The following is a 519,453-nucleotide window of genomic DNA, read 5'->3' as shown; positions in this document are numbered from 1 at the left end:
GACTGATTCCTCAGTTTGGACTAAACCAAAGAATTTCAAAGAAATAACTGGTGTTGAAATTTTAGGTAGTATTATTTAGTGGTGAAAAAGCAGTTTATAAAATCGGATATACAGTATAAGCGTATTTATGTAATACTCTATACATATGCATAACTAGATGTACATCTGGAGCATAGAAAGATGAGTAGGAGGATGTTCACCAAAATGTTGACAATGGTTATCCCTGGTGTTAAGTGCTGTTTTAATTTGAAGAGGACATTAATGAGACTATATTCTTAGAAATATTGGATAAAATTGAGGGACAGGTTAGATCCAAAACGTCGGCTATAGTTTCGGCACCTAGTTTTAGGGAGTCTGATTTCATGCGGAGGGCTGAGTCAGACCTGTATTTCTACATGTGCAGCTCTACGGTAACAGCGTAGTAATAGCTACTACTCATACAGAACTTGCTATGTACCAGGGCTTTGATGCGTGTTTACATTATCATCTTACTTCATCTTCTCAACAAACCCAGTTATACTGGTGATCCTGCTTTCCGACAGTGAAAGTAAGGTTAAGCAACTTGCTCCAAGTCATTTTAACAGAAGGCATTTGAGCCAGGATTTGAACCAAGTCTGTCCAAATCTTGTGCTTTTAACCAGGACACTCTAATTCTTAACATTACAGATAGGACTGGAAACGGTTTTGTCCTAGGAGAACTTCACTTGAGCTGGAGTGTCCCCAGCCATCATGCTGTGCCTGGACTTCGACACTGCCTTCTACTAGTTCCCTGCAAATCATTTATGTCACCCTAGGGATTGGGAACCCTTTGGAGTTAGCAACTTGATGACAACATATTCATCTAACAGGTCACCTGTTTCTCATAGCCTGAGTCTAAGCTCAGCTTGTGGGGAGTCAAAGAACTTCAGTCTACTGGTGGCTGTGACCCTGCACTACATGAGAACTATAAGCAGATCTGAAATGAAAAGGCTTGAGCGTTGTTACTTAAGTTGGTGCCACAGACTATGAGGGACAGTTTTTGTTAATTGATGCAAATTTACACAATATTCACCAGCCTAGCGTTGTGTATGACAAATGTGGCCGAGCAGCCCCAGACTACACTGCTGTGCCCTGGCCCCATGAAGCCTGGGGAGGGGTGGTTGGGCTCCTGAGCCATGCACAGACTGGTGGTGGCAGCTTGTGGAGGACTGTCAGCTCCCATGGGAGCAGCCCTTTCTTTCTCTCCAGGGGACTCCTTCCCTCTCCCATCAGTGTTTCCCAACCAGGTGCCACAGAGAAACTGGTATGTGTTGGGCAATCTCCATGGCATCTGGTGACAGCTTTTGTTCCAGACTGTCTTTCCAAGGATGCTTGTCTAGCAAACAGCCTTGGAAGATACAGGGTCTCCCTCTGGGACAGAAGACAGATTTGTTTCCCGACTAGGATAATAAAGACCACTGTCTCCCTGCAGGGCAAAGGCTGGACTGGCTGCCTAGCAGAGCAGCCCCCTGACTTTAGCGGGGTCTCCTAAGCTTAGCTTTCTCAGCTGTGATTCAGAGGCATTGTGTGTGCACTACCTGCTTGGGCCGTTCTGCGTTACCACCGTGGGACTCGGGGTGCAGGGGGAATCAGTGTAAACCTGAAGTTTGTGCTGCCTGGTGTGCCAGGAGTAATAAAGCCCTTTGCCTGTGACCCAGGCATCGGCTAGTATCCACACACCTGTGGCAGGCTAACTCATTAGCTTGCAGGGTATAATCTCAGGCCCTCCCCGGTTGTTGACAGTGTGCTGCACCTGGCTTACAGGTGTGCCTGGAGGTGCTGATCCCTCAGCCCGTGGGGCAGCTGCCTCTCACAGCACCAGCCTCCTCTGGGGCTCCATGCAGGGCAGGCTTGAGCAAAGTGACCTTGACTGCATTGTTCCCTGGACTCACCAGGCTCAGGATGGAGGTGGGTGTGCAAAGCCCAGGGCAAGTTGGCAAAGATCACTGGCGCTGCAGACCAGAACGGGGCCTGGGCCAATTAGGTTTTGCCTATAAAATCTAAAATGCATGTAAAGATATACAGCCATTCAGCCCTCACTGGGGCGCCCTCCCACTTTTTTCCCCCAGGACCCAAACCTGTGTTATTGGCACTGGTCCACGCTGACAGCAAAAACATTTGGAACTTGTTGCTCCCCTAGCTAGGTTGGAGCAAGACCAATCTGGTGCCGTAGCACCTGGCCTGGTGCTGATGTCACCGGTGCCCAGACCAACAAGAGGCCTGCAGTGCAGCTGGAGTAGTTTATGTTCCAGGTACCACGGAGCCCAGCACACAGCCTCACTGCAGAGGTGGGTGGGAGGCCAAGAGGCAGGGAGTGTCCCTGGTGGTTCAGCTCCAGGCAGCAGCCAGAACCTGCACTTCACATACATCTGATTCCTCTGTCCATTTGCAGGTGACAGGTCAGTGTGGAGGCATCCAGCCAAGTTAGCTGCCCATGACTGCGTTAACAATGCCTGTGCTTTCTGCAAAGTAGGGCATCATCATTTTGAAAGACTTGATAAGAAAATTTTGATTGGATTCAAAATCCATTTCTCAAGATATTTTAGTATTAATCAGTGAGAGAAAAACAGCAATTCACCTTTAAATGTAATTTCAACTGCTTTAAATTCTTGAATGGTTGTAAAATGTTGCTTTAAATTTATCACCCAGTTATACATACAGTGCATCCTCAATAATTTTCAAAAATTTGATAGATCTTGATCAAGAATTGTGTGTAGCAATCTCAAATATAAAATGTTTGGAGTAGTTTGTAGTTTTAAATACTCTAATATCTTCCCTGATTTTTTGTTCATAATTTACAAATTTTATAATTATTTAATAGAAGAAAATGTCATGACTTTTTCACGAAGTCTGCATGTTCCCTCCAGCTTACCTCAGCACGTCTTTTTTTTTCTTTCTTTCTGCTCTTTTCTCCCCAAATCCCCCCAGTACATAGTTGTATATTCTAGTTTTGTTTTTTTTTAACCTCAGCATGTCTTAAACGCCGCCATTTTCTACGTGTGCCATGGCATGAATCAGGTTTGGACAGCACTGTCACAGGGCCCTGGGTAGAATGTGAACCGGGAGACGAGGTTCTAGTTCTGAGTCCTTCACCACCTCGCTGGGTGGCCGGAGACAAGTCACTTAGCCTCCTGGCACCTTCATATCTGCTCTTGTAAAATGAGAGTTTAACCCTAATCTTCCCTAAGGTCTCTAGTTTTATGAATCTAGATTTAAACTGTAGCTCAGGGTACCAGGTAATTCAGTAGCAGCCAACACCCGGGTGCAGCTGGACGTGTCAGATCCGCTGTTTTGCCTTTGGCTTAACAGTGATATAGAAGTGTTTCTTAATTTCAAAATGCAAGGGGCTTTATCGGTTTTGTTATTAAGTTTTACTTTATCTGCAGAGAGCTAGGGAAGGTGATCTGTACGGTACCAATCCTTTGAAATTGGTTGAGATTTTTCTGGTCCAATGAAAATGTTTCCTGCTACAGCAGTTGGATTTAGTAATCTATATGTCTTTGTCCATTTCATAAATTTGTTAATTGTACTGCTCAAATATTCTGTATCTTTAGTGATTTTTAGATAAAGCTTTCACCCTGAATGTGACTGTCTTCTTGTTGTACTGTCAATTTTTGCTTTATGTTCTTTTTTAGGTTTTATTTTAGGTACATATAATTGTTACATCATCATAGTGAAGTGAATATCTATTCATTATGATTTATTTAAATATATGTTTATATTATTAACTGTCCAGCTTTTGGAAGTAGGATGGGAGTTAGTATTCCCTGGTGTGCCTTTCACATCCTTTTAGTATTAACATTACAGAATCCTTAAAATTTAGATGTCTCTTAAAAGTGCACATAGCAGTATTTTTAAAATATCAAGTCAAACAACCTATGCCTTTTTACTAGAGCACTTATTTACATTTACAGGATTACTGATATGTCAGCACCTATTTCTACTATCTTAGATCTGTTTCTACTGCCTTCTAATTATCCTGCCATTTTGTGAATTCTCATTTTCTTTTAAACATATATTTTAAATTCTGTTTGTTTCCCTCCATAAGTTTGGAAAACACACTGTCTATTTTTATATTTACAGTGGTTATCCTATAAATTGCAAGATGGCTATTTACCTTATCAAAGCACAAAGTTAATTAATATCTCTATTATTTCATAAGACAAAGGCCTTAGAATACTTCAACTCAATTTACTTACCTCCCAACTTATTGTCATATTGTATGCTATTTGTATTTTGTTTTCTCTTAACTGCAAAAGACATTACTAATATTGTTTCACATAGTGAATGTTCATTTAGACTTATATTTACTACATTATTAGCTCATTATTCCTTTTCACAACTCAATCTTGCACCTGGGATCATTTTCCTTCTGCCAAATGAAAATTTTTGGACAGTCCATTGATGAAAACAATTTTCAGACTCTTTTTGACCATGGCTTTTCTCTGAAGGAAACTTTTGCTGGGCACGTGTTTCTGGACTAAACCTATTATCTTTGAATGTCACCTTGAGAAGTAAGCTGTTGGTCCCATTATGATTCATTGAAGGTAGTGTCTTTTCATTCTGGCTGCTTTTAGGATCTTTGGCTTTTCTTTGTAGTTCTAAAGTTTCCATATGTTTCTGGATTTTTTTTCTATTTTTCTTATTTAGAATTTGTTGGCTGTGTAGAGCTTTGAATGGTTAATTTTCATTATTCTGGGAATTCTCAGCCATTCCCTTCAAATATTGCCTCTACCCAATCTCTTTTCCTTTCCTTCTGGAACTCTAATTAGATGCCTGTTAAACCACCTTCTTCTAAGTCATAACCTATCTTTCATACTTTACGTATCTGTGTCTTTCATTCTGTCTAATTTCTTTAGCTCTACCTCCCAGTTCAGTAACTTTAATTCTGCTGTGGCAAATCTGCTGTTAAAGCCTTTCAGTTTCTAATTTCAATTATTACAGTTTTAATATATTGAGTATTTGACTCTTTTACAAATCTTGGTACTTTGTTTATAGACTTTTGGTTTTAGTCACATTTTAAATCTTTTTTTCTTTTACCTTATTAAGCATATTTATATTCTGGGTTTGATCAGTGAGGTGTCTGGAACCTTTGCAAGTCTGATTCTGCTGTGTTACTGCTAGTTCATGTTTGTGATGCCTTGTTTCATGTTTCTTTCTCATTTGTGACAGTGAGCATATATGTCATGGGACCTTATCTGCGGAAATCCTTTGAGGACTGGGTTGAAGGTGGGTTCTTTCAGAGAGGGTTTGATTTACTTCTGCCAGGGCCTGAGGGGACTGCCACTCTAAATTAAATTCTTGTCTTGAGGGTTTTGTAGATCCAAGATACCATGTTTTCAGAGCCAGGCTGTGGTTATGAATTCTTAGAGAAGATCCTCATAGCAACAAAGGATCAAGAGAGGCAGGTTTTCTTGTGAGTAGACTGGAGTTGGGTGAACAATGGGGAAAATGAGAAATGAGAGAAAGGTAGGGAACTGTACCCTGGAGGGCCTTGTAAAGACTTTTTTGCTTTTACCTGGAGTAAAATAGAAAAGCTAATGACGTCACCTGAACAGAATCACTCTGGCTGTTGTGATACGATGAGAAAGCCAAGGAAGGAAGAGGTTAGGGCCATTAGGAGGCTACCATAATAATCCAGGAAAGAGATAAGGGCAGCTTGAATAAAGATGGCAGAAGAGGTAGTGAGAATTGGTTAGATTCTAGTTATATTTTAAAGGTAGAGCTGACTGGTTGGATGAAAGAGGTAAGCTACAGATAATTACAAGGTTTTTGTCTTGAGAAAGTAAGATGGAAGTAGCATTTATTAAATTTTTAGAAGACTGTAGAAAAATCAGATTTGGGACAATCCAAATCTCAGTTTTGGACACATTAAGTTCGAGAAACCTACTAGACATGCAAAAGGAGAAGCTGGAGTTTGAGGGGTATGGGAGGTTGTCTTGACATATAAACTTGGAATTAGGCAGACTACAGATGACAGTTCAAGTTATGAGGTTAGATGAGATCACCAAGGTGACAGAAGTACTTCATTGAGAGATCTAAAGATTAAGTCCTGGGGAATGCCAACGTTTAACTATTATCAGAATCTCAACATACCTCCATATGAATTTCTTAAATCTTACCATATAGAAATCCTAGAATGTCAAGGTTAGAAGACTAATTTAAAACATTATTTAGCTGTTTACATTTAAAATTGGGAAGGGGCTATATAATGTTTGACTTTGGTTCTACAAAGCCTAGAAGGTGTAGGAAGAAAAATTGTTACTCTATAGTAGCACCCTTCTCCTGAGCTGTGGAGCATGGTTTCGGAAACATGCCACAGGAAGACAGACCTCTGTTGAGTAACAATAAGAAAGTCCGTATTTTTTTCAGGTTGTGCCACTATGCCAAGGGATGAGCCAGAGCCTCCCAAATTATGAAATGATTGACAAAAGTTGGGGTCACATGGATCCTTGTAATTTAATTCCAATTTTGTTATGAAATTAAGAGATACTATAGGTTCTCAACACTTTCTTGTTCAGTGTGACTTTAATAAAAATGGATAATTATTTGTACAATTGCTTATCCATTGACTTTCATTTTTAATTCTTTTCATAAATCTTCCTTTGAACGATGTGAACAGTTACCATTTGATAAAACATCAATACTAAAAGCATCCTTTGATCCAAGACAATTCTTTCATTTTGCAGATAGGAAAATGAGGAACAGAAGGGGTTAAATACATCAGTATGTTTCTGTGCATCATATTTCCAAATGTCATAGTAATAATATCCATTGTTTTATAATAATACTGTCCAAATATTATCTGTGAAACAATTTTAAGCTAAAGAACAAAAGGGCTCTAATGTGTTAAAATGACTGCTAATATTGATAGAAGAAAAGCTGAACGATACAATGTTATATAAACTGAGCTTTTGAATCTTGATAATCCCTTGGAGGGTACAGAAATTTTCTACATGAAAATCTAAAACTAACCACTGAGACTACCAGAGAATAAGTTTCAGAACCCCCATTAAGTAAGAAATGGAAAATGTATATATTTCTTGGGTTAGAAAATATTTACATCTTGAAATATGCCTTATTTTTCTAGCTATTCCAGAAATTACACTCAAATACAATAGAATTTAATAATTAACAGAAAAAAAGGGTTAGTAGAAATTAATCTATTGAATATTTGTATAATCTAAATCTGACAATTGTTGGAATATTAAAAAAGATAGGGAAATGAAAAAGGGGCAATCATATGTGATATAATCAAAGATAAAACAGAAGAATTATAATCCAAAAAGCTATCTGAATACTCATTTTGTAGCTTAAAATCCATTACTCTACCCATGTCTTAAAAATTTTGGGTGGGGTGTGGGGATAGTAAGAATGAGGGAATGGAAAGAAGAGAGAGGAATGAAATAGAAGGAAGATATCTAGAATGGTCAGAGTGACACTGGGAAAACTCCACCTCTAACCTCCATTATAGTGAAGCCTCTTTAGACTTGGCATCCTTACCTAAAGGGGGAAAATTAGAGAAAGAGTATATACCCAGGACACATTAGAAAAGAACGTTAGGCAAAGAAACCATGGAAGTGATTGTGGGTTCTGGTAGACAGTCAGTGTTTAAAAGAAACAGATTTAGAGATATGTTGGCTGGAGCATTGAAAAGTAAGCAAAAACCTCCCTACTGAGTCATGGAAGTTTGAGAACCTTACCTTAGTCCTTCTTTACTCCAACATGGATACATACATGATACCTTACACTTGGATAGCACTTGTCATCAAAGCATTTCCGTGAACGCTGCTTCATCTGACAGAGTACCCAAATGCCTATTGTTCTTCTGGGAAGATACTGAGTATCAGCTGTTAGGCAACAGGTGAAGGAGTGAGGGGGATCAAAGAGAAACCTAAATGTAAGTGTCCACAGTCTCACTAAAACCAAGGTTTAACACACATGTTGAATATTACTACTGAGAATTGGTATAGCACTTTATATTTTTCAAAGCCTTTTCGTGACATCATTTGGAATGGTCTTAAGCAAGCAACTAAACTCTGGGAGATATAGTTCATTAGAGGTGAGGATTTCTAGTAAAATAACCTAACATTTACAACTATATTATTTGTCTTAAATTAATCACGTGATTTGCTAGACCTACGTACTGGGGACAACTACAGGTAGGAAAAGTCTTAATGCAAGAAATATATCCAAGAGAGAACAGAACTCTGTTGCACTCAAACTTTATGCTGTGATTAGTTTTCAAAATAACCAAATCAATAACTTTCTGTAAATTGCTAGCCCAAAGGTGGTTCTGTTGTGGATATTTCTGAGTTTGGGCAGATGAAATAGACCAATAAGATAATTAAAACTCTTTTTATATATGAATCAAAGCCTTCATAGGCATAGGATTTCCTTCTCTTCCTTAATGGAAAATGAGCCAGCCAGAAACACCAGTGGATCTGAGAAAGAAATCCAGCATGTAAAGACAGTGAACACTGGGGCCAACCCCACGGCCGAGTGGTTAAGTTCGCACGCTGCACTTCGGCGGCCCAGGGCTTCGCTGGTTCGGATCCTGGGCACAGACATGGCACCATTCATCAAGCCGTGCTGAGGTGGCATCCCACATAGCACAACCAGAGGCACTCACAACTAGAATATACAACTATATACTGGGGGGCTTTGGGGAGAAGAAGAAGAAGAAAAAACAACAACAAAAAAATTGGCAATAGATGTTAGCTCAGGTGCCAATCTTTAAAAAAAAAAAAAAAGACAGTGAACATTAAGGTAACAACTAGAGCTGTGTGGCAAGAACACAATATGCTGACTCATCCAGGCAAGGCCACTGGGCAACCGTATTTGTACAGTGAAATAAGTAAAATCCAGAGCGAATTATTTCTTTGACAGATGCAGACTGAGCTGTTTATGTTAAAGAAAGTTGGGCAATAAACAACAAACATGCCAGTCTAATGTTGAGTGAATGTGAGAATGTTCTCCACATAGTATGTAAAATAGATATAACTAAGAAAAAGTATAGCTGCACTGCAAAAAAAAAAAAAAAGGTCTCAAGTTTAATAAATCTTCTCTCTGGCTAGCCAACATGTCATTATTTTTTATGTCTTGATTTTTTCTTTTTACATTTAAAATGGTCAAATAGGCCATAATTCTGGAATAAATTCTAAAGCTTTAATGAGCATGTCAACTTAAATGAAAATGCAATTCAGGGTTGAATATAGGATATACATTTATTAACAGTGAAAAAGCATTTACCCAAAGTGAATGTTACAAAACACAGAGTACCTGCACAGTCTGGCGAGCTCACTATTTTAGGCATTATTTCAACCTATGTAGGGTTCTCTCTCACTCATTTTGACCTTTCCTCCCTCTTTTATTTCTAACCAGATTTTTAACTTAAAAATTAAGACAAACAGGAATATTTAATTCCCTTTAGCAACAGTTAAGGAAAAATATATTAAAGTTATCTGCTCTCAAGCTTTAGGTATTTTAAAACTAAATTATCTACTCAAATAGAAAACAACAGACTAGATTACAGCAGCTATAACACAAGTCAAATAAGCAAGTTGATAAGGTTCATAGACTACAGTGATAACTAAGACGTAAGTACAATTCTTCCACTGTATAGATCTTTAATAAGCATGCGGAGGGGGGAGAGAGAGAGAGACAGTTGTAATATGTAAGGCTTGGCTTGAATACCAAAATGAAGTTTTCCCCTCTTCCTGTTCAGAGTCTAGAAAACAAATACAGAGCTTGAGTATACATATAATGTAACTTATTATTTCAGTTTCTCTGAAGTCAGGCCAACTGGATAAGAATTCCTGATTCTGGAATGACAGTTTTCTGAATAGGTTTTATTGAAGTTGGAGATATATGTTTCACATAATTTAAATTAAGTAGCAATACAGTAAATGTCCTCATAGGGAAATCTTCATTTAATAATTATTAATGTTCTGATTGGCCATTATAGTTTTACACTGAAGTATCAGGCAAGAAAGGATTTTAAAGGAATACCAACCAAATTCTTTTCTTAAGGGGTATTTCAGCCAATTGTTAACAAACTTGAAAAACTACTTGAAACTAATTCTTCATATTTTATTCAAGGAAAAAATCTGTAAGGTTGTCTTAATTGTTAACTAGCTCTGTGAAGCCTTACTGGGTATATGAGAAGTTTGGGGTCTAAAGGTAAATCACCTTTAAGAGCTGATTTACTTAGTGATGAAGAAATTGCATACATTTTCTTTAATACCCTCTCTCACTACACACAGAAGCAACTGCTATGTTTTGGTCTTAAACTATCAGCTCAAAAGGCAAGTTTATCCAGAGACATACAGAACCTTAACGTTCTGGTACATAAAATTTAGTTCTATTAATCCCTACTTGAAAGAGTTTGGTTTTTCATTTAAAATTAGTCACAATGTTACTTGTCTGTGCAGGGATACTCCCTAATTATATAAAACTTACTATTTTATTTTTGGACTGCAGCAACATAGACAGGAATTGACTTCTGGAAAATATTTATCTAATAGATAATTATGTAAGTTCTAGGTACTAAGGACATGTGTTCTAAACTTATCCAATTTGAATAGAATATTAATATATATTCTATAATAACTTCACAGATATCCTGGATACCTTTATAACCTGCCCTATTCTTGCACAGGAGTAAGATATGCAGGTATCTAAAAGACTTTAGACCCAATAGCAGCAACACTGGCATTATTTGGAAGCCTGGCCTAATGGCTGGACGTTATAATAAATAGCATATTTCTCTCTTGACCATTCAAGACTTGACTCTTCTCAATAGCCTAATTATACAGAACAGTGACTTGCTGTATAGAATTCAACATAATTTCCAAAAGAGATACTTTACAGATAAGTCCAAACTTTATTTAAAACTACATTTTAAATTTAACGTTACCAAACATCACAATGGGGGAAAAAATTAAGACCAAAAAACAAAAGAAAGAAAAGAAAAAACCTCACAGTGTATCAAGGCTTGAATCTGTCCAGAATTCAGTTTCTGATGTTTTTAAACTGCCATGGGCAGAAATTAGCACACCTATCAAAAATGCAGTGTCAAACTAATTTACATTTTATACAGATCAAAACAGATGTTTATTTAGTGCCATTTTCATATATGCATTGACTACGTAAAGAGAGAGTCAGATGAGCCTCTGAAAGACATCTCATACACTTTGGGCTCCCACTGTTTCTGAAAAACAGAATAATAATTAATGCCTTATAAAGTACTTAATTATTGAATTAAGACATTACTTACTAGAATTTACTTTAATATTGTTCTCTTCCATTAAAAGTTTTACTTTTAATATAAAGTTAATACAATGGAAATACTAATTCAGTTTGCTACAGTAATTCCCTGATAACACACAGTAAGAGTTTACAAAGAATAGGTGAGGGTTTCAATTTAAGACGGCAGACTAAACAGATATTTCTTGTCTCTCACAAAACCCCACTAGAACTAAATGATAAGAACTACAAAAATGAATAAATCCAGAACAACAAAAGAAAAGTGGTTGTAAGAGAACAGAGCATAAGAGAGATCAACAAATTCCCAGACTGCTCAAAGCAGATGGAGGCATACTGAAAGAGTGGAGGAAGATGCAGCCTACACACACTACGAAAGGCAGCAGTGGAGATGGGTATCAGCTGAGTTTCTAACAAGCAGAACTGGGATGAAGACTGGGAAATTAATTGAAGGTTTGATACTTGGTCTGCCCTTCTCTTCACCCCATTTCTAGGAAAAAATAAATAAACAAAAAATTTTAAATGATTTTAATCAATTGATGAATTGATAGAGAACAAAAAGAAAATCCTATGACCTTGACACAAGAAATGTTTTCCTCTGAGTGGCCCAGGGGTGCTATTAGACCCATAAAGAAAGAAATCTGGGACTATCACTTGGCTCTGCGATGAATCATATTTATACAGGATCATCTTCAGAAAAAGTATAGAAGATTAATTATTATAGTTACAAAAACAAAATGTGTGTTTACTTTAAAAACCTTAATGTAAGAATATGAGTAAAACTGCACAGAGGCAGATGGAAAAGGGGAGTGTGGTAGTTAGCTGGGTAATGACCAAAGTTGATGGAACTAGAAAATATATATATTTAAAATAAGGTAATAAACAGAAAAAACAAAAATAATATGAATGCTAAAAGGAGAGGTAGGTCTAAATGCTCACTTTTCATAGGGGAGATAAGAGATATTATCTGAATTTTTAAAATTAAGGAAAATTATAAGAACATTATTTAGAGATAGAGAAGGTCTCCTCCAAAAGAACTAAAAACCAATGATTAAAAGAAACGGGCTCTTGCTAATTATCATTAACTCTTTTGTACCTTTCTCACCTTTTGTAAACTTTCTTAAACCATGTACATATAGTACTTCGCTAAAACTGAAGATTTTAAAAATGGAAAAAAAAAATCTGATAATACCATTTTATAAATTAGGCGACTAAAATTTGTACAGAATTGCTTCCTTCCCAATGTCTGGCTTAAATCTTCCAAGTACTAGTAGTGCATTTAAAAAACAAAATGGTAGTATCAAGATTCAGCAATTTTTCAGTATGATATGATTAAAATTGATAACTCTTACCAGGTTCTTTTAGTGTCTGAGAATTCCCAGCTAACTCTTCAGTCTGCATTTCACATATTTCACCAGATAAATGGTTTCTCTGTTCTTCTTCCACCATTTTCTTCCTTAGATCTGCCTTTGGAATGAAAATAAACAATACAAAATCAGTCTTCATCTTAATATTTGTTATATAAAGACAAGCTTAATTAAGGAGAACCAAATACCTCCGAATATATTGTCAGTTTAAGTGGTAAATCTTCAACTTTCACAAAGTCTTCTTCATCAGATTTCTGACTTATGTTACCAGATTCTGCTTCCTGTAAGATAAACAAATTATATTTAATGAAAGCAATCCACTCTATCTTTAGATTGCCTAAACCAAACCAATTGCCCAAATCAAACCCCTGGACTAATTTAAACCAAAGGCATCCACACTAAGAGAGAAAGTGGTTTCTTACATATAAGTATACAACAGTAGTTCTACCAAATTTGGTTTTCTTCTATATTCAGCTCTATGAATAAAACAGAAATCTAGAGTTCACAGGAAGGGCTACATACTTGCAGCTGTGGGCATACTGTTGAGCTTTTCTGCTCCCATTTTATAAAACAAAGAGCCAGTTTATACAGATTAAAGGAAGAAATAGTAATTATACTGAGGGCTAAAATAATTAGAACTCATTTCTTGATATGTTTACAGAATGCATCAAGCTGTATCCAGCACAATATAAGTAAACATTTACAGACTTTCAACATCAACTTTGTGGATGTTCTCGCAACATTTCCCACTCATCTCTCTCTCATTCAGCTCAAATTGTGTATTTATGTGATAATGGAGCTTCCTAACATAGCTTCCTTGAGAACATATCTTATATAGTCATCAGATTCATCTTCAAAAACCATGACTTTGACCATTCCACTTTCTTGGGCAAAAACCTTCAGTATCGTCCCCTGCCTAAAATTAAAATTCAAGACCCTCTATAACCTAACTTCAAGTTAATTTCAATTGAATGCCTCCATAACAACTCTAAGCACTCACCAAATGATAATAAGAATAAATCTAACAAGTAACTTTCAGAGTTTTAAATGCATAATTTTATAGATAGTGAAGTAAACAAAACAATTAAAAAAGTTACTCTTTATACTGTTTTTGAAACATTATAAGCCCCCTTTCTGAGAAATTATGAAATCACAATTGTAAATATATCTTTAGGAAGAAAATTGATGTTAATTAAAAAAATATGTGAAACATATTCCTTAGGCCTAAGTACATTGTTACAAGTAAAGTATATAAAACATACACAACCCAAGGATCCAAAAAATAACCTACTCGCTATAAAATTAAATTGAAAAAAAGGTCCAGAGTAAAACTAAACTTACCTTCTTACATAAGCTCAGATATGCTAGCATATGTTTCGATCATTCACTGTATAGATAAGGACACTACTGCTGTCAAATTATTTTATTTCCCATCCCAAGTATAAACCTTCAGGTTTATTAAAGATTTACGCAATGCTCTAAGTAGCTGAGTGTGGAGCATGGGTAGTGTGAGAGATTAATGATGATTCACGTATCATTATCCCTTCAGATCTGAAACTGAAATCAACTCTCTCAAGGTTGCCACCTAAAACTCATCACCTTGGTTGTCAAAATTATAAAAAGTAGAACAGCTTTTAGGCTTTGAGAGGGTAGTCTTAATTCACTATCATCTTTCTGTTCAAGTTTGAATAAGAAATAAAAATGTTCCAACAGTTTCTAAAGATAAACACAAAGCAGAGTTGTGTTTATGTGCTGAAAATGTTAATCTGAAAATGAAGAAATATGCACAGAGATGAAATGCAAAAATATTTAGTAATGTAAATGATACATACATAGTCATTGACTAACACTGGAGATTCAGTATCAGGACTTCCAGCCAGAGAGCTTTCAGGAGTTTCCTGAGCAGATTTAACTTCTTTGACTCTAGGCACCAGGGTTTCAATTTCAGTTAAAGGTAATGGCAAAGGATTGGGCTGTTTAGATGAGTCAGTGGTATTAAGCAAGTCCTTTTGGACAGTGCTATTTGGAGGTTGCTCATTTTCCAAGATATTGAGGTAACAGGGTTTCACAGGAGTGCTGTCTTGGTCATCTGTCATCAAAAAAGAAAGTTTCAACAGTAGTGTAATGCAACAGTTGTTAAATTTTACTATTACGCCAAATGAAGACAACGTGTATAAATAAGTAATCAAGACATTTAAGACTCAAAGGAAAAGGCAACTACAATGGTTCCCAAATTTGGTTGATCAGATTCATCTGGGGATGTTTTAAAAATGACATTTCTAAAATCCACCATTTTCAGGATAAGGCCCAGGAATGGAAATTTTTTTTTAAAAAAAGCCACATTTATAAAGATGTCTTCCTTGTGGAATTTTTCTGTTTAAATATTTGTCAACTTTTCTTTAATGTCTGTTTGCAGAAACAACGCCCTCTTGTTTTCTACAGTTTTCAGGGGGAGAATAAAGAGATACACTAGGTCCAAAATACCTTCAAACTTACATTAGTTAAGAATTCAGACTTTTTAAGTTTTTAAGCACATACAAAGCACTTTAGATAATCTTCAAGTTGAACACTTATTATATTTCTTACCTTTACTAGTAGAGGGTTCTTGTTCTGATGGGACATTTTTGCTTTCTGCTGATTTTTCAAAGTCATGTTGTAGAACCTAGAAGAAAAAAGAGATGTCTTAACAGCAGGGCCTAAAATATATGGTCACCATATAGGAGATGGTTGCTAGGTGTGTGGCTGTTGTCCAACCTGAGATCTTCATACAAGCGAATTTAAAAATATCTTGTAAAAGTATTTCAAGAAGGACACTGTGTGTGCAATTTCAAGATGGCTAAGTAAAAAGGTTTCCTTTTTTTCTTTTCTTTCTTTTCTTGTTTTTTTTTGCTGAGGAAGATTCACTCTGAGCTAACATCCACTCCCAATCTTCCTCTTTTTGTATGGAGCCACCATCACAGCATGGCCACTGACAGACAAGTTGTGCAGATCTGTGTCCAGGAACAGGACCTGGGCTGCCAAAGCAGAGTGCATGGAACTTAACCACTAAGCTGTGGCGGCTGGCCCTTCCTTTTCTTCTTAAATAACCTCAAAATAATATGGAGAATTGGAATATTATGCATTCCACTCTTTTTTATTATTTCTTTCAGATCAGACTCTATCGTAAATGAAACTTACATCTGTTTATATGTAGACACTAAGCGAATGGAAGAGGAACTGACCAGGAAGGGAGAAAGATAAACAAAGCTAAGTGCCTTCAGCAGAAGAAAAGAACAAAAACTGAGATTCACTCAGAATTATGAAGTGCTAGATTCTAGGATGGAAGGAGTACGGTGGTGGGGTGGGAGCTGGTGATGAAAAAGAGGGTGGTGGTGGTGGTGGTGGTGGCTGAAGCTGTTTAAATATAATGTGGACACCTACATTCCCTCCCCCAACGTCAACAAAAAATGGGAGATTATATTTTGGAGAAAGTGAATTAGTAAGTCTCAGGTTTAGGGGCCACTAGGGGTAGGGGTGTGGTGTGGAAAGCACAAAAGAGAACAGGGTAAGGTGTCATAGTGAAAACAGAAGGATTTAGTGCAAGACTGTAATAATGATGGGACCCTCAGCCCCATCCCTACATTTAATTCCAGAATACTAGCAACCAATGAAGCATACTCTCAGGCAGGAGGAGACTCAAGGACCCTTCTTTGGAGAAACTAAAACACTCCAGAGAAAAGACTTAATAGGTACTGATTTTTGGGGATTTCTATCAAAAAGCTAACTGTCTACCCAATTGCCCTACAGTGAAGCCCAAAAGAACCCTGACCCGTTTTTTGGTATATGGTTCAATATAAACATTGAAGGTAGAGCAAACATTTGAAGAAAGCCTTCAGATGGATAAAAGAAAATGATAATGCTTCCATGAAGTATAGGGTACTGTAAAAAAGTAATGATCAGGAAAACAAAGTCTTTAGAAATTAAAAATATGACAGCTGAAATAAAAATAATTTCATGTAAGTGTTAAGGTCAAAGAAATCTCCCAGAAAGTAAAACAAAAAGAGCAATGGGACAATAAGAGAAACAGAGGAGAAAATTAGAAGATCAACCCAGGAAGGTTAATAATGTCTGATAATATTAATTCTAGAAGGAAAGGAAAGAGAAAATGGTGGGAAAGAAATAAAGAAAATAAAAGAAAATTTACCAAACAGAAGGACATGATATAGATTGAAAAGACCTCAAGTACCCTGGACAGTCAGGAGTCGCTTCACGATGAAGTTAGTTCTGAGAAATGGATCGTTAGGCAATTTCGTCATTGTGTAAACATCACAGAGTGTACTTACATAAACCTAGATGGTATAGCCTACTACATACCTAGGCTATATGGTACTAATCTTATGAGACCACTGTCATATCTGCTGGTCTGCCATTGACCAAAACATAGTTATATGGTGCATGACTGTACGTGTGAATGAAAAAAGACTCGCAACAATGTGTATCATTGTAAAATCTCAGAACTCCAAGGGGAAAGGTTCTGGAGTGGGAAAGAAAAAAGATATATACAAAGGATCAGAACTAAGAAAGGCATTGAGCTTCTCAACAGCAACGTTGAAAACTACAAGACAAAGAAACAGTGCTTTCAAAGATCTGAGGGAAAATGATTTTCAACGTGGAAGAATTAAGATTTTCTTAGACATATAAAGTCTCAAAATCTTAAAGTTACTGGAAGATGTACTCCACAAAAATGAGGTAATAAGCCAAGAAGACAAAGATTGGATTCCAGACACAGAGATCTAATTAAGAATGACAAAGAGGATTCCCAGGCTCGGTCCAAAGAGCCAAACCTAGAATGGAGCAGGAGAGGGGAGTGCTTCAGGAAGGACAACAATGAAAAAAACCAGTTGATGTACAAAATTTTACTGGGAGGTTTCTACAGCTCTTGGAGGGCACAGCAAAGACCTGGGTATATGTTCAAAGAAAATTAAGTAAATAAAAAATTGAGATGACTATTAAATTCAGATGAAAAAATGTATAAGACTAAGCAATCAACAATATTTGCTTAGCTCAGCAGTCAGTAATATTTATTAAATATAGATTTAACCAAAACATATAATTAAATGAGAAGGAGTTCTAAGTGACCTAAAAATCTTCAGCCTACTGTAATAGGAAGTCCACAGATAACGTCTAATACATAAGTGAGTAAATAAGTACACACTTACATATTATTTAGAAATATGGCAGTAAATAGCATAAGAAATCATACAAAGTGTTGCCTCTGGGATAGGATGAGATGGAGGTAGGAAAGGGAATTATTTTATTTTGTTACATACTATTTCCATACATGACTAGGAAAAATATAAAGATAAATTAAATTTAAAGATCTTCTGAAGTAATCGCATAATTTTTAGGACTTGGTAGGAAAAAAAAAAGATTACAGTGCTTTAAATTTAAGCACTGATCAACACAAAAATAAACTATTGTTTCACATTTCAATAAGGATATTAAAAAGGTTTGTATTCATGAAAATGAGAATGGGGAAGCTGTAAATTTGGACATCTTTAAAAAGGATCCACTTTTAGTAGTTAAAATAAGACTGGTGGAAGATGTGTTAGTCCACACCGGAATACCTGATCATCATGTTCATTTTCTTCTGTAGTTTCAGTGTTAGCCTGAAGCGAAGTCTGGACATCTACAGGTCCCTCTTCAAATTCTTCTATTTCTTCATCTTCATTCTCATCTTCTCCACTTCCATAATTAGTCAAAGCCTGAGTTTCAGTTTTGGACAAATCTAAGTTGATTAATATACAATTTTTAGTAAATTTTCAGCACTTAATAGTTGTCATTTGTTGCATTCCTGCATTGTGCAAGTGCTTTACATACAATATCTGAAATCTTCAAAACAGTAAGTACTAGAAAACCGTGGTGCAGAAAAGACAGGTAATTTAGTCAGGGTCATACTGGAATGTAAATTCAGAGTTGTGTGACACCTAATTCTATATGCATTACACTCCACCAACCTGTTTCAATAAGTGATATATAAAGATCTAATGTATAAACCTAGCAGAGAGCCTTTAAACTTACTAATAGACACTGGACATTCTTCACTTTCTTCATCTTCCTCTTGATCAGAAACATCAGATCTCACATTTTTGGGACCATCACCATCATATACCTCAGAAGTCTGAGTCTGCTTAACTGTCTCAGTCTCATCCTTGTCCTAGCCACAAATAAATTTGAGTAATTAATTCCTTGGAGTACATTTTTAAAAGGTATATAGTAAGTCTATCATAGAAATTAATAATAGTCATCACCTAATAAAAAATACAAAGAAGCATTTTTGACAGTTTAGTTTTTTGGGGATTTTTTTGGCGAGGAGGATTGGCCCTGAACTAGTATCTGTTGCCCATCTTCCTCTTTTTGCTTGAGGAAGATTGTCACTGAGCTAACATCTGTACCCATCTTCCTCCATTTTCTATGTGAGATGCCGCCACACAGGGCCAGCCCCATAGTTTTGCTTTTAAAAGAAAATAAAGGTTTGTCAGAAGGACATTTGATGATATAGTTTGCTCTCAAAGATTAAAGCTGTTAAAATTATTTAACCTTTTGTTTCAAAAGCATTATTTGTAGGCACAAATTAATTAGCACATACTTTGTCTTCATCATCAATTTCTCCAGCAGGTGAGCCATGATCTCCTTCAAGAATCCTTTTGGCCTATAAGCAAATCAATTAACCAGAATTTAGGGGTAACCTCTCAGCATTACATTTAGGCATTCAGTTAACTTTGACAAATGCTACATTTTTTGACCATTATCCAAAGAGTTAAATGCTTTCTTAGAAATGTAAATTCAACTCTTTTATTTAAATCTTTTAAATTAACAAAACAAAAAGCCACACTGCCTACCTGTTATCTTCTTGGATATATATGAGGGATCTCAAACTTACTAAATTCAAAACAAAATTCTTGATTCCCTTCCTTCCAAAACCCGTCTTCCTTCAGTCTTCTCAATCTCAGTAAACAGTCCTTTGTATTCACCCAAATGCACAAGTCAGAAAACTAGGAACCAACCTGTGCTTTGCTTTTATTATCCACATCTAAACCATTAGAATGCCTTACTGACTCAGTCATCAAAATGTACCTGTGGTTGCACACTCAAAGCTAAGACACATCATTTCCTACCTGGACTCTTGCAATAGCCTTACAACTGGGCTCTCTGTTTTCTCTCTCTACTCTCCTACAACTCCTGTTCAGTAGACAAATCTTTTAAAGTGTGCGTGAGAGCATGTCGCTCCTCTATTTCAAACTTTCCCATGGGTTTCCATCACGCTTAGAACAAAAGAAAATATAAGGTCCTTATCACAGTTTCTAAGGCCCCACAATTTGGCCTTATCTACCTCTGTGACCATATCTCCTACACTCTCACTTAGTTCATGTAATGGGTTCCTGCCTCCCTGGCCCTCTCTATTCTCCAAACTGCTCAGTCCGGCCTTAGAGTCTTTACATTAACCATTCTGCCTGGAATGCTGTTCCCTTTCATCTTCACTGTAAACAACTTCTTGTCTTTCAGTCTTTAGCTTGTATTTCACCCCCTCAAACAGCCTCGTGAGACTGCTCTAAAGTAGCCCTTCCGATCATTTATTATGGTATTCTATTTTCTTTAAGCTCTTAGCAATGGCTGGAATGATATGAAACTTATTTATGTCTAGAATAAAAACATTGTGAAAAGTGTGAAATAGATGCCTTGACATTATCTACTTTAGATTTCAGGAAGAAGGGTTATCTTTTTCTGTTTTGGATCTTGACCTGCCTTCCTTCTCATGATTAGAGAATGTCTAGGAAAAAGCCTCCTGGTGTGCCCCAATTTGGGGGGCAAACACCCTACCCAATTTCATATGCGATCAAGACTAATTTAACAGGATATAAGAAGCTACATGGATGTGCAATCAAAGTCCTAACTAATATATAAGCATGTGTGTTGGCTGGGGTGATAAATATTCCTGGAGAATCTACTGAGGTTGGCAATAGCCACGGCAGGCAGCTCAAGGATTGGATTCCAGTCCTCCTCTGTTAAAGGAGACCTGAGTAAGTGACAATAATGTGAATTGGATATCTGACAATTCCTGTCTGCGTTCCTGATTTTTAGCCACTGCTATTACTCCTGAGATTCAGTATGTGGCTAATACACACACTGATTTATAAACTGATTAACTGATATTACTAAAAAGAAATACTTTGGCTGAGGTCAAGTATGATTTTAGTTATTAATAATGATCAAGGAACTATATTTATATGCTAATTATTACTCCTAAAATCAAAATGAATGTTATTTACCTCTTTGGCATAAGACTGTATCACTCCAGCTGCTTCTATTTTCCTTTTGCATCTCTGTTTAACAGTTATACTATTATTATCCAAATCTTGCATGAGCTTAAAGAAGGCCAATTCATTAAACAACACTTCAGATATTTCTACAAGAAGATCTTCTCCACAGTCTTTCAGTTTTCTGCCAGCAAATTTTGCCAGTGAATCCTATTCAAAGATAAACCAAATAACTTCAAGATTATATTAAACTTCAGTTGTGAGTAGAAGAATACAGACGATTAACAGGTTTAAATTATAATATTCACCTAAGGAAAAACCTTTTTTTTTTACTTTTTAGTAGTGAAAAACTTAAAACTACTGGCTAAGATTCTTAATAATGTTAATATTACTCAAGAATACTACTAACTAGGAATCTTGCTAGTCCTGCTTAAAGAGTAAACAGAAGGAGAAGAAAAGAACATGCGGCCGTCCATAGATTTAGTCCCTACTTAACATAACTTCTGGGCACAAATGAATAAAACAGGGGAGTCCTAATCCCAAAAGAGTTCCCACACAGTACTGGGGATACATATATACTAGAAGTCGAAGTGCCCTGAGAGAGGAAAATACAATCTTCCATGTCTAAGTGATACCATTAGAGCATTTGTCAAGTTTCCCCCACTATATAAGCCGGCCAGTCCTTCTAATTTAAACTTTTTCTTCAGAATCAGTCTAAAACTAAACTCTAGTTCTATTCAAGTTGACATACAGCATCATCAAGTGAACAAGTCTGCTATATTCTACACATTTTTTATAAAAACTGCTTTTATTTTTCTTTCTTCCTAAAAACATGGACTATGCTATTTAGAAAACAGGCCAACAACCATGACGTTTGATGTTCCTCTCTCCCAAAAAACTACCTTATCTAGCACGACCATGGAAAGAAGTATGAATGCTGGTGTCTTGTGAAAAAATTTCATTTCATAAAGTTTCATAAGAAAAAAAGTAGAAGACAGTAATTTAAGCTCTACCTCATGAAAATCTTCAATACTGTGAGCAAGATTTAATGTAAACTAAGTTTTATTTTTCCTGTAGGTGCCCCCTTGGGAAAAAAGCAGTCAGATTTTCTTAGACTTAGGGAAAAAAATATTATTTCCAAGTTAATATTTTGGAATCTGCCCACAATTATATAACAGGCAAAACTGAGGAAGACCTGGACTGCATGATCTTGATAAACAAAACGATTTAAATTATAAACAATTTCTCTTTCAGCCTGATTCTAAAATGCAGTTCTTTCTTTCTGTAGGAATAAGCTAGCCAATTAAATGTATAAAAACACATTTATCTAAAAGTTAACATTTTTAAATAATGCATAACAACACACGTCTTATATTCCTTACAACTTATGTGTTAAGAATTAGATTAAATACAGCCAGGACAATTTAGAACCCATTACTGAATTTATACTTTAGCCTAGGGTTTTAAAAACATGAAGAGACAAAGTGATAGTTCTGTCTCTAAAACCAATTTAAACACAGGAATAGGAAGAAAGGAAAAGTTCTATAGGAAAATTTTCTAATTAAGATGAAAAGAAAAATATATTCTCTAGTTTGGAATGTCTCCTGGGAGGCAAAATCATCCCTTAACATAATTTAAAGTTACTGTTACAGCCTAAAAAGTCTCTAAAATCAAAAGCTGCTTTCTGGCTTGTAAAATTTCCCAGATTGGTAAAAAATTATTTTAGAAAATATCATAGAATACTTTCTAAATATTTCAAACTTAAAATGTTCTTACTGGGTAGGAGAAAAATAAAAACAAAATTTTACCAGAGTTGGGACAGACTCTGGAGATGATCAAGTTAAATGAAGACACAGGCCCTAATACAATGTTCTTTTTAACTAAGTAAAGAAATAACCTAAAAAGTATTAAAATTTCATCTCAAATGGATGTTAGAATGAATATCTACTTGAATAAGTTGTGTGATACCAGAAAATTGAAAAAAAAAGATCCTAACCAGCTGGTACACATTGATAAGTCAACCAAGTACACTCTTACCTGTAAAATACTTCCAAGCTGTTTATGAAAGAACTTTACAAACTCTTTGCTCTCATCATTTTGCTGGGTAAGGGTCAAAACCATGCGTCTTACTGAAGTTAGAAGTTGAGAAGAGCATACTTCATCCATGTGCTCCTGAGAAAAACCCTAGTTGGTTAGGATATAAACTTATCTATTGCTTAAAAAATATTACTCCACATAATATGAGATTTGATTTTTCTTCCTTCTCAACTTTCAGATGTATGTTTGGAAATATTCGTTCAAAAGAATAACTGCTAAACTCCCACTCAACACACGTTAAGAGGTTTGCAAATTTCGACTCACCATAGCAGCTAATAGCCAGTGGAGGAAACTGGCTGATTAAATACTTTTCATCACTTCCTTTCTGTACCTTCAGGAGATCTACTCATGCCATAGTCTCTGTATTGCCTAACTTCTGATTTGCAGTTCAGTTCATTTTAACTACTCTTAAACCATATTCACCTTCTACAATTTCCTCTCTATAATCTTCTGACTCAGGCTTTCTCTCTCAGCACTCTTGACACCCTGTGCATTGCAGGTTGGTTAGCAGCACTCTGGCCTCTACTCACCAGATGCCAGTAGCACCCTCCCCACTCCCAAGTCCTGACAACTAAAAACATATCTAGACATTAAAAAATGTTTTTAGGGTGAAAATCACCCCAGTGAGAACCGGTGTCCTAATGTTCTTAACAAGCAAGGATGTAGAAACTACACAATAATCCAATTCATGGTCAACTTTCTGAGATGAGCCCATAAAACATCCCTATCAAGTAACCTCAAGGTTCTAATCCCTTCTCCTGCCACTAAATTCATTTGGGCAGATCCTCTAACCTTTACTCAGGGTAAGTTTGCATTTTGCATTTTTTTTCCTCTATACAAATGTGTAAAATGAGATGGCCAAACTAGATGATGTCTAAGTTCCCTTAAATCCAAGGATTTAAGCTCATTTTTTATAAAGTCAGGTGTCAAGGCAGGCACTTAAAAAAAAAAAAAAGACACTAGTCCCCTGTCTTCAAGGGATCTCAATCCAGTAGAGGAGTCAGATACAGAAATAGTCAGTCACTACAAGCTATGCACCAGCCAGCAGATGATGCTTTTTAACTACAGGGACTGCTTCTTATTCATCACCTAGCACAGTGGCTAGCTCACAGGAGACGTTCATTACTTCCTGAATAAATAAATATCATTAAAGCAGCACACACTTGGTGCTACATAAGAAGCTGTGGTAGCATATTAGAGGCAACACCACGTATCTCTGAAGAAAGGATATTCAGCCAGGCAGAAAAGAGTGAAGGTATTTTATATTTTCGATACTGACAACTTGTACAAAGGGCTGATATGTGAAAAAGTAATGGCAGGTACGGGAAATGCTGAGTATCTGAAGTGAGTGTACCTGGATGGAGAGTGGTGAGAAATGAAGTTGGAAAGTACACCAGATCCAGTGGTGGAGTCTCTTGAAGGCTAAGGAGTTGGCTTAATAAACATTCACTTCCTGCCTATTGTGACAGGAAGTCTAGGCAAAAGATAAGGACACGAAGTAAGGTTATGCTATTGGAGAGAAGGGAGCAAAACTGACTGCTCTTAGAGGAAAAATTCATTTTGACTCACTGGTGACAGAGAGTAAGACAGGGTCAAGAAGTCTGGCTTAGATGACTGTGTATAATGCCAACATGAACAAAGAAGTTCTATAATCCTACCAAAAGTCAAGATTTAAGTGAAATGAGACATAATAAAATAGTTAAAATCAGATCATTAATTCTCATTTTGTTGGCTCCAGAAACTTTTTGAAATGCTAAATTTAGTAAGGGAATCCTTATGAAAGAATATCACTTAAATCAGACACAAAATGGTAAATGCAACAAAATTTCCGAATTGCTTTCCCTAAGCAGAAAGCTAAATCATTTAGATTTTTCAAACCTTAAAAAATAACTTACATATCAAATAGATATTACTACCAATATACCTAATTTAACCAAAAAAGACATGTTTAAAAGTAATTACTGCATTACTCATGATAAAAAAAACGCAAAGGAAAAAAGCTAAATTTTGTAATTATCTATGCCTAAGATGGAAGCAAGCAATAACTTATATAGCTTAAATCAACTCCCTTGAGGGAATGGTTTCAAACTCTTAAATAAATATCTACCTATCTATAAGAATACATACATAGGGGCCAGCCCCATGGCCAAGTGGTTGGGTTTGCATGCTCTGCTTTGGCGGCCCAGGGTTTCGCCGGTTCAAATCCTGGGCGTGAACATGGCACTGCTCATCAGGCCATGGTGACGCAGCATCCACATGCCACAACTGGTAGGACCCACAACTAAAAATACACAACTATGGTACCAGGGGGCTTTGGGCAGAAAAAGGAAAAATAAAATCTTAAAAAAAAAAGAATATATACATATTCTTATAATTTATAGGAATATAAGTATTCTTTTTTGGGAGGCAAATAGATATTTCACAAATAACAGGAGATAAATTCATTGAATAACTGGTGAAACTGAAGTATTTGTCTTATCTCCTCAAATTCCCTTTATCTGAAGTCCTGCTTGGGTGAAACTACTAAGAGATTTAAAAACATATTATTCTAAGTAAGGAGGCACATGCCAATAATGATGACACTTTTTCATAAGTGTTATAATAAAGGCATGTACCAAGTATCCCAGGAGCAGTGGAGAGAAGGAGGAATTCTGCCTGTTGAGACATGCAAAAATATTTGGGATGGGTCCTGAAGGATAAGACTGACACAGAAAGGGTGGAAGGGCATTCTAGGCAAAGGAAATAACATGGGCAATCTATCTTTTTGATCAACTTTAAGAAAGAAAAAAGGTATGTGGGAAAGAATAGTCAAGAGGCTGGGACCAGGCTGTAAAACGTTTTATGAGCGATGTTGAATGTGATCTGGATCCTATGGGCCAGTTGTTTTCAAACTATACTTCTTAGAGGCCAAAAAATTTAATTAGTTTGAAAAACCACAGCTGAGGTTTGAAGGATCCATACATTTATTAATTCAATCAATACATGTCTACTGAGGGCCTACTATATGTAGGTACTATAAGACAGTGACCACACAGATTCACATCTCTGACTTCATGGAGCTTACATTTTAACTGGGAGACAGATAAAACAAATAGGCAAATATTAACTGAATTAGAAGGTGACAAGCACTATAGAGATAAAGAAAAGCAGGTAAGGAGTAGGAGATCTGCTCACAAAAAAGGTAACATTTGAATAAAGACCTGAAACGTTCAAGGGAACCTTATTAAACACGCAGGTATGTGAGGGAAGAGCATTCCAGGCAGAAGTATCTGCAAGTGCCAAGGCCTTAAAAGTACTAGCAAGGCTAGCAAGAGAGTTGAAAGATTAGAAAAGGAAGCAAACAGAGACAGAAAGACCAGTTAGGAGCTGTTCAAGTTGCACAGGAAAAGGCTAAGTTTTTCAGTTTTTACATGGAATAATTTGGGCATAGACAGGTGAACCTCTCTCTCCTCTTGGATATGAAGCCTCTTCATAGAAAGCGTTTCTATAGTTACATTCTCAAAGATCTCTCTTCTCTCAAAATATTCCAAAGACAGCAATTACTTCCACTGAGGGAAGAAATACAAGTGTATGGAAACAACTTTGTGTTGTCAATGTCTTTCACATTGACAAGTTCAAGTAGATTTTAAGAAATGAGCCCAATGATAACATATTCTGTAGTTCCCCATATCTGAATGAAAACAGTCATTTCTAATTTTTAGAATTTCCACTTTAAATTAGAATGTGAAACAGTGCCATCTCAGAAAAAGGTTCTGTCTTTATATTCTATTTGCGTGCATACTTCTTTCTCTGCCCTGTTCAAGTACTGCTTATTAGTCTCATACTCTTACTATTGGTAGGAATATAAATGATTAACTTTCCTGAGGGACAATTTAGCATGTCTCAAAAGCCTTAAAAATACTCATATCCTTAGAGCTAGAAATTCTATGTCTAAGAATTATTTCTAAGGAAATAAAAACGGGATACATATTTAAATTTAGCTAAATCATATAAGTATGTCTATAATAGTGAAAAAGAAATCAGAATAAATACAAATGTTTAACAATAGGAACTGACAAAATAACTAATAGAAAATTCTATTCTATGGATACTCAACCTTCACAGTAACAATCAACATAGCTGACTACTAGCAGTCTACTTGGTCAACTCTGGCTCTTCCTCTTTCACACAGCCTCTAAATGTTGGATCACCTGGTCCTGGGAACGAGTCCTAGGCCCCTTTCTTTTACCTAGTGCCATGCTCGAGGTGACCCTATCTACCGTTAATAGAACCTCTTGATTTCCAAAATATATTCCAGTTGTCTACTTTTCCACACCTTTGTCTAAACCACTGTCATTTCTCATCTGATCTCATTGCACTACTGACCCATTGCACTACTGAATAAATTCTCCACAAACAAGACTTTGCATAAAACCTTCTAGGAGTTTCCCTTTGAACTTCAAACAGTCCTAACTCCTAATCATGGCCTATAATGTTCTACATAACTAGCCCCTGCTTCCCTCTCCAACTTCATCTCACACAAATTTCCTACAAGCACACAGGTCCTTCCTCCAGTTCCGTCAACATGCCAAGCTAGTTCCCACATGAAGACCTTTCACTCTGTCTGGAATGATCTTGGTTTAAGCTGGTCCCTTATTCACATCTGTGTTTAAATGTTCCCTCTTCAGAAGCCTTCCCTGACCATCTAGTCTAAAACAGATACCATCATATTAGCATATCTTAACTCTCCACATGGCACACATCACTACCTGATAACACATTTACTTATATGTTTTATATTTATTTTGGGGCTCATATTCTCATTCCAGCATGTAAGCTCCACGAGAGCAAAGGCCCTGATGTGTTCACTGCTATGTCCACAAAACTTGGCATAAAGTGGGCATTCTACAAATATTTCTGAATGAATAATGAATGAATATTGTGTAAACATTTAAACATATGCAGTAGAAAAATAGTGATGGCGAAAGATGTTTATGACATAATATATGAAAAAAGCAGAATGCGCATATACATGTATAGAATATTACAGAAAGTCTCACAAAATGTTGACGGGGCTATTTCTAGGTAACAAAATTATGGTGCTTTTTTCTTTGGTTTACCTGTATTTTCTGAATTTAATAAAATTGAGTCTTTTGTACAAATTAAAAAAACAAAACACATAAAGCTTATTTATTTTTAAACATTTCTGCCTACCTTCAAAAAAGGAATGACTTCTTTCATAATTGCTTTAATTTGCCGGTCAAGCTGCTGAGTGTCAATTCTAGGACATGGGACAGTAGAAGCTTCACTGAGAGGTTGTTGTGAACTATGATTTTCAATAACAGGAGTTTCTGTTTTAAAAAGAAAATGATACATTGGCAAAATGAAGTCTATGACATTATGCAAATGCATTTATGCAAAATTCTAAAGAATATTAAATTCTGATGATTTTATGCTAAAATAATATAAAGAAATTGTCTGTAGTTTTAGCACCCCTAATAATGAAAAGAAAGTGAGTAAAAAACCACTCTTATACCTTAGGTGGGGCTTTTTTTATATACGGAAATATGATTTTTACTTTTAATCAATTCAAGAACACACCTTCTAAATTATTAGTCGTAGTTGTGGCAGCAGCACCATCTTCATCTTCAATAATCCAGGTGCATCTTACATTCGTGTTACTCTCAGCCTCAGTCTTCATACGCTCATATTCCCTCATTCTGGCTAATGCTTGATCTAGGTGAATCACAGTGTTACCTGCATATGGAACAGAAATATTTCTAGAAGTTACAAAAGCAAATTGTTTCATGTATTCCTCCAAAGTTATCAACAAAAAAATACTATCTGAATGTAGGGAAGAAAAACTAGCTTTAACAAGTTCCAGATACCGTACTAGCTGGGTACTTGGCATACATTATCACAGTGATTTATTTAATCCTTAAAATAACCCCATACAGTAGATGAAAGTACCCTCATTTTCAGGAAACTTAAGTAACCTGCCCAAGGTTTCACAGCCAGTTAAATGTAGGAGCAGGGATTTGAACTCAGGTCTCTTAGACTCTGAAGTCCGTATTTATTTCACTACATCATGTTGCTTCACTTAAACAGGACAACAAAAATAAATTCCAAATCTGCAAATGCTGATGCAAATAATCCAACCTAACAGAAGCACTTAAGGTAAGGAAAAGGCCTAAGAATGAGCTTTCCCAATTATCCTTTGTCCACTTCAGACAAAGCTAGTGGTGAAGGATTGTGAGAAAAAAATCAGTAAATTAAACAAAACAGGTAGGACTCAAAGTCACTTGGTAACTCAGAAAGGGAGAGAACTGAGGGGAAAATGGGGGCCACAGAGTGATTTTTCTATATAATGGGATGAGCTCAGTACAGACTTGGTAGGTATTTACCCAGAAGGGAGCTAGGGCTTAGAGGCCTTGATAATCAGGATAAGGCAAAAGGAAAACTTATTGCTTTGGTAAAAGGTGATACCTAAGGACAGGACAAACCTTGGCCCTTTTCTTTGTACTGGAAAAAATGTCTTTGAAATCATCTAAATCTTGTTCTCATCCTATGAACACGAGAATACGGAGACATTAGATTACTCTATCAACCAAGTGCCCCGGAGGTCTGAATGACTGAATACTCGGGTGTATTTTGATAGGTTACAGCCTGGAAAATGAAATCAGCTACCTACACTTTTTTCTTTTCCCTAATCTCCTTTCCAAATTTAGGACTCGGGTTTTTTTTTCTTTTTGAGTTATGCAACCCTGTAAAGCTTCTTTTGTTTTACTACTGATGAAAAAAATGCAGTGTGCTATGCCTGAGAGAGTTACCTGGGTTTCTCACTAAAGATTATTTATGCTAAGAAATTTTAGCTCTTCCCTCAAATTATGAAGTTAACATTGCTAATTGAAAATACGATTGGATGAGGCATGGTTACCTCTGAATTCTTCCCATTGAGTTACTGAAAGACATTAAAGGATGACTCTTCCCTTAAGGGAAAGGAAATTACCATTTTTTGAACTTCTATTATACATGCTAGAAGTTCCGTATATTTTTCACACGAACATAGCAAAGTAACTAAGATCCCCATTTCCATAGTATATGCAGAGTCAGAAAGGTCAGATAATTTGCCCAAGGTCAAAGAGTGAAACAGCATATTCTTGAATTTAGACTGATGGATAGACTTTTAAGCCCATGTTTTTTCAACCACGTTGATTTTCTAGACTTTTGTTTCCTCATCAATGCAATTCAAAGACTGTATTAAAGTCATGTTCTAAGATTATAAAAAATTCTGCTTACCTAGATCATCTGTTGCAAAAGGCTCAAAATTTGAAGATACAGACATGACGCTAGCATTATCAGCATCATTTTGCTCACTTATTTTATGTGCCTCTCTCTCAAAGTTCTTCTCAAAAGTTTCCTAAGTTACAGTTTTAAAAAAACAAATAAAAATCACTAATATTTCTTTTAAAAATTTCATGATTAATATTAAAAATATAACATAGAAACTCAGTATCTGCATAAAACTATACACTTAAAATTGCAATATACCTTAAGTTATAAAAGGTTGAATACAGAGTCACAGAAAACATTAAAATATTAAGTAACTTTGCAGAACACTTATTATATAGATGAAAATACACAAAGCCAGCTATGGATTAAATTCTAACTAGGTAAAGTTAACATTTTAAATTATTTCTACACCCTCAGGGAAACTCTCCTATCTCCAAACCCTAACAGCATCTAGTACCTTACTAAGATATCTGGTTGTTTCAAATCAGAAGAAAAACATGACAGCATCATCCATATTTTTTTAAATCTATTTTATTGAAATACAATTTACATACAACAATTCACCCATTAAGTGTACAGTTTGATGAGTTTCCAAAACTATCTCCACCCACATAACCACCTTCCCTAAAGACAAAGACTATTTCCATCAGCACAGAAAGGTCCTCCGTACCCCTGTGCAGCCAATCTTCACTACAGCCCACTCATATGATTTTTATCACTGCAGACTGATTTTGCTGGCTCCAGAACTTCATATAAATGGAACCATTCAGTATATATTCTTTGGTGTCTGGCTTCTTTCACTCAGTATCTTTGTGAAATTAATCCATGTTGTATTTCAGAAGTTCATTATTTTTTAATGGCTGAATAGTATTCCATTGTACGGAAATAGCACAGTTTGTTTATCCATTTATCTGTTGATGTTCCAGTTTGAGGCTATCATGACAAAAGATGCTATGAACATTAGTGTACAAGTATTTTTGTGGACATATGTTTTCATCTCTCTTGGATGAATACCTAAAAGAAAAATTGCTGGGTCACGTGCCAAGTTTGTTTATAAGAAACTGCCAAACTGCTTTCCAAAGTGGTTGTACAATTTTACAATCCCACAAGCAGTGTGAGAGTTCCAATTGCTCCATGTTCACACGAACGCTTCCTACTGTCAATCTTTTTAATTTCAGCCTTTCTAGTGGGTGTGAGGTAGTATCTTATGTGGTTTTAATTTACACACTGGCCATTATATAGTTATCTTCTTTCATGAAGCACATGGTTCAAATCTCCTGCCCATTTTTTACTGAGTTGTTAGTCTTACCATGGAGTTGTAAAAGGTCTTAAAATAGTCTAGATTTGTCTTTTATATAGTCATTTGTCAGATATACGTACCGAGATTATTTTCTCCTAATGTATCTTTTGAAAAGCAAGATGATTTTATTTTTATGAAGTCTTATCAATTTTTTCTTTTATAGTTAGTGCTTTCCATGTCCTAAGAAATCTTTGCTTATGTCAAAATCATGAAGATTTTCTTGTTTTCTTTTAGAAGTTTTGTAGTTTTAGCTTTTTCAGGACCTCACGGTAGTTTCAAATTAATTTTTGTGTTGTATAGTGTGACGGGGGAGGAGTCTCACTTATATTTTGACTGAAACTCATTTTCACAATAGTGTTCTTTCTCCTAGCTATTGATCTTTTAAAGTTTTCTCTTAGATTATGAAATGAAAGGTTTGTCCCTGATTAAAGGAGATTCAGGCATTAAGGAACACGTTTTAGGAAATGAAACCATTTTGTTGCTCCTTCAAGTAAGACTTGAAGATAGATGTGCTTTTGCCATTTTATAACACCTGGAGAAGACGACAAAAAGTGTTTCTTCCTCTCCCTAAACCTCAATTCCTCATCGTCCTTGACATATAATTTCCAGAGGCCTACTTTTACGACTCTCTTTCCTGGGCATAAGGACTCTTTTACACTCTGAAATGTGTGTGTAAAATATCCATAAAAGGAGCTCAAAGGTCCTTGACCTAGAAGCATGGAGAATGAGACTCTATCTGCCCAATATAGTAACCAGCAGCCATGTGGCTATTTAAACTAAATAAAATTTAAAATTTAGTTCCTCAATCCCACTAGCCACATTTCAAGTGCTCCACAGCCACACGTGGCTAATGGCTACTGTAATAGACAATGCAGACATAAAACACTTCCATCACTGTAGAAAGTTCTACTGGACAGCATTGCTCTAGATCCATGGGTATGAACACTGGACATTGTGCTCTTCTTGCTGATTAAATGGCACTAATAAAGGGAAGATGGTGACATTAATGCTGAATTTATGTTTTGGATGAAAAATTAAAGATCTGATTTAGTTATTTAAAAGTAATACTAAGTACAGTTATTGATGTCAAGTCCCTATAGTTATGGACTGAATGTTTGTGTTCCCCCCCAATTCCTATCTTGAAGCCTTAATTCCTAATGTGATAATAGGAGGTTGGGGCCTTTGGGAAGTTTAGATGAGGTCATGAGAGTGGAGCCCCCATGATAGCATTAGTGTCTTTTTAGAAGAGGAAGAGATACCAGAGCCTCCTCTGACTGCAATGTGAGGATACAGGAAGAAAGCTGCTGTCTGCAAGCCAGGAAGAGGGCCCTCACCAAGAACTGAATCTGCTGGCACCATGATCTTGGACTTCCCAGCCTTCAGAACTGTGAGAAATAAACGGCTGTTGTTTAAGCCATCCATCTACAGTATTTTGTTCTATCAGCTTGAGCTGACTAAGACACTTACTTATTAAGTAGTATATTTTAAATTTTATTTAACTTGAAAACCTTGTCAGGTTAACTTTATCATAAATTGTAGCTAAATTTTCAAAATTTGCTATTGATGGTGCAAACCAATGTGCTCAAATCTTTTAAAATAATTGGAAGTAATGCTGCCTTATATGAAATTTGGATAAAAAGGGAATCACTGGGATTAAGGATACAAAATTAGGTAAAAAAGATTTCTAAGAACAGACATGCTTCATGCTCTCTCAGTAAGTTATTTCAATGCCTAATAAACTTTAATATAACCTAATACCTCCTATTTTTCACGTATACAGCTGGACTACTTTTCATTTCGCACAGAAAGGAGTACACAATTTTCAATTAGTTCTAACAATCTCAAGCAGCAATTACTCAATTGATATTTGACATTGTAAAGTCAGTTAAGACCATGTAGTTTTTAGACACAGGTTTCTATTCACAGTACTATAAGAGTTGAAGCCTGGTGGAGAAAGGTTTTAAGGGTAAAAGACGACTTGCAGAAGTACTGTTTTAAACATGAGTGTAAGTTAAAAAGCAAAAATTCAGAAAAAGTCCTAAATAGTTTTAAGGAAATTACTAGTCATGTATCACTTAACATCGGGGATATGTTCTAAGAAACGTGTCATTAGTCAATTCCGTCAGTGAGTGAACATCATAGAGCATACTTAACACAAACCTAGAATGTATAGCCTACTACACACTAGGCTATATGGTATTAATCTTATGGGACCACCATTGTATACGCGGTCCATTGCTGACCCAAACATTGTTATGTGGTGCACGACTATATATGTGAAGCAGAGACAAAATAATCTTTGAGAAAATACTATCTTTTCAGAAAAATTATAATGTTCAACATATCAACAATGGGCAAAAACAGTAATATGCTTCCAACTCTCTACCTACAGCAGATATTTGCTAATCCATTATGGCACTCTTATCCATGAACATCCAGGTGCTCGAGTTGGCATAAAGAAGAATGCATTAGCTATCCCAGGACCACATATAATTTTCTACAACAGAATCAGGGTCTGGACCTTTAAATAGGTGATTTCCAAACACCTAGCACTCCTCAGTATCCCAGGAATTTGCCGTTCAGTCACTCAATCACCTATGTGCTAGGGAGGTGCTATCTGGAGGACACAGTTTACTGAAAACATAACATTTTCTTCACCACTCTTTGCTATTTCCAAGTCTTTTTTACTTTATTCAAAATTTTCTTCATCCATTTGAATACATTAAATTATATTTTTTTCCTGGATGACTTTCTTTTGTCTAGGCTTCTCTTCTAACCCAAAGACCTGATTCTGTCTTGTACTTATTTATTTAAGGGTTCTTACTGTGATCTGATTGCTGTCTGGTTTACCGAATGTCTTGAATGAACACAACAAATTTTACTGAATGTCTGTTATTAGTCAACTCCTATGCTGGGCAATGGAGATATAAATACAGCTATTTTAGATCTTATAATCTACCATTTATACATAATTTTTGGTGTTTGCTGCCATATTTTGAGTGAGTTTTATACCTCATCTGAAAATAAAGCAATGCATTACACCCAGCTTTTTAAAAAAGCTAAAACCCAAACATATTAGGTATACTCACAATTTATAACAACCTATTTAACTTTTGTTTACTGCATACTGAAATTATGTCTACATTTCACTAAAAATTATCAGCTTACATCATCAGTAGTAGCAAGGCTTTCACTGGGAGTAAGTTCTGAGTTTGATGCGATCCAAGTACCAGAGTTCACTGACTTTACATTTTCCCCTTCTTTTTCATGGTTCTCAGAAATATGTCTGGATACTATGTCCTAAACAAGGAAATAAGATAATTATTTATGTAAAACATATACATTTAATCACAAATTTAAAAGCAGAAGCAGACAGAAGAACAAATACAATATTCCTCATCTCAGGTTAAATGCGAGGAAAAAATAACAAAGATAAAACACTGAAATTTTCTCAGAAAAAGACTATCTAAAAGCTACTTAAGCTATACAAGAAGTTTTAAATAAAATGGCAAGAAAGCACATAGAAAACAGATCAAAATACATACGTAACAAGAACATACTTCAGTCTGAGAAAGCAACCAGATATAATTGCGAACAGCTAGGGCAGGAAAAAGAATGTTAGGTACCAGATACCTGCAACGCATATAAAGCTCTCTGTCTCAAGTAGTCTGTGTTAAGTAGCTGAAGCTCATGGAAGAGTTCAATAAGAAAATGTGGACGAGATTCGTTTTGAGAAATTAATGTAGCTACTTCAGAATAAATTGTATCCCGCAAAGCTTCGAACATGGAAAAATCACTCCCAGTTTCTGGAAGATATAAAAGATCAGGAAGTTAATGCTGATGAACTATGTTCCTGATAATTTCTGATTAACCTGTATTATTATACTCTCACCTTTAAATTACTTAAAAATCAGAACATACTTAATTCTATTTTAGGGCTTTTAAGGTAGAAAAAGAATTTTAAAATTACCAAGATAAAAATAATCTTGAAAATATCAAGATACATATTGTACATTAGAGAAATATTTAAATGCATGAACAGCATTACTTAGCATTACTTACAGCATACTTATTTCTCAACAAAAAACTGTATACGTTTCACGAGAATAATCAGTGGAATTTTTTCAGCACTTGAATGAAATAAGCTAAGTGTAAATAATTTTTTTTTGCTAATATGAACTTTGTTACAGAAAACAAAATTTATTTTCTTAACGTTGAGAATAAAATGAATGCAGCCAATGAAAGCTACTAGTTTTAGGTCTATCCAGTTAGGACTACTAATTCTCAAATATCAGCTATCATGCTTTATTGATGAAAAACTGAATTTGTAACTATGATACAATAGGACAATTTTACTATAGTTTCTTACTGATGAACTCAAGGTAAGTTGGTGCAGGCAGTGACTCAGCTGAAGTTTTGCGTTTTATAGAATCTAGACACCACTACTATTTACCAACAACTCTGCTATATGTATTTATTGATAACACGGAATTATCAACCTTAATGGTATATAGTCATATTCTTATTTTTAAGAGTAGGAATTAGGAAGTATTCCCATTTTGAGTTCTCTAGGAAACAAAATCTCCAAGTGGCTCTTCTAACTATCAAATTCTGTAAACTTTCTGCAGCAATAGTAGAACCACAAGAAGTTGAATATTCCAGTTCCGTGAAAATTGGTGATAACTTTCTAAGAAAGGGAATTCAAAATGTTGAGTGTTTTAATATATTGTGCTTTCAAATAAATATGCCAAGATCATAAAGATTTAATTCACTTTTTGCAAGAGAGGGATAAGAAAATGCAAAACCAATGGGGTCTAGTGAAAAACTTTCCACGAATTTGCTAATAAGTAAGTTAACATCTTCAGGTCTCAATTTCCACAAACATAAAATAATAAGAATAATAACTATGCGACTTTCCTATCTTGCCTCAGACATGTATGAGTATAAAATAAAGTGATAGACTAAAGTTCTCTTAGTAGTTTTAAAACATTCAAATGTGATATATATTACCACAAAAATGATATTTATTATAAGCAGGAGCCAAAATTATCTCTGTAGGAAATCTCTAACTATAGGAAAAATCCCGATACGATATGATTTGATACGCAAACTTTCAATTTATACACTATATAGTAGTTTGAACATCGCTGTTTAATTTAGAAAATGTTTATTACTTCAAAGATATAAGAACAAAGTAAATTCAATGACATCTTTCATACTTCTGTATGTGACAGAATTCTCTCTCTAAATTATATCCCATTAAAGATTAAATTATTCCCAAATAATGAATTATGCCAAACACATGTTTCAACCCTCCTGCCTGCAATAAAGGTGGAAAGTTTTTGCCAGTTTCTCCTCCTGGACTAAAACGCATTAGTTTAGGGTAGAAAAATCCTGCTCTCATTTGGTTTCTCTGATTCTATCTTGTTTTCATCCTGTCATTTTCAGAGTTCTTTTCTTTAGGAAGTACCACTGATATATTCAACTTTGTGCTAGGTCCTTGTTTTTCTTCTTTAGATTCTCCTACTGGTTCAAAACAGGCTTTTATTTTTCACTTCTGTATAGTGCAGGAGGCATTAAAGAATATTTACAATTCTAAATCACACAGAACCATATTTAATGAAAATGCATAGTTTAAAGACAAAAATAGCATCTTGGAATCTTTGTAATTCTCCTTGATCTTTATTTATCAAGGTCTTTGCATGTCATAGTTGTTTTTGTTTAATGGTGTGTTTGGTTTTTTTAAAATAGATGTTGACCAGTAATGAAAAATAAGCAACTACAATAGAAGCCATGTACAACACTTAACACTATAAATCAGAGCTAGGAATAAAAATAACTATATTTTTGTTTCCAAAAAAATATTAGCGCTCTTAAGCATTTAAGAAATACAAAATAAATAACTTCAAACAAAACACTAAACTATAAAAAGGTTTTCTATTACCCATATGAATGTGTTGGTTATGTTATATACACTAACAGAAAATGAAAACCGGAAAAGCAGCCAATTTTACCAATCAAGTAAAGAATTATCTTATGAGTATGAATTTTATCAGTATGAATTCTTTCACTTATACAAGCCAAATAACATATATACACTAAGCTAAATCTAAAAAAATAATAAGAGCAATAAAACTAAGGATTTTTAGGACCAATGGGAAAAATTAACAAAAAGTGGACACCAAAACTAAGCAGATTGTTACCTGGCGCTTCATTGCATGCATTTCTGTTAGACTGCTGTAGTATTCTCCTAGCATGTGCTGTAGGAAAGGGCAGACATAAGGATGAACATAAAATGTGTATGAATAGTAAAGACAGGGTCCATAATATGAATCAGTGAATGAAAAAAAGAAATAAGCAAATTTCCTTAAAATTGTTTGCCTCAACTAAAATGTCACCACAAGGTATGGCTTATGCTCTATTTAAAAATATTCTCATTAGGGAAAATATCAAGATTTGCTATAAACTTATATTAATGGGATGACAACTACCATAATAAACTTCTGCCATTCACTCCTAGAAGCATACATATCAAGGTGAACCTCCCACAATTCCTGAGGGAGAAGACTGTATAATCCACTAGCAGTCAGATACGCCACACTCCATCATATGACAAAAACTACTATTACATGCTATGAAGAATTTCAGAGTAATGGTTCAAACTAAAAATAAGTCTTTTGAAAAAGTGACTATGTAAATACACACAAAGGTATATTTATACTATTCAAACATTCTTTAATTCACTGAAATTCAATCATTGTATTTTTCTAAGTGATGGTAGTAAGGTCTGAAGTACTATGACCAACTATCACTTATTTATTAAGTCTTTCAATTTAGTGCCCTTCCCCAAGCTCCATCCAAGTGTGGACTCTTTGAAGATATCACTATTTGATAAAGTTAGTGAAAGAAGATGAAAATTATAAAATTTTGGTAAAACGCTGGGGTCGAAACAATAGAATTGATATTTTTGCCAAAAGGATCCTTGACTTAACAGGAGACCAGGATTAAAACTTCAGCTGTACCATTTCCTTGAAATATGACCTTGAGAAAGTCAAGGTCAAAATACAAATAAATGTGATGTTTCTTTTCTGATCACAAAAGTAATAAATACTCATGAAAGTTTAGAAAATATAGAAGAGTTTAGAGATGATAAAACCACTATTAATATTTTGATGCATTTTGTTTCAGTTTTTTCATTCAGATTTTTGTTTAAACATAGTTGGAGACATACTGTTTAGACAACACTAAACCCAATATTTTTTTTTCACACTAAACCCAATATTTTTTTTTCACTTGAGTTTCCTTAGGATAGATGCCTACAAGTACAATCACTGGGTTAAGGGTGTGACTTTTTAAGCTTTCCAGAAAAATTGTACCAGTTATATTTCTGGCCCTTTAAAAGTGTTGGGAAAAAACAGGTACCCCCTGCGACCATGTTTGCTCATCTGCAAAACAGAAATAAAACCAATTCACAGGATTATGAGGGTCAAATGAGATGAGTAATTTAATTTGTTTATTTTGTAAACAATAAAGTATAATACAAATAGTAGCTGCTAGTATCACTTTCACCAAGGGACTTAGTGATAACTGAAAATTGAGAGCACATATGTACTGTCTCCTTCTCCATATTTCTTCGAGATGTACTTATAAATTAGGAAAGTACTAGTACTTAGTTAAACTAAAATGGTGGCAAATACATAGGACTCCATTCATTCAATAAACTCTTACTGAGTACCTACCATGTGTCAGGTATCATGCTAACATTTAAGATACTAATATGCAAAGGTATTATCTGCTGCCAAGGGACTCAAAAAGGCGATACAGACACTTAAACAGGTAAATACTATATAATGTGATATGGCAACAAAAGAGGTTTACACAGGCTACAACAGAAGCAAAAAGGAGAAAGGGAAACCTATCTCAGCTTGGATCTGGATGCAATTTCAGAGTTGCAGAATTACGATTTTATTTAAGAGTCCAACAGAGAAATGGGCTTACAAAGAGCAAAAAGGACTTGAGGCAGAAAAGACAACTGCTGAGGAAAGAAACGGTGTGACAGCTATGGGAAAACTTCAGTTCAGTGCCACTGAAAGAGTAAAGTTCAAGGCAGAGGATGGTGAGAAATGAGTCTGGAGAGGCTGGAAGGAACCAAATCTCTCCTGGCCAGATACAGGCATTTGGACTTTGTCCCGTCGGCAGGGTGAAGGCCAAAGTTTTAAGCAGGGGAACGATAGGATTTTACATTGAATTCTTATTCAGATAAAACTTTCAGAATTTCAAATTAGGAGTTCCACATTAAAGTCAGCTATACTTTTTTGTTTGTTTAGAATTTTATCAAAATGTGTCACAATAAAAAATATTTCATTTACATTTCTTGATATCAAGCAGTGTGTACTGTAATCTCTACCATAAAACCTTGGACACAACAGAAAAGTGTGATAGACCAATTTTAATACTTCTTTTAACACAGCTTTTCAAATCTAAAATGAAGAAGTCCTTAAATTAAAGCAAACCAAAAAAGAACATACCTGAAGATATTTCTGTAGACCTACTATATTTTATTATTTTATCCAGCTGCTCATGATTCTTTCTGCTGAATACTTTTGCTTGAACAGGCTCTTCAGTCTGGGCTGAATGTCTGTTCCTACTTTTGCAAGGTTCACATGTGCTAGACATACTGGCACTTTCATACCCTTGAGTAAAAAAAGTGACAACTGTTATCAGTTGCAACTAACTTAAACTGAAAGGGAAATTGATTTCCATAGTGAAATAGTACAGGTAACTCAATTTAGAATGCTGTGCAGGCTAGGTATAAATAGAATACAAATCAGGATGTAATATGTCTTGGAGATATCTTTGCAATAACTTCTGGAAGCATGAGGTAACAGTAACAAATTCGAACACTTAATTGTCCTTTTGATATTCATCTTAATGAGTACATCCCAACTCAAACTATATGGCAGACCTTATATGACCCAAATTCACCACTAGACTCTAAGTTAACAATTTTTCAATATTAGGAAATACTAGAACGAATTACATCCTATCTATATAAAATGTCCATAATAGAGAGAAGAGTAATGGGTATTCAATAATCAAATACATCTGCCTTCTTGTTATACCTATTGTGTAATATAATGTGGTTTAAAAGGTCTTACCTACCCACAGGTTATACACATAGTCTACTAAATTTTCCTTCTAAGTTCCGTTATTTATTTATTTTTTACATTTATGTTGGTATACGGCACAAGGTAGGAATTCAACTTTATTTTGTTCCACAAGAGTTGGCTATACCTACTTTTTTCCCATTGAATTAAAAATGCAACTTTGGTCAATATATTAAATCTCCATATTTTAGAGGTTTTATTTCTGGGCATTCTATTTGTTTATCTTATCTATTCCAATGCCATTTTCATTCTTTTAGCCACAGAAGTTTTACAATATGTTTAAACATTTGGTAAGGCAAGTCCTACCTAGCTTCTTTTCTTGGCTGCTCTTGGACATCTGTCCTTCCAAATATGCTTGGAGAATTTTTTCCCCAATTTTGAAAATAATCCATGAGGATTCAAAATGGAATCACATTAAAAGTATTTATTAATTTGAGGAGAACTGATATTTAATAATTTTGTGCATTCTCATCTAAGACCAACACGGTTATGTTTTCATATTTATTCAATCTTGTTTCATGTTCTTCAAAAATATTCTGCAGTTTTTTACAGATCTAGTACTTTCCTTGTTAAATTTATTCCTAAAGACTTTTTTTCCCCAATAGCTTTGGATACCTTTATCAGAAGAGATTTCCCCCCACTTCCATTTCTACTGGGTATTATTGCTATGATAAAGAAAAATATGTGCACACTTATTTCATAACCAGCTACTTTACCAGTTTACTTTGTTCACTTTAGTACCTATTCTTCAGTGTCTCTGTGGGTTCTCTTAGAAAAAAATATAAAATTTGTTTCCCTCCTTTTCTAATATTTATTCAAATTAATTAATTTCTTGTCATAATTCTTTCCAAACAATGATGATGGTACAGAGGGGAATCCCTGTTTAATTCCTAATTTTGATGGAGATATCTTTGGAGTATTTTTATCTACACTGGTGTTTGAGATTGGCATTAGGTAACAACCTTCACTTTAAATCACTGCCTTCTTAGGTGTATTTTACTTAATTTTCATTAGGAATGACTTCAAACTTTATCTACTGCTGTTGATTATATGACTTCAGTCCTTTCAGGACAGATTATACGTCCTTCTGTCCTTGTTGATATAATAAGTTATGTTGACAGACTTCCTGATAATGAATCATGATTATATTTCTGTAACAAACCCTACTGACGACTGTCTAATAACTATTTTTTTGGTGAGGAAGATTAGCCCTGAGCTAACCTCAGTGCCAGTCTTCCTCTGTTTTGTACGTGGGACGCCTCCACAGTGTGGCTGATGAGTAGAGCAGGTCTGTGCCCGGGATCCCAATCTGGGCCCCAGGAGCAGAGCGCAGAGAACTTTAACCACTCAGCCACGGGGCCAGCCCCCTAATAACTTTTATATCGGTGGATTAAATTTGCTTACTTTTGAATTTCTATTAATATCTGAGAATGATCTACTGTTTTCACTGAACTATCACCTCTCCTTTCACAGTCCCCCATAAAGGTCTCTATTCTGATTCTTGTTGTTTCTGTAGTTCTCCTCAGACAGGATACACCAATATCTTGTTTTCCCCCTGACAGGTGAAGGGTCTCTTGCGTGAGTGTAGGATTCTTGAGTTGCAGTCCTTTTTTGTCCATGTATAGGATGTTATTTCACTTTCATCTACTTCTTGTGTTGTAAGTAGGATTGTCTAACGTTAGTCTGGCTCTTTCTCATTGTACATAACTTGTTCCTTCAGGCTGGAAGCTTAGATTTTTACTTTTTCCTTTGAATTCAGCAATGTTATCAGAATATACATAGGGGTGGGTGTGTGTGCACTTTCCCCTCCTGACTAGACAAGAGTTAGCTGTTTTGATCTACAGTCTCAAGTCTTTCTTCATTAAAGATTCTCCTTTATTATGTATTTAATTACTGCCTCTCCACCATGTTTTTGTTTCTCCTTTAGAACTCCTTTATATCAGATGTCCAAGATTTGTCCTTAAGCCTCTAATCATTTTCCTGTTGATTTTATATCTTAGTACTTTTTGCTGTGTTAATGACATAATTCTTCCCCTCAATTTTCTAGGCCAATAATTCGAGACTTAACAGCATTCATCCTCTTTTTCAAATAATCTAACTATTAAATGTGAAAGTCATTTTTTCTAGTTTTAAAGAATTTATAATTCATTTTGCTGAAGTGCTCTCATTATTTTGTTGTAGCGTGTATTTTTGTCAATACATCCGTTTTTACTAGATTTCACATGTTCTAATGCTCTGCTTCTATGTCCTCTCTCTGGCTGCTGGATCCCTTTTACATGCACTGTTCAATTCATTGGCCTAGTCACAATTCTCACTCACCCTTACAGCTGGACCCAACTGCTAGGTAGCTTTAATGGCAGCATGCTGACAGTATTTGGAAGTCTCACTCCAAGAGGGAAGCACTGTTCTGGCTAGAAGGTTGTCAGTCTCACATTGATACTATAAGAAGAAACCTCTCTATTCCTCAGTTTCCTCAGCTGCAAAGGCAAACGCTCTCCCAGGTTCAGGGTAGGGAGGATGCCACCTATCTGTTCAATGACACCCCTGCCTATCAATATCTTGAAGGGGCAAAAGTCTGCTATTCTTGGAAGGGAGGGAGGTACCAATAATAGGAGGGGTTGCATGGAGCCCCTCCAACCAAGTTTTCTCCAAGAACTGCAGAGCTCTGATCTTTACCCCAGGCAATCTCTGAAAGAGCCAGAACCTAAAACCTTGTTGCTCATATCCTTCACATCACAGCAGCTGCTCTGCTAATAACAAATCAGTTCCCAATATCCTGTCAATTTATTCTCTGTGATATTCTATCTGGATTCAACCTTCCCTTCCTATTTCTAAGGCCACCATTCAAGCTAGGACTTCATCCTCTCATATGTAGGTTCCAGGTTTCTTCATTGATCTCTCAGACTAAAGTCTGGCCACTCGCATCCACTCTGCACAAAACTTACTGGAAAAAGATCCCTCTTGGTTACTTCTGATCTTCACATAAAACAGGTTCAGCAATATAGGATATGATTGCCAAAAGTAATATGTAAAATGATATGACTGCTAGTACTGTTGCTCATTTAATTAACAGCAAACAAACCCTTAATGAAAATAATTTAAGTATGTTATTTTAACAAAAACACATATAAATGAAATTAAGATTTTGACTACTGTTACTGAATCATGTGAAAAGTGCTGAATGAATGCTAATCAAAATTAAAATATACATTATGTGGCATACACAAAACTCTCTTTGGGGAGCCCCAGTAGGCACTTCAAAAAGACATAGTCACCCTCCAAAACAGCTGAAACTGTGAAGAGAACCTATAACTATTAAGATGCTATAAAAAGAGAAAAAACTATAGTTTTATATGAATCCAAATTTAAAACATCAAGGGCTAGATTTCCAAAGTTAAGGTATAATTGTGTGATTGAACTGTCTCTCTCCTGGGCACTTTAATATTAATTCTCCAGGGAGAGTAGGAGAATTAACGAAGGTAATAACACTTTGGAATAACAATGCTAGGCCAGCTAGTATAACAAGAATAACAATACATAATGTTCATTATTTTGAGGGGTTTATCGCCTACATCCCACTTCACCACTCCTTCCCTTACCCCCATTCTGTTTTTCTCAGCATGGGTGACTGACGTATCTAGAAGAAACAGTACTTCTAGTTGTCTCTACATTGTAGAGAAACAGGTTAGCCATGGCACCCTGGAGACCTTGGACATATCCACATAGGCCACATAGGTACAGACTGAACCACAGCTGAATCTAAGTCTTGGCAAAGGGCCTTGTGATCCTCCTGGAACCCAGAACATGAGAACACGGGAGGCTTGTGAGAAGCTGCTATGTGGCCACTCTTCACTCGCCTCCCTCTCTGCCCTAGAAGGCTGTCACGTCTCTTCCGGGTTCTGATGAAACATGAGACCTTTCTGCCTCACTCTCTGAGGGCACACCTCCATTCTATAAAGTAGCTTAGCTGCAGCATAGCACTGGTGCCTCAGCAACAGGTGTCCCACCACTCATGTTACAATTGTCATCTGTCCTTTTTTGTTTCAGGCTCACCCTTGTGGAATATGGAACAAGGGACATGGGGAGCTGGCACCTTCGGAAATTTTTCTTTTCTCTGCCTATGTAAATAACAAACTCTCTGATGCTCTCTGAATCTTTACTGGCCACATATGTCAGGTCTTCTTGCCTTGCTTAATGCTTGACATCCACTTAATCTCAATCTTCATTAGTGAGCCAACAGGAAGTAGGGAGGGAAGAAATGAAAAGATTCGGGGAGGGATAGAACCCCAGAAGTCAGTACATTAACAGTTCTACACAATTTTCCAAGTAAAGAATGAGGAAGACCTAGACTATATTCTCCTACTCCCCTCTAATAACATCAAGAGAGAGAATAGGCCCAGTAGAGTGTAGCCAAATTCCATAATTTGGATAACTGAAACATGCAGCAAGGCAAGAAATCATGCTCAACTCATCAAATCTCAATTTGAACTAAAGTTTAAAAGATTATCACTTAATTTGTAAAATCTTACCTCACATGCAATAATATGTGTCTTTACATAAAAAGACTTTCTGAAGATTAAATACATTACCATCATGGGAAACAAAGTTAAATGAAGATTTAGCATAGCACTTCTGAAAGACTATCAACATGTACGAAAAACAGATATAAACAGTTCAGTCTAGTAACTTGGGGACGGTATAACTGGCTGTACTGTATCCCTCAAGACAGCAACCACCATGCTGTAGATTTGAAAACCACTAGGATTTGTCATATCCTATTTCCTTCCCTAGTTCCTCTCGTTTTTTCTACCTGCTTCATCCTGATTCTGTATTTTTTCTTACTGTAACTATAATTTGGAATGCCTTCCAATCTCTCCATTCACCTTCATTACCACTTCCTTTAAGACAGAGCAAACATGCTTTTTTTGGCCTCTTTCCCCTCCCCAAAGCCCCAGTGCACGGTTGTATATCCTAGTGATATGGTGTCCTAGTTCTATGGGAGCTGCCGCCACAGCATGGCAGCTGACAGACGGGCAGCGTGGTTCCACAACCAAGAAGTGCACCCACACTGCCAAAGTGGTGAGCACCAAACTTTACCCACTAGGCCATCAGGGCTGGCTCAGCATTCTTTTTTCAAAGTAATCTTGGCTACCCCTATCCCATAAAGAGAATAAAAGCAACATAAATTAGTGGTCTAACTCAGTGCTTCTCAGATTTTAATGTGCATATATTCATATTAAAACATCTGAAATCTTGCTAAAATGCATACTGAAGAACAATGCATACTCATTCAGTTGATATAAGGTGGGGCCCAAAAGTGTACATTTCTAAAAAGCACCCAGATGATGCCAATGCTGATTGTCCATGGTTCACATTTTGAACTGCAAAGATTTAGCAGACTAATCTGACTTTGCAGTACACTAGTTTGACTCTGCATATATTCGATTCTGCTATCAAGTCTTTTATTTTTGTGTGTGTGCCTTAAAGTGGGGCTCTCACTGATAGATGGTCTTGAATGCCTATTGATCAAATGTGAAAGCACGTTTTTGGCAGGTAGCTTTATATTTAAATATGAGAGAAGAGAGCACATAAAACAGAATGTCAATGTTTGCCCTGAAGTAAAAAAGCTGAATTGCCTATATGGAAGCATAACTCCTCAGAATAAAGGGGGTTTCAAAAATATGAATACACTGATATTTTTAGGCTTAGGTAGACACAGCCATAAGTTGGCTAAGGGTCCTCTAAAAGCCTGCTACTCAGAGAGTAGTCCACAGACCAATAATGGTAATACACAGGAGGCTGTCAGAAACACAGACTCTCAGGTCCCTCTCCAGACCGACTGAATCACAATCTGCCCTTGAACAAAATTCTAAAGATTTGTATGAAATATTCAAGTTTAAGAAGTATTGCCCTAGTACACTCAAACTAACTAGCTGAATGAGAATGCTGGTATAATAAATGTTAGTTTTTCTACAGTTGTTCGTTTGACAAAAAGCATTTTTGTGTGGGCAAGATACCAGGGAATAAAAAGTTCAATGAGTTACTCAAAGGGCTTCTCTCAAAATGCCATTGAACGTTTTCTAGTGGCACCAAAAGTAATCTTGCAGAAAGCATAGCAGCTGTATTTTCATTCATTTGAATGGTTTCAGATCACTAACTAATTTATTACATAAATCAGCTCCTCCCAAACTATATAACTGGAAAACTATTTCAAGGATAATAGATATGCTGAGAAAAATGTTATCCCTGTTCAAATTTGCTTATTTACCCATCAACTCAGATTCTTCACATAGGGATACGGATAGGAGCCAAGGACTTGAAGCATACATGAAGTAATGAAATGAAAAAAAAGGTGCATGTATTCTTTTTTAAATCCATAGTTTTCAGTAGATTTTTCAAGAATTCCATTACCCAAAAACGGTTAAGATTTTTGCTGCCAAAGTTTACAAGTAGATTTTTTTACTAGGATTTTTCCAGAACCTTTACTATACTTATATGTATTGTGAGCTTCCAAGAGAGGGAGTTAGCAGTGTGTAGTGATTTTTCAAACTTTTCTGATTATAAGCCTAGAATACTTTGTTCTTAAGCACCAAATACTATCTCCATAAGCCCAGAAACACCCAAAGCCGTAGCCAAAAAGTATCCCTTGCAAACCTGAAGGAGTGTCTTTTAGCTAACATTCCAAATTATAGCTAGTAAAACTATTTTTAACCTAGTGCCAGCCATCAGTAACTTCTTCAAAATTCATAGAAAATCTATTTTTTAAAAAAGTGGCTTGTCCTTAACACTATAAAGAGATCTTTGATATGATACTCAATGGCAGATTCAATAAAATATGGGTTAATGTTTTACTTCATTAAGATTCAGTTCCTGAAAGGCTAAGAGCAAACTTGTTTTAAAAGTAGTTTCATCTATATGATAATCAAAAATTGAAATGTAAAGGCCCACATTGCTTTAAATGAATCAATCAAGGATCTAACTTTGACTGAAGTGTTAGATATAGGACACTTTAGTCACGACTAAAGTGCTGGATGTGGTACAAGATGTAATATTAAAAGAGAGTGAATAATAAAACTGGGCATTTTGGCAATTTTAAAGTAACCTATAAGATTTGGAAAACTTCTGAGCTCATAGTAAGCACATATATAGGAAATATAAGAAGCTTTAAGAATGACAAAAAAAGAATAAATGCCATGTTTTAAAATATCTACATTAAACAATGTATTTGTTTAATGTATTTGACAAGTTTTGCAAAAAAATTACAAAGGTAGCTAAAAGTGACTTTGTTCAAGTAGGTCTAGAACAATGCCTACCCATCTAGCCATACTGAAATTAAATATGCAACATGCCACAGTAAGGTTACCAACATTCACAATGACTGATATTCAACAAATTTCTGTACTTACCAATATTTTTAACTCTGCTTTTCAGCTGAGTAGAATGTCTTTTCTTACTCTTTGACTTGGGAGTTTTATCTTTAGATGCCAGGCTGGCCTGTGCAGATGCTTTTCTTGTCTTGAATGTTTTAGTTACTGTTGCCGGATCTACTGGATCAGGCATACTGCTAAAGCTTTCTAATGACTCTTCATCAAACTGGCGTCTTCTCCTGCTGGTATCTAATTGATTTTTGCGATTACTATTTGTAGTTTTCTCTACAGACACTGCAAATCCAGTCTTGATAAACGGTTTTTCTACTTCACCTTCTTGGTCATGCAACCATGGTGTCCTACTGTTTTCCACTTCTTCTTCGGGCTGTTTTTGATTCCTTACCAATGAAAATAAGTTTTCATAGATTACATTGATAGATTTCTATGTTTACTGAAAACTCCAGATAAACTTAATTTATACTAGTAGATTTAAGAAAATAAAATTGTCAACAGGCTATAAAAATATTTTCACAAAAATATGCATTAAATATGAAAATATTACATAGGCAAATGTACTAAATTACTTTAAACTTTGATCTTGGAGCCTTTCACTAAACCATTTTCACTGGCAAAAGTTCCAAAGATCTAGCATTCATGATGGAAAAGAGAGGGAAAGAAAAATAAAAGGAGGATGAGACAGATATAAAAAAAAACCCCCCAAAACTTGGAAGAACAGTTGAGAAAGAACTGTAGTAGAGGGTTTGGGAATATTCACGGATCTGTGTCACCTAAAGCAGTTCAAAGAGAACCCGAATTTGCTGAAAACAACTGGCCATAGTTGTTTCTTTCTCCACACATTAAGTCTAGTTTAATTCCGTTGGTCTAATGTCATTTTCCAAATGTTATCTGCTAAACACTGGCATCCCTTAATATGTTAATAGGTATTCACTGGTCATCTAAGTTTGGGAAAAAATAGGCAAAACAAAGTTAAACAGATCTCTGGGATTTCTCAGAACTTTTAATATGCCAGCGTGCTTTACAAATGTCTTAGAAGGGAACACAGTGAGGAAGACGTCCAAAGCTTTTTATCACAGAACCTGACAGGGACAACAGTGTTCCTAAGAATGTAATTTGGGAGACACTGATCAACAGGATTTACCCTAAGACAAAGGATAGCAAACCTACAGTTGGCAGGCCAAATTCAGCCTGCTGACTGTTTCTGTATGGCCTGAGAGCTAAAATTATTTTTATATTCTTACATGGTTGGGAAAAAAAAAAATCAAAGGAAGAAAAATAGTTTGTGACATAAATTATATAAAATTCAAATTTCAGTGCCCATAAATAAAGTGTTATTGGAATGCACTCATTTGTTTATATACTGTTTATGGCTGCTTTCATGCAAGAATGGCAGAGATAAATGGTTATGACAGATACTGTATGGCTTGCAATACTTAACTATCTAGCCCTTTATAGGAAAGACCCTGACTCAAGACCACAATGTTTCATCTGACCTCTTATTATCTCCAGCCATTTAATTAAGGACATCTATAATAGCTGAGACTTTTGGGAGGAGATGACGTCTAATCTGAAGCAGGTCAAATATCTCAAATAACATTAGGTATCCAGATCCATGTTTTTGCTATCAGTTATATAAAATATAGATAAAAATGAAGTAGGGACGTTCCTGTAGGAAGGTTATTCATTAACACTTTGAATAAATGTTTACTGCTTGTGATGGAGATTCATTCAACCATCATTTCTGGATGGCAGCTGTGCACTAACACTGTTAGGCTCTGACCACAGAATACTTTTATAGAGCAACATGAGATTTAACAGGAAAATATGGTTCGTCCAGCTAAGAAAAACAAAGTCAGGAAGGTCAATCACCGCCTTCCTAGAGGCAAATACAAAGTTGAATTCTAAGAGTTTTTGGTTAATCATGTAAAAAAAAAAAATCATGATTTAACAATTAAACAGTGTCAAAATGCTAATTTAAGAGCCCAAGACATGCCCAATCACATAACTGAAGGGAAAAGCAACGTGAATTATATATTTGTAAGTGGCTAGGAAAGACAAAAATCATAGAGATACTTTTGACAGAACAAATATTAGGCTCAACTGACTTCTAATTTTTAATCCTTCTAAAAAGTTTTTTCTGAAGTAAACAACAATAACAATAAAAAGGCTCTAATATTTTCACCAGCTGGCCATCAAATCATTTTCTGGATTAACACAATCATTACAAACATTATTTATCTACCTATAAAAATGCTTACACAATGATTAACCTGACTGAATCCAACTAGTCCTCCAAACAATTTGAGTCAAAAAGTTTATTTGGGAAGATTATCATATTAAAAAATAATAAATGTTGAGAAACAGAAAAAAATCCTGACTATGACTGGCGCTGTTTCGCTAAAACTTCTTGGCTAAACTTGTTTTCATAATCTAGCAGTATTCAAAATTACATTTGGAGAGGCCTTAGGGACTTATTCTAATGAGGAGCTATGAATCAAATAAAGGAGCCATCACTTTACAACAACTATCCTCTAGTAGTTAATATTAGTTTCTAGTCCTAAATTAGTGATCTTAAAGACAGATATCAAATCAAGGGCAAAAGACATTCTATGGGTTGGGTCTTATCCCTCCAAAAGGAATCTCACAGGACACCCTGATCAAACCCTTAACGGCTCCCGTACCAGGGTTAGCAGCAGGTGTATGCCTGAGACGGCTGCTAAGACGTGAGAGTTTCATATTCTCAGCACCATCGAGCCAAACAATCACAAATGTGCTCCCTAACAGCATTTTCAAATTACATATAATTAGATGTAATCACAAAAGTGATATTTAAGCAAATGATGGGTTATGTTCATAACCAAATACCTTTGTTTTTCTGCTCCAATAGAAGAACTGCTTTCAAAAGGTTTTGGAAAAGCCATATATTCTGTTTTCCCTGAAGAATTCTGGGCTAATGGTTGCTGCTGTTCAGTGGGTGCAGAAATATTCTGAGAAAAATCTCCAAAATTAGAAGGAAATAAAGGGCTGAAATTCATACCTAATAAATAAAAGATATGGGTAAGACAACAATAAAGAAGTGCCTTTAACTGTAATATAAATTACAAGACAGTTTTAATAAAATCAGCAATTCAAATCCACCAAAACACAAAATTATTAAAATAAACTAACACTCATTTAATTAATCACGGTTTATAGCTCAGCCCACTGTTTCCAGCATTGGTAATACAAAGACAAACAATGATCCCTATCTCCTTATGGGCATAAAGTTAGGAACAATAATAGTACCTGACATTTATCAAATTATTACTGGCTGCTAGACTCTACTGTAGGCACTTTACATGTTATCTCATTTAATGCTCAAAACAGGGCTATGACATAGGCATTGTATTCATTTTACCAGTGAGAAAATAGGCTCAGAGATCAAACGTCTAGTAAATGGAAGAGCAGGTTAGATCTTGGGTCTGCATGACTCCAAAGCTTATTTATGTTCTTTCCACTCCAATCAGGAAGCAGAATACAATTAAATACTTACCATATAGTGCTGTAACAGAGGAATCTGCAAGGGGCTACCAACAACTTGGGAAAGAAAGGTATCAGAGAAGGCTCCACAAAATTTACCTCATTTGTGAAAAATGAAGAGTTTGAACAGGGTTGGCACTGATATGAAGCATATCACAGTGACAAGGAACTGCACGTACAATTTCTTATATTATTTGTTACTTAAAACCCTACTCGATGGGCTGCCCAATGGTGTAGTAGTTAAGTTCGTGTGTTCCACTTCTGTGGCCCAGGGTTCTCCAGTTGGAATCCTGGGCACAGACCTACACACCACTCATCAAGCCATGCTGTGGCAGCATCTCACATAGAAAACAGAGGAAAATTGGCAAAAGATGTTAGCTCAGGGCCAATCTTCCTCAGCAAAAACAAAAAGCCTGCTCAAAAAACGTTTGCTGCCAATATTAATTGACAACCAAGAACTAACAAGCTTGTTAAATTTTTTAATTCCATCGTTTTTATAATCCTGTTAAGGAAATACAGTGTGATATTTTAATTTATTTATATTTATATTCACAAAGCCCTCCCAACCCTTTTTCTCCTCCTATATTCCCTGGCAAACATCTTCAACTCCTCCTCCTTCATGATTCATCTCACCTAACTGGTCACTTAACTTCTACCTCCAGAATGTCTTTTGAATTCCACCTTCTTCTTCACCCCTGCCTCCGATGCCTTAGGTCAAGCTATCATTCTGTCCCTGAGAGTATGCAACAGCCTTCTATTTTCTACTCAGCAGCTATACTCTTAGCTCCTTCTCTCCAATCTCTCCTCAACACTATCACCAGTATATCCTCTCTAAAATATAAATCTCATGCTATCCCCTGCTCAAAATTCTTCAACGGCCCCTCTAGTCTGCAATGGAAATTCTAAGCTTCTGTGCACAGCACAAAGAGCCTCCACTGCTCTCCAGCCACATCAGTTACTCTTCCCCAGCCATGGCCCTACATCCTAGCCACACTTAATGACCTCCCAATTCCCTAAGTGATACACTGTTTCATTGCTTTGTAAATCTAGATAGTTCCATTGATTAGAAAGCCCTTTCCCTCCTAACCCCCCTGGAAATAAATTCTATTTGTTCTTTAGCTTAAATAACACTTTTTCTGGAAAAAACATATTTGCGGACAATCTTTTGCCCCAAGGAAGAGTCAGTCACTCACCTCATTTGCATCACTGCTATGGCACTCATGGTGCTGCACTAAGGATTTACTGACATTCTTGGCTTCCTCACTAGACTCTGAATTCCTTAAAGCATTAGTCTTACTCATCTGACTCCCAGTCATTTAAATAGTGTCTGGCATGTAATGCGTGCAGAAAAAAAGGCTAAATAAAAGGCTAAGCTAAGTAAAATTAAAGATAAGCCTAAACTAAGCACTCACCTTTAGTGTAGTAGTATATCTCCCTACCAAGACATGAAGCTACTCTATTATCTTGTCTTACTCATCCTCACTCTCCTAATGTTTCGCACAGTGCCTGGCATACAGCAGTCACTGGATAGGTTAATTCCTTTTCTCCTTACTAAATAGTTGTTGCATAATTCAAAGGTATAAGACTAAGTAATCATTCATAAATACACAGTTCACTTAATTTCATTAGCAACCATATTATGATTAAACATTTCCTATCATTCCAAAAGAGAATGATAAAAATCCATGCAGCAGACTAATGATATTCTCAAACACTCTGCATTTACTTGTCTTCCCTTTACATTTTTAATCACTTACCTGGTGCAAATGATGAAAAATTCGTAAACCCAGGTAGGTTAAACAAATTTACAGGCTGTGTTGGAAAGCTGAAAGGACAAAATAAACTGGGAGGAGGAGGGTGTGATGCACTGCTGCCTCTCTCCTTGCTTCCAGGTTTTTCCGGATGCTGATTTTGTTGGCGCATAAGTTCATTTAGCATTTGTTTCAACCTATAAAATTTTACTAAGTCAGTAATTTAAAAATCAATTCTATTAGCATCTATTTAAAGTACATTGAGAAAGAATATATATACGAAATGATTCAACAGTATGCAGAACACACTGACTGCTCTGATATTTACTACAACAGATATCTGCTTGTCCTGTACACTCAGCCTTTGGAACAAGAACTAACTGCCCTTAGCACTTCTATCAGACAGTAAGCATAACCACAAGAAGCTCATTTTTGTTGTTGTTTACAGCTTTACTGAGGTGTAATATACACACCATATAATTTACCAAAGGTAAGTGTAAAGCTGAATACTATAAAATTTTAAGAACAAAAGTCAAGTCCACAGTATTAAAAGTGAACACTGGGCAAACCACTGTTTATAAAATTCTTGAGTGACACAGAATATCTGAATAGGCAATTTGGCTCCTGCCCTTTTCTCCCAGAGGTAACTGTGAAACCCCTGCTCAGTGTGAGCTCTGACTACACAGTCACACTGCTTCTAAGACACAGATTACCTCTGCACGTTATTCTGTTGCCACGTTAGCTGAGTATAGCACTGGTTCAACTGGTGCATGATAAGGTGGACTTGAGGAGACGCAACATTGCTGGGCATAACACTGTAAGGACCCGTGAGAAGAGTTTGTAGCAGACAAGACAGAGTCTATGGAAAGAAAAATTTTGTTATAGTTACTGATGACTTGAGAAAAATGTGTATTGCTTCAAAAACAAGATAAAAAAATTTTACTGTCATAGTAAACTCTACCTGCTGGTCTTGCATCAAAGTCTGACAAATATTGACACTGAAATCAAGCTGTTTCTTTAGCTGATTGATTTGTTCTTGCCATTGTTCTTTCTCTTCTACATAAGAGAGTTCTGACACCCAACGAAGGTTTTCCTGCCGTTGCATGCTGATATTCTGTTGTCTTGTTTTGGCTAAAGGACGATAATTTCCATCTGCTGAAAAAGGGCGATTGTTCTTCCACCTAACACAAGATTTAAAGCATTAGGTCATCATATGTAATTATTTGATTTTTAAAATCCAGCAATAAACCCTGATACCCTGGCCCACAGGCCAGTATTCTTTTTTTTTAATGCTTTTTGGTGAGGAAGATTGGCCCTGAGCTAACATCTGCTGCCGATCTTCCTTTTTTTGGCCTCTCTAAAGTCCCCATACATAGTTGTATATCCTAGTTGTAAGTCATTCTAGTTCTTCTATGTGGGATGCCATCACAGCATGGCTTGATGAACGGTGTGCAGGTCCATGCCCAGAATTTGAACCAGCGAACCCTGGGCCGCCAAAGCAGAGTGCACAAACTTAACCACTTGGCCATGGGGTCAGTCCCTCTCTTTTTAAGTTCAAAGGACTTTAAAAGCATGGAAAATGGGGCCAGCCCCATGGCTGAGTGGTTAAAGTTCCATGCGTTCTGCTTCAGCAGCCTGGGTTTGTGGGTTCAGATCCTGGGTGTGGACCTACTCCACTCATCAGCCATGCTGAAGAGGTATCCCAAACACAAAATAGAGGAAGACTGGCATGGACCTTAGCTCAGGGCTAATCTGCCTCAAAACAAAAAGAGGCAGATTGGCAATGGATGTTAGTTCGGGGCACATCTTCCTCACTAAAAAAAAAAAGTATGGAAATAGAGATGGGAAATGTTCCAGATTTCTAGCCTTGTATCATTTTTTATTCTCTTCCAGTGTTTTTTCCTTTATGTTTTACACAGAAGTGTCCACATAATTTTGTATCCTATGATTTTTAATTTCTGCTTAATTCCCCAAAACAGGGGAGAAGATCAAAGCTTACGAATCTTGATCCAGTCTAGGTGGAATGTATCTTGGCAACACTCTTGTGGTATAATAAAAAATATATTTGGTCTTTGTTCTAGGTTCCTGGCACAGAGCTCCTAAAACTCTATCTCCTAAGTACAGGAGTGTCTTTGTTATTTATAATGAGCCCCTTTCAACCATACCTGAGTTTATGCTAACAACTCTTGGCAAGATCTAGATAGTTTCATGATGGGGGCTGGTTGCCAGAAAAACCAAGCAGGTGTTTAGAGGGTGGGAACTTTTAGCCCCATGTCCTAACCTCCAGGGAGGGGAGGGGCCAGAGATTGAGTTTAATCACCAGTGGCCAGTAAATTTAATCAATTGTGCCTATGAAATGAAACCTCCATAAAAACCCCTAAACAAGGCAGTTAGGAGAACTTCTGGGTTGGTGACCAACTGAAGTTCTGGGAAGGTGGTCAGCCGCCAGAGAGCGCATGGAAGAAGCTCTGTGCCACTCCTCAACTCATACCTTGGCCTATGCACCTCCTCAATTTGGCTGTTGCTGAGTTGTATCCTTTATAAGAAACCAGTAAACACAAGTGTTTTCCTAAGTTCTGTGAATTGTTTTAGCAAATTATGGAACCTGAAGAGGGGTTGTGGAATCCCAAAATTTGTAGCCAAGTCAGACATAAGTGTGTGTACCCTGGGGACTTGGGACTTGCAACTGGCATCTGAAGTGGGGGCAGGCTTATGTGACTGAGTCCCTTAACTTGTGGGGTCTGCCCTAGCTCCAAGTAGTTAGTGTCAGAACTGAATTAAATTGTAAGATATTCAGTTGGTCCAGAGAATCAGAGAATTGCTTGGTGTCAGAAAGACCCAAGACTCTTCAAATCAAGCAAAAAATTGAAACAGTGAAACTAACCTATTTTTAGTTTCCTTTACATTATAAGAGTTATGATTCACACTGTTAGGAGGATACATGGAAGAGTTATCATTGGAACTAGCATCTTGCTCTTCTTCTTCCTCCTCTTCATCTGTCCGAACAATTCCTTCAGAAAGGTAACCATCTTCATCTCCTTCTTCATCTAGTGCACACTGGGTAGAACCTCCCCAAGTTGCCATTGTTCTAGAGATTAAGAGACAAAAACCAAGAGATCATTCTGGAGATGAGCTAAATACTTTACCACCTACTATGTACCAGACATTGTACCAAATATATACATGTACGCATGTATGTATATGCACATATGTGTATATATAAAATTTCATTTAATCACAGTAACTACAAGATGGGTGGTACTCTCCCCACTGCTGTTATATAAAATATATTTACTCTGCCTTTCAGAAAACAATTCTTCAAATAACTTAAAATAGTAATCACATCCCCTGGAACCCTTTTCCTAAACTAAATCCCCCTCAACTTTCAACTTTTCCTTGAGTGACAGTTTTCTAGATCAGAGCTGTCCAATAGATAACTTTCTGCAATGGTAGTAACAATCTATATCTGTGCTGTCCATACAGTGACCACTAGGTACACATGACTAATAAGCACTTAAAATATGCCTGGTGTGACAGAGAAAATGAATTTTTAATTCTATTTAATTTTAATTTAAATAGCCACCTATATCTAGTGGCTGCCATACTGGAAAGCAGAATTCTAGATCTATGGTTCTAAAACCTAGATGCTTATCAAAACTTTTTAAAAACTTTTTAAAAGTACAGATAGATATGTGGTACTCAAAATAGAATAAAATATTATAGATATAGTGTGATCAATAAAAAGCATACTGAGACTCCCAGAACAGAAAAAGTTCTTCTAAGAGGAAGAAAGAGAAGGGGCTTGGTGCAATGTTCCAGAAATGCCATCTGAGGATATTAAAAGGTGAGGTCACAACAAATTTGGGTTTCAAAATTTTAGATGTGAATACTACTATATAGATAAGTAATTAACTGATCTTACAGATAACCAACTCTTTTAGAAATATTCTTTTTTTTTTTAAGATATGCTTTTTTTTTGGTGAGGAAAATTGGCCCTGAACTAACATCTGTTGCCAATCTTCCTCTTTTTTTTTTCCCTCCTCAAAGCCCCAGTACATAGTTATATATCCTACTTATAAGTCATTCTAGTTGTTCTATATGGGATGCTGCCACAGCATGGCTTGATGAGTGGTGTGTAGGTCCATGTCCAGGATCCAAACCAGCAAACCCCAGGCCACTAAAGCAGAGTGCACAAACTTAACCACTCAGCCACAGGGCCAGCCCCCAGAAATACTCTAAATGCAGAAATCTCAAACTTAAATCCTAAAAACGAAATGTTTTACATAATGTTTTAAGATCCTTAGGAAACTTAACAAACAGCAGATGCTCAATTTAAATTAAAAAGTGCTTATTTCTGCCTGATAGAAAAGCACTACAAAGTATCAAGCATTTTCTTTTTATAAGGTGAAAACTAAGAAAATAAGGTTTATATACTCAGGAAAATCTGTATCACCATTTAATCAAGTGTGTTAGTAATTAAAAAAAAGACAGAAGGTTGATGCTATGAGAAGTTAGAATAGAAAGCACCTGGATTTAGTTAAACTGACTCATAAAGGTCATGCTTAAACTAGCCTCACTGAAACAGATTTGTGCTGTGAAGTAGAGGGGAAATGACGCTACCTATCCCACAGGCCTTAGGTAGGTGATGTTAAAAAAAAAAAAGACTCAAACAATTCTCTTACTTTTCTGTTCTACTTTGCTGAGGAGTACACAGGTTCTCAGATGCATCACTTCTCAGAGAAACAGCCACTGGAGATGCAGTTGCAGCTAGACCTTGCCTCCTCTGATGTTCAGCCATCAGAGCTTCAAGTTGCTTTCTTCTCTGTCGCAGCTCTTCCCTTAACATTTCATGTCTTCGCATTTCTGACCATAGCTATTATTTTAAAAATCAAAGTCAAGTTACTGTAAATATCTGGATTTGTTTCAGCCTTAAAGAATAACAGGTTAATCCTACTGTCAATACCAACAAACATTTCTATTCTCACTCTATCCTTTTTACATGAAGGTTAAAATATCCATAAATAAGAAAAAAATCAGGCAATCATTAATTCTCAATGAAAACAAAAATATTTCATCAACTATCTAGAAAAAGAAGAATAATGTTTTCTACAGATCACATGTAAACAAAATGCTAAAAGATAATTCTTTCTAATTGAGATGATTACTATTTGCTGCAGCTATCCTTTACCTATAATTCTGCCAAATATTTGCTAATAAAGAGCAAGACTATTCTGAAAAGATCCCAATTTAATTACTTTTTGGAAAAAGTTATTTCTTCTCCCAACTAAAAGACATAAAACAGGCTACATTTAAAAACACATTTTGCAGACAATCAATACTCCTTGTTAAGATATGACTTGACTCAGGAACAACAGGGTACAATGTACAATACCTCATTATCTACTACTGAAGAATCTTCAGGCTCAAAAACAGATTTGCTTGTACTGGTTTCATTTTCATTAACAGTTGGGGTTGAAGTAACAGCTGGAATATATTTTTTTGTGGGACAATTACCGGCACTAGTGGCTGACAGCTAAAAAAGGGTTGGTAAAAACTATTATGAATTAAAGCAGTTATGTTAATTTCATAAAAGCAGTTATTTTACTACTTCTCTAGGGCTCTAGTACCATACCTAATTTGTCATTACCAGACCTTAACTGCCATCATGATCCAAAGAAAACCTGACACATGAAAACACAGGCTAAAGTCAACGAGTAGTAACCAACCCTCAGCAACAACAGAGACAAAAGGGATAAAATGTTATTGCGGAAAATTTCATATACTCAACCCACTCTGGCATATATTCCTCTGGATGTCATTTAAATTGGAGACAAGGGAAAAGGATTAAACTGAAAAAGGTTAAGAGTCTAGAAAATAAACTTATATTAGAAACATCATTTGATGTGTTTCCCTTTCTTTGAAAACAAAACCTAACTGAAGAATAAAGCTAACCAATAAATTTTAAGAAAAATCTCAAAAAGAAGTGATATTCCCTTCCCATGTTAACCCTACTCCTGGTTACCTGACATGGTCAAGGATTGCTCATTCTCTGTTCAATCTCAAAGACCCATACACAGGGGGCTATTTAATAAGCAAAGGTATATACATTTAATATTCAAACTACAAATAAAATATCTTAATTCCCTTAGGTAACTCACAATGGCTTAAGAGCTTTATTATGTAATTTTGGGCCAGTAAAAGATGGAAATGATAGTCCATTAATTGCAAAGTTCAAACGAGAATATTTTAATATAATAAATAGCTATAAATATTCATATTCTGAACCTATAACTAGCTAGCCCAATGAGTGAAAAAATGGAAACAGAGTCAATTCCTAAGTGCTATCTTTCATAGTATAAATGTACAACCCTAACCCATTTTATTAGTTCATCCATTTCATTAATCATAAAATTAATAAATATAAATGTCACATCAGTACTAGAAAAAGACAAAGAGTACTGTCAATTGACATTAGGTTTTAAACATCTTTTTTCAGACAAAATGGAAAGAAAAACATTTCCTAATTACCTGTAGGTCAGGACATGCCTTTTGCAATGCTTGAATTTTCTCTTGAATCTCAATCAGTTTCTTTCTTTCCTCCTGCAATTGTTTGAGCTCTCTCTGTTGCTGCTGTAGTTTAGCCTCATAAAATTTCTCTCTATAATTAAATTGACATATTTGTGGACCCCAGTAAATCTGATGATAGCATTAAGCACGAATAATACAGCACACCTACCTGAGTACCTTCTCTGTAACAGGCGCTAAATTTTCATTAAACGAAAGCCATAAGCTTAACATACCTTGCCTTTTCATTTACTCCAGCATCTTTCTGTGTTTTATTGGCATTTCCTCTAGTGTTATTTGCATTTTGTTTGGTGTCGTCTTCTGCTGGGTAGAAATCATCCAAATTTGAAGTATGGGCAGACATAACTCCTTGGTCTGCTGCATCATCATCCTAAAACACCATCATTATATTAAAATTATCTTCATATCTAAAGGATTATCCAATTCATATAATTAGTAAATACCACCAGTCTATAAAATTCACATAACATAAAAATTAAAGCAGTAGATTTTTAGAGAACAATGAAGTTCATCCTTTATCAATGGCAGGAAATGAAGTGCTAAAACTGAAAACAGTATATTTAAAATTTAAGCTGCCAATTACCCAGTCATGAGAAATATTAAGTTGCTTTTTCTTATCTTGACCAGAGACCAAGCTACCAAACAATAACTATCTAGTGGATATGAAGAAGATAAAAAATATACCATTGGAGCTGGGACTCTTGATATTAGTTAATTTTTCTTAAGGTATAATTTTAAATTAACAACTTCAAATGATTAATATCCAGTGTCACTTGCTCTGATTAAAATTTTCCATTTCCTTACTTTGGCCTTTAGTTTGCCAAACAAGTACCAATGTTCACAATACAAAAAATAGTGAGAACATAGTATCTCAAATCTGTCATGACTACTGGAAAAACAACTAAAGTTCATATCTTCCTAACAGCAGATCTATATCTTCTGTTGAAATCAATGTATTTATTAAAATGGGGGGTTGTGGGTGAACTACTGCCTTTTCTTAAAAACATTTAACTCTACATATTTTATATTTACCCTTGGTTCTCTGAAGATCTCAACTGAAACTTCAGACATATCACTCTAATAAAACTGTAATTATAAAATTGTCTAATCAATTTTAAGTTTGTAGAAATGGTAGTATTTGGTCTTTGCATCAATGTGAAAAATAATCTAATTCATCACTAGTATGAATAGGAAGATCAGAAAGAAACTGACTCAAGTTGGAAATGAAGAATATAAAAGCTAAATCATGGGCATTTTCACATAATAAAAAGTAGAAAAATTAACGTATGAGAAAAAAATGCAAAACAAAACTGCCTCAAGTTTCAGATGGTAGTATGGAAGAGACTGAACAACTGATATGATACAAACTCCAACACTAAAAGAAAGTTAAGAAAGTAACTGACTAAACAATTATTGTTTTAACACACACTGCATCAGAGACTAAGGAACTAAGAGAGAGACATCTGGAGACTTATAAGATACAGAGGTTTCATAAGGGCCATAAAAGTCGTCCAGAGGGGCCAGCCCTGTGGCCAAGTGGTTAAGTTTGCACGCTCTACTTCCCGAGGCCTAGGGTTTCACTGGTTCGGATCCTGGGCACGGACACGGCACCACTCACCAGGCCATGTTGAGGCGGTGTCCCACGTGCCACAAACTAAAAATACACAACTATGTGCTGGGGGGATTTGGGGAGGAAAAAAAAAGATTGGCAACAGTTGTTAGCTCAGGTGCCAATCTTTAAAAAAAAAAAAAAGTCGTCCAGAATAATCTAATTAGGAAGAGTAGTAATAGTTTTATATAATCATGGTAACTGTCTAACTGTTTAGACCTTCTCCCAGGTCTCTTGCGAAATAGGATACAAGTAAAAGTTAAAATAAGAAAAAAGACAACTACCCTTAGTAAAATAAATAAAACTCATCGACCTTAAACTGATATAAAAAACTTGGGGATTTGGGTCCTTCTTTTAACAGTTCTCTTTCAGTAGGAGGCCCCTTAATCCCTCTGCATTACAGTTTTATCATTTCTCATATAAATATTTCAGATCTCAGAACAGTCCTTGAAGCAAAAGAGCTTCACTATAGGCCTGAACATAAGCTGAGTCATGTGTAAGCCACCAAGTCAGTCATCATTTCTGATCTATTATTCCCACTTTTGGCAATACATCTGAAGAAAGGAATCAAAGAAAAAGTGGGAAAGTAATAAACAAGTACAATGATGTTTGAGATGGCACAACCTACTACTATTTGCTTTGGAAGCTGTTTTAATTTTTTCAAATGGTAGTATAGTCACATGATCAAAGTTCAAAAAGTAAAAAAGACATGTAAAAAGTCTCCTTTTCATCCCTGTCCCCCAACTGATTCCTCTCTCCACAGGTAACAAATGTTACCAGTTTATGTAGCCTTCTACAGATATACTTTGAATATATAAGCAAAAATGTACGTGTGTATAAAGAAGTGTTAAGTTACATAATATCATGTTCATATGTGCAAATGGCTTTTTAAAATTTATGACTAATAGTTCGAACTTTACTTACCTGGCCTTGCTGAATAAAACATCATACGGTTTTCCTTTCACATCAAGTGATTTAAGATCTCAGGCTCTGGTATAAGAGAGTCTCAATTCTGGCTCTGACAACAGTATAACCTGGGTCAACTAACATCTCTTTAACATGCTTAATTCTGCCTCACTGAGATATCACGAGTTCTACATGATATAAGACTGGGGTGTCCAGCAAAACAGCAAACAAATGTGTTTTTGTAACAAAGTTATATTAGAACGTAGCAATGCTCACATATTTATGTATCGTCTATTTGGCTGCTTTTGCATTGAGTAGTTGTGACAGAGAATATACGGCCCACAGAGCCTAAAATATTTACTAACTCACCCTTAATAGAGAAAGTCTGCTGATCTCTGATACATGGCATGTAAAGTGCTAAGATTTAAACCTGGCACTCAGTAAGAACTCAATAAATGTGTATTAGTATGGTTATACCAACAGAATTATCAAACACATACATAAATCTTACCTTCTAAAATAAGACTGGACTATTTGACAAAATGTTTTTTAAAAATCTAGCAGTATTTACCTGTACCATAGCAACAAGATCTTGTAACTGTCTAAGTTTCTGTTTCGCAGCCATAAGTCTACTGATCTTCTGTTCAAATTCGGCATCTTCTGGAGCCTCATCAACCAGACTGCTCCTCTGACTAGATAATGAAGCTCCACTGACTTCCTCATCTTCCGCTTCTTCCTCCTCTTCCTCATCATCTTCACCTTGTGCAACATGAATCCCCTGTTCTCCTTCTCTATTATATCGACAATCTGCTGAAAACATATATTATTGAAATCAATAATTTATTAAACTTAAGTTTAATTAAATTATTAATTTAATAAACTTAAGAAAAGTACTAATGAAAATCTACTTCCCAAGTAAAATACAGCAAAATTATCTGTGAATAGTCAATCATACCTAAAGAAGGAGGCATGTTTAGAGCCCTTATGTTGGCAGCAGATCTGTTGTTAATTTCACAATTAGAATTAACTGATCTCCCATCTCTATTATTAGAAACACACTGTGCATTAGAATTACTATTTACTTCGTTCCAGGTGGCAGCTACTTGTGGATTTCTAAAAGAAAGAAAAGAGCCTGAAGTTATTTAAGGTAAAAAAAAAATAAATTTACATCAAAAGTCTTAGGATTGCTGATAAAATAATTCCAAACTATGAACATCACTGGCTATTTCCCCACTTAGAGCCCAACTCGGAATAACTGGCTCTTGCTTTTCGTTAACCTCTGCTATTTGGAAATTTAAGAATAAAAACATATGAAAAGTCAAAATTACACCTAAAAGAGGTAGGAAAATGTTAAGTTAGATACTTCTTATGATTTACTTGCATTTGATCTAACAAACAGCCAATTTACTAAACTACTGTATTCAATACCTCTCTATATGCATTTCTTTAGAGGGCGAGTAAGATTATACCAACAAAAATATTGTACTTACAGAAGCAAAGTTAAATAAAAGGCAAACAGCACTCTAATGAGGTTCTTTTTTGTTCCATATTAAAACTATTAAGTTAAGACGAATACGTTAGAAAAACAAACTTAGAAATAAGTTTTTACCGAATGTTAGTAACAGGTTCAGAATTTTCATGCTCAGAATCATATTCTGACTCTTCAGTCTCTTCATCTTTTGTGTTTTCATTTACAGCATCTGTCATCATATCTGATGTCTGTTCATAATAATGAACTAACTCTCTTAGTTCATTCAATCTCTTTCGAACTTCATTTAACTTCCTGATAAACAACAAAAAGTACATATATATAACATTCATACTAATTTTGGCAAAACAAAGCACGTATTATTTTCATATAATAGCAGCCAGCAGTAACAAAATTTAGATCTAATCAAATATCCAGGGGATATGACTGTAAAGTAATGAATTTAATTGCAAGTACAGCTTACTCAAAATCTCATTCCTTTATTTTCTTATGTTATGCTAGGAACAAAAGCTTAAGCAAACCAGTTTCAAGTATTAAAATTAAGGTATAAATGTTAATAGCTTAAAACTCAATGTTGAAAATATTCCTAGGTTTCTCAAAAATGTGCAGTACTAAATATTCAATTTAAACACTACCTCTCAGACAAATCAGGTATGCAGGCTTTACTGAGCATTTACAGAAGGTTCCCAATTTGTCTACAACATATAGAGATCTATAAAGTATATAATATATTTACGAAAAATAATAATTGTTCAGTTTTTACTAAATGTCAAGAACTATGCCAATGTTTTTTACTTCTATAAAACATGTTAGTGAACAGGTATATTATCATCCCTATTTTGCAAATGAAGAAAATGAGGTCAGTAAGGGTAAGGTGTTTGACCATGGTCACACAGCCTCGTGAGATACAACTGCAGGGCTGTCTGACTCTAGAGTCTGGGCTCTAAACCATTTGAATATAGATATCTTTTAACTGTAGCCCCAGCTACTGCTAATCCTTTATCTGGAAAACAGGAAAACATCAGCTCACAGAAATTACCTGTATTATGTCACATTTCTCCCAGACAACTCAAAGAATGCACATATTACACAGACACACTTCTTCTACCACTGTTATCACTTAAGAATATGAAATAAATTCAACTTTTCCAGAAATTCAAGAATCAAAGTAAAAAACCCAGGATTTATGCCCATTACTCGATTCTAATCTATGTAAACAACGTTTGTAAAAATGTTTTACTGGAGTTTTTCAGTTGGATTTAGATGGCCTTCATTTTCACTCTCATTCTGAGAAACCAGAGAAGCAGCCGGATAAGGAACAGATGATGTGAGACTATTGGATTCTCCGTTGACAACTGGTGCTAAGCCTACAGGAGCAGACGGAGCTGAAGATGTAATTCTCTGATCCACACTCCTTTGTGGAGAGACTGAAGAAGGCACAACTACAAAACAAAAAAAAAGACCAGTTACCATAAACAAATAAATATGGCATCAAACAACACTTATCCAAAGTTTGCCTGGATATAGAAAAATAAAAAGTAAAAACCATTAACATCTTAAATTCTGCAGATTTAAATTTTAGAAACTTAAGGATATAACATCCAGGCCACTTGTTTATTAACATGTCCTTCAACCAAACAGAGTTAAAACAGACAGGAAAGAATAAGGAAAGACAAGACGGAAATTGACAAGAACTCTATCTTGAAAAAGTAACTAGAGCACTCCTCTGATAAACTTGGTTCTAGGTTAGGTTCAGCAGGGCCACTATGTATGATGTTCAGTATACCATCTACAAACCTTCACAGGGCAGCCATAGCAGGTTAAGCTCCCTAAGAGTGTTCCAAATCCACAGCTCAAAGGAATGATATCTGGTCTCCAAGATGGAACTTTTCTTGTTCCAAAGGTTAAAGCAAAATTGCTAAAGTGACTGTGGTACATCCATCCAAGAAATACTACTCAGCAATAAAATTTTCTAATTAGATGACGGCTAATTCTATACAGTCCTTGAATTATATTTTAATCACTTTTCTGTCCACACAGATCAGACAAAGATATGCTATGCCTTCAAGGGCAATGAATGAAGATTAAGAAACTTTCTTTGCACTTCTCTTTCTCCCACCACTTTAAAACTATTGTCTTTTATCTCTTTCTCACGACCACCATTATTCGTTGCTCACATTATCAGTTGCTATAGCTGATTGCCAGTAGTCCTTCTATCCTATTCCTTGACTGTTCTACCTTCTGCTGCTGCTTTCACACTGTTTCCTAACTGGAAAAAAAATCATTTTTTAGAGTCATCAGTAGGCAGAGTGCTACTGTCTTTATGTGTATAAAATTGACCACAAAGCCTTGAGTGCAAATTTTAAGTTTTTCTTAGTTGAGTTTACCTGTTCAGGAAGGATAAGAATTGGGGTTAGTTTATGCTCTAGAGGAGGAAGAGACCAGCAGGGATCAGGGAAAAGAAAGGACTATCTTTCAGGGGAGAAACAGTAAGGTTCTTTTGGGTTGACAGAGAAATAGGAGATGGGTGAAGAACAAAGAACAGGGACTCCAGAGATGATGTTTGTATCCTTTGGCGTTTCTTTAATAAGAGAGGAGCTGGAATGCTGAAGAAGAATGACCAGTTGCAGTTGACCCCACGGACTCCAGTTTCCAATGCCAGAGCTCCTATTACTGTTTGTGTAAGAGGCAGGGACCAGGCTTGAGAAGGTATGAGGATAGCAAATGAGGACTAGTAAGTAAATCTGAATTAGACAGAAACAAGCAAAACATCTGTAGAAAAGACAGTTCCTATAGTATAACTAGGATGATTATTGCCTTTCCTATATAACTAGTATAAGTAGGATGACTATGCCTTTCTTATTCCCACCTTAGATAACTATTTACATATTTTCAAAAAGGATGTAGGTTATGGACATTTCATACTAAACCATAGGTACTATGTTTTTCATACCTTGCGTTTTTTATACAATTACTTTCTAAATCTGTTTCATAGTTTGTAAATCAAAGTACTAATGTGGATTAGTTTTTTTTTTAAAAGGCATATTTTGAATATGGTAAAAAATGCAGTATTATGTCCAAGTACCAAAGTTACCTTCTCTTCCACTTTTCCCTTAATTATAATCCTACCAGTTTTTCAAGGCCCAAGTTTATTCTTTCCAATTTCTGAATTACAGAACAGATCTATCATCTACTTGGCTTTTATCACACATTGCCTTGTGACTTAAAAACTTTTCCCATGCAAATCCTACCTCCCCACAAAACGTATAATTTTCATTGGGAACTATGTGTTCATTCATTCACCAAATATTTATTAAGTAACTAATATGCACCATCATATATACCTACGTGTCCTGTACCTAATACTACTGAGCCAGATTTACTTACATGATGAATTGTTCAGATGCTGATCTCGAAGTGTATGAAGTTCTCCAAGCAGTTTGTCCATTTTTTGTTTCTTTTCCTGTAATACTCGCATTTTGCTAAAAAGTTGGACTTTCTCATCAGGCAAATGTTCTGAAACTGATGGATTCCTGCTCTGGGAAACCTCCCTACTTAATGAAAGACTTTCTGCCTGTCTTCTATTATCTGGAACAGCTGGAGGCTTATAAAAAAAAGACGAAGAAAAACAAAGACTGAGGCAATTAAAGGTTGTATTCTCGTATTAAGAATGCATAACTATTCTTTATAAAAAGAGATAAATATTGGCCTAGGTTGTGCTGGTGGGTAAGCACGTGCCTTTCCTATTCCCAAATTGCATACTGTTTCCTGATGTGCCATTGTAACATATATATATATAGTTTTACAGATACATATAACTACAGTGGTCTTGGATTCACTGAACATTATGACCTAGATCTAAATTAAGTGCTAGAAATGCTACATTTTATATAGAATAAATCTTTAAAAATCTCATTTTCTCTCTTGCCATCTTTTGAGCACCATCACCATAAATTTTAACTTTTTTTTTTTTTTTTGGTGAGGAAGATTGGCCCTGAGCTAACATCTATTGCCAATCTTCCTCTTTTTGCTTGAGGAAGATTGTCACTGAGCTAACATCTGTGCCAACCTTCCTCTGTTTTGTATGTGGGACACCGCCACAGAATGGTTTGATGAGCCATGTACAGGTCCACACCTGGGATCCAAACCTGCAAATCCAAGGCTTACGGAGCAGAACATGCAAACTTAACCACTATGCCACTGGGCTGGCCCCAAATTTTAACTTCTTAATCTATCAGTTTTTACTACCACTTCTTTCCTATGTTCCTCTGATTAAAAAGAAAAAGAACTATGAAACATTTCAAAAACCTTAAGGCTTAGGGAATCATAATGAATAACCATCACTGAGCTTAGTCAAATTTCAACATTTTGCCACATTTTCATGAATTATTTTCTTTTTTAAGGGAAACACAACATTACAGATACAGCTAAAGCTCTATACATATCCATCCCCAATCCCATTACCCTCTCCAGAGATAACCACAGTCTAGAATTAGATATCCACCATTCTTATATACGTTTTTATTTTGTAATAGTTATGTACATGTCAATTAAAAATACGCATTCTTTACACATTTTTAAACATAAGCTAAGTGGCATCCTTCTTAAACTCTCATTTTCCATTCATTAGTTCTGGTTCATTTACTGTAACTGATCACAGAATTTCACTCTATGTATATATCATAATTTATTAATCTGTTTTCCTATTCATGGACATTTAGGTTGTTTCTCATTTTTTGCTATTAACACAATGCTGCCATGAATGTTCTCGTACATATCTCCTTGTGAACATGTGAGCATTTCTCTAAGGTGGGATACTGCAGAGTCGTCAGAAAAAATGTACAAGATATTGCTAAATAACTCTCCAAAGTGGTTGGACCATATTCTTTTATTTTCACTTCGTCAGTAGGCAGGAGACACTGCATCTTCAATCATACTCATTTCCAGAGGAGAGGTATTAATTCTTACTTAATTTTTAATATTTTTACTTAATTTTAATCTTTCTTACTTAAGGCCTAGGAATTGAAATTTTGCATTTATATCATTACTTACAAAGGTCATCAAATTATAACAATTAACTCTAAATTCAACTTAAGAACTTTCTTAAAATTATTAGTAAAATATTGCAAGGACACAGACTCAAACATAAGTTTAAAGGTTGTGATCATTAACAATGTTTTAGAGAAAAAAATAATGTCATCTAGTAGCATACAAAGGGAAAATTTCACCAATCACTTCATTCAAAGTAGATTGTCGTCTAATAGTTTCCCAAATTATAGTCCCCAAACTTCCAGAACTGGACTCACACTGGGGAGAAGCCCACCCCAAATGTGTGATTTATAATTTTGGAGGTGGAGGAATCCCACTGACCAGGAATCCACACTTTTTAAACAACCATGCCAGGTGACATTTGTGCTCAAGAAAGTTTGAGAACACTATTTTTACTGATGTGATTCTAAACTCAACTATACTAAAAAAATTAAGTTACCTGAGAATCACGAAGCTGATTATGAAAACGCTGAATTAAATCATTCAATTCTTCATTTAGTTCAGACGTGATACTGACGCCAGACAGGCTACCTGTAGTTTCTGCTACAACTGGAAAGAAAATTAACAACTATTCATTAAAGCAAATAAATAAGTACAATACCTTTTCAATTTCTGAGAAACTAAAAATCAATTTTGGGGGGAAAAAAAATCTCAACATCATTTGAAACTAGTTAACCTCTTAGATTTATCTGTCAACCAATCATTTTATTAGAAGTTTCCATCTGAACTGAAAATAAAGGGACACTCACAAAACTCTAGTATAGTGGTTCATCTTTTTCTGTCCCAGCCTCAAAGGAGAGATATGTTACATCCCAATTACGACTAGTGACTTGATGGAGTGAGGGTGCGGCAGGTCTATCAGGTTGGGATGGGGGGGGCAGGGAAAGTGGTTAGCCCCAAAAAGCACTGATGATTCTGACAGGTCTCAATTCCCATCACCCCCAACAGAATCAATGCTCTAGTATAGGGGCTGGCAAACTTTTCTTAGATTCAAGTAGTAAATATGCTAGGCTTTGTGGAAACACAGCTTTTGTCTTAACTACCTAACTCTGCCATTGTAGGGTGAAAGCAATACATAAACAAACGGGCATGGCTGTGTTCCATAAAACTTTATTTCAGGCAGTGGGCCAAATCCAGCTGGCCAGTTTGCTGACCCCTGCAATAAAACAGATAATTTATTGAAGGAGTTGCTTGTGATACAAGTCATACCAAAAGACCGCAGCTTTTCTCTTTCTAAGGTAGTATTCTGATGATAATTTTGATAACAGTTACTACTACCCAACCACTCCATGTTTATCCTTTCCAACTCTAAAAGAGACACTGAATATAAATCGCTCTGTTTTAAAGGAAAATACTAGCTTTTTCCACTGAGAAATTAGAACTTCAGGGCTGGTTGGAATCTGAAATATCTAGTCCAATCTGTTTTGAAAAGAAAGAAATTACAGTCTAGAAAACTAACACACAACTTGCTAGTTATATGAGGTAAGGAGCATTCTTTCCTATGACAATTATGTAGTCTCTCTCATATACCAGAATATTAAATATGTGAATTCTGGTTTTCCATCAGTATGCCTCTGCAAAATCTCATAAATAAAAGAGGCAATCTGTTTTAAAATTACTAACCTAAAATTGTTTTTGAAATAGTATATAAAATAAATTCAAATTTAAACTCATGTTCACTCTACTCTTGGTCCCTGCCTCACTGACAGTACACTTTAAAAAAAAAAAAAAGAGATCATCTACTTACTTAAAAATAGAAGTTCATATTCAGAAATAGGAGATCCCTGACCTGGAACCCAAGAGATCTGATTCTACTAAAACTCCATAAGCCTAGGCAACTCACAAACTCTGTGTTTATTTTCTATAAAATGAGAATAAGAAAAAAAGTTCTGATGACTAACCTACAATTTTGTGATGTTCAAATAAGCTGATGTAAATCTAACTGTTTAAAATAACACAACTATCACAAGAAAGTCTCTGATACTCCAATCTTGAAAAATATTTAAAAGGTCAGTCATTAATCAAACTAGTATTGGTCACTGTTAAAATATTTTGTTTGTACCTAAATTATCTATTTTTTAAATATAAATGTAAAAGCTATGATGCTTTGGATTTTACAAGGGAAAAATGGGGATGAAATCTATAATTATTACTATATACTATACATATTATAAAATTATTATAAAATTATTACAAAAGAGTAAGTTACTTGCAAATTATAAGGTTCCTTATGAAAACGCAAAATTAAATTACATATAACAGTGATAAAAGGGCTGAGCCAGTGGGCCAGGTGTAGACAGCAGGATAAACTGAGTAACTTCAATTATCCTCAGTGAGGACCTAAAATGGAGAGCCCACAGGAGATAAACTATTATTAGATTGGGACGACAGACTACTAGAAAATATACCTTAGTTTTACTGAGTTTTAGTAAGTAACAATTTGTTTTCAACTTAATGAGAAATTAAACACTTAGGTTTGAATGAGGCAAACTATAAAATCAGACTCAATACTAAAGAATTCTATACAATTTCCACCTAAATGATACATGGCTATGAGGGAAGGAGGAAGAAAGAAAAGAACATTTCTGAGTCTCGGGAAGACTGTACAGGATATAAATATAGTTCAAAGGAACGAGTATCTACAACTGGATACCTAACTGAAATAACAGAGCTGCCACTAACTTCAGAAGCTAAAGAAGCTCTATAAATTTGTTCACGAACTCAGTTCTAAACCTCCCTTGGTAGGCAAGCAAAGTCTGACAATCCTAGGTGAATAAAGTACAAAAGGTGGAAATGAAAGCATCAAGAGCCCTATCGGCTGGGGGTACAAAAACAAACTACAGCCTGTCCTTTTACCTCTTAAGGGTTCTCTCTGATGAAAAGGAGAGTGAGCTGGCTGTCTGCACGGTACAGTAGGATGGCCAGGAGCTGCCCCTGCAACCTTGTCTGCATAACCAGAGAAAAGCACAGGACAGGGTGAGCTTCACATGCAGGTTTCTCAACTAGTTGACAATCAAGATCTGATTATATAGTAATCAGCATCCACCCTGCAACACCATTACTTACTGAGCCCTGCTTACAAAAACAACATTCTAAGACTTTGGCATACCAGAATCATCCATCACAGCAATAGCTTGCTCTGCTTTATGTTGCAGAGCAAGAAGAGCAGCCTGTCGTCCCTGTAGAGCTCGCAGTTGCTCCTGCTGCTGTAACATCCTTTTCAATAAATCATGCTGTTTCTTCAAATTTTCGATCTCTTCCATAGGCTCCTGCTGAGGATCTCTGGCCTGGAAAATAAAATGAACAACACTTATATCTGACTATTAAAATCCATGTTCCTGTTTCAACTATCAATGGCAAAATACATACTAAATAATAAATTAGTATTAAATATACAACCCGAGATACAGTTTTAGTAGACTTAAAGAAAAAAAAGAATAACATGATGACACAGAGATAAGCCTGCTGTGTTAAGAGTTAGGTAGTTAGGTAATTTCACAGTAAAAGACCATAAGCAATCGTTAGCATGAAGAGAAATTAACAAGTGGAAAGTAAAGAAAAAGGCATACAAAAAGGAAGATACGAAGGCCAAAAGAGCAAAAGGACATACATGTACACACACACACACACACACACAAAAATGAGGGATCCAGGCCAAAGGACCTACACATACATACATACACAAACACGCATACACTTGCACATACACACACACACCACACACAAACACAAATGAGGGATCTAGGCCTTACAGAAAAAGAGGACATTATACCAGGTTAACGCCCTAAAAGTATCCTTGAACAAGACCAGACTGAAAAAACGTTCTGCCCCACTCCTAGAAATGACGTTAAAAAAACAACCAAACCAAACAAAAACAAACCGACTATTTCCTAACCAGGGACAGAAATTTTAGAAATACATTTTTTATTTAATAATCTGACATGAAAGGCTTTAATTTACTTGCATCATATTATATAAGCATACAACAAAGCACAAAATTTTGCATCAAAGATATCATTACTATTTTTTCTTCTAAAATATACTCATTTAGCTGAGTCTAAGGACATAAAATAGAATACTCTGAAATTCCCCCCAAAAGCTAGTATTTTGTCTAAAAGTAGGGGAACAGATTAAATAGATGCCACTTACAAGAAATTATAAAATTTTAAATGTTAATCTTAAGACTATTCAAAAGTAATCCAGTAAGAAAAAATACAAGCCAATTAAGCAAAGAGACAAATTTAAATACTATTCAAAAACAAATTATAAGCCAAATTATGCATAAAATATACACCATAATGGTATTCTTCATCCATTTACCTTTTCAGAAATCTTATACTTCAAAAGTTTAATAGTTGTATAAAATATGTCTATTAACTTAGAAATATTTAGTCAATTTTAAATTTGCTTTGCTATCAAATTTTTGTTGGGGTTATGCAGATTTTAAATGAATGATCTCCTCCCCAACCCACCAAAGTTACTAAGGAGAATAAAGAAGTTCAAGGATTTCTTTTGAAAGTAAAAATGAACTGATTTACTTTCCCTATGTACATTAGACTCCTAGAGAAATTATACAGATGGAGAATTTCCCTCCTGGGTGACACCCTTTACCAATACAATGCAAAAACCTCTTCTCTTTACCCACCCCTGCGTAGAACTCACCAGTACCGTGAATGAGAATGAATAACTGTGATGGCATTTTACACTCTGATTTGGCAGTCAATAAGATTAACAAGTAAACATTAACTACATGGCTCAAAATTAAGTACTCGAAGAAATTAAGATCAAATAGGAAGTAGAAGACTACGGTTAGAACCTGTGATGTGGATATCAGAGAAGCCCAGTCAGTGCTCTGTCTCTCCTGGACCACCTGACTAGACTTCATGAACATGGAAGAGAAATAATCTATCTTGGTCAAGCCACTATTTATTGGAGATTCTCTGTTGTCTTGAACTTTCAATAAACTAAAGCCCATTTTAAATTAATATTGTTAACTCAGTTCTCTCCCATCTTATACAAGTGGCATTACCTTGTAAACATTTACATTCATTCCTGTCAAAGTTCTTCTTAGTCCTGGCTTATTTCAAGACTGTTTACATCTTAGAAAAACAATTTGAAGGGGAAGGGATAACTATCAATAGCTAGCCGTCTCAGAATGACTCAAAATAATTTCATCAAAGTCATTGGCAAAATGTAAAACCAGACCCAAACAGGTAACAGATCTCACTGGAATGACTCAAAGAAATCTCTCCAGGTTGATATCAACCAAATACTCCAGCAAAGTATCAATAGTAAGTAATTAGGAGAAGAAACATTATGCAAATGAGGCAAAAAGTCATCCAGAAAAAAAAGAAAACCTTTGAGAATGCTTATCTCCACCTAATTTATAATCCTCCCATCTCTCAAAAATAGTTTAGACCTCAAGGTAACCTTAAAGCTATCTAATTTTAAAGAGTTTACTAAACATTTTAATATTATGGATTTTTACCCTTTAAAAAGCAAACCTTTTAAAATCTTTTAGTCACGTTTGCAAAACTCTGATACTCTAATTATAAAGAATTCTGAACTAAACACAATTCCTTTCAGATTTTTCACTAATCCAAACAATTATTCCCAAGAATTTTCAAAATTAGTGGAGTTTTATCACTGATTAATACCTTCTGCATCCCTATAACTAACATTTCAGACTAATACTGAGAAACGCTAAGCTGAGGGAGGCGAGTGGGGACTACCATCAAAAATGAAGAAAGGGAAGATGAGAAAATGAAAATAAAAATATCTAGGGATAAAAACATGCCCAGAGGATGGTGCAGGGAATAGAAATCCAAAAAAGGAAGCCAGGACTATATCCACCCTTCAAACACATATATTTATTTAAGCTTTTTGAGTCACCTTCAACAAGTACATTTATAATCTACAGATTAAAAAAATAACTTAGGCACGAAATCCTGAGTTGCATACAGGTAACAGTCCAATTTCAGAAAACCCTAAGTCTTCCTTTCTTCTACTCAACTGAGGTTCCGCCAATACTTATTCACGGATCCAAATGTATTTTTATAGCTAAAAAATACTTCAGATAATATATACTCCAATTTTTTCACATGAAAGGTGAGGAACTATAACCCCAGAGAAGATAAAGCTGTGATTTACCCAATATCACAGTCAGATTCCTGGGTTCTAGTTTACCATTTTTCATGCCATACTGTCTGCCCCCAAATTATGTGCTTAGATAGTTCTAAAAGAAGTCTAAGACACAATCTCTGAAGACGCATAGTCTGGTTTGGGAGACAAAGCTGGTCCACATGAAGTAATCAGAAATGATGCAAATAACAGCAATAAAAAGGTAGATGGTATAAAAACACTTATAAATTCTCTAAGAGCTGAGATTAAGTGTGGGGGGAAAGATGAGTAGTGGAAAACAATGAAAGCACGGGTATTTGTGGAAGGCTTCTTTTAAAAATTATGTAAAATGGACTCCCGTCTATAAAATATTCCATAAAATGGACTCTGCCCTTATAGGCAGCTTGAGAATATCAATCATTTCATAACAATCTGCAACTCACAAGGTTGCTTTAAGCTCTGAATTTCAGTTAAGACCTCAACTTTTTTTTCTCTTCTAACAGAATGCTACATTCTGAAAGGATGTTAAGAAGGGAATGAAGGTGGGGTGGGGAGAACAACAGATTCTGCATAGCGGAGAAAGAATAAAGCCAGGTGGTGGGAGTTCGGAATTTCTTCTAAGAAATTAAAATCATTTTATGAACAAAGTACTGATAGAACTACCCAAAGATGGCACTAAAAATCAAGACATTAAAGAGAATCAAATTGGAATAATGTCCAAAAAGCAAGTTCAAGAAAGAATAATATTCATTCATAAGGGCATTATCCAAAGAAATTTAAAAACAGAAAAGTGGTTTTTAAAAGTAAATATAATGCTTTAGGAAAAAAGTAAAAAAGGCAGACACTATGTGGTAGTAACTGTCAACTCAAGTTCTGTTTGTCACTCTTCAGAAGACTTAAAGAGAGCAGTAAGTCTGAAGGCTATCTACTGTGCTTTCTCTTCTCCAATGCTACCAGTTTTAAAAATAATCAGCTACTTTATTTACTCTTCTGTTGAATGGGGGCATCTTTTGCTTAACACTTTATAGTGAGATCACCACAGCTGATTTCAAACTGTATCCTCAAACTCTTGTGGGAGCCAGAAAAAAAAACTGCCAAAATACCTAGAGGTTAAATTCTGTCATTTTTAAACAGCCACAAAAACAAAACAAAAAACTCTACATAACAGAAAAGAAAGACTAATCCTAGGTAATAAGCTACTAATAACACATACAGAATTAGTCTTAACTATACTCAATTACTGAAACAGTACTTTACTCTTGCCAAATGGACATGAGACCTTTTATAAATGCTGTTTTAAGTGGAACTACACAAATAGTTGTCTTTAAACCTTTCCTGAATGCCTTTATGCAAATCATGAAAAATTACAACAAAGATTTAGAGCAAACATCGGGGAAAAAATACCAAAAACATTAGCAAACAAGTCAACTGGATAACTAAGTACTTTTCTAAAAGAAAAAAAAAAGAATGGAAGAGATTTCCAACAGGAACAAAAATACAAACCAAAAAATACTGAAAATATTTCATTCTAAAAAGGCAAGACAGCTAACAACTTGCTCTGTTTTCTTTTTCTTTAATAAATAACTATAGGAAGTAAGACAAAACTTAAAAGTACCATCTTAATCCGTGAACACAGATATCAGAAACAAAAGGCAACTAATGGTCAAGGTTTAAGAATGTATTATATTTTGAGTTTTCATTAGCAAAAAAATGAAAATGGATTAAGTTTCAAATCCTTTGTTAATGCAAATTAAAAACAGCTGCCACATATAGTCCATGGAGAAGAGTATAAGAAAGTAGAAAAGAATAAAAAACTAAAGGACAGCATTTTACAAAAGCAAATTACAGTATAACAACCATGTTAATAACATATATTTAAAAGTAATAGCAACAACAGAAAAGCAAATAAGGAAGAGGAAATATGAACAAAAGAGGTGCTCATTTAGAGACTTCCCAAGTTAATATTGTGAAGTATACCTTTGAAGGAAATCCACGTTTTCGGCTATATTTCCTATTAGGCCTCAGTTCCCTGTCATTCTGAGGAGGTCTGTCACCTTTCCCTTTGGGACTTGTAGTAACGGCAATGTCTGAAACCTGTTCTTGTGAAGCTGAATTCCCTAGTTTGTCCTCAATGCACGGCCGAATTCTCAGACTAAAAGATGCCTCCTTTATTAAATAGTGTAGCATATTAATTTCTTAACACAAACTCCTGTTTAACATATAAGCCAGCCTTGTAAATAAATACAAAAAATTTACCCATCCATCTTTTTAAGTCAATCCACCCTCCCCCAAGTGGCAATAAACTTAAGACTTTAAATTTCTGTAGACTAGACTATTGTTTATTGTAACTGAGTATCATATCCTAGGTAATTCCCAAGCTATAAAACTGCTGAAGCATATTTTAACATTTATTCTGCTATGTTATTAATCAACTTTCATAATGTCATGATTTTAAAGTTATGAATAAAATGCCCATCATGGTGAACTCTATATATGCTAGCATATAAATTATAATAATCGACTATACTATCTTCCACCCCTCCTCAACAGAATTCCTTTACCCATATGCCCCAACCCTTCCAGTTCTGCTGGAATGAAATATGAGGAAGAAATTATTCCCAGCACCACTGTAAACAGAAAAACAATTTCCCCACAGTAGAATCCATTCTTCATAACTGTTTGGATCAAGCACTCTGAGTATCTCCTGGTGAAAATAATGTAGAGAAAAAAATTCAAATTTCCTCTTCAAATTAGGAAGGGCAGGGAAGAAAAGGAGGCAGACAAGAAACTATGCAGGGCAATATTAAAAGGAAACAAACCCTCAAATTCCTTATGCTGACTGGTATTTTGAAACATATCTCAGATACAAAAGATAGACATACATGGTTATCCTTTCACATGAAAAGCTTTACTGGTAACAGGTTTTCAAGTTTACTAATGCATGGTTATAGGTGCATCTGTTAAAATAAAAATGCTTTAAAAGCATACTGGTTTTGAAGCACAGTAACTTCTATGAACTAAGTTTATTTTATAAATCTTTTCTCAAAGTTTTGTAACTTCTTGATTATTTTTCCAAAAGATGGTATTTTGGTAAATTTCACTTTGCCCAGTCAGAAGTTATAGAATTTTTCTGACTGTGGCTAAATCACAATGTAAATGCTACCCTGTGTCATTTTCTAGTCTTCATCTCAATTTTTCAGTGATCTGGTTTTGCTATAGTTCTAGGCCAGCCTGAGAAATGAAAAATCCTAATAGCCTTAAAATAAGTCCTCAGTGGCAAATGAAGTTGAGTCTTTTCCAACAGACAATATGCTAAACAATCACTAATGATATCCTGTACCTATAGCCTCTATAACCACAATGAATTTTACCTTTCCCAATGATTCTTAAAATTACTAAAGCTGTGCTTAACAAAAAAAACTAGAAAAACCATGTTTCTGCAGCTGAAGATCAGAAATTACTAGATCTTCAAATCAACCATTAAAACTATTTTCAATGTCAATAAATAAAACTTTTAAACTTTCGTGTTTAAGAAGAATATATACAGCATTAACAATTTGAGGGTTTCTTCCCTGAAACACATTTTTCATTAAGGAATGCCTATAAAAATATCATCTTGAAAAACGGAGGGAAATTTAAATCTTCATTTTCAGCACTTTAATTACCAAAAAGCCGCTTACCGTGGTATCTGAAGCCTCAGACTGCACATCTATGTTTAGCGATGTGCTCTCAGCTACAGAACCAGATCCCACAGCTGAATCTATAGTCCGAACATCCTCCTCCTCATTTTCTCTAGCCTGAAATATTTTAGTGGTATAAATCATACAACTATTAAAAATGGCAATAAAATGTTATAATGGATGGCACGATTTTTTGAAAATATATTAACTCCTCTGGGGTAGGATCAGAATGTCATCAGTATATGTACACCAACACACTACAAAAATAACTCAATACATTATTTAAAAGGTTCAAAACTTACCAGGATTTTTTGAAGAAATTTCATGTATGACTTTTCTTGTTCTTTAAGGTGATCTATTAGATGAGTAAGGCGCTCAACATTAGCAGATCTTTCATTTTTCTCTACAAGATCTTCCCGCATGGAACTAGCTTTAGTAATATAGTCACGAATCTGAACAAGTCTGCTTACAATCTACAGGAAAAATATTTTTTTAAAAAAGGAAAGCAAAGTAAATAGTATGTAAAACTGAGCATAATTCACTCAACAGCAACAATTTTACAGACTTTTTATTTCAAATACAATAACCAAAGATACTTCTAGGTTTACTGTGTGAATTCATACATGTAAAAGATCTGAATCAAATTTAGAACTTAATCAAAACATAATTGACAATATTCACAACTCTAATTACTGTTAACTTAAAAATTTCAAAACTAGTTTTAATTTACATTACCTGAAAAATTTTATTTATAGAACTGCTTATCAAACTATTATTTACATAAATTTTTTGTTTATATTTCTTTATAAATTACAAGTATTATGAATTTTTTTTCTTTTTAAAGATTGGCTCTGACCTAACATCTGTTGCCAATCTTCCTCTTTCTTTTCTTCTTCTCCCCAAATCCCCCCCCAGTACATAGTTGTATATTCTAGTTGTAGGTCCTCCTACTTCCGCTAGGTGGGACGCCACCTCAGCATGGCTTCATGAGCGGTACTAGGTCCGTTCCCAGGATTTGAACCAATGAAACCCTGGGCTGCCGAATTGGAGCACACAAACTTAACCACTCAGCCATGGGGCCGGCCCCTACTTTTGAAAGTACTTTTCAAAAGGATTATGTCACCATTTAAAAAAATTCTTACGACAATCTATTAGTCATATTGTTCCCAAAACGTCTTTACTGAAAATTGGCAATACGGCATTTGGCAGATAAGCAGAAGCCTTAATTTACCTGAATATGCCATTTCTACAATCATTTTGGGTAGAAAGAAACTTACACTATTTTGAATAAATCTGACAGATTAATGAGGAGAGTCACAGAAGTACTTTACTGCTACCTAACAAAAATTCCTATGTGCATAATGCAATATAATTTTTTTTTAATCTTAACGTTTCTACTTAGAAGCTTATGAAAGCAAAGAGCAAAAGAAACAAATTTTATCACCTGGCTGCTCTCCATAGCAGGCTCTCCTCTCCCATTTTCTTCAGAGACTTGACAGTTTTGCAAAAGGTCATTACTTAAAGCAGAAGCGAATAATTCTTTACATTGTGCTGATCCAATCATTTCTCTCTTTTGAGGACTTAGAGTAGCATCTTTGCTCCTGTTAGTATTAATCTGCATAGGCAAAAAGTTGAAGGGCTTTCGATTTTCACTAAGCTGACGTTTGTTGTTGGCAGCTGTTGCTCTACCTTGAGAATCACTTCCAATGCTTCTCTATATATGAAAAAGAAACCAAATCCCACAAACATTAATCTTTCCATTTAAAAAAAATTCCAATGTCAGTTTCACCATCAGATATTGATTCAGGAGGTATGTATAAACAGCTTTCTAAGTAAGATTCAAAACAGCTTCGGATCTATCTAATTGTTTTACTAAAATATCAAAATTTGATTAACACATCCTATTCCTCACTTTGTCAGACAATTCAACCAATGAATATGAGCAAAATTAGTCTAACTGAAGTACTAGGACTATAGACCATATTTATAACTCATATAACTAGTCATACTTATTAAGAGAATTTTGTATAGGCTTTGGACCCAATGAATCAATGTTAATTAATATGAACATTGTGTCCATATGAAGCACTACCTGAAAAAGTACTCAGCTCAGTGCCTGGCATACAGTGAGTGTTCAATAATTAGTAAAGAGATGACTAAATGATATATGATCATCACCATCATCACACCAGACTTGAATCTACCTTATGCATATCTGGAAACTTGTTTATCTCTGTAAAGTACAGATGTGAAAGTAAAATATCTGTTAGGCATTCATTATTTTTTCTACTTGCTTTTAGTTCTAAACTTTATTTCAATGATTACAAATACAAACCATGGTTTTATTCTAAACCTGAGGTAATCCAGCACATCCCACACTTAGCCAGTGATAAATATTCTAAACTGCATCTTTTGTTTTGCTTAATAACAACCTTTTTCAGTCACTAACACGCAAAACAGCTGCATAATGAAATCATTTAAGTTAGCCATAGAGTATAGTAATAAAGTCCCAAAACACTTGTCCTTAGCAAGTGTAGAAATAGACTTTGCTGCCCTCCAAAGAATACAGACCATCACCACTGATTAAAATTCTTTCCATATGCACAGAAACTAAGAAAAAAGAAATAAACAGCTCAATTTTTAAGACAAATTATTTAATCTATTTCAAATATTTCCCATAGTCATAACGCGATTTTCAAAATAATTCACAAACCTGATCTAAATCACTGAAGTTTATCCTCTGTTTAAGTTTCTCTAATTCTGCCTGCTCTGGAACAGACATCTGAGTCATATATCTACTGTGTGGAAACGTATGTGGAGTCTTTGTTCTTCGCCTTCCAACTCCTGGTGATGACTCCGGAGAAATATCATTAGTTACCCTTTTATCACTTTCTACACCAAACTTTTTCTTATTCTTTTCTGATGATCTATTTGCCTTCTTCTGTTGGCCACCCCAATCCTTTAAAAAAGTAAAGGCAAAAGTTAATCTGGCCTCAATCAAACCAGGAAAATAATTTGGTATGCTTAAAAAATTTTGGTCAGTCTTAAAATTAAAAATGACAAAACATTTTCACATACACATATAGTTGTAGAGACAATTATTTACTTCTGCTCATCCATTTTCCCCCCATTACATCTAGTCTAAATTTCAAAGACTGTCCTTCAGAAAACAGATTACTTCCCTATCATAGATCATTAATAAATATAAGACCCCAAATTCCAACCCTATAGTCAAATCTGAGTATTTTCAAAGGCACTTTTAAACATGGTTCTCTATTATTTATAAGTTGAATAGTAAAATAAATTAAAGATACCTTTACTGGCCTCCTTTAAAGTCAGTATGTATGATAAGAAGAAGACAGATCTGGAATCAACCTGGGTTCTAAAGTAATTATTGTATTCTGAAGAAACGCTCCAGTGTGTGACCCTAGGGAATTTATTTAACTTCCCATAGTCTCAGTTTCCTAGTCTCTAAAATAGTGCCACCTTTAAAACACGATTAAAAATAACACACATAAAACATCTAGCATATAATAAGCATGTGTCTAGCATATAACAGTGCCTACTACATAATAAGCAATGAATACAACTATTATTTTTTATGGGCAACATGGTAAGATCTGATAGGACGTGATAAAAAATGCTTAATGTTTTACCTAGAAAAAATTTTTATTTACTTAGGTATACACACATAACCTAACTCATTCAACAAAAAGTTCTATAACTTCCCACCTTATCCATATTGGAAGAATCTTTTAGTTTCATTACAGTAAACTCTTTTGGGATATTTTCCTCACTTATAATGAAACTCTCTTCTCTACAAACTGTCCCTCCACCCCAATCCATGTGTGGGTGTTCCTGCCAACCTCTTGTACTACTTACCCCACCCCATCCTGGCCACAAGTGACTGGAAAAGAGATGTTTATCCAATTCAAATTGAGATAATCATACTTTAAAATTTCAAACTGCAACTAAGAGATAACTCATCAGTATATAATACCAGCCATACTGAAAACTCTAGAATAAAGGGGCAGCCATAGTACACCACATGGACCAGAGAAGAGAGAAAGCTGGTCTGTGAAGAGAAAGTTGTGTTATGCAGAGGCACTCAGAAGGAAAGAGTCAGGGTAGTGAAAAACCCATGGTAGAAGCAACATTCTAGTTCCTTTTTCTAGTCCCTTCCTAAAACTCGGCTATATTCCTTTAGCTTATTTTCCATAAAACATCTTTATATCCGTATAATAAATCTCCTTTTTGGCTTAAGCTAACTCAAGTTGATAAGTTACCCGCAAACAAAAATGTCTTCAACTAATGTAACAGCCCAGGGTCCTTTAATACCTTGGCCAGCAAGAAAAACTGTGTTTACAAAGTTTCAGTGAGTTCAATTTGGCTAAGTCAGGGGAAAGCTGCATTTTAATAGTAGTAGTCAACAACACACCATCAATAATAAAGTACCATACCATATTGTTGAGTCGGTCATCAACGCCTTCATTGCTCCAGTTTGGTAAATCCTGATCGTTCATGCCTTCTTCAAAAGGACCTCCTCCTGTGGCCATACCGGCTTTAACAATTAATTTTCTAGAAAGCAAGTGAAAACTAACTTTTTTAACACATAAAAACAAACTTTAATTTTTAAATCATTCCATGAAGCTTAGCAATATAAAGGAATCTTGGAAAAGTTGATTTCATGAAATAAAATGAGGCACTGTCAACCACACACAGACAAATTGATTTAGCTGCAGGAGGCATATTATGATTCAGATGAGTTCAGTAGCTAGAGTGATGGGGAGAGGAAGGAAAACCTCAGAACATCCACAATGTGTACTGGCCTGCATGCTTTAGAGTTATTTTACTTAATTTATTCAAGAGTCCTAAAAGGCAGAAATAAGACAGGAAAAAGTTATTAATAGCTAGAACCAAAATGGCTCTCAGAGAAGAAAATAATACTCCCTGAGACCTGGGCATTTATTTTGTGCCAAAGAGTCAAAGAGAGTAGAACTGCTGTGCATGAAACATACAGAAAGTACGGTTTTAATAGGAAGGAAGGTTAATGGTAAGCAACATGAGGAGAAAGCAGGGAAAGAGAAGCAAGACTAGGTAGGTTAATGGCCAGTAAAAGCCAAGAATACAGTGGCTAACAACATTTTCAAAATATTGGTGCCTATGCCCTATTTTAAATTGTATTGCTGCTACCTCATGGTTTTTCCTAAATCTTGACACAGTCTACCAAAGTCACAAATTCTCCCCACTAAAAAAAAAGTGGGGGTTTTTTGAAAATCAAGGAAAGTAGTGAATTTCATACCTGGGTCAAAGAGATGAGAAACAGAAGGAGCAATGGTAGAAGCAAAGGTTCAGAAGCAGAGATGATGATGAGAAAATAAGAGTTCTCCCTCATCTTTGGAGGACTGTGGATGTCCACTGGGCATGGAACCGCGCAGGCTGGAGGGGGACTGAGTGAAGAGGTGATGGTGAGATAACACTATCTATAATTCAAGGGGCAGGGAAAGCCATTAGACATCAGGGTTATAATAGGTCTCTTATTTTACAAACAGTAACACTAACATTCAAAGGAGTTGAATTTTGCCAAGGTCATTCAGCTAAAAATGTCAAAAAAGAATATGAACTCAAATTGCTTTGATTCTAGGATCCTAACTTATCTCATTCACTAGAGCATAATATTAAAAGGATTACTGCCACAATTAGAAGGACCCACAACTAAAATACATACAACTTTGTACTGGGGGGATTTGGGGAGAAAAAGAAGGAAAAAAAAATAAAAGGATTATCATCCATGACAACGTAGGATTAATCCCACAGATGTTTTAATGCTAGGATATCTACTAGAATAATATATTATATTAACAGATTACATAGTAGGTTAAATTTTGTCATCTCAGAATAAAAAGTAACGTTATAAAATTCAACACAATTTCAAAATATCTTTAAAAGTAGAAATACACTGATACTTCTTCACAGTTATATGTATTTTTATACTGTTTCTGTTTTTTTCAATGAGTATATTTTACTTTAACAATTTTCTAAAGAGTTGAAAGATATATATTTTAAACCAATAGCCAACAATCTTAAAATAAGACATAAAAGACCTCCCTATTAAAATAAAAACCAAAACAAGAATGTCACATCAGTTATTTAGCACTGTTTTAAAAGTTTTACAAAACAGAAAAATATGAAACACGTATTAATATCGAAAAGAGAAAAGGTGGTATTCTTAAAAAATATGCATTAGAAAACCTAGAGAACTTCAAAATATCACCAAAAACCATTTAGGAAATATACTGGGGGGAAATGATGCCACTTATGAAAGTGACAAAAACAAATAAAATATCTAGGAATAATATAATTTTGCCCTATGTGAAAAAGCACTATTAAACTCAATAAATAAGAGAAAATTTTAATAAGCAGGAAACAAACTATCTTCCCCAATGGGAAGACAAATACTATAAATATGCTATTTTTCCTAAATGTATAGGCTTAATAAAATTCCAATAAAAATCCCACTGGGATTCTTCTTGGAATAGAACAAAACAAGTCAGAATAAACAAGTGAAAAAAAAAATCGAATATCTGAAAAATAAAAGCAAGAGTAGCAATAAAGTAGAAAATTAGTCCCAAGATACTCAAGCACATTGAGTGCCTATACAGTTAAATAAGTACTAGCCTCCAAAAAGAAAATCCACGAATACATCAAATTAGAAAAATATAATGAGAAAAATTAATTATAGTTAACATGTGTATCTTGGCACTTGTTTACTATATGTCAAGCACCATGCTAAATATTTTATGTGCCCTGTATCGTTTAATCTTCACAACAATTCTATAACGTAGGATTAGTCAACTGATGGGACAATTTGCTAGCAACTTTGAAAAAGATTTATTTAGAGTTTTAACAGGCTTTTTAAACTAGATTCTTCACCTCAAACACAGAAGACAGAAAATGATTTGAGTGACTATTTTCTCAGTTCTCCCAAGGCTGGTACATACCCAGAAGAGAAATTAATTTACAGTAAACAATGGATGTCTTACAGTAAGAGAGCTTAATTCTCTCCCAATTGAAAAAGACTGTCTTATACCATAACACCAAGAGACTAAGTAGATTAAAACAGATAGATAAGATTAAAAAATCAAACAACAGGGGCCAGCCACATGGTGTAGTGGTTAAGTTCACTAGTTCCACTTTGGCGGCCCAGGGTTCACAGGTTCGGACCCCAGGTGCAAATCTACACACTGCTCATCAAGCCATGCTGTGGTGGCATCCCACATACAAAAAACAGAGAAAGATTGGCACAGATGTTAGCTCAGGGACAATGTTCCTCAAGCAAAAAGAGGAAGATCTTAGCTTAGGGTTGATCTTCCTCACCAAAAAAAAAAAACAACAAAAAAAACAAGTAAGAGATAAACAAGAAAATAGAACAGACCTTAAAAATAGAAATCTTACTAATTTGGAATGCAGAAATAAAAAGGAAAAAGTTCAACAGATTGTATTCACATAAAAGTGAATCCTAAGTATGCTGAGAATAAAAAGTAAACAACAAAATGGGAAAAAAATCTGAAAGAAATATGACATATAGTTAACGTCTTTACTATATAAAGAATTTGTAAAAAAAAAAATAAAACACTAAAAAAATAAAAGTATGAACACGCAATTTACAAAGAAATCGGTAAACATAACATGATAAAAATATTAATAATAAAGTCCAGGTGCAAACTAAAATAAAAGACTATTAAACTTCCTAAATTATATATATGACCCAATCCTAACGACAGCAAAGAGAAACTGGAACTCTCAGTCACTATGGTGAGAACATTAATTGGTATAACCTTTCTGGAGACCATTTTGACAACACTGTATCAAGAACTAAAACTGAATTTTGACCCAGTAATCCTACCCCTCTATAGGTAACCTAAGAAAATAACCTCAAATATGGGGGGCAGAGACTATAATGAAGGAAGTTGTTTATTATGCTATAATTGTGAAAAAACTGAAAACAAACTAAACGTCAAACAATAGGCTGAATGCTATTAGGCAAGGGTATCCTTCAAAACATATAATTATGAAGACTGAACAATACTGCTTGTGTTTATAACATTACCATATAGTACAAAACAAGCAAAAGGCAATATGCAAAATTGGATATAGATTTTTAAAAAACTAAGAAAATATACTAAATTGCTTGAATGAAAACAACTGTTGGCTACAGGAGTGGGAATGTGATAATTATTCCTCTTCTCTCTGTCTTATATATTTTCAGAAATACTTTATTTTTCATACTACAAATACATTTAAGAATTTTACAAAATAATTGACACACATAAAGAGTATGTCCAGTGAACTGAAATGACTCACTTAAACAAAACATTTTGCAACTACTATTTTCTAGATGTACAAACATAATTTGTAATATTAAAGAATAGGAGCTCAGAAAAATACATATGCAGTAGACTCGATACCATATTTAAAAGCACTATAAGCAAAATGTCTTAATATGTAAATTAGAATGAAAAATTGTTGAAGTATTTAAGTAAAAACCCTGACATAATTTTTTTTCTTAAAATAGAGTATGTAACACTTTCTATCAGTAGAACAGTAAAGTAAGTTTACTTTAAGATAAACTTATTAGACTATATTTGGAGAGATAATGTTTTATATTCTATTTTTATATTATGATAAATTCCCCCTAAATGAGAAGTTTCCTGTAAGGATCTATTTGTAGGCTAATTACTCTGAGCACTATCAAAATAAGTTTCTAAAACAATTTAAAAACTATGTATTAAAATTAGTTCGGGAAAACTAGATTAAATATTCTTCTAAATCTTTTTTAAAAGACCATTTACTACATAAAGTCTATTAAGTTTATAAAATAAACAACTTCATCTACTGTTATATTGTAATCGATATGTGATGAGATGGAATATTTAATAACTTAATAATTAGGATACTAAATGTATTAAAAGGCACATCCCTAGAGAAGTAAAAATATTAGTATAAAACTAAAAAATAACTGCATGTCAATTCTCAGTATGTTAAAATCCAGCTGATTTCTCTAAGATAATAAATATGCCAACCTCTCCTACCACCTCAAAGTTACCATTAAGAATACAGGATCTCTGCCTTCTAAATTTTATTCTGTAGACACATTACTATAAACTGTTATTTATACTGTTTTATTATTATAAACTATTATTTACATAGAAAAATTTACCATAATCAAAACACTAGGCATGTAAAGAAGAGGACCAAGACTTCTACAGCAAATCAACAGGGCTTGGGGACTATAATGATGGGGAGACAAGGCAGTGAGGGAGGGGTTAGAGCATGAACTGCAGGTTTCCAGCTGGAACAACTGGGTATATGATGTATTCAAAGTGATTTGAGTTTTTGTTGTTGAGAGACACTGACGAGTTCAGTTTTGGAAATGTTGGGTTTGAGATGCCTATTGTACACCCAATTAAATTTGTCTAGTGGACAAATACTGATCTCTCGGAAGTGAAATCTAGGCTAAAGAGAGAAGTGCAAGTCTGCCACTCATAAAAGTACCTGAAGTGGAAGGGAAGGTTCAGGAAGAAGATAAAGAGTAAGAGAAGAAGACTGGACATGGAACATTGATATTTAGGAGAAAGACAGAGGAAAAGAACACTGAGAAGGTACAGAAAGGCAGGAGGGAAATCAAGAATGTGCTAGAAAGAGGAATAAAGTGTGTAAAGGAGGAAGATATGATCAGAATGTGAGATGTTACTTAGTCATATAAAAGAGTACTAGGAAGTGTCCACTTGGATTTAGCAACAAGGAGGTTACCAATGACCTTGGTAAGAGCAATTTCAGCAGGGTGATGAGGGTCAATTCCACAATTAGAATGCATTTATTAACAGGAAGGGAAAAAAATAAAGGAAGTCATTAAGCAATTTTTTCAAGGAACCAGTCTGTGAAGTGAAGCAGGCAGAGAAGGTCATGAAGAAAGTTTTGTTAAAATGGAAGTATCTTGAGTACGTCTAAAATTTGTGGAGAAAGAGCTAGTAGAGGGAGATACCGAAGACACAGAAGAGAAAGGAGGTAAGCAAATAGCATGGGTTCTCTGGAAAAGTGGGAGCGACTGGGTTCCAGGACATAAGGAAAATGATTAGCTTTAGACAGGCAGAGGGAAACCTCTTTCACTGAAACAAAAGGAAACAAGTAAAGGATGAAACTGGATAGAGGCTGGTTAGCAGAGTTCGTGGTAGGAAGTTGAGGGAGTTCGTAAGTGATATGAAGTAGAAAGGACTGTTCGTTAAATTTGTCATGAGAGTGAGGTGAGTGAGAGATTTGAGAAGAGTAAGGGAGAATCACTGTGGGCAAAACTCACGACTCAGGTGAGAGCAGAGATCATTCACGGATATAACTAATCTGCAGCGTGAATTTTTTTTCCCCAGCAGTGCTCATCAGTCTTGGTATAAACACTCCACTGAAGCCATCCAAAGCTGGCACTTTGCCAGGGAGGTTTAACAGAAGGACAATAAGATAGGAAAGTTAAGCCAGAGGAAAACAATTGGTGTAAGTGATGGAGGATAGTATAGGAAGCTAAATGGGGATAAAAGTAAAATTCTTCTACTTTAAACGAGCACTTCTATCCACCCTATAACCTACAAACTAAGTTGAAAATATTATATATTTATAAGTTTAATTTAGCTATTTTTGACAGCTTTATTTGGCTGCCTTATCTTGCAAAGACACGAAATGCAAAAATACTATGGTAATTTATAAGCTACTTTCAGTGACTGATCTTTTTGAAGAAAATCCTGTTGCAGGATTCCCTCTATAGAGCAGTATTATATATATATCTTAGCAGGATATCACAGTATTTACCATGGAAATACTAAGGTTTACCTTTGAAATAAGAATACAAAGTAAAGAAGAAATTAAGTAATCAAGTAAACAAAAAAGATTATTTTCCTAAAATCTTTAAAATTCAGATATTATTTCTCAAATGGCATTAAATTACTCAAAACCATTTCTGCAAATATCTTACTTCTTAACTGACAGCTATAGATCAAAGTTTTAGAACTACTCATCCAAATAAAACAACGTAGAAAGTACATTTTTTCCCCCTAAATATCTACTTAGAGTCACAAAATAACCAAAGCTGGTATTTTACATATCCGTGCAAGTTTTCTAAAGGTTGCATTATTTGGGGTATTTCTTTTACTAATTATAAAAAGGAAATACTCAGTACACTGTTTTGAAAGTCTTAATACAGTATATAACCGTACTAAGCATTTTTAAAGGTAACTGAGAAGAAAATTTGTATTTGGTAATGTGTGTTGTTTAGTCCGCTTCATTTGAGGAAGTTCTCAATTTCTTCTCTGTACTTAAGATGGTCAAGTACCAAAAAAACCACATAGGATCCTTTCCACAGCTCTTTCAGGCTCGCTCTTTGAGACTTTCTAAAAATTTCAGTAATTTTCTAGAACTTGAGGTATTTCTACAATTACCTTCTTCAAATTAAACAACTGAAAACTCTTAAGATATCGGGAGGAGGGAGATAAACAGACTGCAACAAAATTTAACATTCAATTTGAATCAACAAAAATTTGATTAGACCTAACTACATACCAAGTATTGCATAAGGTCTATCTTACCATTTTCACACCAACAAAATTTAACATATCCTTGCTTTCTACAAAAGCAGGAAGAACCCTGAGGTCAATTAAATTCTGCTTGCCAAGACCTCTCCCTCCCTGCAATTTATATTCAAATCTATCACTTCCTTGTCATTGATTACATATACCTTCTTAGACAAATCTGCAGGTCCTGCTACCACCATCCACCTGGAACCCCTATCATTAGCGCCACTTCATCCCATACTCAGCAACAACAGCTCTTCCTATCATCCCCTTCCACTGCACCATTCCAAACTCTCTATACATTCTCCACCTGTTCCCAAACATTCTTCCTCTATCTTTAGCTCCAATAAAATCCCAAATCCCTCTAAAAGCATTATTTCCTTGGAAATTCCTTCTAAATAAAGACGCTACTCTTCCTAGTCTCCCAGATTCATGGGGAAAGGATACTATTTGCAGACCATTCTTATTTAACTAATGCTTAACCTTCCTCTTTTGAACAAATTCGCCATCAAAAATGTCACTCTCCCTATTTTGGGCACCATTTGCTACTGTCCTTCCCAAAACAGTCTTGTACTTTTCTTGATAACAACTGGCTTGTGGTTTCATTCTCCACCTTCTTTCCTGCTTTCATGACTTGAACATTTGCCATGATTTTTCTAAGACTCTGGCCTCAATTCCAACATCCTCCTCATCTTCTCTATTCCAATACTGTTTTCACTCTGAACTGGTAATTTGTTCAAGATTCTGAACTTCTGAAATTCCTCTTTCTGATCATTAAGTCCTTGCATTCTACTCTCACTTGCTCTTTCCTGCTCTTGGCCCTGCTGAATACTTCCAATCCCTTGATCATTTCTGTCTCCAGGAATCCATTAATCCCTTGCTTCCTTACTTAACCTCAAACACAAACCCACAGCAGCCATTCCAAAAATGCCTTGACTTCCTCACCTATTTGCCTGTTCTATCAAATCAATTATGGATAAATCCCACTACTTGCTTTCTCTGTTTCTACTCTCAAACTGTCAAAGTGTGGGGAAATAGTTATAAAATGGCATTGACTGCATCCACTACTGAGGTATACTACACTATACGGTACACACACACACACAAACTTCTAAAGGGGAGGTTTACTCCATGAGGTAAGGCACTTTATCTGTTTTGCTCACTGCCATATCTCCAGTACTTTACAGTCATTAAGTAGCACATTATAGACACTCAATAAAATTTGTAAGATGAACGTATTGCTATGTACCTCCTGTTGACTTCTTACTGAATTCCCTGGTGTGATTATTCCAAACCTTTCTACTTTTCCTACATCTCAAATACACTTGCCTCCTTCACAAATGGCCAAATCTCTTATTGAGAAAACCAAGATCTTCTAATGGGAGTTAATTCAATTGCCCTACATTTTTATTCCATCTTATCCAACTTCCCTAATGTATTAAAAGGAAAATTATTTATTTTATAACTGATTTTATAATTCTTTGTATTTTACTAAGTGCCTCCTATACACTCTAACGTTAAGAACTCAAATGCACATATTCACATTTGACCTTTCCCTTGAGTTTCATTTTTCTTGTCCTATTCTGCTATAGTCTTCCAATTAAAAAAGAAAACACTACTGAGAATTATAATTAACATATAAATCAATGCCAATCTGTATTTTCTCATGAGTCAGCTTATTTCACAAAGGAGTGGAAGATGAGTCTGCTTTACTATAAAGCAAGGATATACTAAACAAATTTTGAAAATGAACTGTCTTAAAATTTCAACAATATAAATTCAGACTCATTGAGATTTTCTTAAAAGAGCAATTATTTCTAAAACACATGTAACAAAAATGTCTTCTAATCCTCATCTTTTAGTCATTTAATTTCTAAATTGTCCTTGGCAAACAATTACTTATCTTTCCCTTAATGAACTCACACTGACTTTTTTCTGCTGGTCAGAAACTATCTTTAAATCACCAGCATTTGATAATGCACTGTGCATAGAAACTAAAGTTTAAAGTAATTTCAGATAGCTGAAAGAAAAAAATGAAATAGTAATAGTATTGCATAACAGCCAATCAAAACAGCCAATGAACAGAGAAGTTGTAGAAGAAGATGACTTCAGATTAAATGGATTTGGAAAGAGAGGGTATCCAAATAGTTGTTCCAGAACAAATTCAGATTCAAACAGGCTGAAGAAACTCTGTGAAGACAAAGGCATTTCAAAGGGTAATGCATAAACTATTCCAGTATTTAATAATTAGGGATGACATAGCTCTTTTCTAACAAAAGCATGAAGGCAGACCAAAGTGATATGCCAAAGAGCAGGGCAGACAGGGCAGCAATACAAGACTATTTATTTACTACACAGAGAGGGCCCTCAACCGTGCTCTGGGATTGTGACAGCAGTCTCCATCAGAAAGTCGCCTTCAACTATAATAAGAAGGACAATAACATATATAATGATGTCAAATTACCTGTTTAGAAACTAGTTTTTGCAGCTTAGAAAAGGCTCCTTTCCTGCTTCACACTTCAAAGCGGTTGCCTGCTTGTGATTAAAAAAAAAAAATCACGTCAGTAAATTCCTTACGCTATCAAGCACAAATAACAAAATTCTATTTATAACCAAAAATGTTTAGAAAGTCAACAGGAGAGCAAAAATCCAATTTATCAATATTTTAAACTCAAGTTACTTTAATTCTTTTGAAAAAACAGTGTGATACAGATAAATGTTTCACATCCTCCAAACTTGTAGGATCCTACGGAACAGCAAAGTGATACCTTAACATCTACTCTGAAATATAATGAAAACGGTTAACCCTAATTATCAGGTAAAGATCCACGCCAAAGTTTACTCTTCAGGTTGATCAAGGCATTAACTTTCTGTCACCCAAACTACTCAAGAACATGGTATATCCGACGATGAAAAAAGGTTTCTTTATTTAAAAGGTAGCGCCTTCACAAGAAAATAACCTCGTCACCGCATAAACACAAGGTTTATTTACCCTCAGTTCGAAAACTCAGTATTAGGATGGTTCCCAGGGGCTCCCCCCAGGAAGGTGATAGGGAAAGAAAGGAGCAGGTGCACCAGGCTCCACCACCCACTCCAGTAACCAGAGAACAGCAGAAGGCGGAGTCTGGAAGGGAGTTATGGGGCGGGGGCGGTAGGGGCGCCCAGAAAGCCCGCTCCTTCCAGCGCCAAAACACGAGCCGTCACCCGTGGCGCACCCCGCACAGACCTCAAACCAGTCACACACACACACACAAAACTCAGGCCAGGCGAGCTGCCGAGGAGTGGGCCGCGGGATGAAAAGTTTGGCCGACCCGCCTCCCTCGCGAGGCCTACTGCCTAATCCCCAGACACCCGTTTCTGCAAAGCAAGCAACGTTTCCCGAATCCCACTTGGCATTTCGTTTTCCCCATCCCAGGCCCACTGGAACTGGACCTGCTGCGAGGGATGGAGGAGGGGAGCGACGGGATGGGATTCGGGGAGCACTGTGAAATTAACATCCCCCCCCGCAAGTCTAATCCACCTCTGAGCCCGAGTCAGGAACGCCTCCCGGCCCTTACGGCTCCCGGACGCCCAAGACGCAGACAGCGCGCCGCTCACAGCCCAAGCCCAGGGTCGCGTCGCTCCTCGCCGGCCCTTCTCAACGCAAAATTCCGGACCTCGAGAGCCTCGCAGAACGGAATTTAGGGGATGGGAGGGACGGAGGGGGCGCAGTGACGGAGACCATGGCCACAAGGCCCCTTGCTACGGAGAACCAGACCCTGTGACCCTGGCAACCAAACCACAGCGCCCGCTCCGCTCCCTCCAGGGGACATCCCTGGAGCACCCGGGACCAGAAAAAGAGGGGCGGGGAGGCAGGAAGGGGGTCTCCCGTCGCTGACGCGTCCGTCCCTAGATGCTCACCCGGAGGTCGCGTCGCTCGGCCCGGGGGAGGGAGCGGACCGACTGCCTGGGGGACGTGAAGCAGCAGCCAGAGGACCAGGGGCCACGGGGAGGCGCGGGCCGGAGGCCAGGCCCTACAGGTCCAGCGTCCCAGAGCCGTTGCTCTCCCGCCCTGCCCGCGCTGCCCTGTTGCCAAGGGCTGGGGACGCGCACAGACATTACCTGTAAACGAAGCAGCCGCTCCTGCCAAGGGCGGAGTAGCGGTCGGCCCCCACGACCCTCCACCCGCGGCGGGGAAAGTCCACAAGTCCCCTGGCTGCCTAGGGCGCAATGGCCGCCTTTTCTACCTCAGCTCCTCGGCGCCAACCGCCGCAGCCACCGCCATCTTAGGATCTCATTGTGGTGGGAGAAGCGGGGCGGGGGGACTGCAGAGGGGGCACCGCGCGGGGAGACATGCGCCGTCTCCTCGGCAACGGCCGCGCGGGGGCGAGAACTCGCTGGGGCGGGAGCCGCAGTGCGATCAACGCGCTAGACTGGAGTCATGTGACCCGCCGGAGTCTGTGGTGTCACTTCTGCCTCTTTAGCCGGGCGCCGATTACACAAACGAACTACCACAGACTACATATCCCAGAATGCCAAACTCGACCCCCGGTTATAAGTGCCTGTGTGTTCACCAAGGGGGGAATGACTACAAATCCCAGCAGGCTGTGCGCTTGCGGCGCTGCTTGTCGAAGGACCGGCTCGAGGCCTGCGCGGAAGTGGGTTGACCCCCACCTCAGCAGCCGGGGAAAGAGCGGAGGTGCTTTCTGGTGTTCCGTGGGGGTGTCAGCTCCGGACGCTGCCGGAAGGAGGAGGGAAGACCAAAGACCCGGATCACCCTTCTGGTCCCTGTCCACCCACATCCCGGTCACGCAGAGGTGGAAAGACAAGGGCCTTTACAATGTAGTCCTAGTTTTACACGTGAGGGGATAAATCCACGGGAGTTAATTGTCTAATCGTCGTATATCTGGTCAGTGGGAGAATCATAAATGTTAATAATTAACGCCACCTTGTATTAATGCCCTACTTTTGCCTTAAAAAAACCAGATTATTTTCATCAGAATGTAATACCAAGAAGGTTTCTCTAAAAGCGTAGTTTCTGAATTCCCTTTTGATTACACTCTTCTCAGTAGCAGCTCTTTTTAAGGTTAGTAAATTGATAGGTTGTCTCGTAAAACAAAACAAAAAAAATGCTGCAAAGTGACAATTAAGGCCTTCAGGGTACCTACTTTGAAAAGTTAAAACACAGGTCAATTTTACTTGAGTCCAAGGGCATTCTATTTTTAGACAGTTTATTTTGGGATAAGTTAGTTTGTTTTAAGCAAAATAAAGATGTGAGGAATGACGAATGGGCATCTGGGTTCCAACAACAAGTTACTCTCAACGACCAACAGAAATTGTTCACAAAACCAATTAATGGAACTGCATCTCAATACATAATTCGGATAAATAAAGCTCTTGCTGCTCCTGTAATTTGCAACTGTATCCAGGTTCAGTCTCAGGGCAACGATCTTTGACACTATTTATTCGTCATACATTTTTTAGGACTTTCTGTGTGTCTAGCATTGCTAATTACGAAAGTAGCAAAAACATGGTCCCTGCCGTCGGAGAGCTCATATTTTAGCCAATGATGGACAAATAGGGTATGATGTAAATAAGGTCTGTTTTGTAAGAAAACAAAGGGCTGTGGGAACTCAGAGCAAAGAGCGACTCACCGATTAGGTGTCTATTGTGGTGCAGAGCGCCCGAGGCCCCATTCTGATTCTGTTGCTCACTGTCTCTAAGATCTTGGCCAACTTGCTTAACCTTTTTGAGCCTCAATTGCCCCATCTATAAACTTAGGGAGCGGGAATAATATTGCCTACCTTGGAGAGTTTTTTTTTAAAGTAATGTTTGTTTTGTAGAAGGCACAGGGTTAAGCATTTCATCCATTGTGATTTTCCTAATTCTCACAACTATCCAGAAGAGAGTGATCCTGCATCCATTCTATCTTACAAATGAGAGGTTAAATAAATCACTAAGGTTCTGAGAGCTCCAAGTGTTAGAGCCCAAGTTTAAACTGAAGTCTGCTGATTTCTTGGAGGGATTTTTTGATTGAATTAGAAAATGCATGGGAAAAAGTGCTAGTATATGGTAAGGCCCCAAAATATTAGCATCATCATCATCATTTTGTTTTATACATATATGTTATTATTTTTAAATTTGTAGGACTATTGTCATTAAAACAATTCAAATGAATTCAAAGGCATTACTGAAATCAGTATGGTCATTATGGTTTTTGAATTTATAGACCCCCCAAAATGTCAGTTCTATTATGTCTGTTTGGTGGTGGGAGGAGTCTGAGAAATTTTTGCCTTAGAAGGAGGTCTTCAGTGGCTTAGTGGTTAAGTTCACGCCCTTGGCTTCAGCAGCCTGGGGTTTGAGGGTTTGGATCACCAGCACAGACCTACACACTACTCACCAAGCCATGCTGTGGCAGCATCCCACATACAAAATGGAGGAAGATTGGAACAGATGTTAGCTCAGGGATAATCTTCCTCAGCAAAAAAAAAAAAAAAAAAAAAGAGGGGTGTCCTCAAACTCAAATATATGCATTACTGATCTTAGCAGAGGACAGCACAGAAAAAATATAAAATTATCCCAGACTTCCAAAAACTTAACATCTAGTTAGGAAAACAAACCTTATGCAAATGAATCAGTTTAGTACTAGTAGTGTATGAATATGGCAAATAAATGGTACAGACAGTGCTTTAGGAATTTGGTGAAAAAGTATCGATGTATTGCCTCAGAGATAATAACTCCAGGATTTCTTTGTAGGATGAACTTAGGGACCATAGTCTGGTGAGAATGTAGTTGGGGCACAGGAATGGCTTCTAAGAGATACACATTGAAACTACATCTCAGTTTTCCACATTAAAGAACAGCTTAGTGCATGTATTAAAGATGAGAGAGGAAGCCTAAATAAACGGAAGAATGATGTTCAGGGAAAAGGACCACACATCCAGAATAAGCAATGGACAAAACAGAAACCAGACTGGGTGAAGTATAGGATTCACATGGGGTTGAGGATGGAGAGGCAGGAGAAGAAAGCAATGGTGAAGAAAGTTGAGGCCAAACTACAAAATCTTAAATGTTGATCTGAAGAGTTTGGGCTTTGTTCTGTAGATGGTGTGAAACCGATTGAGGTTTGGGAAGAGGCAATGAAATAATGAGGTTGTTCTCTTAAGACTTTAGTGGCAATGTTTAGAACAGACTAGGGAGAGTAGAGGAGAGGGAAAGAGAAGGAGAACAGGTGGTGACCGGCGGGAAGTAATTGAGGCCTGGCCTAAGGCAGGAGCAGAAAGAATCAAGTCAAGGAGTTGGATTCTGATGGTAAAGTAAATCAGTTGTCATGCTGTGTAAAATATTTATTTCTGTTATTTGATATTTAGTGTGACTGATTGGGGGCACTTAGAATATAACGTTTTGCACTATATTGTTTATCTCTTTAATGTGTTCTGTGTGTTCCTTATCCACAGATGGACTTTAAGCCTGGCTAGAGCAGAAACTCTGCTTTTTGTGCTTCTTTATATACTGAATGCCTTGTAGAGTTCTTTCATTTGGACGTTCATTAAATCGGTCTTTGAAAAAAAACAGTTTTTTGCAGTACCTACTTTTAACCTGCAGGTGGTGATAGACCCTAAAGGAAAAATCTTCAGTGTCCACTGTACTACTATTATAACTGAATTTTATCATTGTTTTTATGTGATTTTTGATACAACCAAGAGAATATATGTCATTTATGTAAATTATAAGTACAATAATAAAGGAAACATTCAAGAACCCACTACCTAACGTAAAACATAAAGTATAATCAATATATTTAAGGACCCCCCCCATGCTTTTCTTTAAACTCATTCCACTTCTTTGCAGACATAAACTCTATCCTGAATGATATCGATGTTATCATTTCTTCATTTCCATTATATAACTATAGATATTCATAAATAATGTATTGTTTAGTTTTGGTTGTTTACACACTTTATATAAATAGTATCATACTGAATATATTCTTGCTTGACTTGCTTTTTCACTCAACATTGTTTCTGAAATCCATCCATGCTGATGGGTAGAAACACGAAGTCTATTAAGAGCAGAATGTAAAATTAATTTTGGGATAGTTCCCACAATCGAACGTAACTGATTTTATGTTCATTCTTCATGTTAGCTTTGTGGGTCAGCTGATGAAAGAAGAGATTGCTCATGTCAAACGAGAGACTCGCTGGGGCCTCTGACCTCGTCCTTACACCTTTTGGTTGACTTTACGCCCTTCACTTTTCTGCCTTCACCCAGCCCAGAGTTTCTCAGTCTTGGCACGGTTGACATTTGGGGCTGGATGATTCTTTGTTGTGAGGGGCTGTCCTGTGGGTTGCGGGATGTTTAGCAGCATCCCTGGCCTCTTCCCATTAGATGCTTGTGGCATCCTGCGTCCCCAGGTGTGACAACCAAAACTGTCTCCCGACATTGCCAAAAATCCCCTGAGTGGGGGTAAGGGGAGGCTGTGAGGGCAAAATCACTCCCAGTTAAGAGACTCTGATCTGGTCTTTGCATTGAGAAAACCATATTAATTATGACTTTTCTTATGTACCTCTTTTAAATAAATAATTTATTATTATAAACAATAATAAATCAATTATAAATAGTGAAATCAATTAATTGCTATATAATTGTATCAACTAATTATATCAAATCCACATGCATAAGTAATGTTTCAAGGCTCTTCTTACCTTCTCCATTTTCCCCATATCTAATTACCATAACATCTCTCATTACTGCCTGGTTCAGACTTTTTATTACTAGATTCCAAAATACATAAGTGCTGCTCTCAGCATGCAACATTAATGTTTATACCAGTCTGAACTACCCTTTCCTTCATATCCAATTTATGTCCTTTTCTTTCAAAAATCACTCATTCAATAAATGTAACCCTGTTGTGATTCTGACAATTCCATCCATATTTGCATTTCGTCAGTCTTTACATGGCTTTACTTCTATAGAGTTGTAATTACTGTACACTTTTTCCTATATTTCCCTTAGATATATACTTAGGGGTTCTGTATGTTTTTACTCCACCTTCTCTATTCATTGTAAACCTGATCAGAGCTGCAATAGCAGAGTCCTGTGTGGAATGATTGCTTCCCAGGACATAGCAAATTGGAGGGCTTTAAACAAAGGAATGTGAATAACAATAAAAAAAACTACAAAGAAAATAATCTATACCTTTTTTTCTAGCCTCCCACCACCCCAGAGCAGAAAAGTATTAAATATAACTAGATGTAGGTTGTTGATTACATAGAGAAATCAGGTAATTAGGTGGGAGAGTTGCAAAAATAAAGAAATATGGGCTGATAGTTATTTTGTTTCCTAATTCATATGAAAAATATTAGAAAAGTATGAAAATTAATCCTCAGCATTTACTTTAAAAACTTTGTTATTGGGGCCGGCCCAGTGGCACAGTGGTTAAGTGTGCAAGTTCTGCTTCGGCGTCCCGGGGTTCACTAGTTTGGATCCCGGGTGAAGACATGGCACCACTTGGCAAGCCATGCTGTGGTAGGTGTCCCACATATAAAGTAGAGGAAGATGGGCACGTATGTTAGCTCAGGGCCAGTCTTCCTCAGCAAAAAAAAGAGGAGGATTGGCAGCAGTTAGCTCAGGACTAATCTTCCTCAAAAAAAACCCAACTCTGTTATTGAAAATAAAATTATATGAAATAAGGACTTAACGATTGCCGTGGTTATAAGGGAGTAATCTGGAGTGACTTTACAAAAGATGAACTCTGAGTCACAGAAGTGTCTTTTCTCACATAAATAAGGAGATCTGCAGGTGACGATTAGATTTGGTATGTGCATGCAAATAAGCCTGGGCTAGTGAAGGAGTATCCACGTGACTGGGGCTACACTGATCCATATTAAACTCACTGCATTCTATAGGGAAGCTACTACAGCTGTATATGCTGTAATTTTTGCTCTTTCACCATAAAAAGGCTCCCTACACTGCATTTCTCCTTCCATAGGAAAGATTCTATGGTCGGGGTGAACTGGCAAAATATGTGTGAATTCAGATTAACCAGGTAACAAGGGTTAGAATGCTCTTTCTTTACCAGAAGAGTACTAAATAATTTCCACAGTTAAAACCTGGAGGACATGGGATGGCAGGATGGAAAATCCAAATCTAGATAAGGAAAAAAGTAAAACCTTGACAATAGGTGCAACAGAATGTTGTAAGGCAGGAGCTGACAAACTTCTTCTGTCAAAGGCCGGATATTAACTATCTTAGGTGTTGTGGCATATGGTCTCTGTCCCAACGACTTGGCTATGTGATTGTAGAGGGAAAGCAGCCAGACAATATGTGATGAATGATCATGGCTGTGTTCCAATAATACATTATTTTTGGATGCTGAAATTTAAAGTTTATATAATTTTCACGTCACAAAACATTAATCATCTGACCTTTTTCAACCATTTAAAAATGTTAAAACAGGCAGTGGGCCCAGTTTAACCCATGGGCCGTAGTTTGCTGACCTCTGATGAAGAGCACTGAAGATTTTACGTGTTTAGATAATTAATGATAGACCAAAGGAGAAATCAGCAATAAACAGAGTACTGAAGATTTGCAGTACTGGAGATTGTAGAGTACTGAAGATTTTACGTGTTTAGATAATTAATGATAGATCAAAGGAGAAATCAGCAATGAAAGACAATGCAGTTTCATTACTTTGCAGGATGGTTATTTTATAAAGTTTATTTTGAACTAATAAGAAACGGAGAACATAAAGCAAATGTAACAGAACAATATTTTTAAGTATTCATTTGTACCATTTTCTTATATATTTTGTTTTCCCCCATTCAGACTAGCTGTAGGCATGCATTGCCTCCATACAGGATTGTCACAGCTAGTAATACAAAAACAAAAGTTAAAAATTTCAGACATAAGAAAAAGATTAAAATCAGAGCAGTTTCCACCCCCTCACAACTGTCTGTGCGGAAAGAGGAAGAATTGATGGGAAATCAAAAGAATTTGATGCTTTCCCTTGCATCTCTGAAAAGGACGAGGAGGGAGGGTCAGCAGCAATCCATGTGAACTGATGACAGAATTTAGAGGGCTCAGGGACTGTAGGAGAAATAGATGGTTATAGCAGCACTTTCCAAACCTTGCCTACCGCATGCCCTGGAAGTCATATGCAATCCCAGGATGGAGAGAGACACTAAATTGTATGATGTGATACTGAATCGAGTGAGAGAAGGTTTACCAAGCCCATAGAATATAGCCTTGAAATCCAATTAGAGAAACAAGGGTTGCATTTATCTTTCACATATAAGTTTGTGACAAAAGAAACATACCCACTTTACTTACATGGTTCAAATATCAGCTACCTGAGTGTTCCCAGCCCTCAAAGCTGTTGGGGTAACCATATCTCCATCACATGTCCAGCAGGAAACCTAGTCTCACTTGCCGACATCTTCTGGAATCCTTGCAGCTAATGTTTTCCTATTATTTCCACTTCTGCTGAATTCTTGATTTCTTTCAAGTCTAGCCTCTTTGGCTGTTCTTTTTCTCCATCCCACCTCATTCCCAAGGCAGAACACAACCTCTTTCCCTTATTTTCTCAAAATACCATGGACACAAGGCACCTCTGTATAGTAGCTTTTCACTGATAATTCGGCATTAACAGTGGAAGATAGGGGAAAAGAAAAAGGAATTTATGCTGCAGCAAATATCTTAAAACTGAATATTCAACACTCTGTTCTTTAAGATCTTTGGCCATAGCCTGGAACTTGTCACTGGCTGCCTCTTGCCCAACTCCCTGTCATCTTGGTGGATGCTTTCTTCACATTCTCCTCCTCATTCGTTCTCATTCACTCCTCCCTTTCCAGCCTCTTCCTCTTGGGTTACCCATGGAATCTCCAAATTCTTCATTAATTCTTCACTAACAGAACAATTTTGTTCCCTGGGTCTCACTTCTAGCCTATCCCAGCCAGACCCACTATAAAAATAAACAATGTTCTTTCTCTGCTACACTAATTAGTATGACTCATTTCCTCAGCGTGGAGCTCTAAGAAAGTTCCATCTTGTTTGAGTGCTAAAATCAATTGCATAAGACTCTTAACTATCCTGTTTAGCAGATATTGTAAGAAGAAACATCTCTGTTTCCCTGACATCCCCTCCCAGGCTATTCAAGAATGGAGTAGGGGATAGCGAGCTTAGTTCCTAGGGGCCAGTCTTTAGTCCAAACCCACGGTGGAGAGAGGAATGGAGACTATGTCTAGTTTTCTATATAGGTCCCATTTTTTTTGTTGTGCTTTGTTACGCTGTCCTCATTTTGTCACTTTTGAAAACATTCCAACGTGATCTGGGGCCATCATTATCCTCTGAAGCAATGATTCCACTTCTGGGCTCTCAGGAGCGTCTCATGGAGTGGGTGTGTGTGTGTGTGTTTCATGGGGTTGGGGAGTTACAGGGCACTGGGAAGATGTGGAGACAAGGATTCTCCTCATAATGTTATGCTCCAGGTTTTGGCTGCCCTCAGCCACCACTGGCTCAGGCTTGCACTCTTTGCCTCTGATTAGCATAAACCCCTACACAGGCTGTAATCACATTCTAAGGTTGGGCAACCCCACTGTGTCCACGTACAGCCAGTGAAACTCTGCAGCAGGGGGATAAGAGCGTGTTTCTGGAATCAGACTACTTCAAGTCAAATCCCAGCATATGTGATCTTGAGCAAGTTGCTTGCCCTCTTTATGTTTCAGTTCCTTCATTGGCAAAATAGGGATAAAAATAATAATGCAGATCTCAAAGGGCTGTTATAAGGATTAAATGAATTAATGCATGGAAAGTGTTCAGATAGTACCTGGCTCACAGTAAGTGATATATAAATGTTCCCACTTATTAAGCTTACAAAGAAGGCTCTGTGCCAATACTGACTTGGACCTCCAAGTTTTCGGGATCCATTCCCACACTCATATTTTAGCATAGATTTCAAAGCCTTCGCACCATGCCAGATTCCCTGGGTCGTGATGGCTGTAGGAACTACATGACTACCTCTGGATACTGACACTGAAGCTAGATCACCATGTGAAAGAAATTGAATTTTATCTTATTGATTATGGAGGGCCACCAAGCCTTTTTAAGTAGAGAAGTGATGTGGTCATCTTTGTTTTTATAAAGATAACTATTTTTTTTTTTTTACCAGGTAGGAGATGGTCTGCAGGGGAAAGACACTGGGAGTAGAGTGATCCACTAGGAGGTACCAATAGATTATGCTAAGGTAGTGAAGACATAAATTAAGGTGACAGTGGCAATGAGGTTGTGGCAATGGGGCTGATAAAGAGAGTTAGGCATTTAGAAGGTAGAATCAATATGACTTATTGACTAAGGAAATGAAAGATGAGAGAGAGAAATGATCTCTGACATGCTAAGATTTTGAACTGGACAAGTGAATAAATAGTGGTTTTGGTAACTCATTATGTTCTCTCCAAGGCAAGCTTTTTCCTCCAGGAGGAGGGAAGAGGAAGAGAAGAGGCTATAATGAGTTTAGTTTGAGGCTAGTAGGCTGTTGAACAAATATTTCTGGAGCTACAGAGAAAAGTGAAAGCTAGAGTTAAATATTTGCAAGTTGGTCCACACTAACATTCAATGAACCGGCAGAGGACGAATCCTCCATAAAGGAAAGATGGAAAACTCGGAGGACACCTGGAGAGCTAAGAGGAAGGGGTTTTTTTCATTTTTTTTTTAAAAAAGATTTTATTTTTTCCTTTTTCTCCCCAAAGCCCCCCTGTACATAGTTGTATATTCTTTGTTGTGGGTCCTTCTACTTGTGGCATGTGGGACGCTGCCTCAGTGTGGCTTGATGAGCAGTGCCATGTCCGCGCCCAGGATTCGAACCAACGAAACACGGGGCTGCCTGCAGCAGAGCGCGCGAATTTAACCACTCAGCCACGGGGCCAGCCCCTAAGAGGAAGGGGTTTTATGAAAGCCTGTGGAAGAGTAAGTTTTGAGGAAGAAGGAGCAGTCTGAGAAATCACTAAGAAACTGCTATGGGGAGACTTGCAACCTCATTGTGAGCAGTTGCAGTGAAGTGAAGTGGTCAGAAGTTCCTGGCTTTGGTTGAGGGGTTCATAGGAAGTGAGCCCATGGAGTCAGTGAGAGTAGATTGCCCTTTATACAAAGCTTGGTTGAAAGGGAAAGAGAGAAATCGGAGGATAGCTAGAGGCAGGAATAAAGGAGGTTTTCATTTTCTCAGGTTTAAAAGAATTGAATTTGTTTATAGGATGAAAGGGAGACAAGATTATGGAAGGAGAGGGTGACATTAAAAGTGAGAAAGGGCTCTGTCCTGGTGGTATAGTGGTTAAGTTTGTGCCCTCCACTTTGGTGGCCAGGGGTTCATAGGTTCAGATCCTATGTGCAGACCTACACACTGCCCATCAAGCCATGCTGTGCGGGTGTCCCACATACAAAATAGAAGAAGACTGGCACAGATGTTAGCTCAGGGCTAATCTTCCTCAAGCAAAAAGAGGAAGATTGGCAACCGATGTTAGCTCTGGGCCAATCTTCTCCCTCCTCCAAAAAAAGGTGAGAAAGAGGACAGTAATTAAAGAAACATGACTCTAGAGAAGAAAGGAGGGGATGGGATTCAGAGCACTGGTGGAAGGAATAGGCTAAAACAAGAGGAGTCAATCCTCGCAGAAGCAACCTTAAGCAATGGGGAGCTGGAGCTGGTAAGTAGACACCCCAGGTCTCTTACCACATGAGGAGAAGATTCTGGTGTGAGTCTCTCAGAGGGTCTGGCAGGTTTGAGCTCCCATTGCCTGGGGCTGTAACCCACTCACTGGGCTCCTTTACTGGCTTTCCTCCCTGTTCTCTCTCTTACTTGCTCGCTTAGGCTTCCTGGCATCACATCCCGAACAGACTACTGGCATCCAAATCTCTGTCTCAGGCTCTGCTCTTGGGGAACCCAACTTAAATAGATTTTGAGTAACGACATTATCCCAGGCTTTCTGATTCCTGTTCTTGGGCTTTTTCAGCCAAATCACACTTTACCACTTTTATCAGCCTTTTGCCAAACTGGGTACATGCCATTGTCAAAACACTCGTCATGCTTTTTGCTTCTGTGTGTTTGTCCATCTCCGTGGTACTATATCCTCAGGTGAGCAGTCTAGGATAAGGGTCTTCTGAAGAGAGATGTGCAAAAGCAGCAGAAGCTAACTGCTAACTTGTACTGTTGTCCTTCACTTCCATTGTTTCTGAATGTGATCCTTCATTTTCTAAGATTCGATAAATAGTTAGATTATGTCTATGTCTACATTTTCATCTACATATAGGTCTATATCAAAATCTCTCTCTCTCTCCTCTCTCTCTCTCTATATATATGTGTATATCTACATTTAAAAAATAGATATAGTCCAGGGTGGGATAGGACTTTGAGAGATGAATAGGAGCAAGAAGGTAGTAACGTGTCAGAGTTCTTGGTTGGTTTCTGACTGGCTAACTTAGGTAAAAGTGAATTTATTGGAATTTACTGGAGAATGTGGGACTAAGAGAATCAAAAGTCATCTGGGACATCAGGCTTCAGAATGGACAGGAATTAAGGGAGCTATGGAGACCAGCGCATCTGTGGCATAGCCTGCACCATCTGTCCAGTACGCTGCTGCCTCTGCTCTTTCTAGGGTGAATGACCTTCCTTGCATCTCCCCTTACAGGTGCAAATTCTCCGGAGAAAGCACCAACTTCCTCAGCCCATTGTCCACTGGGGTCCCTGGTGGAGTGAGGAAACATCTAGCCCCCTTGGCTCCAGTGGAGGTGCAGAATTATTTTCCCCAAAAGTTTTGGAGAAGCCCCCGCCTTCTCCAAATAGAGATGCCATAAAAGGAGATGCCATAAGAGGAGGAGTAGACGCTGGGAGGCCAAAGAATAACAAATGTCAACTGCAAATCTCATCAGGTAGCCAGACAGTGGTGTTGGCTGGGGCTGCCTATTGACTGCAGATGACACAGGACTGGTCATCGATAAGTGAATAACCATAAGGGCCTTACAATCTAGAATGTGCAAGAATCCTTGGCTGTAATATGGATAATGTAATATTTAAAGAAAAAAGTGAGAAATATGGGAGTAAATCGAAATAGACTTTAGCAGTGGAGTAAAAAGATGCTAAATGAAATCGCCTCAGATTAGGAAAATAATTATTGGCATTTTGCTCTGTTCTGACCTGCAGGTCAGAGTTGGCTATCACAGATGCTCTGAGAAAAGCTTTCTGCAGGCTGAATGAACAACATGGGCAAAGGCAGAGAAGCAGAAAGCACAACCTGTGTTTGGGAAATGGCATATATCCAGTTTGGCTGGGGTGGAGAGAACATGAGATTGTTTAGATTTTTTTGTGGGCTTTTATTCTTTTGAAAGCCGAACAATTCGTTTTAAGACATTAACCTGATTTGCAAACCGGTTTTTAATTCTCACTTAGTTTACATGTTCTCACTCAGTCTGACTCTGAATCTCACCAGTTGAAGTTCATAGCTCACATTTTGGTCTCTTGTTCTCTTTTATCCTTTACTAGTCACTGAAAACAATTTAAAGGCAACTGACGTATTTGTACGCCAATGTTCATAGCAGTGTTACTCACAATAGCTAAAAGTTGGAAACAACCCAAATGTCCATCAGTGGATGAATAGATAAACAAAATGTAGTATATACATACAATAGAATATTATTCATCCTTCAAAAGGAAGGAAATTCTTGTACATGGTACAACATGGATGAACCTTGAAGACATTGTTCTAAGTAAAATAAGCCAGACGCAAAAGGACAAATACTGAATGATGCCTCTTATGTGAGTTACCTAGAGTAGTCAAGTTCATAAAGACTGAGAGTAGAATGTGGCTGCCAACGTCTAGGGGAGGGGAGAATGGGAGTTATTGTTTAATGGGGACAGAGTTTCAGTTTGGGAAGATGAAGAAATCCCAGAGGTCGATGGTGGTGATGGCTGCACAATGATGTCATTGTGCTTAATGCCACTGAACTATACACCTAAAAATGGTTAAAGTGGTACATTTTGTACTGTGTATATTTTATCACAATTATTTTAAAAGGAAACGAATAGTTTTTCTCAACTGTGTCACCAAAAAGTTATGGCAATAGACACTATTTGGGTGTCTGGTCTCTGCTCTCCTCCACGAAATGAATGAATAATTCCTGTGATTGTATCCACAGATGTAGTCGAAATGGTGGGGCACCATCTCCAGATCTCCCGCTCAAGTGAGAGTTTGCTGCCCCATTGCTTGGTGGGCTATGTTTAGTCGGCCCTTTTAGGGATCCCCTCAGCTGTGGAGAGCTGCCTCCCACCAAGTTCTTTCTCTTTCTTGGGCAACCCACATATCATGACCAATCAAGCTGGGAGTAAGGCCCTGCCATTTTGGCCCAAAGCAGGATACCTCTGATGGGCCATTTTAGCTCAGAACTCCACATAAGGGTTTCCCTTTTCCCAATCCTGCTTCCTTCCAACTCCACAGGGGTTGATCACACGCTGCCCCCTCATAACTTCCTTGCACAAAACCCTGTCTCACAGTCAGCTTCCTGGAGAACATAACTTGAAGGGACAGACTTAGTTCCTTTAAAAAGAGCAAGTGAGAAAAAAAAAATATGTGTTACCTACTGAGGAACAAGGATAAGGATGACAGCAGATTTCTTGTTGGAAACAACGCAAGCAAGAAGACAGTGGAGGGCTGGCCCCGTGGCTGAGTGGTTAAGTTCATACACTCCGCTTCAGTGGCCCAGGGTTTCACTGGTTCGGATCTTGGGCGCCGACATGGCACCGCTCGTCAGGCCATGTTGAGGCAGCAGCCCACGTGCCACAATAGAAGGACCCACAACTAAAATGTGCAACTATATACTGGGGAGCTTTGGGGAGAAGAAACAAAAGGAAAAGACAGTGAAGTAACCAGAATGCTATATGGCAGCAAAACTCCTTTCAGAAACTAAGGCAAAAATATTTTCAGATACACAAAAACTGAAAAAATCAATCACCAGCATGTTCACACTACAGAAAAAAGTCAGTTTGAAAAAATTGATTGAACTATATGCTAATGATTTGTGCACTTTTCTATGTGTATTTTTTTGCTTTCATGAACAGTTTATGCTAAAAAAAAAAAAAAGGCAGGAGGAGTGGTTTGCGTTGACCATATTATGAGTGTGGGTAGCTTTCTTCTCTTCACAATCTGACCCCTTGGCCCCTGGCTGCCTTAGTAACTCCCTAATGCTTTCACACAGGTGGTCTTTTTTATTTTGTCTAACTTTTCAAGTTTTTCTTGGTAGCAATTTTGTTCTGCTACAAAATCTTCCCTTATAGATTAAAGCAGAAGTTTCTGTTACTTTTTGTTATTGGAATGTAAAATTCTTGTTCTGCTAAAAGTGGGAATGAATTTGGAAACTTTAGAAAATGATTTTAGGAGCAGAGTATTGTCTCCACCCATATTCACTGCTTCCCTATCTCATAAATAATTCCAGATTATTAAAAATCGCTTTCTGGGACCAGCCTTGTGGCACAGCCATTAAGTTCGCACATTCCACTTTCATGGCCCAGGGTTTGCAGGTTTGGATACCGGGTGAAGACCTATGCACTGCTTATCAAGCCATGCTGTGGCAGGTGTCCCACATATAAAGTAGAGGAAGTTGGGCACCGATGTTAGCTCAGGGCTAATCTTCCTAAAAAAACAAAAAAAAAATTCGCGTGTAAAAAAAATAAAAATCACTTTCTTCCTTCCCCATCTAAATTAATAATATCTTTATAGAACTGTTCATTACTTGTGTATACATATCGTTGCCTCACTTTCTACAGATTAAACAGTCCTCACCTTGTTTCAAGATGGAAGGAAACTAAAATTTATTACATGTCTTCTGTGTATTAGGACCTATAGGAAGCACTTCATGTAAGTTACCCATCAAGTTATCAAGTTTGATCTTTGTATTATATGCGATTACAGATAGGGAATTTTGTTGTTCCATGAATAATAAATATTCCTAAGCTCCTATTGTATGGTCTGTATGTGCTGGGTACTATGGACGTAGAAATAAGAAAACAAGTCCCTGATCTCCCTGTAGTGAGGAGACACACTCCAGTATACACTACAACGATGTGTGACGTAAGAGAAGGGACGTGTAGGAGAACATCAAGTCTAGATGGATGGGTTAGCGGAGGGGCTGGTGGCCGGGGAAGTCTTATTTCACTCAAGGGGGTACATAGAAATTGTTGAAACAGGCGAATAAAGGAGAAGATGACTGGAATATACATATGCATAGATATGTATATACTCACAATAATAACACAAGGGCACATATAATGTGGTTGATTCATCGGTGAAAGTAGTCGTGGGAGATGAGATACTAGGCTTGCCAGGCTTATTTATTGAACCAGACAATTTTCTATTAAACTGGATGGATCCCCCTTTCTTTATTCTTTGAATTCCCTGATTGGGTAGTAGGAGAATGGTACATACTGGGAGTCTTCCTTGCTTACAAAATGTCTCCCAGTAGTCACGTTTGGCAAAAATATCTATCCCGGAATCCATCATCTGTGGGAAAGAGTAGCCCAGATGTGTGGGTGCCATATGTCCAGGTGTGCATTGAAACATAGGTGACTGGGCTAATTAGATTCTCTACTAGGGATGTGGAATTTGTACGGAAAGACACAGGGTCTAAATTTCCACTGAAACTAAAACATTCTAAGGGCTGCACATGACAGAATAAATCCAGGAACGCCTGCTGAGGTTTTTGGAGCTGACCTTATTCTGCTTTCCCTTGGCTTGTTTGTGGCAATCTGTTATTGATTTTGTCACTTACCTCAGTATCCCTCCAATAAATCCAATTATCTTTTTTTTTTGCTCAAGATGGCAGGATGAAGTTTATTTCTTTAGCTTGCAAGCCAAAACAAAACAAAAACCAGAGTAAGTGGATTATTCTGAGATTGGGCCTTAATGTTTCATAACTTTTGATTGCTGGAGGTAGGGACAAAAGGTCTATTTTAAAAGTTCTAGATTTTTCCCTCAATATTTCTAAGAGGGAAGCAGGAAAAAACATGTCAATCTTAGAGAACTCACTTTGGTCATGTACTCATGACCTCATTTATTCTTGGTCAAGTATATGTGAGTCAGGCACCTACACTTTATTTTTGAAATAGTCCTAGTTATTGGTAAAGTCATCCAAATGTAAATATAAAAATTTTAAATGTACATTTTAAAAGGTTAATATGCTATCTTCTGGTCTCAAACACACATGCAGAAAAGTAAGTTCACTGTATTGAACCATATGTGGGCTAACCGAAAAATGAATCAGAATGTACTTATAGTTGTGCACAATGAACTTTTCTTTTTTCTCAGCATATGTAGTTATTTTGAAGCGAAAGCAAGTAACTACATCTCAGGGCATTATAGTTAGGCTGTCTTATTTTTTCTAAGAAATAAAAAATAATAGAAGCTGGATGAAAAATAAGGACAAATTATAAATTCAAATGTGCAAATACATTTTTGTCAATTGTATACTTTCAAATTTTCTGCTAGGGTCCAGAAATTTTGTCAGAAAAGCTAACAACTCTGGGGAATCTACATTTAGATGTGGTCATAAAAGTATGATCAATCATGTGTTTTTCAATTAGTTGGATGATGTTTTAAGAGGCGATAATATTTTAAGAATCTAAAAACTGGAGAAACAAGCACACATAGAAATTGGATTTAGGTATCTGAATGAAAACGATTTGTAGCAAATTTATCAAAGAAAGCAGAGAAGTCATAATGAGGAGTAGAATGAAAGCAGACATCTCACGTTACTGTCCATCTTCCTTATGTCTAAAGGCATATTTTAAAGTGTGGTTTTACTTAACATGAGCTCTTGTTTTCTTTTTTCCCCACATATTTGTACACAATATAGCTGAATTTCTTTTTCAAGTTTTAAGTGTAAAAATCTGTTTTCTATTAGAATTTAACATTTATTTGGTTGCAATTGTTTTTTTTGATAACGTGATCCTATGGGGAGATTCTTCTTTAATAAGAAAGATGTCATTGTTCAGAAGCATAAAATACATGCAGTTCTGAAGTCCTTGCATGAACATGGAAAGAAAAACAAACATTCCTTGGCCAGACCTCTTTTTATTCTTTGCAGGGGAGAAAAATCGAATAAGAAAACATCTTTTGCTCTTTGCCCTGTTAGGCAACTAATTTAGACTTGATTAGACACCAGAGGAAAAAAATTCCAGATAGGCAAGAAATCTCTGAAAACAGCAGTAGTACGCATTTCATTTTATCTTAACTGGTATGCAGGAGAGGATACAGGTTTTGTGGGACCTGAAGCCATACACTTTGGAGGACCCATCAAATATCCATCAAGATTACTTTTTATATGCTTCACATAGCAGGCCAAGAGGGCAAGCCGTCCAGATTTGAGCAAAAGAACAGAAGCCTCTGGTAGGGAGGCCTCCAGTAAACAACAGAGCATTTGGAAAATTCCTTCCCTGGCATTGGTTTTCCTGTTTGGGATCCTGTATGTAACAGTCAGGGTTCAAACAGAGAACCAGGGCCTCTTGGATATGTAGGGGATGACCTTATGCAATTGTGGGAGCTGGTTTAGAAGTCTTTGAAAGGCTATTTTCTTCTCATACGATGCTGGAGCTCAAAGTATGCAGGGCAGGTAAGTGAGAAGGGTAATTGGCTGGATGGGAAGCAGGAGCTGGAGTCCACGAGGACAGACTGTAGCCTGTGTCAGTTCTGACCTTGGTGGTGTGGGTGTCCTATGGGAGGGCAACCCTTTGGCATGTGCTGGAGAAAGATCCAGGAGAAGGCGGGGTAGTTGCAGGCCTGGCCAAAACGTTATGCCAACGAGATGAGCCAACAGATAGGCAATAGCATGCGAGAACTACAAAGGCGGCTGCTGCTTCATTTCTGCCCTTCCAGTCTCCCACAAGAGTTTCAATTGTGGCCGACCCTAAGGGGAATCAAAGGAAAGGGCATTCTGGGAAAAGTAGTTTAGCCTAGCAAGTTGACACATCACAAATCCCCCCGCTTCTTCTTGGTTCCTTTTCCTTGTCTTCCTCTTTATCGATCTTCACCCTTATTTTTCAAGATCATATTGTCAGACTCTGTCTCAGAAAGGCTACATGGAGGTAGTTTTTTTTAGTTCTTGCATGTCTGAAATGTCTTTATTCGATCTTCACTTTGATCGCTAACTTAGCTGTGCAGCGTCCTGACTTGGCAAATATAAATTCCCTCAGAATTTTTAAGGCATCCTTTCTGTGGAGAAGCGTGCTGCCATTCTGTCTCGGTACTTTTCATGTGATTTCATTTTTTCTGAAAGCTTTTTGCAACTTTTCTCTATTACTGTTGTTCAACATTTCATCATGATATGCCCAAGGGGTGGGTGTTTTTGTCTTATTTTTTTAATTCATTGTGCTGGGCACTAAATAGGGTCTTTCAGCTTCGTCTCCTTTTTTTTAAATAACAGCCTTTTATTATTTCTTACTTCTCTGATAATACTAAATATAGTTTAGGGGGAGTTTTCTTCTGCAAACACCTCCCATCTTTAAAAAAAAAAAAAACCTTTTCTTTACCCTACTTCCTCTTATAGTAATTGTACCTCTGTTGCTTAGCCCCCTTTTTAAACTCTCTAATTTCTCCCCTCCCACATTCTCTTAAACTCACTCTGACTGGGCTTTCACCCCACCGTACCACTGAAACTGACCGTGTCACAGTTTCCAGTGACCTCCATGTTGCTTAACTCAAGGATCAGTTCTCAGTCCTTACGTTACTTTATCTGCTAGACACGTAAATTACTTCTTTCTCCTTGAAACATCTCCTCACCTGGTTTCTAGCACATCACTCACACTTGGTTTTCCTCCTACCTCATTGATCACTCTTTTCTACTTTTCTTCGCTCTTCGTTCCTCATCTCCCCAACCTCCTAATATTGGATTACCCCAGGGCTCAATTTTTCTACCTCTTCCCTTCTGACTCTATACTCATTTCCGTGGTGTCCTCCTCCATCTTATGACTTTAACTATCGTTCTTTTGGTATTGACATTAAAATATATATTTCCTGTGAACTGAAAACTCCTAAATCCAACTACCTTCTTGACATTTTTCTTTCCATGTTTAACAGTCATCTCAAACTCACCATTTTCAAAATAGAGTTCTTGATTCCTCCTCACTGCTCCAAATTTTTATCCCTTCATCCTTCCCCACCTCACCTTAATGGCATGTCCATCCTTCTAGTTGCTAAGACCAAAAATTTTGAAGTCATCTTTGACTCCTTTTTTTTTCTTTCACAACTCACATTCAATCTGTCAGGAGAGCATTCTCCTACTTTCAAATTGTATCCAGAATCGGACCGTGCCTCTTCACCTCTATTGTTACCAGCCTGTCTGAGCTGCCATCATTTCTTGCCGTATTTCTCTGGTCTCTTACTGGGCTCTTTACTTCCAACCTTATGCTGCCCAAAATATAAGTCTTTTCTTTTAAATTTAGGTCACGTCATACTACTCCTTGCTTCAAAAACACTTCAGTGGCTTGTCCTATCACTCAAAGTAAAAGTCAAATTCCTTTCAACAGACTGGTAGGCTCTCTATAATCTGGATGCCCATCATCTCTCTAAACACATGGATTGCTTGCTTCTAGCTATTCCTCAGACATTCAGGCACACTTCTGCCTCACAGCCTTTGTACTAGCTAGTGTCTCTGCCTGGACTGCTTTCTTCCTCCCCCTGTCCCCAGATATCCCCATGATTTACTTTCTTTTCTCTTTCAAATCTTTGCTCGTGTCATCTCAATAGAGCCTTCCATGACCCACTCTTTAAATTTGCATCTCCATTCCCCACCCACTCCCTAGTCCTCTCCCTTGACTTATTTTTTCTTCACGATTTGTGACAGACATCACTTTCTAACATATTATATAATCTGTTTATTTATTTTCGTTAATGTTTACTTCCCCATCTCTGCTAGAATGTCAACTTTATGAGGGCAGAGAATTTTGTCTGTTTTGTTTATTGTGATTTCTGCAGCATTTAGAATAGTGCTTGGCACGTAGTAGACACTCAATATTCTCTGTTCCCCAGATTTCTTTCATTTTTCCTTTGTTTTTCTCTCTGTTCTTTATATTGGAGAAGTTCTTCAAATGTCTGGTGATCTTTGGTTGTCTCTATGCGAGGCACCAAAAAAGCTAACTGAAAGCTAGCCTTAGGTTCATAGATGGAGTTTGTGGACTGGTAAGCTTCAATACATGATTAAGTGGTAAGCTGGCATATCTGTAGAGGGACCACTATATTTTAGTATCATTAAATTTTTTTCTATGAGACCATTCCATTCCTCCCAAGAAGAATCCTTATCTCCTGCCAGGAAATATAAGCCTGCCTGACAGCAATCTGGTTTGAAAGAGCTGGCTGGCCCCATTCTTTCTATGCATATTTTCACTTAATTTCTCTGTTTATGGCTCCTACCTTCCAATATTCCTGATGTCCCCAAATGAAAATACTTTCCAGATCAAATTCTCTTAGGAATAAAAGATAGGCAAGGGGCAGGTGGTGTATGAGTAAAGAGGGTAGAAGTTACACAGGATGGGGAAGGAGCTATATGGCCCAACTACACTTTATGTATTGTTTCACCAATCCCCCTATTTTTAGCCTTGACAATCACCCATGAATTTGGTGGTTCCTCTGAAACCTCTTCCGATACATTATTGTAATCGCTTATCTCCTCATGCATCATTCCTATTGCTTTGACATTGTAGGTTAATGCCTTTTTATTTCTTTGTTGCCATTTTAAAGGGATTTGGGGAGGGAGCACAAATAAAAATATGTGGTCAATCTACCCATATTCAACCAGATTTTGGTTAAAATTTTCTCTTTAGCTAGGGGCAGAACCATAGTTATCTCCGGGAGAAAACTTTTCTTTTTCTTGGTGTGTGACACTTTAATGAGCTTTTATTATATAAAAGCACAGCCCAGATTATATTCTGAAATGGAAACTTTGTGGAAATAAAAAGCAAATTTTCTCTGCATTGTCCTGTAAATGAGTATCTTTATTGTGGGCGTGGCTACATCACTAGTACTTATTACTTTATTGGCTGAGGAGATAGAATTTTTTTATTCCTTCTCAAGAAGCAAGAGAGGTGTTAAGGATAGGACAAAGGACACTTCTGCGCATGGGAAGTTATGTAGCCCCTTCAACATGGCAATAGTCTGGGTCCATGGATAAGGGGAGAGAAGGCCCAAGGGGGACCACTATGGAGAAGAGAATAGTCACAGTTAATATCCCTGTTTACGTTTTCCTTTTTTCTGCATTATAATTTGCTTCTATTATCCCCAAGATTTCAGAACAGTTTTGGAAAGATCACAGCCTATTAAAAGCTTGCATTGGGGTTTCAGGAAGGGCCTTGTGTCCAAGTCTAGGCTAGGTTAGGGAAGGAGAAAGTGGCCTTTTCCCACAACCATCACAGTTATTTTGAAATCTACCTGATGGCAACAGCAGGATTTCAAGAGACCAGCATGGTCCCAGAACTCCAGGAGTTGGCCTGGAACAGAGCAAAGCAACTAGATTTTTTAGATAGTAATACGAGTTTTCCACCTTGATAACTATAGCAGCTTTGTCGTTGTCTGCTAGAGCACGAGAGGAGATCTGAAGGGCATTCCTAATTCCATAGGACTCTGTATCCAAGTCCAGCTTCAACCTAGTTGACTCTCCTGTTACATATACTTATCTATGTTGCCTAGTTACCCATAAACTTTCCTAACTTTGTTATAAAACTTTAATCCTCTTTCATATTATGTTCTAGAGAAGTTTCTTGTAGATAATAGCAAATAAACAAGAAAGAAGAACTCAAAGGTGGGAGTGGCTCTTAGGGACCATTTGATCCAATAGCCTTTTTTATAGATGAGAAAATTGAGTTTCAGAGAGGTGAAATGACTTGCTCAAAAGCGTATAACAAGACACGGCAGAGCTTGGAAATCAATGCAGTTTCCCAATCTTAAAATGTCTCCACTCACTTGACTATACCATTCATATTGACCTGACATGGATTAATTAATTCAGGAGCTATTCATTTAGCATCTATTAATTTAAAGTTCCACTACTTACATGGACAATAGGAATAGTTAGGGTGATTCACTAGTAAAATTGCTTTAGTTTTACTCATTTTAAAATGCTTTTCTAGGGCTAGCCCTGGCGCCCTAGTGGTTAAGTTTGGCGTGTTTCACTTCAGTGGCTCAAGTTTGGTTCCTAGGTGCAGACTTACACCACTCATCTGTCAGTAGCCATGCTGTGGTAGCAGTTCACATACAAAAAGAGGAAGATAGGCAGTGGGTGGTAGCTCAGGGTGAATCTTCCTCAGCAAAAAAAAAAAAAAAAAAAAAAAAATTTGATTTTCTATAGTAATTTCTCAGACTTACGCCTCATAAGAGTGAATTTATATCCAAACCAATATTTTGGGGAGGAGTTTTATTACCTCCACCTGAGGAGGCTCTGTCAGTTGCCTGGAATGAGGACTATTCTCAATGACCACTTTTCCTGCTACTTATAAGATCGTTCTATTCTAAATATTTTGATAAAAGTCACAATTTAAGTTTAAAATGTGAGCATTGTATTCAGAGCACAGGATTTTATAAGTCCTGTAAAGGGTGTATCCCCCTGAACTGAGTCAAGGTTGGAGAATGTAACCGTCAGAAGTATACGCTGGTAGAATACCCTAAAGGACGTAAATCAGTTGTCTGAGTCTCGTTCATGATGGCGCTGAGAACAGACGTGTTCACTGCTGCAGGCTTGAGCCGACTGGAGAGAAGAAGGCCTGGAATTAAACCTTCCCCCCGGGACTGGGTCAGGTATCAGGTGATGGGCAGGTATCCAATCCAGCAGACACAATACAGAGTCAGAGGGTTTGGATGACAGTTGTGCTATAACTGATCTATTAATTGAGAGTTCTCTGAATAAGGTCTTGCAAAGGAGAAGGAAAGAATTTGTCAGTGCTTAGCTAATGCTGTCCAGGAGCCAGAGCGAACTGATCTTGATGCAACTGTACTGTTGTCTGTGGAAATATTCTTGGACCAGAAAAGAAAAGTCTATCTAATTACTTTACTTTAAAAAAAAAAAAAGAAAGCATCTAAGACAATCCAGTGTCCTTTATTCGTGTTCCTTGTTCACCAAAATTCCTTTGGCTTGGGGGCGAGCCTGGTGGTGCAGCAGTCAAGTTCCCACGTTCTGCTTCAGCAGCCTAGGGGTTTGCTGGTTCCGATCCCGGATGTGGACATGGCACTGCTTATCAAGCCATCCTGTGGTAGGCATCCCACATGTAAAGTAGAGGAAGATGGGCATGGATGTTACTCAGGGCCAGTCTTCCTCAGCAAAAAGAGGAGGATTGGCAGCAGATGTTAGCTCAGGGCTAATCTTCCTCAAAAAAAAAAACGATTCCTTTGGCTTGATTTGCTCTGGGGTGATTTTCTCCACCCTGAGGAAATCCTCTATGCAAATACCTACATGGGTTATCTTACCAGGCGATTCTCTTTTTCTAAATTAATATATTCACCTTTCTGTTTTATGTATCCCTTGAGAAATTGAGTGTGAGTCAGTTCTCCAGAAACTAATCGCTCAGGGTAAGCGCATAAAATCCAACTTCTAGGCAAGCTAATGTATGACATAAGCCCTAATGAGCCCACTATTCTTTCAGTGAAGCTCCTTTAGGAAGCTGTATCTTAAAGCATGCCTCCCAACCCTTCTCTTTCTGGTCCATCTCCTCAAACCCTGGATCCAACCTGCTCCTCATATCATTCTTTTCTCTCACTTCTTTCAGCCGGTGATCTCAGGTCTCATTCTCATTGCACAGCTTTGGGACAATTGTACAAGTTCAAAAATTGACCTTTCCTGATGACAGTTCTTCCACTGTGTTCTGACAATGCATCCATGGACGAAAGGCATAATATTCTTCCTAACATGTTCAGTTTCTGGCATGCCTTCACAGAACGCTGACCCCAGATTCTGTCCTTATTGTCTGGTTAGCTTTTCCCAGGTTTCTCCTGAGGCAATGATCCCCCCAAGTCCTTGACAGACAGCATTGTTTATCTTTAATGGTGAGGAGCACAGAGTCTGAGCTGGATTACCTGGGAATCCTGGCTCCACCTCTTGCTAGCTGTGTGACCTTGGGCAACTTACTTAAACCTCTGTGCCTCAGTTTCCTCATTTGTGAAACGGAAATAGTAACAATACCTGCTCAGAGGGCTGTTGTGGCTGAGTGAGTTAATATATTTAACGTGTCTGGCACGTAATAAATGTGTCACATGTGTTAGCTACTGTTACTGTGATTATTGTCCCTCCTCTGAGGAGGTGAGCGCAGGGCTTATTAAATGCTTGAATGGGGAGGAGGCAAAAGGGATACAAGGAGGAAAAAATAGGATGGTATTTCAAAATATTTTATTTTACCGCAAAGGTAATTATGAAATCAGCCGAGTAATCCCATACATACTTTTGCTTTTGAAATTTAATGTCAGCAGCTTGAATTCACTGCAATTATGAATGTATAATTTTCACTTCTCCTCTGTGTGTAAATCATTTCGACCTGTTTTTCTCTGCACTAAGTCATCAAGATTACCTTTACCTCAATAAACTTAAAAATTTCTGACTGAATGACAGGAAAATGTTTCACAGGAAGGCCAAACACGCAATACTTGAGTCCAGAAGACAACAAAGAACAGAAAGAAAACACAACTTCAGTAGTTTACCGGAATCTGAGTTAATAAACAGGGATCACAGAACAAATAGCAAACAGGCTGAGTTATATCAGAATGAAAAAAGAAAGATGAACCTGGATTTCCAGTCTGAAACTATTATGCAATACGATTAATGGAGCTAACAAGTCACTTCTTACACATCAGAAAATCCTCCAAAGTTTAAAACAAAAAGAACAACTTGTTCAGAGGATAATTGATGCTTACAGAGATATTTCACAATCCTGTACCTCAGGGAATACTTTCGCTTTTCTTAAACATCAAACAAACTCACCATTTCATCTTGGCAATTATTAACCTGCCATGTTTTTTATAACTAAGAAAAATTTGGCTTCTCTCCATATTGTAGCTGAAATAACATTTTAATTCATATTATGGGTAAAATTTTATTACCACTAGTACCTATAAAGCAAAGATTCCACTGAACTTTGGTTTTATTTGGTCGTCTACTGAGCATTGCCAAAGTTAATCAAAGTACAAAAATTCTCTGGACGAGCAAAAGAAGAGGTTAGAAAAAAATCAGAGATATATTTTTATAAAGATGTATTATTGGATCTTTCACAAAAAATTCATACAAATAGGAGAAAAAAGGAAAAATATCAGAGTATTGAGATTTGTCCTTGAATCTCCTCTCCTAGTTTTCCTTCCAGTTAAACTGATTTCCTCATATATTTGTTTCTGGATTAAAGCCAGAATCAACATTGTCCCTATTTCTAATCAAATAACGGGGAAACAATTACAAATTCTGAATGCAGTGAGAGGATCCTGGGAGACAGAGTGGCTGGAGCTAGAGTGAGCCGTGTCTCTGACTCATTTCTGACTATAGGCAAGGTATTTAATGTCTCTGCATTCTTGACATAATTGTAATAATGCTAATTTATTTCCTAGGTATGATATTAAGCATAAATCAAGAAAAAAGCTTCTGCTATCGAGACAGATCAGGTTGAGTAGAGGGAAGTGTGCTTCTGCAGCTTGGAAAAGAGATTTAGAATTACGTCTCCTTTCCATTCCTGGTGCCTTTTTAATGAATTGGATGGGAATTTGATGTAAATAATAGAATTTGCAGTTTCAATGTACAAAATGAAAAATAAAATGGACCATGTTACATTTTCCACCGCAGAAGTAAAAACTTCAGAAATGTATTTCTTTATTTCTATCTCTTGGAGATCAAACTTAATTAGCTTTTTAAGGCTTTCATTGAGTATAAATTCTTGAGATAAATAAGAAAGATACTGTTATGTTCCATTTTCAGGAAAAGGAAAAAAAAATTGGAAAGGAATTAGCCTAAAAGGAGTCTCTAAGTCTGTGTTTATGTGTAAATTTTTAACTAACTGTCTTACATTAAAGCGTGTAGTCCACTTGTGAATGCTAACTTATTAAAAATGCTTTCTTCAATAACTTTTTCTTCCTTTTAAATTTTTTACTCTTATATCCTCTCATAATATCTCACTTAAAACATACCATTTTTGAAATTTTACATGCTACTAGTGTACTTTTGTTTTGTAATTTTGTTTTTAAAAGTTATATATCAGCTGTAAAACTTTTCAGTTTCATACTTAATATTTTTGCCTTTAAATTTAATCTACTATAATCCACTAAATTAAAAAAATTTTAGTGGGAAAGAAATTGGACTTTGTAGCCTTAGAATAATTTATATCAAATACTACAGCACATCAAAGAATAGCCATTTGAAAACTGCTTTAATTTTACAGTAATTAAAAGTTTTGAAATAGCCCAAAGCAAAAACATCGTAAAAGAAATACAGCTAATTGTATAGTGAGGAACTAAATAATGTGATATAACTGTACCACAAGCCAGGTTTGCAGAATAATAATGGTTTACTGTGAGGAAGGATGCAGACCAGATTTTCAAAGCAAGTTTTTTTTTTTTTAAAGATTTTATTTTTCCTTTTTCTCCCCAAAGCCCCCTGGTACATAGTTGTCTATTTTAGTTGTGGGTCCTTCTAGTTGTGGCGTGTGGGACACCACCTCAGTGTGGCCTGACGAGCAGTGCCATGTCCGTGCCCAGGATTCAAACGGGTGAAACCCTGGGCCGCTAAAGCAGAGTGTGTGAACTTAACCACTCGGCCATGGGGCCGGCCCCCAAAGCAAGTTTCTTAACACCTAAACATTTCTTCAGTATTGTAGAAGATGGTTAGATGCAGAAGATGAGGGCGCTGGGGAGCTTTAGAGGGCTTCACATATTCTCAGGAATTATTCTCAGATTATCAAATTAACGTAATGACTTTAAAAATAGTATAATGACATTTTGAAATGCCTTTATGTTTAAGGATCTGCCAGAATAGGGGGTGCCTCCTTTTCTCTGGGAAACATCAGATTTGATTATTTTAAGGCAATGTTAAGAAATCTTCATTATGTGGAGAGGTATTTTTTGACTTTTTACTATTTGAACTTTATGATAAATTTTAAAATTAAACAAGTAATGATCATGAAGTTACAAATGAGATTTTCTAAAAAATAGAAGCATAGCTGTTGTAATTTTGCTCAGGAAATATATTTATCACCAACTGAAAATATGAGTCAAACTAATAATTTATTATGAGATAGCTATGATAATGGCTTTAGCCCTTTAAGATAGCCAAATTTTAAATACTTTAGGTATTAAGTTTTCAGTTATTTATTTTCTTCTGGAATTCTTAAAATCCAAAGATCTCTTTTTGAAACCAATATGAGCTATCACGTATCATGCATGTCATATTTGCAAATCAATAAAAACTTTACAAAAGACATAGTTTATCAAGTGTTCTTAGTCGCTGCTGGGAGAGGGGAGAGGATGGAGGGAATCCGATAGGGACATCTAATAAATTCAGCAGACACAAAAGGATTTGGTCCCTAGTAATCAAGTGTAAAACTGCAATAGCAGATGCTAGGAAGTTCTAAAATTCTAATTTAGGTTCATAAGTTTTCTTACCAAATCTTTTGTTGAGTACCTGTACTGGGTTGAATTGTGCCCTCCAAAATGATATCTTTAATATTAATTTCCTTTACCTGTGAATGTAATCTTATTTGGAAGAAGAGTCTTTGTAGACGTAATCAAGTTAAGATTCTCTTTATATAGCAGTCCCCTCTGATCCATGGTTTTGCTTTCTGCCATTTGTTACTAACACTAAATGGAAAATTCCAGAAATAAACCATTCATAAGTTTTAAATTGCACGCTCTTCTGAGTAGCGTGATGAAATCTTGTACTGTCCCTCTTTGTCCTGCCTGGGACATGGATCATCCCTTTGTCCAACAATCTATGCTGTGTACGCTACCCGTCCCGTCACTTAGTAGCCGTCTCGGTCATCAGATGGATTGTCATGGTATCGCAGTACTTGTGTTCAAGTCACTCTTATTTTATTTAATAATGGCCCCAAAATGCAAGAGTAGTGATGCTGGCCATTCAGATATGCCAAAGAGAAGCCATAAAGTGCTTCCTTTAAGTGAAAATGTGAAAGTTCTCAACTTAACAAGGAAAGAAAAAAAAATCATATGCTGAAGTTGCTAAGATCTATGGTAACTTTTATTATGGCATATTGTTACAATTGTTCTATCTTATTACTAGTTATTGCTGTTAATCTCTTACTGTGCCTAATTTATAAATTAAACTTTATCATAGATATGTATGTATAGGAAAAAACATAGTATATATAGGGTTTGATACTATCCATGGTTTCAAGCCTCCGCTGGGTGTCTTGGAACACATCGCCCGTGGATAAGGGAGGACTATGTATGAAGAAGGAAACTGGGATGCAGAGACACACAGAGGGAAGACAGCCATGTGAAAAGGGAGGCAGAAGTAGAGTTAAGCTGCCACAAGCCAAGGGATGCAAGGATTGCTGGCAACCACCAGAAGCTGAAAGAAGCAAGGAAAGATTCTTCTGGAGAGCCTTTCAGAGGGAGCATGACCCTGCTGACACCTTGATTTCAGACTTCTGTCCTCCAGAAATGTGAGACAATAAACTTCTGTTGTTCTAAGCCATCCAGTTTGCGGTAATTTGTTACAGCAGCCCTGTGAAACCAATATGGTACCCAACTATCTACCAAGCACGGGGTTACAGCAGTAAATAAAACAGATCAGGTCCCTTACTTCATGGTGCTTACATAGATGGTGGTGAGGGCGGGCAGACAATAGACACATACATTTCATTATATTTGAATGTATATTTTTATGAATATATAATATATTCATAACTAAACCATTATAATAGGGATATGGGATGTATGAGGGCAGAGGACATGGTTCTGTTTTATATATGGTATCCAGGGAAGGTATCTCTGAAAAGGTGACATGTGAATGGACCCGAAAGATATGAGGGAGCAAACGATGGACATTTTCAGGAGAAGAGCATTCCGGACAGGGGGAACAGCAAGTGCAATTTCCCTGAGAAATAAATGTATTTTGGTGTGTTCAAGGAATACCAAAGCAGCTAATGTGGCCATAGGAAAGGGGACAAGGAGGGGAATAGGGGAGAGGAGGTGTGAGGGAGTGAGGTTTTGCAGATTATGTAAAACCTTGTAGATGGACGACTGTAAAATTCCTGGGTTTGCCCAGGAAAGGCTCAGTTTAGACTGTTATCCCAGTGTCATTCTCAAAAATGTTCTGATTTGGAACACTGGAATCTTCCAATGGTGGCTTGGACCAGATGGCAGCAACAGAGGTGCTAGAGGTGGTTAGATGTATACATTTTGACTGTAGAGCCTTTCTTTGAGAAAGCTACTTTGCCTCTCTACTCTAACTTCCTTTAGTTAACAGCAAATACTGTAATTTCTCTTCTAAAGGCATCCTGAAGATTAGCTTATGGCAGAGCCATGAGATTGCATGTGTTGACTGTGTCAGCAATTTTTAAAAAATGTTTAATTGGCATATATTAACGTATTAACATAGAGGTAGCATTCATATAAAAACAGATTGTGGCTAAATTGTTTTCTCTCGTTAAATAAGCTACAAATTATTTTTAATCTATTTCTCTTGGCATTTGTTTCAGTATAAAAGGCTACAATGATTTCAAGTGAATCCTTTCTATCTAATCATGTGTATTAATTTGAAACATATGAAACTACCATTTTTGTAGGTTAAAAGTGTTCAAACATATGTTTTTTCTTATAGTTCAACCTAATATGTTAAGAAAGAAACAACCAAATACTAAGGAAAGAGGCTCAGGAGACTTAAGGGGGCCCTGGAGGCTGCATGTCACCTGACACACCTGTGTTTATTTTCTTATTTTTCATGGTGAAGGGTAGGAAATAAAATCCAGGAACCGATTATATTATGGTAGAGTGTTTCATGATCCTCAGACACAAATACAATAGTCTGGTTACGAATAACTGTTTTCCTCATTTTTCCAACCCACATGCTGGACTTGTGGAGGTGAGCCCTTCTCCCCTGCTGGGTCTCTGAATGCGAGTGATCTGCAGTCTTGCAGAGGTACATTCTATCGGGCTGGCGACTCTGCTCTTCTGTGTAATGCCCCAGGCCATGCCTGCTGTTTGGCATCTTTGTGGGAGTAGAGCAATTGTACCAAAGGCCCACTCAGCAATTTTTTTCTGTCATTATTAAAATAATATTCTCACAATTGTGTAGGAAGATACTAAAACATGCCGTAGGTCTGTAATTTTCTGGTGATAGAGATTAGAAGAATAGAATCCATTAGATTTTCAGAATTTTAAGAATTTCTAAGAATGGTTAGAAAATGTGTGCTGGAACTTTCTCACCCTAGTTCATTTGTTTCAATTAAGAACACTTCTTTACAAATACACTTTTCCTGCTGTAATTCAGTTTAAGTGGATGGCTATTATTTCTTAATAAAATGCCTGACTGTTGATTTATAACTGATCTAACCCTTTGCACTATTCAATGTTTAAAAAAATTCAGGCACAATAAATAAGGGATAAATTTTGTTCTGATGTTTAGCAGTTGAAAGATGCTAGATAATTTTTAACTGATATGAAAAGGTAACTCACAGATATACCTATATCTGGTTTTAATTTGTGGTAAAATATATATAACATAAAATTGACTATTTGGACCATTTTTAAATGTACAGTTCAGTGGCATTAAGTTCACTCACAATGTTGTGCAACCATCACCGCCATCCATCTCCAGAACTTTTTCATCTTCCCAAAATGAAATTCTGTATCCATTAAACAATAGCTTTTCATTCCCCCCTCCTCCCAGCTCCTGGTGACCACCATTCTATTTTCTGTCTCTATCCACTTGACTGCTCTAGGTACCTCATATAAGTGGAATCTTACAGTATTTGTTCTTTGGTGTCTGGTTCATTTCACTTGGCATAATGTCTTCAAGGTTAGTATTTCATTGTGTGTATATATCACATTCTGTTCATCCATTCATCCATTGGTGGACATTTGGGTTGTTTTCACCTTTTGGTTATTGTGAATAATGCTGCCATAAATATTGGTGTACAAATATCTATTTGAGTCCCTGCTTTCAATGATATCTGTTTTTTACAGTATGGAGGTTTATTTTTTTTTCTTAAAATTAGAATTTTTAAATCACAATTTTACCACAATTTTAGATAGTACTGAACAATACATTAACTGAGAGAATTAGCAATAGTATTAAAATCCAGTGATAATTGCCCTTCTATCTTGAAAAAGGATAAGTAATTCCGAAGCAGGTCAGTGTAGCAGAAAATGCTAACCTTGAAGATATTTATGATTCAAGTAGGAAAATACTACATATATTTTATAAACAAATAAGATAAGCTCTGGTCTTCCACAGAGAACTCTTTCTTCTTGATGATCTTTAGAGAGCATTATTCACCATCTCAGCTTTTCGTAGGAAAAATCAGTCTTAAGTTTCCAATGAAATACTATTTAAAATTATTGATATTTAGTACAGACAACAGCAGATATATTGACAACCTATATTGTTTTTTCAAATATGATTTATGGAGTGTGGTTACTGAAGGTAATTGGATTTTTTTTTCTTTTTTCCTCCCACTTTTTTCCTATCTTTCATTTTGATGGAGAAAAGGAGGCACATGTTTTAAAGACTTGTTGTATTTTGTCAGGACTTAATTGCATATAATTATGTTTAAATGAACACGATTAGACCACTGGTATAGCTAAATCTATAAGAAAATAAATCCTACTGTAGCAGTGTTTGAGTACCATACCTAAATTGAAAGGTGGAAATGTCTTCATTCCTTATATATGTAAGGTAAATTATTGTAATTGTAGTAAGAATTTATTCCTCTGAAGGCTCTTTATTCACAAATGGAGTCTTGACAGGCATCCAATGGTAATGACAGGTCCTTCCATGAACTCCCAGACAAAGGAAACGTGGAACTACCCCCAGGATCAGAATGAAAACGGATTTGTTTATAACATCACACATCTTTGGTTGAGGGTATTCATTTCAACCTGAAGTGTTGCTAACTTTGTAGATCTGACCTCCACATCTGCAAATGCAAAGTTCAGGACACGACAGCCTTGTAACTGACGGCTCTTTAGTGCAGTTGGTGGTGGCATCTTAAAGACAATGATTTTACCTTTCGTGACAACAATAAAAGCTACCTAGGAAAGTTTTTCTAAATATAATTCCAAGATTATTTTATCAATAAAAATATTAATTGATAGCAAACCTAGTCACCTTTTCTTCTCCACTTGCTCTTGTTTCTATTCGTTTGCCATTTTCTTCTCACCTTAGTTCTATCTCATTTAAAAGCTCGTGGGGTGGGGGTGTCTCTTTTTTACATTGGAGAACATTTAAAATGCCATAATTAAACTTAATTTTTTCTACATTTTAATATAAGCTAATGTTTTAAATACAATTAAATATATTTAATATAAGCTATATATAAAAGAATCTAATATACATAACACCTGGCATTAAGTAGGTACCCAATACATGTTTAAATTTTAAAGAAAAATAGTTACTGAAATAATAGAAAGAGCGAAATACCAGTTTTCCTAAATTGTTGCTACAAATTGTATCATATGAATGTATTAAAGAATGACTTACTGAAAAAAAAATGGGTCTATGAATGCTTATTAGAGTTTTTCTGTAATGAGTAATTGTATGTGTTCTTATGTTTTATCTAATTTCTTTGCCCATTTAGCCATGTAATTTACTCAGTACATCTGTACATTTTGATTATTTTGTTTACAATGTTGGATAAGAGGGTTAAGTCATAACAAATAAATTACATATTTTCATAGTAAATTAATTAGTATTATATGGATTTCTGCCCAGTGTTATAATACAGAACATTTGGTCTTTAGTGTTTTCTTTAGACTGTTAAGCAAATATGGACACAGAATGAAATTTAAAACATGCCTTCCTTCAGTGGTAAGAACTCTTTTAAAAGAAATAAGCAAAATATTATGCCTATACCTTTCCCATGTGCCAACCTGTGGGCTTCTTCAGAGAACAATCGGGCAAGGATAAGGCTCTTTTGTTGGGCAATCTCCCTTGTGAGTCTCTGAAGATCTTTTCTGTGAGGCTATTCATTCCTCCAGAGAGGACTCCTATGGTCTCTTGCCTGGAAAGTGGCGTGAGGAGTATGGAGCTGACTGCCTGGCTGCTGGGATAGGAGTAGCCAGGTCAGGGGGTCTCTCCCCTGCCCTCCATTGTGCCCGTGGTCATGCTCAACCTGGAGTCTCTCTGGTTCAACCCCAAAGGAAAGTAAGCCTTTTGTTTGCTGATGGGCTGGGAGGAGCAGTATTCACGTGGCTGCTCAAAGTTTAGGCGAGGATCTGGGTGTCAGCCCATCACTTCCACCCTGCCTTCAAGCCTGCTGTGCCTCCAACCCCACACCCATCTGGGGAATTGCAATGCACCTGAGTTGCTTCTCGTGGTATTCTTCTGGATGCCACTTGTTATTCAGTTGTAGCAGCTTTGCCAACTGCCTCATATGCTTTTTATCACCTCCAAACTCATTGACATTGCATGCCAGGTGTTTTCTCTCTCCCTTTCTCTTCGACCTTGTCAACTCATGTCTTTTCCATTTTTCTTTACTCTTTTGCTAGTGGGATTTTGTGAGAAAGAAAAAATAAATTCACATGCTCAATCCAACAGAAAGTCCCTGACTCCTTCTTGACTCTTATTTTCAAAGATATGCTTAGCCCGTGGTTTTCCCCTTGACCAGGATAAGCACGGAGGGGGCAGTACGTCGTCACTGCAAACAGACTGTAGTGTTATGGCAAGGAAATCACATTCTCTGCTCTGGGAAAGGTTTGCCCTCCTGGGGAAAATTTTCTGCATAGGCAACAACTAAAAATTTTTCAGGGTCACCACAATAAGTCAGATGCTGGGGATAGGACCATTAGCAAGGTGTGGCCTTTGCCTTCCAATATCTCATTGTAAGCAAAATCACACGGACCTAGGGAAGCAGTTGGAGAGGGACATGTAACAACTGACCAAAAGATAATTCCTTCACCTGGCTCAGTGTCTAGAACATAGTAGTTGGGCAAACAATGTTTATTGAGTGAATAAATGCTACACTGGTCTGTAAATACAGTATGGGACCACAATGGAGGAAGTAATTAATTTTGTTTTGAGGGGTGGTTTGGGAAACTTTAGTTTTATAGTTAATTACATATGGTTTCATGTAACTTAGTTTATATTGTCTTTAATTCCCATTTTAATATTTTTATTTCTTCCTCAAAACATTGCCTTGTTGAGGCAACTATGTATTTTTTTAAATTTTTAATTTTAAAGATTTTATTTTATTTTTTTCCTTTTTCTCCCCAAAGCCCCCCAATACATAGTTGTATATTCTTCCTTGTGGGTCCTTCTACTTGTGGCATGTGGGACGCTGCCTCAGCGTGGCTTGATGAGCAGTGCCATGTCCGCGCCCAGGATTCGAACCAACGAAACAGTGGGCCACCTGCAGCGGAGTGCATGAACTTAACCACTCGGCCACGGGGCCAGCCCCATAGGCAACTATATTTTATTCTTCCACAGCATGTAGCGTAGTGTTGAGCAGATAGCTGAGGAGAAGTAAACGCTTACCGACGCTACCATGCCCTAGGACCGCTTCAGTTTTAGTGCAGCTGTCTTCTCTCCCACCAGGTTAACCTAACGTTCCTTAGGAGAAGTACATGACTCAGGAATAAACAAGTCACAGCCGTGTTCAGGAGTGAGCGTGATGTTCACTGGAGAAGGCCAAGTAGGAGGGCCTCTATACCTCTCTGCGGCCTGTTTCCCTGTTTATAGCAGGGTTTATATGTATATAGAGAGGAAGGCCATGTAGAGTACAGGTTAGGGCCATGGGCCTTCAAGGGGGAAAGCCCTCAGCTCAATTGCTGGGTCTTCCATATACCTGTTGTGTGATCTTAGGGAAGTGACAACCTCTCTGATCTATCCATTTGTGTGATGAAGATAATAGTGCTTGCCTTATAGGATTATTTGAGGATTAGGTAAGGTGCTCCTAATATGCATAGCACAGCTCTAGGTATGTAGTAAAAAAAAAGTCAGCCATAAGTAAAAATGTGTGAAGTAAAATTATACAGTTATATCTAGCAGATTCTTTACTACTCTCAGCAATACACAAATTTCACATATTCTAAAAATTCGCATTGAATTTTACAACACTTCCCAAGGTGGCCATGCATGCTCTTGGTCAGTGAATATAAGTGCCCCTCCCATTCTATAACTGTTTTTGTCGACCACAGAAGGACTGAGAACTAACAACCTACTTTATCAACAGGAACTAAAAAAAATTTGTCTACTAAGTCTTTAAAATAGGGGCCAGCCCAGTGGCGTAGCAGTTAAGTTCACGTGCTCTGCTTTGGTGGCCTGGGGTTTCCTGGTTGGGATCCTGGGCGAGGACCTAGCACCGCTTATCGGGCCATGCTGTGGTAGGTGTCCCACATATAAAGTAGAGGAAGATGGGCACGGATATTGGCTCAGGGCCAGTCTTCCTCAAAAAAAAAAAAAAAAAGAAAAAGAGAAAGTCCTTAAAACATTGCTTCTCAAACTTTGCTGAACACTGGAATCAGCTGGAAGTCTTTAAAAAATTCCAGGGCCTGCTGCATATGACTTTTAGACATTTGATTCAATTCCTGGGGATGGATATTTTTTTTTTAAAGCCCCCCAAATGATCCTAATGGGCAGCAAACTTTAGAAACCACTCCTTTAATTACATAAAAATTGTGAAAGAGATTCATGAAAAGGGGTCACAGGTTGTATAAGAATAAAATTAGGCTAACAAATAAATAATTCAGTTGGTCCCAGTTCTTTTTTTTAGCAGAAACCTTAGGTGTAAAATTTGTTTGAAGATTATGCAGATATTTCTGTCCTCCTAGGCTCCTTAGCTTCTAAAATTGATGAAAATTCACCACTGGCAGCACACAGAAGTTATTCTGAGGATGAGCAAAATTTTTCATTGAGACTCATGACTTCAAGATTGATTTTAAAAATAATCTCAAGAAGAGAGAAAGTTAATTTTCCTCTACAACTTTAAACAGAGCTTAAAGTTTTATATTTTCTTGATATCTTGCCTATACATTGACATTAAGAAAAACAATGCATATCACCTCCTGTTGCTTATAACTTTTTCTTTCTTCTTCTTTTAAAAATAAAAGCATATACAAAATGAGTACTGTTCATTTAGCACTAGTTGTATGTGAGGGTGTCTAAAAATATTGCACCCAAATCGACACAGTCCTGTAAGGTAGGGATTATGATTTCCATTTTACAGATCAGGAGCATTTTTAGTATGTTGCCTAAGGTCACACAACTAGGAAGAGGCTCAGACAAAACATGGACCTAGGTCTTTGTGCTTACAGAATCTTCGCCTTTTCCACACCTTCTTACAAGCGGCACTTAGGACCACACAAAGAGTCAGAGTCCCTCCTCCATTTTTGCAAGTGAACAGGTGCAGTTCTATTTAGGTAGCAGTGAGCATCATTCTGTGAGGGGGGAAGCCTGGGAAAGCTCAGGAGAATTTCCTTAGCCACTCTCACATTAGAGATGGCCTGGATGGCCTTGGGTCTGAACCCAACTCTGGTCTTATGAAAAATTCACAGTAAATAAGTTGATGAAATTCTTCTTGTTCTTGCAGTTCTTTCAATGGGGACTATGGCGATGATGTCCAGTTTCATCCTTGTCACCATTACTCTGGTAATAGGCAGGGAAGCCTGGGTAAGTTCGTTAAACTATTCTTGCATTTCTAATGCTGGCTTTGACCTGAATTTTCCTTTATTCTGCAGAAAACCTATAGTAACTTGTCACTGAAAGAACTTAAAGGGGGAAAATTGAAAAAGGTTTGTGGAAGCACCTGCCACATACTAGGCACTTTACCAAGTGCTTTAAAAAAATTTAGGCAAAAATCAGTATGCACAACAAATAAAAATCTTTTTGAATTTACTGGAGTTATTCGGGTGGTTACATAATATTAGGAATTTAAAACTGTCCGTTAAAATTGACCTGGGGCTTTCCAATATTAGACACTGTTAGTGTAAACTAAACAGATTATTCGAAAGTAATTACAACGATTCTATCATCCTCTATTCATGAGTAAAAAGGAGAAAATACTCATTTACTCAAAGCTCTGGGAAACTCCTAAGTTTTAAACAAGCTTACTAAAACCTTCTGTGCAGTCTCATAAAGATTGGATATGCTCACCCTGTAATCCCTTCGGTTACTTTTAAATTGCATAGTCCGCTATATTTAACAATATCACAACCAATTTCCTACTATTGGAAGGCAACAGAGGATTCCAGATACCATAAAGGGTCTTTCCTGTTTATTTTTTAGACAGGTGTGACTCAGGAGGCTACCCAAATAATTCTTTCAGAGAGGATCAATTGAAGAGTGATGAGGAGAGAGTACCAAGAGTGAAGAAGAAACAGTCTAGAGAAATAGCTGGGAGAGACTCAGCAGCTTGGGCCTAAAGATGAGAGGCAGGAGGCCGCTACCATCACTTCTCCATTCTCTTGCTATACACCTTTCAGTCTGGAGGCTGAATTTCTATATTTACATTATAGTCCTTCATAGGAAGGCGGTGTGTACTTCTTTCGTTTGTCCCGAGTAGGATATCTACTTGTGCTGTTCTGACTGCCTGGCAGAGTGCATGGAACACAGAAGGTGCTCATATTTATGGAATGAATACAAGGTGGCACATAAGGATAGGAACAGGAAGTAATGCAAATATAAATTGGGAAATAGATCTAATTATAATCAAATGCCTGTTTTAGGAAATAATGTATATATAGATGGTGTAAGGCAATTACACATTAAAATTCGTAATTTCTCAGAAGCGAACATTTACACTTATCACAGGAGATCATGACAGGAGCCGCAGATAGAGATGTCAAGGTAAAAATAGAAAAATGGAAAAAATGTGTCTTTTGTCCTTTTTTTCACTGCCCTGAGTAACTCCTCCAGCATTGGGTACTCAAGAGCCTTCATTGCGGCTTCTTGGCCTCAGTACCTTGTCCCAGGAGACCCACCTCTGTAACTCTCCTTCTAATTCACCCACCGTATTTGCTTTATCTCTGGAGAATTCCGCTTAGTCAGATGCCACTTTAGAAAGGAGCTGATAAATTCTTTCATGTGCAATGTTCTTGGGTTGTTTGTCTTTTTAGAGAAGAAAAATGATTTAACTGGAAGACTCAGGCTCCTCCCTTCCCTTTTTGAAGTTAACTCAGGGAAAAACAACAAATAAGCAAAAAGTTCAAGTAACTCCAGTGGAATTTCCAGCAATAGGTACATGGGTGAGATGCTTAGGGGTATGAGTCTAAACTAGTGTCCCTTATAAAGGTGACCAGATATCATCAGATTATAGCATTCAATTATATTTTACAACATATTAATATCAAAAGATTATTCAAAAACCTCGTTTATTTCAGGGATGGACATACTAATGATGTGTAATGATGCTAGAAAGCACTTTACTGTTAAGAAAGCACTTAGGCGGCATCATGTAGAGAGACTGAGAGCAGGGACCTAGACCCGGGTTTGAATCCTGACTCCTCTTCCCCACTGGGGACTCTTGAGCAGGTTTGCTCATTGTAGTTGAGCCTTTCCTACCTCATGGAATCATTGTGAAGTTCAAGTGAGGCAATGACTCTAAAGCTCTTAGTGTAGTCATTTACATTATTTTATATAATTTTTTAGTCCAAGCACTTTTGCATAAGCCGTCATTTCTTATTCTTCAAACAATAAATAGTATTAGAACTTTCAAACTACTTTCCGGTTAGAACAATATTCTAAAATGTGAGTTAGGGCCAAAATTGAATCATTAATTTATCTGACATTCAGAGCATTTACTTTCCATGAGAACGAGATGTGTGTTGCTTCGCAGGCTCTCGAGAACTGTCTCCAGGAGCAGGCGCGGCTCCGAGCCCAGGTGCACCAGCTTGAGACCCGGGTCAAACAGCAACAAGTCAAGATTGCGCAGCTTTTGCACGAGAAGGAAGTCCAGCTCCTCGATAAAGGAGAGGAGAATAGCGTCATTGACCTTGGAAGCAAGAGGCAATATGCAGGTCAGAATCTGTTTTTCTTGAGTGTTGCAGTAACTTATATCATTCACCCATGTGCAATGTTGGTACTAATTATTGATCACTTTCAGGCTTTGCTAAAGAGCTTTTCCTAATCCAGTAACAAGCAACATACAGAATTATACTGCACTGAAATATCTTCTACCATATCTTATCCTTTTTTCTCTATTATTGCTGCAGAGGACATTTAATATCAATGCTAAATATCTGAGAATTTCTATAGTTTAATACAAGATCAAGACAACAGATTGTTTCAATCTCCGTGTGCCTACGGCAGATTCTATTTGTGAAATTTTACAGCTGAACTTTGTTTTTATTTGTTTATCATTCTTGTTACATTTACACAGCTTTCCCTTCTGTAACCCTAATGTGCCTTAGAATAGTAATAGAACAAAAGGACGGGGAAGGAAAAAGAACCAGCATTATTTAGGAGAATAAAAGAGGTGGTTTTATGTGAATATTTTATGGTTTGGTATTTTTGTTTTGAAATCAGCATTTCCCCCTAGAAACTAAATGATCTTCAACTATCAACACTTTGCACGTATCACTGCATATAATAATAATATCATTTTCCCTATGGGAAACTACTCACCTGAATTCCTCCAGGCATCTTTTAAAGTAAACAAACTGATGGTTGTCAGAAACAATGAGAATGCCGCCTAGAGTACGTGGTTCATATGTCTACTCTAGCTACTGCCACGATGCATTGTAACTTCTCTATTTTGGAGTCTCTATTGGTCAATTAACTGGGCACGTTGCAAGGTCTAGGATGATGTTTAAAGCACTCTTCCCTCCTTCTTGCCTATCGGAGTGCCTAGAACGTAGTAGAGACTCATATTTATGAATGAAAGCAAGGTGGTACATAGAGATAGGAATAGCAAGATAAGCAACTATAAATTGGGAAATATATCTGACCATAATTGAAAAACTGTGGAGGCTAAAGAAATGCCAAGTTGATGAGAGTAAAAATACCTTTTTTCATATTTCTAAATATCCTCACCAGTGTGGGATATAAGAGTTGTGAGAATCTTCGAACCTATGCTTCAGTAAAATGCCCCCTATTGCTCTCTTAACCAAGGTTCTATTCTCATTCTGCTCAGACTCTTTGCCCTGGGATCCCGACCCTCTGTTGTCCAGCAACTTGATCCTTTACCCTTGATCCTTGGAGTCCAAATGTCCTGCTCCTCTTTAGGGGTCAAAAGGAGGCCAGAGCCATTTGCCTGTGGTGATGGGAATGGATAGGATGAGGTTGACCTGTGGCTCTGGAGCATGGAACAAAGAGGAACCAAACACAGCTTGGGTAAAAACAGGCTTGGGAATCAAAAGGACTGTCTGAAGCAGTCACAGGGGCAAAGAACCAGGAACTGGAATCTAAGAAGAGAACTACAGTGGAGATTAGGCAAGACAGTGAAAGAAGGCTCAGGAAAGCAATCAAACAGGAAGCAGAGTCAGTAGAGACTCCTTCAAGACTGGGATTCTCAGCCAGGACTACCCATTAGAATCATCTCGTGACCTTTTAAAATGCAGATACCATAAACAACTGGGAAGGGTCTGGGATTTTACTCTATTTGCAAGCTAACAAGTTAGCCTGCCACGGTTTTATGGACGTTGGCAGAAGACAAGAGACTCCTGGGTCAGAGACGTGAGCTTCATGTTTGCACCAATATCCTTTGCCTGAAAATGCTAAGGGAGAAGTGTGGACTAGTCCAGATGGGAAAAGTGCAGGCAGTGGGCTATGTCACAGCTGAAGAACCCTGAGTTTAGAATCCTCAATCTTTTATAATGGGTTGCAAGCAAATCTGCCCAGCCTTTGCCCCAGAGGGAGATGTTATCTTTATCATGGTGGACAGCAAACTAACCTGTCATCTGCTCAAGGGGGAGACACTATCTCTAGCTTCCAAGGCCGTTCACTATACAAACATCCCTGAAAAAATAGTCCAGAACATATGCTTTGCTTGCAAACTGCACGGAAACACAAGTGATCCATGGGAACTGTCTGCAAGCAGTGGCTAGGTTCCACTCCAGACCAATTAAATGAGAATCCCTACAGGTCTGAAAGGGATTTTCTGCTTTTGCTGATGGGTGTGGTTGAGATTGTTCAAGACCTGAACCAGGTCAAGCTTCTCACTAAATTTCTTCCCACAGACTGAGAAGGGCCGACGTTTCCTGGGGTCACCTAGTAGAAGGCTTTACTTCTTTTCAAGAAGGAGGTGGGGTCCTGTGGCAGTTCGGTGCCCTTTTCATTGGATGAGGTTTGGGGCCTGGTAACGTAGTCAGGTATCCACCCAGCAGGCGTCAGATACCTATCCTGAGACTATTAAAAATGTCAAAAAGACACAGATTTTAGGGGAGGATCTCACTGGGTTAATTGGGCCAATCATTGTGAATGACAGTGTTGGGTCACAGAGAAGGGGGCAACCAGAATGGTCAAAGGGCCATTTGATGGATGACTCTCTGTTTTATGGGTTGAATTGTGTTGAAAAAATGCTGAAGCCCCTAACCCTCAGTTCCTATAAATGTGACTGTATTTGTAGATAGGGCCTTAAAAGAGGTGCTTAAGTTAAAATGAGGCCATTAGGATGGGCCCTCATTCAATCTGACTGATGTCCTTATAAGAAGAGAAAATTTGGACACACAGAGAGACGCTAGGGATGTAGGTGCACAAAGGAAAAACCGTGTGAGGATGCAGTGAGAAGGCAGCCATCTATAAGCCGATGACAGAGGGTTCAGAAGAAACCAACCCTGCTGGTACTTTCATCTTGGTCTTCCAAGCTCCAGAACCATGAAGAAACAAATTTCTGTTGTTTAGGCTATCCAATCTATGGTCTTTCATTATGGCAGCCCTAGAAAATATAATATACCTTACATTGCCTTACACAGCAGCATCTAACCCAAGAAAGTAGTACCTTGATAAAGAAAAGTAGCTACAAGTGTCCTTTAGTCAGGGCTCAGGGCCAAACAGTGAATATTCTGTCATTGATTCACTAGAGGATTTCTTAGAAACCCTACTGAGAAATCTATGGTTTGTTCAGAACCTGACTGGTCAGTAGAATGTCAATGAAGTCAGGGATTAGCAAAAGTAGTAGGGCTGAGGGCCGTGATGGCTCTGAAACGGAGTATTCTTGGTGGAGAAGTAAAGCAAGTTTGGAGTAAATTCATCAGTGGTGAGATAGGTAGACCAGTTGGCAGGCGATATTGTGAGGTAGCTTCTAGGCTCTACAGTCCATTTGATCACTCTTCTGGATAAGCAGGGAGTGGACAGGTGGACTTTACATTTTGAACATTGCTTCCAAAATCCAGGAGACACATTTAATGTGTCAATCAGGATCACATGACTTTAAATGTGTGGTGGAGGATGATCTTGTCAATGAACAGATTGTCAGTGACTGGTACAAACGGGGAAGCCCTTTCAAGGAATAAAATGTGCCGTCTTCAAAAGAGTGTCTACCATCATCAGGATAATGAACTTTCCAGGAGATATCAGTCAGTGAAAGATGTAAAACAGCAAATTCCTCCCTCAGGAGTATCTGAGGGTGAACAGAGGATACTGAAGAACACCCCATCCCACAGGACAGTGGCACATGCCTTCCTAAACAAGACCTGGGCTATGGCATGGCTTTGGCTTCTAGTCCAAGAGTAGTAGTCAACTGGTCCCATCCACTGCCCAAGTCTGTGGTCAGTGGTGGCCATACTATGACAAATGGGGCCAACAAAGATTGGTTTAGGGGCCAGCCCCATGGCCAAATGGTTGAGTTTGTGTGCTCCGCTTCAGTGGCCCAGGGTTTCGCTGGTTCGAATCCTGGGCGAGGACATGGCACCGCTCATCAAGCCACACTGAGGCAGCATCCCACATGCCACAATTAGAAAGACCCACAACTAAAAATACACAACTATGTACCAGGGGCCTTTGGGAAGAAAAAGGAAAAATAAAATCTTTAAAAAAAAAAAAAGAAGATTGGTTTAACTTTTCTAGAAAGCCCAGCTAAATTTGGAGCCACGGACTGTCTAGCCAAAGGAGAAGTAGCAATAACATCTCTACTTCCTCTGCTAAGCGTGAAACCAGACAGGCAACCTACAAAGCTGGCAAATTCTAACATAACTGACTCTAAAGAAGAAAGTCTAGAAGGATCTCTGTTGCCAGTGAATTTTCCTAGAGGGACAGCAGAGGCTAATAGTGATAGAGAGTAGAGTACACACCGGCTCTGGGCTCCATTGCAGTGGCCTGGATCTGCCTGCTGTGGATGTCCCTGCCCTTAGTCACCCAAACACAAATGAGCGGTCTATTTTTAAACCACGGTCAAGTCTTGGGTATTGTTTGCAGAATGGATTGCAGCATTACTAGCAGCGCTTCCTTAGGCAAGTTATTTAACATCTCTATGCCTCAATTTTCTCAGCTGTAAATGAAGATGATAATGGTATCTAGTTTATAGGATTATTATGAGGATTAAATGAATGAAGACACGTCAAGCATTTAGAACTGGGCCTGGCACCCAATAAGTGCTCATAAATATAGCTATCATTATTTTTTTTAATGTTTCAAAGATAAATTTTGTTACACAGTAAACTAAACACAAGACTAGAGGAGATCCTGACAAAAATGAACAGATATGTCTATCGTTGTCTATTTCTCTCCCATCCCAATTTCCTCTGGGAAGATGAATATAAAGTCTTTGACATTTCAATTTGACACAACCCCCCAGATGACCTTGAATTTGCTGCTGTCACCCTCTCCCCCTGTTGTTCTGTCTCCTGTAGTACCCCACATCAGAAAAGCGGTCAGGGCTGGGGGAGGGGAGATCAGAGGAAGCAGCAATCAAAACCTCCAAGTGCATGATCAAAGCTAGAGAAAAGAAGAAGGTGGGGGTGGTGCAAGAAAAGGAGAGAGAAGAGAATACAGGAAAAATATGGAGGAGAGTCTTTGATTCCAGGGACGACGCCTCTTCTAGACACAGGCGCTTAACATGGAATGATAAAGAGTTAAAAGTGTGTTTGGTGATGGAGGGGTAGCCCTGGCTGAGAGATGCTGGTATTATGAGTGTACCAGCTTTGTGGAGGAAGCGTAGCTATTCGGTCAGAAGTATCTGACAGAACTAGAATTTGGACATTGTCTGTTGTCACATGTCTCTTTTGCATGCTACAGTCCCAGTACACTAAACTTATTTCAATATCTCAACAGCACCCTGCTCCCTTGAGCCTTTGGAACTCTGCATTAGCCCTTTTCTCTATCTAGAATGTCTTCTCTACTCAACCCCTGCCCCATAAGCTGACTCCCACTATTCATCCTTCAGACCCCAGCCCTTCAGGAAACTTCCTGTCTCTGAAGTCTGGATTAGGTACCACTTCTATTCATTCCAAATCACCTTTACTATTCTTTCTTAGCACTGATCATGGAGTATTGTCACTGCATACTTTGTCATCTTTCTCCCCTGCTAAACTGTTAGGTTCTTTGTATCTTTAGCACCTAACATGGTGACTGACATATACCAAATGTTAAAGCATATTTTCAAAATTTAACTGGTGGAACAGATCAGGTGACAAAAGTGAGGGAAAACACTTCAAACAGACCCATGGGGTAAAACAAGACAGCTATTGAATAAGGTTTGAGAAGAAGGCAACAGGTTGGTTATTCAAGGGATGAACATACAGATGGTGATTCCAAAGGTAGGTACAAAACTGACCTCAAGGGAAGGAACTGATGGCCGCAGGAGAAGTAACATAGTCCACATTCCAAATCAAGATCAAGACCCAGGGTGTCTGTTCAAACAGTATGAGCAGGCTGTCAACACAGATTCAAGTGTCAGATAACGGCAGGAGCGAGCAACTCGATGTTGTTACTGGGACTGGGCCGCGAGTCATGAGAAGACTGAGGCTGAAGAGCTGAAAATCTGATCCCTGTGTTGAGAGTGCTGGGAGCAGACCTTAGGAAACGAGAGGTCACCAAGGAGAAGGCAGGAAATCAGTTCCCAAGAAAGTAAAACATCACAGTCAGAGCAGGATGAGGGGAGAAGCAGAAATCGGGTGGAAGAGTCAGATGTACAAGATCTAGACAAGCCCTTATATTGTGTGTGTGTGTCTTATAATATTATAACACATATAATAAGATAGATGATAGGCATTCCAGATGACTTTTTCTGGATATAACAGCTAAAAAAAATTCAGAATTTGGTAGATCTATGTTTAGTATTCTTTATATATGGTACAAGCATGAAGGAGGAGAAGGAGGAACAAACTGAAATATAAATACAGCTTAACTGTATTTTATTGTGCAGCATATAGGCAAATAGTACTAGAGAGCCGACCAAGGGCAAACACTCAATTAAAAATACATAATAACATAAATTCTAATAAAATACATAATATATTATAACATATAACATATATATTACATATTACTACATATAATATACAAAATATATGAGAACTTGCTTGCACCAGAGTTTATATTTCTGGTGTCCTTAAATTAAAAAAAATTAAATACTCATGTACATGATCTATAAAAATATAAAGTTTTTTGGTCTTATTTACAAGTTACTCTATTATTACTAAATTAATTGTTTTCTGCATTCCGATTCATCTCATGGTAGAAAACACCTAATTACACACAACCTAGCAATTTGTGAAAACAATGCACAAATCACATGATTTTTATACAACATATAATTAAAAGCATCTTTTTTTTAAGCTTTCGGGTGCTATTGAATTACGTACCTAAGTTAAAAGATTATAGTACCAAATTCACATTAATTGGTAACAATCGCAACAGCCTGTGGCATCACAACATTCTGTTGAGCCAACAAGACCACTGGCTCAACCATGTCCCCTTGTGCAGAAGCCCCAATCTTTATGAGCCAGTCTCTTGAGGCAGTAAGGGTAGACTCTGATGCCTGGTTTCAAAGTCCAGCTGCCCATCTTGCTAGTTGTGGCCTTTGGGAAAGTTACTTAACCTCTATGTGCCTCATATTTCTCATCTGTAAAATGGGAATGATAAGAACACCTGTTCCTTTGTTGTAAAGATTAAATGAGTTAATGTACATGTGCATGATGACAAAAGCATTTAGCATTTAGCTCAATGAATGTCAGCTCTCTGTCTATGTTATTATATCCTCTCTCCTTTGTGTTCAGAGGAGAGAGCTCACCCACTCCACCCTACAAGAATACTGCCCTCTCCAAGGAGCCAACTTCCTTTCTTCTCTTATGTTTCCTTCTTATGTCACCTGAGGGTGAGAATGGCAGTGTCAGGGCCTGTTCTGGCATTTCCCAGCATGCGCTGTGGAGCGGCAGCTGGCCTCTTGCTGGCCTTTCTTTGAGTTTCGAATGTGGGGTGCTTGGAGCCTTTCGTTCTCGGCTTTGGGCTCAGCCATCATTCTGGGACAAGAGGAAGAAGCCCATTTGGCAGGCTGTCTTGCCACTGTGTGAAGCTTAAACATTCAGCTTTCCAAAGTGGCTTGCTTTCTGCGTGATGAGAGAAAGTATTCACCTCACCCAGTTTAACACAGTGTTTGTCAGAGGGCAGGAAGCCTTGGCTCACTCTAGTATTATGTAAGGATCCAAAAATCTTTTTTTTTTTTTAAACTCCTATGAACACAGCGCTCTCTAATCCAGCCCCTCTCCTGCCTATTCTCCAGGGGATTGAGTGGGTCATAATATTTTTAAAAATCATAGTTTTAAATATCTAGTAGATATTTTAAACCTCACATTGCCAGAACTTTCTGCTATCACAGTGTCAGTCTCATTTCCCCAAGGCAGGCTCCTTAACTAATTTGCCATAAGTTGAGCTACTGGTGCTTGTTTGAGGTTTGTTTACTTGTTGGGGTTCTGGTTTTTTCAGCTGAAAGCTTTCCTCTGGATCTGAAGTTGTGTTTGGCATTTTCCTCTGGGAGGAAGGAACATTTTTAAAAACACAAACAAACTTGCAGTTGGCATAAAATAAAAACAAATAGAAAATGTTGGCTGAAAACTCCATATTAACAAAGTTTTCCAGAGGCAAATGTTATAGCTAATCATTTCCATGTTTGCCTGGAAAACAGTCTGAACCTTCTGAGTCTTTACTATTCAGCTCTGTGGAAGGAGATTAAATGTAAGCAAAGAGCTCCCTTCCTGACAACGAGGTTAAAATCTGCTTACTTTAATGAGAAGTGTTGTACGACATACTTGACCGCAAGGTGTAAGCTTTTGAACAACATTGAACTAATTTCAAGTAATCATTTTCCCATTGTTTTTCTTCTTGGTTAATTGCCAAACAGGATCTTTTCTATAATCCAGCACATACAAAAAAACACTTGGGCTTCTGAATCTCAAAAATAAATATGTGAATAAAGCTTAAATCATGACAAAGATGAGCATCTCGCCGGAGCAGTAGTGTAGGATTGGTCTCAACCTGCTGAGGGCTTTAGAAAGTGACAGACGTTCTTTCTTTTCTTTCCTCTTCTGACTCCTATTGGCTATTCGATCTATTTTAATGTGCAGTGTATTTTATTTGTAACAAAACAGAATTGTAAATAATTTGGCATCAAAATAATGAAAAGAAAGAACTTAAAAAGATGCTAAAAGAATGGAATTATCCAATCAGGAACAGAAAATGTTGTCTTGGAAAGAAATTAATGAAACGATAAGGGTAAAATGTGAAAGCTAGCGATGTTAAATTATAGCATTTTCGCTCAAAACTCTGTGACTGGGTCTTCTTGAGACTATCTCTTTATAGTGGCCCCTACTTCAACCATCCTAAAACATAGCTTCCTGGGCATGTAAACAATAGTGAAGTCCATACTTGCCATATTCTCTAAGTCTGTACAGATCGGCCCAGTTGAGACCCAACGGATATTAATTTATCTCACCCTCAAGTGGCTTAAGAAATAGCTACTACTTTTTGGTGACAAACCGATAGCTATGTTGGCACAGTGGTTGAAGAAATATGACAGCAAAGAGGAGTGCAGGGATAAAAGGCATGTAGGAGCTTGCAGCTTTTAGCAAAAACATCTAAGAATGCCTGGACTGTTAGAAATTTCAGTGGGTTAGTAAACAATCTGTTGAGACTGGGAGGTTATAAGAATCTAACAAGATTACTATTTTGAGTTCATTTTCAGATGTTCAGAACAATTTATAATGCTCTAAGTCAAGATAACGCACATTGAATTATTTGTTTGGTGTTACATATTTCTGCTTTTGTTTTAGCTTCATAGGAGAGGTAAGTTCTGCTATTCTGTCTGATAAAGCTGTAAGTTCCACTTATACTACTGTAATTGACTGAACACATATCATTTTTGGTTGCCCCAAAAATCAGATATGAGAAACCAGATCCCTATTTCACTCCCTTGTTTTTTCCATGATCAGATCAAGGAGTCACATGATGATTAGATAATAGGAAAGGAAATTAGACTTTCCTAATATCTCCTGGAAGATGTACAAGATGCAATTTTAAAAAGCTGATTCTCTACACCATGTGTTTATCTGTCTCCATTAGTATTGAGTAATCTTATTCAGGGGCCCCGATAAAAAAAAAAAAAGACATAACAAATGTTGCATTACCTTGTTTTGCAAACAGATTGTTCAGAGATTTTCAATGATGGGTATAAGCGCAGTGGATTTTACAAAATCAAACCTCTCGAGAGCCCAGCAGAATTCTCCGTTTATTGTGACATGTCTGATGGAGGAGGATGGACTGTAATTCAGAGACGATCTGATGGCAGTGAGAACTTCAACAGGTGTGCTGATTATGACCTAAGGATTTGGAGTAGTAAATGTGAGATTTATAATAAATAAGCCTTTTTTTTTTTTGAGGAAGATTAGCCCTGAGCTAACATCTGCTGCCAATCCTCCTCTTTTAGCTGAGGAAGACTGGCCCTGAGCTAACATCTGTGCCCATCCTCCTCTACTTTATATGTGGGACGCCTACCACAGCATGGCTTACCAAAGCGGTACCATGTCTGCACCCGGGATCTGAACCGGCAAACGCGGGCCGCCGAAGCAGAACGTGCGAATTTAAACGCTGCGCCACCGGGCCAGCCCCCCTAAATAAACCTTTTCATTGTATCCTGAAGTCTATTAATTAGACAGAATTTTATTCTGTCTAAATAAGAATACTGGACATGTATTAACTAATCAAGAAAATATCGGGGGTGGGAGTGGCAGTAGGGGGTGGGCACTTTGGGTACTGCAAAGGTCCATTTGGATTTTGCTAAAATCAACTTTCATTTTAAATTTTTTAGAGGCTGGAATGACTACAAAAATGGCTTTGGGAATTTTGTCCAAAAAAATGGTGAATATTGGCTGGGTAATAAAAATCTTCACTTATTAACCACACAAGGTAAGCTTTGCCTGATATTAAATTCATTTGAAATACACTAAAAAGAGACTAAAATGTTTTCCACTAAATCAAAGGCAATGGAACTAATTCAGTAACTACTATGGTTTGCAGATGGCGATGATCCCTTACAGCCAGTAATTCCCTCAGTAAAATGTGGCTGCTTAAAACTTTGAATAGAGGAAAAGAAACTAGATCTGGATTGGGTGTGGAGGATTTCTCATATATATATTTCCCATTTCTGGGAGGGATATATAATGCCATAACCATTCTTTTTTTAATGCTTCGAGAGCCTCAAACTCCATATACTGTATCAGTTATCTATTGCCACCATAATACTATGTAACAATCCACTTCAAAATTTAGTGGCTTAAAACCACAACCCTTTGTTTCTTACAAATCTACAAGTTGGCTGGGTAGTTTTGCTGGCTGATCAGGGCTGCACTATGCTGATCTTTGCTGGGCTCGCTCATGGGTCTGTGATCAGCTTCCTGGTCAGCTGGAGGCTGGCTCTGCTGGGTTGGCCTCAGACGGACCAGTTCAGCTCTGCTCCACATGGTCTCTCATCTTCAAGCGAGCTAGCCGGCACTCGTTCTTGTAGCACAGGCAGAGTTCCAAGAAAGAGAGGGGAAGCACGTAAGTCCCTTGAGATAGACTCACAACTGCCACATAGTCATTTTCACTGCCTTCTATTGGTGAAAGCAAGTGACAGGAACAGCTCAGATATAAGTGGAAAGAAAATAAAAGGGGAGGCATTATAAAGTCACATTGCAAAGGGAGAGGAGCAGAATTGGGGGATTGGGGCTATTTTTGCAATCAAATACCATGATATACTAAATGTCCTTGTTTCCATACCCACCTCCCAGATTTTATTTTGAAAAATTTTAAAGATGGAGCAAAACTGAAAGAAGTTCCAACCTCTCACCTAGATTCTACATTAACATTTCACTACGCTTGTTTTTATCCCATATCTATCCATCCACCCACTCATCAATCCATTTTATTATTTCTTTGACACACTTCATAATAAATTGCAGACATCTGTATAATTCCCCTTATATACTTTTGCATGGATATCTTTAACTAGATTTCAGTATTTGTCTAAAATATCGTTAGTTTGATAACAAATTGTTCAAGCCTCTTTTTCCCATGCTCCTTTGCTCCGAACCATTGCCTTCCTTACCTCAGTTGCAGTCTGAGATCATAGTCAGTCCCACTCAAATCTGATTCTGAATGTTTCATAAAAGGCAATTGTATTGCTCAAGAAAGCATGCTAAATCACACTGGCAACGCATTAAATGTGAGAGCAAGGTTTATTTGTTCCATTCAAGTTAAGGAAAGTGATTGATGTTTTGATATTCATAATAGTCAGTAGGATTATAATTATGGAGATCTTTGAGACATCAGAATAACAGCTTAGAGAGGATGGATAATCCTAGAAACCTAATACTTTGTCCTTCTTGTGATCAATGCTCTCTAAATTTTAACATTTGCATTATCCAACTTTTAAGCGTTTTACGATAGATATATAACATTTATCATACCAGCTTCTGTTTCTTTCATACATTAATATGTATATGGTTTCTTATTGAAACTATGACAGCCCTTGGCTCCTTCTAAATATACAAAATTCAATCTTATTGTTTTTCAAATTATTATGTGTTTATTCAGCCAGATGCACTTTGCCAACCCATCTACTTGCCCCTCATATTTTGGTCGGTGTTCAGGCTAGATACTCTCTCAGTAGCAAAAATGTATTTGTCACTTCCAGGCTTCATAACCACATACCATATCATTCCAAGGTAAAACAGTGCCTTTGTCCCTGTACTCTTTAATTATGAGAGGACTTAAGACTAAGGAATTGCCTCTGAAAATAGCTTTATCTCTGTTACATAAATTTTGGCTGGAAGTGTTTGCAATAAAGTTAATTTAGAAATTGTCTATAATTACATTTTTATTTACTTATTGACCAAAGACATGTTTAGATTGTTACCTTAAAAACTGAGACTAATTTTGTATCTCTTCTGCAATACAAAGTACTTTGGGGGAGAGTTAACTTAACCTGCCTTGCTCCTCTGGTCCACTTCATAGTCTTGGCTCACATGACCTTTACTGCCTTTTGATCAGGTTAGGACTCCTTCCTTGGAACCCCACTGCAGAGAGCTCCAGGGGATAAGAAATCTGTAGGCCAAAGTGCCAAGGCCAGCAGGAGCCCAGACCCCTCCTAGACTCACTCCAGTAGTGGGGAATCCAGTATTCCTAGCCCAAATAGCCTTGAGCTTGTCTCTAGAACCCGTTCATGCCTCTTCTTCGTCTGTCCCCCTGTGGAAAGATTGTGTTGCTGGTATGTATACCCCTAAGCCTGAGAGGAGGTGAAGGAACAGCTTTTATGGTGGGTGTTAATGAGCTTGGATATGCAGCTTGGAATGTCCACTAGTGTGGACAAGGCTCCATGCTGTGTGTGATGGAGACAGGGATGCGAAGAGAAGAGAGGCCGACCATAGACCAGGCCTGTTGGTGCGGCCCAGGGGCTCACTCCCTGGGCCTCCATGTTCTAGCTTGGACCCTGAGAAGTTTAAGGCTCAATTCAAATCTCGTCTTATAGGTCACTGTGAAATTTTATTTATCGAAGTAGGAGGATAGAACATATATCATCTAACAGTTAGTTTGATTTATAACTTTCTATGTTCCTGACAATAGTTCTGTTTCTGAAAAAGAAATAGTCTTTGTTATTTGTACATGATGGTACAATGAGGAAAAGATGATGGTATAATGAGGAAAAGATGATGACTTGAAAATACCAATTATTTTAGTCATTATTTGTATTTAAGATAAACTTTCTTACTGAAATTAAGAAAAAGAGGATAAAAGTTTCAATTTCTTAAACTTATTCTTTCACTGTTAGATTTCTTAATCTGTTAACTAAATATGACTTATTTTCTGTTGTTCTTTTCCAGTGAATTACACTCGCTTTTGCCTATGATAGATCTAGTAGAAATTTTCTACCTTTAGTATTGTGTCCCCAATTTTTTTCAAATAAAATACCCAATAAAATGTTCGTGTTGTAAACACAATGGAGTCACTGTTTATTCTTTGAAAATGGACTCATGGCAGGAGGAAACGGTCTAAGTAAAATAGAGCCATGAGTTATTTTTAAACCTCAGTAAGTCAATGTCATCTCACAAATTTAAAAAACTACAATTTCTTTTTTTTTTCAGGAGACTATACTTTAAAAATCGACCTTGCAGATTTTGAAAAGAATAGCCGTTATGCACAATATAAAAATTTCAAAGTTGGAGATGAAAAGGTACTAAAATTTTCAAATAAGTAACATCATAAGTTAATGTGTAAAACATACAATATAAACCCTGAAGTCGGTTGAAACAAAAATATAGAATAGAACCTATTCTCTTGTTTATTAAATTAATATATTTTTTTAAATGGTGACAACTGATAGTAGAAGTTGCCTCTTTTCCTTTAGAATTCCTATGAGTTGAATATCGGGGAATATTCTGGAACAGCTGGAGACTCCCTTACAGGGAAATTTCATCCTGAGGTGCAATGGTGGGGTAGTCACCAAAGAATGAAATTCAGCACGTGGGACAAAGATAATGACAACTACGAAGGGAACTGTGCAGAAGAAGATCAGTCTGGCTGGTGGTTTAACAGGTTGGACACTTTATAAACATAGTTGTAATGGCATTGATGATATCTCACTGGTGGGCATTAATTAGAATATATGAGGTAATGTTGGTCTTCTTTGTAACACTGGTATTATTAAGCAATCATCCTTATTGGAATTCTTCAGTGATGAAGTATTTTTGAGGATTTGTTTGTTGTGTACATTAGTAAAGCTTGAAAGAGATGTCACAGAAATAAATCAAACTACTACTTCTACAAAGGTTATTTGCAAACTGAATTATGGGTGAGTCATCATAAATAGTATGCCACAAATTGACATGAAGAAATAGAAGCATTTACACATGGGAAAAATATTTTTGGCATTCTAATAGCCAAGTCGCTCTTCATCTTCTCCTATCATACAAAATGACCATATTATTGTAAATTTGTCAATGTAATACTACTTTTCAATTACTATGACTTTCATTAAATCATTGAATCCAAGCTTCTCCCAATACAGAAATTTCTTCTACAATATCCTGAAGCTTAATTGCACCCTCGAATTGAACCCTTCAATGTTACTTTATCAGTAAGCTTATTCCATTTTTGATGGTACTGAGTTTTTCCTTTTATTAACCTGAAATCTACCATCTTATACTTCGCTAGGTATTTTCCTCAGTAGCTACACAGTAATTGTAATTCCTTTTCAACATAATTCTTCGGGCACTGGATGAGAAGATATTCATTGTATTCCTCAGTATTTTCTCTAGGCCAGATATTTCTCCACCAAGATGGTTTCCAGACAGCTCCCTTTGCTGTAATCGCAAATTTAAGGCAGGAATGGAAACTTCAACCAGGCTTCCTTAAAAATATCCTGATGAGCTCGCTATGTCTGCAAAGCAGATGTGCTCAAACAGGCGGTGCATGAGCTTTGAACGTCTTCTTTTCTCTTTGAAAGAGAGGGGGCACCTAAAATATCTAGACATTCAAGGTTTCCATTATAGAATCTTTGAGTAAGTATTTCTGGAGTGTCAGGTTTTCGTGTAATTGAGGACTATCCATTTAAGTTCCACAATCCAAATTTTAATGTTTTTATTTGTTATGTAACTACTTTTAAAGCATTTCAGCGTCCTCTATCTTATTAAGTGGAGGAATACCAGACACGTGTATTAGTTTTCCTTAAAATCATGGCCGTCCTCATTATGAACATCCGTTATTGGGATGTGCTGATTTTAGAGCTGTAGATTCTATCGAGACACAGCTGGTTAGTGTGGTGTGTGGTGTGTCAAGTTGAATCTAAGTAGTTGTGAAAACAGTATTTTCTCTGGATTTTGCTTTTTTAAAAGTTTGAGTCCATTTACTTTTTGGTCATTTGTTCAGGCAGTAGAGCACACACAGCAGTGAGGGGCTTAGAGAAACAAAGGCATCTTTCCTATTTAGCCAATCAAAGGTGATACTAGTCTTTTCCCTAGTGATTTTCTTGTTCTTTTAAAAACCATCTTCATCATTTTCTCTTCCTCCTCCTTTTTCGTTCCCTGTCCTTCTAAGCGTTTGTAAAAATTATCAGCATTATGTAAAACTTAACTATAACTCATGAAGTTGCAAGCATCCCTTAATGTCTGATTTTTGAACAGAATTCCACATACAGAAGTAACAATCACATCAGTTAATATTACCATGAGCTCAAAACCATGTACCTACCCAGGTGATTGGCTTGACAACTGGCACATATATTAATGTAGGCAAATAAATGATTTACTTGACTTTAAAGATAGGTGTTCAGAGAGGACAAAGAAAGGCAATTCAGCAGCTGGAACCACCCAAGGAGCCTGCATTATCCTTGGAGTTAAAGGAGATGATAAGGCTGTGCAGGTGGAAAGTCAGAAAAGCTGGAGAAGAAGCCAATTGTTCCAGAAGCTTGGCGCTACTTCTACCATGCCCACTACAACTGTAGTTTAACTCTGTCCTTCTCTTCCTCCCTACTCTTTTTCTTTTATGTCCTGTAGTTCTTCTAATTTACGTGAAATGTTGGCACTTTATAATTATTACCTACTTACAAGGCATTTTTTTTTAAAGATTTTATTTTTTCCTTTTTCTCCCCAAAGCCCCCTGGTACATAGTTGTATATTCTTTGTTGTGGGTCCTTCTAGTTGTGGCATGTGGGACGCTGCCTCAGTGTGGCTTGATGAGCAGTGTCGTGTCCGCGCCCAGGATTCGAACCAACGAAACACTGGGCCGCCTGCAGCAGAGCGGGCGAACCCAACTGCTCGGCCACGGGGCCAGCCCCACAAGGCATTTTTTTAATCTAATCACTGAGTGCTGATATCTTTTTTACTTTGCTGGTGTAGCATCTCATGTGAGCGCTCACAGTTACTTCTTCACCAAAGGAGCCCCAACCATCTCACAATCTAGTTTCAAATCCAGGCTGTTCTAGAAACTGAAAGATGCTAGAAACTTGGTTTTAGAATAGCTAAGTTTTCGTACGTTGACCATAGAATCAGTTTCCTAATGGGATTCAAATCACAGATCAAATTTAAAAAGCATATGAAGCAGATGTCTCTAGGAGGACAGAGATACGCCAAAATATATCTTCTGGTGGCTCAATTTAGAGTACGTTCTGTTTGACATTGCTTTCCATGCAGTTTTAAAAACACAGGAAGCTCTTGACACTTGCAGATTTAGCATCCGTGGTTTTGATTAGTTACATCCTATTAAATCTGGAGGACTGTCAAGATGGTCAGCAGGCGTGAATCACTCAGCTGGTGAGTGATCAAGACAATCACTCAGCATTTATGGGTAAATGATAAGCTTTTCTAATTCAATAATTTGGGTACTTTCCATAGATTTTCAGAACTATCCCTTGTGAATGTTCTTTTTATATCCTAATGTCTGACATCTTTTCATTGGTTCTATCAATAAAGAAATATGTAGTAACTCATTTCATAACTATACACAGAAAATTATCAATACTCTTAGTTGATCCCTATCAGGGACAGCGTTTACTGATTCCAAAGAAGGAAGTGGGACATTTAAAAATTTATGATAACCTAGCCAACTTATCTAGATAGGAGCAATATACGTAAAAAATTAACTCAGCAACTCAGACAAGTGATTATTGGTTGGTGGCTGGGAAAATTTTAAATGGTGGTTTAGGATTTCTTTTCTTACCCTTGAGGTTGAAATAATTGATATGCTAGCAATTTTAAAAAGGGGAGGAAAGGAGTTTGAATTTCGAAAGCTAAGTCTTGGCAGCAGATGGATGAACATGTAAGTGCAAATTATCTGGGCAGCTGGCATCAGAGCACCCTGCCACACCTTGCTTTGTTAACCCATGTCACTCCTGTGAAGGCTGAAGGTCACAAGGTCATGCTTTTGTTGGCTTGCTGAATGATGCTTTCACTGTATGGCGATGCACAGAAAACTATTACAAAAATCCAACTTATTACTAAAATTTTTCTTTTTTTGTTTAAAGGCTATTGAGAACAGAAATGCTTCTTTTTCAATGCACTACAAGTGGCCTGGGTTATATCCTGAAATTTGTTATGGCACTAAAACCCACCAGTTTAAAAACCCATCTATTGTAGAAATCTCTTGGCTTTTGGAAATTGATAAAAATTCCCTTGTCTGAAAAATGGCAGAATTCATCATTAAAATGTTTTGATAATTTGCTGGCAAAATAAAAGTGTTTGGGAAGGATATTTTTCTAGTTTGATTATTCTGTGTTTCTTTTTCCTCCCACTAGGTGTCACTCTGCCAACCTGAATGGTTTATACTACACTGGCTCTTACACGGCTGAAACAGACAATGGCGTTGTCTGGCACACCTGGCATGGATGGTGGTATTCTTTGAAATCTGTGGTTATGAAAATTAGGCCAAATGATTTTATTCCAAATATTGTTTAAGTGTCCCTGTTGGGCTTTCATTTCTACAATTCATCTTGATTGAAAGTGATTTGAAAAATAGGAATTCTGAACAGATACATGTGTGATGATGGCAATTGTGGTGTCCTACTTTTCGCTCTTACTTGCCTTTTATTACTTAATGTACTTTCAGTACAGCAAATATGTGATATTCACCAAATAAAGGCAGATTATCTTAATATTTATTGAATTCCTACATGCAGAGGGCTATAAGAGCTTATGTTGAACAAAAAATAAAAAGCATAGAATATATACCATGACTTGGGAGATAACACAATTATAAATGTGCAATAAATTATGAATGCAGTTGAAAAAACACGTGAAAAAATCCAGCAAATAATGGATTGCCAAATCAACTGCATAGACAGTGAATATTATGAGTTGGGATTTGAACTCAGGTCTCTGACTGCAGAGCTGGAGCTCATAAACACAACCCAGAATCTTCATCACTATAAAACACTATCTCATATTTTTAGGATGTTTACGTAGGTTATACACTTCTTTTGGGAGTCTCATTTTAATTCTTATACCAATGCTGTGAGGTATTATTATCCTCATTAACAGAGTTGAGAATTTGTGGATATGAGATTTTGTGACTGCTTAAAGTTACAAAGCTAATTAATAGAGGTGGAAGGTGAGGTGGAAGGAGAAAACTTCCAAATCAGAGTATGAGTATAGCAAGATATTCGCCCAAATATTTGAGTGCCAAGCAAGAGTCAGGCACAGAGGATACAGTTCAAGCCCATGTGAAGCTCAGTATTTTTGTTAAAGATATACACTAACCATATAATCACCAAAATATAAATAATTTTAAAAGCTGATAAGTATGAAGGGAAAATACGTGCCTGGGGGCCTGTCTTGGTTTGGGAGTAGGGGATGAGAAAAGCTTCCTGGAGGAAGAAACTTTTTAAGATGGGATCTTTTAACTAGTTAATGTAGGAGATCATTTCAGGCAGAGGGAAAACCTTGTGTAAAGTACACAAGGCAGGAAAATTTGTAGAAACAAAAGAAAAGTTAGAGAGGCAATATAGTTAAGTGATCCCTAACTTCTTAAACCAAGGATTCTGCCACTTAATAGCTGAGTGACCTTGAGTGGTTTATGTCTCTGAGTATCAGCTATTTCCTCTATAAGATGAAGATTATAATAGTACCTGCCTCACAGGGTTGGGTTGAAGATCACATAAGTAAAATACTTACAATGATGCCTTGCACAAAGTAGGCAGTCAATAAGAACTAGCTGTGATTATTAATGAAGTAGACATTAAGGGGCAGTAGTAAGAGATGTCTTGAAATAATGGTCATGTAAAGATGTTAAGGTTAGTTGCACTTTTCCTCTAACCAGTGTTTCCCAAAGCAGAGCTTCTCAACCTTGAAAGTCATACAAATCAGCTGGGGATCTTGTTAAATTATAGATTCTGATTCTGGAATGGGGCCTAAGATGATGGTTTCTTAACAAATTTCCGGATGACAGACATCAACACTCAGTGATTAGAGAAAGAATGCCTTGTAGGTAGGTAATAATTACGAAGATGTTGTTGGTCTAGGGATCACATTGAAAAGCAAGGATGCAGGGAACAGTAGCTCTGTGGGATAGTAATATTTATTTACTACAGGAAGAAAAGGGCTCCGTGATCAAATGAGCTTACGAGATGAGCTATTAAACAAAATTCAACAGATTTCTTCTCTTGAGTATTTCTCAGTTCCTTTAATATTCTAACGTGCATTCTGAAGTTCCAAGAGGGACATACAGGAGGTGGTTTTTTGGGTTTTTTTTCTGAGGAAGATTTGCCCTGAGCTAACATCTATGAGAAACTTCCTCTATTTTGTATGTGGGTTACTGCCACAGCATGACCACCAACAAGTGGTGTAGGTCTGCACCCGGGAACTAAACCCAGGCCAATGAAGCAGAGAGAGCCAAACTTAACTACTAGGCCATGAGGCCGGCCCAGGATGTTGTATTTTTATATCTTGCTATGAGTATGCTCAGCTGCGAGGTATAAATCACCAGATTATGGAAGTGCAAACACATAGGGATTTGTTCGTCTTATGGAACCAGAACTCAGGGGGTAGGAAGTTGCTGGGTAGGTTCAGCACTTTGCATTGTGGAAGCTGTTACCTCTGCAATTCTTTTTGCCCTTCCATCAAAATCACAAGTTGTCTACTGCAGTTCCTACCTCGAGTCCACATTAAAGCAGAAAGAACACTGAAGAGTCAACAGACTTCAACTGATGCCTCATTGACCCAAGTTGTTCATATGTGCCCTCTGTCTGGGAGTAAGACCGTGAAAGAGAATATTTAATTTTACAGTCTCCAGAATGTGCAGGCAAGAGAAGTGTTTGCGATGGTTCCTGAACGTTTGCTTTTTAATGCGGCCTTTGGGAATAGTCTTCCGTAGATCACACTTTGGGAAGGTATAAAAAATGGGGCACCAGTGATAATTTTAAATACAGGTATTATTTGCTCAAGTAGTAGCCTGAAGAACTCATACAATTAGGAGATCAAAAGAAGAAAAGCTTGTAAAGGAGAAAAAAAAGATTCCAAAGACAAGTGGGAAGGGAGCAAAAAAAGTATAGTGTTACATAAATCTCAGTATAATTGTTTTTAAATGTAGAAGGAATAATAAAAAAAAATTTTAGTGCCATAAAAAGATAGACAAGAAGGAGTTCTAATGAAAGACTGTTCGTTTTAGTGAGAACGTTATTTGTGTGTTTAAGTCCCTTTCAATGGACTGGTGGGGAGAATAGCCAGAGGCCAGGAAATAAAAGCAGTTAGGGACAATAGGTAGGTTTGAGGAGTTTAGATATAAAGGAGAGAAACTGGATGGTTTACCTGAAGCCGAAATATCAGGAAGACCCCAGTGTAAAATAAATTCCTCTGAAATTTCACCAGTAGAGCGTTAGTTACTAGGCTTTATCAGTTTTTAAAATGCAAATTTGCTTTTCATTTATATCAGCTGATTACACATCAGGGCCAACAAACTCATGAGTGCTTTTTTTTTTTTAAGTAGACCAAAATATAGAGAAAATGCAAGAATGCTGAGTGCCTGACATGGGCAGAAGAGGTTTCCACTAGGAGACAGAAAGGTTTTTTTTTTTTTTGAGGAAGATTATCCCTGAGCTAACATCTGCTGCCAATCCTCCACTTTTTGCTGAGGAAGACTGGCCCTGAGGCAACATCTGTGCCCATCTTCCTCTACTTTCTCTGTGGGACGCCTGCCACAGCATGGCTTGACAAGTGGTGCCATGTCCACACCCAGGATCTGAACCAGAGAACCCCGGGCCTCTGAATCAGAATGTGCACACTTAACCACTGTGCCACCTGGCTGGCCCCATCAGAAAGTATTTTTAAGAAAAGGGGGAAGGGGGACAGTCCTGTGGCCTAGCAGTTGTTTGGTGTGCTCCGCTCTGTCAGCCCAGGGTTTGGTTCCCAGGCCTGGACCTATACCACTCATCAGCAGCCATGCTGTGGCAGCGACCCACATACAAAATAGAGGAAGATTGGCACAGATGTTAGCTCAGGGACAATCTTCCTCTGCAACAAAAAAGGGTCAGGGTGTTCCTGAAAACACCAATTTCACAAATTTCCCCAAGACCTATAGTTTCAGAAAGGCTATGAATTATAAAATCAAGATCCATCCATACAGCCCATAATCTATCATTCAGCCAGCACCAAATTAGTTGGGGAGAAAGACAAATCAACATATAGGCAGTTCCTCTACTCTGAGTGATAAACAAGATGGTTCAATGTTCGGCTTTTGCCCAAGAAGATTATAGTCAGGCTACTTGGGGTTTCCATTTTATCTTTGCCATTTTTTTGGTGGCAAATTACTTTTCATCTCGTTGCTGACTGTTCTCATCTCTATAATGTGAGTAATGATGCAGCTATCCCACAGCAGTGTGGTGAGGATTCAGTGGGATACTGTGGTGCTTGGCACATACTCAAGGCTCCATAAATATTTACAGTGATGATAATATTGATGATGCTAATGGAGAAGAAGATAAAAAAGGAATGTGGTAATGGAGTACTGGAGTGCTGTGTGACCTTCGCCAAGAATTGAAGGTATGAGAAGAGAGGAGATGTTCAGAGAAGATTTTCCAGACAAGATAGCATATAAAATGAATGACTCCGGATAAACTATATTTTTTTAAGAGCTGAGCAGTCCAGGTTCTTAATATTACTGGGATTTAAAATACTCAAAAATTAGAAGTTGAAACCTGGTTTAGAGATGAGCTGGTCCAATGGTTTCTAAACTGGGCTCAGGGGACCCTTCGATTCTGACAATGGGGCCTCCGGGTCTCCCCAGGGAACAGGAAGATCCCCTTTGTCCTTTCATTCAGCACTGCCCAGTTTTTATCTCTTTTGTGTATTTGGATTCCACATAATACTTTGTGACTTTGGGGAAAAGAAAGTTCTTCTCTAAAAGAAGGTTTAGACCTCTCCTTTTATTTTCCAGATCAAGAAATTTTCTGCATTTTTCAGACAACAGATATTTTTGGGGAAGGTCTTTGTTACTCCTTTGACTCAGATGAATTAACAAGCAGTGTAAACCCGAGACTGTATCCTGTGTTCTAAGGAATGTCAGCACTTCATTTAGAATACCGCCTTAAAGGGCACACACACCCAGCAAAAACTATGCTCTATGGTGGGCAAGTCCGAGACAAGCTTCAACCTTTCAAAGAGGATAAAAGGGGGAATTAGGCTTCAGTCATAACAAGCCAACTTCGTCTCTTGGAGAAAATGACACAGGGTATTGTCTCATTAACTAAACTCCTAGGGTGTTGGCACCATTTGCAGTTTCTAGGCCTTTCTAATTATAGACGTGCTGTGTAACACTGCCTCCACCTGCACCTATAACAATAACAATATTCAGCACTTACCATTATCAGAGACCTTTCCAGCTTGAACTAATTAATTCATACAATTCCAGCCGTCTGGGACAGAGAGTATTATTATCCAGGTTTTATAGACACAGAAAACTTCAAAAGAGGTTTCTGCAAGGTCACGTAGCAGTTGGAATGGGGCCAGGGAGTTATCTTAGAAGTACGAGGTTTTTAAGTTCTTTAGAAGATGAAGATCTTAGTTTAGATTTGGGGGTAATTTGGTTTTTTTCTTCAGGTGCTAAACAGATAGCCCTTTTCTGGGTCCTAGCTCACTTTTTGGTTACTGCTGTGGCTTCTCCCTCGGAAGGAATGATTATACTCTTAGGAATTATCATGCACGTCATAATTCCTTGGAATACTGGGGAGTTCTGGAGCTCTTAAATGTGGCTACCACAGGCCAGCTGTTTCATCTCTTTTACTCTCCTCCTTATTACACCTACAGGATCTCTTTTCAGTTGAGTGATGTTAGAACACACAGCTCTTGAAACGTAAAATGAAACCTCAGAAAAGTCAGCTCGCTATAAAGGCTCCTCTGTCACTTTCTGGTGACCAACTAACGAATGCAGAGTCTTAGGAATCACACACTCCTCAAAGAAGGTCCCTTAGAGACAAAACCAGCTTTTCAATCACTAGTTTTTAAAAATCATCAAAAACAGCCCGTGTTTCCCTGGTGATGAGAAAGTTAAATATGAAACAACACTAAGTAGCCCACTGGTGGAAAATCACCATTTCCTTTCAATTTTTGCCCCATCCTAATAGTTGTGGTTTGAAAGAGGATTATATGCTCGTGTATTCACTCATGTTGAAGAGGCAGGAAATCATATATTTAAAAAAAATAATATCTTTTAAAAAGTCAAAAACTGATAGACTTTTATATAGGCAACGATTATGCAAAATAAAACAATGTCAAATTAAAAGGAAATCTTAACAAGTGTTCTGTGTTGACTTAGAGACCAGTAGGACCAGAAAAAGAATAGTTCTGAAAACTTTTAGAATATGTAAGGAATTTTGTGAATATGATTAAGAACTTTTTATAAATAGGGATCTTTTATAACCTGGGTTCAAAGAACATCTGCATATTGTTCGTATGTGAGTTGGTATATAGTAGGATGTGTTAACTCAGAGGAACTAGGATTTTGGAAGGACAATGTGGTTTACTCTCAAGGCTGGTGGGTTTTTTTCCCTTTGGTGAGGAAGATTGGCCCTGAGCTAACACCTTTGCTAATCTCCCTCTATTTTGTATGTGGGATGCCTCCACAGCATGGTTTGATGAGTGATATGTAGGTCCATGCCCGGGATCGGAATCCATGAACCCCAGGCTGCGGAAGTGGAGCGCACAATCTTAACCACTATGCTGCTGGGCTGGCCCCTCCATGCTGTTTTTAATATCAAGTGGTAGGCCTAGTCCACTTAATTTTTTATTTATTTATTTATTTTGGTGAGGAAGATTAGCCATGAGCTTAACATCTGCTGCCAATCCTCCTCTTTTTGCTGAGGAAGATTGGCCCTGAGCTAAGCTCTGTGCTCATCTTCCTCTCTTTTATATGTGGGATGCCTGCCACAGTATGGCTTGATGAGTGATGCTAGGTCTGCGCCCAGGATCTGAACTGGTGAACCCTAGGCCGCTGAAGTGGAGCACACTACCTTAACGACTATGCCACCAGGCTGGCCCCTAGGCCACTTAATTTTTAACAAGTACCATAAATAAAGCTGATTCACACTAAAGTTTAAAGATCCTTGGTGTCATTCCTCAACACTCTTCTGACTCAGAGAAGCTGAGCAATTTGACATATTAAGGACAATCTTCCAGGATGGACCTGAACATGAGAAAAGTTTATGTGGAAAGTTCAGATCTATATTCTCCTACAGTTTTCTGAAACAGAGCACAAAAAGAGCAATTCCAGAATGATTACAGCCTGCAGATGGCTATCGGGTGTGCTCCCCAGATTCTTCAGCAACCCCTTGAGGATCAGATGCCCAAGACGGGACGCTTAGACAGCTGGTGAGCTGTCCACACTCATTCCTTCAGTCAGCAAGCCTGGATCGGAGTACCTGCCAAGGGCGCATGAACACCAGCTGTCCTTCTCCTTGACTCATAATTTAATAAAAGTCTAACCCTGGAGCTCATCGATACTTCAGTTTTTGCATAGGAACATATTCATCAAAGCCAAAGTTAGGGTGACACCCCACTTCTCTTTACACCGCCTTCACCATGGCCCAAAACTTTCTAAAAGAGTCTATTTAGAGACTAAAACTTTTCCATTGCTGGACACAGGCCCAGGTGAAAAAAAAATTGTTTTTTTTAACGTAAAGTGTGGGGCAGTCATTCTGGCCATTTTGAGTCACTCTTTTTTTCCTGTATCCATAAATAAAACCTGCTAAAACACAGTCTTCCACTCCAAGATGTGACAAGTCTTCAGTGAAGAATACTTTCTGGGCCAGAGAGCACATAAAATATAAATATTTTAATAGTTTAAAATAAATATTTGTATATTTTACCTGAAAAATATTTTGTTCAAATTTCCTAAAGTAACAGAAAGAAAACATAAGAAGCCTTCTTTTGTGTTAGGAGGGGATTTTTTGAAGTGGTTGATCCAAAAAGGATCCAGCAGTGGTGGGATGTGAAGATACTTTTGTTAGCTATTTTTTGTTTTTTTTGGAAGATTAGCCCTGTGCTAACATCTGCTGCCAATTCTCCCCTTTTTGCTGAGGAAGACTGGCCCTGAGCTAACATCTGTGCCCATCTTCCTCTACTTTATATGTGGGATGCCTGCCACAGCATGGTTTGACAAGCAGTGTGTAGGGGCACACCCAGGATCTGCGCTGGTGAACCCCAGGCCACCGAAGCAGAACATGAGAACTTAACCGCTGCACCACTGGGCCAGCCCCAGCTTTTTTTTTTTTCCTCCCCAAAGCCCCAGTGCATGGTTGTATATTCTAGTTGTAAGTCTTTCTAGTTCTTCTATGTGAGCTGCCACCACAGCATGGCTACTGGCAGACAAGTGGTGTGGTTCCAAGACAAGCAACTGAACCCCAGGCCACCAAAGGAGAACGTGCTAAACTTTAACCACTAGGCCAGCAGGGCTGGCTCTCTTGCTAGCTTTTTCTAGCACTGGCGTTTATGAGTTTGACAGGAATGGGCGTACTAGACCTGAGGCCGTACCAGAACTGAGGCCCTTTACGGTGTGGCTGTGACTTGGGTTCTGTCATCTTGGTAAGACACTCTGGCTGCTGTTTGCAGAAATGGCTACAATTTGGGCCTCTTCTCCCTGCCTCCACAAAGTGGGTTCTAACAGAGTAAGTGCCTCGTTCTAATTGCTCCCAGGCAGCTTTATGCGTCTGCTCCTGCTGCTTCCCAGGCAGGATTGTACTGTGAATTCATATGGCTTTGCATACCCTGAGTAGTTGTAGCGGCAAAGGACGCCACTCACAGACAACTTTCTTCACAGATCAAATCCTAGTGAATCCAGCCTTTTCCTCTCCTGCCTTTAGTCCTTCCTCCCTAAGGGGCTGGCCCAGTGGACTCCCCAGATGTTGGCCCCGAGGCCTTCATGCCTCACCACTGCTTGGCATTCTCTGCCTCAGGCTGCTCAGCATCTTCAGAGGGCTCCATGTATGGGCCTGGGGACGAGTTCAGTCACTGGGAAGTGACTGTTAGGGACTTAGTCCCTCAGGCCCATTCTCTCTCAAACCTTCTCAGGTGTTGATTCCCCAAAGCCTCCTTAGGTGCTAAGAAGGAAGTGCTGGAATGTCTTCCCTTCCTTCTCACGTAATGGAAACGCCCTTCAATAATCAAGCAACCACAGGGTTTATCCTGGCTCTAACTTTACTGATGGGAATTTCTGGACAGAAAGGAAGAGAGCTGTGACTAGACGCACCTATAAATCACATCAGAGACACTGACACCTCCTTTTTTCAGGGTTCCACATCACCTCAGGCACACGGCACCTCACTGTCAGGAGAACTCATTTCAACGTTTTCTTTTAGATTTTTTGTTTTTTCCTTTTTCTCCCCAAAGCGCCCCCAGTACACAGTTGTGTATTTTTAGTGGTGGGTCCTTCTAGTGTGGCATGTGGGATGCTGCCTCAGCAGGGCTTGATGAGTGGTGCTGTGTCCATGCCCAGGGTTTGAACCGGTGAAACCCTAGACCGCTGAAGTAGAGTGCGCAAACTTAACCACTTGGCCATGGGGCCGGCCCCTCAAGATTTTCTATTAATTATCATTTGGAAGTGTTGCTACCAAAGCTAAGCTGGAAACTGAATATCAAGTTTGTAAAATCCAGTAAAATTTATGGTCTTGAAGGTAGCTGTCCCTCTGTGGTTAGCACAGCAGCTGTTACCAAAGAATGAATATGTGTTAACCAAAGACCAATTAAGAAAGGATATGAGGTACATATAAAAACACACACAACATAAATAGAACCAAAATCTTCCAGGCCATTAGTGTTTGGTTTAAGGTCAGAGTCACTGCAACCTCCTGAAAGGCACGCTTGTTCTCTAAATAGGTTTTCTTGGTCCAGACTGTTGGATGACATGTAACTGCCAAGGCAGCAGAATTCACTGGAAGTTTCCAGCATCAGGTTTCCTTGGAACAGGTTCATACATGGCTTCAGTCTTCTAAAGCTGATTACTTTGCTGTGGTGGGTGCTGACTCTGCATGGTAACCCATCCATCCTCTTGCATAATGTTCCCAATGGTTGTACAGTTGGAGGCGTACATGGAGCACACACTTGACCAAGCTGTTGTGTTTAATAATCCTTTTTCCTGATGTTCATTAGACTCAACTTATACTACAACCCTTTAGCTGGATAGTTTGGAATAAGCAGGCCTCTGGGAAAGAAGATGGGCTTATTAACCTCTGTGGGCTTCTACCGAAATTTTCATGTGACGTCATGGTACAGTGATCTTTGTCATCTACAGTTACCTTTAAAAAGCACTATAAAGGGACTAATTAATCATATGTACTTGACAAACATTTTGAATAACAGATAAGTTATTAGTCACGACAACAAAATAATAAAAAATTCACCTATGCAGAGTTCATAGTCAAATGCAGGAAAGCAATAAAATAATTAGAATAAATTAGAATCAAAAGACAATAAAATAATTAGAAAACCTTTGTGCTTTGTCTTACAATAGCAGTCTGTAAAGCTGCTATGGAAGTTCCAAAGAATGAGCTTCTAGTTAGATCTGTACTGGGACAATCAGTTGGACAGAATTAATATAATACTATTCACAAAGATGACATAGCTACCAAAAATAAGCTAATATGATTTTAGGGTCTATTAATAGAAGTATGACATCTAGAATCTAAAATAGTAGATATAGGTAGTGACTACTTTGGACTTCTGTAATTGCATATGGAATATTGGGTTCATCTTGGGACCAAAATTAAAAGAATATTAATAAACCATAAGCTCAGTCAGAAGAGACCATCCACAGTGGACAAGGTGAGTCATATTTAGCTCAAGTGGGAGATCCAGAGAGAACTCCAGGAGTCACATGCTAGCAGTCAGCAAATATCTGAAGAGTTTTTTTGGAAAGATGTATTGTATTTACTCTATAAGACCTCAAGAATACAATTAATTAATTAATTAAAACACACGATGGATGGGAACTGCAAGTATGCTAATTTTGACTAAAGCTGGAAAGAACCTCTCAAGAATCAGAGCGACCTGAAAGATAAAATAAGCTGCCTCTTGAGTTGATAAGATTATCTTCACAGGGTTTACTTAATTGAGGCTGGATCTTTTGTGGAGAATATTGTAAATGCACAAAAGCATCATCTGGGTAGTTAAACTAAGTGATATTTTTGGTGTCTCCCAAAACTTAGATTTTACGATTTGGAGTTGCAGTTTTAATATTACACATTATTTCCAAAACAACAATTAAAGTAGATGAGTGTTCTTTTAATCTGTGCCTTTCGATTGTCTCATGACTAATGCATGACAGTAGTGGATAATAAATGAATCACATAGCAAGTGACAATCTTAACATACTATACCAAAGTCTTGGAAGTTAATAGTAAAGGTCATTCTCTACCACCCAGAGAATCTTATGATTCAAAAGTGTTGGAGAAGGGCTGGCCTGGTGGGGTAGTGGTTAAGTTTGCATACTCTGCTTCGGTGGCCTGGGGTTCACAGGTTTGGATCCTGGGTGGAGACCTACACACCCCTCATCAAGCCACACTGTGGCAGCCTCCCACATACAAAATGGAGGAAGATTGGCACAGATGTTAGCTTAGGGCAAATCTTCCTCAAGCAAAAAGAAGAAAGATTGGCACAGATGTTAGCACAGGGCCAATCTTCCTCATCAAAAATAATAATAATAATAATTTAAGTCCTACATCGAAAGACTGAACAGGAAGGCACTGAAAAAGATGACACTATCATCATTCCACAGATTAAATTATAAAAAAAAAACTTTTGGGGAAAATGTAAACCAAGACACAAACAAACAAATGAAGTCAGCATATTGCTGTAGAGTGAAGGCTAGAGTTAAGGCTGAGAGAGAACCAGCAACAGGAAGAGGTAAATCATGGACAAAAGGTACAAGAGAATCCCTCAGCAAGAACAGGAACACAGCTGACACTTACCATGGCGTTTACCAAGGGCCAGACGCTGTTCTTCATGCTTCATCTCTGCCTACTCATCAGTCCTCTCAACAACCCCATGAGCTAGGTTTTATAATAATCATCTCCTTCTGATGAATGAAGAAACACAGGCACAGAGAAGTTAAGTAATAATGCCTAAGATCACACAACTAGTAGGCAGTGGGCTGGGGTTTGAACCCAAGCTTCCCGGCTCTAGAATTCACAAACTTAGTATCTATGTAAAGTGTCTCACTGAGGAGAAAGAAATGAGCATGGAGGAAAGTAGTTAGGGCAGTGTAAAGAAAATGACTATGACAAAATGAACTAGCAATTTCAATTCTCTAAAGAGTGGCTAAGTTAGCGCGCTCTGCTTCTGCGGCCCAGGGTTTCACTGGTTTGGATCCGGGGCGAGGACATGGCACCTCTTACCAGGCCACGCTGAGGCAGCATCCCACATAGCACAACCAGAGGGACCCACAACTAGAATGTACAATTATCTACTGGGGGGCTTTGGGGAGAAGACTAAAAAACAAAAAGAAGAAGATTGGCAACAGATGTTAGCTCAGGTGCCAATCTTAAAAAAAAAAAAGGTAGTTAACCAATATACATGAATGTTTTATTTAAAATTGGAAAAAATGGAAATATCTTTTTAATACAATTCTAATTCTCCTCTGTTGGAATCATGTTAACAAATTCCCTTTCAAATGTCTTTTAGTCACTTGGCATTGCGGCCTCTCGGACCTGACCTAATGCCCCAGTGATAAAAGCCTGACAGGGATTTCCTTTGCAACCATCTGCAGGGACTGAGGAAAGAAACCACCTCTTTTTATCACTGTCCCTGAACTGAAGGCCAAATTCAGTAAGGTGGATGAAAATTCAGGCAACCTCAGACGCACGGCAATTAGAAAAAATTATGTCCTTCACATGGCTGGTGGCGGGGAGCAGAGAAAGAATATTTACAATCTCAAAATGATGTTCCCCCCTGTAAGCATTCATCTGCACCTGGTGCTGTAGGCCAAAGTAATATAATGCTCAGTCATTTCTCTGGGTCCTAGTTATTTCTCTCGCTCTAATTTGGTATAGTCAGTGTTGAATGGGAGAAGAGCTCACAAATATTCTTTACTGTTTCTAATGCGCTGGCCTTGCAGAAACATTAGCCACGCTGATAGGCAGAAATTTCAGATTCTCCCTTCTGCCGACCTAGCAGGATGTACCTTTGAACCTGAGGATGGGAGCTGACCGAATTCCGCCTTTGCCAGCGGCGTTTGTTAAGTTCCAGGTGAGTTTTACAGAATGCAGCACATGCTACACCAGCATATTGTTAACATTCATCGAGACATCACAAAACATTTTACTGTGGGAGATTGTGACCTTTCAAACAATTTCTAAAATTTTGTTAATTGAAATCCTGAGGGCTGTTCCCTAATCAGACCCCACCTAGAGCCACTGCAACATTAGGCAAATGAGAGTCCAAAGTAAAAATCCAATTGTTGCCTGCTAATTCAAGTCCAAATGACCAATCTGTGTTAGATTATGAATGCAGGGCACTGAGGGGTGGGAAGGTAGAGAACCAGCCCCTGGGCAGGTCTAGGAAACGTCTAAAGGCATCTGTGGGCCGTAAGCATGTGTCATTTGTTTATACGACATGTATTTTCGAATGTGGAAAACCATAAAATCTGACAGAAAATCCCAAAGAAGAGTCAAAGCCAAGAATCTGTGGTCAGTGGGGGCGCCATGTGGGAGAAGAAGGGAATGGTTCCACTCCCTCCTCCTCCAGATTCTGACACAAATTTAAAGCAACCAGAGAGAAGCCTTACTCAACAGGAAGCATCTTCGCTGTGTGTTAGTTATTCAATATTCTCCCCCAAATGTCCCGCTCATGCTTTGCACATAATGCCATGGGTAAAGTGTAATATTACCCTGTCAATTCCATATTTAGCAAAGTCAGGTGTGGATTCTTCTGACTAAATGAATATTCAATACTGTTTCAGTCTTTTCATCTTTCCAGAGCTGGAAATTATTTAGCATGGAAATATCTATTTCGTAATATTCATCAGAGAGATTAGCTTTGTTTTGTTTTTATTGAGCTGCAACATATTCAGTAAAGTGCATAAATCTTAACTGTACAGCTTGATGAACTTTCATATGTATTTGCCTGTATAACTGCCACTCAAATCAAGATACAGAACATTCCAGCACCCCAAAGGCTCTGTCATGCCTCTTCCAGTCAATTACTGCTCCCCCGGCTCCAACATTCAAGCACAATCACTATTCTAACTTCTATCATCATAGTTTTGCCTGTTCTTGAACTTTATATATAGATATTAAAATGTCTGTATGTATACATATAATCTACATATATAAATAGAGAGAGAGAGAGAAGACAGTAGAGTAGGGACTCGTCATGTGTCTGGCTTCTTTTACTAAACATTTTGTTAGTGAGATGCTCCCATTTTGTAGCACGCAATGGTAATTCATTCCTTTTTATAGCTTATACTATGTTCCATTGCATGAACATGTGTACCCCAACTTACTTGTCTATTCTCCTGTTGATGAGCATTGGAGTAATTTTCAGTTTGGGTTTATCATGAAAACAGCTGCTATAAACATTCTTGGGACATTGTTGAATATGCCTTTTGGTGGACAAAAAACACTAATTTCCCTTGGGGATGTACCTGGTTCATAGCGTGGGGATATGTTTAGCTTAGAAAATCTTACCAGTCTTTCCAAGTGGTGTTCCAATTTAAATCCACAGTTGCCCCACATCCTCACCAACAGTTGGCATCGTCAGACGTTTTATTTAGTTTGTCTTTAACTTTAGCCGTTCTCATGGGTACATAGTGCTATCTCAATGTGGCTGATGCCTAAGCGGCTGAGCACCTTTTCATATACTGATATCTTTATGGCCATTTGGACACCCTCTTTTGGGAAGTACCTATTCAAGTCTTTTGCCCATTTTAAAATTCAGATGTTTATCTTTTTCCCAGGGGTTTTCTTTATATATTCTAGATATAAGACCTTTGTTGGATATAAATTCTGCAAATATTTTCTCCCCTTCTGTGTCTTGCTGTCTCACTGTCTTAGTGGTATTTTTTGATGAATAGTTCTTAATTTTAATGAGAACAAATTATCAATCTCATTTGTGTTTAGTGTTAGTGTTTTTCATGACCAGTTTAAGAAATCCTTGCTGATTGTCAGGAGAGGATGAATTTCTGATTACGTACAAGATACATGAAGGATCATCCTATCATTTTGAAGGTACAGTGCTTAATAGATTGTTTAGTGGTTGTATTTCAAGATAGTAAATTCTATGGAGACACGAATGAGCTAATGAAGTACATCCTTTGGTTTTCGTTGGCTAAATGTTTAGAAATTGTCTGACATGCTTGATGATTAGTTCCATGTCTACATTGGGCAAGCATTCCTACTTGGATAAAAATGCCTCTCCCTCCTCATAGATTATGTGTATAACAAAATATAAAAATTTACCAGTAACTAGAAAGGAGTATAATGCTCAGTAAACATTCGCTAGATGTTGTCTGGATTTAACAGCCTCTGTACAATGGTCTTCTGATATAGTACAACACTGTGCACACACACACAAAAGCACATATTACACGGTCACACACATATATCTGAGAAATATGTTAAAAAATAAAATGCACAGCAGGCCATTTATATGTCCTACTAAGGGTAGGGAAGAAAGGTTTACTTCATCTCCAACTTTTAAGACGCATAACATGGCGATTACGGAAGAACACAGCTATTCAAATCCTGGCTCTATCACTTACGGGCTGAGTAACCTTGAACAAGTTTCTTAACCTCTCTGGGCTTCAGTTTACTCATCCAGAAATGGGGATAATATTTAAATAATCAAATATATAGAATTATGGTCATCACCAGGTACTATTTTCCCTACATCATGCCCCAAAAGCTCAGCTTTCCACAAATGTCAAGGTTTCATCGCGTATAACTGACTTAGTTTCCAGAATAAGATTTAAACCATGCATTATGCATTCAATAATGCTGAAATTTATTCCAAATTATGCTGGAGGCCGCTCGCATTTAGCCTCCCATCAAAAGTAATATTGAAACTCCTTTTTGAATTTATTTCTATTCTGTTTTCCCAAACCTGGCATAATGCCAATTCATTTTTGACTGAAAAATGCAACCATCTTGTCCTTCTTTACTCTTTGGGGAATATTATGATCCTGACACTTGATCTCTGCAAGCAATTATCTGGTTTCTTCAAATTCTCCTTTTACTATTCTTTAAAAGAGTTGAAACATTTAAAATAGCCCTTTGGTCTGTGCCAAAACACCCCCAGCTGGCTCAAAATATGAACCAAATGATACTGAGGGGCTTATCTTTCTAAAATAAAATCCACAAGAGTCATACTAAATTCCCTAACTTAGAATTCAAGGTCTGCAATATTCTGCTTTCTCGGAGATATCTCCCTTAATTGAGCTTTCAGCTCAATAAAGATTATGTTTTTTTAGTTTCCTGTATCTTTGTGGTGTATTTCTCCTTCCGTGACTTCATGGAGGCCATTGCCCATGCTAACGTGTCAGCTTGTTTGCCACCCACATTTCAAGGCTCCACCATGTGACTGAGATGCCCCTGCTCTCTTCATAATACTATTTTTTATTCGGAAGTGGGCATATTTTATCTTGTTAAGCTTTCTAACCACCCTCAGAGTTAAAAGCTGGGAGTATCATTACTCCGTGTTACAAATGAGGACATTAAGACTTCAAAGGCTTGACTCTTCTTCTGAACACGTCTGCATTGATAAGCTTACACTCCTTCTATATTAACTCATAATATTATCTTTTTATGTGTGTATGACTTGTCTCACATCTCAATCTTCTTAAAAGCAGACGGTTTATCCGATTGGTCCTTATATTCTCCCCTTGTGACTTGAACAGGAAAGGAACTCAGTAAATATTAGCTATTTGACTTGTTAGAATCAAAGAATCATAACACTTTGAGCAAAAAGGGAGCCTTATTGATCACTTAATGAATACTCGTGTTTCTCAAAAGGTTTGAGATTTTTATAGCCTGGGGTTAATAGGTACAATGCTATTCATTTTTATTAGAAGTTTTGAGATAAAAATACCCTAGATTCAAATAAATGCCAATATATAATGGTAAAGAATGTAAAATTTAAACAAGTTTTAAGATGAAACTTAACAAAACTCCAGGAAATATCAGAACTATAATTGGCTGCTTGAGGCTATCTCAGACTTCTAGGGGGGTAAATGCTTTTTTCTCCTCTGCAGTTGGTGCTATTACTATTGAAAAAAATTGAGAAGCATAAAGTGCAGTGCTAACTGAGGCCTGGAGAGGTTAAGCCAATAGCTCCAAATCACGCATTAATTCAACCAATATTGACTCAGCATCTGCTACTAATTGTGTAAGCACCAGGGCTAAAATAACCAGCAAAACAGACAAGGATGTTGACCCTATAAAGTCTGTATGCAAGTCGGGGTGAGGGGAGGAGAGAGTCATTAAGTTAATATTCAAGGTGTGTAACCCATATAAACCAGCCACTTCCTTGGTTAGTCCAGCAGAACATATTAAATAAAAGCAATTCAAATCTTTATTGTAGCCTCTTCAGGAAATACCCAAGTGGAAGTCCATTCTTTTTTTTTTTTTTTGGTGAGGAAGATCAGCCCTGAGCTAGCATCTGTTGCCAATCTTCCTCCTTTTGCTTGAGGAAGATTGTCCCTGAGCTAACAGCTGTGCCAATCTTCCTCTATTTTTTGTATGTGGGATGCCGCCACAGCATGGCTTGATGAGCAGTATGTAGATCTGCACCAGGATCCAAACTCGTGAACCTGGGGCCGCCAAAGCAGAGCACACAAACTTAACCACTACACCACCACGCCAGCCCCAGAAGTCCATTCTTACTGAACAACAAAAGATCTTCAATATCTTTTCCTGTATCTTACATTCTCAATATGGCTCTTAGCAGCTAGTCATCGACAAAAATGGATTTTCCTGAAGTTCTTCCTGCCCCTCAGCCTGAAGAGCTCTTGGCTCTTTGGCCTCCCACCTTCTCCTTTTCCCACCTATCTATTCTATCCTCAATATAAATGAAGCTAGACTCTGCAAGAAATTTCTTTAGTGGTTGTGGTGGTGGGAAAAAACCGTGAAATCTCGTGAGTTGATTTTTGTACCTGTCATATTTTTTTATTCCCACAGTATGGTAAATGTCAAAGTGCAGAGTACTTGACCTAGGCTGGGGGATTGGGGCAGACTTCTCTGAGAAAGGGAGCCATTAGGCTGAGCTTGGACTGTTAAATAAGTATTAACCAAGAAAAGGAGGTAAGAACCTTCCAGGCTTAGGGACCATAGTCAATGAGATCTCAGGTGAGAAGAAGCATGGAAATGGCAAAAGGCCATGTGGCTGGAATACAAGGTAAGAGGCAAGGAAAAGAAGCTGGAGAAAGAGGCAGGGGTCCAGTTACGCAGGGCCTCGTGCACCACGTTTAGGATTTGGTTTCCTTCTCTGACAGCATTGAGAAGTTATCAAAAGGAAGCACGACAGTGGCGTGATCAGCTTTGCATTCTCATGCAAAGACTTGGTGGGGTCTAGAAATTTGGGAGATCTGGGGAGAATTTCTAAGTAGACTTCTGTTGAATTAGGGTAGAGCCAGAAGAGATGGAAAAGAGTAAACCTTCAGAAGCTCTCTGGGAAGAAATGCTCAGGACTTAGTACTTGATTGGCTGTGGATGCTGAAGGAGATTGAGGTCAAGGATAATGCCCAAGCTTCTGCCTTGAGCAACTGGATGGATGATGATCATAGACACTGAAACAGGAAATTCTAGAAGACCAGATGTTTTGGAGGAATTTTGAAGGTCAAAATGGCTTAAAAATGAGACAGGAAAAAAAAGCGCAGTGATTTTGCTCCAGCAGATCATGAAACTTCAGAATTTTTTATTTATTCTTGCTTGAATTATTTCCTTTTATCCTTTTATCTCATCACTAAGCGCCTAAGAAGCACAGAGAAAGCACTTTGAGTTTACTTGGCTATTTGGTTCTTTGATTTCAAAGAATGACATATACGTAGTATTGTTTAGTTTAGTAAAATTGGTAAGAAGTAGGTTTCATTCTAAATTTCATCTTTGGTGATGATCATTTTGATCATCTGGTTAGGATGATGTATAGGAGGTTTCTCCACTGTCAAGTTGCTATTTTTTCCCTTTTAAATGAATAAGAAAGTTGTGGAGAGAAATTTAGAGATTCTGTAAATATCCTTTCCTCTCCAAACTTTGACTCATTGCATGCTGATTTTCTAATTCCACCATTCCCTCAGCATTTATTAGTTGGCATAGTAGAAAGCATTTCCTTTTTCTCTTTTCTTTCTTTCATTTATATGAGTACGGACTCATAAATTCTAACTTTATTCAATAGGTTATCATCCATTACTATCGTTATATTAATGCTCCATTTGTCCCAGTTGTGGTCAGTGGGAGCCACTGCAAGCCAAATCCTATGTCCTTCTGATTTGTGCTCATCGTATTTTGAGCACGTTCTTACAGGTCCAATAAGATGTTTCTGATTCATCGTGCACTTTTCTTGCCGCAGTTGTGGCATCAGCATTTCTCCAAGAAATTCAGGTCCCATTTAATGGAGAAATCTATTTAGAAACAATGATCTGAATAGGTGTGCTTCTTACCAGAGGCTCTTCTGGGGCCTACAAATGGATGGATCTAGGAAATTATGCACATTTCAACATACACACACTTACATACATACATGTATACACATATCTAGATTTATTTCCATATCTATGACTATCTATATGTATATCTTAGTCAGTTTGGACTGCTATAAAACATTACCATAGACTGATTGGCTCAAACAATAACCATTTATTTCTCAGAGTCGTATAGGCTGGAAATCCAAGATCAGAGTGGCAGCATGGCCAGGTTCTCTGTGAGAGCCTTCTTTCTGGTTTACAGAAAGAGCAGCCATCTTCTTGTAAGTGCCCTCACATGGTGGAAAGAGGGCTAGCCAGCTGTCTGGCTTCTTATAAAAGCACCAATCTCACTCGTGAGGGCTCCATCCTCATGACCTAATTACCTCCCCAAAGCTCCACCCCTAAACATCCTCACATTGGAATTAGAGTTTCAACATAAGAACTTGGGGGGAACATAAACACTCAGTTCATTACAATCTATAAATCTACATCTAGATATTAAAAACCATGAGTTAATATTTGTACCTCCAATTCCAATCCAGTACCACAGGATACAGTTTATTTTTCCCCCTTTCAATATTTCTAACTCTCTTCACCGACAATGAAAAATCAGGCTTTCGTTATTCTCAATATATTTACACATTTGCTCAAGTCTAGAATAGACAGAGATTAGTTTGGGAATTTCTAGCCCACTGAGAAAAGCAAACCTAATAGAGTTAATATGTGTTTTGGGTTCTTTGTCTTTAAGGTAAAATTTAAATACTGTGAAATGCACAAATCTGAAGTATACTGTCCTAGTTAGGGCTACTATTAATAAAGTGCCATAGACGGGTGGCTTATAAACAACAGAAATTTCTTTCTCACAGTTCTGAAGGCTGGAAGTCCAGGATCAGAGTGCCCACATGGTGAGGTTCTGGCGAGGGCCCTCTTTCATCTTGTAGATGGCTGAATTCTCATTGCATCCTCACAGGGTGGAAAGAAGGCGAGAGAGCTCTCTGGGGTTCTATTTTATAAGGGCCTAATCCCATTTATGAGGGCTCTACTCTCATGACCTAGTTACCTCCCAAAGGCCCCACCTCCTAATACCGTCCCATTGGGGGTTAGAATTTCAACATATGATTTTGGGGGAACACAAACATTCAGTCCATGACATATACAATTTGATGAGTTTTGACAAATGCATACTCCCATATAACCACATCTCTATCTAAATTTAGAACCTTTACTTCACCCTACAAATTTCCCTTATGCCTCTTCCTAATTATCACCCCACCAGAGACAAATGCTCTTCCAGGTTTTTTTCATCCTAGATTTGTTTTTTCCCCATAGATTTTTCAGTAAAGGTTTTTTAACCTATTCAAGAAATTCATAGTAGTAGAATCGTACAGTGTGTATTCCTTGTGTCTACCTTATTTCTTTCACTCAGCATAATTTCTGAGATTCGTCCACGGTTTTGGGTGTATCAGTATTTCTTTCCTTCTGGATAATTCTCCGTTGTTGGAATATACCACAATTTGCTTAGCCATTCATCTGCTAATGAGCATTGGCTTGTTTTCAGTTTTTGATGGGTATGAATGTTCTTGTCAGTGCCTTTTTGTGGATGTATGTTTTCATTCCTCTTTGGTGAATATTTAGGAGTAGAATTTCTGAGTCATAGGGTAGGTGTAGATTTAACGTTATATGAAACCTTTTCTGAAAGTCCTTGAACCATTTTGCACCCCATCAGCAATGCATGACAGTTCCACTTCCTCTACACCTTGGCCACTATTTGGCATTTTTAGTATTTTTCATTTTGGTCTTTCCAGTTAGGTATGGAGTAGTATCTCATTGTAGCTTTAATTTGCATTTCCGTGATTACTAATAATATTGAGCACTCTATTGTGTGCTTATTGGACATTCATAAAGCTTCCTTTGTCATGTGTCTCAAAGTTTCTTATTCACTTTTTTTTGAATTAGTGTCTTTTGTTATTGAGTTGTAGTAGTTATTTTTTTATTCTGGATACAAGTCCTTTGTTGGATGTATGTTTTACATGAATCTCCCAGTGTGTGGCTTCCTATTCATTTTCTTACATTCTTTTGATGAGAAGTTCTTAATTTTGAGGAAGTTTATCATTTTTTTCTTCTATGATTGCTCTTGCTCTGTCCTATATAAGAAACCTTTGACAATATACTTAGTTTTGCCTTTAGAATCTCTATAGTTTTATCCTTTACATTTAGGTCTATGATTTCTCTTGAATTAATGAGGTAGAGGTTACGGTTCTTTTGTTTCCACCTGGATATCCAGTTTTCCAACATAATTTATTGAAGACTTTCCTTTCCTCACTGAATTGCATTGGCATCTCTGTTACTATGGCTTTGTAGTATAGTTTGAAATCCAGAAGGATGGTACCTTCAGCTTTCTTCTTTTTTCTCAGGATTGTTTAACTATTTGGGATCTTTTGTGGTTCCACACAAATTTTAGGATTTTTTCTTGTATTTCTGCGAATTGACACATTTGTTCAAAATGAAATAACCACAGAGGCGTTGGTCTATTTCTGCTCTTTATTCTGTTCCATTGACCTATGTGTCTATTCTGTTGCCAGTGTTACACATCTTGATTACTATAACGTTATATTAAGTTTTGAAGTCAAGTAGTATAAATCCTCCAGCTTTGTTCTTTGATTTCATCGTGCTTTAGCTGTTCTAGCTCCTTTGCATTTCCACGTAACTTTCAGAATCAGAGCGGCACTTTTTACAAAAATATATACTGGGATTATGGTTAGGATTACAATAAATTTATAGGTTCATTTGGGAAGAATCTTAACAATACTGAGTCTTCCAAATCATGAACATGGGTATCCCTATATTTATAGGCGTTATTTAATTACTCTTATTAGTATTTACAATTTTTAGCATTGAAGTTTTGCATATATTTCGTTAAACTTATCCTTAAGTATTTTACGTTTTTTTTTTTTTTTTTAAAGATTTTATTTTTTTCCCCAAAGCCCCCCGGTACATAGTTGTGTATTCTTCGTGCTGGGTTCTTCTAGTTGTGGCATGTGGGACGCTGCCTCAGCGTGGTTTGATGAGCAGTGCCATGTCCGTGCCCAGGATTCGAACCAACGAAACACTGGGCCGCCTGCAGCGGAGCGCGCGAACTTAACCACTCAGCCACGGGGCCAGCCCTAGTATTTTACGTTTTTAATGCTATTGTCAATGGAATTATTTTTTGATTTGATTTTCAGAATCTTTTACTGCTATTACGTAGAAATACAACTGATTCTTTATATTGACCTTATATCCTGAAATCTGGCTAAAACTCACATATAAATTCTAGTAACTTTTTTGCAGATTCTTTAAGATATCCCATATAAACAATTATATTACCCGCAAATAGGACCATTTTCTATCTTGCTTCTGATTGATATGTATTTTATTTCCATTTCTTGCCTTACCAAACTGTTTCAGACTGCCAATAGAATAGAAATAAAGGGAGAGTGGACAGTTTTGCCTTGTCTCCAACCTTCGGAGAAGAGCAGTCTTTCACCATTGACGAGGTCTAAAATACGCCACCCCAAAATGTGCCACTTTGGCATAAAGATTGTTTTGAGCTGAAGGCAACTGGGAATCAACAGATGCAGGAAAGTCCTCTGCCCTCCTCTCATCTACCTAGAGGCAGGGCGTACATTCCGCTTTTTGAAGGTGGCATTGGCCTAAATTTCCTTCCTCCCGTCTCCCCCCATCTGCTGTCCTGTAAAGGACAGCAACCTTTATCACCAGCGATGAGGCTGCATAAACAGCCCTTACCAAAATAACCCTTATCTCAAATTAGTTTCTCCCACATATTCCCTAGTCACTTTCCCACATTTTATCAGCCCTAAAAGCCCAAACCCCTTTCCTTTGCCCAGTCACTTCTCCACAAGTTATTGCCGTTTGTTAAAATAATATATAAGCTCCCTTGTTTAACTCCTTCTTTGGATTTTTCACTTCTTTTCCGTGATGGCCCTATGCACATAAAAACATTAACATCAATAAAATTCATATGCCTTTTCTCCTGTTAATCTTTTGTCAGGTTAATTTGCAGGCCCCAGTCACTAGCCACTGAACCTAAGGGGGTGGAGGAAAAGGTTGTTTTTCCTCCCCAACACCATCAAGTAGAGTATTAGCTGAAGGGTTTTCATATATGCCCTTTACCGGGTTGAGAAAGTTCCTTTATATTCCTAGTTTGTTAAGAGTCTTATCATGAGTGCATCTACTTTATCATCTGCGCCATGCTCTGTCCTTCTACTCTTCAAGCCGTTAATACTGTAGTCTTCTGCTTGTGTTCTAGCTACTCCACATCACAGAGACTGGGCAGTATCTTAAATTCATTTAAAAAGTCATAATAGAGCCTGCCCTGTGGCATAGTGGTTAAGTTCATGCACTCTGCTTCAGCGGCCTGGGGTTCGCTGGTCTGGATCCTAGGCGTGGACCTAAACACCGCTCATCAAGCCATGCTATGGTGCCATCCCACATACAAAATAGAGGAAGACTGGCACAGATGTTAGCTTAGGGCCAATCTTCCTCACCAAAAAAAAAAAGTCATATATAGTTCCCTTCTTTCAAGGGTTGACTCCCCTCCAGTTTCTGTCCACTTTTGGTCACTCTTCAGTGCCTTCAAATAGGCATTGTTTATATTTTTTTATAGAGTATAATTGTTTTCTGCAGAAGGTTTAGGCTGATAAAAGCTACTCTGCCATTAACAAAAGTAAAACTCCAGATGACCACTTTAAAAAATATGTTTTTATGTTCAGTGCAGTTGATGAAACCCTGAAAAGCCTGGCTTGTTTTGTTGCACACAACCAGATTCCCAGTCACTGGCACGTGTGTGAACAGAGAACGAGAGGAGGGTTTACCTAGAACCTCGGGGACTGCACTTGAAATGACTTAGATTTCAAGTGTGTTGTTGAATTCTATTATGGTCACAGTTCCTGAATGATTCATTTAATAAAATGGACATTAAGGACAATGCTCTTCATGAAAATGACTTGTCGAAGTTCTCAAGGAAGTTGTCGTGATGGAGGAAAATTAAGGATATTTCACAGGTTACTTGAAATTTCAGATCACAACCAGGGTGAAAAAATGAGTGTAAGGAGTCTAAATAACAAAATAACCAATTAAGAGAATAATGAAATGAGAGAAGATGTTTTATATGAATTTCAAATAATTGAAATTATTAGCCATTAGCTCTTTAAGGAATACATTGTATACTTTGTTTCATACTTTATACAGTGAATTTTTTAGAGTATTGGCACATAATAAAACACATAAAGGACATAGTATCCATTTAGGAAATACTTTTGGGTTAGCTATAATAAAAAGAAAATGACACACCTCAAACTTATACAATGTTATACATCAGTTACATCTCAATAAGGCTGGGGAAAGAAGAAAATGACTATTAGATGTATCCATGTTTTTTTTCTGTAATAATAATTAGCCTTTCAAATATTTACCACATCAAATATGTAATTAACATATTTGAGGGTGCAGAGGGCACTATTTTATTTAAACCCACTTTATGGAAGATAAAATATATCATATACTCAAAGCTATGGAGACTCTCATAAGAACCTGGATTGGGGCCGGCCAGGTGGTGCAGTGGTTAAGTGCACACATTCTGCTTCTCGGCGGACCGGGGTTCGCCGGTTCAGATCCCAGGTGTGGACAGGCACCGCTTGGCAATAAGCCATGCTATGGTAGGTGTCCCACGTATAAAGTAGAGGAAGATGGGCATGGATGTTAGCTCAGCACCAGTCTTTCTCAGCAAAAAGAGGAGGATTGGCAGTGTTAGCTTAGGGCTAATCTTCCTTAAAAAAAGAAAAAAAGAAAAAAAATCCACCCATTTAAAAAAAAGAACCTGGATTAATCTGTATTAACTGTCCTGCAAAAAGGCACTGAGGCTGCTTGGAAGGAGTCTAGAAATCACAAGCTCAGGTTTGAGCCAGTTGTAAGTAAATCTTGATAAACGATCTTCTCAGTTAAATAAAACTATTTAGCTCTTCCCCAAAGAAGGCAAAAATATAGCCGAAGCCCTGAGCTTCAGGCTTCCCCAAGGCTCCATTCTTCACTGGTTGCATAACTTCCTTTTAAAACAATTAAAATCATGTCTGGTAAAAGCATGCAAAGTTGTAGTGTTTCCTATTTTAATATTCCTGTAAATAGAGTTCAGTTACAGTTCAGTATCATGTGCGATCTTCATTAATAAGGAGAGTATAGACTTGATGAAAAAGTAAATATGCCATTTTTGAAGTAAGAAGAAATAAGCATACTTGCCAATCATGAAGTAAACCTAAGTCTTTCAAGACTATTGAACCTACGGAAAGCTTTTACTAAGGACAGCCCAGCATCAATATAAAGCAGTAAAGTGACTGCCTGGTTTGCCTTCCAAAAAGCACTGTAGAAAATGAATATTTAATGACAGACAAACCAATGTGCTGAATGTAAGGAATAATGGCTTGGGAAAGTAGATAGAAGGATTTTGTTACCTTGGAGGATCAAGTGAATTACAATTAGTCTAATGACGAAACCTTTTAGGTCGTTGCTTTATGGCTATTGTCTTGAAATACCAGTCATGGGTTTATCATAAACCCTGTCTTCATGTTGCACAGAGCTTCAGCACGTGCATGCAGATAACACGTCCTCGTAATCGTCCATAACGGGTCCATGAACCCGAGACTCAATTTAACCTTGTTTCTTTTCCTTGGCTTATCATTTTTACCAGAGGGTACAAAACAGAAGACATATCAACAGCCTACAAGGTTTTTTAAAGTGTTTCAAACATCTCCCAATTTCCAATTCACTGAATGAAAGATAAGGAATAATTCGATCAACCAGCAACAAAGAAGTCTGACAGTTTGGGCTTACCTGGAAACACTCAACCTACAGCAGGTTTGAAATCACTTTAAATAGGAAAATTTCTCCCTTTAAGAGCAATGGGATTTGTTAGTTCATTTCCCGGGAAATGAAATGGCCAGTTTTTTTATTCCATGAGGTTTTTCTTCTGGAGGTTCTAACCTTTCTCTTAGAGAAAGCCACTTGATTTTCTCAAAGCCTTATGATTATCCGGGCCCAGTGGGGTGTCTCTGCAAGTTGTTGAGTCAGGGAATGAAGAGGAAGATGACTCTGTGTTTGCGTGTGTGTGTGTGTGTGTGTGTGTGTGTGTGTGTGTGTAGTGGGGGAGATAGTGATGAAAAAGGCTCTCTTTCGAATCATAGAATATGTTTACTATAGCATTATCATTTTTATCCCCCTACATAAACTTTTTTGGGGTTTGGTTCTATTTTCTCCCTTCAAATTCTATATTCAATAATTCATTGTTTTGACTCTTGGAATGCTCTTGAGATTTTCAGTTTCTACTTTTCTTTTTTCACACTAGAGAAATGAATAGGGATATTGACAAGAGACGTAAGGCCCCAATTTGGGGGCATGTTAAAGCAACCACCTAACAGAAATCACCCAAGCTATTCTCAAGATTCTGTCACTTTGGAAGAGTTAAGCTAAGCTGTGTGAGCTTGAGTAATTTATTTAACTACTTTTTGTGTCTTAATTTCCTCATCTATAAAATAGAGTTTAAAAATAGTACCCAGCACATAGGGATGTTGCAAAGATCAAATGAAATTAACAAATGTAAAAACACTTATAACATATAAACCTAGCATATAGCAAATATTTTGTAAATGTTACACATCATTATTTTAATTGTTTGCATTTTCTTTAAAAAACGAAAGAAATCTAGGGAACAGAGTTATGCCATCTTTATCAATCAAAGTCCTTTTCTGATCTAGATTAACTAAATCCATATATTTCTATATCACTTTGTAATATGATCATGAGTTCAAGTTGTTTTATTTTACTTTATTCCATATAAATATATCCATGTATTACATCCTCCACTTACTTGTCATTTTAACTTTTATATGGTAAGTATAACTAAAGAACTATGCCATGTGTTTTTTTAGAGAGACTAACTAATCAATATTTTTTATTTTAACATATAGATTTATTGCAGTACAACTAAAATTCCTATGAGAACTAACAGTGAAAAAAAATGGATGGCAATATCAAAACATTTTCTTAGGTAATAAGTGTAGATTCAGCCTAGCAGGTTTGGAAAACTGAACACACTGCAACCATGATCAAAATCACATGCTACTGAGTTATCATGGTTGAAATATGAAGCTGATCTATAATACAGACGAAACAAACGTAGAGTGAGGGATAACCGCTGAATACATTGTCTCCTAAATAGTTGGCTAAAGAGTTGGAAGGAATCAACTGAGATACATAAACACATGAGACTCAAAGACGACAGTAAATTCCAGCTGTATCAAAGAGTGAAAGCATTTTTCAAAAACGGAAGAGTAGCTTATTTATCCCAGATGTGGAGAGAACACCCACTTCTAGTCACTGTAGAAATGAAGCCAGGAGTACATAGATTAAACGAATATACTTTTAAAATTTTTCATTTTTATGAAACAAAATGTAAAATAGAAATACTATAAAGGAAAATTTCTAATATAGAATAGATATGTTATAAATATAACCTGATAATAGATTTCTCCCCAAAATATACGAGGAAATAAATGATTATATGTCAATAACCACTTTCTACTTGCTGAATGGTCAGAAAGTAAGCAGTCAAAAAAATATAGACTAAATCATCATGTTTTTAAAAAATCACAGTTGTATTAAAAATGAAAAAGAAAGGCAAACCTAACCAGCTTGAAGACTCCCTTACAGGTTTATTAAACTGGAAGACATTGAAAAATTGTAAAAACCCAATTGTGACAAGTCTTTGGAGGCAGGCAGAAGGTACACTTTGTACGTTAGTGGTAGAAATATCCAATGGTGACATCTTTCTGGAGGGTTATCTCTAAGATGCTCTTTGACCCATTAGCTGTTCCCTCACTCAGAGGGAGGAAAACTAACATATACAGCAACTTTCAATGCAGCATGGCCTATAGTGGGGAAAATTAGCATCAGTTCAAATGCCCCAAAATATTTAAATGTTAAGTATATTACCATATAAAAATTAAAATGACCATATTACCATATAAAAATTAAACGTTTTTTATTACCATATAAAAATTAAGATTACCATATAAAAACTTAGAGAGGTTCTCAAAGGCCAACGATGAAACAACTTGATAACTGTAATGGATTGAAATATGAGTTCCTAATTAAAACAAAAACAGAGACCTATTTGGTTACCTTTATAGGATTCCAGGGAAACGACTCATTGTTTGACTTAGATTGGTAAAAATATGAAAAGAATTGAGTATTTTTCCTATCTTTCCTATATGAACTATTCCATTGAGTAATTAAATAGTAGAGAGGAACACTTCTTTTTAATAGAAATATTCCAGCAAATAAGTGAAGAAGAAATGATTGAATTATAATACCATACCTTTGCAACCTCTAATGAAAAAATCAACGTGGGCATTAAGCATCAATGGCTGCTAACATCACAAGAAGTGAATCAATCAGACACATTCTACCTCGTAGTGAAAGAACCCTATACCATCAGTGAGGTAACCTTTCACCAAAATCAAACTGGAATCTGATCAAGCCTGTGGGCCCACTCACCAACTAATTAGAGACAGAAAGATCAAAAGAACTCGAAGATGCAATCAGGAAAATTCAGACAGTGGGAAACTCCATAGGTCCAATGATTCTATTTCTTCAAGAAATATATTGCAAAGAGAATTGGGGGTGGAGGGAGGGAAGGAGACAGAGAAAGGGGAAAAGAACATGTAGATTAAAATAAATATTAAAAAAAGAGCCAGGGGCCGGGCCTGTGGCTGAGTGGTTAAGTTCACATGCTCCGCTTTGGCAGCCCAAGGTTCACTGGTTCAGATCCTGGGCGTGGACCTACACACTGCTCATCAAGCCATGCTGAGGTGGTGTCCCACATAGAGCAACTAGAATGACTTGCCACTAGGATATGCAACTATGTACTGGGGCTTTGGGGAGAAAAAAAAAAAGGAAGATTGGCAACAGATGTTAGCTCAGGGCCAATCTTCCCCACCAAAAAAAACCACAAACAAACAAAAAACCAGGCAAAAACTAAACTACAGCATGTAGGAATGGATACAGAGACGATAAAACTACAAAGAAAAGCAAGAAAGTGATTACCATACAAATCAGAATGTGTTTACTGTTAGGGCTGAAACAGGGGTTACAATTAGCATGGGGTGCTTGGCAACATTCTATTTATTTTTTGACCAAAGTAGTGGTTTAAAGGATGTGTACTTTATGATATTTATTAGGTTATGAATTTGTTTCATGCAGTTTTGTGTATCTGTATTATATTTTACATTTAAAGGTGTAGTATAATAAGAAATACATTTAGGAGCCAGCCCTGATGGTCTAGTGGTTAAAGTTGGGCACTCTCACCACTTTGGTGGCTTAGGTTCAGTTCCAGGTCATGGAACCACATCACCCGTCTGTCAGTAGCCATGCTGTGGCAGCAGCTCACATAGAAGAACTAGAAGGACTTACACTAGGATATACGACCATGCACTGGGGCTTTGGGGAGGAAAAAAAAAGAGAGAGAGAGAAAGATTGGCAACACATGTTAGCTCAGGGAGAATCTTTCACTGGAACAAAAAAAAAAAGAAATATATCTGGTCTTTGACCCCAGCTCCTGGCACACAGCCCCTAAAACCCTTGGAATTTCTCTGCTGATAGCAGTATCTTTTGTGGTTCATAAGAACTTGTTTTGAGCACACCTGAGTTACACTAATGAGGTCACTTAGGGATGGGGCTCCTTGTTACCCTCAGGATGGGGCCATTCACTAGAAAGACCAAGTGATTAGAGTGTTGCCATTTTCAACCCCACCCAGTGATCTCTGGGATGGGGCAGTGGGGGCCTCTGCAGATTAAGCCATATAAAAACCCTTGAACAACAGCTTTGATTAGTTTCCAGGTTGGTGAATGCATCCACATGCTGGGAGGGTGCCCACCCTATTTCCAAGGGGGCAGAAGTTCCTGTGCTCTGGATCTTTCCATACCTCACTTGATGTACCTCTTCATCCGGCTGTTCTTCTGTGTCCTTTATAATATCCTTTATAACAAACTGATAAATGTAAGTAAACATTTCTCTGAATTCTGTGAGCGTCTCTAACAAACAGATGGAGCCTGAGATGGGGTGGTGAGAACCTCTGGTTTATAGCCAGTTGGTCAGAAGCACAGATAACAACCTGGACTTGTGTTTGGCATCTGAAGTGGGTGATTTTTGGCATCTTAACTTCTGGGATCTGATACTATCTAAGAACTGAGTTAAATTTGTTGGACACCATTCAGTGTCTGCTGAGAACTGAATTGCTTGTGTTGGAAAAAACACATCAGAGAAGGCTAAAAAAATTTACCCATTATCTTTCTGGACGCAAGGTTTGAACTAGTTAAATTAATGTTTCAAGGGTTGCTTGCAGGTACATGCATTTTAATGGAAACCTGTTGAAGGTTAGCTAGAATGCCAAATCGTTAAAATAGGTAACTCTAGGTATTTACGCTAAAAATGGTCTTTATTTTTGTTGTTGTCTTGGGTTTTTCTGTGTGAGGAAGAGTGACCCTGAGCTAACATCTGTGCCAATCTTCCTTTATTTTATGTGGGATGCTGCTACAGCGTGGCTTGATGAGCAGTGCCAGGGCCTTGCCGGGGATCTGAACTGGTGAACCTGGGGCTGCCAAAGCAGAGCATGCAAACTTACCCACTACACAACCACGCTGGCCCCAAAAATGGTGTTTATTTTTGCCTTGTAACTTTTCAGCAACAGAAAATTCTTCTAGGGCTGGCCTGGTGGTGTAGTGGATAAGTTCGGGCACTCCGCTTCAGTAGCCCAGGGTTTGCCGGTTCAGATCCTGGGCGTGGACCTACACACCACTCATCAAGCCATACTGAGGTGATGTCCCACAAAGAAGAACTAGAAGGATGTACAACTAGGATATACAACTGTGTACTGGGGCTTTGGGGAGAAAGGAAAAAAAAAGAGGAAGATTGGCAACAGATATTAGCTCAGGGCCAATTTTCTTCACCAAAAAAGCATAAAAAACCAAGAGGCAGATGATACAATTCTATAAAAGAAAAGAAAAGGAAAGAAAATAAAAGAGAATTCTTCTACACTAAAGACCATTAAGAGAGAAATGAGATCGTTTCTTGGCACCAGAGGATATCTGGTGGGGTATGGGAAGACAATATGAGAACTTCTATCCAGCTATCTGTCTGTCTATCTATTTTAAATCTTATCCTTTTCTATTTTTGTGTATAGTTTATTGTGTACATAATATATCAGTACTCTAGTGCTATATATAATTTATAAAGAAATAAATATCAGGCATGCATACTCAATTTTTTCTTATAGATGGGAAAGTATAAGCAGAATGGTTTAGAGGCCACTGGGCTACTCACTTGCATGGTTCAGGCGTGAACTAAAAGGCTGAAATGAAGAGCCACGGCAGGCCTTGACAGACTGGATGGAATGATGTTTTGGGAAGGCAAGTCCTTCCATGGCCTCAAGGTCATAAGCCCATAGGAAGAGAAATGAGTGATATCAGTAATGCCAAACACGAGCTCATATACAAATCATACATACGTGATAGTAATGTCTTATATTTTATCCTTACAACAACCCCACAAGATCTAAAGAACTAATTTTATAAAAGAGAAATGAGATCCAGACAGGTCAAATCAGTTAAAACATATCTAGGTGTCAAATCAATTCTTCTAGGGGCCAGCCCAGTGGTGCAGCTGTTAAGTGTGCACGTTCTGCTTCGGTGGCCCGGGGTTCGCTGGTTCGGCTCCCTGGTACGGACACGGCACCACTTGGCACGCCATGCTGTGGTAGGCATCCCACATATAAAGTAGAGGAAGATGGGCATGGATGTTAGCTCAGGGCCAGTCTTCCTCAGCAGAAAGAGGAGGATTGGCGGCAGTTAGCTCAGGGCTAATCTTCCTCAAAAAAACGAAACAAAACAAAACTAATTCTTCTAATTTGTGTCCTCGATTTTGGAGTGATAATGGTATTTTTTATTGCTTGTAATAGATTTATTCTCCTATTCAAGATTTGCAGACAATATAAAACATTTCCTGGGTTAAACAACAGATAACAATTAGCTTTGGGTTTCTAGAACGGATAATCAGATTGTAAATTAGTGGGAATTAACCATAATTTTGTAGGTACTCAAAAAGAGATTAAAAGTATACTTATCCAAAATAGATAAATCTTTGGTGGTGTTAAATTACTGCCCGGGATTAGTAACCTGACTTCTCAGTGTTCTAGATACCCAAGGGTAAGATTGTCTTACTTTCTGGTGACTAACCAGGTGCTGACTTACAATGTTGGCACACTGCAATTAGATTTAGGTAAACATAGTGTTAGTTCTACTCAATGGATGGAGAAAATAATGATGATAATATTTTCAGTGGCTCTTTCCTGAATTGCCAGCCTATGTTGAGAAGAGTGATTATATATATATATTTTTTAAAGATTTTATTTTTTCCTTTTTCTCCCCAAAGCCCCCCAGTACATAGTTGTGTATTCTTCGTTGTGGGTTCTTCTAGTTGTGGCATGTGGGACGCTGCCTCAGCGTGGTCTGACGAGCAGTGCCATGTCCGCGCCCAGGATTCGAACTGATGAAACACTGGGCCGCCTGCAGCGGAGCGCGCGAACTTAACCGCTCGGCCACGGGGCCAGCCCCAAGAGTGATCATATTTTGAGGAATGCTTGTGTAACAGCACGAGGGCTAACTGCTTTGTTTAGTTAGTTTACGGCTCTTCCTACATCATGATTTGCAAACATTTGTTAGAACTTAGAACACTAGGCCCACTTGACTCCATACCACTTGTGAATGGAGAGGATCTCAGAATCGAGTATGGATCAGCACCTATGAATCAAGATCAAAAGTTGCAAAAGGGTGCTGGCCCCGTGGCCGAGTGGTCAAGTTCGCGTGTTCCACTTCGGCAGCTCAAGGTTTCACTGGTCCAGATCCTGGGTGTGGACATGGCACCGCTCATCAGGCCATGCTGAGGCAGCGTCCCACATCCCACAACTAGAAGGACCTAAAACTAGAATGTACAACAATGTACTAGAGGATTTTGGAGAGAAGAAGAAGAAGAATTAAAAAAAAAAAAAAAGATTGGCAACAGGTTTTAGCTAAACTGCCAATCTTAAAAAAACCACAAAAATTTGCAAAAGGAATGAACCAAAAATCAATCAGTAGACCAGGCCTGGACACTGGGTACCAGTCACAATGCAATAAAGCTGAACCCATTGGGCTCCATGGGTTTACACTCTTTGCACTTTTTTCAGTCAATCACTGATCAATTAGCAGGGCCCAAGGGGCATGGGGGCAGGTTGGAAGGCTGCCCCCAGCTCTTGAAGGGCTTACATTTGGCTAAGAGAACAAGGCCAGAGACATAAATTACAAGCAAATTCAACGAGTCTAAGTAGACTGTGATAGTCTCAAAGGTATGAGGCTTCACAGCCACAGACTTCTCATTTTATTGGTCATGAAGCACCAAATACTTTGAAATTGAAAATACATCCCCTTTTTAAGGGAAGGCTCCATCTGATTGGAGCAAAGACTAACCAATTCCAAGTGTGACACAGTTATGATTCATTGTCAAGAGTGGATTACGCAGACCAGTAGTTTCTTTAGTCATGACATTTTAAGTACTCCAAGTAAACATTTTTAAAGTGGTTGCATAACAAACTGGTGGTGCTATATTTTTTTAAAAATTTTTTCCTAATATGAAGAGGTCAAAAGCAGAATTACAGAACAACTTGTTTGTGGGTGAGCTAAAATAATTTTGGCATCATGCTGTAAGAATGACTCCTACAGAGTCTGTAAATGGAATAGAAGGACTGATGAAGATGCCTTCCATGGTACGGAAGAATGAAAGATTTTTTCAGATGCTTTCTGGTCATTTTGATAAGAGGAAGCTATATTTCCTTATTATTGCTACTACTTGAACTTGCAACAAGAAACTCTTTTCTTTCTTGAGATACTTTATTTATAAATCTGCAGACTTCTACACCAGAACATCCCTATTCTGATAGTTACCCTTCTGGAACAATGAAAGGAGAGTCTCTAAGGAAGAAGAATGGATAATTAGGAACCCAAGAGTATTTTGTAAAGAAATCCAGACCATTCACTGTTCTCATGCTCTTTTCCTGCTGTGCAATCATTGCTATAGCTGGTCAGTTTGTGTATTTGCCCACTCCTGTCTCACCATCTTGGGATACAAGAGTTAAGAGTCATGTGATTATTTGTAATAGACATTTTCTCTCAACAGAAATAGGAAAAAAGTCATCAACAGTATCACAAAATTCCAGCATTCTGGGTCTTTGCCACTGTGACAATTCTTCAACACCTATCAAGTGACTGGCTGACTAGGAATTTTCTGGAATGTTGTATAAAGCAACTGTGTCTGTCTTTGAGGCCAGGGATTTGTGGACATGTTAGAATTTTACCATAAGCATATTTGACTTTCAGAAGCATATATGAAGGAAATGCTATCCATACACCCCCCCGCATCTATAGTCAACCTTTGATCCCATTATGCTCTCATAAGGCTTCCTGGACTTTGGCCTGATCCCTGGCTGGGTGAATACCTTCGTCAAGTTCAGTTTTACTGTAATACTTTTGGTTTTTATTCAAAGCCATTATGAAAAATAACCATATAAAGTTTCTTACAGAATTATTAATAATCAATTGTTTTCCATTCTGAGGTTTGATCTGAAACACCAGTGGAAAAAAATGCTCTCTGAATTCAGTGCTGGGAAAAGTTTTGCTTCCCTTGGCGAACTCTTAGCCCCTTTTGAAAATCGCAATTACCTAACTGGTTGGGGCACTTGGCTACCAGGAAGCTCGGAGGTTTAATTTGGTACTCAATGGTATGTTTACTTTTTACCTGTGTTTTTCCTTGGATCCTATTTTATACTTCTATGTATTTATTTTTTAAGTTTACTGGGCCTGCTTTTTAGAATTGTTCAAGTTCCTTGTTCAATAAAGTGGTGGGGTAAGTAAATATAAATGTCACAAATTAAAAAAAGGGATCAAGTTGGGGAATAAAATGACTCCATGACATTCCCATGGAATTACTCCCTCACTGCTCAAATCAATGTGCTGGAGTTTCCCCCTTGGGAATCAAGCCTGGAGCTCTTTTTTCATTTCTGATTGAATGTGATTTGGGGAAAATTAGCTGGAAGCTCTACCCCAGGGAGAGGTCACTGCTAATAAAATTCTGAAGAATTTGCAAACTCATCATTTTCACCATAATCGCAGCGTGTTAGTTAGAGTTTTATGTACTAAAGTCTTCCTGTTTAGATAAACAAGAGAAGAAATAGTTTGAAAGCATAGAGCATTTTGCTCCCCTCCATTATGCATGAGAAATTTGTTTATTTCATCTATAAGTGAAATTAGCAGGGAGAGAATCTTAGCCATTCCTGATGGTGAAACTTCCAAGGGGTGAAAAATTTTTAGATATTGGAATGGGTACTATTATTTATATGGCTCAAAATTTAAAAAGTACAAAATTATATCTAGTGAAAAGTTTCTCTTCAAACCTTGTCTGCCAGCTGTCCAGCTCCTTTCCCCAGAAGGAACCAATCTTATCAATTTCTGAGATCTCTTTTCAGAGATATTTTATGCGTATACAAACAAATATATGTATATATGTATACATACAAGTTTATATAATTTCCCCCTTTTTAATAGAAAGGGTAGCATACTATCAGATAATTGTTTTGTATTTAAAAAAAATTGTGCACACAATCTATCTTGGAGATCATAAAAGTATAAAGACCTTTCTCATTCTTTTCTTTCTTTCTTTCTTTCTTTTGAGGAAGATTAGCCCTGAGCTAACATCTGCTGCCAATTGTCCTCTTTTTGCTGAGGAAGACTGGCCCCGAGCTAACATCCATGCCCATCTTCCTCTGCTTTATACGTGGGACGCCTACCACAGCATGGCTTGACAAGCAGTGCCATGTCCACACCCGGGATCCGAACTGGCGAACCCCGGGCTGCCGAAGCAGAACGTGCAAACTTAACCACTGCGCCCCTGGGTCGGCCCCTCATTCCTTTTTTTAAGACTCCATGGGATGTCATTTTATGACTTTTTCATAATTTACTAGTCCTTTGTTAATGAACATTTATACTTTTTTCAATCTTTTGTTATTATACACTATGCTGAAATGGACAAACTTATATACACCTCTCTTTTCTCATGTATGTTGTAAGATAAATTCTTCTCTGTAGACTTACTGGCTCATTTATGCTTTTGTTTGGTATTGTGAATTGACCTCGATGGAAGCCATCCTGTTTTTTTTTCTTCTTTTAAGGAAGATTAGCCCTGAGCTAACAGCTGCTGCCAATCCTCCTCTTTTTGCTGAGGAAGACTGGCCCTGAGCTAACATCCATGCTCATCTTCCTCTACTTTATATGTGGGGTGCCTACCACAGCATGGCCTGATAAGCAGTGCCATGTCCGAACCTGGGATCCAAACCAGCAAATCCCAGGCCACTGAAGCGGAAAGTGGGAACTTAACCACTGCGCCACCGGATTGGCCTGATGGAGGTGATTCTAACTTGCATTGCCACCGCCTGTTTCTTCACACTTTTGCCAACACACAGTGGCTTTCAAACTTGCTAATCTTTGCCAATCTGAGTGAAAAGATGGTTTCTTAATGCAGTTTTAACTTGCTTTTTTCTAATGGAGAAGAAAAATATGCTAGCTTATTTTTAGGACGAAGGGCCACAAAGTTATGTGGAGTTGTTACTGACCCTTAAATTGTTCCTGGAGTCTGCAGCAGGTTGACATTAGAGTTCAGAGATCAAGAACATGGCAACGTGCCCAGAACTGAGACGGAAAGAAAAGTCAGCAGGTCCCATTTCAAACATATTTGCCTTGACAGAGTCCCTGTTGATGTCCCTAGAAGGTAGGTTCTGTTTTCATGTGGATGCAATCGGAAGCTAAGTTTCAAATTCCCCAATGGCCACAAAAGTAGCTTCTAATTACTTAGGAGAAGGTGTGCATCTTTTCCCTTCCAATCCATCCCATAGAAAAATGAAGTAAAACAGGTTCTGTATTTATAGATATAACTAAGCCACACAATAGAATTTGGGTTGGACCGAATCATCTGGGTCACATGAGGGTTGTAAAGATCAAATGATACGTTTGAGGCTAAAAGTGTTCGGCTTAGGGAGAAGGCCTGTCGCTAATTAGCATAACTGCCTCATGCCTTGCAGGAACGACCTGAAGGGTTTGTTTCTGTTTTTTGTTTTTGGTGCTTTCCCAGAAGGGAGAATCACTCAATCCTATTTAATGCTGTATCTCTTTAAAAAAAAAATCATAGGCCTTTTCCTAAACTCATTGATGTCTTTACAACAGGGACTTCAAAAGCCAGTGAGACTTGTTATCACGTGATGGAATAAAAAGAGAGGATTAGAAATTAGGCCTGCTGGATTTGCATTTGCCCCTCACTAGCTGTGTGACTTTAAGAAAGTCACTGGACCTTTCTGAGCTTCATTTCCTCATCTGAAAAATGGAGATAATCATCTGACCTATATACCCCTGGGTCTTGAGGCAATAATCGAACGTTGTACAGGTGAAAGGGTTTTAACTGTAAATGGCGATACATCTGTTAGTTGAGCTAATATGATGATATAGAAAACTTTGTCAGATACAGTATCCTCAGATTAATTCTCAGAAAAAGCTTACTTCTCTTAAAAAGCTCGTAGCAAATCCAAACCAGGTAATTAAATTTTTAAAAACAATTTTGGACTCAGGTTGTCTGACACTTAATGGTTCAGTAACGTTACACCTCTCATAGGTGGAATAACATCTTTGGAAAAGCTTTGTATTAAAAATATGCTTATAGAAGAAAATATTTTATGGGCCTAATAGCTATGGATGCAATTTGCTTAGTTTAGCAAAGAGAATGGACTTAATTTGTGTTAGAGAAAAGGGGGCAGACCTCGTTTTCTCTCTCTTCCTACTTTTTCTTCGAAGATGGAACAGCTGGAGCTCATTTCTTTAACCTTTAATAGGTGTTTGGTAGTAAACGTCCCAGAAGGAGGAAGATAATGCAGACCGGCAGTCGGACACTCTGAAGTGACAATCACTGCTGCTTCTTTGTAAACCTCCGCCCTGATCCTTCTGCCACCTTCCCACTCCCGGCCCGCCCTCGCCGCAGTGCCCCACTGCTAGCGGGAAGTCAGAGAGAGCCCACGGGCCACACAGGTGGCAAGAGGGGAGGAGGCGGCAGATCCTCTCGGCAGCCCGGCCCGGCTTGGGGCCCCAGCCCTGGGCGCCGCAGAGCTCGGGTCACCTGCATTCTGGGCCGCGTGCTCAGCCAGGTGCGCAGGCAGCAGCCCGGGGCGCCACGTTGCACGTGGCAACAGGTGCCGCGCGATGCTGGGCAGCCGCGGGCGTGGGGCGCGCCGGCACTTAGCCCGGGAGCGCGCGTGACCTCGGGATCGGGCCCCGGGAGCGCGAGAGGAGGGAGCGAGCGGGCAGCCCAGCCCAGCCCGCCCACCTGCCGAGCGGAGCCGGGCGGAGCGCGCGGGAGCCTCGGGGGCCGGCGTCCCGAGGTACGGCCCGGCGCGTCGGTCAAGTTTCTCGGGGTGCAGCGCCCTGCGACGCCGCCTGGCCTTTGTCTCCCACGGTGACGGGGGGACAGAGGCGGCCGCGCTCTGCTATTTACAAGTTTCCCGAACTCCCCGCCCTGGCTCCACCCCCGGCGGCCCGGGAGGCGGGGAGGCTGGGCTCCCGGACTCGGGGTTCCCGCCTGGCACAGCAGCCGCCGCCGGCGTGTGGGCGGGGGTGGGACGAGTGCCCAGGTGCAGGCGCTCCCCCGCGGGCACGGGTTGCACCGCGGCCTCCCGGGTGGGCCTGGCGCGCCGCCGCCGGGGGTCCCCAGGGCGCGCCGCCCTGCGTCTCGGCGCCCCGGAGGGCTGGGCTGGCCCGGTGGCGCTGCGGGTAAGTGCGGAGTGGAGTCGATTCCCGCTGCTCAGCTCGTCCGCGGAGGGGGGAGAAAGAACACGGTGAACGCGACCGTCCTGGGGGGACGGGACTGGCTTTAGGGAGGGGCGGGTATTCTAGGGGCTCGGGTGCCCAGGTTGGGGGAGAAGTGGGGAGGCAGTCCCAGAGGAGCGGAGCCTGCGGGGAGCAGGTCTCACGTGGGGTCGGCGCAGCTCGTGCGACAGGGACGGATGCGGATCGCGTAGCTGTCACCTTGAAAGTGACCGAGAGGGTTGCAGTGGACTCAGTTACGCGGACTGGCAAGCATGTCCACTCATCCGGAAGCCGCCCACCAGACACTTGACCCGCCAGGGCCCTGAAGTCCCAGCCTTCTCGCCGGGGCGTTCTCTTGGGCCCATTCTCGGCAGAAGGACTCAGGGCTGAAAATGTGGCATTAATGGGGTTGCTGCAATTCCCAAGGCCCTCTCGTCCCGTGCCTTATTACTTCCTGCGGTTCGCTGGTGCTTTGCTAGCTCTCGAGAAAAATCCACCCCTAACTAAGGTCACCTGATTGACTGTTCTATCGTAATTAGTGGACTTAAGTGTTTACTTACCTTAAATCTTTTGTCCTCCTGTTTTCAAGACGTGCTCTTTTCTAGTTATTTGTTCATTTTGACTTGGAGTAATTTATTTTGGAGTGAGAATGGAGAGATTAATTCTTCATTTAGCTTGCGTAAAGTTCCACATACTCTATTACCTACTATTTATTTTAAGTAGTTGGTGGCTAAAAAAAGGAAATCCAGTGTGTTTTGCTTTGTTTGTTTGAATAAAATCAAAGTGTTAGGCAAAACAGGGTGGATGAAAGCCTTCATGTTTAGCCAAGTGACAGGAATTCAGTGATCGTCACACTAAACGCTTAGCCGTGGGCGTGGAGGGTGGGTGTGGAGGTCTTAGGAGTGGAGGCAGGGAGAAAGGGGAATAAAAAGAAGAAATGAGAGTCCGTGCTTCCTAGGAACCTATGACCTGCTTATGGAGTTTAGATACACCCAGATAACAGTGTTTGGTTAACCCTAAGAGGAATGGCATAGTTGGAATTGCAATTCTGTAGACATACTGCTTTTTCAGGGATAATTAGGGCAAGAAATGATGGGCTATTTAAATTGAAGCAATGATACCCTGTTTTATAGTGCTTTACAATGTATAAAGTGCTTTTATCGATTTTTTTCCTTAAGTACAATATTCCATAAGGAAAGTTATACAGAGAAATGATTTAGAAATGATTTATTTATCCTTAAAAAAACACAAAAACTTAGGAGTAGAATTTAGTTTAGAATAATATTTGACTCCCACCAACTTTTCCACCTATTTTTAAAATCAGCATGATGTGGAACAAACAGTGCTTGTAGATCAGCACCTTTTAATTGTATATCAGTAATTCAAGGTTATGGTTTTGGAGTATTTCATAGGATTATAAAGTTCTAGCTAGATTTCTTTTGGTATTTCTTGGAAACGAAACTTTAGTTGTTAGACTTAAGCATTTAAAAAGCATGTCACTTGATAGCCCTGTTCTGTTGGCCTTGTTTGTTACCACTTCAAAAGTAATGCATGCTTGCTATATAAAAATTGTTAGACTCAGAAAAAGTATGAGTTAATCTCACCATCCAAAGATAATCATGAGTATTTTCTTTATACTTGTTAATATATGACATTAATAGACTTTTTAGTTATGTAGTTTATACAAATATACTGTTGCATGCTGATTTTTTTTCTGCTTAACATATGAGAAAGTTCCCATGTCATTATAGTTCTTCAAGAATCTTACTTTAGTGGCTACATAATATTACATTATATAGCTGTAACAATTTTAACTATTTTCTTATAGTTGAACTTTTATTTTGAATGGCTATTATTACTATATACTTATGCAACAAATATCCTTTATAAAACCTTATCTACAGGGCATATTTCCTTAGGTTAGAGTCCTTGCAATAAAATTGATGGTTCTAAGATCTCTCCTGTTTTTTTTTCCCTCCCGAAAGCCTCAGTGCATGGTTATATATTCTAGTTGTAAGTCCTTCTAGTTCTTCTATGTGAGCTGCTGCCACAGCATGGCTACTGAAACACGGGTGGGGTGGTTCCACTACTGGAAAATGAACCCCAGGCCACTGAACCGTGGTAGCCATGAACTTTAATCCCTAGGCCATCAAGGCTGGGTCTAAGATCTTTTGATACAGATGGACCATTTGCTTTCCAAAAAATGTTTTACCAAAGTATGCTGCCATCAGCACTCAGAGTACCTGTGTTAACTATGTTCTTGTTAATATGGGGAATCATCCTTAAAAGCAAAAATGATTCTTGCCAGCCTTATAGGTGAACAGTGCTATCTCATTATATAAATTTCCACTTCTTTGATTACAGATGATGTTGAACACCAAAAAAATCTAGTTATTTTCCATTTTGATGCCCTTTTAATTGAATATTGTGCCCAGTTTTTCTCTCAGGATGTTTTTTTCTATTAATTCATAAGAGTCTTTTATGGATTGATAGTAAACCTTTGCCCTTCGTATTGGAGATATTTTTTCACATTTTGTCTTTGCCTTGTAGAGACAAACACTTAGCATATTTATAGTGGTTTTGACATAAAGTTCTCTAATGTAGTCAAATCTGTTGACTTTCTCAAACAAAATTTTTAACACTTATAAATCATAGCTTAAGAAGTACATGTGACAATGGCAGAAGATGACTTTTAAAAGAATTTCTCCCCAAATTCTGAATCAAATTATTTTCAAATCCATTCTAAGAACCTTGTGCAGTAGAGACTGTTGCCGCACAGATTGTAGTGTTGGTGAGACATAGTTGTGGGTGGTGTAGACCATTAAGAACAACATTCTTTGAAATCAGAGCGGAAAGTTGTAAATCTTGGGGAGTGAACGTCTTTTAGGTCTGTTCTGTGACTATGTAAATTTTCATTCACTGATTTTCAGTCGTTCATTTGTAGTATTATTTTGGCAGAATTCTTTTTATATTCATTATGGTAGTTTCATACTGAATTCTTGATATGAGTCTTACCTTGATGTCTAGTCAGATGTATATGTAGTTTCAAATTTTTCCCAAATTAGTTTCCAGCGCTACTCATAGATTAAACTATTTATTTGAAGAGGGGGAAAAAGCCTTCCTGATTTCTCAAACTTGAGTTATCTTTCCATACTATGGAAGCTTTAATATGCCCTAAGGATTTTTTCTTTTCTTTTGTTTTTTTGCTGAGGAAGATTAGCCCTGAGCTAACATCTGCTGCCAGTCCTCCTCTTTTTGCTCTTTTTTTTTTTTTTTTTTTTTTGTATGTGAGCCACCACCACAGCATGGCCACTGAGAGATGAGTGGAGTAAGTCTGTCTCTGGGCACTGAACCCTGGCTGCTGAAGCGGAGCATACCGAACTTAACCCCTAGGCCACCAGGGCTGGCCAAGCCCCTGAGAACTTTTAAAGGCCTCACTGAGAGTGCTCTCCATCAGAGCCTGAGTCGATTTTTTTTTTTTTTAAACTCTCTGTGTTTTAGACCTAAGAATACGTCACAGGACCATATATGAGCCATGAGGATGAGGTTGGTGTGTGGTATGTATGTTTGGGGGTACTCAGAAACAGGTCCAGACTTTCTTTTGAGTCTGGTGGGCCTATGAGGAGGTGACCACTCCTGCTTAACTGGTGGGTCCTTGGGCACTGGTGGTTGGTGGCCTCCATCGGAGGTAAAACAGAGTGACTGAGGATGAGTGAGGCCCCTCCCTTTGTTTTTTTTTTTTAAAAAAGGGATTGGATGTATGATACCTTAGCCAGGCTGAAATTCAGTTCAGAAAAGCCTGCTTTGACAGGGTTCTCCACACTTGGCTTAAGACAGTCGAGGATAGCCAGGAACTGAGTTTGACTGACAACTACTTCTAAAGTGTATTTCTAAGCCAAGTTTTATAACAGAATTCCCTAATAATAGTTATTTTTTTTTAAAAAAAATTACCTCAATATTCTTCAATATCAGGAGTTATTACTCTTGCATATGGGCATCCATGATATTAATGCATAACTTTTGTTCATTTGGCTCAAGATGAAAAAGACCTTTCCATTTTGAAGATGACAGGTTTGGGGGCTCATCTTTACTATGTAGATCTACCTATACAATAAAACTTCGTTTTCGTACACTGTAAGCTAATTTGCAATTTGCGATTGCCCCGATGTCTAATTTTTACACAATCAAGAAAGGGTTTGTTCCACAAGTTTTAGCCTGTAAACAAGGTTGAACCTAGCGGTGTCTGTCTTAAGTAAATAGCTTTTAAGCACTTCAGAAGTAGATATTTTCATATAAATCTTTGCTTCCAAAATAGCCTTATTTGTTCATTAAAGCTAGTTGGTTTTCCTTAGCATTCAGTTTAAGCCCCATATTGAAGAGAGATAAAAGAGTATTTATTTGAAGATAAACTGTATTTAAGTTTTGCTAATAGGCCCATATCTAAATTAATGAATGTTCTTGTGTATACATTACTTACATGAGTAAAAGTAAAATCACACATCCTACCTTTTTCTAACCCAGAAGTTTTCATTTTGCAGTTGTAAAACTAAGATAGTTTTGAAGTCACTTAAAGTTTCTCTTGAGGAAACCTGTTTACTTTTTTAGTAGAGTTGAATAGATCATTTTTCAGCATTGGAGGAAGATTAATTGCAGGTCGTAAGTTTCTTAACCTAGCTGGAGAGGGCAAGGCGGTCGCAAGGAAGTTACTTCCAGGTCATGTAATTTTGCCTGAAATTGTCCTGATTCCATGTTTCTGGAAGAGTTGTGTTGAGCAGACGGGCAGGCCTGGCCAGCCTCCCACTGTGTGCACACAGCAAAAGGAAGAGCAGAGACTGGGAGGTAAACAGACTGAGAACACGTCAGTCTTCTAGGTAAGCTGCCAGGGGAAGAGGATTTTAAAGTCATTAAATTAGCTTATCGTCGTTCTTTTAAATACTTTAAATATTTGTACTTTGTCAGTGTATACTGAAGCTCAGTTCAAAGAAGAGAAAATTAGCGTTCGAGGGCCGATCAGCCATAATTGCCCTGATCTTCTACAGTTAACTAAAACTTTTCAGGACATTTTGTGTCCAGAATTGGCATTGAGAAATGAATCCATCTGGGAGAGGGTCACACTTCTCACAAGAGTAGGAAGGACAGGTGTGAAAATATATTCTTGTGTAAATAAACATATAGCTCAAATAACGTCTGGGGCAGTGTTCAGTAAGTCTTGATGTTGGCTTGTTAGCTTATCTTCTATATTTTTTCTACAATGGAAATTTGGTAATATTTAACTTAGGCATTGTTTATGTATATACCAATTCTGAAGGAAAAGTCAATATTTCTTCACCTTATTTCAGATAAGCAGTTCGTAGGATGTGATTAGCAGCGTTCAGTGACAAATGAGAAACTCTCTTTTGTGTTTATCTCGTGCATTGTTTTGATGATTGTTAATTAATGATATCGAGTTGAAATTGCATGTCCTTTTAAAACATGGCGCACTTGGCTAGCTTCATGGAGCAAAATTAGAAGCCAGTTTAGATATAAGCAGTCTAAGAGATGACATTCAAACATGGACTCACCCCCTTCCCCTAACCTCTCTCAGTTGTTTTTACCAGAATAATTATGAATTAAATCAGCTTGTGCTATAGAAAGTCTTTTTTTTCTTTTTTGATGAGGAAGATTGGCCCATAGCTAACATCTGTGCCAATCTTCCTCTATTTTGTATATGGGATGCCACCACAGTGAGCCTTGAGGATGGTGTGTAGGTCCGCACTTGGGATCCGAACCTGTGAACCCCGGGCTGCCAAAGTGGAGCTCGTGAACTTAACCACTACACCACTGGGCCAGCCCCTCAAAAGTCTATTTTTTTATTATGCAGTTACATGCTGCACCATAGTCATCTCATTCTTAGGCAAATTACAGAACTGAACCGTATTTGCACGTTCCTGCTGACCTAACCCAATAGACTGCAGTTGACGTGAGGATTTAAGTTCTGCTTGCTGGTGAGAGAGTCAGAGAGATGGGAGAAACGAGAAGTCGGTTACAAAGGGTAAATGTTTCCATTTACCAAGAAAAATGCACTTGTTTTATTAGACCCTAAATCCACACCCTCTATATAGAACCAAGTCATGTATACATAGTGTATTGTTAGGACTATGTTTTCATGTTAAATGGTGAATAAAAGGCATGAGTAGAAATCCTTGCTGTCAGAATCTTAAGTTTGATTTTCATCAGCCTTGAACCATGTCTTGAGCACTTTCTGTGGCCAACACTGCCAGGTGGAAGGTGCCATCGGGAAAAGATTTGGCCCCTGTTCTCAGAGGAGTCGGTCAGGGAAGCCTCGCCTGTTGGGAGAAGCTCAGTTTTGGACCTGTTAGTAGGTGTTCTGGTTGCTGGAAATTTTCTCCCAGTTTGTTAGGGTTGTGCCGTACGTTGGGACTTCTGCCTGCTACGTTGACCACATTTTGATAAACCTAAGGCTGTTTTGACATTTTTCGGTGATGTAAAGACTCTTGCTCCTTAATCACAATTACTCTTTTTCCTTGTCCCCCAAAAAAGTTGAGAAGCAAGATACGTAGCACGACAGTCTGTGGTCTCCTTTTCTTTCTCTGGACCATCTTTTTAGTGAGCTTTTCCAGTGTCTTTTTGTCACATGTCGTAAGCTCCTTGAGGATCGCGTCTAAACCTTGTGATGCTGGGTACCTTTGCACTTTTATAATTCTTTGTACCGGACGTGACCTGGAAGAAATCCTCTAAAGCTCTGATGGCTTAGGGGTTTGAAATTCTTTCTTCAGTTAGTCACAGCTGCTAGAAGGTCTTTTAAGCCGGAGATGTTAGCTTCCTTACTGCTTTTCTGGACTTTCCTCCTGTCTCCTCGTGCTCTCCCACCTCATCCACGGTGATACACCCAGCAAGCAGGGGGACTGGGGCGGCCCAGTCTGTGGCCTTGGGTCCCCGACGGGTGGTGCCCTTAGGAGTTAGGGTGACTTAGGGCTGGAAGGCATCAGGTTCCTATTCCTTCTGGGTTATAATTCTGTTTTATTAAGAAGTGCCATTCTGAGGACATCTGGCCTACGTATGTGCAAGTACTTGTACCGAATTCATTCCACTTGTGGTGATTTATTATATTCTCCGTTTGTGCAGACAGTCACAAGTTGACAATTTCTCCTGAATTGAGACTTGGGCTGTTTTTTGCTTAGAGAAATATGTATTTACATTTTCAGGAGGAATTCGGATGACTTCAGTCTGCGATTGTTCTTTCTCGTATTACATTTAATAAGATTTGTGTTTCAGAGTAGCTTTGCGTTTCTCTAAAAGTTTTTCAGGGTTCACTAGAATTCCTGGTGATTGAATTTGATTTAATCCTCGAGTATTGAATTTTTTGTTTAATGCTTAAGAATTTGATGTTGCTTTATGGAGATATTGACAACTGTGCAGAAGGATTTACTAATTCGTTTCAATTCCAATTTAAGAAGAGTGGGCCTAGTCAATGAAAAGGGAATAGAGATAGGAAAAATCCTGCATTTCTCTTTTTATGGAAAACTTTAAATGATTTCATATTGCAGATATGACTGTTATGTTAGAAAATGTTGGTTAAATGTTATGCTGAACACTTAAAATTTATAACTTTATAGATACGTAATCAAATGAAAATTATTTTCTATTTGTATAAGTAGAAGCCCCCAGGGCAGGGTATGGCTTTTTTTCCTCTCCTTCCTCCTATTTTTATTAAAATTGAAATAATAGGGGCTGGCCCCATGGCTGAGTGGTTAAGTTTGCGTGCTGCACTTCAGCAGCCCAGGGTTTGCCGGTTCAGATCCTGGGCCTACACACCGCTCATCAAGCCATGCTGTGGCAGCATCCCACATAGAAGAAGAACTAGAAGGACTTACAACTGGAATATATGACTAGGTACTGGGGCTTTGGGGAGGAAAAAAAAAAAAGCAGGTGGAAGATCGGCCAATCTTCCTCACCAAAAACAAACAAAAAAAGGTATACCTTAAAAAAAAATTAGAATAATAATTAGAAATAGTTCAACAATTAGTTAGATTTTGCTCATTCTCACCCTGATGTCCACTGTGAAACCTTGGAGACATACTTTGTTAAAGAATTGGAAAAAGATGTTACTGGTGTCCAGAACATTTGGTACAGGAATGTGATGGCATGTGCACAGACTCTGACATTAGACAAGTTGGTTCGCTGTGTGAGATCTATGTTAGCCACGTGGCTTCGGGTAAGTTACTTCACTGCCTTTGCACCGCAGTCCCCTCATCAGGACAGTGGGGATAGTTCCTGTGTTCTGGGGTTATTCTTGCACAGTGTCAGGAATGTAGAAGATGGTGAGTAAATGCTAATAACCGTAATTGTTTCTTATTTTAAACTTCTTCTGATTCATGCATAGGAAGTGTCATTTAATTCCCTCAACTCACCTTTGGTGGGGGTGTTGCTTGGATGCGCTGGTGCTCTGGTTGTGAATTAAATTCGCGGCACAGGAGCTTGGTTCCCTTTTCCTCGAAAAGAATTGGTTTGTACCAGTAGCAGTTGACACTGACTATTCTCCGACTCCAGTGTTGTCACTTCTTGGTTTGCTTTAGAGTTTGAGCTTAGTGAGTTGCTGATATTTTGTTATAATTGAGCTGTGTTTTTAAAAATCAAAGTCGATACTTTCATCTTGGCTGAAGTCTGTAAATTATGTTGCCAGTGTGCTATCAGCACATTCTAACAGTACTTAGAGGTGAGTCATCACTTTGAACCAATAAAGCTCTTGAAGATTTTAAAGGACTGCTATTCTCTATTTTAATTTTTAACCTGTAACTTAGCCCAAGGACATTCATATTTAAGAGTTTCGGTTGTAAAATGTTACCATTCCTATATTTAAATACTAGGCAGTTCTGAATTTTCATCTTTCAAACTAAGTGAAATAATAGTAACTCCGTATGTTTTGGGGAAGTGCTTTAAAATACGACATTAAGGACATTTTCACTCAGTTATCACATCCACCCTGTGAGGTGGCCGTGGTGCGTTGTGGGAACTCTGTTTTTATACAGAGGAAATTGAGGATGGCAACTATTTGGATAAATGTTTTGTGTTCTGTTGAGTAAATTATGGAACCAGGACTAGGACCCAGGTCTTCCCTCTGGTCCATTCCCCACTCCCAGTGTGATCCTGTTACTTGACTACTTTTAACGCCCTTATAAGAAGTAATCAATTTTTCTTGCCAGGATTTTCTTCACATTGGTGCTGAAATGGGATCAAAGGCATGCAGTAGTTTGAATATGTAAAATTTCACATGATATAGCTTAGAATTATGATTTGTTTTGCCATTTTCTAACAGCAGAACATAAAACAGAATGTTAAATCTTGTAAGCCATTAAGATTAATAGCACAAATGGAAAATTGACAGTTGCAGATCATTACAATGTTATGTTACATTTCTATAAGATTGTATAATTTTCACATGGATTTTTCAAAAAGAACCAAATGAAATTCAGATCATCTGAATTATTTCATAGCACAAGAATACATCGTAAAACATACCCATTTTACAGATAGCAATCCACGGTGATATATGTTGAATAGGAACTAAAATTTGTTTTTCTGAAACATTTTTTTCTATAGGAATTTTGAATCTTATTTCTTTATTTTAAGCTACATGGCGCCAGATAATTCTTGGGCAGATGGAGCCAATCCCAGGTAGAAATTTAACTAGGTGGTAAGGCCTGCTGTCAATCAGAACTGGGAAGAGAATGTCCCATAAAACCACAGTTACACCCTGGGTATCAGCCATGATTTTTAGCCATAAAAGTCAACAGTTTCTTCCCAAAGTGACTTCTAAGGAATGTAGTGTTGGAACTTGAAAAGTAGGCTCCTTTAGGGAGATTGGCCCTTCCTTTGGGCCGCTCCTTTGAGTTAGATGTGTACATACGTTGACCGATCTTCTATTAAGGAACTCTTATTTGCTAGTGGAAAGCCTGACATAGGTAATCATTTTCAAGGAAGGAGTACAGGAAGTTGATGTTTAATGAAGGTTGGGAGCTGCAATATGGCGTGCCAACTTGCGTAAGTACACACACACAAAATGACATTTTTCAATTGGTCTTGGCATGATTCAAGTGGAAAATTATTTCCTTTTAGCCAAGTGGACTTTGAAGAGATATGGAACTGTCTGAAAGAGTCTAAACACAGAGCTGTTCATGGTCATTTAACACTTTTGGGAAAAGATTCTATTTTTGCTTTAATCTCTACCTTATGCACCCACTGTACTCCCATTTGCCTCAAACAACCTGTATTACCTTTTGGGTAATTTCTTTAACTAGCTGTATATAATTTAGAAATGAGAAGAATGCAGAATCTTTATATAAAATAATTTCTTTAGCCCAACTGTGCACTCCTTGACAATGGCCGTTGGTAGGCTGTGTGTAAATGGTTTGGTTTTAGTTCTTTACTTTCTCCCCTGTAGGGACTGTCCTTTCTGTATTGGCTCAGTACTATCCTGGAACTTAGAGTCTTATTGCTTTGACTCGCATACTTTTTACTGATTTTCCATGAAAAAGCTTACTTTTTAATGGTATTTTGAAAATTATCTATAATATGATGAAATATCTACAAGAGCAAGAATTTTGTTCACCTATCAGGAATATTTAGAATAGTGCTTTATATTTAGTTGCTCCAAAAAATGTTGAAGGAATGCTGACTTAGACTGAGAGAGAATGTCTCAGATGCTCTGAGGTCTTTTGGTGGGGACTGTAGGCTCCTGGTATGTGGCCTTGACCTGCTTTACAAGGTAGTTGTTTAGGTCTGTGGCTATAGTGCCCTAGAGCATCATGGCCAGTGATCTACTTCTCTAGGAGGCTCTAGGTGAATATATTCAGGAGCTAACAATAAAACTTAAAATTCTGCATGAGTATGGCATGTTGGATGTCCATGAGATCAGACAAAAATGGTAGCTGGTAGGTGTAGTCAACATTGAAGATTTTCAGTTGGGTAGGAAGGATTAGTTGGAAAGTAGATTACAGAACAAGGACCAGGGAAAACATTTTTAGGGTCCAACATGAAGTAATCAGTGTGTTCTAGAATACATTCTACTGCTTACTGGCCACGTGATCTATGGGGCAAAAGTTTTTTTAATTGAGATACAATTAAATACCATGAAATGCACCTAGCCTAAGTGTACGATTATGAGTTTTGACACATATACATCTGTGTCATCAACATACCAATCAAGATAGGGAACATGTCCATCACCCCAGGAAGATCCCAGGACTGTATGAACAAGTTGCTAAACTTTGGTCATCAGTAAAGTGAGGATAACAATAAAGCTTGTTTCACAAGGTTGTTGAGATTCCAACAGTAGCAACTAACAATGGTGTGAGTTAGAAAGTTTCCAAAAATTTAATGTAACTCTTAAAAACAATCCTATGAAATGTATTGTTGTTACATCAGTTTTCACAGATGAGGGAAATGAGGCCAAGATTATTTTTGGCTTGCCCAAGGCAGGTAACTCAGTTACTGAGTAAATGTGGGAGCTCTCCATGAGTAACACATGCCCTTCATGTCTAGTAGCTATGAGGCTGTAGCTGTATAGGGTTACCAGACGTTGATTTTATTACTGTGGGAAGGAGGGTGGAAAGAGATCAAGATTACACATTTGAACTGGGTTTAATGTCCACTGCAATTTATTAACTCTGTTTCTTGGGCAAAGTACTGCACTTCTGGAAACATTAGGTTTAACATCTCTAAAAGGGGAGGACGGATAGGTGGAAGGTGACTGTCATGGGATCTGTCTGTCCCATGGGGCCAGCAACTGGGAGGACGACTGTGAGAACTTTGTGGGTTTTGAAGTGCTGTGTGCTGACGTCATTATCTTTGTCCTTGGAAGGGGTAGCTGCCTGCTCCCCCATCCTGGCCTCATACACTTTGCTGAGTGTGGGTGGACAAGTAGGAATTGACAATGTGTGGGAGAGAGGCGGTCCCCACTTGTCAGTTCCTTGATGCACTGAACACTGTGTTTACACAGCTTTTTCTCTCACAAGTGTTTTTGACGTGCAAAAGCCTCAGATGGTTTTCTAGCTAGCAGGTCAGCCTCACTCCACAATACTTGTCAACCTTATTAGGAAAGAGTCTTTTAAAAAAAAAGTTCTATTTTGATTTTCTTTCTGAAAAGTATACCCTTGATAGGAAACAGTCTGAGCTGTTTTGAGGTGGGCGAGTTCCTAAGTAATCCCAAACCTGTGGTGACGTGTTTTGACCTAAATTGAATTATCTTGGGCATGCTTCCTGCATTCCTGAAGATGCGCCATTCCTGCCATGGGTTTAAGTGCCAGTTTTTAAAGGTACTGCCTAACTTTAGGGTTTAAATTTGATCAATTCAAATGTCCTATGCAGTGTTCTTCTCTCCTCTCAAGGATTGTTTTCCTCCCTCCCCAGTACGCCCACTTCTGGGATGGCCCCTGGCTTGGAAGAGCTCTGCGGCATCATAACATCATGGCAGTGGGTGAGGGTTGTCTGGTCCAGGTGTTGCCTTCCAGACTTCTTGGCCTCCGCCAAGGCAGCTCTTAATGGTTGGTCGTTAGATGCCTCTGTCCATGTGTGTGCTGGTCTTGGTGGTCTCTGTTGTGGCTTCCAGCAGAGGGGTCGGTATACACCTTCCCTTCCTGGATCTGTCCCAGGCCTTTCCGAACCCATTGGCCCTCTCGACACTTCCTTTTGCATGTGTCTTTCTCTCTGGTCCACCTCTTGATCTTCCTGGAGAGTGAGAAGCTGCCCTCTGTGTCTTGTCTGTTATCCTCCCTACTCTTCCTTGCTGCCTTTTTCACCCAGCTCAGAGCTTCCAGATGGGGATCTCTGACTCAGGAGTTCTTGGTGACAGACTGTTGACCATGATACAGCAAAATGGACAAAAAAAATACAATGTGCCAAGATTTTCATCAGGCTAAATTTATATAATCTAAACTAAAAGAATGTTTTTTACTCTGCAACTACACACTCTCTTCATTTTTGTGTTAAAATGTCCTCTTATGATATGTTGGTAGACTAAGGTTATTTTGTCTGATGTTTCCTTAGTGGCAAAATGAAGAGCGGGCTTCCTCATGTTGTCTCTCCAGACTTTTGGAGGGGAAATTTCACTGGTCCATAAAGTCTGAAAGGCTGAGAAGTCCTCACCTACCTGTTCCCTATCCTCAGCTCAAGCTTCATCTTCTTCAGGGAGCTACATGCAACCATTCCCTCGGTCTGTCTATAGCCATGGAGCCCATCCTCTGAGTTCTCTTATGCTCTGGTCACTTCGGCTTTGCAGTTTTTCTAATTATTGACTGGTACTTTCTTGTCTTCTCAACTGAACTATAGGCTCTTTGAAGGCTCCTTGAAGACAGGGACTGTCTTGTTCACCATTGTGTCCCTAGCGGAGCAGCTGGCACATGGTAGGCGATTAATGAATGTTTGTTGAATGAATGCAAGCTCTTGTAGTAAAAGGTCACTTTATAGTAGGGGTAAGGAAACTGGCCGGGTGATGCATGAAGTAACTGACCGTCACTTAGCTTCTGTGGGACCAGTGCTGTTGTATGGGTCCCTCTTTTTGTAGCTAATTGGAGGCTCTGAATATAAGAAAAATTACATAAGGATTATTTCCTTCTTGAAAGTCTCTAATATTAAGAGATTAATAATAAGGAAATTGATAAGATTTGGGTTGCTAACTAAAATGTCTTGTTTATGTAATAGCGGGGAATAGAATTTTTCTCAACTGTAAATGTGGATTAAGTTAAACCACATTGCCATCTTGCTTAGAATAGCTACACTAGGAAGTTAGTATCTAGGAAGAGAGATGTTATTTTATTTAACTTCTGATTAAAATACTTTGTACAGAGGTTGAAATCATTTGGAGAAAGGTGTGAGTGGATACTGGAATTATTCATTTAAAAAAATTGGACTATTGAATTCCTCAATAATTAATTGGGTAAGCATGAGCAGAACATTTCTCTCCCATTTTTAAGTAAAAATCTTCATTGCATCCATCTCTGCTTTTAAACTTGGAGCCAGCCTGTCATGCCATCAGGGCCCGTGGATCCGTGAGAATGGGAGCAGTGGTCCTGGCCTCGGGCAGTTTGAAATTTGTTGGCCATAACTGAACTGCAGATTACCATTAAGGATGGAGTCAGCATGCTATTGAATTGTTTCTGTTGAGAATTTATGGCTGAGGGTAATTATTTAGAGATTTCCGTCTTGGTTGACTTGCATGTACCAATGATTTTATTTTATTTTACTTTTTTTTGAGGAAGATTAACCCTGAGCTAACTACTGGCAATCCTTCTCTTTTTGCTGAGGAAGACTGGCCCTGGGCTAACATCCGCGCCCATCTTCCTCTATTTTATACGTGGGATGCCTACCACAGCATGGCTTTTGCCAAGCAGTGCCATGTCCGCACCCGGGATCCGAACTGGTGAACCCCGGTCTGCCGCCGAGAAGCGGAACGTGCAAACTTAACTGCTGCGCCACCGGGCTGGCCCCCGTACCAATGATTTTAAAAACTGTCACAGTCAGGCCTTGGGAGCCAGACTCAGGGATCATTTTAATGGAGCCAAAGACTTTGTATTAAATACTTAGCCTTAGAAATACAAAGCTAAACAAAGCCCATTTTGTGAATTTCCAAATTGTCTAGCACAACAGCATGCATATTGAATGTCTTGAATGTCTTTTTTAAAAAAAATTATACCATCGATTCCTCCAAGTCTATTGAGGACAGATTCTAAGATCCCATTGGCTCCCTCTTCCTACACTCCCATCTAAGAAATATAAAAAGTAGCCAATTTCAGAGCAATGAGATTTTCTTCTGTTTATGAAGGTAATGGAGAGGATTTGGCTGGATTTCTTGCTTCCTGAGGTCCGTGTTGTATTCCTTTGTTCTCCTGGCATACTCCCAGGTTTAGCCATCCTGGAACCTCCAGAGCGATGACGGGGACGGGACCTGACAGGTGGAGGTGTACTCACCTTCAGGGCCAGAGACTCCCATTAAGCAGATGCTAACTGCCGAAGCCAGTACCAGTGAGTGAATCTTCTTTATTCCTTGGAACTGTAGCTCTGAGTCAAGCCAGCTTGTCTTCTCAAATACTAGAGCCGAAGTGTGATCCTTGTTTTCATGATATCTTCATTTAATGTTCTCAGTAGAAATCTGGAGAGCAAGTATTTTTGACACTGGAAACTTGTGGGTTCAGCAAAGATGTACAGTTCCTTACAAATTCCGAGGTGGGAATGAATGAGAGTGATTAATTTTCAGGTGTCATGATGTCTTTAAAGGAAAGGTACAAGATGAAATACATAAATGTATTTTTCCCTGTACTTTTTGCATGTGCGCTCATGAAATTTCAGTTGTTAAAACATTCACACCTAGGTTGAAGTTCTTATGCTTCATTTTAATAGTGAGATGGAAAAACCAACTCAACATTTAACTTGAAATTTGTGTTACTATAGTTATCTTTTATAGAAGTGTAGCGGTAGATGGTGTGTAGTTTTAACATGAGATATATTTAGTGTTTCTGGTAGGCCTGTTCCAATTAGAGGTGTTATAGTATATGGTTATATTTATAAATCGCACAAGGGGATGTTTAACTTACTACACTGTCTTGGTATGCTGTTCTTTTTTTAAAAGGTGGCTAAAATTTTCTTTGAGTATTTTTATCAATATCTACCTCTTTCTAAGACTCTTATACAAATCTGAAATCTCAGTGTTGCTACTGGACGTGACATTTCAGGGAAAAAAAAAATCTCATCACTGAGTTGTTTCAGATTTTCTGGCTCATGAGTTAAAATTCTTGTAAGAGTAGGACATCTCTTCCAGCTTGGATTTTTATTTGTTTATTTGTTTTTTGACCTGACGGGATCACAAGCCCTAGGGGTTGCCCATTTGGGATGGGAGCCAGCCTTGGTGTGGCCACCTGAGGGCAGTGAGGGGGTTGACTATAAAGGTCACACCCGGCTGTCCTTGGAGGGCATTCTCTTTTGCAACCCTTAAGAGATTCTTGCTGTGTTAGCAGCAGAGGAGTGTTGCTAACCCTGCTGGGATTTGCCTGGCTTCTGAAGGGTTTCTCTCTAAAGTCTGTCTCATGATTGTCTCGGGCCAAGAGAGGAATCAGAGAGGGGCCACTGACCTAAAAATAGTCACAGCTTGGGAGGAAGGCCTAAATGGCACCGAGCCACTGCTGCCTTCCTGCTGCCAGAAGATGGTCACATGAGGAGGAAAGGAGGCAGGCAAGTTGTGGGGGGGGGGGGGCAGCCTGTCTGAAGACAGGTGTGAGAAGTGGAGCAGAGAGTGTGTAAGGGGAGGTCAAAGTTTTAGTGAAAGTAAAATAAAAGTAAATATTGGAGGTTATTCTTTTTATAAGGCTGGGTTTCGTGGGATATGTTTCTAATTTGCAAGAAAATATTTTGTATTTAATGTTAGTCACAGTAGGTGTGAGGAATGGAAACAGTAACATACCTTGTTTCCTATAATGCCTGGGAACGCACAGCAAAGCCTTGTTTGAAAACTTGGAGACAACAGGTCATTTAAACAAAGACCTGTACATTTTATTGTATTTTATTATTTATTTATTTATTTATTTATTTTTGTGAGGAAGATTGGCCTTGAGCTAACTGCTGCCAATCCTCCTCCTTTCACTGAGGAAGACTGGCCCTGAGCTAACATCCATGACCATCCTCCTCTACTTTATATGTGGGACGCCTACCACAGCATGGCTTGCCAAGCGGTGCCATGTCCGCACCTGGTATCCGAACCGGAGAATCCCAGGCTGCTGAGAAGCTGGACCGTGCAAACTTAACTGCTGCGCCACCAGGCCGGCCCTGATATGTACATTTTAAATTGAAGTTTCTGGGAAGATTATTTAACATACTTGCTAATAATTCTTTGGATACATGTGATGCACATTTTATGTTGAAGTCATGTGGGCTAGGAGAAACCTCAGTATAAAATTGAGACACAGAGGCTGGTCCTGTGGCCGACTGGTCATGTCCCCATGCTCCACTTCGGCGGCCCAGGGTTTCGCTGGTTCAGATCCTGGGTGCAGACATGGCACCACTCGTCAGGCCATGCTGAGGCGGCGTCCCACATAGCACAACCAGAGGCACTCACAACTAGAATCTACAACTATGTACTGGGGGGCTTTGGGGAGAAGAAGAAGAAAAGAAAAAAAAATGGGCAACAGATGTTAGCTCAGGTGCCAATCTTTAAAAAAAAAATAAATTGAGACAGTCTGAAATGGTAGCTGTTTTCTGATTGGGCAGAACCTGTTCACAACTTAATATTTATTTTAGAAACATCCTTTTTTATATTTGAGGTGAAACCAGATCACTTTAGAAATTTAAATAATCAGTGGCCAAAAGCCTAAGAGCACCTTTTTCCTCCCGGCCTTCAGAGTGATTGTGGAGGTCTAATTTGATGAGGTGGAGCGTGTTTTGTTTGAATATGTACTGATTTAGGATGGGCGGGCATTTTCAGGGACTCTTCCATTGCCTCTCAGAGTTGACTCTTAAGCTTAAGCAGTCATCATCTGATTTGGGGGTGGCAGCCAGGACTCCCTTGCCGTTGAAGATAGTTCTTGTCTCCTTTAGCACAAAGGCTATTCTGTTGCTAATTATTGTTCTAGGTCACTAGGTTTATTTTCTATGTTAAGTGAGATGGGAGACCACAGAGGGCTTTAGAGGGGATTTGCATGAGCTGTTACCATTCAGAAGGATCATTCTGGTTACTCTGTAGAGTATAGTGTAAGGAGGCAGGAGGCTGATGATTTGCCCAGTTAGTCCTCCAGGAGAGAGACAGTGGTGGCGTGGGGCTGGGCCATAGCAAAGGTTAGAATGGTTGCCTTTGGGAAGTTTTTGAAGGTAGTGCCTGTTAGAGTTGCTATTGGGGTCAGAGGGGGAGAGAGGAATCTAGGCTGACTTCTAGGTTTTTGTCGTGGTCAACTTGGGTGCACAGTGGTGTCTTTCACTGAGAATAAGGACCATTGGGACAAGAAAGAAGTCATTGGGGTTCTAGAATCCTGGAGTTCTCTTTTAGATGCACGAAGTTTGAGAAGCCCATTAGATATACAAATGCAGATGTTGACAGGTGGGTGTTCAGATCTGGAGATCTGAGGAATGATCAGGGCTAGAGATATGCTTGTGGGAAGTGTTATCAAATGGAATGTATTTAAAACAAAATAATGAGTGTAGGAAGAGAAGCGGTTAAGGAACTGACCCCTGCCTTACTCCCAACATTTGGAGGTTGGTCGGGGAAGAATCCAGCAGAGGCATTTGCCTGGGGGGCAGCCTGTGTGTTTAGGAGGATAAAGATAGAGTAGTGCCTCTGAAGCCGAGCAGAGGAGGGGTCTTGGAGCTCGAACCTTATAGTGTGAAGAGTTTTGTTTTCCCAACAGGAACACTTTTGTTCACTTTTTGGTAAGTGTGTGTGTGTGTGAGTGATCATCATTTAGAATCTGTGATAAGCTTGAGGATACCATGGTCAATCCAGCCAAAAGTAAAAACAAGTACAACAAATCTTCTTAAAACACCAGGACTGAGATTTAGTTAGCTTTAGGCAACCTCATTTCAGGGAAATGTATACATTCTGTTAATCGTTTTGAAACATTGACCACGGATGGAGGGACCATAATACTCTTTGAGTCCCTAAAATCCAAAAGACTTTACATCTGACCACTGCCCATAGCTCCGTTTCAAGACCTTCATTTGCCTGGGTGCTTACTTAGATACCCCATTCCACGTCATATCAAAATATTAAAATATAATCACACTTTATATAAACAGTTGAGTTGTTGACTTTTGATATAATACAACATTTAAAACCTTCCCATTTTTTGCCTCCTTGCCTGCTACTGATTCCTCAGCGAAACATGTGACTTGTCAGAGACCCGTCCCCCCCATCATAGCAGCCAGAATGCCTGTGCTTTTCTTCATTGACTACAATTTATGTTGGCATAGTGGTGTTATTTTTTTGGTCTATTTTGTTCACTCTTTAGTGACACCTAGCAGAGTGTTTGGCATAGGATGGGCACCTGCTAATTTTGGTGAATAAGCGTCATCCAGTACTAGAAAACAGATGCCATAAAGGTGCCTCGGTAGCTTTGGTTTGGTTTCCAAGCTCACTGTCATCTTTATTTTTAAGCCAGATTTATTGAAGTCTGATTTACATACAGCAAAGTTTGCCTTGTTTAAGTGGACATTTCATTTAATTTTCACATACATATAGTTGAGTAACCGTCAATCACAATCAGACAACAGAAATGTCCACCATGGCAGAAAGTTCCCTTGTGCCCCTTTCATTCCTGTCCGTCTACTTCTAGGCAGACGCTGATCTCGGTCCTGTCCTCCTGGCTTTGCCTTTTCAGCTATTCTTTAAGTGCAATTATGTGCCTTTGGTGTCTGGCATCTTCCAGGTGGCGTATGGGTTTGAGATGCATCTCTGTTGTTGGTGTCAATGGTCTGCCGTTCGGTTGCTGAGTGGCATTTCATTATGTGGGTGTGCTGCGATCTTTTCATTCATCCACCAGTGATGGACATTTGTGTTATTTCTGATTTTGGGTAATTCTTAGATTTTTCTTCCTGGTTTTAATTAATAACAGACAGGAAATTGGAACAGCCTCAGTAACCCACAGCCCCATACCCCCGTTCATGTCTACTGTTTTCATTTGCTCTTGTCTTTTTCTATGTATTTTACAGGGTGGGTAATCACAAAACACACAAATATTTTTCCTAGTTGTTTTGTAAACCGCATAGTCCTTAAATGGTTGTATTTCATTGAGTTACTCTACTGTAATTTTCTAATTAGTCCCTTGTTCACAGTTAGATTGCTTCTAAGTCAGTTGTAGAAAATATGCTAAAAATCCTCTATTTAGCATCTTTCCTATGATAAATTCTTGGCAACCGTTCACTGAAGATTCTTAATTGAAAGTAATAGGAATCAACTCGAGCTAACTGGGGCAAAAATGGATAGGCGTTGTAAGGGTTTGGAATATTTCTCAGAACTCGGCGTCAAGGAAGTTGTCAGGAACCAAGTCAGGTCAGTCAGTCCCCCTCGCTGTTTTTCATTTCTGCTTCTCTTGGGACATTGGTAGCATTCTTCTCTCTGTGGACACTTGCTTCCTCTGCCTGTGGCGCACAGAGAAAGGAGGCTAACTCTTCAGGGCTTGGATTTATATATTTTTCAGTTCCAGGGAGTTCCATGGACACACTGTGCCTGACCAGCTGTTTCAAATCCAGATGTTGGGGGAGCGGAAATCAGACCCCATTTGAGGCAGGTGTCTACACCAGGGCTAGTCCGTATAGTGGAGCCCACCTCAGTGAGTAAGAGAGGCTGGTCTCAGAGAAAGGGAGTTGTGAACTGAGCCCACACTCAAAGGTTTCCATTTGAAACAAGATTACATAAAATCGACTTTTATCACTGTTGAAGTTGCTTCCAAAAGGGCGGTTACAATTAGGTGTTAAAGAGGAGTGGGTTGGTGGAATATGACACGGATCTATTTTTTTATATTTGTATTTAGATATTAAAATAGTTGTTTACCACTTATTTTGACCCCTTACCTATGAGTGATCTTTAGTGGATAGCTAAGAAAATCTGATTTGCAGCCAGCATTTATGGAATGCTTCCTTTATGTAAGCATTGTGCCCGGGACTTCTGTAAATACAAGGAAGTGTATTAGACAGCTCTTATTCTTGGAACCATGCAATCAAGTTGAGATTTATTTAACCCTGGACGAGGAGTTTCTTATTAAGTGAGCCTTGAGTGGGACTGTTCCGTGTAGAGGCAGTGGCATCAGCCTTTGTCTGGAAATAATACCGACACTGGTGCTGAATGGTTTGGGGGCCTGGCAGGAACATACGCACCTCGATTTCACTCTGAAATGCCTGCCTAGGAGCCTGTCCTAAGTTGGGTGATACAGTGTTGGGTTGTGTGTCTTGTGCTCACTTCGAGTTTTAGGCTCTAGCTGGAGTCACCTTGGTTGGCCAGGCTGCTTCACCTGGAGTCTACACCTGAGCTCTCCAGGGATCTGCCCAGTGTCCATCGGCCGTGGGTCCAGATGTTCGTCCTAGTGCCTTCCTCTTACAGAACCTCATCTCAAAATCTTTGTCCGCCAACGTGCCCTGGTTACTATCACAATTTTAGTCTTCTCTGAAATCACTTATCTGTTTTATGACTCTTACGTTGGCAAAGGGAGAATTTCAATGAAGATTTTTAACACAAAACTTGTGAACTTAAAGTATCTGTTCTTATGTACAAATGGGTTCTTTCTCTGTGACTGTCGAGCTCAGAAGAGCTTCTACCTGGCAGCTGTGTAGTGCCCCAGTGGTCAGTGTGGGATGAGCATTGTAGTGTAGACCCTTTCCGTTTGTGGATTTAACATTCGAGATCTCAGATATTCCTGAGGCAGCCCGAAGGTCTAAGAGACATGGTGTAGTAATTTTCTCCTGTTCTGTAGATTGGGAAAGTTGAGGTAGCAGTGAAGGTAAACCCTTAGCTCTGGCTCTTCTAGTTTGTGGTAGTACGTTTTTTTTTTTTCCCTGTGGTAAAATATGTATAACATAAAGCTTACCATTTTAGTGATTTTTTTAAGTCTATAATTCAGTGGCATTAAGTACATTGACAGTGTTGTGTAACCGTCACCACTGTCTGGTTCCACAATTGTTCATCATCCCAGAGACTTTGAACTCATTAAAGAATAATTTTCCAGTTAGCTTTCCCACCCGCTCCTGATAACCTGTATTCTTCTTTCTGTCTCTGTGAATTTGCCTGTTCATGTAAGAGGAATCATACCGTATTAGTCCTTTGGTGTCTCGTTTATTTCATTTAGCGTGTTTTCAAGGTTCATCTATTCGTAGCATGTATCAGAATGTCATTCCTTTTTATGGCTGAGTAAGATTCCATTGCGTCTGTGTACTACATTTCGTTTATTCCTTCTCTGTCAGTGGACACTTGAGTTGTTTCCACTTTTTGGTTACTATGAATACTGCTGCTGTCAACACGGGTGTACAAATATCTGTTCAAGTTCCTGCTTTGATCCTTTTGAGTATATACCTAGGACTGGAATGTGAGATCATGTGGTAATTACATGTTTAACTTTTTGAGGAACCTCCAAATTGTTTTCCACAGCTGCTGTACTATTTTGCATTCCTGCCAACACTGCAAGAGGGTTCCAATTTCTTTACATCCTCGCCAGCATTTTGATAATAGGTGTGCTGATGGGTGTGGCATGGTATCTCATAATGTTGATGTGCATTTTCCAAAAGGCTAATGAAGAGCATCTCTTCATGCGCTTATTGGCCATTTGCGTATCTGCTTTGGGGAAATGTCGCTTCAAGTCCTTTGCTCACATGGCCTTACCTTTGGAATTACATGTTCTGTTCCTTGGCTTCATTTCATAGTCCTATATATTAGCTCTTTTGTAAGTATGTATGTATGTATGTCTTTATTCTTAAGAAGATTGGGTTGAAAGTGGGGAGGAAAGTTTTCTCTGTTTTGGTGGAAGATATTGAAAAATTACAGGTTTCACCTTTTGAAGTCGAGATTTGCTCTTGGGGTTTTCAAGTTGACTGTGGGCTCCCATACACATGGACCAGGCAGGCATCTCCACCTGTCTGATTGGAGTCAGGGAGGCCTGAGGCCTTATGTCCTATTAGGGATCGTAAAGGGAGAAGGAGGAGCAGACAGGATAGACAATGAGATTCCCTCCCTTATCATTTCTTTCTCTGTTACAGAGAGGGAGAAAACTTCCTCCGTTTTTTTTTCCCAGCCTGTATCCTCTTCTGACTCTTGAGACAGGAGATGGTGGTGGCCAAGCAGAAAAAGTAACTTCTTTGATCCTCTTTTCCAACTTGGAATGCATTTTTTTTTTTCCCATTGAAATAATGCCCTAACTTGTGTTCAGCTTCTTGGTCTTAATACATGTTAAGGGCTAGGTAGGTCTTTCTGAACCAATAGTAATTATATTGTGGATTAAATGGGCTTCAGTTTGGAGGCCAACCTGGGAACCTGATAATCATTAATAGCATTGCTCTAGGAAAATTAGTTTTGAGTTAAAACAAATTTCCATGTAAACTTTGGAAGATAACCTGCTTGTAAGTTGTGGGCTGCCTGGTCCAGCAGTATAACCAAAGGCTGTGTAGTGAGGTGAATGGAGCTGATGGAGGAAGTGTGTGCGCATGGACTGCAGGATGGCTGAGAGCCTGGGCTTCGGAAGGGGCAGGTTTGTATCTGAGTCCCGCTTACCTGCTAGGTGGGTCCCACCTTGGAAACGCTGGCTGTTGATACAGGTGTCGCAGGTGTGATGTCTGCATGCTGGTTGACAGAAACAGAAGTGATGAGGGGGATGTGAGAGAGCTCTTCCCGGGAAGTCCCTGCTGGGTTTTGGTGCTACAGCAAAGTGCGTGCAGCATCTTACCGTGGGGTTGGTAAGGTGATGCTGACACTGGGCTTTCTGACTTGCTTCCAGCCATCCCAGAGCATCTCCAGGCTGTCCCTGATGACTGTGTGGCTAGCAGGATTCTTGTAGACTCTTCCCCCGCTGCTGCACTTTGGTTTGGCTATCTGAGACATCACAAAATATTTTAAAAATTGGGTTCAGAGACATTAATTTCAAGTGATGTTTAATTCATTACTTTTTTCCTTAGGATCTGGTTCCTAGTCTTTGTGTTCCTAGCCTTTATTTCTCTTGGATCCTCACTGGTGTTTCCGGGAATAAAGAGAAATAGTTTCTCAGCCTAAGTTAACTTTTCAAATCAAGTAGGTAGAAGGAGGTAAAAGGGGTGTGTGTGTTTGTTGCACATGCTTAGGAAACTGGAAAGAGGATTTAGTTCCTAGTAGGTAGTTTCTCTTCCTTATGAACGTGTCTTTGGAGGTTTAATCTCTCTGTGATTCTCTTATGTGGAGAATCGTATAATCTTGTCATATAATCTTCACAAAGTTCCTGTGCCTTGACTTTTTCACAGACCTGTGTCCATTTTGTGTCTCCTACCTCTTATCTCTTTGTTTCTTTGGGATGAATCATGGGTGGTTGGGCAGTTTCAGAAATTGGAAGAACTACTCTGGTTCTTTACTGAAAAATGATCTGAAAGGTTTTGACGGAGTGCCTAGATCTTCTTTATCATTGAGTGATACTGGGTTACAAAAAAGGTTGAACACGTGGTGTTTAGTTTTTGGCCTAGTTTCTCTTTGTAGAAAAATTTAATCTGTTTTGAGACGCAGTAGAGTACATACTGAATGTACCGGTTTCTTATCTTAATTGACATCAGCAACTGTAGCCAAAAGTGCTTCCTTGTTAGGATATCAATACAGATCAAGCTGGCTGCTTCTACTGGGAAGCAGAACCAGATAATTTTGCTTTAACAGATGAACATGACAGTCGGAATTATGAATCCCTTTATTTATCTCCTTTGTGGTTTGGTCAGTGGGAGATTGAAAACAATAAGGGTTCAGGTTTAGATAATACAAGCGAGGGATTTTCTCTCATTTTTGCATGTAGCTTTGGGACACAGACTGTTCATTTAATATGTTACATTGGTGTAAGACATCTTTAGTATCTTTTAAAGGTGCTTTGTTCTCTAGGCTTGTCTCTAGCTCCTGCAGGCTTTCTTTTTAGTATACTTGATGTTCTTAACGCAGGATTAGTCTGTGGTACTCATGCCATTTCACCTAAAGTGATTAAATGCATGGTGTTAAAGAGGATAAAAATTGGGATTTTATCCTCAATGCAACACTAAATTTTGCTTTCTCCGCCCCCCCCCCCCACCCATGCTTTTATGAGGCAGGATGGTGGTGAGCCAAAGGGGCTGTAGATAAGAGTTTCTAATCCTGGTTTGGTCTCTAAGTAGTTGTATGAAGCTGGAAGGCATCAGGGCAGCTACCTTGCACAATTCTAGGGGCACCGTTACTGTCATCTTTAATGCAAATAGTACCCCTGGGGTTTCTTTTCCGTAAAATGTGGCGTGAATGGGGCCTCCTAGAGTTACCGGATAGAGGCACTACTAGAAATCGTAACTTATTCTCTCTAGACTACAGTTTTCTCACATGTGGAATAAGTAGTTTGGGTCAAATAAACTCAAATACTCGACTGGAAAGTGATACTCTATGCATCAGTGTTAGCTAATCCCTCTTCCATGAATGTTTACAAGAGAATAGTGAAATTATTGTTGTTAGTAAGAGTAGCATTTTGTTAATGAGAGTAGTGTTTTATTTCAAGAGACGTTCATCTGTTGTGGTGTTTGACTTCATGTGCAGACTGCCTGCCTGCAAGACTTCTTGGCACGCATTTCAGGTGTCTGCATTGGGCAATCTGTCATTGGAATTTGGAAGACGTTCATTTAGGGACTAGGTTGACTATTTTGTAAAGTAACAGCTTTGCTGACAGTAGTTATTCATGCTGCAAAGAGCAGATATGCTGGTCCAAGATTCTGAATAAATGTTTTCCACATCTTTTATTTCTGTGAAGGAAATGTTGATCAAAAATGTACAATCCATAACGAATGTTTTATTCCATTGGAGTATAAATATATCTGTAATATTTTGGTATTTAAATAGGATTCTGAAAGTAATTATAAGTATTTAAGTAATGCTAGAAATGTATGAAGCAAATTTATAATGTGACGATCCCAGCTACTCCCCCCTCAACTTGAGAGGGTGGTGGTGAACCATTGTAATGGTATGGTACTTATCTTTCTAGAACTTTCCTTTACACATAATATATATTATTAGTTGGAGAATTTCTGAGTACTCAGAACTTCCTAAGTTTAAGAAATACAGGAGCCGGCCTTGTGGCACAGTGGTTAAGTTCGAGTGTTCCACTTTGGTGGCCTGGGGTTTGCCGGTTTGAATCCCGGGTTCGGACCTAGCACCACTTGGCAAGCCATGCTGTGGCAGGTGTCCCACATAAAATGGAGGAAGATGGGCACGGATGTTAGCTCAGGACCAGTCTTCCTCAGCAAAAAGAGGAGGATTGGCAGCAGATGTTAGCTCAGGGCTAATCTTCCTCAAGAACGGGGCGGGGGGAGGGGGGACCACGAAACGCTTAAGAATTTATTAGTATAGGAAATGAGAAGTAAAATTGTAGATAGATTAATAAAGTTTGTATCTTAAATCTGAGTTCCTATTAAGATGTAGATGCATACTTAACATCTTTCCTTCAAAACCTTTTTTTTTTCTTTTTTATTATCCAAGTCACTGGAATATTCTGGTTTCTTTAATCTAGAAGCAGTCACCCAGCAACAGTGAACGCTGATTTAATCTGACAAGCAAAAGTCCCTTCTGTTTTCTGAGATGGTCTAGATAGACCAGTAAGTTGCTTACTTTACAGAACTTTTCATTTTTTTGAGTTTTAGTGTAAGTGATGTACAGTATAACCAACAACCATCTGCATATAGGTTTTTTCCCTGTAAGACTCAGAAAAGTCTGTGATGTTTTGTTGGCAGAGAGTCCAAGGAAAATTCTTTAGTTTGGGAGGAAAAAAAAAAAAGTCATTACACTCAGCCAAATTAGTGCTGCAAGGCCAAGCTGGTCTTTGAATAACCGTGGTCTCCTGAGAGGCTTCATTGTGCGGTCTGTTGCACTGCTTTTTGTCTGGTTGTAGTTTCTGCATTGCTGTGTGAAAAAGACAATCTCTAAGGTGCAACCAAGAGTTTTTTTTTTTTTTTTTGACAAATAACTGTAAGACATTGCTTGCTTACTTTCACAGCTGTCAATTTTGATTTCTGAGGAATGTAAGTTGCCTTGTTATAGTTGATTTGGGGCATTTAAATTAAGCAGAAACACTGGAGTTAAGTTTTAGAAGTGACTCTTTTTAAAAGCTGCTTTTTAAATCTTAGAAATTTTTCATCTGTTTACATCCTGTGATATTTATCACTGAAATATCCCTACTTCAGGATAAATTCTAGAATGTGTGAAAATGCAAAGATTATTACGAACAAGTGTGAATATGCTCTTACCTACTTTTTGGAGAGGAAAAGAGTTAGATGTGGTGCTGTGTTTTGGGCTTAAGTTGTCAAATACATAAACTCTCCTTAGGCAACATGTACAAATTTTATATATTGTTACAGCTGGCCGTGGTCATTTTATGGGTACACTTAAAATAGCAAAGAGTGTGGTGGGAAATTATTCCATAAATACTTTAGTTTACTGTATCATCTGATGTGCCTAGATCCTTGTTCATTTGGCCAACTTTGCCTTGTGATTCTGGTGGCGGTTCTGAGTGCATGTGTGCACACACACGTGTGTGTGTGTGTGTGTAAACAGAGTAAGTGAATGAGGCAGAGTGGGAGGGAGAGGTGGAAGAAAACTAGAACTTCTTGAATATTTATGATTTAAAATGCTCTGAGCTTGTTTAACCTGGCAGTTTGACTTTCGCACTATCTTAGCAACAGGATGCGAGGATCAGGGGAACACAACTTTGTTATTTATGCTGTTTTATGATATGTTTAAAGAATGTAAGATGTCCTGAAACAGTTATCTATAAAGGGAAAATGTTAAAACATTTTACTTCGTAAAATTACTGACTAAGCTTTCAGGAATGCAGTTTTAAGAGTTTGTGAATGTGTGGGGTCTTCTGCACCCTGGTTTTGAAGTTTTAGGAAATTCTTAAGCCAGAAAAATCTTGGAATGAAAGTGTATTTTTGGAATTAAGGCCAGGAATCAAAATTCTTGAACCTCAGTAGGTCAGTTAATTGGCTTCATGTTGAGTCCTCAAGCAGACTTCAGCTAGGAGCTCTTCTTCAGTGGTGGTGTCCTTGTCATTATTAGCTGGGGCCTCCTTCTCTCTACCCCCAGGACACTTTTAATTGCACAGTGTGAATTATCTCAGAAAGACTGACTATAGTGTATTATTAGCAGAATAAGTTTTAGGATGCCAACTCTCACTGAAATGCAACCATAGACTTAGAAAAAAGACCCAGCTTTCTTTACCTATGAGGTCTAAACAGAGTATCAGTTGTTTAATCTTTATTAGTGTAAAAATACTTCTTTTCCTTTGGATGATTCTTTTATTTTTCTGGTGTGATTTATATCAGTTCTGAGTACTTTGGAATGCCATCTGGTCACCACCACCCTCTGTTACCTGTTGATGGTCTTGTAACTGGTTTTTTGCGGGGTAGGGTAGGGGGCTTCTATCTAGTTTTAGGACACTTGGAAATACTTGATTAGGGGCTGGCCCAGTGGCGCAGTGGTTAAGTTCCCACATTCCAATTCAGTGGCCCGGGGTTCGCTGGTTCAGTTCCCAGGTGCAGACATGGTACTGCTTGGCAAGCCATGCTGAGGCAGGCGTCCCACACATAAAGTAGAGGAAGATGGGCATGGATGTTAGCTCAGGGCCAGTCTTCCTCAGCAAAAAGAGGAGGATTGGCAGCAGATGTTAGCTCAGGGCTAATCTTCCTCAAAAAAAAAAAAAGAAAAGAAAAGGAAATACTTGATGATTTCTGTAAAAATATTCTAATTAGTGAAATGTAGAATCTTAAAGACATTTTAAATACAAATCTCATGTCGTTTTGGGAGTAGAAGGGGAAAAGGGCGATATATTTTTGTTGAGATACTTTTGTTTTATCGTGGCATCAACAAAATTTCTCTGATAGCGTTCATCGTTGAGTAATATTTTCACTTAAAAACTCTTAAGTTTGTGTGTTTTAGAAAGAAATGAATTGCTTTTTCTTGGGTGATTAAACTGAATAGTATCTGTCTCTGTGCTTAATAAATCATTCGTTTTAACCTAGGTCTCTTATTTGTTCTTTGTTCATTTGTTGCTTGGTGTGGGTAAAAAACTGTTCAGCACCAAGTGCACCCAGAATTAATATCGAAAACTCATGTGTTCGCTTATTTAAAGAAAAGAGAGAATATTATAAAACTCTTACAGTTTATACTAAAAGCTCAAATCCTTTTTGTTTCTACTTAGTATGTGATTATTTATGCAGCTTTGTGTGCTAGCTGCTGTAGCTTCCTTCTTAAAATATTAATATAAGTGAAATAGTCTTTTAAAGTAGCGTTTTTTTCCAAGAGCCCTGTCTTGGGCATTTATGTGTGCCAAGCTCTCTGCTACTCTGTGCAGATAATAGAGACGAGCCTTTGAAGCTTCGTCTGGCTTTTCGTTTCCTTTCCGTCTTGGGCCGCTGTGTTAGATCCATCCCGACAATTTCCTGCCGTCGGTCTTTCCTCACTGGGACATCTTCCACACGTCAGCCAAACCAAAGTGTTAGGATCCATCTTAAGAGCTTTGGCAGGCTCACACTGTTCCCAGAATAGAATGCAAACTTTTGAGCTTAACCGACGGCTGCCCTTTATCCTACCCACAGCCGTTTTGAGCTGCTTGCTGTTGCCGATCATTCCATTCCCTTCACACCTCAGAGCCAAGGTGATTCCTTCTGGCCGCCTTGCCTGTCTTTCCATTTCTACTTGATATTTTCCCAGACTTCCCTTGGCAGCCATATATCCCTTCTCCGTTATGGTTTGTTCATTACTTGTGTGTGGATCTTTTCTCTAGGAAGGCACTTATCTTGTTGTTATGCCTCACTTCCTACACAAATGCCCCTAATCCAGCGTACAGCAGCCCCAGAACCTAGCGATGCCAGCACATGGTGGACATCAAGACACGCTTCAGATGGTATCCCTAATTGTATTCATTTTCTGGTTTTACTCTACGATTTTGGATTGAATACAAATTTTAGTCCAAGATCCAAGAGCACAACTGCCTTTAGTCACACTTAAGCAGTGAACCATTCAAGGAATTTTATTCATTGAAAGGCAAAACTACACTGAAAATGAGCTTGATGGACCATCTTTATGTAAAGACATTGAATTTTTCTGTTACATCAGAATGGTTCAGAGTGATCCGTGAGCTTTCCTTAGGGTCTGCAAGCCCACCACCATAGTTATCATAACTGTTACCTCTGTGTCGTAACTATGAAAGGACCATCAAAGATCTTCTCCCCTGAGTCTAGCAAGATTCTCTCAGAATGGATCTGAGTTTAAGGCATCCTGATTTCTAGAAAACCTCTATTAAAATGTAAATCGGTAATCTTGGAGGCTGAGTACAAACCTATTCTCTTGTTAGTGAAGAGGAGTGGTCTTTGGAGTTGGGGCATTGGGTCTGTGGTAAGTGTGGCAGAGAAGGCTATTTGTCCCTCAGTCCCCATTTTTCCCCTCTTTTGTGTTATAGAATTTGTAGCTGGGTCCTGGTAGCCTGTGTTGGGGTCCATTCCCAGCCTGCATTGTGGGCAGGGGTGGCTGTGTGGTTATGTGATGGCCACCTGTGTAAGTGTGGTGATCTATGGAGGTCGCTTCCATACTTGTTACCTCTTCATCCTTCTTCTGGCCCTGTTCAATGAAACACAGAGAGTGCTGTTTTGGGCCGTAGGTTGAGGTCATGCACAGCAGAAGAGTGCGAAGGGTGGAGCCTGGGTTCCTGACTGCTGGGTCCCTTAATCCTGGACAACTATGCAGACTTTCGAATGAGAGAGAAATAAGCTTTTGTCTTGTTTTTTTTGCCACTTATTTGAAGTTTTCTGCCTCCTGTGGCTAGACCTTGAATCCCGAATGCTATAATGTGCTTTATGACTTTAGACAAGAGTGTCTAGACAGGGGAAGTAGGCACTGCCTAGGGCCATGGTAGTTCTCTGGAGTGGGCAAAGATTTGGTTGATTACAGTCTAAGAGGATTGAAATGTCGGATTAGTGTTAAGATTCCGTGGATCATTTTTAAGGTCTCTTCTAACCCTGAGAGTCAGTAACTTTGAAATGTTGAGCTTTGTTTTAATAAATTACCATAGTTCATCATTTCTAAGATGTGTTTTCACATTTTAATGTTTCTGATCTTAGGATGTGTTTTACAAGACAGCCTCTTAGCTTTGACATATAATTAGAGCAGAATTTGACATTTGACCTTGATGGTCCTTAGATATCCCTGAAAGTGGCTACAGTTAGCAGCTTTCCACTGCTGCACGTTGAAGCATGAATATTGGCTTAAAATGAGCAAGTTCCGGTAGCCAACCAGCATTAATAGTATTGAGCAGCGGCTGAGTAAGTCACTAGTTCTAAATGCAGAAAAAGGCCACTTGCAACTCCAGTTCGTTAGTTTCTTTGTGGAGCCCCGTCGGTATTCTCAATCGGCTTTTCCTAAAGCTCAGCCCAAGGAGAGCTAAGCCGTTTACGGTTTAAAAAGGACTAAGACAGCAGCCTCATTTGGTAAGATGATTCTTAATGGAAGAAGAAAGCAGGATAGACAGTAAAGGTTCAAAATAGTCTTTAAGATGATTCTTTAGTTTTTATCATAGGCTCAGAGTTTAAGTCGACAAGTAGTGCTAAAAGGATTCTCTGAAAGAGCAGCCCACTCTGTTCTCACAGGCAATCACTTTTCCTCTCTGTTCACTATGTTTTTATTTATGTCCATATTTTAAATAAAAATAGGTCTGTAAATATTGTCTCTGTGACCCAAGCGGTGGACTCTGATGATGCTTCCTCCTTGTACAACTGTTTGTTTTTTTCTGTTTACTTTGTTTTCTTTGCATATCTGGCAGAAACAGCTCACATCCTCTAAAGTTCAGTTTTTCTCTCAGTTCAACTTTTCAACTGCCTAAAACTTCCCAGTGTTCATTAGTTCTGTGTTTTCTCTGGAGACATCCTTTTTGGACCTCTGACTTCCTGTTGCCATGTGGGCTGTGTGCCATGGAGGGGTGGGACACGGCCGTCACCCAGGCGTTCCTGGGGGATTCCGTTTGCCTTTCTCCTCTTGGGTTCCCTGCTTCCTGATGACATTCCCTCTTGGTTTAATTCCTGACTTGGTAGCGTTCATGCTCTCAGATTCCTGAGAAAGCATGGAAGGAGAGGTAAGTTTGAGCTTTCGGCGCCTAAAATCTCTCTTTTTCCACACCTCATTTGATTCATGGTCTGGAGGGTTGGAATTCCAACTTGGAAATACTTTTCTCCAGAAATTTGAAGATGTTGCTTCTTGTCTTTTACCTTTAATCTAGTAAAACTGTCATTCTGATGTCTGGTCTTTTGTATGTCCTTTTTTCACCTCCAGAATTTTTTTAGCATAGTCATTAAAAGATCATTCGGATATTAATTATAGATTTTCTAATTTTTCCCCCTTTCCTGCATTGCTTCAGCTTCCTCAGAATTTTTTTTTTCTTTTTCTTTTTCTATGTTAGAGAATGTCCTCAAATATCGGGTTGATTGGCTTCCTTTTTAAGATAGAGCTGCTATAAGCTAAGGAAGCTTTGTGTTGGAGGCGGCGTTTGCCAACCAATGGGCTGCGTGATAGTGTGGGACCTCTCAGTGTCAGTGTCTGTAGGTCTTTTCTCTGGACTTAATTTAGTTTCTGCAGAGAATGATTTTCTCAGCTTTCACCTGGGGGCTATAAGCCTAGTGATTATAAGCTTGTTGCGGAGCTGAGCACAGACAGTGGGCTGGTAGTGCCATTGTTCAGTATGTAGAAATCCTCTAATTTCCCTGTTTGCACCCCCATACCCCAGCCTCCTCTGGGTCTAGTAGCTCTAGATGTGGAGTGTCTTACCAATTTCTTTTCAGATTACACAGCTTTTTCCTGAGTGGGGGTAGTTGTCTGAGTGTACAGGGTGTTGGCGGATACCTGTGGGGAGGGGTGTCTGGTGGATCCTCATAGAGAATTAAAAGCTATCCCCCTGCCACGAGGCCCTACCTCTCTCCACCTTCTGTTTGTGTGGCTAATTCCTGGGGTTCTTTGGGTGAACTGCCTCGCATGCTGTGGTATGTTCTCTATGACCTTGTTTGACCTTCTTGTGCTCTAGGAAGTCATTTCTGCCTTCAAATATTGAGGTTTGTGACTGTGTCATAATACATTGGATTTTTTTGTTTGTTTCTTGTACTAATTATTTTCTATGCAAGTAAACAAATGTTTAGAAAATTGATTGTGATGACTTCAAATTTGGGAAAGAGTAAATATGCCTGCAGCATGCTGTATTGAAGTTGAAAAGTCCTCATTTGTGGAAAGATGACCTTTGTGTCTTGGAAAGTATGGGAAGAGGTCTCCCTGTCCATTTTAAGTTACAGAATGAAATGTTCTTGGTAGTGCTGTTTTGTTCATAGGCCTTTTTTTTTTTTTTTTGAGGAAGATTAGTCTTGAGCTAACTGCTGCCAATCCTCCTCTTTTTTTTTTTGCTGAGGAAGACTGGCCCTGAGCTAACATCCTGCCCATCTTCCTCTATTTTGTATGTGGGACGCCTGCCACAACATGGCTTGACGAGCAGTGCGTAGGTCCACGCCTGGGATCCAAATCAGCGAACCCCGGGCTGCCGAAGCGGAATGTGTGAACTTAACAGCTACGCCACCAGGCTGGCCTCTGTAAATGGAAGTTTTTATCAAGATAAATATTAATTGTATCCAGAGAGTTGAGACTATCCTAGTCCTTGCGCTGGTTAACCTCGCTGAGTCAAGAAATTAAAATGAAATCACAAGAAGTATCTATTTTTTAATGATGGTGTAGTGCACATGACAGCTAGTGCTGGTGCATTAGAGAAAGGACTAGTTCGGGAGGCAGAAAGCTCTGGCCTGAGGGCCAAACCTAGCCCACTGCCTGTTTTTGTAAGTTGTCTCACTGGGATGTGGCCACGCTCATTCACTGACGTGTGGCCCGTGTCTGCTGCTGTTCCACGACAGCTGAGTTGAATAAATGCACCAAAGACCTTATGGACCCCAAAGCCTAACATACTTACTATTTGGCCTTTTACGAAAGTTACAATAGTCAGCTGACCCTTGGACTAGATTAAGTGTAAAGATTTCTTGGAAGAAGCACACTTAGGAGGATTGAAGGAAGATAACGGAGCAGAGAGGTTGTTCAGTGAGTAGATGATGTGTCATCCTAAACTGTCGTTTGGTGGGTAGAAGTTCCTTCCATACAAATGCAAGTCTATAGACGTTACCTTTTTTTTCTGGCTGTTTTTCGATGCTATTAGCTTGGATGTCTGAGCATTCTCAGTGGGTAAGAGCACAGAGCAAATGGAATCAGCTACCCTATTTGTGCCCCCCAAAATTGGTAGATTATATGATGTTTTTCATATTCAGCAGGTGCTGATTATAAAATCTTTTATTTTGACAAAAGGTGACTAAAACGACAGTTTTTAATTATTACTCCCTTCTTTCAAAATAGGGTATTATTTAAGAATGTAATTTGCTCCCTCCTGCCCCTCTCAAAAAAAAAAAAAAAAAAAAACCTTAAAAATAATCAGGCTCAAATATAATTCCAATTTAATTCTTGCTCACTTGAAGTCCAGAATGGGTATTTCTGATTGGTGGGCAGTAATCTTCTAAGCAGTGATTCTGGGATCCAGGCTTCTTCCATCCTGTGCTTCCACCATCTTTAATACATTTCAACACTTGTCTTTCTTTATTCATCTGTGTCAACGCAGATGGCACAGAATATGAAGGATCATATGTGAGTTTTATGGTCCAGGCCTAGAAGTGGTACATATGATGTCTGCTCAGATTCTGTTGGCTAGAACATATGGCATTTACCTGCAAGAGAGGTGGGAAAATATTGTCTGACTGTGTACCAGAAAAAAAAGGAAAAGGTTTTGGTGACCAGCCCGTCTCTGCCACAGGTACTGGTCATTCAAACCACTTTATGTTTTGAGAACAATCAGATATTGGTGACAGACAGAAGCTTTCACTTATTTCTCATCTTTTTTTCTTCTTTCTTTCCTGAAAGCAGTTAATCCTTGACATATGATCTTGGCTGGAATGGTATAATTTGGGCAGAGGAACTATGGCGACACTACAGCGTCAGATTTTAGTGAAAGTCCAAATTTGGTATGATGTATCATATACTGAATGTTGACATAATTAATTTGTAATGGAAATAAATTCGTCCCTTACTATCTTAATACTTTGCACAAATATTTCCAGTTCTCCCATTCTTGGACAAATGGTTAAGATTGTAATTTCCAGCTTTCCTGAGACTGAGTGTTGTCCTGCGGCCTGCTTTGGTGAAATGTGAGCAGAAGTGATGTGTGTTGCTTCTAGGCAGGAGCTTTAAGAGTGAGCGGATGCTTTGCTGTGGTCCTTTCCCAGAGTCAGGTGATCCGTGGGAGTTTTTGTTGCGATGAAGCCTCAGGCAGCCTGGGTCCCTGGTTGACCATGGATATGAACAGAGCTCCCTGCCCACATGCCTGGATATTTGCGTTAAGCCACTGAAGTTTGGAGTTATTTATTTTTGTAGCAAAACTGATCCTATCCTGAGGCATATAGGAGCAAGTATTGATGCTCCAAGGTCTTTACCCCTCTAGTGTTAAAGGTTGCATACTAACTATCTTATTTATAATAAAAAGGTAAATCTCTTTCCATTGTTTCTAATAATGCTAAGCATTTGCAGTGTTAGCTGCTACTTAGGTAGGCTTCTCCCAACGTAAAGATACTTTTGGATTTACACCAAGATCTTCACCTTAAATGATTGTTCTCCATGCTACTCATCCTTGAAATGGGCTGCCTTTGCAAATAGGAGGAGAAAAATCTGAAGGGAATGGAATCTTGCTTGTTACTGCCTGCACAGCTAGGGTGCAGGCGTAGGGGAGGGGCTCGGGGACAGAGACCCTCTCACCATCTGGGTAACAAAGAGCAAGAAATCAGTGTCTTTGAGTGCTTGGGTGAAGGGTGATTGCTGTCTCCACTTTGCCGAGTAGAGAGAGGAGAAAAGATTTCTTTATCTAGAGGCTGTGGCAAAGAATGTGTGTTTCTGACATTTACAGCCCCCTGTGCAATGCTGGCTGTATTTCCCATAATTCTGGGGGAAATAGCAGTACTACTGGCTAATAGTTATGCTTTATTATGGGTTAGAATGTTATCTATAGGCTCTTTAGGAATCTAACAATTGTTTATGTGTGTTTTTTTAATAATGGAAACTTTGTCTGAATTCCAAACAAGCAATCCATAAAAGGACTTGAACAATGCGCTAATTTTCTCTGAAGGGAGTTGTGCTAGTTTGTAACAAAGCTCCCCAAACTGGGTGGCTTAAAGCAACAGAAGTGTATTCTCACAGTTCTGAAAGCTGGAAGTCTGACGCCAGGCTGGCAGCCGGGCTGTACTCCCTCTGAAGCTTCTAGGGAAGGATGCGTCCCTGTCTCTCCCTAGCCCTTGGTAGCCCTGCATGTCCACTGGCTTGTCAGCATACCTCCAGTCTCAGCCTCTGTGTTCACATGGCTGTCTTCTCCCTTTGTGTCTCTCTGTCTTTGTGTGGCATTTTTCTCTCTCTGTGTTTCTTCTTCTAAGGACGTTAGTCCTATTGGATTAAGGCCTGCCCTAATGACCTGACCTTAACCTGATTACATCTGTGAAGACCCTGTTTCCAATAAAGTCACATTGGTAAGTACTGCAGGTTACGACTCCAACAGATCTTTTTGGGAGACACAGTTCAACCCATAACAGGAGTTTAAAAATCTGCCTGCCCCAGCATACTGTTTTTTTGTTTGTTTTTTTGTGAGGAAGATTAGCCCTGAGCTAACTACTGCCAATCCTCCTCTTTTTGCTGAGGAAGACTGGCCCTGAGCTAACATCCGTGCCCATCTTCCTCTACTTTATATGTGGGACGCCTACCACAGCATGGCTTGCCAAGCGGTGCCATGTCCGCACCCAGGATCCGAACCTGTGAAACCCAGGCCACTGAAGCAGAACGTGCACACTTCACCACTACGCCACCGGGCCGGCCCCAGCATACTGTTTTAAGTCAGTCATGCTTCCTAGAAAGGAGAAAAATATTCTCCTAAATCATGTGACTTTAGAAAGTGGATTAACTCAACAACAACAATAACAAAAAGATCAATTCAAAAATGGCCAAAGGACTCGAATAGACATTTCTTTAAAGAAGATACACAAATAGCCGAGAAGCACATGAAGAGATGCTCTCTTCCTTTGAGTCTGCTGTTCAGGGAGCTGAGCTGATCGTTAAAATATACGTTCTCCTGCGATGGTTTGTGAAAAGCGGTTGCCCAAAGCCCCAGGTGCTTCCTTGGGTTGCTGCAGCCAATGCAGCCTTTTCTGGGGGGTTCCTTGAACCTCCCCATGATCTGACAACTGAAGGGTAATTGCCTGGCTCTCCAGGGGCCTGGCTCCAGAACTCCGCTCCGGGGCTGTGGCCGGCACACGTTCAGGCTTGGTTGTTAACTCTTATGAATGTATAGTATTCCTACCTTCTTCCTCTCTCTGGTTATGAACCATTTGAGAAATAAGAGAAAGAGTGAGGTGGATAGATTATTATAGATGAAATTCTAGATGGATTGTAATTACAGATTCTATAATGATAGAATTTCATCTAAAATTATAGATGAAAACTAGTTTGAGGGCCAGAGCTGCATTTGAGAGACACGCTTACCCACCAAGTCACTGCAGTGCAGACACAGGGCAGGCCTCACCCATGCCACCGTGCTTCCCTCCTCTTTCCACCGTAGGAACAGAGTGGACCTTGTGTTCTCTGTGGGCAGTAGGGCTTGGGAGTAGGGTGACCTGAGTGAGGCACTCACCTCACCTCAGGAATTTAAGGAGTGCCAGAAAAACTTCAGTGATCAAGATAAATAGTATTTAATGCATTATTTTAAACAATCAGAATTACTGTAAAAAATCCATGATGAACAAGATATCAAAATTTTAAGATAAAGACAGGCTCAGTGTTACTGACTTTTTCCTTTGCCTCAGGCCCCAGTATGGCTCAGCAGGGCACTGTTACGGATCCTGTCTTAAGTTTAGTGCCTGAGGCGAATACCACTCTCACCTCACCCTAGTCCTCGCCCAGCTAGTTCTTCCTAAATTTATGGAATGCATTATTAAATCACTTTCTTTCTCCTGGGTGGAGTGAGTAAAAGGACAGAAAAAGGGTAGGAATGTTCTGCTAACTGAACTCCCTCCACATGGAAGGAATAAACTCAAGTGGGATTTACAAGCAACATTCTTCATGACTATAAAAATTTCCAATTATTTTCTATTCTTTATTTTATTTATTTTTTTTTAGGAAGATTAGCCCTGAGCTAACTCCTGCCACTCCTCCTCTTTTTGCTAAGGAAGACTGGCCCTGAGCTAACATCCACGCCCTTCTCCCTCTACTTTATATATGGGATGCCTACCACAGCATGGCTTTTGCCAATTGGTGCCATGTCTGCACCTGGGATCCAAAACGACGAACCCCGGGCCACTGAGAAGTGGAACGTGTGCACTTAACTGCTGCGCCACCAGGCCGGCCCCTCCAATTATTTTCTTTAGACGGAGTGTTAGCTCTCTGGGAGGAAAGTGCAAAAGCGTAAATTAAAGGTTCAAAGGCAAGGAAGTCTGTCCCCAGTTAGAGTGACAGGTTGCACAGTTGGATGGGAAGGTAACTGGCTCTGACAGTCCACCAATGGTATTGATCTGGTTGGCTGGATAGGCATTCTTTTCTCAAAGCCCTCTGCCACATCCTTGCTGCCCCAGGGGTGGTCTGTGGACCAAAAGCTTGATCATCACCAGGGAGATGGACAGGAAGGCAGAATCTCAGGCCCACTCCAGGCCTCCTGAATCAGACTGCATTTTTTCAAAGAGGCCCAGTTGATTTATACTTGTTCTCTAAATTATTTCAAGTCCAACTCTGTTGTGGCACTGCCGTAGCCTTCATTTTGCAATCTGTTAGACCAATTCTAGCTTTCTTCCTGTTTATGTGGCTTCACTGGAAATTGCTATGATCTTAGGAAACTGACTACTACGTATGCTCGTACTTGGTTCCTAGGGGTGAGATGTGCTTTACTAAACTCAGTGCTGGAGGAGGTTGAGTTTGTAAAAGGTAGGTTGCAAGAGCCAATTTAAGAATTTAACCCTGAATTGTGAAAAATAGTACTGTGGTGAGGCTTAGGGGGTAAAACTGTTAGCTACCTTGAATGGTTTTAATAGAAGGTAGAGATTTATGAATATATCACACATGCTGATGATTTTTTGTTCAACCGCCTAATTCTTGACTTTAGAATAAAATTTGTAGCTTAGATATTGTGCATGTGTCTTCTCTTTTGTTTTAAAGTAAGTTGAAGATCAGGTAATATTTTGGGTTTTAAAGCCTAGAGAGCTGAACTACTCTTGTGATTTGTGAGTCCTTAAAAGCTTTTAAGAGGGCTGACATGATTTCATGATTTATAAGCTCTAAATTATAACTGTATTTGTATTCATATCTTAAAAGACTAGTATGCCATATATTGATATAAATAAGGAGTAAAACTAAAATTCTCTGTGGCTATAAAGTAATGAAACTAGTTTTCACATGTGACTTGTGGAAACAGATTCTTTGTCATAATGATCATATCGGGTAGCAAGTGTAGCTGTATTAGGTTCACACTATTGGGCTGGACATTGCAGGTACTTGGAAGATGGAGAAGATACATACTGGTGTATAAGACTACCCAGTTTACAATTCAGTTGGCAAATAAGGCACACAACAACTGTGTAATCTAATAGTAATCTGCTCCTGGCAACTAATTTGGCTACGTCATGTAGTTGACTTCTTAGAGATATTTTCCTTATTTGTAAAATGAGGAAGTTTGAATTGGATCTCTAAAATGTCTTCCTATATTAATACGATTGTTGTTGTTAGTGCTGTCCAGTCGATTCCGACTCCTAGTGCCCTGTTGACAGCAGAGCGGAAGCCTACTGCGTCTTTTTGCGCCATTGTCTCACCTTCAGGGGCTGTATCAGACAGTGCTCCGCTGGTATTCATGGGGTTTTCATGGTGAATTTTTTCAGAAGTGAGTGGCCAGGTCCTTTTTCCTAGTCTGTCTTAGTCTGGAAGCTCTGCTGAAACCTGTCCACCATGGGTGACCTTGCTGATATTTGAAATACTAGTGGTATAGCTTTCAGCATCACAGTGACACACAGCCGCCACAGTATGACAACCGACAGATGGGTGATGTGGTTCCATGGCTGGAAAACAAACCCAGGCTGTAGGGGTGCTAGTGCCAAATCTTAACCACTTGAGCACCAATTAATATGAATATAATGAGGATTCAACTTTCCAGGTGTATCTATTCACTGTAAGAAATAATGGAATTTTTTATCTTTGGGGAATAAACAATCATTCTTCATAAACTAAGATTTAGAAAGTAACCTTATTTTTGCCAAAGGTGTTGAAATAGCTCGAGTCTTGTACTGGTAGTTCTTTTTATTGACCATTTCTTTTAGTACGTATTTATCAATTTTTAACCTTACAAATCATTATAGAAATACATATTTTGCTAATCTTTTTATTCAAGAGGAGCTACCATATCATATTCTTAAATCTTAAGTAGGGAATTTGTTCTCCTGTCCAAATGTTCTCTGAAAAAGATCTCTTTATTTTCCCAAATGGCTCTCTTAAAAAAGGAAACTTGATATTCTACTTTGTTCTGGTAGATAATACTCCTGAAAGACAACTTGAGAAATTAATCCTTCGGGTGAGAATGATTTATTCCAACCTTATTTGTTTTTTAAACTCTTTGCTTTTGTTTTAATAAAAAATGTTCCCAAGGTATTAACTTTGAAGGCTTACAAATTACATTGCAGTTATAGAAATATAAAGACATTAGTTCTTGGATCCTGTAAGATGACCTCAAACAATGTGAGTGTAGCTCGTGGTGGGAACTTGGATACTATTTGTAAGGTAGGAGAGGAATGAAATTGGCCATAAGATAAAATGGCTAACTTGCAACTTTTCTGACGAAATTCCTGAGGGAAGGAGGATCAACTCTTTCTTTTCCATGGCTTTATCTTCATAGTGATGGTAACTTGAAGCTATTGTTTTGTGAATGGTGAAGTTGATCTTCCAACTAATCCTGGAACTGATCAGCTTAATTTTAGAAGTTTTTGGGTATCCACATCTGTCCCACTAATTCTTGACTCTGTTCTACAAACGTAGAAAAGACTTAGTCAATTTATTCCATGTCAAAACTCTCCTTAAGTATTTCTTCTGAATGTATTTTTTATGGTATTTGTTGGATAACATTGCTTACCAAGTTTGGAATTTGTTTTGTGAATTAAAAAAATTGTAAACCCAGTTGTACTAACCAGTTATGTGAAAGTTGAGTGGTTGATAGGTTCTTTATTTTCCTATTACTCTTTGTAAGCTACTGACTTGTAAGTCTAGAACACTTAGCCTTAACTTTAGTGGAATTTTACAACTGTTAGAAATATTTTTGTTTACGATGACATGGGAAAATGCTTGAGAGACAAGGCTGAACAAAATGTATAAACTTTAAAAGCAAAGCTCATGTCCTATCTATTATCACATATTAACATATATGTTATAAAGAAGGCTACTTTTTTTTTTTCATTTAACAATTTGGTGAACTATATAAAAAGCCTTAAAAAAAAATCATATCCTTTGACTGCATAATGCTTTTATTTCCAGGAAATTTTTCCAAAGGAAATAATCAGAGGTAGTTAAAGATTATGAAGATGTTGAGTGTAGTTATTTATAAAGGAGGAAAACCGGAAACAGCCTAAACATGGAATGACATGAAACGGGTGGTATAATTTATCCTATTATACATTTATTTTAAAATAACTTGAAGTGCTTTGATATATGAACCATTTACTTTATTCCATTTTTATCAGGTTGTTTTTGGTGGTTTTTTTTCTTAGATTTTTTTTAAAGTCATCTTTTGTGTGCTTTGGGAGAGGGAGCTCAGGAAGTAAAGCTCCATCAATTGACTCTAATGACTGTTTGTGTAGACAAGTGACTTCCATGATTTATGTTCAATGCTTCTGTCCGCAGTGCTCAGATTCCCTTATACTGGAGTCTCTTAAATGAGGATTGGCCTTCATGGAAACAGAAAGGAGTAGCATGTTTAGTGCTTTTTGAAAATATACCCCACACACGTAAGTCTAAAAAATGAATAAATGTGCTTCTTGATTTAAACATTTAGCTTGAACATGTTTCATACCCAAGAATTAAAAATAATTTGTGTTTCATAAAAGATTTTATTAGGGTGCTAGCCAAAAAACTATTACTTCAGTGATTTCTTTAGTAACTAAAGAGCTGTGGTGGAAAAAAATTGTGATTTATGTTTTGCATGAGTATTTAAATCATATAGCCCTTACTTTAGGATTCAGGATCTCTTTTTGAGTGTATGCTCTCACGCTTGTATGTGCACACATATATGCTGTTGAGATAAACATGGTGGCCTTGTTTCTTTCCCCGAGAAAAGGCTGATTTCAGGATCCGTGGCCAGGAACACACTGAGCGCTGTTAGTGGAGATACTGATCCTTTTAGTTCTTCCATCGTTCCTATTATCCTGGTTGAATTTGGGTCCCTGAAGTTCGAATACAGAGAAAAGATTGCAAAATAGAAAAAGGAGATCTGCTCAATTTATAAATTTAAGGTTACAGAGTGTCATTTTTTTCCTCACGGATATTGTGTGTCTTCCGTACTGTGACATCTGAACGACATTAAATACCAGGATTAGAAGTCAGTTCAAGTGAATGTATATATGTATATATATCTGGATTATTTATTTGCATTCCTAGCTTGAACATTTGGGCCTTTCTTAAGCATTTCAATTTGACCAAAAGCACAATCAAATTTTAGTTCTTTGCAAAAATCTTTAGATTTGAAAATTTTCATGGGTTATTCTTAACGAGTTTTTTTAAATATACAATTCAGTAGTTTCCAGTATATTTACAGCACTGTGCAACCATCACCGTAATCTTTAGAACATTTTCATTATCCTCAAAAGAAACACCATCCCAGTTAGCAGTCACTCCTCATTCCCTTCCCTCCTACTCTTTCTCAGCCCTAGAAAACCACTAATCTGCTTTCTGTCTCTGTAGATTTGCCTATTCTAGACATTTCATGTACCTAGTATCACATAATATGTAGTCTCTTGTGACTGGCTTCTTTCACTTAATATAATAGTTTTTAAGTTGTAACATTTATATCCGTGTTGTAGCATGTATCAATACTCCATTCCTCTCTGTTGCTGAAGAATATATTCAGTTGTGTGGGTGTACAGCATTTTCTTATCTATTTACCAGTTAATGGACATTTGGGTTGGTTTCACTTTTTGACTGTCCTGAATAATGCTTCTATTAAGAATCATGTACATTTGAGGACTAGTTTTTGTGTGGACATATGTTTTCATTTCTCTTTAGTAGATGCTTTAGAGTTGCTGTGTCATATAGTAACTCTATTGGAAGTTCCTAAAAATGTTAAACAGAGTACCACTTTATTAAGAATCACCAACTTTTTTTTCCCCCAACTTTGAAATGGAATGTTTGAGATAGGGAATGAAAACATGGAAAAGAGAAATGCTAATGTCGTAATGCTTCATTGGTCTTGAGTTCATTTGCTGTGCCTCCGAGGTCTGTCTGGTAATCACGTTCCATGGAAACAATAAGGGACCCTTCTGGAAATGAAAAGGGCATTATCACTAATTAGGGTGGGACAACATAAACTGGGACCGTCCTAGGCAAATTAGGACCAATGGTTACACTGTCAACCAGCCAAAAGAAATAGCTGTTGTCAGATTTAGCCTCCTTCTCTCTTATGACAAGTAAGAACCACTGGGAGTAGGGGGGAGCCATCAGATGTGCAGTCAGTCCCAGGGGCAGTTCAGCTGTGTCTTTGTCTTCTTTTCTGTCCCATTCCCTCAAATGAAAAAGTATCTTTGGAAGAGGGTGATACTTCAGCTAATAATGTCTAAGTACCCGTATCCATAGTTATAGGTTCTAAATGTAAAAATAAAGTAATTGAAATTAATCAAGTGATGACTTATTAATTCTTCTAATACTTACTTGAGTTAAATGTTTTATTTCTTCCAGGGAGCAACAAATCGTTTCAACTTCAAAGCATCTTAGACTAAGAAACGTTCAACTGTGCTGAAGAACTTAGGAGACAGTTTTTCCTTCCCTCTCATTTGAAAGGACTTAAAGAGGAAATAAAATGGCAGAGGTTTAAAGTTAATATTCAGGATGAATGATGGTAATTCAGATGACGAGACAGGAGATGCAGTGCAATCCTCATCTATCAGTGATAAAAATGGAAACACATACGCATACAACCCCAAATCACCACCTACACAAAACTCTTCAGCCAATACTGTGAATTGGAATTCTGCCAGCTTGGATGACATGGTGGTTGATTGTGAAACCAACTCTGCTGTGGACATTGGTGAATCTGTTTCTTTAAACCCTCAGTGTGTTGAAGTACTTGATCACCAAAAGTCTTCAAGTGGTTTCGTTAGTAAGGAGATGTTAGATATGCACAAAGATTCCCCACGGCCGTCTTCTGCACGGGTTGTAGATGGAGAGGAGCCCAAGTACCCACATAACAATTGTCATTCTCTGGAGTCATTTCAGGCCCAGAGTATTGAGACAGCTCTGCCTTTTGTGTGGAGATCTAATGATGATGATTTGAACTGTACAGACTACCCTTCTGCCTTGGAGCTAAACCAAACATTTGACATGAAAGTGGATAACATTAACTGCACCTTTATCACACATCATGCCATTGGAAACAGTCAGTCTTTGCATACCACTGGAAGTCTGCAACCAACCTGCGTGAGAAGTGGAAATACATCTTTACCCTGTTGCGTTCATGCATCTTCCCATTCTGATAAGATACACGTGAGAGGAACAAGTTGTGCTAGAGACAGCTTTGAAAACCCTCAAGCCACAATATCAGAGGCCCAAGACATAGCTTACACAGCCTTTTCTGATGTGGTGATGCAAACTGATGTTCCAGATAGTGGAAATTGGTGTCAGTATTCTTTGGGCAAGGTCACCAGTGAGTACACAGATGGATCACAGCAAAGACTAGTTGGAGAAAAAGAGATACAAGCCCTAACACCAGTTTCTGATGACATGGATGTTCCCAATGGGTCTGTATTACAAGAGTTCTTTTGTTTATCTAAAGATGAACCAAATAGTGAGACACATTCACAGAGCTCATATGGGCAAAAGGAAATGAGCCAAAATCTAAGAGAAACAGTGTCCAATTGTCTTATAGATGATGAATGCCCTTTATTGGTGCCAGCTTTTGATACAAGCAAAGCCCAAGTGCTGAACCCAGCACATAAAGTCACTGTGGCTAAAGACACACAAATTGCTTCCAGCGAAAAGGATTTGGGAACTCAAAATCGTACCATAGATTTGATACTGAGTAGCCCACCAGGGCAAAAAGGGGCTTCATCATTTGAACTGACTTGGGATGCAAATGATATGGTCGTTAGCACAAATAACACAATTTGCATGTCAACACCAGTCCTAGAACCCACAAATGCAACCTTTTCTATTTCCCCCATTGAAGCAACAGAGAAATGTAGTAAAGTTGAGAGGAGTAATCGAGAGCTTAGAAATTTACCAAACTTGAAGGGGGCACCTGTGAACAAGTCTAAAGCTAATCTAGGAAAATCAACAGCCAAAACGAATACCCCTGTAGGCAGCAAAGTTAGAAAAACCGAAATTATAAGTTACCCAAGACCAAACTTCAAGAATGTCAAAGCAAAAGTTATGTCTAGACCAGTGTTGCAGTCCAAAGACCCTGCTTTATCAAAGGTCGCACCCAGACCTCAGTCAACCAGTGCCTCGTCACCCTCATCGGTGTCTTCCTCAAGACAGTTGACAGTTTTGAGCAAAACACCAAGATCTGACTTGAATACGGACACAAAAGCAGAAATCTTAATTAACAAGACGCATAAGCAGCAATTTAATAAACTCATTACTAGCCAGGCTGTGCATGTTACAACTCATTCTAAAAATGCTTCACACAAGGTTCCAAGAACAACATCTGCCATGAAATCGAATCAGGAAGATGTTGACAAAGTGAGTTCTTCTAATTCAGCCTGTGAGACTGGGTCCGTGGTTGCGTTTTTCCAGAAGATCAAAGGTGTACTCCCGGTTAAAATGGAAAGCACAGAATGTTTGGAAATGACATGTGCTTCCAATATCGATCGGATTAGCCCTGCAAAGAAGGGTGAAAAAGAAAATGGGACACCTGTGGAAAAACAAGAGCTGAAAAAGGAAATTATGAATGAGACCTTTGACTATGGTTCTCTGTTTTTGGTAAGTGAAATTTTTGCCTGCTTTCGGGAATAGTGGAGGAAACTGAGGGATATGTGTGCAATTGGTTATCCACTAATAGTCGATAATATTGCAGAACTAGGTGTGCAAATTTTCTTTCAGGTGTTAATATATTATTCAGTAATTCCTTGTCTTAGTACATTGTAGAATGTTAATTGGTTACAATATAGGAAACTTGCACATTGAAAAAAATTCTCAAGTTCAGTATTTCATATTGAGTATGAATGTTCCTTTTAATAGTAAGCTAAAAGAACGGTTACTTTAGTATTTTAGGATAATTAGTTATTTAAAGTTAAACATCTGATTATATTTTACATTTACGAAACAAAGGTTTGTGTATAAACTTTAAAATGTATCGGCCCACATTTAAGAAATGGCTGGGGAGTGCTGGTAAACAGTATCAACACAAAAATAACTCCTGGTCTTGTGTGAGGAAGCTGCTGTGGGAAGTGGAGCTCTCTTCTATGAACAGGAGGATTCTGGCTTTTGCTTCTGTTCAGCTAATGTCCCTTTGGATAAGTTATCTTTTGAGACCCAAAGGTGAAAGGATTGGATTAGTATATGTCTGAGGTCACCTGCAGCCCTAACATATTGATTCCCGCTACATAAAAGAAACAAAACCCATTTTATTCATGTCGAGTGAAGAGGCAGGATGTTTTCTGTAGCGCTGTCAGATATTTGGGGTGGGGGAGACTAGATAGTTCCATTTCAAGAATAAAGAATTCACGTGCAATTCAAAGATGATTTTTCTTTGAACGTGCGTGTATTTTGACAACAGCATGAAGAAACTGGTTTTCTGAGTTTGTCAGTTGGCAGGCCACGCTTGGGCTTTGTGTACTTGTCCTCAGCCCTATTTTTGGCAGTGGGGACTTAGGTGTATTTTCAGCCCCACGTAGGCTTTGCTTGGGCTTCTGTCCTCTGGGCCAGGAGTGGAGCTCGGTGCCAGGGTAGGAAGGCAGAGGGAACGTCTCTGTGAGGGCTCATGTCTGAGAGCAGCGAAGCTGGTAAGCGTGGCAAAGTGTTAAAGGGCTGTTTTAAGGGTTTTCAGGGTGCATAGGGAATTGATAGGTCCTTGTAGGAGATTAGGAAAGATGATGATATTCTTGAGCTAGATCAGTTTAGAGATGTTTGGGCTTTTGTAATAAATCATTCTTTTTAGGAAGGATGCTACACCACACTGATGTCTAAACGAATGAGATTGTCCATTGTTTCAAAACTCAGATTTTATTTTTAAGTTCTTTTGAAGTCAAACTTAGGAAACTTGTTTTATAATTTGTAATTTGGTATTGTGCTAAATTATAAACTCTGGCAATTCTAACCAGCATTCTTAGCTTGATGTTTATAGATCAGTACTCCTTGGAAATGAAGCACTTTTTTTTTTTTTTAAGATTGATTTATTTATTCTTTTTAAAATTTTTTGGTGAGGAAGATTGGCCCTGAGTTAACATCTGTGCCAATCTTCCTCTCTTTGCTTGAGGAAGATTGCCACTGAGCTAAGATCTGTGCGAATCTTCCTCTATTTTGTATGTGGGATTCTACCACAGCATGGCTTGATGAGTGGTAGGTCTGTGCCTGGGATCCAAACCTGTGAACCCCGAGCTGCCGAAATGGAGCCCGCAGACTTAACCTCTATACCTCTGGCCCGGCCCAAGAAGCACTTTTTATCTTAGGACTCTTGCAGTTAGGATTCCTATGTTTTCAGCACTGACACTTTTACTTATCGACTGGGATAGAAAAACATTCTTTTTCCACGATGATGTCTTAAGTGCTGTTTGCTCAGTATCACTACCTGGTACACATTTCCATGTGTGGTGGGATCGGGGCTGGGCAACCCATCGCAGGCCACGGGGTTTGTGCTTTTGTACAGAGCTGAACAAATGAACGTTTGCTTCATGTTTTGCTCAAACTCCTGTGTTCGTTGGACACTTCCTTCAGCAGTGCCCGAAGGTTCTAAGTCTGCCCTGTACCTGTGATGAGACAGTCCTGGACGTTAATTTTCAGTGTTCTCTGTTGGTCTTGGGCTGAATTAGGCCTTGAGGTTACTGAATCCTTAGGCTGCCTCCAACCTCACAGCTCTTTGGTGGTTAGGGTTTATCTGAAACTTCAGAAAGGTTCATATTTAGAAGGAATTTGATTTTAGTTTGATACAGGTTGAGTCTAGCTACCCATTACAGAGGTCATGTATTGGTGACAGTGTGTTAGAAAAAGGGAGTGGTGAGTTATCTAAAAGGAAAGGGATCGGGGCTGGCCCAGTGGCATAGTAGTTTGTGTGTTCTGCTTCAGCAGCCCAGGGTTCCAGGGTTCAGATCCCAGGTGTGGACCTAACACTGCTCATTAAGCCATGCTGTGGTGGCATCCCACGTAAAATAGAGGAAGATTGGCAACAGATGTTAGCTCAGGGACAGTCTTCCTCACACACACATAAAAATAAATAAAAGGAAAGGGATTGATATTTATTTGATGCCTGCTCTGGACTACTTTGCTCAGAAAGCTTTCATATATGTCATTGAATTTCCCCAGTAATGATCAGGTGCTTTATATGTCACCATTTACTCTTCCCAATAACAACATCCCATTTTAAACCCTCATAGAAGACACTTAAAACACACATAGCTGGTAAATAGGAAAACTGAGATTCAAACTCAGGTCCTTTGACTTGAATCCTGGCCGTTTCTGCTCCGTACACCACAGGGTTTCAAGATTTTTGTGGAATGTTGGCTCTGCAAGGCAGAGTAAGTCTGATTTGTTAAAGATTCACTTATTCTAAGTTGGTTTACTTTTTAGAAGGTTTTCTCAGGGGATCCCCTTAGCCGGTTTTACAGTAGAGGTAGAAGATCTTAGCTTTTTACAATTGCCTGCTTTTCTTGGCCAACTTTGTGTTGCTTTCCAGCGTTCTCTTGGGATATTGCCTTTTAAAGTTAGTTTTAATCCACCTAGTGTATGAATTCAACTGCCATCAGCATGTGGCTTTACATATCTCTGTTGGAAATTATCCACTTATGACTTAGGAAACAAAGAAGGATAGTGGGGAATATGCAACATAGAGGTTAAGAGCATGGATTTTGGAATTAGACATGGTTTCACATTGTAGCTCCATCATTTACTGGCACAGTGACCTTGGGCAGCTTACTTAGTCTCTGTGAGGCTCAATTTGCTTTTGTGTAAAGGGAGAATACAAATTATAGCTCATAATGTTGGAAATTGTTCTTTGAGTAACGGTCAGGCTCTCATTTCTTCCCGCAGAATAGAAACATTTATTGGGTGTCTACTGTGTGCTGTGTATGATGGTGATGGTTGTTCAGATATAAAGAAGAAAGACACAGCCCATGGCCAAACCTAGTGCAGTGGGTATTAATAGAAGGTAAACCAAAGGGGATGTTCAGTACTAAGTTGAGAGTATGTGTAGACTGCTGTGCTGTAGGAGGCGGAATGGGGTAATGGCAATGGGGAGAGTTGTCAAGGAAGGCTTCTAGGAGAGATGCCATGTTAGTTACTAGCTGGAACTTAAAGGGCAAGTATGAATTGGAAGGGTATTTTGGGTGGAGGAAATAATATATACAAAGATAAAGAAATATGAGAATATACTGTCATTCAGGAGACTCTAGGTGGTGAGTATGATTGGAGCTAAGGATGTGGAATCACGAACAGTAAGGAATAAGCTGAATAGGATGGCAGGGGGTGCCACATCCTAAAGGTCTTGGTGTGCCTTGTTAAGAAGAGTTGGCTTTGTCTGGAAGACAGAGGGAAGCCATCTAACCCAATCTGGACTTTAGAGAGAGTGCCTTAGCAATGGAGTAGAAGATGAATTGGAGGCTGGTAAGACCAGAAAGATCCTGAGGACATGGTTTTGGTAATCCTGGCAAGAAATGATGCAGCCCTGTGCTAAGGCAGATGGAAAAGGGAGAGAATGCCATCAAGAGTTCAGGAGATAAGCAAGGAAGCACCTAGAAATAGCTCTCACTGTTTAAGTTGGGTGCCTGGGCATGTTCTGGTGAATATGGGAAGAGATAAGTTTTGAGCTGGATGGGTAAAATTAGTTTAATTTTAGACATGCTTCATGTTCTTCTGTAAAATGAGGAATGATAAAAGTATCAACCTTATAGGGTTGTTATGAGGATTAAATGAGTTGATATATTTAAGACTTAAAGTGGGTATTTTCCATTCTGTGACGGCTATATGTTAATTAGTAAAAAACAACAATAGTAAGATTGTTGTTGACATTGTTAGGTAGAGATGCCTGAAGGATGCTAAGTGAGCAGATGCAGAAAGAAGCTAAATATATGGGAAACTCCAAAGAGAGTGTGGCTTGGACATGTGGACTTTGGATACCACAGCGTGTAGTTGGCAGTTAGAACAATGGACAAGGTCATCAAGGGAGAGTGTATGGTGAGGAAAGAGAACAGGGCCGAGTTTAGGATCCTCATGACAACTAGCATTTAAAGGTGCAGAAGAACAGGATCCAGAGAAGGAATAACCAGACAGATAGAAAGAAAACTAGGAAAGATCTGTGTTGGAGAAACCAAAGAAAGATGGACTCATTGGCATTAGATGCCATTGAGAAGGGCCTGCGGGGAAAGGATTGAAATCTGTAGCTTGAATTCAACTTGTGGCACTGGGCATCTTGGGAACCCTTCAGCTGTTGGGGACAGAAGGCAGATCATGATAAATTGAAGAGTACATGATGAACAGTTTTAATTTCTTCCTAGTAAAAATGAAAATGAATTATCCATCTGGCATATCTGGTTAGACAGAAATTGGTTCTTTCACATAGCTAACACCACAAGGAAATGGTTTGAGGAAGGAATGATCTGGACTAAGATCTCACTGTTTTTTCATAGGGTTCTGCTTCAAAAACTGCAACCACCTCAAGTAGGAATATATCCAAGTCTGACTCCTCCAGTCTGAGGAAAACGCCTGGTCCGAAAGCCAAAGTGGGGCCTTCTGTTTCCTGTTTGAGGCGAAACAGTGACAGTAGAAATCTTAATTCTGATCGAGGCTTAACTCCTCAGAGGATCAGGCGTGTGTCCACTTCCGGTAAGAATAAAGTAATTCAGTTGTGTCTTATAGCAGTTTATGAATTATTTGAATGTAAAATCAGGCATGTCAGAAAGCAGAAAGACAGATTTTGGTGATGGAAGTAACGCATTCTGTCACTAAAGTGTTTAGCCTTCTGTGGACCAGCATGTTGCAGAGGGAAGGTAGAAAAAGAAGTCCAAGATGTAACCTTATCTTTGAGCAACATAAAGGCTAGTTGGGGAGACAGGGATGTGCATAAACCAACTTCTAAGCTATTTGGAAGCATTACGTATATAAATATGCAATTGGGTACTTGTTATATATGAATAATTTCATTTTGAGTTTTTTTTACATATTACGTGCTTAATAATATTTGTTATTTATTAGATTCATGATGTACCCTCACCACGTGTGAAGAGATTTTTTTCTTGAATTTTGCTGAAAGATGTATTATAAGTTTTCAGGGATATAAGGGTGACTAAAAAGTTAAACTTTTCTAATATGAACTTTTCTTTGTGTTGGTTTGTCTTTTAGAAGCAGTAGTTGTAAGTTCATACTAGGTTTATGAAATCTGAAGCTTTAGAGTAGCTGTTAAGTGTCTTACTAATTTGGCAGACGTACATATTTCTCTGTGTTACAAATCAGAACAGGAAGTGAAAGACTCGGCCTATTCCACAGGGACTAAGATAAAAAGGCCTGCTGGCCCTTCAGTTGACTGAGAACATTCTTCAGGGAACACCCCTTATTTTAGCAGGTACAACCTTGAGCAAACTAAAGGCATGTCAGAGAGGTTTAGAAGTAAATTCCTTTATAAAAATCATGACTCCTGTTGAATGGTCTGAACCAGAAATGTGTGTCTAGAGTGATGTGTCCACACCGGTGAGCACATTTTACAGAAACCAACAAAACCACCCGAATCCCAGAGAATCTCTTTACCTCTGCACACCTTCGTATTTTTAGGTTTTATTTTCTCATCCTGTTAAGAAGCCTCTACAGCACGGCAGTGTTTTAAAGGTGGTTTATTTAGATTCAGGCCAGCATCACGGTCCAGAGGAGCAAACCCAGGAAGAGGTATGGGGGGAGGAAGAGGGATTTGCAGCACATTTTCATCACATCCCCAGGGGAGCTTGTGGGAAAGAGGAATTTGTCAGCTTAAAGCGCTCACCATTTGGGAGAAAAACAGAAGAGAAGCTAAAGACATTGGGAGAAGCAATGATCCTTATTTTTGGATATTGCCACAGCTGGGGAGTTGAGGCGTAAGTGAGGTTAAAGCTTTGGTTCTTACTGTGGCAGATAAGGCACATGGTGTTTGCCAGATGGTGGGGAGCTCCACTCCTACTTGGATTTTAGGAGCGCCTGTGGCTTGGTGGCACGTAGAGCCATGGGCACTGGCAGCCTGGCCTGTGGTCAGGAGCCCCGTGTTCTAGCACCGCTCTGGCACCAGTGAACTGCTTGAGGGAGTCGTTTATCCTCCCTGGGCTTCTGTGAGTTCTCTGAAGGGTGAGGGTTTGAGAATATCAGGCCAGAGGGTCAACTTTTGCAGCCCTTGTCTCTCTAGGGGCAGTTTGGAGCCCACCTAATTTTTGAGTAGTGGCTGCTACTGGCATGCTTCTCTGGGCCGCATGATGCTCAAATCCCAAAAAACCTGAAGTATGCATACTTTCAAGAAATCAGGCCAGTATCCAGGATATATTTTAAAAGATGGAATTCTTTTATGTAGGTGATCAGTCCCACCAAAGAGCGAAGCATTTTTTAAGACCCTTTATTGTATACTGCATAATATCAAGCCTTAAAGAGGGATAAAGCAGGTCTGTTTAGTCTTCATGAAAGACAGGAAAGGGCTGGCCTGGTGGTGCAGTGGTTGAGTTCGTGAGCTCTGCTTCTGCAGCCCAGGGATCACAGGTTCAGATCCTGGGTGTGGAACTGTGCACCACTTATCAAGCCATGCTGTGGCAGCATCCCACATATAGAGGAGGATGGGCACAGATGTTAGCTCAGGGCCAATCTTCCTCAAAAAAAAAAAAGGGGGGAAATTTATTGAGCTTTTATTACACTCTATAAATAAGCTTGATAACTAAGTTATGCATTCAGAGTTTTCAATCTGAGTTAAAATCTAAATTATATTTTACCTGGTGGTTTTCTATATATAAATAGGAAAAAAAATTAAAGGAACCAGAAACTTTATGGAGTTGCATTTGATTTTATATTTTAACCATTGGAAGGCTAACTTGTTTATGCTGTATTATATTTTTAAGAAATTAACAACAACCAACTTGTTTGGATGCTCACAATACATTGAGAAGTATTTGTTGTTGGGGATGGGAAACTTAATCACTGCAGAGTTAAAAGTAGACCAAAATCCAGGAGCAAAAACAATGTGCCTTTAGATCATTGAGAGCATGTTGCCGTTTACTGTACAATGAAGTGTTTGTGTATTAGAAAATTGAAACCAAATGGATATCCTCTGTATCATACAAAGTTACTCTACTGAAAGGTAAGCAGCCGGAATGTTCCAGCTAACTTGGGGTTTTCAGTAAATCCTTTCAGAGAACTAAGTAGAAAACCAGACCTGGCATTGAGAGAGCCATTTTCTTGAAGCTTTAAAATGAATATGATAAAGAATTATAATTAAACCAAATGGAACTCTTCCATTTTGCTTGTCAAACTCTGGAAATTGTAGTATACAACATAATGACTGTAGTTAACACTGTCGTATGATATGTACGAAAGATGTTAAGAGAGTAAATCCTGAGAGTCATCACAAGGGAAACAAAATTCTTTTTCTTTTTATTATATCTCTATGAGATGATGGATGCTAACTAAACTTATTGTGGTTATCACTTCATAATATATGTAAGTCAAACCATTATGCTGTACATCTTAAACATATACAGTGATGTATGTCAATTACATCTCAAGAAAATTGAGAAAAAATAAAACCTGGAAATTTATATGGAATCAGATTATGAATGATTATAACAAACCAGCTCCAAAGTATCTTTGCCTCTTTGGAGTAGGTGTGTGTTTTAACCACTCAGTTAAATAGGTGAGATAGTGAGAGAAACTATTTCTAATAATAATTATCATGCCAGTGATAGCAGCTCACTTTCTAAATGCTTACCAGGTTCCAGGTTCTGTCTTAATCATTTCACCTGTAAGTTCATTTAATCCGCGCAATAGTTTTGTGAGGCTTATCTCCATTTTACAGATGACGAAACCACCATAGAGAAGTTAAATAATTCATCAAAGTTATGCAGCTAGAAAGTGGCAGATGTAGGATTCAGACCAGGCAGTGGGGCCCCAAAGTCCGTGCTCTCAACCTTCACTTTCTTAGTCTAAAGAAGTGCAATGAGTAGGACCGTGAGTTTTGAAAAAGTAAGATTCTTACGCTCAGCTGAATGGTTTAGACACTGTGGCATTTCTCTTTTCAGGCCCTTGGCTTAAAGTTCTCTATCAATTTACCATGGTATAAGTGGTTTTACATGGTCATTGCAAATTCATGTTGCTGAATAAATTACTGCTTAGTAAATACTTCATGATCAATTCAGACACCTTCAAGAGACCCGCCTGCCACCTGCTTTAAGAGGCAACACCGGTTCTTACCAGGTTTTAGATTATAGATGTGTGTGTTCCTTCCTACAAACATGTTATTGCCCTTCCAGCCACCAGCCTGACCAGGTAGGATTACGGAAGTAGTACAGAATATACTCGCTGCCTTGTGGATCCTTTAACCTACCCCGCGAGAGCAAATGCATGTTTATGCAGCAACCACAAAGCAGGACAAAGGGATGTGTAAGGGGTGTGGAAAAGGCCCGTGAGAGCTTGAGGACTTTGGGGACAAGAAGAATGTTCAGGAGCCAATCTGATTATACCAGAGCCTGAAGAAAGGCCTCATGAAAGAGTCTTTAGTTTTCTTCTAGAGGAAGAGAAATAACATTTCAAAGGGTTAACCTTTGTTTTAATTCAGTTTATTGTGGGTTAGTAAAATAAATTCCTCTCAAACCAGGAGTACATCTCTAACTTGTTATGACTTGCCTATCATTATAGGTTTTTCTTCTTTCTTGCTAAGTTATTTCCTCCTTAGTTATTTTTGTAAACTGATTTTTTGTTTACTTAGTGTTAAAAGGAACTTGAAGTCTTTTCAACTTACTTTTATATCGTTTTGGCCTTTTCTAGTGAGAGTTTGAGAGAGATACCCAGCAAAATTATGAGAAATGTATTCATGCATGAATTCATTACTAAAACCCAAAAATTATCACCTGATAACTATTCTTAGAGCTAGCTTTAGTTAGTGTTGCTTATACATATTTCTGTATTTGTGTGTCATTCAAATACTTTTTTAAAGAATGTATCTGAAGCTTTCCTTCCATAAAAATAATAGTAGTAATGTGTTTTGAGTGCTAATGCTGTGCCAAGCACTGTTCTAAACTTTTTAAATGTATAATTTAATTCTCATAACTCATGTGGTCTACATTCTAGGATTATCCCCATTCTACAGATGAGGAATTTGAGGTTTTGAAAGCTGATGTAACTTGCCCAAAGTTACACAGTCAGTAACTGGTGGAGACAGGAAACAGACCAGGCAGACTGGTCCTGGAGTCGAGGCCCTTAACCCTGTGAGATACACACACGAGTCCTGACACACTCCCTTATTCATTTAACAAGTATCTATTGAGTGTCTGTTTGTGCGGGAACTGTTCTAAGTGCTGGGAATGAAGTACACAAAAGAGTCAAATTCTTGCCCTTGCGGAGCTTAAATTCTAGTAAGGCGAGTCAGAAAACAGGTGAAAAAATGCTTAGTATGTAAGATAATGATACGTGCTGAGGAGATAAAGCAGCGAAGGGAGTTAGACCTTGAAATAGGGTGGTCAAGAAAGGCCTCACTGAGCAAGAGACATTTGAGCCAACACCTGAAGGAGGAGAAGGTAGGAAACATTTGGATACCAGGTGGAAGGACTTTGCAGGCAGAGGGAACAGCAGATGCAGAGACCAAGATGAGGCAGTAAGGGGGGCGCCTGAGGCACAGGGAGCTATCCAGCATGTGTGGCGGGGACCAGGGAGTAGGGCTGAGGCCAACCAAGTAGGACCTCATAGGCACATGGGAGACAAGTGTCTTCTCTTTTCTTCCTTGCCAATATCATCACTGAATTCTGGATCATTTTGCAGGCATTATACACAGTTCTTCCCACTTGGCAAGTAATTCTGGAAAGATTGCTTTATAGAATGACTCATAAACTATGCTTAATGTGTCACTATGCAGTCTCTTCTTTATCCATTCAAGACATGTTTTGAGTGTCTGCTCTGTGTTGGGCAGTCTACTAGATTCTGAGAATACAAACATGATTAAGTAATATGCCCTTTTAATGAGCTCACTAGCTGGAGGGTGAGGTGAAAAGGGGTGTTTAAGCAAATCTGAATGCAAACTCTTCATTCTTCAAACCCCAGCTGAACTGTCCTGGCCTCTGTGAATCTTTGTGTTTATTATCCTGTCCTGTAATTATTTTCTTAGCTCTCTGTCTCCTACTAAACTGTGAGATCCATGAGGATAGAGTCCAACTCTTGGTTATTTTTATATTTTCCAGTGCTCAGTGTACCTATTACACAACAGGTATTTAAAAATGTCGTCTGGCTTGATTTGAATGGAGACTTGTATGAAGCACTGTGTGTCCACAGTAAAGCGAACAACACTAACTCAGCTAAGGGCCGACTAGAGAGGAGCAGTGACATTTGAACTGTCCTTGGAATGTGCCTGTAGGAGTTTGCCAGGCATCGAAGGTCACTGGCATTCTCAAGGGTGCAGATGTAGAGTTACGAAAGCAGATGGTGTGTTGGGGAATGTTGGGGGGCAGGGTCAGCGTGCCTTGAGCAGGCTGCGTGCTGGGGGAACTGACAGATGAGCCCCCAGGAAGCTTGAGGCAGATCGGTTCTAATAGTCTAGACACAAACTTGTAAGAGTCATACTAGTATTTGGGAATAGAAAGCAGAGTGAAAATGTTAAAAATGTGTTGAAGGGAGAGAGTCTGGTAAGCTCTCTTGGTGGTGAATAGTCCCATGTGTCCCCTCAGCTTTGTTTGGCTGGCCATGAAGTGAAATAGGGAATGGGCAGCAAGAAGTGGTTGTCAGGAGAAGGATGGGGTTAGTTTGGACATGTTGAATGTGAAGAGACTAAACACTGAGAAGCACCTCAGAGTGGTATGTGTATGTCTGAGGTTTAAGACAGTAAAAATGTGTAGAGGCTCAGGAAGCCTGTGCAACAAGAGCTGATAAAGATAAGGATGACAGGGATGCCTGTGACAGCCACATGATGGAAGCTTCGGAATGAATCCAGTGCACAGGCACATAAGTCTTTGAAGAAAAGAAGAGACTGCAGAAGTGGGGTGATCTAGATCCCCTCAGAGATTAAATAGGGGGAGTTTGAGAGTGAGGATTCCGAAAAGCCGCTGTGCATAATGGCTGGGCAGCTTCCTCCTCCGTATTTTCCAGCTCATGTTTATGAGGTTAGGTGATTTCTTTCAAGTGAGTTTGTGCAAATTTTGTTGATTGGCTTTTTTCTTTTCTAACCTTAGAAAAGGAAATAAACTTAAGATGATGTTTGATTTTTAGTCTCAATGACCTCATTGTTGGAAGGAGCTCTGCTCGTGAACCTTGGCTTCCAATGAGCTGGGAGGCTGACTTCCTCAGTTCTCATTAGGAATTCTCAGTGTGAGTGCCAGGTGAGCTCACTCACAGCCAGATAAATAAATGTGCTGGTTAATAGATGAAGACCCTGTTCGTCGTCTTTGTGGTACTGGGGAAAGGATGCCACCCCTGCAAGTCTTTGGTTTATGACACCCTTAGTTGGGGGACACATGTTCCCTGGCCCATGACTAGGAAAGTTGTTTTTGTTGCATCTCCACCTGTAGCAGCAGACGTCTTGTGAGCACACATGCAGAGGCACGTCCTGACAGCAGCACCATGAACACTACGCTTCTATGCAATTCAGGTCATCATGAGAACCTTGCTTTGTGGGATATTCTTGTTTCTCTGTCAAATTACCGCTCTCTCAAGACTTGCTGTGTTGTTGTTGTGACTCACCTGTACTGCCCTGACTTTATCTCTCAAGTTTACTCTTGGATTTAAGCAAGTGGTGATGGCTATGCTGAGTACAATTTCTCGCACCCTACTAGTATAATATTGCCTTGGCTAACTTAAGAATGGGGAATGCTGAAGTTACGTTTTGCGATATATAAATGTAGAGTGCTACTGAAATTCTACATTCTGGAAGGTAATTCGCTCACTTAAGACAGTTTGAGAGTGTATACTGTGCAAGTCATACTCCAGACGCTAAGGATTGTGGGATGAGTAAGATGTGGTTCCTGCCCTCAAGGTGTTAGCCAGGTAGGGGAGACGACGCTCATCACATCTGTCCTTATAATACTAAAAGAGCTGTAGGATTTCAGAAGAGGGCAAGATTACCAATACCAAAGTTTGTGGAAATTCTTTCTTACTATAATATAGGTGATTCTATAATATAATAGAGGTACGCCTTTATATACCAAAGGGCCAGTCTTGGTTTAGTGTTAATGCTTTCTACTGTTTAATTTTTGCCACTGAGACCCCAGAGATAAAAATAAGAAGGATACATTTGGATTGAGGTATTTTTCAGGACTCAGCTGGTACACTAGCAAGCAGAAATGAAGGAGCCATTAGGGTTCAGAGTAAAGGTTGAGGACAGAGTCAGTACAGATGCATGGAAATGTGGGCAATTAGGACACAAGACACCGGTGTTCTAGCAGTCAACAAGGAGAAAGGGGTCCAGGCAGAGCCAGGTACATCGGTGTCAAGACAGGAACATGGGGGCATTGTCCAAGCAAGGTAAACCTTATTCTTCCCTTCTCCTGTGTTGAATTTAACCAACATGGAGAGCTAATCAGTTTTCACAGCCTCCGTCCCAGTAGGCTGCTTAAAAAGTGTAGCACTTTAAGTGAAAAATGGGAAGAGAAAAAAAAAAATCACCCTTAATCTCATCACCACCAAATAGTTTTAACTTCATACTTTGTAACTATCCAGTGCCTTTTCTTTTTACATATTCTCATGTACAGATGCTTATGAATGTTTAATGGGGACAAACAGTTCCTACTATTTTAGAAACCCCATACCTGACAGTCAGTAGGTACTTAATTAGTTGATTGAATTTTCTTTTTCATTTAAAAGATATGGTGTCTATTTTCTTAGATTCTTAAACTCTTTAATAACGTGATTTTTAAGTGACTAATATTTCATCATCTGAATGTGCTGTAATTTGTTTCTTCAGACATCTTTGAACGTTAGGTTGTTTCCAGTATATTAAAAAAAACGGTGCACCAAAGAACTTTGTACGTAAGTGCCTAATCTGGTCAGATAAATCCTTGGATACATTCCTTTAGGTGGACTCAGAGGGTGTGGGCATTTTTAAGGCTTTTGATACGCGTTGCCAAGTTCCCTTCAGAACCAGCATACAAGTCTGTGCTCCTACTTTGAATATGTAAGAGTTTCCCAACCCCTTTGCCAGTATTATGACGTTTGTAACACCCTAAATATTCACTATTTAGGGAAGTGCAAGATGGTATCTTATTTTAATTGGCATACTCTTGGCATTCAAATATTTAGTGAATAAATGTGTGATTCAGTGATCAAAATGCTGGGGTACAGAAGTGAGAACAAGATCAAAATGTGCCTTCCTTGAAGTTACATTCTAGTGGGAGAGACAGGCTACACATAAGTAAATACAGTATATAGATGTTTGATAGTGTACAGAGAAGGGGGATCTGAAATGTTGGGGGTGTAGGTGTGTGAGAGAGAGAGAAATTTTGGTTAGTGTGGCCAGGGAAAAGTGGCTTTGGAGTGAAGGCCTCAGGGAGACAGCCATATGAATATCTGGACGAAAACCACACTAGTCAGAGTGAACAGCAAGTGGCAAGACCCCAAGGTGGAGCTTGACTAATATGCTTTAGGAATAGCAAGGGATTGAAGTAAGGAGAAGTGAAATAGGAGATGAGGTTTGACAGGTAGTAGAGAAGCCAAGTCACGTACAGTCTTGAAAATCATAAGAACTTTGGCTTTTAACCAAAGTGACCTAAATTTTAACAGGATCAGTCTGAGAGCTATGTAAAGAATATACTGAATGGGGGTGAGAGCAAGATCAGAGAGACCAATGAGGAGGTATTGCTATGATAACTTCAGGAGATTGTGGCTTCTTGGACCAGGGTTGGGGAAGAGTGAGGGGGTGGGGGCCAGATTCTAGATATGTATGTTGAAGGTAAAGCCAACAGGATTTGCTTAGATGGAAGGAGGAGTGAGGGCAAAAGTGAGGAGTCAGAGATGACTGTGAACATTTTGGGATGAGCAATGGAAGAATAATGAGGCCATGACTGTGATGGGGAAGAATGATGGAGACATGCTGTGCTGGGAGGTGGATGTCAGGAACTCAGGTACAGAGATAGTAAGTTGGGATGAATCATAGATATGAAAGTGAAGGTTTACAGAAGGTAGGCTATGCACGTCTAGAGTGCATAGGAGAAGTCTGGTTAGGGATATGAATTTGAGATTCATCAACGTTTAGACGGTATTTAGAGCCACTAGACTGGATGAGATCACCAAGAGAGGAAGTATAGAAAGAGAACGGGTCAAGGGCACCACTGGGGACCTCGCTGGAGTCCTCCAGTGTACCTCTGGGGTAGTTTAAGCTTTAAAGGGTTAAGGAAATGATGATGAATTACAAAGGAGACCAAGAAGTAACAGCCAGGAAGGCAGGAGGGAAGTCAGTCAAGGGCAATGTTCTGGAAGCCAAGTAAGGAAAGCTTTCGAGGAGAAAGGAGGAATCGGCTGCATCAGATGCTGCTGACGGGGGAATATGGTTGTTAAGAACACAGTTTGGTTCAAACCAGAAGGTTGTATGTGTTTCTCTAACAGGAAGTCTACAGGTAGGCAGCTCCAGATTTGGTGATTCAATGTCACCTGTCTTTCCGTTCTTGCTGCTTGGGCATGTTGCTTTTGTCAGTGACTTTCAGTTAAAATATGGCCGCTAAGGGTTCCGAGGGCCGAGTCCTGCTGCTGCTGTGGACGAAGGCGTTCCAGAGTGCGGGCTTCTCCCGCCATGCCTGCCTGCGTGTTTCCGGCAGGACAAGTCATCCCCAGCCCCTTACCCCCCAGCGCTCTCATCTTTAAGTCTTTTGGGCACAGGCCGGATCGTGTGGTTACCCCTAACCTGAAGAAAGGTTGGGAACGCAAGTATTTGGCTTTTTAAACCTTCCTCTAGGATGTCAGCAACGGAAGTGGGGGTTAGGAATGCCAGTTGGGAAGCCAGAAATATGTTAGACACAATGAGATTAAATTAAAAAAAATTATATTGACTATTTCGATTTACTGTCGTATGATTCCATTTATATGAGTGGAAAATTATATTGACTATTTTGTTCAGAGCTTTTGCTCACTTATATTTTGGGGCCTATACTTCATTATTGTTGATTTGATACTGTCTGTTATCCTTTGTCCTGTGTTTTACTATATGCCTTCTTATTTTGTATATAGTGATTTTAAAGTTTTTCATTTTTGTACTGTGAAATACATCTTTTCCTTTAATTTTTCCTATGTTTTTATGCTTGACATGACCTTCTCTACTGAAAGAAAAGATTGGTTTATATTTAATTATTAAGGTCAATTTGTATGGTTTTGTTTTAAACCCTTTACTTTTTAATCAAATTTTAATTTTTTTTCCATGTATGGTGAGAAGTAGTAGCTAATATTTGTATGGCCATGTGCCAGGTGCTGTTCTAAGCATTTTAAAAACATAAAGTTGTTACAAGAACCTATGAACTAAGTACCACTGTCATCAGCCTCAATCTTACACATGAGGAAGGAGAGGCCCAGAGAGGTTAAGAAACCAGCTCACAGCCAGCCTGCAAACCTAGGCCGTGTGTGTCTAGATTGTCCACTTTCAGCCACTGCATCGTACTGCTCCTTCTCAGATTTTAATTTTTTTTAATTCAGACATCTTAATACCACAAATGTCTTCACTGATTTGAAATACCTCCCTTATCCTTTTCTGAATTTTCGCATTTGAGATTTATTTTTTTTTTTTTTTTTTTTTGATTTTACTTTTTCTTCTATGCTTGACCCTAACACAAAATATTCTATTCAGTGGGTTTCACCTCAAATCTGTTGGTACTCTATCACATGCCCTCCCTCCCTCATCCCACCTTTACTTCTATCATCTAGTTCACTATGATTTGACTATTTTATTTTCTTTCATCTATTTTTCCAGTTCTAAGATATGATATATAACATTGAGTAAGTTTTTAAGGTGTACAACGTGTTGATTTAAAACCCATATATTGTAAAACAATTACCACCATAGTGGTAGCTAACAACTCCATCATGTGACATAAGTATCATTTCCTTTTTGTGGTGAGAACATTTAAGATCTACTCTCTTAGCAACTTTCAAGTATATAATACAGTATTGTTAACTGTAATCACCATGCTGTTCATCATATCCCCAGAATTTGTCTTATAACTGGAAGTTTGTACGCTTTGACTAACATCTCCTCATCACCCCCCCCCCCCCCACCTAGCCCCTTGTAACCACCATCCTACTCTCTGTTTCTATGAGTTAGGCTTTTTAGACTCCACATACAAGTGAGATCATACAGTATTTGTCTTTCTGTCTGACTTATTTCACTTAGTCTGCTGTCAAGGTCCATCCATGTTGTCATAAATGGCAGGATTTCCTTCTTTCTCATGGCTGAAAAATATTCCATTGTATATATACACCACATTTTCTTTATCCATTCATCCACTGACTGACATTTAGGTTGTTTCCATACGTTGTCTGCTGTGAATAATGCTGCCATGAACATGAGAGTGCAGATAGCTCTTCAAGATCCTGTTTTCACTTCCTTTGGATATATACCCAGAAGTAGAATAGCTGGATCATATGGTAGTTCTGTCTTTGATTTTTTGAGGAACCTCTATACTGCTTTCCATAGTTGCTGTACCATTTTACATTTCCACCAATAGTGCACAAGTTCCCTGTTCTTCACATCCTGGCCAATACTGTTATCTCTTGTCTTTTTGATGACAGCCATTCTAACAGGCGTGAAGTGATATTTCATTGTGGTTTTGATTTGCATTTCCCTGATATTTAGTAATGTCAAGCACCTCTTCATGTACCTGTTGGCTATTTGTATGTTTTATTTGGAAAAATGTCTATTCAGTTCCTCTGTCCATTTTTTAATCAGATTGCAAGGTTTTTTGCTATTGACTTATATGAATTCTTTATGTATTTTGGATATTAACCCCTTATCAGAGATATGACTTGCAAATATTTTCTCGCATTCCGTAGGTTGCCTCTCATTTTGTTGTCTCTTGTTGTGCAGGTTTTTATATAGTCCCACTTATTAATTTTTGCTTTTGTTGCTAGAGCTTTTGGTGTCAAATCCAAAAGATCATTGCCAAGACCCATGTCAAGGAGCCTACCCGCTATGTTTTCTCCTAGGAGTTTTACAGTATCAGTATCTCATAAATTTATGTCTGTAATCTATTTCAAGTTAATTTTTGTGAGTGGTGTAAGATAGGCGTCTAGTTTCATTCTTTTGTATGTGGTTATCCAGTTTTCCCAGCACCATTTATTAAAGAGACTATCCTTTCTCCATTGAGTATTCTTGGCTCCCTGTCAAATATTAGTTGACAGTATATGCAAAGGTTTATTTCTGGACTCTTGATTCTGTTTCTTTGGTCTGTGTGTATATTTTTATGCCAGTACCATACTGTGTTAATTACTATATCTTTGTAGTATAGTTTGAAATAGGAAGTGTGATTCCTCCAATTTATTCTTCTTTCTCAGGATTACTTTGGCTATTCAGGGTCGTCTGTGGTTCCATACAAATTTTAGCGTTATTTTTTCTGTTTCTGTGAAAAATGCCATTGGAATTTTGATAGGGATTGCATCAAATCTATAGATGGCTTTGGGACATTTTAACAATATTAACTCTTCTGATCCATGAATATGAAATATCTTCCCATTTGAGTCTTCAATTTTTTTCATCGAAGTCTTATAGTTTTCAGTGTACAGATCTTTCACTTTGGTTACATTTATTCCTAAGTATTTTATTGTTTTTGATGTTATTATAAATGAGGATTGTTTTATTTCTTTTTCAGATATTTCATTAAGTGTATAGAAACACAACTGATTTCTGTATGTTGATTTTGTATCCTATAACTTTACTGAATTGATTAGTTCTAACTTTTTTTGGTAGAGTTATGATTTTCTACATATAGGATCATATCAGCTACAAAGAAAGACAATTTTACTTCTTCCTTTCTGATTTAGATGCCTTTTATTTTTTTTCCTGCCAGACTTCCCTGTGTAGGACAACCAGTCCTATGTTGAATGGGAGGGATGACTGTGTGCACCCTTGTCCTGTTCCTGATCTTAGAAGAAAAGCTTTCAATCTTTCACACTGATGTTAGTGCTGGGTTTATCATATCTGGGCTTTATTATGTTGGGGTATGTTTCTTCCATACCCATTTTGTTGAGTTTTTATCATGAAAGGATGTTACATTTTGCCAAATGCTTTTTCTGTATCTATTGAGATGATCACAAGATTTTTCCCTTTCATTCTATTAATGTGGTGTATCAGATTTGTTGATTTGCATACATTGAACCATCCTTGCATTCTAGGGGTAAATCCTGCTTGATCATGTTGTTTGATCATTTTAATGTGCTGTTGAGTTCAATTTGCTAGTACTTTCTTGAGAATTTTTAGATCTATATTCATCAGATACTGGTCTGTAGTTTTCTTTCCTATTTGTGTCCTTATCTGGCTTTAGTATCAGAGTAACGCTGGCTTCCTAAAATGAATTTGAGTGTTCCCTCCTTTTCTATAAACTTGAGAAGGACTGGCATTAATTCCTCTTTAAATGTTTGGTAAAATTCACCAGTGAAACCATCATGTCCTGGGCTTTTCTTATCAGGAGGGTTTTGATTACTCATTCAATCTGCTTCCTCATTATTGTTCACATTTTCTATTTCTTCATGATTCAGGGTTAATAGATTGTATGTTTCTAGAAATTTATCAATTTCTTCCAGGTTATCCAATTTTTTGGCATATAATTGTTCATAACAGTCTTTTATGATCCTTTGTATTTCTGTGGTATCAGTTGTAAGTCTCCTCTTTGGCTTAAAATGTTATTTGAGGCTTCTCTCTTTCCTTTCTTAGTCTAAAGGTCTGTCAATGCTATCTTTTCAAAAAAGCCAGCTCTTGATTTCATTGATCATTTCTATAGTTTGTCTGTTCTCTATTTCACTTCTTTCTGCTCTCTGATCTTTGTTATTTCCTTCCTTCTGATAACTTTGGGCTTAGTTTGTTCTTTTTCTAGTTCCTTGAGGTGTAAAGTTAGGTTGTTAATTTGAGATCTTTCTTGTTTCTTAATGTAGACATTTATTGTAGAAACTTCTCTTAAAACTGCTTTTGCCACATCCCATTGGTTTTGGTATGTTTTGCTTCCCTTTTTGTTTGATTCAAGATATTTTTCTATTTCCCTTTTGATTTCATTTGACCTACGGTTGTTCAGCAATGTGTTGTTTAATTTCCACATATGTGAGAATTTTCCAGCTTTCTTTCTGCTATAATAGATTTCTAATTTCATACTATTGTGGTTGGAAAAGATACTTGGGTGGTATGATTTCAACCTTCTTAAATTTGCTAAGTTCTTGCTTTGTGACCTATCATATGATCTTGAAGAATGTTCCATGTGCATTTGAGAAGAATGTGTATTCTGTTGCTGTTGAATGGAATGTTATATATATGTTTGGCCCATTTCATCTAAAGTGTGGTTCAAGTCTAACATTTCTTTTTCATTTTCTGTCTGATGAGCTATCTATTGTTAAATATAGGATATTGAAGTCCCCTACTATTATTGTATTGCTATCTATATCTCCCTTCAGATCTCTATTTTAATATATTTGGTGCTCTGATATTAGGTGCATATGTATTCACAGTTGTTCTAGCTTCTGGATGAATTGACCCCTTTGTCATTGTATAATGACCTTCTTTGTCTCTTGTTACCATTTTTGGCTTAAAGTCTGTTTTCTCTGATATGTCTACCCCTGGTCTCTTTTGGTCTTCACTTGCATGAATATCTTTTTCTATCCCTTCATTTTGAACCTGTGTGTGTTCTTAAAGCTGAAGTAAGTCTCTTGTAGATAGTATGTAGCTGTGTTTTTTTTAATTCATCCAGCCACTCTATGTCTTTTATTTGAGAATTCAATTTATTTACATTTACAGTAATTATTGATACGTAAGGACTTACTAATGTCATCTTGTTGTTTTCTGGCTTTTTAGTAGTTCCTTTGTTCCTTTCTTCCTCTCTTGCTGCCTTCCTTTGTGAACTGATGACTTTCCATAGTGGTATGCTTTGATTCTCTTCTCTTCCTCTTTTGTGAATTTACTGTAGGTTTCTGCTTTGTGGTTACCATAAGGCTTACAGAAAACATCTTATAACACTATTTTATGCTGATAACAGTTTAACTCTGATCACATACAAAAACTCTGCCCTTTTCTGTTTTTTATGTCATGATTTACATCTTTTTATATTGTGTATCCATTGACAAATTATTTTAGCTACAGCTATTTTTAATACTTTTGACCTTTAGCTTTTACACTCGAATTAAGTGGTTAACACATCACATTAGAGGATTAGAATATTCTGAACCTGACTATATACTTATTTTAACCAGCATGTTGTATATTTTCATATGTTTTTATTTTATCAACTAGCATCCTTTCATTTCAGCTTGAAGAACTCCTTTTAGCATTTCTTGTAAGTCAGGTCTAGTGATGATAAACTCGCTCAGCTTTTGTTTGTTAGAAAAAGTCTTCATCTCATCTTTATTTCTGAAGGACAACTTAGCTGGGTGAAATAATCTTGAGTGGCACCTTTTTTTTTCTTTCAATACTTTCAATATATCATCCCATTCTCTCCCAGCCTGAAAGCTCTCTGCTGGCAAATCTGCTGACAGCCAGGAATCCCAGTGCTGCCTAAAAGCCTGCTGTGCTAAATGCCATGTGGGATCCTGGATTGGACCCCTGTGGCAGAAAGGTCCAAACACTGTTCTCTCTGGTTCAACGTCCAACTAAGTCCCTCTAAGACTTCAGTGAGGTCAGCCACTCTGTCATTGTGATTCCTGCACGTCTGGTCTCACGGGGGCTGGCAAATCCTTCTTTGTGGACTAGATACTCATATGTTAGGCTTTTTAGGACACACAATTGTTGTCACATCTCCTTCCTTTTATTTTTAACCCTTTTAAAAATGTAAAGCTCGGGGGACTGCCCTGCAGCCGAGTGGTTAAGTTCGCGCACTCCACTTTGGCGGCCCAGGGTTTCACCCATTTGGATCCTGGGTATGGACCTAGCACCGCTCATCAAGCCATGCTGAGGTGGTGTCCCACGTAGAACTAGAAGGACCTAGAACTAGGTACTGGGGGGCTCTCATTACACTTTCACTGAATCCCGCCCACCAAAAGTTACTAAATAATTTCACTAAATTGGTAGACGACTGACAGCGAAGGAAGTTCCAGAGCTTCGCAGGGGAGGGAGGGTAGACAGGTAAATCCAGAAGTGCCCATCCGGAGAGTCTTTCCCCCTGATTTTCTGTATAGGCCTCAATGAGGACACTGAGGAAGGAAGGGAAAGCTAGGGCCGGCTGGGGAACCTCAGGCCAGACTAAAGCCCTCGTAGTTGTCAAGGGCCTGTGTGAGCCGTGCGCTCAGGATCTCTTTGCTGCTGTACTTGGGCAGGTCAAGAAGGTTGTAGCAAGTGTGGGCCACAGGCAAGTACTCCTCCCCGCTGGCTGTGGACTGGATGACGATCTGTAGGCTCGCCATGCCATAGATGGGAATCCGATCACTGCCCGTCAGGAACAAGAGAAACTTCTTCTTCTTTTCCAATGGAAACTCATGAAATGTTTCCCAAAATAGTTTCACGGTGGGATGTGTGGCTGAGTAATCACCCTTGTAGATGGCAGTCTCTTCTAGTTCCTCCCAGTTGTAGTTGCTGTTCCCCACCATCATGGCCCTCAGTTCTGAAGGCTGGAAGAGCTCAAGCACTTTGCCACCACACACCTTTAGGAAACCACTGGAAAAGGCTGTGTACCATTCATGAACTGAGATTTGGAAGACATAATTCACGTAAGCATCCACAAACTCCTGCCTGTTATCCTTGCACACAGTTACTTTGTCTCCTTCAGGTATCAGTTTCTTCTGTTCAACCACTCCATAGCTTTCTCGACAAATCGTGAAGTTGAGGCAGAAAGTCTCCTCAATATCTTCCCCAGGATAATCTAAAAGTTCTTGAAGACTCCTTCCTTCAGTGGGTGACAACTCCTTCAAGTCTTCCAAGCCAGGCTCTACATTCAGTAACTTCTTGTAGAGAGCCAACGGGAAGTGGAGATCGACCACGGTGGAGTTGTAGATAGCTAGGCCACAGGTTATGCCAATCAAGTGAAACCAGTTGTGCTCTACAAAACACGTATCTGAAAACCACAAGAGATTTGAATCCTGATAGTAGGTAAACATTCCATAGATGGGATTCAAAAGTTCTTTTAAAAGTAAAAGAAAGAACTCTTTTGTGACACCACCAGCATCCACTGCTTCTTCACCATCAAAGATTACTTTGAGAGGCTTTTTCAAATCAATATCAGAATGAATGCTCAGCTCTCTTAGGGCATCTCCAACAAGGTTGTTCCTGCGCACGTGAAGGACCAAGAAGGGGCTTCTGGCCAGCAGAGGCTCCAGGGTGAGAAGCATGAAGACATTCTGCAGGTTGGCTCCATTGACCGCCACCTGCATCTGTAGTTCAGCATCAGTCTGTAACATTTTGGTCTTGGCTTGGGCATCAAAGATGAAAGGGTAGGAACAAAGTGTCACAGCATCCTGTATTATAGATGGTCTAGCTTTCATGCCTGCTTGATGCAAGAACCACATGAGGTAGTCTTCCTGAATGTCCACGAGACTGGAAATCTCAGGAATGTAAAATGTATCATATTCCACATGCTTCACTTTAAGATTTACCTTATACAACTTCTCCAAGAGCTTGAGAGCTGCTGTAATGTAATTGTTAAACAGCACAGGAATTAAGAACGTCTTTCTTCCCCTCAGTAGATAAACAACCGCGCCTTTATAGAGGTTTACCAGCTTCATGAAATATTTCGGGCACACCTGAGACCACCAGTTATCTAAAACTTTGCTAGGGTTTGTATCCAGCCGCAGAATGGCCATAGCCAGGGGAATAGTCAACGTTATGTAATACTTGGAATCCTGGAGCAGGGGAAACTCAGGTAGTATTAAATAGATTCTCAATGCTTCAACATCTGGTGGTGAACTCGACAACTGAGGAATCAGGCAACTTTCAAAGCTGTTTAAGATCTGTTCCAAAATCATGGAGTGCTGGGAATTCATTAACTTCTCAAATAACACTCGAGTTGAGTTCAGGTCAATCCCAGGGATTTTGGGACTTGTTTTAAAATGTTCATCAATTTTTTTTTCAAGAAAGCTTCCATTCCAACAGGCTGCAGAAGATAATATCTGAACAACACCATTGATTGTATTTGCGTTGTTGTGTTCTGAGAGTTTTTGTCTCCAAACTGCTATAGTTTCATCGTTTATTAAACTGGTGTAATGTGCTTGGTTCATCGTCCTGAAGTCAACAGCAGGAGAAGAATTCTCATATTTGGAGCAAAGTACAAAAGTTTGGTCTCCTCCAGAGAAGATCTGCTTAACTATATGATATTTAAAGCGATCAGCTCTGGCTGAAAGCTGGCCACTGTGGGCAGCCCAGTAACCTTTCACAGGAGATGGGCACTTCACGTTACAAGTGTGTCCAGTTCCTAATTGACCTCTTGCTCCACAACCAAATGCATAGATGAGTCCAGAAGAAGGCACGAAGGCTAGGGTGTGTTGTCTGCCACAAGCAATCTGAGTGACTTCACTGCCCATCAGCTCTAGAACTCTTCTTGGATTAACCTCGTCATTCATAGAGTCATGTCCAAGTTGCCCGCAGGAACCAGCACCAAAGGTAAACACACCTCCACTTTTTGTGAGAACTGCTGTGTGTTCTTCTCCACAACTAATATAGACAACTTTTTGCGTTCGTAAGAGTTTCACATGGCAAGGAGACTCTCGATCTTCTTCATCACTGAGCCCTAGCTGCCCTGCATTATTCATCCCCCAGCCAAAAACGGCTCCTGAGAGAGACAGGGCAAAGCTGTGCGCCCCTCCTGCAGCCACCTGAGCCAGCGGGATCCCCTCCAGGGACCTCACCCTCTGCGGGCTGGCTTGGGAGGGGAACTCCTTCCCCAGGCCCAACTGCCCGTGGCTGTTCTTTCCCCACGTGAAGAACTGACCATCAGCTGCAAGAGCCAAGCAATGCCAGTTGCCACAGGAAACTTGTAATATTGTCTGCTGGTTCAGCTTTTGTATTAACCTGGGCACTGCCACCGCATCCTCAGTAGTCATGAGTCCCAGTTGACCATCGCTCCCTGCACCCCAAGAAAACAGCTGGCCCCGGTCTCTGAGGGCCAGATTGTGGGACTCGCCACATGCCACATGGACAATGTGCTGATCTGCCAAAGCTCCAATTTGCTCTGGCTTGTTTCCTTCCCTCTCGTGGCCCAGCTGGCCCTTGGTGTTCAAACCGCATGTATAGACTTCCCCATCCTCCAGAAGGAACACGGAGTGGTTTCCTCCACAGGCCACTTCCTTGACGCTTCTATCCGATATGAATCCACACACCTGTGGTTCAGCCACAATGCCCTGCAGGTTGGTGCTGATCCCAGGTTGGCCCAGAGACCAATATCCCCAACATAACATTGTTCTTATCCTTCAGGGAGTCATGTAGCCAGAGGTCACACACTTGGCATTTGGACTAGAAGGCAGAATGGTTCCACTTTACCCTGCAGATCTTAGCAGCAGCCGAACCGCCCCTCGGGATTCCGACGGTGACAGCCCCTCTGGCCCGGCTCGGGGTTTCTCCGCTTTCGGCGTCACCTCGCATTTGAGATTTATACACCAGTTTATTAATCTGTCAGTATAGTTTTGTGCCGGTAATAGACTGTTTATTTTATATCATCTTGTAATAACTAGTAGTGCAAATTCCTTCTCCTTACTTTTTTCTAACTTTTTTTTATTGTGGTAAAATATATTACATAAAATTTATCATTTTAACCATTTTTAAGTGTACAGTCATACTAAGGACATTCACATTGTTGTACAACCGTCACCAGTGTCCCATCTCTGGCACTTTTCGTCTTCCCCAACTGAAACTCTTGATCCATTAAATACCAACTTCCCATTCTCATCCTCCCCCAGCCCCTGGAAACCACCACTCTACTTTCTGTCTCTATGAGTTGGACTACTCTAGGGAGCTCATCTAAGTGGGATCCTACAGTATTTGTCCTTTTGTGCACAGCTTATTTCATTTAGCATAATGTCTTCAAGGTTCATCCATGTCGTAGCATGTGTCAGAATTTCCTTCCTTTTTAAGGCTGAATAATATTCCATTGTTTGTATGTGCCACATTTTGTTTATCCATTCGTCTGTCAATGGACACTTGAGTTGCTTCCACCTTTTGGCTATTGTGAATAATGCTGTGAACACGCATGTACAAATGTCTCTTGAAGATCCTGCTTTCAGTTCTTTTGGGTATATACCCAGAAGTGGGATTGCTAGATCATATGGTAGTTCTATTCTTAATTTTTTAGGGAACCACCATACCATTTTCCATAGCAGCTGCACCATTTTACTTTCCTACAATGCACAGGGTCCCAGTTTCTCTGTGTCCTTGCCGATATATGTTATTTTCTGTTTTGTTTATATAATAGCCATCCTAATAGGTGTGAAGTAGTATCATTGTGGTTTTGATTTGCATTTTGCTAACAACTAATGATGTTGAGCATCTTTTTGTGTGCTTGTTGGGCATTATATTTCTTTTTTGGAGAAAGGTATGTTCAAGTCCTTTGCCCATTTTTTAATCAGATTGTTTTGTTGTTGAGTTGTAGTCCTTCTTATTATTTTTATGTTCCAGAATTTTTTGGTTATTCTTACTTGTTGTAGACTGATTTAAGTTGTTTTTTAAAAGCTCTCCAAATTCCCCCTTTAAAAACAATCATGTGGGTTTAGATCGGAATAACATTCAATCAATATATTAATTCATAGAAAAATGAACATGTATGTCCACTTATTCAAACCTTATGGCCCTTATTTTTGTAATTTTTCCATGATACTAGCACTTTTTGATAAAATTATTCATAGAAATAGTGTGTACACATATATGACTATGTGTACAAATACTTTTTGTTGCTAAAGTAAAGGATCTTTTTTCTGTCTTTTCCTGGTAAATCAGAAAGCTATTGATCTATAGTATTTACTTGGTAAGCAGCTTACCATGCTTATTTAAATGGTTTTTAGACAATAATACTCGACCATTGAAGCTAAATTTTTTAATATCTACGTTAATATTAATGACAAAATTTGATCCTTTCGGGTGGATTGAGAGTGAACTTGCAGCTACAGTTTCGAGTGTGTGTAATTTATTTCTCACATAGCTTGTTAATTTTTTATACCTTTAGGGGGCTGCTCAGTTTTTGTGTTTTAACTATGTGTCTGTTTATTTGGCATTTTCTCTTCCTGACTGTAGTAGTTATGGCTCTGCCACTTGCATGCCTTATTAATATTTATTGTATTTTATGATACAGTAATTTGTATATTAAACCATGTATATTAATATGTAGTTTGTATATTACAGCCTGACCTCAGTAATCTCCTTTTCATTGTCTAGTTAAAATTCCCACGGCCTGTAGCCCTGGCAGGTGCACTGGCCTCTAAGTTGTTTCCCTGATTTCAAACTCTTCCCTTTAGTTGGCTCTGCACACTGTTGCCACATGATCAAATCCTGATGCAAATGCTAAGAACCCTGCCGTGGCCCCTCCCTCTCCATCTTCCCACCATACCCCACCCCCTACGGTTAAAGCCTGGAGTGCTTAGCCTGGCATTTAATGCCTCGAACTGTAAACTCTTTAATGCCAACTGTAAACTCGCCACCTCTCCAGCCTCATTTTTCTTCTTCCCCATGATACCGGTGCTCCTTCTAATAAGTAGTGCAAATCACAGAACAAAATACTTTGTTATGATGAGATGCAATGTATTCTGTAGTAGTTGATAATTTTTTCTGAAACCATTTGGTAGTGATTTCTCTAGTAAGATGTTGGATGTTTCTAGCACCCTGTACATTTATGCTTTGTGATTACGTGCAGTTACCTTCCTCTGTAAGCAAGTACACACTTGTGTAGCCCAGCCTCTCACGTGAATCCACTGTCCAGAGTTTTATTAAGATGATCTATGTATGCCTTCTAATATAGGGAATATAGTAGTAAGGTTTTTTTTGTCATCTAATTGAAACATCTTCAACACCCATAAATTTCATCAAATATAAAGAACAGCAGGTCATTTTTTTCAATGTGAATAGTCTCATGAAAAATATATGAAAGCTTAAATTCATTCTTGTCTCGTTGAGAGTTCACAGATGAGAACTTGCTTTGACTGGTAGATATTTCTGTGGCTTTGGAAACCGCGCTCGTTACTTTGAAGGTATTTTGTGAGCAAGGTGAGATCCACTTTCTTTCCCAGGCCTCTCCTGGAAGAATGGAGGAGGCCAGATTCGAGCTGAGAGACATTATGTACCTGTGAAGGCCTGGGAGGGAGCTTTTTCCTGGAGAATGAATCATTTAATATGTGTCAGAACAAAGGAGTACCATTCAGGAGCTCATTCTTTGGCTTTAATTTCCAGTCCTAGGAAACACACCATTATGGTATCATGAAGAACTTGCCAGTAGTAAAGTGACTGTTTTCATCATAGCCATATAAAAGCATCAATTAAAGCATTGGTTTCTTTGTTGTTGTTTTTTTTATTAGCAAAATTAAAAGGATTAAAAAATACCCAATGCTTACAGATGCACAGGAATAAAAATGACTTTTAGACTTTACTTACTTTAATTATTGATCCAATTTATTCTTTCTTGGTTTATCTGTTTGTCTTGAGTATCTTTTGTCTGATTAAATATTTGACCCTATTAACTTTAGTAATATATCAGTTTTTGTTATAAAAATATGCCTATTTTAAAAAGAAAATTCTGGGGCCGGCCCCATGGCCGAATGGTGAAGTTCATGTGCTCTGCTTCAGCGGCCCAGGGTTTCGCTGGTTCGGATCCTGGGCATGGGCATGGCACTGCTCGTCAGGCCACATTGAGGCAGTGTCCCACATGCCACAACTATTAAGGACCCACAACTAAAATATACAACTATGTTACTGAGGGGATTTGGAGAGAAAAAAAAAGATTGGCAACTGATAGCTCAGGTGCCAATCTTTAAAAAAAAAAAAGAAAAGAAAAGAAAATTCACATGGAGTAATATGTAAGTTATAAAGTATGAAGGGAAACTTCCCAGTCCTGCTCCTGTCCTTCTATTTTCCTCCATGTCCCCCTGTGCTATACCATAGTAGTCCCATAAAATTCTGGTATATCCTATAATTTTTCAATATATAGATAATATAAACTTAAAAAAATTGGATAATATTAACATTGTCCTTTTTTTCCCTTAATAAATCTAAGGTTTTTAGCTTTGCAAGGCATTCCTTAATGATTTTTTTTTTCCCTCCCCAAAGCCCCAGTGCACAGTTGTGTATCCTAGCTGTAGGTCATTCTAGTTCTTCTATGTGGGATGCCACCACAGCACGGCTTGATGAGTGATGTGTAGGTCTGAGCCTAGGATCTGAACCAGTGAACCCTGGGCCACCAAAGCAGAGCACACAGACCCAACCACTTGGCCATGGGGCCAGCCCCTAATGATTTTTTTTATTGTACGTTTGATTGGGTTTTCCAAGGTGGTTGTCTGTGTAAATTGCTTGTTTGATGAAGGTGTGCTTCAAATCCAGTAGACTCTGTGTTACTATCGAAGACAAAGTGCAAATGTTGTTTCTTTCATACTTTCCCTAGACAAAAGATGGTTATAATTATAGATCAAAACAAATCTGTTGTCTATCTGTAAGTTTATGCTAATAGAATGAGCTTAAAATAAGCCACTAAGGTCGGTAATATCTCTGCAGGTAGATCTTCAGTTTTTGTGGTTCACATCTGGGAAAAGTGACATGATGTGAAGGGAACTGATGAATGTCACCTTGTCAGAAGTGTAAGTTGGAGCCAGTCCTGTATTGATTTCATTAAGAATTTGATGCTCAGGTTACTCACAGTCTCTCACTCCAACATTGCTCTGCCTGTCCTTTAGTATTGCTTCTGATGTATTTGTTTTACTGCTGCCCTGTATGAAGTCCAATTACAGGTACCTTAAGTCAACTTGGCTGTTAAGTTAAACATGAGGACTGTCGGTGAAAGGGTCAAATACCTTTGTTGTATCCCCACCGTTTTTCACATTGCACTATAGGAGCACCCACCCTCTTAGTAAGAGGAGGAGCTCAGGTTGGCCTCCAGGCCTAACACTTCTTCCCTTAACTGGGATGCTTCTGTTCCCTGGCACAGTGGAGGGAACACTGGGTTGGGGGTATGTTGCCTGCATTCTAGGCCTCTCTCTCACTGCTTATAGGGATGTGACTCGAATAAGCCATTGAACCACCTAGGAAGTTTTCTCAACTATGAACTGGGGATAGTAACAGTAATGCACTGTTAGGATTATTCTTAGTCTCAAAGGAGCTAATCCTATAAACTGGGGATAACAACGGTAGTGTGCTGTTAGGATTATTCTGAGTTTCAAAGGCACTAATCCTTTGGTGAAGTGGGCATCGCTCAGAGCCCTCAGTGCTGTTAGTCAAGAGTAATGGTAGAATGGGGAAGACTGGCTAGGAATACAAGTTGCCATTAGGTGGAGGGGGTGGGGCTGGATGGAGGTGACAGTATATGAAATGGGATAGGGTGGGTCAGGGGAGTGGTAATTGGGCTTGGGGGTAAGCTTGGTTCTGGTGCCAGGCTGTGTCTGTGTTGGAATCAGACAGGGTACAGGTCTGTAATTCTGAGACATACTGAGAAATGTCCATAACCTATGATGCTTTCAGAAACAATGCTGTGAAATATCCCTTTCTGAAAAATAAGGTAATTTTCCAAACTTGTTGAGCCTTGACTGCATTGTGGCTGTGGCCCAGAAATTTTCACCTGTGACTTGTCCATCCTCACTCATTGTTTCAGATAATGATGACTCATCAGAATGTTTTTACTGAAGGGGCAGCAATTTGGTAAATTTATATTCTAAAATTCTGTTTTTCTATACCTTCAAAAGTGGGTAAAACCAGTGGCTAAATATAAATTAAAAAATCAAATGGATATTTGAATAACTATTATTTGCTAATTATTATAAGGAAGGTCAAGAAAAATGTCTCCCTTTATCTAACTAATAGACTGTTTGAAAGACCATTAATATTAAGAAAGGACAAATAAGCTTGTAAAAATTGGTTAAGTATTTAATGCTTCAATGTAGATGAGAGAAGACATTTTAAAATTTATTTACTCTTGGCCTTTAAAAAATTTTAATAGCTTTATTACTATTATCATTATAATTCCACATTTATTTTTTCCAGCTTTATGGATGTATAATTGACAAAATTGTAAGAAATTTAAAGTGTACATTGTGGTGATTTGGTATACGTATATGTACACATTGTGAAAGGACTCCTACCATCAAGTTAATTAACACATCCATCATCTCATGTTTATCTTTTTTTTTTTTTTTTGGTGAAAACATTTAAGTTCTCTCTTAGCAAATTTTGATTCTACAATAGAGTGTTATCAACTATAGTCACCCTGTTTTACATTAGGTCCTGAGACCTTATTCATCTTTAGCTGAAAATTTGTGCCCTTTTACCAATGTCTCCTTATTTCTCTACCCTACTCTTGACCTTAGAAGAAAAATTAATTCCTTCAGCAAACATTTATTAAGTCTCACTCCATGCCAGACACTTTGTTAGGTCCTAAGGGACAGAATGGAATCAGCTTCCCTTCCTGTTCTCAGGGATGATAGAGACTAGTCTGAGAGACGGCTGTGTTGAAACAGATGCTGTGATGGAAGCGAGTATCGGTATGAGCAGAAAGGATGAGCGGAAAGGAAGGTGTGGTCCTTTGCACAGAAAGGAGAGTGTCCTGGCAGGAAAGGCTTTATGAAGAGGTCATTCTCAACAGTACTTCTCATACTTAGTGTGAGTTTGAATCACCTGGGAGTCTTGTTAAAATGGAGATTGTGATTCAGTCGATCTGAGATGGGGCTGCAGATAAGTGGCAAGGATTTAAAAAAAACTTCAAGTGACTTTGTATTCACCAGGCAAGATAGGGAACTAGATGGAAAGGAGGCCATTTCATTCACAAAGATGGGCATAAGCAGAAGAATAGAGGAAAACTTTCTGGATAAATAAAAATAAGGTGTGGATGTGTGTAGAGGGGTAGGGGCATGGAAAAAGCATAAGGGAAAGTTGGTAGGTATCAACCCTAAGACTGTCTTTTATGCCTTTAAAATTAAATATTGAGGATTAAAAATAAGATCATCCTGTACATAATGGGGAATCACAGATTTTAGATTGGGTCATGACCTTGGTTTTCACGGTCAGGAGATCAACACGATGGAGTTGGAAAGAATGGAAGGACAGGACTTGAGGAGTCAAATACAGTTGTTTGGGCAAAATATAAGGTGGGGAATAAGGATTTGTGGGATTTGGATTGAGAAGAAGACCTCTGTGAAAAGAAACAATGTGCACAGTCAATTAGAATAGTACATCCTGGTGTCAGGAAACTACGTTGCTTGGAGCAGAGTGCATACTTATGTACGAGAATAGTGTAGGGGTAAGGCTGTGGAGACAGGTAGAGCTTCAATGTGGGTGACTTTAACTGCCAGACCTGAGGACCTTAAGTTCCTTTTTCTCTGTTAAGATGAGATTTTTATAAGTGATATCACTGGGACAAAGCAATGAAGATTACTTTCTGGAAAAAATTACTCAAGGCGCCATTTGTAATATGTGATACTATCATTTTCATCTAAGGTCTTTTTCAACTCTTGATATTCTTCAGTTATGTGAATACTAGTGGCATTGAGAGACTTGGTGCTAGATTGTATGGGAATCTAGGGGGAAAAAGGTGATTTCAAAGTTTTGGGGCTGGGAAATAGGAAAAATGGAGTTGTAATTAGCATAAGAAGGTAGGAGGTTGTCTGATTGTCCAAGTTGAAACATTCAGCAAGGAATTTAAAATGTGAGTGGTGTTGGGATTCAGAAGGAGGATGGGGCTGCAGGTAAGAATTTGGGATGCATCCATACAGGGCAGTGGTTAGAGTAAAGTAAATAATAAACTCGCCAGGAGAGATGGGTATGAAGAAAGTTGTGAGTAAAAGCTCGAACTTGGGAAATGCCCACAGTCAGTAGCACTTGTGAGCGTCAGAATAGTGTGGTTTCAAAGATGCTAGAGAATATGAAGCATACATATTTTGTTAAGTGGAAAGACTTGCTGCAAGAAAGAGAAGACCATTTAAGTTTGGCAAATAAGTAGTAAAGATGAGATCAAAAAAGAATATTAATAATATAGCACCATCTGGTGTTAGGCATTAGGCATTTTTTAAACGAAGTTTTTCTCATCAAGTTGAATTTTTCTTCCTTCCTGTTTTTTAAATTTTCACCTATTTTTTATATGGTAGCCTAGTATGTGAATGCACTGATTTGTTTACTTTTTCATAACTCTTATGGGGGGATGTCATATCAATTTGTTTATTCTTTGATTTCAACTTTGCCAAAAGCTTCTATCTCAAGTGACCTTTCTGATAACTGTGTCACAAAAGATGTGAGTTCATCACGTCACATTACAGGGTTGCTGTCGCCCTTCTCCTATCCTGATTCCTCGTCATCATCTCTGTTCTTCTGCCTCTACTTACCAAAAATGAATAAACAAGTCGATGTGAAGATTTCAGCTGAAGTTCCATGATTCTGAATATTCATTTTGCATTTTGACTCAGTTTGTTAATACAAGAGCTTGAGTTTACAAGCCGAAAGCTTTCGAAATGGATGGCAGTGGAAACCTTTTTTTTTTTTTTTTTTAAACCCCAAGGGAAACCTACATCCTTGAAAACTGCACAGCCGTCTTGGGTGAATTTGCCTAGACCGCTTCCTAGATCCAAAGCGTCGTTGAAAAGTTCTGCCCTGCGCAGAACGGGCAGCACCTCCTCCCTGGCCAGCACCCACAGCGATCTGAGCACTCACAGCAATAATCGTAAGTCGCTCTCATGTCAGACTTGGAAGGTTGGTGAAACTGCATTTATAAGAAAAAACTAATGTACTACAAAGAATTATCAGGATTTTTCGTTCTGTGATTTAGGGGAAAATGTGCATATCGTTTCTCCCTTGGAACTGCTCTGAAAGTGGCAGGAAAAACAAATTCTTTCAGTGACGTTCTCTTTTGATGGATGTGTTGTGAAACACTGGAATAGTTATGTGTGGAAGGCACCTGCTCTTCTTGTGCATGAAGGATTCTAAAGTGTATCATTTGAAGTGATGGTGTGTTTTGGTTTATTGAAGGAAAGAAAGCAATCTAGGGGCTATTGGAACCCAGCTGGAAATCAGAACAAAAGATAACTTCAGTTCCATTTGCTTTGTAAAACACTTTATTTTGTAAACGTGCTTTATAATCTTGTACTTTGAATGCTAGATTCAGTGTAATAGGACTAGGATAGTATAACTTCAAGACTAATTTTATGTGCTTTAAACGCAAGAGAATATTTTTAAAGTTTTCAGCTAATGTGAATTCTGTTTTCTATGTATAAAATGGGTGAATTAATGGAGCTATCTCTTTCATTCCAAAGATGTATTTGGTCTTAGTATTTATTTGCTCATTTCCTTTTTAAAGTTACGAATTAATATGGACGATTTTGGAGTGCCTGCTGTGTACAGGCACCACAGTGGATGTCGTGAGGGATACAGGATGTAGAAGAAGTGGTCCTTATCTAAGAAGTAGTTGAGGAGAAAGAAGATATTTACGCAGATAACTAGAGTACCAAGTACAACAAGATGTAAGGGTGTGTGGGGAGGAGGGGAGCACTCTCTATTTTAAAGAGGGATCAGTTTCTTCTTTCTGGTGAGGGACAGGGACAAAGTGGAGTCATGGTTATTGAAGCTGTGGGTGTGGACTGCTATCATAGGGTTACCATATATATATATATATATTTTTTTTTTTTCCTCTCAACTTCTGCTGTTAGTCTGATTTTGTATGTGAGGTAATTGAGGCTCAGAGAGGTTGTCGCTGGTCCAGGGGCTCTCAGCCAGCCTGTGACAGAATTGAGAATGTGTTTGTGGAGGCTAAGGCATTGAATTAATGACTGAATTAATGAGCACATTTCCAAGGGGTCACCTAGCAGCAGTCCCTGGTCTTATATGATAGTAAGGAGCTGGATACTGGAACTTTAGGAATACTGAAATGTTTCTTAAAATTAAGCAGGATTATTATCTGTGTATTGTGTGAAATTTGAAGTTGTGGCGTGAGATCAGAAGGGTTTGCACGTAGCATAATTCTCTGTGAATTTGAAAAGATAATTCACACGTGTATTATCGTAAGATCGTTTCACTTGCAGCTTTGTCTGTTTGCAATGTAAGTTTTAAAAACAAACTGCCGAAACAGAGTCACCAGCCTGCTCTCAGAGGGCTGTATAGCGAGGGAATTTGTGACACTCGGAGGCAGGCACGTTCTGTGGTGCCGCTATCCAGCACTCTCCATTGACAGCCATGTTGACTTGGCCACCGTTCCAGCACCGAGTCTGACACTCCTAAGGAGGTTGTAAAATGCTTTTGTCCATTCCTTTTTGTCTTTTAACAAAGGGGTTTACCGTATACCCACAGAGCCTGTCTAGTGGCGATGTGTCTCTCTTGCAGATTAAGCTTTCAAATCAATGAGTCTCTTTCTTAGTTTGATTTGCTAGCTGGTTTAATCCGTTTCGTGGAGTGCCTCGGAGCTTAGATTTTTTTTCCTCCATTCTAATTCACTAAGAGCAAGCATGAGGGATATAGAGTGAACATGGCTGCAGTTTTTCCTGCTTAAGCTTGCTTTGATCCTTTTAAATGACTGTACCAGGAGGATTTCGCAGTTGTACAGAAACGGATATTTCTTCAAAAATATTTATCAATTCTACACTCACCCCACCGGCTGGTTCAGAGAGGCACTATGATGCTACCTTATTGACACTGCTGGTCCTGGGATCCTACAGCCTTTGTATAGTTCCTTTGTTAGCCACGTTTACTGGGAAAAGAAGTAGGTCAACGATTTCTGGTTTGATTCTTTTCTTTGTAAGCATGCTTAAATTTTATTCAATAAATTGATCTAGCATCTCTTGATTGCTGTTTTTATAACTTGTAATTTGTTAATTGTAATTTTAGGGCGTGTTTATATTTAAGTTGTGAATGATTCTATCTAGAATTAATTTTATTAGATAGCTTGTGTGTTTGGGGACTCTTACCAAATATAATTCAGCAGCATTGTTGACATTCTTGGCACATGAAATTACTTTATTATCTAATATTATTCGATGGTCTCATTTCTGATTAAATAGTGGTTTGTGTGTGTGTAGCTTATAGTTTTATAAGTATGGAAAAATACTTCCCTAGAATTAAAACATCACCTCTTTGATTATTTTACTCACTATGTTAGATGCAAAAATATTAAAGATGAATACTTTTAAAGATTACCTTAAAACATGAAGAAAATCATGTTTTTGAACTGAAATTTTCCTATTTCTGATAATAATGGGTCATGTTAGGAAACAATCTTTTGATTCATATTGGATTAAGCATTTGAACCCTTTTAAAGAATGTGTTCTTGCTTTGTCTGCTCATTTCTTTGTGATGTGATACTGTTAATGGCATCATTTAAGAACTCCTGAGATCTCATAGTACTGTTGTAAAATTAACATCTAGCTCTTAATACTTTGGAATCCTATAGAAATAGCATTGCCAGGTTTTAAAATGACTGAATCAGAATATGGAGGACAATAAATTTCTCTTATTTGGAGGTTTTAGCCTGTCCTTTATGTGTATTCTTTTAAGCATACAAGATTTTAAAGTTACGGTATTGATTATCTTTTGGATATTAGCATGAAACATGGCACAGTAGTTTCTATGCCAAATGTGCTCGTTTATAGAGGTTAAACCTTATAAGCCCTTCCAAACTCAGATAGCTAATGATCTTTTAAGATCATTAGATAAAAATGAATTATATATTGTAGGTCTCGAATAGAGCTGAAGGTTTGAGGACCATCGTGCAAGTGTAGAGGGACGTCTCGGGAAAGCATATGGTTTTGCCACATTAGAGAATATGAAGTCTAAGGGCTTCCTTCTCCTCCTAGTTTGACCACAAAAATATGTTTCTTTTTGAGAGTCAGGTGGTGAGAGGAGAGGTAAGAGATGCACACCAAAGCTGTTTGCACTCTTGGAAATAGGAGGAGGTTAACTAAAGAAATAGAACATTCTTTTCTTTCACCTTCGTGGCCAGCCGAGGTGCTGACAGTGTGATACGTAGAAAAGGGCGTTCAGCTCAGACTCCTCCTAGTTTTCCTGCTAACTCATGTGAAGTTGGACGATCGTTCACTCTCTCGGCCTCAGTCTTCTCACCTGATGAATGGGTGGGGAGGACTAGATCATCTCCACAATCCTTGCAGCAACACGTTTCTGACCACTTCTGTTTTCTTCACCACAGTAAGATGGTGCCTAAGAGTTTGGAAGGGGGATGTTTTGAGTTGTTGAAGTGATTAAGCTGGTAGAGAGAAGGTTTAGGCTTATTTACACGCAGTCTCTTCCTCATTGCAGGATGGTTAGTTGGGTATTGTCTCACCTGCCAATACTGGTTAGTTGGTACGAATCACCTGGAGTACAGAGCTGAAAGTTTTTCAGGCTGCTTCCAGGTTCAGAGCAAAGGTTTGTGTTTGCCTAGTGATGTCTGCCGTAGGTGAGGTAGGGATGAAAGGCAGACAGCATATACTCCGGCCGTATATTACCAAACATGCTTAATGCTTCTGCACGTCTGCATGGACTATTTAATAGGAAAATACTATTATCCAGACTGGTATTAATTTTGTTTTCATTCTTTTATTGTTTTCCTAGGGTTTATATGAGACATTCTTGTCATTGCAAAGTTGAGTAATTTTGCTCTTGGAATTTGAAAGCTTAGACGTCAGTAGTGATTTGATTTCAAGCCAGGTGGACAGATGATCTGGCACAGTGGGGAGTCACAGAAAATTCAAGACATGAACAGAATGTTGGCTCTGTGTGTATCTACATAATGTCATAACAAAACAAAAACTAATGTTAACTAGATGCTAAAATGTGGAATGAAATGTTAGTTTGCAAATAAAAGTCTGGAACAGTGAGAAGCTCTTCTCTAATGGGTAAATCATTTCTTCTGCTTAGGGGTCTCTGAGAATCTCGCTTCATTTTCTCTTCAGATTCAGTCATCTCTCTCTCTCTCATTTCACTTGAACCACATTTTGACCATGGGGAAATGAAAAATAAAGATTGCAGAGGATTTGTTATTCTGGTCTAATTGAGACAGCTAGGACCAAGGATGACAATAGAGCATGGGCAGTTTTAAACTATGTTAGAGCTGGCCGAGACCTAGGTGACCACGTGTGGAATTTCACATATTGACTCTGCAGACCAGCTGTCACTGAGTTGTCATGGCTCCCTGGAGCACTGTGTTTAGGAGGATTCTGAGGGTGTGTTTGGCCTTAGTGGGACTGAATACCATACTCAGTTAGTGGAGCCCCATGACAGCATATGTACTGCCTGTTTCCATACCTGATATTCAGACCCACTCGTTACACAGAGAGAGGTGAAGAGATTTAGCACAGCTAGGTGGTAACCAAGTGGGAACTAGAACTCACTTATTATGGATTCCACTCCATTACTTGAAACTAATATGCTTCTCTTATTATATTGGAACTTTCGCCACAGAAGAGTTTCTCGTTTGGATATAATAACTCTGGACAAGAGAGAGCTTAGAAATCACTAGGATACCCAGCCAGCTGCCACGTTAGGAACTGAAATCGAGGGCAGGAGAAATACTTTAAGGGCATCATGACTCATAGTTAAGGACATCCTTCAACTTGATGTTTACTAGAAAGCAATGGGCCAGCTTAGAGGAGAGCTTTTAGATACTGAGTGTTTATATATATATAAATATGTTACATATAGATGTAAATGTTTGTGTGTCTGTTTGTACCTGAGTCAAACTCAGAAATGTTATCCTTGAAGTACGGATTTTGACACTCATGTGTTACAAAGTTGATGGTAGATCTGGTGCTGGATCAGGTGTTGTGTTGAGCCTGAAGAGTGGCAGAGAGACTGTTTGTTTCCAGGACAACACCTCCTGTTCTGTGTGTGACAGAGAGCCAGGGGACAGGAGTATTGTGCCTCATGAGAAATGTCTTTTGCTTTAGTGAGAAATTCTTCTACCAAGTTCTTTGGAAACTGAAAGTCTTTGTGTTTAAAGCTTAGAAATGAAAAGCATGAATTTAGGATCATACGATTTTATATTAGGGCTGTAAATTAAACTCAGTTCCGGTTTGCAAAATCTAAATAAGTGACTTATTTGCTGCTGAATATAATTTTTTAAATGGTTCAAGTAAGTAAGACTATAATCCAGATTGTTATAATAATATATGAAGACTCTAGTAACTTCATTTACTTCACTTTTTGGATGTTGATTTAGCAAAAGCTAAAATGCTAATTGAAACCCAATATCTATTTAATACGAAAATCTAAAAAATACGTCCTATGAAATTTTGGTTCTGTTATTTTAAGACTATGAAGTCACTCACTATCCATCCTTTGAAAATTTGTGATGAATTTTATAGGAGCAGCATCTTCAGTATTACCACTTACATTAGCTCCCTGTCAACTTTGGAAAAATCAAGTCTCTGGGTTCTGGGAAGGAAAGAATTAGAAAGAAGGGTAGGGAATTGACAGAGGCTTGTCAGTAGGATGGAAGGCTGTCTGTTGATTTGACCTAATATTGAAAATCTTATCTGGGCACAGGAAGAATGAACAGATCGCTCACAGTAGAGGAAGTTGACGGAGATCAAGGGAGAAGAACATCTTTTTACATAAAGGGTTTGACTGTGCCATCTGTAAGCACTGTTGTAGGAGTTGGGATAGTTCAGCCTGGTGAAAAATTTCTAGCTATTTTCAAATTTATAACATATTTGTAAATAAGATAGCTATCTTGCCCCTTTCTAGAATGTGAGATGAAGAGAGAGATCAAGGTTGGTAATAAAGAAATGTACGATTATAAGTGTTGAATATTAAAATAGAATTGGATGCTGAGAACTGGGTGTTGAAGACTATTTAGAAACAAACAATAAAAAATCCAATCTGGGTTGGTGGAGGGGAAATTAAGCTTGGAAACTGGTTAGTGAACAGATGAATCTCCAGATTTCGCCTGTGGCGAGTGAGTGTAGGGTGCCTTAGACGTGGTCTCTATGGTCAACAAGAGGAGATGGATAAAAAGGTTAACTTTACAGGAAGATTGAACCAGAAAACTTTCCAAGTATTTCTATTTGGTTTTTGTTTTTTCTTGGATATGGAGAGAAACACAAAGTGCTGTGTTTAGACTCTTGAGTGTTGTATAACATGATAACATGATAATTTCTTAGGAAAAGCAAAACAGTACTCGTAAAATTCCTTGTAGGAGCTAAGCTTCTGAACAGTGTGCTTTTTCAAAGATTATTCTTATGGAGTAGTAAAAGGAAAAGTATGAATTTAGAATGGTTTTCTTTAAAGGAAATACTGATTTTTTTTTCTTTAATTAGGTCATTGCTGCAGTTACCCACTTAATAAAATTTAAGACAAGTTTTTTCTGTTTTTCTCTTTACAGCCTGATACTATTTTTCAAACCTTTCCTCTAAGGTTTTTGACACTATCAGATTTTGAAATGTACATTCTCTCTGCCCAAAACAGGGCAATAAATGACGGGAATGATGGTTATAGTCCTAAAGTAGCCACAGAGTCCACTTAACCATACCATAGCAGAGGAACACTATTTCATAGGCCCTCGTTATGGATCAAATACACCTTCCACAAAAATATAATGCGAAAGTGCATTCTCCTTTGGAATTCAGAGTGCAGGAACAAGCCCTACTCTTTCTTTTCCCTCTGCCCTTTTCCTTGCCCTAAGTACAAATACACATCTTAAAGATGCTGTAGAAAATTCAGGTTCCCTTTTTAATCCAATGGGAAGCCATAAATATCAAGAGGAAATTCACAATTTAGGAAAAACCTATAGAAATATGGTCAACACAGTTGTCTTATGCAACTGAAAGATATTTAGTTTTTTGATGCCAAAGTCTTCAGTCATTATTGGGCAAAAGCAGAAATAAGAGTAAGCTAGTCATCTACTGAACGCTTTGCCGTAATTGTTTCTCCATGGTTTCAAATTTTGATTCTGATAGAAAATTATCACATTATTTTTGAAAGCTGTGTTCTTCATTCTAAAGTGTCGCTGTCACTTGATATGCTAAGGTTGTCTTTAGCATCCCAGTGAAGGAAGAGAAGCAAAATCAGAGACTGTGGCGAAATAGTAGATGCCCTTTCCAGGACTCACTGGCGTATTATACCTAAAGCGTAGTGTTTGCTCTCTTAATTCTTCCCTCTCACCTGTACCCTTATGTTTTCCCTGGGAAATAGTAGAGGTCTACTTCTGTGGGAGTCCCCTTTGCCTAGTTAACTGTAGTGGACTCAGAATTACACCACAGCCTAAGCAAAGTTGGTTAGCATCCAGATTTCTCCAAGAGTCCTTTCTTTAGCAATTCTTTTAGGGCCTGCAAACAATTTTTTTTCCAGAGAGGATTCCTGTGTGAGTGAGAGAGGAAAGATTTACGTGTAATATGAAAGACGGTTTTTCTTATTTAGGTGGGATTCCCTTCTGTGTTGCAGCTTTGAGGCTTCTGCAGCTTTGTTCCAGGGCGGATGTAGGAGTTCCTGCTCACCTTGCATCCGCGAGGATGGGAATCACCTGTTATCAGTCTTAGTACTCCTAACGTGCAGTAATGACTGCCTCATTGGAGGTGTTTAGTGAGCACTTGTTGAGTCAAGGAGGAAGGAATAAATTGCAGAAAACTGATATTGTATTTATCCATTAAAACTGTACTTTTCTGTTTTATTACAGCTGGTAATGCCACTGTCATCAAGTATGAGGAAAACCCTCCAAAACCAGCATTTCAAAATGGTTCCTCAGGATCCTTGTATCTGAAGCCTCTGGTGCCCAGAACACATGCACACTTACTCAAAACTCCTCCAAAAGGTGTGGTCCTCATTGTGGAGAGAAGGGGGAAGACAAGACTTTTTAAGTCCTTGGCCTGTAGGAAGTTAAATTTTGACAATTAAGTTCATGGTGTATTGAACTATCATTTACAAAACATGTGTTGAATAAAGACATATAACACATTGTTAGGCTGAGGGAGCTCGCTTGTTCTGAGAGTCAGTAGGTCCTATAGTTAAAACTTGATACATATAAGTTGGCAGATAGAGCATATAAGTCAACAAAAGTATAGGGTGAAAATAAATAAAACCTGTAGAGGTAAATTATTCTAAGGGAGTGATATGGAGTAATGACATAGAAATGCATAGCTTAGTTCCCACCTTTGGTCCAAAGCGTGTTCTTTATTCTTTCTCTTCTCCTTCTTTGTATTACCCACTTTGTAACTGCTGTGGCTATGAGGAATAACTTCCAGGTTTACAAGATACGTGGTGTATACTTAATATGGAATGTTCTCGTGCACCTTTATCACAGCAGGTCTGAAGCACATTAGAAGTTTCATCTGTGCTCAGTGAGTTGAAAGATCACTTAACTGAAAGAATAATTGTGAATGAGACACGTGACCTGTAATATGTGACCCATATTTATGTTAGAGAATTTGAGAAACACAGAAACATAAGCAGAGTCTTCCTTCATCCCATCAACTGTGAATAACTTGCATTTCCTCCATTTTTTTCCCTCTGCACATGTAATCGTTTTGTTTTTGTCTCAAGAAAACTCAGGGCATAATATGTACACTCTCTTGTGTCTTGCTTTTTGTTAAGTATATTGTGAGAACATCTTCATTTTAAATGGCTGTGAAATAGCCCACTGTTTTCCATTTCCGTGGTTCCCGGAGAGTTGCTGACTTTTACTGTGGCGCGTCATACACCGAGACAAACATCTTTGACTGTGAACTTTGTTCGTTGCTTCAGATTCTAATTACTTCCATGAGACATCCCTGGGAGAGGAATTACTAGGTTAAACTGTATGAATCTTTTTGAAATTGTTAATATATGTTACTAAAGAACTTTCCAGAAAGGTGTTAGTCTCTCACAGCAATTTGAGAATATCTGTTGCTCTGCATCCTCAACGTGTGTGTGTGTGTAATGGATCCTGTGGTAACTTGAGGCTAATTACCTAGTCAATGTTCATCAACACTTTCCTTTCTGTTGAATTGAAGAGAAAATATGAATAAATATTGGCAAGAAGATTCTTTAGGGGCTGGCCAGGTGGCGCAGTGGTTAAGTTCGCATGTTCCACTTCGGCAGCCTAGGGTTCGCTGGTTCGGATCCCGGGTGCGGATGTGGCACCACTTGTCAAGCCATGCTGTGGCAGGCGTCCCACATATAAAGTAGAGGAAGATGGGCACGGATGTTAGCTCAGGGCCAGTCTTCCTCAGCAAAAAGAGGAGGATTTGTGGCGGATGTTAGCTTAGGGCTAATCTTCCTCCAAAAAAAAAAAAGATTCTTCAGTGTGCCAGCAGGTTCTCATCTCTCCAGGGTCTTAAATAAACTTCTGAGGCATGAAAGGACGTCTTGCTGGGGTGACATCAGCCTGTGAATCTGTGGTTTTTATTGATGATGATAAAGCCCCATAATCGACGTATACCCCAATAGCTGAAAAGAAACGTCATTGAACTTTAATACTAAGAACTTTCAGAGAATTAGAACTTCATGGTTCTACTGATAACTTGAACAGTAACTCTAGTATGCTAAAACATCTCACTATTGAATTTGTAAGCTTTTGTATCACAAAGGTTCTACTTGAGTGGGAATCAGTGCTTTCCGTTTATAATGGCCACAGATTTTAAGAGATTATCATCTCTAAAATCCGCTTATAGGATGTGGCAGCTGTTCTAACTAGTGATCTTCAGGTCCTAAAGTGACCTATTAGTGCCCTAAAGTGACTATTTCATGCCAAGTAGAAGCACTTGGTAGTTTTCCTCCAGTGGCTTATCTCTGTAGCTGTGTACCTGTTACCACTGCTGGTTGTATGTTTCCCCCCAGCTTGATTGATGTATCATTGACAAATAGTTTTAATATGTTTGATGATTTGATATATACATACATTGTGAAAGGATTCGCCTGGTTGTGTTTTATATTGTATCAGTTAGGAGAAAAAGCTTAAGTATGTTTGCCTTCATAGCTGAATAGCAAGTGTGAATAGCAAGTTAATTACACACTGGTGACTGGCTTTTATAAAATCAGGCCTTTTTTGCTCTGTCAGCAGTGAAATAGCATTATGTATGTAATAAATGTGTAAATTCAGTTCTGTTAAAATTTGAATTTCAGCTATTCTTGACTAGAAAAGTACTGTAGATTGCCATGTTAAAACTGATCATCTTTGCAATGATGAATTCATATCACTCTAAAACTACCGTTTTTTGTGTTTTGTTTTGTTTTTTTTTTTGTGAGGAAGATTAGCCCTGAGCTAACCACTGCCAATCCTTCTCTTTTTGCTGAGGAAGACTGGCCCTGAGCAGTGCCATGTCTGCACCCAGGATCTGAACCGGCGAACCCGGAGCCACCGAAGTGGAACGTGTGAACTTAACTGCTGCGCCACCGGGCCAGCCCCTAAGCTACCGTTTTGATGTTATTTGGAATCTCATTTTATCCTTAGAATATACTTAATAAAGTTGGTTGTATCTCAGTGGTATTTCCCACCAGGAACCTAAAATTTACATGTTAATGGATTGTTTTTGAAAATTTAAAACAACCTTTATTTCTTAAATGATTTATTTTTGTGTGATATTTCATATAAAACATAAATGTATTTTAAAAATGTTTCTTTTATATTTTAGGTCCTTCAAGAAAAAGTCTTTTTACAGCTTTTAATGCGGGTAAGTGACCACTTTAAATATGGATGGAGAAAAAAGAATCTTTTTGTAAAGTCATGTTATCATGGCAAATATTTAAATGTATTTACAGTGACTCTTCACTAGTATGCTTATAAATAGAATTTCAGGTTTGTGGCATAAACGTAACTGCTTATGACCTGGGCCAGCATTGGGTTAAAGCTTAGTGAGCATGACTGACAAGCCATCCGACACAAAAAGGCATTTTATGAATAACAGATAGTTTTAGTTTTTAAAACAGTGATTTTTAAAAATGTGGTCTAAATTGAAGTGAAGAATATACTTTTTTCCAAGACGAATACTGTTTTAAAGTTGCATAGTCTTTAATTGTTAAATAATCGCAAGATCAGGTTTGAACACCTTTTAACAGTTCAACAGCTTATCATTTTTCTCCTCTTTTTTATAATTCTATTGAACAAACTCACATCTGTCTCTAAGACAGCCCGCAGCCTCCCCCGTTTGAACCAGAACTGGGAATCAAGAAACTGCCTCGCGAGAAGCCGTAGAAGATTTCACAAAACGTAGTCACTACAGTCCCTATGTTTTCTCTATGGCTAATCAGGTCCCTGGACACTACATACATTCTCTTATTTAATATGCAGTTATAAGACAATTGCGTAGCGTCTAAATCCATTGACGGTTAGAACGCCAGTTAAAGAGGAGAAAGATTCTTATAGCACATGGATTACAATTTATCGTGCATTGTGGCGGAACCGGGTGCTAAGTCTATGGTGGTGAGCCAAAAATGAACAAGGGCTTTGTCTTCAGGAAGCTTACAGGAAAGTCCAAGAATTGCACAAATAAACATAAAATCACAATTGCAGTCAGTTTTGGGAAGGAGGGTTACGTGGTCCTGCGAGAGGCCTGGTTAAAGGGCGTGATCTAGGAGGGGTAAATTTGTGACCCCCTGTACACAGAGAGCAGTTAAAGAGAAGAGGGTGGATCACGTTACGTAGGGAACAGCTAAAATCCTCGATGCTGCAAGATGTGTGTTCAGTCTCCTCGGCTTAGTAAGGCAGGGAAGTGTGAGGGAATTATATCGCAACTGCTAACCTTTGGTAGCCTCTTAAAGCAGATCTAACGTTCCCCAATAGTCTGAGTTTGAATATATATGTTTACTAAAGCTTTTCTAATTAAAAAAAAAAAAATGAAAGAAACTATTCTGCGCGCTTGGAGATTTTAATTTTCTTTTGTTTTAAATTTCTAGCATGTCCTAATATTTAGGAGAGAATGATGGCTAACGTTGTAGAATGACTTTGTTCATGTTAGAAAATAGGATAGCCTTTATCAGAGAAGGCTAGATATCTGATAACTCTGTGGTTAATGGAGAAACTTCCAGAATGTTTTCTGAAGTGGCTGCGCCATTTTACATTTACACCAGCAGCGTCTGAGGAGTCTAGTTTCTCCTCATCCTTGCCGACACTTTCTTGCTTTTGTCTGTCTTTTTTTATTATAGCCATTCTAGTGGGTATGAAGTGGTATCTCCTTGTAGTTTGCATTTGCATTTCCCTGATGCCTGATGATGTTAAGCATTTTTTCATAAGCTTATTGGCCATTGTATATCTTCTTTGGGGAAACATTTATTCAAATCCTTTGCCCATTATTGAATTATTTGTTATTATCATAGAGTTGCAGGACTTCTTAATATATTCTGACTACTACACCCTTATCAGATTGGTGATTTGCAAGTATTTTCTCCCGTTCTGTGGGTTGGTTTTTCACTTTGATGGTGCCCTTTGAAGCACAAACATTTTTAATTTTGACAGGATCCAATTTATCTATTTTTCCTTTTGTTGCTTATGCTTTTGGTGTTATATTTAAGAAACCATTGCTTGATCCAAGCTCATGAAGACGTATGCCTATGTTTTCTTCTAAGGGTTTATGCTTTTGGCTCTTACACTTAGGTCCTTGATCCATTTTGAGTTAATTTCTGTGTATGATATGAAGTAGGGTGTCCAACTTCATTCTTTTGCATGCAGATATCCAGCACCGTTTGTTGAAAACACCATTCTCTCCTCAATGAAATGTCTTGGCACTTTTGTTAAAAAATACTTGACTGTAAATGTGAGGATTTATTTGTGGACTCTCAAATCTATTCCGTGGATCGATGTGTCTGTCCTTCCCAGTACCACACTGTCTTGATTACTGTGATGTAGTGTTTTGAAATCAGAAAGTATGAGTCCTCTGACTTGTTCTTCTTTTTCAAGATGTTTTGAATTTCCATGTGAACTTTAGGGTCAGCTTGACAATTTCTGTAAAGTCAGCTGGGATTTTGATAGAATTTGTGGAGTATTGCCATCTTTACAATGTTAAGTTTTCTGATCCATACATATGGGATGTCTTCCTTTTTAGTTAGGTCTTCTTTAATATCTTTCAACAATTTTTTGTGGTTTTCGAAAGTAAGTTTTGTAGTTCTTTTGGTAAGTATTTGTGTGTGAGTTTTCAGTGCTTTGAAAGCTGCCATTGATAGTGGTCACAGTAAAGGGGCTGGCTAAATAGATCTAATATACTTGTTTTAATTTGAATTAAATATGAAACTTGGAAAGGCCATCTTAATTTACGTCTGAAGTCTATGATCACGTAAACTATTATAAAGGATATTTCTTCTGACAGGCATAGTGAATGATAATCCTCAGTTATATATCTCCTTTCTACTATAGAGAAAAACTGTTAGCGTTAGGTGTTTTCCCTTGTCACATTGTTGTGCTGACATCAAGCCTTATTTCCAAAGCATATCCTTGACCCTTGACGTATCAGTCACCCTTGACAGGTTTGGTTATCAGAATGGCAAATTAACTCCTGATTAAGTGAGAAAAGAAATGGAAAGTAAGAATTGTGTGGTTTTGTTTGGCAAATCCTTTAACCATAGCGGAGAAATGGGGCATATTTCAGTAGAAATGGCACAGAGTTTGTGACTGCCTGTCTCCAGTTAACTCTTAGTTATCCATGCTCTAGTAATTGCAGTGAAAAAAGATGTCTTTTAAGGGGTCAACATTGTGATTTAATCTAGATTATGTGGCATGAACATGTATTTTCCAAAAATTATAAATCATGACTTTTCCAGGTTTTTCTAGTTGATTATTAGTTATTATCATTACTTAAGACTAACCTGATATTGTGATGAGCCTTCTGAAGAAAAGTCACAGTAGTTGGCTTCTGAAGGAACAGCTTTGATGCTAAGAAATGGTGTCCAAACAGCCAGTGACTTTGAGTGGATCATGTAACCTCTTAGATATTAGTTTTCTTTTCTGTGTAATTGAAATGATTGATCACTAAGGTTTCTCCTGCTGTCATATTCTATGACTACAAAGCACCTTGACTTCTTCGTATTCTGCTTGCAAATGATCATCTTTTAGATCATACAGAAGACATTTCCTCCACGTACAAACATGTTCCCTTGAGCATTAAATTTTAAATAATTTTAAATAATTTTAGGGCTTTGAGAGAGTTTTTTTTTTTTCTAAAGCAACGAACAGTGGCGAAGATTAAGTTGACCAACTTCATATCGTTTCATTTTAGTAAAACAGTCAATTATAGCAGTTTGCTAAATTCTAAATAGTTTAGCATTTAGAGGTTTAGAAATCACCCCTTAGTTTTTTTAAATTTGCGATTTTAAATAAAATTCAGGTAACTTTAGATTCTGTTTTGTCACTTAACAGAAGTAATCACTTTTAATGACTAGGACATTTAGCATATGCAGCAACATTTAACTACTCCTCTTGAGTATGTGGGGTGCTTCTGTATCGCATAACTGATTCCATGATGAACACCTTTACAATTATCACTTTCAAGGTTTGTGGAAGTTTCTTGTGATAGATTCTTAAAAATGGTGTGAGTAAATCAAACATGAATATTTGTAGTCACTTCACTGAAATAACCAAATTGTTTTCCAGAAGTTTCATATCCATTTATACCATGATTGACAACATAAAAGAGTGCTGGCTTTGTCATAGTCTGGTCAACATTGGGTACTGTTTTTTAAATTGTTGGCTAATGTAGTCATCGAAAATTTCATGTCGCTGTTTTAGTTTACCTTTTAATCAGTTATTTCAAAGACAGTTCCATTATCTCATAAGACTATGAAGAGGAGCAGAAAGAGAATGAACTTTTGTAGCATGGAATATTTGTTTAAATCTTGGTCTTGCCACATTCTACTCGTGTCCTGGCTTTGGGTTGGTTGCTAAGCCTCTCCAAGTCTCAAATTTCTCATTTGGGAATAAAGAGTTATTTTGGGAATAATTCCCAGTAAAAACCAAAATAATTTTGATCTCATAAAGTTGTATAAAAAGCTCTCAAATGGTAGCTGCTCCTGCTGTTAGGGATGGTGACGACAATGATCCTTTCTGTCATTCGTATGATTCTAGTGGCTTACTCTTAAGAGTTCTTGTACAGAAAGTTGAATTATTTTAAATCCTTAAAGCAAGCAGGAAAAACCAGTGAAGGTCAAGAACCACCCTCGTAGGGTCTAGCTGTTGTAATTTATTTAAAGATTATGATGCTCTAAGATTCTAGCCAACGTTGACTCTAAATAAAACTTGGTTTACTGTTTATAAGGAAGATGTCACACATACCACATACTATTATTACCTTGGTTGTACCACACATTAAATCTGTTTGGGATACCAAAGCATCAGAGTTGTATTTATCCAGTGCCCTGATTGTTTTACACGAGAGCATCTGTCTCAGGTGCCATGGTGTCTGCCCTGGGAAGAGGAAGATGCACTGCTCCTTCCGTATGCGTTTACTAAATACAGCACAGGAGGACAGGGTGGCTTTCTGTACCGCTTTTCCCAAGTGTTGGGAAATGGTTGCAGGTTGCAGACCTGCTCTGACAAGGTGACACTGGTGTGGCCAGGGTTTCCTCCAGTGAGAGGAGCGGGGAGGTTGTCTTTCAGTGTTGCTTTATGCTTATAATTTTCCTCTCAGACTTAAAACGCAGATGCTGTTTTGATATGTGATAAATTTGATGTTGCGAATCAGGAAAAAGTGTGGATTATTTAGTAAGTCTCATTGGGACAAGGGCCCTTTTTAGCCACAGCCAGATTCCTACTTCACACACTACATACAAATGTATTCCAGATTGACGGGAATGAAAACTATAAGTTTTAAACAAAAGTTATAATGATAAGAGCACCAAGAATAGAGACTTGAGAGCAAAGGCCTTTGAGCAAAGGAACATGAGTATAAAAGAAAAGATTAATAATCATGGCAACAGAAGTTTTAGACTTCCCCTTAGTCAAGAACGTTATAAACGTGGTGACGGATGTCGGCTGTAACTAGACTTGTTATGCTGATCATCTTGCTGTCTACACAAATACCGAATCACTGTGTTGTACACCCAAGACAAACATGTTATATCAGTTATATCTCAAGGAAAAAATCATAAACAATGTTAAGCAAACGGGGACAACATGTGCAACATGTTTACTGCATATAGCGCTCTCTGAAATCAGCAAGATGAAAATGACTCTACAATACAGAATGAATTGGACAGACACAAAAGAAGAAATATGGAGGGCTGAGAAACATATGTAAAGGTTTACAGGATGCTGATTAAAGCAATGTGCTGTTGGTTCTTGCCTGTTTTTAAGAGTACTACCCGGTGTTGGTGAATGAGTGAGGCCCAGGCGCCTCATCCGTACTCCTGAGGGAGCGTAAATTACCGCCTTTCTGGAGGCACTTTGGTGACATATAACAAGAGCCTTCTATCCAATCCTATTTATCAGGATTGATTCTAGGAAAATAATGCATTTACTTATTTATTGCTTTTCAGAATTCTTTAGAAGAGGGAAAAGAATTGGAAACAACTTGAATGATTTGAACAACAGGTGCTGTTTAAATTATGTTCAATGACAATGACATTTTTGAAGCCATTAAAATGACAATATACAGGGTTGTTTAATGCTGTGGAAAGATAAGTGTGAAATTTTTAACAAGTTTATTAAGCTTATATTAAGTTTAAAAACTATTTACAGAGCACCATGATATACACTTAGTTTAAATTTTACTTTTTAAGTACTCTACAATCAACATGTGTTTTTTTTGTTTGTTTTTAAAAGCAAACATTGTACATGGGTAAAACATTACTGCTCTTATTTTGGGAGACCAGAGAAGTAAAAGGCAATGTCACTGGTCTTGGAGAACTTACAATTTTATGGGTGAGTGGAGGTTGACATTTTTTCTAATTCTTTTATGTGAATTTTTGGATAATTATTCATAATGTATCTTATAGGCATTCTTCTTTCTATTAAGGAAGAGGACGTCATGAAAAAATTGAACCCTGAATTAACTTTCTGCAGTTGGAAAAGAGATTTGAACATAAGACAATAAAGATTATGAGGCATAAAAATGAAGAAAATCTAGCATTTACAGTTGCATTAGGGAAAGTGAGGAGATAAATGTTAAGATTGATACGCCGTGTTAGAGTTCTGGGGAAGATGGGTTGAATAGAGATGCTTGAAACCCTGGTTTAAGTATTAATCTTCTCCAGATTATTCATGATCCTTAACAACAACAAACAAATCAGACTAGTTTGGATGCATTTCCTGGCATCTAAGCAACCCTGCACGGCATATGCTAGAGTCATGCCTAGAATCATAGCATCATTGTTTTCTAAAATCAAGTCACTGATTAAACACACACACACACACACACACACACACACACACACACACACGCACACGCACACACGCACACACACACTTCTACACAGACTCCAGCAGAATCCATGATTCTTGTTTGAATATGCATGCTGTGATGTTATAACACATTGCCCTGCCAAACACTTGTATCATCCATATCATACCTTCTTTTGTTTTTTAAGCCTTACTAAAGACTTGATTCAATTAGTTTTTAGTTGTTTTTCTTTATTTGTGGCATTAATAGAAACTCATTTTGTAGACTTTCTATAAAACTACTCTGTCACTTAAACTTTTTAAAAAGTTTATTTTTCTGACTCCCTGGTCTTTGTTTAAAAAAATGGAAAAATACAGAAACATATAGCAAAGAAATTTAAAATCATCCATACCCCAGCTCCCAGAGCATTGCTGGCATTTTGGTGTATTTCCTTCAATATTATTTATTGCTTTTGTTTAGTTGAGATCCTACTGTACATACAATTTTAAATCATGGTTTTGTTTTTGTAAAGCAAGCTTTGCTGCACTTCATAAAAACACATCTTATTCTTAATTTTTATACCTGTAACTACCTTGTTCTCTCTTAGGCACCAGAAATTCCTTAAGTTATTCCTTACTGTCCATGGTGATCCTTATCCTGTTCTCATAAATCAAGACTTTGTATAGTAACAAAGATGGACACTTTCTTATCTGTAGGTACTTCTGTGTTTAGTATAAGTTCAGAAACTACAGGTAGTGCACAAGTGACAACAGCTGATCAAATAGGTAATCAAAGAACCTTTTTGACCCAATTTTTAAATCGATGCTTCCCCAGTCCCCAGAAGTATATCTATTACAAAAATAGTTGTAACGCTACAATAACTGCTTGCTCAGTTATGTAAAAGAGTGAATACGTACAAAGTGTTTAGGACAGTGCCTGGCACATAGTAGATGGTTGAGTTGGCTGCTACCACTCAAGGATCGTGAAGGCTGTGCCTTTGCTTTCGCGCACTTGTGCTAGATTGCCACCAGGGGGCAGACTACGTTTGGGAAAGAGTTGACACCCAGCCTGAGCTGTCCCTGGTGTTTTGCATAGTACACCTTTTTTTGTGTGTTGTACTTTACTGTACAAACAAACTACTGCTTCTGCCCTCTGACTTTTCCTTCTGACTGGCACTGCTTCCCTTTATTCTTGCAGTTCCTCGCTCCGCTGTTTAAGGATATCGTAAACAATATTTACTTTCAATATATGTGGTATAGCTTAGTGCAGTTCAAGTAAAAATTTGAATGAATATGATGAATTGGTGGCATGTTGCTAATTGCTTCTTTTGAATAGCATCGGATAAAGGATTTCCCTTTTAACCAGGATAATTTAGAGTTTACTATTACTTAAACAGAAAAGATACCCCCCCCCCCCCAAAAAAAACCATCCTGTATGGGATGGTGTCATGTCTGTTTTTAATAATATCAATATATAACTTTATTCCTCTATTTATAATTTTAGTGCTGGTTGGTATCTTGGCTTTTACCCATTTTGTGGTGGGGGGTAGGGAGGAGGGGTGATTTTGGCATACCGATGTTCAGAATCTGGAAAAAAGATTGTTTTCTTTAATAATAAACTGGGATAAAGTGAAAAGACAACACCTAAATGTAGCTTTTCTTGACTTGAATCCCTTGGTTTTTGTGCTCCAGTTACCATGGGTGCAGTGTGTTTACAAGCTCCATTGTCTGTGTCTTTCCCACAGCTAACCCTTGACAGGGTCTGTCTCGCTTGTTGACAGCCTCTAAATTGGCAGGGGGGGGGTTGACGGAAGAAGGAGAAGGAATTATTCAAAATTTCCTTTCCTGCCTATCTCCTTCCCTCTTCACAGCCTAAACGCTCTGTAGAATTTCTAAAAGAGTAACTGCTTCCTGCACATTTTAACAGCATTGAATAGGGTTATTTATGGTTAACAGTTTCTACATTTATATCTGTTACTGAGTCTTGTTTTTTTAGAAAATCTTGGAAACAAGCATAGATCATTTTTTCACACATTTCCTTGTACTTTTTAAAATTAAAACGTTAAGAGTTTGGGCTATTCCTGGTTTAATAATATTAGCTTACGTGAGCATGTTGCCAGTGTAATTTTCTTGTATCCATACCTTTATCTTTCAGTTTCTTTTTGTTTTTGCCATCATATATTAAGGTGCTTTTACAAACCACTCTACCAAAGTAAGCATTTCATAGATCCCAGTGGAAGATACACATAACCGGACCCCTCCCCAGGTTCCTAGTCTCAGAACGTTGCTGAGAGGCACCTGGTTTCCTACAAATGCGATTACTCAAGTGTAGTCCTGAGAAGACTGTCTGATTGACTCATTTTTATTCCTCTGGAAATATTATATTACATCTGGTAGAGAAATTGCATTAACCTTTTGTCATTGGTTATTAGTGAGGTCCTCAGAACGTGAGTGTTAAAGTGGAACTTCATCCTTTTATCAATCTGTCATAAATATGTTCTAGCAGAAATTTTATTAAAAATTGCACTTGGGAGCATTTATTGCTTGAAGCCATTTTAAAAAATTTTATCCCAAGGCATCAGCTTGGTATATAGGTGTACATATAAAATATCTGCAAAAATGCCCAATGGTATTGGTGTGAATATAACTAAAACTTTGAAAATCAGAACACAGATTACTTTAATGAAACCTTATTTTTTCTAATTATTAAATAAACAGGCACTCGAAGTAGTTAATTTCCCTTAATGATCTTCCAAGTAGTTAGAGCATCCGTGCCGTTATTGGTTGTTATAAAAAGCTTGTAAGACCATCCACTTTCCCCTCCCCTTTACCATCTCTGATGAAAACCGTAACAGCCCCAGAAGTGTGTACAGCATGATGTAACTCAGAGGCTGCTTACGGCTGGATCTGCTAAGAGGAGATCTTATTCAGAGGAAGAGCATTGTTTTGGCAACATCTGGGAGTGAAAACGGAAGCCAGAAACACTTGGACAGCCCTGGGGTTTTTCCTTTTGTGTCTGTGTGGTGGAATGACATTTGCTATGTAGACATGTTTCCTCTCGCTGTATTTCTTGGCCTCGACGAGTGCTGAGTTTAAAAAGACAGCATGTGATGGTCCATGGAAGCTGTTTCTTCTGTGAAATCTTGCTACCTGCTCTGAAGACATGTTGTTGTCTCCCAAATTCTCCTTGTCCACCATTCACGTGCGGCTGACTGCCAAAGGATTGCTTCGGAATCTCCGGCTGCCTTCAGGGTTTAGGAAAAGCACTGTTATTTTCCATACAGGTTTGTGTGCCTTGATCTGTGCTGAGGGTTGCGTGGGGGACGTCTTGATTAACTTGCAAAAGTTTACCAGAAATTTTCTAAGGAGATAGATAGTTGGGGAAAGAAAGCTCTAAGGAGAGAACTAGGCTTAATTTGTAAAAATAAGCAGTTTTCTCTTATGTTTCAACACACGAGCCTTTTCTTACTGTTACCAGATGTGTGTGTGCTCAGTTTGTTATGGAAAGCAGGATGGTGTCCTTGGTGCTCCCTAGCTCTTTTCTCTGACACCAGCCAAATGTGTGGAATCAGCACCTAAGTTGCATTTTATCTGAAATGATTTTGGAAATAGGACATAGGTAAGTAAAGAAGAGCAGTTCTCTTTTGCTTAAAGAAGGAGAAGAAACGAGTTTCTGTAGTGTTTCATTCTCCCTGAGACGATGGTAGGTTTAATATACTAAAAGATTTCCATATTCTAAACATTTCTGAAATAAAACATCCTAATGAATGTGGAGAGGTAATCAATGAACCCCAGACTGAGATTTCCAAGCTTCTCAGTGAAAATATTTATAGTCACAAAAGACTGTCTCTGATGGTTTATGTTGTGGCTGCTTTTTATTTTCTGTGCCTTACATGAAATCAATGCATATGTAAATATGCTCGCTTTGAGAGAATTTAGTGGCCTCAAATTGCTACCTCACGTTCTCGATGGCAATTGCAACTATGGTAAATAGGTTGATTTTGTGCTATAAAACTGGAGTGCTAATCTGTTTGATTGTGGCTGGTTAGTGTGAACTGTCATAGGATTGAGTGTGTAAACAGACGATTCTTTCTTGTTTATATGCATGTCAGCCCGTGTATGTGTTATTCTCCATCTCTGTCCCTGGTGACTTTTTTCAGCTGACTGTTTCCAGTTTTCCCAGAAGCATCTCCCTTCTCTGGGGGATAATTCTCATTTTTTCCAGCACCTCTTCCTCAGATTTCATAACTCCCCTTGACCTGTCGCTGGAGTCAGCCTGCCTTTCCCTCTCGGGCTGAGCTGACAGCTGGAGGTGAACGAGGTGAGTTAGGAGTGAAACAGTGGCTCTTCCTCTCCCAGCCCAAATGCCACTGGAACGTTTTCAACCTTAAAAGATAAAAAGGTAGAAAAATAAAAATAAAAGGGTGTCCTGTGTTTGCAACCATTCGTAGGATCTAAAACAGCTCCAAGTAGCTTTTAATTTTAACTTTAAAAGGAAAAATAATCCATGCTCCAAGTAGAAAAGAAAACCAAATAGTACGGAAGGTTGTACCATCCAGGTGAGCCTCTCCCTGATGCAGCCTCCTGCCATCTCCTCAGAGGCCCCCACTCTCACTGCTGCTTCCACATCCTTCCGATAATTTCCTAATAGCATGTAAGCCTATGTAGACCTTTTATATCCTTTTTTATTATACAGAAATGGAAGCATACTCTATATTCTCTTCTATGGTTCACTTTTTTGTTGTTGCTTTGGTTTGGTTTTTTGTTTTTTTGGGGTTTTTTGGTGAGGAAGATTTGCCCTGAGCTAACATCTGTGCCAATCTTCCTCTATTTTGTATGTGGGATGCCACCACAGCATGGCTTCATGAGCGGTATATAGGTTCACACTTGGGATCTGAACCCCCAAACCCTGGGCCACTGAAGCAGAGCACACGGAACTTAACACATGTTTACCTCATTCTTTTTAATAGTCATGGAACATCCCGTTGTTGGGCAAGCTATGATTTATTTAACCAGTCTTCTCTTAGTGAGCACTTTAGGTGTTTGTAGTGTTTTTGTGAAGCAGGCAGCTTGCCAAGGCAGCTCAAGCAAAAGACACAAGGCTTTTACTACCAGAGTTGACTAATAGTGGTATTTTAGGTGCTTGTTATTTTCTGAAGTTATATAAAAATATTTTTATTTTTGAAAGATATTTGAATATTAAAAGTATTCATTTGATTGCAGTCACAATTTTTAGAGCTAAGTGCACTTAGAGGGGATCTCATTTACCTTATTTTACACCAAGAAGTCAGAGGCCCAGAGAAGTGGATGAACTTGCCCAAGGGCACACAGTCAGTGGCAGAGATGGGACTACAACCTGGGACTTCTGTTTCGAATTTTGGCTTATAGGTTTTCCTAGATGTGAATTTTGCTGTAATTCTGTTAGATCTAGTGAATAGTAGTGATAAAAAAGGAGTTTGTGTTGGGAAGCGTTTTAAAATTATGTAAAGAATATAATTCTACTTATCCCCAGTAAAAAGCTTTTGTGAGCTTATCCATATTACGTAACTCTAAGGTCTGAGAAATCTTCCAATAAAATGGATACTGAAGCCATTGCATTTATTCTTATCCATATGGGCTGTAAGCAGGAGCTTGTGTTGTATCCTTGATAAAGGAAGGGGTGTTGATGTCAGTTGCCATAGGTGGCAGTGGTGTTGGCCTGGATTCCGAGAGCCTGGGGTTGTCGTCTTGGTTCTTCAACCAAGTGAGTGACCTTGATCACTTAACCAGACAGGACTACAAAATAATGGAATCAGATGAGATGACTTCAAATTTAACCTCAAATTCTTTGAATTTTCTGGCTATAGGTTAAAAAACCCTAGATGCATTACTGACACCTGAAAATTCATCTTATCTAAACAAATTCTCTACTGATCTCCCAAACTCAGTTAACATTCCTTGTTTATTTATTTCTCTTCATGACACCATGTTTTTCCCTTATCCTGTCATCAAACGTCAGTCACCTTTGAATCATTGTTCTTCCTCACTTATCCACAACGAATTGGTAGCAAGAATCTAAGACTCTATCTTTTGAAATCTTGATTTGTTTTTACTCTCTGCCACTATTCTAGTTCAGGCTTTTTTATTAGGTTGAAGCATTTGAAATTGCTCTTCTGGTAAATAAAAAAAAAAAGGCCAAACACAATGACAGTTTCATATCATCCAACCTAATACTTTGGGCTATTTGAAGGGTTTCATTTTTTTTATTGTTATTTTTTGTGGTGAGGAAGATTGGCCCTGAGCTAACATCTTTTGCCAATCTTCCTTTTTTTGCTTGAGGAAGATTGTCTCTGAGCTAACATCCGTGCCACTCTTCCTCTATTTTGTATGTGGGATGCCACAACAGCCTGGCTTGATGGGCGGTATGTAGGTCCACACCCGGGATCTGAACCTGCAAACCTAGGGCCGCCAAACCAGAGTGTGTGAATTTAACCACCGCACCATGGGGCTGGCCCCCTGAAGGGTTTTATATTTGATCTTTGCCACCAGCCTTTCCCCTGCTTCCAGACTGTCTTTCACATTGCAGGATTAATTCAGTCATTTCATAAGCAAATATTTCTTAGACACGTACTATGAGCCAGGCCCACTGCTGGATGCTGAAAATATAGCCGGGACTAAGTCACAGATGGCCCCGCCTTCACACAAGGCCCACAGCGTAAGTGAGGGAGACATCGTACAACATCAAGTAATCATGGTGGAGCATGGACTAGGAGCCCAGGTCTTCCAGAAATGCCGTTTAAGCTGGGAGCTCCAGATATGTAGAATTAGCCAAGAAACAAACAGTTTTCCAGGCAGAGCAAACAACGTGTGAAAGCCTGGAGGTGAGGGCGAGCATGGCTCCTTCAAGGAAATGAAAGCATTTTAATATGTCTGAGCATCAAATGTGGAGCGAGAGGCATTAGCCATAAGCATGGTGAGTATGGGGACCCAGACAGAACAGGCCCTTTCATGGAACCCTTACACAGGGCACCGCGCACTTTAGTACATTGTCATCGCGTGGTGCCCGTTGACAGTGTGTTGTCGGATCCAGGATGTAAGTTCCTCTGTAAAGATGAGCAAGAAGAGAAAGAGAGTGAATTTGCCAGTGTTTTGAGTGATGTTGCAGGATGTCGAGCACGGGTGAAGATCTCAGCTTCAGGGAAGGGCTAACATCATCTAAGTCCAGAAGTGCTTTCTCTGACTCGCCAAACTTCTGGCGATAGTCTCTCTTGCCAATGTATTCAGCTCAGTTTATTTAAGAATTTTGCCTCCACATTAGTTCCAATTTTATAATGAGTCAGTGGAGGGAAAAAGAATCTTCTAAGTAGAAATACTCTTTGCCACCAGTTTTATTAGAATTCAGTTTTTCTGTGTAGCTGAAGATACCTGTGTTATTATGAACAGTGCCATTTTGAACCTCAAAGAGTGAATGTTCTCTCTCTGATTCAGGTGAAGGCAATTCATTGTACTAAGAAATAGGATTCTTTCTGCTGAGCTCATGAGAGTAAAAGCAATTACTATAGCAAAGGAGAGGGGTGTACGTACCTATATATTGAGGAAGGACGGCAGAAGTATTATCAATAGAACAAAATATTTTCATTTACTTAAAGCTGCACTAAAGAGAACCATTTTGACTAGATATTTGATAAGAGTGAGACAGAATGTGAACAAATTTGTTTAATTAGTCACCAAATTATGTTCTTCTGTTTGGTATTCATTTCTGAGATTGTCCAGTGGAACTGCTTTTAGCCGCAGTTTGTTAAGACGGCTTAACTAAGAAGTAGCTTATTGGTCTCACCTAAGGAGAAGCAGCTCTGATGATGTTCAGGTGGCTCAGCAATGTCAGCATCAGCATCTCTGCTATTTTCCCAGCCCTTTTCTCATGACAGTTGCCTCGTGATCTCACAATGGCTGCTCCAGGGAGGGGAAAAATATAGGGAAGGGGTGGTACCAAGTCACCACAGCTTACATCTCATTGGCTACATCTCAATCACATGGCCATCTCTGCCTGCAAGGGAGGCTGGGAAATTGAGTGTTTGACTTCTCCAGTCTCAGTAGTACATGCAGGTAACAGAGGGGTTAGGGCCTTGTTTACAGTATCTGCCACTGAGTAGGCGAAACTGTTACTTCTCAAAATACTGAGATATTGGCTGCTTATAAATAAGAAGAGTAGACCATTTAACAAGTTGAATCTCTCAACAGACCTTGTTGCTTTTTCTCTTTTACGATGTGGATGTTTTTTGGTAATGATTATGTATTTTGTAATTATTTCATTTAAACACTTTCAAGTCATCCTGTTATTTGGACATATAGATTAATATTTGATTTTGATCTCTTAAGTGAATTAACTTTCAGTTATAATGCTTCCATTGAGAAAGAATGTTCTCAACTTTAAATGTGGCTTTTATGTATTTAAAATGTGTTAGCAAAAGATTAATATTTTGTTAGTAGTGTGTTGATGGTTCTATTCATGCATTGTTAAGGTGAGGCAAAATAAACTTCAATTTCTCCTGTCTTTCTCTGTCACACTAAAAAAATATAGAAGCCAATAAAGCCATTTTAGAAAGCTTCCATAAAAAAATAATATTAGAATTTGTATGTAAAAAGTTAAGAACTTCAATCATTTGTCGAATACAAAAGACATCAAAAGGACCAAATTCAAGAATAACAGATGAGAGATGTGGCCTTCTAGACCGTCTTTGTCATCTTACTGTGAATCCACATTCTTCTTTTTGGCTTCCTTGAGAGCAGTCTTGAAGATTTGCTGGCCTCTTGCCACACTGATAAGCATTTACTAAGAACTGGTATTGCGAATGGCATTATGCTAAAAATGTTTTGTCATAGACTGATATTAAGTTCCTCTACCTATGGCCCTCTTATAGCTACAGCTTTGCTATGACATTAAAATGTGCCCTTTCATAGTTACAGCAGTTTATTTAAGAAGACAGTGACATGTTAAATGACTTTTCACTCATAATAGATAATATTTTGATAAGCTTTTAAAAGTTAAATGTTGATGGGGCCACCCAGTGGTGTAGTGGTTAAGTTTGTGTACTCTGCTTTGGCGGCTCACAGGTTTGGATCCCAGGCGCAGACCTAGCAATGCTCATCAAGCCATGCTGTGGCAGCATCCCACATAAAATAGAGGAAGATTCTTACAGATGTTAGCTCAGAGCCAATCTTCCTCACCAAAAAAAAAAAAAAAAAAAGGGTTGGATGTTGAAAGAGAGAGTACATCTTAATCTCACAAGTTGCAGATAGCTAAAGTTTTACTGCACTAAACTGTGTTTTAATGTAGTATCTATTTTCACACACCTTCACATGGAGAGTAAACCATACATTATAGTTTGGGGCTGGATTCAGGATGAGAAGTAGAGCAGTGTTTCTCATCAGGAGAAACTGGAGGAATGTGGCAAGCAGTATCCAGTAAAGACTTATTTAATTAGAACAATTGAAATACTCTGGTCAATTGAGTTTTGGTTAATAGAGAATCACCCTATAAATGAAATAATGTAGACTGATACATTTTGTTAGCCCTAAAGCATGTTTTAGAGCTAAAAATATTTCATTAATAATATATGCACATTACTTGTTAGGTTGAAAAAAAAAGTGTGGTTTTAAATGTTTCCAGTATTGCACATCATTTTTCTGTGTTTGGTTTAGGTGATACTCTGGGTTATTTTAGCACATGAGGATCCTTTTTATAAACAGCAGCAATTATTATAGCTCTGGCGAAATTTGAGACTAATAGAACTTTCTTTTGGGTGACAGACTTGCCTTTTTCCTATTGGTCTCTGGTGACCTGAATTTTGGGCACCTCTCCTATTGCTTTTCTTTAATTGATGAGTATTTTGAGAATGACGTTCCCCCCCCCCTTTTTTTTTCTGCTTTTTATCCCCAAATCCCCCTAGTACATAGCTGTATATTTTTTAGTTGTAGGTCCTTCTAGTTGTGGTATGTGGGATGCTGCCTCAGCATGACCTGATGAGCGGCGCCATGTCTATGCCCAGGGTCCAAATCAGCAAAACCCTGGGCCACCGAAGGGGAGCATGCGAACTTAACCACTCGGCCACGGGGCCAGCCCTCCCCTTTTATTGATTGTGTTATAGAAATTCCTGATGTTGAATTTTTAATTGGCTATTTTAATTTTTGTTTCTACTTTAAGATAGCCTGTTGTCTTTCCTACCCAATAAAGAGATTTTTGACCCACTTTGGTGCATTTTGGGGATTGTTTTCCCTACTCAGGTGTTAAATCCGCATGTGCCTTGATTTCCCCATGCTGCTTTGCTGGGGGCCCTGTTTGACAAAGAACATGGTTACAACGTGGCTGCGATGGTTAGGGGCACATCTGTGGCTGTGGAGCACTGCCCACAGGACATGGCTTCATTGGCACCATGGTGACGTCACCTGAGCTGGCCAGCTCAAGATGGAAAAGTCACAGAAGAGGCAGCAGTGACAATTCTAGAATAGTAGGTGCTGTGAGGGGGACGTGTAGACTTTTTGTTCTTGTTTTGGAATCAGTTCCTGGTGGCGACAGAATATTATTCTTGGTACTGTCGTCTTCCATGTGTTAAACTAAAAAGGACACCTTGTCGATGCACGTCGTCATTGCTGAAAACAAAAACACTGCTTGGTATAGCAGGCTTTGTGATGGTGAGCACTTTTTTTGGTACCTATTAATTGATTAAGTCAAAATGATCATTAAAACAAAAACAACAAAAGTCCACATGAAGGCTAGTATTTAATATTCTAAGTAATTTGTTTAATAATAAAGGGAAAAAAGCCGGGATCCGGTGGCGTCTATCTTGTGAAACAGCACCTCGTCCACATCAGTGGGAACTTGGTGGATATGTTTTCTGTCTTGTGCTCTGAGAAAAGACCTATCCATTTTGCGCATGTACAGTTTGAACAAGTATAATAAAAGATACTTGTTTCATAATTTAAGTTGAAATAAAAATTCAGACTTTTCCTCTACTAAAATTCATATTCTTAATGAAATTTTTGTTAGATTAGAATAAAAATATTTTTGGGGCTGGCCCGGTGGCACAGCGGTTAAGTGCGCACATTCTGCTTCTCGGTGGCCCGGGGTTCGCCAGTTCGGATCCCAGGTGCGGACATGGCACCGCTTGGCAAGCCATGCTGTCGTAGGCGTCCCACGTATAAAGTAGAAGAAGACGGGCATGGATCTTAGCTCAGGGCCAATCTTCCTCAGCAAAAAGAGGAGGATTGACAGTAGTTAGATCAGAGCTAATCTTCCTGAAAAAAATAAATAAATAAAAATAAAAATATTTTCAGTATCATCGGAATTTTTACTATCACAGGCCTAAAATTGTATTACTCACAATTTTTTGTTGTGTTCCATTTTTGTAGTATGTTTTTTTCAGTCCTGAAACAAATCCATAAACTTAACATATTAAGGTAGACTTCAGATTATTTAGAAAGCCAACAAATTGAGGGAGATAATACTGTCTTAAAAGTATTTCTGAATGTAATGAATTTCTATTAACTTTTCTTTGTAGTTAGTAGTCCATTTTAAGAACATGAGAAATCAGCTTTTCTCCTGCCAGCTACGTGGAAAATGTTCAAGGTCAAGTTTGGGTTGTTTTTTCCAAGAAAAATTGTGTAAGCATGATTATCTTGAAACAGGAGTTTTGAATATGAATATGCCTTCTATTCTGTAATCTACTTTTAAAATTAAAAAAAAGTAAAACCCTTTTCCATATAAGCCGTTGCAACAAATTCTAACGATATAGTAGTGTGAAATTTAAATGCTTAGGTGTCTTAATGTCCCTCCCCCACCGAAAGAAATGACGTGGGTAAATTTTAAAAGTCTTAAACACTATTTTGTTGAACTTGAAATGTTGTGTATTAAGTAAATGCCATACCTACCTAGAATAGGAAAGTACTGTGTGTACCTCCTAAATTATTATTACTGTGAACTCTTTTCAAATAAATAATGAAAGGAACACTAAAAATGTTTATATAAATTTATACGAGTAATTGATATGAATAATTTTTTTAAATGCCTGAGTAAGATTGTACAGATTACTGTGGGTTTGCTCTTCAGTTGATACAACTACAAAGTGTATGTTAATGCTCTTGTGTTAGGGGCAGTATTCAGGACAACGGGAATAAGGAGCTCCTTGCTCCTCAGGAGAATGACATGGCAGACAGTTAAATCTGGAAAGTGTTATGGAGCAGGTGAGTTAAGAATAGACTCTTTTTGGAGACTCAAGAGCAGGGTGTTAGAGAATGTCATAGCACCTTCCTCACCATCTCCCACACCGCACTCCTCCCCTCCCTCTGCCCTCACTCTCATTCTCACATGCTAAGCTACCCCTCTCTGTGTTACTTCCTAACTGGGAACTTGTGACTTGTCCTGGATTCCCCTTGATCTGACTGGTCACCAGTTCCTCCTGTTGTGCCTCATAAATGCATTGATGTTTTCCTGCCTGTCATCACTGCCACTGACCCATGAGTTTCTCCTCGTGGGCCTCCCTCAGGACCTCCCTACATATGCCCTCAGATCTTCCTTGACAGTGCCTCCAGCCTCGTTCTGTGCCCCCTACAAGATAAAACCTTGTATGGCACACATGCTGTCGCCCTGCTTATGCTTCCAGCCGCTCCATCTTACCGTCACTGCAGGAGTCCTGACCTTGTTGTCAGCACAGGCTACCAGGGCACCAGGGGCCTCCCATACCTCGCTGCCTTTGCGTTTGCTGGTATCTTCTGCTTATCTTTCTGCTGAATGTGCAAATGTCCATCCAAACTCTGCCTCTAGAACTCTTTCTTGACTACTCCAGATCTAGCTGTTTCTCCACCTGTACTCTCACCACCATGTGTACATAATTCTATCTAATAATCAAGTCGTGTTGCCGTTATTGCTTTGTTTCCTTGGACTATTCCAGGGTAAATACCCGTCATCAAATGCTGAGGAAACACTGACAGAGAGAACTTGTGTAGAGAGAGGTGTCCTTCCTAAGGGTTTTAGATGTGTAGGTTCAGATTAAGGCAGAAAGAAGGGAGTCGGTTGTCGATCCAGGCTGCTGGTAGAGACTTCGAGAACCCTCACCAGCCCGCTAGTTCATTACCTACATTTTATTAACATTAGTTTCAATGCAGTAGGTGGCAGAAGGCACATTCCACCCAGTGGCCGTCACCTTCACACACGTAGGTGGACATGTGAGTGGAACAGGAAGAGATTCAGCGGAGACCCTTGGTGTCTTCATGCACCCCTGTCCACCAGCACCCCCTTCTCCATGCCTCCCCTGCCCCTCAAGACACCAGGGCAGGCCCACCCACCCCCACAACAAAGCCATCATGGGGGATTTTGACACATACTTGGAGAGTGAATGAATGGCTCAATAGGTATACAAAAACTAGGCAAAATTATTTAGCAAATACCGTGTATACTTTTGTGTTTCATGGAAGCCAAGGCGACTCTCCTAGTAGGTCTTGTCTCTTATTATTTGATTTTAATATTTGGAAAGCCAGCCGATTCAGTAAATGGCTTATTTGGTCTTAGGATGGATGTGTCCTCAGCAGCCAGTAGCTTAGTCCACATCTCAATGGTGAAGTCTTCCTCTCGGAATTGTGTTTAGCCTTGAAATGGGGGGTCTATATACCTCAGTGACTTGAGCCTGAAAAACAGGCCTCTTCCCCTTTACCCAGCTACTTTCTTTAAGAAAATGAATAGATTTATTAGGCTAGTTTTAAATTTTATTAACCTGCAGTTTCTGAGTAGAAGGAAGAAAGATAGCAAACAGCGTTATCCAGCTGTTTTTCAAGGGAGCAAATGTCTTGGATTCAGGACTTGTGTTTTCCTGGAGGAGGTTTCAGTTTCAATAGAGTGCATCCCAGGAAGGTTGGATCAGACGTGATAGTGGTGATTATCTTGTTGACAGACATCTAAATCTATGGAGAAGGTTCTGATTTTCTAATTTTAAGGTTTCTGATTAAATAGATCCTGTTAGTATAATAAACAAAATATTTTAAACTTTTAAATACAGCTGCATTATCAAATGGTAACCTGTTAATAAAGGGAATAGAAAGGCAAAGTTTGGTTCATATTACGCTAATTTGGTTCAAATCCCAGTAGGATTCAGAGACACTGTTGTTCTTTAGTATCATGAAGTACCCTATTTATGAGCATTAGGGCTCTGAGCATCATTGGAGATTTTTGCATCATCTCTGATCTTCAGTTGAGCCAGGAGTGAGGAGGGAAGGAAGGACACGCAAACTGGGTCATCAGCTACCATGTGGTACAATTTTGTCCTTAGGGAGCACAGTATATGGAGCGGAAGATTGAGGTCACAACATGATTTTCCAGCTCTAGGTAGAGGACAGTCTTTGCTTTTTGCACTTCTGTTAAAATTTGAAGCTACATACTCCTAGAAGAGTAACATGTCAATGTTTTCTTTCTTCCTTAAATGCAAATATATTCTGAGCATTTACATATGACAAACCTGTGTTATTTCCATTCTTGTCTAGATTCCCCAAGGAAGAAACACGGATTGACTGTTTTCTTGATGGTTAAGTGTTAAAGATTTCAGTGCTCAGAATTCATTGTAACCACCTTGAAAAAGCAATACTACCTTTTAATTTTGAATAGGCAATATGTTAACCCCATAGTTAAAAAGTATTAAAAAAATGCATTAGAACACTTTGTATCTGTCTGGTTCCTATTCCCTTCTCTGAACAGGTAAACATTGTTAGTACTTTTATATGTATTATGCTATAATTTTGTTGTGCATTTAGAAGCAAAGAAGAAAATATGGTCTTATAGTCCTATCGTCTTTATACAACAGGGCATACTGTCTACATTGCTCTTTAATATGCTTTGTTCATTTACCACAGAGAGCTTCCTAGTTCTGTCTTATGGCTGTGGTATTCTACTGTATAAATGTACTGTAAATGTATTGAACCAGTCCTCTGCTTATGAGCATTTGGGTTTTTTTTTCTTTTTCGTTTTTCTTTGCAAACAAGTTTGCAATGAAAATCTTTTTCTGTAGCTGTCATTTTACACCCCTCTAGGATTCATAATAGGATAAATTCTTGCTTACCAGCTATGAATTCAACAGTTTGTGCTAAGGTGTGTTAGAGAAGGCTTGGTACAAAGCTCTTGTGTGCTTAAACTGAGCATGTGACATTATGCAGACAGACATGACCAGAGTCAGGTTTTAAATGTTTGAATGAGATTCTCAGTGGGTAGGATTGGAAACTGCGTCATGATGTCCAGATCTGACGATTCCTGTCACTACCTGAGGCAGAGCAGTGTTTGTGTTCTGGACATGATGTTTGTGTTTTCACGACTGGACACTTAGGAATGGATGCTGCCTCCCTCATTAGATGGAGTTAAGACCCTAACATTTAACTTCCGCCAAAGGTGAAACAGCACAAATGGAAAAGCAGCTAAGAACCAGGAGCCCTGCACGGTTGGAATGCGTCCAACTGGGACAGTTGATAAGACAAGATAAGATAGCCAGAGCTACTTAAGTTCATTCTGGGGTGATCTTAGCAGCACTCTTAATAGAGTGTTGGGTCCTAGGGAATTTTCTAAATTTTCAAAGAATATATACCCCCTGACACAGTTAACAGTTCCAAAATATGGAGAATAGGACTTTTATAGGCACAAATGCCATTTTGTGATCAAAAGCGAAAGCAACCAAAATATAATAAAGGAAATGTATAGGTACCAGTCTCACTCGTGGACCTAAGCCACCTGAATCCTCAGCAACAAGCGAGGGAGTAGTTGCTACTATTGCACTGAAACAATTAAGTTTCTCTCAGGGACTGGGGGATGGAGGAAATGGGTGAAGGGGGTCAAAAGGTACAAACTTCCGGTTATAAAATAAATAAGTCCTGGGGATGTAATGTATTGGATGGTGACTATATTTAACAATACTGTGTTACATATTTGAAAGTTGCTAAGAGAATAGATCTTAAAAGTTTGGATCACAAAAAAAAAATTGTAACTGTGTAGTGACAGATGTTAACTAGACTTCTTGGGATCGTTTTGCAATATGTACAAATGTCGCATCATGTTGCAGACCTGAAACTAGTATCCTGTTATATGTCAGTTATACCTCAACAAAGTTACATTTCAGATGGTAAAAATAAGTAAATAAAAATGAAAAGTTTGCCTCAGGAAATTGCAGCCACTGTGGCATGAGAAAAGCCTTTAACCAAGTTTATCAAATTAAAATAAAAGCCAGGAAAAAATCATAATGGTTTCAGAGGCCTAATAAGGAGTCAGCAAAATCCAGCTCTTATTTTTGAAACACTTAAGAAAAAGTATTGACAGATTCTTAACGATGTAGGTATTTTATTTTAAAACCTATTATGTCCATTGAGAAAACAGTAGCGTTAATCTCCTTAAATAAAAAAAAAGATAAGGCTCTCTTCCTATCTTTAAAAAGTTAGAAATGGAATTAACCATTCAATAAGAAAAACAGATTTAAAGGAAGGTACTCTGTATACATATAATCAAGGAATTTAGACAAACAGTAGCAAAAACTGTCAGTAGAGTTTTAAGGTAAATTCAAGAAATCTTGATAATACAGTGAAAAAAATTTAGTTTACAAAGAAAACATCCATTTACAAACATGCTTAGCTCTTGCCTGACTTTGGTATAAGAGATCATTTGAAAGAAAATATTAAGTTTAGTGCTATAAAAGGAGCATTCTGTATTCTGAATTCTGTGTAGTGTGAAAAACAATGTTTAATAAGTTAATTTAGATTTATTTCCTTATGAAATAACTTAGTAGAACCTGACCAGTTAATACTAAAGTTCATGTGAAAGACTTAAGTAGGCAAATATCTTAAAGGTTTTTCCAAAAATATTCATATAAAAGATTCACCTCTCAGATTTTAATTATAACCTAACAGTTTTAAAACTCTGATATTGTGTTAAATAATAAAATTAAGAAATTTAGCATAGAAAGTCTAGAAAGAGAATCAAACATTGTTAAGGATTCAAGAAGTGATAAACTCAAAGCAAGGTATCAATAAATACATGAATATTTCAGTAAGTATTGGTAGGATGTGTGACAATAATCTCAGTCAGGAGAATTAACTTATAGCTGCATAAATTGTAGTAAATTCTAGATGGCCAAAGAATTAAAAGATGTTTTTTGCTGTTCTGTTTGTATGTATAAAATTATATAAAACACTATTAAAGCATAGATATTTATATGTAGATTTATTGAAATGAAGAGCTATCAGATAATGGGCTTGAATATTAAGATTATTGCATAAATGTTTACTTTTAGTTATGTAATGCATTGTGTCTCCACCCCATTTCTACTTTCTGATATGGGTGGGAACAGTAGGCACTTGGCGCCAGAGGCCTGGGTTCTGACTTTGAGTCTGTCCCATAGAAGCTGTCTACGCCTGGGCAAGGCCCTTCACATCCTGGAACCTTTACTGGGAGGATCAAGGAGAGGGACAGTGAGAACATTATGACCGTAAAACACTACACTTATTGTATGTTATGTGACTATATATAATTCTAAGAACGTCTCAGGAAGTGACATAAAAGGAATACTAATCAGATATTTTGACAAACTGTAAAATATTTAGATTATTTTCCATTAACATATGACTATAAAGTTGTTCCCCCTTGAAGCCTTTAATGTTATGACTATAAACTTGGTTGCCTTCTCCATCTGCTTTGGAAGTGGTAATTATTGCTAATTAACTCTTAATGATTACTAATCAAGACCAATGGGCAAATACTTTCCCCTTCTCTTTAAGTATTTTTGAAACACAATAGATATTTCAGTCATTCTAGAACTGAGATTGTCAAGTATTAATACAAATATGAGTTGTTTAACCATGGAAAGCAACCACAGAAAATGAGAGCCTTTTTTCCTTTTTTTTACTTAAAGAGTATATTGAGTGTTTTTTACCATTGGTTCCTGGAACATGAATACTAAGGTTTCTTTATTTTCCTTCAAAAAAATCACTGTAGTTTTCCTCCCCCTGAAAAATTAGATAATTGCTGTTTATAAAATTGTCTTAGGTTTGTTTGTTACCACAGAATGTGGATGCCACAGAGAATGCGTATGAGAATAAGGAAACAGTCACTTTTTTAGTTTCTTGTGTCTTTTTTTTTTTTTTCAGGTTTAGATTTGTTTTGATTCTTTGGCCTACTTATTTCCAGAAGCTAAGCAGCTTGTTTTCTGTTTTTCCACTTCTGTTTGATATTTAAAGTGACTGAGACATTTGGAATGGTTCCAAAGCTGAACAGTTTTTCATTTAAAATAAAGTGGAGTAATTCACAGAAAGTGAACAATCACTTAACGTGGCATCTTAGATGGATCTGGAGTATTAGCATGGGCTTTAAAAAAATATTTAAGCCATTATTACTACTTGAAGGGGGGAGAAGACAACAAAGCTTGTGTTTGCTAGAAAACAGAATAATATAGTCAGGAGTCTGATACTCAAGGGACTTCAAGATCAGGACCCAAATGTAAGTAGATTTTCAATGTACATGATGATTTATTAGAGATTAGGAAATGCCTCGTCTGCAGTATAAATCTTTGTAATGACCAGGCCATCAGCAGGAAAAGGACAGGAAGTTTGTAGAAAAGGTATGGGAAGAGGGAAAGGCATTTAAAATCCAATCGTTTGTGTTTTTCTTTCGGCATATGTGATCAGAATACAGAGTCAGAGTACTCGTCACAGAGGGGTTTCTGTACCATTTTACCTAGAAAATTAGGAACTATGGAATCAACATTATTTTGCACAGAATTTTCATGTTTCTGGATTGCTAAATCTGTTTGTTTCATGTTCATAATTCTCTGCCCCACATAAATCTTTTAATGTCAGAGTTAAAGCCATTGTCTGTGTTTATGAATTCCAAACATCTGGCTATTTGACGAATTCCCATTCTCATCCATATACGTTCGTTATGTAAACAGAACTTAAATGCATTTCTGCGGCTCATCTAGTGGTTTTTGAACCCAGATGGTAATGATGATAAAAATTAAAATCACATATCTTACTAGCTATGTTAATTGCTTTTGCAGTTGAAAAGGGCAGGCAGAAGAGTCCCAGAAGTTTATGTATCCAGACACAGACGTCTCCAGATGCACTGTCCTCTGAAAAAACGCTTGAGCTGGCTCGGTATAAAACAAAATGCGAAAACCAAAGTGGATTTATCCTGCGGCTCAAGCAGCTGCTTTCCTGCGGTAATACCAAGTTGGAGGCATTAACCGTCGTGATTCAGCACCTACTGTCTGAGGTGAGGATGTGCCCTTCTGAACAGTCTTCTCACTGAGGTGGGGGCTGGGGGCAGTGGCGGCGGGCAGTGCTCCTGCTCTTGTGAATATCTCTACATTAATGATCGGTAAAATCAGATAGAATTCATCCAATTATGCTTTTGTCAACTCACTTGATACCTGAGTCACTCTCTGGAAATTTGGCATTGAAACGTTTCTTAGTACTTCCTTTTTTGCCTCTAGAGTCTCTTCGTTAGACCAACAACAGCAAAAAAGTAATTGCCTGTTTTATTTCTATATGACTCCAGACTATATTAGCATTAACATTTTTAAGTTAATTTTTGTCTACCTATGTGCAGCTTTCTATATCACGCTTAGTTTAATGCTTTGGCAAATGAGGTTGATTATATTTATGGGTCAAAGAACGTTTCTGAGCTAACTCCTAGTATTGGTCTGGGGACTTTCCAGAAGTTCCATCCATTCCTGAAAGAGTTTGTGGTACAATAAACTTAAAACAGTTTTTCTTTGCTTACTACCTCTTCCCTGATATTCTACAAGGGTGTTCATTCAGGAACTAGTTAAAATTCATTGAGAAAACCAAGTTTCTGTGAACATATGCTACTGGCATAGCAGCAGAAGCTACAGTTGCCTACAGGGAAACAATGGGGTGAGACTATAACTTAGCTCTTTAGATATTTTTTAATCAGAGTTTTAAAGATGGGCATACGTGACATCTCAAGAAGAAAACTGTTCAATTTGTTTATTCTGTAGTTCCATTCAGTCGAAAAACCTATATATTCATTTCCTGCACAGGCTGCTACGATGGGATTGCTGTCTGGGGTGGGACAGTTGGAGGTAAATGAGACTGGTCTGTGCCTTTGATGAGCTACCAAGCTCTAGTAGACAGTTTAGACTGATATTTGATGAACATTTTTACGGCTTTGTCCAAATATATTTTTTTTGGTGACATTTACCTAGTTTTTAAATTACAGTGGTATTCAGTATTTTTGTTTCTCTTGAATACATAAGGAGGGAATTTGAGAGTTGGTTTATATAACCAAGTGAGCTAAATTGGAAGCCACATAATATCAAATGTAGGGAACAACTAGTCTGTCTGTTTAGTTTTACTACATCTAGCCTAACAACCCCACGTCCAACCCTTTTCTCTCCCTTATCTCCCCACGAACTCGATCATCATCACATCCTGTGCACTCTCACCCACAGTGTTTCTCCCCTTCGTCCCCTCTTTTCCATTCCTGCCGATGCGAACCTTGTTCAGACCCTGGATAACTGTCCACTGGATGATGATGGTAACTTCGTAGGCAACCTTCAGGCTTGCGGTGTCTCCCCTGTAACCCATCCAAGCACTGCTGGCAGAGTCATCTTGCCAAAGCATTCCACTCTGATTGAAACCTTCACTGGTTCTCCATCATCCACAGCTGGTCTGTCCAGCAGTGTAGCCAACGGCCTGTTGAAGCTCTTGAGCATTTGAAGTGCGGTGAGCTTAATTGAAATAGGCAGTAAATGTAAAATACACATGGATTTTGAAGACAGTATGAAAGAAAGGATGGAAAATATCTCGTTGATTTTTCTATTGTCTATGTGTTGAAATAATATTTTGGATATACTGGGTTAAATAAAATATTAAAATTTAATCTTTTAAACCTTTTTAAAGTGTGGCTACTAGGAAATTAAAATTATGTACATGGTTCATACTATATTTCTTTTGGATGACTCTGGTATATAACTTGGAATATAAGACACTCTAGTTTGGCACCAACAGCCCTTTTTAACCTTACCTTCACTGCCTACATGTTCTAGCTGTATAATTAGGGAGGCAGAGGAGAAATGAAAGGAATTTAACATTTGTTGAATATATAATAAATACCAGACATTCTTGCTTATTAAATCTTATCCAAAAACACAATTTGGAATTTACAAATAAGAAAATTGAGGCATAGAGCTGTTCAGTAACTTGACTCTCAACAGACAGCTAGTAAGAGGAGGACCAGGACTTGAACCCGGGTCTAGGACAGTATGAACTCAAAATCCCCTGTAAACTTCCTGTACTTTTTCATCCTTTGTTCAAATCCCATTACTAGGCTACCGCCTTTCTCCCTAAAACCCATGTGTTCAGGTCTTTCTTATAGTAGCATCACATCCTTACCTGCATTTCATTTACATGGATTCGTTAGACAACCAACCAAAAGTAAAAGACCTGAATTGAATAGATCAGGCGGTCCTGCCTTCCGTGCCCCCTCAGTGAGCAAAGGCCCGGGAGTGGATGTGAGATGAAAGACAGGAGTCCTTCCTTCAGCCGCGTGCTCAGTCCCTAAATACCTCGTATGGCAGGAACATTCTACACTCCACGTGATCCTCATGTTTAAAGATACCGTCTTCCCATACAGCCTGACCCCTAAACACAAGCCAAACACTTGATCAGGTGCACACTTGGAGAAAGAGTAGATTCAACCCTAGAGGAAAAAGTCTCATGGGGTTGGATGTACTGAGAGGTGCTTTATCAGTCCACAGCAGGGCAAACTCCTGATGAGTTTCAGGGATGCTTTTACTGTATGTGAATTTCATCTTACGCTTAATTTAGGTCCAAATGCACATGTGATTGTGATTCCACAGAATTTCTCAAAATTCAGCTCAAAAACTCCCTCTTCTATGAAGACTTTTCCTGGTCCTTTTAACTCTATGTTCTGTCTATCCTCTGGATTCTAGGAGCACATATTTCTCTGTCACTCTCTACCTTATAATACAGTTAACCATTTAGTGCTTATTTTTGCTTTTTAAGTAAAACTCACCGACGCTAGGATCTACTATCTAGTTCTTTCTTAGGAAACTGCCCCAGCAGTTATGGCAGTGCCTTATACGTAATAGACTAAGAGTGTTTATCTGGGTGAACAAATGGCCATGTAGAGAGGATGGTATCCCAGATGTAAGATGAACATATAAAGTCTTTATGTAAATGTCCTTTGCTCTTTTCCAGCTCTTTATAATCAATCAGCAAATGTTTACCGATTGCCTAATGTGTGCAGGGCACTGTTATAAAACAGTTGCAAAGGAAAGACATAACCAGGGGAAAAGTTAAGCAATTTCTTAAACAATTTTTTCTTAACCCTTTGGTTCTCTCATACCCATTACAGAAGTGATTGAGTGATAGATATGTAGATTGATCTATATATACATATATATCTTGTTATTGCTAACTTTTTCTAAATGGTTTCAGAGCATTAGATTATGGGTAAAAATGGTTGATTATAGGGAATCCTGAGTTTATCACCTATCTTTTTCTTGCAAGTCTATTTAATCACTACAACTTTCCCACTTTAGCGGCAGACATAATTTGTCACATAGCAGAAGTTCTAATAAATGTCTCATGAATCTAGAAACTAATACCACACTTTCTATCTCTCTACTGTTAGTTTTAGTTTGTTCCAACTCTTGGTTTATCCTTGCATAGTTGTACAATATTCTGTACAGACAGCCAAAGTGAAGGAGTCTGTGAACTCCTCATAAAAAGGCTATGAGTGAGTTTCTAGGTAAACCTGAACGGGACCAAGGCCACCCCCAACCCCTGCCAACCTCTATGTATTCAGTGTGCCTCCAGTTCTGTTTTTGTAAGCAGAATCTAACCTAAAGTAGCACCTAAACAGAGTGAATTTTGAATGACACTAGCAGGCTACTATAAGTAAAAATGTCTCAGAACAAAAAAGTGGACATGATTCATTGTGTAGGTCATGGGGAGGTCAAAGAGAGCACGTATCTGACGTGGCTGTTGTCTGCAAAATCCCCTGTGCTGTTGATGCTCTTCAGTAGCTAGCAAATTCAGGCCACTGATGGGATGACAGCCAGAGCCTAAGTGCCCGCATCCCAGGGACTCCTAATTAAATTATGGCGAATCCATTTTTTTCTTGGAGCACGTCATATATTTAATGCATGAGTATAAAGGCTTTTCTCTATCCACGTTCCCACCTCCCTCTTTTTTCACATTATGTGGAATTCTACGTGTTACAATACAAGGAGGATTAAATAAATTTATCTGTACTATAAAGAGTTTATCATCTAAGATGGAAACACTGATAAACGAACAGCTAAATAAAAAGAAACAGGCAATCAGTATCTATGTGACAAAATGCATTTTATCATCTACAAATAAAGGGTAAGTATCTTAAAGGGCTAGCTACCAGGGAGAGTTGAATAGAAACTAACACTTAGTGTGTGTCTATTATGGTATGGGCACTGGTTGGCGTTTCACAGAGGATGGTATTTTGAAGACCTTGGTTTTTCCATTATCCTGTACTGCTTCCCCTCAGGTGAGGTCATCTGCTTTGAGTGATGACCAAAGAATTGGGCTTGGATGTTTTAGTTCTTTCTAGATCCCAAGTTTCTTGAAGGCAAGAACCATGTCTTAAATTTCTTCCATGTTTTTCCCAGCATCTCGAATGGTGCTTCATTAATTGGTACTGAGTAATAACCTGCTAACCAATTCAAAAGGATAAATGTCCTATCTGGCATTTGGGGGATGGGGATGGTGTCTATGATTGACATTTAGCATTCCCTGAAGGTTAATGTAATGGGTCAGGTAAAGAAAACCAGACATTCCAGAGTATAGAGGTGGACTTGCGTGATGAAAATGACTTGGACAGAAAAGGAGTTAGGAGTCTAAACAGGAGCTGGATGATTGAGGTTCATGGAAGGAGGGTGAAGTTTATTTTTTTATGCACTGAGTGGAAGAGTTTTGTTTGTTTGTTGAGGAAGATTGGCCCTGAGCTAACGTCTGTTGCCAATCTTCCTCTTTTTGCTTGAGGAAGATTATCCCTGAGCTGACATTTGTACCAATCTTCCCCTATTTTGTATGTGGGATGCCACAAAAGCATAGCTGGATGAGTGGTGGGTATACAGGTCCACAGCTGGGATCCGAACCCATGAACCCTGGGCTGCCAAAGCAGAGCTCGTGAACTCAACCACTACGCCACCGGGCCTGCCCCAGTAGAAGACTTTTTGAGCAAGGGCATTTATAGGTACAGAGAATATGGAGTAATAATCTAGCAGCCCTCTGCAAGGTAATGTGGAGAGATGCTTTCCATAGTCCAGGAATGGATAAGTGAGGATCAGGACCAGGGTGGGGGTAGCACTAGTAGAAAAATTGAGATGGATTCAAGACCCTTTAGGAAGGAAGAACTAACTGACTTTGGCATAATCCATTTAGACAAAGAAGAGTCAAAGGTGACCTCGTGGTATTCCCGTCACTGTTACTGGGATTGACAGAGCTTGGAAGACGTCCATGGCTTCTGGACCCTGAGGACAGGGAGGTTGAGTGCAGTAGAGTTGGGAGAAATGTCCACATAGGTCCTGAAATTCCTTGTTCCCAAAATCCCTTTGATAAGCAGAAAGATCATCTGGGATATATTTGTGATAGGACATAAAAGTTTTCTCAAAATTACTCCTGGAAATTATATACCAACTTAATTTCTGGAAAATTATATACCAACTTAATTTATGGAAATTTGGAAAGTGACAACTTCTTGCCAGCTTTTCCCTCTATTAGCAGTTTAGCTGCTCTCGGAAAGAGTGAACTTGAAGCAGGCTCACTGATGTGTCACAGGATAGCTTGTGGGCATCGAGTAAAGCTGTCTTCTGGTTTTCTTGTCACTTTTACTTGAACTAGATTACTGATCAAACAAAATTAAGATTTAAGTTTATGACTTAAGAAGTATATATCGTATGTATTTTTATTTGACTTTCTTCCAATTTTATCCAGGTTGATTTTTCTCAAACTTTAAGTTCTACATTAGAAAACCCATTATAAGTTCATTTTAAAAAACCTGGACTCATCAATTTGTGATTTTAGGACAGCTTAATACTGCCTTTTGAAAAGCAAGCCTTTAGAATATCATTAAGGCCAAAATATACTCAATGAGAAAGTGTTTCTTAAGTTCTAGCCCCTGCTAACTCTCCATATGACCCAGTGGGTCATTAACTTCCTTAGCTCTTTAGTAAGAGAATGCTACAAAGTAAAAGGTAAAAGTTATAAAATATATCCAATCTCCAACTCAATCAGCATGTCATACTTTTTCTTAAAACACCAGGGGACCATGTTCTAAGCATTCAAATTAAATTCTGCGGGAAACACCATTCGTTTTGTAATGTCATTTTAAATTCTAAGTCCCAGCACACACACTTTCATCGTTCTTCACCTAGTTCATAAGCTCATTTAGTATACAGGTTTTGGAGGACAGGTTTCCCTTTTCTATTAGTAAGTGTGATAATTTAATGACCTCAATTAGAGAAGGGAATAAAAAGGCTCACAAACCTAAAAATAGCTCCATTATCCATCCACACAGAGAAGGTCAGTTTTTCTTTCCACTGTACTAGCAGATATTTAAGTAAGTGGCCATCGATCAGTCTAATGTCTGGCTCTCGTTTTTCATAAATGAAGGGCTGTGGCTTTAAGTAATCGCAGGCTGCCGGTGCCAGAGGCAGAAGCTGCAGCCTCAGCTTCTGTGAGAGAGGCAGCTGAGCAGACGGGAACCTGCAGGACGTGAAGTAAGGCTCACGAGGACCAATGGCACGCCTCCTGATAGAGCTTTGAATGTAGACAGACCTGACTGGTGGGTGGCGTGGCCACCTGTGCACTCCTTGGACGGTGCGGGGGTGGGGGGTGTTGGAGACAGAAGCTGGAAAATGGGCTGCTCCAGCAGCAAAATGTGCCTCTATTCTCCATGTGCAGCAACAAGGGTAATTAGTATTTGTTTATAGTGCTTTTCTGGAAGAATGTCAGGGACTAAGGCAGAGGTTGTCTGGAATGAGAGGGAAATGCTTTGAATGACAAGCAACTCTTGCCTGCAAAGGCTGGTCCCGTGATCTCTGCAATACCGTGACCAAGATGCGGCGGGAGCTCCCCTTGGCTGATCCTAGTGAGGGCATTTTCAGAGAGCTTTGAATTCTGCGTTTTCCTTACTTACACCCTGGTGGTAAGGAATCTGCCTTTTAAGACGCTGTATCTAATTACTGTGCTCGTGTACGTGTGTGGATATGTGTGATTGCTATGAGTTGCTGGTAACTTGGAAATTTCTCTTTTTTTTGCAAGATGGATAATTGCTTTTTTAATACTGAAACAGCTGCCTGGTTTGCTTTGGTTCATTTCTCAAACATCTACTTAGAATCATAGCTGATCCAAAATATAATAGTCCTTAAAAAAGAATGTGTAGCTAAGTGAAATTAATTTAATTTTGTCTTTAAAGATTGTTTTTTTCACTGTCACTTTGTAACTTTGTGTCTTCGTTTTAGAAGTAAAGGATTGGCCTTGGAACTAAACTTTTTTATTTGCAATTATAGGACAAAGTACATATAAGTGCATATGTTCAGGACATTAAATATTTATCTTAAACTGAGTAGACCTTTATTGCCCTTGGAGGAGGAGAATGCATTACGTCTTAAGTACACTATGCATTAGCTGAAAGGTTCCGCGGATCAGCAATGAAACCTGGCTCAAAGTAAATATTTTTAAATGGGCCATTCAGTGCCTCAAACGAGAGTTTCACGAGGACCTGAGAAAAACATGAATTTCCCTGACAACTAAGGGACATCTGTGTTTTTTTAACAACACAAACTGTTAGCCTAAATGATTCATATCTTGTCGTCTCAATTGATTCTGAGGCTCCTGTTCTTGCTGATAACGAATGTGTGCGTTATTGAAAGGGACCCTCTTAAAAACATTAGTAACTTGATGTGTGTTTTCCGCAGCGGGAGGAAGCACTGAAACAGCACAAAACCCTGTCTCAAGAACTTGTTAACCTCCGGGGAGAGCTAGGTAAGAGCTTTTTTTTTAAGTTTTATGGGACAAGGGGAGAATTGGAAAATTTGGTTTTCCTCTCTGCATTGTGGCTGGAGTTGCATGCTGGCAGTTGTTCCCTGCCCCATGCTGGTATCTGTGCAAACACTTACTATCGACCTTTCTTTTGAATCTTGGCAGCTTGACCTCAAGTTCACAGAATTCCTGGCACTGATCTGACTAAGCCTAACAGAGCTTCTGTTGACCAGAACATTTCTCTTCCTGAAGAAAGGGCCAGAGTGATTTTTGTAATGATGTGGATTCCTGTTAAATAATTCCATCATATTGTTTTCTGAACCACTTTTCATATTAAAGAGTGGTGAGAAATTGCCCTCTCTGATAACAGGAAGTACGTTATACTTCTTTGGGGTGGATTGGGGCAGTGAGTATGAAGTTAGAAGGATGCTGTGTATAGGGGTACCCTGTCTGAAGAAGGCACATTCTGTGCTAATCTTATAGTTTGGGGCTGACGGTGAATAAGGACCCAGTTGCCCAGGAAGCCATGTGCCTCTGATGTCTGTAGCACTCCCCACCCAGTGCTGCTGTTCCCAGGCCGAACTCTATTTGGTTCTTGTCTCTCCTGGAAGAGTCCTCAGGGTTCGTGCAACAGAGACAGCACTGCTCTGCCTGCCTCACCTACGGTGTTGGAGTGAACTGACTGCATTGGGCTCCCCCCATCTGCTGTGGGCAATCAGCCTCCTGCTCAACTGCAGGCAGGTCCGGAGTTGCGCATTGAGAGGCTGAATTCCCTGCCCTCTGCAGTTTTCCACGTATGCTGAGAGTCTGCACTTAAAGTGTGTGTAGGGATGTGTATAAATAACACAAAGGCAACAGCCAGAGACAAAAATTGGGTCTCTCTAGTTCTAGGAGAATCTACTCATATTTTTCTTTGGATGAGACCAGACTTTAAACATTGTCCGTATAATTTGCAGGACTTGAACACTCTTAAGTTTTTTTCCCCAGGGCAAAGATCAAATGGCAGGGACTTCTCTCTGCATTACTCTTCCGTTTTCACCTCCCAAAGGGAGGCAGCACCCAACTCCTGGCTGACATCCAGATTCTTAATACCTAGCTGGGCATCGTTTTCTCCTGACCTTATTGTAGGCTATGGCAATGAAGAACTCCTTATAGAAAAGTAATTTTAAGGCAGATGGAACTTCAGGACCCCAAAGACTTGAGAGTTTTAAGGAAACAGTTGAAGGAAACCACAGCTGAGAAACAGCCCAGCTCTCAGAGACTTTTAAGGCTTCCTGCCATGTTACTGAACTTGACTACTGCCCTTTTGATTACCCAAATGACCACCTTTAATTGGCTTTTGTCTGTGCCTTAAATAATGGAATGGACGTAGAGTTAGATGATCAGGAAAGAGGTCTTTGTGTGTTTCAGAGTTCATTATAACCCAGTGGAAGTGGAGATGAGCCTTGCGGTGGCTCACGTTTCAGCCTCTCCCAAGACAATGCAGAAACGCTGATGGAACACTGGTCTCATTCACTTGCTGGAATGGGGTTCCTCTGTTTACCTTTTAGTCGATGGCACAATTAAGTGATTTAAGTTGGGACCCAGGTACTCAGCACCTCCAGTTAGTCACACAGCCTGACAGGAAATAGCCGTTAACAGTTTGTATTCACTCTCACCTTTCCATTGGAGATAAGGAGAGTGTGCCCTGGTTTGCTTTTACTTACACTGTTGGCCTGTCCATTATCATTCAGTCACCCAAGGTTAGATCTGTAAAGAATGTGTCATTATTGCTGTTGAATGGGGTAGAATTGCTCAAGTAAGAGCGTGAAGCTTTTTGGGAAGGGTTTTGGTTCTGCGAGGGGAAAGAAGAGAAGGCTTTAAATAGTTCTTCTATGAAACTGTCCAGGAAAAATGCTCTTGAAGCTGCCAGTTTGATTGTTTGTAACATGAGCTAAGATGGAAAAAAAGTTAGTTTACAAAGCAAAGTTTAAAACTCGGTTTTGAAATTTGAGGCAGTGGTGCAAAGTGGTTAGACTGTGTTGTCATACCATCCAGATTCAAATCTTTGGCAGCTGGGTGACCTAGGGCAGGCCACATTTCGTGTCTTCTGTCCCAATTTCATTCTCTGTAAAATGGCAGTGATAACTGTCTGCCGCAAGGGTGGTCATGAGGATTACATGAGGTAAGGCGTTGTAAAGCATCTGGCACCAAGTGTTGACTACTATTAAGTAGTATTAAGATGTGTACAGTTTGCAGCTGTGTAGTAGGATTACTTGAGGTAACATGAGGTGTCACATGAGGTAAGGTGTTGTAAAGCGTCCAGCACCAGGTGTTGAGAACTAGTAAATAGCATTAAGATCTGTGCAGTTTACAGCTGTGTGGTAACCACATCTGCTATTTTAGAAGGGCATAGACTATACTGCAGAAAGGAATTGTAATTAGACTAAATATTATTAGAAACCCCTCGGGGCAGGCTGTTTTTCTCTTCAGACTCAAATGGAAGCAAGACGTGATGGATCCCCTCCTGATAGGGCGGAAGGGCTTGGGTTTTGGAGTCCCATAGTCTAGGTTTTTGTCCATCTGCTCCTAGTTAGAAGTTACCTAACTCTCTCAGAGTACATTTCCTCACTGGTGATATGAAGTTAATATGTATTTTGCTGAACTCTTGTGGAACTTGAACAACATGGTAATATACATGAAGCAGTAGCATAGTACCCGGTCCATCACAGGCAACTCAAGAAAAGAGAGCTGCCACCAGCACCATCGTCTAAGTGTCCACCTTTCTCCTCTGAAATATGGGGGATCATTAGTGTCACTCTCCCACTGGGTAATTTTTCTTTACCTTCTCTATGAAATTTGAGGCAAGACTCCCAAACTACTAATAACTGCAAAGAACGACGGACAACGCGTAAACTCAGGAGCACTAAAACCCAAGTAGAGTCTGCGCTATTGACCTGAATCCAGCTGCCTCCCACTGTGCCCTCCACTGACTGACTTTCCCATTGACATCTCACTTTTGCTGACAAGTGTCCTCTACGGCCCAGTTATCCCAACTTGCCTCCAGTGCTCGGCCTGCGTGTCCCTGCCATCTGAGCCACACCCCCTTTGTGGAATGATTTATCATTTGCTTCTGCAACAGCTCTCAAAAACCCCCTCTCAGTGTCCTCAGAGCAAAACCGTGAGGCTTCCCTCGCTCCAGTGAGTCCTTCCTACTCACATTCGTGTGTTTATTATATCTTGTATTTTCCTGTTGTCTTCAGATAGTAAATCCTTAACTGCAAAGGTTCTTTCCTGCTTCCTATGCAAAAAGTATATATATAATATGCTTCCCATTTTCATGGGTGATTGATAAATATTTATGGGTATTTGGAGTTTTAAAGTTTCTTTATTTAAGAACAATGTGTAAAAATTAATAAAAATTGTGAAGTGAGAGGAAAATAGCCCATAGCTCCATGACGCTGGTATAATTTATTTTTTTGCCATACCCTTGTCTTTGTTTACATGGTATACACAACTTTGTACTTTCCTTATTTTAAGGTATAATTTAATTATAATTTACATACAGTGGAATGCTTATTGTTCCATCGGTTTTGACAAACACATATGCTCATGTAACATACGATTTTATCAGGGTATAAAAGATTTCTATCATCCCAGAAAATACCCTCAAGCCCCTTTCCGGTACACCCCTCTTGCCCTCGAAGCAAACGGTGATCTGATTTTTATCACCATGGGTTAGTTTTGTCTATTCTAGAATTTCATATAAATGGAAGCATACAGTATGTCCTTTTTGTGTCTGGCTTCTTTCACACAGCATAATGTTTTTGAGATTCACCCATGTTATTTTGTGCATACTCTGATCTTGTAAGCTTATGTCAAGCATTTTTCCATATTGCTTCATAATCTTCATTCTGGTCCTGTTTAATGACTATGGGCAAGTCTGTTGAGTGGATGTAGCATAATTTCACCTACCCCTTAAATAGTGTTGTAGAATGGTGAGGGTTTCATTGTCAGCTGTCTTCCCATCCATCCCCATGGCTGCAGCTACAGCCTGTAGGGTGATGACTCCAGGTTTGTTTTTCTAGTCCTCTCCTTCCCAAGCTGCAGATGCAGTTTCCCTGGTGAGGAACTGCCTCCAGGTGAGCCAGTCCAGGGTAATCAGCCCTTCCTGACTCCGGGCCCCTTGCCTCCTGAACCCTCTGCAGCGTCTCCTCAGTCACACCTCTTCCTCAAAGTCTGTTCCTCAGCTTCACTTAGCACCCAAGCTAACGACTGAGGTCGCACTCCTTTTCCTCCATCCTGCACGTGCATACCAGTCTGCGCTCTAAACATCGCTCAGCTCCGTCCCTCCTCAGCATTCTGGCTGCTGCTCTTCTAATTTAAGCTCCATCGTTTCTTACCTAGAATACATTCCGATGGCCACCCAACAGGTCACCTTGCCTCGAAGCCCACTTCTCTCCTCTCCACATGCTATCAGGACGGTACTTATAATAAATCTCACATGTATCCTCTACTGGACATTTTTAACAAACATAAACGACTCCATTTTGACTTTGGGGAAGAGTCCAAACATACTAAAGCCACCATGTATGACTTGACCATACCCTTCCAGTCCCCCTTCACGATGTGTGGACCCAGTCACCTTGCTTCGCACCTTCTTCCCCCTCTCCTGGTCCCAGCCACGGGTGCCTTCGTACCTCTTTGGCACCTCTTTGACACACATCGTCCTCTCTGCCTGGAACGTGCTCTCCTCTCTCCACTATCTTTCTATTTTTTGCCTTGCAAGCTCCTTCTCATTTACTGATTTTTTAAGTCCTAGCTAAAATATCTTGTCATTGGTTGAGTTTTGCCCGAATCTTTCAAGCCAGTTAATTGCACCTTCTACTATGCGCTTCTCTAGGTCTTTGTTCTTGTAGTTACCTGTTCATAGAGCTCTTCTCACAGTCCAGACGTGTGAGTGCTTCAAGGACAAGGCCAGTTCCTCCTTCATCTCTGTAGCTCTACCAACTAACACATTGTGCCTGGTGCTTAGTAATTCGATGATTGAATGAGGACGGTCGCTAGGGAAAGTCACTTTTATCCTTATAATATGCTAATAATCATTTTTGTGCACAAATATTTTCCTATAAACTGTTTTAAAAGAACATGTGGGAATGAATAATAATAAAGTAAGGTGAGCTCTCATTCTCTTAGAAACATTTTATATTATGTCTGAAAATCCCAATTAATCAGATCATTTTGAAAGTGTTAGCCCTTGAAATAGATTACAGTTCCATTCCTCAGCAAACATTCATACATGTGTCGTTCTGATTTTTTCTAGAGCCGTGTTGGATCCAAACTGGCGTAATAGAGGGCCATAATGATGATCTTTTGGGGTTCCTATTTTTTATTAATGTTAATCATCGGGATCACATTTTTTCCTCTTAATTAATGATGGAAAGATAGTTTGTATTTCGAAATTATTTTTTAGCCATCAAAATTTAATAGCCAACTCGCATCATTTTATACATTTGTCCCGATTGTTTCTATTTCATGACACAGATGGGATTTTAACCATTAATTCACTAAAAATTCTAGGAATGATAATAATTATCTAAAAGGCTAGCTGATTTTGCCCTCTGTGTGTAAAAATTAGGAGATGGGTATGAGTATTTATTAATAAATATTTAATATTTATTAAGTGCCTACTCTTAACAGCAATGTTCAGCTCTAAGTCTACTGGTTTGCATTTTATTAAAAAAAATTTTAGGCTGATATTAAGTAACTTTCTAAGGTCAAACAGCAAGAAAGCAGAGCACTGGATAAGAACCCAGGATGGCTAGACCACCAACTCCTGTTAATCACAGCAGGGGAAGCATGATGAAACTATTTGAAAGGTTGGAAAATCATTTGAGATAAACACTGGTTTGCATTGATAACTACTTTTGGAATCTGTTTATTCGAGTCAAGAGCTCAAGAAGTATTGTTAGATTAAAATATGTCTTGTTATTATCTGCTAGGGGAAAGTGACTTGGCTCTGCCAAAAGCATTGTACACTATGTCTAATCAACACTAAACTGGTGTCTGGGAACTTGAGGACCTCACCCCTTGTGGGATTCGTTCCCTCTTTCTCTAGTTTTGCCTATAGTTGTGGTTTAACAAGGCTGTGTATTTAAAGTAATTTTAAAACTCTGTACAGTTAAGTGACTCTTGAGATGCAGAATCCCAGAAGTGATTTTTGAAGTGGGCTTTAATGAAAAATCTATCTATTAATATAATGAAAACCAACCATATACCAGAACACAATTCTTTTTTTTTTTTTTCCTGAGGAAGATTAGCCCTGAGCTAACTGCTGCTAATCCTCCTCTATTTGCTGAGGAAGATTGGCCCTGAGCTAACATCCATGCCCATCTTCCTCTACTTTATATGTGGGACGCCTACCACAGCATGGCTTGCCAAGCGGTGCCATGCCCACACCCGGGATCTGGACTGGCAAACACTGGGCCACCGAGAAGCAGAATATGCGCACTTAACCGCTGTGCCACCGGGCCAGCCCCAAGAACACAATTCTTTCTCCTTCTGAGTCAATTGAAGTTGCAGTTGATACCACCCCAAACTTAGCTCTTTGTTTTCCTATCCATGTCTGTCTGTCGTAGATTTAGGCTTTGGCTGTATCTATAAGCACAAGGCCGGGTTCTTCTGCCTGTACAGTTGCACAGTATTACCGAGGCTGGCTGTTTTCAAAGCCCATTGAGTCTTCTTCCTTTTCCTGCTCCTTGGCCTAACTTCTCCTTGTCCAGTTTTGATATGTTCACTTTTTCCTAATTTGGTGTCATTTGTCTAGAACAGCCATTCTTAAATTTCATTGTGTAATAAACTAGAAATGGTTAAAATGCAGCTTCCCAGTTCTGACTCAGGTGGCTTGGGATGGAGTCCAGGAATGCACTTTTAATGATCATCTGGGTGATTCTGGACTACACTTTGACACCGCACTAACTGTCCAGAATGTTGTTTCTTTCATGTAGAAAAGTATACACGGGTCAAGTAAGCCCAGAAAATAGCGAATAGCTCCAAGTGCATTGAGTCCGTTCTTGTACAGAGGCTTCCAAATTTGATGCATCCCCACAACTCGTACCTGTCCTTTTGAACCCTGCTCCCTAAAAATGAATCATCAGGGAGAAGGAGAGGCAGAATAATATCTGCCTCAAAAATCACCTTTTTATTCACATTAAATTTATTCTTTTGATTGAAACGTGATCTCCTTAGAGGCTTATCTCATTTTTCTCAAGCCTGGAGCTTAGAACACCATGTCAGTTATTCAGCCAGACTCTCATCTCTGATCCACTTTCATTCCTAAGTGTTTTCGTTGGTCGGTGGGCTGTTTGCTGCTGTGATTACGAGAGCATCTGTTTTGCGGCATGTTGTTGGCCAGTGAGTAAGCTGGAAAACAGCAAAGCCTTTTCAGACTTTTATTGGCAGGGAAAGCTTGAGGCTCTGTGGAAGCCCAGCCAGGACCTGTGTTCTAAGGTTGGCTGACTGGGCCAGATCATCGTCCCACATGCAAATGAGATTTTGTCAGGGCCAGGGCCATCCTGGTGGTGGTGGGTGTAGTGCTTAAGTCTGCGGGTTCCTCTTCAGTGGCCCAGGGATCACAAGTTCAGATCCTGGGTACAGACCTACATACCACTCATTAACCCATGCTGTGGTGGTGTCCCACATACAAAATAGAGGAAGATTGGCATGGATGTTAGCTCAGGGCCAATTTTCCTCACCAAAAAAAAACAAAAACAGAAACAAAAAAACTTATCAGGACTAATCAGTGTAGGGGAAAATAGTTATTTTTTACCTGTCTTATTTTGCAGTCCTTCCAGCTTCCACAAAAGAATTAAGCCCTAATACCCTGACACGTCCATTATTATGTATGAATTAACTTCTCCCTATGCATCTCAAGTTGGGAAAATAGCCACTCAGGTCAGGTTCAGTGTTCTGTGCTATAGAACCTACAGTGAGAAAGGCTGAGCAGATGGAGTTCTACACCCAATCCTGCCACTTCAGTTCCCTCTCTAGTAAAATGAGATTTAAGTTGTATTATTTTATTAACTCAAAGCATTATTATATTACATGAAATAATAAAGGCGAGAGCACTTTGTAAAGTATGAACTGAGTTTTGGAGGTAAGGTGGTATTATTTATGGGAGAAGTGACTTGACAGTGCAGGCGTTTTGTAAAAGTAAATTCCTAATAAGTTAGGATTAGTGGAAGGCTTTGAAATCAGTTCATGCCAATTCATATAATTGCGATATATATGCTAATTAGTATAATTCCATATAATTTAAAGAGCAATCAGAAAGCCATTTGTAGCTAATTTTGAAATTTAGAAAAAGACCTTTGGCTACCGCAGGTCTGCCCAATTTCTTGGTCATGTGAAGAAGTGGTACCTTTTGGGAAGTGAAACCTGGGGCTCTTACAAGTTGATGATCATCCCACAGAGAGTCCATGAAGACTCACTCTACAGAATATAACACTGTCTGTTTGACTTGATCCTCACCAGACTGTGAGGTTAGCAGAGCAGCTGGTTTTTATTCCTGCCTTTGCATGTCAGGAAACTGATCTGTGGAAGGCTGGAAATGCCTGTTGTCGGTTAGTCTAGTCCCCATACTTTTGTTGTTTCTTTGTAGGCTACTGCCTCTCCACAAAGTAGCAATTTGCTTTTAAAATATGTCTTCTTGGTTACTTTGTTCAGTTATATTACTATCTCGAATTTTAAACAAGGTAGAGAGTAACCAACAGTCACTTGCCCTGGGAATGTGTCATGACGGGATTTCCCTGGGTAGGATAATATTATGAAAGAATCACCCTACTGCAGGAGAACATAGTGCCCGCATTCATGCTTCCAGAGCTGGGGTGCAGGAGAAGTAATATCAGATGGATATTTGTTCCCCATCCTTTCATACACAGTTGGCAACGTTTTATGTAGGCTGTTCTGCACCCTTCTTTTTCACCTGAGATTTCTCAAAGACCAATATTAAGGAACTTCCTCAGTCTTTTTTTTTTTTCCTAGCAGCTGTAAAATTATTTTATCTTTTGGAAAGTATTCCATTATATAGATACAGCATAATTTAACTAGTTCCTTTTGGATGGACATTAGGTTGTTTCTGATGTTTTGCTCTTATAAAAATGTTCCAGTGGATAGCTTCATATGTCCCTCGTTTTATGTGTGTGGGAGTATATCTGTAAGATAAATTCTTATTAGTGGAATTGCTGGGTCAAGGAATATGCAGAGAAAACATCAGACAAGCCCAAATTGAAGGATGTTCTATAAAATTCTCAACTCTTCAAAATTGTCAAGATTATGAAAAACAAGAAAAGAAAAAGGGCAAACTCACAGACCTGAGAAGACTAAGAAGACCTAAGATCTAAATGCAGTGCGCTATCTTGGGTTGGATCCTGAAACAAAAACAAATGGACAAAGTTTGGAGTTTAGTTAGTAATAATGTACCAATGCTGATTTCTTTGTTTTGCAAATGTCCCGTGGAAATCCATGATGCTAACATTAGGGGAGGCTGGGTGAGGGGTATCTGGGAACTCTCTCTTCTATCCTTGCAACTTTTCTGAAGATCTAAAATTATTCTAAAGTAAAATTTATTCTTAAAAAAAAAAAGAGCGTTAGTGGAAAAACTGCTAATGGTATTGTTGCAATGTGAAAACCTTAGCGTTGATGAATGTTGCATGGTTATGTAAGATGATAACATTTGGGGAAGCTAAGTGAAGAGTCTACAGGAACTCTTTATACTATCTTTGTACCTTTTCTATAAATCTAAAATTATTCCACAATTAAAATTTTTTTTAGAAAAAAAAGATGTTTACCCTGAGAAGTGTGTGCTCTTGAAGAAAATAGTGAAAGTGCTCAGAACTAAGATCGGGCGTCTGACTTCCCAGGCAGCCAGGGAAAGCTGGGACCTAAAGCAGGCAAGCAAAGCCAGATGCAGGCGTGCCATTGTCCTCATGGAAGGTGCAGAGAAGGGGAGCTCTGCTCCAGGAAGGGTTGGCACCCGCAGCAGGCCTGATGGAAGCATCTAGAGAAAGTGTGTGTGTCCAGTGGGGAAACGAAGTCATAGTCTTCTCCTGTTTATCTTTTCTTTCCATCACAATCTCTTCTATAGCATCATGAAAATTTGCACGACCTTTCAGGTGACCTACCTCCCCAGTTTTCCTTTTCCTTTTCATTTCTATATTTTATGTCCAACTTGGATAAAATCACCTGGAAGTTGGGAAAATCCTATTGCGTATAATGTCAAGAACAACAGCAGTAGGAAGTGAAGATTTGGGGTAGATGTGTACCGTAGCACCCTATCCTTGGTGTGTGCGTGTGTATTAATCTTCTTTGGATACCAGACAAGCAATGCTGCTTTCTAGCTGTCACAGTCGGTCGTGGAACCCCAAGCGTCTTTGAGCGCTCTTCAAACGCATTTGAATTGGTGGCCTTTGGCAAAGCTAGTCATAGTAACAGTAACATTTGTTGCATACTCACCCTGGTGAGGCACTGGGCCAGGTGCTTCACGTGTAATATTTTGTTTACTCCTCCAGGTAAGGCGCTAATATTATTGCCATTAAAAAAAATGAGGAAGTGAAGGTTTAGAGAGCTTGAGTAACTTGCTCAAATCGCCTAACAGGTAAATAGTGTGGCTGAGGTTTGAATCTAGGTATTCTGGCTCTGTTTTATGAAGACATTTATTTATGTTCCTGAGAGTTAAAATATTTTTGGTCATCCTATGACATGCTACTCATGCGTGCTACTCGGATGTAAAAATTGAGAAAGCTCTGCATCTTTTCAAAAGAACAGTGACATCTTAGGGACATGGTTGTGTACTGGTTTTCTCTGTAAACAGTACACTTATTATCAATCACCAAAAGGAAAGTAGTCTCAATGAGATGGAAATAAAAATTTGACCTGTGCCTCCTGGCAGAGGCTTCCAGGACCGATTACATAATGGCTGCAGTGCGACTCCTCAGGGAAAACGGCTAAAAGACTGGGATGGCTCCAGCTCTCTTTTTCAGAGGTTACATTTGACTGTGACATTGGGCCTTTTCTAGATGTCATCCAAATATTTGAAAAGGAAAAATTTTCAAGCATTTCACCACATCTTCTGGAATACGTTTTCCTTGCTGAGTAATCCATGTTTTAAACAGTCAGGGAGTGTCTCTGTGTTGTTCCTGTTCTGTCATTGGCCCACGATTCTTCTCAGGCCTGGTTCATCCCAGGGGGAAAATATCGACTTCTCATCTGTAACGTCCCTTGTGTTTTAGAGCTGACCTTGTAGATGAGTTGGTATCTTTCCTCCTTAATTCTCAAAACTCAGTCATTTTAAGGTAGATTCCTGGAGATAGATTTTGCAGTTTACCAATATGGGTACAAAAGTTATAATCCATCAGTTCTTCTACAGGCAGTGGGCTTTTGCTGCCCTTCATCACAGACACGTTTTTAAAAATCGACCAATGGAATGATTAAAACAAGGACAAAAGGACTTCTACTACTGTGTGGATTTTGTATTTGTGCAATAACTTCTTGAAAATAGTGTCACTGTGCAAAAACTCGTTGCTTACTTAGTCCAAATTCTGAAAGATTTTATGTTTGGCTTTGGCTTTGTTAGGTGTCTGATCCATTGACTAAAAGTGAGTGGAATTCTGGAGAAAACGCAAGGAAGAGATGAGACTGAGAGAGGAGTAAGAGCCAGCCAGCACAGGTGGCCTTAGAAGTCTGTCCTAAACTGTAATAAGTACAAGGAAAGGTTCATGACTAAAACGGTGGGGTGACGTCCCCGCTCCTTCCCACAGAGCATGTCCAGCCGACAGGAGCACTCTGAGAACCCTGATCTGACATTTACGTGTGTGTCCTTTAAAAAAACATTTCATGAATCTTTATGCCAAATGCATGTTTCCTCAGGAGCCCAGGCCAGTGAATTCAAAGTAAAGCCATTTGTGTGAGAGATCACTTCAGCCCAGCTGTTCTCGGCACAGCATCCCACGGCCAGGACCCAGAGCAAAGGTCTGTGCACAGCTGCAGGCTGATGTCACCGTCTGGGCCGGGCCTGTTGTACTAACAGCAGGAAGCCACCCGCTCCCCCATCTCACCCCTTCTTCTCCTTTCCCTCCCCTCCCCTCTGTCCTCCCTTCACCTCGCTCACAGTGGCCAACAAAACTGAACACTATTTCAGCTTGTTAGGGTTTTTTTTAAACAGAGAAAACCCCCCATCCAGTGGCTAATGTGAGAAGATTTTCATATATCCTATTTGATTTTTAAGGCTGATGCACTGTAATTATCCATTCGAACTGACGGTTGTTTGATTACAGGCGGATGTGTTCAGTTTGGCAGGTGCAGCATACTGTCAACTTCCACATAGAAGTTCTTCGAGTTTTTGGTTCTCTTAGGTGTTTCTGTCTCTGAAATGAGCATTCAGACGGGCCAGATCACATTATTACTTTGTTTTTTTTAATGTTGCTGATGTGTGAAGTTCCAAGTGAATTATTTCTCTGACCAGAAAACTATTTGATGCCTTGATTAACAGCTTGCAAAATATTTTTCTATTGCCTCCTTTCCTATAGAGTTCCCATACGGAGTTCACACAAGGAGGCTTGCGGCTCCATCATTTTATTTGTGTACTTTGGACAGTTAGTTAGTGGAAGCTAATGTATTTACTTGTTTGACTGACATTTGCCTTCTTGAATCATTTTTGTCTCCTTTGATAAATATTTAGAGCAATAAAAAGGAAAAGTGAGGAGGGTGTTCTCTAGCAACCAGCATAGCCATTATCTTTTGCTAAATTCTTTTAAAGAAAAAAATAACTTACAAAATTTAGTCCCAAAGGACTGAATTGTCATTGGTATCCCATTTGTTGGCCTCTAAAATCTGGCCTCCATCTACCTTTTTGGGTCTTATCTTCAGCTTTTCTCCCTTTTGAATGTTGTAGTCTGCAAGACGCACTGCAGTCTCCCACCATTGCTCATGGTGGAATACGGTTTTTACCCAATGTCAGAATTGTATTTATATCACATGGTTCAATTTTTACATCTGCTGACCAAATTCAAACCACAGTGAGATACCACTTCACACCCATTAGGATGGCTATTATAACAAAAAGAAAAATTTTGGTGAGGATGTGGAGAAATTGGAACCCTTGCATACTGTTGGTGGGAATGTAAAATGATTCAGCCATTATGGAAAACAAGGTGGCGGTTTCTCAAATAATAATAGAATTACCATATGATCCAGCAGTTCCACTTCTAACTATATACCCAAAAGAATTGAAAGCAGGGACTTGAACAGGTATTTGTATACTCATGTTCATAGCAGTAGCATTCACAATAGCCAAAAGGTGGAAGCAACCCAAGTGTCCATCAGCAGATGAATGGGTAAACAAAATGTGGTATGTCCGATCCTTTAAGAAGGAAGGAAATTCTGACATGCTGCAACATGGATGAACCTTTAAGATATTGTGCTGAGTGAAATAAGCCAGTCACAAAAGGACAAATTCTATATGATTCCATTTATATAAGGTACTTAAGAGTAATCAAAGTCATAGAGACAGAAAGTAGAGTGGTGATTGCCAGTGGCCAAGGAGGGGGGGAAATGGGAGTTATTGTTTAATTAATAGGAAATTTCAGTTTGGGCAAAAAGTTCTGGAGATGGATGATGGTGATGGTTGCACCCCAGTCTGAATGTACTTAATGCCACAGAACTCTACACTTAAATGATTAAAATGATGTTTTATGTTATGTATATTTTATCACAATTTAAAAAAATTTTCTTTTTGATCTGCCGACCAGACCTTCCGTACCACCCTAGCCACATGTAACCTACCTTGAGTGCCATCCACTGGGTCCTTAGGTACTGCCCAGTATTGTTGCTTCTCACACATGCATGTCTTGTCGGCTAGACCATGGGCCCCCCAAGGAGAGGCTGCATCTTGTTTCTCACTAGTTCTGTCACAAGAGGCAGCTGGGTAGGGTGCGAGGAGCACAGACTTTGGGTGCAGACAGAATCAGAATACAAACCGTTTACTGCAATCCAGTCCTCCACCTCGTGCTTCACTGTGTGCCCATGGGCAAATTATTTGCCCTTTCAGTTGTTTTCCTCCTTTAATCCTTTAGTGATAAGGTTCTCACAGGACTTCTGTGAGCGTTGATGAGATGACATGCCAGTCGTTGAGATTCTGGGCCAGTCATCATATAGTAGTTCTATTTTTTGTCATTTCTATATGGCCCGTTTTACCTCTGATAGAATACTGATATGGGATGAGTGACTGGTATTTCTACTGCTAACTGGCCTAGTCCCAAGAAAACAAGTCTGTCATTGCCAGAAATTCGTCCCAGGAAAGAGCCCATTTCGTGTTACTTAGGTAGAATAACCATTGATCTAAACAGTCCTCTTCTCTGCCCTGAAACAGTCATTTTTCCTTCCACAACTCCAGAAATACATATGTATTTCTGGAATATTCCTTACCAAAAGCGAGGTAAGGATTAATTTAACCGACTTACCAGTACCGGTTTTATGTTAGTCCATGGTCACGCTGGGATGTTAAGAACGTGCCGCCTCCTGACAGACACATAGCGCCCCTCTGAGCCGTATTTAACATCAGTGTAGGAAGGCCGGAGAAGTCCAAAGTCAAGCTTCCTGGGAAATGAGAGGGGTCTTCCAGGATTTATTACAGTGTGTGCTAGGATGTATTGTGTGTGAGTTGTGCCCGGCTGATGAGTGGAGTAAGTTGCCGCTGGGATCCGAACCCGCGAACCTGGGCCGCGGAAGCGGATCGTGTTAGTGATTCTGTTTTTGGTAGCCGTGGTGAAGAGGTAGGATGCTCTGATTTTAAATTATGTCGATCAAATTACGTTGCCCTTTTAAAATGTTAACTTTTCGATGTATTCATATTATATTGTAGCTTTTAAAGTGTGTTTTTTCTAAAGTCTGTATGCTCTGGTGATTTGGGTTGAATATGTTCTAACATTTTGTTTTTATTACTGTATTTTTCGAAATAATGAGTTGAAATCATCTCAAATTAAGTACAAGCTTAAAATCCATTGGTTTCTTCTCTCTGATCTTCCCAGTTCCTTCTGTGTCTGAGCCTCTCCCTACTAGGGGGTGGTCCTTAGAGACGCCTCGGCCAATCAAAGCCTCCTGTCCTTATGGACCCTGCACTGATTGGTCACTTCTCTTGGGAGCCTGGCTCTTCTCAAGTATGTTTCTTGTGTCTTGCTAGACAGGTGTGGTTTTTTTTTTTTTTTTTTTTTTTGCTGCCAGAGACCATTTCCTCTTGTTCCTTGTTACTGTTCACTTCTACACCATTATGTTTGGAAATCTAGTCACGCGAGGGCAGAGTACTCTTGAGAGTACTGTGTTTATACTTCCAGAGTCATCACAGCTGTGTGTAAATGTTATGAATTTAGGACATCCAGCAGGTTAAATGTCATCTCCCCTTTTCATTTTCATGTCTCTTCAGTCACTGCTTCAACCACCTGTGAGAAATTAGAAAAAGCCAGGAACGAGTTGCAAATAGCTTATGAAGGATTTGTCCAGAAGCTAAACCAGCAGCACCAGACTGATCTCACAGAGCTGGAGAACCGGCTGAAAGAATTTTACACCGGGGAGTGTGAAAAGCTTCAGAACATTTACATTGAGGAAGCAGAGAAGTACCAAAGCCAGCTGCAAGAGCAGGTCTGTGCTTTTGGGAGCCGAGCATGGTCTTGGTCATGGCCACTTATTTGAAATCTAACTGCTGTTGGTGGTGAACTTCCTTCGATGAACTCCTCTTCGTTGAACATCCATTGATGAACTTCTTTTTGTTTTTTAGTTAAATAAGTGAAAAGATTTTTTTCTTAAGATAAAAGCAATGTACATAGGTTGAGCAAAAGAGGGGGAGAAAAAAAGTAAGAAAAGATAAAATTAGAAACAACCCTTTATCCTACTCCCTAGGAATAATCCCTTTGTGAGCATTCTGGCATTTTGTGGCTAAGCCATTGGTTTGCATTTCTTCTTTTTTAAAATAGCGCTTGTTTAATAACCCATATTTCTCACTTCATAGTATACCATAAGCCTCTCTTTAATTTTCTTGCTCCCTTTTAAAGTCAGTTTTTCATTCAGCAAATATTTACAGAGCACCTACTATATGCCAGGCACGTGCTAGGGACTGAGGATATGGAAGCCAAAGTGACAGGCGTGGAGCTTAAGTGGTCCTGTCCCCGTGGAACCTAATCCTCATTGCTCATGATGGACTCTGCCATTTCCATCCTCGAACCCTGGAGAACTTGTGTGTTTGGTTCCTGAGGGGAACGGAGTGGAGAATTGGGAGTGGCCAATCCACGCTGGGTCGTTCCTCACCTGTGTTAGGTAGCCCTTTAATGTGAATGCAAGCTCGTGTGTCAGGTCTCCTACTGTTGCTGCTTATTATTCAACTTGGGACTTTTGATTTTACTGGTAAACTATTGTTTTGTTTTCTTATAGTTTGACAACTTAAATGCTGCCCACGAAACCTCCAAGTTAGAAATTGAAGCTAGCCACTCGGAGAAAGTAGAATTACTGAAGAAGGCCTATGAGACTTCCCTTTCAGGCAAGAATGCTTTTTTTCTATTTAAATAGAAGAAGATCTAATGGAACAGCGTGAGATGTTTTAAAACGGAAATGATTCACGACTTTCTCCTCCAGAGAATAGCGTGTGGTATTCAGTTTCGAGGGTTTTTGGTTTCTTTTTTGCATTGTTCATAGTCAGCAGATGCCCTTTTCCCTAAGGATGGGAATAATTTGTTATAAATGCCAGGCTTTTAGGAAAGAAGATGAACTTTTAAAGAACTGAAAGGCCTTTTCGATACGAGTTGTCCTTTACCGCTTTAGGTCCTGGGAAGTTGAAGGCGTTAGTTTATATCCTGGCCACGGTAAAGGAGCCTCGCTAAGCACTCTTGCTCACGTGAACTCTTGCGCACCAACACTACCGTGACATGTAGGTGGCCCTTGTTGAATAGAGAAAGAATCTTTTATTTCATCGTGATTGGAAGAGTTGAAGGAAAAGAGGAAGAAGCCATTTCTTTCAGAACCTCATTGGCCATGTAGCTGAAGTTGTTACCCTAAACTCATTGCATTCTACAGAGAAGCCTGGGGACAGGGGGCGAGAATGGGGCCGTGTGACCTTTGGCAAAGGTCTTTCTCATCAGAAGAATAGAGTTGTTGTGTGAAGTCAGAGATGATAACATGTAAAAGTGACTGGCTCGGGGTAAACATTTAGTAAGCATTGTTTTCTTCCCTCCTGCTAGAAAGGGGTTTGATTTTAGACTTCTCTTTGGTTCATGAAGAGCAAATGAGAAAGAGCACAGGCACTCCAGACCTGGAGTCTGAAGGCCAGTGTTTGAGGCACCGCTCCTGGGAAGTACACTATGTGTTCCCTAAGGTCTCCTGGCCTCTCAGAGCCTCTGTGCTCTCAGTCATAAAATGGGACTATCTGCCCTACACACCTCAGAGGGCTAATGTGAGAAGAGATAGCTTAATTTATATAAGAGCATCATACAAGTATAGGGTAATGTAGTCGTATTGCTTTGTAATCAACTCTTACATCTGTGCTTTATCAACTCTAGAATACAATGATCTCATAGGATGTTATTGCCTCACAAAATATCACTTCTTTCCAGAAATCAAGAAAAGCCATGAAATGGAAAAGAAATCACTTGAGGATTTGCTTTATGAAAAGCAAGAATCATTAGAAGTAAGTCAATCTCAATAATCACTCCCGCCCCCCCCCACCCCCCAAATCACCATCTTTGAGGTGTGTGTGGTTTTGGCACGTTTCTGTGTACATTTGCTATATTTCTGGTGTCTGCTTGTTAACTTACGTTCCACATTCCATTGTTTGTGTTTTAGAAACAAATCAATGATCTGAAGAGTGAAAATGATGCTTTAAATGAAAAGTTGAAATCAGAAGAAGAAAAAAGAATATCAAGAGAGAAAGCCAGTTTAGTAAGTTGTGTGTGCTCCTCCATCACTACTGAATTTTTCCTGTGCTCAGCTGCCTCTTAGAGTCAACAGAGTGTTCAGCAGCTGGAGAAATAATATGGGTTTGGAGTCCTTTTCATATCTTGCAGTGTGATTTTTAAAATATATAAAACGGCTTCTTTGTTTACTGGTGTCTTTTTTTTTTTTAATCCTAAAAACTGACATACAGATGAAGCCCAATTTATTGGGAGTGGTCTAAGCTAATACCTACAGGAAGACAAAAAACTATAAATTAGGGCCAAGGTTTTATGTGAAACTTCATTTTTTTTTAACTGACTGCTGGATTGAGATATAATCTACATACCACGATATTCACCCTTTTAAAATGTACAGTTCTGTGGTTCACAAGTCATACATTGGTCACCAGTATCTAATTCCAGAACATTTTTATCACCCCAAGAGGAAACCCTGTACCCATTAGCAGTCACTTTCTGCCCCCCCCCCCCCCCCGACTCCCCAGCCCTAAGAAACCACCAGTCCACTTTCTATCTCTAGGGATTTGCCTATTCTGGATGTTTTCATGGAAATGGAACCACGCTGTATGTGGTCTTTTGTGTCTGGCTTCTTTCACTTAGCTTATGTTCAAAAGTCGTGTATACTGTGGCATGTAAAGGTACTTCTTTCTTTTTAATGGCTGGGCAATATTTCATTGTATGGATAATCCTCACTTTTGAAAAGTACCAATTTCTCTTGTAAGTTCAACTTTCTCTTGGAGCTTTTATTGTTATTCCTCTGCCCTTTTGTGGGGGAGGTATTTTCTTGCTGCTTCTGTCTGTGGTCCTACCATTTTCATTCCATATATTTATGCCCTGACATTGCAGAAGCAAAGCTTTCTTGTCAGTTAAAATCTGTTGCCAGCTAACAAAGCGCAAGTGTCTGTCTCTCCATGAGCTCTTTTGCTGATATTCTCATTGGGAGATCCTCTAGATATTTGAGTACAAGTAGATGAGATCATATTTAATGAAACTTCAAAGCTGTTTATTCTGGAAGATTCTTAGAAATAGTCAGTGATTTAAAAAAATCTAGACTTACATACAGGGTGTAAACCTTACTAATGGTTTGGGGAAGAGATTCTAAAGAGCTTCCTGGGACTACAGTGGTTTTGGGAAAACTAAGAAGGAAACAGAGTGAGAAAAGCAGGAATATCTTATTGCCTTACCCCTGTTGGAATGTGCCCAGATTGTGGAAGAAAGGCACACGAGAGTGAGGGAGAAAGGGACAGGCTGGCAGAGAAGCAGCATAAGGTGAAACAAGCCTGTAAATGTTCTAATTTTAAAATTCAACACAGTAAATTATGCTGTTTCCCTTTAACAAAGCAAGATAGGATTTGCCAGCTTTAGGGTTAAAAGAAAATCATATGTAAAGGGATGACAGTATGTGAAACTTAGGAAATTTGGGGAAGAGCCCTGGAGTTGAAGATGTGGGTGTCCCCTGCCCCAGCACCTTCCGGCTCTGGCACGTTCCCTGAGCAGACCTTTTGAGCTGTGGGACATGTTGCCTCCTTCTGTGAATGGAGGGGTTTGATTAAGTGATCCCCACGGGCCCGTTCCCCTGATTCTCCCCAAGGATCGGTCCAGAGCATTAACCACTGCCCAGGAGGACCGTTTTGATGATGTGCACCACTGATTCTTGTCTGCAAAATTCTCTCATTAAACATCTGATCAGCAGATCTTGTGCTATTAATTTGTATCATACATTTTGGATGGTTCAGTTGAATTTCCATAAATAAAGCAAGGAGTCGGGGCATCTACCTGGTGCTGTGCTCTAAGAGGATGTCTCCCCTTACGCAGTGTTTATTTTGGGAAGAATTTTAGTAGTGTATGTGCTATATGCCGTGTGGGTGTCGGGGTGTCACAAAATAAAATGATAGGGTGTTATGACTGCCCTAGAAGTATGGCCGACCAACATAGTCCCATCAGAATATAAATCTAAAAGACTCAGGACACTACTGTCATTTCTCTTGTTTCCCAGAGAGCCCTATAAATGTATCGCCTTTTCATTCCAGATCAGTTACTGATTTTGGTTAGAACTGTTGTTCCTTTTCTCCCTCCAAACACCAGTAAAGGACTCGCAATTGCTGAGTCTCTAGCTACGGTTCTGTTTTGTATTGTAAGCAGTGGTTTTTCTCTTACTTCCAAGAAAATATTTGGTGCTAGCAATATTTTTTCCATATTAAGTTACTGATGAATGAGTGAAATGTTTTCAAAGGTGAAATGTCTTATTTCATTGTTATAACTGAAGACTTTGAGGTTAACATTATCTTAACCCTTGTCACCTTTCTTTGAAATGCTGTAAGAAGGTGGAAGTCGCTTGCTCCCTGTTTGTCTAATTTCTAAATCTAAGCAAAGATTCTTTATATTAGAATTTGAACTATGAGATGGTGTTAAATGATCAGTCAATGCTACATCCTGCTGTGTCTTTTCCAGAAAAACCCTCAGATCATGTACCTGGAGCAAGAGCTGGAAAGCCTGAAAGCTGTGTTAGAGATCAAGAATGAGAAACTGCATCAACAGGACGTCAAGTTAATGAAAATGGAGAAACTGGTACATCTTTTCCAGAGCCTTACCAAATAGAATAATGTGTGTGAAATAGGACCTGGGCTCTGAACTAGAACTGCACCGTTGTTTTAACTGCCACTTAAAGATATTTGGAAATATGCAAAAGGGAAGAGAGGTTACATTTTCTTTTCTGTGTTTGCTCAAGGCTTATTTATTGCCACCTTCTGGAACATTCTTTTCAAGGAACATGTAAAGCAGCATTCAGTCCTTGGAAAAACCACAACAAACAAATCAGGCTCCCATTTCGGGGGCCTGTGACTCTTCACTGCATAAGAAGAATTTTGAGATAACGTAAAAGTAGTACTTTAATATATTGCCAACTCTGGGCCAGTTTCTTTGGCCCAGAACAGTTGGATGTGTCAATTAAGCACATTGGAGCAATTCAGTCTTGCTATCTAAATGCTTCATCTTGCTGCATGTCAATGAGAATGTGATAAAAGAATTATGCTTTGATAAAATTAATGCGGTTGGACAAATAGCAAGCATTATGAAAAAGAGGAATAGAGTTCAGTTTGTGGCCTCTAGGACAGAGACCTGATGTTGGCCTGTGAGTCTATCCAGAACTATGGGTTTGAGCGGCGTGTTCAGTGTGAGTCTTGACCCAGCCCTGGAACACAGCTGCTAGTAGCCAGGAGTCTCACCAAGTGGGCAGGGTCTGGCAAGGCAGCTTAGTTGACCCAAACCAGTGCTGTGCTTTGCTCTTGACTGTGCCAACGCCTCACGCTGCTCGCCTCTTCTCTCTCCAGTTACAAGTGACTCGTTGTTGAGTTAGTATGGTCAGTCGAACCAGCCCGGACTGACCACAGGAAGCATAGAGGTCGCTCTTCGTTTGCTTGCTTGGCATTTGGTTCCGTTGTCTATTAGAGACTCTTACCTCTCCACGGAGGAAGGGAAAGTCCAAAGCCCCATGTAGATATATGGGCACTGAATTACCAGGAAATCTTATTTTTTATAGGAAGGAAAGGAACTCGTGGTTTGTTAATAGCCCCAATCTGGTATATACACCTGTTCCTGCCAAGGGTCACCGTGTTATATCAGGTCTGATAACTCTGCTTAGTGGCAGTGAGTGAGGACTGAGATAATCCTATTAATAATTTGCTGCCCCATGTGCTATTCGTGCACCGAAACTTTTCAAACAATCATGTGCGATAAGAACAGGTTCTGCTGTAAAATGACTCTTACATTTTAATTTTTGTTGATGCTCAAGTGTTTGTCTCTTGCCCTGCCCAAGAGGCATCATGATATTAGCCAGCATTGCATTGTGTGTATGCAGAAGGATGGGTTGATATGATGAAAGGTAAACTACTGTTCCCTTATCTATTTGTAAGCTCCAGGCCTTTGTAAATAATAAGACACTTAGAAAGCAAGGAGCCTTGCTCAGTATGAAAGCTTCAGTCTGAAAACCAGCTCTGCTGGTAATCAGCTGACATCACCAGGGCTGGTTTCCTCTCCTATAAAATGAGGAATTAGATGAGATAGTATTTTAAGGCCAGTCACTGCCCAGTCTCTTAATTCCAGATCTTCACACCTCATGTTTTATCTTGAATTCCTTGATCATTGCTGCAACTTCCAAGGTCCCCTTTCTCTTCCATGCTAGTCTCATTTTTTGAAAGTTATTTTATTTGATTAACTTGTCCTGAGCACTTTCTGGATAATAGGAGATGTTAAGAACAATAGGGGGGCTGCCCTGTGGCCGGGTGGTTAAGTTCGTGCGCTCTGCTTCTGTGGCCCAGGGTTTCGCCGGCTGGGATCCTGGGCGCGGACGTGGCACCACTCATCAGGCCATGCTGAGGTGGCGTCCCACATGCCACAACTAGAAAAACCCACAACTAAAAATACACAACTATGTACTGGGGGACTTTGGGTAGAAAAAGGAAAAAAAAAAAAAAAGAACAGTAGGACTTCAAACTAAAAGCCATAGTCACAGGAGATCAGTCCCGGCTGCAAGGACAGGGACTTAGAGTTAATTCTGACAGAGCTGTGATGCAGCCTCCTAAGCAAGCCATCAAATCTGAGCCTTAGAAAACAAGCTGTGACGTCATCAGCCCTCCATCACGTTAAGTGATTAAATGTCTTCTGGGATTTTGTCCTCTAATCTCGCAACTGATCAATTTGTTTTCCTTGAAAGTTTAGCCTGGGCAGGCCAGCAGGAGAACAAACATATCTTCGGGTGAACTGAGGCGGGAGCTTTCTATACTGTCGCTCCTCTCATCCGATGCTCTACAGAGCTTTGTGAACGGCTGCTTTGAGTGGCCACTCAGAGGCCAATGCTGAGAGTAACTGGAAACCATATTTAAGACCATATTAATCATTGCCAAGAACTGTGAACTGTTGGCCTATGAGTTTTCATCAAACGTGGGAATTTTTTTTTTTTTTTTTTTGCAAAATTTTCCATAAGAAGCTGTAGTGCCCTTGATAAAGGCAGGCTGTCTGGCTGCTGTTTTTGTTTTCCACCTTGAAACTGAAAGAGGTACAGCCCCCAGGGCTGCAGAGGGCAGGGCGGCAATTCTCAGTGGGGATTCTAAAACGGTGTGACCTGGAACAAATTAGTTACCTCCTGGGTGTGTCACTTTTCAAGCAGCCCGGCATTCACTTTTTAAAAAATAACATCCAGATGCTCTATTTGGCTGCTTCCGATTCTTTTTGCAGGGAGTCAGTGTCCATGAATCTCAACATACTATTAAACTTTCCTTAATTCAGTCTCTCCAAAGTGTGCTTGTGCCATAAATGTGCCTTAGGAAATGACGGACTTTATTTTTAATGCATAAATGTTGGCGTTCTTGTGTACACCAAGGTGGACAACAACACAGCCCTGCTTGACAAACTGAAGCGATTCCAGCAGGAGAATGAGGAATTAAAAGCTCGGATGGACAAGCACATGGCAATTTCAAGGTAAAAATAAAGCGGACCTGTTTTTCCCAGGCTCCTCCCTTCCTCGAACTTCGAGTGTTACTTTCTTACCACACTCCACCCCTGTACCTCCTGGAGACACGATTGCAGTGGGGGGTTAAAGAGGTATTATTTCTATCTGGAAAATATGATGGTAGCGCTTCATGCTTTTACCATACTGGCCAGGACCAAATGCTAAGACTTAAGCGGGCTAGCCTTCCCCCCCGGGGCCCCTGGCTTGTTGACACCAGGAACAGTTTCGGTGAAGGAGCATCACATGACCCATAGGCAACAGGCCCAAACATAAGAGAGTCATAGGACATGCAGAATATTTGTGGGAGTGGCACTCAGCCTACCATGAAATTGCCCCCTAAAGTGCAGCTTTTTCTTTGGCTCAAACTCACATTTCCAGGAGCTGTCAGCCAGCCAACAACCCGTGCCCAGGAGCTCTGCAGAACTCCTTTATTCCAAAGGGATCGTTTTTTTGGACTCTCAAATATAAAATGGCAAGGAAAGTTTTTCAAGTTATTTATTTATTTGTAACTCAGATCCACATGGTTTCTGGCTCTTTTTTGTCTTGAAGGCAACTATCCACTGAGCAGGCCGTCTTGCAGGAGTCGCTGGAGAAGGAGTCGAAAGTCAACAAGCGACTCTCCATGGAGAACGAGGAGCTGCTGTGGAAGCTGCACAACGGGGACCTGTGCAGCCCCAAGAGGTCCCCCACGTCCTCCGCCATCCCTTTCCAGTCGCCCAGGAGTTCTGGCTCCTTCTCCAGCCCCAGCGTCTCACCCAGATGACGCTGTCGGAAAGCCGGGAGACTATCTGGAAGCATTTCTCCAGGTCTGCAGGTCTGCAGGGCTGACCCAACCATGACCATGGGAGCAAGAGCTACATTAGCTGCCGTGTAATCACCACCCTAGAACTAGAAAGTCGCCACCCCCAGAATGGGCTCCTCATGAGACTGGAACTCTGGAGGACGACGTGACTTGGTCCAAGAGACTCCTCCCCAGAAGATCTCGGAATTGGTCTACACGGACGCCGTTGCACAAAGCACTTAGAGAACGAGAACCTTGTTCATTGCCTTTTTCACCTAAGCATAAGGGGAAAAACTCTCAGGGGCCTATTAAGATAAAGATTTATAACCTTTATAATGTCCTTCACCACAGACACCTTCTTGTGACTTTTATTTTGGTCTGACTGGGGATGTGTGAATGAGATGGATGTAACAGAGTGTCATGTGTTTGATGCTGCCTCCTTTGCTGTGTATTCAGAGTCAAAAGCTGAACATATCTGGATATGTACCAATCAAACCATAGTCGGTGTATGCATTTCTGCAAAAGCCATAGAAGAGCGAGCAATACTTGCTGGAATTCTGGGTCTCTACCACCACCTCCGCTCAGCCCTTTGATATGGGGGGAGAGGGAATGGCAGGAAAAGCTTTGAGATGTCCATGTCTGTACATCCTCAGAATCCTTTTGGAGTATCTTGGTGGCAGTCTTTCAGTGTTCAGCCATGTCAGTTGAAACTGGCTAGGATTTTTTCTGTAGATTTTTAACTTACCCATGTGAACCTAACATTACACTATGATCTGTTTTCTCAGGCTATGAGCAAATGTAGAACTGTAATTTTTCTAGAAATCTGTATAAAGAAAAAGGGCAGTACCAATGGATTACTTCTGCCTTATGTTTACCTTGATCTAGGCTATCCTCACAGATTTAAACTGTCATCTTTCCCGTTATCTCGTCTCTTCCTTTTCCTTCTGCCCCCATCCAGAGCCACAAAAGCAAACCTTCTACCTCCTACCTACTTTTCTCTGGGACAAGGAAAAAGGAACATGCTTTTCCAGAGCCAGCTCATCTTCAAGGTACTGAATACCACCTACCAAGTAAACCAAGGCCTGGATCTGATATTACAAATTTTGGGAAACCCTAGAGAGAATAAAGAATGGGAGAGAGTCAGTGGCTAACAAAACTAAGATAGGATTCAGTGCTTATTAAAGAATAGGAGCACCTTGATTAAACCATAGATGCAGTATTTAATAGAACAAAACAGTCCGGTCAGATAATGCTAAGTTTCCACATACCCTTTGAGGAGTCTTTCTGTCCTGGGAAGGTGGCAAAATGGCCAACAAGTGGAAGATGTGGCTTGTACAACTCTCCTCCAAGTTGCATTTCGATTTCTTTTCAAAGCTTATTACCTCCCCCAATTCTGATACTTTGCGGGGAGGTGGAAGGAAGAGCTGTGGCTTTTTCTCCCTCTGCTTGCATATGCCAGCATCGCAGTGTCAGTATTTACTAACCTGCGTTGCTGACGTTCGACGGCTGTACAGATAACCCCTATGGTAAGAACAGATTCAGGACACTAGAGGTGGATATTTGAGTCATCACTTACATGTATACTTCATAGCAAATTGATATTCATGACGCATGTTTTTTTCAAATTAGTGATTGTGTCTGCAGTCTTTTACCTCCAATAGTTTATTATGTATGTAACCTTCCATGTTTGCTTCTGATAAATGGGAACATAAGTTCACTGCCCCTTCCTGGAATCTCTCTCTGCTCACCCTTCTAAGTTCTCAATGTTATTAGCCAAAGTTAGGTTTGCCATCCATCCCCTACGCATGGTATATCTTGTGCTGTTCCCTGCTGTCCTCCGTACCATTTAGGTGTCTGGGGAAATCAATCTGACACAATTAATAGAAAATGTCTTCAGAGAGTGGGAGACAACAGGAGAGAAAATAGGAAACAAAACTTTAAGATGTTTTTCAAACCAAATGTTTTATGTATGATGCAAAATGTTGGCACGTCATAAAAATATGGATGTGTAAACAACTGTAGTTGTGCTCAGTTTGTAGTGATGGAAAGTGTATTTTACTTTGATCAAATAAATAATGCTGGAATATTCAATATAAGAATTGCAACCGCTGACATACTTCACTCTTCAAGGTGTCGTCCAGTTGATAGCCCTTCCCACAGCACAGGAGTTGACATCATGTCTCCTCTTAAGCTATTTTCCAGGAATTTCCACTGCAACCACAAAAGTGGTCATGGGCTGATATTTGGCTCGCGGAGCTAGACTTAGAGCTAAGCTTTTCTAAATTGAAAGCCATGTGTATCTGAGAAATAAATTTTGACTGGTTTTAACAATTCTGCCGTATAAGGTAAGAAAATTGGAACAGCTATGGTCTAAATATTTTGAAGATGGCAAAGTCTAAACAGAGTTGAATCTTCCTTGATCTGTACATCTCTTTTATATTGAAAGTTAAACTTTTAGAAACACATGCTCTAGTTCTTATTGAATGGATTAATCTAGAATTAGTAATTTTGAATGCAGCAATTTAAAAAAGCAAGAATATGATTTTTTTCAATACTTTCATAAATCATATTAGCTTGAAAGTTGCTGCCAAGGAAAAAGTGACTTGTCTAGCATTCAAATCTTGAGTTGCTGCCATGAATAAGTAGTTGAACTGTATGTCACTGCATTTTTATATTCTCATTTTTGTGGTTATTATATCGAGTATTACATATTGACCCAAACATTGCTGCCAGCAAGTCCTTCTGGATGTACTTCAAGCCAACTTAAAATACAAGAGCACTTAGCCTGCTTATTTTTTACAAAAACTTGCTCATTTAATAGAAATGATTATATAAGGTTGTCTGCATATATGCTTTCTTAGTAGAAAAACTCGAAATGCATATATGTAGGTAAGAAATTGAAATACATGTTTTCTGTTAGAAGAGTTAACACGTCTATTATTAGACCAGATGACTTCCTTTTAGTTTGGATGTCTGGGTCTGACTCACAAAGCGAGGGTTGGGGTTTGGCACTTGACATCGGCCTCTGGCAAAGCACTAGTCAAAAGAACCCCAAAGCTGGTTGTGTACACAAATGGGCTTTCCATCAGTTCATTATACTCCATTTTCCAAGTCAGGAAAATTCAACAGTGGTAGCGACTGTGGTGTGTCCTCGGAGATTCTGGGCAGTGCAAATGTAATATCCTGCGTCAATGGTCTCAAAGTCTTCAACTGTCATGACGCTCTGGGAGATTCTTGTGGTGTGTGCGAGCCCTCTGTGGATCAGCCTCCAAGTGTCTTGGATCCTCACGGGCCTTTCATCCTGTTGAACGACACCCACAAGGACTGAAGCACCAACGACAAGCTGCTATAAACAGCTCCCATCCACCCAACGCTGTCCTGTGTGCCTTTCAAAGTGCAAAATACATGCTTACAGAAGACTATTTGGGATGCGTAGCTCATGGAGCTGTTACACTGTGTACCCATTTTAGGCTGCTTTTTTTTCCAAGCAGAGTCTTGAATTTCATTGTTCTGTTTGACTCTCTGTTTCTGCCTTTTTCTTCAGTTAAGTTTTTACTTAGTATAAGATTTATTCTTTTGGCACTGCAAGAATGTAGAACTGGTGTAAAACATGGATTAAAATTTTCCACTGCTCTTCACAAATGCCCACTTTCACCCCCTCGCTTACTGGTTCTTATTCACTGAGTTTAAAGTCAAAAAGAAGCCTGAAGCTGTCACTGTGTAAACGAACAAGAGCTCTCGATTGTTCGGATTTGGGAGAGGAGAAGTGTGATTAGACAAGTGTGCCATAAACTCCAGGGGGAGAAAGCTGTACCAAGAATGAATAACATGATGCCCTAGATGACGTAACTCCCTATTTCTAGGAACTCAGATGGTCACTTTCACCAACTTTGGTGATAAGAACGTAATGTTTTCTACATTAGTTTAACGTAATTGAAATATTTACAGTACTAAATTAATACCCTTTTCTGCTCAAAATAATAATTAGCAACATAAGAGAAGAAAACCTGTAATGAAAATCATTAATGTCTTCTAAGTGTGACAATACTTTTTAAAAACAAGTACCCTAGCTCCAGGATGCTAGAAAATACCATTCTCCGGGGGGAGTTCTTTTCCACCAATCACAGCCCTTGAGCCAGAAGTGTACTGGCTACTAAGTATGTCTCGGGAGGCCAAATCTCTTCTGGCAACAAAGGGATTGTTCCATGTTGGTAGAGAAGCTGTTTATTTTAGTGAGCAGAACATGCAGAGGCTAACCAGGCTGGAGATGCTCTTTTGGGAAGTCTATTTTAAAATGATCTCTGGCCTCACAGCACCTTTTGACAGGCCTAGGCTAATATGCCCACTTGGTGGATGTCTGCCCAGAGCTCCTCGCCACAGGGCACAGCTTGTACAGAGGAGAACACGCTGAAGGATACCAGGAGGTTAGATTGCCCTCTAATCGACCCAGAATTAAGATTGAAGATTGAGGTTGGGGGTGGAGGAAGAGGGAACCCTCCCCCTTCCCTTGCATGCCCCTTCCCCTTCTTAAAGGGAAAAATGAGGAAAAACCACATATGAAGAGGGTACATTGAGTGAATTGCCTAATGGAAACCTGTCACCTTTTTCCTATCCTTTAAAAAAGCCATTTTTAAATAAACTGAAACATCTTAGAAGAAAACAAGCAAGCCCTGGCCCTTACCATAGTCCCCTGCATTTCTTGCCCTTCTTAAGTTATGACCAGTCTCACTGGGAGGTTGGCTGGGGGTGGAGGGCAAAACTGAATTAAAACGGCTGGCTTGAGACTAGGGTACTGCGCTTACCTTCTGTCCTGGGTAGATCCACCTGAATTCTACCTCAACATCAGGCTCCCCTAGGACAGTGCAGAGGACACTGATGTCATCCCCACCTTTTACTTTGTTTGAGGACGCCAAGATGGTTGTTGAGGGAGGGCCGCTGGGAACTGGAAGTAAGCAGAAGACAGGGCAAGTGAGATGAAATCCATGAGTACAACGTTGGTGACAAACCTACAGACACATTCTTTCCTTTGGACAGATATGTAACATTGCTGCCTTTCTTCCAGCTTCCCAGTGAGCACCAGGACTAGTCTATGCCACCACTTCTGGTTTTCTTGAAGCCTCCTCTTTCTACCTTGGTGGTCCAGAATGAGGTAGTTATCCAGAACTCCCCGGGTCTTGCCATTGTGGCTGCCATCAGAAGAAGAGGAAGTCAAAATCTCCTAAGGAGAAGATGTTCCCAGGCAGGGCAGGAGTGCCACCTACGTTTGTGGTCCCTTTACGTCACAGCAACTCAGATATAAATTTCCTCATTATCCTCAGTTCACTTAAGGAATTTTGTTGGCAGCCTTGAGCAAGGCAATGTGCTAGAAGGTGGGACGACAGCAGCAAGCAAGACAGACATGGCCTCTATTCTACAGGAGGCAGACACTAAGCAAGTGATCACATGGTTAAGTTAAAACTTGAGTAGAATTATGAAGGAGAGGCCCAGAGTGCTCCGGAAGTTCAGAATAGTCTGAGAAGCAGGAATGGCTTCCTTGGGAACGTGTGAACTAAAATCTGAAGGCTGAGTTTAACAGGCATGGAGGAAGAAGGTGTGGGGGGAGGGTGGGGCATGGGCAGACCGGAATCACAGTGTGCGAAGCCCCCACGGTGAGATGGAGGAAGGCCGGGACAGGCTGCAGGGCAGGGAGGAAGGCAGAGGCTGGTCACATAAGGCCTTTCAGGCCACACGGAACATAGGAACCTACTGAATGGTTTTCATTGGAATTATAATCAGCTACAGTGGGGAAGATGGAGAGAGAAAAGGTGGGCACAGAGGAGACCAATTGGAAAGGTGTTTGCATCAGTCCAAGGAGGGAACGACAGCGTCTTCAACTCTTTTTGTGGTGAGGATGGAGAGAAACAGCAGGATTTGAAAGAGATTTAACGGAAAAAGTCAAAAAGACCGAGAGGAGACGGGAGGGTCAGGTTGACTCCCAGTCTTGGGCCTGCACACCAGGTGGCTGCTTTGCCATCACAAAGCTGAAGAACCCGGTCCAGGAGGAGATCCTGAGTTCAGGGAAAGGCTAATGAAGCACCTAAGCACAGCTGTGAGGTAGGCAGTTGGATACATGAAGCTGGCACTCTCGGGTCTGGGCCACATATATTCACGTGGGGGCTATTAGCAGATAGGCAGTAGATCGTGGATATGGCGGAGGCGGCCCGGAGGAGAACAGGGAGTGAGAAGGAAGGGGTCTTGGGGAATGCCAACGTTTACCACCAGGAGAGGCAAAGAGATGGCAAAGCCCGTTTCTGGCAACAAATGAGAAAGTTGAAAGGAAAGCAGGGAAAGAATGGGGCCAGGGAAGGAGAGAAAGCTGAGCAGCATGTGGGAGGGAAGGAAATGGAGATGGGGAAGGAAAGAGCCCTTTCAAGGAGTTTGGCCTGGTGGGAAAGAGAGATGGTCTTAGCCAAGGGCTGGGGGTGGTCAAGGAGCATTGTGAGAGTTATTTGGGAACAGAGAGTTGGGGCCATGGCCTAGTCAATAAGCCCCATGGCTGAGAACAAGAGGCATTAAGAAACCCAAATTCTCCCCTCGGAGAGCAGCCAGCTCTTGGGGCCACTTGTCCCTCCACAGGGCTGCCCAAGCAGCACGAATGCAGTAGAACTCACTCTACCCACGTGTGGACCATTCACCCCGGGCCATGTAAGAGTTCTGGGAGGGAGAAGAGTCGTCACTGAGGGACTGGAGCGCATGAAGAAAAACTATTTCCTCTCCTCATGTGCAGGGGCGGGTGAGGGGGTGCTTTCCCTCCCGGAAGTCAGGAGAGGGAGGCTCAGGACAATCACTTGTCAAGGAAGGGGAGGTGACACGTTGCTTTGCAGCAGGAGATCTGCTTGATGGCTGTCCCTGTGCCACAGCCCAGGGCAGGAGAGCATGAGCATGGATGGCATGGGGGAGTGCCAAGAGGACAGGGCACCTGGGTTGTGTTCCTGCTGTAACGTTCTGGCTCCTACATGCTCCAGAGTCAGGGGACTGGAGGGACATGGAAATTTCAGGGCTACAGCCTTTCTGAGATGACAACGCGGCTCGGAGCAAAGAGGTGCACACGAACAGCAGAGGCCTTCAGCTGAGGGTCCGGAAGGAGGATGAGGCCGAATCTGAGCGGCCTATGGCACCACAGGCTGCTTAGGGGTGAGTTCCTTATCACTCATGGCAAGGTGTTGGAGCCACCAACTGTCCTCATGGGGTTCATAGACAAGCCAGGTCAGCATTTACTACAGGGGACAGCTGTCTCTGGGCTGCACCCTCTCCCATTCTCCCCTCAGGCCAGCACCAGAGCAAGAGGTGGGTAGGAAGGCCGTCTCCCTTACTAACACCGCCACCCCACCTCTCACCCCCAACTCCAAGCCACTAGAGTCACCAGTGTAGCTTGCATGCCAGTAGGGGGAGCAGGAGCAGACTTTGGGTCAAATGTGGGGTTAAAGATTCTAAATGAACAGTCTTAGAAACTGGATGAGACTCTCTTACTAACCCAAAGTGCCTGTTGGATGTGGAATTGGACCAAGATATCATCAATGGATCTCACTACCCTTAGGAAAGGGGGTTTCAATACAGCAGAATTAATGGAAGTTACTGGAGAGAAAAGTATTTCATGTATGAACCTACTGAATTGAAACTCCTCACTACAATGGTCATGTTAAAAATATGTTCAGTGGAGAGATTTGGGCATATTTCAGTTGTATCAAGAAGTGGGGAGTGAGGCCAACTGGAAGGGAATGAATTTACCCACGTGTGGGATTTTTCAAGCAGCCCTCAGCATGGAGAAAGGATATAGTTATGTTCATCCAGGATGATGTTTTCTTGGACAGGTAGGAGGAGAGTACAAAGAGGCAAGGAGTTCAGGGCATTGACAAAGAGCATTGAGGTGATGAGCCCTGGAATCCAAGCTGGGGTAGCGGGGCAGGAGACCACTGGGGAATGTAGGGAGTAGAGGGTAGAGGTGAGGACCAATGTGGAAGGAGTTGCCAAACACCGAACAAACAAACAATTTGGGATGGTATGAGGCTATGGTTGGAGTTGGAGGTCTGACTCAGTGATTCGTAAGTCAGAGCAGTTGCAGTTGTGGACCTGTTAAAATAGTGACCAAGGCAGGGGTGTCTGCCGTGAAGGGGATGAGGCAGTCAGTGAACCAAGCCAATGGGTTCTGAGTAGATGACACCCAGAAAATGGAGCGGCAAGGAGGCCAGTGAGCCAAAGAGAGTTGTGACAGGAAAGGAGATGAGAAAGCTCGTGTAGCCATGAGCCATGAGTCTCAGAGGAGCAGAGGTTCCTAACAGAGGGTGAGAGAATGAAGGTTGGGAAGTGGGACTGGGCGCAAGAAGGACACTGACCCCACTGACAGCATGGTGCCCTTAGGAGACAGCAGATTTTGGTTAAAAGAGAGAGGATGTTCTCATCTGAGCAGATGTTCTAAGAAGAGGTTGGAGAGATGGGAGAATTGCTCATCAATCATACAGAGGTAGTACCAGAGTTAATGTTTTACAGATTTGAAGAGAAGGGAGTCAAGGGGTGTTGGGTCGGGATTTCAGTCCAGGAGATGGAGCATTCTAGAAATGAGGTGCAGAGAAGAGCCTTTAAGAACAGCATTCTGTGCCTCATAACGTCCATCCACAATTGAGAACAGCAGTACCTGATACTGACCAGCTGGTATAACTAAGCTCTAGGCGCCAGTAGGAGCAGGCTTACCTTCTACGTAGAGCAGTTGGTACTTGACAGAGATCTGAGACTTGCCTCCAGCCTCCGCCTTGCAGTAGACCACCCCCTGGTGGTCAGAATGAGGATGCAGATACACAAAACCTCTCTTCATGTCATAAACAATGTCCGTTCCATTGGCTGGGATTTCTTTGGCTGGGAACTCCCTGTGGAGGGTGACTTTGGCTGACAAGACCGTCACTCGACAAGGAACCACAGCCTGTCTGTCCGGGTTCAAGTAGACAACATCAAAGTAACTGGGAGAAGGTACAAAGAGTTCTCCTTTCTCTGCAAAAGGAAAGACACAGGCTTATTTATTCTGGAGAAACAAGGTGAGCACACTTTAAGGATTCTTACACTCAGAGCACAAAGATGGGAGGGGACTGGCGATATACTCAGAATACTGAGTCCTTGTGAATAGAAAAAGCTATTTTTTTAATGCTTTTCCTTTTCTGGAAGAAAGATTTTACTTCCTATCTCCTTAAAGGTAACAAAAAAAGTATTAGTTTAAGCCCAAATCAGGCCCATGGATTACCCCACTGAGGAAGCAGGCAAGGGGACTGATTTCCTTATGTTAAGAGCAGTTTTAAGATCTGTGAACAATCTGCTGTGTCTCTGGAGAATTAGCCCCATAGCCATGCCCAGTAATGTCCCACGGGGAGGGGTTTCCCAGCATACAGAGCTCCTCTGAGAGGCCCCGCCCAGTGAGGGCACCGGCATCTTCACCCTGTCCTCACAGCCCAGGGGACCTCATTCCTGCCAACGTCAAGGAAAGGCAATCAAGGAGGGACAGATGAGGAACCCGCTGGCCTCAAGTTCTGAGCTTGACTTGGCCACCACCGGCCTGGGGACCTTCAGTCAGTTTCTTATATGCCTCCTGGGTTCACTCTCCCTGTTCTCTTACGCTCTAGATGATGGCATTTGATATTACAGAAATGAGGTTTATCCATCCTTTCCTTAGGACAGCCAAGGAAATCTGGGTTGGAATTTTTGGTTTGTTTTTGGCACGGCACATTGAATCCTTAGTTTTCTGGATCATTCTGTGAAGGAATATTATAGTAATTGCTAAGAGAAATCTTTGAACGTAATCACCCTCTAACATTTGTTAAATTGTTTCCCATGTTTTTCCTGCAAGGTTCTGGAAATGAATAATTATTCTTGGCTTTTTCCTTCACTAGCCTTCTTTGTTCCACATTCATATGGTGTTTTAGGGTGGGGACGGAATTCCTGGACACAACATCAAAAGTCTTCATGGCCCACAGTTCTATGACCAAGTTTGCTGACATGGAGGTCTTTGCCCCGGCTCTGCATGAGATCAAGAAAGGGTATGTCATGGCTCAGTGAGCCTCCATCATTTGCAAGGTTTTGTATCAGGCCAAGTGATTAGTGCCGCTTCATGATAAATTGACTTTCAGGTTTAGGCAAGAGGCACCTTTGTCAATGTCGCACCTAACACCAATGTGTTCACACAGAGAAAGTCCGTATGGCCTTGGATGTGTCACTTAATCTCTCTGTGCTTCAACATCTTCATTTGCAAAGAGAAGAATCTGGAGTAGTAAAGGCATCTTTTTAGCAAAAACTTTTAAGGAATTTCTGATTGTAAGATTTAGAAGCAAATTCTGTTTTAAGGTTTTGTAGAGGAATCTGAACCAATGAGCAAAGCCAGTAGAACAAGTGAACGATCTGATTTCAGAACACAAAAATGTGGTCTTCTGGTACCATCAGACATGCTTTGAACGAAGTGACCACACAGTTGCTTTAACAAACAGCAAAAATATATTTGCAATCAGTAGATTCCATCTACCAAAAAAAAGGCATTGAAGTTCATTTAAAAAACTGTAGATGAGATATTCCCCCTGCAAATATGTTTGTATTTATTCCAGTAGATGACAAATATTACCTTAAGAAAACACGGAAATTTAGATTTCCAAAGAATAATAAAGTTAATAGGCTATCAACTAAAATCCAAATTATAACAAATTCCATATTTAGCAAAGTGCTGGTTAATGTGGTTTTACTAATGTAAGAATTGGAGCCCAAGTCTTTTGCTATGAGAAAGCCCCACTGCTGGTAATTTCTCCTCCCTGACCTGGGTGGTAACTACATGTGTATGTTCACTTGAGGATAATTTATTGAGCTGTAGAGTTATCATTTGTGTATTTTTCTTTGTATATGTTATACTTCAATAAAAAGTTAGAGAGGAAAAGAAAACCCTTTGAGAACCTCCTGGATGAAGATTAAACATAACATATAACAGTTGCTTAACCAAAAATTGCACGAATTAACAACAGGCAAAAAGAAGCTTCACAGTGTTTGCAATCAAACTCCAGGAAACACACAAACATAATGAATACCAGACGTTTCTCTGTGTGGGTAGTGGGAAAGCATATGTCTGAAAAATCCAGAGCCAGCAGGGCGAAGCTCAGCCTCCCTAACAGCTCATCTGGGTTTTGCAAACCCGCCCATGCTTAAAAAGACAAATTGCTAAGTACTGTACTGAAAATCCAAATGGACTCTTAACCTAGTGTTGAGAAATGAGAAAATGATACAACAACACATTAGGTCACCTCCCTTTTTGATCCAGGTTTCTTGAGAGTTGAAATAAATATTTATTTTTAAGCCTTCCTTTGTTTCACAAAAGGGTTTCCATAAATTAAGAAAGAGGACTGGCCTCCAAAACTCAAAAAGAACCCATAACCCTAATGGGACATTCTGCTAAGGGAGGTCTTCAATTTAAAATCTCAGTTCAAAAACCAATACTTTGGGAAGACACAACAGTGCTAATCTTGGCAAAGAATCTTTATTCTGCAATTTGACATATGATATCAGCCCTTTTCCAGAATAACAGGCTCTTATTAGTCTTAATCAAATGTCTTTTCCACTGTTGCTTCCCAGTGTGGTATAATACTAAGGACATATGGCAGTTCTGTGTAGCACATTCCAGAATGAGGATCAGAAAGGATTACCTATGAACAACTGTTAGCAATTCTCCTGACAACAACAGTTATGCTAGCTAGTGTCTGTCTGCCTGTCTATCAATCTAGCCTCACTTTGTCCTAGAAATGGGTTAGGGCCGTAAGAACATTGGATCCTGGGTCAGAAAGACTGGGGTTGACTCTTTACTCTGCCACGACAAGTCATGGGACATTGAATGAGTCGCTTTGCCTCTTTGCGTTTCAGTAGCAGCGTTATTAGTTCTCGAATAGAGATAATAAAGTAGCTTCTCCTTATTTCCAAGGGTGTTGTGGAAATCAAGTGACACATATGGGCTTCCAGAATTGTCGAGTGCTCTGCTAATGCACTGCTTGCCAGAGAAGAGCCATTTGAGCAGGAAGGCAAAATACATGAGATTTTGTCAAAGCATTCATTAAGGGCCAGTGCATAAGATCATCTGAGTCATAGCCCTGTCACTGTAGGTCTGAAAGGTAGATGGATTCAGAACGTAGACAAATGGCAGGAAAGCCCCTGTGTAGACACTACTGGGCACTAAGAAAGCATTCTGGCTTCACCTGAAATGCCTTGGACAACTGCAGCATCAGGGGGTGGCATTCGTAAGATTCCTGAAAGCTGTTCCTGACCTCTGAACCTTGTTGTCGAATCGTCCCCTCTAACTTGAGAGTTTAGAGAGCTCAGCAGAGAAAGGAGGCTGGCAAGCTGCAAATACATACCTAGCCCTACAGGGGAAGAGAAGAATTCTCCACTCTGACCTGCACATTTTCAGGTGCAGAAGCCACAGGGCCACAGCTTTTGGGAATCCTGCCCCCAAGACTTCAGCTCATAATACTCATAAGAACAAAAGCGAGGAAGCCTTTAGCCAGGCATCCTGTGACTACGGAGGTTCCAGAAAGGCGATCGTCACCGGTTCTGAGAGCATAGTGAGTAAAAGTCTATACAAGGCTGTCCAATAGAGCTTTCTGCGAGGATGGAGATATTCTCTGCCTGGACCATCCCATAGGATCGCCACTAGCCACATTCAGCCATGGAACACTTGAAACGTGGCAAATGCCACTGAGAAACTGTTTTTAATTTTGATTAATTTTAATTAATTCCCATTTAAATTGAAATGGTCACACATATCAAGTGGCTACCACATTGGACAATGCAGGTACAGACTCTGGAATCAAACAGTCCTGAGTTCACATGCTGCTCCAGCCACTTACTTACAGTGTGACCTTAAGGACGTATTTAGTCTCTCTAAACCTCAACTTTCCCATTGGAAAAGATGGAAATGATATTCATACTTATCCTGGAGGGTTGTTATGATACTTACATGAAATAATTGCTGCAAAGCTTTGAGCCCAGAGCCTGGCCAACAGCGAGTGCTCTGACTGTCATCATTTGATATTCAGCACCCAGTGAGAACATTTCATTCTGGGCCAAATCCAGAAGTTGGAAGAGTTCCACTGATACACCAAACATTTTACCTGTAAAAAAGATGTAGGTGGAGCCCGTTTTGGCCTCGTCCCTCCTGCAGATGTAGCCATTGCAGAGCTGCCCCCAGCAGCTGAACTCGCCCGTGTCGGCCGCGGTGGAGTTGACCAGGGTCAGCTGGCCATAGCGCTCCTGCTGCTTCACACTGTCAACACAAGCAGAGCCGGATCTCAGCTGGGCCAGGGCCTGGCAGCCATCACTCCTGCTCCACTGCTGTCACATATAACCCCCCACAGTGGCCCGGGGCAGAGTGCCCTCTCTCCGATGCCACAAACTAATAAGAGTGTATTTGGGGACAAAGTGTATGAGTGTGGCAGGGGATGGAGGCAGAGAGAAAAGCCTTTCCTAAGAGGGAATAATACCTGACAATTCTGTTTTCCAAAGAGAGGAAATTCTCTTTGACCTCAGAACTGGGGTTTCCTTAAGTAAAATCACTGGTGCGTGGGCCATGCAGCCACGGAAACTCAGCCAAAAAGCCTTGGGCAGGGATTTTCCCAGCAGCTTTCATGTCTAATGAGTTTTAAACAGCAGTCAGCAGGAAGGAAAGCACACAGCATTCTCCAGGACGCAAAATTTCTTTGATCGATAATGACAAGTCTCTGAATACAAGCTTGGATTCTCTGAGATGCTACATTATGATATCAAAAAGGAAAACTTTCCTTTAGGGAAAAAAATGCATTGATTGTTCAGCCCCACTTCCGGTAAGGTACTTAGAGCTTTTGGGAATTTGAACCTCTCTGGCCTTATGCTGTTATTTCTACTTTATTTTCTCGTTTTTTTATCTCTTGTATTTTTATCTTATTGCCTGTGAATATATTTGCAAATCCCTTCAGTTCCTTTTTGAAGTAAGGAGAGACATAAATTAATATTTATTATTATGAAACTCTCCTATTAGCCCATTGTGCTGGTAATTAATTGTATTCTATTATGACAGGAATGCAGATTTATCATCATCGGGACGGATGCTCCCCTATGGCTTACGAGCCTCAGCGTGTGCGGATGCCAAAAAAAATGGTTTTATTCTGAGGATGCATCTCAGATACCCAAATGTTTCACCGCTGTGAGATCCACATTCTTTTCTGATGTAGTCCAGACTCTCCTGTGGCATGTTACAGCAACATCTAGACGGTCGCTGCTTTAAATTTAGCACCCAGCAAAATGTCGGGTTGGTTGGTTTTAAACACAGCCTGTTCTGGTTCACCGCTGAATAGCTGCTTTGCCCGCCAGTTCTGCCAAGAGGTGCCTCTGTACTCCCACTCTGTCAACTGCCTCCTTTCAACTGAACGGAAATCTCTCCTCCTTCAGGAAGCTTCTAATTAGAAACTCTCTCAGGAATCTCCCTGCTTTCCCCTAGTGACATGATTGGCTCCCTCGTTCTCAACCCCTAGGACACCCCTGGCTTCCTGTTATTACAATAGATGGTAAAAACTTGAAGGGGAGGGACTGGCCATATTTGTTTTATATTCCCTAAGCAAGAAATCTGTGCAGAGTACACAGTAAGGATTCCCTAGAAACGAGTGGACTGAAATTGAACTAACGCACAGCATTGGAACTGGAAAGAACCTTGGAAAGCAGGCATCCAGCTTCCAGGATTACACATGAGGAAACTGAGTCTCAGACAGCAGAAGGCACCTGAGACCCGCAGCTGGTGGACAACTGAACAAGCCTTCCTTAAGTCAATTAAATATGTACTGAATACCCACTCATTAGAGAAGAAAATGCATAAAAGCACTTCATGCCATGTCCGGTTCATTGTATTATCCTAATTATATCTTCGTCACATATAATTGCAGTTTAATAGTAGTTGTGAATCCTACTACAACAATGACAAATAACACACACCCAACATTGGGGAGAGTTAGCATGGAAAATAAAAACCAGTGAACCGCAGGATATTACAATCCAGTTAAGAAGTTAAAACTAATATACACGAAAAGATCAGAGAATAACTAACGGGGTCCTCACTACAAGAACAATAGGAATTCTGAAAAGGGATTCATCACTGTGGGTTGAAGAGATCAAAGGCAGCTTTAAGGAGGAGGTGAGATCAGCTGGTCTTTTAAAGTCGGAGGTGAAGGGACAGGGCCAGCAAGAGGGCTAAGAGGCAGTGAGCTCCTAGTCCAGGAAACTACAAGGGCGGGGAGGGATCTGTTCTGCTCATTTCACTGCCGTGGCCCCAGTGTGTGGTGGGTGGAATGCACTTGATAATGACTCTAGGATTTAATTCATCAATTACAGAGGGAGACAGAGGGAGTGGGTTGGGAGTCACGGGGTTGAGAACAGCCAGCAGGGTGCATGTCTCACTCACCAGGCAGCAGGGACCACCCTCAGTTCTGGAGGTGGGGGGTGATGGGTCCACCTTGACCAGGGCATAAGTCAAGAGAACAGGAGTGGGAGAGGCAGGAGGAAGCAGGGGAGGCTGAGAGGTTGTCACTGAGATCAACAGCTGGTGCTAGGGCTGGGCTGGGGGTTGGCAGTGGAATGGAAGCAAACTCAGGGAATGTTTTCTTGGGGAAAATTTATGACAGACTGGGTATAAGAAGTGGAAGAAAGAGAGACATCAATAATGACCACTCAACTTGTATTTCCATGTGTCAAAAAGAATGAGATTTTAACGGACTGAAATGGAATCATTGCAAAGAGAAAGGAGAGTGGGGTAGGCAATATGGTAGATTCGCTATTGGAGATTTTGAATTTGTGATGACATGTGCGTCATTTAAGGGTGGACATCCTATGGGCAGTCGGAAATATAGGCCTGGCACAGAGGAGATACAACAACACCAGTCTGGTATTTGGGGGAGTTGTCTAAAAAGGGCTGAGAGTAGAAGCTAAAGGAATAAATAAACTCGACAAGAAAGAAAAGGTTGAGAACAAAATCTAGAGCCAAACTAGGGACAAGCAGGAACAGAAGAGGTGACAGAAGAGAGAAGAATCAGGAAAGGAAATCATCAAGGAGAAAGTTTCAAGAAACTGATGCTTGAAAGCATAAGATGCCTTTAATAGAGATTCATAACAACAAACACACATGCATTTGGCAGAATGAAAGTCTTCGGCAACCACACAAAGGGGTTGTGAGAATGGAGCTGGATTTCAGCAGATAAAAGACAGAAAAGTGGAGTAAGAATGGAGGTGGAGGTCTTCCCAGGTGGACCATAATATCTGGCCACATTCCCCGTAGAGCTCGGAACCAGGGCACAAAATCAGTAAGTAATCCATACACATCTCAAGCACCTTCTGTGGGCCCAGCATTTGCTAGCACTGTGGTGAGAGAAAGTATAAGATGCCATTCCTACCAGGAAAGTAATTGGGCACATAAAAATTTAGCTCTTGGGAATAACCCTACCACCACCATGAAATCTGCATGCTGTATCTTTAGCAGGATTGGGGGTGGAAGGAAGGAAATGCCCTGGAAAACATTTCTGGATTTTTCCACCCCCTCTTATGTGCAAACAATATAAAACAGGAAACAAATTATTTAGCAGGATTACAGTTTAAATACCTGGATTTAAAATGTCCATTTCTACTCATGGTCTCACATAGTCCAGGTGGCGGGCTATGGAATATGACCTCAGGCCTCTAGAGGAAGAGTGTGTGCCATGGAACAGAGACAAGGATTCACCGAGCCCTGCAGAGCGCTGTACAGAGACGCTTCCCCTAAAGATCCCCCCTTCTCTTGTAGCCACTTAACAAATCAGGGATGGAAGAAGTGGAGGATGTGAAATTTGAATGGAGCAAAAGGAGGTGCTGCAACAAAGTGCCAAAAAAAGTATAATTAAGATAAGCAGAATTTACATTAATTGGAGGCAGCTCTCCACATCCCAGCATATCAGTTCACCTTGGGTCTTTTTCTTTCAAACTCACACTTCCAGACCTGACCTACAGTGAGCTCAGTGATAGACCAGTCCAGGTTTCAAAGAGTGTTTGTTCAAATTTAGGATTCTGTGTGTGTGTGTGTGTGAATGCACACGTGTGTATGTATCTCTTCCAATGGACTCCCATGGTCTTTATAAACACAGAGTCTGTTCCCATCAGTGGAGGCCTGAAGCTTCCTGCATGTAGCCCAGCCTCCTCTCTTCTAGAGGGGGCCTATATCATGGGATGGCACAGAGGAGGGGGCTGACAGCTCCCAAAGTGGGAGACCACTGTGCATCTCACATAGGGCAGTGAGCAGCTGACAATGGTGGGGGTCCATGCTCCATCCTTCACCCAGACTCTACAAGCCAAGGGCAGGAGGTAAGCCCTTGATTACAAGCTAATTAGACATTGGTCCCATAAATACTTCATGAGTGCGAATTAAGTGGGAGGTTCTGGAGCAGAGAGGGAGGGACATAATGATATCTAAAGAGTTCCCTGCTCTTGAGTTCCCCTATGCAAAGTGCCATGGGAATTCCAACAAGGGTGACCAGAAAAAGCTTCAGGGCTGAGAATCTTGGGAGAAGGGAAGAATTTCAACATTCACAAAGAGGACACATGATTCCAAGGGAAGGAGAGCCCCTGAAAGGAGACAGAAGGCAGGCTCAGTGCATAACTCACAAATGTTTGACTGGAGCACAGATGAGCAGAGAACTGTGGTGACCAGCAGAGGTCGTGTGAGATGTAAGATCATGGACTTTGGAGCCATGCTGATGGGATTCAAATCCTAGGTCCACCATGACCTTCAGACTCCTTAGTTAGAGCCACACCTTCCACAGTATGGCTATACCTACCTCTTCAGACTTGTAGTAACAACAACAATAGTGGCTAACACTTATGGAGTGCTGGGCATGCCACTAAAATTCTTCAAATAAGTTCAAAGACTTGGAATAGTCCTGGCACAGAGTAAGCGCTCCACACATTTTGGATATTGTTATTAGGATGGTCCTCCTCAGGTCTCACAACCACATCAGGATGGAGGGACTGTTTTTCGTCTTTTACTGATGAGGACACTAAAGTCAGAGAAGGACCTTGTCCAAGGTCTCCCAACTGTGAGCGGTAGAGCTTCTAATCCGGTGTCACACAGACTCCGGTTACAAACGTTTGTAACTGAAAAGGGTGTGGATTTCCAGCCTACCAAAATGAGATGAACTGAAGGAATTTTGACTGACAGGTGATGGATGCCTCGAACTAGCTTGCAAATCCTGTTAAATAAGGTCACACACACACACACACACACACACACACACACACTCCCCAAACACAAACATGGAAGATCTGATTAAATTAGCTCAGTGTTATTCACGATAACCCAATTTCTATTTTAATGGGCAGTTAACCATTCAGTAAGTAATTGAAGGTGAAAAGGACAGGAAAACTACTAGTTATTAAGCTTCTACTATATAACTGACTGTACTCGAGGTACACATTATTTTCTCCCAATCCCATGAGATGATGATGATGAAAAACTACCAATAATAACTAAAACTTTAGTGCTTAATCTGTATTAAGCACTGTTTTAAGCCCTTTACGTATTTTGACTGATTTCATCCTCACAACAGCCCTGTGAGGTAGGGGTTGTTATCCCCATGTTGTAGGGGAGCGAACTGAGGTTAGATAAGTTTCCAACTAAGTGTTGGAGACACAGGAGAAGAAGTGGAAGGTCAGTTTAAAAGACTCTCCCAGGGCCACTCAACTATGTGATTCAGATACTCTGCCTTGCAGACTCACTGATGCCTCCATTGGCATAAAACAGAAATATAAGGAGTAAGGTAAAAAGACGTAATCGAATACCCTCCTTATTCAACATTCATTACACATTCACAAATTAATTATTTAGCTTCCACCACATACAAGGAACTGTGTCAAGCATCAGGGGAGACTAAGATTCGTGCATATTTGCTCATCCTGTTTCAAGTGTTTGTACAAGATCTGTATTTACTCTAAGCCTTCTTTTAAGAATGTGTCAGAAAATAACTGTTCCATGATATGCTGGGAATGGAGCCATATCAACAGAGTACAAATCTTGGGAAACAGACAGCTGGGTAAGATGTATCAAAGCTCCACAGTTTAGGATGAAAAAAACAGAGACAGTGATGAAAAGAAATATGTATGAGGAATCAGTAGAGATGCAAATATACAAACCGAGTTACTTCAAATGAAAATAATTCCAAGATCAGAAATTAAGCTGAAATATCCCTATGTGTCTGTCTGTCTTTCTATATATCTATCAATCTCCATTCTTGAGTACTATTCAAAGACTCAAACTCAACTCAAAACACTTGTAATACAACTACAATATTTCTATCCCAACAAGAGTTTGTTAATGTATGTGAAATGTGACTCAGGTCTTTTCTACTGTAATGACTTATGCCTGATTCTTCTGTACTATTTAAAAAATAGTCATAATAGGTATTTCTCAACTCTGTCACAAGAGATCACATATGTGATGTCCCTCTAGTCCCACCAACATCTCTTTAATTTCTCCAGGTTCTTTCTTTGACACTGACCACAGATTCTGACCTCGGTACTGGAATGTCCCCCCTCTCTCCTCATTCCAGCTCTTCCAGCCTGCTAATGTCATCCCTTCTTTTTGCCTCTCTTGCCAACCCACCTGGCTTCTTTACAAAGGAAAAGTCCCTCATTTTCCTTCAGAGCTTTCCCAGATTCTAAGAAAATGAGATGTGGATGTCCCTTTCACACCACAAGCCAAAACCAGGCCTGATACTCCAGAGAGTAACCAAGTAGAGAATCCTGTCAGGCTGCCTAGAATAAGGCATAGCCTGTGGCCCAACAATTCCACCCTTAGGAATAAATCATCGCTACCTGGATGTTTACTGAAGCAATGACTGTGACTGTGAAAAATGGAAAATGATCTTAGAGTCCAACAACAGAGGTTTAGTTAGACATTCTATGGTATTACAACCATAACATTGAAAAATATTCATGATACACTATGGATGGAAGGAATCATAAAAGGGTTTGTACATTTTGATACATTTTACATATAAAAATAAAACTAGAAGATTCTACACTACAGTGTTGACAATGTATCTTGGGATATTCAGTAACCTCTTCCTTCTTTTTACCTATCTGTAGTTTCTAACTTTCTAAATTAAATGAGCATCTACTATTTTGTAATAAGAAAATAGAAACTATAATAAAAGCAAAACAAATTAAACCACCTACGGAACTGCAGAACAAATGCTCTGTGAACATGTAATTGTGGATGGCTCATTGGTGCTTTAAAAACCTGGAGGTGAGTTTTATATTACATTGCCTTTTTAGAACGTGGATTTCCAAAACACAGGACCAGAAGGTATTCCTTTGGAGGCCGAAAAATCCAGTACATTATTTTGCTCTGATTAATAGAAATACTGCCAGTTGGAGTGGACAAAATAATGAAGAGTGCAGTGTGACTTTGTTCTCACACCTGCTCTACTCCCCTTGCGCGTGTGGCCTGTCCAGGCTGTGCCACCTCCCTGGAGCTTAATCCTGACCTCCCAGGCTCCTGGATCTCATTCAGCCTCCCTGCTCAACTGTCTCCTACTGGTGATCTCCCTATTTCTTTTGGTGGAGCCACAACTCCACCTGTTAGCCAGGCTGAATCTAGATATCAACCTTGACTCTCCATCTCTGTTCCATGCCTTATATTCTATCAGCTGTTCCATTCTTTACATTCTATCAGCCAAGAAATCAATCCTTCTAGAAAAATGTTTCCTCTATCCCCTTCAGATGCTCTACAAAACTGTCAAATATACTTTTCTAAAAACTACATTATTATCACTTCCAACTTTACAATATGAGCAGCTCCCATTGTGCACCAAATAGAATGCGGTCATCTTTGCCTGGAATTCAAGACTCCTGTTCTCTCCCAACACCTCCACCATGAACCCTCCTCTCCAGCCAGCTGAGCTCCTCACCAACCTGACACATTGGCTCATTTCCACCTCGGCCCTCTCGCCATCTTCTTCCCTCTAAAAGGCTCTCTTCTTTTTCCATCTGGCCTAAGCCTGCTTACTCTTTGGAGCTCCATCCTTAGGGAGACGTTTTCTGTTCAGTGACATTTGTAGAACACTGATTAAGAGCATGCACTCAGGAGTCAGATTTCCTTGGTTCAGATCTTGCCTCCACCACTTACGGGCTCTGTGACTGTGAACAAGTTACTTAATCTTACTGTGCTCAGTTTCCTCATCTGAGACACTGAGATAATAATAATCCCTACCTTCTAGAGTGTTATGAGAATTAGTTAATAAACGTACAAGGTTGTAGAAGGATGCTGACACAGAGCAAGTGCTCCACAAATGGTAGGGGTTATAGGGGTTGCCCCAGGACACACTGATCTAAGCTTCTCACACCCTACACCTAATGTTCGTAACACAAATCTTGGGAGACACACACACATTCACACACACACACGCACGTATACACACTGCTTTGTAGTTGTAACCTTTTCAACTCCCTGTTCCAATTCTCTAGTGGAATGATCCCTTCTGAGCAGGAACCGCGTCTTACGCTTGCCTACATCACCCACAGCCTGCGCACTGGCACAATGCTACGCAGACAGCAGTTACAGGTGACCGTGTGCAGAACAGCATAGAAGTCAATGAGTGAAACTGAGTTGAATAACTTGTCCAACGGCTCTTCCTTCTTCGCCCCCATGTCATCTAACATGAATTAAGTACAAATGCTGAGAGTCACTAGAAGAAACTTTAGAGATCATCTGGTTAGATTCCTCATTTTACGGAGATCAAGTGACTCACCCAAGGTCACACAGCCAGTTAGAGTCAGAGCTGGGAACAGAATCCCTGGGGAGTCCTGGGAAGAGAGTCTGGCCTGCTTCCCAGCAGTGCATTGGAAAGGAAGTATATGTTTATTATTTCGAATACTTAACCAAATCCTGACCGAATGAGTGACTTAGAGGAAGTTTACGGCTGATGGCAAGACGTAACTGAGCAGACATGTAGTCACCACGTAGAGAAACTCACAGAAATGATAAGTAGATCATGGTCACAGAATTTTGACAAGGTCATCTTTCAAACTTGGCAACTATACAATACTGATGAATAGGAGTTATTTATGTTAACAACTCACATTATTACATTTCTGGCAATTCTAATCTTATGATGCAGAATAAGCCCATCACTACCTCTCTGTGGGTCACATAAAAAAAGATCCCCCAGCTCTGCTTAGCTGAATGCTCCTGGCCACATCTTTGGGGAAGAATAGGCCCTGGAGGAGGAGTGACAGAAGACAATGGAGCAAGCCTCTGCCACCCTTGTTAGGAAAACAAGCAGTGGGTTACTAATGGGCTGGCGTACAGCTACAGTGAGTGTATTATGGCCAAGTTATAATGGTGAATGCAGAGGCTGTGAGCTGAGCCCCATTCGCACCTGGCACAATGAATTCACAGCAGAGAGATGCACTGAATCTCTTCTCTTGCCAACATTTTCAAAGTGCCTGCTCATATGGATGCCACTCGGCTGGTAATCTTCCAAACAAACACCAGAAACCTAAAGAAATAGATGGCTTTCTTAGTGTAGAGACCAGAAGGGTGCTGGGAATTAGGTTCAAGTCTTGTTTACTTTTATTAAAAGCAGCGCAAACTTGAGAAAACCCCTTAGCCTCTGTGGGTCTAACCTAATCATTTGTAAAATGTATGGTCCAGGTCCCATCAGTGGTTCCCCAAACTGACTGCGTATAGCGATCACTGGGGAGGTTTTATGCTCTTCTCCTTGGCTCTTCTTTCACATCTCTCCATCTTATCTTCAAGGCCTGGTCTCCAAAATTAGGTAATCAATCACTCAGTGAATCAGTCTGCCTCCCCAGCCCATGTTGACAGCTTCTTTCTCTCCTTCCCATCAGCCCTCATGCACTCACATGTGACCATGAGCTGTCCACTGTTGCTCTGTAATTGTATCTGGTATGTATGTCATTTATTCCACTAGTTCATAAGCTGCGTGCGGTTGGGACCACTTCTGGGTTTTTTTCACATGGACCTTTCTGACTTAGCGGACTGTCTTCACGTATAAATTAGGTTAACAATAACTCTATTTGCATGCATTCTGCTCAGCTGAACACCTATTAATCTCAAGCTGTGACACTCTTGCACAGTCACTCCTCTTGCTTTTATATGAATGGTTGCTGTCCCATGTCTCTTCCCCCACGATGCCCACCATCTGATGCCATATCTTGTGCCATTCCATGAGCCTCAAAGGTAAATAAATGTATGAAGGCATGTTCTCTCAGATCATTTCAGGTTGGTCCCCAGGGTCCCACACCCCTGCCTTGTCCCATCTGCCGGGTCAAGTTCATAGAAGAGCAGGCTTGTTATAGGGTAGGGTGAGCTTGTGCTGTCTGACCTTCCCTGCAAGGCAAATGAAGCACCACATCGAACCTGGGTGCTAACAGGTAGGGTGGGACTGGGAGCAGGGCTTCAGGCAGGGGGAATTTGAACTGAAAGGCAAGTCCAGGGCAAGGTCAAGATCAAGTCCAACAGGCAGACTGTGCCCAGGATTTGAATCGGCGAACCCCGCGCCACGGAAACGGAGCGTGTGAACTTGACCACTGTGCCACAGGGCCAGCCCCAGTATATCTATATTTTTTAAAGCAGAGTTTCATTTGTAAAATACATGCAATCACTTAATGTTATACTGTAAACAATGTTCCATTTTACAACAGTCTCCAAAAGTATCATAAAAAATAGTCTGTAATATTGCTATAGTGTCTTTGGTTTGATGCATTAACTTGATTTTAATCTTCTTACTATATTTTAAAGCTGTGTAATGCATCTGGGATAATCAAACTTAGACTTACCAGAATGCTCAAGAAATTCAATGTTTTGGTTAACACCACATTCGTTTTAAATGAGAGTTAGCAGAAAATATTCCCCCCCAAACTATATAACATGCTTCAACACATTTCCCCACCTTAATGACTGTCAGACTGCGACTAGCTGAATCTTAGAGTACCTTAGGACCATTTATCTGAATATCAGTGAGTATCCCGCAGTGTTACAGACATCTAGAGTTTGTACAAGATTGAGATCCACGTCTAAAACAATTTTTAAAAGCAAAATTCCTGAAAAACTGGCTGTTTTCTGGTGATTTACCTCCTTTGGGTACAGTCTTGTGAATAAAATTAGCCCGTCTTTATTGAGATGGCTTAGTATGTGTGCCAAGAGCTTTCCTTGCATGACCTCATTCTAGCCTGACAACACCACAATGAGACTGGTTCTATTATTGCCCTCCCCCGCCCATGTCCTGAGCGGAACAGAGCTGTGTTTTCCTGCAACCTGAACAGTGTCAGAACATCTAGTACACCCAGAGAAGTCCTGTATCCTGCTGCCCCCGCCAATCCATCTCTGGGGAATGTTGGAGGGCCCGGCGCTGGTGCCGTTGAGTCTGGGAAGAGGAAGTTCCACCTTCGGGGCTGGATAAGTTAGTTATTTTTAATTCGACTGTTTTCTGGAGTAGGAATCCATTTGAAGGTAAGTATCAGGGTTTGGCTGCAGCATATTCTTTTGATTTCCCACTGCCCATTGGACCCACGCAGCACCTCCGGGAAGTACGAAACAAAGGGTGAACACCCGGATTTTCAAGGAACCTCATCATCTCCATTTGTTCTGCTCAGAAAATAAAGTAAAACAAGCTTTGGAGAAAAGTGAATTTGAATTAAAAAGACACCTGAACACTAATATGAATGTACTTACTGCCATTGAACTGTATACTCAAAAATCGTTAAAATGGTGAATTTTATGTTATGTGTATTTGACCAAAATAAAATAAAATAAGGCGAAGGGGAAAAAAAGACATCTTCCTTAGGACAACAGTAGAGTATTATCCACAATATTTACCAAAATCTGTGCAGATTCTTTCTCAACAGTGGGATTCTTCTTTTAAACACGTCTTAACATCTTTCTCTTCTTTTAAAATGTCCCCCGGACCACACTCGTCTTGATGCTGGAAGCGGGTTAGCCTGGCCTGGAGCCTGCTGTCTGCCTCCTCGGACCACCCTCCTTTGTGTTGTCTGTGGGTGGAGTAAGCTGTTGCCAACTGTAGCTGAGCGAAAACCAGATGCCCTCCCTTCCCTCTAGAAGCTATTTATTGTTTACAGAGGAATCAGCCATCAAAGAGATCTCCTGTGCCCCTCCCACTCTTCCAATGTACAGTTCTCGACTGAAAAATGCTAACATCCGACCAGACACCACAGAAACATCCTGAAAGACAATGCCTGGACCCTGACTTTTCTAGGGAACAGGCCAGGGTTTCTTTTTGTCCACATCAGCCCAGCTTGTTTTTATTGCTGTGACCTTACTAATGTCTCCCTCTTCTTACCTGGCATGATTTATGTTTAAGGCATCGTCCAGGCCACTTATTTCAAGTTTCTTCTTATTTTATTCCTGAGCTCAGCATTGTGCCACGAATTCCCCTGCTCTGAACTCTGGAAGTGTGTTGTGATGAGATTAAAGAACCAAAATATTTCCAGAGAAAATGGAAATGGATCATGTTGATTGCTCAGCAGAAGTTGATCAGATGGTCCAGAATATTCTAATATTAATGTTTTTTATATTATCAAGAAAATAAAAGCAAAATTTAAAAAACAACTGCAAAGAAACATTAGGGCTAAGAATATATCCATAGGCTCCAGTTTGTGGAAAATTGATTTGGGGTGCATGGAGGCAGGAGAGGTCCTCTCAGCCTGGGATATGACATGGTCTTTCTCCTAAAGGCAGTGAGGAGTAATATCCCTTACACTGTGGTCTATATCCCTCTGTACCTTCTATGAATTTCTAATTATAAAGGCTTTAAGTCAATGACTCATAATTGTCCTTAGTTTCACCCTAAATTCATCAACATGGCTGACAAGGCCCTCCATGTCTGACTCCTGCTTATGTTCCAGCATCATCTGTCCTTGGTCACATCCTTCCTCCTCCTGCCTTGAGTCACCCCATCTCCCCAACACACCTCAACGCCCCAGGTGCTATACTCTTCCTTGTTCTAGGCAGTTCCCTCCTTCTGGAATTTTCTTACCTTCTCCTCCTATTCCCTTCTTTACCTGGTTAACTCTCAGCTTTCACATAGTAGCTTGAGTTTTCTCCTCCCTGACCCTGTACTTCTGCTAGCAAGGCACTCACACAGCTATGTATTAAAATTGCTTATTTAATAGTTTGTCTTCCCATAGGAGTAAAAGTTCTGCCGGTATAGAGGTCATGTCTATCTTGCTCACTATCTTATCTCCAGCATCTACCTAGCACAGGACCTTGAACACCCTAGATGCTAAAAAAAAATTGTTGGAGGAGAGGAACAAAATAAATCAAGGGAAGGCAGGGAGATGGTGGAAAAATAGGAGAGCAGGAAGCAGGCAGGGCAGAGGAGTCAGGAAATAGAGCATTCAATAAATGGTAACAACTATTGTCAGAAAAATGTCTCTGCTGTTTCTGATCTGAAAAGAGAGTGGAGCTCTATGTGATCAGAGATGGACTGAGTCTGGAATTAAAATCTGGATCAATTTCAGACTTCAAAGTGCCCAGTGCTCTGGGAAGACTCAGCAGGACTCAGAGCTATCAATGAATTTATCCTTGTAGGGGCACATAAACTCACAAATGTGTACCCCTTTTTAAATTTATTTGTTGGGAAATTGAATTCTATATTGTTTAGAACATAACTTGAAACTGTGACTACTGAGTAGCCTAAAAGGGTGAAAGAACCGTGAGCACAAGTGTGCACTTATTGTACTCAATTAGTTCTCATTGGAAATGCTTCGTTTACTGGGGAAGGAAAATGGTAACACAGCTGAAGCCCGCCATCTAGTGGACTTTCTAAAGACATGGGTTTGCCAATGTGAAGGAAGGAGCAAGTATCACAGAAGAGGAGGCCTGGAAGGGCCCCAAGAGCATATGTCATCCTGGCTCCATCATCTGGGGGGAGGTCCAAGTCCACCTTTTAGGATGAGGGATCATTTATGGTCTTCTGACAGAGCTCTCCTTTCTAAATAGCCCAATGAAATGTGTTAACATTCTGATGTCTAAATAGTTATCCTAAATCAATGCGAAATTTCAATTACTTTCAATTCAAAACTATCCCAGCAAGAAATTAATGCACCATGCTGGAGAAGTATATTCTGTTCATTTTTGTGTTGACCCTTAACTTTAAAAGTCAGATTTCTTAGTCTAGTACCCAAGGAACAACAACAACAACAAAAATAGATATCAAATCTATTTTCCCTGAAGCTAGCACCTCCATTAAGCCAATAGTGTTCTTCAATCTACATGTATCCCACGAGACATATCTCAGAGCACACAAGCAGGGCAGCAGCTCTACCTGGGCACCAGCAGGCTGGGTTTTAAGACTCACACTGTCATTCACCAGTTTGTCTCCCTGGACTAGATGTCTATCCTCTAAGATTAGCAGTTTCCTCATTTGTTAAAAAGAGAGGCTTAAGTATAATAACCACTAAGGTCTCTTTTGGCTTTAAAGTTCAATGAGCTTGTCCCCAGATTCACAGGTCTCATGATCACAAGGGCCTGGCTTGGACCCACTCCAGGCTCAGCACCCCCATTACTGCTCTTTCATTGAACTACTTATGGAGGAGTGACATCAGCATTATGGTGGCATGAGACACTCCCTTTGTATCTCCCCTCTGATTTACAACTAGTAAGACATCCATGACTCAGCAAAAGTTCCTGTGCCCAATACACCAGGATGCCAGAGAGATCCACACATCTGAAGGTGGGTGGATTAGAACACACAGGAGGCATAACTGGGGGAGCAGCAGAGGCGGTACCTACAATCCCAGTCCCCCAGCTGTGGCAGCTGAGCCCACAACCCCAGGGAACCTGGTGGCAGCAGTGGAGGTGGCACACACGACTCCAGCCTCCCAGTCACAGCAGCACCTGCAGCCACAGGAAACCTGGCAGCAGTGCTGTGGCCTATCACCCCAGACACTCCAGCCACGGTGGTGCCCATGTCTCCAGCCCCATCACCTGTGTTGGCTGTGCCTGCAACCCCAGCTCATCCTCCACCTTCACCCTCCCGCCCACTGCAGCAGGGATGCCCATGACACAGGCAACTCTGTCTGTCATCCTGGTGCCCTCAGTGGGGATGACAGTGACCACAGTGACACTGGCCACAGCAAGGCACCAGCAAACCCGGAGGCACAAGCAGCAATGAGAAGGACATGGGTGACATCTCTGGCAGAGGTCGTAGAGGGTAGAAAGTGCCAGTTTTCAAATATAGCCAGAGGAAGCTCAAGTAAGAAAAACCAAAACTTGTGCTACAGTGCCACCTACTGAAAAAAAGGGAAAAGTCTCTAATTACCAACTTCTTGAATTGTAGACTCAAAGTAAACAAAGCTTTATTTAAATAAGAAAAATGTCTGCTACCTCAAATGCGCCAGCAGAGCAACAACTCAGCAAGCACCATGAAAAACCACAGTCACACAGTATCACAGAAAGAAAATGACAATTTTCCAGAAATCAAACTTAAAGTCACAGAAGATTGTGATCTGATAGAGAATCCAAAATAACTGTCAGGAATAAAGTCAACAAGCTACAAGAAAACTCAGAAAGGTAGTTCAACAAGCTCAGGAATATAATTAATAAACAGAGGAAATACTTTACCAAAGAGCTTGAAATTTTAAAAAAGAACCAAACATAAATTCTGGAGCTGAAGAACTCAATAAATGAGATGAAGAATGCATTAAAAAAGCATTGGAAGTAGAGCAGACTATATGGAAGAGAGAATTAATGAGCTCAAAGAATAACAATCTAGAAATGAATCAGGTAGGAAAGGAGAGAGAATTGACATTTTTTTAAAAATGAAGTAATTTTACTGGAACTATCTGACTCCATTAGCAAAGGCAACATAAGGATAATGGATATCCCAGAAGGAGGGGAGAAGGAGAAGGGAACAGAGAACTTATTTCAAGAAATAATAGTTGAGAATTTCCCAAACCTGGGGAAGGAACTGGATAAACAAAGTCCATGAAGCTAATAGAATACCTAATCATCTCAATGCAAACAGATCTTCTCCAAGACACATTATAGCAAAACTGCCAAAAGCCAAAGATAAAGAAATAATTTTAAAGGCAGCAGGGACAAAAAGACAGTAGCCTACAAAGGAACTTCCATTAGGCTGTCAGATTTCCCAGCAGAAACTCTACAGGCCAGGAGAGAATGGAATGACATACTCAAACTGTTGACAGATAAAAGCTGTCAGCCAAGAATACTCTATCCAGCAAAGTTATTCTTCACATATGAAAGAGAAATAAAAACTTTCCAGATAAACAAAAGCTGGGGGAGTTCATCACCACTAGACATGCCTTATAAGAAATGTTGAAAGGAGATCTTCTACCTGAATTGAAAAGGCAAAAGTACACAAAAATTTGAGTAAGGTGATAAATAGACAGAATCAAAAAATTGCAATTCTATATCAGAATTGGTTGTTAAATAATTATAGCCCTAAGGTTAAAGGAGAAAAGAGCATTAAAAATAACTATAGCTACTTCAATGTTGTAATGAATTCACAACATAAAAAGGGATAATTTGTGACGACAAAAACATAAAAGAGGAAGAGGAAAAGGATGAAACCTCTATAGGCAAATGATAAGATGCATCAGCAGAAAAAGGACTAGTTTATCTATGAGACAAACCTCATGGTAACCACAAAACAAAAATCTAGAGCAGAGATATGAAACATAATAAAAGAGGAAACTGAGAAAAACATCACAGAAAGTCACCAGACTAAAATGGCAGACAGAAACACAAGGAAAAAGAAAGAATGATGATATAAAGTATAAAGCAACCAGAAAACAAAAGATAAAATGGCAGTACTAAGTCCTCTTATACCAATAATCACCCTAAATGTAAATGGGTTGAATTCACCAATCAAAAGATACAGTGATTGGATGGATTAAAAAACAAGACACAACTATATGCTGCCTCTGGGAGACTCATCTCATCTCTAAAGACAAGCATAAACTCAAACTGAAAGGATGGAAGATGATACTTGAAGCAAACGGCAGCCAAAAGTAAGTGAGTGTAGCCACACTCATATCAGACAAAATAGAGTTCTAACCAAAAAAGGTAACAAGAGACAAAGATGGACATTATATAATGAAAAAGAGGACAATCCATGAAGAAGACATAACATTTATTAATTTATATGCATCTAACATAGTAGCACTAAAATATATAAAGCAATTATTAACAGACCTAAAGGGAGAAATTGACAGCCACACAATAATAGAAGACTTTAGTACCCTACTTACCCTACAATGGATAGATTATCTAGACAGAAAGTCAACAAGGACACCTTGACCTTAAATGAAACATTAGACCAGACGGATTTAATAGACAGATACAGAGCATTCCATCCAAAAGCAGCAGAATACACATTCTTCTTAAGTGCACAGAACATTCTCAAGGATAGTCCATATGCTGGGACACAAAATAAGTCTCAATAAATTTAAGAAGTTTGAAATCATATCAAGGATCTTTTCTGACCACTATGGTATAAAACTAGAAATCAACTACAAGAAGAAAGCTTGGAAAATCACAAATATGTGAAGACTAAACAACATGCTATTGAAGAACTATTGGGTCAATGGAGAAATAAAAAATACAGGAAGACAAGTGAAAATGAAAATATGATGTGCCAAAATCCACGGGATACAGCAAAAGTAATATTAAGAGGAAAGTTTATAGCAATACAGGCCTATCTGAAGAAACAAGAAAAATTCCAAATAAACAATTTAACCTTACACCTAAAGGAACTAGGAAAAGAAGAACAAAGTCCAAAGTCAGTAGAAGGAAGGAAATAATAACAGAGCAGAAACAAATGAAATAGAGACTAAGATGACAATAGAAAAGATCAATGAAGCTAAGAGCTGACTCTTTGAAAAGATAAAATTGACAAACCTTTTGTTAGATTCACTAAGAAAAAAAGAGAGAAGGCTCAAATAAAATCAGAAACAAAAGAGAAGTTACATGAATAGTATAGAAATACAAAGGATTGTAAGAGACTACTATGAACAGCTTTACACCAACAAATTGGACGACCAAGAAGAAATGGATAAATTCTTGGAATCATACAATCTTACAAGACTGAATCATGAAGAAATAGAAAATCTGAATAGACTGATCGTAATAAGGAGACTGAAACAGTAATCAAAAATCTCCCCGAATACAACAGTCTAGGACCAGATGGCTTCACTGGGGAATTCTATCAAACATTCAAAGAAATGTAATACCTATCCTTCTCAAACTCTTCCAAAAGATTGAAGAGGAAGGAACACTTCCTAACTTATTTTACAAGGTCAACGTTATCCTGATACCAAAACCAGACAACCACAACACAAACACAACCACACACACACAAAATACAGGCCAATATCTCTCATGAACATAGATGCAAAAATCCTCAACAAAATATTAGCAAATTGAATATAACAATACATTAAAATGATTATATATCATGATCAAGTGGGATTTACTCCAGGAATGCAAAGATGGTCGCACATCCACAAATCAATCAACATGATAACACCACATTAACAAAATGAAAGATAAAAATCATATGATCATCTCAATAGATGCAGAAAAAGCACTTAAGATTCAACATCCATTTGTGATAAAAACTCTCAACAAAGTGGGTATAGAAGGAATGCACCTCAATTAATGAAGGCCATATGCAGCAAACCTATTGCTAACATCACACTCAACCATGGAAAACTGAATGCTATCCCTCTAAGATCAGGAATAAGACAAGGATGCTCACTCTCACCATTCTTATTCAACATAGTATTAAAGTCCTAGCCAGAGCAATTAGGCAAGAAAAAGAAATAAAAGTCATCCAAATTGGAAAGAAAGAAGTAAAACTGTCACTATTTTTGGTTGGCATGATTTTATGTATAGAAAATCCTAAAGAATCAACCAAAAAACTATTAGAAATAATACACAAATACAATAAAGTTGCAGAGTACAAAATCAGTTTGCAAAAATTCGTTGCATTTCTACACATTAACAAAGAACTAGCAGAAAGAGAAATTAAGAAAACAATCTCATTTATAATTGCAACAAAAAGAATAAAATACCCTGGAATAAATTTAACCAAGGATGTGCAAGAGCTGTACACTGAAAATTATAAGATATTGTTGAAAGAAATCGAAGAAGACACAAAGAAATGGAAAGAAATTCCGTGCCTACGGATGAGAAGAATTAACATTGTTTAAATGTCCACATTACCTAAAGCAATCTACAGATTCAATGAAATCTTTATCAAAATCCCAAAAACACTTCTCACAGATATAGAACAAAAAATCCTAAAATTTGTATGGAACCACAAAAGACCTCAAATGGCCAAAGCAATCCTGAGAAGAAAGAAAAAAGCTAGAGGAATCACAGTCCCTGATTTCAAATTCTACTACAAAGCCATAATAATCAAAAAAGCATGGCATTGGCAGAAAAACAGACACACAGATCAATGGAACAGAACTGAGAGCCCAGAAATAAAATCACACATATACGGACAACAGATTTATGACAAAAGAGCCAAGAACATACAATGGAGCAAGAAAAGTCTCTTCAATAAATGGTGTTGGGAAAACTGGACAGCCACATACAGAAGAATGAAACTAGACCATTATCTTATACTATACACAAAATATTAACTCAAAATGGATTAAAGACTTGCATGTAAGACATGAAACCATAGAACTCCCAGAAGAAAACATAGGCAGTGTGCTCTTTGACATCAGTCTTAGCAATATCTTTTTGGATATGTCTCCTCAGGCAAAGTAAACAAAAGCAAAAATAAACAAGTGGGACTACATCAAACTAAAAAGTTTCTGCACAGCAAAGGAGACCATCAACAAAATGAAAAGGCAGCCTATATAATGGAAGAAGATACTTGCAAATCATATATCTGATTAAGGGTTAATATTCAAAATATATTAAAGAACTCATACAACTCAAAAACAAAAAAACCCAAACAACCCAATTAAAAAATAGGCAGAGGGTCTGAATAGAATTTTTTCCAAAGATGACATACAGATAGCCAACAGGCACATGAAAGATGTTCAGGGGCCAGCCCCCTGGCCAAGTGGTTAAGTTTGCATGCTTGCATTGGTGGCTCAGGGTTTCGCCAGCTCAGATCCTTGGTGTGGACATGGCACTGCTCATCAGGCCATGCTGAGGCAGCATCCTACATGGCACAACCAGAAGGACGTACAACTAGAATATATAACTATGTACTGGGGGGCTTTGGGGAGAAGAATGAAAAAAAATGATTAGCAACAGACATTAGCTCAGGAGCCAATCTTTTAAAAAAAAATGTTCAACATGACTAAATATTAGAGAAATGCAAATCAAAACCACAATAAGATATCACCTCACCCCCGTTAGAATGTTTATTATTAAAAAGACAAGAAATAGCAAGCATTGGAAAGAATGTGGAGAAAAGGAAACCCTAGTAAACTGCTAGTGGGAATGTAAATTGGTGCAGCCACTATGGAAAACAGTATGGAGATTCCTCAAAAAATTAGGAATAGAAATACCATATGATCAGTGATTCCACTTCTGGGTATTCATCTGAAGAATATGAAAACGATAATTCGAAAAGATATATGCACCCCTGTGTTCATTGCAACATTACTCACAATAGCCAAGATAACGGAAACAACCTAAGTGCCCATCAATGGATGAATGGATAAAGAAGAGGTGGTATATATATATACAATAGAATACTACTCAGCCATAAAAAGATAAAATCTTGCCATTTGTGACAACATGGATGGAACTCGAAGGGATTAAGCTAAGTGAAATAAGTCAGATAGAGAAAGACAAACACTATCTGGTTTCACTCATGTGGAATATAAAAAAATAAATGAACAAACAAAACAAAACAAAAACATAAATACAGAGAATAGATTGGTGGTTACCAGAGGTGAAAGCAGATGGGCAGAGGGCAAAATGGGTAAAGGGGATCAATTGCATGGTGATGGATGGAAACTGGATTTTGGTGGTGAGCATGCCGTAGTGTATACAGAAGTCAAATCATAATGTTGCACACCTAAAATTTTTACAACGTTATAAACCAATGTTAGCTCAATAAAAATAAAGGAAATACTTTTCGAGGACCTGCAGTATGCCAGGCATGCGCTGTGTGCCAGGGAAGTACTGGTGAATAAACAGACACCATCTCTGCTGAGCTTAACAGCCTAGCGAGGGACACAAACATAAACGACCAAGGAAACAGGAATTGCCCCGATGCTGATAAGTGATTCAGCGGGGGGTGGGGGGGATGTGACTGGGGCCTCGTGGACAGCAGGGACTGAGAGCAAGCAAGGATCCTTGAGGACATGACAGGCCTGATGTGAAGGATACTGAGCAGCTATTCCAGTGTGTCCATTACAGGCAGAAGGACTCAAATGGGCAAAGGCCCCAGGCAGGAAGGAGTTTGGCACATCTGGGGATCAGAAAAAAGTTCACAGAGCCTGGAGTAGAGACAACAAGAGAGTGAAGTGAAATGAGGCAGAAGGGAAAGGCAGGACCAGGTTATGCATGACCTTGTGAGCCGTGTTCAGAGTTTCAACTTTATTCTAGAAGCAACAGAGCTGCTCTATTGAGAGGCTTGAAGCTGGAAGTGACAGGACCAGGAGTGCTTTTGAAAGAGATCGGACTGCTGTGCGGAGGATGGAGGTCAGGATCGAGCTTGGGTGCAGAAAGTCCAGCTATATGATCATTGCTGTAGTCCACGTAAGAGACTAGGGTCATTGCTGCTGTGGTGCAAAGAAGTGGGAAGATTCAAATAATTAAATAGTGGCATCATTAGGGCATGGTTGTTGATTGGATGTGGAAGTAAAAGGGAAGGGTCCAAGGTGATTTCCAGGCCTCTGATTAAGGGCAACAGGATAGAATTAATGCCATTCATTAACTGAATTAATGAATTCAATAATAATTTATGAACCAAAGAACACAGGAGGATAACCAGGTGTGGAAAAAAATGATGAGCTCAGTTTTAGACGGTTACGATTAAAGAAAGACTCAGAAAAGATTCAGGCAGTTGAGTAGGCAGTTGAAGAGTCTGATATGGAGCTCAGAAGAAACAGTGAACTCTAATATATGATAAATGGAGGGTATTTGGCAGCATGCAGTAAGAAGAGAAAAGGACACACAACCAACATTCAATGTCCAGAAGAGCAGAGGTTACACAGCTGGTGAAGGAAACTGCAAGGAGGGGCCAGAGAGGCAGAAAGAAAACCAAAGAATATGGCATTGTGGAAGCCAAGACGAGAGTGTTCCCTTCTGCTATGGTCCTGGGGGGCAAGTCATATGGGGATTGAAAAGAGAACTCTGGATTTAGTGACTTTGTTGACCTTGGTGACAAAATGCATATGGAGCCATGGGGCAGGAGTCAGGTGTAGTAGCTGAGCAAGTAGGAGAGGAAAGTGGGGACAATGAGTGTACAGAGAGACTCCTCCAAGGGGTATGGCTGGGAAGGTAAGAAGAGAGAGGGAGGGAGCTGGAGAGTACATGGGGGATTTCTGAATATAGGGAAGAGTTATGGAAAGGATTCCATGGAGAAAAGGAGGGTAAAGACCCAGAACAAGGAAACAATAATTGATGTCTCAAGGTACCTGAGAAAGCATATAAGGATGAGACCCAGGGCACAGTGGGAGCTTTGGCTTTAGTCAAGAGGAGAGACCTTTCCTTCACTACAATTGTAAAAATGGGAAGGAGATGTGAAAAGAGGAAATTAAAGCAATTCTAGGGCTCCAATTTGTCAATACATTAGGTGATAATTTCATTAGCTGAAAGTGAGAGAGATGGAGAAGATCAGAGGTTTAAGAGAGAAAAAGTGAGCTCTCTAGAGAAATGTCGTCAGCTTTTCCAGGCACCAGTGAGGTGACCACAAACTAAAGGGATCCCTCCAGCCAGCTGTGTGGTTTCCTCCAACAGTACTCAGTGTCCACATGCCAACAAGAGAAAGTAGGTGAACAGGTTCATTTGAGGTTAGAAATTTCCAAGTGGGAATGAAGTAAACACAGAGGGTGAAATAAGTTACTTAACATGTGTTCAAGAGTTCAGTAGAAATTACAGACCCTGGAATCTAAGACGAAGAGAGAGAGAAGTAAAGACAGAAGAGGACAGGTTGGATAAAAAGAGAGAAGGTAGAGGGAGTCAACTGACTAATGGTTCCATGAGGTCAACATGGAGCCTGTTGTTACAGGCTCTGAGATGGTGGGGATGGATCCAGGTGACATAGTACCCTAGATTTAAAATACATTCATACTTTGTTCTCACCCTCCTCCTGATTCATACAAAGCATGCATCAGCACTAAGTATAATGATCTTTAAATGTTGAATGAATGAATGCATGACTACAACTAAGTTCTGACATGATCACTAAACCCCGGGGGAAACCAAAAATTATTTCCCAAGTTCTGATATGTGTCAGACACTGTTCTAGGTGCTAGGAATCTGATGAGGAACCAAATAGACTGATATTTGCCTGTAAGGGACTTACCTTTCCATGGGGGAAAATGGACACAGATCCCAGATTACAAAGAACTGATCAATTAAATGAAAGTGAGAAAGAGGTGTACAAACTTTCTTGGATCCTCTATGTTAGAAGGCATATTGGCTGTGCACAATTCCCTGATTTACGTGCGTCCTGGTCAGAATTAACTGTACCAAAAGATCCCTTGGATTATTGTGCTTGAGAAATGGGTGTTGCAGAGTAACAATTAGTTACAATTTATTGAATGCTTACAATAGGCCAGGCAGCACTTACTATAGATAGTATTATCTCTGCATTCCAGATGACAAAATTGTGTTCTAGGGAAATTACAGGTCAAAGGTCTCTTTGCTGGTTAGTGGTAAAGGCAGTATTCAATTCCAGCTGTGCCTCAGGCTGACCTCCCTATTTCATAGCATGTTCCTTCTTCTGGTCAGATTAAATTTGGGCAAATGTGGTAGCATGTGTGTTTAGTTCCAGAAAGCTACTAAAACTGGTTAAAATGACCAGGCTTTGTTGGAAGCACACCTGGGGGTCTTCCAACCCAAAGCTGTCAGGACACTGGAAAGAACTCATTCCACAGAAAAAGAAAACACAGGATGAATACTTCTCTTCCAGCCAAAGGCACCACGTTCTGGGAAAGATGTCAAGAGTTGACTTGTTGAATCTCTAGTGTGAAATAAATCTTGACTTTTTTTTTTTTTGCTGTTTGATACAGACTTATGACTAGATGTTTTTCACATTTTTCACATTTTTTCACGAAGTCCTTTGGGGCCCACATCTGTCTTTACTTTCTTATAAAGCCCTAATTGTGCTTTGAATGAATGCTATTTCATGTTAGAAAGTCAAAATTGGTTTTTTCAGCTCCTGGATATTTCTCTTCAATTTGGATTCATGTTCACTTTACTTTGAGTCCTTAAGATATTTTCAAACATATATTGGTTAATAGAACTTTGAAAATATTCCCGGAAAATACTAACCCTTCAAGGGCCAAATCATCTAGGTTTAGGATACTTTGTGTAAGTCAAAGACTAAGACAAAGTTCAAAATAATTTAAAATATCTCATTTCTGGTTGTTTGGTTTTTTTAATTAATTAATTTTTTTTTTTTGAGGAAGATTAGCCCTGGGCTAACATCTGCCGCCAATCCTCCTCTTTTTGCTGAGGAAGACTGGCCCTGAGCTAACATCCATGCCCATCTTCCTCTACTTTATATGTGGGACGCCTATCACAGCATGGCTTGCCAAGTGGTGCCATGTCCGCACCTGGGATCCGAACTGGCAAAACCTGGGCTGTTGAAGTGGAACGTGCCAACTTAACCACTGTGCCACTGGGCTGGCCCCTCAATTCCGGTTTTTAAAAAAGTGTGTAAATCTGACTTTGGTAAATTAAGTCATTTAGAAAGTATACAGTAGTAAATCTTTCCAGATTTGTTCCAAGCAGGAGATAAACACACACACACACACACACACACACAGAAACATGCATTTCAAGTGTGGAGATGAAAATGGGAAAAATGGTCTCATTCCTTCACCCTCTGGTCCCCATCCAGTCCAGTTCCCTTTAGAATAACTCTACACCATGGCAGACGTGAAGTCAGAAGAGCATCTTCAGAATAAAATGTGAAAGAGATCTTAACACGAGAGATCAGATACTAGACAGACATACAGAGAGATATTACTTATATTTTGATGTATTTATTCTCTAAGGTGAATGTGTATAAGAAAGAAAGAGAGAAGATTGTGATTCAGTCATTCAGCAGATAAAGCGAAAGGCCAAACCCTCAGCTAAGCCCCAGTGAAAAACACAGAGTTTAAAAAATAAGTAATTATAAGTAGGAAGAGCATTCAAAAGAGGATGCACCAAGGGCCATGGGAATGCATACCCAGGGAGGCCTGACGCTGGCTTCCCAGAGAAAAGGACACTGAGGCTGAAGTTGGCCAGGTGAAGAGGAGGCCAAGAGTGGTCCAGGCAAGTTTTAAGGCCCCAAGAGCCTGGTATGTTTGACAATCTCCCAGGAACCCAGGCCAGTGAAAGCAAAGATACTAACCTAAAGATTAGAGATGATTTAGACGGCAGAGATCAGAGATGTTCTCATCAGCCATGTGAGGATGTTGGACTTTATCCGCTTTAGGGACCCATTGAATGTTCAGTAGGGGGTGACATGATCAGATCTGCATGTTTTAAACACCATTCTAGCTGCAGTGAGAAGGAGGTTGGAGGAGGACAGGCGTGGGTGTGGTTATTGCGGTATTGGCGATGAGGGATAACACTGGCTGGGACTGGAGTAGTGACACCAGAGATGGACAAAGGATAGGTTTATGGCTCCTAAGAAGGCTGAATTAACTGAATTTGGTGATTGCTTGGACGTGGAAAGTGAAGGAGAGAGAGAGATGGTGAGGATGCTCCCCAGTTTTCCGGCTCAGCAACTGAGTGGATGGTGGGGTCCTTGAGGATGAAGATCTACAGAGGCGGAGTTTGTGCAGAAAGACGAACCTGCAGAGTGGGAGATGCTAGAGATCCACGTTCTTTCTTTTTCCCTCTCCAGTCATCCCAAACAGACAATACCCTGTATTTCTCTATCCTAAGTCATATGAAGAAAGGGCTGGAAAGAATCTTAGAAATCATGTAATCCGATCCCCTTCATTCTACGCATGAGGCAACTGATACCCAGAGAGTTAGGGGCTGTCCCGAAAAGATACACAGGACTCCCATCTGCTGACCCCATAGGCTCTCCCAGTACCCTCGAAAATGTGCTCTGTTTTCTTGCTTTCCACAACTTTCATAATCATCTTAACCACTTTTCCTGAACAAGAAATCCAGCCTCCTGAAGGTAGTCACTCAAAGATGAAAAATCTCTGGCCTTTTTTCCAACTGATGCCTCTGAATATAAAAGTCATGTACTCGGGAAAGTAAAAATAATCAGAAGCGTTGACAAGTTCAAAAACAGTTTAAGTTAGCCTCTGGTCAAGTTGCTCAAAGGAATCTCCTGTTAGGTCATTTCAGTTTTCATTGCGATTACTTGAAAAGTAACACAAAACATTGGGTCCACTATTTTTTACAATATGAATTCTTAACTATCTCTACGCAACACAGTTTCAATTATTTGTCATATGGCTTCCTATAAAATTTCACTATTTTAACCAACATTGATAGGATTTGCAATAATCTTTTTAACTGGGTGCAGAAATAAAATCTATGGCTTTTGCCGGTTGAGCTGCCATTGGATGGAAACGGTAGACGTCAGAAACAATGCAGAATTTAACGAGAGAATGAAACCAAATCCTTGACCACGCGCACACACACACACACACACACACACACACACACACAAACAAGCTTACCTGAGGCGGGAGTCCTTAAAGGTGTCAAGATATGCAGGATAGCTCCATCCAATTCGATTTCCTTTACATCGAAGCTCCAGAGTTTGCCCTGCCATCAGACTCAGGGTAGCGGCAGGTTTCTGGAAGCGACCCTTGTCCAACATCTGTATCATTATGGACTGCGACTTTGGCATTGAGTCAGCTGAGTCCCTGTCCTTTATTTTAGGAATTTTGGGTTTCACCTTCTTGTTGGTAGGCTTGATTCTATTCTCTCCTGGCTCCTTCGGACGCTTGTTCTTGGGAGGATGTTGGCCAGTAACTGGTACAAACGTGAGGAGAAAACAATGGGCCATTGGAGCAACACACCCAGAGTATTTAACACCCAAAACAGATCTTCATACATCAACATTATTTTCAGTAATAATCATTATTCTCTTGGTTCCTCCCTTAGCTTTAAAACAATTAATAACTGAAAGGGAATATATTTCGACTTCAAAGATTTTATTCCAATTCAGCAAAATATTTCACATATGAACTGAAATTTGCACTTACCAAACAAAAATACTATTCCTTGTAGTTCACACCCCATCTCACAATCTCAAAGGGGTCACGTAGAATGGTGGACTCAAAGCCACTCAAGATCTGTTTCTTGTCTTTGCAATCTCAGTGCTATCATTCTTCTTTTGTTTTTTCCTAAGGAAGATTAGCCCTGAGCTAACATCTGTGCCAAACTTCCTCTATTTTATATATGGGTCGCTGCCGCAGCATGGCTGACAAGTAGTGTAGGTCCGCACCCAGGATCCAAACCCACCGAAGTGGATAGCACCGAACTTAACCACTATGCCACAGGGCCAGCCCCTATCATTGTTCATTTTGAATCTGCTATTTAAATGCAGTAATATGTAGCTTCCAGGGAGATTGCACTGCAGTGCATTCAGAAGATTTCAAACCACTACAAACTTTCTCTCAAATGAGTGTATACAGTGGAGTCTTCTTGTGTCAGGGGCTGATAACAACTGTATAGAGTACAAGCTTTAGTAAGGAGTAAATACTAAACCTGTGCTCATTTAAAGCTTACATACAAGTTATTAAAACTCAAAAGTAACTGTAGCAATGGTTTAGAACTTAGCCAACAAAATATTTTCAGGGGAGGAGTACAGTCTTTATCACCAACATTGTTGAGAACTGCTGGCAAACAGTGACAATAAAAGCTGACCTACTTTAAGCCTGTTTTATTACTGCTTTTCCCTTTTCTACAGACAAAGCACTCACTATTGCCTGCACCCAGGGAAGGCTGCTCCCACTGCCCTGCCCTTGCTGTGCCTCTGGGTTCCAGAAACCTCAACTGTCCACCCAGCCTGTGGAGCCATGCTGTGTCCACCCAGCAGGGATGGGGAGACAGCTGTACAGTTTCAGTTTGCCCATCAGTCTGCACAAGCTCAAAGGCGACCTCAGTATATGCTCACAGAATTACAAACGTCCAAACTTACTGGATCCTGAGAGGTCAGTTAGGTAAAGGCCTCACGTTGTAGAATAAAAAAATAAAGAAGGCCTCGGAAAGTTGAATAAATTGCACAGAGCTGGTTAGTGACAGAATGAGAGTAGAATTCAGGTCCCCTGACTCCTGTTCCAAGTGTTTATTTAACTATCTGCAAATAAACCTCCTGTATATATTTTGAACAGATAACTACACAAACCTTGGCCACGTGAGGGAACTACTGGGCATTTGTATGAAATGAGGAAATGTGGGGGCCGGCCCAGTGGCATAGTGAAGCTCACATGCTCCACTTTGGCGGCCCAGGTCTTGCAGGATCCTGGGTGCAGATCTACACACTGCTCATGAAGCCATGCTGTGGTGGCATCCCACATATGAAACAGAGGAAGATTGGCAAAGATGTTAGCTCAGGGACAATCTTGCTCACAAAAAAAAAAAGGGGGGAAATGTGATCACTCAGGACAAAATCATTTTTTTCCTTTTTGACGTATGTATATATTTATCTACTACTACCTTGGTATACAAAAGCCTCAGGGTGGTGAAAAGGACAAAGATATTGAAATTGGGGTCAAGAGATGGAAAAAGGCAAATTGTTGCAAGTTCTTATACCAGGAGGCCAGGCAGGTGACAAGACTAGGTGAGCCAGGTGGGCCTGCCAAGGTCATGCCCTCCCTAAGGGACAGCTGCTCCTGCTTCAGCAGGCTGCTGCCATGAGGAAGGACACGCCCAGGGTTGCTGGATCTGATTTCTCAAAGGATGGCGGGAATGCAAATTTCCTGATTTATAAATATGAGAAACTCAAATTTTTAGAAACTTCAGGTTTGAATCTCTGAGGTTACAAGTCAGGCAGGAGTTTTCCTTGGAGTGCTGGGGACGACCAGGAGGGGACAGAGGGGCATTGCCAGGAACATTCTGTCTTGATCTGGGCTGGTTACATGGGTGTGTGCAGTTCATGAGCATTTCATGGAGCCATACACTTAGGATGTGTACCAAGAATTCAACTGATTTGGATTCAAGTGTGGAATGATGAACTTGGCTTTCTTTGCATGTTGCCTTTTGCCCTTTGAAACAGGAGCCATTTAGCCTCCACTGCCTGATCCAGACCCTGGAACCAATCCCACTCTGAGCTCAGTATCAACATCAATTCCTCAGCAAGCTGCCTTCTCTGTGCATGGATGCCTTGCTGCCTGAGCCCTGCTCTCTTCTCCATGCCTTTAGGTTCACTGTGACCTCTCTATTTCCTAGGCCTGAGTCTCTTATTTCCCATCCTTCCTCTCCTCTGGTGGCTCTGGGTCACAGGCCCTGCTGAGCTTTCTCATTCCTTCCAGGGAGCAGAATTGTACTCATGAACCCTCATCTCCAAGTCAAGTCCCCAATACATGCTGTCTAACCTGCCGTTTGCCAAGAGTTCCCCTGACCCTGTGCATTTGGCTTACTTACCCCTGGGGTCTAATGACAGAGCAGGGTGGGCAGTGGTACATGTGCACACATTTCCCCACCTTCCAGAAGGAGAAGCACTGGGAACTTCTCCTGTAACCACCGGGAGCATGTCAGACGGACAGAAGCGCACTAACCCAGCAACATCAACCGTGAAGCATAAGCCTCGGTTTTGCAATAGAGTAAAAGTCACAGTATTTTTCTTAAGGTAGAAAATAAAACCCTACATTAGGATGTCCAAGTCATCTGTGCCCACAAGCATTTTAGTCACTGTGCCCATGAGATTCATGGACCTCTGTGTTGACGTCTAATTTGGTATGTTTTCTTTATCACGTTACAGAAATTCAAGCTATCACAAATGACAACCATCGGCAAATGCTATGGATTTAGGCAACCGGTGCAACTTGTTTGCCTTCTAAACTGTCAGATCCTGTGTGGCTCTGCTACTCAGGACCATTAGACTACCTAATTACGGATATTATGCTTCCAAATATGTGCTATTATCTCTGCAAAATTATTTGACCTTTTGACCAAATAGACCCACCAGTTGATCTGACTATATAGTTAGTCCAGCAGCCTGACCATGGAATTGGTCCATGGTTTGATGGCAATGACTCTAAGTTATAGGAGCTAGGCTAGTGACCCCACAGACACCCAGACAGTCCCAAGATTGAGTGACCCCCAAATCCAATGTGTAACTTTCTAAACGAATATGACTCTTCAGCCTAACTATGTAAATTAGTTATTTTCCAAAGGCCTAAAAAATATAAGAATTTATATTGTAGATGAATAAAAGTGAAAGTCCATTGCCATTGCATTTTTGAGATTATGGCACAGTATATTTTAGAGAGAAATAGGTGGTAAAATTCACAAACCATTAAATATCATTACTGACTTCAGGTTCAGGCTCCTACTTACTAGCTGTGTGACCTTGGGAGTTACCTTACCCTCTCTGTCTCAGTTTCCTCATCTGTAAATTGAGAATTATGTGATAATAATGGCAATCTCATGGAGTGTTGTGAGGATTAAATGAGTTTACGTGTTTAAAATGCTGAGAATAGGGGCTGGCCCATAGTAATAAAGTGCTAGCTAAATGCTACTTATTTTGTAAGAGTCTTATGATGCTTTGCATGGTAAACTTGTGATGGAGGCAAAGCAGCTATTATTCTTTCTAACTTACAGGTGAAACAAATTGGGACCACGGATGCCAAGTGGCTCAGCACAGGTCACTAAGAAGGCAGTGAAAAATCAGACCCTTGACTCCAGGTCTAGAGTCACCTCTGATTCACGTCATTGCCTTTCGATTCAGAGATTAGCATATTGTAGCAGCTACACTTTATTTGTACAAATATCCTGCACAGCACCATTATTTAAGTGGTTTCTTTGTTTGGTGTGCCCCGGGCTTTGACAATGAGTTCCAAGTCAAATGAAACTTGATGCCACGGTTGAGAGCACAACCTTCCTGGAAGGGCCGGGGATGCTTTTCCAAGGCATATATTAGGATCCCCCAGTGAGGAGACGTTGGTCAAAACCCCGTCTCCAAGATCAATGAATAAATGTTATACAGCAAGAAGCAAGCAGGACAAAGGACTGTAATTGTTCATCTTCAACTGAGGACTGCAATCAAAGCCTGTTCAATAAAGGTGATCTGACTATTAACCTCTCCAGCTCTGCAGAATTGTGTTGGAGGAGAAAATAAGCTGCTTAGATGAGGACTACAATGTAAACACAGGCATTACCCTCAAAGACCTGTGGCTGCTTCTGTTGGCTTTGTTCTCCCCATGGGCAGTTGAGAGAAAGATCTGACTTGAGGGTAACGTCAAAATGAGTATAAATTTGCTGAGTAGCTTAGGGGTCCCCAGTGAATTATATAAACTGGGAGATGCCCCACTCTCAGTTTTGCATTCTTCATGGAACATATCACAGGAATACACACAACCTTCCAGGAACAAAGCTGAGAAGGTGGGAAAGCAATAACAACAGAGAGATGAAAATGTAGGAAGATGAGAGCCTTTCCTTTCCCTTCCAGAACCCCACTCCAAAATACCCTCCTACCATTTCTGCAAGTATCATTTCTCAAAATAGCTATTTCTAAGAATTAGATACTTCTATTCCAGAATAAAGACTTTAATTTTAACCATTTTTCAGAACATCCGATAGAACATAGTTGGTCACTCTCTTCTCGAAATAGTTTATTCGCTTGGCTCCCAGGACACGGCACTGTCTTGGTTTTCTTCCTATGTCTCTCACGACTCCTCAGTCTGTTTGGCAGCTCTTCCCTGTCTTCATTTTCTGCCTCATCTGGCTCCCAAGGGCTTAATCTTCACGACTCCTCTCAGTCTCTAAGGACACTCAATCTCTAGGGGCCTCACACAGTCCCCTGGGCACTAGCAGCATTTATATGCTGGGAGTTGCCTTGTTCTGGTCCTGACTTTGCCTCTAAACTCCAGGTTTGCATATTCTATTCCTTACTCAGCAGTGCCAATTGGAAAGCTAGTAGGCATCTCAAATTGAACATCTCCAAGCTGAACTCTGGATGCCCCTTCGGACCGGCTTCTTTCCCAGCATCCCTTCTCTGTAAAAGGCAACTCTGCTCAGCCAGTTGCTCATGATAAAATCCTTAGAGTCATACATGATTCTTTTCCTTCTCTCCTAAGCCACATCCAATGCAGTAGCAAATCCTCTTGACTTTGTCTTCGAAATAGACCCTGAACTCAGTCTCTCCTCCCTACATCCACTGCAACCACCCTGGACCAAGCCACTTTGCACCTAGGCTATTAAAATGCCCCCGAGGTAGGTTCATGGCTTGCATCCTACATTGCTACCTTTGAAAACATAAATCAGATCTGCTCAAGACTCTCCAGTGACTTTCATCTAATTTAGAATAAAGCCCTAAGTCTTTTCCAGCCACTACAAGGCTTTGCCATCTCCCATCTCATACTTCATGGTCCTTCAGCCACCCTGGCCACTGGGACACCTCAAAGCTGCTGTGCCCCCTGTGCCCTTGGCTGATCAGCTCTTCAGACACCGGGAGCATTTGCTTTCTCCCTCCAGGCAGGCCTCTGACTCTCCTATACAAACTGCACCCTCACCCCCTCCACAGCTTCTTCATCCTCATACCCTGTGTTATGGGTTGAATTGTGTCCCTCAAAAAGACACATTGTGCCAACGTGGATGAACACTGAGGGTATTATGCTAAGTGCAATAAGTCAGACAGAGAAAGACAAATACCTTACTGATCTCACTCATATGGGGAATCTAAACAAACACATGGATAAGGGGAACAGATAAGTGGTTACCAGAGGGATCTGGGGTGGAAGGAGGGTGAAAGGGGTAAAGGGGCGCAAATGTACAGTGACAGATAAAAGCAAGACTATTGGTGATGAACACAATGCAGTCTATACAGAAATTGAAATATAATAATGTACACTTGAAATTTACACAATGTTATAAGCCAATATGACCTCAATAAAAAAAAATATCATCACAATGAGCACTCCATTAAAAAAAAAAGGTACATTGAGGTCCTAGGCCCTGGTACCTGTGAATCTGACCTTATTTGGAAACAGAATATTTGCAAATATAACCAAGTTAAGATGAGGTGATTAGAATGGGCTCTAATCCAACATGCTGGTGTCGTTAGAAGAAAAGGAGACACACACACAGCAGAGGAAAACACCGTGTGAAGACAGAGATGCACAGGGAGAAGACAGCCAAGTGACAACAGGGGCAGAGATGAGGGTGCTGCAGCTGCAAGCCAAGGAACGCCAAGGACGGCCCGCTGTCAGCAGAAGCTAGGAAGAGGCCAGGAGGGATGCTACGCGGAGTCTCAGAGGCAGCGTGGCCCCTGACACCTTGATTTCAGGCTTCTTGCCTCCAGAACTGCACAAGAATCAACTCCTGCAGTCTTAGCCACCGGGTTTGTGGTACTTGGTTACAGCAGCCTTGGGAAACTAACACCCTGATTATGGATTCTTCACGCCACTTACCTCTTCCTGCAGTTTTATCTTTCCTTCTCTGTTATCTGTCCTCTCCATTAAATTATGAACTCCACAAAGTAAGGGCTTTACAAACTGCGCAGGGAAAACCACCAATCCTCAGGACTTGTCTCAGTCCTCTGGCTGGCACACTGTCCACTCTCTCTCTTGCTCTCAAATTTTTCTTTTTTGACTCTAAGGATCAGAGATGATTTTGTACATCGGACATATCAGCCGAGATCCTAAATGTTTTGAAACGTTCAGTATTTGCACTCGTAAACAATGAGAATTTTCACAATTCTTTCTTCATTATAAGGATTTTTGAATTAAATTTTACTCTTTTTTTTCCAAGGAATAAATTGAGACACAAGAAAGATACAGAGTCCTGGTTAGAGAATCATCATCAGCGTTGCCCTTCTCACCTACTTAGAGATCTGGCTGTATCGTCCTCATATCCTAATGAATCTCTTTAGCCCTCCCAGAAAGAGAACCCTTTCATAGGATCCAGAATAAACCCATGTTAGACCGAAGATCAAATGAGCAATGATCAAGGGTCTGGGGTAATATCAACAAAACAGCAGTGACATATCAGTGTTTATGCTTCATCATTTGCTCCTGACCTTGGATAAAATATGTAGATAATCAAAAGTTGGTAAGTGCCTGTGATTTTATACTTTTTAATGTAAAAATAGCAGGAGCATATCAATAAACACAGTGGCACATATTTCATAAGAATGCTCAAAATCAGGAGCTATGAGCTATGTCTTCCTGTAAGTGGGACCTTGGGCTATTTGTTAACTGTTTTCATGCCTCATTTTCATGTCACAAGAGTAACATACGCCCTTCCAGCTCCCACTCTTCATGAGAAGAAATAACATTACTTCTAAAAAGTTTAAAGCATTTTAGAATGGAGGCAAGGCAAACTTCACTGGGTTATAGCAGATGCATACCCAATATGAGCTGGCAGGAAAGACATTATTATTAGAAGTTCTCTGCTAGAAGTGATCAGGAAAACAAAAAGCACTGGGTAAGTTGAGTCATGGGCCTGTGTCTGCAGTTTGTGCTTTGGGATGCACCATAGCCCAACCTGCCCATCAGAGCTGGCACCAGAAGGGCTTCCCATATAAGCCACTCTCGCTGGCCTGTTTCTGGCCCCAGCCAGCCTCAGGGAATTCAAACAGAATAAACATTCCTAATAGGTTTAGGAAAACTGTTATGTAATGAAGCAGATTTACTTCTCTAATTGTGTGTTTAATATTTTATTCATAAATAGCCTATACTATATATACATATATTCTAAAGTATACATGTGTACTTTTAAAAACAAAGCCATAATGCTCTTATCACGCCTAAAATCTATCAATTGTTTCTCATAAAATATTCACCCTCTATTCAACTTTCTCTGATTGTCTCATAAATGCTTATTGCTTGCATGAACTACATTTGACTTAAACAGACGCCAATGGATTCAGGCAGATGTTTGTAATCATTCTCATAGTCTGGGCACACGTTGGCTGGGAGAGATCCAGAAGGCAGAGGCTGAAGCCACATCCTGAACCTCTCAGGCAGGCATCTTGAGTGAATTGTACAAATAAGTGAGTGGGCTATTTGAAATTATTTTGTCTGGCCATTTCCTGCCCTATTCAAAAAATGATACCAAATACTGCATTTCCGTCACTTCAGCAGTCCCACACAAGGACCTGCCAGGAGCATTTTAAGATTCTGTTTTACAACGTGAACTCATGCCAGCTTCTCTCTGAGCAAAGAGTACCTTTTGCTCCCTTGAGTAGAATGCCTACACTTTGTTCAGCAAAGCTGTAGGCTTAAGGATCCTCACGCTCAGCTTCAAGTCCCACAACCATTTTGGGCTTGGCAAACTAGAATGTGGTATTTTTTTGGCAAGCGCTTCTAGTTTCATGAAAAAGAAAGGAACTGGTCAGGACTGACTAGTGGATAAAAAGTGAGCCAGGTCAAGCTAGCTCCAGCATAGGGTTGCATAACAGCAAAACCGCTTTTCACCCAAAATGAAGCAAAAACTGTGGCTATAGCTGAGGAAGTCCAAAGAATTCAGGATCCCAAGATGTACCCAGATGCAAAGTGTACTGTACACGTAACTCTAACCAAATAAACAGGGACCCAACAAAACAAACGCTAACAGTAATATATAGACATAGATGTAGATATAACAACAATATACACACACACACAAATAAAGCCTGACCCTGTGGTTGGGAGTCTACACAACAGGGTGGGCCCAGGACAGGCACACATTCAAAAAAGTGCAGTGGCACGGGGCTCCCATATGCTGTACGAAAACGCATTTTCCTCATCTTTTCCCATCCAATCAGATAAGAAGTTTAACAGCTGTGGGGTTTGATTCATTTTTAAGGTTTAATACATAGAAACACCGGGTCTAAGACTTAAGTAGACCTTGCAGGATTCAAGCCCAGGGTGATATACAAACCAATCCAGGACTGAGGATTGGAGGAAGAGGGCACTTCGAGTTTTGCAAAAGAACCAGCAATTGCCTGGCTTAGGCGGCACCCGCCCTCAGAAGCAGAGATCGGGGCGAACGCGGCGCGGAAATGGAAGCGATCCATAGCTCGCGCGCCACCTTCCAGAACGACACGTTGACACTGGGGGCTGGACCAAGCGCTGGCTCGGGATGTCAATTTGCCCGCCAAGGGCTTTCCGGGAGCGCGGGAGCGGTCCTGGTGGGGATCCTAAGGATCGGGGTAGCTGCCACCGTCCAGGGGGCTTCCAGGGGGCTGCCAGGGGCCGTGGAGAAAGGGAGGTAAGGAGACCCTACTAGAAGGGCAGGTGCACAGGGCAGGGAGTGGGCCAGGGCCGAGCCTCGAAAGGTGAAGAGTTAGAGGAAGAGCTGGCTGGAGGACGAGGGCTGGGGACAACGTGGATTGGGGGATCGGGGCTAGAATCAGGGCACAAACCGGGAGCCCCCGCCCAGAGTCACTCACCATCCTCTAGCGCTACGTGCACCAGCAGAAGACCAAGCAGCAGCCAAACCTTCATCCTCAGGCTAAGGGGCGGGGGCAGAGATGCTGGGGACAGTGGGTCGAGGAGAGCAGACAGCGCAGGGCGAGGGCAGGGGTGCGGGGGGAGGCGGAGGGCGAGGGGCGGGAGCCGCAGCGGGTCGGGGCGGGCGCCTGGGACGCCACAGCTGGAGGATTCGGTTTCACGAGGAGGAACACAGTTCTTGGGAAAAAGTTGGGGGATTTTTTTTTTAAATCCTCTGTGCAATGTGACCTCTCCTGCCCCCTGGCGGAGCCGCGAAGCGCAGCGCTTTTCCCCGGGGCGGAGAGACAGGGCTAAGGGCGAAATGTCAGTTGCAAGTCACTCCCTGAATTTCTCCAAGTCGGCGTTTTACCAAATTTACCAACTTTGAGAAGTCCCAGAGTAATCCTGCGGGTACTGATGGGGCCACATTTAACCATAACTGACCAAATCTCACCAGCGCTTTCCCCATCAGCTCAGGCACAGCCTTAATGCTCCGTAAAAAATGTCCCCTAAATATTTTTATTCTTGCCCAGAAGGTGTGTCACTTGCGCTCACTAACAAGATCATTGCCCTTGGTTGTTCTCGCTGCTCTCTATGTCTGCCCAGAGATGGGCTCTGCACCCAGCCCTGTACCGGCTGGACATGGGTATCTCCACTGCAGCTGAGACTAGAGCCCTGGGGCTCCCAAATGGGGAAGCTGGCCTGCCGTCAGAGGGGCCTACATACAACAGCTTAGCTCCTTCCAGCAGAGGTTTTGGAGAAACTTCTTGTTCCTCTTTTAATTCTGAAGTTCATTGCTCCACCCAAGACTCAATTGGGTGTTCAGGAGGGACCGTGCCAGAAAACAGACCCAAGGAACAGCATCAAGGCCCCCTCCCGCAACACCCCACGTCTTTCCTTCTAAGATCAGCGCTCTGAGCTTCTTCTAAATGTAGTATCTATTTTCTCCCAAGAGGCTCCTCAGTTCTAGCAAATTCTTCCCTCCACTCCTTCAGATTAAGAAACCCAGAGAGCTTACATGATGCTCCCATGGACCCTTCTGTGTGCTCGTCATGAAGCATACTGAGGAGGTGATTGAGAAGACAAGGAAAAAGCATTGCAAAGCAAAATATAATTAAATGCCAAATGGTGCCGTATATGCTGTTAATACTGGGGAAGTTCAGAGAAGTGAGAGATGAATGTGGGTCGGAGGAGTCGTCGAGGGATAGGGCTTGAATTTGGAGAGCAGAGGAGGGAGGGGGAAGACAGCGCATCATCTCGCGTTAGTTCGCCAGGTGTCCTGGGAGCATGGGCTAAGACACAAAGCAAGAACTGGCCCCGTAGCACTGGCCGGCCAGATTGGAAGGGCAGATTCACTGTGGGAGTAAAGTGGGAAATAAGACCGAACAGAGAGTCTGGGGCTGCGGAAGAGGGGCAGGGGTGTGGTAGAGGATTTAAGCTCCCTGTGACCCTCTGCAGAGAGCCATCACAGGTTTCTGAGTTTGTAGACTCATATGATCAAAGCAGTTTGCGGGTAGGGGGTGCCAGTGTGTCCCCCAAGTGGGATCAGGGCCTCAGCTTCCAGCCCGTTTCATTCAAACATCATTATTAAAGGGAGCTTGATTCGAAGTACTGGGAGGCGACTTCTCTCTCAACACCCAGGGGAAGCGGTGCTGCAGTTTATGACAAACTAGTGCTTTATCAGCCACTTCATGCGGGAGGAACCAAGAATTCTACAATCCGGCGCCAGCTCGGGTGCTGGCTTTGCCATGCCTTGGGCTGCAGTGGAGAGAACAGTCGCCTGGGAACATGGAAGACCAAGGTTCAGCTCCTGACACTGCCTGTAGCTCTCAGCTCCTCCCACAACTCACTTAACCTCCCGAGATTTAGGGTTTCTCCTTGGTAAAGGGAGGGAACTAGATGATTATTTCAACAGATGTTTCCTTTGTTTGTCATTACAGATGTGAAGGTTAAGACATCATCGCTACTTTTGAGGAGTGGACACCAGCCAGGAGACAAGCATTTAAACCACTGTAATGTGATGTGTCACATTCTGAGCAAAGAATTCTGGGAGCTCACACAGGGCTGACTAAATCTGCCTGGGCTGCCCCACCGCAGAGATCCCTTTTCATTCTGGCTCCATGAAGTTGACAACTTTGCTCTCACTCTGTGTTGGAGCCTGGGGTTCAGTCTACACCTCCTCCTCCTCACTCCACGGGTCCTGCCCGGTCTACCTGCTGACTATGCATCAAGTCACCCCCTCTTTGGCATCATCCCTCGCCTCACTGCTCCGGCTTGGGCATCACCTTCTCTCATCAGGATGCGGCCACAGCCTCCTTATTGGTCTCCCCGCCCCTTCTCCTGGCACCTCAATCCATTCTTCCCCCAGCAATTCGATCTGATTTCAAATGAAAATCTAAAAAATCTAACCCAATTTCAACCCTTCAAAGGCTCTCCAGCAAGGCTCATGCTTTAGAGTTCACAGCCCCTGGTGGCCTCTCCAGCTTCCTCTCCTGGTAGCCTCTCCCTGAACTGCCCTCCATGCCGAGAGTACACTCCATTGCCCACCTACCCAGCCACCATGTGGGTCCACTGCTCCTGCTGCTTCCTCTACCCCGAACGGTCCCCTCCTCCATTTTACCTCCTGCCTGCCCTCTCACCACACCCCAGCCCCTGGCCTAACTCATCCTACAAGACAGCTCAGACCTCACCTCCTCCCAGCTGAGCTAAGCACTTCTCTGGTCTGAATACTTCCATCATAGCACTTACAACAAAATGTACAGTTTAGCTGTGAATCTGGTTATGCTTCCTTCTCCCGCCCTGTTCTATGAGCTCTGGGGCTGTGTCCTATTAGATTTTGTATTCTACCATCAGTTTCTGAAAAGTAATAATTATTAATTAGGAACTTACAGTGTTCCAAGCAGAGGGTTAAACTCTTAACATGGATTTCTTGTTGATCCTAACAAAAAGCCTGTGAGGTAGTCTGTACTGCTAGTATGGTCCCTCTTTTACAGATGAGGATGCTCAAAGTCAAATTCATAGCAAGTCAGAGTCCACGTTTTGTCTGACTCCCATGTCTGTGAGTCTGACTCCTCACTCTACTGGTGAAAATGAGCTGTTGAAATCACTACAAATGATAGCTCTCCAACAGGGCCCGCCTGACCTATGAGCTGGGGAGGCCATGAAGCTGCCCTTCTTAAACTCCTGAGACTGGAGGTGAGGACTTTGTGACTTGCCTCATAGGCTTGTGTGAAGATCTGAAGGCAACCAGGTGAGCAGAATTGCAAACCTTTATTCCACGGAGAGAGGGAACACACAATCTGTTCCACCTCTTGCAGGAATGGGGAGGAGTAGGTAGGTGGCTGCCATAAAAGCAGTCACTAGATGAAAACGTCTAAAATTTTAACAAATTCTTAACAGTTGAATGCAGATCAGCATGCCAATTTAGACTCCCTGGGACCTCAGACACCAGGAGAGTCCAGAGTCACTCAGCAGCTCTTTCCTACAAGCCCCTGCTGGTTGTTCATCAGAAAGAGAGAAACTAAATGGCACCGCGTTGGAAGAGACCTGACGTTAATGAAGAGTTGCACTCAGTTGCTCCCTCTGTGCTTCCTTTTATTTAAAAGGCCCTCTTTTAAAAAAATTGCTCAATCCATTTTAAATTATTTTAAGCCCCTACAAAATTATACAGGACAGGAACTGATAAAAACAATAAAATGTCATTTCACATCCCTTACCCTTTCTATTAGCTATAAACTATACCATAGTAAAGATGTACCACAGTATAATTTTCCTCCTATTTATAAATATGTTGGTTGTTTAAAAAAATTCTTTTACAAAAGATACTGCAATAACTATCCTTATGCAAACATCCTTGTCCATGCGTATTTCTATAGGATAGATCCGTAGAAGTGAAATTATTCAGCCAAAGGCCATGACATTTAACATTTTCAGCAAGTGCTGCCAATTCAACGAAGCTGACCTTATTAATAGCCAATTCTACTTTCTGCCGGAGCGTATGAGCCTACCCATTTCTTCACACCCTCACCAGTACTGAATGTCCTTATTCTACTCAAGTTTTACAACCCGGGGGGAAGCTCATGATGCTTTTTCAATTCCCATTCCATTTATTACTACTGAGGATGAACATCTTATCATGTTTTTGTCGGCCATTTGTATTAGCCTATTTTTGAAAATTGAGTTCTTTTTATTGTATGTCTTAGAGTAGCAGAATCTTCTACTCTGGCTAGGAAGCTCTGGGATGTTAGACATACTGCAGACATTTTCTTCTAATCCTTTGCTTGTGTTTTAGTTTTGCTAATGATGCCTTTCTTCAAGCAATTATAACAAATATTTAAGCAATTACATTTTTTAGTAACTCCCGTCATGGCTTCTGTGTTTTATATCTCCTTAGGTGGCTCTCATCTGCCTCAAATTATCAAACTATTTTATAGTTGCATCTAAAACTTTTATAATTTTGTGTTCATTTTTAGTCTTTAAATTCTTCTACGATTTTTTTTTTTTTTGGTATCCCAAGTTAGAAATCTAATTTTATGTGTTTCCAGTTGGATGGTCAATGTCACACTATCGTTTATTAAATGGTTTGTCCGTCTTCCATCTTTTTGAATTGACTTTTAGTGTATGTTAAATGCCGTATGTACATCGGGCTGTTTCTCTTCTGTCTGTCTTGTTCTCTTGATCTCATTATCTATACCTCTAGAAATACCACATTGCATTAATTGGTGCTGATTTACAGTATGTTTTGTTATTTGTTTGGGCAAAGGATGCCCCTATCATTGTTCTTCTGTTAATTGTCATTGTACATTTTCTCTTCCAGATGAAGTTTGGAATCAGCTTGTCAGTCTCTGTAAAAACGTTATTGTATTTTTGATTATGATTGCACTGAATTTATGTTTAAGTGAAGAATGGACATATTTATAATATTGAGTCTTCTCAGCCAGGCATGTATAACATTATGTATCTTTCCATTTATTCAAGTCTTCTTTTAAATCCCCATTATATTTTATAATTGGTTAAACTTGGTATTAGGACAACAATTTTGGAATTCTCTATTCCCAAGCTTCTTTTATGTCAAATACACTTTAGCCAAATTTGGGCTGCATAAATGTGCGTGTGTATACACATATACATGTGTATGTATAATTATATAGTTAAACACACATAATTACATTCTCATAGTTATTTTTTTTCCATGTAACTTTTGATTGTTAATTGTTAGGCTTATTTCTTATTTTTGCTTCCTTATTTATTTGTTTGCTATTATGGATGAAATTTTCCCCCATTACCTTTTCAGATTGGTTAACTGCTATATAGAAAATAATTTTGGAATTCTACTTTCCCAAGCCTCTTCTATATCACATACACTGTAGCTAAATTTAGGTACCTAAAAATATGTTAGGTCTGTAGCATGGGTTCAGTTGTGTCCCGCCCCTGCCCCCCGCAAAAAAAAATTTAAATGATGAAGTCCTAACCTCCATTTCTTCAGAATTTGACCATATTTGGAGATAGGATCTTAAAAGAGGTAATTAAGTTAAAATGAGGTCATTAGGTTGGGTCCTAATCCGATCTGACTGGTGTCCTTATAAGAAGAGGACACTTGAACGTGGACCCAGACACAGGCACAGAGGGAAGGTCATGTGAAGATTCAGGGAGAAGACGGCCATCCACAAGCCAAGGAGAGAGGCCTCAAAAGAAACCACCCCTGCCAACACCTTGAGCTCAGACTTCCAGCTTCCAGAACTGTGAGAAAATGGGTTGACATAGTTTAAGCCCCACAGCCTGTGTTCTTCATTGTGGCAGCCCGAGGGAACTCATACGGCCTTTAGGTTGGGAGCAATGGTTCCAAGAAATACGGGCGCTTTCCAAGACACGTAGCTGATTAATCACAAGGCTTATTATCCTTGAGCGAGACAATCTCAAGACGATTTTAAATTTGAAAAATAAAACTGCCAAAGATGTATTTTTTGTGGGTTGTATTTCACTATAAAAACCCATTCGCCTTGTCTCTAGGGTGAGAAAGAATTTTTTAAAATCTGTTTGCATTGGTATTTTCCATTCTTTCTCCAACAATTGCTGTAATGTTGGCCAGTTACAATAAGCATTGTCTTACAGCTCTAAGTCATATACAACTTGAAGCCTGATTTCCTAAGACATGATTAATTTTTGTCTCTTTGTATCCAGTCCCCTTAACGGACCCTCTTGTTAGTCCAAATGGTTTTCAGTTGATCTCTTGGGTTTTTAGATAAATGATCATTTTACTTGCAACACCCACTTTTTCTTTCTTTCTTCGTTGTTGCCTCTGTTCCCTCCACCTCACGGTTACACTAGCCTTTAGTGTTTATAATCCACCCCCGTGAAGCACAGAGTGGCTCAGGGATGGAACACATTAGGGACCCCAAGCCTCCTCTGAATCATTGCTGCTTCCTGATGTGGGAAGAGAGGAGGCCGAAAACACAGAAATGGTCGTTTAAAAACAGTGTCCAGGCAACACTAGGAGGGCACAGCATTATCTGAGCAACTGTGTGTTATCACCTTTCTCTGAAGAGTGAGGGCAGTAGCCGCTAGCAATGGCTGAACAAACGAAGAGTTGGAGAGAAAAGAGGAGAGTAGCACAAGAAAGAAGCAAAACTCAGGAACGGAAGAGTGGGAGAAGTGAGTGGGCTCCAGGGGTGGGAAGAAGGCTGCACTTGTAGACTTGTCTAAAAGTATATTTCTTTCCATCTTCTTTAGAGGCACAAATTGGGATATAATACGTATCTGATGGATGACAAGAAGCAGTATCAGCAATCCCTTCAGGTTACCAAAGGCCAAAGTGAAATTTCAGTGCTTCCATTATGATTTCCTTATTTGTGAATTATTGTATGTGTAGCATTTTCATTATAAATTTTATTTAATAGTAGTTTTCTATGACTACTCTGTCTGGAAAAAATCTCCCTACTCCTCTACTCCCTCTACCTTTTTCCCCTCTTCAAAGTGGTGCAGAACATCAAGAATTTGTTAGGTAAGCCAAAAAAGGAAAAAGAAAATAGGCCAATATTTTCGACATCCCCTCCCCATCCCCAATATAAGGACATTTCACGTCTCTAACTAGTCTTCATTAACTGTAGAAACACAACCAAGATGAATTTTTTTTAAATTTATGCTTCAAAGTTTTAGCGGGAGCTAACTTTAGTCTTTTAAATATAGCACTGAGGTTCTCATTCTAGTAGAAATGCCAGACACTTTTGATGCTCCCAGAGCCCCTCATCAAGAGACACCATAGGGTAAGGAGGGATCCCAGACCTTGGTCTAATGAAAATAGATAGGGCAAAAGAAATTACTTTCTTAGCTCCAGGATACAGCGTGCTGTAAAGATGTAGTACCTGTCCATTAGTTATAAGAGCCTCTAAATGGCTAAGGGAAGATGGACAACTCCAAGCTGAAATGTAAAGGACTTGCAATGTCCATCTTTCTTTGCTTTGCTTTTTCTTTACTTTCCTACTTCAACTATCCTGGGCCTATTGGATTTCTCTTGCTTACTTGCTCAATATGCTCACTTTTTGAAAAGCATCTTCTGTCATTTACAACTTGGTGCCAATTTAAGTCAATATTTCATTTCCAAGAACATTGGCATTTTAAGTCTGATTTTTGCCAGGGCGGTGAAACCATTAGCCCTTGCTTGAAGAAATATCAGGCCTCAGCAGAGGGGGAAAGATTCTGGAGACCTGGAGACTCAGCCCGGGGGAAACCCCAGAAACTTGAATCTTGAGAATGCTGTAGTGCTTGTGGGTCAAAGGACCCAGAGCGCAGAAATGAGCTTGCTCCCCTTCGTAGAGATGTGAACCCACCCGATCTGTATCGTACTCCAGAGTAGTTCAGTCTGTCTTAGGTTTTCTCTTCAGGTTAACTGCTCCAGTCTTAATAGAGAGTAACAAGGATTCTTTGCCCAGGGTTTATGATATCTGAGATCACTGGTACTAAAAGTATTTAAGAATCGGCTACAAATCTTTTACTAGAAAGGTTCAAGTACGTAAACCAGTATTGACCTGAGTTTCTTTCTAGATAGTTTCACCCATACTTTGACCTACGTTAAAAGACAATGTGATAATTGGTTACTTTTGTATGTCTTTGAGAATTTTTTAAAATATATCTTATGAGATGAAATGAATTACTCTTTCCACATGGACAGACGGGAACTTCTCAGCACAATCTCTCAGCAATCTATGGGTATTGAAGCCTCAGCCTAAAAAGGAAGCCTATCTGGGGCCTTCTTTAAAAAAACACTGAGGAGGTGGTGTTCCTGTCTCCAGGGGATTCCTGGCTGGACGCACAACCTGGACACACTTCCTGAAGGATCCCTTCCTTTATGTGATCCCAGGTACCAGAGCAGAGGTGGGCATCAAAACCTGGTAATAATCCTAATCAAGCCAACAATTAGATAAGTTAGGTTTGAGGCTTCTACTTGGCAAAAACTTAGCTATTTTAGCTTGATTTTCAATGCTGGCTAAATTGACATTAAAGCTTTTTTTAATTCAACATGGTGTTCCCTCCCATTTACTAGAATCAATAGGAACTAAATGTATACAACAGACATTTCAAAATTAAGCAAGCTAATTCAAGAGATTTGCAATTCGAAATAACTTCAAGCTACGTCAGAAAGCCCTCTGATTCCTCCCTCCCAGTTAGAGGGTAAAGAGGGTTAAAGGTGGTGAATAGTCACTATACTGTAAAAACCTTCTGTTAGTTATACAGAACTGACCACTGATCATTAAGGCTGTGATTTGGTCAGGAGAACATTGAGAAGCTTCTTACAGATAAAACCAATGACAGAAATCAGTCCATTAGATGGCAGTTGAAGTGGTAGGATCTGGCATGTGTGGTCCTGGGGTGGCACACTTCAGGAGCAACTGATATTTTCTGGAATGTGCCATGAGGATAGAGGATACATGAAGACATCTCTTGTCTCCTATAAGACTTAGTAGTCATACTGTAGTCCCTAAGCTGCCAGGTAAGTATTCATAACAATACAATTGTTTCAATTTAGATTCTACTATCTTTCTGAGCTTTAAAGGTTCCCAAATTAAAAAGCAGTTTAAATAAGTGTGCAATGTATGCTTTTGCTATGTGTGATAGAAATGCATACTATATTATAAGTCATATTAAAATTTATTTAAAAAATACATGGTCACATTAGAAAGCATATTTACAGTGGTAAAGCAGCAACAGTTTTTATTTATTACAAATCCTAAAAAATAATCCAACTTCATATGTAAAAAGGAACACAGATTATCATTGAAAACATTTAAATTTAAAATTACCTACTAAACAAAAAATCTTTACATTCGCACAAGTCCAATGTATCTGTTGATTTTTACAAAGAATCTCTGCAGGGTTTGGGGCCCTATCAACAATTTCTATTAAGCACAATGATAACAAAATAAAGCAATAAAACAATTGGGCACCCCTAGTGGACAACAAAGATGAAGAGTCTGTCAATCAGGGGTGGGTTTATGACAACTGAGAAACCCGCCCTGTTGGCAAAACAAGACTCTTTACCAACTGAGCCTCGGCCCCCGTACTTTCTGCCCCACGGCTGTCAGCGTCCACCAGGGATTGCAGTGGGCTAGACCCTGCCTTGTGGTGCCAGTTTCAGGAAGCAGCCATCCTTTTCATGAGTCATAGAGGTTCCTTGGTCCATCTCATTTACCTTGATGTACTCATGAGATATTCAGACCATAAATTAAGGACCCCAAACTACCTTCCTTCCATGTGAAGTCTTTCACTTCATACCCTATCCCATCATCCCGAAACCCCACCCATCAGAGGTAGCTACAGATGCTCACACCTTGCAGGCTGCCTCAACCTGACGCCAGCCTGGGGGCCTGGTTATGAGCCCCCAGGAGCCCCAGTGGTCAGTGAAGGCTCTTTAAGGCCAAAGATTGTGGCAGTGGCTTCAGCCATGGTGAATACAGCTAAATATAGTGCTCCCAGCAAACAGGGTTGCCAACTGGGTCGAGCCATAACAAAATGCATTTGAAATCAGTAAGACTAAACTGTGTACAAATAAACAATAATGAGTGTTACAAAAACCAAACCAACAACCACAACAATAACAGAATAGGCTTCTCGAAATCTAGAAACCAGAAAGCCATTTAAAAATGTTTAAATATAATTATACAAGAAAAAAAAATCTCGGCTAAACAACAAAGTCAAGCAGCCTTATTTTCAAATCTACACGACTAAACAATGACCTGTGCTGGCATTTACTACATGAACTCTGGTATTTCTTCCCTTGGTATGTTAGGACATGTTAGAGAACGTAAGTGGAAAACATACAGAGAAGGCGCTATTTGGGTACTAGCAAAAAGAATAACTCACTCCCCACCATCAACACCCCCAGCAAAAATTCACACTAATAATGTGGGTTTTAATACTCCATGATGGATGCTCTAAACACAATCCTTTAAAATTCTGTGCAAATTGTATTTTTGGTGTCAACCAACAGTCACTTGAAGCACGTCAGGAAAATCGGGCAGAGAAAATCATAAGCAACTCCAGAGGGAAAAGAGAGCTGGAATCTTGGCACAATTTTATCATGTGGTTTGTAATCTCAGAATATGCCCTGATTTAAGAGGAAAGAAGATAAGACTGCTCCCTCAGCATTATCAGTATTGGAGGGTGATGACTTTTCCTTATTCTCTCTGCTAAGCAATCAAGTAAGTTTAGAAGATAATTTGGCAAACACAGATTCTAGTTCAAAATAGTTCAACTATCTGCACATACCCAGGACTCAGAAAATATTCTGGCTCATTTTTAAAATAAAAAAGTTAAAAAAATCTTTTATTCTGAAAAATTAAAAGAAGAGAGGCTCTTGTCTTTTAAAGGAAGATAATTCTCAAATGGATACTTCCCATCAACTATGGCTAGTAAGAGTAATACATATGAACATTAGTTTTTCTTTAATGTATGTACTCCAAATGACGTTTCGGTCTTAGTTTTCTTGATGTTCATCTCTGTGAAAAATGTGATTAAGCAATAATCTGTATTTCAGTACATATCAAAAGCTCTAATACAAGTTTTCTCATAAATAGTTTTTAAACTTGAATTTGCATAGCTACTTTGTGAATTGTAGGGCAGGAGTGGCCTTTATATGGTCATTCATAAAGTATCTTCTCTCTTTTTTACGAGCATAAAATAAAGGCGCTATTATAAGAAGTTTTCACTGAAAATGTTAACAGAGCATATTTCCCAGTGTAAAAAAGAAAAAAGTAATTTAAACTGTTTTTACTGAATCATAATTAAGAGAATGAGCACAAGTATTTTTTAATTTCTGGAGAGGACTTGGCGTGTGATTGATTACTAGTCAAATCTACACAAAACTCTTTGGTAATCCCAGGAAAGTAAAAACAACATTTTGTTCAAAACCTTACGAATTCAAATCTAGGAACGGGGAGGAAGTATGAGAGCTGGTGGTACTGGATTTCCTAATAAACACATACCAAGACAGAGATTTCAGAAAAGGTGCCACAGAAACGAGTAAACAGAAATACCCTAATTTCCCCCACCCCGCCTCCATTTCAGATCATAAAGCACCTGTTATAATGTACTAGAGTCTACTGATTTTATATTAGAAACATTATAAATATATCTTTCTTAAAGAATCTATCTATAGAAAATATTATACATATAAAATTGTATATTTCAAAATAGTTTAAAACCTAAAAATTTTGTATAAGCATACCTATCAATATAAAACATTATTTTTTCTCCACATCAGTTGGCTTTTTTATGCACACGACAGGATCATTTCCAAAGCCCATCATAAATCCAACTGAGTTATTTGCTGACATTTGAAATACACACACATCCATATATATATATATACACTCACACATACATACGAATGCACATTTCAGTCTTCACAGAAAAAAAGCACAGTTACTGACAAAGCATCTTTTCATAGATATGTGTGTTTACAAAGTGTTTCAAAAGTGGAAAAATATTTTTTAACTAAATTCTGTTCCTAATTGGCGGGCATGATAATTTTAGCTGCCTATCACGTTCTAAACACATTTTTCTGTTTTGTTACAGTAAAAGATTTAAATATTCATGTATGAAATTCCTCATGTTCCCTGCATGAAGGGCCTATTCTAGATTGATTACAGAACAAAAGGGGTTCTCGGTGTACAGCTGCAACAGCAAAGATTTATGATTATGCCTACAGTCCTTACAAAAATGACCTCTTGCTTATGCAACTCTTCCTCTCCAATAAAACACGCAGCTTGAAAGAGAATTTGGGGCTTCAGATCTCACCACACACACCCTGGCAATTGTGGAATGTCACTACTGAGTTCTATGTCAGCCATGCTCCCACACTAGCAGCCGGAAAACCAGGTCTTCTACTTGTTTATTTGATATTTAATCACAATAAACTCTGGGGTAGACAAAAGAATTGCAACTTGCTTTTTAATGGCATCAATAAAATAACTGTTGTCTTGAAAGAGCTTTCAGAAAACAAATGTTTTCCTTGCCTCTGGTCAACTTGTGCACTTGATAACGTTCATCCTGGGAAGGGAGCCCATGCATATGTGTTTAGCTCCTAGCCTCATCTAGTGAACCATTTAATTATTTGTAAGAAAAATAATTCATGAGAAGCAAAACACACTGCAGATAAATAGTCCACTATTAGAGAACCCTATAAAATACAGTCTTTAGAGAACTTTACAAATAAAAACAAATTATTTACTCATATAAAGCTTTCTGTGTTTATATAGCTTCAATTCAATTTGGTTGATTTTTCAGGCTTAAGTTTTAAATAATTATGTATTTAACCAAAATATTTAATTCCCCTACCACTGATGGGCTATTATAGAATATTGGAGCTTGTATTAATAGCTTTAGTGTGATCATTTGAAAATAAATGAAATAAAAAGTGCTAAATAGTTTATGGGATGGGGGAAGAAAAACATCCCTAAATGTTTCCAAAAGACACACTGGAGGCAAATTAGATCCAAACCCCCAAATTGGGCCAAATGCCCTTTAATATCTGAATAGGCACTTTAAACTCAGAACAAAAGAATTTTCTCTTCTTGTACCCCTTTATTTTTTCCTCCTTTGCATGTAGTAAAGACAGAATTTGCTACAGTAGCCCCTTATATCTAGAATAAGACAAAATAATAGTAGAAACAAGTAGATTCTGTGCCTGACAAGGTTAAAAAGAAAAAGAAAAAACTGTGATTAGTTATTAAGTAATAGAAAGTGTATGCATCATTCTATCAATGGTGTGATCCAGGAGATTCTATTGGCTTGTTTTAAGTGACTTTTAAAACAAGGATGCTTGGGGTCTACTTAGCCAGGCATATGTCTAACTCTGATCTTCAGACATATCCTCACCGTTGCCACTTACGTGAGCTTTCTGGCCATGGGGACCACCTTCACTTTCTAGCATAAAGAGTCCCAAGTGGACCCCACTACTCTTTCAAGTCCCTGATTGGACTGAGTGACTATATCATTCACAGCAGGTGAAGCCCTCATATTTAAGGACCAGCGATCTCAGAGAGGACAGGAGTTCAGAGGGAGGCCATGTGTGACACAGAATGCCACTCCTGCCCTGTGTAGTATGGCGGATGCGAACACTCCTGTTGGCTAAAGTTTTAGCAAATTGTCATCCTCATAGAAGGAAAATCAGTAATAAACCCACTGCTGGCATTTATAAGTTATAGAAAAGGCTCATTTCTAATCCCCTCCTCTTACTCCTGACCAATGACAGACACCAAGATGGGTAACTGCATTTGTAGCAGGTTCTAGGTGGACATTAATGAAGCCTCATAAGAAAAAGCAACAGTTATTTCCCCAACTGCACTGGGAACATACAAAACACCTTTTCTATTCAGTGATAACCTCATTTCAGTATGTGCAGTACATGCCACCAATTAATGACAACACTGCAGAAATGTAAGGCAATAACAGTACAACACCAACAGCTTTGAACATTCACATTGCCCAACATCTACATACATACACACACACATGCCCACTGTTTTGGGGCTATTCATCACTGAGGAGAGAGTTCAGGAGGTTGCCCCGAGTACATAATTCACCATCTGACGAGGTGCTGTCCAGGTAAGCAAGCATAAATTAGGGTGAACTATGTCTGCAGCAAACCCATGACAACCTAGCATGATGGCAACATCCTGTCATGGTGTACTCCGTGTAGGATATGTATGTTAAGACTGTGGACCAGCTCCGCTCCCTCAGGCATTAGCATTCGCTCGTCTTTTCATGGAATATGAAAGGTAAACTGAGGTTTCTCTGGTGACGGTCATTTGCTTGAATGGCAGATTTTTCTTCTGTTGCTGCATTAATGTTGTCTGAATATGTATCCTCATCCTCTTCTTCATCCCTCGAGTTACCCTCCAGACTGTGTCTAATGCCATAAGCAAAGTAAATCAGGAAACCTTTCAGAGGAAAAAAAAAAATCAATGTTTTAGGTGTTTCAGAAAATGACTGTTCAAATATGGAAAATTTAATATAGAGCTTAATAGAGTTTTCTGCCTTCTCTTTCTGGGCCATTTTAGAACAGAAAGCAAGTATGGGATATCCCACAGAAGGTCCCTGGCAAACATCTTTTCAGTAGAATGTGCTTCTTCATTTTTAGTACCCAATCTTTATAGGATGTCTGTTTCTCTCAATAACTGTTTTTCAGACCATGTTTATGTAGGAAAAATTATATTTATTTTCTCAAAACTCAGTACTACACTTTAAACAAAAGGATATGTGAAGTAAAGTCTCAAATTACACCCCAAATACAAGTAGTGGATTATCAGAGTCACAGTCTGATATTTTGGAAGGCACGGCCTGTGTTAACAAAGGGGACATGGGTGTTCCCTACACAGGTTACTGTCACCAGGAGAGGTCAAATAACTTTGTATAAAGGAACTGTTTATGAACAGCCATGCTAAGAATTAGAAGGAAATGTTTTAAGTATCCTCACAAGATAGTGTATATTACTTATATGTAGGCATTGTGCTGTGTTTTAATTATATTTTAAAAAATTGGTTGAGTTTTGAATTGATGTGAAATGCATTATAGTTTTCCCATTTAAAATAATGACAGGTAGGCTACCAATTAGCATTTTGGCATGTCCAATTATTGGGAATGATTCTATTTCCTCTCATTTTCTCAGAGGTTTGAAGATCCAGCCTTCTTCATCCTCAGACAGAGGTATTTTCGTCATCACCATTTTACAAAGAAACTGAGGCACAAAAATAGGGGGGTAACTTGGCCTAGGTCACACAGTTAATAAGTGGCAGGGGTAGATGGCAAACCCAGAGAGACTGGCTCTATAGTTTACACTCTTAACCAAGACCAAGTACATTAAACCACAGTGAGCTACAATTTGAGGAAAGAAGCATGGCTTGTGGAAAGACAGGAAGCAGAGAGAAACTCTCCACCAGAACAGAAAAAGCTTCTCTGGGCTCAGAGCAGAGGAGTGAGTTCTATAGTCCGCATACCCTGAGGAGTTCAGCTCAGCTTCCTGGTAGCACCTGGGAGGTGGCAGGACACCAAAGGAAAGGCTGTGTGGTGCATTCCTGAGGTCATAGCCAATCGTTAAGTCATTTCTGTCAGGATCCTGGCCCTGACGCAACAGAACCACCTACCGGAAGTCGCCACAGTGACAGAAACAGAGAACAACCTAGTGTAACCTGTGTGGATGGATAACCTTTGACCCAAGGCACCACATCCCAATTCCTTGGCACAGTGTAGGATCCCCAAAATATGGGCAAACTCTAGTGTGGGTGTAGGGGGATGGGTAAAACTGACTGAGGTTAACTCTCTCATCAACTCAAGTGGGCTGGTTTCTTGAAATTGAAATTTAGTTAATTGATAGCCAAAGCAAACACTTATATGCATACAAAAAAGTGAACTAGATTCATTCTTATTAATCCAATAGGAGGACTGTCAAAAATCATAAACTCTCAAACTCCTCAGGCCACCAAAACCAATGCAGACGGAGCTCTCATTTCTCACCGCTTCACCTTACAGACCTTACACCTCACATTTTTTTTTTTTTTTTAAAGATTTTATTTTTTCCTCTTTCTCCCCAAAGCCCCCCAGTACATAGTTGTGTATTCTTCGTTGTGGGTTCTTCTAGTTGTGGCATGTGGGACGCTGCCTCAGCGTGGTTTGATGAGCAGTGCCATGTCCGCGCCGAGGATTCGAACCAATGAAACACTGGGCCGCCTGCAGCGGAGCGCGCGAACTTAACCACTCAGCCACGGGGCCAGCCCCCTTACACCTCACATTTTTAAGACAGTCGGTGCTCAGTGTTTTAGTTACAACAAACTTAAACTCTTGATTTCTAACTCAATTTTCACACAGGAAACTGAAGGGAGTCATAATGAAAAACAATATAACTAAGTCCACTTATGTTATTTAATGCTCAATTCTACCCCAAGGCTCTAGTAATAAGCAATTTAGATATTAGGAAAGAAATTTCTCATTAGATCATTCAAAATGTCTCCAGAAATCTACTGGGACCTGAAAAGGACTGGCTCTGGACTCAGACTCTAGGGCTGCCATTTACAAGCTAGATCCCTTGACTTTGGGGGGGCTTCAATTTTCTCAACCATTAAGTTGGAGAAAATAGAACCTTCAGGGTTTTACTGGGAGAACTGAATAAAAAAAAAGTATCTGAAAACATGTGGAAAAGTAAGCATGCAGAAGTTCTAAGAATTGGGAAAGGAAGAAACTGGAAAAAGCCTTTATTTCCAAGAAGAGGGAGGGATGCGTTTCTCTAATAACAGTGTGTGAAACCAGAAAGAGCCAAAGTTCAGAAAGCGAAAACCTTAAAAGACCTACCCAGTGCCATCCAAATGCTAAATCTGATCCAAGTGTCTGCACTCAGCTGGACCATCAAGTAAATGTTCACCAGGATGCTGAAGGCCGGCAAAAATGGTAAGAATGGAACCTAAGGGGGAAAAATATCTTCTTACATATACTCAAATTTTGAAAGCACATTCCCCAAATTATTTCAACATGGTGGCAACTAATTTGACATACACACTTTGACACTGTGTCACGAAGTTTATATTTTTACAAAAAGGACAACCTGAATAAAAACCATTCTTCTAGAGAATACTAAAAGGAGCACCACATTTTACACTATATACTGAAGCTCAAAGGAACAAGGGATTTATCCAGCCCACTAACACTTGCGTCATCACCAAGATGCAATCAGTTTTAGGGTTTAGTTAAAGTTTAGGGTTCACTGGTTTAGTTCAGATATCAACAGGGCATTCCTCTGGAACTCTGGATACACAGGGCATCCCAGGGGAAGACCTCCAGGAAGCTCCCTTCAAGCCGAAACCTGCTCTTAGTTTGAAAGGGACAGGATAGTTTCACGTGCAGTGGAAGGGCTTTTGGTGGGGATAATCTTCCTGAGAGGGTAGTGAATTTCTAGAATAAAATATTCTAATTATTCTTCTGATACTATAGATTATTTAATAAGAAATTTGTTTACCATTATATATAATGATATTGTGACAGGAACACACTCAAGTGTTTGAAAAGGGCAGGAAGACAGCCAACGTAAGGAGAATAGTTATAACAAAAGAACATCTCAAAGAATTGTAACACTCTTCTTGTTCACTGGTTAACTTCAGCTGAAGTGTTATTTTTTTTTTAAGGAAAAACTCACAAAAATTAATGTACAAGAGAAAAAGTGCACAATATTTAGGATCTATAATATTCCTCACACATACCATAAAGGCTACTTTGTGCTGATTCTGGGGCTGCCTCCAAATGGTGAAAATGATCGCGATGCAGAGAACAAGAAACAGCACAAGGAGAACGAGGCTCCATGTTTCCAACCTGGCAATAGCCTGGACACCGTAAGTGGTCAAAACACTGAGGCCCAAAACGAGAAAGGCTGCAAAGGCAAGATGTACATACAACAAAATCAGCACACGCACTTCACTCCGATTCCTCAGTTCAAACAGTCTCTTTGGATAAGACGTCAAGTTCTTTATAGATCTACTTTCCCAAATACTAAGATTGTTCATTTTCATTATGGGAAGAAATGGCTGACTTCACTGATTTAAGAAACACTGCTTGCTTACTCCTGACTGTCTCCTCCTTAGAAGTCAACCTCCTTCTTGGCACCACCATCTTGCTTTTTCTGCCAATATGCCATCTGAGTCCTCATTTGCTACTGTCTCAGACTATATCACATGGATCATTGTCAGGGGTGGATATTTCCCTTTTTTCAAATGGGAAATGGAAGTCTGTCCATTTTCAGCTGTTGTAAACACTGACTGTTAATGTAAACAAACAATATCTGATCTGCATCTTTTTTCCCTATTTGGGAGGTGAAATCACCACCCACCCTATCTCTGACCGTCAAGTCTTCATTAGGGGTCCCTCCTATATGTTCTCAGAGAAACCTGGACTTCCCTTAGCTTGTCTCCCCTAATCCTGTTCTGTAAAGCCCACTGGGAGCCAGGACCATCTCTCTTGATATCCCAGGTGCACAGCAGAATTCCTGGCACATTGACGGTGCTCAACAAATATTGTTGAAAATATGAACGATTACCTAACTGTGGGTGACAAACAAGGATTTTCTACATTGCCTCCCAGTCTCCTTGGGTCCCAGTTCTGTTATTGGCAGATGTCCTTGGCCTGATGTTAGGGAACATGAGTTCCTTAACAGCTAATGAGATGGACGAAGTTTGTACCTCTGCCACTAGTACCTTGGGGAATTTCTCCCTTTCTTCTTCGATTATCAAGGTATGATAAATTTATCCTGCTACTATAAAGATGATCTCAAATACTAGTAACCCATCAAGTGGAAGTTTCAGGGCTTGGAGTAGTTGCAACATATTCTAGGGTAAGGTGAGGCCTTTCACCCTCCTTCACATTGTGCCAGCTCCACGTACACACATCTGCGGGGTATTTATAATGGATGCAGTGAAGAGGACTTACCAAGGAATCCGACCAGAAAGCTCACGAGAGAAGCCGACTGTTGTGTAGGCAGAACCGAGGGGCTGAAGACAGTTTGCAAGATGAAGCGCCGTCCTTGCAGCCTGGTGACGTGGGGCTCGCTTTTTGAGGCAGCACCAGCACATGGTCTCAGAGCTTCTTTCTCAGTGGAATATTTGGGCTGCTCATAAGATAAGCCAGGCTGGTACCTGTCCCCAAATAAATGTGGTGTCTTTATTCTCAAAGAGATATTTGGCCTGAAGGAAACGATCACTTAAAATTATAAGTGAGACATCTTGTACTCAGATCATAGCTTGTGCAGAAAACTGACACTTCTCGTGACTCCAGCCCCAGAGCACACTGAGCCAGGCCACAAACCTGCCCAATAAGACATCTGAGGCAACTCTGAATTTCCTCTGATAGCCACTTCACTAGAAAGTTATATGTCAGATGCAGCAGACAGCTGCATTCTGAAGCGAGGCAATTGCGACAACAGGATAATTACTCTGAAAATATCTATGTCCAAAGGAAACATGGTTCGAGAAAACAGCACAGAAACTCTGGTTGCATAACAGCTACAGAGTAACATACAGCCCTCAGTTTGGCATTCAGAGGCCTCATCACACGCCACCTCTTTAGCCTCTTCTCCCTCAGATTTCCTACTTGAGTCCTCTAGTTTAACCCGGACTAGCTCCTCCACCCATTCCGCCACCTCCCAACCGCATGCATGCCATCCTCCTTTGTTATTGTATTCTCTTCCTCTACATCAAGATATCAGCCTGCCTCACCCCAGCCTCCCCAGGGTGGTCTCTTTTCCCTCTGAGCAGCCTTTACTTAAATTTAAGAGTAACAGCTGTCTTCCATCTAAAGAAGAAATATGCTCCCTGAGAAAAAATACATGGAGGCATACAGAAGAAAATTAAAACCACCCACAATACCACTGTCCAGTGTTAACCACTGCTAGCATTTTGGGAAAATTTCAGCCAAGAATAAATGCATGCATGTATATATGCAAAAAATGACTTCTTCATGTAAATTTATGTTATTTAAATAAATTCAGATTACATAGGACTGTGCATCCTGAAACTGATACATTTCTGTATATAATTAAATTCACTTTATTTGCTGTAGAAGAGTCCACCAAATAAATATACCCTCATTTAGTTAACTATTCTCCTATTGATATTCAGGTTAGCTCAGTTTTTCACTATTATAAATTACCCTTTCCATGAACATCCTTTACATATATCTGTGTGTGCCTCTTTGATAAAATCTTTGGTATAAAATCTTAGCAGTTGAATTATTGGCACAAAAAGTATTTTATTTTTAAGTGTTTTTATACACTTTGAGAATTTACCATTTACACAGATTGAGCCAACCTATCATTAATTATCAGTTGTATTTGATGCTTTTGCTAGTATGTCTATTACACTTTACATGGATGTCTTTAAATTCATGGCCTCTTGCTTCTGTGAGACTGCTAACTTCTTGAAAGCAAGGACAGTGAGTCCTAACTGTCTTTATTCCCTGGGCTCCACATGACACACACTCTTCAGAATCATCTTCCAAGGACAGCTCACCTGAGGATGAGAACACAGGCTGCAACCAGAGAGTAGGCCAGAAGAGTGCCGATGGACATCATGTCCACAAGTGCCTTCAGGTCAAAAAGAAATGCCATCACAGCTATTGAAACAAGCAAAGAACAGTGAGGAAAATGGCCCATGATACAATTCTATACAGTTGATGACTTTCAAGTCAGGCTCAGCTGACTGACTTTTTGTTTTAGTGCCAATGATAAGGAAAACAAAGTATAGAAAATATATTTCTCATAGTTAATAAGATGCTCTTTAGGTCATATAAACTCCTACTAAAACTTCAAAATCCCTCAGCTATCTATTAAGTACAAAACACATCTACTTTGATTACTTAAAAAATATTGACCTGACAGAGTGAAAATATTATATAACAGAATACTCTCCTTTGACGTTTCAGAAGAAAACATGGCTAAGAAATATGGGCCAACTCCTTTTTTAAAATCATAAAAAATTCTGACAGAAGAGCTTTCATCATAGATGTAATATAATCATTTTTGATTTCCAACTGCATTTAGAGTTATATCATATACAAAATAATTTCCAATTAAATTATGTTTCTGATATAGGCTAAATTCTATGCTGATTGAAACCACACAGTCCAGGAAGACTGACTAGATCCCAGAGCTCAATCTATGGTCCTGTACCCAAATCCCAATAATGTTAAGAGACAAAATATACTTTATATAGTCGAATAGTTAAGTTGCACTTAGCAATTTTTTTCTCCACTGAAACATCAAAATAGTGATAATATTAATTTGAATTTACCACATAGTTGTCCCTATCTTAGTAAGGAGATAACGCCACATTCCATTTATATGGTGTTCTGGACCTCTCTGCAAGTTTTATATCTCTATGATTTCATTTTATCTTCAATTCAATAATCCTATGAGACAGGGGAAATTATTTAGGTTCAGTTATATAAAATGGCCAGTATTTGACTGTTTTTAACCAAAACCCATCAATTTCACATGGTTTGACCCAATAGGATTAGTATCCTCTTTTTAAAGACAGGCTTACTCTTAGAGAGTAGGTTACAACTACTAGGTAGCAGCAGGATTCCCCCTAAACTAACATCCCAAGCAGCTGCTACAAACCACACTGTTTCTTTAAATCACCTCAAGCCTCACTTTAAAACTCTCCATTGCTAGTATACTGATACATTATCCTATTACAATTTCAATATGTTTTCTAAGAATCAGATACCTAAAATAAGGTAGCCAAGACAGAAGAAAATAATTAATTATCTGTACAAGAAATCTAAGCTGGAAACAAGCAAAGTAAGGTGGAGTACAAAATAACAAAAATATAATATTTTAGAGCATATTTAAAAGCCCTCTGTTAGAATTTTCTTCTTTTTTTTTTTTTTTTTACAAGGAAGATTTGCTCTGAGCTAACATCTGTGGTCAATTCTCCTCTTTTTTCACTTGAGGAATATTAGCCCCGAGCTAACATCCACGCCAATCTTCCTCCACTTTGTATGTGGGATGCCTCCACTGCATGGCTGATGAGTAGAGCAGGTCCACACTCGGGATCCAAACCCATGAACCCAGCCAATAAACGGAGCACGCATAACTTTAACCACTCAGCCACAGGGTCGGTCCCACAATTATGTTCTTTTAATCATTAATTTCAATATCTTATTATGCTGCCAAATTAAACTCATCCTGAAGGAAGAAGTAAATTTTTTAAAATTCTGAACAAAAAGCAGAGTATCACTGGGCAAGATTTTACTGGAAAAAGTAAAAGATTTTATGGAATAAATAAAAGGTGTGTCTCTGTTAAGATTTATAAACTATCTCTAATAGTATAATGCAACATTTAACAAGAAAATGGGCTTTGAATCATCTTGTGCAACCTTAGTCTTATGGGGGCAGAAATATAAGCACTGAGAAAATAAGTGCTTTGACCTTCCAATGGATGCCTAATAAAATGCCAAATTTGTCAGAAAAGATTTACAAAATGAAGTTGTTTAGGCAACTACTTTCTGACTCTGAAAAAAATCCTATTTTGTACATAACTAAGAATTACCATTCTCCAATATAATTTTCCAATAATTCAGAGCCTCAAAAAAACTAATATTTTTGGTTTGAATTTCTACTAACAAGATTGTTTATTGTTTTATCTAGAAAGCTTACTGGAGTCCTTTTCTTGCTTCCTATAACAGGACCTGTAAGGCCATTCTCTTGATCTGTAGAATTGCTTTGAAAATTTCTGCATGGAATAAGAATCTGGCCAAAGGCACTTTACATAGATATGCCGAAAGGTAGGCATCTGAAGTTTTAAAATATGACTTATGTGCCAAAACTGTTGAAAGGAAAAACAGATTCCTAACCGGGTTTACGAGGATAAAGGTATCACTAACTTTTCAAGAGCCATGACGGCCCAGGAAGTGGGGATGATTCCAACGGTCAATATAAATTGTCTTTGACATTTCTTATGTTTAATTAAGAATGAGTAAACCATTAACTTTAGAAAAATCCTATGATCCTTTAGCAACATTCAACTTAAATCCTAAACAAAAAAGAAAACATTAAATCATTTTTAATTAATATTTCAAATATTAAGTAATCATCCTTTAATTAAAATTTTGTGTGTCAATAATATAATTTCATGTGCTAGTTCATCAATCTGAAAAGCATTTAAAACCTGACATATAGTGAAGAGCCATTATAACCCTTTGCATATTTGTTAGAAGCCCAAAAGGTTAAAATAACGACATCATAAAAACGGCTAAAGGGTCAGTTAAGAATGAATTTCAGTAGACCACAGCCACCACAATTTGCAGATGTAATCCCAGTGCTCATACCCTAATTTATCAGTGATTTTGTTCTTAACTTACATGCACAGCAAGCAGACCCTCTTTATAAGTCCATGCATGCGCATAAAACGTTCAAATCCAATGTTGAAGAGGCCTATGTTTGTAAAGCTTACCAGAAATGACCCCTGCAGTCAACGTGGCAGCAACTGGTGACTGCCTCTTACTCACTCTGGCAAGAAATCTAAACAGTAAACCATCCCGGGCCATGGCAAACAGAATTCGGGGTAAAGGAAACATAGAGCCCAGAAGACTAGAACAGAAAAATTTATAATCCACATGTGAGTTATTACAAGTATTATTCTAGACAGGTATATACAGGTAAAGATTGGACACACTAAAGTGTAGAACCTATGCCCAAAAATTCAAAACAGGAAACATTCACAAAAAGGTTATTGACTGTCATGTAAATCAAAACAGAAAACCACCTACCCTTTCCCTTTTTTTTTTTTTTCAGAATCCTTGATGATAAAATATCCCCTTTTTCTTAATAAAAGTCAATTCTCTCTCACCTGCCACTGCACCCGATGATAAAGTAGCAATTATTGGTGTCTTCGTTTTGGAATTGATTTGAGCTAGACATTTGAAAAGCAACCCATCCTCCGCCATAGCATAGATTACACGAGGCATTGGGAAAATGGATCCAAGAAGACTGAATAAAAAGCAAACACATGCAGTATGGCAAACACATCCATGCAAGATTACACCCCAGAACTAAAACTAAGAAAGGGCACAAAACTCAGCACCACAGCTACGATTATGCAGTCTTGTTATTTTTAAAATGTATTATGATGGGGCATTTAAAAATATCTGCCAGTATTTACCACTGTGCTACTTATTATTCTGTTGCAGATACTTGCCCAGCACAATTATCAGACTAAAAACATTACTGTGAGTAATTTGTGCATGATTATTACTGAATTAAAACTAAGTAATTAAGACTTAACAGGAAACCAAACTCAATCATTATCATTAAGACATTTTTAGCAGCAATAACTTAGAAAATAAAATTCCTAAATTGATATGTAGAGATTAAGTAATCTGATTTCATAGTATAGTCACTTCATTTACTCAATAATTATGCATTTTTTACATTTATTTTACCATTATTTTTCCTCATATAGCCTAATCTTCAGTCAAATTAGTAATTAATCCCAGCATCATAAGGTAATTATAAGAGAAAGGTAAAAAAAATCAATTCATTGTAAATTTAGTACATAGAAGTAGCCACCATTAAAAGTTAGTAACAGTGAAGTTTAAGAAAATGATTTTTACTTTAGATGTTTTGAATCACTTGTGTGTACACTGCTTGTACCATTCCATACAAACTTAGCTGTAAAAAGTAACCATTTAAGAGAAAATAAATAAAATATTTTAATTTAAAAATCCATCTTCTCTATCTTTTAATCAGGTTGGGTTGAGGTTGGCCATGGCTGACTCTTCGTCCATCTGTCCTCAGACCATGGTGGCATAGGATCTTCACAGTTCAGATTTTTAAAATGATTTGAAACTATTCAGAATAAGCCTCAACACTAGCAGATGGCTGAGAAACCAACGAGAGTAATTTCTAATTGTTGCTTAATATTACCTTGAATAGAAAATGGAAAGGATTTTGAGGGGAAAAAAAAAGCTAGGCTGATGAATTATAAAAGGATTCTTTTCCCAATTTCAGACTTTTAGAAAACTATTTTCACTTCAAAACATCAGTAATCAGGCAAAGAGATTAATTTCCTCTTTGTGAGAATTCTGTACTGCATAGCATGGTATAAAACCAGAATGAAATACCTATCTCATATGTTAATTTGAAATATGAGTAGCTCAGGAAACCTGAGAAATGAATTCTAAAATATTAAAATATGCCAGTTATGGAAAATCCTAATACTTGGTATTCAATTACCCTTTTTTTCACACAGATATTACATGAATTTCCACCATTAATTTTAGAACAATAATTTATATTTCTAGACCAAGTTCACTCTGATCAGTGCTAAAAGTCTCAATGTGTCACAATAAAAAGCACATTACATTTAACAATGCCACCGCATACAGCGTCCTCTCACACAGATTTGATATTACTTTAAAAGACAGCAGAAAATGCCAAGTCTGCACATAAGGTCTCAATTGTCTTTAACACTGTAAATGACATGAAAGTCAACAGGGAAATATACTGGTATAAGCACCCTAAAGTTTTATAATACATATATGAACAGGTGTGACACATACCTATGATCTTGTGTATGTGTGTACCAATGCTGTATGTATTTCTCCTGAAGCTTGGACCACCACTATCTTGAAAAACTGACTCAAGTGATGGGGGGAAAGATTTTATCACTTAAGATTTTTATATAGCAATTCTGGGCAAACTATTCAGAGAATATATAATTACATAACATGTTCCTCATATTATTTAAAAATATTTTGTTTTTAAAACATATGAAAGCAATTCTTTGGACACTGACTATACTTTGCAGGACCCCAAGCAGCACCTGCCCCAGAGGCAATGCAGTGTACCTTGCTGACAAAGCACAGAGGGAGCCCGCTGCAACGACATATTTGGCGGGACCCCATCCAACATATTCAAATGCTACAGGAAGGGGGCTTTTCTCATCCAGGAGGTAGTACGGCATCATAAGTGTTAAAGCTGCAGAGACCCCAAAATAGGCCAGGAAGCAAACAAGCAAAGAAGTCACAATTCCAATAGGAATAGCTCTCTGAGGGTTCCGGACTTCTTCACCTAAGGAGATATAAACAAAAGGTTTGCATGTTTAATAAAACATGAAGTGGTATGCCATTAATTCTTCTCCTCCTCCACAGTAATTCTACTCTGCTTTTGTCCCTCTCATTTTCTTAGCTTGATCCATCTATTGTACATGAGATTTACTCTCTTCTTCAGGGTACTTTCCTATTACATAAAAATCCAATTCCACAAAGAAAAAGCATCTTATACACTCACTATCAAATATTTAGGGATAGAACAGCAGCCTTAATCCATTTGGAAAATGATTCATCCACAGAGCTTAAATGACTGTCATGGCATTCTGTGGGCCCTTAAATATAAAGGCTTCAGGTGAACTTTTACCCAATCCATCTTCTTATAATAAACTCTAGCTTCAATTAACAAATAGTATACTTTGGATCCTTCCAATAAGATTTGGCATTTGAAGCACCCGAAATATGATCAATTATAAGCCCGTGCAATAATATGAACCCAGAGGAGGCACTTAGAGAGTGATTCTGGCATGATTACTTTGTTGGATAGGATAAAGAGAAAAGAATTACCACAATATATTTTGTCTGACTAAAGAGACCATTTCAGAGCATGACCATTATTTGTTACTCCTTATGACAGCACTTCTGGACAGAAGGTTAAGGATAGCAATTATGACTAACATTTATAAAGCATTTGACGGCTTGCAAAGTATTTTTCATACGTATTTCTTCAAAGTAAGTTTTCATATGTACATCTTAGGTACCTTCATAACAACTGAGGGGGAAGTACTGCTCTCCCAATTTTACCAATATGGAAACCAAGGCTCAGAGAGTTTCCTTACGTTTCTTTTTATCATATCCAGCAGGGGTCACAGCTGGGCCTGGAACTTGCCCTTATTCTACAATTCCCACTGTCCTTCCTTGGCCCTCTGCGGCCACCCACAGGCATTCATGGGGTACAAGGAACACCTTTTCCTTCGACAGAGAGCCAAGATTCTGCACTTACCAGTTGTTGCAATGCAGTCAAATCCCACAAAGGCATAAAAGCAGGTTGCAGCCCCAGCCAAAGTGCCTGCAAAGCCATAAGGCATAAAGCCACCAGCCCCATAGATACTTGTTCCATTTTCAGAAGGCGGCTCTCTAAGGAAGAGAACAAACATCAGAAAGTCTTTTTCATAGGAAACTGCTTCTTCCGGTGGTTTCTCTCAAGCCACATCCTTGGAAGGCTGCTGTGTTCAGAGCTGATGTATACAAAACTAAGAGTCAACCCTGATTCTCTCACCCTGTCCTAGAGAATATGGTGTGTCCTCAGCAATGGCACCCTAACGGGTTACCAACACTCAGTTGGAGGCTGATCTTGATGCTGCATAAGCAGGAGGCCCAGACCCATTCTGGCTGGAACTCACAGCCAGGCAGGATTTTGAGAGCAGACACTCCATAAATGGGCCACGATCTGAAATAAAGACAAGAAACTTCCCCTTCCCGTGGACAGGTGGGCAGACTACACATTTTAAAACTTTAATATGAAGACATTTGAAAAGGTGAAATAAAATTCTCTAGGTTTGATTAATAATTCTGAAGTTGAATATTTTATTACATGTTAAAAATTGTAAAAAAAAAAAAAGATACTAATTTTTTTGCCTCATCAGAATGACTACAAACAACATATGCAAAGGAGAACACAGATGTACCTCGCTCCATATAATAGATATTTTTGTAATCTTAGTTTAAATACACATAGGAATGTTATGCTTAAATCAATCTTAGGATGAAAACTTTTATATATAATTATTATTAATTTAATATTTGAGACTATCAGGTTTAAAGTGAAAGGAACAGATAATTCTGCTTATGCAACCAACAACACTCTCCAAAATCACAAGGCCTAAAAATGACCACAAGGCTGAGAGAACTGCAATGAGACCAAACGGTATTCCCAAAGAAGAACTGAAGGATGCATGTCTCAAAAATATTTATTGTTATTTAGAGGTGGCAACCTCTGGGGGAAAAGCCATTCTTCTGAGGGTTAGGCTGTTCCCTGGTCTTCCCCCAAACCTGGAGGAGAGCATGAAGTTGGGCACCAGCAGCTGCACGGCTTCAAACAGCTGCTCAAAAGTGAGCACACCTAGGCATTTGTGTGTGAGGGGAGCCTGGGGAGAAGAGTTTTGGAATAAAACAGCCTCTCAGAAGCAAAAAGTTTGAGAACAATTATTCTAGAGGAAAATATAGCATAAGACAAAAGCAGGCAAATTAAAAAAACAAACAGAACAAGAGGGGAAAAACCCTAAATATTTCACCTGGCATTGGCTGATATATTTTTAAGGAACTCTTCACTAATCTTCCAGTTTGCCACATTTCCTTTCACAAACCCAGCCACCATAACGAACAGAAGGACCAGGACATTAACAGCTGTGAAGATTTTATTCACCCAAGCAGACTCTTTTACTCCAAAAGATAAAAGACCTATGGAAGAAGAAAGGGTATTTTAATTTCACCTAAGCCTTACACAGGCAATGCATTTGGAGGCAATTACAAGCTTTGGGATACTATTTCACCACCATTCATATCTTTAACACACATTTAGCCCTTTCTATTGCAAGTTCTTACTCACTCGTCTGATCGTGAAAGAATGTCTTCTGAACACAACCAACTCCGTTTCAGAAGGCAGATGGTGCTCATAGCCAAGAGACATCACACTCTCCAAGAAATAAATAAATCTAGTAACTTTAGCTACGATTACCAATGGGTAGATATAGGTAAAGTAACTAAATTTTAATCAAATGCTGTTCTGAAAAGCCATTTCAAGGTTAACGGTTGCAAAATTTTGAAAGCAAAAGCTCAACCATATGTTTGCCTCATATTTACTAAATATATAAACAAAGTAATTCTTCAATTGTCATGCCAAATAGATATTTTGTTAAATCGATTCTCATTTTAATAGTTTTATTTTGTATTTTGATTGTAAAAGTAATCAATTTCCAAGCCAAGTAATTTGAAGACTCAGAAAAAATATGAAGGAAACAAAGATCAAGTGAACCTCCCTTCCAGAATTCTGTGCACGCACACACACTTCCATGTCAACAAATACATAAGCTCATTTTTAACAGCCATAAACTCTTCCATGATACAGACACATTATACCTCAATCCCTTATTTATAAACAATCAGGTCACTCTGAGTTTCTTACAGCTATGAACAGTACTGACATCATCATCCCTTTATAAATACCATTGTACACTTTCAAATGATTTCTTTACAATAGTTTTCTATAAGGTAATACTGGATCAAGGGTATGCACTGTTACACAAGGCTTTTGGTTCATATTGTCAAAATATTCTCCAGAAAGTTTGGCCCAATTTGAATTGCCCATTTTTTCCATTGGGCTATTCTTGTTTATATTAATTTCTAAGATTCATTTATATAATAAATGCTATAAATTCTCTGCCTGTCATGTATTGCATATGTTTTTCCCAGTTTATCATTTACTTTTAATCTTAGCGTTAATTATATATATAAGAAACTTTTAGAACATAAATTTTTCCTTTTTAGTTTCTACCCTTAGCTTTCTAAAGCTAAATTTTCCCGAATATTAACTCAAAAACATTCACCTTTGTTTCCTTCTAGTAATTTTATGATCATATTTATATCTTTAATCCATCTGGTATAAGATATGAATTATGGACCGAAGAAAGTTTACTCTTTACTATTAGGGAAATGACTGACAGGATTATGCCACATATTTACTTGCTTCTTCCCCATATCTATACCACCCATGACCAAATAAGAAAAATTATCCAAGTAGAGATGAGAGAAGCTGAATTTCATTCTTCTACCTAAATTTTGATGATATAAAGGAAAACTGTATGGTCAATACAATTACTAACCCAGTAACTGTCTGTCTGTTTAGGAACCACTATACAACTTGGAAATATACACCATACATTATACCACTATACATTTCAGAAAATAACAACACTACTGTCACGTTTTATAAGTTTCCCAATAGTCTATGTGCACTCTCTATTCTGAGATCTCCGTCTCCCACCAGTAGATTAGAGACTAATGAATATTTCATCTAAATACTGCATACACTTCCCTTATATCATTAACAATAGCTTCAGTTGGCAAGACATTTGGTATTATAATATGAATAAAGATTTAGAATAGGAGGTTTTGATCTTCAGAGATTCTAAGAATAAAGTTACCATGTAAGCTTAGCCTATATTTAAAGTAAAGACACAATGGTCGATGAACACAGGACAAGTGATGCAGGCCAGGGCCTGAGTCTTGCCATGGAATCTAATGATTCCGTGTCATAGCTGCATGCTTCTCATCATTCAGAGATTAAAGCTGAATATTTTAAGTTCACTGAAATCATTCCTAAATAAAATATGATGTAACTAACGTAATGTTAGCTAGGCTGTTTAGAAACCAAAACAAACAAACAAGATCTATCACCTGTTGAAAAACAATGGATGCTAATCTTCTTGACATTAGAAGCAAAATGCCAAATATTTTAGACCTATAAATTTTGCTCATGTCCCTGTCCCTATATAAAACATTTAATTAACGGCTAACATTTTTAAGAGTAAAGCTATTTTCAAAAATTATATAATTCTACAAGTAAAAATTTTATTATAGAAAGATATTTCTGCCACACTTTTGTAACCAAGGGAAAAAGCAGCTAGAGATAAGGTTGGACAGGAAAGCAAGGGGCAGGTTATCCAGAGGATATCAAGTAGGAAGTGGGAACAAGCAGGGATTTTATTCTTAGTATAATCCTTGATAGGTTTAAGCAGGAGTGCACATAGGGATGACAATTAAAATAGAAAATGTTCAAATAATTAAAAAAAACATAGGGAACAACAGGGATTAGGTATGCCTACAAAATAAAATAAAATTGCCCGACATCTAAGTGCTTACTATGTCCCAAGCAAGAAGCCTGTACAAGATAGACATTGATATCCCCACTCTATGGATGAGCAAACTGAGTCTCATGGAAAGATTAAGCCCTCAGTGTTCCAAAGATAGCATGTGGCAGAGCAGGATTGGAAAGCTGGTCCCTCTGACTAAGTCCTGTGCTTTTCTAAACTATTATTCTACAATACTGACGAAAACGGGAAAATTCTAGTATCAAGCATGTTGCCTACACAATGTCTACATTAAAAAATGACAGGAGGTTTGAATATGCTTCCTTTTTAACCAGATGCCTACATTATATAGATGAATGTATGAATAGAAAGAGAATTTCTTCTAGAAACAGTAAGCCTGCATATATCCCTAGTTGTATCTAACATGATATAATGCCAAGTTATACATTCTTCCTTACTGAAACTTCATTGACATTCCTGCATATCTCCAACTAGCGTTATAAAATTGATTAGCTCATCCTATTATTCAGTGAATTCCAGATGCCATTGACGCAGAAGTGCTATTTTTACCATTCTATACTATTTAGATTTTTTGAAACATATCTATCACATAAGATAAAATGTGATGCTAGCCAGTGATGAGGCCTACAGATCTTCAATAGAAACCTAAGTGTGTAAATATGCTGCCTAGTGTTGGGAACTCAGGCCCCAAATTCAACAGCAACCTATTTTCCTGGTACAATCAATCTGGCTCATCTTGAGAGAAGTGTCATAGTTTTTTCTCACCTGATAGAAGCAATATAAGGCATACAGCAAAAAAGTCAGGATACTCTGCAAGGCCGGAGTAATTCATTTTGAAGTATGTCCTGAAAAAGTGACCAATCTGTTTGCTAAGAAGTTCATCAAAGGTGCCACTCCACGCTCTGGCGACACTTGACGTACCTTCCCAAAACACAGAACATTCAGAGAATACAAGGTCACTGGGAGAAAATTAACATAACATCATTTGCTACTCTATTCTAGGATAAACACGGCTTAGTTCAGACAGAATTGACAATTTTAATCACATATAAAATTATCTTGGTAATTTTATAATTATACAATAATCAAATGCTCAAGTCCCTAACTGTGGAATCAGGGAATTTTATTTGCATTAAAGAATATAAGAATATATATAAAGAATATAAGAATACAGGCTTTGAAGCCCACTAAGAGACATATTCAGAGATGAAGCAGAATCCCCAAACCAAAAGGAGACATTTTAGAGATGAAAAAAAATGAGACACAGAGATCAAGCGATTCACTCAGAATCATGTAGCTGCTAACTAACACGGACCTACAACGGAAACCCAAGCCCTGTGACTTGGGAGTGCTATTTCTACTCTTCTACACAATTCGACTGATTTTTTGAAACATACCTATCACATAGGACAAAATGAGATTCCAGCCAGTGATGAAGGCCCACAGCTCTCCAACAGTAACATACGTGTACAAATACGCAGACCCAGTCTTGGGAACTCGGGCCCCAAATTCAGCGTAGCAAAGGCCTGCCATCACGGAGGCGAGGGCAGCGATCAGGAAGGAAACCACGATGCTGGGGCCAGAATCCGCTTTGGCAACCTCTCCAGCGAGTACATAAACGCCAGCACCAAGGGTGCTGCCAACCCCCAGGGCAATGAGGTCCATGACAGATAAGCAGCGGCATAATTTGGAATCTTCCAGACTGTCCAGAGTAACGATTTTTCTCCGGATCAGACATCGGGCAAAAGACAGCGCTGCTCTGCAGGGAATCATGGTGAAGTGGGCCACCTGAGGAAGAGAAAGAAGGGAGGAGGTTAAAAGGTGATCAGGAACCATCATCCCTCCAATTAGCGACCCAGCTTCTTAGCACAATGAGGGCACCTGTATTCTCTTTTTCCCTTCTTGCTAGGGGTGTGGCCCAGTGCAATCAGAAGGCTTTAATAAGCCCAAGGTATGGCTTTCTCAGAGTTCACTCATACATGACCTTTCATAAGGGTCTGCAACAAATGGCTTATTTGGAGAGCAAAGGACTAGAAGCCCTGGGTGATTAAAAAGATTTGCCATTTTTCTTGGTACAATTTTTAAAGATAGTGTTGATAGAAATATATTCCAGGAGATGGCTCATTTGTCCTCACTACAAGCAAGGGGATGAATTACCTCTTCTTATCCATTCTCTCTCTCTCTTTCTTTTCTTCAATCATTCATTCAACCCATATTTTTTAGGCCTTGTTACATGCTAGGGGTTGTGTTAAGAACGTCTAGAAGGGTGTGGTACATAGATAAGATCTCTAGCTGTAGGGAACTAAAGACCAGCTATTGTCTAAAAGCAGGTAAATACGCCATCATTACACATTCAGCTTTATCAGTGTTATCAAATACGTGTGAGTTTCTCTGTCTCCATTTCATTCTGTTTCATTTTAATGTGGAGGCATTTGAATCTTTTAGAATAAAAATATTTCCCCCAAAACAGGCTTGGATTTTTCTAACTAAAAACTGCTATTCAACTATGCTTTAAGTATGAATTTGTAGTAAAACACACACGCTTATTTATATTTACTTGAGATTTCTAAATAAATAAATAAACCCAAAGTCCATGCCAAGTACGATGTGTTCTTTTGTAAATGGAATGAATAAGGCAGACAGAAAGTCTAACTCCCCACATCCAAGAGGCTCAAACAATCTAACAGTGGAAAAAATGATCAGGTTATAAAACAAAGTATGGATTTTAGTTTTATTTTAGGAAAGAAAAAAATACATATATTACAGTAAAAAGTCTGAAGCAAAATATATCAAAATATTAACAGTACTGATCTTTGAGAGGTGGGCTAATTTTTACTTCTATGTATTCCATATAATGTGTATGATATTGCTAATATGTATTTCTCATTTATCTCCAATGAATATGCACAACATATGTGCCAAAAATATAAAAAGTAAAGACCCCTACATGGCTTTGTCTACAGAGACACAGAACTCAGCAGACAAGGAAATAACTAAGGAATAGGGAATATGATAGTATATGCAACTTATCAGTCAATAAAATCAAATGTATTTAACTTTTAGAAGTTCAAATTCATTTTTGCCACTTCTCTGCACAGTGATCTACAGAACTTGAATACCATCCTCTCAATCTCATAATATTCATTATCAATAACCAAAACTCATGAGATCACAGCTGGGCATCTTCTCTGAAGAACTTAGAGCTTTCTATCCTACAAAATAAACTCGAACATTTCTCAACCTTAATATCTGTACAATAAAACTATTACTAAAAATAAATAAAATAAGATAAATTTTCTATACTAACTCTAAAAGGCTCGTTGCTCCTAAGAGAGAGAGAGACATTTCTGGGATGTGACTATCCAGTTTCACACTGACCCTAGGAGATAAAGTTTCTCACTGCACATCATTCACCCATCAACATAAATGCAAGTCCTCAATACTGAAAGCAGCTCATTCAAAGAATATAGAGAAAAATCCTAAAAGAAAAATGAAAATGAGTGAAAAGTTCCTTGACAGTAAAAATAAAATTGTACACATCAAAATCTTCAACACAACCTGACAGAGTGCCAAGCATGACACTTCACAAATACTTGTTGAAAAATTTGCAAATATAAATGACAGCTCCAATTCTGCCAAGATTTTGGCTTCCAAAGTAAAAACCCACCAATACTTCTATAAATCCCATGTGTATCAATTTCCACCCCTAACTCTTAAATAGCTATTTCTCATATAACACATCTAGAAGATAAGGTAGGGAAGTATTCTGCTTAAAAGAGAATTAAGAGGTGAAAAGCTGAAGTTATAAAGAGGCCAATTGAGGTGAGGAGGAGAGAATTGAGGCTGTGTACTAAATGATGACCTTCTGTAACATTTAAGCATTTTTATACAGAAATCTGCAAAGATCAAGAATTAGGGACCACTGCAACTGAAAAATGCTCAGATATGAAGACCCACTGAATTTCAGTAACAATTTAAGATCGTGCAAAAACAGGACATGTTACATACAACTTTAGAAAACAATTGATATACAAAATGAAGCACACCTGTTTGCCATTTAAATAAAATCCTCTCTTGATAAAGTAGTTAATTAACCTCAATTTTTATCAAAAAAGACAAATTTGATAACTATCGCATATTTAAGAGAAAGGATCTGGAAGAAAGCAAGAAAACTAAAGAAATTTTGGAGAGTGATAGGATTGTGGTGAGCTTTTACTTTTTTTAAATACTCTTTTCTGGTAATATGGTCATGATGTGAAATTTCTAAAAAAAAAAAAACAGCATAAGGGAAATACAAAACAGCATGAAAGGGAATAAGCAAGCCAACCAATAAACAAACCTTCTTTGAAAATGTTAAAATAGTAAAAACTTTTGTCATTAATAGTTACCCAAAATGAATAAATGAGTGACCCCCATGTCATCAACATGAAAGTGAACTTAATTCAGTCCAGATTACATAGGAAGAATCGTTTACGGAAATATCTAGTTTAATCAGATAAGAGCTGATTGCTACTGCCTCTTGCCTATTCAAAATGGAAAGTATTTTTTGTTCAGTTTTTCTCTGTTGCCCTGAGGAAATAAGACAAAGCTGCTACTTGTCAAGCGTTCATTTGCTTTTGAGTAACAGAAAAACATACGTCAGAAACTCCTCTCAGAACCAACAAGTTACGTAACCTCCCTTGCAAACAGTCTCAACTACGCACACCTGATAAAATACTGATTGCGAAAGCCAGGACGCAAAACCAATTTTGTAGAAATATAATGGGATGGGAGAAAAGCAATGTAAAACCGTACTGGGTCAATTTAATGAATCATTATTAAACAAACACTAATTAAGTCCTAGCAGGTGTATGATACACTGCTTATAGTCAATAAAGAAAAAAGAATACCATGCTTTCGTAAAATAGGATTTTGTGCAGACTAATATATGAAAGTAGAGTGGCAACAGGGGAATGAGAAAAAAAGATACATATGTCTAATATGAGTGATATAACTTGATATTTACATATTTAAGTTTTCTACCTTTTCTTTCAAAACATTTTTAAAAGATATGCTCCTTATGTGAAATGGCTATGACAACCTCATTTCTACAAGGTTCTTTCATTGCTGAGGAAAAATCCAGTCATACTTAGCCTCTGACTCAGGTCGGCATCCACGGCCCTTGCCTGGGCTCTGATGTGCTGCTCATCAACAAATAACTATGCAGGGAGAATATGCCGGGATTGTGAAGGTGATTCTGTTGGTCTGGAGAGCACAGGCTGTTTTTCCATGAGCAGACAATGGGCTACACCATCACACCCACTGTCAGCTATTGTTACCTCGACCAAAGATTGGTATTTAATATGAAACCTACATACATGTACAAGAATATAAAAGCTCTAATCCACACTCTTATGAGGCCACAAATGATTCTAGTGATACCAAAAACAGATATGTATCCTTCTTCAATAAACAGTTATTTTATGAATTGCTAAGACAGCAGCCTCTATGGAGGAGGAAAAGTGTGCATATATTAGCGTAGATCTGAAAATGTAATTAGCCAAGGGAGGGCTGGAAGGGATCTGCAATTCGCTCTGCAGCAGAAAAATCTCTGAATGATTTTAATAAGCTTAATGATGCAGTTGGACCCTCCTCAGCCCCACGACCCCAACCCTAACGGTTTCAAGACATCCAACTCCTTGATGGAACCTCTATTAATTCTTGCCAGAAAGCTAAACTCCTTCCTCAGCAACTTGGAATCACCCCCTTCTCAAACTTCTTCAATCCAGGTTGTAAACTTGGCAGTACAGAATTTTAGGTCAAGTAAATTCTTAGCTCTGATGGTATGACACCACCACAGAGCAGACTTCCTTTCAACAACCACAGAAATCTTTGAAAATCTGCTAATTACCATCAAAAGTCCGTCCTGGATTTTCACTTTGGTTCAAAAGTTTCATGTAGCATTTCGTTTCACAGGAACGAATCTTTCCCCTCCTTCCTTAAGTAAAGGCTACAATTTTAAGCTTAATCCTCTGTATCAGTATCACAGGCCCTGACAATAAATCTTATAGGAGAAAGCTGTGGCAAGCCAGTGGGGCAAGCACTCCAACAAATCGTCAACACATTAGCTCGTCCGAATTACAACCAAATTTTCCTTCCCCGTTTGAGTTGCTAATTTTGTGGTGAGACACCTGCACTTGCCATTTTCAGACTGATGGGGAAAAAGGAATTAAACCACATGGGACTGGGATCTTTGCCCCATTGTGTGTGTGTGTGTTTTCTCGTTTATTTCTCTGAACTACACCTTTTGGTTCTCCAATCTCCAAACTCAACATCAATTACATTTTTACAACTTTAACGTTCAAAAACATATTTTTAAATTATATTGTAGGTTAAATAATTTAGTAAAGGAGGGGAAAAGATACGGCTATAATGTCATGAAATTATTGACTTTTTTCTCATTCTTTTAACATACTTTTAAGAAATTAATTTCTCAAAACAAAAACAGTAACAAACCTTTTCATTCAAACCTAAAACCTTTATTTTTCTGGAAAACAAAACTACTTTTTCATATACATTTCACTTATATTTAGTCAAAAGTTTATCTTTCTCCAAATCAAATTTTCTGAATAATCTCTTCCTTCAAAGTTTTCTCTGGATAGGTGAGCACAAATGTAGAAATAAGTAAAAATTAAAGACACATTGAAGCCGCTACAAAGTCACAATCATTGTAGCAATAACGTTTATATTTTCTTCCCTTTTATATCAACTCAGTACTATCAGGAATTTAGACTAAAAATGGATTATTTCAAAGTTTCTGATACAGAATCCAGACATAGACAAGCATCTTTCCTAAGAACATCCAACAAACAGCTGATAGAGAATTCTGGAAAGTATGTAAAGGCAGCTGGTGCTTCAAAACACGTGAATCCATTTAGCTTTAATAAAGGCAGGAATAAGACATACCTCGCTGTCTCATTCAAATAGATGCAGAAAAAAAAAAATTGTGTCCAACTTTTGTTTATAGGGTTGGTGACACTAAAACAAGCATTTTTGGGGGAAGTGAAAAAGAAATGAAAAGAAGAAAGCAGAGCCCTCAGCATCCTGGTAACTGGAGTATGTGCCCAGTCAGCGGCCCACTTGCACAGTCAAGGATCTTGATGGCAAGTGTGGGCACCAGGCAGACGGCCGTTCCCAGTAGACCTTAGCAATCTTTGGCTAATAAATCACTCTGAATGCCAGAGGGTACCACCTGTTCCCTCTCCCCAGGCTGCTACTGAAGGAAATGTCTTCTCCTAGCACCAGTTACCCTATACATGCCATTTTGAACGTCAGGAGATTAGCCTTTCCAAAGTTATTTCACACCCGTCACTACTCTACATATGCTACACTAATGAAAACAGCTAAGGTTTGTTGAGCACTTACCATGTGCCAGGTGCAGATCTAAGCCCTTTTCATTTTATTCTTCCATGAATCTTCACGATATCCCCATTAGATCAGGACTATTGTGAATCACAGTAAAGATGAGGAAGCTGAGGTGTAGAAAGACTAACCAATGTCACAGTTAGCATGTGGAAGCAGGCATAAACCCAGCAGGTACGACTCTGGAGCCTTTATTCACAGCCACTATGCTGTCCTCCTGGCTTCCCAGAGAGCCCAGGCATTGTCCACCGCCCACGCCTCCTTTGAAGAGATCTGCTCTCCCCCTACCCACTATCTTCCCACCCCCAAGCCACAGGTAACTGGACCAGAGATAGACAGCTGACTCAAGATTAAATATGCAAAGGCTGGGTATGCTCACTCAATTTTCTTGGAAATTTGAATAACGAGATGGAATCAGTCAGATGATCCAGCATTCCGGCTAAAGTCATGCAGACTTGGGGCCAGTGGGACACCGTACAGAAACCAAGAGGTTGGCAGCAGAAGCCAGACCACAGCCATTCAGGAGAGCAGAGATGAGAGACCCTACCACCCCAGCAGCGAGACTCAGAGCTGGCACCACGGGTCAACTTTTCTCTTCCCGAAGCCCTGCCGTCCTTCCTGATGTTGGGTGAGTGAGAGTCCCCGTGTCCTTTCAACAAACCTCCTGTTCACTTAAGCTATTTCAAGTGGTCTCTGTTCCTTGAAACCAGAGCCTACTGATGAAAGTCAATGCCATACTGGTAGGGCCAGTTCCACAGGGCTCCACTCCCAATTTCAACCCTTCAAATCTCCTGCTACCTCCTACCATTTCTGGTGGGTTTCTTGATAATTCCTTTTCTTTCCAGGAGTAGGTGTCCTGATGGAATAACTTGAATCTGTTTGGATATTCTTCCCATAAGGTACTCATAGAGTTTAACATGCATTAGGCCTGTCCTTTATACACACCCACAGGCATGTACACTCTCTACCTGAAAGAGGTAGCTTTGTATAAGGCAGAGAAAATCTTTTCTTAGACATACATACATGCAACCTGGGCTCTTGGTAACACTATTTCTCCAGCGCCCACTACTGACCAAGGAGCGTGCTCCATGTAGTCAAGGTCCCGGGAACAGCAAACAAGGGTTCTATAGCACTTACTGAAGATGTCTAAAACATTTGTTTCACCAATGAATTATAGTAGTAAACCAGAAGTAGAGCAATTATTCACCCAATGAAGGGAGGGGCAGCCAAGGAAGCACTGGCAATTTTTATCACGATGAAGAAGGTTAAGAGTTTCCTGAGTCAGAGAAGTCTCTCAATACCATTGCCTTAAGATTTTAATGTTAGTGGTTATTTTTTGTTAAAAAATGCAAATTTCTTAAAAGTACTTTCACTATTTTATTAGTTCCGCAAATACTTCAGTGCACACTGGTAGGCACTGAACCAACCATAACAAGACTGCCATAATTCCTCCCCTCATGGCATTTCCAGTCAAGTGCGTGGCACAGACAACAGCCAGTTCAATATCAAAGCAACTGCTTGTGCATAAGGGACATAGCAGGGCCCACAGGACAGGCTCCTAACTCAGACTCTGCCTGGGGTTCAGGTGGTCTGGGCAGCTTTCCCGGAGAAAGCTATGTCTAATCTGAGATCTAAGGGCTGAGCTGGATTGAGCCATCTGAACACGTAGTGAGAGGGAGGCTGGGAGGGCAGTGATAGGAATTATGAGGGCTCTGAGCAGAGGGAATGGCAAGTACAAAGGAGCAGAAAGTAGTTCGATACACACAGGGCTTAGGGGATAGGGGAAACATTAGAGGGAGGTATGGGTAAGTGCATGGGTCCCTAGGCCATGCAAAGAGCTTGAATTTGACCCTGAGCGCAGTGGGGAATCATTGAAGGACTTTAGGCCATATGTACAATTTGAAAACTATCATTCTGATGACATTATAGGGTAGGAATGAGAAAGATCGAGACTAGAGTTAAGGAGAAAGGTAAATAGCTCACTGGAATAATCTAGGTACAAGGGACTATGACGTGTTCTAGGCTAAAGGCAGGGAAGTGGACTGTAGGGCTAGTTAGGAGGTGGGGGTATAGAAGTTGGTGACAATGTGGATTTGGGACCCATGGCTGCTGGACGGTTTGTGTGCCCTTCATTTAAATAAAGAAGAAGAAGAAAGAGGGCCTTTTTGACTACGCTGATTTTAAGTTACATGTGGGAATGCTATGCGGTCTCAGCAAAGCTCAGGAGAGCACAGAAGACAGGAGATGTGAGAATTATCAGCACAGAGGTGACAATTAAATGGACAGTCTCACTAAGGGAGAGACCATACATGAGAAGGGAAGGGAACAAAACACAAAGATACACACATTTAAGGAATGAGAAGAACCCACAGAGGAGCTGAGGAGAGGCAGGAGTGGTGGAAGAAACCGGAAGTTGCGACCCAAAGGGGAGTGAGCTTTTTAGAAGAAAGGAATGGCCATCAGGGTCAGATGGAGCTTGAAATGAAGGAAACAAGTAATGATCTTGGGATTTAGTGACAAGGAAGTCTTTGGCGACCTTGACAGGAGAGGTGGCTTAGTGGGGGTGTAAGCCAGGTTGCAGTGGGCTGAGAAATGATGCGAGGTGAGAAAAAGAAAGCAACACGTTCAGGTGGCTAAATGACGTGAGGGGTCCATGGCGTCAAGGGAGGGCTTTTTATAAAGAATGAACTTAATGTGTTTAGACACTGATGGGAAAGTGCCGGGAGAGAGAGAGAGGTTGAAAACACAGAAGGGAGAATGGATACAGCAAGTTTTTGAGATGTGGATCCAGAGCTGGGTTGAAGAGTTAGAATTAGGAAGCAGGAGAAGTGGCACCTCCACATTGTAAGGCAAGAAGGAGGACAGGTGAGACAGGGGCAGACAAGTTTGTAGGCTAACTGGTAGATTCTTGAGGTCTTATTCTATTTGAAAGAATAGAATAAAATCCTAACTTTATACGGCATATGGTTTATAGATAATAAAAGGGGATGAACAAAGAAGGTCAGAATGACTTCAGTATAACCTGGTACAAGGAAGGCTTTGTCATGTTTTTGTTTTTACATTTAAAACTTGCACTCCCATTCTAAACATGAAAAAATACACACACAATAACTTTACACATACGCTTCTGGAATACAGTCAAAATGTCCACGTCGAGCTCTTTGACCTGTCAGAAAACTAAACACAGTAATATCTGGCATGTCGTTTTCATGGAACACGATATTCTAGATGAATGGGCTTTCTAGATGCTGAAGTTTATATCTCTAAATCTTTGACTATCATTGATCAAATCTTGCCAAGTTCAGCGATCCTCCTCATTGCTCCTGAACTTTATGGCAGCTGTTTGCTGTGGTAACAGGCATTCAATCTGCTCATCTTTAAAGTAAGCCTGAATTCATTCACAAGAAACTGTTTAAAAAGAACAACAGAACTATTTTAAAAACAAACAAATACTCATTATTACCTTACTTGTGGTTTCACCGCACTGTCCACACAGATTAGAGCCAACCCAAGGATGCCCAGGAAATCCAGATGACCTGGACGAACCCAGGCTCCTACTGACTGCCAGCCATTGCTCAGGAAGTTTTCCTACTTATTTCTGGATTAGTAGTTGAATTTCAGATTAAAGATGCTGGAAGCATGTTCACAGACTAGGAGACGTGCTAAAGTGCAAGAGAGCTCTTTTTGTCTGAAGGCAAAGAATTGAGAAATACTTCAGAATGCTCTGATTTCCTCTAATCATTTTCTTTCCAGACAGAGCCAAGCACTCCTCTGAATTCTCCACCCTGCACCCTCCCCCAAATCTCCTAATTTGTTAGAACTCAAATCACTTTTGTTTCAATGCTCGGCAAAATTCCTTCCATCAGACTGTAGCAGAAAAGGAATCCAATCAGAATTCACATTCGTTTTTAGTTCAAGAAATTAAATGGATACTATGCTGAGTGTACTTACGATTTATGGTTTTGCTGGAAAGTCATTTCTTGAGAAATGGTCGCTTTTGAAACGATATTTTCAATTTTGAAAAGCACATTCTGACTTGCTACTTCTTAAAATACAGAAATAATGTATCAGCAGAAATTTTTATCATTAGCATCTTGGCAGGTTGCTGAAACACTGCTAGTGGCTGAGAGAGGTTTGGAAGTTCATGTTGGCTTCAAATAAATCTGAATAAAACATTTCTATTGTGTGCTCAGAGAAAGTAATTAAAACAATGCTAGCTCTTCATCATCATGATTCAGAGCCTCTAAGATTTACGATTAGAATATGCAAACTGAGAAGAATCTTAAAAATTAAAATAACTCAAAATGACGAGGTCCTTAAAACTAGTCTGACATTTTTGTCACATTTATATTCTACTTATTAATACGCCTAACTATAAACAATTTCTGCAACTTAAGTCTTCACCAGACTTTTTCTTAATTTTTGTATTATTGCATAGACTGAACTCAACCTCTCAATTGCTTAATGAACTGTCAATTTCTCTGAAAGATCAAGCCTTAGAAATTTTGAAAAGGAAAAGGGAAATAGTCTACATATGATTTCTAAACAAAATTCTGGGAGGCAGGGAAAACCGGCAGAGGGGGAAGGACAGGTACAATTGGCATTACCATATAGTATGCTTGTGGGTAAGGGAGTCCAGGATGCCACCAGGACACACAGGGGGACACTATTCACACTCAGGCAGGGGTTGGGGTTAGCGGTGGAGTCTTCCTGGGGGGCGCCATGACAAATCTGATTCCACATGCATTCTTCCACTCCAGAACTCATTAAAAAAAGACTGAATACTGCTCAACTAGTCCTTAGAGCAAAGACCAAAAATAAGAAAACCAACTTTGAACTTTTCTAATAATGAAGTAACATCCATAACCTTTAAAACTCGTTTGGAAATTTTGATAATTCATATAACCAGCCACTTCTTAAAATCAATTACTTACAACTTCAACTTTCCCTCTTTCGTACTTTATTTGAAAAAATTCCTGTCTGGGAAAAAGATCCTGAATTTTGAATAAACATTTAATAAGAACTGAAGTTATTTCCCTAACAAATAGCAAAAAATCCTTAAAATAAGCATATGAATCTGCAAAACCTCAATCAGAACTTCCTGGAAACATCTATTTTGATTTTTAATTTTGAATAGCAATAGCTTAGTTACTATACAATTCAGAATTCAAATTACCTCATGATCTTCTAAAAAACTCTACTCGGTAATCATTGATCAATAACAGTTTTCTAAAGAAATAAAGTATTTAAATAACGTGAGAAGAGTGGGCTCTACAAGGAACACAGTTTATGAAAAAAGTAACGTATAACGCATTTTAAGACCTCCATTTACGCAGAAATTTAAAATATACAGACACATATATCTACAACTCAGAGAGTTTCTCAAATTTCTTTCTAAAAACATTTATATTGGGGCCGGCCTGGTGGCGCAGTGGTTAGGTTCGCACGTTCCGCTTCTCAGCAGCCCGGGGTTCGCCAGTTCAGATCCCAGGTGCGGACATGGCACTGCCTGGCAAGCCATGCTGTGGCAGGCGTCCCACATATAAAGTAGAGGAGGATGGGCACGGATGTTAGCTCAGGGCCAGTCTTCCTCAGCAAAAAGAGGAGGATTGACAGTAGTTAGCTCAGGGCTGATCTTCCTCAAAAAAAAAAAATTACATTTAATCTTTCATTGCTCCAGAATAAAAGTGCAACTTGGCCTTCTCTAAAACCTGTGTAATGGCTCTGAATTACAATACAGCAATGGTGCACCTGTAGTATTAAAATAAGAATAGAACAAAAAGAAAGATAAATAAAATTCCCTTGCTCCTTACACTCCTGCTGCATCTTTGCAAAGAGGTGTTTCATCTGACCTTCAGAGGATTCAGCACTGAGACACAGAGAGAGAAATGTCTATCTCAGGCTCTGAATTCCAGCTACGTCCAGGAAACTAACAGTTCTTCCCAGCCCTGACTTTCAATGATGCCTGGGAGAGGAAGCAACTATTTGAAACCATGCTGCACAGAGATCTGTCAACGAATTCTTTTGGTCAGAGTTTAGTGTCGGTAATTCAATATGCTTGTAAATGTTTATAAATATCAGTATACTCCTAAGTAACAGAGAATTATGAAATATACAGAATGAGTTGAATTTTAGTGCTTTGAATTATTTATTTATGCTGTATCTAATCCGTCTCCTGCCAACAGCTCCAACAACCCCAACACTTCAGCCTGGGTTTCAAAACCACTCCTCTGCCACCTGGCCTCAGCCTACCTTCCTGGCCATCCTCCACATGAATATTGTAGTCCGATTTGTCCACCGACTACCCCTACAACATTGGCCATCTTGCCCACACACAGGTGAGAAGATTCACTGGCCTGTGTGTTTCTGGCCCCCACCCTGTCCTCCACAGAGGTTCGTTTCCCAGGCCTTCTGAGCTACCGCAGAGACGGCAGGAAGGCTCTTTCTGGCCTTCTGAGAGGCTCCTGAGCTTTCCTTTGGACTCAAAGAAGAAAAATAAAAACACAACAGAATTAGAAAAATTAGCACCAAGAAGCCAGGCTGATTTATATAATAAAGGGACGGGGGCAGGGGAAAAGCGGTGGCCTAGAGAAAATCCACCTGGCAGAGAGAAGTGGGGAGGAGAGGAAAGCAGGGTTTTGAGAAGGACTGGCATGGAATATGAATTGGGTCTCCTTCACGAGATAAAAATGAAGGTCAAAATTCCTTTTAAAAATAATTTTAAGGGGCCAGCCTGGTGGCACGGCGGTTAAATTTGCGTGTTCTGCTTTGGCAGGCCAGGGTTTGCTGGTTTGGATCCCAGACACGGACCTAGCACTGCTTATCAAGCCATGCTGTGGCAGCATCCCACACATGAAATAGAGGAAGATTGGCACAGATGTTAGCTCAGGGCCACTCTTCCTCAGCAAAAAGAGGAGGATTGGTGGCGGATGTTAGCTCAGGGCTAATCTTCCTCAAAAAAAAAAAAAAAAACAAGAAAACTTTTGGCAGCTGGTTTGATGTTTCTTTGAATATGACCCCGCTCCCTTCCCCCAACCAGGGGACTGGGTCCCATGGCACTTGGTGGATTAACTTTTGCTCATACATACTGTGCACCCGCCTGCTCCCTCCTCCCCCAGGGAAGGTAAAACTGCTTGCTTGGTATAAAACAGAATGTACATATTTACATGCCATCACTTCTAAAGAGGATTTATTTGGCTTAACATAGATGACTGGCAATTGCTCCCTGGAAACAAGTTTGATAGAACAAGCCGAATAAGGGTAGCTGAGAAAACATCAGGACAAGGAAAGACAGGGCCGTACCAAAGACTTGAGGTTAAGGATGCTTACGCACTTACAGCAGAGTCTCAGGTGAGACCAATGTGCCTACATAATTCTGCAAAGTTTTTTTTTAATTGAGACATAACTGACTTTAATGTTGTATTACAAAGATTTTTAAATGAATTCAGTTATTTAATAATCCCCCAGTGACATTTCATTTTAAAGCCTTTTTAATGCTCTTAATTTTTAATTATAAAGTATAAGTAAATGTATTTTAGACATCTTAACATCACATTTGAAACCTTAGCGGATACTTCTCATAGGGGACCTTGGAGGGAATTACTCCGCACCTCACCTTCACTATAGGATCCCTTTCACCTCTGACAGGTGGCCATCCTCCACGGACAAGGAGAGGCTAACTCTCCAGGCAGCCCGTTCTCGCCTTGCGCGGCTCTCATTGCTAGAAGACCTTCTCTTTCATGGAGCCTCCTCTAACTCCTACCCATTGGCCTAATTCTGCCTTAAGGACAAATACAGAAAAGTCTTCTCATTCAAACAATCCCAAATGGTTATCATCCCAAGACTTCTCTCAGATACATATATGAATTCAGACTACACTGACCACAGCTGAAAAACACGAACTCCAAATACGACACACCCAACAAGACAAAGCATTCCAAATGTGGTCAGCAAGGAGAGAGTCTACTTTGCTTACTATCTTCCTCCATTCTCTATGCTTCTATTAAATCTTTTGGTTTCACTTTTAATAGCCACCTCAAAGCACCTCCGCACCGTGTCCAAAGCACTGCTGGATCTGGCCCCCCGCCACCTCCCTAGCACATCTTCTGCCTCCTCCTCATACCCTTGAGCCACACTGGATTGCTTTCAACTTTCTCAGAACTCTAAGCCTCGCACTGCCTCCAAGACTCCTACGCACTTGTTTCTTCTTCCTGGAAGTTACTCCTTCTCTTCTCTGCCTGGATAGTTCTCCGTCATCCTTGACATCCTCCCCCAGGCTATGTCAGATCACCCTATTACTTGTTCTCACAGCACTCTGTATTTTTACGGCACTTTTTCTTTGTCATAATTATAGCCAACTACTTGGATGAATATGTTTTACTCCTTGGTATGGGTTGAACTGTGCTCCCCAAAATGATATGTTGAAGTCCTAAACCCTGGTACCCTCTTTGGTGACCTTATTTGGAAACAGGGTCTTTGCAGGTGCCATCAAATTAAGATGAGGTTATTAGGGTGAGTCCTAATCCAATATGACTGATGTCCTTATAAGAAGAGGAAAATGCCTTGTGACAAGAAGACACACAAGGGGAATGCCATGTGATGACAGAGGCAGAAACTGGAGCGATGCAGCTGCAAGCCAAGAAACACCAAAGACTGACGGCCACCACCAGAAGCTAGAGAGGCAAAGATGGATCCCTCCCCTACAGTTTTGAGAAGGAGCATGGCTCTGCTGCCACCTTGATTTTGGACTTCTGGTTTCTAAAACTGTGAGACAATAAATCTTTTAAGCCACCCAGTTTATGGTACCTTTTTACGGCAACCCTAGAAAACAAATACCCTCTGAGACTAAAAGATTCTTGAAAGCTGGCTCTATATTTTATTCATTTGTTGCATTCCCAGTGTACTCACAGTGATTGAAATATAGATAGGAGGGCAGTAAACATTTATTCAGTGAATGAATGATTCACACTTGGTTTGTAGGCAGCTAAAACCTTCAGGTCTTTTTTCTCAAAGGTATCTGTATAGACTGGTCTTCTTGATTCCATTTTGTTTCACGGATTATTTTAAAACCTAAATTCAGGATTTTAAATTGCATATTATTTGGGATTATGTGTAATACAAGTCCATCAATCAATGTATTAAGCATCCTATCTTTATGTCACTGCAAATTTAATAAGCATGTCTTCTATTTTAATCCAAGTAAATGATAAAAACTGTTAAACCTGACAGGCCAAGGACAGAGCGCCATGGCATGCCACCAGGAACGTCCATTGGGTATCGACCCATTAATCAACACTCTGGTGTATCATGCAACCAACTAGAAATCCACATTTCTCTCCAGCTTATCCCAAGGTTATCACAACACATGGTGTTAAACGCTTTCCTGAAATCTAACATATCATGTTTAAACTTCTCAAATCCAACACTCAAATAACCAGGTAAAAAGAGGGTGTGGAGCTTGTCAGGCATAACTTGGTCTTGGTGAACTCATGATGCATTTCGGGAATCAGTCACTTCTTTTCCAACTACATACCACAACTTGCCAGAATTTTGGTGGTAAACTGTGTCCAGCTCCCTAATCTGTGGTTTCCAGGACATACACTGGCCTGCATTTTAAAAATAAGAGTAACTGCCTCTTTCCTTTCTTCTGCTCCCTTTCTTGTACTTCAGGGCATCTCCGAGATTACAGATAGTCACGCCACACTCACATCTACAAATTATTTTAATATCGCGAGATGTAATTCATCCAGGCCTGAAACTGTGAACCAGTTCAAAGCATCTAGGTTCTCCTCACCAATCTGGGCTTCAGGTTTCCTTCTAGTTATTTGTTCTAACCTCCTAGTCAGATAGCCACACATCTTGTAAAGACAAAAGCAAGAGAGGGATTTCACAGCTCTGCCTTCTCTCAGTCACTCACCACTACCGCACCAGGTTCCCCCTTTCTTGGTCACCTTCCTGGCTAAATATTTCATGAAGTTTCAGCTCAAACATTCCTTTGTATTTTTCACAGATTCATACCATTACCTTTTAAGTCTGAGCCCCTCAAATGAACTCCATTATTGCGGCCATAATGAACCTGTCTGGGATCATCTCTTCCTGTTCCTCACTCTGAGCACATTACCTGATTAGGATTTTGATTGAATTTGTCTTTTCTTCTTTCCAAACAGTATTACCTTTTAGGGTTACATATAGTCCATGAAGTTACATCCATATTTTCTCTGACTATTTAGAAATCTACTTTTTTTAAATCTAGGGTACACAGACTGAATCTAGCTGGTCATTAGGGAATGTTCTAAGGTGTAAGCAAATGATTTCCTATCACCAAGGGACAAACATTTTATGACTATTACCAAAAAGTATAGCTTGTGCAAATTCTTTGAGCCTCCTAAACTCTCACTACTTGGCCTCTCTATTTTATTTGTCTTATGTCAACAAAGACCAAGTTTGTTTAAGAATCTTTCACAGGAAGGTTTCAACAAATCCAGTTTGCCGGAATGTTCTTGTTTGCAAGCAGCAAAACGTTTCATCATTTACAGCTTTAGCACCACTGAGTTGCCTAATGTGCTCTGAGCGCGAGCTCCCAGGCACCCAATCGCTAACCAAGCACGCAGAACTCCAGCGTGATAATTTGAGGGTAAACAGCTCACTGTCGAATGAAAACCCCAGGAAACAAATGGTTCATATTATCACTTGTGCCTCCCTCAGGACTTGCCACTCCTACAGGTCACACATCCGAACCCCTATCTGTGTGGTGTCCTTTCTCTAGGACATCTTTCTGTGAGTGTAAAGATAATTTATTTAGGAATCAGATGAAAATGCAACAAATACTAATAATTACAACTACAACTTTGGGCCATTTCCTTGTTTCATATTCTAGAGCTTGTCTGTTTAGTTGTTTTCTTTTTTTTTTTTAGAATTCTAAATACCTCCTGTTTCTTCAAATAGAGAAATACTCATAACCAAAATGTGCTTTCTAATGGGGCAGACCAAGAGCGTAGCATATCTAAGATACCCAGTGAAGGGTATTATTCAATTGAAAAAGTCAAGGCAAACTTCTCTGGTGGGCTGAAGGATAGCTTTAAGAACACAAATGTAGGGAAAATATGTGGAAAAATACCACCACGTTGGATTATAACTTCATCTAGAGGCAGGGATAGAGTCTAACTCTGAGTCATCCTTGACTCTTGCCCGATCAATAATTTTTGGTAACTTCTCCACTTCCAAAAGTTAAAGTACTATCACTATGCACAGCAAGTGAGCACAGAGAAACCAGTCACGTATGCTAAGAACTTGTTCCTAATGGCACATTGTGGCTCTTAATTTTCCCCACTACAAACAAGCTAGAAAAAAATCAGGGTTCGACGTGACAGTCACAACTACGTACAAAAATACATAAAGACTTAAGCCAATTATTTTACTCATTCCCAGGGTGGGGTTGAAGGGGAAAGGAGCAGGCAAATTGCTTTTTGTTAGCTCCTTTACAATGGCAACAACAACAAAACAACAATTATTCCCATCCTTCCAGGCATCAATTCCAAAATTCTAATATGAAGCAAGTGTAATTATAATATTACCATCCACACGCATTTGATCCTATAGCTAAGTGATAAAAGCAGACTCCTAAAATTAGCAAGCCAGGTAGGAAGAGCGTGGGGTTTTAGAGGCAGGCAGACCGTGTTTACTTGTGAGCCCTCATTTTCTCATTGGTAAAATGAAGACATCATTCTCAGAAGGTTGTTATGAAGGTCAAACGGGATGATGCATGTGAAGTGCTCACTCCAGAGCAGGCACTCAATGCATGGTAGTGGCTCTTGTTAACTTATAATATAAACCAAAGACGTGTGTTTGAAACTCGCAACTTGGAACACCAAAAATAATTCATTTATAAAAGCTATTTACTTTTATTTTTAAAGATATGCAGATCCATAGAAATTAAGATTTAGAATAAAGTGGATTGCCAGTCCAGTACTCTAAATTTAAAGGAGAGAACTGAAGCCCGGGGACTTTTTCCGGGCATACAGACAGCCAATGAGACTGGTTCAGAAGCTAGGTCTCCCCATTCCATCCAGTGCTCTGTCAATGGCACCATATGGGTAATCACACTGAGTTCTATCTCCAGCTACTCATGACCAAACTATGTGCCTTGCAACGCTCTGAGAGGAAGAGATCTCCTTCCTAACTAGGTGGCCAAAGCTGCACCTCCGCTCAGTGGTTCTCCAACTCACTCCCCAAAGGCATTTCAGGGAAGCCCAATGAGACCAAAGGGGCAGGCTCCCCTTCCATCCTCGCCCCCTCCCACCCCTCTCCTCCAAGAGATTTTGTATAAACAAGTCTTTTCTTCTTTATCCAAATTTTAGGAGAGGAATTTAAAGGAGAGAAAAAAAATCTTGATTTTGTGCTTAAGAAGCAAAAATTCTCTTTCTGAACAAAAAATTCCTTTATACTCAAACATCAGCCTACTGACATTAGTCTCTTGAAGGCTCTACAACAGTCTTTCAGATGTCAGGAGACCTGAGAAATGAGAGGCTAAATTTTACAAATATATGTAACTGTTAATTCTTGTAGGTATATCTTTCTCATATCATAATTGTTTATTGAAAACTACAAAATTTCCCTACACTAATTATTCTGAGCAAGTACATGAAGATTTCTGTTTCCATAAATATAGTGGGCTGCATACTCTGCAGAGCTTTCCTACAAAAACACAGCTAAATCCTAGGTAAGAGACGACATCATATGGTAGAGCTCAGTTGAAAATAATGGAAATTTCCCAAGGCAAAGAGACAGAGACAGACAGATACACACACAGAAAGAAACAGACAGATAGACAGATACAGAGAGGATAAACACGAAGAAGAGAGATGAAAGCAGAAGACTGGACGGTAAGTTAATATGAAGGGAAAAATGTCTATGTAAGCACAAAGCCTCAGGCCCTCCTCCAGATGAGAGATTTGAAACTAAGACTGTGCTGGGGCAGGACAAAGGGGGCTAATGTAGTCCAGGTCAGTAGCAGTTTTATGCACCTAATAAAGTAGTCTGTTAGCGTATTTGTGAATACAAATCTAAGTCCTCCCCAGAGGAAAGCCTACCCTATTTAGGCCTTCAGAATTCCCACTGATTAAATTCAACATGAGTTCATAATCAAAAATTTCCAAACACAAATAATAAAATAAACCATTACATGTTAGAGTCAACGGAAACAACCAGCAGATTTAAACCCCCTAAGACTTTAGGTACTGGAAATACTAGACAAGCATATGGAATAACTATGTAGAAAAAGTTCAAAGAAATAAACGATTAAATTTTAAAAAATGAATCAAAACAAGAGACAACCAAAATAACCAGGCAGATTTTTTAAAAGAACAGAACTTATAGAAATAAAAAATATAATCAAAGAAATTAAAAACTCAGTGTATGAGTTAAACAACATATTAGACACAGCTAAAGAGAGAATTCAGAAACTAAAATGCAAGACAGCAAATACAGGTAAGTTATAGTTCATGAATTTTATGGTTTTTGTATCATTAAAGAGGAGAGCTGAGGGACTTTTTTTAAAGTATGCATGGTAAAATTTCAGAGGTATGCACTAAAAGAATAGAAGTAGAGTGCATATCATTTAAATAAGGGGAGGAAATAAATGGAAAAATAAGTAAAATCCAAAAATTGCCAAGAAATGAGAAAAAATACAAAACACAAATTAAGATGATAGATTATAGTAAATATGATTGACTAATTTTCAATCCACTTAAAATATAGCCCACTATATTTATGGAAATAGAAATCCTCATGTACTTGCTCCTTATAATTAGTGTAGCATTTAAACCAGTTAAAAGTCAAAGAGTATCAGATTGGATTTTAGTCTCAAAGGCCCCAAGTATAGCCTAGATTCCTCTCTTCCTCTTGCCTAAGAGGTCTTGCTACAGCCACTACTGACATTATTGTTCAGTCTCAATGATATTCTGTAGCCTCAGTTCAAAGAACTTTGCAAATACAATTTCCTGAGCATGGCCACTGGGTGATATCTCCCCAGGGAAGTTGCCTGCAAGAAAACTTTAAACTTGGAAACGAAAGCATTAAGAAACTCGCATTTCACATTTGGGTTTGGTTTCTTCCTTTTACAACTGGCTGCATACAAGCAATGCATCATTCTGGGCATGGACACAAGTAAAGAGTTGGACTTTCTTCAACACTTTGCCTCGGGTTTTCCTCCTTAGCCAAGCATATCCCAGCACCCCATGCTAATGAAAGACTTGCTGCCAGAAAGCCGAAAAGAGGCCACAGCCCAGTGCTGCTTCTTCCAGTGAAGAGCCCCTCTCCAGGGCTACTGGCACCACCGCTGGGCTGGGTCCCACCAGGGCTGTCTTCACAGCAAGGTCTGGCCTGGGAGCAGGATTCCAGAGGCACTAGATGGATGGCAGGCACAATTCAGGGTGGATAAGACAGCAGGACTCCCTCAGTGTAACTCCTTAACCAAGAAGTTTACACAGAAATAACAGGACAGAAAGTGTGCCTAGAATTAAATATCAGGGAACTGTCAGAACCCTGCCAAATTAATCTGATGTGAATTCTTTCAACCTTGCACTGTCCCCTGGCCATCAATCACAAAGAACAAACATAGGCTGTTTACAAGCTGTTTGGTGTGTGGGAAAAACACAGTTTTCCCAAATTTTGGCCTGAATTCTTATGAGCATTTCCCTGCATTTTTCTGAAATATAAACATTTCTTTGCCCTCCCTCTATCAAAATATACACTTTCATACTTTAAATATATTTTTCCTAGAAGGCAAGTATCCTAAAAAGTCTCAAGGACTACAAAAAAGACCAAAAGGAAAAAAAAAAAGTAGTTACTTTGCATATATTAGCTTAATCAATAATATCAAGGAACAGGTGAGAGTAAATATTGTTATGGTACTATGTGTTTTCTTTCAAAATCAAATTATATCTAAAAAATGCTAAGCCTGAAATAGGTTTACAGAAGGTCATTTCAGTAAAATTTATTTTAGCTCAAGGTTTAAAAGTTAAGTATCTTTAAAGCAGGTAACAGAATTGATTTGCTCTTAAGATACTTTTAAAAATTTTTATATAGCAGTTCTGTGGTCACAAATCAATACTGAAGTATAAAATAAACTCATGTGCTACTCTATTTCAAAAGATATCCTCTTTCTTGGAGACCTGGAAATTTGCAAATATCAAAATACTAACACTACTGCTCACGGGGACTAAATATATGCCCAATTACTGCAATTTAAAATTTCCATGAACGCTATCCTCATTGTTGCAACCTCAGTTCACCCCATGGTCCTCACTCCACAGGAGCTCAGTTATTCCTTGCTGCAATTCAGACACCTCACTGCAAACCAAAATGCAAACTCCTGACCTCATTCAAAGTCCCAACTATGACCCAACCTGTATGTCTAGTCGTATCTTCCTTAGGATTAAATTAGTTAACATGAGTGTTTAAAACAGTGCCTGGCACAAAGTACTCAATAAATGTGAGCTATTACTGTTATTGCCTTTCCTTTCCCCTCCCTCCAATTCCCTTCCATCCCCCCCTTACTTTGGTCAAAGAAAACTGGGTGCTATTTTGCCAGCAGGTCTCACACTCTTTAGAGCCCTTTGCTCCTGCTGTTTCCCCATCAAGAATGTCTTCTCAACCTCACGTCTACCTGCAGATATCCTTTTACTCCCCTATCAAGATCCTTTCCAAATCCTACCTTCTCCATGAAACTTCCTCTTGATCCCCTCAAGTGGAAGTGATCCCTTTTCAGAGAGCTCAAAGATAGCCTGTTGACATCTCTCCGGATGGCAGTCATCACCTGTGCCCTGGACTGGAGCACCATATGTATTTGGCTTATTATCCTGTCCCCAACACATACACATCTGATAAACCTGGAGGGCAGAAACTGTGCTCTATGTGTCTTCAGAGAACTCCTTTGGCACTTACCACACATCCTTGAACTGAAAAAGATACTAAAATATTTTTAATTTTTTAACTATTTGCAAAATTTTTAACAATTTCTGTGCTGAAAAAGTACTAACATTTTTATTAAAGAATTAAAGGAGATATACAAATATATATAACATATATACATATATATTATCTATTATAGCCAAAAATACATTCTCATGAATCCCTAAGCTTGATACGACTCTGCCTTGAAATATATTTTGATGGAACATATGCCACAATAAGAAACTTTCTGTCTTTGATGATTCTTTCCTAAAACATGTTTGCTATCTGTTACGCACAACCTATGTTTTAAGATTTAAAACACATTTGACACTTATCAAAGTCTCAAAATGCCCCAAACTCTAAAATCAGTGCCAAATAGCATTCAAGACTAAATATAATATAGAGAGCTTTAATATATGTGTTTCACTATAATAATCACCAATAGTTCCTTCTTACAGAAAACTCTTCTTTTCCCCAATTCATTGCTGAGGAATAAGCAGTTCCAATCCATCAGTTGTTCTACAAGTAGACATTGATGCTGGATCCAGTGCCAGGTTTCCTAGAAGAAGCAGGGTATTCTTCTTGGGTCAGTCTGGAAGGCTTTATGGAGAAGAGATGGCAGAAAATATTTTAAGCAATCAGAAAGTGTAAGCTTGGTAAACTGAATGTTAACTTTTGTTTTAGGAACCTGGCCACTCTTACTCAGAAGACCTGGAGAAACCTGCCTCTTTATATAAGTGACCTGGAAGTGAATGAAGGGGACAAGATGCAGTAGCAGAGGAAAAAGAGAAATAGCCTGAAGCATCTGAAGCAAAGATTTGGGAGCCACAAGGCAACAAGCACCTACTTATCAAGGCAGGGTCAGAAGCAAGAGAAGAGCCTGTTAAGTCCACCTCCTCAGTGGAGGCTGACCTTGAGGTCAGAGCTGGAAGGAACAGGATTCAGGGACAGGCAACCTACAGTTATCCTGGGAAGAGAAAAATGGCAGCAGGAATATATAAGAAGAGAGAGACTTCCATTGATATTGCTTAAAGAGTGGGCAATCATCAATTTAAAATTTAAGAAGAGTTCTGCTAAGTCCCTGGAATGAGACATGTTCATAAAATGTACGTGAATATACTATCACCACTATGACTTTTACTTCTGCTGCTACTACTAAGAGCTAACATTTGTCAAAGGCATACTAAGTTTTAGGAGCTAGGCTAAGTGCATTACATATACTGACCCAATGAAATTACCCAATAACCCTATGAGGTAGGTACTACTACTATGTCTAGTTTACAGATGAGACAACCAAAGCTCAGAGAGGTTAGGTACTAGCCAGTACATATCAAAGTCACGATACAAAATCAAGTCTGTCTGACTCTTCATAAGAAGACATAACATGGGCATTAGCCTTTTAGAAGCAATGTCATGAAGTTTCACAACCAAAAAAAAACCCACAAAACTTTTTTTTTGCTAATGGTTGTATTTTGTTACAGCCACTGAAGATGTGGGTCGGTTGACCCCACGGAAAGAGACAAGCATGAAGTTTACAATTCTTTCAGACTATTTCCTGTGATGAGCACTGGTCTGAGGAAGCAGAGTGCTCTGAGGAGCACAGTGTTAACTTCCACATCCCAGAAAGCAAAGCACAGGCAGTTCTCTGCCAACAAATAGTCCAGTTATGAAGTACACATTCTAAACTGAGATGAAATAGTATCCAGAGTATGCCTTAAGGAAAGAAATTTGTCGCCACAGCTTGGGTAAAGGCCAATGTTAGCTAACGATTACATCATCGAACTCAATATAGCATGCTGAAGAGAAGGAGAATTGCTGGAGATGCAGGATAGTGTTCCTTTAGTTCTGATGCTGTGAGAAAGAGTGAGAAACGAGGGAGGGAGGGAGGCAGGAAGAAATATTTGAGACTATCATTTGGGAAGAAAAAACAATTCAAAGGAGATTCCATTTTTAAGCAAGGCCATTTTACCACAGGCTTTGGGATATGAAAATAAAAACTAATAATTGGGGTCATTCATTGCTCTCTCATGCAATATTTTATTTAGGCCTCACAAGCACCTCGAGGAAAATGCCCCATCTTCAGACGATGACACTGATGCTCAGGGATGTTAAGTAGCTTGCTCAAAATCACAGAGCACAATTTGAACCTAAGTCTGTGTGGCTCCAAAGCACAGGTTCTCTCCTCCATGTCATAACCTAGAAACAAGGAGAAATGCAGAATTCCAGCTGCTCCCAGGCTCTTGGCAGCCCACCTAACACGCAGCTGATGAAAGATAATTTGAAAGTCATCAGCAAGACGTTACCAAAAATATATTGGGAAGATGTTGGGATCTTAAAACCTCATCTCCAATAGATTGTAACCTTTCAAACTCATGAACCGCACTATCTTAAGACATGGAACAGTTATTAAAATATAAGCAATGGAGAAAAACTAAGAACCAAGAAAAATAACTGGATAAGTATCATTAACTTATATTTGTATCAAAAATTCCAACACATATTAAAACTTATTCCTTCTAGCTACAAAATCCTCCAATGACTTACTCTAAGAAGGCTTCCTGCAATAACAAGCTGAAGGCTTTTACTGCTTTTACTAAAACATACAACATTTTCTGAAACACTGTATTCATTTCACAATTTATCTAGTTCATTCCTTATCCACCTCTTGGGTTCTCAAATATCTAATATTCTCAATTCCCCCCATATTTCTGAATTTGAAACATATTTCAGAACAAATAAAGTCTTTTGGCCCTGCAAAATCAAATCTTCCATGGTTTTTTCATTTTGCTTGGATTTTTATTTCAAATGTCCTCTGGTAATATCAGGGACCTTTCTCTTCTATTACCAAAGTTTTTCTGTGGCCTTGTTTTGTGCCTGGAAATAAATTGGTACACTGCAGTTGAAGTCAACATTATTTTCTTAATCTGTTTGAACGGATGAAAAGGGAGAAATGAGCAGAGATAGTAGATACATATTTGATACATCATCTGAAGTTTTCATATACAATTTCCACCTGCACTCTTTAACAGCACAGAATCTGGTATGCGAACTCTGTGGTCCCCTTTTCCAAACTCCTCTTGGGTGTTGGTTGTGGGAGCAGGGGCCTGAACCCCAGTGTAAACCCTCAGAATGTAAGCTTCTTGAGGGCAGGGATGTCATGTGACTGCTTTGTTCACTGGTGTATGCCCAATACCTAGAGAACGCCTGGCACATAGCAGCCACTCGCATATTTCCTGAATGGATGGATGTTTGGCTATAGCCACTAACTTTTTCTTAAATGCTGACCAAGCATGTCCAGTGAAGAGTGGCCAGGATAGGGTTAGGGGTCTGGAAACCACACCACCTCTTGCAAAGCAATTAAAGAAACTGCAAGTGTTCAGGTACAATAAGCAGGGATGTCGCTGGGGCCCAGGGACAGAACCCTGCTCTCCGTCCAGCCAGTAAGCGCTGAGAGTCACCGGCCATGTGCCTGGGCCAGTCACCGGAGTCTCAGTCTTCTCCTCAACTTTAAAACCCAATCTGCTATTACACGAACAAGAAAAGCATCTGCCAAATAGCAAACAGCTTCAGAAACATAAGGTGGTAGTATTTCTATATTTCACTATTTTTCACTCTTGAGGAAAAAAAGGACTTAGAGAAGAGATGATAACTTTCTTCAAATATGTGAATGGCAAGATGTAAGACGACAAGGACTCTACCCAGGTTATACTACAAGACAAAACTCCGAATAAAGGATATAAGATAAAAAAGAGTACAATACTGACCCAATAAAATACAGACCTCCCTAATAGTGTTCCTACTCACGAGAAGCTGCCTCCCAGTTAATGTTCATATTTCTGTCATTATTTTAAACAGAGGACATGTAATTCGGAAAGATTCAGAAATCTGCAGAACCAGGTTGAGTTAGAAGGGTATTAGCTAAGGTAGGCGCCAACTCAGATTCTAGGATTTAACGATACGATTTCTTATTTGTGGCTAAAAAACTAAGTTTTTCTTGATTCTCTGCCTATGTATAAACCACTGTCAGATTACAAGCGAACAGTTTATACCAAAGTGCGTATTGCCAACGGCTTCCCACCTCACGCAATAGCCTCACCTTCCAAATAGTGGCAGTCACGGAAGTTCACAGTGACTAGAAAATTTACAAACCCATGAAGTATGTCCTCATAATATTGATGACTTTGGAAAAGTGCCAAGGGGCATTACACCATTTCACATCCACTACTCAGATCACATAAATATTGATTTGGTAAACCTTTCCTCAGTTTAAAGGTTCACTTGATGCAACAAGTCTATTTTAGTGTTAACAACCGTAACTCCTCTTTCCCTCTCCCCTTTTCCCTGTACCCCTGGAAGGAATACTGAATTCAGACTATTAGGTAATACCTTTAATGAAAGCTCTACCAAGGAACCTGCATAGAACAATTTTCTACAAAACCAGAAAAGAAAACTTCTGCCCTTTACCCACTTTGCCCAGACAATGACAAAACCAAACACGGGGAATATTCACATCACACACCAACAGATTTTTATCTTTCTCATTTCAGTAAAATTTATCAACTCTCCATTGTCTTTATCCTCACTGCTGAGATACTTCCAAGACCTAAGGTAGTTGTGATCCATGAATTTGAAAGAGAAGAATCTGCTTGGAGATGAGGCTTTCATTGACCATTTTTACAAGACAACACTTTTGGCTGAAAGAAAGGATGTTGAAGCCAGCCTATAAGATGAACACAGGATCTAGGAAGCAGGGGAAGGACATTCCACTGAGCAAGACTGACTTTTGCTCCCGCTCAGAGCAGCTTTAAGAGAAGAGGGAAGTCTGGAAGACTTAAAATTTAAATCATTGCAGATAGATAGCTTTAAGGAGTCAACTCTAATCAACAGCTGCTACATATCTCCCAGTCTCTTCCTTTCTATGTGTGTTTCTTCTTTAAAGATTTTTTTTATTTTTCCTTTTTCTTCCCAAAGCCCCCCAGTACATAGTTGTGTATTTTTAGTTGTGGGTCTTTCTAGTTGTGGCATGTGGGATGCTGCCTCAGCATGGCCTGACGAGCTGTGCCATGTCTGCGCCCAGGATCCGAACGGGCAAAATCCTGGGCCGCCAGAGCGGAGCGCGTGAACTGAACCACTCGGCCACGGGGCTGGCCCCCTCTATGTGTATTTTTAAGAAGGGAAAATATATTTGCAATTGTTTTATACACCAATGTGTTCCAACATATTTGGAGCAAAAACATGGGTTTTCTAGGCTGCAGTCTCCTTTCACATCTACTTTTTTCACAATGTCAGGGACTCTGCTGGGTTATTTTGTTTTTTGCTAAGGAAAATTCGCCCTGAGCTAACATGTGTGCCAGTCTTCCTCTATCGTGTATGGCCGCTGAGTGGTGTAGGTCTGCACTGGGAACTGAACTAGGGCCACCGAAGCAGAGCTGCAGAACTTAACCACTAGGTCACGGGGCCAGCCCCAGCGGGGTTTTATCAGTCACTCCTCCCAACTCCCAGGGTAGGTTTTCGGGCACATAGTATTTTTAATATTGGTTGTTCTCTGGTTCACCACAGTTCCCCACCATTCCTATACTATTTTGCAGTGACCTGTTTCATTCCTTTGTATTACATGCCTGGACCCAGAGAACTGGGACCAAACCAATGAGAGACTCTGTGAGGTCAAGGAAGCCTCACGAATGTGCAGAGATGCTTCTGGTCCCAGGCAATCCTATAAGGGCGGAGCACGAACCCTAGTAACAAAGAATAAAGACTATTGTGAGTCTTTGATGTGCACATGCTGTTTGTGGGTTGAGAGAAGACTAGGAGTTTCTTTTTTTGACCAATGCTATTATATAGACGTATATAAAACGCAACTCATCCTGAGAATAAAACAAAATTTCTTAAATCCTAGAAAAATAACCAGGCAAGGTTTTAAACTTCTTTTTGTGTGAATGAATGAAAGTGCCTCATTTTGTATTTTGGTTTTAGAGCAAGTTTGTAACTATAAAAATGCTTTAACACCCATTAGGATGGCTGTTAATAAAAAAATAAAATAATGTGTTAGTGAGAATGTGGAGAAACTAGAAACCTTGTGCACTATTGGTGGGAACATAAAATAGTTCAACCACTATCAAAAACAGTATGGTAAGGGGCTGGCCCTATGGCCCAGCGGTTAAGTTCACACATTCCGCTTTGGCGGCCAGGGGTTCGCCGGTTCAGATCCTGGGTGAGGACACGGCACCGCTTGGCAAGCCATGCTGTGGTAAGCATCCCACAGATAAAGTAGAGGAAGATGAGCACGGATGTTAGCTCAGGGCCAGTCTTCTTCAGCAAAAAAGAGGAGGATTGGCAGCAGATGTTAGCTCAGGGCTAATCTTCCTCAAAACAAAATACCAAAAAAAACAGTATGGTAATTCCTCAAAAAATTAAAAATAAAATTACTATATGATCCAGCAATTCTACTTCTGGGTATATATCCAAAAGAATTGAAAGCAGGGATTCAAACAGATATTTGCACCCCCATGTTCACAGCAGTATCATTCACAATAGCCAAACAGTAGAAGCAATGCAAGTTTCCTTCGACTGATGAAAGGTTAAACAAAATGAGGTGTACACATACAATGGAATATTTATTCAGCCTTAAAAATGAAGGAAATTCTGACACAGTATAACACGGACGAACCTTGAAGACATTATGCTAAGTGAAATAAACCAGTCACAAAAAGACAAATAGTGTGTTGATTCCACTTACATGAGGCACCTACAGAAGTCAAATTCATAGAATGGCAGGTGCCAGGGTGAGAGGAGAGGGAAATGGGGAGTTGCTTAATGGGTACAGAGTTTTAGTTTTACAAGAAGTTCTAGACGTTGGTTGTACAACAGTGTGAATTAACACTGCTGAAATGTATGCTTAAAACTGGTTAATATGGTAAATTTCATGATGTGTATTTCACAATTAAAAATTTTTAAATAGAAAAAAACACCTTAAGAATGCTGAGACAGGCATGTAATTTTACTTCAGAACCACGTGGGGTTCTATTTTTTAATGATAGATATTGAATTTTATGTCTCTAAGACTTAGGGGAAAAAAGCCCTATCATTTGCTATTCTGTTCTGGGTACAGAGAGACCAATAAGTTCCAAGAGCTCAAAGAACATGTCCTTTTTTTTAAAATTAGTGTCTGTATCTAAGAACACAGAGAAGTCCTGCACAGAAAAGTGGGCATTCCATAACTACTGAGTGCCTGTATGTTCAAAAAATAAAGTGAAATTATAAAATTTAAGGTTTATCTTTGGGCCCATGAGTCAAAAATTTCATTTTCTTGAAGAATAGCAAATAATGCTGTGAAATCACTGCTTCCGTATGTCACAGTTTGTCAAGAGGTGGCTTGTGAAAGAACGTCACAAGTGCTCGTATAGGTTCCAACTCTCTAAATTCTAAGTTTTAGAGTCTAAGTTGTAAATCGGTAATTTTCTCAATGGAGAAGGCTGTTTAGGTTTGTAAAGCCCCCACTGAGTGCCTTGTAAGTCCTTATAAAATGGTCATTATCCTTGAAAAAGCTGGTCTAAAATATGTTCTGCCAGTAGATGTTTTTTAAGTGTAATAATTCTTTTAATAAATACACAATGCTTAATGCTTTAGAGATAGATAATACTTGAATACAAATCTAATTCATTGAATTCTATCCTGTGAATAATTTTTACAATAACAAATGTAACAACAGGATTTCAAAAAGTAGTAACTGTATTAGTCTAATTAAATCAACCGAGCCCTTCCTAGCGCCATTTAAAAGTTACTGAGAGGGGCTGGCCCCATGGCCGAGTGGTTAAGTTCACGTGCTCCACTTTGGCAGCCCAGGGTTTCGCTGGTTCAGATCCTGGGCGCGGACATGGCACCGCTCATCAAGCTAAGCTGAGGCAGCGTTGCACATAGCACAACCAGAAGGACCTACAATTGGAATATACAACTATGCACTGGGGGGCTTTGAGGAGAAGAAGAAAGAATAAAAAAAATAAAAAAGATTGGCAACAGATGTTAGCTCAGGTATCAATGTTTTAAAAAAAAAAGTTACTCAGAAAAACAATGACTAAATGTGGTAATTAATGGAGAGGCTGCCATCTAGAGAAAACACAACACTGGCCCTTTTCTAGAGTAACTACAAAGTGCTCTTCCATACAAAGTTAACATGAGGCTAGAAATGGTTGAGAAAGCACCCTTTTCTAAAAAGTTACAGAATTACATGCCCTATATTCACTATTTGGTTTGTTTATATCCTCTGCAAGGTTGCCAGTTGTCCCGAAGTCCGCATTTACAGTCAGGATTGAGAGAAGCGGAGTGTAAGAAGAGAATGAGAGGAGGATGGCAAGGATACTGCTCTTGTGCCAGAAAGTAGATGCTGATGTGTGGTTTCCCCAACACTAGCGTGCTCGCCACAGCCTCTGCCACGTGCATGTTGTGAGGCTCTTCAGGCTGACCTTCTCCAAAGGAGAAAATACAACCTACATGCCAAGGACAGCAGTTAACGGAGACATCCAGAGTGCAGTCTACGAAAGATCTCAGCCTTGACAGCGCGATCTCTGGTGAGCGAGATGGCTCAGGTTTAACTAGAGTTCGCCCATAAACGCTCAGAAGAAGAAAAATGAGAAGGGAGAAGGAAAGAGGAGGAAGAGGAAAGAAGAGAAGTAAGGGGCAGGAGGAAGGAGGAGAAGAAAACCTGGAGCCTGCTGTAAACGCTCCTGCGATTATAAACTGAATTATCTTAACCAGCCACCAGCTCCCACCGCCCCAGGAACATCCCAGCTGCACAAACAGGGTCTCTAACGTCTGTGAGTGCCATCGTACCTGGTGTGGTCAGAAGAGATGTCAAGAAGCTCTTAGTGGGAAAACCGAGGGAATAATAAATGAGAATGGGCTGCTTGCTATTTTTCGTCTAGGGCAGAAACGAACTTAGGGACCTTCTGATATCAGCTCTAAGCCTCTCTTTTCCTAAGCACTGAAATAAACAGTTGAGAAAAAACCAACATTTAGTATTGGGGATTAAGAAGTTAAGAAGAAAATGCTGTTTTCTACAGTTACAGATATTCTCAGCATTTTATTGTTTTTAAATATGAAATATTGTCATTTATGTTACCAGTTAGGAAATTTTGACTTTTCTGCAGATATGTCTGCATATGTACAAACTCCAGCCCATGCTTACATAAGACACACACCTATGAGGAATGGTCAGGCATGGTTCTGCTTGAAACGAAATGCATAAGCTTGTTCTGAGCCTAGAATCTCATGTTTTATTAAAACTAGCAATGCTGTATATGTCTTTAAAGACATAGAAAATTCAACTGAGGAAATAATTTCAGTAGTTCTGTCAAAGTGAACACTAGAGAGATTACTTTCTCTGCTTTAAAACAGTATTCTACAGACATCATTTTGTTGAGGGCAAAAAAAGAATAAAGATTCTTTCATTCTTTGTTCCCCCTTTTATTTCCTTCGATACAAATTATATGTAGTTCAGTAAAATGAGCACTTTTCTTCCAACTCTTGAAAAGAGCGTGAATTCTGATTCATACATACAAAAGTAGAAGTGAAATTATTTAGTTCAGTTTCACTGATTCCCCTAGTCTAATATGTAATGCATTAAAATTATACATGATGAAGTAAAGGCCCATTCTTAAAACAGAAGAGTCTTTCCATTACCATTGGTACCAACAGCTACAGCGGGTGTCTACACTCCTCACTAGTCAATTTTCCTCCACTTCGGTAATACCGTCCTGCCTGCCTTATGCCAGCATCACCTCCACCTTTCACCAGCACACACAAGAGTTAACGAACAACTATGAACAGACTGGTGATGATCAATCAATGGAAAGTCAAATATTAGATAGCAACTGTACTAAATACTTCCAAAATTGAGATTAGAGAAATGATGTGGGTTCTCGAGGCTTTGCTGAAGGTTTAAAATCCTTATAGAAATTAATTTACTACTATTTCAATGTAGTTCAATGACATAAAAAGTGCCTTCAGTTTTCAAAGTCACTGGAACAATTCATCAATTTTAGAAGTAGTCAGGACATGCAACATACCTAGAGTTAGCAATGCAGTAAGAATAGAAAAACACTCTCAATAATTTACAAGAATAACTTTTAAAGTGACAAGGCTGGGTTGTTTGTCCTTCACATTCTTTTTGTACTCTGTAGCAAAAAAGATCAGAATAATGTAAATATGCTATTCATTATTCAGAAAGTTCATGTGATCCATCTCAGGGAGAAAAAATGCACTATCAACACAAATTTTATGCAAAGTCTGCTCTTTTTTCATTTGGCTCACTGAACTAAGTGCAAACCATCTGTTACCTACGATAATCTGAAAAAGCAAAAATTCAAGCAGCATTTTTTTTTTTAAGATAACACAAAGGCACTCCAAACAGAACTTAATTGTTTAAAAGCACTACTTAGGGAGTTAAAATCCTAATGACTTTAGATGGCTTAGAATCCACATTTAAAGTCTTTTTAGGTTAAGATCACATTTTTCCATATTTTTGGTAAAAGCATGACACCTAAAAAAGTTGTTTGCATCATAAGAATGTCACTATACTAAAATGTCTTATTCAAATGTTAATTTCCCAGAAATTCTAAAATCGAAAAACTTGTAAGTTAAAATTGTATCTTGATCTCCATTTATAAAATTCCTACCACAGAGGTGTATTACAGTGATTACGATTTGCTGTCGCAAAAGCAGAAAGGCCCGATATAAATCAGCGCTTTGCTAAGCCAAAATGCTTGAGGTCTTCACTCTGCCCCCAGCTGTCTGACCTCAGATGAATTACACTTCTTAAGATCTATTTCTTAACCTATAAAAAGAGCCCTAAAATGTCATTCTCAGGAGCTTACCTCCCTTCTGAATCTGTGCAGCACCGTGCTTGGCATACACATAGTGCCAGGAACTCAGTAACTGTCCACACCCAGGGAGGCTGGAGATGAACAGCTCCAAAGCTTCAGAAATTGCCCATAAGACAGTTTTCAATGTATTATTTAGAGTTTAGAATACAAAACAGCTATCACAATGGTCTCCCAACTTTTACAGTGGTATAACCAAATTTCCACCATACTGAGCCTTATTCATGTATTATCATCTAATGAAAAAGTGATCTCGTTTTAAAGGTGAAATTCTCATTTTCAGGAGAGATTAAAACCGGCACCAGCCCAGGATATGTTTTCAAAGCTCTAGTACTACAAATTTTTATCAACGCCCACTATTGTGTCTCAATGGCATGTGAATGTGCTTTGTGCTATTTTCTCGATGAACACTGCACACACAAGTCCTACTCCACCTACACAACCACTATGTCACGAATGCAATGCATTTAAAAGAGGGCTTTTTGTAAAACATTACAAATCTTAATCACTTCTAAAGCAAGTTTTGCAAAAGAAAATTCTTCCCTTTGCCTCACTGTTGTACATTAAGCACATTATTATACAAACATGACAAGTAAAGAGAAAGGGTTTCAGTCAGTTATTCTACTCTTTAAAAACTGACGAGGCTCCACAGTGATGCTTATGTGGCTCTTCGGTCTGACCTTTTTATTGCTATTAAACTTTAAGTTTATTACATTCCAGAGATTTCTACAAGATGATCCACATCACACTGACACTGAGCCATAGACTGGATTTCAAATGTCATTCTAAAGATGCTCCAATTCCAGATATGTAAAAAGGATACTATTTTTATCCACTCTTTTCTTTTCTTGCCAGTTACATATAATTTACAATTCACTTAAAATAATAATCTCAGCTAAATTTAGAATCAAACTTATTTCCATAGGTAGACATAGAAATCTGAAAATTTGGAGGAAAGAAAGGTGGCAATGCTGGAGACAATGAAGTCCAAAGTGTCTGAGGGCAGGAAACCGCTTCCACCATGGCACAAATGAGAATGGGTATCATTGTGTTACTGTCATAGCTCTTTAACTTAGAGACCCCACAACCACACCTACCTCTGAGATGTTCTCAGCTCCTCCCTGGAGGCCACAAGCAGTCTCATGTCAGCAAAAGGAAAGGAAGTATGACCAAAAAGGCCCCATCCTGCCCCAAAGGGTCCTCTCCTAAAATATTTTTCCCAGGAGCTGAAACACCTTCTGAATCTCAGGGTTATTCCGGGTTTCTGAAATTGTAGGTGTCCACTAGTTCGAATTCAGAGTCTTGAACTCCCAGAAAGCTTACATAAAATTATTGGGGCAGAGGCATTTTATGTGCATACATGTGGTTCTTCTTTCTTTCACTAAAGTATAAACGTAATCAGAATAGAGAGAATATGAAACAGCAGCAGCTCCTTCTCTTTTTACCAAAGAACAAGTACCACGAGTTCAAATACAGTTGGTCAAAATTGTATGAACCTTGTCACAAAGGCTTTCATTAGAAAATAAGTCAACGGAAGGTTTTCTTTTTCAACCCGAGTCTCTAGTTCTCCCACTTGATTCACTTATCCAATCTTTTAAGAGTTGCTCAGTTAAATCTCAGAGTCTGCTCAAACAGCATGGCCCTCAAGTTGTAAACATTGATAAGATTTTACTAAAAAGAATGACATTTAACTTCGCCTCCAAATACGTAAATTTATAATATAGATTCAAAAGCCAAAGAGAAGAGGATGTGGTAGGAAAGTAACTCTGAACACCATGAAGCTCCATAAAGACTAACCTGTGATCCACAGAAGCATCTTGTTCACCGCTTGGCACATCCTCACATGGCACAGAGCTGGTGCGCAATACCTACTCCAAGCTGAGGTTCACTCAAAAACTCAGCAGTGCCATTTTATCTTGAGGTGATGAAAAAAATGAACTCCCAGTAGGTTTTAGACTTGAAGTTACTCATTTACAAAAGTCCAGATCAACGCAAAATGTCAAATCTAAAAACTGAAATAGCAACCTCACTTCGCATGATTAATCATAGCCAATCTGACTTCATTTTCTTGCATAGGTTGCCTCGGAACAAAGGAAAATTCCTCAAGTGGCCCAAACACTCTAGAATGTTAATGAGCCCTCAGGATGGATGGACTGTCAAAGCTCATCCTAGGCTCCCTCTAGGTCCCACAGAAACGTCTCCCAAACAATTGCTCAAATTGCAATAGAATTAAAGAAACCAATTAAAACATGTTGTTGGATTCAAACACAAATATAAAATTGTGTTGTTTAATATGATCATTAAAGCAGATAAAAAGTTCATACAGAGTAGCCTGAATTTTTTGGACACAAGCTCTTCCCAGAGGAATTCATACCCAAGTTGATACAAACTATCAGCAAGTTTTCATTTGCATTTTTATCAGGACAAGTACCTACGCAAGTTGGAAACATCCTGTGGACTATGAGCTCTGTGCAAAAATAAGCACCCTTTGCTCAAAGAAACTAGGAACATTATGGAAGTGAACATGAAGTCAGTTTTAAGAGGGGAAAAAAAAAAATCACTGTCTTAAAAAAGCTGTCCTTTTGAAGGAAAAGGGAAAATTCTGCTCAATACAGGTGTTCTCTACTCAAAGGAAAAACACAAAGAAGACATTTGTAAAAATTTTATTTACTAATTTAGGAGAAATTTACTTAAAATTTTATTTAGTCATATATTATTTTAAAATAATAATACAATGAATATCCATCCACCACCTAACCCAAGAATCTAAAATGAGTAACATTTATTGGCCACACATGAACCAATAATGGCATAACAATAATGTGTTGCAAACGAAGAATTATGATTAATGGAATTCTGAGCATCTGAGGTCCATTAAACAAAAACCTTGTGATTTTTACCTAGTAGAAACGGATTCATCCCAGGATTCCTTTAAACAAAGATTTGCCTCATAGACTGAAGATGTAAGTCAATTTCTTGTCACCCCACTCCCACCACTTCTCAGGAACAATTATCAGATTTTTTTTAAAAAAAGCTATATTCAGGAGAAGCTGAAACCTAGAAGGTAAAGCAACGGTACCCAGCTCCACATCTTCAAGGGAATCTTCCTTGTACAATAGAAGAGCGACGTCAGACAGGAACTGAAGACTATAGTAAATATATTTCTGGTTATATAATTTCTTTTAAAATATTTTTTTCATCTACTAGGCCAATGGTAGGACAATAAACTGAACGTGTTTCCTCCTATCAGAAGAACTCTTCCCTCTCTAACATGGAATGGACCAGTATCTCCTTAGCTATCAGCATTTTTTATCAGTCCTTGGTCCAGTCCTAGCTGAAAGCCAAGACTGGAACCAACACTAAGCTGCAGATGAGGACTGCTTTCCTGGTCTTCAGAGGGACTCCTGTGGGAGAAGTTTTAAAGGGCGGGATGGCTGGAGGCCTCTTGTGATCTTTCCATTCTGGACAAGACCGTTTATGGGTTTTCAACTCATTAAGTTTGTACAAATGTACCAGGTTTGTCTAATATAACAACGCAGCTGTCAGAGTGAGAAATTAAGATAATCTCATGTTAATTTGATCGCACTTTTGCAATGACTTTATTCTTCAAGATGTCCATCTAAAACATAATCTTAATGTCTTTGAATGTCTTTCCTCTAAGACCATTCAGAATAATTTGAATTTTCAGTTAAACATCGGAATTTTATAGAGGTTGGAGTAATCAATAATGGACAATTTTGCCAAATTATTAATAAGTATTATTGCTCTCCCAAAAACAAATTTTGGTGAATAACTGCTCAGCCAGAACTCAAGTCCAAGAGACCCAAGTTTCACCAAAGAGCACCTAGAGAAGCAGTGATTTTAAAGCAATAATAGTAACCGTGATGGTGATGATAATACCTAAAATTGATTGAGCATTTAGTCTGTGTCAGGAACACAAGGGCTACTTAAAAAAAAGGAAAAGTTTAGAATGGATTGTTCTCTTTCCTCCTGACCCCTCGGCTCTTTGTATCACTCAAATGGCAGCTCTATCATTCTCTTCCCATTGTATGCATACTGGTTAACTCCTTCACTGAGTGTTCAAGGCACAGAGAATAGGAAGCAGGTTACTTATTCTTTGCTTCTCTACAGACGCTAGATCTGGGCTGTAGATATATACAACACACACTCATCCAAAATAGATTAACTGCTGATCATGGAAAACTCCAAAGAGAATATCTCATAGGATATTCTTAGAATCAATGTTACAAAGTCATATTTCCCACTCCAAGGGAATCCCAACATATCAAAACAGTATTCGGTAATTTGGTTGCACGTACAATTGCTATAAATTTTGCATATGAGTGTGGTAAATTTGGCCTATTAGTTTCACAAATATCAAATCCAGTTGTTTCCACCAAATGGATACTTTCTTGTAGAAACCAGATAGCATGAATGGGGGGGGCGGGGTGAGGGGGAGAGATATAACCCATATACTTTGGGAAAATACACTTTGCATGTGTTACAGAGATGACTTCACACCCCCATCACTCAAATGTATTTCAAGTCCTAGAGATTTTACTGTGATTTTTAAAAGTAAAAATTGAACTGCATTCTAAAAATCCGCCCCGAGTTCATATTGAGAGTAAACAAATAAGGCTGAACATGCAGAGACCCCATTTTCCGTTATGGTTCAATATGCAATAACTTAATCCCACTAGTGACTATCATCATCATCACTTACCAAGATGACAGCTAGAAACCTCGAGCGAAAGCAAGAAAAGACCCTAATCCAATAAGCTTTATCTTCTAATTATAATAAGGTACCAACTTACATAAAATCTTCTGGCCCAAACAGGAGTAGAATGGATCACAAGTGAGCTTTAAGGTTTATTACCTGACGTTTTTGAAGAGACAAGCATCTGTTTTTAAGTGGAACAGATCCACTTATCTTAAAATCTGGGAGAAAAAAAAAAGATGGGCAGAAGTTGACGTATAAAATGAGAGCATCTTAATTACAGCCATCGCTCAGCATCCTTGGTGACACCAAGCTCTATCCACTGTGACCACTAGGTCTCCACTGGAAGGAAGTGGGCTTTACTGGTGTAAACAGCACTGTGTTAGGTATAATTGTATGAAGACGTAGGGAGCCTTGATGAAGCCAGAGTGGGTTAAGGAAGGAAAAGAATTTTCCCCACAACTGTGACAAAAACTAGCAAGCATCAACAAACGACATAAAAATTCTTTGTTGTGTATTGTTCACAAAATATTCCAAAAATGAATACAACATGGTCAGGGGTTGTTTTTTGCTTTTAACTCCTGGAAGAAAGGTTATGAAATGTTCTCATATCATCCACCTCATTGCTGAATCCCAGATTAGGCTCAAGTTCTGAAGAGAGGTGCTGGTATGGCAGCACTACAAAGGGAGGGCAGGTGTGGGTTTTATTTCTCATTTTTTAATTTTTTTTGCAGAGGGAAGGCAAAAAATTAAATATATGACAGTTGCAGCACTAAATCATTACATAGGACACTTCAGCTTGATTTTTCAATCGTGGATGTTAGAAACTCCAAGATTTTCAACAATGTATCATGTCGATACACATCTAGAAAAACAGAACCACAGACTTCTCTGAAGAGAGATATCCAAAGTAAAAGCCTAAATAAGAACAGAAGAGATGTGACCCACATATTCAAATACAGCCTTTTAAACAAAAATCACACTAACTCAAATCTTAAGTTGATACTAATTGTACTTACCAATGAGGAAGTTAACTAATGGCAGCAGAGGCCATTCTCAGAAAGTTTAAGAGTTCATAAGCACGTGAAAAACAAGAGAATGCTGCTTGCTTCCAGAGACTAATAGACAGTTATGTTTACTAAGTTGGACAAGAAAAATTAATAGGTAAACCATAATCTGATTATCTTAACTCAGCTACTAAGAGAGCTTGATCAATTAGGTAGAGCCTGGTAGAAATGAATCCCCAGTTGTTGGTTTGCTTTTGTCAAAGACATCAATAACAATTCCACAGCCACAGACCACACTTCTAAAATAATGGCCAGATAGGCAAGTAAAAGAAAATATAATTTATTAGGACAAATTTGTTACTACCAGGAAAACAAACACACCAAACACCTGTGCTTGTGATGATGGAATAGTAAGTAGCATCATCTTCATATATTAGAGAGTGTGTTTGTTACTTGCTTTCTGGTGTGGACAGTACTGAAGTCATCTGTTTATAGGTGTTGTAACTTTCTATAAAATTACAACAAAACGAAAAACTACTCTTAAAATCTACCAATGAAGGGTTTCCCAAAGGTAAAAATAATTGTAGCCTCTCTTCAAAACTGGAACTACACGTTACTTTTGGTTGTCCAGTACCTGGTGTAGAGTAAGGAATCAGTAATTTTCAACGAGGAATATACATTTGAAGACAAACAGAACACCCTTTCTCAAACTATTGAAATCAGTGGCATTCACTCAACAATAAAGACACACTCAGCACGTATGTGCCAGACACTGTGTTAGGCAGTACAGTGAAGAGTCATTAAAACAGAAGACAAAGAAAAGAACAAATTCATTAGGTTTTTTTAAATCAAGGCTATATCTACATGATTTTGAATATTAAGATTAAAGATGTAGAAATGAGTTAACCACGTAGATGTTCTAGATCATTCAGACAAGCGATATCATGTAATTGGAAACTTACAGTTAAGTGAGTTTTTCAGTATTCAGTTGGATGACAAAATATTCCAATGAGGCACACAGTACTAAATATGTGACTATTTAGAAATATATTCAACTGAAAACTTTGCTTTTGTTCTAAACGTTTGACATCAGTAAGGAGTCTACAAGAAGCCAGACCTTAAAAATCAATGTGTTCATATCATATTTGGGGAAATAATAAAACAAATAGCAACCTAAAGGTGTTTTCAAGATTCTGTTCTGAAAGTTGGTCACTGAAGGGCACCAAAATAAAACCAGCAGATGGCTCTGAACACTTAATAAAATGTAGATAGGTAGATAGCTAGGTAGATAGATACGGACATATGGAGCAGCAAGCAAATACAACAAAACAGAAGGGAAGACAGAAACTAGGCTAAACAGAGAAGTTACCAAAGGAAAACTATGAGGAAAAGCCATCTGAAAAAGTAGGACTAAAAAGAGAAGAAATGGCCACAGATAAGGGCTCCAGGTGTGGCCAAAAGAGACAAAATAAGGATAACTTAAGCAAAGATGCATGAAAGAGAACAAAGGTGGAGCACACAGAATGGAGACTAGGCACTCCCACTCCACAAAGGCGAGCAGGTTTGTAATGGAGAGAAAGGTGAACTTCAAAATTCTTCAGACGCCTATGTTCAAGTGACAAAAACATAGGAGAATAAAAGATGAAAATCTCCAGAGTATTCTCAGACTTTTTCATCTCCAACAGCTACCATGTCTCCCCTCCCAGCCTTTATTCTCCTTTACAGACTCTTGACTCTAAATCCAGTGACAATGGTTAGAGACCTCGGAAACAAAAAGGCTTTGCCGATGTGCTTATGCGGCCAAAGATTCTGCAAACTGAATCCCTGCAGATTCCACGCAGAGTTTTACTCTGGTCTTCAAAGCCATGGCACACCCTAAAAGATTAAACTGGCATTCCCTAATCGAGGCACAGAGTGGAAACCAAGTAAGGGACAAGGGAGGAAATCTGAAAAATCCTAACAAATGATATGGTTTCGCAGAGTCAATCCAGAATAGCCAACTAGCATCTTTTTAGTAAAGGGAGAAAGAAAAAACGCAAATACTCTTTGCACTGAGCAATAATTTCATGTTAAGCATTAGTGCAATTAAAAGAAAAACGCATTTACCATTACAAATAGGAAAAAGCAACCATAAGAAAGTATATAATTAGAATATTCTTACCCTGTACATCCCCTAGAAAAGAATACAGACACAAAGTTTGCAATTTCCTGAGGAGGCAATTATTAATGCGAAGGGGGAAAAGAGGTGACAGAAATTTTTTTAAAGACTGGCTGGGGCAAAAACGAAAAAATATCAGGTCGGAGGCCACATACACCGTAACTTCATATCGCAGGCCCCCAGGCAAAATTCAGATAGCTCTATTTGAATAAAATCTGACGGTGTCCCCTCATTAAAAGGATGAGTGTTTCTGTAGAGACGACTAGATAAATCTTATTACTAGTCCTAAACGAGCCACCTAAACGCTGTTTTTAGGCAGTTCTGCATAAATATTTGACAGTTTGAATAGGTTGAACATTTATTTTCACTCCTGAAATCTTGGTACTGTTCCACTTCGAAAGACACACATGACGCCATGAGCGTATTTTGTAAAAGGTGCAGGACACAATCTCTGAACACGTTACTCCACGGATTAGACACGTGTAACTCGAAGTTGGAAAGTTCTCCGGAAGAACCGGTGTTGGATGATGGGCTTCGTGACTCCCTAAGCGTCAAGAATGGCATTTGGAGTTCAGAACGCTGCATGAAATCGGCTTAAAAGAGCAGAACCCACCTCAAACGGGTTTCAAACTGCCCTGTATTTTACTCGCGAATACCCCCAACAACCCCCAAGACGGGCCATGTTACCTGTCCTACCAGTCCCGAGCAGGTGTAGGATGTGAAAAGGCTTCCAGAGCTCCAGGACGTGGTCTGTACTCAAACCAAGACCCTCAAGAGAGCGGAAGGCGACTTCAGGGACTCCTCAGGGTGCACACGGTGGGACGCCCGGCTGCCCTCCCGGGGAGGGGTGCCCAGAGACCCTTGGGACAAGAGTGGCTACAAGGTCCCCCGCGGAGTCGCCGTGCCAGGCGGTCTCCCAGCTCCCGCGACCCGCGCGCCCGAGCCTGGAGCGGAGGGCGAGGGGCCGCGGCGGGAGCCCCTCCCGCAGCCCCGGGACGCTCGCGCTCAGAGCGGCCGGAGCGCGGCCTCGGGACAGCTGCGCGCAGCCGGCCGCGGCCCTCGGCGCCCCCGCCCCAGCCCCTCCGCTTGGGCCCCGGCGCCTAGGCCGCCCCTCCTGCGGCCCCTCCGCGCGGCCGGAGACTTGGCAACTTACGGGGGCCGCGCCGAGGGGGCGGCGGTGGGCGAGCGGCCGGCGCGCGTCGGGGCCCGCGGCTCGGGGAAGCGGGAGGAGCGGCCGCCGCCTCTGGTCCGCGCGGAGAAGAGCGCCCGGGCAGCCGCGCCGCGGAAGGTGGGCTGGGCACGTGGGCGCCCCTCGGGGTAGCCGCGCAGGGGGCGGGGCCCGGGGCGGGGAGGCCCCGCCCCCTCCGCGCCCCCGAGCCCGCCTCCCGCCCCGCCCATCAGGGCCGCGCTCGCCAATGCTCGGGGTGGGTGGTGTCCGGCCGCCGCCGCGGGGACCGTGTGCGGCCGGAACTGGGGCGCCCGTGGGCGTGCGCTCGCCTGGGGCTCGGCCGGGGGGCGCCCGAGGGCGGCCGGCTCCTGGGGCAATGGCCTGGGAAGCCGGGCTCTGCAGGAGGGAAAAACGGGGCGGCCCGTGAATTCTTGCTTCTCCCGGAGGAGGACCCAACCTTGGGCATTTCTGCAGCTTCTTCTAAGCGGAGTTCTTCCAAATGGGGATTTCGTCCCGCGTTTACTTTCCCTTTTGAGAAGACTTCATAAATAAGAAAATAATGAGAATACAATATAATAATGATGCGGATCACTAGAAGCCCAGATGGGTGTGCTTTGTCAGATAGTACTAACATCACCAGTAAAAGCCATAAGAGTTTATGAAAGTGTGCAGTTGCTATTTTGAAAATTCCGGTAATGTGAATCGGTCGTCCTGATTATTTGGGGGTGGACTGTAAGAAAATGACATTTGCTGTGTCCAAGCGAACAAGAGCAGAAGTTACACAATCAAGGTTTCTCATACTGTGCTATTGTTTACTTTAGGAGTCTCTGATAAGATTAAAGTCACAATGTGAAACTCTGTTAATTTTCATGCAAAAGGAGGTAAAACACTGGCGCTGAATTGAACAGTGAATGTATATTATCATTTTTGTTTGATAAAAAGAGTTACCTTATTTTGTTTAATAGTGTGGTAAACATCTCTTTATTCATCTACTAGTAATTTTATTAACTTTGGCAAAGTGCCAGATTCATATTGCTGCATTACATTTATTTTTGATATGATGTTCTAATGTCATTCTTCTTTAAGACGTGTTTCCCAGGAGAATCTGATTAAAGATTTGGGCCTTCACTCCAGAAAATGGTACGTGCACAAAATCTCATGACTCTTCCTGAAGTTCATGTACCCCATGAAGCCATCTATGAACCCCATTAAAGAAATGCAAGCCTAAATAGCACCATGGCTGCAAGGATATTATCTGTTCTAGTAAATGTCCTAAGTAATAGAGACTCTGTCAATATAAATTTATTTTTACAGTATAAAAGAGATTCCTTACACAAATAATCATTAACGTTGAGGGAAATGGTAAGTGTTGACTCTGACACCAGATTCACTCAGCCCACGGGGCTGGGAGGCATTGCACAAGAGGGTGAAGACTCAAAACGCAAGAGATTTTGTCTAATTTCTAAGAGTGAGAGATCTGATTTAAAATTTTTTCTCCTGGTTCTAAAAAAAAATAGTGGCTGTTATTTTCAAATTTAAGAGAGTATTCCCCCACATCTTTTTATTTAAACACCCTAAAGGGACCATCTGATTAGGTTGCAGCACAGTGATTTGGGATAAACTAATCTTTTTGACATTTAGAAACTGCCAATTTAGTCAGAATACCAAGGTTTGAGTTTATCTAGTAATCTGACCATCTGATTTTGTTGAGACAAGAACACGTTGTGTCCGTGTGTGTGAATAATAAAAACTACTTCATCTCTAAGTAAAAATGAGCAAGTCCTTTCTAACAAGCACGGTTTGATGAATATCTTGACACACTAGAGTCTTTGACATATATTCCTTTTCCTGTTTGAAATTATTGATTACCTGTGAATCCCGCATCTCATCTTTGGTTATTTCTCAACCTTTAAAATGTGTTTAGATGTAGAAAGAATAGAATGTTCACAGATCTAGTATGAGTCTCTAAGATGGACTATGAGAGACGAGGGAAATTAGAATAGAATATTAACAAAATATTTGAAATGGATGAAGCTATTTTGACTTCATCCTTATTTTCATTTCCTTTTGCGCTACTCTGTTCCTGCTAGTCAGAATGGACTTTGCATTTTCTTCCTAGTTGAGTCATGCTTCCACCCACCTTCTCCTACCTCACCCTGTCTGGAGTACTGCAACCACTTTTCACTTTTGTCTGTCAAGCTTCCTCCATAGGAATGAAACAGAAAATCCAAGTTAGTTATTTTCAGCAGAAGGAGTAATCTAGGTTGTTGTCTTCCAAAGATTTCATAAACTTTTGTGCGTGTCTGAACTGCTAAGGTTTTATGAAATTGCAGGGAAGTTCAAGGGACTTTCCTAGCTGAATAAATTCCACACCTTGTGCTCCTACACTTGCCAAATACAACCCAGAGTAAATCTCATGTCCATGAATAAGGGATTTACTTTAACTACGGAGACAGAATGAGTTGATTCTTAGTTTTCATTTTGACTCCGTTATCCCTAAACTATTTCAGCAAAGACAAAGCTAAAATCCCCCAATATTTTTTTAAATGGTTGGATAGTGGATATTTTGATGCTTATGTTATCATTGGTGAGACTCGAGGAGAGAAAGGATTGGATCAGAGTTCAGGCCACTAGGCTTTCGAGGGCTTTCAGGCCACCGTTGTTCTCCACTACCCTTTCAAAAATGTGTAAAAACTTAAAGACAACTTTCTACTGGACACTTTCCATATTTGCCCATCCCTAAGGTAAGCAATAAAATATTGAAACAATGGTTCTCAAAAAATACAAGTCCTTATAATGACAAATTATGTTTTAAATTCATATTTTTTTATCTTTTAACTAAGACCAAATAATGGTTTTGCAAGGGGTTCAGTCCTGAACTGCTCTCCCTGTGAATTTCCCTGCATCCTGTCACTTCGCTTGTTTCTTTACATTGGCCATTAATCAAGAATCGCCCAGAACTCCACCCGCTCTGTGCTGCTCTGTTTCCTTCTGCCAGGAGTCCTGCTGGGACTGTATCTGCTGGAAAAAGTCAGCTTTCTCAATCCAAACACCTTCAGTCAGCCTGTTGCTCTAAGGATTGAAAACTGGGGGTTTAGAAGAGAGCTCAGCTAATGTAAAGCCTTCTTTTTTCTTCTTCAGCCCTGACAAAGGTTCTCTCCTGACCATATCTCAGTGACTTTTCTCAGTTCTCATTAGCCTCAAATTCTCTCCTGCTTTCTGTCCTTTTCTGTCTGGAAATCGTCTCCTCCCTTGGCGTCCATAATCTCTTTGTTTTCTTCCTACCATCCATATAACCTTTTGTCCGGCTTGCTAAGTATGGAACGCTTAAGATTAAATTTGCAAATCATTCTTATCTCCATTCACCATCGTAAACCTAGTTGTTATCCATTCCTGAGGCTCAACCAACCAACTTGATGGCATCAATCCCAAAAGCTACTTTGCCGTTACTTTTATCCTTGCTCCAAATTGTGTCTCTGGTGAGATGAACTTGCCAGCATTTGAAATTATATATATTGTTCACTCCTTTCTCTCCTTTGTTTTTTATGTTCCATCAGTTACAAAGTTACGCTACTATTCATTTATTCTTTATCACAGAAACAATCCTTTCTCTTGACTCTATGAATTCACATCCCTAATCTCTATCTTCATCCTTAAAACAAGTCATTGCAGTCTTCTAAAAAACTCATGGTACCTTCTCCTTGATTGTAGAATCAAACTAAACTCCTATCACGTAAAGTCTCCATCAGCTGCTTCAGTACATTTTCTCAATTTATCATTTAGACCTGTGCTATCCAATATGGTAGCCACCAGTCACATGTGACTCTTGAGCACTCGATTTGTGGCTAGTTCAAATTGAGATGTGCTGTAGAGTAAAATACACAATGAATTCCAAAGATTTAGTACAATTAAAGTCATGTGAAAATGTCATTAGTTTTTTCACATTGATTAAATATTGAAATAATGCTTGGGATATATTGGGCTAAGTAATACATATTATTAGAATTATTTTCACGTGCTTCTTTTGATTTCGGTGTGCCTGCTAGAAAATTTTAAATTACAAATGTGGCTCACCTTATATTTCTATTGGACAGCACTGCTTTAGACAATCAACAAGCCTATTCTGGGCTAGGCACTATGCAACAGGTCAGAGGCAATTTTAGGAAAGGAAGGAATAATCCAGCCTCAGCCCACCATTCACAACCCAGCTGGGGAGATAATACATTGAAAGTCAATTATGGATACAAGCAGAAGGCAAACACCAAATGACTGATGATTAGCCCTGTAGAAGCTCAAAGAAGAGAGGTAGGTAGTCAGCGATGCCTTTCTGAAGAAGCAGAATTTCAAAAGATCCTTGAAGGATATATGATATTTCTTTTCTGCAGCTATGGAAGAAAGAGAAAGACACTGTGGGACAGAGGAGGTGGGAAAGCACTGAGTAAGTGTGGGGTAAAAGGTGTAGAACAGTTTGTTTTGGGGTGAGTGCCGTGCCCTGAGTGACACCTGGGTCTACACATCTCCTGTGCCTCCAGCATGACTTCTTGCCTGCTTTTCATAAATCTCTGTCCCATTGCTTTCTTCTACACTTCACCACACTTAGGACCTGAAGCTAGGAAATAAAGGTTCATGCATGTTGCCAGCAAGATCTTTGTCCTGCTTCTGATCAAAGTTCCAGAGAGCATGCTTCAAATGTATGCTCCTGAACAATGGCATTGCATGGTGTTTTTGCTGAGGAAAGATTCTCCTGAACCGGGTAGACCCTTAAATGTGGTGTCCAACCCATGTAAAGAACAGAACTCAGTGTTTATTTAAATTACCACCTACTTGGGTTGACCAACCATTCTGATTTGCCCGGGACTGTCCCAGTTTTAGCACTAGAAGCCCCATGCCCAAGGAAACCCTTCAGTCCTCGGGGGAAACTGAGGTGGTTGGTCTACCTTACCTACTCTGCCATGTTCCAGGCTCTGAATTTGTCTCTCACTTCTAGTCACTGGCCTCCTGCTAATTCGATTTCTATGGCTAAATGACAGACAGTGTAATTAAAGGAATGTGGTTGCATTCACTGTTCACCACAGTGCTGACAATGACAGTATTTTTTCTTAGCCTTAGTTTTGTGATGTCCTGGTTGGTTGGGGGGGGGGGGGTGGTGTCACAATTCTTCAGATTAAATTCATTCCTCTTCCATTTAAAAAATATGTCACTGGATACTGTCAGGAGGAAGGGTGTCCTACACTCAATCAAATAAAGGAGGAAGACTTCAGTTCTAAAATGTGGGAATAGAAGTCCTACTTGCAAGTAGACTTCTCTCTTCATTGGGACCTGATCATCTCTCATTTCCCTGTCACTTCCTCCTGAGAGCTCTCCCCAGCCCCTTTGAAGCTGTGGTTCTCTTGTAAATCACAATCTCGTCCTCGAGGTCCGTTAGCTAAGGGACAGTATCAACATTAAGTGAAAACCCCTAGATGAGAATTTTGGAGAAGGAAGTTGACCTGGCAGTAAAAGGGTTACATGATTAAGAAGCCTCCACGTTCCAAAGGAATGAAGCCAAAATGGTGAAAGGATGGGTGGTAGGTTTGAAGTTTTAAGATATCGACCTGAAACCTTTCGGATCATACCTTCTATGCCATAGATTGGTAAAGCTAGCTCTAGCAGAATGACCCACCCAAAAGTCCTAGCACAAGTCTGAAAAAATACCTAAATTCCAATTTCCATTTAGCAACAACTTCTTGCGCAGCGTTGTGAATTCCAAGTTGCAACACTTGGGTCTTAAAATACTCATGTGGAAAATGTTACGGTCTAGCGCCTTCCGGAGTTTCTCTGTAGCCTCATCAAAAACTTAAATTCTTTCACATCAAACAGTGAAAAGTAAATTAACTTCTGGTGGTGGAGAGAGGGGAGAGGAACAGTTGGTTCCTTGCTGAGCATGACTTTGATGTCTTTAACTATCTGGCTTAGGCTCACAGGACCCAACCCTTAAAACGCTTTATGAGTTAGTAATGTGTCCTAAAGACCTCAGAGGATGAGCGCTTCAAAGAGTATATTTTAAAAGTTCCCACCTGTTTTCCTTTTATATTTGGATGGGCATGAATTGATGCCTCTTGGCAAATTAAGTAGTATTTTTCCCCCTTCTGTGTCTTAGACAGACAGCCAAAGTCTGTTTTCATAATGAGGTCTAGTCCACCTCACTTCTTCATAACAAATCAATGCTGGCTTACTCGCTCACAGGGAGAACACCTGGGGTTCATGCTCAGTTACACAGAAGAGATGAATCTGCTGGTTCTCATGTGGCTTATTCCCTATTCTCAACTCTCCAATCAGAACACACTGTGCAGGACAACTGTGCCTCTTCTCCAGAAACTTTAGAGGAAATTTGTCCTTTTGTGTTTTTCCATGGAATTGGAGAGGGAGCTCTTATAGCCAGGCTAAAGCTGAGTAGGATCCTGGCCTAATTTGGAGGGCACTTCAGTTCTGCTTAGGTTTTGAATGTGATTTTTCCCAAAATTTAATCCTGAGGAAGAGATCACGAAATAAAAACATATGATTGTATATGGATGTGCAGTAAAAAGCTCAAATTAATCCTAACAGTTGATACCTTAATTAAATGCATGATTTGGAGCAAAAAGTTGTCAATTGCACTTTCATTCCTGTGAAATGGGGATAATAATACTTCCTTCTCCAAAAGATTGTGAGGGATACACAAGTGAAAACACTGGGGCAAGTTAATTTGCTAACTAAGGTTTTGCATTAGTTCATATTCCCATCAGTCTAAAATTCAGTTCCAAATACAATTTAAAGTTAAAAATCTAACCCAATTCTCAGATTATAGATGTAAATCATGTAACATACCATTATCTTTAGCATCACATTGAAACAAATAAACTAATGTTTTAAAAAACTGACCCTTTTAGTTAATCTCCATAATTTATAAGGAACTCACACAACTGAACAATAAAAAAACAAACAACCCAATCAAAAAGTGGGTAGAGGATATGAACAGACATTTTTCCAAAGAAGATATACAGATGGCTAATAAACACATGAAAAGATGTTCAACATCACTAATCAGGGAAATGCAAATCAATACTACACTAAGATACCACCTTACCCCTGTTAAAATGGCTATGATCACTAAGACTAAAAATAGCAAATGTTGGAGAAGGTGTGGAGAGAAGGGAACCCTCATACACTGCTGGTGGGAATGCAAACTGGTGCAGCCACTATGGAAAACAGTATGGAGATTCCTCAAAAAACTAAAAATAGAACTACCGTATGACCCAGCTATCCCACTACTGGGTATCTACCTAAACAATTTGGAATCAACAATCCAAAGTAACACATGCCCCACTATGTTCATTGCAGCACTGTTCACAATAGCCAAGACATGGAAGCAACCCAAGTGCCCATTGACTGATGATTGGATAAAGAAGATGTAGTATATATATACAATGGAATACTATTCAGCCAGAAAAAAGACAAATTCATCCCATTTGCAATACATGGAAGGATCTAGAGGGAATTATGCTAAGCGAAATAAGCCAGTCTGAGAAAGCAAACAACAGATGATTTCACTCATACATGGAATATAAACAGATACATGGACAAAGAAAATAATTCAGTGGTTACCAGGGGAAAGGGGGTGGGGGATGGGCACCGGGGGTGAAGGGGAGCACTTATGTGGTGACAGTTAAGAAATAATGTACAAATGAAATCTCACATTGATATAAACATTATGAACTCAAAAAAAATTTTTTTTTAAAACCTGATCCTTTTAAACCACATTGGTTTGTCCAAGCAGTCCTTCAACAGTGGTTCCATCTTTGGTGTCACCTTCTATAGATCAACAGAAGTGATTGCCACAGTGTGACCTGTGACCCATTAATTGGCCAAAAGGACTTCATGCTGCTTCCCCTTCTGCTGGCCCTGTGTTGACCTTCTTTCTAGCATTCTTACAGTTTAGGGACCCTTAGTGCTAACAATAACTGGCAGAAGAAAAGCAGCAGAGGGGAGAAAGATCTTGAAATTACAACATTTTAATTTTAAATTCTCAATCATGTCACAGTCTATGTAGGTATGTGAGAATTATTAAAAATATAAAAAAATATGTCCACATTTGTAATTAAATGCATCTAAGTATTGGTGTCAGGAAAGTCTACCAGGCCCCTGTTTCTAAGGCTGCAACCTCAGCTCCCAGCGAGGCCAGGCTGGTGACACCAAAATTTGAAGCTAGTTGGGCATCAGGCAATAGGGAGGTGGGAGTGGGAGACTGTGGAACTGAGAATGCGTTCAATCAGGAATACTGAAAAGCAGTGAGCCAGATAGGCACTACGCAAAGGCTGATTTAGACCTCAGAGATTCAAATTTTCAGCATCTGCTCTAAAGGTTACTCAGATAATCATGCAGTCCATTGAAATCACTTATTAAAATTATTTTTTAAACCCCTTCACTACAGGCTTAGTGGATATTTCATTTTCTGCACCATTCTAGTATGGTATTCCCTTTGAGGTACTGTTTTACAGTTCTGTCCCACGTAATGACATTTTCGTCAACAACAGACCACATATACAGCAATGGTCCCATAAGATTAGTACCATGTAGCCTAGGTGTGTAGTAGGCTATACCATCTAGGTTTGTGGAAGTACGCTCTATGATGTTCGCACAACGAAATCGCCTAACAACGCATGTCTCAGAATGTATCCAGTTGTTAAGTGACGCATGACTGTATTTGTTGCTTTTTAAACAAATACAAAGTTTAGTATAAATTTCTTTCAAAATCACCTAAGCATATTTCCCATGAGAAACTCTACTTGTTGGTGTGGGAAACTATACAAAGGAATTTATTAGCAATAAGATTGTGCATGATCATCAGAATAGCAAAGTAATCTTTTTTAACTGAGTGCATATTCTAATCCTCCTGTATGAATTATGTGAATAAAATCTTTGAAGTATTGTTGAGGAGGTAATCTTGGCTAAATTGAACTTGACAGTGCCCCTTTATCTAGTTCCAATGTGATTAGACTTTGAGGCGCATATAGAATCATAGAGAATACTGGTTTAAAATATGACTCAATGAGTACATTTCAGCATTAGATAAAGCAAATCAGGACAATGAAAACTGCTTGAATAAAAGTAGCTTCAATATCCACAATTTAAATTTCCTTTATTGTCTGGGAGGGGGTTCAATTTGATAGGCTGTTTCACTTCATTTTATGTATAAGAAGGTTTGGCAGTAATGTCTAATGGGGTAGACATTCATTTTACAAATGTTTGTTGTAGACCCCTAAGGTCTGGCCAGTTGTGCCCTGCATGATCCCAGGAGGTGCCAGTCACGTGGAGCACAATGTGAAAGGCATCTCTGTGTTATGCAGAGTACAATTTACACAGCCTTAAAAGCAGCCTCATTGAGGAATCAAGGGTTAAATAAGCTGTTCCACGTAGGGTACAATTCTTTTTTTTTTTTGGAGGAAGAATAGCCCTGAGCAACATTCACCTCCAATCCTCCTCTTTTTGCTGAAGAAGACTGGCCCTGAGCTAACATCCATGCCCATCTTCCCCACTTTATATGTGGGACACCTGCCACAGCATGGCTTCCAAAGCAGGGCATAGGTCCACACCTGGGATCTGAACTAGTGAACCCAGGGCTGCCGAAGTGGAACGTACGAACTTAACCAGTACACCACTGGGCTGGCCCCAGTACAACTCTTAAAGAACAGAAATTTGTCCCTTTGAGTACCCAAATTTAAAAAGCCTGTGTTTAGGTACGTACTTGTAAATAAGAATTTTAAATGGATTTTTAAAATTAGTCTACAATTTCCTGGATCCTTAAAGAGACTATGCAGAAGATATTTTCTTGCACTTTTGGATCATGATTATGAACATGTAAATAATTAGAACATGGTTTCATAACGTATGTTACCCCAGTGGTTATTCAAGTGTGTGCGGCTAACGACCACTTCAGTGGCGTTTTTTAAATGTAATTGACATGTCTTTAAAGGAAAGACAGTTTTCAAGAACCCTACCTTGGTTTGGGTTTTCCCAGAAACAAACAAGGATTTGACCACAAGACGTTTATTTGGGAGGAATAAGGGAATAGGGAATTAAGACAAGGAAGGGAAGGAAGCCAATAAAAGGTGTGTTATCAAGAGAAGTACCATGTTGATAAGTGGAGCTTAAGCCTTTGGGAAACAATATAGATGATGCATCTCAGAATTATTTCACTGACTAAGAGGGAAATGGGATATTTACACATCAATTCTGTCAACTTCGGACCAGGGCTTCTCCTAGGTGCCAACTCCCCTAGAACAGGGGCAAACACACTTTAATGGCCAGAGAAAGTCCCTACAAAGGGATGTAGGGCATGATCTTCCCTGTCCTTGTTATGTAGTAGCAACCCTATATCCTCATGTTGATCAGGACTTCTTTCTTTGCTTGTTGATCGTCTGGAATAAGAAACTGAAAATGACAAGGGAGAAAATGTAACCTAAGGTTCATTGGAACACTTACTTTGTCCTCCTGTAAAAGGCTCCCTCTCTCTCCCAGGAACCAGGAACTCTGGCCCAGCATAGGCAAAGTTTGTGGGGATGGGGAGCACAAATTCCTCAGGTCATTCCCTGACCCATATACAGTCACGTGTCACTTAATGATGGGTGCTATGTTCTGAGAAATGTGTCATCAGGCAGTTTCATCGTGTGAACATCATAGAGTGTACTTACACAAACCTAGATAGTATAGCCTACTGCACAGCTAAGCTAAATGGTACTAATCTTATGGGACAACCATCAGGTATGCGTTCCATTGTCAACTGAGACCTCATTATGCGGCACATGACTATTTTAAGTATGGACACTGTGTCAGGCTAATTTGTTAAATTAAAATGGGGTATGACGGGGACAGCAGTCCCCGCATCCTACCATTCTGCCCGAGATGTAATATTGCTCTTGATTTATTATCATGGCTGGTGGGGACATTTTCAGGGAACTTCTATTTGGCCTTTCTTAATATATGACGTACTCTGCAGGTCAAAGAACCAGCGTGAGGTGAAGTTTTGCCAGTTCTAATTATAGTCATTTTAAGCCCTTGGGCAACACAGAAATTTCTACTTGGTTGTTCTGTAGATCCACAAGATCTATTGTGAGAAGGACTTGGGCCAGTACTCCAGCCTCCATTTGTCATCTAGCCTCTACACACACCCACTCTAAAAGAGGCCATGATGTTGGCTTCGGTCCACTGGCAGGAGTGTCCTGCATCCAACAACTGGAGCTTAATTCAGCTGAGGAATGGTAGGAAACAGTGTAGAGCATGTGCCTCAAAGTTATCTCACCCACAGGGAGAGGGAGTATTTGCACACCAACTCCCTTCTGTCATAGGTTGAGCATTGCTCCCAGGAGGCATAATTCTCCAGCTTATCTGGCTTGCCATGTGCACAGCAGGCTCTGGTGGCAAGAACTGCAATGCCTCAATTGCATGAAGTTGGTACCACGCACACTCCTGAAACAGTAACAGCCCAGGGGATAGACATTACTGCTTCTTTTATAACTTTTTATTTCTATTTATTTGACTTGATTGTATTTCTTAAACATCTCATGAACATAAAACGAATGATTAACTCCTTTGTTTATATCTCTTAGAAAACTACCCAAAATTAAAAGTGAAGAAAATTTGCAAGCCAATAAAATTCAAATTAACAACATTAACTCAAGAGGAGAGATGATATTTTGCTAAAACTAAAATGCCATGTGTAATATGAATATGATAGTGACTGCTAAGATGTTTTGAGTCCATCTTCCTTTATTTCATATTAAGACTTCAACATTTTCCAACATTTTTCTCTTTTTGTGACTACTAAAGAACTTTCATTTATATAGTGATCCATGAAATCATTTACCTTCACTTCGCTTGAGCACATTACTTATATAGTAAGCCATTCTCTTTCCTTTATTCTTAAGATCCAGCAATTGAGGTGTTATTATAATGTAAATGTAAATGCAAACTCTGGAAGGAAAATGTAATTAAAACATTGTATTCTCATAGAGAACATACAAGAATGTAATAGAAACATTACATTACATAGAGAAATACAGCATTGTTTCTCAAATTGGAGGACTTGCAGACTCCTATTTGAGAAACTGCTCTGCTGAACTTGTAGGGACTATTGTATCCATTCTGAGAATAAAGTACTAATGCTGGTTACAGAATAGGACATGAATGATATAAACCACGACATTATAAAAATGTAATATAATGAATCAAAACCAGGATGTGGAGCTGTGGAAATGCAAGCGATAATTTCATCATTTTTCATCATAAGGTCCTAAAGTTATGTGTAGGTATTTAAAGGTATTTAAATATCAGTAAGTAATAATAAATGAGTAATAAGGTATCTAAAGTTTCTAAGAACATCACAATAATATTGTAATGTTCAATATTAGTGCAACTTAAAGATTTTAATTTTTTCTTAATCTTGGAGAGGTTTTCAAGAAACATATTTTGCAGTAAAGAATTATTAATCTGAAATTTGTCAATTTTCCTTCAGTTGAATTAAAGTAAAATTATACCGAATACTGTTAATTTAAAAATAACGTGTGCCATGATCCCAGTTTTAAAAAGCTTTCTTTTCTCTCTTTCTTCCTTTCTTCTTTTTTTCTTTCAGCAGAGACAGACTGATAGAATTATATTTACTCTCAACTATTTAATTTTGGCTATTATTATTTCTGGGTGCTGAGATTTTGGGGGGACTTTGAATTTTCTTATTTAGATTTTTCTTGAATTTTTATAATTAACACATATTTTTACAAAATAAAGTCAGAAAAAGTTTTGGAAAAAATATAGAGTAATTAAGCTTAATTTCCATTATTTTTCTTTAATTATTTCATGGCTTCTGTACTGATCTAAAGATCAAGACATATTTTTAAACCAACCTGATTTCTGGTGTCCAAGTGGTCAAGGCACAGTTTTATATTTATGTTTTAACAATTCTTTTTAGCTTTGGGGTTTTAATTTATTGAGATAATTCTCTCTTTAGCCCAGATAGAAGAGATTCCTTGTTATTCTTTATCTATTTATGCTTCAAATCCATCACTCCTCTGTGGGTGAACCCATAGTTTGGGTTCCTGAAATCTATGGTTATGATTTGAGCTTATAGAATTAACAAACCATAGCCAATGAGACCTTGTGTTGGGGTGATTACTCCAGAAGGCACAGGAAACTGAGAGGTTAATCCCCCATACAGCTCTTGAAATGGAACTGGATGAAAATCAAAACAGTATAAAGAAAAAAGGAACTTTTGGGGGAAATATGACTTCAAACCTCAGATGCTAATATTCTCCTCATGCACAGTTAAGTGCCTTTGAAGTTTAAAGACCTGACTTGCATTCCTTGTTAATAAATAGGCAGCAAGGGTCAAGAATCTTTCAACTCACCAATACCTAAAAAGTCCATATAACTAAAATACTATTTTGCTCAAAATCTAATACTTGCCTCAGCTACAACTGCAATTCTACCCACCCTGGTTCAACTGATGGTGCTTAGGTTAAATTCACCATGAAAATTCACTTGTGAGAACACAAGAGACTCATGTCTATTAAAAACAGCCATATGCCTGGAGTTTCCAGGTGCTGCAGCTGTGCCAGGGTAACAGATATTGAGTGGGATTTTTCTTCTTGTCTCAGAATTGCGGTTAAGGTCCAAGCCTGAGGGAAAGAGGTGCTGAATATCCTAAATTCTAAGTTCAGAGACGCCAGCATTTGGAGCCTGCACCTCTCTACCAGAGAGAAAAGGTCTGGGAGAGAGACGGGGGCTTTGAGAGAATGCAATATCCATGGGAAGAAGTTATTCCTATACTTCTCTAAAGCCAAGGATGAGGATGCTCCAACAAAATCATTTCTAAAGATTGGAAGGAGAGATTCGCATTTAATTTTGCTGTCTGACATATATATGATCGACAGATTTAGTGACCTGACTGGTTACTGGCATAGGAGAATAGAGGATGGATGTTGGTGTGGGGCTGTCATGCTCAGCAGGGGCTAAAATTCTACCAGAATCCTTGCTGAGTTCTTACTTTGAGAGTATAGTACTTGATCCTACTTGTGCCCACCGACCAGAGAGCTGATCTTGCAAGGTAGATTGAGGGGGTGCCAGGATTATGGCAATGTTGGGGACAAAGAGGCAGACACATCAGAGCAACTTGATAGGAAGTTACCAGCTGGTCGGAAGTTGTGATCAACTCTTGAAAGGGGCTACCAATGACAAAGGAAGGTGCTCAGAAGAACCTCTCTTCAACCATATACACCAAGACAATGAGCTAGGACAGCAGTTGAAGTCACCTAGAGAAAAGGTCCGCAACCTTGCAGAATTCAGTAACGAGACACCTGTCCGCCGGCTGACTCTCCAGAGGGGGAGGGTGTGAAGTCCATCTCATGCCTCTCTCTGCTCCAGAGACTGTCTGCTCTATGTGGGGGCAAAGAGAGGTGACTAGCTTTGAACTTGATCTGAGATTAAAGTTTGAAAACAAATGGGACTGGGTCTTCTGGCCAAGGTGGAGTCACAGTGATCAGATTTACCTTCTCTCCTGAAACTACCAAAAAAAACCAAAAGCTAGGCAAACTATATGAAATAATGCTTTTTGAGACATGCAAATAAGCACATGAAAAGATGCTCACATCGTCAGTCATTAGGGAAGTGCAAATTAAAACCAAGATGAGATACCACTACACTCCTATTAGAATGACTAAGATTAAAAAGATTGACTATAGCACGTGTAGGCAAGGACTTAGAGAAACTCTGACTCTCATCCACTTTTGATGGAATTGTACAACTAGTTCGGAAGACAGTTTGGCAGTTTCTTAAAACATTAAGCATACGTCTACCATATGACCCAGCCGTTCCACTCCTAGGTATTTAATCAAAAGAAAAAAAGCATATGCCCGTACAAAAACTTGTACACAAATTTTCATAGCAGCTTTATTTGTAATAACCCCAAACTGGAAACAACTAAAACGTCCATCAACACGTGAATGGATACACAAATATGGTGGTATAACCATATAGTTGAATGCAATGCAACAAGAAAAAGAAATGAACTATTGATTCATGTAACAACATAGATAAATCCCAAAATGTTTATGCTAAGTGAAAGAAGCCAGATAAAAAAATGACTGCATGTTGTATAAGGGGAGGAGGAAGTGGGAAGGGGTAGGTGTGAGGGACTATACGGAGCAAGAGGAAACTTGGGAGTGACGGATGTGTTCATTCCCTTGATTGTGGTGATAGTTTCACCAATTTTTCTGTGTGTCAGAACTTGTCAAATTGTATACTTTACGTGCAGTTCTTCGTATGCCAATAATACCTCAATCAAACTGATTAAAAATAAACTGGACTGGGGCCAGCCCCGTGGCAAGTGGTTAAGTTCAAGCGCTCTGCTTCGGCAGCCCAAGGTTTCGCCGGTTCAAATCCAGGGCGCGGACATGGCACGGCTCATCAAGTCATGCTGAGGCAGCATCCCACATGCCACAAGTAGAAGGACCCACAACTAAAAATATGCAACTATGTACTGGGGGGCTTTGGGAGAAAAAGGAAAACTGAAAAATAAAATCAAAAATAATAGTAATAAGCTGGACTGAGACTGTAAGAATTGACACAAGACTGATCCAATAACCCAAGTTTTTGAAAAGTTATGGAATTGGACTGAGAGAGGATTGAGTCACTCCTCAAGCAGAAATGGGGCAGATTAACAAACACACTGGGGGAATTGTTATTCTGTATATTCTAGTGAGTTGAGACTTGGCAGTATATTAGTTACAAAACCAGCCGTTCACTTGCAATCACCAAATGCTGCAGCCAAAGCAAGAACCTCATTACCCCATGATATCTTGATAACCCCATGTTAGTTCTGCTAATGCATCTTCGTGGTCTCCTGGTCGATGGATCATGTGCTCAGGCTTGAGAATTAATCTCACTTCTCTTCCCTCTGAGTTCTGAGATAATCAAGAAACAGATACAGAAATTGGGGTCAAAATATTAGCTTTGACTTATTATAACTGGCTTGGGGAATACAGCTTGGACCTAAGGTCCTACACCTTCCCTTAGGACTTGAACTTATCCTACCAGCACCTGGACAGTGACAGTTCCTCTTGGCCTCTTCTTCCCACCTCTCCCCACCCTCAACGCAGGGACAATTGTAGCAGATTCACATGATGAAGCAGGTGCAGAGGGAGAGAGACACATTCTTTCTGTTAAGGTCCTGAATATGTCACTGGGATGAGCTACTTGAGCAAATGTTTGGAACTATAGGAGTTTTTTGTCATAAGCATCAAGCTGATCAAGATTAGGAGGCATATTTTTTAATCACTGACTGTCCTCTGTAAATAAATCATGGATTAGCCTTCAGTTGCTATATTTTATTTGCTGCACACATTGCTAGTATCAACTCTAATCTCAGCATAATTTTTTTCAATTGATATCTAGTTCAGAAAATAGTCTTTAACTAACTGAAATACGTCTTCGTCTATAGCAAAGCTGTCAAGCACATGTCCCTCACAGATATGTCAATAATTCCACATCAGGTGTCGGCTGGTGGCACAGCGGTCAAGTTCCAGCGCTCCTGCTTCTGTGGCCCATGTTCACCGCCTGGATCCGATGCACCACTCATTAAGCCATGCTGAGGCAGGCGTCCCAAGTATAAAATAGAGGAAGATGGGCACAGATGTTAGCTCTGGGCCAGTCTTCCTCAGCAAAAAGAGGAGGATTGGTGGCGGAGGTTAACTCAGGGCTAATCTTCCTCAAAAAAAAAAGAAAAAAAAAAGAACTCCTCATGAGTTGTTTGCTTAACTGTAAAGTGAAATATGATAGATATGAAGACATGCATAGGAGTTGCTCTTTCGTTTTGAAATATATTGACACAGAAGTGTTTCACCATTTGCTCATTTAACTTAGGTGTATTGAATTCTATGCACAGAGAGAAATAATTCAAATAGTACAGTTCCACTTACTCTTCTACTCAGTATGTTTATGCTCCAAATTAAGCATGAGATAGAGGCTGAGAGTCTGTTCTTCATTCCCTAGCTGCTCTTAAATCCTATGTGTCTCTCGTTCCACTGCACCAAGCATGACTCTGTGGTTTCAAGGAACATATATTTTGTACAACAGGGTCCTAATGCAATCCATCTAACTCATCTAGTGCCAACCAAAGAAGTGGTGATCTGTTCCAATGTTGGAGGAAAAGTTCATCTTGTTGTAATAAGTAAGAGAGAGTTTGTTTCTCATGTGGAGACTGTTGGCATTTCAACACTACTATCCTAAGAGATTTTCAAGGGGAGTCCTTTTCTTTTGCATTCTATGGTTCTTATTTAACTTAACCCCCAGATAAGATACAGCGTCTTTGTAATATTTTCCATCACCAGTGTCATTTAGTAATGAGATTTTGGGAGGAGCTAATCCTGTTTTCTTTCTGAGCATAATATTTGCCTTCAACTTCGTAGCTGGTTTGCCAAGCTTGTTGGCACATCTGTGAAGCTTACCAATATTTTTCTCTCTGAGTAGCATGTTGGATATCTGTATTTTGTTCTCCATCTTCAGCAACAAACCTAATCAATTTTATACTAGAAGGTATTATTTTGTGCTTGTTCTGGAAATAGGTTCACCAGAGTGGTCATTGCAGTTTTTCTTTTCATGATATGAGAGTTTCTATGGCTTCCTGCCACTCTTTGACAAAGGTTTATAATAAGCAGTGTCCTGGGGACTAGCGATGACAGGATTGCTAGTCAGATAAAAGAGTTTTCAGATATTCTTCATTCTTCAATATCCTTCTTATTTACTTCTCTTCTGTAGCTGCTTATACAAAATCATTTTTCACATTCATTTGTCCCAACACACACTGGTTGATATTCTACCTTCATGCTAGTGTGTTGTGTTCTCTATTTGCACTTATGACTTGACTTGGAATTAGATGTTTAAGATATAATTTTATTCTTTATAACTCATTCTTGGGCAGTCAATCCATTTTTGTGATTGATTATAAAAAGAAGTGCAATCATCAAAGAAGAAAAAGCACTACACACATTTCTCTCTGGCCCGTGCTCTCCCATTGAACTTCACTGGTGATAAAACAAATGAAATCTGCAACATTTCAACACTCTTACAATTACGTGCCTATGTGAGCAGGTAAGTGGCTATTTCCAAGCTTGGATCGGACAACTTCTTAAGATAATTTTTACGCTGTGGTTCTGCTATTACCTCCAAGACAATGAGGCAAGTGGCAACCCAAGGTGTCACAGGACAGTGGAGAACCTGGGATTTGTATTCTTGCTGTTGTGCTCTTCCCATCCGTTGGTCAACCACGCTGTTGTCATAGAACCATAGAAGGCAAGAGCTGAAGTGGGTTTCTGGCATGACCCAGTGTGCTATTTCATTCTGCACAAAAGGCAATAGAGATCTGTGTAATTTAAATGTCTTTCTCCACGGCCATAGCACTAGTTAGTGGTAGAGCTAGGAAGAAAACCCAGATTTTCCACTACTATTTTGCTTCTCAAAATAAGCCCCATGACATTGCCCATATGTAGCGTAGGAAAGTTCTCTGGAATTTCCCCAGTCAGCTGGATGTCTTAACTCCAGGGAAGAATGTAAATGTCAGGAGAGACACACCACTAACGCATCACTGCTCTCGTAATGAAGGTGGCAGGTGTCCCGTGAGTCAAGGTTGAAGCAGTTGGCAGGAAAGTAGAACCTGCTTCAAACATACTTCCCCACTAGACAAATACAGGATTTCAATACTTAGGACAACTTGTCCTTTAACCTGGTAATTTCAAACAGAGATGGGAGTGGAAACAGAGGTGGAGAGACAGTGAGACAATGACTAGCTGCTTGTCAAAACCAATTGTCAACTAGATGGAATGTATCACAAGCCTGTACAAACACAAAAGATAAAGTACATGAGATACACTATAAGAAAAGACAAATTTTCTAACATTGTTTTTTCCATCTCTAATACACTGCTTGACTTTTCTCCTGAGAGATTAAAAAGATGTCTTTGCAATGGTTAGGAGATGTTAGGTTATGTCTCTATGGTTAGGTGAGGTTAAAAGGAAAATACCATACAAAAGGCAAAGCTTTAAGCAGAAGTTAGGGGAAAATAAAGTAAGGCTAAATCGTTTCATGGTCTGTCCCATCTTGTGGCTCTGTGGTTAGTGACAGTGGGTGTGTGGACAGGGCGTGTGGAGGGGGTGTGTGCAGGGGCGTAGCTGAAGAGCTGCAATGCTTGCTTTCTACCTGGTGTTGACGTAGGTGTCAAAAACAAGCTGACAAGCTTGATGTGTTGGGCAATTCTTGTGATAACTTAGTTCAAGCTTCTGCTCTTAGGTAAACACCGAAGCGGAAAACAGATTGTGTGTCCACTAACTGGAATGCCCAGAGACTAAGCAGGGCTCGCTCCACATACGGTATACACACTTCATCCCAGCAGACAGCCAGGATGAGCTGGGGCAGGGTGACATATGCTTTCTTATTCAAAGATCCATGGATGACAAGTTCTCGGCTTTATACCATTAACTGTAGTTTGGTGTGATCCTGAAAATAAGTGTTGGGTAACGTTAAATAATGTTGTTATGGCAATATATAAGGGGCTCAACAACTTTTTTAAAATTGAATCTTAATAGTGGTAACCTGACTTTGTGAGTGCAAAAGGGAATGCTATGACACCTCTGCAGAGGTTTAAATATAAAAATGACATTTAATCGACTGTGACCACAGAGTCAGCTATAAAAATCACTTCAAGAACGTTGTGTTTTTACACTTCAAAAAAAAGAGTAGACCTCTCTAAAAACAATAGGCGATATATACTTAGGCAATTTTTTGCCTTTTGAGTACAAGTAAAATTTTACTTAAAAGAAAAGGCAATGCTATGCATTTATGAAGCGCAGCTGATATATGTCTGGCACTTAAAAATTAAACTTTCTGGGGCCAGCCCTGTGGCCAAGTGGTTAAGTTCGTGTGCTCTGCTTCAGTGGCCTGGGGTCTGCTGTCTTGGAAGCTGGGCGTGGACCTACACACTGCTCATCAAGCCATGCTGTGGCAGCATCCCACATAGAAGAAGTAGAATGACTTACAACTAGGATATACAACTATGTACTGGGGTTTTGGGGAGAAAAACAAAGAGGAAGATTGGCAACAGATGTTAGCTCAAGGCCAATCTTCCTTACCAAAAAGTATACCTTAAAAAAAATTAAACTTTGTAATAAAGGAATAATGAGTTACTGGGGCTTTGAGTTTTTTTTTCTTCCAATAAGTGTGAGGCCTTATAATGCTTTTAAAATTCTTTTGATGCAATTGTCTTGATCATCATGCAGTTCATAGAGAAATATGAGGCTTTTTAAATACCAGACAAGCAAGAAAACTTACACAGAAGAGCTCTCAATTGAAAATAATTAGTCACATGAATGTGTAGAAAAAATTCAGATATGAAACTCTACAGCAAACCTAGGGATAATATGTCAAGATCCACATTCTTGAACCTCCTTCTTTGAAACATATTAGTTGATTTTATATAAATAAAATTTTATTCTCCTATCTGTTCACTAGCCCCTAAAGAAAACAGAGATAGTCAACTTCACTTCCATTCAAATTAGGAAATCTGAACACGGGATTTTTTGTTAATTTCACATATTCAATAGAGAATCATAAACAATGCAAACATTCTCCATAAAGCTAGATGTCTAAAATAAAGGATATCTTCAAGTGAGACACCAAAATAGGCAAAAATAAAACCCAACATTGTGCCAAGTTTTTACTAGGTTTCATTAAGGATACAAATGAAAAGCATTTCACTGGTCTGGTTGAGAGAAACACTGTACCAAGCTTTTCCCAGAACATGTTTTGACAACCACTGTTCCCCTTGATTTTTAAGCTCGTACGTATTACAAAGCAAATCAAATCCATATGTTTCTGATTTACTTACACTCAATTCATCAAAATGTAGTTGTAGGAGATTCTTGAAGTCTGCGCAGCTTCTAAACCGTACTTTATCCTTCTGAAATAGAACTCACAGGTGGAATTGGATTGCATTTAACTACAGAATTATTTTCAAACTCAGGAATTTCGCCGTACTCATGTGGCTTAATACATATTATTGTGATAGCTTTTGTAAACAGGCAAGCAGTACAAAATGTTTAGGCAATAAATCCTCACTATCCGTTCTGCCCATTGCCTTTTTGCACCCATTGTTGGTCAAGGGAAACAGAAGGAATTTGGCCTGCAAAGAGGAATCTGTTCTCTCCTCCAGGAACATAAGGAAGTCAATTACTTTTCCCTCTAATTCTTCATGTAAACAATAATGCTTGTCAGCTATGGAGTTAAGGCTTTCTCATTCCTAGTTGTTGCTTGGACTTCCGTTCAGGGAATTTTGATCAGAGTTTGATTATTGTTTACAATTACTCAAAGTATTAGCTCCACGAAGGCGGTGGCTGTGTTCTTCAACTTTGCACTCCCACACCTGCTGCAACACCTGGCACAAAAGACTATTAGTCGAAGGAATGAATATGGCTTGTCTCGTCGAGGTAACTGCAACCTGCCTTTTCCTCCTTGTTCCTCAGTAGAACACAAGTGGTCCTATGATCAATTTATTTTAAGTAGACCTGCTTGAAGATAATATAGAGATCTAACAGTAAATCTCATATTGGGTTTTGCAGACGATTTAAAATATTTTAATTGCTCAGACCATTATATCATCAAAAATTCGTCAGGCAGCCTTTCAAAGCTGCTGTATCATAACCAAAATGAGATTCAAAAGAGTCGCCAAATAAAAAATCCACTGGACATCTTTACTGTGGCATCGGTGACATTCCATGCTACCCCCGAGAGAAGTTCTTCTCTAAACTGTGCTTTTAGGGTTGGGGATTTCTCTGGTCACTTCTTCACCCACCTGGTGGTGGCTGAACCCTAACACAGCCAGCGGTTCCCTGGTAATGTGGACCTTTTAGGCAAGGACTTCATAAATATATATTTACTAGTTTGATCTGTTTTTCTCCATTAAGCTTATTCCTCAGAACACCCCACAATTATTTTCTAGTCCCTTCTAAAGGAGATTTTGTCATAATTTCTCTCCTCGCATCAGGGCTTAAGGTGGCAGTGAGATATAGAAAAACCAAAGTATTTAGGGCCAGATAGACGTGGGTTGCTAAATGAACTGTGTAACTTTGGGTAAATGGCTCAACCTCTCTGAGCTTCCATTTGGTTATTTCAAATGCTATTACAATTGCTAGCTTGAGGATTGTAATAAGAATTAAACAAGAAAACATAGACAGTGCCTAGCACATAACTGATTCTCACGAATACTAGTTTTTTCCTCTCTGCTCTGACAGTCTAAAGAATATAATATCTACCTATACCCTCACATTTGTTATTTCAGTGCATACTCATCAGGTACCAACTATGAGCCAGGCAGTCTGATAGGCAACTGGACACTGAAGTGAGAAAAGGGACATGATCACGTCCTTTTGGGGTTTGGATCAAGTGGAAGGGAGACATTAGACAATATCATATTCTGTGAAGGAAAAGGAGAGTACTATAAACACTGTTACTGCCAGACAGCCATCTCCTGGTCACCAGCCTGTTTCCAGGCAAATATCAGGATTCATAACACTCGATGAATTTTCATGGTCCTATTTACAGTCACATATGATGCTTTCAAATCATATTTGATTTTTATGATGTTCGGAGGGATCAATACGTTTGTTTATCAGGCATACAAAAACCCACACAAAAGACCGTAGGCTCCATGTTAAAGCTTTAGTATAAAGAGAGACTCACATTGTCATTAACGTTTGTTTATTATAAACTGCCAAATTACGAGCAGATTTGCATCCAGAAGACTGTGTGATGCATCTGCTTACACTAGGGATATCCTGTTGGCAAGATTTTTATTGCCAATATGGAACACATAGTAGCCATCATATTGTGTTGCCCAGGAAAAGGAGTGCTCTTTTCTCTTTTTTTTTTCAATTTTATTGATGTATACTTTTTATACAAAAAATTGCACATATTTAATGTATACATTTTGATAAGTTTGGACACATGCGTGTATTTGGGATACCAGCACTACAATCAAGATAATAAACACAGCCATCACCTCCAGAAGATTTCTTGTGTCTCCTTGCTTTTTTTTTTTTCCTTGGTAAGAATACTTAGCAAAAGATCTGCTGTCTTAAGTTTTTAAATGCACAAAACCATATTGTTAACTATGGGCGCTTTGTTGCACAGCAGCCCTCTAGACTTCATTTTACTTTTACTTTATGCCCATTGAAAAACTTCTCATTTCTCCCTGCCCCAACCCTTGGCAACCACCATTCTAGTCTCTGCTTCTATGAGTTTGACTATTTAGCTACCTCCTATAAGTGGCATTATGCAGTATTTGTCCTCCTGTGAGTGACTTATTTCACTTAGCTTAATGTCCTCCATGTTGTTGCAAACGGTAGGATTTCCCTCTTTCCTTCTTTTTTAAGGCTGAATTAGATTCTGTTGTATGTATGTACCATGTTTTCTTTATCCAATCATCCATTGATGGACCTTTAGGTTGTTTCCATATCTCGGCTATTGTAAAAAATGCTGCAATGAACATGGGGATATAGATATATCTTTTTGAGATAGTAATTTCATCTTTTCAGGATATATAGTCAAAAGTGGAATTGCTGGATCATATGCTGGTTCTATTTTTAATTTTTTGAGGAATCTCCATACTGTTTTCCATAGTAGCTGCACCATTTTACATTCCCACCTACAAGGTTACAAGGATTCTTTTCAGTTTTGTTGATTGTGACTTAGAATTCAGAAACAATGTAATGAGTGATGACTCCACTCAAACCAGCTCATATGGCACAGATTATCCATAGTATAGCTGAATCACGATTGTTAAATAGTAGTGCTAAACTGAGTTCTGGGCCTTGTGAAATAGAAAGTAGAAGGCAGAGAACATCTTCCCCTGATGTAGGGCTGATCCCAGGCCAAATTTAAAAACAGGCTATCGTGACCAGTGCATTTTTGGCTCACCCTCTCCACCCCTCCCAACAAGTGCCCAGAGCCATGGTGTTATCCTAAAGCTGTGCGCTTGAACCTGCTCAAAGGAATAAATGTCCTAAAAATTGGGTGGGGGGGGGGATGTTTCTATCTTGGTTATTTTGAGCTAAAAAAATAATATTTAAAAACCATAGAAAATCCAGAAAAGCAGAAAGTCCCAAATTTTCATCATAACAACAGATATATTATTCTTATGTTTCCATTCCCTCTTTTTTGGCATAAATGTACTACATTTACTTGGCATCCTGATTCTGTCCTTTTTATTAACTTATATGCGCTTTTCCTTTTGCTACTTCGTATTTTTAACCGTCATATTTAATGACAGATGGTTTTTCACTGGATAGATGCATGTCTTGATGTCATTAATCTTTCCACTTCTGCTGGAAAATTAGGTTGCATACAATATTTCTTGTTACTGTAAATAACATCACGAAAATTTCTTCTTGCATACCGTTTTTTCTTGTTTAGGGTGATCTCCTTAGAGGTCCCAAAAGAGAGACTTCTAGTTAAAAGCTTTGGAAAAAGATGTGTGCCACGTTGTTTTCCAAAAAGACTGTGTCTCTTTAGACTGTCCTCAAAAAGGTGTGAGAGCACCAGCTACACTTACTTCTTGCCCATCTTGCCTATTACCTTGTTTTTTAAGACTTTTAAGTTTGAAATATTTGTAGATTAAAAGGAATCTGCAAGGAAATAGAGAGATCTTGCACGACCTTCACCCAACTTCCAATGTCAACATCTTGAATACCTATATCGAGTTTTTGTATAATATCCAAACCAGGAAATTGACATTGCTACAATACACAGAGCTTATTCAGATTTCACCAATTAAATGTGCAATTATTTGTGTTTGTGTATATGTGTATGTAGCTCTATGCAAATTTTTTTACACGTGTAAAATGGGTAAATTTTTATCACGTGTAACTTCTTGTAGCCATCACCACCATCAAGATACTTTACTGTCACCACAAAGCTCCCTCCTCCTCCTTTATAGCCACATCCATCTTTCCTCCCCATCCTTAACTGCTGGTCACAACTAATCTGTTCTCTATCTCTAATTACATTATTTCCCAAATGTTATATGAATGGAATCTTACAATATGTATCCTTTCGAGATCAGGGTTTTTTCCAGTCTGCGTAATTTCCTTGAAGTTCATCCAAGTTGTTGCAAGTATTAATAGTTTGTATCTTTTATTTCCTGAATAGTACGGTATGCATGTACCACTGTTTGTTTAGCCGTTCACTCATTGAAGGGCACTTGGTTAATTTCCAGCATTGGACTATTATGAATAAGGCTGCTATAAACATTTATGTACAAGTTTCTTCATGCAAATAAGTTTTCATTCTTGGGAATAAATGCTGACTGGTGCATTACGGGGTTGCAGGGTATTTGCATGATTAGTTTTATGAAACGTTGCCAGACTGTTTTCCAAAGTGGTGTGGCATTTTACTTTGCCATCAGCAATGTAACAGCGCATTTCTCTGCATCCTTGACAGCATTGTGTCTTATCACCATTTTTTTACTTTAGCCTCTCTGATAGTTGTGCAGTGATATCCCTTTATGGTTTTAATTGGCATTTCTCTAATGGGTAATAATATTGCACATCTTTTCATGAGCTTATTTGCTGTCTGTATATCCTCTTTGGTGAAATGTCTAGTCATATCTTTTGCCCATTTTCTAATTGGATTTTTTTAATGTTCGATTTTGAGAGTTCTTTATATATTCCAGATAACAAGCCCTTTCTTGTACATGTGATTTGCAAATATTTTCTCCCAGTTGGTAATTTTTATTTTTCATATTTTTAACAGAATCTTTCACAGAGGAAAAGTTTTTAATTTTGATGAGGTCTAACTTAATCTATTTTCCTTTTATGAATTATTAAGTCTAGAACTCTTTGATTAGTCTGCATTCCCAAAGATCATCTCCTATTTTTTTCTAGAAGTTCTACAGTTCTACATCTTACCTTTAACTCCATGATCCATATTGAGTTAAAGGTTTAGATTATAGTTTTTTTTTTTCTTTTTTTGCCTGTGGATATCCAAATGTTCCAGCACCACTTATTGAAAAGGCTATATCTCCTCCATTGAATTGCTTTTGCTCCTTTGTCAAAAATAATTTGAATCTATATTTGTGTGGATCTATTTCTAGGTGTCTATTTTGTTCCGTTGATCGATATGTCTATCTCTCTGCCAGTACCACCGTCTTCATTACTGTAACTATATAGTAAGCATTGGCAGTCATTCCTCCTAATGTATTCTTCTTTTTCAAAATTATTCTGGCTATTCTAGGGCTTTTCCCTTTCTACATAGATTTTAGAATAAGCTTGTCTATGTCACAAGAAATCTTCCTGAGATTTTGATAGGAACTGTGCTAAACCTATAGATCAATTTAGAGAGAACCAACATCTTTAATATGTTGTCTTCCAACACAGTACATTTCTCTAAGTACTGTGGTCTACTTTGATTTCTTTAATCAGCATTTTGTCATTTTCATTACCTAGATCTGGTACATGTTTTGTTACATTTATACCTAAATATTTCATTTTCTTTGGAGCAATTGTAAATGGTATTGCATTTTTTAGTTTGGTATCCACTTGTTCGTTGTCAGTATATAGAAATTTAATCAATTCCTGTGTGTTGATTTGTATCATGCGACCCTACTGAGCTTACATTTAAGTTTTAGGAGTTTTTGTAGGTTCCTTGGAATTTTCTATGTAGACAATCCTGTCATCTGCAAATAGACACAGTTTCATTTCTTCCTTTTTAATCTGCATGCCTTTTTTCTTCCCCCTCCAGGGAAGATTACCCCTGAGCTAACATTCACCACCAATCCTCCTATTTTTGCTGGGAAAGATTGGCCCTGAGCTATCATCTGTGCCCATCTTCCTCTATTTTATATGTGGAACACCTGCCTCAGTGTGCCTTGATAAGCGTTGTGTTGGTCCACGTCCAGAATCCAGACCAGCGCACCTGGGACGCCAAAGCGGAGCACAGAATTTAACCATTGTGACACTGGGCTGGCTCCTAATCTGCATGTCTTTTACTTCTCGTGTTTGTCCTATTATCATGGCTAGGACTTCCCGTACAACGTTGAATAACAATGGTGAGAGTGTACATCCTTGCCTTGTTCCTCATCTTACAGGGAAAACCACCAGTCCTTCATCATTAAGTATGACGTTATCTGTGGCTTTTTTGCAAAGATGCCCTTTATGAGGTTGAGGAATTTTCCCTCTATTCTCATCATACTGAGAGTTTTTATCATAAATCAATGTTGAGTTTTGTCAAATACTTTTTTTGCATCAATTGATATGATCATATGGTTTTTCTTCAGCCTGTTAATGTGTTGGGTTACATTGATTGATTTTGGAATATCGAGCCAGTTTTGTATGCCTGGAATTAATTTCACTCAATCATGGTATATTATTCTTTTTGTATGTTGTTGGGTTACTAAATTTTTGTTGAGGATTTTTGCATCTAAGTTCGTGAGAACTATAGGTCTGTAGTTTGTGTGTGCATGTGCTCTCTTTGTCTGGTTTTGGTATCAGGGTAATAATGGCCTTGTAAAAGGAATTGGAAAGCATTCCTTCCTCCTTCTGAAAGAGATTGCATAAAATTGGTGTTAATTATTTGAAAGTTTGGTAAAACTTTCCAGTGAAAACATCTGGCCCTGGAGAGTACTTTCTCAGGGGTTTAAAATTACGAATTCAATTTCTTGAATACTTATTAGACTATTCAGGTTATCTATTTCATCTTGTCTGAATTTTGGTAGTTTGTAGAGTGCAAAAATGGGGGGAAGGAGAAAGTATTTGAGTAAAGGCAATATCAACACAGTGGTTGGAAAACTACACCTGAAAGTCAGCCCTAAGCTAAGCACTTCCTAACACATACTGCTTGTTACATTTCTCACTAATAGAGCTTCCAAACGCACAGACTTTCTAAAGAATCCATTTTTCATTTATTGTTTGGGTTTTTTTTCGACAGCACATAGGACTAGTTTGGAATGGGTAACCGTGGCCAGAGCTATTAATCTGTATGTGTAGTTTAGAAGTCAGTGTCCATTTTTATAATTATAACGTGTGCTGATGCAGGCTCACAACCAATTTTGTAGCAGAACCCAATCCAAGGTACATGTAAACTGAGTCACGTACAGACACTGGACAGTGACAGAATATCTAAGCATCTGCCACAGTGAGCTACAGTGGAGCAACCTGAAATGCCTTAGAAACAAACTAATGTCTTAAAAACCAACCCTAGGAAATATGTTCTTTATTTTCAATTTAAGAATATTGATTACATAGAGAAAGAAAAAAGGCTGAAATTTACTTCTCAGAGGAACTTATCTAAACGTTAACAAAACTGTGTTAATTATGGGGAGGAGCAAGTCCCCATACCATTTCCTCCTTTCTGCAGTGTCAGAGCATCGCAGCCAAGAGTTTCTGTGCACCACGCCCTTGGAACCACAGTTGAGGTTTTTGCAATGTCTCCAGCCTCTATGGCATCGTATTCTATAAACAGAGTTTAGTCATTCAAATCTTTAGCTTTTTAATCAAATAGTTGGTAGGGTTGCCATTTGCTGCTCACAAAGAATTCTGTCTTTTTGAAAAAGCACACCTGTTGACTTAGAATGGTCTTTTCATGTTGGGTTTTCACGTTTATCACTTTTTAAGAAATATTCGCAGCATGGGTACCGCTCTTGAGAAATAGATCTAACCATCTACATTCATGAGCAATCAATTTTGTTAAGTCTGCTGGGAGAACACAAAACCTGAGGACATCAACCAGATCCCCAGGCCTGGTTATGAGTGGTTATTAGACCATCAGATAATCAAAGATCCTAGCTGGTCGCAAATAGCAGCCAGGAACATCCACAAGTTATCCTGACTCATATTTCAACCATCTACCCATTACTAATCCACTACTTGGCCAGAATACCTTTAAAAATAGAACCTAACTTTCATAGGTTACCATAATGAAGATTTTATTTTTTTAGTTTTAGAAAAATAAGAAAAAAGGATGATGATGAGTATTTAACTCCAAACTACACACATTATAGGATTCTGATCCTGTAAAATTGCACGTTATAGGGATTTGGGCACCATATGGAAATCATCAGACTCCTAACACAGGTATTTTATCCACATTTCTGCTGTTATGTTTAAGATATTTAAGAAATAAGAATATTTAAATCAGAGATCCACTTCTAAATTTTATGCAGATAATCTTTTATTCTTTCCTGAACAGATTATTTTGGTATTGTTTTGTAAAATAGAAGTGAAAATAGTGAGACATATGTCCTTTAATTTTATGAAAAAGTTTTATTATCAGATAAGCTTACAACAGCTGAAAGTATTCAAAATATGTAGGGGTGATGACGTGAAAAAGCTGAATTCACTTCATCTATAATCTTGCAGAGTATGACAACTGGAAAGAGGCATTGTGGATGCAAACCCTATAATTACAGCTCTTTAAACCTAAAACTGCAAGGAAATATTCCCAATTTCTTCTTCCATGAAAACACGTAGCTTGTTTTGTGTTATCATTCTTCCCTCCATTTTGAACTTCCTGAAGATTTGTCAAGGCTGCAATTCTGTCCATACGTTTATGCCTCTCTATGCCATTCTGAGAAGCTGTGAGATCTGGAGCAGAAAGATGCCTCTGATGTCCCCAGGGGAGAGAACACAGCAAGGACAAAGGTTGCACTAGTGTTTTATCATTCTTGAATCAATGCTTCCCAAACTTCTCTGACGACAACAATGACTGAGCCCTTGTTAAAGAGGCTAATTCCTAGGGCTGGCCCAGTGGCATAGTGGTTAAGTTTGGCACACTCTGCTTTGGCAGCCTGGGGTTTGTGGGTTTGGGTCCCAGGTGGGCGCCCTACACCACTCATCAAGCCATGCCATGGCAGTGACCCACGTACAAAATAGAAGAAGATTGGCACAGATGTTAGCTCAGGGCCAATCTTCCTCACCAAAAAAAACCCCCCAAAACAAAAAATCTAATTCCCAATCTGTGCCTTTGAAGAGTCTAATTTAATAGGCTTAGGGTGGGCCCCAGGGGTCTCTCATTTTAATAAGTTACTAGGACCTTGTTGTCATCAGGGCACTTTGGGAAACATTGAATTAAGGTAGGTCTGAGCCAGCCCTGATGGCCTAGTGGTTAAAGATGAGTGTGCTCTGCTCCGGCAGCCCATGTTTGCTTCCTGGGTGCAGAATCACACCACTCGTCTTTCAGTAGCCCTGCTGTATGGGCAGCTCACATAGAAGAACTAGAAGGACCTACAACTAGAATATACAATTACATACTGGGGCTTTGGGGAGGGAAAAAGAAACAAGAGAGAGAGAGAGGAAGATTGGCAACAGACGTTAGCTCAGGGAGAACCTTTCCCAGCAAAAAAAAGTACATTTAAAAAAAATGTCATCACTTAAAAAAAAAAAAGGAATTCAAGAAGGTTTTTGCACATTGCATTTCAAGGACCGCCTTTAAAGAATCAGAGCCAATGAGGGAGGCCGTGCAGGTTGTGCCCTGCCCAGCCAGGTAGGGGGAGCTGGGGCCGAAATCCTACTGGCCCTGCTGGCTGGGAAGTGCTTACTGGCAGGAGTGTGTGGTACCTGGGGAAAGAGAGCTTTTTAAATTGATCCACCCAGAGGAGGTGCCTTTTTCTAATTGGCACCACATTGCACACGTGCTACTCTTGGCCCTCGTCAGAAGGACCTAGAATGCTGGATATTTACATGGATTCCTGGATTCTTACCCCAGATCTATTGAAAGAGGATCTCTAGATTGGGATGTATTTTAAACAAGCCCCCCTCCTCCCCACCACTGTGACTCTAAGACATATAAAAGTTGGAACCACCAACAGCTTAGATCCAAACCCAAAGAGCAATCACTTTGATAGATGTGGCTGTGAATTCTTTTCATCTCTAATCCTTGAGGACAAATATCAGAAGTTGCAGGCAGCAGTGAACAGAAATTAGAAACGGATCTGGGACTCCAGTGCTCATTTATTAGGACAACCTGAAAACCAAAGGTCATAGGTGCTCAGTTCTTTGGGCCTAAAGGCACTCTGCCAATTCCTGATACCGTTAGATCTGGAGCCTACTTATAATAAACACTACACACCCAAACTGTGACTCTTACTGCTGGAGCTCAACCACCACCACCACCTGGATCTGCATAGCTATGTTGACCCAGCACTGGCGTCTCCCTCATTTTCCTCTTAGTTTCCACACTTTACTGGATTCTGTTCCTCAGGTTCCAACAGTACTGCAACTCATTTCAAAGTTTGTCTCTATTCTCTACACACTTTGCAAAGTCCCTGAACCCAACCTCCCACATTTCATCTTCTTCCTGCTGCATTGCTTTCCAATCATTGATTCCCTCTGCAGCCCTTTCTCCTCACCCTGCTTATTTCTCACCACCTGATTGGCTGTTATCCACCCACCGTGCTCAGCCTCCTGTAACCTGAGAACCAGGGATCCTCCCTCCGGCCATGCTGGTTTCCTTCCTGTGGGAAAGAGCAAACGCAACTTTGGATAACCACAATTGATTACACCATGCAGGGGTTACTCAGGTTCCATACCCAGGAACAGATGTTATTGAATTTTTTTTTTATGTACTTCTTTATTTAGTTCTGTGACTTGGCTGTTATTGCACGATTTTGATCCAACACTTTTCACAGGGTGGTCTCCGTTTTAAAGCCTAGTGAGATGAGACACAGGGGAAAGGGCAAACTTGAGAATCACCACAAAACTTAAGCAGTTTCCCCAGTATTTATTTATCTTATAACTGGAAGTTTGTACCTTTTGAACACCTTTGCCCAATTCCCCCACCTCCCACCTCTGGTAACCACAAATCTGATCTCTTTCTAAGAGTTTTTCTTTTAGATTCCACATATAAGTGAGATCCTATAGTATTTGTGTTTCCCTATCTGACTTATTTCACTTGGCATAATGTCCTTAATGTCCATCTATAGTTAACACCGCTATATGCTATATTTGCAAGTTGCTAGGAGAGTAAGCAGATCTTAAAAGTTCTCATAACAAGAAAAAAAAATTTTTGTAACTACATGAGATTATGGACGTTAAATAAACTTGTGGTAATCATTTTGCAAAACATATGTGTCATTATGCTGTACGCTTTAAACTTATACAGTGTTTTTTTCTTAAAGATTGACACCTGAGCTAACAACTGTTGCCAATCTTCTTTTTTTTTCTTTTCTTTTTTTCTGCTTTATCTCCTCAACCCCCGCTCCCCACCTTCCCCGTACATAGTTGTATATCTTAGTTGCAGGTCCTTCTAGTTGTGGGATATACAGTGTTTTATGTCAATTATACCTCAATAAAATGAAAAACAAAAAACAAACGTCAGCAACTTTACTTCACATTTGCCTGTAAACTCTACATAGTGATTGAAACACCGCCTCCTTCTTTCTTAGAATATTTCCTAATCTTGGAATTTCCTTTTGAATCTGTATCTGAGTTTTCCTCCCGATCCTTGCTTTCCAAAGTAATGAAGGCTTATAAGTGCTGGTAAGTCTCCCCACTTTGAGACACAGAGAGAGACGGCCTTCCCAATCTCAGATTTCTTCTCTGTATTATCCGCGTCGGCTGCTGCTTCTGTGGTGGCAACCAGCTCCCCCCACTGCAGAGTCCAGACGATTCTATTAGACACGTCTGCAAAGGAAGAGATTTCACTCACTAAGGGGACTGGTCTTTAATGTGGTTTTGCTCAGCCTCATATAACGAGTCATAAATAACACAGCGGGAGATCAAACAAATTTTTTTTGATATTTTTAAATAACTTTCCAAGGGGTCAAAGAACCTCAATTTTTGGGAAATCGTTGGTAGGGGGACAAAAAACAGCTGCAATCAACTGATTCTTCCTAAAAGTTATTATCTTGTCACAAAGATTGGATTCAGCTATGACTTGTCATTAGTTTATGATCATTAGAAAATGACTATTTCTGAAAGTAAAAGGATATATATTTAATTATTAAATGAGGTGCACCATTTTCTTTGTTAATACAAAGTGAGGTTTTTATTTTTATAAAGCAATTCTTTTTCATCTAAATTTGTCCCCAGAAAACTGGGTTATGGATGGATGACAAAACCATCAAATTTCCTGATTTCCCACGAAACTTAACTGGGTTTGAGTCATCATGGCTGACTCTACTAAACAGTGTCAAACATCTTGTGACCCAGATGTCCTGAAAAGCTTTGCTCGCTGGTGCACTTCCAGTGGCCTTGGGTACGAACCAACAATTTAGATTTAAAGTGAATCTCCTTGGAAAAGAAACTTCTGACAATAGACAAGGTTCTAAACACGGTTAAGTGACCAACACACATGACGGGAATGTCATGCCAGCTCAGGTGGTAACTTCACAAAGGAAGACGACACTTAGGCCACATCCAATCACAGTGTGTCACCATCATCAAAGGAAGGGAACAGACTCATGCAAATTGCCAGATGCTCTTCCATCTCCGGGCATTATTTTCCTGTCTGTTTGCCTTTCATCGTATTTAAAGCTACCCAGAGAACATTTCTAGTAGAAAAAGACTTCTCTTTTATTTGCAAAACTGAAAAACGTATAAAAAAGCCTTTCTCTTACTCAGATAATTTGGAAAACATTTAATTGCTGTTTCACACTGTGGTAGCTTGGGTTACGGGAGGGGAAGCACTGGGAGGCTGGGGAGCTACTGTGGATTATGTAGAGCCTGGCTCCTGGTGTTTACATGCAGCCCTGGCGTTCCATCTTGGAGAGAAAGTGAACCAGTGCTCTAATATTAAAAGCAATTCCCAAAAGAGCTGGATTCATAGCCACACAGTATTTGAAAACTAGGATTTACATTTTGAAAGCTCTAGCAAGTGATCTGGTGCTTTCCTTTGTTGGTTTAAGGAGACAACGAGGAGATGGACAGAGGGGTTTGGTTAAGGGTTTTCCCAGGGTAATGGGTGGTTTGGGTTTTTCCCCTCTTTAAATCCATGGTATAAACATCTATCATCTTAAATCTTAGCGGGTAAGGTGGAGGAAGGGATGAAATAATGGCAAGTCAATGCCTAGTGTCAGGGTTCAGATAACAATTCAAAGTTTATAATAAGCTCATAAACATCTGGAATCTACCAAACTAGCCTGGCTGAATCACAAGGAAGGCTCTCACGAGATTTTTTCAGCTACTTCCTGCTTCAATCAGGACATACATGTAGAAATATCTTTTCCCAGTGTGTCCCCACCTTCATTTCCAGGTGAAATGGGATGTGTAGGTATGATTGGGATGCAGAATGAGAAAATAAACTTCATGTATTATTATTAGATGATTATTCCCATATCTTCTATCATAGGCCTTTTGTAGTCAATAAGATCTATCTAGTAATTTGTTTAAAATATAATTTTAATAGAGCTCTCTCTCTATCCATATATATGTTTGTACATATATACACATGTGTGTATATAAACACACACACACATATATATATATATACATATATATACACAACATACATACACACACATTTATTTATTTATTAATTATTTATTAGGAAAAATAAGGAAGAGGGCAAAACATTCTGGTGTCCAGAGATGTGGATATACAAAATGTTGACGCAAATAATCCATAACCAATCTATAAATCAAAATTGGGATGAGTTTATTATGAGCCAAATGTGTAGACCGTGTAGCCCAGGGCCTTCCTTCCCCAAGGAAGGAGGGCCACCAAGAAGTGGGGGTGTAGAGAGTGGTTATATACTCTCAAAGAGCATGTTTCACATATGCTTGAAATGTCCCTTTTACGATAGTCACAAGATTGCCTGTCAGCAAATGACTGATGGACACAGCAGGAGGCAGGTCACAGGTGAGCAGAGCAATCAGTTCCTAGCCTAGGGAGAGATGCTTATCCTTAAGGAAATGCCAATGTGGGGGAAGTTGCATCTTTCTCTTAAGGCCATTTGTTCTTGTCTTCATAGCAAATGCTTAAAACAGACATACAATGCATGCTCAATGGCCACACTAGGCCCTTTTGGAAAAAACAAAGTTAGACCAAATTAGGTTTACACCAAAGGCTTCCCCATATCCTGTTGCTTGCCATTTTTATCAAAATGCTACAACCCTTTTCTGCCTCAGGGGAAAAAAGTGTGGTAGCACTATATATGAGAAGACATGATTTTACCTTTTGTAAAACTCTCTATAGGAAATTAAAAGGCAAAATTTAAAGACTTTTTTTCTGTATAGCTGAAAAGCCAATACACCAACTGGCTTAATGGAGGAAAAAAATAGATAAGAATAACATTTAGAATTTCTGTATTTTTCTCCAGGGAGCAACTACAGTACTTAGTACTGTAAAGAATTGCAAATACTAATATTTTCAGTTTACAGAGAAAGTTTGAAAGAAAAGTTTAAAGAAGTTTCAAAGCCTAACTTCTGAGCCCTGAGCCTCTGCCAATACACATTTATTTTTGGCTCCACGTATGCTTACAGAGTTTGCTTATACCAAGCTTTATGAAGGCTTTGATTTTTATCCAAAAGATTTGTCCAACACTCTTAACGAGCTCCCCTTGCAGACAGGTTAGTGGCCTTTCCATAGGGGCTAAAATGTTTGCATCTTTTTGGCTCATTTTAAATAAACTCATAAAACCAATGGCAATGGAGAGAATACACAAGAACCCAGGGCTGGGGCCTCGGGTCACAGCAGGAATGATTCATAAGTAAGGCGGTCGGAGTTCCCAGAGTAGATAATTTCCATTTTACCACTGGATTGGAAGATAAGGACAGAGCTGACTTTCAAAAGTTTAAATTTTAAAATTTTGACATCTTATAGTTGGTAACATCTTGGAAAGAAATATATTTATTTATTGGGTTGAGTTATCGACTCGTGACATGATGGGATCATTATATATTTATAAAGATCTTAAGCTCTACCCTTCCTAGTTCCTAAAATATGTGGTGAGAGATCTTACAAGTGAAGGAAAACTCCCCAGGGCCAAACATGAGGATAAGAGGTGACAAAAACTCAATTATGAAACCAAATCATGTCTAGATAATAAAAGACGAAGAAATTTCTTACAAACAGGCAAAAATAAGCAACCTCTAATTTTATTTTATTTTAAATTTGCTGAGTCCAGTGATTAAATTTTTCTAAGGTGAAGTCTGAATGACCCTATACTCTTTGACTTTAACAAATAGGAGATTGCGGTTAACAATTTATTCAACAGACATATCAAAGAAGCTTGAAAACAAGCAACCATGCTAATTTAATTTATTATCCAAAAGGTGTGGGGCTCAGAATTATTATTCAAGTAATGATTTCAATTTAGATAAGAAACAGAGCTGAGAACGTGTAACCAGTCTATTGGAAGCAAGGAGAACTGTATGCAAGTTCTGGCCAATGATTCAATCACTTATTAATTATCTTTTTATGTGACAAGTACTGCACCAGATAATGGATATATAAAAATGAAGAATTTAAAGGGCCATCCCAGTGATGTAGTGGTCAAGTTCACGTGCTGCACTTCAGAGGCCTGGGATTTGTGGGTTCAGATCCCAGGCATGGACCTACGCACTGCTCATCAAGCCATGCTGTGGCAGCATCCCACATATAAAATAGAGGAAGACTGGCACAGATGTTAGCTCAGTGACAATCCTCCTTACCAAAAAAAAAGAAGAAGAAGAAGAATTTAAGTTGAGTCACTCATGGTCCAGTGAGTGTCTGAACATGTAGCAGATTATTGTAATAAACTGTGACAACTTCTATGATTGAGGTATCAACTGGGCACTCTAGGAAGACACAGGGGTCAGTAGATAGCACTTGCCTTGGAGAACTGGAAAAGCCTCCATAGAAGAGGTGACCTTTCAGTTGGGTCTTGGAGGATGAGCAGGCATCTTCCTGATGAGGAAAGAGCTGGTCATTCCACACAAGAGGAACTGCCTGTGCCAAGACATGGAGTCCTAAAATCACCAGGTCTTTTAGACAAGCTAACTGTTGCTGGAGTGTAGTTAGCTTGTAGGTGAGTACAAGGGTAAGAGATGGGACATGTGGGTAGATTCCTCCATTAATTTCCTGCATTATCCTTGTCTGTTCATTTAGTTTATAAAATTAGACTAAATGATCTCTAAGTTTCCCAATTCTAGGATCCTATGAAAGGAAAAAAAATCTTAGTTGGAAGAAAAGAATTCTTTGGGGTGAACAAGGGTGTGGGATTGTTTCCATGATAGTGAAGATTTGCAGCTGCCTCACACAAGCTACATTAACATTTAAAAAAAGGGGGAAAAAAGGACTTTTTTCTATTCTTAGTATGCTTTGACATGTGCTTCTGGTGCTATTTGGAAAGAAGATGACAATTTTCCCTCCAATAATAGCTACGTTTCTTTCCATTTTCTCTTATTCGACTCCCTCGGCCAATGGAAAGATTTTGTCCTGGTCTTGTTCTTAGACAGAAAGGGTTTATTTTTAAACCAGGCAATCTACTTCTAAGAGCCAATTTGTTGTCATTTACAGATAGGCACATATGCAAGAAACTTTGGGTCCAAATTCTGGGTAGAACTGCCTTGTAACAAGGTTTTTTGCAGACTTCAGAACCAAACTGGACCTCGAGTTATTAGGATGAGAGGAACAACCTGTAAAACTGATATGTTTCTTGAAGGACACAATCAACAAAATGAAAAGGCAACCTATTGAATGAGAGAAGATATTTTCAAATGATATATCTGATAAGGGTTAATATCCAAAATATGTAAAGAATTAATACAACTCAATATCAAAAAAACCCAAACAATCTGATTAAAAAGTGGACAGAGGACCTGGAAAGACATTTTTCCAAAGAAGACATAGAGATGGCCAACAGGTACATGAAAAGATACTCAACGTCACTAATCATCAGAGGAACACAAATCAAAACCAATATGAGATATCACCTCACACCTGTCGGAATGGTTACCATCAAAAAGGAAAGAAATAACAAGTATTGGTGCAGATGTGAAGAAAAGGAAACCTTTGTACACTGCTGGTAGGAATGTAAATTGGTGCAGCCACTGTGGAAAACAGTATGGGGGTTCCTCAGAAAGTTTAAAATAGAAATACCATATGATACAGCAATTCCACTTCTCAGTATTTATCTGAAGAAAACAAAAACACTAATTTGAAAAGATACATGCAGCCCTGTGTTCATTGCAGCATTATTCACAATAGCTAAGATATGGAAGCAACCTAAGCATCCATTGATAGAAAAATGGATAAAGAAGATGCGGTATATACATATAATGGAATACTACTCAGCCATAAAAAATAATGAAATCTTGCCATTTGTGACAACATGGATGGACCTAGAGGGCATTATGCTAAGGGAAATAAGTCAGATGGAGAAAAACAAATTCTGCATGGCCTCACTTATACGTGGAATCTAAAAATCAAAACGAATGAATGGACAAAATAAAACAGAAACAAACTTACAGACACAAAGAACAAATTGGTGGTTCACAGACGGGAGGGGGTTGGGATGGGAGAACTGAGTGAAGGAGATTAAGAGGTACAAACTTCCAGTTATAAAATCAATAAGTCATGGGGAAGTAATGTACGGCATAGGGAATATAGTCAATAATATTGCAATAACTTTGTATGGTGACAGATGGTTACTAATATAATATTGTATGTCAGCTATACATCAATAAAAATAAATTAAAAATAAATAAATTAGTTAATAAAAACAAATCTGATATGCTGGTAATGAATGAAAAAGAAATAAACAGGAAACTATTCCATGCAGAGCACATAAGCTCAATTAAAAATGTAGAAGTTGACAAAATAAAAAATAAGGTGGCTTTTTATAAAAGACAAAAACACTCAGGATTTTTTTTAACATATCATATTGAAAATTACTATGAGCGTTCATATGCATGGGACATAAATGAATTCATTGATTACTTAAATAGCTGAACTTTAATAAACACTGAGACTATGGCTAAACCTTAAATTTAAACTCTAGGAAAAGATAATTATTTTTCCAAATATTTCTTTAGTGTAGTTTTAAAGGTAGTTAAGGAAAATCAGAGCAAAGCAATTATCTGATTTTTTTAAACTTAAATTTTAGCTAATTTCTTTTATCTTGGTCTCCAAAGTCCTAAAGAGTACTTGAGATATTTTGCTTCCTTGAGATCGATGATTAAAAACTACCAGTTGTTCCGACATAAGCAACTTCAACCCAACACCCTTGCACTCTATCTTTATTGGGAAAACAGCCTCTCAGATAAGAAATCTTTGCTTTTGCCTGTTCTCATGCTTTTTCATAACAGCCCTCCCTGACACCTTCATCCATCCAAAGCTTAGTCACCCTTTAAGATGAAATTCAAACCATCTCCCACGTGAAATGTCCACTTGATCGTCTTTGCTTGAATAACTGATTTCTGCTCAAGAATTCTTCACTATCTAGTCCCCATCACTTCAGGGGCAATTAATCCCCGCTAGCTCTCTCATTATTATCCTCAACTCTAGTATTGCTGACTCTCAGGATGGGCAGGTGTTTGCGCCTAGTCTCTTCAACAAGGTCATTGCTCCTTGAGGACAGAGACCTTTTCTTCTTGGCGCCTCTACAGAGTTAGTTCAGTAAATATTTGGTGATTTGAATAATTGGTTAATTCAACAAACATTTACAAGGCAGCGAGCTACCATGTGAAATGAATGAACATAGACCTTGTGTTTTTTCCCAGGTTTGTCACGAAGGCTGATAGTAAACCCAAAGTCAGCTAAATGTAAAAATCTTCAGCCCTTATAGATGAGTTGCTTATTTCCATAAGTTAATAATTTGAGAATTTTTATTTGGCTAAAAGAAAAAGGAAAAGAAGGAGGAGGAGAAATTGAAATATTTGTAGAGCTTTAAAAAAACCTAAATGTTTATCTTCTCCATCTCTTTACCAGCATTACCATTTATGTCATAGATTTATGGCTAATGGTGTGATGACAAAGGGATATTGTAAACTTTGCTCTGAAGTCAGGACTCAGGGACCTCCCATGGCTCTCTTGAACCAGATGTGAGCCTCTGTCTGAAAAAGCCCAGTCATCTATGTGATGTCAATTTGTCAGTATCCCCAATAACATGATGACCTTATCAATAACCTAGTAGAAAGGACAAGGCATGGGAATTTGAGTTAGATAATCTGATTTTGAATCTAGCTGTATTAATTATTGTTGGTCTGCAAATTCAGGAGTTCCCCAGGTGAAATTAAAAAATGGCCCCCATACACTGAGAGCAAGGAGAGACTGAAGAAAGAGGCAGACCATTCCGGATTGATAGGTGGTAGGTTTAATAAGCAAGGGAACTTACATATGAGGCTTGTCTTGGGTGGCTGCAAGATGAGTAGATCTCCACACCTGCCCACTAGAATCTTAAAAGTTTACGTGGAGGCTTTAATGGGGTTTAGTCATGTATAACATCCAGAGGGTCTCAACAACACATTGCTCTCTCAAGGCTGTGTCCTTAAAGTAACTCCTAGTGAAGGAACAGTGGGTAGAACGTACATTCCAAGGACAGGGGAGGGGATAAGGAGCCTCCAATTTCCTGGGTCCGGATCTTGGATCAACTGCCAGTCATATCTCCTTGAGGACCTCCTCCAACTCTTAGTTAAGTTACTCAGCTTCAGTTCTCCTTAGAAAACTGAAGATAATTATTATCCATAGTAGTTATCATAATGTTTGTCTTCACAGTGTTGATGTAAAAACTAAAGGAGATAAGCACAGGTGAAAAGGTATTTACAAACTGTGAAGTGCTTTTAGTTGTGATTATAGATGTCATGTTGACTAATCAATCCTCCACAATTCACTCAACAAATATTAATTCATATTATGGGCCAGTAACCATACATTATCCCATTATACACATTAGGATTTTGAAATGCAACTAATCATGGCAATCAAATGACAATATTACCATCTAATTTTGTTTTGTTCCTTTTAGATGAGTATTTTTTTAAGCTGTATGGAGGGGAGCTCTGGCTATTTCATTTCCTCATATTTTAAGTAAGGTTGCAAGGATTTAATCACGGACTTAGGTTCCTTATGATTGATTTCAATCAGCATGAAATATATTGCAAAAACCCCACTATAAAACAGAGGAAATTTGCTATATTTTTTTAAATAAGGATTTTTAATGCCTACAAGTTATGCTATAAGAGATTAAGGTATCAGACCAGCCAATTCAAACCTCACAATAAAAAAAAAGGAAATATTTCAGGTTTACATTATTATATATAATTATATATATGATGTAACCTGAAATTTATATAATGTATTTATACTATAATTTATATAATTTATAAATATTTATAATATATAATATATAATGTTTTAAACCTATGTTACATTAATGAAAAATTAATTTAAAAAATGGATATATTTATCTGGTAATGAAAAGCTAGAAACAGAAACAATTGTGACTCAACACTATATCCAATTTGGTAAATTTATTTCTCAGAGGAGCAGAAATTATCAATTCTGAAAGTGCTTTCACACGTGTACTCGAGTTAAACAAATAGGAGCCAGATTTCTCACTGTCAAATAAGAAGTTAAAAATAAGTAAGCAGGAAATTAGAATGAACCTTGTGGTTCTGGATTAGAGTCAGAGATATCAGCATGAATTCTTATTTATTTTAATATATATGCAAATAGATAGAACTAGAAATAGATAGGTGTATGCATGAATTAGTATACACATGTATATTGGCTCATGTAACAGCAGCAGTAACACCCCAATAGCAATAAGTACACTCAGTGCCCAGATTTTGGTTTCTAAATATCATTCTCCAATAAAAGGAAGCAGGGCTCCTTGAAGAAATGGCTGCTAGCACTGGGGCAGGGAAAACACAGGAAGAGCCTGGAGCATCTTGTAGTGCCAGAAACTAAGGAAATGCTAAGGAAGAAGAACAGGGAAGAAGAGAAGGAGGAGAAGGAGGAGAAGGAAAACGAAGGGGTACCAAAGGATGGAGGAGCCAAACTGAAAGATCTCCCCATGAACAAAGCTGGAACAGTTGGAGCAACCAAATAACTAATAACAGTACTGGATTATAACATGTGTCAATGAGTCCATTCTGGTACAAATAAATGATTGAATAAAGGAATGAATGAGAAGGGACAAATCTTCCTCATATAGAAATGCCAAAAAATATATGTAGACACACCCGCCTCTAGAAAGCAGAGCTTAATTCCTCTACCCTTGAATGTGGGCTGGATTCAGTGACCCATTTCCAAAAAATAGAGAATGCAAAGGGAAAATACTAACTTTACAGAAGAGAAACGTGATAGACAACACCTTAACCAAGTGATCAAGGTTAATCTCACCATGTGGATACCACCCACCCCATGACATGATGTGAAGGGAACAGCACCTCACATCTGTGGTATTCTTACTGAAAATACATAACCCTGGTGTGCTCAAGAAGAAGAAAACAAAAACATGGAACTAAACCAAATTTAAAGAAATTCTACAAAATATGTCACCTATACTCTTCAAAATTGTCAAGATTATGAAAAACAAGAAAAAATTATTATAGACAAGAGGAGAAACTAAGGAGACATGACAACTAAAAGTAATTTGGTATCCCAAAACAAAAACAAAGATACTTTGTAAAAAAAAAAAAAAGTAAAATCCAGATAAAGTCCGCAGTTTAGTTAAAATAATGTACCGTGGTTATGTAATATGTTAATATTAGGAGAAACTGGAAGAAGGGTAAGTGTACTATCTTTGCAACTTTTCTGTAAATCTAAAATAATGCCAAAATAAAAAGTTAAAAATCTTTTTGAGCCAGCCCTGATGGCCTAGTGGTTAAAGTTTGGTGCTCTCACCACTTTGGCGGCCCAGGTTCATTTCCCAGTCATGGAACCACATCACCTGCCTGTCAGTTGCCATGTTGTGGTGGTGGCTCACATAGAAGAACTAGAAGGACTAACAACTATCATTTACAACCATGCACTGTGGCTTTGGGGAGGAAAAAAAAGAAGAAGACTGGCAATAGGTGTTAGCTCATGGCGAATCTTTCCCCACCAAAAGTTTTTTTAAAAAATTCATATTTGGCAATAAAAAGGAATGAGGTACTGACACATGCTACAATCTGGATAAACCTTTAAAACATATGTCAAGTGAAAAAAAGCTAGTCACAAAAGGCTGTATGTGTGTATGCATGTATGACTCCATTTGTATCAAGTGTCCAGAATAGGCAAATTCATAGAAACAGAAAGTAGATTAGTGGTTGCTTGGGGCTAGACGGAGAAGAGGAAGGGAGTAACTGCTAATGGGTATGGGTTTTTTTGGGGGAGGGATAAAAATGTTCTAAAATTGATTGTGGTGATGGTTACACAACTCTGTGAGTATTCTAAAAACCATTGAATTGTATACTTTAAATAGGTGAATTGTTATGACATGTGAATTATACCTCATTAAAGCTGTTATATTTTTTTAATCTCCAGGGTGGGCTTCATCTGTGACTGGATGTTGGGGTTCAAACATCATCCTTAGACTCAGTTTTTCTCCATTTCTTGGTTCTGCCTTCCTCTTTCTCAGGGACTCCCTCAGGCTCCACATGGACCCTCTAGGTTCACATTACGCTCATTTCCCAGCAGTCCTGGTGGCAAGAGCGGTCTTCCTCTCTACAGTCCCTACAAAAATCTCATTTTGCTTTATTGGTTCTGATTGGATGATGAGAAATTTCCTAAACACAACTCCCCCTGTGTTTGTGTGATGGGATAGGAATGCAAGGATTGGGTGGGTTTGAATGGTGTTGACAGTTGCTCAGAAAAACAAACCATGGTTCTGTTACCAGGGCAAATGCATGTGAATGCTGAGTAACAAAGTAATATATATCTGCTACAACTTTCTAGCTCACTATATAGAAGTTGATAGAAATTAATCTCTAACTTAATGAAATTAATGGGTTTCCTTTAAAAAAGAAAAGAACAATCTATGCTGTCTTTTTAAATTTTTTCTCTTAGTATTCACCTAAAAAACATAACAGGAATAAGAAAAAATTGTATCAATTTTGAGATGCTCTCAAAGACAGAATACAAAAGTATTGGTACATTTCCTTTGTAACAGTGTAGTTTCTTAAACTCCACTTAGACAGGGCAACGTTATATACCGTCAACTAAAATGCAGACTGTTTCAGGACAGGTAAAAACTATTCAATACCATAGCTATTAGCTACATGTCTCTATTCAAATACAAATACAAATTAAGTAAAATAAAAAATTCAGTAACACATTTCAAGTGTTCTGTGGTTACACATGGCTAACAAGTTGGACAATGCAGATGAAGAATATTTCCATCATGGCAAGACATTCTATTGTGCAGTAATGGTTTAAACTATTATATTTATTTCTAGAATTTTAGCACAGATCAGAATTTTGAAAACATCTCATGTAAGACAATTAAACAGGTAAAAGCAAAATTCTGAGGGGGTTACAAAGAAAAGTTCATGATTCTTTACCTTTCTCTCCTTAATATCTAGCTTTTATGAAGTTTTATGAAATTGGCTGGATGCCCTCCAGTGGCTATTGTTAACTGTCCCATCCCAGTGTGACATTGGAGTCCTTCATGGCTAGACCTCAAAGTGTCTCTCCAGTGAGCAATGTGTCCAGTCAGCTCCCTCTCCGCTGGGTAGACCGTTCCCTCTCAACATCACCTTGATCCCTGGCCTGGCACCGCTCACTGCGGGCAGCCCTATTGTGCATGTCTGGTTGGAGTCAAAGTAATTTGCTCCTGGTCACCGCTGCTGGGACCACAGATACCCAAAGGCCCTTCCCACTGCCACCATGGCCAGCACAACTTTCACATTGAATCTTTTTTTTAATTGAGATATAATTGACATACAACATTGTATAAGTTTAAGGTGTATAATGTGTTGATTTGATACATTTATATATAGCAATATGATCACCAGTGTAGGTTCGGATCCTGGGCACAGACCTATACACTGCTCATCAAGCCATGCTGTGGCAGCATCCCACACACAAAATAGAGGAAGAATGGCACAGATGTTAGCTCAGGGCCAATCTTCCTCACACACACAAAACAATCAGTTGGGGGGACTTACAGTATCTCACATCAAAATCATAAAACTACAGTAATCAAGACAATGTGATATTGGCTTAAGAATAGACAAATGGAGTAACTACACAAAATACAGAGTCCAGAAGTAGACCCACACATATATGGTCCATTGATTTTCAACAAAAGTAAAAAACAATTCAGTGGAGAAAGGATAGTTTTCAACAAATTGGTGCTAGAATGGAAGGAGAGATAAAGAGTTCCCCAGACAAGCAAAAATTAAAGGAGTTTATCACCAAGAAATCAGTTCTACAAGAAATGCTGAAGGGACTTATTTAAGTGGGGAAGAGAAGACCACAAATAGGAATAAGAAAGCTATTTTTTTAAAAAACCTCCAGGTAATAAAATCACTGGTAAAGGCAAAAATACAGTAAAAGTAGCAGATCAACCACCTATGAAGATAATATGAAGGCTAAAAGACAAAAGTACTAAAATTACCTGTTTAAATAATAAGAGGGTAATGGATAGACAGACACAAAATGAGAAATTAGATATGATTTCAAAAAGATAAAATGTGGGAGGAGGGTAGTGAAAAAGTAGAGTTTTTAGAAAGAGGCCAAACTAAAGAGACTAACAACTCAATATAGATTGCTACACACATAGAATATAATATAGGTACCTCATAGAAATCACAAACCAGAAACCTATAATAAATAAACAAATAAGTAAGAGAAAGGAAATCAAACATATTACTAAAGAAAGCCATCAAACCACAAGGGAAGAGAGCAAGAGAAGAAGAAAGGAACAGAGAAGAACTACTAAAACATCCAGAAAAAAGTAACAAAAGGGCAATAAATATATATTTATCAATAGCTACTTTAAAAGTCAATGGACTAAATGCTTCAATCAAAAGGCATAGGGCGGCTGATTGGATTAAAAAAACAAGATCCATCTATATGCTGCACACGAGACACACTTCAGACCTAGACACTCACAAACTGAAAGTGAAGGGATGGAAAAAGATACTCCATGCAAATGGCAAAGAAAAGAAAGCTGGGGTAGCAATACTTATATCAGACAAAATAAACTTTAAAGCAAAAACTGTGAGAAGAGACAAAGAAGGGCACTACACAATGACAAAGGGAACAATCCAACAAGAGGAGATAACACTTGTAAAGATCTATGCACCCAACATAGAAACACCTAAATATATAAAGCACTTATTAACAGACATAAAAGGAGAAATAGACAGCAACACAATAACAGTAGGGGACTTTAACACTCCACTTACACCAATGGATGGATCATCCAAACAGAAGATCAATAAGGAAACATTGGCTTTAAATGACACATTAGACCAGATGGACTTAGTAGATATATATAGAACATTCCATCCAAAAACCTTAGTATACACATTCTTTTCAAATGCACATGGAACATTCTCCAGGATTGATCACATATTAGGCCAAAAAACAAGTCTCAATAAAGTTAAGAAGATCGAAATAACACCACCATCTTTTCTGACTACAAAGGTGTGAAACTAGAAATCAACTACAGGAAGAAAATCAGAAAAGCAACAAAAATGTGAAGATTAAACAAAATGCTACTGAACAATGATTGGGTTAATGAAGAAATCACAGGAGAAATAAAAAAATATGTGGAGACAAATGAAAATGAAAATATGACATGTCAAAATCTATGGGATACAGCAAAATCGGTTCTAAGAGGGAAGTTTATAGCAACTCAGGCCTACCTCAGCAAACAAGAAAAATCCCAAATAAATAATCTAATAGTGCACCTAAAGGAACTGGAAAAAGAAGAACAAAGCCAAAAATCAGAAGAAGCAAGGAAATAATAAAAATCAGAGCAGAAACAAATGAAATAGAGACTAAAAAAACAATAAAAAAAAGTCAATGAAATCAAGAACTGGTTCTTTGAAAAGATAAACAAAATTGACAAACCTTTAGCTAGACTCACTAAGAAAAAAAGAGAGAAGGCTCAAATAAATAAAATCAATAATGAAAGAGGAGAAATTACAACAGACACCTCAGAAACACAAAAGATTATAAGAGAATACTATGAAAAGCTATATGCCAACAAACTGCATAATCTAGAAGAAATGGATAAATTCTTAGAATCAAACAACCTTCCAAAATTTAATCAAGAAGAAGTAGAGAATTTGAATAGACCAATTGGCCAGTAAGGAGATAGAAATAGTAATCAAAAACCTCCCCAAAAATAAAAGTCCCTGGGGCCTGGCCTAGTGGTGCAGTGGTTAAGTTTACACGTTCTGCTTTGGCAGCCTGGGGTTTGCTGGCTCAGATCCCAGGTGCAGACATGGTACTGCTTGGCAAGCCATGCTGTGGTAGGCATCCCACATATAAAGTAGAGGAAGATAGGGATGGATGTTAGCTCAGGGCCAGTCTTCCTCAGCAAAAAGAGGAGGATTGGCAGCAGATGTTAGCTCAGGGCTAATCTTCCTCAAAAAATAAATAAATAAATAAAACTCCAGGACCAGATGGCTTCCCTGGTGAATTCTACCAAACATTCAAAGAAGACAATACCTATCCTTCTCAAACTCTTCCAAAAAATTGAAGAGGAGAGGAAGCTTCTTAATTCATTCTACAAAGCCAGCATTATCCTAATACCAAAACCAGACAGGGACAACACAAAAAAAGAAAGTTACAGGCCAATATCACTGATGAACATCGATGCAAAAATCCTAACAAAATACTAGCAAATTGAATACAACAATACAGTAAAAATATACAACATGATCAAGTAGGATTTATTCCAGGATGCAGGGATGGTTCAACATCCACAAATCAATCAGTGCTATACACCACATTAACAAAATGAAGAAAAAAAATCACATGATCATCTCAATAGATGGAGAGAAAGTATTTGACAAGATACAGCATCCGTTTATGATAAAAACCCTGAATAAAATGGATGTAGAAGGAAAATATCTCAACATAATAAAGGCCATATATGACAAAGCCCAAAAAACCAAATATCATTCTCAATGGAGAAAAACTGAAAGCTATGCCTCTAAGTACAGGAACCAGACAAAGATGCCCACTTTCACCACTCTTATTTAACATAGTATTGAAAGTCCTAGCCAGAGCAATTAGGCAAGAAAAAGAAATAAAAGGGATCCAAATTGGAAAGGAAGAAATTGCGAATATTTGCAGATGACATGATTTTATATAAGGAAAACCCTAAAGAATCCACTAAAAAACTTTTAGAAATAATAAATGAATACAGTCAAGTTGCAGGATACAAAATCAACATACAAAACTCAGTTGCATTTCTATACACTAAAAACGAAGCAGTAGAAAGAGAAATTAAGAATACAATCCCATTTAAAATTTCAACAAAAAGAATAAAATACCTAGGAATAAACTTAACCAAAGAGGTGAAATGTTGTTGAAAGAAATTGAAGAAGACACAAAGAAATGGAAAGACATGCCATGCTCTTGGGTTGGGAGAATTAACATAGTTAAAATGTCCATACTTCCTAAAGCAATCTATAGATTCAATGCAATCCCTATCAAAGTTCCAACAACATTTTTCACAGAAATAGAACCAAGAATCCTAAAATTTATATGGAACAACAAAAGACCCCCAAGAACCAAAGGAATCCTGAGAAAAAACAACAAAGTTGGAGGTATCACACTCCCTGATTTCATAAAATACGACAAAGCTATAGTAAGCCAAACAGCATGGTACTGGCACAAAATAGACACACAGATCCATGGAACAGAATTGAGAGCCCAGAAATAAACCCACACGTATATGGACAGCTAATTTTTGACAAGGGAGCCAAGAACACACAATGGAGAAAGGAAAGTCTCTTCAATAAATGGTGTTGGGAAAACTGGACAGCCACATGCAAAACAACGAAAGTAGACCATTATCTTACACCACGCATAAAAATCAACTCAAAATGGATTAAAGACTCAAATGTAAGATCTGAAACCATGAAACTTCTAGAAGAAAACATAGGCAGTACGCTCTTCGACATTGGTCTGAGCAGCATTTTTTCAAATACCATATCCGACCGGGCAAAGGAAACAAAAGAAAAAATAAACAAATGGGACTACATCAAACTAAAAAGCTTCTGCACAGCAAAGGAAACCATCAGCAAAATGAAAAAACAACTTGACAATTGCGAGAAGATATTTGCAAGCGATGTATCAGATAAGGAGTTAATATCCAAAATATACAAAGAACTCATACATCTCAACAAGCAAAAAATTAACACCACAATTAAAAATGGGCAAAAGATCTGAACAGAGATTTCTCCAACGAGGACATACAGATAGCTAAGAGGCACATGAAAAGATGTTCAACATCATTAACTATCAGGGAAATGCAAATCAAAACTACAATGAGGTATCAACTCACTACCATCAGAATGGCTAGAATTAACAAGACAGGAAACACCAAATGTTGGAGAGGATGTGGAGAGAAGGGAACTCTCACACACTGCCGGTGGGAGTGCAAACTGGTGCTGTCACTTTGGAAAGCAGTACGGAGTATCCTCAGAAAACTAAGAATAGATCTACCATATGATTCAGCTATCCCACTGCTGGGTATTTATCCAGAGAACTTGAAAATACAAATGCATAAAGATACATGCACCCCTATGTTCACCGCAGCATTATACACAAGAGCCAAGACTTGGAAGCGACCGAGGTACCCATCGAGGGACGAATGGCTAAAGAAGATGTGGTATATATACACAATGGAATACTATTCAGCTATAAGAAATGATGAAATCTGGCCATTTGTGACAACATGGATAGACGTTGAGGGTATTATGTTAAGCGAAATAAGTCAGAGGGAGAAAGTCAAATAGTATGATCTCACTCATAAGTAGAAGATAAAAACAACAACAAACAAACACATGGTAATAGAGTTTGGATTAGTGGTTACCAGAGGGGAAGGGGGAAGGCAGCAGGGTGAAAGGGGTGATTAGGCACATGTGTGTGGTGATGGATTGTAATTAGTCTTTGGGTGGTGAACATGATGAAATCTACACAGAATTCGAAATATATTATGATGTACACCTGAAAGTTATATAATGTAATCCAATGTTACTGCAATAAAAATAATAAATTTTAGAAAAGAATGTTTTCTAAAAAAAAAGATTAATTTTCTAGCTATGATTGTTTTCATAAAATCTCAAAAATCAATCTTTTAGAGTGAAGTAATCTAAAAATAGATAAAATTAGTAATGATAACTGGTTTGCCAGGATTAAATGCAATATGTTCTTTTCTTCAGTCTTTTTAGAAATGATAAAATATCTGGAGTGTCTACTTTTCCTGAGCTGTTAGGCATTTCTGAATACATACTTTTTAAGTCTAGGGCAAAGTATCTTGTGGTTCTACCAGTATACACAACTCTCTTTTCCCTCCTCTGTTTTGTGGGAACACTGGCTGGGAACCAGTATAAATCAACTCCCTTTTGGAGTCATTTTCCTCAAAGGAGGTTGCAAGAACATTGCTTTGAGTGTCCCTGGTGGTCCACAGTGGGGGACATAAAAGGATTAAGCAATAATACCACCCATTAGTTACTGCTCCCAGAGAGATGGACAGGAAATGTTCATGATCAAATTTCAGTTTAAACTCAGGGCAGGAAATGACTATTCTCATCAAAGGGGAATTAAAAGATTCCCTCTGGCCTCGGAAGGCGGGGAGGCTGATTGTACGATTGAGAAAGTTGCCAAAGTGAGAAAGCAGATAATGAGCTCTCAAATTAGAGAGGCAGAGTCGATCAGCCATCAGCCGATTCATTAACCAGTAAATCAGGTAAGTCGACTGGAAGGAGTCCAAGCCTTCAGAAGTGGAATGATCAAGACTTAATCCTCCAGGACATTAATCAAGTACATATCAAAGGCTAGGGATTTTTACAATACAGTGGCTCATAGTGCAGGATTTGCGGATAGTGAAAGCAGAGTCTGAGTACTGCCTGCACAATTTCTGACCTACGTTTCCTTCCATTTTCTTTCTGAGCCTCTATCAGTTTTCTTTCCTTTTTTCTTTTTTTTTTGGTAAGGAAGATTAGCTCTGAGCTAACATCTGTCGCCAATCTTCCTCTTTTTTTTTTTTTCCTCCCCAAAGCCCCAGCACATAGTTGTATATCCTAGTTGTAAGTCCTTCTAGTTCTTCTAGTGGGATTCTGCCACAGCATCGCTTGATGAGTGGTGTGCAGGTTCACGCCCAGGGTCCCAACCAGCAAACCCCAGGCTGCTGAAGCAGAGTGTGCAAACTGAACCTCTACGCCACCGGGCCAGCCCCCTATCAGTTTTCTTATTTGTGTTATTGTGAGGTGAAGTACATAGGCAACTAGCACATCACTGGTACACAGTTGTAAAAGGGGAAAGGTGCCAGTCACAATTCTAAGTGACTGCTAAGGACACATTAATCAGTTGGTATGTGAAGAGCCCAGGAGCTGGGCAGTGATGACCTGCTCTGCACATTACAGAAGCAGAATTTGGAGCTCTCAAGGAAATCTTGGTGGAAAAGGAGCAGAGAAGTGCATGTGACTAGAGAAAGCCAGAGAGAAGAAGAAAGGCTGGGTGACGGGCCAGCGAGAAACCCGATGGGTTGAGTACAACAGCACTTTAACAGCAAGAATGACATATTTTGAGTGAAAATTTTATACACCTTCCCCATATATTGCACAGGTATGCGAAATCAGAACTTTCTTCATTTCTCTATAATTGAACTAAATTTTGAGTCCCTATTTTTTACTGGGTAGTAACAAAAGTAATCTTCCAATTCGAGGTTAGCTCAGATACTTAGGGTTTGAAACTCTGTAGATTATGGTTATCTTCTCAGTCATTTCCTTTTCTCCCTCAACTCTTTCCTCCTTTCTGCCCAGAAGGTGACATATGTTCCAGAATGAAGGGAATTTAACGATCACCCAGGTCAGAGGAAGAGGCTGCTTGGTCCTCGATTATCCTGTGTCCATCTCTGACAGACACTGAGCTGCAACGTACCTACCAGCTTCTGGGTGCATGTGTTGAAATAACCACTGTCCTCCAGATAATCCTTTCTATTGTCTGTCCAATGCAGGCCACCTTGGGCCTGCTCCCTGGGGCACAGAGCCCAGCTTCCTCCACGTCCATCCCCCCTCAGGGCCACAAGTAACTTTCTGCTGCTGTCCACATATCACCCTGGGGCTCCATGAGACTGCCCTTGGACCAGATGTCTGGGCATCTCTCTCAGATTTTCATGGTGCCCAGATGGATACAGAGCTCCTCTAAGAGACGTGCAGTTTTCCCAGGCTATGCTCTAAGAAGGTCCAGGCCTTTCCTGCTTTGAGTCCCCTCAACTCATCTTGGATTCCCAGTTACCTTCCCCACCTGGACTTGGTCTTGGCAGGGAGCGGGGCTAGGGTCTGGAAACATGCACGAACTCACCCTCCCACTCTTTGAAGCTCTTTCCCCCAGCCAAGAAAAGTCTTTTATCCTCTTCTTGGGTGGCTGGAAATGGACTCCTCATCTTTCTCCTCCCTACATACTGTTTCAGGGTAAACTTTATCTTCTTCTTTCAGGCTTTGGCTCTTGATAATTAAAGCTAAGTATCTGGAATTCAGAAAACTTTTTTCTTCAGGTGTTGTGGCTCCTAGCTCAACTCTCTGCTACTCAAAGGCTTTTTGGTTCTAGTTCATATCTGACCTCTTCAGAGTACATGAAAGATGTTACAGCTGCTTGATAGTGGGAGGAAAGATAATGACAAAAGGATATACAAGGAAAGAGAACTTCAATTAACATTTCTAATATTATTCACCTCACTAATACGTGTTTTCACATTGGTGGTACTGTTTGGATGATGTGACCTAGCAATCCTAAAAATCCTCAATATTGTCTATATATTCTCAAATATTTGGCTGGAGTCATTTTAGGTAGAAACAGAGAAAAGAGATGACGTACCACAGAAGAGAAGCGACAAGACTCTAGAGCTGGTGTTGACTTTCCTTCTCATCGAAAAATCTGCAGAAATCTGGACTTTCATGGTCCATGGACTGTGGATCAAGCTAATTTTATCTCAGAGAGTGAGTATATCCCAGCTGACATCTGGGTTAAAGAGGAAATGGTCGATAAATGTTAGCTAATTATAGTAGTAGTAGAAATAGAAATTGTGGTGGTAGGAATGTTCTTGAAGAAGCAGATACCCCAGTGCCAACTGGCTGGGGAAAGAACAACACAAGACAAGGCCAGCACAGTAGGTAACCCGTTAGCAACATTTGTTTAGAGTCCTAGGTGAGAGAAACTGAGACTGATATCCTAAATCACCTTATGTCTCCTCTGCATCGTTATCTACAACATAAAATGGTGCTCCAGAGGACCTCAAAATGGTAATCGATCAATGTCTGGTTGCTGACCTTGCAAGCAGGTGACGTCTCTGGGCATCTGTTTATTTGAGTTGCTATGATTGAGCACTTTGGGGTTGTCTGAAAAGGGGTAGGATAAGTATTATTAGTCACAGTTCTCCAGAGAAACAGAACCAATAGGAGATATATATAGGACATTTACAGGACATAATATAGGAGATATACATATATAGGATGACATATATATATTCTTATAATTCTATTATCCTATATATATTCTATTATCCCATATCTTGTTATCCTATTAGGATATGCTATTATCCCATATCTATATCTATCTATCTATATTTAGATCTAGATCTAGATTGATTTGTTTTAAGGAATTGGTGATTGTGGGGACTGGTGGTAAGTCCCAAATCTGCAGGGCAGGCTGGCAGGCTGTAAATTCCAGCAGGAGTTGATGTTGCAATCTTGAGTCCAAAGGCAGGCTGGAGGCAGAATTCCTTCTTCTTCAGGGACCTCAGTCTTTTGTCTTAAGGTCTTCAATTGATTGGATGGGGCCCACCCACATTATGGAGGGTAATCTACTTTACTCAAAGTCTACTGATTTAAATGTTAATCATATCTAGAAAAATTCCTTCACAGCAACATCTAGACTGGTGTTTGACCCAACAACTGAGCAGTCTTAGCTTAGTCAAGCTGACACATAAAGTTAACCACTAAAATAAGGGGTTTTGCTTTTATTTTCTTTAGAGACAAGGACAGTGGAAATTCATCACTGATATGTTGCTTGTTCCCCATCTAGTTAATCAGACAGGTTTGAGCACCAGTGGAAAGATGGGTGAGCCCCAAACTAAAGGAGCTTCATGAGAAATTCTGTGGACTTTGGGCTCAAGCAGACCTGCTTTGCAGCTCAGAAAAATGTGATGCAGAGTTAAAAAGAGAGGCATGCTCCCCACTTCTGTGGGAAACCTAGCATGGCTCTGGCCCTTCAAAATGGTCAGGCTGGAAGGGCCAGGGAACAACTCCCTTGGCATGGATGCCAACCTTCTCATTGAAGGCTCTGTAGCCATGGCAATGATGAGGCATCTCCCAGGTGAGGTTTTCATAAGATAGAGGCTAGAGTGGAGCTTGAGGAGAACAGGTGTTCCTCGGCATATCTGAGCAAGCCTCTACGAATGCCTAGACATGCCTGAGGGGAACATTTCCGGAGACAGGAATTTCTGTTTGAGCAAGTGGAGACAAGGAGCCAATGGAAGCCACATCCACAGGCTCGAAAGACCCAGAGACTTCCGGGTTATACTCTGGTTATTTTAAAGACTGGGAATTCAATTAGTCTCAATACAATCCTTGTGGATTTCATAAGAATTCTTACAGATATTGTTATCTAGATCTATCTACAAACTGTTTTATCTCTACTTAATTATGAAAGTCAAGAGTCCAGGGCTCAGGGTGAGCAAAACCAGCTCAGTTTTGCTACAGTTCAAGGTCTACTGTATAGACGGATAGATCAGTGTTAACTTTGCACAAAATCCGGTCTTCAGTTAAACTGATGGAGCTGTCTGAAGGTCAGCTGACTTAGTTTAATTAAATTAAAACAGTAAGCTATCTAGTTTGATGAACAAGAGCACAAGACAGGAAGGAAGATAACCAAGAATTCAAATTCTGGTACCACCTTGACACCTTTGTGACTTGCATGAGTTACTTAACGTTTAAGTCTCAGTTTCTTCCTGTCCTTAGGGGTCTGTAATGAGCTCCAGGATATAATAAGGACTCCACAAATAGTAGTTGTTAATATTATTATCTACTTCATCTACCACCATTTCCATTTTTCCCCTTAAACGTTAGTTGACATCAACAAAAGTAAGTGTTAAATATCTACTGTGGTTCTTAACCTGGGTGGGCATTTGGAACTGGGGGCATCAGTAAACGTTGTTGGTGGGGGCGCTGTTTTTGGATGGTCTTGACTGGGGCAAGAGATCAAGGACAATAAATAGCCTGCAATTTGTGGGTCAGTCTTGCACTAGGAATTAATTGTCCCACCCCAAATGCGTCTAGTGCTCATTAATGAGAAATGCTGTATTTTCATTTCTGCCTATTTTGACCTAGAAAAGAGAAATGAAATGGAGGAGGAGCTGGCCCAGGAGAAGCGTTTGTGAGGGCTTACATGTGACAGGCACTGTTATAATTGCTTTAGTTCACAGCTCCTCAATTCCTCACAACCATCCAGTTATTAATTCCCATTTTTCAAGTGAGGAAACTGAGGCACAGAGAGCTTCAGCACTTCTAAGGCTTATATCACTGGTAGGTGGGAGAGCCTGAATTCAAGCCCAGGTAGCTGATTCCTGAGCCCCAGTCTCTTAGTGTTACACTATCCTGCCTCTCAATAAGGTGAAATAAAGCAAAACTAAATAAAGCAAAAATAATTAAACAACACAAAACACTCACTGTAAGGATCATTGGTTTAGACTTTCCAATGGTAAATGAAAATTCTTTTCTTTTTTTAAGCTCAAAAAGATTAAAATCAGGTCATTTTCCTGGGAAGTGCCTCCCATCATGTTATAGCAGAAACAATTTGAGGAAAGTATTAATAATCTCAGTGGTACCATATGCACTTCTCCACAACTAGGTGTGCAGGAAGTGACCCCTCTTGGCACAACCAACACTCTGTGTGTACGTGTATTTTTACATCTTCTATTTATAGAGATAAATTTGTATTGAAGGGTTATTCACTCTCCATAGTATTCTAATGAAAAGCTTGATATTAAATAGTTTTTCCGAAAATAAAAGTATATTTCATTGCTTGAAGGAAGAGGTGAAAGAGTACAAGTAATACCTTGACTGACAAATAAGCTACATGACTTTAACAACCTGCCCTTTTCCATATTCCATAACGATGACTCCAGTTTGAAGCCTTTGAACTTTTGTTTATCAACCGATGACACACATTTTAGACATGCCTTATGGTGACCCTGCTGGCCAGTCCACATATTAGTTTAAATGATGCTGCTTTCTTGGTTTGTCCAGAAGTGTTTGTACAATAACCTAAATATTTGTGG

At 39.2% G+C, this 519,453-nt stretch overlaps 5 protein-coding genes, 4 long non-coding RNA genes and 1 pseudogene across 87 annotated transcripts; 4 read left to right on the top strand and 6 right to left on the bottom strand.

The window, feature by feature from the left end:
- Positions 1-9,226: 9,226 nt before the first annotated feature.
- Positions 9,227-95,007, bottom strand: PCM1 (pericentriolar material 1). 50 transcript variants are annotated; one of them, XM_070598236.1, is made up of 44 exons: positions 94,593-94,999; positions 92,956-93,026; positions 84,179-84,326; positions 83,337-83,454; positions 81,590-81,835; positions 80,321-80,590; positions 79,179-79,349; positions 78,877-78,993; positions 77,174-77,362; positions 72,186-72,363; positions 71,933-72,022; positions 69,516-69,625; positions 67,415-67,631; positions 65,268-65,469; positions 64,148-64,321; positions 63,494-63,651; positions 63,110-63,345; positions 60,239-60,393; positions 59,967-60,096; positions 58,831-58,971; positions 58,121-58,311; positions 56,323-56,526; positions 54,400-54,619; positions 54,152-54,297; positions 53,445-53,635; positions 51,034-51,205; positions 48,190-48,548; positions 40,145-40,309; positions 37,820-37,876; positions 35,250-35,422; positions 34,785-34,916; positions 30,323-30,443; positions 28,625-28,780; positions 28,238-28,374; positions 22,985-23,119; positions 20,960-21,157; positions 19,279-19,341; positions 18,711-18,846; positions 18,257-18,417; positions 15,237-15,312; positions 14,483-14,739; positions 12,839-12,931; positions 12,636-12,750; positions 9,227-11,230 (listed from the first exon to the last, which is right to left on the bottom strand). In XM_070598236.1, exons 4-44 carry the CDS (start codon positions 83,430-83,432, stop codon positions 11,205-11,207), a joined length of 6,564 nt encoding a protein of 2,187 aa, XP_070454337.1. In that variant the 5' UTR covers positions 83,433-83,454; positions 84,179-84,326; positions 92,956-93,026; positions 94,593-94,999; the 3' UTR covers positions 9,227-11,204. The 50 variants fall into 50 exon arrangements, with proteins under 50 accessions (XP_070454337.1, XP_070454336.1, XP_070454342.1 ...); XM_070598235.1 differs by having other exon boundaries at positions 92,956-93,023; XM_070598241.1 differs by lacking the exon at positions 77,174-77,362 and having other exon boundaries at positions 63,110-63,348.
- A 24,852-nt stretch (positions 95,008-119,859) lies between these two features.
- Positions 119,860-151,674, top strand: FGL1 (fibrinogen like 1). The gene is made up of 8 exons (XM_008528366.2): positions 119,860-120,010; positions 131,215-131,294; positions 133,459-133,639; positions 143,196-143,355; positions 143,860-143,957; positions 147,173-147,261; positions 147,436-147,623; positions 151,318-151,674. Exons 2-8 carry the CDS (start codon positions 131,223-131,225, stop codon positions 151,475-151,477), a joined length of 948 nt encoding a protein of 315 aa, XP_008526588.1. The 5' UTR covers positions 119,860-120,010; positions 131,215-131,222; the 3' UTR covers positions 151,478-151,674.
- On the bottom strand, positions 139,333-156,717 carry LOC139080053 (uncharacterized). The gene is made up of 4 exons (XR_011534180.1): positions 156,373-156,717; positions 144,352-144,548; positions 143,180-143,371; positions 139,333-139,572 (listed from the first exon to the last, which is right to left on the bottom strand). It is a non-coding gene; the product is annotated as an uncharacterized lncRNA (long non-coding RNA).
- Positions 156,718-190,150: 33,433 nt separating this feature from the next.
- On the top strand, positions 190,151-341,003 carry MTUS1 (microtubule associated scaffold protein 1). 24 transcript variants are annotated; one of them, XM_070598309.1, is made up of 20 exons: positions 190,521-190,673; positions 203,118-203,184; positions 203,754-203,919; positions 204,036-204,109; positions 205,607-205,727; positions 232,417-232,520; positions 234,463-236,703; positions 241,560-241,755; positions 269,892-270,053; positions 277,986-278,120; positions 280,918-280,956; positions 306,635-306,849; positions 314,582-314,648; positions 330,100-330,314; positions 331,101-331,206; positions 332,276-332,349; positions 332,505-332,600; positions 335,063-335,179; positions 337,989-338,086; positions 338,667-341,003. In XM_070598309.1, exons 7-20 carry the CDS (start codon positions 234,613-234,615, stop codon positions 338,878-338,880), a joined length of 3,825 nt encoding a protein of 1,274 aa, XP_070454410.1. In that variant the 5' UTR covers positions 190,521-190,673; positions 203,118-203,184; positions 203,754-203,919; positions 204,036-204,109; positions 205,607-205,727; positions 232,417-232,520; positions 234,463-234,612; the 3' UTR covers positions 338,881-341,003. The 24 variants fall into 24 exon arrangements, with proteins under 24 accessions (XP_070454427.1, XP_070454425.1, XP_070454414.1 ...); XM_070598310.1 differs by lacking the exon at positions 190,521-190,673 and adding an exon at positions 198,962-199,030 and having other exon boundaries at positions 203,118-203,251; XM_070598307.1 differs by lacking the exon at positions 203,754-203,919 and having other exon boundaries at positions 190,488-190,673.
- On the bottom strand, positions 258,392-261,793 carry LOC139080052 (probable E3 ubiquitin-protein ligase HERC3 pseudogene; annotated as a pseudogene).
- Positions 290,240-295,609, bottom strand: LOC139080055 (uncharacterized). The gene is made up of 2 exons (XR_011534182.1): positions 295,402-295,609; positions 290,240-291,971 (listed from the first exon to the last, which is right to left on the bottom strand). It is a non-coding gene; the product is annotated as an uncharacterized lncRNA (long non-coding RNA).
- Positions 341,004-341,690: 687 nt separating the features above from the next.
- On the bottom strand, positions 341,691-388,933 carry PDGFRL (platelet derived growth factor receptor like). Its single transcript, XM_008529138.2, has 6 exons — positions 388,698-388,933; positions 378,835-379,132; positions 352,056-352,207; positions 347,626-347,919; positions 343,701-343,840; positions 341,691-342,199 (listed from the first exon to the last, which is right to left on the bottom strand). The coding sequence occupies exons 1-6, from the start codon at positions 388,750-388,752 to the stop codon at positions 342,011-342,013; spliced, it is 1,128 nt and encodes a 375-aa protein (XP_008527360.1). The 5' UTR covers positions 388,753-388,933; the 3' UTR covers positions 341,691-342,010.
- On the top strand, positions 347,806-353,849 carry LOC139080054 (uncharacterized). The gene is made up of 3 exons (XR_011534181.1): positions 347,806-347,963; positions 348,810-348,956; positions 352,997-353,849. It is a non-coding gene; the product is annotated as an uncharacterized lncRNA (long non-coding RNA).
- LOC139080056 (uncharacterized) lies at positions 388,284-393,773 on the top strand. Its single transcript, XR_011534183.1, has 2 exons — positions 388,284-388,516; positions 390,678-393,773. It is a non-coding gene; the product is annotated as an uncharacterized lncRNA (long non-coding RNA).
- Positions 393,774-397,862: 4,089 nt separating this feature from the next.
- Positions 397,863-463,141, bottom strand: SLC7A2 (solute carrier family 7 member 2). 7 transcript variants are annotated; one of them, XM_070598302.1, is made up of 13 exons: positions 462,967-463,114; positions 462,501-462,582; positions 421,103-421,493; positions 420,471-420,626; positions 417,111-417,276; positions 415,820-415,953; positions 414,616-414,838; positions 412,617-412,756; positions 409,275-409,377; positions 407,698-407,903; positions 406,479-406,645; positions 405,577-405,685; positions 397,863-403,172 (listed from the first exon to the last, which is right to left on the bottom strand). In XM_070598302.1, the coding sequence occupies exons 3-13, from the start codon at positions 421,476-421,478 to the stop codon at positions 402,976-402,978; spliced, it is 1,977 nt and encodes a 658-aa protein (XP_070454403.1). In that variant the 5' UTR covers positions 421,479-421,493; positions 462,501-462,582; positions 462,967-463,114; the 3' UTR covers positions 397,863-402,975. The 7 variants fall into 7 exon arrangements, with proteins under 7 accessions (XP_070454403.1, XP_070454405.1, XP_070454402.1 ...); XM_070598304.1 differs by lacking the exon at positions 412,617-412,756 and adding an exon at positions 412,221-412,357 and having other exon boundaries at positions 462,967-463,105; XM_070598301.1 differs by lacking the exon at positions 462,501-462,582 and having other exon boundaries at positions 462,967-463,141.
- Between the last annotated feature and the right edge of the window lie 56,312 nt (positions 463,142-519,453).

This window comes from Equus przewalskii, chromosome 28 (genome assembly GCF_037783145.1).
Source record: "Equus przewalskii isolate Varuska chromosome 28, EquPr2, whole genome shotgun sequence".
NCBI classification, from domain to species: domain Eukaryota; kingdom Metazoa; phylum Chordata; class Mammalia; order Perissodactyla; family Equidae; genus Equus; species Equus przewalskii.
The sequence above is the reverse complement of the archived record's forward strand: the minus strand, read 5'-3'. Positions and strand labels throughout refer to the sequence as shown.

Bases quoted from the DNA above. Each gene is read 5' to 3' on its own strand.
- PCM1 (XM_070598236.1), bottom strand. From the start codon at position 83,432: ATGGCCACAGGAGGAGGTCCTTTTGAAGAAGGCATGAACGATCAGGAT. The intron at 80,591-81,589 runs GTTTGTGAATTA...TTTCATATATAG, and splicing joins ACTTCAGTGATTTAGATCAG to AGAAGCATTGGAAGTGATTC. The intron at 63,346-63,493 runs GTATGATTGACT...TGTTTTCAGCAG, and splicing joins AAACATGCCTCCTTCTTTAG to ATTGTCGATATAATAGAGAA.
- FGL1 (XM_008528366.2), top strand. From the start codon at position 131,223: ATGGGGACTATGGCGATGATGTCCAGTTTCATCCTTGTCACCATTACT. The intron at 133,640-143,195 runs GTCAGAATCTGT...TTTTGCAAACAG, and splicing joins AAGCAAGAGGCAATATGCAG to ATTGTTCAGAGATTTTCAAT. The intron at 147,262-147,435 runs GTACTAAAATTT...CTTTTCCTTTAG, and splicing joins TCAAAGTTGGAGATGAAAAG to AATTCCTATGAGTTGAATAT.
- MTUS1 (XM_070598313.1), top strand. From the start codon at position 234,613: ATGAATGATGGTAATTCAGATGACGAGACAGGAGATGCAGTGCAATCC. The intron at 241,756-269,891 runs GTAAGAATAAAG...TTAAACCCCAAG, and splicing joins CAGGCGTGTGTCCACTTCCG to GGAAACCTACATCCTTGAAA. The intron at 330,315-331,100 runs GTCTGTGCTTTT...GTTTTCTTATAG, and splicing joins AAAGCCAGCTGCAAGAGCAG to TTTGACAACTTAAATGCTGC.
- PDGFRL (XM_008529138.2), bottom strand. From the start codon at position 388,752: ATGAAGGTTTGGCTGCTGCTTGGTCTTCTGCTGGTGCACGTAGCGCTA. The intron at 379,133-388,697 runs GTGAGTGACTCT...CGTTTGTACCAG, and splicing joins GCACGTAGCGCTAGAGGATG to TTACTGGCCAACATCCTCCC. The intron at 352,208-378,834 runs GTAAGCTTGTTT...TTGTGTTGACAG, and splicing joins TTTAAGGACTCCCGCCTCAG to TGTGAAGCAGCAGGAGCGCT.
- SLC7A2 (XM_008529145.2), bottom strand. The intron at 417,277-420,470 runs GTGAGAAAAAAC...CTTCTTCCATAG, and splicing joins CCTTATATTGCTTCTATCAG to GTCTTTTATCTTTTGGAGTA. The intron at 409,378-412,616 runs GTGAGAGAGAAT...TTGTTTCAATAG, and splicing joins ATCATCGGGTGCAGTGGCAG to CTGTGATGGCATTTCTTTTT.